The 463808-nt window shown below is 44.7% G+C and overlaps 2 protein-coding genes across 8 annotated transcripts; one reads left to right on the top strand and one right to left on the bottom strand.

Moving 5' to 3' along the window:
- Positions 1-6997: 6997 nt before the first annotated feature.
- FAM168A (family with sequence similarity 168 member A) lies at positions 6998-366667 on the bottom strand. 4 transcript variants are annotated; one of them, XM_073334685.1, is made up of 10 exons: positions 366448-366667; positions 213294-213381; positions 59760-59840; positions 51131-51157; positions 40684-40809; positions 39700-39738; positions 27048-27190; positions 17146-17320; positions 14089-14219; positions 6998-12837 (listed from the first exon to the last, which is right to left on the bottom strand). In XM_073334685.1, the coding sequence occupies exons 2-9, from the start codon at positions 213361-213363 to the stop codon at positions 14107-14109; spliced, it is 774 nt and encodes a 257-aa protein (XP_073190786.1). In that variant the 5' UTR covers positions 213364-213381; positions 366448-366667; the 3' UTR covers positions 6998-12837; positions 14089-14106. The 4 variants fall into 4 exon arrangements, with proteins under 4 accessions (XP_073190786.1, XP_073190777.1, XP_073190795.1 ...); XM_073334676.1 differs by having other exon boundaries at positions 366455-366667; XM_073334694.1 differs by lacking the exon at positions 39700-39738 and having other exon boundaries at positions 366455-366667.
- Positions 366668-414828: 48161 nt separating this feature from the next.
- On the top strand, positions 414829-451247 carry PLEKHB1 (pleckstrin homology domain containing B1). Of its 4 annotated transcripts, none has more exons than XM_073334623.2 (7): positions 414829-414906; positions 416358-416417; positions 418711-418863; positions 426893-426995; positions 430269-430308; positions 446549-446651; positions 450159-451247. In XM_073334623.2, the coding sequence occupies exons 2-7, from the start codon at positions 416381-416383 to the stop codon at positions 450293-450295; spliced, it is 573 nt and encodes a 190-aa protein (XP_073190724.2). In that variant the 5' UTR covers positions 414829-414906; positions 416358-416380; the 3' UTR covers positions 450296-451247. The 4 variants fall into 4 exon arrangements, with proteins under 4 accessions (XP_073190724.2, XP_073190733.2, XP_073190750.2 ...); XM_073334632.2 differs by having other exon boundaries at positions 414886-414958; XM_073334649.2 differs by lacking the exon at positions 414829-414906 and adding an exon at positions 414993-415149.
- Positions 451248-463808: the final 12561 nt, after the last annotated feature.

Below are 463808 nucleotides of genomic sequence, written 5' to 3'. Positions count from 1 at the left end.
TTTGCAAGGTCTTGGAACAAATTTTGGAACAGAAAGTAGTTAAGGCTATAGAGGTAATCGGTAATTGGGATAAAATACAACATGGTTTTGTAAGAGATAGATTGTGCCAGGCCCACCTGATCTCCTTCTCTGAGAAGATAACTGATTAGACAAAGGAAATGCAGTAGATCGAATCTACCTGGATCTCAGTAAGGCAACTGATGCAGTTCCACATGGGAAATTATTAGTTAAATTGAAAAAAATGGGGATTTATATGAAAACTGAGAGCTCGATAAGGAACTGGTTAAAGGGGAGACTACAATGCGTCATGCTGAAAGGTGAACTGTCAGGCTGGAGGGAAGTTCCTAGAGAATCATAGAATCATAGAATATCAGGGTTGGAAGGGACCTCAGGAGGTCATCTAGTCCAACCCCCTGCTCAAAGCAGGACCAATCCCCAATTAAATCATCCCAGCCAGGGCTTTGTCAAGCCTGACCTTAAAATCTTCTAAGGAAGGAGATTCTACCACCTCCCTAGGTAACACATTCCAGTGCTTCACCACCCTCTTCATGAAAAAGATTTTCTTAATATCCAACCTAAACCTCCCCCACTGCAACTTGAGACCATTACTCCTTGTCCTGTCCTCTTCTACCACTGAGAATAGTCTAGAACCATCCTCTCTGGAACCACCTCTCAGGTAGTTGAAAGCAGCTATCAAATCCCCCCTCATTCTTCTCTTCTGCAGGCTAAACAATCCCAGTTCCCTCAGCCTCTCCTCATAAGTCATGTGTTCCAGACCCCTAATTATTTTTGTTGCCCTTCGCTGGACTCTCTCCAATTTATCTACATCCTTCTTGTAGTGTGGGGCCCAAAACTGGACATAGTACTCCAGATGAGGCCTCACCAATGTCAAATAGAGGGGAACGATCATGTCCCTTGATCTGCTCGCTATGCCCCTACTTATACATCCCAAAATGCCATTGGCCTTCTTGGCAACAAGGGCACACTGCTGACTCATATCCAGCTTCTCGTCCACTGTCACCCCTAGGTCCTTTTCCGCAGAACTGCTGCCTAGCCATTCGGTCCCTAGTCTGTAGCTGTGCATTGGGTTCTTCCGTCCTAAGTGCAGGACCCTGCACTTATCCTTATTGAACCTCATCAGATTTCTTTTGGCCCAATCCTCCAATTTGTCTAGGTCCCTCTGTATCCTATCCCTGCCCTCCAGCATATCTACCACTCCTCCCAGTTTAGTATCATCCGCAAATTTGCTGAGAGTGCAATCCACACTCCTTAATGGTAAGTCTTGGGACCAATCTTATTTAATATGTTCAATAATGACCTTGGCACAAAAAGTGGGAGTGTACCAATGCAACTGCAGATGACACAAAGTTGGGAGGTATTGCCAATATTGAGGAGGACCGGAATATCATACAAGAACTCCTTGAAAACTGGAGTAATAGAAATAGGATGAAATGTAATAGCGCAAAGTCATTAGCACTTGGGATCTGCTACAGTCCCCCTGGATCTGGTTTGGATATGGAGAGACACCTCTTTAATATTTTTAATGAAATAAATATGACTGGGAGTTGTATGATTATGGGAGAATTTAATTTCCAAGGTATAGATTGGAGGACAAGTGCTACTAACAAGCCCCACAGCACCCCAGGGTAGCACTCCCATTTTACAGATGGGAAAATGAAGCACACAGTGTCAAAGTGACTTGCCTAATGCCTGTGGCAGAACCAGGAAGAGAAGTCAGGTCTGAAGAGCTCCAGTCCTCTGCCTTAACCACAAGACCATCCTCCTCCCCAGCAGTCAGCCTGCACCTTCGCAATGCTTAATAGGAGCTCCTGCTGCCATTTAAGTCAGGAGTGTGATGCTGGCAGCCCAGGTGCCAGCTTGTGCCAAGGCTTTAGGCCTCAGCTGAGCACTGACACATTCATTGCTGGAAACCAGTCCAGCTCACCTGCTCATTAAGAAGGCTTATCAGAACTAAATGGGGTCATTGTGGGACATCACAATTCAAAGACTTCATTAATTGCCCTTTCACACCCATGAAGAGGCTACATGCAAAATGGCTCATCCAATCAGCTTGAATTCTGGAAGAGGGAAATTAAGATAGTGAACAAGAACATTTTTCATCTCTTTTGCAGCTTAGACTCTCTCAGGGCTGGAGCTACGAAACAGAAGTAGAGATTCCCAGGGTCAACCTGGGTTAGTCTCCAAAGAGATTCAGTGCTGACAGATTGCTACAACTCTGTCACCTTTTGGAACCCTAGACTAACTCATTTGTGCATATAGCTTAGCTTGCTTTAAACTGCAAATAACTCTCTCGTTTCTTTCTCCTAGTTAATAAATCCTTACTTCGTTTACTGTAGGACCGGCTACACGCATGGTCTTTGGTGTGAGATCCAAGGTACAAACTGACCTAGGGTAAGTGACTGGTCTCTTGGGACTGGAAGCAACCTGAATCTTTTGTGACCTTTGGTGTATAGCAACCAACTATCACTAAGCCCAGCATGCCCGGGTGGCAAGAGAGACTGGCATGACCAAGGAGACTGTCTGTGACTCCATGGTAAGACAGTTATAGTGCTTCAAGAGTTCACATTTGTTCCTGGGTTGGTGAAATCTAATTATAGAACTTATCACCAGTTTGATATCACCAGGTCTCTGCCCTGCTTCATGACAGTCTGCCCTGAGGTTGGCACTCACGGCCGTGAACCACTCCAGACAGTGACAAGGAGCAAAACTGTCATACACTTCAACCAGAGCAGAAAAGCTTTATGATAAAAGTCCTGCTATCGCATCCGATTGGGTGGTTCAACAAAGAGCTCATTCTCGATTAAAGTCTATAGGTTTTGAGCGCAATTTCAACTGATCCCTTTTGTTTTGACCAGGTTAAGTTCTGTAGGACAGATCAATAAAGGGTAAGGCCCCAAGTTATTCATGATATTCTTTCCCCTAGAATTCTTGTGCGTGACAAATCCCCAAAAATGCTCAGCTGCCGTGCATATAAATGCTCACAAACCAGAAACAAACTTCCAGCAATTTTTTTGGAAACATTTTAATAGTTATCGAATGTTCTACATCTTACAGTAAATATCATACAGTTACAAACTCTTGGCTTAAATCTGTCAGGGAGATCACTAATTGATCTTCAGAACAAAACAAAACAAAACAAAATAACCCAAAACAGATTTACACTTCATATTCACAAGCTGCGGCTGTGGGCTTTCCAATTCTTAAACTCAAGGCCGTGTTTCTTACACACCATTGAGTCCTTTGATTTAAACTTGGAAGACTTGTTTACTTTTTTTTTCAACTTTTCTTTTTTTTTTCTTTTTTTCTTTTTTCATTTTTTGCTTAAGAGTTCCCAATAAAATTTAAAACTAGGTAATCCAAGCTGTACTGTTGTTCAAAATTAATTTAAAAAATTATAAAAAAATCCAGAAAAAAGCAAAAATAATACACACTCCGAGAGCAATATTTCTCTGTTATGTGCTGTGAAATCTAAACAATTCCTGGGTATTGGCATGGATTGTATTGGCAGTCATGTTTAGGACACAAATGTAAAATGGCAAAAAGGTGCAGAATTCTGTCCTGCTTGTAAGTGAACATGATATAAACGGGGGTAGGAGGAGGGGAGACAAAGTAAGTAATACTCAGAGACAACTTGAGCCATTCAAATTTAAGGCTGGCTGACATCAGTAATAGAAAATGCATGCACTTCTATTCCTCACCATAGCTGATGACAGCGGTTATCCTTGTGAATTGATCTATCAAAGATCCTGATTCTACCAAGCACTGAGCACCCTCAGCCCCCAGTTACCCAAGTTTGGCAAAACGCTTGAGTCAATCCCTAATTCAGCAAAGCACTTGAGCACATGCCTAAATCCAATTTAAAGTGAAAAAGATTTAAGCACGTGCTTAAAGTTTAGCACATGCTTAAGCACTTTGCCAAACCAGGATGGTTTGCTGCAGGTCATGGCATAGGAAGCACTCACCCATAGCACAGGCGTGGACCCAAGGGGACTAGTACACAAGCGTGGTTTAATAGTCATAGTAAAGGAAAAGTCAGGATCTGTGAGGGGAGTGGGTGGTCTGAGTGGGTGGGGGTGATGGAATTCTATAACCTCTTGAAATATAAAGAGGAAGAAATATTGTGGGTTGAAATGTTACATAATGATTTTTAAAAAAACTCGGCAATTTACCATTATCAACAGGGAAAAGCTGTAATTATACTGTATAGTTTGACGCTCCCACTTTTCACAGACGTAGAGATAATCCTCATAACAGATTATTACCTGATTACCAAAGAATCTAAGCGATCCCACATGAATGTCAATCAGGAGATGCCTCTTCAATTCCCCCCCCCCCCCCCGGCAAACAATCTCTGTTGAAGAAAAAGCCGTTTCTTTAAAAATCAGATTAAATCGCACATGGCACAGAAAACATCCAGCATGATCCCGCACACCCTCCAGCAGGCAAGTAACTTTACTTGGGGGTGAGCCCAAAGGAGTGAAATGGAACTGCTCACGCAAGCAAAATGGGTCCAAGTGTTTAAGAGTTTGCGGGATCAGAGCCCCAAGAAAACTAAGGGAGAACGGACACAATCCCAACTCATTTCAGGAATGTTAATGTGGCCCTTAGACGTTAAATCAAAATGGTCCCATCTAATGGTTTCTCTCCAAATGAAGTGCAATTATCTTATGGAGAAATAAACAGTCAGGAAACACAAATTGCATGAATTTAAAAGACTGCTCCCTAAGGCAAGGTAGGGTCTAAACATTTCTTACCACTCTGTGACTGAGCATGTGAACTTAAATGAAGAGCTCACTTGGATTGAAAATATTTTAAATAAAAGAAAATTGGAATTACAGATTGCCTGATGGTTCTTATTGCTATTTTAAGCTGGTTGATTTCTTCAAAAAACAAAAATAAAATGTGTTTTCAGCTTGGTTTTCCTTTCTAAAACAGCAAGGCCAGATTTCATCTTCTCGTCGGCTTCTCTGACTAACAATGTCCACATAGCACTAAAACACTGGAATATGTAATCCGAAGTCCCTAGAAGATTTTTCTTAAATTAGTACTAGGGAATTGAAGAAGTCAAGACGACAGTTGACTGTAGGGAAATGTTTAACATGTTGTCTGGACTCTAGATCAATGTTAACCTTACAACATAAAACAGATCTGACACCGTTTCTGTCTTGGGCCCTCATCTTGCAAGCACCTGTGCAGGTGCAGACCCATGCGCTTGCATGGAGCCCCTGTGAAGACTAAGGGGCTTGTTGTGTGGAGCTGTTGGCAGGATTGGGGCCCTGTTTTATGTGTTTCTGGGGAATTTCTCCTTCAGTGCAAGAGGGTATGTGAGATACGTGCTATACACATCATACATACTCTGACACCTGGCTGCTCTCGCCACTGAAATCAACCAACACCTTTATCAGACGCAGTCTGGCTTACTGTACAGCTGGGATAGCTACACGGGAAGGAAGGGGTGAGGAAAATATAAACCTTAGGAATGGACATTTTAATTGGGATGATTGTGTCCTGGTCGCTTAGTTTTTGCCTCGCGCTCTAGGAAATGTTGCATACTCCCGTTTGAAATGAAAGCCCACAGACTTGTGTTCTGAAATGCTCCCTGTAGCTCAAAGAAGCATCCAACTTCAGTTCAACCATAAAGTTCCTCTAGTTAAGAATAATAAACATCAATCATTAAAACAAAAACTTAAATAACACGTATGGTAAAAAGCGCTTAAATTACATATCAGAACTGCCAAAAGATTTACTAGGTTATTATTGTTCATAAAATACAGGAGCAAATACTCGTACACACAGCTGAGTCTCTTGGAATCACATTCTGTATGTGCTCCAAGGTTCTTTGACATTGATTTGGGCCAGCACAACTATTAATATGCATTTTTTCAAGTCTTGCATTACAGTACATGTCTTAAAGCAAAGGTATATAAGGGACTGGTTAATGGACATAACTGGAACTTTGATCGTTATTTTCATTACAATGCTTTCATCTCTCCACCGTTTCCGTGGGATTTTAATCACCATATAATTTATACGGTATCCTTTAAAGTTGAGAAAAACAGTCACAACAGAGGTAACGCATCACCACAAAATGTGAATGCATTTTAACCCCTTCTGCACTGGTCCAACAATAACCCTCTTCCCAGTTAATCAGAGATGCAATTCCATAGCCCTTTGGCCCCCTTCTCCCTCCACTCAACTGCTTTCAATCAAAATGAAATCTATATAAGCAGTGCTCCAGCAAAGAGTCCGTGTGTTAAATATTGGATCCCAATTACTGCAGTTAACTCACACGTGGGCCAGATTTTCAGATCCTAGCGCCTTTCTTATCAATTAGTCCCACTGATTTCAGTGGAACTATTCAAGGAATAAGGCAATTTTCATTGTGAGTAAAAGTGTCTGAGCCTCTATGTTAAAATTCTGTCCCATACCAGAATCCCACCCACAGAGCCTACCCTGCAGTCCCTCATCAGGCACTGACTTCAGTGAGAGCTTCACCTAAGTTAAGACTCGATAAAGACCGAGACTCAGTGGCCCATGATGCCTACTTTCCCCCTGCAAGGTGGACATATAATGACTGTATTTGAAACTCTAAATCAGCATATTAAGCAGGATCTTTCGGGCCAACTGAAAGTGTAATTCACAAACACAGGGAATCAGCAGCCAGACTCCATATCACTGCCACAGCCGTGACAGATCAAATGTGCTGGAAGGGAACCCCTAAGCATTAGACCACCAGACCACTCTATAGCAGGCAAGGACTTGCTTCTCTGCCACCACTATTTCAGGCAATCCTCTCATTAAACCACTGCCAAAGTCCTAATCTCTGCATTTGTTACAGGATTATACCACGTGAAAACACATTTCAATCAGTCCACCTGCACAGCCATTAGCTCTGGCTCCCTTCTCTTTCCACTAAAAATATATCTTCATTGTTGTGTGTTACTGGATGGTCTCCTGCTTTTCTATCCTTAATTGATTTAAACTAGGTCCCTCTTTCCAGCAATCAAACACAAGTACAAAAGGAACAGAACCACTACAGAAGACTTGACTGCTTGCAGGAAGGAGGCCCCCTGCCTTCTGCTTTTACTAGCTTTGGAATGTTTCTTGGCCTTGTTATTTCCCAGACACTTCTATTTAAAAAATGACAATGGAATATTTCTAGGATAACAGTTTACAGATGGGATCCGATACTGCAACAACCAGAAGTGTTGTCATCCAAGCAGAGACCAGGCAAATGCAAATTAATCATCAGCCTACTGTAATTTCACTCCACAGCTAAGCTCCTTTGATTTACTTCCAGGCATGGACAGCAAAATCCCATGGGCACTATTCGGTTTGGTACACCCGGACTGGAGTCAGTACTGGCATTCACCGCAGTTACTAGACTTAATCTTGCTCTGCGATTGAGCTAAAATGTCTTGATCTCCAATAGAATTTAGGGTTGCCACCTCAATCCATCTAGCTGCTATGTCTAAAATGCAGTATGGGTCTATGTCCTCTGGGGTTTTTTGGCCTCCTGCAAATGGTTTACTACTTAGGAGGGGGGTCCTTTCAACCCTGCTATGGGAGGCCCTCATTTCAGCATCAAATGGGAACGCACCAGGTCAGTTTCTGATCTCAGCATTGCGGGTATAGATCCAGGGTAATCTCACTTCAGCTAATAGCGTAACTGAATTTACACCACTGTATGTGATGTGGGAATCAGGCCCGCTGGGTTTAGTGTTGCGACTGACCATAACATTATTGAAACTAAAATAGGGGTCAGAGGGTTTTTTGTTGGTTGGAATTTAGCCCCTCTCTCTTGTTTGAAAGTGAACTCGAATGAGGCTGGACGGTGCCAGGCAGCGCAGGCTTCCCCCAGTCTACTCCCCACCAGTGTGCCTGAGTCTTCTTCTGGAGCCCCTCTCTAAGGATGAACAGACAGCTCAGCCTCTCTCAGCCCTTCCAAAGCAGATGGCCAACAAAGGTATTCGTTGGTACTCCGCAGGCTAGTGGCTTTGTCACGGGGATCTCTCTCTGCTAGGGAACTGAACTAAGAGCACATCCATAGTATTTAAAAAACAGCAAGGTGGGGATGGGAGGGTGGGGGCACACCGTGGCAGAATCTATTGTCCTGGGAGCTAGAACAAAGCAACTTTGGAATTTGGTCTCTTGTTCATGATCTGAAATACCCCAGCACTCTTCTGCAGAGTCAGCTTTTCCTGGCACTCTCCTAACCTTGGATGTCAGACACCAGGAAAATCAATCATGTGATAGGTCTGTTTTGCAATTTCCTTATTATACTGGACCAATACGCTCCTAGCTCTTCTCTATAATGACGCCTGGAACAACTGCTCTGTGTTTGTCCTGCATGTTATGAAATAACTAAACTGGACTTAGCCACTTGCAGATGTTTTCAGTTATTCACTGTAAGGCCACTTCCATGATACACTGTAACTTTCTAGTGCACCCACAATCATTGCTTATAAAGCTGGTGACAAATTAACAGCCGTATTTCTGCAAATAATCTTGCCTCCATTTTCCAATGTGTGTCAATCAAAGGCAGTGACTGTGGTCAATGAGCAGCTAAGTCAAGTTTGCACTAAAAACTCTGGTGCCCAGAAGCTTCTTCTGGGCCTGCAGCTGCAGTGATCTATTTCGCAGCCCCTGCCTATCTGAGGGGACATGAGCTCTCTTGTCCTTTGCTCAGACGAGGGCAAGGTATTAAAGAACTGCGTGGTAGCAGGGCTTCACTGGAGAAGCCAGTCAATTTGGGAACTGGAAATGGGCACAAGCCACAACATTTAGATCCAGATTTTGAACACACTCATGGGGTGAGTGGATCCAGAGTTTTAGCTGGGAACCATCGTTAGGGACAGAGGCCCTTTGCAAAATTTGGTCCTGGGTTTGGATTCTGAACCTTCTTAAACGTCAGGAGTGTTTACATTTGGGTCCCTCCTTATAAGCAATTACTGTTTCAGAGGTAAAATGGTCGTTATGAACTACTGCATACTTTAGCAGGCACTGCAATCCAACATCCTGCAATGTACTAGTCAGAATATAGCAATAAAACTCAAACTCTATAATGTGTACCTGTGTGTGACTGTTTAGGTTTGAGGTTCTTCTCTATGGGAAAACCCTAAATAAAACCCTGGCAGCATCTATACAATGTGGTGGCTAATCAAAGGTATTCCCTACCTGTATAGATAGGCTATATAGATTCTACATCCTTGCACTCCAATTGTGCTAACGGACGTTTCTGCCCATGCATAACATGGTCAGATGGAATAGACCTGCTATTAATCCAAGTGACGAAAAAACACTCAGCCGATCTCATTAATGGCAACACATATCAGTATCTCTCTCCCCTTAACAAAGGGATTTCCTCTTTATCTTTAGAACCTTAGTCAGTAGTAATGGAAAATAGGTCAGTTTTAGGCCTAAATTGCTTTCCAAACTTCAACACTGCAATGCAGAGCTTTGCTTTGGGGAAGTTAAATGTCCTTTGAACAAACAGCTAACGTGGAGTTCTTTGTCAATCTAGAATGATTTCTCTGTGCTCTATTAGGCACACTGAAGCTTTCAAACCCAAATTGAGTGTTTTCTCTCTTTTTAATAAAAAGCTTAGTATTTTCTTTTTAGACATGAAAAAGGGGATTGTGACATTTTAGGGATCCTATCTTAACTGCTTCCTGAATTAACAGCGTATATTACATACAAATAGAACAATAGCTACTTGAGGATGTTTGTTTTGAAACATACTAGTTTACATAGCCCAAAGTGTGCTAACACAGCTCTTGAGACTGTAAATTCTAGTACCATCATGTTTACTAGCATAGTTTATTGTATGGTACCTGTTCAGTACAGCATGTTTAAACACGACTGACAGATGAACCTCGATATGTAGTCACTTTAATAGGAAACCTACAATATAGTGAGGGCAAAAGGGTATTTGAGTGCTCTTAAATCCCCCTGATATTTGCCTGGATTTAATTTCAGTGAGTTACAAACAGCGAAAGAATTAAGTACAGTAATTACGTCAGTTAAAACACACATTCCCCTTTAAGTACTAACCCTAAGACCGGACTTTGCAAAGCTACATAGGTTAACACTGAATATTTTCTTTTAATTTTTTTATTTTTCCTTTTTCTTTTTTACAAAATCAAAGTGCAACACAAAGTACCACACGGTATAAATTCTTATGAAATTTTGCTTCCCCCTCCCCCATGATTGGTTTAAAAATAAAAAATACAAGTGATTAAAATGACGGCGTTCCGGCTTTGCCAGTTTGCTTGCTTTGGGGGCAGGGAAGGAGAATCGGAGCTTGACTCCTTTAAAAAGAGTTCCTTCAAAAAAATAAACTCCCGGTTCAGAGTTGCTGACACACCATCTGATCTGGTAAAAGACCAGGATAAACACCAACAACAAAACCAGCAGCAGAGAAAGCAGCCCCGACATGCCCCAGTTAAAACCAGGCTCCTGCAAGGTGCTGACGCCCAGCAGCTCCCACTGACTTCAGTGAGAGCTGCAGATGCTCAGCTGGCAAGTACTTAAGCACGGGCTTGACTTTAAACTTCAATGGGATGACTCCTGTACTGAAGCGCTGTACTGGACTGGAGCCTTAACCTGCTGCTGAAAGCCTTGATAATTAATTTTTTAAAAAAAGATTCTACGATCTGACATCTAGAAGAACAGAATCATTAGCTGGGGGAAAAACCCCAAACAGGTTCCCCCTTGCAAATTACTCTTTTGTCATCCCTGGTAAAGGTCCAGTGTATGCATGATCCAAGTCCAGCGGTTAGCACAGACATTTAACTATGATTGGCCAACACCATTAATTTGGGCTGGGGACCGAGTCCAGGCCTGCTGGCTGCACAAGAAATTATTCCCCATCAATACTTCTGTTAATTCGATTCTTTTTAAAAAAATGACTCTAGATTGGCCCACTACCATTGTACTGGAGGCCCAGAGAAATCAGAGCTGCAGACACACATGCCTTTGGGTGAATGGAACTCTTTTGGCACAGCTTGAGAAAAATAACAACATTTTTCTCTACCAAAACAAAACACAAAACAACGCCTCCTCTGTCTTGTGTGCTGTGTTTTGGGATAATAACTGAAAAATAAATCATAGGTACCTTCACCATCATTTCTAAATACTTGTATTCTTGCCTCCTTCCCTCCGCAAAACCTTATTGCTCTACTCAGACACCTCACAAAAAGCCAACAAAATGGAAATGACACATGGCTGACGACACCAGCTCTCCCTTTTGGGAATTCCAGGGTTAAAAAAATCAGTGACTTGCTCAAGTCCCATTGGCTGTGCAAGCCTGTTGCCTTTAGTTTCTAATTAAACTAAATGACTGAGTGCCCTCATTTTTCCATCTCCTCCAGGTAAGTGCCTTTTAGCTAGGAAGGCAACAAATTTATTGCTATTGCTTCATGTTAGTCACCATATTTCCTATTCTTTTCTGTTCAAAGCAGCGTGACCTCTAGCACCCTGTATCATCCCATCCACTGGCGAATGCCTTGTAACACTATTGTTCTCTACAATGTAAGAAACTGTGTTCAGATAAAGCTCTCCCTGTGACTACTATGGAGTTAAACTGTATTCAAAGAAACAAGACTGGCACCCCAATTTACTGTTCTGATCTGCCCAGTAGTACAGTAATTGCGCTCAATTAGCAATCAAAGTGACTGGAGACACTTTCACCTGCTTCGGAACCCAAGTTACATCATGATACAAATTGCACCCAAGTGAGTTTGAACTAAAAAGAGGTCTTGATATAGCCACAAACCTCACACTGGTGTGACTGAGCCTGGAGTGGATGCAGGGCAAAGCAGACCTATATTCTCCCTAGCTCGACCTTAAACACTCTTCTCCACCAGCTTCTCCACTTCTCTTCCCAAATTGCTGGCCCCTGTGGAGGCTATTACAACTAACAACTGGAAATCCCTTTGTTTCCTTTTACAACTGCCTAGCATACATCTGTGTTAGCAAGTGAAAGGAACCGTCCTGTCTGTTACACAGTGAAATTAATACGGACCGGCACAGGGGGTTTCTTGTTTCCCCAATAAGATCCAATTCCTATGGCAGTGTGTATCTCCCCTCCATCTCTATTCTCATTGTATGGAGTATATTCCCCCAATTTTAAAAAGCAGACAAACCCCTGGTGGTGAACAGTCTTTCTGTTTCCGAAGACAAGTGTGTGATGCCGCTAATAAGGTTTATATTCCCTTAATCCTACAGAAGAAGGAATGAGCTCAGTATTTATATGCGGAGAATGAATTATAGCCTACCACAACACCTATCTGGAAGACACCAATTTTCTTGTAATGTGTTATGGAAAATTGAATAATTTATATTAATAAGCAAACAAACAAAAAAAGAAACCAAACTGGAAGAAACTTGCCTACCAATGATGTGCTTTTCACATAGTACCCTGAACATCAATTGCTCTTACTAGTCAAATAAAACAGACTCTCGGCAACAACAAAAAGTAACCAACCAACCAACAGGGATCTTTGCACCACTGAATGGGGCACCATAGAAAAGTGAATATTCTGAACTTTAAAATGAGAGGATCAAAGAGAGACCTTGGCTACTGCTCAGTGTCAGTATGTGGTGTTTCACAATTTGGGTGGGACTGGGGGGAGAAGAGGAAAAAATAGAGACAGAAGATTAGAAAAAGCAGCTTTTACAAAAAACACTAAAGAATGCATAAAGTGACCCTTGCACTTTTTGTTTTGTTCTTGCAAACAGACTTGGTGCTGTGGAACAGTTGCTCCAGCACCGATGTAAGACTTGAGTAGTTGCATACAATGTTTGACTCCAGATCTGTAAAAGAACAAACAAATTAAAGGAAAAAGTTAGAAGCACAGATGCAGAAGCAGACAGGTTTCCTCTGAATGGATTTTCTATCGGATATAACGAGAGAGGGCTTTGGCCCTCGAGCAATGTCAGTGCATCTCACAATCCATTTTAAACACACACACAGAATTAGAAATACTCAGCTGAGATGTTCTCAGCTAACAATTATTCACAGAAAAGATTAGTCAGACATAATGTGTTCTGTGAGGAGAGATTTGTTTACGATAACTGCCCTCAGGATGAATTTGAGACGCAAATGCCACCTGTGTGGCATGCAGGGAAATCTCAGAGCTTTGTCTGCTGCTGTGAGAGGCGCTGCATGGCAATTGAGCAGGCTGGGCCAGGTATTCTCCCCACTCCCCCATGGCTATCTGGCAGCGCAAAGGGGATGGCTTAAATAGCCAGCTGGGTTTCCCAGGACCTGAAGAGTAATAGGAATCCAGTCCTGATGGGGGCCCTGTGAGGGCCACCACGATATATAAATGAACAACAGCAGATAGCAAGAGACGCTGTCCCAATAAATAGCAGCAAACCAAAATGACATTTAGTGGCAGCGAAGCCTGTGGCAGGACATAGCCATCCACCCAAAACCTTCAAAGCATGGAGGCCAGAAGTGAAAGGGAAAGACTCGTACATTCCTTTCCACCTTCATATTGCCAACAACACTCTCGCTAACACACCCCAGGGCTCCGTAAGCTTTTTGCTGCCATCTCCAACAGCCATCCGAAAGGAAGACGTGCCCGGAGTTCCTCGAACTTGCACTCTAAAGCAAAACCTTACCAGGGACCTGACATGCTTTTGTATCAGTTCTATCAAGAGATCAGCACATCTGACTGCAGCATGTTGCACGCGTTTGGGAAGTCGTTGTGTCTTAACGTTGCTGAGGTCACCGGTAAAGCTTTACATTAGAGTGCAGGCCTGACAAAGGTGGGTTTGGCATTGCATGAACACCAGCTGGAGCACCTCCATTTTCATTACTCTGTGCTATTCGGCTTTTTGGAGGCTACTGTTAGTAGGTTTTTCTGTATTTACAAAGGCATAAAGAAAGGAGAAAATCTGCAGTTCTGCAGAAAGGGGAAAGTAAATGCTATGCTGACTGCTACTATTGGGACATGCAGCGTGTTCTGCTACAGTGGCTTGATATTTGCAGCTCACCTTTAAGGCCTACAATGAAGATTTTAAAAACCTCATGCACATTAGACATGTGTCAGCACTTACATGGATTGGCCATCACGTTTACCAATGTGGAGGTACATAGCTGTAGGTAGGGGCTCCTTGAGCCCTGTACGTTGGCACAGAAACTGGATGTGCTCCAATTGCAGTGTGTTGTGGAGTGGTCAACAGGGTTCCTGAAACAGGGAGGAGAGAGAGAGGGCAGACAGCATTTAGAGTAAGGGTGGCTCTGCTGACTGGGGCCAGCCTCCCTGCTCTGACTGAGGCAGGCTGCAGAGGCTCAGTGCGGCTGTAGCTGAGCACAGAATGGCTCCTTGTTTGCCGACACACAGGGTATGTTTACACGGGAGCTGGAGGTGTAATTTCCAGCTCCAGCAGACATATGTGCTAGCTTTGCTCGTGCACTAAAAATAGAGGTGTAACCGTAGCAGCAAAGGCAGCAGCACGGTGAGCTGTGTGAGGACTTATCTGTGGGCTTGGAAAGCTTGTACCTGGGCAGCTAGCCCAAGTCACCACCCAGGCTCCTGGGGCTACCCTGCTATTTTCAGCACTCTAGGTCAGTCAAAGCCAGTGCACGTACATTGATCCAAGATGGAATTACACCTCCAGTTCACACTTGCCCACAATCTCTGCTACCATTACGGAAGCTGTGTGGCTGGGCCAACACTTCGAGACGCTTTCTTGTTAACATAGCGTCTTTTATGTGCAAACCGCCAGCATTGAATAGAGGTGTCTTCTGCTCAGTGATGGAGGATTTCATTTATCAGTTCTGTGACCACCACCTAACTTGGGAGCAAAAGCATAGCTTCCAACTGGCCTGTTCCTAGATCTTGATCCAACTGACAGCTGACACAGCTGCCAAGGAGAGGAAATGAAGGGAGGGAAATGAGGGAGTGCTGAGAACCCTCATTTCTGAGCATCAGGCCCCATGAGAGGGAGGGAGAGTTGCCACTGGCCTTGTATTACAGATGAACACCCTCAAGACTTTACAGCATTCTGCTGGATGAGTTTTGTGATCAGGATGCCTGAAACTGAACAGATATGCACCTTCAGCTCACATATCACACTGTCCACAGAGCACTGTGCCACAAATACTATATCTGAGGGGAAAACATACTGCATGCTGCCTTTATTCTTCTTTAACTCTTCCAGACATTACTGGGCTAGTGAGGACTCAATCCCAGGCATTTTGCTCAAGTAGGCAACGTTAGATAAAACAGTGAACAGAATAAAGTTTTTTAATGAACCTCTTCAAAACTCTGAATTAATTTAGGCTTAACATATCTGCATACACTCAATTCTTCTACTAGCTTCCTTTCTCCAGGTTTTCCAGAGGCATATAAAAAGTGGCCCATTGAAAACTTTTGCAGCCTGGCAAAGATGATGGAAGAAGTTACAGCAGCAGACACAACAAAAATGTGAAGTACATAAACACCAAGGAGGGTAAATTACAAGGGACGTTTTAACTGAAAGTGATGGGATAAAGTTTAGTCTATCAGGGCAAATTAACTCATGATCAGGTTTATGAGACTGGGCATTACCTCCCACAGAAAGGGAGGAATGTCAATTGTTTGAGTTACTTAGAGCATTGGCGAATATTGTGCAGGGAACCAAGCTATGTCAGCAGGCGACAAGGATGGACTGGATGTCCTATTAGGTCTCTTCCACCTATAATTTCTATGAAGTCCACTAGTCCATTGTTGCTAACACATCAATAGTTCTGAAGGCTTTCAAAATAGCACTTTCACACAGCCTTTGGAATATGTGTGATGTGAGAATATAATTCAAGACTGTTTTATTCTAAGTGTCATCTTGATATTCAGAATGACTATTTAAAACAATTATACCCATAGAACTTTTTAATTGTACAATCATTAAAAACTGGCCACTGGCCACATGGAGCAATTGCATTTCCTTCCTAATGTAAATTTAGGGAATACTACACGTACCACAGGAAAGAGAACTGTCCATTTGAATGGTACCTGCTGTACACAGACTGTGGCATTGCCATTCATGATAGAGATTCCCATAACAAACAACTATTTTTGATTCGCAGATTACTGGACCAAGCAAAGAAGATGTGCAGTATATTACTGTGAATTTATAGCTGTGACAGTCTTTAAAAACCTTGCTGCACAATTCAAGGAGCAATACTGACAATTTTTTTTTGAATATCAGCAAAGGACAGAAATATAAACTGTAGTGCGAATATAAAGATTCTTTGTCCTTTGTTTTAGGTGATATCAATTAATCTGCTTTTATCAGGATTTAAATATCGAGCAAAAATTACATATAATTTGGGAATTATACATATGCCAACATTAATGTTTCTGTTGTCAAAATATTTAATACTAACATCTTCAACAACATTATAAGTACCTTATAAAAGGAACTTGAGAGTATGATCACAGTGTTGTGAATAAGGAATGAAGCTGCTTATTACATTGCTCCTGGAACAGATGGAACAGCATATGAATAATACACCTAAATTCTTAAGAATGTGTCCCTATAGGGTGAGCCAACTGGAGGGTCTACTTTGTTATCTTTGAAAATGTGAATGTTAAACCACTACTGGGAGCAAATGGATTGAACCTTTGTTTAAAAAGGAATTGACGTTGGCAAATAAAGCTACATTTAGCTTCCCTTTTAGTGCAGGAAAAAACTCATTATGTCTGTGGCAAGCACTTTTGCACAATTAGCTATGGAAATCAGGGACAACAAAACGTAGTTTGCACTGGGTGCTTCCTTAATTTAATCCCTGAAATAACTTTGAGGGTTGTTGGCCACATTTCAGAAGCAATCATGTATAAACTGGTTTTGAAATTACTTTGTTGCAATGTGCTATATTACATCAACATTTAAAGACTGATTCTGCAGAGTTTATTCTGGCAAATTCTTATTGTGCACCGTAGGAGGAAAGACCGCCGAGACAGGCACTGAATTTAAAATGGACACATATGTGTGCGCTGGCATCTTTTTTATTTCTCATGGCACAATCAGCTACAACCCCCCCCCCCCCATCACACAGCAACAGAGCTGCATTACTTGTGCAGATATTCTGAGGGATCCCCTTACTGGCCATATTCAAGAGTTAATTCTCACCTGCTGACATTGCCATGGTGGTCCCAGCAACCATTCCCATGGCCACACCATTAGTCCTAGGTGCAGCAACAGGGGCTGGATAGATAGCTGATGGAATGCTGTTTGGCTGAACCACGGTGGTGTGATGAATGACGTGAGGCTGTGCCGCATACACAGGCTGTGTATAATAAGCTCCCTGTTGAAAAGAATAAACAGGAAAATGTTTTCCGTTTGACTGAAAGCACACGTCCGGATAGACAGACAATCTCTGAATTCGTTACTTTATTTCAAGATGATCGCAGACTCTGCATGCCCTAGATATCAGGCTGATAACACACGCTGTATTGTCAGCACTGAATTACACCAGTACAACCATTTAGGCTTAAATCATGATGATTTATTGTGACCTGTGATGCTGGCAGACCAGGTGACAGCTCATACTAAGGTCTCCATGTCTCAACTGAAGACTGACAAATACATAGCTGGAATCAGCTTGGCTCCTCCATGCGCTAGTACTGTTAAAATGCGGATTAAGATGATAAGAATGTGTTTACTGTTTCGACTTTATTGGATTGCTGCATACATTAATCTCACTTGTAACATCTCTATCCCCTATGGTAAGGTAATATTTGACCGTTTGTATTGCAAGCCCCTGTGACTGTGTAAATCACCAGACAGGAAAGAGACATTAATTTGTGCTGGTCTCCAACAGATGGTGTTATGCTCTGCCCAACAGGGAAGGTCCATAGACACCAGATGCACTATTGTGGAACAGTAAAAAGGACAAAAGACATTTTTTGTTTTGCCCCCTCCTTGTGAAGATGAGTCATGCAAGTGGATTCCTTCCGTCAGCTGAGTTTGCAGCAGTGGCGTAGCTAGGAGTGGAAATTTGGGTGGGGTCTGACTTTCGGGTGGACGGGCAATGAAAGACTGTGCTGGCCTAGCTTCTGCCCTGATGCCATGCCCTCTTCCTAGCCCCAGTGCCCCCACACGCAGGGCTTCACCTGCCGAGTTGGGCACGTGCATGGGGCAGCTCTGAAAATGGCAGGGCAGAACTGCCAGAGTGTAGCTTTCTGAAGGGTGAGTGCATAGCTCCGTCACAGATTGCAGGTGCTCAAGTGATGCTCCGGGTCACTTTGGCAGCACTGCACCCTTGTTTAGATTTGGGTGGGCCTGGATGCTGAGTGGCCCACCCATGGCTATGCCCCTGGTTTGCAGCTAAGAGCGTAAGTGAGGAAGGGGATAAAAATCTCTAAAGAGAAGGAACTGGATTTCTATGCTGCTTGGACTCCGCAGGACAAGGTATCTAGGCATAAGCAAGAGATCCCCAACTGCGTAGTCTGGAATCATCCATTACTTTTTGAAATTTAAGGTTGTAACTAAATTGTGTATATATGTTTACCTGCTTTAACCCTGTAAATAACTCTTGTTTCCTTTTCCTATTTATTAAATCTTTATATAGTTTATTATAGATTGGCTACAAGGATTGTCTTTGGTGTGAGATCTAAGGTGCACTTGACCTGGAGTAAGTGACTGGTCCTTTGGGACTGGGAATAAGCTGAATATTCCTGTGATTCTTGGTGTAAGGGCCATCTACCACAAAGACAAACTTATCTGGGTGGTGAGACAGATGGGAGTATCCAACTGGACCATCTGTGACCCACATTAAGGCTGCTATAGTGCCTGAAGAGTTTACACTTGGTAATTGGTTGGTGAAATCTAAGTAGAGAACTCACCACCAATTTGGGGTTTGTGCCCTGGTTTTTAACCATCTGCCCTGAGGTTGGTACTCATGCTTTTGAGTCACAGAAGAGAGCATATCATCATCATCAACATGCTTGATGCTGCAGCTAGGAGAAGATACGTAACCCACCCAGTGGGGTCATAATCTAATGCACAGTACAACACAATATCGAATACACTGAATATAATGAAGCAGTTCTGTTATTGTGAAATTAACTTTTTGGCAAATTCTCACTGAAACACTTTTGTGCATGAAGCACTGGCAACAGCTCCCATTTCATCCATGTACAACTTCTTAGTTTTAGGCCTCCAGTCTTTTAAAAATTTTCCCCAGACCACTTTTGACCAGCAAGTTGTTTTCCTATGACTTTAGCCCTTCTAATCCCCAAACAACATCTGCACTGAGCAGAGGTTTTCAGTTTACACACTGATATAGTACCCTTAAACCTGAAGGCTCTCAAGGTACTTTACAGGGTGTCTGATCCTACAAGCCCCTCACACCCAGCACTCTCAGCGGCTTCCCTGTAAGTTTCACTTGCCATAGGTGTGAATCTGGGCCCCGGGATTACTTCAGCCCAACTGCAGTGCAGCTACCTCTGGGGCAGAATATGGCAGCTCTTTAACTCAGAACAGCGAGACATTACAGCAGTACACAATAAAATGGGACAGGAAGCAAAGACGAATGCCATCTCCCACACGTTATCAAATTGTGGCCCATACTGAGCCCTTGCCATTGGTCCATGTAGTGCTGGCTGTTATAAAGGTTTTGTCTGCATTAACACTTTCCCCACTGTTGGTCTAGCTCTACCAGTGGCCACAATGGTGAAAGTATTAGACAGGGAACAGTTGTTTTTACCAGCATGTCATCTGTGGAGGGCTATAAAGCAGCTTCAAAACAACGAGTAGGAGCCAGCTTAACTGTCTCTATTTAGGGAGGCTGCTGTGAAACTATTCAAGTCCTGCAAGAGCCAAAAGATGAAATGTTAAGAGTTGCCCATGCATATTGCTGAGAAGAACATACTGCTTATGTACACATACGTTGAGCAGTAAGTGTGGTCAGTAGATATTTTGTGCAGCTGCTACCTTACAAGATGAGTGACAAGTAAAAGAAAAGGAGGAACGCTTGACTTAGTTTTGAGGAACGTTAAGGACATAACTAGATGCAAAGAGAGATGAGTTAGCAGCTACACAAAAGGGAACATAATCTAGTCAGGGTTGTGAGCAGGCCTAAAGCGAGACTGAAAAAGGGGAAATAAAGGCTGCTGAAATTCAACAGAGCAGATTCTGGACCAAAGCAGTAGTGCTGGATGGAATAACACAAAGGATGGAAAAAGAAACGGATGGAAAATGGTATGTGTCCAGAAAATAAACTGCATTAAATGTAAGTGGTTTAAAGAAGAGAAACTGTAGATGGAGACATGTAAGGACAGTGCTATTAAAAATGTAAAACAAAGAGGGTTGGGAAGATTAGGGTGTGTAAATAATGAAGAGAGATTTCATGAGAAGTCAGTGATAGCCGTTGGAGAACCTCTAACAAGGTATGGTGTTGACAGAAAAAGGGGATAAACCTGGGCTATTGAATTAGCTCTTTCCTTCAGTATTCACAAAGGCTGATTGGACAAATCCCAGAAGCAGAAATATATTTCTCAAGGGAAGAAGAAGTGCTAAGATAAATCAGGATCACACCAAAGCAGGCGACTGAGAAATCAGCCTTTGAAGACAGAGAGAATGTCAAGGATCAAGTAGAATTCTACCCCCAATTCTGAAGGGGCTGGCACAACAGACATACAGGGAAACCACTGCACACTGACAACCATTCAGACATCACACCGGATTTATGTAACACGCATATGAGAACATAATCACATGTATCGCAATTTAAATAAAGACTGAAGTTCAGCTGCGCAGTCTTCCTCAGAAGCCAAAGCAGCTAATATACTGAAACACACACAGTGTGCAAGATCCACTGTTCTTCCTATTGAACCAGACAATGAGGAGACTTTTCGCTGATGTTTAAAACATGCAGGAAAATAGGTGAACTCTGAACTAGTGGAGAAGCTGATATAATACGAGAGGAAAGGATCTAGGAAAGATCCAGAAACTATCCAGCTTTACCTTTGGTTTCAGCAGCGGGGAAGATACTGGGAACACTACCCTAATAAATGCCTGTTGTAATAACTGGGGGTCTATCAGGCCTGCCCTGATTGTGAGCGTAACTGTTGGGAAGTTGCTGAAGGTTCATAAAATATCACAATCACCCATAATAAAGAATGTTGACAGAAAAAGGTACAAAAGGAAGATAGGAAGATAGACAATAAAAGAAGACAGAAACACTGAATTGGTCCAAACAAAAAGGGTTACTGACACTGCCAACTGACCGTGTTAAGATTGTGACTGGTAAACAAAAGAAGATGGAAATGGAAATACATGGACCAAACCTGGTACTTCAGAAATTGGTGGACAACATAATGAGAGTTGCAGCTATTCTGCCCATCACCTGTTTTTGGGGTCCTTAAAAGGGAAACTTTGCGGGGAGATAAAAATGTGGAGGACGCTGCGGAACTGCAAACAGCCAGCTGTGCCACCTTGGCTGCCACTGCCACCATCTTCTGGGATCCGGGATCCACCAGAACACTGTTGGGCCTTCATCATCCTGATCCGGACAGGCATCCTGACCAGACTGGGCCAGGGAGAGGGAACCAATGACATTGTCACCGCCACTATTTTCAGCAAAACCTGAATAGCACCTGGAATGTGAGAGATTTGGGTTCCTGCTCTCATCTCCTCCCTCCTTTGTCCTTTTCCTCCCTGCCTTATTTCTTCTCTTCCCTGTCTAGTCTCTCTTTTCCCCTTCTGTTTAATAAACATCTGGCTGAGCCAACCAAGACAACTATATCTTTTGCAACACTACAGTGAGTCTGTGACCAGTGAGGCAGCTAAAAGCAATGCCCTAAACTGCCCAATGCTGGTACAAGTCTCCAAGCCTCGCTGACAGGTCTTGGAGTGGCTGATAAGACCCTATGCTGGGTCTGTGTTTCTCCAGCGGTGAGGCTGCAAGTGAGAGTCAACGCTAGAGACAGAAGTTAAATTTTCTGTCTTTGCTGTTCTTTTCTCTACTCTTTTGTGTGCGCATTTGTCTTGTTTTGTTCTTCAGGGAAACAGGACTGGACTTCAACAACAACAGCTGTAAATCAGCTCAACAAACTTTTTCTCTTTTCCCCAAAATGGACAGTATTTACCACATTTAATACCATCTAAAAATCTGTCAAATGGGGGCTTTCCCTGTAAAAATTGTCTACAACTAAAGAGAACAAAGGATGTTGAATGAAAGCCTTATTTAATATTTTATATTTCAAATGTTTTCACTGTTTTCCCTCTGTCTGTATCTTTAATAAAAAGTTGAACAGACTTTGAAAGGTGGTTGTTGCCATGGGGCTACGCAGGCCCAGGTCTTGGTTCTCAAAACTTTGAACCATGTTTAACTATTCAGTGGTGTACAGTGACTGGGTCGCAGAGACCCCCAAGGCCCATGTATTCCCTCAAAATGAACACCTCACTGCCCAATGGCAGAATTTTGTCATAGCAAGGGACAGAGCCCAGCCACTCTTGGAAGCTAAGAATAGCCTGTAAATGCTCAGAGAAATAAAGTATTTCCTAAGAAACACGGCAGAATTGTGTTCAGCTGTATCTAGGTTCTTACCCCCCTGCCCCCCCACATCACTATGATACCGGAGTTGGGAAAGGTGGGAGGAAGTGAAGAGTTGATGGGGGTGGAATGGAAGATTGGGGGCAGTGGGCGTAATTTACCTGGTCTCCAGCAAAGATCTTTAAAAGAAATTAATTAATCGTCCATAAAGTGAACACAGTTCAAAACACACATACACACAGAGTACCCAATGACCCAGTTTCTGGTCATCCTGAGGCATATAAGGCACTTCCCTCTTGCTCCCTTGTGCCAGCCATTCTATACTGCTGATAGCAGCATAGCAGGGGAGCTATGTCCCCTCCCATGAAGGTGGGAGAAGAAGCAGGGAATGGAATGAGCCTTGGTGCCATCTCCCAAGGCACCAGCCAGCACAGCTGCATCAACACCCCAAGGAATAAGGGGTGGCAGGAACAGTGCTGGGATACATTACTTTCCCCGGTACTTGGAGCAGGCAGGAAACTGAGAAGCAGATTATAACTCTCCAAGTCACAATCTGGATCCTTTTCTACCCTTAGTGCAGGGCAGTTATGTGCCCCAAAGCCACAACTGGCCTCCAAAATACACAAGTGGCACCACAAAGAAAGTCCATGGAGTTACCTGCCAGGACCTATATCATTATCAACAGTCGAGCTACATGCACCAAACCCACAGGGGATCTTCAGTCTGTGGTAAAACTCAATCAATCAGTGAAGACTCCATTAGTGGCTTCACCACCAGCGCCCCGCTGGGAATGAGAAACTTGTAATTTAATCAGATCTCACATTCTAACTCTGTGTAGAGTCCGCCTGGCATCAGCAGAGGGAGAGGGATTTGGAATTTTCATAGATCTGCTCAGGGGAAAAAAAACGTTTAGTACCTTTTCTCCCCCTTCTTTATGATATAAGAAGGGATGAAAGTTTCATCATTTTTTAGGTCATAGGAAAAATTGAGACCATCAAGTCTGGTGTTTGCTTGTTTTGCTTGGAGACTTGTTGGAGATCTCCATATGTGTTGTGAGTTCCCCAGAAGGGGTGGGATGTTGAATCCTTAAAGACCATTCTTTCTTCCATTCCAAAGGCCTTATTTGCATTGGAGTTTTAAACTGGTATTAAAAAACAAAGTTTAAAAAAGTCTGGCTAAAAAATCCTTTCCTTTCTCAACTGTTTGACTTTCAGCCTTGTATGATATCATAATCCCACTAGTTTGCCCATCTCCGTACAGCCTTCCAGGGTAGGTAAGATCTAAGTTTCTAATGCAAAAAATCAAGTAGATTTAAAAAAAACAACACAAAAAATCCCGCAACCTTTGAGGTGAGCTTCATATATCAAAAACACAAAAGAGGAGACACGCTCCCATTTCCCCACTCCCCTTGCAGAACACCTTAACAAAAACATCCTTCTTCACTGTAAAAGGGACTGAGTACAATCCATGGATTTAATGCATGCCATACAGAGATGATTACACTTTAAGGTCAGTACGTTAGTACTGAGCCACTGGATTGAATACAGCTTACAGAGGGTAAGTCTGCGTACAGAAGCAATTTGGCAGATAGGGATGTCATTGGTGTCGTGCTACAGGCTGAGTGTTGGGAGAAATGTTGTTCTTTGCATATCAGTAAGCAGGAAGAGTGGATGTAGGATAGTGGCATTCATGTGAGGATGATACACAGTTGGGAGCAGGGGGTCACAAGGCCAAGGAGAATGACAGGGGGACAGGGAGATATGTCTAAAATGGCTTATGTAAAAGTCAGCATGAAGAAATGAAATGTTAGGATGTAAAAAATGAGAAGAGAAGATGCCCCAGTTTCACTAAGTGACATACAAACACTATGGGAGGTTGTCAAGCACCAGATTTCCCGAAGTGGCTAGTAACTTTGGGTGCCCAACTTGATTTTCCGAGGGTGGGTGATAAGCACTTTCTATCAGGCCCCTTTAAGGTGTCTGAAGTCAGGCCCATAAAATCACTAGTCACGTTGGAAAATCCCAGTCTGGATGCATATGTGGATGCAGTAGTACTGAATGAACATGGAGGAGTTTATTTGAGTTCCATAAAAAAGACGGGGGGGGGGGCGGGGGGAGTGTTTGTGTCTTGTCTACACAGGCTTTGTTCTGAAAAATGTGCCCCCAAGGCAGCTCTCCGGGAGATAGCGAGGGTGGAGGCACTAGGGTAGACAAGGTCCAAAGGTCACCAGTGTGTGTGCTTCTGGGTTGGGTAGCCTCAGCCTGGCCCCATATACACTGATGCTCCCACCATTACCACCCCTCTTGGAACTGACCTGGAGCTAGCAATGGTGGGGAAGATCAGAAACAAAAGGCTAGCACACACAGCCTTGGAACTGGAGAACCTGGAAGTCAGACATGTTCTGGACGTACAGCCTGATGGGAGTGTAACCATTGACTTGGCATTTGATCAAGTCCTGTATGTCTTATACTACAAATACTGAGACATACGACTTTCCCCCATTTTTCATCTTCACCCTGCACAAATTCTTCCTCCATCCTAGCCAGCTGCTCTATTGCAGTTACAGCGTTTTAGAAACCAGCAAATGGCCCCAGCTCCTTTATAGGGCAGAGTAATAAAGACCCCATTTCTACTGTAATACGTGTTGGTATTTGGTGATGGGAGAAAATCTGGAGCACTCTACAGCTCGGCAAACAGATGAGCAGCCTTGGTCTAACATACTGAAAAGAAGTTTAGCACATGTGTGCTGATGAGATTTGCACAGCATCTAGCTGTCCCTGAGGTCCTGCCCCCTACTTACTATTACATCTTTTCTGGGGGCAGAGTGGGGTGGTCAGGGCTTCACTGCATTCAGAGAGGCCATCATTCTCCAGCCCTCTGTACTTAAAGGCCAGAAAGCAATTTGAGGAGAGGAGCTTAGACACAATGGTGACAAGCACCTTTGACAGAGAGGAGTCTCATGACAGCTGGTCAGAAAATTCCAACACTTTTTTTTTGTTGGAATTAGCCAGTTGGTTGAAATGGAAATGTTCTGAGGAGATCGTACGATTTCGACGAAGCTGCCCCAGGAAGCAAGCAGGACAGTTTTCAAAATCTGCCTGGTTTCTTGACAGTTGGTCCTCCTGGCTCCTTGGATGCACACCTGGTGAACTGCCTCTGAGTTAGAGACCAGAGGGCTTCCAGGGTCCCCAGGTCACTTCATGGAAAAATTCAAAATTTAGGATTTTCGTTGTGAATTGGAACAAACTCAAATTTTGACAAAGTGAAATCCTCCACAGAACAGAATATTTTCCTTTGCCCAGCTTTGAGCCCACCAAGAACCAACAGCCCCTGTCCTGCTGCCAGCTGCTGTGATTCTGAGTAGGGTCAAATGTTGCTCAACCGTGCTCAAAAACTACAGCAATAATAAGGCAGTGAAGAAAACCCTTTGATAGACAGATAGACCTTTAACTGGAGCCGCCCAGAAACACCCATCCCTAGTCTATAGTTGTTGGACCTCAGCAATCTTACACAAAGAGTTAAGGGATGCACCATATGCTTCATTATGGGGCACAACCAGGGTTATGGCGTGTCAGTAACACAGCAGATGGCAGCAGGAGTTAGAACATTTTACAGTCTACACTCGTCTGTTGAGAGGAGGCCATGCCACATCTTCGCTCCCTGAAGTCCCTTGTAGGAGCACAGAGGCAGCAGTGTTGTCTGGCACCCCCAGAAGAATCCGCACAGGGACTGAGGAAGCTGCCATGCTCTGACAATTGCGGAGAGCCACAGAGGAAATACACAGCCCAAGGAAAAAAGAGGAGTAAAGCCACAGCTCCCTGGAGCACATCTAACACTGAAGCAGGGTGTGCCAGGGACTGCCGAGAAAGGCCGGTGACTGAACAAGAGACAAAGGTTTCTGGGGAAAAGGGGGGAGACTCCTTGAAAGTGAATTGTCAAGAGTTGATTTGTTGCTGCTCCTTGTGCAGCAGCATGTTGGGTTTGGTTCTTAGGGACCATTCAAACCAAAGCCTGCAAGATGCATGCAGCATTAGTGAACACCTTTAACGCTAACTAAAAGCCCCACAGGGTCAATGAGCACAAGTGGTAAAGATCTCATCCAAAAGACAGCATCCTCCAGCAGCTTAATGCTTCTTTGCATCAGAGCGGCTTGGTTTAGTACTGATCCAGAGCAGAGAGTACCACAGAGTAGTTCAATCCAATTCACTGACATGACAAGCTACACAAGTGTAAAAGACAACACCATCAGCTATCATTCAGAGGTAGGTCCACTCTGATAGGCAGCACGACCAGCATCACTTCCTCCAACACCTACAGAAGACTTTTCGTGGAGGTCTCCCATCCACATACTGACCAGGTCCAAGCTTATAGGATGTGATTTGAAGTTTGCACAGATGGTGTAGATACGAGATAGAAATAGGTGAATTAACGTAGTCTGAAACATAGTATCTTACACCAGTAATATGTTCTCAGCTATTTGGATGATACACAAGCTTTTACTGCTGTTTTTTTCAGTAATTTGCTAGACACGTACCTGGGCATACAGATTCTGCTGTGGATAGGCACTTCTGATGGGGTACATAGCAGTTTGGTACGGATTTGGAGATGGAGAATAGGGAGGTGGTGCACTGTTACTCTGGGTAGGTGGGACCTTGTATGGAGTCCCAGCGGTGTACCCTGTTAAAAACAAAAACAGCCTGCATTAGTGCCATGATTTAAGCTTATGGGAGACAACAGCTGAGCAGGCTGACATAGCGCATTAGCAATTTAAACCATGCTGAGAACACCATTTTCACTCCACGTTTAGCGTGCCATAAAAGATACACAGCCACCAGTGGTCCTATGGATGCAGAAGCCACTCATTAGGAGTCTAGAGCAAATCATTGGCTCAGCATGAAGGACAATTTCCATATCAACAAAGAATTGGGGGCGGGGGGGCCTCTGAGTGATGGAACACAGTGTGATCTGCAGCTGTTTGAGCTATATGAGGCCACAATAAACCTAAATGCTCTTTGGGGTAGGGATCCTGTCTAACATCCAGCACAATGGGGTCCTGATCCTGATTGGAGCTTCAGGGTGTTACTGTGATACAGTTACTAAATAATTACAATAGGTTCCATCTCTCAATGCCATTTCTTTGGGGGCACTTGGCATGGAAAGACTGCACCAATGGTCAGGACAGCTGAGGTAAAACTACTCACTCTGAGTCAGTTTGGGAAGCAACATAGCAATGCTGGTTCCTGGCTGGAGACTGACAGATCTACTGACTGCCCAGCCACTGCTTTGGGATCACATCATCAAAATGTCAGCTGGAGGTCCGCCTCTTCCCGCTGACTGCGGGGAACAATACCCTGTTTCTGGGACCATGGTGGAGGAAGGTACATGAGCTACATATTAAAGGCATGTCTCCCTGTTATTATTAAATGTTTCTGATCCAGAAGCTTCAGCCCAGTCAGGGTCACCATTGTGCCTGGCAGAAACACAATAAATGACAGCGCTGGCCCAAAGGGTGTACAAGTCTAAAGGAGATGTTACACTGTTGACTATACACTGCTGTCCCATTAGGGGAGACATGGCTAGGGTCAGACTTTGATTTTTTTAACCACCATGTCATTTTTATTAACTTGTTTGAGTCTGGATATGATGCCATATAAGGATTTCAGAACAGTTCTCAAACGTGAACCCATTATGGGTCCTTAGAACAATACATTTCAGAACACGGGGCCAGATCACCAAATCTGGGGCCTGAAGATGTACAGTATACCTCACTGTATGGGTTCACCTCTCTGTATGGCAGCTTAAGTCCTTGTGGGATTTTTCTTTCCTTGGCTGGGGGAGGGGATGCAGATTAGTGTCTGAAAAATGTGTCTGTAACATATCCACAACTGTCCAAACAGTTGAATGCTTATGAAGACACAAAAACTTATGTGGTGTCACCCTGGGAAATACCACTACTCACAGGGTTAAAAAAACCCGGCATGACTTGAGGGATTGCGTCAGAACTCAAAATGTCCTTCAAGACAATATGTATATTTCAAGTAATTTTCTCCCCAATCTGGGAGCTTTTGTCCTCTCTCATTGTCTGCTGGATGGTTACATCAGTAATATAATTGTTGGGGATTCTAGATTGCACGAGACTATTTTTAAGTGTTTATGCCACCTACGAGTGTCTGGAAAGCTTGTGATAACTCTGCTGGAGAGGAAGGGCTGAATCTCTCTTGTCCTTCCCTAGCGCTGAACCTTTCAATGTGAACAATTAAGATGTCTGAAAGCTGTAATGAACCCACTGCTCTAACCATTCATCTTCATTAAGATTTAGAAGCTCAAGGTGAACCCAGGCTGTGACTACATAGCAGTGTTTAAACCTAGCAGTACTGACAGGGATCTTATTCTGACAAGTGTGCTAATCAAACTATGCTACAGACTGTTCCCATTAGGTAACATACTCTAATCTAGATTCATAACATGTTACTCAGAGAAAAATATCCTGTTCAACATTAGATGTTAGAGCTAGACTGTGCAAACGGAAGTGGGTTCGCACACTTCCAGCTGTAACCTGACTACTAATACTCATACATCATAACAAAAATAGCAAGCAAAGCTTTGTAGAAGCAGGGGAAGGCAAACAGCAGGGTGCAGCACAAGGTCTTCTGTGGATGATACTATATGAACCCAAATAACTGCTTAGACATTAGAGTGACGAGGAGCCTTTTAGCACCTAAAATCAACAGACTGGGCCAGAAGTTTCCATGGATGGTTTCCCGATCTGTCAAGTGGTCACAGTGCTCCACGCCTCACAGGGCAATTGAACAATGCATACAATGGGCCCAATCGACTAAGGTCCTGAACATCTAAGAGATGCCGAACCCTCAGCTCCCACTGATTCAAGATCAGGCCTTATGTTTGCAAAGCACTTGGGAGAGCTTGGCATGAAGGATGCTACAGAAGTGCAAGAGTATGACTGCTCTTCCTGATGAGCCCCGATGCCAGAAATATGCACAATGTCCACATGAATAGTGTGCTGATTTAACTTCATGGATCGAGCTGTGTGGGTTTTTTTTTAAAAGGCATTTTATAATATAATAAAATCACCTGCAGTAGTAGGTGCTGGTGATTTCATAATTCAAATGTAGGAATAAAACACTTAGGAATCCAATGCAAATTGGAGGCCACAACTATTGTCACCTATCAACACAGCATGTGAAGTGTGCAACAATAAGTAAGAAGGGCCCAATGCTGCTTACACTGGTCTATATCTACACTGTGATTACAAACCCGCAGCTGGCCTGTGCCAGCTGACTCTGGCTTGCGGGTCTCTTTCATTGCAGTGTAGACTTCTGGGCTTGGGCTGCAGCCTGAGATCTGGGACCCTCACACCTCACCCAAGCCCAGACCTCTACGCTGCAATGAAACAGCGCTGCAAGCCTGAGTCAGCAGGCATGGACCAGCTGTGGGTTTGTAATCAGAGTAGACATACCCACTGAAGTCAAAGCTCTTACTGACTTCAATGGCAGGAGAAGCAAGCTCTCAATGACAACTGGCTTGCTGACGAGTCTGTATGCAGCTCTGTCTGCTCTATGCAGCTGACGCACCGTTATAATTAGCATCTATCCATGGCATAACTTATTTTTATGTTTCTAGCTGCACAGATTTGGCGGGACAAGACTGTACACTAAATAATTTGTTTTCCTTATCTTGCAACTGAAGCACTGTTGAATCCCATCAGTGTCACAATTGCCTTATTCTCCCCTTTAAGTCTGCAATTAACAGAAGCCCATTTTAAACAAAGACCTGAAATGTAAGCAGCTGCTCCTGACAAATATGGAAAAGTGCTGACTTCCAGCTAAGCTGAAGTTGCTGATTCCCCCATATATGACAGATCGTAATAGGGGATTTTTGGGCTTGTTTATGGTGACTAAACGGGTAGTGTATCTACAAAGGTCACCTTATTTCATAGGGTGTTTCTCAAATACCTTTTGTACCAGCCCTGCTCCCTGCCGTCCATTTGCATTATTGACAAAGGCAGTGAGCCAGCTCTGTTGCTATTAAGAAACACAGCCACTTGCTCCTTGTGTGCGGCTGGAGTCTAGAAAAGGGAACCTTACCCCTCCTCTTACAGAGGCAAATCCTATTTTATGCATCAAACCAGAATAACGAGGCTTGGCACAGGGCTGTCTTGAGAAAGCATGGGATGGAAACGTCTCTCCTCATGCAGCAGAGTGGTTTTGGACCCACTCCACAAACAGGACGGCATCCTCAGGGCTGCAATGGCAATTTAACACTGTTGCCCATCATTCTACCAGGTGCCGATGGCTAACTGATCTGAATAGCTGTGCATGCTCTGACCGAGCACTCCCCACGCCCCCGGGGAACAGTGAGCCCACATGGAGCTAGGTTCCACCTGGGCACATGGTGTGTAGACTCCCCCATATGGGGTGCTGCAATCCTGTCCCCTGACGCTGAACTGCATTGGTCCCACAGCCGGCAGGACCCTTCAGAGAGAGGGAGGGCCAGGAACAAAACATTTCTCCAGTAGTGCTGCAATCACTGAAGGATGAAAGACACTTCTTAAAAGAAACATCAATTCTTTTATGTGCAGACAAACACTGGATCCAGTGGAGCTGTTAGGAAAATCAGAGTAAAATCTCCACAGGGAGGTTTATAGGTTCTGCCCTCCTTCAGAAAGAAGCCCCTCTGTCATGGACAGATGATAACAGGGTTGGGCCCAGTTTTACTAGAACCCCAGGAGAACAGCACCTACTCTGTATCTCCCCTCCTCTCCTCAAGCGGTTTTTACACCCTCTGGGGATTCCCCAACCAGCCCGGTAAGTCAGCTTTCTACCTGCTTTGTCCCACCAGCATGACATAAAGCAGGAAAAATGGGGCCCATATCTGTGTTCTAGGACAGAAGTGGCTCATATGTGTCTGCCATGCTGTGTTTAACTGAGTTCAACAGTGTGTCTTGTGGTTACCTGCATATTTCAGACAGAGGTGTGGCTCACAAAGACTACTCGTCCCAGCATGCAATGCGCCACCATTTAAGCCTCAAAGGGATGCACCTGACATGACTATAGCAGTTGCAGCCTCTTGTGCTTTATGAAACTTCAGTGCAGCCCTCAAAGCTTCTGAGAAGCTACGAAGAACCCAGCTTTTGGAGGGTAAAGTCTGGGTGATCAAGGGTGGATTTCTCCATTGCCTCACTGGGAAATATCCCTTTGTAGAAAGTGCACCGCTTATCAATTCAGCATACGATCCACTAATTTTAGATCAGTGACACGATAAATAATTTTAATCTCCTGTCCATTTAAAAAAAAGCAGAGACACTCCGGCTTTGTCAAATTCTGCTCTTAACAAGGATAATTAGCTGCAACCTTGGCGGTTCAGAAATACACTTGACTGAAAGCGGTGCCACATTACATTTCAACACAAGGAACACATGGTTAATTTACTATTTATAATAAATGCCAATCCTTTGTCCTATGAGCCATTCACATGTGTTCCAGAGTTAAAAAGTTGTTGGGCTGATGGGTAATGAACTAAAGAAACTTTTCAAAGAAGCAACAGTTTTTTTAGACAAATATGCGGAAGAAACATTTACACTTTCCTGGGAGAGGGGAAGAAAGCATGACTGTATCAGCCGAGTTTCCACCTGGATACTATCAACAATGGCAGGCAGACTGACTTTTCTAAATTCTGCTACTGCACACCATATATGAATTATTGACCTTAGACTACAGGAGGACTCAGCATTGCCAACTAGTCTCAAGAGACTTGGCAATTTTTCCTCAAATGCCTCGCTCCTGGGATCACGACAATCTCAGCTTTCCTTTTTAAAAAGAGTCAGTTTCCATCCCTTGTGGTTGCAGAGAAAAGCTGGCAAACGTGAACCTTAAAGGCTCAAACAACGAGGAGTCCTTATGGCACCTTAGAGACTAACAAATTTATTTGAGCATAAGCTTTCATGGGCTAGAACCCACTTCATCAGATGCATGGAGTGGAAAATATAGGAGGAAAATCCATCATAGGACCTAACCGCATCAGCCACGCCATCAGGAACTCATTCACCTGCACATTTACCAATGTGATATATACCATCATATGCCAGCAACACCCCTCTGCCATGTACATTGGCCAAACCGGACCGTCTCTATGCAAAAGAATAAATGGACACAAATCTGACATCAGGAATTATAACATACAAAAACCAGTAGAAGAACACTTCAATTTCCCTGGTCACTCAATAACAAACCTAAAAGGGGCAATTCTTTAACAAAAAAAAAAATTCAAAAACAGACTCCAATGTGAAACTGCAGACCTGGAATTAATTTGCAAACTGGACACCACCACATTAGGCCTGAAAGACTGGGAGTGGTTGGGTCATTACAAAACCTAAACCTAATTTCCCCCATACTAATTTCCCCCTACTGTTACTCAAACCTTCTTGTCAACTGTTTGAAATGGGCCATTATCATTACCACTACAAAAGTTATTTTTCCTCCCTTGGTATCCTACTGTTAATTGAATTGGCTCATTAGCACTGACCTCCCACTTGGTAAGGCAACTCCCATCTCTTCATGTATTTATACCTGCTCCTGTATTTTCCACTCCATGCATCTGATGAAGTAGATTCTAGCCCATGAAAGCTTATGCCCAAATAAATTTGTTAGTCTCTAAGGTGCCACAAAGACTCTTTGTTGTTTTTGTTGATACAGACTAACACGACTACCCCTCTGAAACTTAAAGGCTCAGATACCAGAAGGGAAATAAAAATGTCCCACCCATTCTTTTAAAAATCACCTGGTTTTGGAGGCCCCGACTCGCATTTTTGAATGTTCGAAGTTGGCCATACTGAAGTCTGGAAATTTGTCATATGGCAAGAGATGACACTTGCCTAACAAAAACATTCTCAACCAGCACATGGATTCCAAAGACTGATTTTCTCTCTTCGAAGGAGTATGCTGAGATCTCAGTCATTTCAGTTGAAAGGCTAGACTCGGATACATATAGCAGTGGATCCTCTACCCCCACCTCTTCTCAAACTTCACTTTGATAGCAGTGTGCCCCAGCTGAGCTGGCCTCCATGCTGAGCACAAGATCCTGCCCACCCCTCTCACTTGCCATGCCAATTCTTGTGTAAAAATGCCCTTTGCCTTACAGTGTAGAACAGTAATGTAAAAAAAAAAAAAAAAGTAAACAAAGTTCTGAGATATATAAAGAACTACTGAAAATAGCCAGGACAGAGGAAATTATTGGATTCCTGTAAAAAAAGGATGTAAGGGTACCTGAATTCTATGTTGATTTTCTCTCTTTCAAGTTAAAGGGTTACACAGACACTTACAATGAAGGTCATGTGTATGAAGTTTTGACTGAATCATTTGTACTTAATGGTAAATTAGTGGGGGAATGCTAGAAAACCTTACAGCTGTGCTTTAAGTTCTTTTTAAGGCAGACTAATATGTCTCTATGCGCTCTAGCCTTTCGCCTCAGTACAAACTCGACTTAGGTCACAAATTGAGTTGGAGAGTATTAATATCATCCATGGAAATGTGTTCATCTCACAAAACCACCACAAAGGTCTGCATTACATTTAGTCTATGCTGAGGTGTAGCTAAGGACTAGAATAAAGAGGAGTGCTTGCAGGTCAGAATGGTAAACAGAACTGTGCAGGGGAATTGGAAAATCAGATGAACAAGAAGGTACTGCAAATGAGGACTGAGGTGTATGTGAAAAGACAGCCCCAGGGACAGCCTCTCACTGGACTGCCTCTCATTTTTGTGAACGTTAGAAATCATATTTATGAAGCCGGCGCAACATCAAAACCAGATAATCTAACCCAGAAGACTGATGAGCTACAGCACAGTTTCAAAACAGTGGAAAAGTGGAGCCTCTTAAAAAGTGATTACACATCAAAAAATTCTGACACAATGAAAATTTAATCTGCCAATGTTCAGGACAGCAATTAATGAAGGACAAGATTTCAATGCCTTTAATATTCCATCTTATCCTCACAAGCCTAAAACAGCTTGTAGATAATAGCACACTGGATGGGACTAGCAAACAGCCTCTAAATGCTTTCTGATTCCTGCAGTTTGGAACAAACATGTTAATAAATGGCAGAATATCCATAACCTACCTTTTCTCTGACCTACAGTAATGTGTGTATGTGGGAGTAAAAACTTCTTAAAGCTAAGATGGAAGCATGGAAAGGGAATACACAGGTATGATTTGTAAATGACAGAGTAATCCTCATCTGTTCTTTCTCTGGTAATGTGCCATAGCTCTGGCTTGGAGGGACCATTGCTAGGGATGAAGGGGGAGTTTCAAGCTATGCTTGCACTTAAAATGCTACAGTAGTACACCTGCAGCGCTACAGCTGTGACAATGGAGCATTTCAGTGTAGATGCATACTACAGTGTTGCGAGGGGTTCTCCTAACAGCATAGTTAATCCACCTCCCAAGAGGCGGTAGCTAGGGGCTTGTCTACAGTTGAAATGCTACAGTGGCATAGCTGCATCCCTTCCATGTAGATACTACCTATGCCGATGGAAGAACCCTCTTGTTGGGGGTTAATCAAGTTAATCCACTTCCCCAAGAGGCGGTGGGTTGAATTAAGGATTCTTCCATTGGCCTAGTGTTGTCCACACCAGGGGTTAGGTTGGCTTAACAACACTATTCAGGGGTGTGGATTTTTCACACACTGGGTCAACCTAAATGTAGACCAGGCCTAGAAAGACGGAAGAATTCTTCCATTGACCTGACACCATCTACACTGGGTGTTAGGTCGGTTTAACTCAGTCTCCCAAGGGTCTGGAGAGAAGTAGCCATGCCGATGTAACTTTTCAGTGTAGACCAGCCCTCAGTCATCAGGGCCCATTCAATTCTCAGCCCTGGTCTACACTACAAACTTACGTCTGTATAATCACCCCCCTGAGTGACGCAGTTATACTGATCTAAACCCTCATGGAGACAGTGCTATGGGAATGGGAGAATTTCCCTTGTTGACACAGCTACCTCCTCTCAAGGAGGTGGAGTGCCTCGGCCAACAGGAGAAGCTCTCTCGTCAGTGCAGGCAGCATCTTCACTAAGTGCTACAGCGGTGAAGCATCGCCACTGCAGCGCTGAGAGCGTAGCCAGGCCTCAGTCTTTGCTGACACGACCATTAAAGGTGCTAATTGTGACACTCTGAGGTCAGGTCTACACTACAGACCTGCACCAGTATAACTACATTGCTCAGCCAGAGACAACTCATGCCTGCTGATACGAGGGGGTGGGGGGGGGGAGAAACGACACAAGGTAAAGAGGGGGCACCAGTCTGCCCCACCTCCCTGGGCCAGGGCAGCCAATCCTGCAGGCTCCTGGGGGGCTGAGGCCACAGAAGTGGGGAGCTCATGCTTCTGGGCTGGGCCTGGCCCCAGGGGACTCTCAGCACCACAATGTCTCCCCAGAGATCCCATACCCTCACGGACACCTCAGCAGGGGGAAGGACATGGGTAATGCCCCGAACTCAGGCTGAGCAGAGGCCAGGGAACTTGCTCCTGGCACCCCCTCCAGCGACCCCCACATCCTGCGCCTGGCCTGGGGCTGCCGCACTCTCCCCGACAGTTACCTGCGGGCAGAGGGCTCTGTCCTTCTCCTGCTGCACCTCCCCCTCTGGCACGTTTTTGGCTTTTTCCGCCTCTGTCCCTGGCAGATGGGCTCGGGCAGGGAGCGGAGTGGGCAGGATGGACCCTCTTCTCACACTAGCTGAGAATGGCCACTCAGGGTCACTGCCTCTGTGCCTGCGAGAGCCTGGCTGGGGGAGGTGGCGGTGGCCCGCCCCCTCCACTCCCCACCCAGGCTCAACTGCGGAGGACAGGGGCGGAGTAAGCCAGAACTCCTCCCCACCGCCACGTTTCTGGCTCACTTGGTCCCACTTCCTGGCAGCCAGGCCCAGGTTGGGAGCGGAGGGGGTGGGCCACCGCCGCCTCCTCAGCCAGGCTGTCTCTCAGGCAGCTGCTGCACTGCACAGAGGCAGCAACCCAAAGTGGCCACCCTAGGGTTGTCAACTTGATATTTAAAAAACGGGCACTCAGGCAGGAGTGCCGGAACCTCCACTGCCCCGCCTCTCCCCCGAGGGCCTGCCCCTGTCCACTCCTCTTCCCACCTCCCCACTGTCGCTCACTGTTTTTCCCCTCACACCCCTCCTGCCCAGGTCAGGAGGGATTCGCCTGCAGAGTCAAGGCTGGGAGCTGCAGCCTGCCTGCCAGGCAGGAGGCAGCCCCGTCTGAATAGGTGATGACCCAGCGGCTCCCTGCCTCCCTGCAGTAACCGTACTTTGGGTGTCCACTCAGTAGATCTGACCGGATATTGCCAGGTTCCCTTTTTGACTGAACTTTCCAGTCAAGAACGGGCACGTGGCCGCCTTAGGCCACCCTCACCCAGTATGAGAAGTGGCTCTGTCCCGGGCCTGGCTGCCAGGGAGAGGGGCCGAGCAAGCCAGAAACATGTCGGGCGGGAGGCGCAGCGGGAGGAGAACAGCTCAGCACTCGCAGAAATCTGGGGATGCACATGACCCCATGTCTCCCCCCACACGCGTCACCTCTGCGCTCCTGTGTGAAAAATCCACATCCCTGAGTGACGTTAGTTGTACCGACCTAATCCCCAGTGTAGACAGCTCTACGCTGATGGGCGAGCTTCTCCCCTCCACACAGCTGCTGCATCTTATGGAGGTGGATTAACTATGCTGAGAGGACAGCTCTCTCCCATCGGTGTAGAGCATCTTCATTAAAGAGCTACAGCAGCGCAGTGGTGCGGATGCAGCATTTTAAGAGTAGACATGCCCTGAGTAAGTTTCCCAGACCTGAAGAAGAACTCTGTGTAAGCTAGAAAGCTTGTCTCTCTCATCAACAGAAGCTCTCCAATAAAAGATATAACCTCACCCACCAAGTCTCTCTAATATCCTGGGACCAACATGGCTACAACACTGCTAATATTATACAAATTGTGGGGTGTCACTTACCCTCTAGGAAGTGGACTGAAACAACCCATTCATTTCACACAGGCAATCTAACAGCCTAAAGGAAGAACCTCCTGTGTTTCCATAGCAAATGCCCTCCAGCTTAAAAGTGCCAAGAGCCAGCAGTGCTGGCTTTTACAATAAAGTGGGCCACTTTCCATGTAGCTAATGTTTTAGTTCTGCATCTAGCATCACAATTAAGGATCACAGACATTGACCTACCAAATGCTGCCAGGTCATGGTTAGCCTAGCAATGGGAACTAAACTAAAACTTAGCCTAGCAATGGGAACTAAACTAAAACTGGGGAAGTGAGATTGAAAAAAGCTTTAAAGTGATATTGCTAAATGCGTAATCATTTAAAAGCCCAATTAAAGCAACGACCTTTCCATTCACCTCCACATTCACATTCACCACATCAGTGGAAGGGGCAGGAACTGCTATTTTAAAGGCTGGTAGAATTCTTTAAGTACACAGCAAATCCATTTACAAAGGTTTTACTCAACAACCCCATTCTCCTCCACAATAGCATTCTCTCTGCTTTTGGCCTAGATTCTTTTAATCAGTTTAACAAAGACCTACTAGATTGTGATTAGTTGGCATCAGATCTCATTCCTGATTAAATTTATATGTGGATTTACAGGAAGTAGAAATGCTAAGTGTTGCATGTTTTTACTGCTAGGATCTGTAATAACTCAAACTTGCCAGAGTTTCAGGATTCCTGATTCACTGATAATTTAGCTGTTATTTCAAAATAAAAAATAGATGACACAGTACTCTAGACAGATGTAATCTAAATCTGATGTATTTATTAATTGGAAAAAATTAAAACAGAACAATTTGTTCTAGATTGTGGATTAAAATCTTTAATCAAGTTTTAATGACGCAAGATGTTTGAGAGTTCTAGAAACAGAGTTTAGAACAGTGTTAATTTTAAAGCCTAATTGTGATCATTTTAAAGCCTAATTGTGATAATTGGGGGAGGCTAGCCCCTTGCCCTGCCTCTTCCGGCTGAGGCCACACCCCTGCTCTGCTCTCAGCCCCCTGTGGCCCCAGTCGGGTTGTGTGGGGGGGGGAGGGGGAAAGAGGGGTTGAGAACTCGGTTCGGGCCACGGGGGATGAAGGGGGGCTGAGAGCTCAGCCCTGGCCTGGGTCGAGCTCTCAGCCAGGACTGCAGCAGAGACCCTGGCTGGAGCTCTGAGCTAGGAGCCATTCCCCAGTTCCACCCTTTCTCCTGCAGCCCTACCCCATTCCGCCCACAGCCCCGTCCCCATTCTGCCCTTTCCACTGTGGCCCCGCCCCCTTCTCGCTTCTTCTCCCCCCCCCCCCACTGCTGTGGCCCCAAGACCGGAAAAGCTCTGTGCCCCTGCTGCAGCCCTGGGGTTGTGGGAGGTGGAGATTTCAGGGCCCCAAATCCAGCACTGCCCTCTCGTCCAGCAGTGCAAGGTTTGGGGAGGCTTAGCATCCCCCAGCCTCCATTACACCACCTATGGATTTAACTATTAGCATCTTCTTGGGATGAATAAGGAAGTTTATTTATCCTTTAGTGTGTTTGGCTGCAGGCTGAGATTTTCGAAGACAACCTCTGTGTAAGCAAAATAGCTTGTCTCTAGCACCAACAGAAGTTGGTCCAGTAAAAGATATTACCTCACCCAGCTTCTCTCTCTAATATCCTGGGACCAACATGGCTGCAACACTGCTAAAAGCAGTACAGGCCACTTAGTCATCCATCTTCCATTATGATTAGTGGAAGATGTGCGGCTAAATCCCCTCTACCCTGTAAATCTCAACCTTGTAGATTCTGCGGTACTACAGTGCATTGAATAGCAGACACATTTTTTCATATTAACTTTTAGACTGATAGAAAAAAATCCTAAACAGGCAGAATTTTCCATATCTGAGGATTTCTGTTGCTCCTACCTAAATAATATTTCACAGACAGATGTTGGGTTATCACCAAATAGAAAAACCAGATGTATTCACTACTGTCCTTCTATATCAGTACAGAGCTGTGCAGCCACTTCAGAGGTAAAGAGCAGTGACTTTTGGGGGCTGATTGTGGACCACGTATGGCTTGCATTTAAAATGGCAATTGTTGCATGAGCTTTTAATATGCACAGTATAACTTTAAAATTGCCTAGTTAATTAAAGGATTTGCACTGGAACAAAGGTACCCTCGTGACAAATACATACATTGACCGTAGTTGAAGTGTGTAGTGGAAAACTGTTGCCCTGCAAGTTGAAACAAAACAAAACAGGAAACTTATCAACAGAAGGATACATAGCCATCAGTTGGGGTATTGTGATAACTGGGGCTTAGTAAGCCTAACAGCGGGAAAGTCGATGGGAAAGTCCTACTGAGAGTTTCACTGGAATCCCTGGAAAATCATCTTTATTTTGGGATTACCAGCTTCTGTTGCCTTCTTGAATGAAAGATGAAGTGACCCTCTCTTCTCTTGGATTCCGCTCTACACAAACTATTTTGCTTAATTACTGTGTGTATATGCATGTGTTCTGTTGCTTATTACCAAAGTAGAATTCATTATTTGACCAGACAGATTCCAAGTACAGTAATCTGGCCAAACCTGTACTAAATAGATTTCTGCACATTAAAGAGGAGGGGCATCATACACTAAAGTATTTATATAATATCTGAAAATGATTTCAATTTTTCTCAGTGATCAAGGATACAATTTAAACATAGAGGCTTTCCTACTCAACCCCATATTTATCTCTTTTTAATTAACACAAGTAGGCGCAAATATTTTCCTTCTTGGCATATTTTTTATGGATGCAAATTTATTTGGGGCAGTGATATTTAGCTTGTCTTCAGGACAAGAAGGCATTCAGAGATTAGTAGGATGTAAGTCCAGAAGGGACCATTATGATCACCTTAATGTGACCCCCTGCTATAGAATTTCAGCCAATAATTCCTGCAGTGGAAGGGAATTGTTCTTCCCAACTACGTATGTAAATGCTATTGAGCCCAGGATTATTAATAATCATTTACTTCTTTTGGCTCCCAATACCCAAAGCAGCCTTAACAGACACAAAGTTAACCAACACATTGCCAACAGACCAAATGTCCCACATAAACCCCCAAGCCACTGGAGAGAGAGAGGAGTTAAACAGAAGCAAAACAACAAAGCAAAACCCCAGAAGAAAAGATGTATTTACTGAATGCTGCAGATGAAGCTTGGTAAGTTCTGTTCTCAGTCCCAGTGTCCACTGGGAGGTGAAAGGTACCCTCTGTGGCACAAGAGGAGGATGTCTGTGGCCAGGCCTGCTTCATCAGAAGTGTAGCTTGAGTGAAGACAGAAGAAAAGGTGTTATACAGCAACGAACAGTGGAATGTCAATGACAGTGACAACACGGTATCCCTTTCTTGATAGTGAAATTAAAACTGTCACTTTTTTAAAGGAAAAAAAACCCAGGAATTTCATATCATGATTTGTCACGTTTCCTGAGGCTAACGGATACGGAAAACCAGAAAATTACCTATCAAGGATTTATGGTCTCTTAAGGAGAGAGCATGGAAGTAGTTTTTTGGGCGGGGGGGGGGGGGGGAAGGAGGACGGGCAGGCCTCTGCAAACTGCCAGGCAAGGAATTTGCTGCCACATCCCCATACACAGCCCCATTGGCCTGACTGGAGCTGCCTGCCTCCCCAAATATAGAAGTCAAACTATGCCTATGGGTGAGGGACCTACACAGATCTACATATTAGGCATATGGTCTGCAGGGATAATCCCAGGGATTTTCAAGGCAGCATCAGCAGGCTAAGGCCGTATAAATAGCCCCCAGCCATCCTCTTCTTTTTGAGCAATACTGACAATATGTATCTAGAAAGCATCAGACTCCAGCTCTCGAGAAGAGGTGCGGGAGAGAATGTGAACTCATGTGAGAGGACTGCCAGGGCTGAGGAGAAAGCCAGCCTGCAGATAAAGGACGGGTTGGGAGTCAGTAGAGCTAAGTTTTATGCCTGGCTTTGGGACTACTTCCTGTGTGACCTCACACAAGTCACAACTGCTCCGTGCTTCAGTTTCCTCATCTGTAAAATGGAAAGGTTAATTCTCGCCTACCTCACAGCTAGTGATTCATAGTGTTAGCCAGACGCTCATACGGCAGGTGCTATGGAGTATGAGATAGAATTAATTGTGCCTATCAGAAGGTAGAAGGGATTGGCAGTTCCTCAGTACCCTGTTTAGACTGGCTTTGGCTATAGAACATATTATGCCCTTTGGAAACAGGGTTCAGTTCAAACAATAGCTTTTGGTAGATCACCTTGTAACTTGGAAGGTGATCATAGAATCATAGAATATCAGGGTTGGAAGGGACCTCAGGAGGTCATCTAGTCCAACCCCCTGCTCAAAAGCAGGACCCATCCCCAATTAAATCATCCCAGCCAAGGCTTTGTCAAGCCTGACCTTAAAAACTTCTAAGGAAGGAGATTCCACCACCTCCCTAGGCAACGCATTCCAGTGTTTCACCACCCTCCTAGTGAAAAAGTTTTTCCTAATATCTAACCTAAACCTCCCCCATTGCAACTTGAGACCATTACTCCTTGTCCTGTCCTCTTCCACCACTGAGAATAGTGTAGAACCATCCTCTCTGGAACTACCTCTCAGGTAGTTGAAAGCAGCTATCAAATCCCCCCTCATTCTTCTCTTCTGCAGACTAAACAATCCCAGTTCCCTCAGCCTCTCCTCATAACTCATGTGTTCCAGACCCCTAATCATTTTTGTTGCCCTTCGCTGGACTCTCTCCAATTTATCCACATCCTTCTTGTAGTGTGGGGCCCAAAACTGGACACAGTACTCCAGACGAGGCCTCACCAATGTCGAATAGAGGGGGACGATCACATTCCTCGATCTGCTCGCTATGCCCCTACTTATACATCCCAAAATGCCATTGGCCTTCTTGGCAACAAGGGCACACTGCTGGCTCATATCCAGCTTCTCGTCCACTGTCACCCCTAGATCCTTTTCCGCAGAACTGCTGCCTAGCCATTCGGTCCCTAGTCTGTAGCTGTGCATTGGGTTCTTCCGTCCTAAGTGCAGGACCCTGCACTTATCCTTATTGAACCTCATCAGATTTCTTTTGGCCCAATCCTCCAATTTGTCTAGGTCCCTCTGTATCCTATCCCTGCCCTCCAGCGTATCTACCACTCCTCCCAGCTTAGATCATCATCGTCCGTACAATGTCAAAGTCAGAAGAGTTGCAAAACCCCCAAAACAGATCAAAGCTTGAGGCACTGCATGATCGGGAGGGGTGATGATGTTTGGTTAATATGGCTGTCTTGAAGCTCTTGAGTGGAAACCCCCTAAGGTTGCCTGCCATCACTGATACACCTCTAACAAAATGAGCTTTTATGACCTTCAAGTAACAGACTCCAAAAACACTGAGAAAAAACCACAAATCCACTTAGACATGGTTCTTAGACACCAGGGAACTAACAGTTATGTCTCTGATAATAAGAAACAAATAGTTGGATTGACTTTGACTTTCAAGAGTGGCATTAGCACTCCAGACAGAGCTCCTGAGAGCTATTCAGATCTACTCCATGGAGCATGGCCTTACTGGGATTTGTATGAAAGGCAGCGAAAATACTGGCAAGATATGGACAGCTTATCATGCCAGTACAAGTGTTATTGAATTGAACTGAAAATTGAAAGACAAAAATTCAGAACACTTTGGAAAGAATTTCCATGTTCATTTTTTTCATGTGTTTGTATCTACTTAGGTCCCAAAGTCTTTGTTCTCAGATGAAAACAGGGCTTTGGAGTGGAGCCCGGAGCTGGAGCGCAGAGCAGCTCCGGAGCAGTGGAGCTGCAGGTTTTTGCCTGGAGCTGGAGTGCAGCCGGAGCACAGCTCCAAAGCCCTGCATGAAAAGGACATTAGAAAACATGCAAAGCAAGCTGATAAGGACTACCACTGGCTTTGATCTTAAAGAGTCTTTTATACTGCAATCAAGTGCATTGTCAACTGTGACAAAACGGCAGTCACTAAACCAGGGGCTTTCTGGCAGCACATCAAGAACAGCGAGGTTAGCTCATCAATACGAAAGCTTCCTGCAAGCTGAGCTCTGCAGTAGGTACATGCTGTACCCTGAGCTTGTTATTCAAAGGTTTAACAGGTCTCCTTTTTCTTTGACAGTATGGAGACCTCAAATTTTTTTGTTGCATATTAGCAGTGGTGAGCATTGGTTCGCTGTAACCGGTTGTTAAATTTAGAAGCCCTTTTAGAACCGGTTGTTCCGCGAGGGACAACCGGTTCTAAAAGGGCTTCTAAATTTAACCGGCCAAAAGTGGCGCCTTAGGCGCCGACTCCATGGGTGCTCCAGCCCTGGAACACCCAAGGGGAAAATTTAGTGGGTGCAGAGCACCCATCGGCAGCTCCCCTCCCCACCCCGGCTCACCTCTGCTCCGCCTCCTCTCCTGAATGCGCCGCCCCGCTCTGCTTCTCCGCCCCCCACCCCAGGCTTCCTGTGAATCAGCTGTTTGCGTGGGAAGCTGGGGCAGGCTGAGAAGCAGGCCGCGGCTTCCCACTCAGGCCCAGGGGGGCGGAGGTGAGCTGGGGGGGCGGGGTGAGGAGGGCCGCCCGCGCCGCAGCAGGTAACCCGGGGGGGGTGTGCAGGGGAACTGCTCCCCACCCCAGCTCATCTCCGCCACCCTTGGCCTGAGCGGGAAGCTGCCGCCTGCTTCTCAGCCCTCCCTGGCTTCCCGCCGAACAGCTGATTTGCGGGAAGCCAGGGGAGGGGGCGGAGAAGCGGAGCGGGGCGGTGGGTTCAGGGGAGGAGGAGTGGAGGTGAGGTGAGCTGGGGCCGGGCGCGGGGAGCTGCTGGTGGGTGCTCTGCACCCACCAAATTTTCCCCGTGGGTGCTCCAGCCCCGGAGCACCCAGTGAGTCGGCGCCTAAGGCTCCACTTTTGATGTGATCAGTGGGGGGAGTGGCTGCTCCCCCTGATCCCCCCAGCTACGCTCTCCCGCCCCTACGAGCCAGAGGGACCTGCTGGATGCTTCCTGGGAGCTGCCCCAGGTAAGCACTGCTGGGACTCCCCACCTCGCCCCCCAGCAGGTGCCTCTGGCTCTTAGGGGTTGGCTGGGCACCCACTACGGTGGCCCACAAGACCTTCCTGCCCGGTTCTGGGGGCAGTCAGGGGACAGGGGTGGATTGGGTTGGGGGGGGGCAGCAAGGAACGTGGGGGGTTGGATGGGGCAGGAGTCCCGGGGGGCGGGGGTGGGCAACGACCCCCTCGTGGGGTGAGGAGGGAACCCGTTGTTAAGATTTTGGCAGCTCATCACTGCATATTAGTATTAAACACTGATACCTACTGTCCAATACTCACCCTTCTGGGCCCAGTGTAAATTTGGGTACCATACGATTCATGGGTAGCCAGTTAAATTGGGCATTTTGGCTGGCATTTTCAAAGGGGCCTGAGGGAGTGCCCAATTCCCAGCTTAACTGCTTTAGGGCCTTTGAAAATACCAACCGTTGCTCACACCTCATATTCTAGTAGAGGGTGGGTCAGTACTAGAACTTGCTGCAAATGAGTTATAGAAACTGGAACTCTCTAAGTCAGACAGCACAACAGAGGGCTTCCAATATTTAGGAAGTTTGAATTGTTACAAATGTCCTCCATTTAATTCTTATTTAAAAAAATCCACAAAAACAAACAATTTTTGTGAATTCCTTGTTAGGTGCTAGGATGACTTGACACACCAGTTATGGACCAAACTATTTGATCCACCTCATTTCAGGGGCCAAGGTGTGTGAGAAAAACATGCTCTGGATCCAAGTAATCAGAGCTGGTGAGACTGGAAATCCAGTGTGATCAGCTATGACCTTGTCCATCATCAGTGGAACAAGTCAGTGGACACAAGAACTGCGTCTCCTGCAGTCGGCTATTGTCTCCATTGCCAAAGTTCCCTTTCTGTCTTCTCATATAGAACACTGGGAGTTTCCTATGTGGGCTTGTAGTGAAGAAAGAAATTTGGATTCTGATCCCTCCCATACTTGAAGATCTGATCGCTGTGTTGTGAGCCTTTGACCATTCCTGAGTGCTTGTGAGGGACTGAGGATTTCCATATCTATTGCTTATTCCTGCATGGCACCCAGCAGTGTGAATGTCATATTAGAGACTGCCTAATGCCCGATGTTAAAGGTTACAAAATCCCTTTTGTTGACTGTTTGCACTTACACTTTTATTCTCCAGACCTGAAGACTGCTCTCATCTCCAAGACCCTGACATGTTATCTGCATTTCTGGAAAGACCAATTATCTTAGGGGTAGAAACAAATCCTTGTGGGTGACCCCCCCCCCCCCAGCCCCCTGGCCAGTTTCAGTGGATTAATGGTTCAAATTATTTGGATTGAGCAGTTTGGAAGTTTGCATCTTGGCCTTGTGCAGTTTGTTCTTAAATCACTAACCCTCACAGAATACATGGCTTAGAGCAGAGGTGGGCAAACTACGGTCCGCGGGATCGTCCAGCCCAGCCCCTGAGCTCCTGGCCTGGGAGGCTAGCCTCCGGCCCTCCCCTGCTGTCCCCCCGCCCCCTCAGCCATGCTGCCGCACGGGCAGCGCTCTGGGCGGCGGGCCTGTGCTCTGATGCAGGGCAGCACGGCAGCGTGTCTATCTCAAGCGTGGCTCCCAGACATGCTGCTCTGAGCGGCATGGTAAGGGGGCCAGGGGGTCGGATAAGGGGCAGAGGGTCCTGGGGGGCAGTCAGGGAGCAGGGGGCGGTTGGACAGGGGGTGGAGACCTGGGGGGGTTGTTAGGGGTGGGGGTCCCAGGAGGGGGCGGTCAGGATACAGGGAACAGGGGGCAGTTGGATAGGGCAGAGGTTCTGGGGGGGAGAAGTCAGGGGATGGGGAGGTTAGATAGGGGGCAGTTAGGTGTGGGGGTCCTGGGAGGGGCGGTCAGGGGACAAGGAGCGGGGGGCGGGGTTGGATGGGTTGGGGGTTCTGAGGGTGGCGAGAAATGGGAGGGGGCAGAGGCCAGGCTGTTTGGGGAGGCACAGCCTTCCCTATCTGGCCCTCCATACACTTTTTCATCCCGATGTGGACCTCGGGCCAAAAAGTTTGCCTACCCCTGGCTTAGAGCTACACAAAATATGAATTTCAGGATGCATCTAAGAACAGAAATAGCTTATGGTCCTTTGAAACAGCTACACAGCATGGATGGTACAAATACAGTTCTCTCGTACGCAGATGTCAGAGCTAACATCCAGGTTCTGTAAGCAGAGATACCATGGAAGGCTAGGGGTTGTAAACTACCCTCCAGATGTCAGGTCAGGCACTCTTCCACCACACGAGGTATTGTCTGAGACAAATACAGTTCAGATGATTTAACATAGTTCTTCACCTGGTTATCACCAGTATCTGCTGGATTTGTTTTAGCCTCATTCCAAGACTATTAACTGACAAGGAAAAGCTTTCACTTTTATCCATCTCTAACAGGGGCCCTCTGAATTCCAATTGTTGAGACTGGACAAGTAATTTGAGCTGAACCTAATAGCTACAGCACTGCAATGATGGGTACTCATGTCCTGACTCCTTGATCATCAACTATATTTAAGGGAACATGTGCTCCAGACAACATGACTACATGATGATAACACATGGAAAGCCAAAGAGGCAAAACTCTCAACTAGAAGTGTACATGATGCATGTATGGAGCCAATATCATTAATAAGAGCACACAACCGATCCTTAGATTAAAGAAAGTGGAACTAAGCATTTAAATATGTGATGGAATATATCCTTTCCTTGGTCTCCATTTATTCATGACCTGGCATCTTGCAAAGAATGCCTGGAATGTGGAGCCAGGTTTGGGATAGTTTTACTGTAGATACTTATGTAGTCACCATCAATGTAGTATCTGAGCACCTCACAATGTATTTAATGTATTTAATGTATTTATCTTCAAACACTCTTGTGAAGTGGGGCAGAGATGTTATCCCCATTGCACAGATGGGGAACTGAGGCACAGAGAGGCTAAGTGACTTGCCCAATGTCATACAGGAAGTCTGTGGCAGAGCTGGGAATTGAACATGGATTTGTGAAAGCATTAGCTAGAATCCTAACCCCTAGCCTATCCTCCTTCTCAAGCACATGTGATCTATGAGTGGGGAGGGAGGGGGCATATGCAGGATACTTTATCTTTACATCTTTACAGAACAGAAATTATCTTGATGAAGCAACCAGAAATGGGAAATGGGTGGGGAGAGGGAAGATAACTTACAAACTCCATATCATGAAATGAAAAACAGATAAACCTAATTTCCTGGGTTGATTTTCTGCCAAATGAGAGCATCCAAGTAATGGATGGCCTGCGTTATTCTCTACTGCATTATTAATAGGTAGAGTTAAGGCAGAAACCATGTTCAGTGTGGATAAATGTGTGTCCTACTTACAGGAAAATAAAATGGATGTTTGAAAAAAAAACATCACAGAAAGACAGAAGGCCTAAAGGGGAATATGCATTAGGTTTAATGCAGAGATCCTCTAACTCTGGAAAGAGAATGATATCCTTTAAAAATATCACTCATCTCTTAATAATTAGCATGCTTCATTTCTTTATAGCACGGGATTCTAAGCACACGCATTTTGTATATGGGAAAGGAAAGGTTATAGCGAAATTGCCTGGCAGCCAGACTCACATAAGCTTTATCAATATTTGACATGCTGGAGTTCTGTATTGATCTTTCAACCTGCCTTGTCTCTTTCATTCTAAGATATTGAAAGCTCTGAAACAAAGTCACACACAACAAGGAGTTGGCGTAAGCTAGAAATGTATTTTTGCACTGGTGAGGGAAGGTTTCTGAATCCCAGCAGAATGAGATATACATTCACCCGCCTGATGCCAGGTTTTGTTGCTTCATTGGATGTAAATCAGGTCTGCAGAGAATGCAATGGCTGGTGGCTAACTATCTCTTGGAAAGGTTTGGTGCAAAAGAAATCAATAGAGACACCGTAGCACTCTCTTCTTTTAAACTACATTTCACTTGAAAACTTGCAACTATTCCATCTATAAATGACACATAGAGAGGGAGAGAGACCTATTGATGCCAGCTAAGCTTTGCTTTTGTTTTTCTAATGAGAGTCAAGCCTGGACGAAAGTGGCAGGATTGAGAGGATTTCGGATTCGGGGGCTCTCCCAAAATTCCCTCCATGTTTCATTAAGCCCCTCTGGTGCTGGAAGTCAGGAGGTCTGTGATGCTAACTCCTCTAGCCTGGCTTTGAAAATTGGTGTCTGGTGTCACTTTAGGCTGTTTGAGCATTTCGAGTCTGTCAGTGCCAAGAAGGTTAAAAAAAACTCACTTTCCTCTGCCAGTTCCATCTTCAGCATTATAGTTCTTTTAGGAACCAGCTAATATCTTGTACTAGCAACCTTTCTAAAGAACCCCTATGGAAGATGATGGTATCTACTCCTGTCACCTTCCTCTGTGGAGTCATTAGGAGCACTGTTTTGTTATTGTATAAATAGTCTGGAATAGATCAGGGATTGTAATTAAATGTCAAATGGATTTGACAAGAAATAATGGAGGCTGGTGACTCCTCCGAGTGAAATCTGAGCAGCTGCGTTCCATGGACTCAGCCTGTCTCACTGTGCTGGGGGACTACCAAGGACGGAAGCGGATTGTCTCTAAGCAGCAAGTTTCTGCCAGTTTCACGCCGCGGAGCTTGGAGAGAGTACAGAGCTGGTGCAAAGCGCCCGATCAACAGGCCTGGAGGCCCATGCTCTTTGTTTGCAGCATGAGCTGCAACACCGCAGTTTTGCGCCGCTGCTAACATGCACCAGCTCCCTATACGGCAAAGGGAGGAGGTCAGTCTCCCTGGTCCATTTAGTGTTTGGCCTCGGCTGAGCTGCCACTGTGGGCCAAAGAAGTTGCGGGGGGGGGTGGCTTTCACTGGTGGCTTGCCCTTAGCTCTCTTCTATGCTCAGGCCCAGCAGCCAGCCAGGAGCTCTTCTTAGCTCCCCCTGTCCCTACTAGGGTTGCCACCTTTCTAATCGCACACAACCAAACACCCTAGCCCTGTCCCTTCCCTGAGGCCACACCCCCTTCCCCGCCCCACCCCTTCCCTGAGGCCTTGCCCCCTGCTCACTACATTCCCTCTCCCTCGGTGGCTCGCTCTCCCCCACCCTTACTCGCTTTCACTAGGCTGGGGCAGAGGGCTGGGGTGTGTGGGCTCTAACTGGGGGTGCGGGCTTTGGGGTGGGGCCGAGGATGAGGGGTTTGGGGTGCAGGAGGGGGTTCCAGGCTGGGGGGTGGGGCCGAGGGATTTGGAGTGTGGGAGGGCATGGTAGGTTGAGGCACGGGGTTGGAATATGGGAGGGGGTGAAGGCTCCGGTTAGGGGTGCGGGCTCTGGGGTGGAGCCGTGGATGAGGGGTTCAGGGTGTGGGAGTGGACTCTGGGCTGGGGCAGGAAGGTAAGGGCTTTGGCTGGGGCCGGGGATGAGGGGTTTGGGGTGTAGGACAGGGCTCTGGGTTTGGGGGGCTCAGAGCTGGGGCAGGACGTTGGGGGGCAGGAGGTTGGGGGCTCTGACTGGGAGTGGGGCCGGGGATAAGGGGTTTGGGGTGTAGGATGGGGCTCCAGGTTTTGGGGGTCTCAGAGCTGGGACAGGAGGTTGGGGCGTGGGCTTACCTCGGGCTGCTCCCGGTCAGCGGTGCAAAGGCAGGCTTCCTGCTTGCCCTGGCTTCACGCTGTGCCCTGGAAGTGGCCCGCAGGTCCAGCTCCTAGGCACGGGGGGCAGGAAGCTCCGCGCACTGCTCTTGCCCGCAGGCACTGTCATAGCTCGAGGTGGGGGCAGAGTGCGAAGCTCCCACCTGCTGGCTGCTTCCAGGGTGCAGTGCAAAGACAGGACAGGTAGGTACTAGGCTGCCTTAGCCCCACAGCACCGTTGATTGCACTTTTAACGGCCCGGTCGGCGGTGCTCCTCTCTAGGATGGGATGGGACAGGACCCTGAGGCCTCTAGCAGAGGGCCTCTGGGCCTAGTCCACCCCATCACAGAGCCACTTACTCATTTCTCAGTCTATGTCTACACAGCAGCCAGGAGCAGACAAATGCTTCCCAGCGTGGGCAGACAAATGCGCTCGCTCAACGGTAAAAAGAGCAGCGTGGCCGCAGCAGCACTATTAGCGTCTTGGCCTAACCACCCGAGTACGCACCCAAGGGGGCGGGTGCATTTGTGTTCGGACCACAAGACTAAGCCACTGTCCGTGCCACCATGGCCGCATTGCTGTGTTTAGCACACCAGCTTGAGGAGAGCTAGCACGTGTGTCTGTCCCCACTGGAAAGCACGCTCCCAGAGCCCCAGCTGCTGTGCAGACATGCCCTGAGAGGCTACTGAACAGGCAGCAGAAGGTAATTTGGTCCCTACTGACCAAATATGAAAGGCGCTCTATCCTCTGAGCCATCCAGTCTTTCTAGTAGCAACCTTTTTTTGCATTTCATAAAAAGCAGCTTTTAATCATGAATACGTATCCCAGCATGCCGTAAGGGATCACTGGTGAAAGACACTCTCTCCATCAGGCTGAGTTTACCCCCTCCATATCAGTTCTACACATTTATCATGTTACACATTCATAAGCTTAACATAGACGAGGATAAACAGTTCTCCTACCATTAGCTGAATGCAGGAGTTGAAACTCTGTTGAATAAAAATTATTTGTTTTAAATGACCACTAAGGATTTGTGCCAATATGTACACAGCATATAGTATGCTACACAAATATGTTTCCCAGTAAAACCAGTTTGCCTGTAAACTGGACAGAATTGAGAACAGTAGTTCTGGAGTCTGAAAATGTACAGTACTGCCTTCCACAGCAAGGTAGCTGAAGTCTTAACATCTAAAACAACCCACATGTACATTTTAAAATTGGTTTATATTTTCAAAATTACAACTCTTTAAATAAAGTTGAGTCTCCTCTGCTATACACACATTTATAGTGGGTTGCATGAACCTTGACAGCATGTTCCTTTCAGCAGTTTGATTATTTCCAGCCTGCTCTATGACAGAAACTGATTCAATTTGAGTAAAAGCTCCTTGTATCGATACAGACCACTGGTTTTAACTCAACCACTGAACCACAGTATTACTTAAATTCAATTCCATTTAACACAGTGGAGAACATTCCTCACTCTGTCACATACTGTATATCCATGGATGGAATACTATAGAAAGCTCCTTTTGTACTAGTTTTTTCTTAAAAATCTTCATGTTTCTGTTTTAATTCTATGTTGGCTATAATGAAGTGACTGCTAACAAAGGGCCCACTCTGCAAGGTGCTGAAGGCCTCCTAACTTCAGTGGGAGTGACTAAATCCCAAAGGAGGGCTTTGGCTAAAAAAAATATTCCCAATGAGCTTTTGGATCAGTTAATTTAGCCACCTACACCCATTCTAGTGGATCATGATGATGCAGGATTGGACCTTAAAGAGGATCACTCACAAAAATAGAGAGGGACTTTGAGAAAGCTAGCTGCATAGAAAAGCCCTAGAAATTCAGGAGATGTCAAATTTGCCTAGGAGTTAAAGTAAGGATACCTATACAACTTAACTCTGCCCCATATGAGGATGTTGTAGGATGCAGTTTTATTCACAGGACCACGCACTATTTCTCAAATAACATATCACACATTTTTTCCCTACAACCTTAGAAATGCACACACAACATCTCATACTACTGTGTACTAATCTCTGTATACCTGTCTGAGTCCAGGAGAGTTATTTGTACACAAGACACAGAATGAGTGAGCCCAAGGTTCAGTGCTGTGCCCCATACAAGGTAAGCCTTCAAAGGCAGTTTAAAAACCTTGTATGATATTATTGTATTTATTTGAAAAATATCATAAGAGAAATTGGAAGAATTAGTTCAGAGGAAGAGGAGAGAAAGGTACACAAAATGATGAATGGCATTGAGAAGATTAGCCAGGCTCTCCTAGTTTACCTTTCACATAATGCAAGAACAAGGAGATGGTTAATGAAAATGGAACGCAACAAATAATAAAATGATAAAAGAATTTTTTTTGCACAATGCTTAATTAATCTGGGGAACTCCCTGCCACAAAGCATGACTGATTATAATTCAGCAAGATTCCAAGAGAGATGAGGTATGTATACTGATAAGGAGCACCTGGCAGAGTGGGGCAAGCCCCTGCGGCCTGACCCCACTCCCTGGCAGAAGCGCCGGGCGGGCAGGCAAAGAGGGATCAGGGCACAGGGGCACCCATTTTTCAGGGCCCCCCCAGTTGGCCAGGGTGCCTCGGCACGGCCCCGTTGGCCCAGTGGCTAATCATCACCGATGGCAGTGTGTAGCGACACGTACCATACACACTGCAGACAGTGATGTGCACTGTAGACGTAGCCTAAGAAGCTTAAGAGAAAACTGTGCTCAGCCACATGTAGATATCCTGGTGAATCAGTCTTTAACTGGGGATTTCTTTCTTTCTTCTTATTAAATGCACCTAGAAACTTTTTCATAAGTGAGGCAAAATAATGTTTTGCAGTGGATGTAATTTGAGAGTCAGATGTGGAGCTGATTTATTTCTGAATGACTGTCAGTTTGATAAGCAATTTGGGAGCACTAGTTTGACAGCAGCTGATTGTTAAATCCCCTTCTATGAATGAATTATAAGAATTGGTTAGAAGTCATTAAAGAGAAGAAACGAGTCTGACTTCACCTGCACTGTCTGGTAGGAAATACACAAAGGAGGTGTCAGACTTTTTGTTCTTGGTTAAAATTTCCAAAAGCGCCTGAGTCCCATTTTGAAATGGGGCTTTGGCTCCAAAGAGCCAGGCTCCTATGTGCCAAAATCACTTTTGAAAATGTGACTTAGTTATTTCAACACTTTTGAAAATTTAACCCTTAGTGCCTACAAAATCCTTCTCTCTCCTCCACAGCTGCTGTGGAGTATGTAGGAAGGGATGGTGCCAGGCACTGTTGCCATTCTGTTATTCATTTCATAAAGATAAGGCACTCTGCTATCACAGTAGGAGAACCTGAAGAGAACAGTTTAGGAGAGCTTGTTGTTCGAGTACTACGCAAATCCGTACAGAATATGGTTAAATCTACTGGCTCCAAGCATTCCCCCCCCGCATGAGTAAAGAATGTTTGGGACAAATATTTATATGCCTTTACAGGGACGCATGTTGCTGTTGGACCCAGAAGCTCGCAACATGCATGGAGGACCAGAAACCTCAGAATTGGCCACAGTAACTGAGGGATCAATATAGGCCTGGTGTGATGTGAGTGGAGGTCTGTCAGAAGTTGAGGAATGTAGTAGCTTCTCTGAGATGGGGGACTAGGATAATCAAGAATTAAATTACAGCAATTACTTTAACAACAAGAACTTCGGCCAGGACTTCTGGATTTCCCCCTTAGAATCTCGTGGCGATTGTTTCGTTTTTTTGTAGTATGTGCTGAGCATTCTTGGCTCCAGTTTACCAAAAGGGGTGCTGGACTGTTATCTCTGGATGTTTGAGTGTTTGGTTACCACCAGCATTACAGAGCTTAATAAGCAGTGTCAGAAAGATTAAGAGGCTCGTGCTTTGAGTGCTTGCTTTTCCTGATCTGAGAATATATCTTACAAATTCCCACACCAGATCAAACCAGTGGGCCATTTAATTTGACATCTTGTCTCTGACAATGGTCTGATCTGGATGCTTCAGAAGAAGGTGACAGAGCTCTTGTAACTGTCAAATATTAGATAACCTGTCCCTAACCCCTAACAGTCAGTGGCTGGCTTATGTGCTGACGTATTAAGATGTACATCCATCCTTTATGTTTTGGTCCCTTCTAACGTAAAGTGTAGATGTTCTCATTATCAGTATACATACCTCATCTCTCTTGGAATCTTGCTGAACTCCTATCCTCAATTATGCTTTGTGGCATGGAGTTCCCCAGGTTAACTAAGCATTGTGCAAAACAATTTCCTTTATCATTTTACTACTTGTTTCTTTTCAGTTTCATTGGTTTTCTCCTCATTCCTGCATTTGTAAAAGGTAAAATAGGAGACCCTGGTTAATCTTGTCTGTACCCTTCATCATTTTATATACCTTTTTCGCCTCTCTCCTTGAACTGCAGTCCTAATCTTTCCAATTTCTCTTCCTGGGCTATTTTTAAAACAAATGCAATATAATATCATACAAGCTTTTAAACAACCTTTGAAGATGCATCGTGTACATGGCACAGCACAGAGCCTTTGGCTCATTCACTCCACATCTTGCATACGAATAACGCTCCTCGACTCTGTGTGCTCCGCAGAGAATAGTACACAGCACTATGAGATGTTACATGTGCTTTTTTAAGGTTGTTGGAGCCTTTCCAGAACCCTGCTGCCGGACTCTTTCCCTACTGCTGGACTGCTTCCCTCTGGCGGGGTATGACTCCAGCAGCAGAGGTGCAGTGGGACATTACACTGCTAAAAACCACTGTACAGATGGGAGAAGCACTGCTTGGGCAGGGAGGGTGCGTACCCAGGTACATATCCACAGGCAGTGGTGAGCTGGAGCTGGTTCACACCGGTTCGCTAGAACTGGTTGTTAAAATTTAGAAGCCCTTTTAGAACCGGTTGTCTGAGGGGACAACCGGTTCTAAAAGGGCTTCTGAATTTAACAACTGGCCAAAAGTGGCGCCCTAGGTGCTGACTCCGTGGGTGCTCCGGGGCTGGAGCACCCAAGGGGAAAATTTGCTGGGTGCAGAACACCCACTGGCAGCTTCCCGCCCCACGCCTGGCCCCAGCTCACCTCCGCTCCGCCTCCTCCCCTGAATGTGCCGCCCCACTCTGCTTCTCCGCCCCCCCCCGGCTTCCTGTGAATCAGCTGTTCGCGCAGGAAGCCTGGGAGGGCTGAGAAGCAGGCAGCTGCTTCGCGCTCAGGCCCAGGGAGGCAGAGGTGAGCTGGGGCAGGGGGCGTGAGGAGGGCCACACGAGCTGCAGCAGGTAACCCGGGGGGCGCGCAGGGGAACTGCTCCCTGCCCCAGCTCACCTCCGCCACCCTGGGCCTGAGTGCAAAGCCGCCGCTTGCTTCTCAGCCCTCCCCAGCTTCCTGCCGAACAGCTGATTCGTGGGAAGTGGTGGCAGAGAAGCAGAGTGGGGCGGTGCGTTCAGGGGCGGAGGCAGAGCGGAGGTGAGCTGGGGCCGGGTGCGGAGCTGCAGTTGGGTGCTCTGCACCCACCAAATTTTCCCCGTGGGTGCTCCAGCCCCAGAGCACCCATGGAGTCAGCATCTAAGGCGCCACTTTTGATGTGATCAGTGGGGGGAGCGGCCGCTGCCCCTGCTCCCCCCCAGTACCCTTCCCTGCCCCTAGGAGCCAGAGGGACCTGCCAGATGCTTCCTGGGAGCTGTCCCAGGTAAGCACTGCTGGGACTCCCCACCTCGCCCCCTGGCAGGTCCCTCTGGCTCTTAGGGGCAGGGTGGGCACCCACTACGGTGGCCCACGAGACCCTCCTGCCCAGTTCTGGGGGCAATCAGGGGACAGGGGAAGGGGGTGGATGAGACAAGGGTCCAGGGAGGCCCATGAAGGAACGCGGGGGGTTGGATGGAGCAGGAGTCCCCAGGGGGCGGGGATGGGCCACAACCCCCTTGTGGGGTGAGGAGGGAACCGGTTGTTAAGATTTTGGCAGCTCATCACTGTCCACAGGGGTCACTACTCGCCTAAGTAGTGCCTCACCATCCACACTTTGCTAACTATATCCATGCTAGGGGGACATGTAGTGTATATTCTCTATATGATACCCAAAGGAGTGTGCAGTGTAGATGAACCTTTAAATGCCTGTCCCCCTTTGCCAAAATCCATCAGTTAGTCCATTCACCCATTGTTCGATGCTGCTTCTCTCTCTCCTGGGTCTGTTCTTAGTTTCTTTCTCCTTATATATGTTAGTAACTTGATCCCCTTTCCACTGGGTTTTATTAATTGCACAGCACACATGTGGATAATCAGCACAGGCTGAATTCCAAAAGGTTGGTTAACCAGCTTGAAGTATGCCAGCAGCTCTCCAAAACCCTCAAACAGGACAGAAGGTTTCAATTATTGGCTCCAACCATAACTTCCTACAACTGAATGAATCAAAGCCTGAAGTCTTCCTCCTGGGTAAAAAGTCCTCTTTGTCCCATGTCTCTGACACTGCCATCACTCTCCTTAATGCTGCTCTGAAGGTCTGAAATCTTGGCATCATTCTCGACTGTAAACATCCTTTTTCCTCCCGTATTTCCCCTGAGGTGGTGTGCCTGGAAGGTGGCCAGAACTTGTACATATCTTGCACCTGCCTCTGCTAAAGCTTCTCTTCCGCTTTAACTCCTTTGCTGCTGAATGCACCAGCATCTCCATGTGATATTTTCATTTGTAGGGCCCTACCAAATTCATGGCTGTGAAAAATGCATCATGGGCCATGAAATCTCATCTCCACCGTGAAATCTGGTCTTTTGTGTGCTTTAATCCTATACTCTACAGATTTCCCAGGGGAGACCAGCGTTTCTCAAACTGGGGGTCCTCACCTAAAATATGGTTGCGGGGGAGTTGCAAGGTTAGATTAGGGGGGTCATGGTATTGCCACCCTTACTTCTGCACTGCCTTCTGAGCTGGGTGGCTGGAAAGCGGTGGCGGCTGGCCAGGCGCCCAGCTCTGAAGGCAGCACTGCCAGCAGAAGTGAAGAAGTAAGGGTGGCAACGGGCGGCTGAAGAGTGGCAGCTGCTGGCTGGGGCGCTAGCTCTGAAGGCAGCCACACAGAAGTAAGGGTTGCAATACCATACCAGGCCATCCTCACTTCTGCGCAGCTGCTGGCGAGCTGGGCTCCTGGCCAACAGCTGCCACTCTCTGGATGCCTAGCTCTGAAGGCAGCGCCGTCGCCAGCAGCAGTGCAGACGTAAGGGTGGTAAAACCACAACCCCCCTAAAATAACCTTGCAACCCTCCCACTACCCTCTTTTGGGTCAGGACCCAACAGTTACAACATTGTGAAATTTCAGATTTAAATACCTGAAATCACGAAATTTACGATTTTAAAAATCCTATGGCCACGAAATTGACCAAAATGGACCCTGAATTTGGTAGGCACCTACTCATTTGGCAGCAAGCTTTTAAGTGCTGATGTTCAACTGGAATGAGAGCACTTGAGAAGGGGGACACACACAGATACGCAGCTGGGTCATCAATTCCCATCTAGGCTACTGCACAGTAGATCACTCCCCTCCAGCTTCACACACACTATCCTCCTGGGGCTCCAAGGTGCAGAGCTTTCTTCGTTCTCTCCTTGACTGCTCCTTGAATGTCTGTATCAGAGACTCCACATACTCCTTCTCTTTTTGCTTGGGGCTGCAGAACGCAACTGCTAATTTTATTAGCCTCCCTTTGGAATAAGTGAAATTCCTCTACTCAGTATAGATGAGGACGACCTCAAAATCTACTTCAGGGTCCTATACATTTAAATCCTGACTACGTGCACCATTTTCTTAAACTGACCTCCTTATCCCGGCTATCTAACACCCTTATCTGACACTGGTAATAAACCTGAAGAATATCATCCCAGATGTCCTCTTCTGAAGGGTTACCTCTCAACCCTCAAATTTACTAGAGACAATCTCTTTACCAAACTTCCCTGGGTCACTGTCTGTCATAAGTATCTAGTACACTAGGTATATCCTATAATTGTCACTAGGAAAGCTGGTTGAAAATTTTCCAGCACAATGCTTTTCTGCTAGAAAATGGAACTGAAAAACCCAGGGTTTGTAACAAACAGTCCCTTCCTCCCCACATACACTCCAGGTCCCTCCTTTCCCCTCCCCATCTCCAATGCCCCCAACTCCAGTTCCTTGCTTTCATCCCCATCTATCCACTTCTCCCCTTTGTGTCACTGCTTCTTTTGCCACCGCCATTCCCCATGCCCCCAATTGCCTCCAGGTCATTACCATCCCACCCCCTTACTACTTCCCCCCACCCCAGATCCCTGCTTCCACCATCACCAAACACCACTCCTCCCTGTCCTCACCAGGTCCCTATTTGCTGGCTTCTCCCCCACTCCCTCCCCACTTCTTCTTGCTTCTTGTTTCTCCCACGGCCACTACCCCATCCCTCTAGTCCCTGTGCTTCTTCACCCCTCCCTGCCAATATTCCTGTAAGAACAACCTTGTGGCTTAAAAAGCTACAGGTAATAAGTTATATACTTCAAAAACACTGTGGTTACAAAAGGAGATATTGCATCTTTTTATGCTATGTACTGTTTAAATTACATTGTATACGAAGCAAAAAATAAACAAGGGCCATATCCTGAAGCCCTTATTTAGCCTCTGATTCTGCCATCCTCAGTCATATTGAGTAGTACCTTACTCAACAAGTAGGTCCCCTGAAGTCTAAGAGCCTGCTCATAGTGTAAGGAACTAGTCAACGTGAGTAAAGGTTTTTATTTGTTCTACCTGAGGCCCTGATTCAGAAAAGCTTTTAAGCATATGCTTAAATTTAAGCACATACTTAAGTGATTTCTTGAATAGGGACACTTTCCTGAATTGGGGTCTAAAGGAAATTTTCTACGGGCTCCAAGGAGAATATAGCTTAAGTAAGGACTTCCAGGTTTGGGCTCAAAATGCATGAAATGCAAGTGGTTTGCTTAGGCAAGAAAATTACTTTAGAATATTCAAAATGAATCACCAATGGAACCTCGCTAATTTGCACTGATGATGTGCAGGAACAATTTATTGTGAATTACTGAATTTTGCCAATTATTGATTAAGTGCCCACACAGAAAAGGAAGGATAATCCATTACAACAGGTTCTGTGTTCACCTATATGACAATGCAGTTCTGTTTTAATTCTTTATAATGATACTTTTGATAACTTTCTAGAGAAGAAGGATGGTCCAGCGATTGGGGCACTAGCTGAGGGCTTGGGAGACCAGGGTTCAATTCCTTGCTCTGCCGTAGACTTCCTGTGACCTTGGGCAAGTCACTTCCTTAGTTCCCCATAATAATAGCACTGCCCTGCCTCACAGGGGGATTGTGAGGATCAATACACTAAAGATTGTGTGGGAGCTCAGATGCTGTGGTGAGGGGTCCACAGACATACCTATGACAGGGATTGGTAAACATGTGGTGACATATTTTGTGAAGTAATGGGAGAGTTTACTATAGCCTCTGTACTATTTGCTGAAAAACATGGAGACAGCAGGGTTCCGTGTGCTAGTTAACCAACGGCAAATGAGTGAGACTCTCCTGTATCCTTAACCATGTCGTGAACTGTTTCCAGAATGAAAAGTTATTTTTACCTGGGGCATAGCCAGGGCTGCTGGTTGGATACATATTCGGATTGTAGGCAGGGGCTGCTGTGGGATACCCAGTTGGATAACCTGCAATGAGAAGGACAGAGAAAATACACTTCTGTCAATAAGAGTAAGGAGAAAAGAGAGCACCCTAGGAGAAAAAAAAATCTGTCTGAACACAAGGATGATTGGCACAATTGAGATATAAAGCTGAACGTGTATTATCAGATGGGCAGGAAACGTAGAGAGCACAGAACAGTATAAGTTTTCCCTTGTCATCTGCAACTATTCCCTGGAAACTGAAGGCGAATAACCAGCATGTTAAAGAACACAGGAATATTCAACGTATTCTGTAGAAAACTACCTGCTCTGTAGAACACAACTACTCCTACTAAGCTGCTTGCAGTGCCATATTAACGTGATTTATTAGTCTGAATGAACTCACAATAAAATTTCAAGATTGGAGTACACACGTTTTATTAAGTCTTCATTTTGCTAAATAGACAATCACTGAATTTAAAAACAAATATCAAACTAGCAAGTTATGCTACTGCTTCTTTATGATCCAATCCTGTTTAGTCCTACTCCCACTGGGAATTGAGAGAGCTCTACATCTCACAGCAAAGGCTCAGCACTTTATTCAATTGGGCCCTTCCTCACCATCAGCAGAGTTTCTATAAGCCAGATTCCCTTGTTATGGAAAAGCTAGAAACATTGCATGAAAGTACTACAGCTCTTGGGACCACTCATCACTTGTACCCAATTATCTGCCAGCCACCTAGAAAATGACAAGCAAAACAATTTGTACCATTTGGAACTAACAGGTAAGGCAAAGGGTTTTAATAGGCATTTTAACAAAGGCTACAAATGATCCTTCTTCAAACAGCTATGGACACAAGTCCCAGTGAATTCAGAGGAAAATCATTTTTAAAACTAAATGCCCTGTTTTTCAACCTTTGCTCACATAAGCAGTGCAACTGAAGTCAACAGGACCCTAACCTCTCCTAAAAAGCATCATTTACTGGACACCTGAACATCATGCTGTCATGTGCTTTCAGAAACATATGCATACATACACAATGCACATACCCAGCAGCACGCTTTTCTCAATACACTACCATGTTATTGTATGTTCCCCTCTTCTTGCTGGAGTTCAGCCTGTGGGGGATTGGTTGGTTTGTTTGGCTTTTTTAAAACCAGCACAATTTTTGGTCCATTTCACAGACTGAATACTTAATTCCAACTCAGTTACATTCTTTCTAGCTAAACCCCTCATGTAGGTTCAACAGCCTGACAGGTTCACTTCCTGCTGTACAGTGGTGGAGTGTGCTATTGAACAACTGTTGCCCATTATCTATCCAGGTACTTATTATAATGGTCCTCATCCCAGGGAAGGAACTGTTCTGTGGAGGACAAAGTGAATCCTAGGCAGTTTCCTATGTTGAACTGACAAGGACCATCTTCCTGTAACCAGCACGTCCCGGAGAGGAGCAGTTAGTAAAAGACCACAAACTGATTTTTTCCCCCTCTTTTAAACAAGACCAAGATTGGTCTTTACCCACCCCCGATCTTCCCTCACTGTTAAAGAACCTCTTCATCCTACACTGCTTGCACAGCCATGCTTTCACATACCCAATGTCCAAGCTTGCACTCTAACTTGATTTCCAAAGCGTGGCATCCAGCACCAAGCCTAGTGCTACAAAGATTTTTTTTAACATTAATTTGAATAAATTTAATTCAACAGTCATGACCACTGTACTGGAATAAATTACTGTATGTTCTACCCTTTCATTTTCATCAGTATTACATTTGGCTTCTAAATCAGGTTAATTAAAAATTGCTATCATTAATGCTGAGGTTTAACAGATTCCCCCTCCCCCCTATATAAAACCATGTTGTTGATGTGTTTGGGAATATACAGGATTTTTGCAATCAAGCAGCTCGTAGGAAAGTTATTTATAGATTCAGTGATTGCACACAGAACCCTAATGAGGAAGCAGTCAAGTCAGAAATATCCACACTTAGTTTCACATTTATTAGAAGATTCATTTTCTTTTTTTGAAGTACCTCCCGCCCACCCGAAATGATGTCCATATTGCCACAGCCTGTTTGTAGCTAGTTTTCAGGATATAACACACATCCATTGCACTGGGCCCCTGGAACCATGTGCAGAGAGCCCAGGCTGCACAGAAGGGAGAGAGAGTGCCACCTCTGCAGCACTGATCCCTTTTCCCCCTGTGACGAAGTGGGAATGTTCCTAATGTTTTCTCTGAACACTGTGTGTGTGCCTCAGTTTCCCCTATGTATTGCTTAAATATCTGGCTGGTGGGATAAGAGTGTGTGATTATTGCAGAGACCCCTAGAGGGTAGGTGAGAGTACATCAACACCCTGTGACCTAGCAACTGATAGCCAGCCAGCCCGCCCCCCCATCCTCCCCAAGGTGTTGGGAACAAAGAGATCAGGTGACCTTTTGCCCGGGGAAAGGGACAAAGGACAGAGTAGGGGTTCTGGGGGTCGGGGGATGGGCTGGTGGAAACTGGTCAGTCTCCTGTTTTGGGACTCGGAGGGGGGAATCCAGGTCACCAGGCCCTGGATTCCCCCCAGGATAGACTTTGCTGAAAGTTCTTGATTTCTGTTCTAACAAGATCTGTTCTAGGCTGTGTTCCTGTCAACTAATAAACCCTCCAGTTTTTCCATGCTGGCTGAGAGTCACTGCTGACTGTGAAGATGGGGTACATGGGTGTGTGTGTGTAAGGCTTCCCCAGGTATCCCATCCAGGTGGACTCACTAGAGGGAGCTCACGGGGTGAACAGGGGTTCTGCATGCTCCAAGGACAGACCCAGGAAGCGCCAAAGCCAAAGAAGCTTCCTGCCATGGTGTAAGAGAGACCAGAGAGGGGAGTCCCGCTGCACCAGAGTCCTGACATCAGAGCAGTTCCAGAGCACCCAGACTGTGACACCCCCCAACCCAACAGATGGGCTCTGTGGCTCACAAAGTGCCAAGCCAGAGAACATGTGCCATCATCCCTACCAGCCTGACAGCCAGGCAAACCACTAAACAGTTGCTTGAAGTTGTAGTAACTTTTTTGTGAGCCCCCCAAGGGCAGCTGGCGTGGAGACAGGGAAGAGGTGGAGCTGAATTGGGCTAGGAAGGAGAAAACCCCAGCATAAACTTTTCACGTCAAAAACCTTTTCAGGATGTTCACCTACGATGGAAAACCTGCAAGATCCATGAAGACTGCTGTTGTGCCACTTGAAGCCTTGTGAACTCTGTTCTCATCTATGGTCATTAGGCGTTTGCAGTTCATATTTGAGATCTCTGGCCTGAGAGCAGCATGGCTTGTAGGAAACGATTCCCCTTTTTTGCTCAAGCAGGATAGGCTCTGCTAGCCTTCCTTCATTCCCTATGCTTAGGCTTTGTCTAGAGCAGGATAAAGGGTGAACTGTAAGAACAGGTTAGCTAGGTTTGGCTGGGGGGGAAAAGCAGGTTTTGGTATTTGTTTTCAGTACAATGCAGAACAAAACTGAGACTTTTCAACATTTTTTGCACAGAAAGACCCCAGCCCAAAATATCCACTAGTCCAATGACGAAGGCACTCACCTAGGAAACTCAGGCTCACGTTTGTGCTCGGCCTGAACCCGAGTCTCCCACGACAGTGCCCTGACCATTAGGATATAGAGTCAGTCTTTCTCTCTGGCCCAATGAATGTTAATTATTCATACAAAGTGGAACAGTTTCAACAGGAGAAACTGTAAGCAAGACACACACAGACTGACCACACAGCCTGGCAGTTAGGGCTCACCGCTAGGCTATAACTCAACCACTTTAACGGGTATTAAAGACAGTGTATGTTCTCTGGCTTCACTTGCCTTGAGCACCAGACCTTGTACCCTAATCTAGACAGGACCTTAGAGGCGGAAGAGGTGTTGTTTTGGTTTCTGATCTCGTTGGACAATCTGTAAGAAGTTCCCAAACAGCAGCAAGAAACTGTCGGAGCTGGAGATTACAACAAAAGAAATGGTCTCCACAGCCCTGCCAGTCTTACCCTCTGCACAAACTAATCTACCGGGGCACAATCCAGGTCATCATGGTCAACGAACAAACTACTGCATTGCTAGGGTGCTGCCTCCTTCTGCCTTCCTTGCCCCTTCCTCGTGAGGCTTTGGCAGGGCAATATATACAGATCCTGCCTTGAGTATGTGTCCTCCCGCATCCTTGTCTCTCTGGTTCCTACACCCATTTTCAGGTTACTTTCATCTGCCCCATCCCCCTCCATGATCTATGCAGACGTCTTCAAAGAGCAGGAGATGACAGTCACTCATTAATATAAAGAAAAGGAGGACTTGTGGCACCTTAGAGATTAACCAATTTATTTGAGCATAAGCTTTCGTGAGCTACAGCTCACTTCATCGGATGCATACTGTGGAAAATACAGAAGATGTTTTTATATACACAGACCATGAAAAAATGGGTGTTTATCACTACAAAAGGTTTTCTCTCCCCCCACCCCACTCTCCTGCTGGTAATAGCTTATCTAAAGTGATCACTCTCCTTACAATGTGTATGATAATCAAGGTGGGCCATTTCCAGCACAAATCCAGGTTTTCTCCCCCCCCCACATTGTAAGGAGAGTGATCACTTTAGATAAGCTATTACCAACAAGATAGTGGGTTTTGGAGGGGGGGGGGGGAAGAAAACCTGGATTTGTGCTGGTAATGGCCCACCTTGATCATCATACGTATTGTAAGGAGAGTGATCACTTTAGATAAGTTATCACCACTAGTGAAAAAGTTTTTCCTAATATCCAGCCTAAACCTCCCCCTGTGTAACTTGAGACCATTACTCCTTGTTCTGTCATCTGCTACCACTGAGAACAGTCTAGATCCATCCTCTTTGGAACCCCCTTTCAGGTAGCTGAAAGCAGCTATCAAATCCCTCCTCATTCTTCTCTTCCACAGACTAAACAGTTCCCTCAGCCTCTTCTCATCAGTCATGTGTTCCAGTCCTCTAATCATTTTTGTTGCCCTCTGCTGGATGCTTTCCAATTTTTTCCACATCCTTCTTGTAGTGTGGTGCCCAAAACTGGACACAGTACTCCAGATGAGGCCTCACCAATGTCGAATAGAGGGGAACGATCACGTCCCTCGATCTGCTGGCAATGCCCCTACATATACAGTCCAAAATGCCGTTAGCCTTCTTGGCAACAAGGGCACACTGTTGACTCATATCCAGCTTCTCGTCCACTGTAACCCCTAGTTTTCTGCAGAACTGCTGCCTAGCCATTCGGTCCCTAGTCTGTAGCGGTGCACGGGATTCTTCCATCCTAAGTGCAGGACTCTGCACTTGTCCTTGTTGCACCTCATCAGATTTCTTTTGGCCCAATCCTCTAATTTGTCTAGGTCTCTCTGTATCCTATCCCTATCCTCCAGTGTATCTATCACTCCTCCCAGGTTAGTGTCACCTGCAAACTTGCTGAGGGTGCAGTCCACGCCATCCTCCAGATCATTAATGAACTTAGGTGACTCCCAAGCAGTATCCCTTGGAGGTAGGTAGGAGTTCATGGACGTGTAGACTGCAACACAGCTCTGCCAAACCCAGCATCATCCCTGGCCTGCTGAGTGATGGTGTTAACATGTGTACCAAGTACCACGTCGTGGCTTGACAGATGTCCTGCATCGGGAAATGTGCAGGAAGGCCGCCGAAGATGCCTGCGCTCTGGTCGAGTGGGCTCTGACGATCAGCGGTGGAGGGACTCCCGCCAACTCATAGCAGGTGCAAATGCAAGAGTTAGAAATCCTCTGCATGGACACCGGGAGGCCCTTCATTCTGTCAGCTGTAGAGATGAAAAGCTGTGTCGACTTATGGAAAGGCTTTGTCCAATCTAGGTAGAAAGCCAGGGCCCCTCTTATGTCCAAAGCGTGAAGGCACCTCTCTTCACCAGTCTCATGCGGCTTGGGGCAGAAGACCATAAGGAAGATGTCCTGGCTCATGCGGAAAATAGACACCACCTTGGGAAGGATGGCTGGGTTGGGCTGTAGCTGGACCTTGTCCTTATAGAAGACAGTGTACGGCGGTTCTGAGGTTAGGGCTCGCAGCTCAGAGACTAGCCTTGCCGATGTCACTGCCGCCAGGAAAGCTACCTTCCATGACATGTGAGACAGGGAGCACAAGGCCAAAGGCTCCAAGGGCAGGCCTGTAAGCCTGGACAAAACCAAGCTGAGATCCCACTGAGGGACCGGGGACCGAACTTTTGGCAAAAGTCTCTCAAGACCTGAGGAATGTGACCATCATGTCATGGGGGAACACCGTCTGCCCCTGGATTGGAGGATGAAAGGCGGAAATGGCCGACAGATGCACCCTGATAGAGGAGTGTGCGAGGCCCTGGTTCCTAAATTAAGTGGGTAGTCTATGATCAACTGCACCGAAGACTGCAAAGGGGAGACGCCCCATTCGGCCGCCCAGCAGGAGAACTTCATCCACTTTGCCAGGTAAGTTTGTCTAGTAGAGGGCTTTCTACTCTTGAGGAGGACCTTCTGGACCCCTTCCAAACAGGCCCGTTCCTCAGGATTCAGCCACTCAACATCCATGCCGTGAGGCAGAGGGACGCGAGGTTGGGGTGCAAGAGTCGATTGTGATCCGGTGACAGCAGGTCCAGTCGGTTCGGCAGGGGCCACGGAGGGATCGCAGCCAGGCTCGACAGCATCCCAAACCATTGCTGGCAAGGCTACTCCGGGGCGATCGTGATAACCTGAGCCTTGTCTCTCTTGATTTTTGCAAGGACCTTGATGATGAGCGGAATCAGAGGAAATGTGTACATCAGGCTTCCCACCCGTGGCAGGAGGAAGGCGTCGGAGAGGGAGCCCTTACTCAGACCCCATCTGGAGCAAAACCTGTGGAACCTCCTGTTCTGCCAGGTGGCGAACAAATACACTTGGGGAGTTCCCCACTTCTGGAAGATCGTGCTGGCTATCTCCGGGTGGAGCACCCACTTATTATGAGAGGAGAAGTCCTTGCTTAGGCGATCTGCTACCGTGTTCTCGGTACCCGGAAGGTGACACACTTCTAGCTGGATTCTGTGGTCGATGCAGAAGTCCGAGGATTGCCTCCCTCTTGTCTGTTGATGTAGAACATTGAAGCTATGTTGTTCGTCAAGACTCTGACCACTCTGCCCGACAGGTGAGATAGGAAGACCGTGCATGCCCTGCGCACTGCCCTGAGCTCTTTGACGTTTATATGTAGCGTCATTTCCTGTGGAGACCACTTGCCCTGGGTCTGGAGAGTGCCGAGGTGCACCCCCCCAGCCAAGGTCCAAGGCGTCCAAAACCAACTTGAGTGAGTGAGGAGTGCTGATGAAGGGAACTCCTTCCAGGACTTTTCTGGGGTCGGTCCACCATTGCAGCAAGGTAAGTATCCGTGATGAGGTCTGTCAGTGCCCTGAACCTCTCCAGCAGCAGGAATGCCCTGGCACAGGTTGAGGACTACTCTGATGAACTCTATCCTCTGTACCGGAACTAATGTGGATTTTTTGTCATTTACCAACAGCCAAGGCAACGGCAAGTGGCTAACAGCATCGCAACATCCATTTGGACCTGGGACCTGGAGCTGCCTCTGACTAGCCAGTCGTCAAGGTATGGGTAGATCTGGACACCTCGATGTCTGAGGTAAGCAGCCATCACTGACATGCACTTGGTAAATACCCGCGATGCTGTCGCTAGGCCAAACAGGAGGACCGCAAACTGATAGTGGTTGGGACCTACCGTAAACCGGAAGAAGCGTGTTTGTCTCTTGAAGACGGCAATGTGAAAGTATGCATCTTTCAGATCGAGGGTGGCATACCAGTCTCCCGGATCCAGGGAGGGGATGATGGAAGCCAGGGAGATCATGCTGAACTTCAGCTTGAAGCGGTTCAAGTCTCGCAGATCCAGGATAGGTCACAGACCACCCTTGGGATTAAAAAGTAACTGGAATAGAAACCATTATTCCTGTACTCTGGAGGAACGACTTCCATTGAACCTAGCTGCAGGAGCCCCTCTATCTCCTGTGCAAGGAGACTCTCATGAGAAGGGTCCCTGAAGAGGGACGGGGAGCGGGCGTGGGAAGGAGGGGTAGAAAGCAACTGAAGAGTGTAACCCCACGCCACCGTACTGAGGACCCATCGGTCCGATGTTATAGATGCCCACGCAGGGAGGAAATGAGAAAAACAGTTGGCAAAAATAGAGGAGGAAGGATCCTAGAACAGTCCAATAGGTCAACCTTGGGCATACCCTCAAAATGAGCTCAACTGAGAAGCCTGTGAAGGCTGGTGGCTAGGACGACGCTTGTAGCCTCTGGATTTCTTATGGGGACACTCCTGGTGAGGATGGCTTCCCTGGTCCTAAGGCTGCTGTGGCTTGAACCCCATGTAGGCTGGGCCAGGAACATACAGGCCCAATGTTTTCAGGGTCGTGCGGGAGTCCTTGAGGCCATGGAGCTGACTGACTGTCTGTTCCGCAGACATGGCTTGCCCATCAAAGAGAAGGTCTTGCATCAACTGCTGAGCCTCCGTGGACAAGCCAGAGAGGAGCAGCCAGGATGAGCAGGGCATGGCGATGGCCGAGGCCATGGTTCGATCGGCAGCATCCACTGCATCCGAAGCTGCCTGGAATTTCTCCCTGAACGCAGTCATGCCCTCCTCCATGATTGCCCTGAATGCCTTCCTAGAAGCCTCAGGGAGAGAGCCCCTGAACTTGGTCATGGCTTCCCACATGTTAAAGTCATAGCATCCCAGGAGGCCTGATGATTGGTCACCCTCAGCTGAGACTAGAGCACAAATAAACCTTACACCCAAACAAGTCTAGTCTCTTGGAGTCTTTGTTCTTAGGCGTAGGCCCAGGTTGACTCTGTTGCTCCCTGTGATTAACCGCCTCTACCACTAGGGAGTTGGGAGCAGGGTGGATGTACAGGTACTCGTGGCCCTTGGATGGCACAAAGTACTTGCGCTCGGCCCTCCTGGAGATGGGGGCAGGGAGGAGGGAGTTTGCCACAGGGCATTGGTGATCCTTGAGACCCCTTCATGAAGGGGCAGAGCCACCCTGGCTGGTGCTGTGGAGCAGAGGACATCGAAGAGAGAGTCCGAGGGCTCTTCTAACTCCTCGACCTGAAGACCCAGGTTGGCGGTGACCTTCTTCAGCAGTTCCTGGTGCGCTTTAGTGTCATCTGGAGGAGCCGGGGAGGGGGCCCTGTTAGAGCCTCATCTGGCGACAATGAGGAGGATGGTGCCATAGGGTCCTCCCAGGCAACCAGGACAGAGCGGAATGCTGGCTCTGCCCCAACTGATACCGGTCACTCCGCCCGGATTCTTATCTGGAACAGGGTCTTGGAGACCAGTGGTGCTCGACAGGCGCGACGGCCTGGAGCTGGTGATCTACACCTCGCACTTGACAAATGGTACAGGGATGAGGAGCGGGAATGGGAGTTGGAACAGGCCCGGTGCCAGGAAGCGCCCGCACTCTGTGATGTCCTCCTAGGGGATCGGTGACGGTCTGAGGAACGGTAGCGTCGAACTCTCAACAGGTCTCTGGAGTGGCATCGTGGTCTTGGAGATACCAGGTGCCAGGACTGGTACTCCTGCTGGGGGGTGCATGCCTCCAGATGTCTGTGACCGGTTGCCAGCGAGCTGCACCTTGAGCCTCTCTGCCTGAGCCCAAGGTCTGGGGACTGAATGGGAATGTGCTGCCTCTGCCTTTTATGGTCAGAGGCGTGGTGGCTATGGGAGGGTGAGCTCTGGTGGGACATTTCCCGCGACGGGAAACAGTGCCGCTGGGGGGAGGGGGGGACTGTGGAGGTCCAAATGCAGGTTTATCCTGTGACCAGGGAACCGCAGGAGCTGGCATGGGCAGCACTGGGAGGGACATGATCTCCTGTGGCACCTGCAGGGCCTTCGGCTTGGACAGTACCCCGAGCTGGCAGAGGTCTCTGCCACTATCTGGGGTGGCTGGTGGGGAGTGGGCTGGGCGACCCAGCTCAACTGGAACTTGAGCCCAAGATCCCAAAGGGGGTGAAGAGTTGTCTGGCACAGGACCTTGCTTGCACCCTGTCTTATCCTTTCCCTTGCGGAAGGTTGGAGACCGACCTTGCACTGTCTTCTTGGCCAGAGCAATGGACGGAGACCAGTGCCAGCGAGTGGACAGTCCTGGTGGGGCACTGTGTACTGAGGTCATGGTGCTCGGCGCCGAGTCGAAGTGTTGCTTTGGTGCCGGGGTGAGGGCCGACTCCATAAGGAGCGCTCTTCAGTGAATAACACACTCCTCCTTAGTTCTTGGCTTGAAGATCTTGCAAATCTTGCACTTTTCCCCAATGTGCCGTTTGCCCAAGCAATGCAGACAGCTGCTGTGTGGATCACTAATGGACATGGGCCTCCTGCAGTGATCACTGGCTTAAAGCCTGGGGACCGGGGCATGCCCCGTCCTGAGGCAAAATTCCATTTCAGGACCTACGAAGTCTCTAACTATAGCTAAGGGATTTACTAACGCTAACAGAAAACTACATACACTCTAATACAAGAATTAACAAGTTCGTACGAACAAGAAAGCAACAGCACTAGCTGAAGCAGCAACAGTTCCAGCATTGTCACTGGCGACAAGAAGGAACTGAGGGTGGGTGGAGCCAGTGGCGCCCTATACACCGTGGCATAGGCACTCCAGCTGGTCCCCTATGGATACTGCTGAGGGAAAAAACTTCCAGTGCTGTTGCATTAGGCGAGCACACACACCTAAGTTGAATGGACATGAGCAAACACTCGAAGAACAACCTAGGTTTCCTAAGTCCCAGTCCAATGTTCAATTCACTAGGCCATACTATATCTCAAATATGATTTATCGGTACGTTAAAGTGAATTTGTCACAGGCTGATGGAAGACACTTATTTGTATTATGGCAGAGCCTAGTTTATGCAATATCAGTCTTTACTTCTATTCTGCATGTGCAACATTAGTAGCAACAGGAACACCTTGTGTCCTTGTCTTCCTTTCCTGTACATTCTATACTCGGGTGGTGACATTTTGCTCATACCTAGACTATAAGCTCTTTGGGGTGCAGATTGCTTTATTTCCTGATTGTACAGCACCCAGCACAACAGGGCCGCAATCCTGACTGAGGCATCTGAAAACTACTGCAATACAATTAATAAATAATGGTACATGAATAGTTCAACAAATGTTAACTGCAAGTATACTCCTAAGTGGCTACATTTTGAAAAGGTCCCATCTTTTCTCTTTGGTACATTTCCAGCAATCAAATATTCTATACTACCCATTCACTGCAAAAAAAACCAAACCAAACCAAACCACCCTCTCTCTTCACAAGGTTTTTAAAAACAAATCTTGGACCAAAATGTTCAAGGTTAGGAAGTTAAATAAACAGGGCTAAAATAAATCAGACCACTTTTACTTAGATGCTTGTATAGATGTAGGTGCTTAACATTAGGTACCTATATTTGAAAATGCTGGGCTGTGTTTTTTGTTGCATTTCTCTGAATTGATTACTTTAATTATTCAAATAATTGGATGCTATTTAAAACACATACAGAGACAACAGGGTGTTACAGGATATTCTTATTTGTGTTGAATTACTCAGGTTTGAGTCTTTTTTTTTAGCTTACGCAGAGTCTGAGTTCTTCATTTTTATTTTTTACTTTGAAATACAATAAAGCTATGACCATTTTAAAAATGATTTCATTTCAAATAAATCTTTATTCCATTAAAGAAATTCTAATAATCTCACCCACAGGAGCACATATTTGACCTTTGCTCTAATCCTTCTTCCACTTAAAGAAATCAGATCACACATACCTCAATAACTTTATAAGTCTTGACCTTCAGCAACAAATAATTGTCTTTTGTTTATTAAGGAGAAGTGGGAGAAATGGTTGCTGCTTTGTTCCTACTGCTAATACTGAAAGATGAGAAAGTCTCAGAATCCAAGGCAGTATGGTCTAGTGGATAGTCAGGCAGTTTTGCCAACCCTAAGTATTCAAAAATAACAAGTTAGAGCCCCCCCAAATTATGAGATTGGCTTAAAAATTGTGAGATTTTAAAAAATAATACATTTTGAGCCTTTTAATTTGCCTTCTGTTTTTTGAGACTTTGTATAGTTTATGTTTTCCAGCTTTTCTCTGCAACCATGACAAACTTACTTCTTTAAAAAAGAGAAAGCTGAGATTTTCAATAACTACAGGTGCTGGTGCTTTAAGAAAACAACAAAATATCGCAAGACTTGCAATGAAATCATGAGAGCTGGCAACACTGTGTTGACCTGGGTTCTATTTCTGGTTCTCCCACTGACTTCCTGTCTGACTGTGGGTAAGTCACTTTCCCTCTCTATGACCCTGTTTCCTCTCACGCTCTGTCTGTCTTGTCTATATAGGCTCCAATCCTGCACAGAGAACTGCGTGTGCAGACGAACCGCTGCCCCTGTGGGGAGGCCCCAAAGACTTTGACGAGTCTCTTTGTGGGATTGGGGACCTACATTTTTAAATTCTTTGGGGCATGGACTATCTTTTAGTATGTGTCTGTACAACACCTGTCCTAGCACAATGGGGCCCTGATACTGGCTGAGCCATCTAGGTGCTCTTGCTGTAACAACAACAACGTGAGTACTGAGAGAATTTGGGGGGAATATGTCAAGCAAAATTTTATTCCTTAGAGAAGAAAAAATATAATTTTTTTTTACATTTTCATTTCCGATCATTCTGAAAATTAAACCACAATCAATAGTAGCAGAAAACTCAATGTTCATTTAATATTCTCCCTGCAGAAGACTTATGGCACTATAGATCTGAGAAACACTAACTGAACAAGTTTAAAAATTATGATATAATAACTGGCTGAGTAAAATGAAAAGCACTCAGGGCTGTACTAATTACTCAAGCACGTATTTTAAAGCTGCCTTTTATTTTTCATGTATTTCTAAATGTTTCTAGAAAATTATTACCATCTCTGCTCTTCATTGTTCTCCTATGCAGTGCTGCCTTTGATTAATGGTTCTTAGGCCTTGGTTCCTAACCACCCCACAATCCCTCCATTTTGCATAAATTTTAATATGCACACCTTGTGGAAACACAAAAGGAAAGGAGTTCCGGCAATAAATTATAATAACTGATGGATACAGCCTGTTGACTGCTTTAAAGCAAAAGGAACAGCTTGGTTTAGTTCAGTCCCTGAAGATTATACAGATTGCTCATAACAAAGCAGTTTGCTTTTACTTCCAGCCACACAGTTTACTGCCTACATCCAGACAGAAGTGCTTAAGTTTATACATGTGAAGACCAGCACAATACCTTACCCCTTCTGATACACTGAGATTTCATAGAATCATAGAATATCAGGGTTGGAAGGGACCCCAGAAGGTCATCTAGTCCAACCCCCTGCTCAAAGCAGGACCAATTCCCAGTTAAATCATCCCAGCCAGGGCTTTGTCAAGCCTGACCTTAAAAACCTCTAAGGAAGGAGATTCTACCACCTCCCTAGGTAACGCATTCCAGTGTTTCACCACCCTCTTAGTGAAAAAGTTTTTCCTAATATCCAATCTAAACCTCCCCCACTGCAACTTGAGACCATTACTCCTCGTTCTGTCATCTGCTACCATTGAGAACAGTCTAGAGCCATCCTCTTTGGAACCCCCTTTCAGGTAGTTGAAAGCAGCTATCAAATCCCCCCTCATTCTTCTCTTCTGCAGGCTAAACAATCCCAGCTCCCTCAGCCTCTCCTCATAACTCATGTGTTCCAGTCCCCTAATCATTTTTGTTGCCCTTCGCTGGACTCTCTCCAATTTATCCACATCCTTCTTGAAGTGTGGGGCCCAAAACTGGACACAGTACTCCAGATGAGGCCTCACCAATGTCGAATAGAGGGGAACGATCACTTCCCTCGATCTGCTCGCTATGCCCCTACTTATACATCCCAAAATGCCATTGGCCTTCTTGGCAACAAGGGCACACTGCTGACTCATATCCAGCTTCTCGTCCACTGTCACTCCTAGGTCCTTTTCCGCAGAACTGCTGCCTAGCCATTCGGTCCCTAGTCTGTAACTGTGCATTGGGTTCTTCCGTCCTAAGTGCAGGACCCTGCACTTATCCTTATACACCTCATTTAGCGGTGTAGTGAACAGCATATCCTGATGGTGCATCAAAGACATAGAATCATAGAATATCAGGGTTGGAAGGGACCTCAGGAGGTCATCTAGTCCAACCCCCTGCTCAAAGCTGGACCGATCCCCGACTAAATCATCCCAGCCAGGGCTTTGTCAAGCCTGACCTTAAAAACTTCTAGGGAAGGAGATTCCACCACCTCCCTAGGTGTCTCATTCCATTTTGCTGACCTCTAACACTGCTCCCTTGTATTTCTTTGATGGCTTATTCCTGCCCCCAAACTGCCAGCTGTCCCACTAGTGGCATTTCCTCAGAGGCCACTGCAGTAAGACTGTACATCAACACCAGAAAAAGACTGACAAACTGATGGGAATTCAGAGGAGAGCCACTAAAATGATTAAGTGGGTAAAGGACAGACATCTGAGTGGACGTGGATTAGATTTTTACTGGAAAATGCTGATAAATGTCGATTTCATTGTACACAGACAAAGCAATGAACATATATTATTTATTTGTTTATTTATTTATTTAATATGATTGATAAGAATCAAAATGTACAGATAGGCAAAGTAAGAAAAATGCTGATTGAGAACTTATTAGAGTTTGATTTAATGCTATTTACTTGGTATATTTTGACATGATGTTGACAATTTGTGTTTTAATGGTTTAATTTTTTGAATCTCAACTATCATTAAATAATTATTGTCTGACCTGCCACCATTGTCTGAACACCCCCATAATTTCCCACAACTGTGAAAATCTAATTGTTAAAAATAATTTAAAAATGCTTAAACCCCATCATTTTGCAAGACTGTGAAAATTTAAATACATAAAAAAGTTAAAAAATAAACATTGATATTATTCATTAAAATTATTTTAAAAAAATCTAGTTCTTCCAAGCCTACCCATGAGGGAAGATATGCAGCCTGGGTACGTGGCTACTCATAGGGTGGAGTGATTACACAACTCGAGAAGGCAAATCAGAGGGAAAGGGGTTTTTTTTGGGGTGGTCCAAAGGTTAGTATTTCCTTCATTTATTTGAACATTTGAAATGTGCATACTCATAGTTCTGGATGCTGCAAATAATTTGCTAAGATAGTTAAGTTACTCCAAATCGCCTAAAATAAAACTCTCCCTCCAACATACCAAAAAAGCTTGGGACATGGGCCTTCTAACTTGTCCTGCAGATCAACATAGTCAAGCTCTAATTGACCAAGCATGGAACACAAATGCCAGTGGAAACCATTCTTTGTAATCACCCCCCCCCCCCTTTAGCATTCTGCCATTTAACCCTGAGGGCCAAAACTGGGAACATCCGAAAGTGAACATGGCACAGCACAGAAGTAATGTGCTCCCTGCACAAAACAGACTGCTGCATTCTGTATTAACTGAAGTTCCAGAGTAATCCTCACATAGAAAGTGTTGCATGCAGTAATCCATTCAGAGGTGACAAAGGCCTGGATAACAACATTGAGGCCCACACCACTATGAAAAGATCATAACCTGGCCACATACAGATGCAAGAGAGCATTGTCTGGACATCCAGAAGCAGCAGAAAATCCAAGACGAAGAGAAAGGGAACTTGATCAACAAAAGGTATGCAAATCCTCCTTCATCTCTGCCATTTCCTGTTTCCCCTTCAAATGCTCACCATTATTTCAATTATCAGAGGGGTAGCCGTGTTAGTCTGGATCTGTAAAAGCAGCAAAGAGTCCTGTGGCACCTTATAGACTGACAGACATATTGGAGCATAAGCTTTCGTGGGTGAATACCCACTTCGTCGGATACATGTAGTGGAAATTTCCAGAGGCAGGTATAATCTCTAGCCTGATTCTTGCTTGCATATTTATACCTGCCTCTGGAAATTTCCACTACATGCTTCTGACGAAGTGGGTATTCACCCACGAAAGCTTATGCTCCAATACGTCTGTCAGTCTATAAGGGCCACAGGACTCTGCTGCATTATTTCAATGTCTCTTATGTGGACTAAGCCCTGGTCTACACTAGGAAAAATCCACGCTCCTGAGTGACACAGTTTAGCGACTGTGCTAAAAATGCTGCAGCAGCGCAGACCAAGTGTAGACTGTTACCTGTCAGCTGTGTGTTCTTGGGGAACCAGGGTACAGGATCAAGCCTGTCTGACTCACGGAGGACACCACCCACCCAGTCTCTGCTTGAACCAAAACCGATCAGAAGAAAGACTTACAAAAAGCAATGAAAAAGCGATGGGAGACACACCTGAACCTCTCTGGACAAGAGTGACAGGATTGAGGCAACTCCCCTAGCCTCATTTGCATTGAAGATGGGACAGGGAGGCATCTCCATTAGTATACAGAATGGAGAACAGAGATTCCAAGGCAAGAACCGCACAGAACTCTGGGACCAGAAAAGCAGGGAAGCACTGCATGATGGGGGATCTCTGCTCCAGATGTTAATGAACCCACGCCTGCACACACCCAGCTCAGTAGTTATCAGACCAATTCTAGTAATAAATCCTTGATTGATATCCAAAATACTGAAGCTGCCTAATTGCACTTATGAGCTCCCTCGAAGGAATACTGCCCATAGCCAGGAATGATCAGCTCCTATTGCCTAGCCTGAACAAAACTACTTTGGTATACTCCTTTGAGCCATCAGTTTATGCATAAACAAATCTAGCGTTCTCTCTTGAACCATTGTTGTTTCCCTACAAAAAACCCCTAACCAAGCTCAAGTAAGTGTTCTGATGCCTGGATCCAAAATCTGTATCAGTTCCATGGGGACTTCATCTTCTCCTGACTGATCATGCTGGGGGCTCTGCCTGTCTCCAGCACGCCCTCAGCTACCACCACCACCTGGGAACCCCGACCTGTTCAAGCTTTACGGAGTGGTGAGAACCCAACTCTCCCTCTCTTTTTTTTTCCCCCCCCCCTATTCTAGGTATAGCTTTCTAACCCTGATTTGTGTGATCAGGTATAGTTTTCTAAACCTGGTTTCAGAGTAACAGCCGTGTTCGTCTGTATTCACAAAAAGAAAAGGAGTACTTGTGGCACCTTAGAGACTAACCAATTTATTTGAGCATAAGCTTTTGTGAGCTACAGCTCACTTCATCGGATGCATACCGTGGAAAGTATAGAAGATCTTTTTATACACACACAGCATGAAAAAATGGGTGTTTACCACTACAAAAGGTTTTCTCTCCCCCCACCCCACTCTCCTGCTGGTAATAGCTTATCTAAAGTGATCACTCTCCTTACAATGTGTATTTTTTCATGCTTTGTGTGTATAAAAAGATCTTCTATACTTTCCACAGTATGCATCCGATGAAGTGAGCTGTAGCTCACGAAAGCTCATGCTCAAATAAATTGGTTAGTCTCTAAGGTGCCACAAGTACTCCTTTTCTTTTTGTGAATATAGACTAACACGGCTGTTACTCTGAAACCTGTCATTATGCAAGGCACTGCATTTAGCCGTATGGAGTGGAAATCTATCAACTGCATGAAAAAACTTGTACAGATACAGACAGACATCATCTTCCTTTCCAAATGCAAACAGATGGACATCGTACCAAAAGGACTGAAGGTAAAAAATCCATTACAATCTACATACCACACAGACTATGCTGACAGCTTGTGCCACACGCTCTCAAAGAAACTGCGGAACCACCTGATCAACATCCTCTACAGCAAACAGGGAAAGATAAAGAATGAGCTCTCAAAAATGGATACTCATAAAAAAACAACCTTCCACACAAACTTCCTCGTGGCTGGACTTTACTAAAACTAGACAAGCCATTTACAACGCACACTTTGCTTCTCTACAAAAGAAAAAGGACACTAAACTTTCTGAACTACTACATGCCACAAGGGGCCACAGCAATGGTTCCCTCAACCCACCCAGCAATATTGTTAACCTATCCAACTATACTCTTAGCCCAGCAGAAGCAGCTGTCCTATCTCGGGGCCTCTCCTTCTGCCCCTCCACCCCCAAGAACATGATACAGTTCTGTGGTGACCTAGAATCCTATTTTTGATGGCTCCGACTCAAGGAATATTTCCAACACACCTCTGAACAACATACTAATCCACAGAGACCTCCCTACCAACACTACAAAAAGAAGGATTCTAGGTGGACTCCTCCTGAAGGTCGAGACAGCAGACTGGACTTCTACATAGAGTGCTTCTGCCGATGTGCACGGGCTGAAATTGTGGAAAAGCAGCATCACTTGCCCCACAACCTCAGCCGTGCAGAACACAATGCCATCCACAGCCTTAGAAACAACTCTGACATCATAATCAAAAAGGCTGACAAAGGAGGTGCTGTTGTCATCATGAATAGGTCGGAATATGAACAAGAGGCTGCTCGGCAGCTCTCCAACACGAGTTTCTACAAGCCACTACCCTATGATCCCACTGAGAGTTACCAAAAGAAACTACAGCATTTGCTCAAGAAACTCCCTGAAAAAGCACAAGATCAAATCCGCACAGACACACCCCTGGAATCCCGACCTGGGATATTCTATCTACTACCCAAGATCCATAAACCTGGAAATCCTGAGTGCCCCATCATCTCAGGCATTGGCACCCTGACAGCAGGATTGTCTGGCTATGTAGACTCCCTCCTCAGGCCCTACGCTACCAGCACTCCCAGCTACCTTCGAGACACCACTGACTTCCTGAGGAAACTACAATCCATCGGTGATCTTCCTGATAACACCATCCTGGCCACTATGGATGTAGAAGCCCTCTACACCAACATTCCACACAAAGATGGACTACAAGCCATCAAGAACACTATCCCTGATAATGTCACGGCTAACCCGGTGGCTGAACTTTGTGACTTTGTCCTTACCCATAACTATTTTACATTTGGGGACAATGTATACCTTCAAATCAGCGGCACTGCTATGGGTACCCGCATGGCCCCACAGTATGCCAACATTTTTATGGCTGACTTAGAACAACGCTTCCTCAGCTCTCGTCCCCTAACGCCTCTACTCGCACTATATTGATGACATCTTCATCATCTGGACCCATGGAAAAGAAGCCCTTGAGGAATTCCACCATGATTTCAACAATTTCCATCCCACCATCAACCTCAGCCTAGTCCAGTCCACACAAGAGATCTACTTCCTGGACACTACAGTGCTAATAAACGATGGTCACATAAACACCACCCTATACCGGAAACCTACTGACCGCTATTCCTACCGACATGCCTCCAGCTTTCACCCTGACCACACCACACGATCCATTGTCTACAGCCAAGCTCTGCGATACAACCGCATTTGCTCCAACCCCTCAGACAGAGACAAACACCTACAAGATCTCTATCAAGCATTCTTACAACTACAATACCCACCTGCGGAAGTGAAGAAACAGATTGATAGAGCCAGAAGAGTTCCCAGAAGTCACCTACTACAGGACAGGCCTAACAAAGAAAATAACAGAACGCCACTAGCCGTCACCTTCAGCCCCCAACTAAAACCCCTCCAACGCATTATTAAGGATCTACAACCTATCCTGAAGGATGACCCAACACTCTCACAAATCTTGGGAGACAGGCCAGTCCTTGCCTACAGACAGCCCCCCAACCTGAAGCAAATACTCACCAACAACCACATACCACACAACAGAACCACTAACCCAGGAACCTATCCTTGCAACAAAGCCCGTTGCCAACTGTGCCCACATATCTATTCAGGGGACACCATCACAGGACCTAATAACATCAGCCACACTATCAGAGGCTCGTTCACCTGCACATCCACTAATGTGATATATGCCATCATGTGCCAGCAATGCCCCTCTGCCATGTACATTGGTCAAACTGGACAGTCTCTACATAAAAGAATAATTGGACACAAATCAGATGTCAAGAATTATAACATTTATAAACCAGTCGGAGAACACTTCAATCTCTCTGGTCACGTGATTACAGACATGAAAGTTGCGATATTACAACAAAAAAACTTCAAAACCAGACTCCAGCGAGAGACTGTTGAATTGGAATTCATTTGCAAATTGGATACAATTAACTTAGGCTTGAATAGAGACTGGGAGTGGCTAAGTCATTATGCAAGGTAACCTATTTCCCCTTGTTTTTCCCTACCTCCCCCCCGCCCCCCAGACGTTCTTGTTAAACCCTGGATTTGGGCTGGAAATGGCCCACCTTGATTATCATACACATTGTAAGGAGAGTGATCACTTTAGATAAGCTATTACCAGCAGGAGAGTGGGGTAGGGGGAGAGAAAACCTTTTGTAGTGGTAAACACCCATTTTTTCATGCTTTGTGTGTATAAAAAGATCTTCTATACTTTCCACAGTATGCATCCGATGAAGTTAGCTGTAGCTCACGAAAGCTTATGCTCAAATAAATTGGTTAGTCTCTAAGGTGCCACAAGTACTCCTTTTCTTTTTTCTAAACCTGACTTTTGTAATAAAATTTAAGCTAGATTTAATATTGTACCTGTTTTGTTTGTTTGGCTCTCCTTGTACGGTTATTACCTTGCAATAAATAACTTATGGTTAAGCTGGTTGCTTGGCTTCCCTCCCTCCCTTCCCCCCCCCCCCTTTGTGTTTTGGCTTCCCCATTTGCTCCGCAGCACCGCTCCTCTTACCTAAGCTAAAGATCCCTTTAGCGCCCAAAAATCCTATGGGGTTTGCTCATCAAGTGGGTTACTACCAGAACAAATTGGAAAGTGGGGATAGGGATGTACTGAACCTGTGGCATAGGATGGTGGCAGCTTGGAAGTGCTGCTTGACCCAGCCTGCTGAGTCCAGGGGCATATAAGGGGTCAGCTTGGGAGTGCTGATTGACCCGGTCCACTCAGACGCGCTGTGTGTGTGTTCGTTCATGTGTGCGTGTTCATCTGATTCTGGGGCTGGAAGAACCCAGCCCTGAGGAACCTAGGTCCTGCAGGATAGCTCTATTGGGAGGGAACTTACAGACGGGAGAAGTAGAGCTCCATATGAAAACACAAGTGACACAAGCAGTACATTGATAGATTACAGAACCCCCACCTCTCCAGAAGAGTAACCCTAATAAATGAGCACACCCCAAAGTAACGGGCAAATCTGGTAACAAGACATGTCCTGAGTCTCAGCCAGCTTACTCCCATCCCACATCCTTACTTTGATTAACTAAACATTGGAAAAGCCATTACATGTGCCCGCTGCATGTGGTGAAATGAAGACACGGATCTAGCTGTCCTCAGCATATCAAAGGCATCACAGTCTACATCACCTCACTACATCCCACATTAACTCATATAAATGATAAACAGGAGGGATGTCAAAAAAAAACAACAACCCAACCCTCTCCCCTTTCCAAAAAAACCCACAACATGATGCCTCACATGGAAGAGCTCTTGGGGGTAGATGAGCAATCACCTAAAAGTACCCTCAGGATTCTCAGAGAGAAAAGAATGGAGTCATTCAAAAGCAGCTCCATCCAGCCGTGTCATGGATATAGGAGTAATGGAAGAAAACTGAAATAATGAAAATGAAGGCTACATAGCAACATTGCCTAAACACTGAGGACCATTAGACTGTGGAACAGTGTCACTAAAGGCAGAGGTGCAAACTCAGTCACTAGAGAGATTAAAAACTTGAGTGGACAAGGCACTTGAAAATATTCTGTAGGAAATGATCCTGCATTGATGGGGGTCTCAGTAAGATGACCTAAACAATCTTTACAGTCCATGATTCTCACCCACTTTAAGAATGATATTTTAGCTTTAGATGAAGGGTAAAATTTTCAAGAGCACCTAAGCGGCTTAGAGCTCTATATCACATTGAAAATCAATTGGATTTAGGTGCTTTTGAAAATTTTACCCTAAATCACAATGTACAAGGGAAATAGAAAATGAGATTGCAGTTCTGTGCAGAAGTGACCAGTTTGTTACCCATTTTTAGTTTCCCATAGTTGGGTACAATAATTGTGATTTATAAAACTGGTTTCCAGAATGTATCATTTATTTTTTCAACAATAGGTTTAGCCTCTCTCTTGGTTATTATCTGATTATTGCTTAAATTGCTACAAGCAGACTACATTAACTTACAAGACAATATGTTCTACTTCATTCTTTCCCCATATAATTCTAGAACAGTGATACATTTCTAATAGCAGTTATATCACAAGTATTTTCAAATGACAGATAATAAAGTCCCTTATCTGAGCACTGGACAAGGCACTGTGTAAAATGATGCTTCGATCCATTCACCATCCATCACTGAGGGCTCAAGCTAGCTGTTGTTAAGACACCTCCTGCATTATCTCGAAAGCCAATTAACTACTAAAATTCAATACAATAAAAACTGAGGCAGTCAAGAGAAACTGTATCATTGTTAAAAGTCGAGTAATTCATTGGACCATTTTACTAATTCTCCCTTTAAAACCCCAAACATATTTATGCCAATTTGTTTCCATTAAGTGACATCTTTAAATTTCAGTGCAACCAGAAATATTTCTTCTTTACTGTGACACATTCAGTTCAGAGATATTAAGCCAATACCTTTTCACCAATTTTCATTCAGTTATTTCCTAGATCTACCTAAGAAATACTCAAAAGATAATATATCTTTATTGCATTCTTCATGGGCACAGCAAAAGTGTGCCTCTTCATGACCTCAGGTACTTCCAGCCTACTGTAGTTTATTCCTTCATCCACTTACTTCCCTGGTCCTTCTTGCATGAACAGAGAGCAACAATACCCAAAGTCCAAAGGTACAAACAATTTGATGTTTACTGGGGTGAACTTCCAGCAAGCATGATTCCAGTTTCCTTCCTTAGTGTCCCCCTTCCCAGCTCTGACACCACAGAGCCTTACCTGTGTTCCTGTTCCCATTTCCCCCTTTAGCAAAACGATTCCAATTTCCCCACCCCCATTCCCTGTTCCCATTCCCCACCTTATTTCCTGATTGCCTGCAGACTATATAGTAAAACTTTAGTTCTGCTTAGCTATACCTTAACCTATCATTTTACTGAAATTTAACTAACCAACCCTAACATATTGTAACATAATTATTTAACGAATTATATCCCACCACGTTAATTAGGTTACACCCAGCAAAATTAATTATACGGCAGACAGACACAATCACAGAACCAGACAGAGATTATACAGACAAACAATAGGGATATGGGGACTACAATGATAGAACACAGAAATGAGGATTTCACATCCCAGCTATTGATAAGTGAGTTCTTGCCAGACAGGATGCTATCAAACTAAGTTTCCTTTTACATTTTCTAGGCACTTCCCTTTCTCTGGAGGGGATAGGCATTATCAGGACAGGTTTGTATTCCTAACAGCCCAATAGCACCTTATTTCCAATGTGACTAGTTTCCAATGTAAGGATGTGACCGTTCGCTTCCCAGCTTATGGCTGCCTCTGCTGCTTAGCCAAAGATCTTAGCCTAAGAACAGGGCCTCAGACTGTCACAGTAAGAGAAGGCCCTTACACCGGCAGACAGCGATTTTGATTCTCTCTTTTATACCTCTGTAACTAGCTAAGTGATAAGAATAACCTAAATTCTTAGAGTATAGGCCTTTACAGACAGGCTTGAATATCTATATCCTAACACCATAGTGAGGCACCAGGCAGGTTCCCTCACACAGCTCTGTCAAATGCTTCATAATCTAGACTTGCAACAATGCCCTCCTTGAGCAGTGATTGCCAGTAGCACTGGAAGCACAAATAATGCACCTAATTATGTGATGATTTAGGGATATGGAGAAAACATATGATAAGCACACCTGTGAACTAATTCAGTATTTGAAACCAAGTCTCCAGAGATGAAGGGCTATTACATTAAGGAAATGACTAACATCTGAGATTTTGTGCAGGTGCTCTGCAACTATTATACTAGGCTCCCCCAGTCTGGGCTAACAGGACTCTTTGCACTTTTATGGCTCCCTTCCATGATAGAGCTGTGGGCTTGGCTCACAGGTGTCTCCTGCTCCTTGTTGTGAGCTGTCCCAGAGATGCAGTTAATGGTCCTGCTCTGCACTGGAAAACTGAAGTAGGAATCCAAGGGGAAGTGGGGAATTAAAGCCTTAACAATACATAGTTTTTATGTGATTCCTTTCACAGACATTTGATTTTACAAGAGAATTTGCTTAGTTTAAGATGTAAAGCCCTCACAATCCTATAGTATAATACTGTCTGAGTATTGTATCCCTCATCAGCCTGCTGTTTGGCTCCCCCCAGAACCTGCTGCTAGCCAGCTCATCTATTCCCCTGCACCTCCTGCTGCCTGACTCTCATGAAGTTCTGTTGCTGGCCTTCTCTATCAGGCTGCTTGTATAACAGTGCTCCTGCTGCATCTGCATTGGGAGTACTGCTATATCAGCCCCAAGAAAGGGGAAAGCAGGGCAAATTTTTCAAAAGCACCTAAATGATTTAGGAGTTTAAGTCCGAGCAACTTATACGCTCAGGATCTTCAGTAAGTCCCACTGACAGAAGATGTTAAGAATACATTTATTGCTATTTATTTGAGATGAGGAAGGGACACTGCAGAATGGATTAGAAGACACAGTTTATGGTCAAACAGCAGGATACGATTAAAACACTGGTCAAACTCAGTACTGAGGCATTCAGGCATAGTTTAATTTGGCATTTTATGTTTAAAAGGAAAGTTTGGTGTATTGAAATTAGTTTCTTTTTGGTGGTACAAAATACCCTGCCCCTAATTCAGGGAACTTCCCAAATGAAACATGTTTAGAAGCAAAATCTCCATTGTGAGAGGACATAGTGAGTTCTACTAAACAGCTCTGATTGACTTTTGAGTGCAGTATCTTAACTTCCTAAAACACGAGACTGAATTCATAAAGTCAAGGTGGGTGAGGTGATATCTTTTATTGGACCAGCTTCCGTTGGTGGAAGGTACAAGCTTTTGAGCTTCATAAAGTCAGCCATGTTAACTCAGTTACAAATACCATTAAAACAGTACATAAACACAATACTTTTAAAAATATAGAAAGAATTCACCAAAACAGTTTAATAATGAAAGGTGGGCTCTGTGGACATACACATTTGCATGGCAATCTTTGGCAAACACACACACACACACACACAAGCTCTGTTTTTCAGGAATTAGACTTCAAGTGCAGAAGGCAAGGGTCTAGAGTCTGAGAAGCAGTTTAGTGCTTTGGGGAGGTCAGAGGTTTAGTTGATTCTTGTTATTTTATGTAGGTCCTCATATCGTATTGCCAGATCCTAGCCATCCATTTACCACAAACCTATTCCAACCTATATGCACTAAATGTATAAATAGAGAGGGAGTGCAAAGCCAGGGTGGTATCATTTGGAAGAGTGAGCTAATGTATGGTGAAGAATGTAGCGTTTCTAAAGTCACAAAGGATAATGAACACATTCATTCTTATGAAGAAATGCCTTCCTCTTATTACTGGTTCAAGCTTCATCAGCCCAAGGGGTAAAGTAAAACACTGACCAAATGAAAATATATGCAGTAAGGCTCAGCAATTATTTGAAAAGATTAGTTCTAGCCCTCGATGAACTACACAGCTCTCTTGTATACCTTTTAAAGATTTGGGTTTTTTTGTTCCGTCTACTCTTTTTTCCTTGTCAGCAGCAATGAGGTCACTTCTTGCCCACAGGCTATGATTGTACAAAGCTGAGGTTCACATTTACTGACAACGTTTGTCGTACTGTTGTTTTTCCCATTTTTAAACTTTGACTTCACTATGGAACGGTACAGTTTGATTTAAACTTTATGTTGTATACATTATCACTGTGTCACAAAAAGTACTCTATGTTTGTTGCTACCAACACTAGGTCAAGGATATAGTCTGACTGATTTTGTGGAAATCACAAGGATTTTATTAAAATATTTTATAAAGGGCTTATTTACTAGTAACTGAAGTTATTTGAGAGATGCCTCTGTGCACTCACTTTGGAAGTGGATTAAGTTGAAGTGCACAAAGGTGCTCTTGGTATGGAACAAGACCGTCCATACAGGGAGCTAGTGCAGAAGAGCTATTGTTCTTTAAATATACTCCCTAGCTATTTTGTACTAAATTCCCCATGTAGACAAGCCATTAGTCAATCCTTTAAGGAAACATGAAACTGATGTAAACAGGGTCTGAATGAATGCTTCCCTGCCAGCTAACTGGGAGGGGGAGAGACTTTAATGTGTTTATGTAAATACAGTTGCTTCTGCTCTGCTTACATATGCAGCAAATACAGCGGTGTCAAAATGATCAACTTTGGCTGGTGTTGGGTACAAATCACCTTAGTACTGAATGCAGGGGTAGAAAAATATGGTTACCAATGTTGTAATTATTGTAGGAATACAGGAAAGCAGGACTGTACTTAACCTGTCCCAAATGAGGGGGCCACTCTCAGTTGAAAGAACCTCATCAAGCCAGGGGCTTGAATGTCAGAGCCATGTGAAAGTAAAAGGGATGGGGACAGGTATCCCCAGCCAGGAGACTATACACCTTCAAGGGTCTTCCCTAGACTGGTTTAACCTGTTCCTCCTCACTGTTCAAAGAATAGCGCTAAACAGGCTTCATTAGGAGCCTCTTTGTTATGTTAAATGCCCAATTAGAGCTGAAATCAGTTGTGGTAGAACTTTGTTTGTGCCCTGCCTGCTAAGAGCTGAAAATCACTGAGAGCTGAAATCACTCGAAATGGGGCAGTGTTTCTGCCCAGCCTGCAAAGAGCTGAAAATTACTAAGAGACTAATGTGCAGAGGTCACAGCAGAGAGTCAGGTGGCAGCAGCAGGTGATTGACAGTCAGCTGGTGAACGAGTGACTGATGCAGTGGAGAGGTGCGAGCTGGTGGAGAGGTGTGTCAAGAGCAGTGAGCAGGTGGCCAGCAGGGCGGCAGTGGAGAACGGTGAACAGGCGGCCAGCGGAAGTAGTGAGCTGGTGAGCGGCCAGTAGGGTGGGAGGCGAGTGAATACCCAAGCAGCGGAGTGAGTAAGGTACCTCTTTACCCCACCTGGGGGGAGGGGGTGGAGGGGAGAGGTGAACTCTGCAGATGCACCTCTGAACTCTGGGACTGCACTGACCAAGGACAGCAACTGTGAGTGGGGTGCAGAGGGGAGTCAGACACATGAAAGGCACTTTGGGGTTGCTGGACTTAAGAACCTGAGGGAAAAAGGACACTGCCCAACCTACTGGGGTAGGTCTTTTACTCATGGTTTATGTTTAGGAACCCTATTTGTGGTGTTTTCCCAAATTAATGCTGAGTTACTTCCCTCCTTTAATTAAAAGTTTCTTGTCTACACTCAAGATGAGACCAGAGATGAGAATGGAGCTAAGCTGTTCTCAGTGGTGGCAGATGACAGAAAAAGGAGCAATGGTCTCAAGTTGCAGTGGGAGAGGTCTAGGCTGGCTATTAGGAAAAAAAATATTTCACTAGGAGGGTGGTGAAGCACTGGAATGGGTTACCTAGGGAGGTGGTGGAATCTTCATCCTTCGAGGTTTTTAAGGCTTGGCTTGACAAAGCCCTGGCTGAGATGATTTAGTTGGGGTTGGTCCTGCTTTGAGCAGGCGGTTGGACTAGATGACCTCCTGAGGTCTCTTCCAATCGTAATCTTCTATGAGTCTGTGAGGTCTAAACTGCAGAGGAAAAAATGTGGCTCTTAAGTAGCCTATCAAAAGTGATCTTCAGTACTGAGTTCTCCATTTTAAAAGAGTCTAAAGCCTCGTATCACTTCTGAGGCTGGGTATTCTGTGTTGAACAGCAGGGGGCTGCCTCTGAAACTGAATGGTTGTATAATATGGCTTCCTTTTAGTAACAGATGCATACTGGGAGAGGCTCCTAGACTTGGGTTGGGACTCTTACTTTTAATCTTTTCCAGAATGTCATCCATCTTATTACTAAACAGGTCAGAGCCCTCAAAGGCAAATCTTTGATTAGCTTCTGAAAGCCTGGAACAAGGCCTGATGTTCAGAGCCACGATGATCTCTGTAGAGTTATCCCAGTGGCCATAGCCCTGGTTGTTGAATCTGAGGGGTCATAAGCTATCCTCACACTATGCCTGGCTAATGTCCTCCTCTCAGCAACCAAGTTCTTTGTAGCTTCTCTTTACTCCTCAAGTACTGAGATCAGGGTGGATTCCTGTAAGGCATAGTTGAATCATCACATGACATAGCCTGCTAGTTTGCCACACAGAAACGCAGGGAGGCAGAAAATTATATATTTCTACCAACCACATCTAACCTATGCCCTTCCTTTTGCCAGGGAGCAGATATGGATGATCTGTTACCGTTAGACATTTTCTGAGATGCATACATCAGCATAGCCATTAGCTGACAGATGCGAAGCATAAGTCAATGTACCTTCTTAACAGCAGATATCCTTCTTTCTCTCCCACTACACTGAGACAAACCACTAAAATAAATTAGATCCCTAAGGTAAAGTAGATTTCTAAAACTATTTAAGATCAGGCTTAGATATTTTGTGTAATATTAATGCTCCCTGGAATTATATACTTCATTCTGTGTTTGGTTAATTCATCAAAACAACAGCAGCAGAACCAACAAGAGATAAGACTGTATGTTGTTGGGTAGAAATTATAAACCCTTGATAAAGAATCCATTGAAATTATTCTTAAATGCTGATCTTTTAAATTGTGGGTCCACACACTCATTCATTGTCACCCCACAGTAAATGCTGGGTTGAGTAGATTAAAATAGTTTTGATAGTGGAAGACGGCTAGACTAAAAGGAAGCTAAGACGTGTTCACACACAAAGAATTTTCAGCATATTCAGATAAAAAGAGAGGAACAATTCCCTTAAAGAAAGTGAAAGTCTAAGTGAAAGTGAAGTCGCCTATCTCCCATGCAAATTAAAGCAGATATCCACCACAGGAACAATGGATAATCATTAATATACTAGCCCAGACAAGACAGAAGAGACCATGCAGCCAAACTAACAATGAGTATGTTATCTGATCTTCAAGCACAACCCTTGCTAGGCTGAATTACACCACTGAACAGAGAGAGAAGGACATAAAAAGGTAAATACTCTAAACCTCAAAGCAGGAGTTGAAACCTTTGCAAAGAGATTGTTACCAGTGTCTCGGGAATTGCTGCCACCCACAAGCAGTGGAATCAATGCCTCAGGAAGAGGCCTCTTTTTAGCAGACAACTTCAGACCCTCCCCTAAGGATGAGGCTTATCTCTTAAAGGAACCCCTCAAGGAAAACACTGCCTCTCTGAAGATGCTGCATTACTATAGAAACCAGCTCAAAGGAAAAGAAGTGTATTGAAGATGCCTCAGCCAGCTCTACAGATCTTCTGGTGGTGAAATTAAATGAAGCAAGCATTCTCAAAGAGTCTACATTAAATTAAAAACTCATACTAGAGAAAGACAAAAGGAATTTTGAAAGGATAGTTGGTTACCATTATAGAGTAAGTAATATAGGAAAGATTCATCAGTAATTGGGTCGCATGCCAGCTAACAGCTGGACTTCTAGAAGAAATCTGGTCAACCTAAAAGTGAATATACCAATGTATTAGCAACTGACCATTCATTCAGCTCCACAGCACCATTTAAAAACTTTTACAGTTTTGAATCATCCCATAGACGAGTGAGCCAAGGAGCAAGTGTGCACTACCAAGATTTGAATAGCTTCTGTACAGTCAGCTACAGACCCTGGTTTGGATCATCCGGAGCAGTGTGATACCACCAGCAATGCAAGCCTCATCTTTAAGAGTGTGAGTTTTATATTGGATATATCCCCTATATGTGCTTCCCCAGGAAGACTCTTTCAGTTCTCTTGCACAGGCAGACAAAGCTTTTTCTCTATCTGAAATTCCTAAGAAGAGCAAAGAACAGACACAGGGTGCTACCTAAACCTATTTAATTGCTCACTTATGCCTAAATGTACAAAACTAGCCACTAATTTTGGATGTGTCAGATTTTAGGTACCAACCTGAGAAGCCTAAAGCTCAAATTCCAGATGTGCTGAACTCCCACAACTCCAAATCCAGTCAGTGGGGGTACTGCAGGAGCTCAACACCATCGAGTTCCAACAATAAGTTTGGTAAACCACCATCAGAAAAGCTGTTCTAATTTCATCCACGGTTAGATTCACTGTGTGCTAGTGTTCATGTTTCATTAAATACACTGAACTGTACTAAAATGGAGGACAAGTGTTTATCAAAAGACAATTGCAACTATATGGAGGTTGTGGAAGCACCTTTGCTGGAGGTTTTCAAAAGGAGACTGGAAAGCCACCTGTCTTGGATGGTTTAGACACAACACATGCTAAATCTTGGCAGGTGGTTAGACTAGATGACCCTTGTAGTCCCTTCTAACCCTATGATTCTATATAAGGGAACCATACTATGAACTGGATGGAAGAAGATAGAGTAGGTACAGGCAACAAAAATAGTAACCGTTTTAGATCTTATATAGTGCTTTACAGACACCAAAGACAAGTATTATTAGCTCCATTTTACAGATGGGAAAACTGAGGCATGTGGAAACAAAGTGATTTGTCCAAGGTAACACAGGAGGTCAGAGGCAGAGCTTGGAACAGAACCCAGGTCCCCTGACATCAGTCTCGTGCCGTATCCACTAGACCACTCTACCTCAGAAGACTGAGCTAGATCCTTTCCTCTTAAATTTTTGCCATTTCAAAACCTAGACATCTCAGGAAATGTTTTCAAGTATATGTTTCTCAGACAGAACGGTGAGGGTGAAGCGCTGATACACCCCAACAACACTACACTGCATCAGGCAAGTTGTATTAGAAAGATTTTAAATTAAAAGGAGATAATAACAATATCTCTTCTCCCCACTCTAGCTATGATAACTCATTCCCCCCCACCCCAAAGGGTTTTTCTCTCTTCTTTTTCTTGAAAATCACTAAGTTTGTTTTCCCAGCACCGATTATAACATTTGAAAGGTCAGCTGCCAGAGTGTACATCAGGCAAATGGTAGCTAGAGCAGAATTTCTGATATGGCAGTTAAGCAGATCCAGGATGACAAACTAAAGTGAGGTTATGGTCAGAAAAGTGCCTGTGTCATCTTCTTTCTCAACAGATTTGCTTGCTGCATGTACTCAGAGTCAAATCTGCTTACTTCACTGACAAAGCCAGGTTTGTATTACAGGGTACATGTACACTTCAGTAAAAACCCAGTGCACTGAGCTGCAGAGCCCAGGTCAGCTGACTCTGGCTTGCAGGGATAAAATAGCAGCATAGACATTAGGGCTTGAGCTGGAGCCCAGGCTCTGAGACCTTCCCCCCTTGTGGGGTCTCAAAGCCTGGGCTCCAGTTTGAGCCCAAGTATCTAACACTGCTATTTTACAGCACACAGCCCAAGCCCCACAAGCCTGGCCAGCTGCGGCTGTGATGTGAATCTTTTATTGCAGTGCAGACATACCCACAGTTCACTCCTGGTAGCCCTGAAGAGTCAGCACAGCTCTGGGAGCATGAACTGGATTCTATTCTGATTCACACATCATCAACTGAATTATCAACTAAGTTCTGAAGGCAAAATATGTATTGATTTACTTGCTGAAAGTGCCCATCTTTCTTACTTGAACATGGCATCCCATGATGCCATTTTGACAGATTCAGTTTTATTAATATTTGCAAAACACTATATAAAACCTAAAAATACTATTTTGTATTACATTTTACAGTCTGCTTTCTCTTCTTCCGCTCAGTCCAGTCTAGTCTAGTTAGGGTGTCAAAACTTGAGAGTTCCTTTCCGTAGAATTCGCCTCACACTTGCCTCAAGTTCTAAACCTCAGAGAGTAGTGGGTGACTCTCATCCTGAAATATCTAGCGCAGGCAGATAGATATTCCCATGAAAGAAAGAAGAGGAAGTGTAACTTGATGAGTCACTCCTCTGCTGGGCTCCAGTCAATCCACAAGCCAGGATCTGGTTGTGTCTCCCGCAGACCAAGTATATAAGTCCCACAGGAGGAACAGCAGCTCAATCTGCTCAACTTCACTCCAGAGCCTAAAGAAAAGGAGTACTAGTGGCACCTTAGAGACTAACCAATTTATTTGAGCATAAGCTTTCGTGAGCTACAGCTCTCTTCATCGGATGCATCTTTTTGCAAATACAGACTAACACGGCTGCTACTCTGACTCCAGAGCTTGGAACTCTCTCCTGCCTGATGGTGGCAACAGACTTCCCAGGCCTTAACCTACTCTTAGTCCTGCTCCAGCCAGGGGTGAAAGTGAGCGGGTACAGGCCGGTACTGCGTACCGGTAAGAACCCGCACCGGCCCATACCCAGCCCACATTAAAGCGTTGCCGCGGCAGCGCTTTAATGTCCCTGCCCTTTTGCCTCCCCTGTCGGAGGCCCTGCTGGTAGGGTCCGTGGAGGGGAGGAAAGGGGCAGCAACATTAAAGGGCTGCTGCGGCAAAAAACCCTGCAGCGCTTTAATGTTCCTGCCCCTTTCGGCCCTCCCAGCCGCCAACGGGCAGGGAGAAAAGGGAGCAGCTGCCCTTGGGCCGGCAATTTAAAAGGGCCCGGGGCTCCGGACGCCGGAGCTGCTACGGCAGCAGCAGCGTCTGGAGCCCTGGGCCCTTTAAGTCAACACGGGAGCCCTGGGTGGCGCAGGCCAGCCAGACTGGAAGGGCTGGCTGGGGGATGCTGATCCCTCCAGTCCCGCCCTTTCCACCCCAGACCTCATCCCTTCCGGGGGCCGGAGCCGCCCTGCCCCTCCCCGTACAGGTAAGTGGCCTCAGTTACTTTCACCCCTGGCTCCAGCCCTGCTCTCGCCACTGCCCTGCTCCCAGTCACGCTGCAATCCCATCCTGGACGCCGGATTCTGGCTCCGACCACTAGGTGCGACCGCTCCAGTGCTGATCACTAGGCCTGACCATCTCCATCCCAGTTTCTGACAGAAAGAGCAGGGAGACTACCCCTCTATGGCTCAAGTCTTCCAATCTGTAAAATGGGGACACCATTACCTACCTACCTAACTTACAGCAGTGTCTGTGAGGCTTAAGTCAGTAATTTTTGTACAGATGACATCCTTAGACAGACAATGCTATAGAAGTGTGAATGATTATCATATGTAATTCATTTACCAGCTCCTGACAAGCCTTTGATACATCTAAAACATCACCAACCCTTTCAAAAGCAAGCATTGCTGGTTAACCTTCTGCTTTACCGATCACGCTGGGAATGTTTCCATAGCAACTCCATTGATAGTCTTGAATGGAACTATTTCTGTTCTGCTCTTTCTGGAGTAGTTGTAATATAAATGCAGTCAGGCATGTCTCCCTGTCTGAGAGCAATTCCACATTCTTTGTTCCCTCTGGTTATAGGTTATGACAGTATATTCGTAATAAATGTTCAGAAAACATTCCTTTGTTATTTTTTCAATGTATTTGTTCATCTGGCTAATTTTCAATTCATCAGTTTCAGCTCTGCACACAAATCTTCTGCTAACTTCACCTGGCAGCAATACTGAGAAAAATATTTTCCAGTCCCAGCACATTGTTCTATATTTCATTCTGTTCTATAACACATGGCATAATATGATCAATACCTCTACTTTTCAAACTATGTAAAGGAAAGGCGCAATCTTAAATTTATTTATTTCATACTTGCTCTTGACTTGAAATAGTGAATTTTTCAGCATCATTTTAAACCATAATTCTTATTTTCTAATCTGTCCACTTGTGTGCATGGTGGAACAGGTCTGAAAATATTACCAATTAATTATTTGTATTACAGTAGTATCTAGAGGTCCCAACCAGAATAGGGCCTATTGTGTTAAGTGCCGTACGAACACTGAAAAGACAGTTCTGTCCCGAAGAGTTCACAGTTTAAGTAGACAAGACAGACCAAGGAAGTGTTATCCCTATTTTACAATAGAATTGAGGCACAGACAGATTAAGTGACTTGCCCAAGGAAACACAAGAAGTCTGCGGTACAGTGAGGAAGTGAATGCAGGTCTCTTGAGTCTCAATCCCACACGTTAACAACAAGACCATCCCTCTTCTCATGTCATTAAGAATATAAGAACCGCCATACTGGGTCAGACCAAAGGTCTGTCAAGCCAGGTATCCTGTCCTCTGACAGTGGCCAATGGCAGGTGCCCCAAAGGGAATGAACAGACATGTTATCATCAAGTGATCTATGCCCTGTCATCCAGTCCCAGCTTCTCGCAAACAGAGGCTAGGGACACCATTCCTACCCATCGTGGCTAATAGCCATTGATGGGACCTATCTTCCATGAATCTATCTAGCTCTCCTTTGAACCCCATTACAGTATTGGCCCTCACAACACCCTCTGGCAAGGAGTTCCAAAGGTTGACAGTGCACTGCGTGAAAAACTACTTTGTGTTAGTTTTAAACCTGCTACCTATTAATTTCATTTGGTGGCCCCTTGTTCTTGTATTATGAGAAGGAGTAAACACCACTTCCTTATTTACTTTCTCTATACCACTCATGATTTTATACTCTATTATATCCCCCCTTAGTTGCCTCTTTTCCAAGCTGAACAGTCCCAGTCTTATTAATCTTTCCTCATATGGAAGCCATTCTATACCCCTAATCATTTTTGTTGCCCTTTTCTGAACCTTTTCCAATTCCAATATATCTTTTTTGAGATGGGGCGACCAAATCTGCATGCAGTATTCAAGGTGTGGGTGTACCATGCATTTATATAGAGGCAATATGGTATTTTCTGTCTTATTATCTATCCCCTTCTTGATGATTCCCAACATTCTGTTTGCTTTTTTGACTGCTGCTGCACACTGAGTGGATGATTTCAGAGAACTATCCACGATGGCTCCAAGATCTCTTTCTTGAATGATAACACCTAATTTAGACCCCATCATTATATATGTATAGTTAAGATTATGTTTTCCAATGTGCATTACTTTGCATTTATCAACATTAAATTTCATCTGCCATTTTGTTGCGCAGTCACCCAGTTTTGTGAGATCCTTTTGTAGCTCTTTACAGTCTGCCAGGGACTTAAGTATCTTGTGTAGTTTTGTATCATCTGCAAATTTTGCCACCTCACTGTTTACCCCTTTTTCCAGATTGTTTATGAATATGTAACAGATCCCTGGGGTACACCACTATTTACCTCTCTCCATTCTGAAAACTGACCATTTATTCCTTTGTTTCCTATCTTTTAACCAGTTACCAATCCATGAGAGAACTTTCCCTCTTATCCCATGACTGCTTATTTTGCTAAAGAGCCTTTGGTGAAGGACCTTGTCAAAGGCTTTCTGAAAATCTGAATACACTATATCCACTGGATCTCCTTTGTCTGCATGCTTGTTGACCCCCTCAAAGAATTCTAGTAGATTGGTGAGGCATGATTTCCCTTTACAAAAAACATGTTGACTATTTCCCAACAAATTATGTTCATCTATGTGTCTGACAATTTTGTTCTTTACTATAGTTTCAACCAGTTTGCCTGGTACTGAAGTCAGCCTTACCGGCCTGTAATTGCCAGGGTCACCTCTGGAGCCCTTTTTAAAAAGTGGCGTCACATTAGCTATCCCCTAGTCACTTGGTACAGAAGCTGATTTAAATGATAGGTTACAGATGACAGTTAGTAGTCCTGCAATTTCACATTTGAGTTCCTTCAGAACTCTTGGGTGAATACCATCTGGTCCTGGAGACTTATTACTATTTAGTTTATCAATTTGTTCCAAAACCTCCTCTATTGACACCTCAACCTGGCACAGTTCCTCAGATTTGTCACCTAAAAAGAATGGCTCAGGTTTGGGAATCCCCCTCACATCCTCAACAGTGAAGACCGATGCAAAGAATTCATTTAGTTTCTCCGTAACGGCCTTATCGTCTTTGAGTGCTCCTTTAGCATCTCTATCGTCCAGCGGCCCTCCTGGTTGTTTAGCAGGCTTTCTGCTTCTGATGTATTTGAAAAAAAATCTGCTATTACTTTTGGAGTCTTTGGCTAGCTGTTCTTCAAATTCTTTTTTGGTCTTTCTAATTATATTTTTACACTTCATTTGCCAAAGTTTATGCTCTTTTCTATTTTCCTCATTAGGATTTATCTTCCACTTTTTAAAAGGATGCCTTTTTGCCTCTCACGGCTTCTTTTACTTTGTTGTTTAACCACGGTGGCTCTTTTTTGGTTCTTTTACTATATTTCTTAAATTGGGGTATACATTTAAGTTGAGCCTCTATTATAGTGTCTTTAAAAAGTTTCCACGCAGCTTGCAGGGATTTTACTTTTGGTGCTGTAACCTTTTAATTTCTGGTTTCAGAGGAACAGCCGTGTTAGTCTGTATTCGCAAAAAGAAAAGGAGTACTTGTGGCACCTTAGAGACTAACCAATTTATTTGAGCATGAGCTTTCGTGAGCTACAGCTCACTTCATCATGCTCATGCTCAAATAAATTGGTTAGTCTCTAAGGTGCCACAAGTACTCCTTTTCTTTTAATTTCTGTTTCACTAACCTCCTCATTTTTATATAGTTCCCCTTTCTGAAATTAAATGCTACAGTGTTGGGCCACTGTGGAGTCTTCCCCACCACAGGGATGTTAAATTTAATTATATTATGGTCACTATTACCAAGGGGTCCAGCTATATTCACCTCTTGGGACCTGATCCTGTGCTCCACTTAGGACTAAATCAAGAATTGCCTCTCCTCTTGTGGGTTCCAGGGCTAGCTGCTCCAAGCAGCAGTCATTTAAGGTGTCAAGAAACTTTATCTCAGCATCCCTTCCTGAGCTGATATGTACCCAGTCAATATGGGGATAGTTGAAATCCCCCATTATTATTGTTGAGTTTTTTATTTTAATAACCTCTCTAATCTCCCTGAGCATTTCAGAGTCACTAACACCATCCTGGTCATGTGGTCTGTAATATAGCCCTACTGCTATATTCTTATTTTTCAAGCATGGAATTACTATCCATTGAGATTCTATGGTACAATTTAGTTCATTTAAGATTTTTACTTCATTTGATTCTACGCTTTCTTTCACATATAGTGCCACTCCCCCACCAGCCCGACCTGTTCTGTCCTTCCGATATACTTTGTACCCTGGTATTACTGTGTCCCATTGATTATCCTCATTCCACCAGGTTTCTGTGATGCCTATTATATCAATATCCTCATTTAATACTCAGCACTCTAGTTCACCCATCTTATTATTTAGACTTCTAGCATTGATATATAAGCATTTTAAAAACTTGTCATTTTTTGGCTGTCATTGGTTTCAGAGGTATAAAAATGTATCATTATAGCAAATGTATTTCTAAATTTTCCAGGGTATCAGGTGTTCCACTCCTATATAAGAAGCCTTGTTACTGCAGACCTCTAGGTACTCTGTTGGCCAGGCACCTTCTCGCTCTCAAAAGTCCAATGTCAAAAATACTACACACCAGAGCTCTGATGTGTACCTTTTTTGCCTTTGTATGGAGATAATTATTCATTATTTTTACAGCATGTAAAGGTATGCTGGGTCACTTCAAAGAGAAGCAATAAGCTCAATATTACATACTGGGCATGCAATGTATTTAATTGTCTTTACTATTTTTTATGTTCTTGAATTTCAGCCTTTAAGAGCTCACTAATTTTGAATTTGCCCCACCTATCTTAAAGATGGCATTGAAGGGTTCAGCATCTCTGATACGATCCCGCCACGTCTCCTGGCAACTTCAAGTACTGGCTGCTCTGTGTGACACAATACACTGCACACTGATTCATGCATCCGCAGAGCTTGCAAAATTAACTTGAACGTGCAACGAAAATTGTCAGACAACAATGGGAGCCAAGCCTCCTGCCTGTGAGGCGGGCATCTGCCTCCCTTCCCTGAATTCTATATTTCCTGCGCCTGGCTCCCCTCTGACACTACTTTTATATCAGTGGCAGTGTCAATTCCATTGACTTCAGTGGAGTTACTCCTGACTTACACCAGTGTAAGTGCCACAGAATTCAGGCCTAGGAAATTTAGAGTATCAAAATTAACAATTCAATTTTTTGCACTAAATATTTCATATATTCAAACAAATTCCTGGGGCTATAGAATTTATTTTTCAACTATATCTAGTTATATGCATTTCTAATACACCCATCACCATATTATACAGACATCAATTATTTCAAAATTAAGAGTGACAAATCTACATATCCAAGGGTTATCTGTTCATTACAGATAGCTTTTTAAAAATGCTTCACGTAAGGTGAATGGAATAAAAGGTCAGATGCAGATAGCTACTAAAACAGATGACAGATACAACACAGTGAAGTTGCAGGTATTCTTTCCCAGAACAACACATTCATAGTAAAAATGCCATGCAACAGCTATTTAGCGTATCAGTATGCCATACGGATTGGCTGTGGGAGACAGCACACGGTCTCCAAAGAAACACGTGTAACTGCCAATCTGGCTAGCAGTACTGTTATATTCTTCCTTTGCCAGTTATCCTAGATAAAAATTGATCATTATAAAATGTCTTGTGCTGTACAGACAGGTCAATCTTGATCTAAATTCAGGAACGCTGAAGAGTCAAAGTTTACATCACCCTTGAACTTGAGATGTTTAATTTTTAAATGCTAATTAAAATGTCCATGTGGTATTTTGGATTTATACCAACAAAATGAATTGCTCTCAAATACATTTGCTTTAGACAAACAGAAAAGCAGATGGAGCGCACACACTCAATACTAACAAAACCAGTTTTAGCACGTTAAAAGGCTTAATGGGTTTCTCTCATGTCTTTGGGCCAGGAGATCAGATTCAAACGATGCTTGAGGGAACTGGCAAAACTCCACAGCTGTGTTTGCAAAAGAATTCAGCAAAAATAAATAAATAAATCTGATTTCATGTGCTGGAAAGTGTTAAAGTTCTTCTAAAAGAGGAGGGAAAATTTTGTTGGCCCACAATGGTTGGTATCCTGATTTAATTATTATTTATATTGTGAGAGCAATCAAAAGTTATAACCAGCACCAGGGCACTCTTGGACTAGGTATTGTACAACACAGAGGCAGGTATGGTCCCTGCTCCAAAGAACTCTCAATTAAACACAGGAAAAAAGTGAGTAACAAGCAAAAGAAGGGAAGGCAGGGTAACAGTAATAAGAGCACGTGGTTACATAGGCTAACAATGCGCACATGTTGACAGCTCTGAATCAAGTATGTGTGTTTCACAGATGGATCTTTATATCCTGCAACCTACTACAAAACTATAAATAATGCTCCTCCCCCCACGATCCTTTCCCTAAAAAATTAAACTCAATTTAGCAAGTGTTTTAATTAGATTTCTATTTCTCCACCAGCTGGTTCAGTAGGACTTGTACTAAAGTGAAGTTTATAACACTGTGTTGTAAATATTTTACTTCTTACTAAAACAGACTTCTACCGAGGAAGAAACTACAAACATTAAAACAAACGTAACGAGGGGTGGGTGGAAAGTGATAGGTAACAGCAGCAGATTGCTTTAATAAAGTACTATTTCTATCTGGTTGCCACAGGATATTGTTGTCTATAATCAGTCAAACTTTAACAGGCAGCTACAGCTAATTAGGTGGATTACAGACTAACACGGCTGTTCCTCTGAAACCTGTCATTTTATAGTTAGTGTGCTCTCCTTGTTTGCTCAAACACAGATGGTTTTACAAAAGGTAGATTGTGCCAAACCAACCTGATCTCCTTCTTTGAGAAGGTAACAGATTTTTTTAGACAAAGGAAACGCAGTGGATCTAAAAAGAAAAGGAGTACTTGTGGCACCTTAGAGACTAACCAATTTATTTGAGCATGAGCTTTCGTGAGCTACAGCTCACTTCATCAGATGCATGCCGTGGAAACTGCAGCAGACTTTATATATACACAGAGAATATGAAAAAATACCTCCTCCCACCCCATTGTCCAGCTGGTAATAGCTTATCTAAAGTGATCATCAGGTGGGCCATTTCCAGCACAAATCCAGGTTTTCTCACCCTCCACCCCCCCACACAAATTCACTCTCCTGCTGGTGATAGCCCATCCAAAGTGACAACTCTTTACACAATGTGCATGATAATAAAGTTGGGCCATTTCCTGCACAAATCCAGGTTCTCTCACCCCCTCACCCCCCTCCCAAAAACCACACACACAAACTCACTATCCTGCTGGTAATAGCTCATCCAAAGTGACCATTCTCCCTACAATGTGCATAATTAAGGTGGGCCATTTCCAGCACAAATCCAGGTTTTCTCACATCCCCCCCACCCCCATACACACACAAACTCACTCTCCTGCTGGTAATAGCTCATCCAAACTGACCACTCTCCAAGTTTAAATCCAAGTTAAACCAGAACATCTGGGGGGGGGGGTAGGAAAAAACAAGAGGAAATAGGCTACCTTGCATAATGACTTAGCCACTCCCAGTCTCTATTTAAGCCTAAATTAATAGTATCCAATTTGCAAATGAATTCCAATTCAGCAGTTTCTCGCTGGAGTCTGGATTTGAAGTTTTTTTGTTTTAAGATAGCGACCTTCATGTCTGTGATTGTGTGACCAGAGAGATTGAAGTGTTCTTCGACTGGTTTATGAATGTTATAATTCTTGAGGTCACCAGCAGGAGAGTGAATTTGTGTGGGGGGGTGGAGGGTGAGAAAACCTGGATTTGTGCTGGAAATGGCCCACCTGATGATCACTTTAGATAAGCTATTACCAGCTGGACAATGGGGTGGGAGGAGGTATTTTTTCATATACTCTGTGTATATATAAAGTCTGCTGCAGTTTCCACGGTATGCATCTGATGAAGTGAGCTGTAGCTCACGAAAGCTCATGCTCAAATAAATTGGTTAGTCTCTAAGGTGCCACAAGTACTCCTTTTCTTTTTGCGAATACAGATTAACACGGCTGTTACTCTGAAAGCAGTGGATCTAATTTACCTTGATTTCAGTAAGGCATTTGGTATGGTTCCACATGGGGAATTATTAGCTAAATTGGAAAAGATGGGGATCAATATGAAAATTGAAAGGTGGATAAGGAACTGGTTAAAGGGGAGACTACAACGGGTCATACTGAAAGGTGAACTGTCAGGTTGGAGGGAGCTTACTAGTGGAGTTCCTCAGGGATCGGTTTTCGGACCAATCTTATTTAATCTTTTTATTACTGACCTTGGCACAAAAAGTGGAAATGTGCTAATAAAGTTTGCGGATGACACAAAGCTCGGAGGTATTGCCAATACAGAAAGGGACCAGGATATCATACAGGAAGATCTGGATGACCTTGTAAACTGGAGTAATAGTAATAGGATGAAATGTAATAGTGAAAAGTGCAAGGTCATGCATTTAGGGATTAATAACAAGAATTTTTGTTATAAACTGGGGACTCATCACTTGGAAGTAACAGAGGAGGAGAAGGACCTTGGAATATTGGTTGATCACGGGATGTCTATGAGCCGCCAATGTGATATGGCCGTGAAAAAAGCTAATGCGGTCTCGAGATGCATCAGGCGAGGTATTTCCAGTAGAGATAAGGAGATGTTAGTACCGTTAGACAAGGCACTGGTGAGACCCTCATCTGGAATATTGTGTGGAGTTCTGATCTCCCATGTTTAAGAAGGATGAATTCAAACTGGAACAGGTACAGAGAAGGGCTACTAGGATGATCCAAGGAATGGAAAACGTGTCTGATGAAAGGAGACTCAAAGAGCTTGGCTTGTTTAGCCTAACCAAAAGAAGGCTGAGGGGAGATATGATTGCTCTCTATAGATATATCAGAGGGATAAATACCTGGGAGCGAGAGGAATTATTTAATGTGTACACAAGAACAAAATGGATATAAACTGGCCATCAGGAAGTTTAGACTTGAAATTAGACAAAGGTTTCTAACCATCAGAGGAGTGAAGTTCTGGAATAGCCTTCCAAGGGGAGCAGTGGAGCCAAAAGACATATCTGGCTTCAAGACTAAGCTTGATAAGTTTATGGAGGGGATGGTATGAGGGGATAGCCTAATTCTGACAATTAATTGATCTTTGACTATTAGCGGTAGATATGCCCAATGGCCTGTGATGGGACACTAGATAGGGTGGGATCTGAGTTACTACAGAGAATTCTTTCCTGGGTGTCTGGCTGGTGAGTCTTGCCCACATGCTCAGGGTTTAGCTGATCGCCATATCTGGGGTCGGGAAGGACTTTTCTTCCAGGGCAGATTGGCAGAGGCCCTGGGGGTTTTTCGCCTTCCTCTGCAGCGTGGGGCACGGGTCACTTGCTGAAGGATTCTCTGCCCAATGAAGTCTTTAAACCATGATCTGAGGACTTCAGTAACTCAGACATAGGTTAGGGGTTTGTTACAGGAGTGGTGGGTGAGATTCTGTGGTCTGCGTTGTGCAGGAGGTCAGACTAGATGATCATAATGGTCCCTTCTAACCTTAAAGTCTATGAGTGATAAAATCTCTCCTCTTCTGTTATACTCTCTTGCTTTTGTCACAGTGAAGAATCTGGCTTGTCTGTTAAAAAACAACAACAAACACCGGGACTGTAGTGTAGTATTGTCTCATTGCAACTTTGCTTTTGGTGTATATCACACCGCTCATCGAAGAATCTCAAAACAGATTGCAAACATATGGCTGTACAACACTCCTGTTAGGCAGGTATTAACACCTGGGTAAATATAGATACAGAGAAGCTAGGTGACGTTTTGAAGGTCACACAGCAAGTCAGCGGCAAGGCCAGAAATAGACCCTACCTAGGCACTGACTTCCAATACATATTCATCGATTCCAAGGCCAGAAGGGACCATTGTGATCCTCTAATCTGACCTCCTGTAAAACAGGGCATAGAACGTCCCCAAAATATTTCCTACAGCAGATCTTTTAGAAAAAACATATTTTATCACTAGACCAGGGGTCCTCACATCTTTTCATAGAGTGGCCTACATCTCAATAAAGGGACCGTTGCACAGACCACCCCCTGTTCATTTGCTATCATGCACACACTCTGCTCCCCATTTATTGGTACATAGCAACTACAGTGAATTGCTCATGTGAAAAAATAATAGGAATAGTGTTTGCTTTTTAGCTGTCTTTAATGCATTATTAACTGGAAACAAGAAGGAGGAGGTCAGCACCATTTGCAGAACCTGCTCTACCTAGATCACCAAGGCACCCTTAGACTGCAGCACTAGACCACAAAACAAATTATTACATTATAGGAGTATCATTGATTCATAGGAAACAACAGGAGGGATTTAGCTACACACATTTTAAAATATTTATGAAGTTATATCAAATATACAAGCCTTCCGGAAATATATAATATACGTGAACGTGCTGCAGAGGTGGTAGATCTATATTCAGGACATACACACCTTTCTGTTCAAACTGAAAATATACCAAGTAACAGTAAAATCATTCCAATTATAGGATAGGAAGCCCCATGGTATTCTGATACTGGGTTGATACATACAAATTCAAATGATCAAAAGCAGCCCACTGACCTCCTCACTTGGTATAGACTGTTTTCCCATGTATTGTATGTGGCTGAGTTGGGCTGAAAGCTCATTGAAGCAAGGACATAATTTTTCCATGATTCATAAAGCTCTGCACATAATGACAGTGCACCAAAAATAATAAATAATCACATTCCTATTTTTTCAGTGCCATTTTATAGGCAGAATTTCTGTATGATTTAAGTCTGAAGTGCAGCTCTCGGAAGGACACGTGACAAACAAAATTCAGTACATGCACACTGTAGACCTGCCCTAAAATTTCACTTCATTCTGCTAGCTATTTTTCCCCACAAAGGACATAATTTTTTTAGGTGCTTTAAAGTCTTTTATTAATTATTATTATTAAGATTTTAAGCTTTATTTAAATTCTTACACATAGATGAATTTGCATAGAAATAAATTTGAAAACTCTATTGGCTTCTTTTGTATTTCTCTAGACCCTTTCTTTAAGGGCTCTTAAAGCACTTTACACACATTGAGACACTCTCACAGCCACATCTAATTTAGGGAAGTAGTATGTTTTATAGATACATTTTGAGCCTCATTTTACCTACTTTACTTGCTTAAGGTCACACTGTATGTATGGCCTACTCTACACTTAAAATTTAGGTTGACATAGCTACAACGCTCAAGGGTGTGATAAATCTACACTCCTGAGCACTGTCGCAATGTTGTCCTAACCCCCAGTGTACATACAGCTAGGTTGTCAAAAGAATGCTTCTTCGACCTCGCTACCGTCACTCGGTGAGGTGGAGTTCCCGCAGCACTGGAAAAATCCTTTCTGTATGCTGCGTCTACCCTATGGGGTTATGCTGGTATCGCTAAAATGCGATAGCTATGCTGCTATAGTTCTTGTAGTGTACACAAAACCTATGGCAGAGAATGGTCTAAGTCAGGGACTCTCAAACTTTTTCCAGGGGGCAGACCCACATTTTGTCTTGTGGACACCTCCCCTCCCATTCCTGATCATTCACACACCTCCCTGCCACTCATGACTGTGTGGACCTTCTCCCCTCTTCCACCGATGACTGACTAAGACTATGTCTACAGCAGTGGTTCTTAACCAGGGGTATGTGTACCCCCGGGGGTACTCAGAGGTCTTCCAGGGGGTACATCAACTCATCTAGATATTTGCCTAGCTTTACAACAGGCTACATAAAAAGCACTAGCGAAGTCAGTACAAACTAAAAATTCATAGACAACGATTTGTTTATGCTGCTCTGTAAACTGTACACTGAAATGTAAGCACAATATTTATATTCCAATTGATTTATTTTATAATTATATGGTAAAAATGAGAAAGTCGGCAATTTTTCAGTAATAGTGCGCTGTGACACTTTTGTATTTTTATGTCTGATTTTGTACGTTTTTAAGCGAGGTGAAACTTGGGGGCACACAAGACAAATCAGACTCTTGAAAGAGGTACCTTAGTCTGGAAAGGTTGAGAGCCACTGTTCTACACTACCACTGACTTTGGTATAATTTATGTCACTCAGAGGTGTGAATAAGCCACACCCTGAGCAACATAAGTTACACTGACCTAAGCACTGGTGTGGACAACATTATGTCGGTAGAAGAGTTACTGCCACTCATTGGGGGTGGATTACTTATGTCGATGGGAGAGCTCTCTCCAATTGGCTTAGAGTGGCTACTTTAGAGAGTTTACAGCAGCGCTGCTGCATCAGTAAGTTCTCTAGTACAGCCTGAGCCTAACATCTTTGTGGCAACAACAGCAATTGCTTACTTGGAAAGGTAACACCAGGAAAGCATTTAATGTATTTTTAGCTTCTGATACTAATATTATGGCAGCGCCTAAAAGATTTCAGCTGAGATCAGTGCCCTGTTTTGCCAGGTGCTGTACAAATAAATATACATAGTAAGAGACAGCCTCTGCCCCAAAGATCTTACAATGTAAACAGACAAGACAGACAAAGGATGGGGGGAAAGGAAATTATGCAGTACAGCAGCTGGAAACGAGGAGATACAGCATCATGTGCCTAGCCTTCTCTCTGGAGACCAGAAGCAAATACTCCACAGACCACACCCTGGGAACCACTGGTCTTTATGAAACTTTGTGATAAGGTATAGGGGCCACAAGCCATAGCTATACCCTGGTCACCATAAGGTTAACCTGAGCTCAGTTTCCCCCTCTCATTACAGAGGTGCGCAGGAAAAGTCAGTGCAGAGAAAGTCAGGGCTCCACACAGCCACAGGCTCATAAGACTGGTTTAAACTGCAGGCTGGGGGAGCATCCTGTTACTTCCATCTTGCTTATGTTAATTTGTTTAGGCCTCTTGCTCTATATATGATCTGTTGAGGAAAATCCTTGCTGACTACACGTTTTCTTTTGATGAATTGTTTCACCAGTATACAAAGATATATATTTGTTCACTGTGTAGATTAAAAGAGTGGGGATTCTGAAAAAGAAAACCTTTTCATTTAGCAGTAGCTCAGTATGCCACAGTCAGTTCCCATACAAATCCCTCTGACCCAATAGATTGCCATCAACAGGTTGAGAGGAGATCCTCTCTTGTTAGACCACTCAGTAGAGGTTTCATGATTTAGTTTACTGTCCTAAAGGGGTCTCGGGACTTCAAGCTGGATTCTAAACAGAATCTCAAGAACTAAAACCTGGAAGCTGAATCCTCTACAGAACTGGATTGTTAAGAACATCACAAATCCATAATGATTCACTATGTTCCAGGTAGTAAGACTGATTTAAAAATAACACTTCCCACAGCATGTCCTGGAGACTGGAAAAGAATCAACAGCTCACCTCCATGGGCAGTACCAGACTGCATCAAAAAAAAAAAAAAAAAAAGGGGGGGGGGGGGCTCAAAAGTTTGAGTAATGAAAAAAGAAAAAGGAGTACACACTAGAGATCCACTTCCTGGACACTACAGTGCTAATAAGCGATAGTCACATAAACACCACCCTATACCGGAAACCTACTGACCACTATTCCTACCTACATGCCTCTAGCTTTCACCCTGACCATACCACACGATCCATTGTCTACAGCAAAGTTCTACAATACAACCGCATTTGCTCCAATCCCTCAGACAGAGACAAACACCTGCAAGATCTCTATCAAGCATTCTTACAACTACAATACCCACCTGCTGAAGTGAGAAAATAGATTGACAAAGCCAGAAGAGTACCCAGAAGTCACCTACTACAGGACAGGCCCAACAAAGAAAATAACAGAACGCCACTAGCTGTCACCTTCAGCCCCCAACTAAAACCTCTCCAATGCATTATCAAGGATCTACAACCTATCCTGAAGGACGACCCATCACTCTCACAAATCTTGGGAGACAGGACAGTCCAAGCCTACAGACAGCCCCCCAACCTGAAGCAAATACTCACCAGCAACCACACACCACACAACAGAACCACTAACCCAGGAACCTATCCTTGCAACAAAGCCCGTTGCCAACTGTGCCCACATATCTATTCAGGGGACACCATCACGGGGCCTAATCACATCAGCCACACTCAGAGGCTCGTTCACCTGCACATCCACCAATGTGATATATGCCATCATGTGCCAGCAATGCCCCTCTGCCATGTACATTGGTCAAACTGGACAGTCTCTATGTAAAAGAATAAATGGACACAAATCAGATGTCAAGAATTATAACATTCATAAGCCAGTCGGAGAACACTTCAATCTCTCTGGTCACTCGATTTCTGATCTAAAAGTGACTATTCTTCAACAAAAAAACTTTGAAAACAGACTCCAACGAGAGACTGCTGAATGGAATTAATTTGCAAATTGGATACAATTAATTTAGGCTTGAATAGAGACTGGGAGTGGTTGAGTCATTATACTAAGTAAAACTATTTCCCCTTGTGTATTCCTCTCCCCTCTCTTCCCCCCCCCCTTCTCAGACATTCTTGTTAACTCCTGGAAATGTGCTGGAAATGGCCCACCTTGATTATCACTTCAAAAGGTTTTCTCTCTCCCCACCCCACTCTCCTGCTGGTAATAGCTCATCTTAAGTGATCACTCTCCTTACAATGTGTATTTTTTCATGGTCTGTGTGTATATAAATCTCCTCACTGTATTTTCCACTTTATGCATCCAATGAAGTGAGCTGTAGCTCACGAAAGCTTATGCTCAAATAAATTGGTTAGTCTCTAAGGTGCCACAAGTACTCCTTTTCTTTTTGCAAATACAGACTAACATGGCTGCTACTCTGAAACCTGAATAATGATAATAACATTTGTTAACAATGATAATAATAATTTGTGCTGGGCAAAAGAAAATCAGATGTTTAGTGTCAATCTTCTCCTATAGTATTAGTCAATGTATATGTTGTTGTTTTTTTTTAAAAATCAAAGGCAACTAGTTACATGCTGGAAAGCAAAACAGTGACATGCGTTAGGTTTACCAGCAGAACCCACGCCACATGGAGTTTTTAAATCATGCTGTGCTATACAGAGAAAAGGGTGTATTCAAGTGAGTCTTTTGCACAGTGTTCAAGGGAAATACTAATGTAGAAAAAAGCCATTAATAATAGAAGGCTTCCATTAGCTCGCCTCACTGCAATACGCTATAAGAGAGGGAGGAAAAAATACCCCTTCAGTTATTTTCAATATAGGAGGCATGTGAAACTGAAAAAAATAGTAATAAATGAAACTGAAAATTCCTACAATTTCTTGCAGGCTGTTTTGCTCTGGGAAGAGTAATTTTTCTGAGAAACATCACTAGCATGAGTGACTATCTTCTGTAAGGAGACAAGCAAAAAAAAAAGTCATTTCAATCAGAGCTGCCAATAGTGTGGTTTTGGTCAGGAGTGTCTTTACTAATGGTGCTTTTACATTATGGAATGAGGAACCTGGATTGTAGTGCTCCTCTCTCCATATTGCGTTGATTTGTCAGGTACTCTGCAATGTCTGCCAAGTGCTGTAGGCCACCACTAGCATCATCTTCCCATTTGTTTGCTCATGATGATGGATAATGTAGAAAAGTTTTTTTCCAGCAGGAAAGTGAGTGGCATCACTTGGCTGATATCAGCATCACCATAATCAATCCAACTTAGTGGCATCACCAGTTGGATGGAAGATGACACACAGATTCCGTATCACAGTCCATTCTGTAGATACCAGATGTAGGCCAATGTCGTTCTGACTCTGGATGGAGTACATGCTCATCCCACTGTGAAACTCCATTGCATAACCACCTTCCCTTTCATGCAGGGACACAGAAAAGCACTCTCTACCTGGAGCTCTAAAGGAAGTATATTGAAAAAGTCCAGTTAAAGTGGCCACAGCTATAATGGGCCATACTGAATTTGCACTTCATGTTGTTGTCGTTCTTGAGGAAGTCTGTTAAAACTAAGGCTATGTCTACACTATCGCGGTAAGTCAACCTACACTATGCAACTCCAGGTACGTGAATAACAGAACTGGAGTTGACATACCTTAGGTTGAGTTATTGCAGGGTCTACACCATGGGTGGGGGTGGGGAGGTCGATGGGAGAAACTCTCCCGTCTACTTACCTTACTCTTCTCGTCGGGGTAGAGTACAGGGGTTGACTGGAGAGCGATCTGCTGTCGATTTGGCGGGTCTTCACTAGACCCACTAAATCGACTGACAGTGGATCCATCTCAGAGTGTTGATCCCGGCTGTAGTGTAGACATAGCCTTAGTTTGTGAACTTCGTAAAGCAAGGTAGGTAGAGAAAACTGCCATCACCGCAACACTATAGGTCATGTTATGGCCACTGTCTAATGCCACAAACTCAGGACAAAGGAGTTGATTGGCCAAATCTATCGTGAGAGTAACACACAAGTCACACACACATTTGTAATATAGATGCTTGTAATACATGAATTACTACTTCCATGTTCCCACTGAGCTGGATTTGTTAGATTTGGTACACTCAGTCAATATGGGCTGTTGCATATAGGAAACATGCCAAATATGACTGTTCACGAAAAATCATAAACCACTTTTATCTGGCTTTATGTGTACATTAAGGTGTACAATTTCTAATGTCAAGAACTAACGGATCATCTGAGGTCCCCTGTGAAGTTTGAAAAGATCTCTGAAATATAATAGGTATTTGTTTGCCACTGCATTTTTTAAATGTCAAATTCCCCTCAATATTTGCAATACCAGTGTGTGCAGAAAGGATCCAATAGGCAGTCAGGACAGTATCACAGGACATAAACTATATTTTCTTTTTAGATCTCGTAACATCCAACTCGGCTTGGATTGCTGACTTCCAGTCCACCACAGCAGGCAGGTGACCTCACTTCATCCATACAACCTTATATAAACTGGCCTGCCAAAGGGAGGTGGTGGTGCCATATTCCACTAAATAAGGGTGATCTTTTAAAAGCTACATTACATTATTTTCAAAATTAATATAAACCCTTTGGGATATCAAACATTCAGATTAAAACCCCTGCAATTCCACACATTGTAGAAAAACAACAAACAGCCATTTACAAAACCCTCTAGGCTGGCTCCTGGCTTCAGCAGGGTTCCATGTCTGATGTGAGATTACTGACACCTGGGCACAGAGTGAAGGACAAAAGACCAACTAGCAAAGAACTGGGGAGTGTGTGTTTTGTAATAACAAGGACTGACACGGGATTTGAATGTGGTGGGGGGTTGGATTGTCAGCTCGTGGGGTAAGAAGGGATAGTGACAGGAAAGGTGAGGTACAGGGGCATGCTTAGATAATAAGACAGTAAATATCATAATGCCACTACATAAATCCATGGTACGCCCACATCTTGAACACTGTGTGCAGTTTTTGGTCACCCCATCTCAAACATGATATATTAGAAATGGAAAATGGACAGAGAAGGGCAACAAAAATTATTAAGGGTATGGAAGAGCTTCCATATGAGGAGAGATTTAAAAGACTGGGACTGTGCAGCTTGGAAAAGAGACAGCTAAGGAGGATATGATAGAGGTCTGTAAAATTATAAATGGTGAGGAAAAAGTAAATAAGGAAGTGTTATTTACTCCTTCTCAGAAGAACTAGGGGTCACCAAATGAAATTAATGGGCCGCAGGTTTAAAACAAACAAAAGGAAGTATGTTTTCACACAATGCACAGTCAACCTGTGAACTCCTTGCCAGAGGATGTTGTGAAGGCCAAGACTATAAGAGGGTTCAAAAAAGAACTAGATGAATTCATGGAGGATAGGTCCATCAATGGCTATTAGCTAGGATGGGGGATGGTGTCCCCAGCCCGTTTGCCAGAAGTTGGGAATGTACGACAGGGGATGGATCACTTGATGAATACCTATTCTGTTCATTCCCTCTGAACCACCTGATGTTGGCTACTATAGGAAGACAGGATACTGGGCTAGAGGGACCTTTGGTCTGACCCAGTATGGCCTTTCTTATGTTCTTATGCTGGCTTAGTGCTTGATGCATTGTCAAACTGGTCAGGAGGTGGAGATTCAAAGACAACTTTGGTCATAGGATCTAAACAAAAGAAGATTGCACCTCTCCGCTTCACCTGTTACAAAGGACATTTGGCACATGTTACTAAAGTCAAGGGTGTGACACTGGCAAACCAGCTAACCTATATATGACCCTTATAGCTTAATAGTGATATTGCCATTGTAATCAGGACTTGTGTGTGAGTATCAAGAAATCTTAAATAGACCAGCAATCACTAACCCATTCATTTGTAGTAACAGGAATCAAGGATAGATGCTAAATGTGTTTGTCTGTGTATCTATATCCTGTTAGAAGTTTACCAATGTAACCAAATTGGCTTTTAGATGCTAAATCCTTTTCATGTCTTAATTGCCTTTACATTATGTATGCGACTGTGTTCAATCAACCTTAAGATCAAAGATGTATAAATGCTGCACGAACTAATAATATCACTTACATTGTCTTCAGCTTATCTATCCCTGTTATAATGAGTAACCCGCAATTGCCTTATGTAAATCAGTATAGAGGGATTACCTGTGTATGAATAGGAAATACAATGTTAACTTCAAAGGATGGGTCATTGTGGGCTCAACAAAGAGAAATCTTCCAACACATGCTGCGCTCAAGACACCTGGCAGCTTGTTTCAATTATAAAAGAGAGGCATTGGGCACGATCCTGTCATCTCTAGTCTGCTAAAGTTTAAACACGGAAAGTTTAAGCCATCGGATGGAGATCTCCAAGCAATGACTTGGATTGAGCTGGGTAATTCATGGAAGGACTCTAACAGACTCTACCACCTAAACTGTCGTTTGGACTCGAATCTTTTGGATGATCCAGAGAAACTTTGTGCAAGCCAGGAAATTTGCCATCACTGCTACAGTCCTGATCTACAGACTCTGAAATTATGTGAAATGTCTATCATTCCTTTAAGCATTTAATAACTCTTCTTTTCCTTTTTTTAACTAAGGAATCTTTAGTTAATTTACTAACGGTTGGCTGCAGCCTGATATTATGGTGAGATTCTGAAGTGTATATATTGACCTGGGTGTAGTGGCTGGTCTTGTGGGATTAGAAGAATCTTATATGTGGTGTTTTGATTTTAATAATCATGCATAATAAATACCCACTGGTCTGAGAAGGAAGCCGGGGCTGGAATGCCTAAGGGGACTTATGTTTTGGCTTCTTGTTAACCAGTGTGGTGATACAGGTTTCAGAGTGGTAGCCGTGTTGGTCTGTATCAGCAAAAACAATGAGGAGTCCTTGTGGCACCTTAGAGACAAACAAATTTATTCAAGCTCCATAAACCTGGGAATTCTGGATGCCCCATCATCTCAGGCATTGGCACCCTGACAGCAGGATTGTCTGGCTATGTAGACTCCCTCCTCAGACCCTATGCTACCAGCACTCCCAGCTATCTTCGAGACACCACTGACTTCCTGAGGAAACTACAATCCATCGGTGATCTTCCTGAAAACACCATCTTGGCCAATATGGATGTAGAAGCCCTCTACACCAACATTCCACACAAAGATGGACTACAAGCTAACAGGAACAGTATCCCTGATAATGTCACAGCAAACCTGGTGGCTGAGCTTTGTGACTTTGTCCTCACCCACAACTATTTCAGATCTGGGGACAATTTATACTTTCAAGTCAGTGGGACTGCTTTGGGTACCCACATGGTCCCACAGTATGGCAACACTTTTATGGCTGACTTAGAACAACACTTCCTCAGCTCTTGCCCCCTAACATCCCTACTCTACTTGCGCTACATTGATGACCATCATCATCATCTGGACCTATGGTAAGTAGGCCCTTGAGGAATTCTGTCACGGAGTCCCTGGGCGATGCTCTGGAACTGCTCCCCATGAAGCCAGTCAGGACTCTGGGGCAGTCGCCTTTCTGTGAGCAGCCTGTCTTCAGGACACACAGCTCACACAGCTTCCACCTTCCTGGGTCTGACCTCGGAGCATTCAGCATCCTCTGCCCCTCCGTGTGCTTCCCACAGCGAGTCCGCTCAGGCGGGGCTCCTGGGGAAGCCAGAGGGTCCTGCACCCCAACTTCACAGTCAGACATGACTGACTCAGCCAGCCAGTAAAACAGAAGGTTTATTAGACGACAGGAACATGGTCTAAAACAGAGTTTGCAGGTGCAGAGAACGGGACCCCTCAGCTGGGTCCATTTTGGGGGGCAGTGACCCAGACAACCCCGTCTGCACTTCACTCCATGTCCCAGCCAGCCCCAAACTGAAACTCCCTCCAGCCCCCCCTCCTCTTGGCTTTGTTCCTTTTCCTGGGTCACCTGATTCCTTTGTTCTCCAACCCTTCAGCTTTCACCTTGCAGGGGGGGAAGGGCCCAGGCCATCAGTTGCCAGGAAACAGGGTGTTGGCCATTCTCTGTGTCCAGACCCCTGCACACACCTGCCCTCTAGGGCTCTGCAATGATCATACACCCTTACCCCACCACCTAGATACTTAAGAACTGCATAGGGGAAACTGAGGCACCCCCACAATATTCGGAGGAAACATTAAGAACAGTCCCACCTCATCACAAATTCCACCAGGATTTCAACAATTTCCATCCCACCATCAACCTCAGTCTGGACCAGTCATAGAATCATAGAATATCAGGGTTGGAAGGGACCTCAGGAGGTCATCTAGTCCAACCCCCTGCTCAAAGCAGGACCAATCCCCAACTAAATCATCCCAGCCAGGGCTTTGTCGAGCCTGACCTTGAAAACCCTTAAGGAAGGAGATTCCACCACCTCCCTAGGTAACCCATTCCAGTGCTTCACCACCCTCCTAGTGAAAAAGTTTTTCCTAACATCCAACCTAAACCTCCCCCACAGGAACTTGAGATCACTACTCCTTGTTCTGTCATCTGGTACCACTGAGAACAGTCTAGATGTATCCTCTTTGGAACCCCCCTTGAGGTAGTTGAAAGCAGCTATGAAATTCCCCCTCATTCTTCTCTTCTGCAGACTAAACAATCCCAGTTCTCTCAGCCTCTCCTCATAAGTCATGTGCTCCAGCCCCCTAATAATTTTTGTTGCCCTCCGCTGGACTCTTTCCAATTTTTCGACATCCTTCTTGTAGCGTGGGACCCAAAACTGGACACAGTACTCCAGACGAGGCCTCACCAATGTCAAATAGAGGGGAACGATCATGTCCCTCAATCTGCTGGCAAAATCCGTACTTATTCAGCCCAAAATGACGTTGCCCTTCTTGGCAACAAGGGCATACTGTTGACTCATATCCAGCTTCTCTTCCACTGTAACCCCTAGGTCCTTTTCTGCAGAACTGCTGCCTAGCCATTCAGTCCCTAGTCTTTAGCAGTGCATGGGATTCTTCCGTCCTAAGTGCAGGACTCTGCACTTGTCCTTGTTGAACCTCATCAGATTTCTTTTGGCCCAATCCTCCAATTTGTCTAGGTCACTCTGTATCCTATCCCGACCCTCCAGCGTATCTACCACTCTTCCCAGTTTAGTGTCATCTGAAAACTTGCTAAGGGTGCAGTTCATGCCATCTTCCAGATCATTAATGAAGAGAGTGAACAAAACTGGCCCCAGGACTGACCCTTGGGGCACCCCGCTTGATACCAGCTGCCAACTAGAGATGGAGCTATTGATCACTACCCATTGAGCCCTACGATCTAGCCAGCTTTCTATCCGCCTTATAGTCCATTCATCCAGCCCATACTTCTTTAACTTGCTTGCAAGAATTCTGTGGGAGACCGTATCAAAAGATTTGCTAAAGTCAAGGAATAACACATCCACTGCTTTCCCTTCATCCATAGAGCCAGTTATTTCATCATAGAAGACAGTTAGGTTAGTCAGGCATGACTTTCCCTTGGTGAATCCAGGCTGACTGTTCCTGACCAATTTCCTCTCCTCTAAATGCTTCAGAATTGATAACCTGAGGACCTGCTCCATGATTTTTCCAGGGACTGAAAAATCAGTCCACACAAGAGATCCACTTCCTAGACACTGCAGTGCTAATAAGCAATGGTCACATAAACACCACCCCATACCGGAAACCTACTGACCGCTATACTTACCTACATGCCTCCAGCTTTCATCCAGACCACATCACACAATCCATTGTCTACAACCAAGCTCTAATATACAACCCTATTTGCTCCAATCCTCCAGATAGAGACAAAGACCTACAGGATCTCTATGAAGCGTTCTTAAAACTACAATACCCACCAGGTGAAGTGAAGAAACAGATTGACAGAGCCAGAAGGGTACCCAGGAGTCACCTACTATAGGACAGGCCCAACAATGAAAGTAACAGAAAGCCACTAGCCGTCATCTACAGCCCCCAACTAAAACCTCTCCAGTGCATCATCAAGGATCTACAACCTATCCTGAAGGACGATCCCCTCACTCTCACAGACCTTGGGAGACAGGCCACACCACACAGCAAAAACACTAACCCAGGAACCAAACCCTGCAACAAACCCCAGTGCCAACTCTGTCCGCATATGTATTCAAGGGACACCATCATAAGACCGGTTTCAGAGTAGCAGCTGTGTTAGTCTGTATTCACAAAAAGAAAAGGAGTACTTGTGCCACCTTAGAAACTAACCAATTTATTTTTTATAACCAATTTATCATAAGACACTAACCACATCAGCCATACCATCAGGGGCTCATTCACCTGCACATCTATCAATGTGATATATGCCATCATGTGCCAGAAATGCCCCTCTGCCATGTACGCAAAAGAATAAATGGACACAAATCTGACATCAGGAATTATAACATTCAAAAACCAGTAGGAGAACACTTCAATCTCCCTGGACACTCAATAACAGACTTAAAAGTGGCAATTCTTCAACAAAAAACTTTAAAACAGACTCCAATGAGAAACTGCAGAACTGGAATTAATTTGCAAACTGGACACCATCAAATTAGGCCTGAATAAAGACTGGGAGTGGATGGGTCACTACAAAAACTAATTTCCCCCTGCTGATACTCACAGCTTCTTGTCAACTGTTTGAAATGGGCCACCTTGTTTACATTGGCCACCTTGTTTACATTGTTTACACTGGCCCCATTAGCACTACAAAAGTGATTTCCACCCTTCTTGTCAACTGTTGAGAATAGCCCACTTCCACCTTAATTGAACTGGCTCATTAGCACTTGGTAAGGCAACTCCCATCTTTTCATAGGCTGTGTATTTATACCTCCCTACTGTATGTTCCACTCCATGCATCTGATGAAGTGGGTTTTAGCCCACAAAAGTTTATGCACAAATAAATTTGTTAGTCTCTAAGATGCCACAAGGACTCCTCATTGTTTTTGCGGTGATACAGGAACTCATTTTTGTTACTGGCTTGGTGAAATCTAATTACAGAATAACTCAGCAGTGTCGGGGTGTGTCTGCCATACTTCTTGCAGTCTGTCCTCAATTTGACATTCTCAGTGGTATACTGCCATACAAGGCACAGTGATAAAGGGAATTTGAACAATTCCTATTACAAGTCACTTTAAACAATTTCTCTGCTGATAGGAAGATGCCTATCTACTGAATGTCCTAGCTCACGTTAGCCAACATATATATTATGTGTATTGCACACCACATTGATGTGTATTACACACACAACACTAATATATATATAAGTCAATGTAGGGTAGTTATGCTGAGTGGTATGCTGTGAATTGTATTGTTTCCCCCCAGAATGCTGTTCACACCTGTTCTTTCACACTAAGGTTTATCCCATAACATTGCAACAGTTGGGCTGAAAAATAGTAAACCACTGAGAAGCAATATGAATGAATGTATGCCCTTTTCAGTTAGGGGGTGGTTTCACAACCCATTGATACCTGGAATGTGGTATCCAAAACAAAGATAAGGAAGGTACAGGACAGTGCAGAAAAACAACTACAAACTGGTGGGTGACATAGAGAGTGCTCTCCAACTTGTAAGCAGTTGTACTTAAACATAGTTAATCTTGGGTGCATAATTTTGAAGGAGACCTTCTGAATAAGGTGAACTGAATCCTGCGAGAATGACTGGTTCCCAGAAGGAGTGGTATGTATGCCTCCTTTTTGTGTTGTTCTGCTTTGTCTTTAACTAATAAACTGACTATGCTTGGTTATCTGTACTCTCAAACAATTTTAATATCGAACCCAGGGTGTCGTTAAACAATTGGCTGTACCTTAGTTAAAACTCAGTTCAGGACTTGCCAATGTAGTAATTCTGAGCACCTGTTGATGATTAAAGTTTCACTAGAGTTCTTGCAAAATGTGAGGCTCTCAAATAACGTACACTAGTCAATAAATAATTAACAAATGTCAAGCCAGAAATGCCTTTTATGAGGGAGGTCACATTTTATATGGTGACAAGTTATATTTTTTTTAAGTGCACTGTAAGGTATTTCCCCAGTGTGTTTATATTTTATAACTTTATACAAACTAGTTCCCAGATAACATGTTTTAATGCAGACTTTTTTTTTTTTTAAAATGTAGCCCCACACCACAGGAGAGGTCTTCTAAACTTTTAACCAGCCTTGGTAAAATCACTGTCTTGGTTACAGAGTAAATTGAATCAATCTCATGATGTCAAGCTTTACAAGGAAATTTACTTAAAATCCAAATGAAAGTAAATAAGCTTATCAATTATGAACGATCTAGTATTACGAATGATGTGTAGGTTTCTCAGCACCAAATGAATAACTCTCACAAGAATTAACACTGTGCACCTACATGCATTCTCATATCTATGACTGTAAGATCGTACATAAGGTCTCCAGTGGAGAATTTTCAAATATCCATCATTCATTCAAGAAAGTGTGTGATTTATAGCCAGTTTTTCAATAGGAATCTGCTTTTATCAGATTTATATAAGAACAGCTATATTGGGTCAGACCAATGGTCCATCTAGCCCAGTATCCTGTTTTCTGACAGTGGCCAATGCCAGGTGCTTCAGAGGGAATGAACAGAACAGGCAATCATCGAGTGATTCATCCCCTGACATCCACTCCCAGCTTCTGGGAAAAAGAGGAGAGGGACGCTCAGAGCATGGGGTTCCATCCCTGGCCATCCTGGCTAATAGCTGTTGATGGACCTATCCTCCATGGACTTATCTAGTTCTTTTTTCAATCTTGTTATAGTTTTGGTCTTCACAACATCCCCTGGCAACCAGTTCCCCAGATTGACTGTGCACTGGGTGAAGAAGTACTTCCTTTTGTTTGTTTTAAACCTGCTACCTATTAATTTCATTCAGTGACCCCTGGTTTTTACATTGTGTGAAGGGGGTAAATAAAACTTCCTTATTCACTTTCTCCACAGCATTCATGGTTTTATATTATATTATTAATATATATCCCCTCTTATATCCCCTCTTAGTTGTCTCTTTTCAAAGACGAAAAGTCAGTCTTTTTAATCTCTCCTCATACGGAAGCTGTTCCCTACCCTTAATCGTTTGAGAAGTTGTCTCATTGAAACATTCCTGAAGACAAGGAAAATCATAACAGATTTTGCCCCTTCCCTTGATACTGAAAAGCACAATTATCAGGTCACTTGGCAAGTACTGCATACTATACCCAGTTAATTGGTTCACAGGTATTTTCAGCACTTTTATTCAGAGCATGCAGACTACATATGTACCCTCTTTTTCCAGTCTATTCTCCTACTCATTTTGGTCAATCAGCCTTTGAGTAGTTCAGCAGCTGATACCCGTATCAGCCTGTTCAACACTCATGAACTTCTTTAGATATGTAAGTGCAAGACCAGTGCACTCCAATCATTTTATACTGAGCTAGTTTCATTAAACAACATTACATAGCAAAGAACTGAGGGGTAGGGGAGAGAGCTTTAACTATGGGATCAACTTTAGGATGAAACCTAAAAACCTGATTCCTATTCCCTGAATCCAATTTTCAAATTTTGAGTTAAATCTGTGTCCCTGCCCCCAAAATAAAATTTAAAAATAAAAGCTTTAAAATTTTTACCCATTAAGAGTATCTGATCCATTGAAATCAATGGTAAGCTTTCCACAGAGTTTAATAGCCAGCGGATGAGGCCTGAGTCAGCAACAACCTCATTTGAGCTGGGGGCCAAAAACATTGAATTTCTCACCACCCAAAGCACGTAGCTCAAATTTTCAGTGCTGATGGTCAGCAGATGGCTACTGAAAATCCAACACCACTATTACCGCTATCCCAAAAGAGTTACTTTCTTCCAACCATGTCCTAGTGTATAATGTTAATTTTAAAATCCAGACATACCATGAATGATGCATTGTTCCAGAACATGCACTGAAAATGAAACTGATGCTGCACAGCAATGTGTTGACAGAATTTTTTAAGGTCCTCTGAGAAATCACCAGTTTCAATATAAAACGATCAGTGTTTTTATGAAATCTGAAAAAGGCCAGTGCTTTAAAGGGCCAGAAACACCCTGAACTTGCAATTATATTACTTCTCCATATTTTTAACAATGAATTAATCAAACAATAAAACTTCAAAACCAGATGGCCTAGCTAGGAATTCATTGACATGAAGGAAACTAGGGCTCTGTGAGTGAATTTCACAAAACAAATATGAAGTAACCCAGCAGTAAAAAAAATTAGAATATAATGAAGATGCAAACAGTAACTTTAGAGTTTTCCCCTTCTATCACAGTACATTAATTGGAGCTCTAGAAATACTAAGATAGTTTGAAATGTTTACATCAGTGAAATATACCTGGATATTATTTTACATCAAGATTAAGTCTTCAAACCTGCAAACACTTGCACATGTGCACAGTCCCATTGTCTTCAACAGGACTATTCATGTGCTCCAAATGAGTCAACTGCACATTTGCAGGATCGGGGCCCAAACTAGTACAGCTGAAAACAAAGGACCAGGGTGAGAAGAATTACAACCAGAATAACTAGGAAACCCATAATGCAGTTTCTCTTCTGAAAAAGCAGTAGTAAAACTATGAAATCTCAGAGAGGTATAAGAGAAAAATTATGGAGACATGCTGACTACATTACTGTTACATAAATCTTAATCAGGGCACCCGTCTCAAGAGAGTAGTAATTATAGTAGAACATATTTCTGCAATTAGATAAAAAAATTACATTAATTCACTTATTCTCATATCCTTCCAAATCTCATATTCAAACAAAATTAAATTAGAATTCTGGCTTTGTATAATTGCTGTTTGTACCTAGTCCTAAATGATAATTTATACCTCTCTTGAAAAAGTCAGAGACCCAGGTGTGATTTACCCAGCTTTCTCAACTCCAGCGTTCTTTTGTCACTGTAGCCCTGGAGACACTTGGAAATGAGGTCTTGATTCTCAGAATTACCCAGATATAAAATTTAATATTAAAAAACCTGTAGACAAGAATTTAGTCAAGTAAATAGCTATGTAAAAAGGCAGACTGGGATAATACTACATACAAATAAATGTAAAATCAGTGAAGTGGAATTAATAATAGGTGTATCAGTGATCATCACCCTGAACACTCTGATTGAATGTTGTATCACATTCCCTCACCTACCCATGTGTTCGTTTGTGTCTTTTAGGACCACAGCCTCTAAATAGACACATGGATAACTTCATGCCTGAGTAGTTAGTCTATGTGTTTGCAGGACTGGAGCCTTAGCTGGGAACTTCTCTGGGGCAGGGACTGTCTCTTTCTAAAGACTATACAGTGCCCAGCACATTCTGGATGCTACACCAATACAAACAGGAGTGCTGTCATACTGTTATTAAAACTTTCTACTCTTTCCAACTCCATGCAAGCTCTCACTGTCAAAAAAAATCTTCAACTGAAAATTTGCTTAAAATCTAGGATGGCCACCAAAACAAAGTATTACATTAAAAAGAAGCAGTTGGAATGGCACTTTCTTCCCAACCACTTGGTGCTTTAAAACAATAACAAAGTTTAAGCCAAAATTTCATGTGGTTGTGCAGATCCTGGTGTTTAAACAGGTATCTGTAACTTTCTAATAAAGAAAGTTTTAGATCTGAATGATGGGGATTAGGAAGTATGGTTACATTATATATAAAAACTTGCATCTGGGCATATATAGTGTTGAAAATAAAGAAAGCCATTTTTTTTCAGTTTAAAAACTTGTTTCTTTAAGGCAAAAATTTCTATTTCACTATTGTTTACTCTGAAGGATTATTTCAAAGGGCAATAAAAATAGTGACCAAGAAGCAGCTGAATAAAATGTGGTTCTGAACAAAAGAAAGTTACCCTCTGCTGTCAATAAAGCCTGCGGCTCAATAAGTCTCAAGTTGCTCCTCTGTCCTGATCACTGCAGTGTTTGGTTTCATTAACTTTGTTGATGTTTTCCATTAGAGCTGGCTGTGTCCTTGAAACCAAGTAACAGAAATTTTAGAGATGGAAAAGATTTTTTAAGTTACCCATTCCATCTCTTTGTCAATGCAAGATTGCTCCATACAGTTCATGTGCAATCTAGTTTTAAATGCCCAAAGCTTCCACTAATCACTTCCTTTTGGAGACAACTTTGCAATTAAAATGTTCTGTCAGGAATACTTCTGATATCTTAAGGTTTCTCTCAGTGTCAGTCCATTATTCCTGGTTATATTCCCTTGTACCAATCTAAACAATCCCCCTCCCGCCATCATGTTTTAACCCTTCCGACTTTGGTACACTTCAGTCTGCCACGTGGTGTTCCTTAGCCAAGCATATACACTCATCTCTTCGTTCTCTGAACTGCCTCCAATTTGTCAATATTTTTCTGGTAATGGGGTTCCAGGAGCTGAGCTCAGTATTCTAGATGAAGTCACAAGAAAGCTGAACAGTGATGTTCTGGTCTAGGATGTGGTGCTTGGGCTACTGCAACCCAAAACTTCAATGCCCTTTGTTTTGGTGCAAACTCAAACCTACTTAGTTTCTCACTGTTACCCCATGGGTGTCTCAGTATTATTTCACTCTAGCCTGAGCTGAAGGGTTGAAGTGTTCAGTGGAGTGATGGCATCAGGGGCCTTTCTGGTAGAGAACTGGGTATGGGGAGGGCACAATGGCTAGCTGCCCGTGAGGAAACTCTATAGAAAGGAGAGGAGGAGGAGCCATACAGGACCCGTGGTGGGAGGGTGTGTGAACTCACCTGCTGTCACATCGTTTCAGACATGGTTGGAACTGAGGTTTTTGGTTCATAGTAACCCAGAATAAAAATATAGGTTGGTCATGAAGCCATGAGAAGCAAACTTGCTCTTAAGGTTTCACCAAAAATCAATCCGGTTTCATGCAGCCTAACAATTAACCAGCTGACTGGGTTTGGGGACAAACTAGCTTTGGTCAGGTGACATCTGACTACTCATTCAAACAACACAAATGATAACTATATACAGGAGTTTTAGCTGGACAATATATTATTCATCACTTCTAGTCATACTGTGTTCTGTAGTGTCAAGGTTCCTCCCCCACTCTGAACTCTAGGGTACAGATGTGGGGACCTGCATGAAAAACCTCCTAAGCTTATCTTTACCAGCTTAGGTCAAAACTTCCCCAAGGTACAAAATATTCCACCCGTTGTCCTTGGACTGGCCGCTACCACCACCAAACTAATACTGGTTACTGGGGAAGAGCTGTTTGGACGCGTCCTTCCCCCCAAAATACTTCCCAAAACCTTGCACCCCACTTCCTGGACAAGGTTTGGTAAAAAGCCTCACCAATTTGCCTAGGTGACTACAGACCCAGACCCTTCGATCTTAAGAACAATGAACAATCCTCCCAACACTTGCACCCCCCCTTTCCTGGGAAATGTTGGATAAAAAGCCTCACCAATTTGCATAGGTGACCACAGACCCAAACCCTTGGATCTGAGAACAAAGAAAAAGCATTCAGTTTTTTACAAGAAGACTTTTAATAAAAAATAGAAGTAAATAGAAATAAAGAAATCCCCCCTGTAAAATCAGGATGGTAGATATCTTACAGGGTAATTAGATTCAAAAACATAGAGAACCCCTCTAGGCAAAACCTTAAGTTACAAAAAAGATACACAGACAGAAATAGTTATTCTATTCAGCACAATTCTTTTCTCAGCCATTTAAAGAAATCATAATCTAACACGTACCTAGCTAGATTACTTACTAAAAGTTCTAAGACTCCATTCCTGGTCTATCCCCGGCAAAGACAGAATATAGACAGACACAGACCCTTTGTTTCTCTCCCTCCTCCCAGCTTTTGAAAGTATCTTGTCTCCTCATTGGTCATTTTGGTCAGGTGCCAGCAAGGTTACCTTTAGCTTCTTAACCCTTTACAGGTGAGAGGAGCTTTCCCCTGGCCAGGAGGGATTTCAAAGGGGTTTACCCTTCCCTTTATATTTATGACATGTAGCCTTGATGTACCTGTGAAACACCTAGGAAATTCCACCTTCAGGGTTGGATGTAGAAATTCCTATTTAATAATTTGCAAAGCACCTTGAAATCCTTTAGGATGAAAGATGACAAATATAGAAAAAGAAATTGCGAGATATGAAACAAACATGTACGTGGTATATCGCACGCACATTCACTTTTTTCTCTTGAGCAATACCTAAAACATATTTTAACATGGAGACACAGAAAATAAAGAAAACAGATATTTCCAAAAAAGAAATTCATCAGACAATATTGGACCTTCAAAACAGCACTATGTATACAATAGTCAGTGAAATTTAAAGTCCCACTGCACCGCTGAATCAAGTAAGTAAAGCTTTGTAAAGTTATCAAAAGGTCTTCAACTGGCTGACCTGCAAATGTCAAGAAGCAGAAATACCCTTAGGACAGGTTTCAGAGTAACAGCCGTGTTAGTTTGTATTCGCAAAAAGAAAAGGAGTACTTGTGGCACCTTAGAGACTAACCAATTTATTTGAGCATAAGCTTTCGTGAGCTACAGCTCACTTCATCAGATGTTATTAGGACAGTTTGTCACTGTCACAGCTCTAGCTGAATAAGTTTTAACATCCCCTCCCAAGCAACTTTCTGCCAAAGTACAATAAAAAAGGCACAAAGACAGCCATTTCATTTTACTGTGGAGCTCCTCCCCACACAGGAGAACCTAATGCGGGATACCAAACATTTCAAAATCTAGATGGACTTTCAAAAGATTCTACTTGCTGTTGATAAAAACAAAGGCTTTTTTAAAGAGTCAGAGTACAAAATAAGACCTTATCATAGCAGAATCATACTGAGTACGGTGACCATACTTCCTGTTTTGGCTGGGACAGTCCCTATTTTAAACTCTGTCCCAGCTGTCCTGATTTTTTTGGGCAAAATTTGGCATTTGTCCTGTTTGCGCTTGCCAACTGATCATCAGTTGGGAAGAGGAAATGGAACAAATGCACAGTTTTGCCAAGAAAATTGGGTGCGACCCCTAGCAGGACGTGGAGGAATGGGGGAGGGGGCTGCTGGTAGGCTCTGTGAACCCATGCCAAGCCCTCAGCTTGGGCGGTCACCCCAGAGTGGGTGGGTGGCTCCAGCTGTGAGCTCCGCGTGGCCGTCAGTGCCCCCACAATGCCCCATCACAGTCGGTGCAAACGCTCCTAGTGAGGATGTGCACCACTGGCAGAATGAGGGTAGTGTGGACGCCAACAGCATTATTGTGGTGGCTGTATGTCAACCTAAATTAAGCAGCCCTAATTTTGGCACATAGACAACCCCTGAGCAAGGTGATGCCAGAAACAATGGAAGTTACATTTACATACAAGTCAACAGGGGGATGGGAAATCAACAGGAAAAGACAAACAGCAGGGGAGAAGAACTTTATCTGGGGATTCACATCAAAAGAATATATTTCAAAGGTTTACTGAACTATAAAAAGAAGGGGAGAGAACCTCTTAGTTATCCGTCACTCAGGGAGTAAATGGGACAGCACCCTCTGTTTCTGTGAACGTTGGATCCTCTTGCCCAGAGAGCTAGAGATGGTAGTAACTTGATATAAGTGAGAGACTGTTTTAAGCAAAGATATAGCTTGCTAGAATTAAGTTGTAGGCACTAGAAAGTGTGGGTTTTTTTGTTTTGTTTTCTGTGTAACCTTTTGTCATGGAGTCACCGGGCAATGCTCTGGAACTACTTCATACGAAGCCAGTCAGGACTCTGGGGGAGCCTCCTCTCTGGGAGCAGACAGTCTCCAGGGCAAGCAGCTTACACAACTTCGGCCTTCCTGAGTCTGACCTCGAAGCATTCAGCATCCCCTCTTTACCCCGTGCACTTCCAACAGCGAGTCCACACTGGCGTGGCTCCTGGGGAAGCCAGAGGACCCTGCCTCCCAACTCTGCATTCAGACATGACTCTCAGCCAGCCAGTAAAACAGAAGTTTTATTAGACAACAGGAACACGGTCTAAAACAGAGCTTGTAGGGTACAGAGAAGAGGACCCCTCAGCCAGGTCTGTCTTGGGGGGCAGGGAGCCCAGAGCCCCATCTGGGCCTCCCTCCATTTCCCCAGCTAGCTCCAAACTGAAACTCTCCAACCCCTCTTCTCGCTTTTGTCTCTTTCCTGGGCCAGGAGGCCACCTGATCTCTTTGTTCTCCAACACCTTCAGTTGGCACCTTTGCAGAGGAGGGGGCCAGGCCATCAGTTGCCAGGAGATAGGGTGTCAGCCATTCTTTGTACAGACAGCATCACACTGGCCCTCTAGGGCTCTGCAACAATCACACACACATATCCCACCACCTAAATACTTAAGAAATGCCTAGGGGAAACTGAGGCACCCACACAGTATTCAGAGAAAACATTATGAACATTCCCACTTCATCACACCTTTTCTCTCTCTTTTATTCTTGCTGGGTATTGCGTCAATCTGTGTTCATTAATAAACTTCTTCTTTTATTAAAAAACCCTCCCAGTGCTGTATTTTACAGTGTGGGACCTCTGCTAAACTAACAGACTGGTGTGTGCACTTTCTCCCCACACCCAAGCTTTGGCCAACATTCCCTTTTGTTGTGGCTAAACTGAATTGTGACCCTTGATTTCTATTTCTGGGGTACTTACTATCTGCCATTTCCAATGCTCTGACCTCAGTGAGATGAAGGTAGCTTTCTGTGTACTGGACCAAAGGCACACAGAAGGTTGCCATCTCCCTCTGGAGCAGCGACACACATATGAACTGATCATGGGCAAAGATTATGAACAAATTTAAATAAATGAAGAAGAAAAAGATGGCCAAACAACAAGTGTACAAAACTCACCTAAAAGACAGATACTATTTTCTCTGCTGAAAACTTTCCCAAGAACAAAAATCTAAATGATAGTAATTAGTAAAAGAATGACTGGCTTGAACATATCAATTGAGAAAATCTCTATACATTATGCCCATCATGGAGAGCCAATTCTAGTCACATGCGGTTTGATTTTTGATCTTCAGACAAGAGGCTTTTGCACAGTTCACTTCTAAAAGGTAAAGGAATGGATCTAGTAAGAAAGCAATATTTTGGAGGTGAGGGTATTTCCTTATACGGCCCACAGAGAGCAGAAGTGGTATTTCCCCCCCTCAAATCAAATTTAATTGCTTTTCTAACCTCTACAGAATGCAATCTTCTTTCCTTGTTATAAGGATTAGGACAGAATGAAGGTAAAACTTTATTATTATTATTGAAATCAGAAATAACTTTCAAGAGAAAACTGGGGTCTGCTCCTAATACTACTTTATCTTTGGAGAATTATAAAACTGAAGAGTAATCAGAGGGCTTGCAGCTCCAAGCTGAGCAAGATAACTAAGAAAAACTATTTTGATGAAAAGATAACATTACTATAGTAGGAAAGGTCAGCTGAAGATGCCCAATTTTTAAAGGGATTAAATTTCCACAAAAAGACTGAAGACTAATTTATTGAAAGAGCTGTAAAGAATCCACATGGTGTGAGGATCATTTCCAGATTTGAATGGCTAACTTTGTTCCCATCTTTAACATTGGCTTGCTGATATTCACACTTTGTCAAAACTTCCCTGCTGAGAGTCTAACATGAGAAACTGAGGGACATGGTAGGATTCAAACTGCTTCTGTTCACATCTGCTGAGGAATTTGAGAGAATGAAGACCAAGCTCTTTTTTTTAAAGGTTATCTGGTTATTCTCAGCATACCTCTTCTATTACTTAACAGCAGCTTTTCTGACCATGTTATCATCTGAACATCTCAAAATTTGTGGATTATAGGCTGGAATAGCAACATGTACGAATAAAGCTTCAGTCAAGTTTATCATCACGTATCTACTGCTCTTTCTTGACTATCAATGTAATTGATTTCTTGCATCTCTGTACTTTATGAAGGATTTCCAGTGCTACGAGAGTCAACGGTTCCCCAATTTTGGCAAATTAGCTGCAGTAGAATTGGATGCAGAAACTTGCAGTTCAATCAATCAGGTGCCTCTCCCTGAATTGCATACAACATAAACAAAAGAGATCTGTCCAGGTCAGCATGTAGTAAGTTGCCATAGACACAGTGAAAGCCTTGTGTCTTGATACAGGCCACAATTGCAATACTGTGATTTAATCTTTATGATCCTTTTATAAACGCACTTCAGAAGGACAGGAGGGATAAGAATCCTCCATACAATTGTGGGATATGATGGTGAACTATTAATTCCTAAATCAATGTGTACATGAGTAGGGAAGAAATCGCTCTTCCCAATCCATTAAGATAGCACCTAAGGGGATGAAAGATAAAGGGTGAAATCCTGGCCCCACTGAAATCAATAGCAAAATCCCCATCGACTTCAATGGAGCCAAAATTTTACCCAGAGACTGAGTTTAAAAGATTTTTTTTCAAGTGATAAGTGCTCAGCCACATTAGAGAGAGTGGAAAAATGTTAGGATGAAAATGGTAGATCAATGAGGGGAACTTTGGTGGCGGTGCCCGCAGACCAGTGATGAAGCTTTAAACAGTAGCGATATCTACAACCTAATTTTTCTGCTTATAAATACTGAACACAGCATCTACAAGAAACAAAAGAAGATTTGGAAAGAGAAAAAAAGTTTCCTGGCACGTTTAGGCTGGGAAATTTTAAACATCTATCGATAATAGGTATGAAACCATTTTCTGAGAGCTCTCTACGTGCAAACTGCATAAAAGGACATCTATATAAGGGGAACCATATGCTGTATCGTATTTGTTCATTTTATCATTGGATGCCTGAGATTAATGGAGTTTTCAAATGGAATTGTAGTTCTGTTAAGCCTAGAAACAAAGGCATTTACTATATACAGAGGCATAAGAAGGAGACAGCTATATTTCATCTTGAAACCCTTCATACACATTCTAACTGATAGGAATCTAATGGCTTTGTGCAAGGACGGAAAACCCAGAAGGACTGTCTGGGCCATGCTGCAGTGCTTAAAAGGACAAGCTTGTGGGAGCAGGATATGTAGTCCAAAGACAAAATGATTGGAGCAGGGGAGCCTAGCAAGGCTACAGTGTTGCATCCAAAACCCATTTAAATGTGAGATATGGAACTTGCTCTTACAAGTCAAAAGATTCAACTATATATGCTGGAGAAAAAAAAACATATTGACATTTTTGTACAATGGTTGTTGACTTGTGCAATGGTTATATATTTTGCTCTGATAAATTTAAAAGTACAACATTAAAACTCTTTAAGTGGGTGCCCTAGAGGAACCATGGAGGGGAAATACAGATGCATTTACCCTGAAACTGTAACACAGGGGTGGCCAACCTGAGCCTGCGAAGGAGCCAGAATTTACCAATGTACATTGCCAAAGAGCCACAGTAATACATCAGCAGCCCCCCATCAGTTCCCCTGCTGCCAGCACCTCCTGCCCACATGCAGCCCCACCCCCTCCATCCCTTCCCGCACCTCCTGATCGGCTGTTTTGTGGCATGCAGGAGGCTCTGGGGGGGAGGAGGGGGAGGAGTGAGGGCATGGCAGGCTCAGGGAAGGGGTCGGGAGAGGGTGGAGTGGGGGCAGGGCTGTGGCAGAGCCAGGGGTTGAGCAGTGAGCACAACCCCTCCCCCCCCCAGTACATTGGAAAGTTGGTGCCTCTAGCTCCAGCCCCGGAGTCGGTGCCTGTACAAGGAGCTGCATATTAACTTTTGAAGAGCTGCATGTGGCTCCAGAGCCAGAGGCTGGCCACCCCTGCTGTAACGCAACTTATCAAAGCATAGCTCCCAGGGCTATGTCTACACGGCCCCTTTGCAGCGCTGAAACTTGCAATGCTCGGGGGGGGGGTGTTTTTTCACACCCCTGAGCGAGAAAGCTGCAGCACTGTAAAGTGGCCGTGTGGACGAGGCCAAAGATTGTAGTGGAGTCTCTATCACTGGCATTTTTTCAATAGGATATTTTTCTAAAAGATGCTCTAGTTCAAACAGGAATTAATTCTAGGGCAGGGGTCCGCGAACTACGCGGGCTGTGAATCAAATTTAGTCACAGTTTGGCAATAAGAAAAAAATTGAGAGTGAAATGAAAGCATTTAAATTAATCCCCAGCACTGGATCTACATAAGGAATTTATTTTGTCCATATATACACACACACACACATCCTAAAATGATAATTCAACAACAGTTTGCAGTGTTGTTGTAGCTGTGTTCATCCCAGAATGTGAGTGAGACAAGGAAGGTGAGGTAATTTCTCTTCTCGAAACAGCTTCTGTTGGTGGAAAGGAAAAGCTTTGAAGCTTCACAGAGCTCTTCCTCAGCTCGCTTTCAGCTGCCATTCATGGTGTACAGCAACCCAATCATCAAGTGTTCCAGTACAGACAGACTCATCCAGCCCTCTTTCGTGCCCCTTGTCCCCCCCTCTACACTCCAGTTACCAACTGTACAAGCACACACGGCGTTATCACTGGCATGCTTATTTTGGCACCTCAGTTACAAGATACCAGAAGAACTGCATGTTTCAAAGCGGAAAACAAACAGTTTGCTCCTGCAATACATGCTGATGCTGCAACCTGACGAGGGCTTGGAGGGTTCTGGGTAGGGTGTTCTCAGCTCTAGGGGAAGGAAACAACTGGCACTGTTATGTTAATGAACTCTCTTGGCCGTGACAACAGGGTTCAATGGGAAGCCTGATCCTGTCCTTCTGGCTCAGAGGTCACCATGGGGGTGCTCACAGCAGGATGAGAATGGTCCTGTTGGAGAGCCAGCGATGGGTCATGTTAAATAGATGAGCATCTCCATGGGTACGTGGGGAGGAAAAGCTGCTCTACAATGAAAGGCCTGTTTCAATCTCAAGGACTCCTACAACCTTGGTCTAACATCTTTAATGTCTATTATAAGCATTGGCAGCATCAGCAAGCATAAGCCTTTATCTGTGGCTGGTGATGAGGAAGAGAGCTGGAACTTGGAAGGCAAAACCAATAACCTACTTTACTGGAGATATCGAGGCAGGATAGCTAATGACGCAGTTAAGAGTAGCTCTTCCTTCCCCCACCCCAAAACTGTATATCTGGTTACAAAGTCTAAAAAATGATATATTAATCCTCACAGACCAAAAATACTCTTTAATGTTTATTAAAAAAAGAAAAATGAATAAACAATATTTAATTTATTACCTGTCATCTGGAAAGGGAGAGGAATAGTGAAGTAATAGAATTGGCAGATGATGCAAAGGTATTTAGGTAATAGGTCTAGAAAGGGCTGTAAGAGGGACCTGAGCAAGCTGGGAAATGGCAGAACAATGGCAAATGAAATCCAGTGGTGGTAAATGCAAAGCAGTATATTGAAAAGAAAATATTCACACACCACGCATGGCTCTAAACTAACTAACAGCTCAAGAAAGGGGCCTGGGTGTCTGCAATGACAGCTCAATGAAAACCTCTGCTCAATGTGTAGCTGCAAGTCAAAACAAGTTACAAAATGTTAGCATGCACAGGGAATGAATGGAATAGAGAATGACATGGATATTATTACAATGCCTTTGTATAAATTAGTAGTGTGCCCTTATCTGGATAGTTTGGGCAGTACCAGTCACTCCACCCCAAAAGGATACTGCAGAGCTGGGGGGCAGAGGGGATTTCAGAGAAGAACGATGAGAATGATCAAAGGCCTGAAAATACTCTCCTATGAGGAGTGATTGAAAACATCTGGATTGTTACTTTAGAAAGGAGATCAACAAGGGGGGGGCATGAAAAAAGTCTATAAAATAATGAACGGTCTGGACACAGGAGCTCAGGAGCTTTTATTCTCCCTTTCTCATAACACAAGGGGATATGCAATTAAACTAAAAGGTAAGAAATTAAAAACACATAAAAAGGAAATGCTTTTTCATACATGCAATTAAACTAATGAACTCATTGCCAATGGAAGTCATTGAGGCCAAGAATTTATCAACATTTAAAAAGGGATTGGACGTTTATATGGTTATCAAGAACATCCAGAGTTATCATAGTTAATAAAATATTGTGGAAGGGATGTCAAACCTCATGTTTCAGGGCTTAAACCAATTGGAGAGCAGGATGAGACTTAACATGGGGGGGAGGGAGAGGGGCACATTATTGCACATCTGTTGCCAGCCACTGTCAGAGACAGGATACTGAACTAGATGGACTGCAGTTCTGATACAGTCTAGTAGTTCCTATGTCCTTAATCAATCCCCCACACAAAAGCAATATAACTATAATAATATACAAGGTGAAATGAGAAGCATCGTCTTAAGGGCTTGTCTACACATACAGTGCTACAGTACCACCACTGTAGTACTTAGTGTGTGGTACTCCAATTCCCCAAGAGGCAGTTGCTATGTTGATGGAGAAGCCCCCCTGTCAACATAGTACTGTCTACACCAGGAGTTCAGTCACTATAACTGCAACGCTCAGGGGTGTGGATTTTCCACATTCCTGAGCGACTGAGCTATACCAACATAAGTCTGTAGTGTAAACCAAGCCTAAGGAAACAGAGTTCAATTTCAAGCTTCCACGAGATGGTTATAAATGGGGCAACTTATTTTATATTGTTCCAGAGATACTTTGTCAGAATTTTTTCAGTGTTAAAATGCACCAAAAAGACAAAGATGCTGCAAAAACAGAGTATAAAGATGAAGAACTGAGGACTGAATTCTAGCAATGGCAAACTCTTACCAACACTGTTGTTGGTATATCTGTTTTATAAACTCCAGTTAAATGCACCATTTGGCTTTTTGCTTTCAGATTCAGTCTTTGCTCTCATAATTTTCATCTTACATTTCACCTGTCAGAGTTTACGTCCTTTGTACAGACGTCCCTTGCATTGCATTTTGTCTTATGGAAGGATAACTTTAATCTGAATACTTTTGTATCTTGCTGTTTAATCACATATTTTCCCCCACCTTTCTGCTTTTGTTTTTGTTTCAGAGTCCATATGCATTCCTTGTCTAACTATCTTTGTTATTAGAACCAGAGACATTACAATGAAAACTAGTGTGAAGTCTCTTACTTGAATCATAGAAGATTAGGGTTGAAAGAGACTTCTGGAGGTCATCTAGTCCAACCCCCTGCTCAAAACAGGACCAACACCACCGAGTTTTCTACCTTCTATAAATTTAGCTTCCAAGATTTCTTTCTTACATCACTGTACCAATTATAGCTGTTTTTAAACTGGACGCATCACAGGCCTCTTCAGCACTTCTAAAGGTCTGTCTATATGTCTCATGAATTCCATCACCCTTCCAGCTGCCAGGCAAGTCATCAAACATTTCTTGCACTCACCTCCTTACTAGATATCAGTATTTTTGATGGTGGAATCCTCTACGTCCTTACCACTTAACTGAACTTGGAGCATGAGGAATAATTACACTCCTCTTCCAGCGACCCATGGGATGGACACAAAGGGGGCACCAGCTAAAGGAAGACACGTGACCCCCCCACGTGATTCCTCCCCAACCCACCCCACCCCCAGCCTTGGGCCCCTGTGCTCTCCTCCATCCCCTTCCCATCCCACGTTACCTGGGGAAGGGGGCTCTGTCCTCCTGCTGCACTGGCTCCCCCTGACAAGAGCGGCAGCCCGCTCCCTGCCCAGGCTCAGCTGCTGGGGACAGGAGCCGACGCTGAACATGCTGCAGGGGTGGGGGGGCTCTGGCTCGCTCGGCCACTGTTCCCAGAAGCTGAGCCTGGGCAGGGGGCAGCCAGCTGCTGCCGCAGCCAGGCACTCTCCCAGTCAGCCGCTGTGCTGCACTGGGCAGCGTCCCATACAGTGTGGCTGGAAGAGGAGAGGCTCTAGCCCCACCTCTCCCCTTCCAGCTCTGGCCCCGCCCCTTCTCCTCTCCACCTGGGCTGGCTGCAGGGATCACTTGACCCTGCTGGAAGGTCACTTGACCCTTTGGGCCCCTCCCACGAGTCGTCACTACATGGGGCGGCTTTCCTTGTCTAAGGGATTGGTTCTGAGGTGGGACAATTCTAAAATTGCACTGCTGTAAGGATGAGGCCTTTCCCTGCAGCCATATTAGGAGAGCAGCAACCATGAGCCAAAAAGCAGAAAATCACATCCTCACATTCCATCTAAATTACATTAAAACAATGTAATAGCGGGCTGTTAAGAAGGCGATCCTGTCCTCATAGTACCCACCATCACCAGATAAAGAAACTGATCTTAAGATGGTTAAAGAAAAATTTTGTTTGATAGCATTCTGTCTGGCAAGAAATCACTTATCAACAGTTGTGGTTGTGAAATCCCTACTTCTTTACTTCTTTTGTTTTTATGGTCCCCACTTCTCTATTGCTTATCTGTATGGTCTCTGTCTGGTTCTTTGAGTGTTTCTGTCTGTTGCATAAGTAATTTTGTAAGATTTAAATCAACTAAAGTGGTGGGATATGATTGGTTAAATAATTGTTTTGCTATAAGTTTAGGATTGGTCAAAGAATTATTTTGTAATATTTTAGTAAAATGATTTGTTAAGGTACAACTAAGCAGGACTCAAGTTTCACTATATAATCTGGGATCCAAGAAGGAAACCAGCTGGGAAAAGAAAAGAAGGAAAGACCTGGAAGAATGAAGAAGAACGATGAAGAAGAAGAACTCATCTCTAAGACACAGCCTAAGATCAGAACTGCTAAGAATCCTCTGCACAACCGTAACGTGCAGCAACCACAATCCAGATGAGACTGACCGTGTCTGGCCAACAGGGAAAGTCCGCCAGCATGATCAGGATTAGTGAGCATAGCATTGTATGCTTAGCATGCGTATTCTGCTTGGTAATTGTTAATAAATAGAGGATAAAGATATGTGTAAAGCTCTTTCACTAGTAAAAGATCCTGCAAACCCACAGAAGATTATGCCCTGAGCCCTAGGAATTGGTTAAGGGTGGCCCTAAGCCCTAGGAACTGGGTAAAGGTAAATGCTTTTCCCGCAGAGCCCTAGGAACTGGGAAAGGGTAGGGGTGCCGAAATCAACTGGTTGCGCCTTGAGCCCTAGAAACTGGGTGAAGGTGGGAACCCTAGAGTGTGTGGGTAACCCTGTGTCTTATAAACATTTCTGTGTCTTGTTCATCCTTTAGTACACCAAGCCTGGCTTCAAGACGCAGTGCTTGGGGGGCCTGGAGCTGTTTGTACCAGATATATAGGTACAGAATGCCACTTGGCAAGTAGTCATCCAGCCTGTAATCAGTGCAATAAACTGAGTAAAACCCCAGCAGTGACTAGACTTCCTGATTCATTGGCCACCTGTAGCTCTCTGCGGGTTTTAACACTGGGTAAGATTGATTTCTCTATGGATGGGTGCATATTTGTGTTTTCAAAAGTTATTTTTAGTGGGGGTTATTTATGTAATCCATTAAATTCTCTTTGAGAAGTCTAATACCCTGACTCAGCGCCTGAACGCCCACAGAGTCCAAACGCCTTTAGAACCAGAGCTCAACTCTGTTATTGCCTCTCAGCTTGAGACAAACCTCTTGCAAACAAGCAAGCACTGCACTTGTACCTTCCTAGAACAAAGACTCAGCTCCTCCACTCACAATCAATCACCCCCACAGAGAATCACAATCCTATACTGGCTGCCTCGTAAGTCCTGTCTATAGCTATTTATACCATTGCCAAAATGTTCTATGTTCTTATGAGGAATAATTCTTGCTATGATCAATAGGCAGGAGAGGAGAGGGACCTCATAGATTTTAAGGCCAGAAGGGACCATCGTGATTATCTCACCTGACCACCTGCACATTGCAGGCCACAGAACCCCACCCACCTCTGTAATAGACACCCCTAACCTCTGAGTTACTGAAGTCCTCAAATCATGGTTTAAAGACTTCAAGTTACAGAGAATCTACCATTTACACTAGTTTAAACCCGCAAGTGACCCCTGCCCCATACTGCAGAGGGAGGAGAAAAAAAACACAGGGTCTCTGCCAATCTGACCTGGGGAGCAATTCCTTCCTGACCCCAAATATGCCTGCACATCTCAGTGGTCGCTTTAGGCCCCAATCCTGTGAACGCTCACTAATCATATGCTTAAAGTTAAGCATGTGGATGAGTTTGCAGAATGGAGGCTACTTTTTAAGTTTTTTTCTCCTAAATATAACAGAGAAGAGCAAATGCAGAGCTTTCAAAATATAGGTAAACTCTCTTATGGAATCTGTCATGATACTACAGTGTTACAAATGAGTATGTACATTTCATGGCATTGAAAACCTGATTGCACTGGGTTGAGGCTGAGCATTTTCAATAAAATATGACGGTGTACTATTTACTCTCATAACTATTTTCTTCCTCACATCCCCTTTTTAGTAGCTCTTCCTTTGCCCGTGGCTTGGTTGCAATACAATACAATACAAAAAGGTCCATGCTAGGTCAACCCTGCAATAGCAAATGTTTTAATTAGCAGATCTTTTTGCTCAATATGTTAAAAGTCTTGAAGTTCATCAGCAGTTAATGTGGTTATTAGGTGGGGAAATGAATTGGTATTGCAGAGAATATTAGGGAGATTCCCACACTTGAGCCATTGTTTTCAAGTGACAAGTCTGAGGAACTGTCCCAAACTGAGGCGTCAACAGAGGAGTTTTTGGAACAAACTGATATAATAAACACCAATAAGTGACCAGGATGAGATGGAGTTCATCCAAGAGTTCTAAAGGAACTTAAACTGCAGAACTACTAACCGTGGTATGTAACCTATCAATTAAATCAGCCTCTGTTCCAGACGACTGGAAGATAGCTTAGATGACGCCTATTTTAAAAAAAAGGCTCCGGGGCAATCCTGACAAATACAGGCTGGTAAGCGTAACTTCAGTACAAGGCAGACTGGTTGAATCTATAGTAAAGAAAAGACACATAGATAAACACAATATGTTTAAGGAAGAGTCAACACAGCTTTTGTAAAGGAAAATCACGAATCTATTAGAATTCTTTGAGGGTATCAGTAAGTATGTGGACCAGGGTGATTTAGAGGATATAGTGTACTTCAGGGGTGGGAAAACTACGGCCTGCGGGCTGCTTCTATCCCATCAGACATTGTTATCTGGCCCTTGAGCTCCTGCCGGGGAGCAGGGTTGAGGGCTTGCTCCGCTCCGCCCGCCCGGTGCTCCCTAGCCCCCAACTCACAATTTCCTTGATGAGCACCATCTTCTGGCACGCAGAGCCACACTGGGCAGGCACGACTTCACCACGCTGTTTCCGGGATCAGAACTCCACCCTCACGTGGCAGCCCCCCTACGCGGCAGCACACCCAATCCCCTCCTGTCTCCTACAGCCACACCCTCGAGAGCCTCGAACCCACGGGCCACACCCATCCCAGCTAGGGTGCCACCGCCTGGGGCAGTGCCTGGTATGGCCTCCTTGGTGTTACTTCCGGCAGGGCCCCTATGAGTCTCCAGTACCGCCCCTGGAGAGCCCCCCCCTCACTCCTTCACCACACCCCAGGAGTCCCCCTCCTCTGTAACATCCCTTATAGATCCCCTCCATGCTACACCCCATAAAGTCCCTCTCCCGTACTGGGCATTCATGGTCCTCCATACAATTTCCATATCCAGATGCGGCCCTCAGGTCAAAAAGTTTGCCCACCCCAGTGTACTTGGACTTTCAATAAGCCTTTTACAAGGTCTCTCATAAAAGTCTCTTAAGCAAAGTAAGCAGTCATGGGGTAAAAGGAAAGGTCCTCTCATGGTTAAAAGACAGGAAACAAAAGATAGGAATAAATAGTCAGTTTTCACAGTGGAGAGAAGTAAATAGCAGATTCCCTCAAGGATCTGTACTTGTGCTGTTCAATGTATTCAAAAATGATCTGGAAAAAAGGGTAAACAATGAGGTGGCAAAGTTTGCAGACGATACAAAATTCCTCAAGATAGTTAAGTCCCAGGCAGACTATGAAGTTACAAAGGGATCTCACAAAACTGGGTGACTGGGCCACAAAATGGCAGATGAAATTCAATGTTGATAAATGCAAATTAATGGATATTGGAAAACATATTCCACCTATACGTACAAAATGATGGGATCTAAATTGGATATTACCACTCAAGAAAGAGATCTTGGAGTCACTGTGGAGAGTTCTCTGAAAACATCCACTCAGTGTGCAGCAGCAGTTAAAAAAGCGAACAATGTTAGGAACCATCAGGAAAGGGTTAGATAATAAGAAAAAAATATCATGCCACCAGTATATAAATCCATGGCCCACACGTTGAATAGCGTGTGCCGTTCTGGTCAACCCCATCTCAACAGAAATATGCTAGAATTGGAAAAAATACAGAGAAGGGCAACAAAAATTACTAGGGGTTTGGAACAGCTTCCGTATGAGGAGAGATTTAAAAGGCTGGGACTTTTCAGCTTAGAAAAGAGGCAACTAGGGAAGAAGGGGGGATATGATCGAGGTCTATAAAACCATGACTGGTGCGGAGACAGTGAATGGGGAAGTGTTATTTAACCCTTTGCATAACACCAGAACCAGGGGTCACCCAATGAAATGAATAGGCAGCAGGTTTAAAACAAACATAAGGAAATACTTCATACAATGCCTAGTCAACCTGTAGAACTTTTTGCCAGGGGATTTTGTGAAGCCCAAAAGTACAAGTGGGTTCAAAAATGAATTAGATAAGTTCCTGGAGAATAGGTCCATCAGTGGCTATTAGCCAATATGGTCAGAGTTGCAATCCCATGCTCTGGGTGTCCCTAAACCAATGATGGCCAGAGGCTGGGTGTCGCGGAGCAGAGGAATAAAACCTTTGGGTGCCCTGCTAAAGAGCCAGCTTCCCCCTGCTTCCCTGTAGGATGGCTGGGTGTATGGGCCTAGGACCCTTAGCAGGGAGCCCAGCTGCAGGCCCTAATGAGGACAGGTTCAGGGTGATCTGCTGAGCCTACTGGAACAAGCTGGGTTGATGACTGGGAAGGCATATAAACCCAGGGAAGAGCTCAGGAATGGGGCGAGCCAGACAGGAAGATAGGAGGGTTGAGGCTCTGTCTCTGCTGGCTGACACAAGCCTCAAGGGCCAGAGGATCCAGTGAGGGGTTGGAGCGGAGACCAGTGTTGGGGGAATTGGGACTGTAGAGCCACTGTAAATAAAAGAACATGGGTGAAGCACCTGCAAGAGGCGTCTGATACCCTTTCTTTTGCCAGCCCAAGCAAAGGGCGCAGGGAAAAGGGGAAGGAAACTTGTGCCACCATGTGACACTGGGACTGGATGACTGGGGATGGAGCTCTTGATAATTGTCCCATTCTGTTCATTCCCTCTGAAGCATCTTGTATGAGCCATTGTTGGAAGACAAGATACTAGGCTAGACGGACCATTGGTCTGACCCAGAATGGTCATTCTTATGTTCTTATTGGATTGTTTGGGGATGAAATGCAGACTTGGGTATAAGAGTGTGTGAGTGTGTGTACGCGTGTGCATGTATCTATCTAAAGATACTCACACTTTGAAGGCAACATGCAGGGATATAAATAACTTCCACTTCAATATGTAACATCATCAGTTACAGACAATATATGTCGTAGAAAAAGGCAGGTTATCATAAATTATGTTTTAAAAGACCCCTTTTAACTAAACCTACTGATTGTGCTTGAGTTTCTACTTACTGTAGACAACAATTGCATTTCACCCACAGAATGCGATTTGGAACCAAGCAATTTCTGATAAATGTGAAAGTTCAGCAGTAAAGGTTATAAACTCCAGCTTTTCTGTGATTCATCAGCCATCAGCTCCATAACAGTGAATCATTAGTGATGAGGAGAAAGGATTATGCAAGACCTGTCAGTTCTGTTGCCCCTCATGTTTGTATTCAATACACAGATGAAACATGATGAAAGTGGCAGGTAGGAAATAGAATAGGGACCAGATCAATTCTGTGGGCACTACACTGAATTGCCTCTCATCCCTGAGAGCACTCCATCACACTGATGACATGGATCACTGCAATTCTATAAACAAACACACTTCAGGTTCCAGGGCTGCTACATGTCTAACAGGAGCAGAGGCCCAGGAGCCTGCAAACAGAACTGAAAACAGGGGAGTTTGAGTGGAAGTTGTTATGGAGGAGAAAGGAGAAGGCAAGCACCTGTTCCTTATGGGCAATGAGTGAGTTCTTGTTTTGTGTGGTTTTTTAACTTCTCTTTGCAGGGGCTGTTAAGGGGCAGTGTGCTATGACAGAAGTAGAGCAGTCCATCACAGCAGAACCCTAATTAGGAGGCGGGGCTGCCCTGACTGGGGGGATGGACTTCCTAGATTAGGGGGGCCTATAAAGGCAGCCAAGCAGCCAACCGTCTCCCAGGAGCCAGCAAACAGAGGTGAAAACAGTGGAGTTTGAATAGGAGTTTGTAGGGGGCGTATGGGGGAGGGGGCGTGTGGTGTTCTGATTTTCTTTTGGTGTATGTTTGGAGTTTGTTTGTTTTTTCCCCCCTTGACAGGAGCTGAGGCAGGAAGGCTATGACAAATACAGAGGCAGCAGGGGTAGCAATCCAAGGAATGGAAGAGACAATGAGGATGACCAGAACAAAAGGTATGAGGACTTGCATCCTGAAAGAACAGGAAGAAGGCCAGAGAACAATACTGAAAGAGGCAGGTCTACGTCACTGGGGACTTGCTACTAACACTACCAGCCAGGCCGGTCACCAGACCTGATCCAGAGAACAGAAGGGTGTGCAGTCTGCCAGGCCCTAAAATACCAGATATGGACCTGAGGCTGAAGAGGATCCTAATGGGAGCAGAAAAGAATCCATTGATTGTCCATCATGTGGGAACAAATGATACTGCTAGATTCTTTCTAGAACACATCAAGGGAGACTATTCCAGGCTGGGGAAGACATTTAAATAAATGAAGGCTCAGGTGGTCTTCAGTGGGATTCTACCTGTCCCTGGAGGAGAAGAGTGAAGGCAAACAAGATTATGACGATCAACAGATAGCTCAGGTAGTGGTGCTATAAGGCTTTGGGATGTTCAGTCATTGTGAGGCAGTCATGGACTCCACCTGAGTAGAGAGGGAAATAGACTTCTGGGATGGAGGTTGGTACAACTAATTAAAAGAGATTTAAACTAGGAACTCAGGGGAGATTACTGCGAGATACTCATGTAATCTTGACACCTGATTCTAATATTGACTGATAGGAAAATCAAGAAAGAGAATACAGCGATGAAGAAAGGAATAGCAGTGGGTAGGGGAATAGACATGAAGAGGAAAAACAATGTCAATACCAATGAATCTAAGAGTCAGGTAGGCGAGTCTGGCAGTAGAATGACTGTGCTGAGTCTGGTGAGGAATCTGGGTGAAGCGAAGCAGAAACAAGACGTTTGTACTCCAGTGCAAGGAACCTGGGTAACAAAATGGAGGAACTAGAACTACTGGTGCAGAAAGTGAAACCAGATATTACAGGTGTGACGGGTTGGATCACAGAAACCCCCTGGGAGCTGCCACCTGATGTGCCAAAACTACTTCTACCCCTGCTTTCCTGCCCAGTCAGCTTAGGACTCCAGCACCCTGCCTGGTTTGAGTCAGACCTGCCAGCCTGCTGCAAACCCAGACCCAGGTCTGAACCACGTCCCCTAACAGCTGTAGGCTCAACTGAAAGCAGCTTACAGAAGTGTTCCTGTCTTTAACACTCAGATGCCCAACTCCCAATGGGGTCCAAACCCCAAATAAATCCGTTTTAGCCTGTATAAAGCTTATACAGGCTGAACTCATAAATTGTTCACCCTCTATAACACTCATAGAGAGATATGCACAGCTGTTCCCCCCCCCAAGTATTAATACATACTCTATGTTAATTAATAAGTAAAAAGTGATTTTATTAAATACAGGAAGTAGGATTTTATAGAATATCAAGGTTGGAAGGGACCTCAGGAGGTCATCCAGTCCAACCCCCTGCTCAAAGCAGGACCAATCCCCAATTTTTGCCCTGATCCCTAAATGGCCCCCTCAAGGATTGAACTCGCAACCCTGGGTTTAGCAGGTCAATGCTCAAACCACTGAGCTATCCCTCCCCCCCAAGTGGGTTCCAAGTAGTAACAGACAGAGCAAAGTGAATTCCCAAGCAAAATAAAATAAAACATGTAAGTCGATGTTCTGTGGATGAAGGGAAAGCAGTGGATGTATTGTTTCTTGACTTTAGCAAAGCTTTTGACACGGTCTCCCATAGTATTCTTGTCAGCAAGTTAAGGAAGTATGGGTTGGATGAATGCACTATAAGGTGGGTAGAAAGCTGGCTAAATTGTCGGGCTCAACGGGTAGTGATCAATGGCTCCATGTCTAGTTGGCAGCCGGTATCAAGTGGAGTGCCCCAAGGGTCGGTCCTGGGGCCGGTTTTATTCAATATCTTCATAAATGATCTGGAGGATGGTGTGGATTGCACTCTCAGCAAATTTGCGGATGATACTAAACTGGGAGGAGTGGTAGATACGCTGGAGGGGAGGGATAGGATACAGAAGGACCTAGACCAATTGGAAGATTGGGCCAAAAGGAATCTGATGAGGTTCAATAAGGATAAGTGCAGGGTCCTGCACTTAGGACGGAAGAACCCAATGCACAGCTACAGACTAGGGACCGAATGGCTAGGCAGCAGTTCTGCAGAAAAGGACCTAGGGGTGATAGTGGACGAGAAGCTGGATATGAGTCAGCAGTGTGCCCTTGTTGCCAAGAAGGCCAATGGCATTTTGGGATGTATAAGTAGGGGCATTGCGAGCAGATCGAGGGACGTGATCGTTCCCCTCTATTCGACATTGGTGAGGCCTCATCTGGAGTACTGTGTCCAGTTTTGGGCCCCACACTTCAAGAAGGATGTGGATAAATTGGAGAGAGTCCAGCGAAGGGCAACAAAAATGATTAGGGGACTGGAACACATGAGTTATGAGGAGAGGCTGAGGGAGCTGGGATTGTTTAGCCTGCAGAAGAGAAGAATGAGGGGGGATTTGATAGCTGCTTTCAACTACCTGAAAGGGGGTTCCAAAGAGGATGGCTCTAGACTGTTCTCAATGGTAGCAGATGACAGAACGAGGAGTAATGGTCTCAAGTTGCAGTGGGGGAGGTTTAGATTGGATATTAGGAAAAACTTTTTCACTAAGAGGGTGGTGAAACACTGGAATGCGTTACCTAGGGAGGTGGTAGAATCTCCTTCCTTAGAGGTTTTTAAGGTCAGGCTTGACAAAGCCCTGGCTGGGATGATTTAACTGGGAATTGGTCCTGCTTTGAGCAGGGGGTTGGACTAGATGACCTTCTGGGGTCCCTTCCAACCCTGATATTCTATGATTCTATGATTCTATGATGTCTAATGAAACTGAATACAGATAAAAACCTCACCAGTTCCAGTAAGCTCTTTTTTACAGACTAGCCTCCTTCTAGTCTGGGTCCAGCAAGCACTCACACCCCCTGTAGTTACTGTCCTTTGTTCCCGTTTCTTTCAGGTGTCTTTCTTTCAGGTGGGGGTGGAGAGGCTCTCTCTTTAGCCAAACGAAGACAAAATGGAGGGGTCTCCTACGGGCTTAAATAGACTTTCTCTTGTGGGTGGAGACCCCCTCCTCTCTCCTATGCAAAGTCCAGCTCCAAGATGGAGTTCTGGAGTCACCTGGGCAAGTCACATGTCCATGCATTAGAGACTAACCAATTTATTAGAGCATAAGCTTTCGTGAGCTACAGCTGATGAAGTGAGCTGTAGCTCACGAAAGCTTATGCTCTAATAAATTGGTTAGTCTCTAAGGTGCCACAAGTACTCCTTTTCTTTTTGTGAATTCAGACTAACACGGCTGTTACTCTGAAACATGTCCATGCATGACTCTCAGTTTTTACAGGCAAAAGCCATTGCCTACATGGTACCCTGAATGAGGATTGCAGTATTCCAAGATGTATTGTTCCTTAAGTGCTTCTTGATTGGGCACTTAACTTTGCAAATTCCTTTCTCCAGGAACTGACCAAATGCTCTACTAAGGTTATTTAGAAATCAAGCCAGTACACGGCCAATATTCATAACCTCGAATACAAAAATGATATATGCATACAAAAAGGATTAATAGATTCAGTAGATCATAATCTTCACATAGATGTGTTACATGGCATATGTAGCATAGAGCATATTCCAGTTATGTCATATATTCATAAACATATTTCCATAAAGCCTTATGGGGGCACCATCACAACAGGGATAACAGAAACATGGTGGATTAGTAGTCATGACTGGAGCACAGGTACTGAAGGGTTTGTGCTGTTCAGGAAAGACAAAAATTAAGGTAAACATCACAGAGTAGCATTGTATTAATGACAAGGTAGTCTGTAAAGAAATAAGAAGCAATGGAATGGGGAAAACAGAGTCTGTTTGGGTCAAAATCACTTTGGGGAAGAAAGCTACTAGAGGCTCCTCTGGGATAGAGCTTGGGGTCTGCCACAGACCCCCAGGATCTGATTTGGATATGCACAGAGACCTCTTTAATGTTTTTAATTAAATAAATACTACTGGCAATTGTGTGATTATGGATGACTAACTTCCCAGATACAGATTGGAGGACAAGTGCTACTAATAATAGTAGGGCCCAGATTTTCCTGGATGTGATGGCTGAAGAACTCAAGGATCTGAATGTGGAGGACGCTTGGAATTACTTTAAGTCAAAGTTGCAAAAACTGTCTGAAGTCTGCGTCCCAAGCAAGGGAAAAAAATTTGTAGGGAAGTGTTGCAGGCTAAACTGGATGAACAAGCATCGCAAACAGTTTATTAAGAGAAAGCAGAAAGCTTACAAGGAATGGAAGACAGGAAGGTTCAACCAGGAAAGCGATCTCTTGGAGGTCAGAAAGCATAGGGGGGAAAATGAACTGCCAAAAGAGAAGCAGAGCTGGACCTTGCAAAGGAAATTAAAACCAATAATAAAAGGCTGTACAGCCATATAAATAAAAAGAAAACAAAGAAAGAGGAGGTGGGACCACTAAGCACTGAGGATGGGGTGAAGATTGAAGATAATCTAGGTATGGCCCAACACCTAAACAAATACTTTGCCTCAGTTTTTAATAAGGGTAATGAGGAGCTTAAGGATGGGGTTGGGGGGGGCGGGGGAGGCTAATGCAAATAAGGATATGGAAAGAGAAATTACCACATCCCAGTTGGAAGTCAAACTTAAACATCTTAATGACACTAAATCAAAGGGCCCGAATAATCTTCATCCAAGAATACTGAAGGAACTGGCACATGAAATTGCAAGCCCAATAGCAAGAATTTTTGAATCTGTAGACTCAGGGTTCATACCCTATGACTGGAGAAGTGCCAACATAGCATCTATTTTTAAGAAAGGGAAAAAAGGTGATCTGGGAAACTACAGGCCTGTTAGTTTGACCTCAATTGTATGTAAGGTTTTGGAACAAATTTTGAAAGAGAAAATAGATAAGGACATAGAGGTAAACAGTAATTGGGATAAAGGGGAGACAACAATGGGTCATGGTGAAAGGTGAACTGTCAGGCTGGAGGGAAGTTACTAGTCAAGTTCCTCAGGGATCAGTCTTGGGACCAATCTTATTTAACATTTTTATTAATGACTTTGGCACAAAAAGTGGGACTGTGCTAATAAAATTTGTGGATGACACAAAGTTGGGAGATATTGCCAGCATGGAGGGAGACTGGAATATCATACAAGAAAATCTGGATGACCTTGAAAACTGGAGTAATAGAAATGGGATGAAATGCAATAGTGCAAAGTGATGCACTTAAAGACTAACAAAAAGATTTTTTTGCTATAAGCTGGGGATTTATCAGTTGGAAGTGACAGAGGAGGAGAAAGATCTGGGTGTATTGGTTGACCACAGGCTGACTATTAGCCACCAATGTGATGCAGCTGTACAAAAGGCTAATAGAATCCTAGGATGCATCAGGCCAGGTATTTCCAATAGACAGGGAAGGGTTAGTACCATTACACAAGGCACTGCTGAGACCTCATCTGGAATACTAAGTGCAATTCAGGTCTTCCACGTTTGAGAAAATGGAATTCAAGCTTGAACAGGTGTAGAGAAGAGCTACTAGGATGATCGGAGGAATGGAAAACCGACATTATGAGAGGAGACTCAAAGAGCTTGGCTTGTTTAGCCTAATCAAAAGACGGCTAAAGGGAGATAGGATTGCTCTCTATAAATACATCAGAGAGATAAATACCAGGGAGGGAGAAGAGTTATTAAAGTTAAACGTCAATGTGGACACAAGAACAAATGGATATAAACTGGCCATGAACAAGTTTAGGTTTGAAATTAGGTGAAGGTTTCAAACCATCAGAGGAATGAAGTGCTGAAACAGCCTTCCAAGGGGACCAGTGGGGGCAAAAAACCTAACTAGCTTCAAGACTGAACCTGATAAGTTTATTGAGGGGATGGTATAATGGGACAGCCTACAATGGCAGGTAGCCGATCTGTGACTGCTAGTAGCAAATCTTCCCCAATGGCCAGTGTTGGGACACCAGATGGGAAGGGCTCTGAGTTACTACAGAGAATTCTCTGCCAGGTGTCTAGCTGTTGGGTCTTGCAGAAATGCTCAGGGTACATCGGACCACCATATTTGGGAGTCGGGAAGGAATTCACACCCCACCCTTTCTCCCCCCGGTCAGATTGGCAGAGACCCTGGGGGGGTTTCACCTTCCTTTGCAGCATGGTATATGGGTCACTTGCAGTTTTAAACTAGGGTAAATAGTGGATTCTTGATAACTTGAAGTCTTTAAATCATGATTTGAGGACTTCAGTAACTCAGTCAGAGGTTAGGGGTCTATTACAGGAGTTGGTGAGTGAGGTTCCATGGCCTGTGATGTGCAGGTGGTCAGGTTAGATGATCACGATGGTCCCTTCTGGCCTTTAGGTCTATGTGTCTAACCTCCATTAGCCATTTATTCTGAAATTATCTATTTAAAAAGTGGTACTGATTATTTTTCATTAGCCAAAACATAATACGTACTGAAGTTATATAGTTTGCATTATAGCAGGAATAATTCATCCTGCATCTGGAAAATCTGAATTAAAAAAATTATTCATGATATACTAACATTCTTATGGGAGTGCTGCTGATCAAGCAGCTTTTTAAACTGAGAAAGTGAAGTCATCTAGAGTAGGTTTCAGAGTAACAGCCGTGTTAGTCTGTATTCGCAAAAAGAAAAGGAGTACTTGTGGCACCTTAGAGACTAACCAATTTATTAGAGCATAAGCTTTCGTGAGCTACAGCTCACTTCCTCAGATGCATATCGTGGAAACTGCAGCAGGCTTTATATATACACAGAGAGTAATGCCCCAATTCAGGAAAAGTTCCCTGTTCAGGAAAACGCTTAAGCACATGCTTTGGTGTTTTCCTGAACACAGATGCATTTAAGGCACTTGCTTGAGTGCCTTCCTGAACTAGGGTTTATGGGAGCACAGACTGATAGGTACCCTTCTTAAGCCCTGCAGTGTTGTTTTTATAAGCCCTGGTCTACACTATAGGGTTAGGTCGAATTTAGCCGTGTTTGGTTGATTTTATTATGAATGCGTCTACACAAGCAACACTGTTCTGTCAACCTAAAGGTCTCTTAAAATTGACTTCTGTGCTCCTCCCCAGCGAGGGGAGTAGCACTAAAATTGACCTGGCTGGGTCGAATTTGGGGTAATGCGGACGCAAATTGACATTATTGGCCTCCAGGAGCTCTCTCAGAGTGTTCCAATGTGACCACTCTGGACAGCACTTTCAACTCCGATGCATTAGCCAGGTACATAGGAAAAGCCCCGGGAACTTCTGAATTTCATTTCCTGTTTGGTCAGTGTGGCGAGCTCAGCAGCACAGGTGACCATGCAGTCCCCCCAGAATTGCAAACAAGCTCCAGCATGGAATGAACGGGAGACACTGGAACTGACTGCTGTTTGGGGAGAAGAATCTGTGTAGGCAGAACGCCGATCAAAAAGAAGAAATGCTAATATATATGCCAAAATCGCACAGGGCATGATGGACAGAGGCTACAACAGGGACACAAAGCAGTGCCGCGTGAAAGTCAAGGAGCTCAGGCAAGCCTACCAAAAGACAAAGGAGGCAAACAGTCGCTCTAGGTCAGAGCCCCATACATGCCGCTTCTATGATCAGCTGCATGGCATTCTAGGGGGGGACCCTACCTACCATTACTCCACCACTGTCCGTGGACACCTGTAAGGGGAGAGTCTCACGCAACATGGAGGAGGATTTTGTGGATGAGGAGGACGAGGAGAATGCGCAGCAGACAAGCGGTGAATCCGTTCTCCCCGGCAGCCAGGACCTTTTCATCACCCTGGAGCCAATACCCTCCCAAGGCGGGATCCCCGACCCTGAAAGCGGAGAAGGCATCTCTGGTGAGTGCACATTTGTAACTACAGTACAGGGTTTAAAAGCAATGTGTTTCATGTTTGATTTGCCCTGAAGACTTGGGATGCATTTGCAGCCAGTACAGCTACTGGAAAAGTCTGTTAACATGTCTGGTGATGGAGCGGGCATCCTCCAGGGTCATCTCCATGAAGCTCTCCTGGAGGTACTCTGAAAGCCTTTGCAGAAGGTTTCTGGGGAGGGCTGCCTTATTTTGTCCTCCACGGTAGGACACTTTACCACGCCAAGCCAGTAGCAAGTAGTCTGGAATCACTGCAGCACAAAGCATGGCAGAGAACAGTCCTGGGTTTTGGTCACATTCAAGAAACATTCTGTCTATATCTTTCTGTGTTAGCCTCAGGAGAGTGATATCATTCATGGTCACCTGGTTGAAAAAGGGGAATTTTTGTAAGGGAACAGTAAAAGGACCCTGTTCATGCTGGGCTGTTTGCGCTTGGCTAAAAGAGATCATCCCTGAGAATAGCCATGCGGCAGGAGAGGGGTGAAGAGATCATCCCAAATAGTCACGTGGAGAGGTGGGAGGAGATGTGTGCTGCACATCCACCCAAGAACCGTACCCCCTCCTTTTAAATGTGAAACCCAACCAGCATTGCTTGCTATGGGAAAGGAGGGCATTGCAGTTTGAAAACATTCTCACATGTTATGAAGGCGTTAGAAGCCAAACCTGCATACCCTTTGGCTTACCATGGCTGACTGGAAACCAAATGCTGTTGCCCAGCCTTGTGTGATGTGTCATCATACTGGCAGGCACTCAATATAAAAGGCAAACTGCGACCTTGTACACCTAAAGCACATGTGCTGTCTGCTGTGAATTGCTTGATTCACTGTGAAAGAGTCTCCCTTTTGTTCTGAGAAATGTATCATCTTAAATTTTACTCTCCCTTTTTATCCCCCCGCAGGTGCAAATGTTTCTATGCTCCCCCTATCATCTCCGTCCCTGACGTTATCGCAGATTAGAAGGTGAAAAAAATGCACTCGCAATGACATGATTTCCGAGCTCATGGAGTCCTCCTGCACTGACAGGAGGCATGGAGGCATTCAGTGAGCTCGATGAGAAGAGGCAGGATGCAATGCTGAGACTAATGCAGGAGCAAACGGACATGCTCAGGCATCTGGTGGAGCTGCAGGAAAGCCAACAAGAGTACAGACCGCTGCTGCATCCACTGTACAGCCGCCTGCCCTCTTCCCCAAGTTCCATATCCTCCTCACCCAGACGCCCAAGAACGCATGGTGGGGGAGGCTCCAGGCACTCAGCCACTCCACTCCAGAAAACAGGCCCAAGCAACAGAAGGCTGTCATTCAAACAGTTTTGATTTGTGCGTGACTACAATAAGCAATGTGGCCTTGTCCTTCCCTTCTCCCCTCCTCCCCCATCCCACCTCACCCTACCCCACCGCACCCAGGCTACTTATCTCTCCCCCTCTTTTTTTTTAATTAATAAAGAAAGAATGCATGGTTTCAATACAATAGTGACTATTTCCTTTGCCGGCTGTGATCAAAGGGGGGAGGGTGGCTGGCTTACATGGAATTAAAATCAACAAAGGGGGTGGGTTTGCATGAAGGAGAAACACATGCAACTGTCACACTGTAGCCTGGTCAGTCATGAAACTGGTTTTCAAAGCCTCTCTGATGCGCAGCGCATCTACTTGTGCTATTCTAACCCCCCTGGTGTCTGGCTGTTCAAAATTGGCTGCCAGGAAATTTGCCTCAACCTCCCACCCTGCCATAAACATCTCCCCCCTTACTTTCACAGATATTATGCAGCACACACCAAGCAGTAATAACAATGGGAATATTGGTTGCGCTGAGGTCTAACCTAGTCAGCAAACAGCACCAGCGAGCTTTTAATTGTCCAAAGGCACATTCTACCACCGTTCTGCACTTGCTCAGCCTATAGTTGAACTGTTCCTTATTACTGTCCAGGTTGTCTGTGTATGGCTTCATGAGCCATTGGAGCAAGGGGTAGGGTGGGTCTCCAAGGATAACTATTGGCATTTCAACATCCCCAACAGTAATTTTCTGATCTGGGAAGTAAGTCTACTTCTTGCAGCTGCTCAAACAGCCCGGAGTTCCTAAAGATGTGAGCGTCATGCACCTTTTCCGGCCATCCCACGTTGATGTCAGTGAAACGTCCCTTGTGATCCACCAGGGCTTGCAGCACCATTGAGAAGTACCCCTTGCAGTTTATGTACTGGTTGGCAAGGTGGTCCAGTGCCAAGATAGGGACATGTGTTCCATCTATCACCACACTACAGTTAGGGAAACCCACTGCAGCAAAGCCATCCTCTATGATCTGCACATTTCCCAGAGTCACTACCCTTGATAGCAGAACATCAGTAACTGCATTGGCTACTTGAATCGCAGCAGTCCCCACAGTAGATTTTCCCACTCCAAATTGATTCCCGCCTGACTGGTAGCAGTCAGGCATTGCAAGTTTCCACAGGGCTATCACCACTCACTTCTCAACTGTCAGGGCAGCTCTCATCTTGGTATTCCTGCACTTCAGGGCGGGGGCAAGCAACTCACAGGGTTCCAGGAAAGTGGCCTATGCATGTGAAAGTTTCGCAGCCACTGGAAATCATCCCATCCCTGCAACACTATGCAGTCTCACCAGTCTGTGCTTGTTTGCCGGGCCCAAAATCGGCTTTCCACTGTATCAAACAGTCCCACTGCCACCATGATGTCCCAATTGCCACATCCTGTTGTTTCAGGAATGTCTCTGTCCATATCCTCCTCACAATCATCCTCGTGCTGTTGTCTCTTAGCCAGGTTCTGCACATACTGCAGTATAATATGCGAGGCGTTTACAATGCTCGCAACGGCAGCAGTGAGCTGAGCGGGCTCCATGCTTGCCATGCTATGGCGTCTGCATGGGTAACCCAAGAAAAAAGGCGTGAAATGATTGTCTGCAGTTGCTTTCATGGAGGGAGAGAGCGGAGACTGATGACACATACCCAAAACCACCCATGACAATGTTTTTGCCCCATCAGGCATTGGGAGCTTAACCCAGAATTCCAATGGGCAGTGGAGACTGTGGGAACTATGGGATAGCTTCCCACAGTGCATCACTCCATGAGTCGATGCTAGCCACGGTAGCGAGGACGCACTCTGCCGACTTAATGCGCTCAGTGCGGACATACACAATCGACTGTATAAAATCGATTTCTAAAAATCGACTTTTATAAAATCGACCTAATTTCGTAGTGTAGACATACCCTAAGTATTCTAAAGCCCTGATATACTTGTAATCTTATTTTTCTTCATATTTTACTTCAAACTTTGGAGCACAAAAAGTGATCCATTATTGTAGAAAGTATTATAAACACTGACAAAAACCGAAGGCATTTAAGAGTAGCAAAATTGGAACAATTTCCCAGTGTACTGTAAGGCTTCAAAAAGGGAAAGATATAAATTAAGAAAACAAGATGAATCAACAATCACAACACTACAAGAGAAAGCCAATGGAATGTATAATTACTTATTCAAAAAACCTTTGTGTTCAAACAAACCTTATCTACTAAAGTATATCACAGCAATTTTCATTAAAACCATAACAAACTGAAAGCTTAGAAAAAGGAGTGATAATTATTCATGAGATCCTCACCATGAGTTTCAATGTGCTTGAACACAGACCATTTCTGCAACTCAATTAGATTTGCTTTACTTTTAAAAAGGAGGCCAAATGATCATATTTAACAGATTATTGTGTTAGGGACTTCATAAGAGACTTTCTAGAACAGATCCTTCAGTATTCATGACAAAACAGGTTACCATATTTGTATGCCAAAATACAGTTGGATAAAGTTTCCTGCAATTTTCCAGACAGCTCTTTTGTGGAATTCCTAATGGCTTTTAGGAGATTACAAAGACAATACAAATGTAGATACCTTCTCAAGGCTTAGTGCCCACATCATGGTTGCATAAATGGGACAGGAATAATCTATCCTTGCTTAAGAGCACCAAGTAATATAATAAAATTTGGAATTTAGAAATCAGAATTTCTGGCAAGTTACACAACAGACAATATATTTTAAAACTAATCAACTACACTACTAATCTAGGGCAGAATTACATACTGTCAATGCACATTATGTACACACAATGTTCATTAATACGTGGGCATTAGAGAGTCAAAGAGTCCTCATCTTCAGCTTACCCCATGGAAAGGAAACCAAAGAATAAAGGGACTATATACTGGCATGGGGATGGAGGGGGGGCATTACCTGATAGAGACATTTGCACTAAGTACAGAGCATGTGTTTTTAGACAAAACAGCCTACACTTCCTAATTATCTGTGCTAATTGACGAAACATTAAATACAAGGCGGAATACTGTGGTGCACTGCTTTAGTTGTTTATCATAGAATCATAGAATATCAGGGTTGGAAGGGACCTCAGGAAGTCATCTAGTCCAACCCCCTGCTCAAAGCAGGACCAATCCCCAATTTTTGCCCCAGATCCCTAAATGTTCCCCTCAAGGATTGAGCTCACAACCCTGGGTTTAGCAGGCCAATGCTCAAACCACTGAACTATCCCTCCCCCGTTATCCCTCCTCCATTTCTGTGAGGAGCCTCCCTCAGTATGGAATATGGACTATGCCTCATGAAACCTCTGATAAACCCAGGGCTTGCTTCTCCAACTCTGCAGAAGCCCCCTCCCTCTGCTGCCTCCCTCTGATCCGGCTGCCACCATGGCTGCAGAAGCTCCTGTCTGACTGTGAGGTAGCAGGAGAATGGAGCTGAGTGAGGGCTGCTGGGAGCACCCAAAGCCCAGCAACCAGCTAGGAGCAGCTGTCTAGATTCCAAACTGGAGGCTCTTCAAAGAAAGTCATTAGCATACACATTAACATTCTAAGCCATTAGCATTGCCCCTGCAAAATGAGGTGCCTTTGCAGTCCATTTCCTAGTGGAGAGGTATTCACATCACAATTGGTAGTGATTGTCACACCATCATTTACTAACATAGAACTGTCAGCATACATTAGTTTGCCTAGAGAATAAAGCTAACACAAGCAGGAACAGCCTGTATTTGATATGATTTTTAAAAATCTGTGCACATAGGTAGTGCACAAGTGGGGGAAAAATCATAAACCCCAAAAATACCTAAAAGGAAGCTTGATTTATGGCATATATAAAGTAAGTACAAAAACCAGTGATACCACAGTCGTGTTTTGGATAAAGAAAGAAAGATCAGATACATTTGCTAAATTTTGTGGATTTCTTTTTAAACTGGAAAACCAAATTATTTTTACATGGCTCTATTAAAAAAAATTCAACCCACACCAAATACAAGACAAAGTCAGGCTGTATCAACTGCATTATATTTATAGAATAAAAATGACTCTCAGCCCTGACACGTCAAGTTTCAACCTGTAGAAAATATTGACAGCAGAGCTATTCACCCTTAAAGAGTGCTTTATAATGGAAATTCTAATGTCTTGAATCTTCTTCTCCCAGATTTTTGCCTGCACTATTGCTTATTCAAGGTTCTGGCTTCTTTTCAGCCATGGAGGATGAAAGTTTTGTGATGCTGACTAGGCAGAAGCCACTGACAGCATTTAATTTAAAATTACTGTAATGGTTTTATAAGTTTGGTCAGAGTTCAACAGGAACCACAATGCTAAAGTTTCACGCAGCAGCAACTAATTTCTTAAAACATCAAATTCACTGTTGGCTGATGGTGCACTAGCAGAGTAAGATGCTACTTCCTTGAAGTGCCAGGCTTCACTTGAGAACCTCCCAAGATGAAATATAGAATGGTTATCCTACATTATCCTCCCCCTAAACCTACCCTTTAGACTGAAATCCAATACCCACGGGATGGGTCACTGGCACCCCAAAACCATGGTGGTCAGAGCATAAAGTGGGTAGGTAGGTAAAAACTGTACTTATGGTGCCACATCATGGAAAACAGCAGATAAGAGGAATTTCTTCTGCAGTGATATGGTTGCTGCTGTATGGGTAATGGGCTTAGCAAGGGATTGATCCAGGAGAGTGAGAGTAGATTCAGTATCGCAAACCTCAAAAATCATGAGATTGGCTTAAAATGAGGATTTTTTTAAAAATAATAAAACTGGGGAGTTTTGTTTGCTTTCTGGTTTGTGAGCCTCCAAAGTACACAGAGGTCACATTTTCCTATCTAAGCACAAGGGCTAGAAACTTTTTTCAAAAATAAAAGCTGAGATTCTCATGAAACATGATAGGGTTTTCACAGAACTACCAAATGTTGTGACACGATAAAATCACAAAAAAGTTGGCAACACTGGAGAAGTATGCATGACTGGGAGAGAAGAATGAGAACAAAAAGCAGAGATAATGATCCACCCCAATCCCAGAGCTGAGGATCTCCCCACAAAAGACTCCTCAATAGCAGCCACTTGATGGCCACATCAGCTTATGCGGCCAAGGTGAGAGAGGAGAGCTTAAGAAAGACAAAGCATGGCTGATTGTAAAACTGCTCTGCGTGGGAGTTATGCCACGGTCTTGGAATACCTCTGGAATGCCTTTATTTCTTCATGTTTGTATTTGAAAATGCCTCATCATAATTAGGTGCTTTTTATAAAATTGGAAAGAATCAAAAATAAAAATAGCATTCCCTTCATCTTATCAACAACCTCCTGCTACAGCACCCTACAAAACAGTAAACCTCCCTGTCATTCAACCACTACATTCAAGTGCAAAATATTAAGAATCAGGCTAAACTGAGCAGTATGCACTTTTCACAAGATGGGTGTTACTGCATGATTAAATGTATTTTTTCTTTCCTCAAAAAACTCCACTCATGACTGTAAAGTTCTCTTTTCTCCTTATGTAGTGATCCATTTTTCTTCCCTTCATGCTTTGGTGACTGCTCATGCATGAAGCCCAGTGATTTAATGCTGAAACATGAATATTGTGAATAATTGAAAAAAGCACATTTTGCTTCGTCCTTTTCTTTACAAAATCCTGACTCTAAAAGGTTTTCAGTTAAACTACAGTCCAAGTCCAATTGCTTTTATAAATGTTTAATAAATATATATTTATAAAAGCTTGTGTAAATATATAAGCAAAGAAGAAATTACTGGGTTACTCTACAAGATTAAAAGATAATAAGGCTGCCAGTCTGGTTACTTGGATAACACATTGAAGGTTGTACTGTTACTGAATAATAATTCCACATCCGAATACTGAATGCATGGTTAACATGCAACCAATGATATGATGAATGCAGTGCAGATGCTTGCACAGGTACCGTAGAAAGACAGACTATACAATGTTACTTTAGCAAAACCAGACAATCAGCATTACAAACTATAGCTGCTAATAAAAAAAATTTGCTTTGGCAAAGTCAAAAATAGAAGAACAAGCTGACTACAAAATGTTTAACCTTGTCTTTATTCTGGTTGGAATTAAGCTGCTGAAGACCTTTCAGTTAAAGTCACATGCTCCTACACTAGAGTGACACTTATTACAGAGTATCTGCTTGGCAGAGGAAAGAGGACACAGAATTGTCAGCAAAAAAGGCTACTGAACAGCCCAGTCTCCTTAAAGGTATATTTTAACTTCATGCCACACTTCTCTGTTGTATTTTCATTTAAACCAATCTTTCCCTAAAAACATCTAGCTGTCTCAAAATCTTTTAAACTATATCCTTACAGGCACCATGCTACTTATTCAATACATAGCCTACTCTAGCTGAAATAGCACATCCTGAATCCCCATCTTCTTCCTCTTGATTTTCACATTAAGCCCCTCAGCATGACCACATCTTTCAGTCCTTTACCAAACCTTGTGCAGTTTTTAATTTCTGTTATTCCTTAGAACCTCAGTGTTATAAACACCTCGGGAATGGAGGTTGTTCGTAACTCTGAAATGTTCATAACTCTGAGCAAAACGGTATGGTGGTTCTTTGAAAAGTTTACAACTGAACCTTGAATTAGTACAGCTTTGAAACTTTACTATGCAGAAGAAAAATGCTATTTTTAACCATCTACATTTAAATGAAACAAGCACAGAAACAGTTTCTTTACCTTTTCAAATCTTTTTTTTTTTAAACTTTCCCTTTATTTTTTTAGTAGTTTACATTTAACACAGAAAACACTACTGCTCTGTAAATAAGGTGTGTGGTTGACCAGTCAGTTCATAACTCTGATGATCGAAACTCTGAAGTTCTACTTATCAATTTTAAGTCTTTAATGAGAATTAATTCAGTGGGTCCAAATGTGCAGTCCTTACTTAAAAAAAAACTGTTGATTTCCACAGGAAGGACTAATTGTTTGCCAAGGAGGCCAGCATGCCCTAACCCCTTCCCCTCTACTCACTGGAGCTCCTTCACCAGAGGCATGGACTTTGTGATAGAATTCCTGATTATTTCTTAAACACTTTTTTTAAAAAAAAGTTCACCTAAAAAGATACACAGAAAAGCCTCAAAATTGAAAACCTCAAATAGGAAACAACAGACACCACATATAGAACTTTATCAGAAGTATTTTGGCAGACTATGTACCATACTATTCACTGTATTTTCTTTCTCCTTTCAGTAGTAATCATTTCACAAAAATGCACCAAGTTAGTTATCATGGCAGAATCTTTGCATGAGATTAGTCTGACATCCTGTATGTCTCATTTCGCTTGTCAGCCATATTACTACTCCCTCTAAAAAGTAGTAATATACTGTATTTGAATAGGAGAGGAAATATTTAAATATATTCATTTGCTTTACAATGGACAAGATTGTTTTCGATCACATGCAAATCTGGCATCTCTGTTAAGCCCGAGTAATGAAATTGTCAAGGCTAGAAACCAGAAGACACTTAAAAAACCAAACATTTCTGAAATTAACAAGGTTAATATGGCTCAAAATGACTTTTAAAGAAAAGCAACACAAAACATGTCCTCTTATGTAAATGGTACCTGCTAACAGCAGTTCTTTATCTATCCCTTTGCACAGATGTGGATATTAAGCCCTGATCCAGGAAAGCACTTGAGCACATAGAATCATAGGTATATAGGACTGAAAAGGACCTCAAGCGTATGAGTAGTGGCATTGACTTCAGTAGGATTGCTTAGGTTCTTAAAGTTAAGCATGAGCTTTGCTGGACTGGGGCTTAAACGAGTCATTAGAACATAGGACTCGAATCAGCACACCTAGGGCATGTCTGTGTAGGGATAAGAGCCCTGTGGCACAGCTATGGCTGGCCCAGGCAGCTGGCTTGGGCTGCATTACGAAAAACTGTGTGCAGATATCCAGGCTCCTACTGGAGTCCAAGCTCTGGGACCCTCCACCCTTGCAGGGTCCCAGAGCTTGTGCTCCAGCCCAAGCCTGAATATCTGTACAGCAATTTTTCAGCCCAAGAGCTTGAGCCCAAATCATCCGACAGGGCCAGCTGTGGGTTTTTTATCCCTGTGTACACATACCCTAGGTTCTAATCCTGATTCTGACACTGACCATTTGAGTGGCCTCAGGCAAATCCCAATCTCTCTGTCTCAGTTTCATTAGTTACAAAATAAGGAAAATACTGATCTACCTGCTTTGTTAGGATTAGTATTTGCAAAGCACTATATATAAACTATTATTATTACAGAAGTTAGGGCACTAGCAGCACTTATCAAATAAACAAACAGTAATCAACTCGTAATATATCCTCTGTGAGTGAATGACTGCAAAACAGTGGAGAGATGTTTAAGCAGAAGGCTCTGGAATTCTTACCAGAAAGTTTTCATGAAAACAAATAAATATGGGGCAAATAAACTGCAAAATAACTCCCTCTGAAGGACACTTTTAACAATATGTTAAATGAGCACAAGCAGTACATAATATGAGTCTAGTCTAGTTTAGAAAAGCATGCAAGCCTCCATTTTACTCATAAATATGGTCAAGAGCTCATTAATATCTAACATTTCATTGCCAACACTTGCCCAGCTCAACATATGCCAATGTTTGCATGCAAGTGTCTTCTGTTAAAGTAAATGGTTGATCAAAGGTATTTGACAAGTTGGAGTGGAAATGTCAATGAGAAAATTGGAACTGGCACTTGGCCAGGATGGGTGCATTATCACTACATGGCTAGTGGTAAGAGGACCAGGGAAAAAGTTGTTTGCCAAATAGCAGCTTCACCAATATAACATAAAGAAAAGGAAAAGAACCTTGTTATTAAGTTGTTGATCACAAATCAGCCAGTAATCTTCAGGCCCAGGAACAATAGGCTGACATCCTTCAGGATGTGCTAATGGCACTCACTTTGTAGGTTAAAGCATTCCCAACCTCTTCAGGGCAAGGAAACAAGAGACCAGAACTGGGAACCCAATCTAAGCCTCCCATGTCAGGTCTTAGCACAAAGCTGGTAAGTCAAATTAAAATGTAGTTAAGGTACAGTCAAATCCAACTGGCTTGCCTACACAATGCAGAGTGCAAGCATGATGCTGTACGATTGAAACATTACCATGTATATCAATGTTGCTACCACTGTTATACAATTCCAACAAATCTTATATAAAGCCACCTTCTTCTACAAAGTAGGTCATGTAAGGTATCAATGGAACAGTTACAATCTATCAAATATTACTATCCTGTTTGTATGCATGTATCATCTTTGTATCTAAAGTTATGAATATTGACTATGTACCAGTATTTCAGATGTGTTGGATCCTGGAGTAACAACCCACCAGTTTAAATCTACATTGTCGCCAGACAGCTTTGTGTTGATAGCCCATCAAAGACAACTAGATAACCACTAGTTTGGGGTGAGTCTGCCCTATTTCTCAGCAGTTTGTCTTGAACCTGGCATCCTCAGCTGTGATGAACTGCGGCATGGTGACAGCAAGAAAGAAGCATACCAAGTGAAACCTTCGGATCTATGATTTCTCAGCTAGGAAGTTTAGCTCCCCTGCTGTGCACTGACGAATCGCAGTTTGGAGGAGCAGTATGTCAATGCACACTAAGGAACTTTTAGTACGTCAGCAGGGTCCACCGGACAGAGTAGACCACACTGCAGCATTGTAGATTTACACAGCAGCCTACCACTCCCTAACTACTCGTTTAGACAAACCCTGAGGAACATCAGGATTAGATTGCACCACTCTCTACACAGCCTAGCAGAAAATTAAGGAGCCAGTATTAATAGTGACCTGCTGGGGACCACAATTCTTGCTTTTTCTCAGAGATGGGGGTGCATGAAACCATGACGACAAAATGAAATAGAAATAGAGGAGAAAACTTCTCCATCCCCTCTCTGGATTAGCTAGTGCAATGGAGCCTAGGGCAGCATGGAAGAACCTGTGTTCACACACTGCAGGTGGGCAAGGAGACCATGACCAAAACACAATTTATACGAAGAATCTTCTGCTCTTCCCACTAGCCAGCCACAACCCAGTAAAGCACAAAAGTCCTTGCTGGTCCGTCCATAAAGATACCTGCACTCTATCTGGTTTGATTTAATTAGAAGGATGGCATTTAACTATTAAGAACCCAATAGCCCTCGTGTAATTTAATTATCATAATCTAATATTCTGCATTTTATGGCACTTTTTTGGCCTGTAATCAAGTGAAACTCCATACATCTCAACAAAAGCAGATTCTCTTTTTTGTGTGTGTGTTTTTATGATTTCAAGTTTTAGAAGCCTTATTTAACGTGATGCCATTAATACTGCTCAAATGCTGTGGGGGTCTGTAACAGCATTTGCAAAAAGTAACATTTGTACAGCACTCGACTGCGTGAGATTCAGTTAGATGATTTCCAGCTTGCCAAGGAATCCCAGAGATATATTAGAGATGTGGATGGGGACATTTTTGTCTAGTTGTCCTTTCCACTGCAAAGAAATGTGAAATTGCTCTCTGACTGTGGAGCACAGCAATGGTTTAATGCAGAGGTGACTGGCAAACTGATTTATCCTTAAAACACATTCTCTCCAGCAATGCAAACATATTACCAACAAACAAAAGTCTCCATGGCCTGTTTTGAAAAATCAATAATGCTGATAAGCCCAGCACATGCTCCTTGCCCTACAATGATTTTGTTAAACCTTAGTTGGTCCTCTTCAACAAGGAGAGATTAAAACTGGATCTAACCCATTAGAATGAAGTTTTGCTGAAATCCAGTGTCTCTAGTCTGTAGTAAAATTGTTTGCTACCATTCTCAGTGCTACAGAGATTTACTTACTTTAAAGGTCAATGAGGAATAGCATAGGTAGACAGCTTCAAAAATTACAGCAAGAGACATGTTGAACATTTAAACAAAATTCATAGAAATACCAAGACATTCCTGCTTTATTGATTTTAGGGTGAAGGTGACTTCTGCAGTTGTGTCTCATCTAAAGGAGTGAGATAACCTCTCTTGAGATGAATCTTGGGGAAGTATGTAGATATATCTATGCTTATGTCCTCTGCTTTCAGATCAATAGAATACCAAGTGAAAAAGGCATGGTAAGTCTCAATAAAGATGCATACAGCTCTTTAAAAGGAGATTAAAATCCTTCATCCTATTTATATAATTAATGAGACTGTGTGCTGGTGCAAAAGAAGAAGGCCAATTTTTATTTTAAGCGTTCCTTGAAGGTCATTTCCACTCTGAAATTTTAAGGGCCTCAAAAACTTGTTATATAACGACAGATCTAAACATATGGCCCTAGGCTGATCTGAATTATCTCACTTGTACCAACTGTGTTCCAGCAATATGTACTGCCATAGTAACTGGTCCCTCCACTGGAATGCTAATTAGTCCCCTAAGCTTCCAGGAACAAAAGTATTAGACCTACAAAAAGATTCCTTTTTTTCCTCCTTTCGTTTACTAGTTTTAATTCCTCAGCACATTAAAGCAGAGCTAAGAATGATTACAGGGAGGCATAAAATGAGCCAGAAAAATCTGCTTTCCACACATGTGAGCCAGAGGCATAAAGGGAATAGTTAGGGTAATATTAGAAGAAAACCTAGTGCCTCTCTGTTTGGACTGGCCTTTAGGTTTGGGTTAGGTATAGGATAGGAGAGCTCATGCTAATGTAGATGTGTCAGGTTAATCACAGTCCTGAACTGTAAAGATCTGAGCTAGATATCAACTTTCTCAGAGTTTTAAGGTATTTGGGGGCTTATCTCTTGCTTAAAATAATTGTGCCAGAAGTATTAATTTTAAAATCAAATACTACAGCAATTGAGGCAGATTCTGAAAAGGCATAAAAGAGAAACATTTAGAACAAATTAACATTGTTGGTAAAATGTGCTGGACCAACAGTCTCGGAAAGTGATTGTTAACAGAATAGGTACAGTAAGGGCAGCAACTGTACAGTCTACCTACAAGCTCTTTGGTGTTTTGGCTGAAAATGCTGAAGTAGCTTCCTGTTTGCTCTGGGGGAAGAGAGCAACACACACACTTCTTCTAAAGATACAGAATAAGAAATCTGACCTCGTCAATTTCAGTTACATAGCAACATCATTTCTCTCCTCTATTTTTGTTGTGTAATTTGTACTATGCTCCAGCAAAATTAGAAACAATAGGAGTCAATGATTATGCTGACTGGAGGTGTTTACAGAAATGCAGACTTATTTCCTCTTGTGTTTGGAACTGCTTGGCTTTGCACGGATTTTGAGAACTGTTTTGAATGAGCTTGCCAAAAGGTTTAGTACAGAAATTTGCTCTGACAGTACTTTATGCTCACCAGATATTTATTTATAAAAGATTTGTGACTTTCACAACAGATGTGAATTGTTGTTGCCTTTGCCTGCATGTGCTAAAAAACCCTGCATTTCTCTGCACCAGGGGAAAGGTCTTTCCACCCTACATATGAACAGCTGACTGAAGCTGCTGGTTGCAGCAATATGCTGCTTACTTTATTATTAACTATTTCCAAGCACTGAGAAGCATGCTAGGCATTTCACAGAAACCAGTGGCAACCCAATTCCTGTCCTTAAGATCTTACAATATATATTACATAGGCAAGCAGCCCCAAAGATTACTAGGGACTGATTTAACTCTTGGTTAGCGTAAGGGTTTGAAGATAAACCAACAGATAGAGACAGCTGGAAAACAGATTTTCTGTCCTGTGGAAATTTTTGAATCAGGACAAAAAGCCAAAATTCCAATTTTTTCACAAAAACAAAACTCTTAAAAAATTGCATTTTGGGTCAATCAAAATGTTTAGTTTTGACAAAAGTTTAATTTCAGATTTGACCTTTTTAAATATAGAAAATAAAGTAAATTTAAAAGTGAAAAACTTTTGAAACAAAAAAAGCAAAAAACTTTCCATTACAAAAATATTGAAACAATTTTTCATTTTTTCATAGAAATCATCAAAATCAATACAATTTTGCAAAACAATCTGATTGATTGCAAAACAGCATTTTCCTATGGAAATTTTCCAACAAACACTTCTAGTTGAATATTTGCTCAATAAATAATAACACTACATTTGCTAAACAACTAGTTGGAGGATTGATTATTGAATATGTAGAAATACCCAATGAAGATCTCTTTATTTGTGAATATCAGATACTAGGTGTACTTCTCACTTGAGTGCATAATGCTACTTTCATGCTTTAGTGAAGAAGAAGTTATACAGTCTGTCAACTTACTTCACACAGGCTAATAACCAGCCATCAGACGGTATTGATTTCTATCATTAGCTGCTTAGGATGCATTTGAATCAGTGACTTATGGCTGAAAGCATCAATATTCCATTCTTGATCCCTTCAGCCATCTAATTACCAAATTTTGCTTCTGAATATTACAGGACCTTTCATACTCAAAGTAATGCGACAAATGTATAAGTTGCACACATTTGCATCATCAGAAACTATGGTAAGAGTACCATGTATGAATTTAGATAACTAGATCAGTAGCTAGACAAAGGCAGCTAACAACATGCTCAACAACATGCTCTCCCAGCCTGGGACTTATCTGTGTCACTGAGAGGGGGATTTTGGCTGGGATATTAAGCTTTTATGTCTGAGGCTTTTCAGCAAATGTCATGGGACCCTGTATCTCACCCTCACTAACAAGTAGGGATGGGCAGATGTCTCCTATATTTGGAGGGGCGGGGGGGTAATTTAAAAAAAAATTGAGAAAACAGAATCACAAATTTTGTTATTATTTAACTTGAACCCTAATTTCTTTTGAATGACATGGGAGAGAAAAGGACTGGTAACCAAGAGGAGGAGAGGGGAGAAAAGGAACAACAGAAGAGCCAGTTGAGAGCCAGAAGAGAAGATGGCTTAGGATGTGGGACCTAGCACAGCAGAAGCAAGGGAGCCTAAAGAACAGGAGAAGCTGGGTGGATGAATGAACAGGAGCTGCTCGGTGGCTGGCATGTTAGCAGGTGCATATGGATAGAGCCTTGCTCCACGGACCATTTTTGCAGATTGTGTATTGGATGCAGATACTAACTTTGTATCCACGCAAGGCTCTACATAAGGAGGCATGCAATGTGAAGGAGCTGCATACCTGAGCAGGGGGAGTGGGTGAAGCTGCAAAGCCAGTTGAGAGGAGCACTAAATCCTCTCCCTGTCCACTGAAGTGAGATGTCAGAACTAAAGGACTAACAGACACATGAATGTCTGGTGCTCTTTGTCACCCACAGCTGAAAATATTAGGTCTTGACTACACAGAAAACATTTTATGGTATAAACTAAAATGTGAATTTAAATCTCTATACCTGTATAATACCCCAAGTGGACACCTTGATTTCCTGTTCAAACAGTGCCTTTTTTGGTTTAGATTATTTTTTTGAGAAGGGGTTTAAGCAAACTTGGAAAAAGCCACTCTTAGACTAGATAAGAGTGTCCATAGTGGGAGTTACACTTGTATAACTGGTCAAACTTTCCCACATAGCTTTCTTCCTCTTCTTGCAAGAAACGCTGCCAACTAGAAGAGCTCCTACATGGCAAATAGTTAGTTTTCTCAAGTGCCTTTTATCTAAAACTACTTGAAATTCTATTCTGTTTCTAAACAATGGAAGGCTTAAAATGGCCAGAGATGTAGGCCAACTGGAGTTTTTGTAATTAGGCTATGGTTACACGTTGTCCCAATCTCGTTGTGCAGTCAGTTCACACCCCTTTTACTTCTGGCCACTTTACTAGTGTGATAGACTGCTATTCTTCAGAGTTGGGCCACATCCCGAAATCAGACTCGTCAAGTGTCACACAGCTTGTATGACTCTCATGTGCGAAGCAGCCCTCTCACACCTGCCCAATTCTCAGGTAAGATATTATCTACACTAGTGCTTACCCACAAAGCTAACACCATTGATAGTAGGAACAAGAAGTTCAGGGTAGCCCATATTTATGCTGTATTGTACTGTTCCAACTATCACTTCAGACTGTTAACTTATTATTTGATTGGCCCATGCCAAGGAGTCACGAAGCCTTAAAAATTCCACAGGACATGCAGGAAGGAAGAGTAGGGTTTTGTTTGTGTGTTGTTTTGTGGTTATTATTTGTATCACTGTAGGGCCCAGGAGCCCTAGACATGGACACGGACTCCACTGTGTAGGTGCTATACAAATACAGAACCAAACAGCTGTCCCAAAGAGCTTACAATGTAAGTAAAAGACAAGAAACAACAGAGGGATACAGACAGACAGGGTAGTACAGTCAGGAAACAACAGACAATATTGGACAGCAGTGATCCAGCACACAAGCCGCCTCACCGTGGTCAGGTAGAGAGGCAGAGTTCTGAGCTGTCAGCATGGAGATGGTACTTGAATTTGTGTTCGCAGATGAGAGTACACAAAGAAAAGGTATAGAGGGAGAAAAGAAGGGGACCAAGGACATAGCCCTGTGGAAGCCTTAGAAAGTTGGAGGGGGAAAGAAGAGGATCCTCCAAAGGATATACTTAAGGAGCAATTACAGAGATAGGAGGAGCACCAGGAGAGGACTGGGGCATGGAAGCCAACGGAGGACAAGATTTCAAGAAGAGCATGGTTGACTGTGTTGAAGGGAGCTGACGGGTCAAGGAGGACGTAGCTGGAGTTAGTGTGTCTGAGCTTTGATGAGGAAGAGGTCATTGGAGACTTTGTCAAAAGTAGTTTCAATGGAAACACAAGGTGAAAGACCCAGACTGTAGAGGGTCTAGGACAGGGGGGAGTAACAACAGCAATCTAATGCATGGATTCCGCCATACACAGCATTTACACAGCATCATACACAGTTTTGTTCAATAGCTTTCAGCCCCCCACTATAAAAATTGTTCCAGTGCCCCTAACCTACTCTTGAATTCCAAACAACTCACTGTTATTCAATTGAATTCTCCATGCAGGGCAGGCAATTCCATGCCTGATGGTTGCTATACACTGAACATTTACATACAGTAGCAAAATCAACCTTAGTAAAATGAAATGCTGCTGCAGAAACAGGACCGAAACTGCACCACTACACGTACAATAGAGAAAGACTGTAAAAAGAAATGTGATACAAGATCCGCATGTTAGCGCCGTGCCTACCACAATAAATACCAGCAATACTTTTGTGGGAAACAAGTAGCATGGGATTTTAGAACGCGTGTGGGGTTCTACGTGTTTGGCTGCCATTTGAATATGTCTTTGATGATTTGTTGTTTTACTGGAATAAATAAATAAATAAGATGACTTCTTTGGAATCCCAAAGAACTCTCAAGCAGCCTGTGGCTGTTTGATGACAATATTATTTATTTGTGAAATGAATGTGTATTCTTCACAAGTTAGTCTTACTTTATTCCAGAAATATTGAACAAAGTAGCAAATACTTTAGACTCACCCTGCAATCATCTGTGCCTTGGTTTTGTGAGTGTTATGTAACCGTGAAGAGGCAATAGCTCTACACGGATAGGGGCACGCAGAACATTTTTATCGAAGTCTTTGTTTATAATAAGATCAGTGACCTTGGATCTACAATCGGAGCTAGAATAGTAAATTCAGACAATCAGTGCTTACCACAAGAGCACATTCTTCATCGTTCTAGCTCTTAAAGAGACCATCCCAGATAATTTAGGCCCAAACTCCACTCATGAGCCTTGCTCTCCAATTTATGTCATGCCTGTGTATTAAAAAAGTTTTACTAAATCTAACATTAATACAGATGTTTTCATTAAATTAAAAAGAATCTTCCCAGCACAGCTCAGGGAATGCTTTGTTTGTTAACTGCTCTAGACACGCACCCAGCAGAGGAAGCACAAAATATTGCTTTCTTCCAAACAGACTACTCATATTTAAAATCAGGCACATGCTTCAGTACTTTGCCAATGTGGGACCTTAATAACATTTGACACAGGTAACTGCCTTTGGCTACATACTCAACCCTGACAGACTGATGACAGTGACCACGCAGATTGCAACTTCTTAACTACTTCTCTTGACTCCTTAACAACTTCTCCTCTTGAGGCAGCTGATAGGCTTGAGTCTTACTTTAACAGATGCTGATATAACAAAGTGAATTCCATCAGGGAAACCTGCAGCATGTAAAATATCCCCTTAAAAACATGGATATATTGAACAATGTAGGAGATGAGAGCAGACTTTAAGGGGCAAACAGTATCAAGGGTTTGCCTAGGGCAGTGGTTCCCAAACTTGTTCTGCTGCTTGTGCAGGGAAAGCCCCTGGCGGGCTGGGCCGGTTTGTTTACCTGCCGCGTCTGCAGGTTTGGCTGATCGCGCCTCCCAGTGGCTGCGGTTCGCTGCTCCAGGCCAATGGGAGCTGCTGGAAGTGGCGCGGGCCAAGGGACATACTGGCCACCACTTCCAGTCTGGGTGCTTCATCTGAGCTATGGCTCTTGTGAACTTGTAACCACAGAAAAACTCCTTTATGAGTGTGACACATGGCCAGAAAGGGTTAAGCAGCTCACAGGCTAAATGACCCAGATTCAGCCTTTAGAGACATACTGGTAGATAATGTTTGTGTGTGTTTACATATATATTATTAGAGGTTGACAATGTAACCAAACAGTTCCTGTCTATGCTGTATTCTGTTAATTCAGAGATCAAAGGAGATCTTGACATTTAAATGAACAGTAAATATACTGATATCACTGTATTGATTTTTCCTTGAAGTATATAGCAGATCACCTGCAAATGGTGGAAGATAGGCAACTGCCTTCTGTTAATCTGTGTCACTAATTACTGATGCTGCTTAGGAAATAGGTCTACTGCAAAGTCGGGATGATTGCCTGTTGTTCACCTGAGGACTCCCTGCTTTCAAAAGAAGGCCTGGAACTGTATAAAGGACTCTTGGGTCTTGAGCCTTTTTATCTCAGACCTGCTTATGCTTTATCAGGGAATGCATTAAGCTGCAAAACTGAGGACTCCAAATTTATTTGGATCACCCTGGTATGGAATTTTGGACTATAACCTATGGACTAATTCTAAGAACTCTGTGCAACTCCAAAGCTCACCATCTCTACTGTGAAACTGATCTCAGAACTGTGCTCATGTCTGTTTGTGTAAAGAGCTTTTAACCAATACTCACCCTCTCTTTTCTTTTTTTAAAAGAATTTTAAGTTTAGTTAAGAAGAATTGGCTGTAAGCTTGTATTTGGGTAAGACCTGAAATATTCATTAACCTGGGAGGTAATGTGTCTGATCCTTTGCGATTGGTAGAACTTTCATACTTGACTGGGCTGTCTGGGAGGGAGCCCAAAGGCTGGGTTGCTTTTAAGGTAACTGTGTTTTGGCTTCTGTGTAATCAGTAAGGTACCGTGGAAGCTGTTTTCTGGTTAGCTTGGTGGATTTGAGTATTAGAATAACCACCAGTTTTGGGGATTGTCTGTCCCATTTTTTGTAGTTTGCCCTGATTTGAGCAACCTAGTGTGACACCCCACTCCCCCATCCCCGGGACCCCAGTCACAATGAGTTTGAAGGACTGATTCCTACCAGAGCCCTGGCTGGAGTTGGGGTGATCACGGCTAGCTTATCTGCATGCATGTAGGTTCTTTTATTATTTTTAATGTTTTCTGCAGAATGCTTTCATCTTAAGAATAAATGTGCTTACTTATAAAGAACCGTCTCTGGTAACTTGTGACTGTGGGAAATTACAGCTGTTTATAGTTCAAAGAGTAAGCAAAGCACAGACCCTAGCTTGGTTCAACAACTTGGTTTGCTGGGAATATCACAATGTAGGCAGGGAACTGTGCAGCCTGGAAAACCCCCAGTTAGAAGGGAGAGAGACGTGGGTCTCCGCCCAAGAGAGATGATAGCTGGGAGATGGAAGCCCTAGAACAGGTGCCCTCAAGGGATCAGTGGGGGGAATACAGGTGCAGTTGCCCTGAACTGTGATAGTCCATACAACACAGTTGGTTGTGTCACCATTACACTACGTATAACACAGAGAGACATATACAATACTGTTGGTGCTATACAAATAAAAATATTTCATATTCATCTTCCCCATAATTGGGGAACAAATGGAATTAAGAGCTATGCATCCCAGGAAATATTTACATCCAAGATGCAGGCTTTCAAGTTACAGACAACTGCTGGGTTCTGCAAAAAGGAATCTTACATTTCTAGTCCTTACATTAATGCAAAGGCAGAATGCACAAGAGGGCAAAAGCCAGCCTGATGCATGCTCAGATACCATGAGCAAGACATCATAAAAGCAATCTCCTCTTGACTGCTATTATCAGCTGTAAAAAGATAAAGCATGATCTTTAACAGCAAAAGGAGGTATTCTCATCTTCAGAGAGAAACAGTGTAACTCAAATTCAAATTAGCATGCATCCCATGAAGTGAGCAGTAGCTCACGAAAGCTTATGCTCAAATAAATTGGTTAGTCTCTAAGGTACCACAAGTCCTCCTTTTCTTTTTGCGGATACAGACTAACTCGGCTGCTACTCTGAAACAAGTAACTCAGACAATCTTATCTATAAAGGCCTAAAATTACTAGTAAAATACACGCACACACACACCATCTTAGTGAACCAGTTCTACTTCAAGAAAATACGAACACACTACAGCATTGGCTCATATTTACGAAAAAGGAGCTCTTTCGATTATACAAACTACTGTCACTGTGACAAAACATTTGTTATGGTTAATTAAGATATCCATCGCCTTCCCAATAAAGTCAAACTGGAGGGAAATCAGTGAAGAGCAACTAAAAATGATTGGGTTGCTGGAGATACTGATTTATGAGGAAAGATTAAGGGAGCTAAACATGGATAAGCTTGGCTAAATGCCAATTTACAGGGACATGTCTATAAGTATTTATAGGCTGTATGCATAAAGAAGGTAGAGGGGGTATAAGCCAAGAGCAACAGGCTAAAATTAACTATCTGGAAGTTCTGCATAATCACAAGATTTATTAGACTGTGGAAGAGTCTCCCAATGGAAGTAACGGAAACTCACTCAAGACGTGATAAACATAAAAAGGCTATGTTTCAGAGTAACAGCCGTGTTAGTCTGTATTCGCAAAAAGAAAAGGAGTACTTGTGGCACCTTAGAGACTAACCAATTTATCTGAGCATAAGCTTTCGTGAAGTGAGCTGTAGCTCACAAAACCTTATGCTCAAATAAATTGGTTAGTCTCTAAGGTGCCACAAGTACTCCATAAAAAGGCTAAAGAGTCTCTCACACATCTTCAAGAGGGACTCTAATGAGTGGTTATCTGCGTCACAATATGATACTCTTCAGTCTTCACAAATATACACCCACAGGCAAAGAAGTTGAAAAGGACATGAAACTGTGTTAACAGAAATCTTTGACTGGATGCATTTGGCGTGAAACATTGTGAAGTAAACCCAGGCACCATGAAGGATCAGCCAGAGTCAGTTGCCTACACAAATATTCTTGTTAGGCCTGGTCTACACTACAGGGTTAGGACAAATTTAGCCATGTTGGGTTGATTTAAAAATGACTGCGTCCACACAACCTGCGTTGACCTAAAGGGCTCTGTAGGGAGCCAGGGTGGCTCCCCTCCGAACCAGAGGGAAAAGAGCCACCCTCTCAGCCTGAGTGGGCAGGGCCAGACCAAGCTTACACCAATTCCCGGAAGGGGAGGGGTGGGACAGGAAATACAAAGGGCAGAGCCCTTTGCCCAGTGAAGAGAGCACCAGGGAGGGAGACAGACACCGGCTGCTGGCTGCTCCCTCGCGATTCTGCTGCTGACCCAGGTGAGGCCCTGGGCAAGGAGGAACCTGACCAGGAGGAAGGCCTGTGGCAACCAGGACTGCCAGCCGCTGAATACCCGGAGGACCTGGAGGGGCCCGGCTGTAGCCCGGGCCAGCGTGAGTCTGACACAGAGGGGGAACTGGAGCTGCCAGCAGCGGAATACCCGGACAAGCTGGAGGGACCGGAGAGACCCACTTGAGAGACTGGGTAGGAAATAGCCCAGGGGCAGAACTGCACCGTGGGGTGTGTGTGTTTGGTCAGCGGGCGCGGACGGCCCCGCTGACCCAGCAGCAGGTCCTTCGCCTCCCGCCACTGACCGGACTCTGGGCTGGAACGCAGTGGAGTTGGGTGGGCCTGAGTTCCCCTACCCCGGCTAGCCTGCCTTGGGTAGCAGAACTGTGCACTGCAGACTCGGGCCGGCGCTCCCCCTGCCCGAGGGGCGCGCTGCAGACTCGGGCCGGCACACCTTCCCCGCTAATTCCCCAGTGCCCGAAAGGTGTGACTAAGGCCTGCCAGTGGGACCACAGCTCTCCATCGCCCCCTAGGGGCTTGGAGGACCGACTGAAACCTGTCACAGGCTCTTAAAATCGACTTCTGTACTCCTCCCCAAAAAGAGAAGTAGCGCTAAAATTGACCTTGCTGGGTCGAATTTCGGGTAGTGCAGATGCAAATCAACAGTATTGGCCTCCCGGAACTATCCCAGAGTGCTCCATTGTGACCGCTCTGGACGGCAATTTGAAATCTGATGCACAAGCCACATACACAGGAAAAGCCCCGAGAACTTTTGAATTTCATTTCCTGTTTGGTCAGTGTGGCGAGCTCAGCAGCACAGGTGACCACGCAGTCCCCCCAGAATCGCAAACGAGCTCCAGCATGGACTGAAAGGGAGACACTGGATCTGACGGCTGTATGGGGAGAGGAATCCGTGCAGGTAGCACTCCGATCAAAAAGAAGAAATGCATGGAACGATAGAGGTCATGATTCTAAAGAAAGGAAGCAGCAGAATTAAGACAACGGACTTCAAAAAAGCAGATTTTAACAAACTCATAGAACTAGTAGATAAGGTCCCAAAGAAAGGAAACTGAAGGGAAAAAGGAGTTCAGAAAATATGGCAGTTTCTCAAGGGGACAATATTAAAGTCACAAATGCAAACTATCCCAGAGTGAAGGAAAGATAAGAATATTAAGAGGTCAATATAGCTCAATCAGGAACTCTTTAACTATCTGAAAATCAAAAAGGAATCCTACAAAAGTAGAAACATGGACAAACTACTAAGGAGGAGTACAAAAGAATAGCACAAATATGCAGGGAGAAAATCAGAAAGGCTAAGATACAAAACAAGTTACACCTAGCAATGGTCATTAAAGGCAATAAGTAGAGGTTCTTTAAATAGATTAGGAACAAGAGAAAGATGAAGGAAAGCATAGTCTAAGGTCTGAGGCCTTTTTCTGCAGCCATTATTAGGAGAGCAGCAGCCCTGAGCCAAGAAACAGAAAGTCACATTCTCACATTCCGTCTAAATTACATGAAAACAATGTAATATCGGGCAGTTAAGAAGGAGATCCTTTCCTAAAGGTACCCACAAAAACTGGGTGACTGGGCAACAAAATGGCAGGTGAAATTTAATGTTGATAAATGCAAAGTAATGGCACTGGAAAACATAATCCTAACTATACATATAAAATGATGGGGTATAAATTGCTGTTTCCACTCCAGAAACAGATCTTGGAGTCATTGTGGAGAGTTCTCTGAAAACATCCACTCAATATGCAGCGGCCGTCAAAAAAGCAAACAGACTGTTGGGAATCATTAAGAAAAGGATAGATAATAAGACAGAAAATATCATATTGCCTCTATATAAATCCATGGTACACCCACATCTTGAATACTGCGTGCAGATGTGGCTGTCCCATCTAAAAAAAAAAGATATATTGGAAAAGGTTCAGAAAAGGACAAGAAAAATGATTAGGGGTATGGAACAGCTGCCATATGAGGAGAGATTAATAGAACTGGGACTTTTCAGCTTGGAAAAGAAACGACGGGGCGGGGGGTATGATAAGGTCTATAAAATCATGTCTGGTGTGGAGAAAGTAAATAAGTATTATTTACTCCTTCTCATAACACAAGAACTAGGGGTCACCACATGAAATTAATAGGCAGCAGGTTTAAAACAAACAAAAGGAAGTATTTTTTCAAACAATGCACAGTCAATCTGTGGAACTCATTACCAAAGGATGTTGTGAAGGCCAAGACTAGAACAGGGTTCAAAGAAGTTTATGGGGGATAGGTCCATTAATGGCTATTAGCCAGGATGGGTGAGGATGGTGTCCCTAGCCCAGAGGTGGGCAAACTATGGCCCACGGGACTGTCCTGCCCGGCCCTTGAGGTCCCAGCCCTGAAGGCTAGCCCCCAGCCCCTCCTCTGCTGCCTCAGCTTGCCATGTCACCAGCGCTCTGGGCGGCGGGGCTGCGAGCTCCTGCCAGGCAGCGCGGCGGCGGGGCTGGCTCCCGCCGGGCAGTACAGCTGCCAGACATGCTGCTCTGAGCAGCAGGGTAAGGGGGCTGGGAGGTTGGATAAGGGGCAGGGGGTCCCAGGGGGCAGTCAGGGGACAAGGAGTGGGGGTGTTGGATCAGGGGCATGGGATCCCGGGGGGTGCTGGTCAGGGGATGGGGAATGGCGGGGTTGGATAGGCATGGGAGTCCCGGGGGGCCTGTCAGGGGGCAGGGGTGTGCATAGGGATTGGGGCAGTCAGGGGACAGGGAGCAGGGGGGAGTTGGATATGGGGTGGAGTCCCGGGGGGCAGTTAGGGGTAGGGGGTCCTGGGAGGGGGCGATCAGGGGATAAGGAGCAGAGGAGGTTGGGTGGGTGGCAGGTTCTGAGGGGAGTGGGGCAGGCTGTTTGGGGAAGCACAGCCTTCCCTACCTGGCCCTCCACACAGTTTTGGAACCCCGATGTGGCCCTCAGGCCAAAAAGTTTGCCCACCGCTGCCGTAGCCTCTGTTTGCCAGAAGCTGGGAATGGGTGACAGGGGATGGATCACTTGGTGATTACCTGTTCTGTTCATTCCCTCTGGGGCACCTGCCATTGGCCACAGTTGGAAGACAGGATACTGGGCTAGATGGACCTTTGGTCTGACCCAGTATGGCTGTTCTTATGTTTTCTTATGAAAGCACTTTGGAGGACAGGATTAGAATTCAGAACAGTCTTGATAAATTACAGAATTTGGTCTGAACCATACTTTAGGAAATACAGTAAAAACTTTTTTATCTGGCATGTTGGTGTAATGGGGGGTGCCAGTAAGTCAAAAATACTGGTTAACTAAGAGGGAGAGAGTTTGGCTGCAGGTGCGGGGGCGCAGGAGGGGTTTTGGGGTGACGGATCCTGGCGGGGACCGTCACCTCAGGCGGCTCCCAGCAAGTGGCAACCTGTCCCAGCTGTTCCTAGACGGAGGCATGTTAGGCGGCTCTGCATGCTGCCCATGCCCCACCCTGAGCACTGACTCCGCAGCTCCCATTGGCTGGGAACCGTGGCCAATTAGAGCTGCGGGGGCAGAGCCAGATCCAGCACCCTAAAACCCCTCCCGTGCCCCACGCCCTGCCCCGAGCCCCCTCCCACACCCCAGCCTCACATCCACTCCTGCACTCCGAACCCCTCGTGGCCATTCCTCCGCCTAGGAGCAGCAGGAAAACATTGCTGCTTCCGGGGAGCCACATGGAGCTGGACAGGGAGCCTGCTGGCCCCGCGCCAACCGGACTATAAACCAGACTTTCTATGAAGATTAGAAACGTCGGTTTATAAAACTTTCTGGTTGCTACAGGGCCAGATAACACAGGTTTTACTGTATGTGGATTAACTTGAGAGGGTCCAGAGGAGAGCCACAAAAATGATAAAAAATTTAGAAAACCTGACCTATGAGGAAAGGTTAAAAAACTGAGCATGTTTAGTCTTCAGAAAAGAAATCTGGGGGCAGGGGCTAATAGTCTTCAAATCTCTCCAGGTCCCTTCCAGCCCTACATTTCTATGATGCCATTTTGATTCCCCCATTTCAAATTTTCAAGCAGCATATAATCACCTCCACCGGAGGGGGGTAAGGTGAAGCACTTTATAAATAAAGTTACTATATACATATTATACATATGTATTTTACATGTAATGTAATGTCTCATTGCTTGCTAAGTAGTAATTGAAAATGTAACAATTTGAACTGTCTAGTTCATATTTTTATTTTTTTTTGAGGGTGAGTATTTAATAAAAGCAGTAAAGAATTTCAGAAGCAATACAATGTAACAAATAATACGTACATGTGCTCTACAAGGGCATATAAATGATGAGGCTCTATCTCAAATTTAAAACACAGTTTAAAATATATAGCAGCATAAAATGTAGCTATATGCAGCACAACAAAGATAAATTACTGTAAGAAACATTCCTGAAGTGGCTGGTAGAGAGACTAGATGACCTAATAGGTCTTTGCCAATATTAGCTTCCATTCTTCTCCAAGGCTTGTTAAAGGCTCAGAGTACATGGCACTATACACTTCAAGAAAAGTTGATCTCCATAGGAATAGAGGACAAACTAAAAATAACTATGAAATGACATTTTAACAGTTTTGAAGCAGGTTGTCATGGCAATTGAAGAGTTGTAACCTGTTGCCATGATAACCAAAAAGTTTTAAAATTAATGGGAAGGCATTTCTTTTCTACTTTATCTATTTGCATAAAGGAACTAATATCAGTCTTTCGCAATGATGGCAGATTTACATAGTACAGTAACTCCCCACTTAATGCTGTAGTTATGTTCCTGAAAAATGAGACTTTAAGTGAAACTATGTTAAGTGAATCCAATTTCCCCATAAGAATTAATGTAAATAGGGTGCATTAGGTTCCAGGGAAATTTTTTTTGCCATACAGTACAGTAGTATAGTTGGGAGGTGCCCCCGCCTTACCCCACACAGGCACAGCCCACTGGCACTAGAGACAATGAGATAGGCAAGGAGGCTGAAGGTGCTGTAGGCTAGGAGAAGCACTTTGCTCAGCAGCAGTGGCAGCTTCCCCTACTCTGCAAGCACCAGGGATGGGGGGGGGAGGTCAACCCTTGGCCCTCCCACTCCACCCCTTCCCCCAAGCCCCCACCCTTAACCCTCCTCTTCTTCCGCCCACTCCTCCCCCTTTACTCCACACACCACGCTCTCACTCCTTCCCCCTCCCTCCAGCCCAAGGCAATCAGCTGGCCTGTGGCATTCAGGAGGCAGGAGGGAGGACATGGTGCGCAGGCTCCCCCTCCCTCCTCCTGAACACTGCAAGCCAGCTGATTGCCACAGGCAGGAGAGGGAGGGAGGATGCAGGGGAGGCGTGCCATGTCCTCCCTCCTCCCCCCCCCACCTCCTGCCCACAGCAATCAGCTGGCTTGTGGAGTTCAGGGGGCAGCAGGAAGGAGCAAGGACTCGGCACACGGCCTCCCCCTCCCTCCCATGCCCGCAGCAATCGGCTGGTTTGCAGTGTTCAGGAAGCAGGAGGAAGGAGGGGGAGCCTGCACGGTGAGTCCTCACTCCTCCCCTGTCCCTCCTGAATGCCGCAAGCCAGCTGATTGCCGCGGACAGGAGTGGTGGGGGGGGGGAAGACGCTGATCCACAGGGTCTGCCAGAGGGCGGGAGGCACTGGGGGAGCATAGGGGAGCTGATAGAGGGGCTGTCAGCTGTGGAAAAGCAGGCAGCCAAACGACATTAGAGTGAAGCATTGCACAACTTTAAATGGAGCATGTTCTGTAACTGAGCAGGGACATAAGATCGAAAGAACGGTAAGCGAGAGGATATTAAGTGGGGAGTTACTGTACTGCCTTTCAGAAAATACAGGGGCAGAATATTTAAAATATATATATATCATACAAGTCCAAAAAAGTTGTGGTCAAACTGAAGAACTGTAAGTTCAGGAGAGAATTCAACTTATCTTGATGTTAAATGTATTTTGCATTCCTGGGTCACCCCTTTGACACACAGATGGCATTCTCTGTACTCTACTATCAAGAAAACAGTATCATATGGCAGAAATACGGACAAGGAACAAGACTAAATTACTTTGTCCACCAATCCTGGACCAAGTACCACAAAAATTTAGAGATGCAATAACGAGTGATTTATGATTTCAAATTCAGACTATACTAATTTGCCTCAAACACTGACAATACTAGACTCAGATTAATTTTTAAAAACTTAGGCCTCAAACAATAATAATCCACTACGTCCTAATTTGAAGGGCTACTTAGTCTTTACCATTACACTGCTGGATTCTGGAAGCTTTAGCTATTTCCTTAAAACCTTGCCTTGCATCTTAATGGTTATGGAAAAACTTCTCAATCACTCTCAAATTATTGCAACACCTCATTTGAACACTGCTCTCTTTCCCCACATTTTGGGGGAGGAGGAAGAAATGTGTAATTGCTAATTGAGGAAGAAAGCATTTAACTGGTAATGGACAATGATGTTTTCTGCTTTCGACATATGTACCTGCTGTCTATTAAAGATTAACTAAAATATATGTTAAAACAATGGACTGGTCTTTGTATTCATTGTTTCAGTCCCAAATTACACTGATATTCAATAAAAAATATATATCTACTAAAGAAATGGTGGTTCTTTCCCTAGTTTGGAGCACATGCATTTAAGCTATGCTGAACTTCTTGCATGTATAGGGGCAGAGAATGCATTCGTCTCAATGACCCCAGGAGCTTCCTTCCATCTCTCACATACACTAGAGCCTCAGAGTTCCTAACACCTTGGAAAAGGAGGTTGTTCGTAACTCTGAAGCTCAGGCTCCAGCAGTTCACACTCCGGGCCAGGTTCCAGAGGGAGCTAGTCAGCTTTGGGCTGGGATGTGGGTGAAAACAGCGCCCCGCCTCCTGGCCGGGGGAGGGGTGTGTGAAAACAGTACCCATGGCTTACAGGAAAGCAGCGCCGACTCCAATGTTGTGCCTGCTCCAGCTGCCTTGGGCTGGCAGTGGGGGCTCACATCTTTGCCTGTGAAATGCCTAGCTGTAAGTGGGTGCTCTGCACATTGGATGGGGGAGGGGACAGGCAGCCCAGATTTGCCTGTCTTAAGATGCAATACTATTGCATAATATTCGCCCCCCCCCCACTGCTGCCTGATTGGTTACTTCTGATTTCACATGGTGTCCGGTTCATCGGTCAGTCTGTAACTCTGGTGTTTGTATTTTTGAGGTTCTACTGTATATGAATATATGCTGTTGTAAGCACTGTATAGAATGTAACATTTTAAAGAACTAAGCAAACACATGACAACAGAATGGAAACAGGTGTCCTTACCATCACTTTCAAAACACAACAGAAAATGGTCACTACCTGGAGAAATATAGCTATGGATTTGAAAGCAAAAGGAGTCAGAGGACTTGGCTTACGTACACAGAAGTTCAAGTGTGTACACATTCAGACCTCTCTTTTAAAGAGACAACTTGCTGGCAATCTGTTCAAGTTAGTTTTCCTCCGTCTCATCTCATTTATGGTCCTGCACTTAGGACGGAAGAACCCAATGCACAGCTACAGACTAGGGACCGAATGGCTAGGCAGCAGTTCTGCGGAAAAGGACCTAGGGGTGACAGTGGACGAGAAGCTGGATATGAGTCAGCAGTGTGCCCTTGTTGCCAAGAAGGCCAATGGCATTTTGGGATGTATAAGTAGGGGCATAGCGAGCAGATCGAGGGACGTGATCGTTCCCCTCTATTCGACATTGGTGAGGCCTCATCTGGAGTACTGTGTCCAGTTTTGGGCCCCACACTTCAAGAAGGATGTGGATAAATTGGAGAGAGTCCAGCGAAGGGCAACAAAAATGATTAGGGGACTGGAACACATGAGTTATGAGGAGAGGCTGAGGGAGCTGGGATTGTTTAGCCTGCAGAAGAGAAGAATGAGGGGGGATTTGATAGCTGCTTTCAACTACCTGAAAGGGGGTTCCAAAGAGGATGGCTCTAGACTGTTCTCAATGGTAGCAGATGACAGGACAAGGAGTAATGGTCTCAAGTTGCAGTGGGGGAGGTTTAGATTGGATATTAGGAAAAACTTTTTCACTAAGAGGGTGGTGAAACACTGGAATGCGTTACCTAGGGAGGTGGTAGAATCTCCTTCCTTAGAGGTTTTTAAGGTCAGGCTTGACAAAGCCCTGGCTGGGATGATTTAACTGGGAATTGGTCCTGCTTTGAGCAGGGGGTTGGACTAGATGACCTTCTGGGGTCCCTTCCAACCCTGATATTCTATGATTCTATGATTCTATGGTTTATTACTGCCATGTACTTTTGCCTCCTGAGAATGGCACTGAAATGGGCAGCTAACTCCCTTTCCCTAGAGATGAATGCTCATTTCTATAATACAGGGGTTCTCTAACTTTGTCACACTGAGTCTCCCTGAGCTATGAAAAAAATGACTGCACCTCCCCATAGTTTATTAGAGCCCTGCAATGCCCTGTGCGGCTAGAGCTCCTGCTGTCAGCCTGCTGGCTGCAGCTCCCGCTGACCCCTTTTTCTCCTGCACCCACCGCCCGGGTGTGCACGGCCCTTCTGCACAAGCCTCAGCTGCCTGTGGCTGATAGCCAGAGCTCTAAAAAAAAACCAACCCAACAGCATGCACCTCCCTCGACACATTCCCGTGCCTCCCTTGGCAGGCCTGCCCCATAATTTGACAATTGCTACTATAATACATTAGGTTTTTAATAATGAGAGGTAGTAGCATCATCTTTAATAAACCAAATGCAAGACAAATTGCCTCTATTTACCCACTAACCCACATCCTTACCCATGGTTAAATTAATCTTTCCCCGCATTCTCCAGGGCTTTATTTTTAAATTTCTCTCAGCCCCATTCTTTCCATTTTCATCTCTTCAGACTGGTTTTCTCTTGTCCCTGGGAACTTTCATCCCTGCTTATGAAATGATTAACAAAATTAGTCAGATTATTCAATGGAATAAATGTTTTAGCCTGACCTCCTCAAAACTTGTATCCACTGAGAATTCTACAAGTCAGCTTTATGAATTGGGATTCTATAACTGCCTTATTTGATGATCTAGTTACAAAAGTGAACTTGCCATTTTTGGGTGCACAGCACATTGTCTCAGATCCCAATGGAGTGGCCCTAAAATAATCGTAAGCTGAGCATTTTCACAGGAATACTTCACAGAAAATATTTCAGGGAGTTTTAATTCTGCAAACCCACAGAATGACTTGCCCCTGATATGTTAGATAGATAGTAGAAGCCATAATCTTACTTACTCATGGAGAGAGAACAACAACCGTAACAACAACATTGCAACCATTTTCCCCAGTAGAATGTTTTTTAAAAATTTCACACAATTAATTCCCTGTTCTCTATGTGTGAGAAGAATCTATGTACCTATATATAGACAGGGACAGAGTATGTAGACGTATGTGGACAGGGACAGAGTATAGGGATGGTGTGGGGATTGGCATCTAGAACAATGTACATACTTTTCACCCAGCTCACTGCTGGGCTCACACGGACTAAAATTATTCGTTGAAATCTCCTTATTCTTTGTTCATTACTCGTGGTCAATTCTGCAGCATCTTATCTTTGAAACATGAGAAATGTAATTATAATCAAGACCAATAGCAAACATAGTTATCAGTCAATGATGGGACTAGCATCGCTAAACTGTGCGAACAAGGCCCTGCATACACCCACCTAATAGCCATGTTATCCAGAGAGCAGCTTGCACTAGGATAGCACCTGAGCGACACTCTAATCTCTACCAGCCTTGGGGCTACTAGAAAGCACCCAGTGCATGGGATGAGTGTATGCTGATATTTTATTCAAGAAAAAAGAGTCCCCTCCATTGCTGGAACTATTATACAGAACAAAAACTATTGATAGTGCTGATCTTTGTGTCTGTCGGCGAAATGGAATGGTAAGACAAACTAAAACACCTGTCAAATTATGAATACAAGAGATAAAAAAATATAAACATGAACTCATAACTCATTATCATGCAGTGAGTTAACAGCCTGTTGGGACATTTTAAATTGCAGCACAGCTTTAATCCCTGGCTAAACAAAGATTTACTGGATCTAGTAAACTTAATGGAGAAACCAGATTTTCCAAGGAGGAGCATAAATCTGACAATACGTAGACAACTGTCTTTTAACAATTTAGAAAACTCTGCAGTGGATGCTAAGTACCTGTGGGCCTGCTCCTGTGTGCTGCTGAGCACTCTGACTTCATTGGGAACTGACAACACTCAGTACCTCTCAGAACTGGGGCTCTGCATGAGTGAACTGGATTACGAAGCCTGATGTGCATTTTGCTGTTGTAAATTACCTGCTATGAGAACACACCTGATCATTACCATGGAACACACCTCCTTTCAAAGAGATTTCTTTAAAAAGGATGGTTTCCAGTAAGAATTCTAGTTAGATTTTGCTACTACATCTCGACGCGATATAACACGAATTTGGATATAACACGGTAAAGCACCACTCTGGGGGGTGGGGCTGCGCACTCCGGTGGATCAAAACAAGTTTGATATAATGCAGTTTCACCTATAATGCGGTAATATTTTTTGGCTCCCGAGGACAGCGTTATACCGGGGTAGAGGTGTTCTTGCAACAGGCCTGTGGTCCCAGAGGGCTTTGCATTTAGGTTGTTGACCAATACATTCACTTTTAAAAGAAAGCTTTTGATGGCATCCATTCATTCTTCCATTCCAGTAAGTAAACTAGGACTTTTCATTATTAGCAGAAACTTGTAACGAGAAGGGGGATGGGGGAAGGCCACAACACTGAAGAGTCCTTCAGGCCTCATTTATTTGAACAGTGCCAAGCAAACTCTCTGATGCGATATTTTCTTCCTGAGCTCTGAGCCAGGGCTTTGGGATCTCATAAATCATCTCTGGCTGCAAAGACATTAAAATTCCAGCCCAGTACTACATTAGATGAAGTGAGGCTGAATGCTGGCAAGCACTGAGAGAGGAAGGGAGGAACACATACAGACTTTCAAATGAGTGTGAGCATTGGTGGGTAAGCAAGTACCCAATCCTAGTTTCACACTGGCATAAATAAAACAAGGATAGAATCTCAACACACATTAAACCAGCTACAGGTACGTTTGCCATTCTGAACAAGCTGCTACCCATTAAACAAAAAAGAAATCTTGGCTCTTCCAAGAACAAACCTAAAATACTGTGTGCAGTTCTAGGCACAACAGTACCAGAAAGATGCAGACACACTGGAGGCAGTAGAGGAGAGCAATAGAAGCAATAAGGGAACAGGATAAATTGATTTATGAGAAAACATGAAAAGAATTAACTGTGGATAGTTTAGATAGGTAATGATGAAGGGAATTGATAACTATTGACACAGAACTGAAGGGAATACAAAGTGAGAAGAATTTGGAATGGTCCCCAAGAATGTAATTAAAACTAAAAGGAAGAAATTGAGAAAAGGGGGAGGGGAAACAAAACTTAAGTGGAATGGCCAGAAAGCGTCCTGGACTGGGAGATGATTAGGCTCTGGAATAAGGTTTTGAGAGAAGTGGTAGAAACCCCATCGCTTGGGACCACTGTAAACTAGATAGGCCAAACGCTCAAAAATATAACCTCACACCAGTAGGGGGATGGACTGGGAAGGAAAAGGTCTGTGTGTGTTACCCTTCCCAATTTTTATATTATTCATTTTAAAATCACAAGTAAGCACTGGCCAGCTTCTTTTCGTGTTCTGTGTAAGTCAAAGCTTCACTGGATCTCACACTTAAAAAAACAGTTTATTTTTCTCCACAGGTAAATGCAAAAATAGTGGTTTCAGATTACATGCCAAAAAAATCTACTGGGTAACTAATTCATGTTGAAAAACACCTTTAAAAACTTATATTTTTCTTACGTCTTTTCTTGCCTGCTTTCCTTTAAGCTAACACTCTTGTTCTTATAACATGTTCCCAAGCCCACTACAGATCATTTTCCAGTCTTTCCTGTCCTCTTCCTCATGTATATTCTCTTTGGACCTCTTCAGTTCTATTCATTTAATCTTTTTTCCATGATGGAAAAAACAAAAGCATTACACTAAAGAGATGAGGTGCAGCACAAAATAGCCTAATACCTACTCAGTACACAAGATTAAAACGTCCATAGTGTGATGATTCAGGAAAACAATGTGAGTTTTGTTTGTTTTTAAGATCTAAGCATGTTCTATTTATTTATCATAACAGAAAAGTTAAAAACTAATATAACCAGTTGCAACACAAAATAAGGAGCAAACAGTGTCAGATTAAGCTTCCTATAAAGCTGCTTCAAAGGATGACACTACCAACAGATCTACAGAGTGACCAAGTTTACAGGCCTCTGTGATTTTGGCTTGGGAAGTTGATCTATTAACCACTTATTATTTGATCACAGTCAAATACTGTCAAATATTCCAGGAAGATCTTTGACAGTGGTGGCCTACCCTTTTGATTGCATCATAGTTCCAGTCTTTCTTTTTTTTAAACTTCATTTCATTGTGTTTCACATTTTGCTGAGTTAAAATTACTCAGTGAAGCAACTCGGTTTGTTGTAATTAGGCATAAGTCTAGGGCTAAGTCTACTGGAGACCAGAACGTCTTAATCTTTTTTCAAAAAGAAAAGGAGTACTTATGGCACCTTAGAGACTAACCAATTTATTTTAGCATAAGCTTTCGTGAGCTACAGCTCACTTCATCGGATGCATACTGTGGAAAGTACACAAGATCTTTTTATACACACAAAGCATGAAAAAATGGGTGTTTACCACTACAAAAGGTTTTCTCTCCCCCACCCCACTCTCCTGCTGGTAATAGCTTATCTAAAGTGATCACTCTCCTTACGATGTGTATGATAGTCAAGGTGGGCCATTTCCAGTACAAATCTAGGGTTTAACAAGAACTTCTGAGGGGGAAGGGGAGTAGGAAAAAACAAGGGGAAATAGGTTACCTTGCATAATGACTTAGCCACTCCCAGTCTCTATTCAAGCCTAAGTTAATTGTATCCAATTTGCAAATGAATTCCAATTCAACAGTCTCTCGCTGGAGTCTGGTTTTGAAGTTTTTTTGTTGTAATATCGCAACTTTCATGTCTGTAATCGCGTGACCAGAGAGATTGAAGTGTTCTCCGACTGGTTTATAAATGTTATAATTCTTGACATCTGATTTGTGTCCATTTATTCTTTTACGTAGAGACTGTCCAGTTTGACCAATGTACATGGCAGAGGGGCATTGCTGGCACATGATGGCATATATCGCATTGGTGGATGTGCAGGTGAACGAGCCTCTGATAGTGTGGCTGATGTTATTAGGCTCTGTGATGGTGTCCCCTGAATAGATATGTGGGCACAGTTGGCAACGGGCTTTGTTGCAAGGATAGGTTCCTGGGTTAGTGGTTCTGTTGTGTGGTATGTGTGGTTGCTGGTGAGTATTTGCTTCAGGTTGGGGGGCTGTCTGAAGGCAAGGACTGGCCTGTCTCCCAAGATTTGTGAGAGTGTTGGGTCATCCTTCAGGATAGGTTGTAAATCCTTAATAATGCATTGGAGGGGTTTTAGTTGGGGGCTGAAGGCGAATACAGACTAAAACGGCTGTTACTCTTAATCTTTTTTGTTACTGTTATAATAAATTAGTGCTTTAAAACTCTTTGACATTATTTGATCAGTCAATTGACCAAATTAATTTTGTAATGGTCAAATGCCCAACCCTACATGATTTACTCAGAGACAAAGTGGCTGAGGACCAACTTCTGCTGGTGGAAGGGACAATCTTTTGAGCTTCACAGAGCTCTTTCTCAGGTCTAGGGAAGGTAACCAGCGTGTCCAAGCTACATACAAGGTGGGGCGACTGCTAAACACAAGGGGTTCACAGATGTTGTAGGAGACCACTTAAACCGAAGAGGGCAATTAACACATCAGCTGTTGTAGGACAAGGAGGGTATTAGGCAGCAGGCTGTTACCAATTGTTGTAATGAGCCATACAACCGTTGTCTCTATTAAGTCTATGGTTTTTACTGCCCAGCAGAGTCATGAATGTAAGTTCATAGTACTGTCTTTTGAAAATGTCGGGCAGGTTTTCTTTGGGGATGAAGACTGAGAGGTCAGATATGGAATGAATGTTTTATGAAAAGCGTTCACTCAGGGGTGACAGAGTATTTTTGTCTTTTATCATTTTTCTATGTGAGCACATTTGACAGCATAGTGTTTGTCTGGTTTCCCCTACATAGTAGTTGTTGGGGCATTTGATGAACTGGATGAGGTACACCACGCATTGGGATAAGCATGTGTAGAACGCACAGATCTTGGAAGGTGTGTCATGGAGGGTACTGATCATCATAGCAGTGGAGATATGGCTGCAGGTTTTGCATCCATTGTTCTGGCAGGGTCTGGTGCTATTTTAGATTGTTGTGTCCTGGTCAACAGGGAGCCTGCTTCTGATTATGAGGTGGGCGGGGCTGTTGAAAGTCAGAAGAGGGGGTCTGGGAAAGCTTTCTTTCAGGATGTGTTCCCCATCATGTATGGGTTGTAATTGTTTGATGATACCCTTTTTCTTGTATTGGAGCAGGTTCTCTCGGGGTATTTGGGGGCCTGTTCCTTTATGTGATCTAATTTCTCTGATGGATTTCAGCGTAGCAGCCGTGTTAGTCTGTATTCGCAAAAAGAAAAGGAGTACTAGTGGCACCTGAGAGACTAACCAATTTATTTGAGCATAAGCTTTCGTGAGCTACAGCTCACTTCATCGAGCGTCCTTGTTTGGTGAAGGCGGTTTTAATTGTTCAGTTGTGTCCCCCAGACTTTCTCCTCAGAGCATATTCTATGGTATCGGAGTGCCTGTTAGTAGATAACAGATTTCTTGGCGTGTCTGGGGTGATTACTGGATCTGTGGAGGTAAGTGTGGTAGTCTGTGGGTTTCTTTTATATAGTTGTCTGCAGGGTTCCATTACTGAAGCTGATCATAGTGTGCAGGAAGTTGATGCTGGTGTGGGAGTGTTCTAGAGAGTTTGATTAATGAGTTGTGGTTACTGAAGTTCTGATGGAATCTAATAGAGTTTAGGTCCATCCACAGGCTATAAATATCATCCGGGTATCTGATGTACCTCATTGGTTTTGTGGTACGTTTTTCCTAGTAATTCTTCCTTGAGGTAGCCCATGAAGAGGTTGGCATATTGGGGACTCATTCTAGTACCCATATATTTTCTCATGTTTCGGACAAAGTATTTTTTTATTTGCAGAGTTTCTGAATGGCCCGTTGTGTGGTGAGTGGTATGAGGATGGTTTCTAGGAGTTCTCTTATTCTTTCAGTAAGAGTGCTGTGGCCAGATATGATAGGTCTGCCTGGTTTCCCTTAGCTGAGTATGCTAGGAAGCGTGCAGAAGGTCTGTAGGGTGGATTTTTGCACCTGTGCTACGGTAGATTGATTTAAATCAAGGTGATTTAAATCACCAAGTGGAAATCCTTGATGTAAATCATTGACTACAATCAACTTTTCCATTTCTACTTCAGTTATTTTCTAAAGAAAGGTGCATTCTCATTGGTTGATCTAACCATTAGAACATACTGATTTGCAACTAAATAGAGCCTTTACACTAGATTTGGTACATCTTTTTCCTATATATGAGGGTACACTATAACTATATACATTTATTTAAGCAATTATATAGCTTAACATTTTCAGATTCTTAACTGTTCATTTTTACTACATTACATTACAAACTTTCATTAAGGTACTCTGAAATCCTCTTAAGGTTTCTATGGAGGCCTGCGTTATTTCTTCCTCTGTGGTAAGACATTTTCCCATGCCACTCAGTGATAACTTCAGCCGGTGCCACTGCAGTACATGGGATAGCAGTATCCCGGCCCAGGTGACTTCGGGACACCAGCAGCAGCTGTGCTCTCACTGCCTTTGTTACCCTCAAGAGTGAGATTTCTGCTAAAATCACCACTGCCTCTGGAAAATGGTGTGTGTATTCAGTGTCATTGCCCTATGCTAGTAGATTCATGCAACTGAGTAATTCCCTCCTCATTTCCCTCACCCCTTGTGGGCCATACTCACCATGGCTGGTGCTGTGACAGGCACCATGTACAATCTCAACCAGAAGTGAGTTCGGCAGCGTAAATTTCACTTTCCGTAGTGAACAGAATAACCATGGTAATTCTGTATGCTTTACCTGCAGCTGCTGCCATTGTGGCCTTCAGGGTCTCCCTCTCCACACCTGAGCCAAATAAGGAGGAGAAAGAAGAGGACTCGGGATGACATGGTCCTACAAGCCAATGCTGCATCTGACTAAGCACAGGGCCTGGAGGATGGACATTGTAGACAGCCTGGAGAAGGAAAGAGTAGTGAGGAGAAAGACCCAGGAGTCCGAGCAGAAAAAGGAGAGGCAGACAAACCAGGACATAATGGGGCTTCTCAGGCAGAAACACAGATGTTGCAGACTCTGGTGGACACGCAGGTTCAACAATCCTGGGCTTGCCTTCCTCTGCAGTCCATTGAGAACTCCACCTCAGGATCACCCCCCCTAAACCCTCCCCAACATTCTACATGGCATCAGGGGTTGCTGCACAACCCCTACCGCTCCACCCCAGGGGACATCAAAGACAATCACAACTTCACATACACTGCCCTGTGAAAGCCACAGTTGGTGTATGTGTAGCTGAAATGGACATGAATGTTCTTTCCCCGTCATAAGTTCTGTTCTATTAGGTTTTTAAATGTATTTGTTCTAAAATTGCCCTTTTTTGCTCTGATTGTGTTACAGAATAAAATTCTATTTGGAACATAATTCATCTGTGAGTTCACAACATACGCTACTGAGTGCTCAGCAGTTCTGAAAACAACAAATTACCTGTTACTGCACAATGTCACAAAACTCATAAGCTCAGTCACAAACAAAATTAATAGGTGTATTGACAAACACCACACAAATCTAACCAGACCACAAAAGAGCAGGGCCAGACAGAGCACACACCACCCCCCCCCATTCCTTGGGCTTACTGTTAAAATGATCTTTCAAAGCCTCCCTGAGCAGTCCAGCTCTGTGCTGAGAGCTTTTCATGGTCCTTGTACCTGGCTGCTGGAATTCAGCAGACAGCTGCTCCAACTCAGCCCTCCACCCTGGCACCAGCTTTTCCCGCTTTGCGTCACAGATATTATGCAGGACGCAGCAGGCAGCTACGACCCATGGGCTGGTTTTCTCACTGAGGTCCAATCTTGTGTGTAAACACCAGTGTCCCTTCAAACGACCAAAACCACATTCAACTGCCATTCTGCACCAGTTGAGCTTGCAGTTGAACAGTCCCTTTGTGCCATCGAGGTGGCTGGTGTGCGGCTTCATGGCCCAGAGAAAGCAAGGGGTAGGCTGGGTCCCCCAGGATCGTTATTGGCATTTCAACATTGCCAGTGGTGATCTGCTGCTCGGGAAAGAAAGCTTGCAGCTTTCTGAAAAGTCCTGTGTTCTTAAAGACGGAAGCATCATGTACATTCCCTGACCAGCCCACATTGGGGTCAGTGAAGTGTCCCTGGTGATCCACCAGCACTTGCATAACCACAGAAAAACAGCTCTTTCTGTGGATGTACCCCATGGCAAGGTGTTCTGGTGCCAAAATAGGGATAGGTGTGCCATCTCTCAACAGTTCAGGAGCCCCACTGCTGCAAATCTATTCATTAGATCCTGCACATTGCTGAGAGTCACAGTCCTGCATAGCAGGAGGCAATTAATGGCCCTGCACATTTGCATGACAGTGGCCCCCAAGGTGGATTTCCCGACTCCAAATTGATTCCTGACTGACTGGTGGCAATCTGGCATTGCAAGTTTCCACAGTACGATCGCCACTCACTTCTCCACTGTCAATACAGCTCTCATTTTAGTGACCCTATACTAGACAAGTGGGACGAGCTTGCCACACAGATCCAGGAACATCACCTTGTGCATCCCAAAGTCCTGTAGCCACTGATTGTCATCTCAAACCTGCATGACAATGCAATCCCACCAGTCAGTGCTTATTTCTCGGGCCCAGAAGCAGCACTTTATCACCTACAGCTGATCGGCGAATGTCACCAACCACCTTGAAATGGTTCTCACCGTATCCCACAGCAATCTGTCCACCAAGAAATCGTCATGTTCCCCACTCATTTGGTTCTTCTTGTGGCTCTGCAAATACTGCAGGATCACGGGCTCTGTGCTTGCAACATTCATGCCAATAGTGCAGAGCTGTGCAGGCTCCATGCTGCTGTCAGAGATGGTGGACAGCAAGGAGGGCCACGTGGGTTTGTGGGATTTTGAAGAAAAAAAAAGGCGTGGAAATTATGGGAATCAGATAACATTAAGAGATAGAGACAGCTGCAAACTGGGAAGTTGCCCCATGCTGCCAATCACCCCTGCACGACTTCTTTTGGCCCCATCATGCATTGCCAAAACCTGCTTAAAAAACAGTGCACTGGACAGTGGCAAGTTGCACAGTGGGATACCTACCCCTGGTGCATCACACTCTGCATCAATACAAGCACTCCTAGTGCGAATGCGCACCGCCGACACAAGAAGCCAAGTATGCACGCACGCAAGCAATGTACTAACTGTGGTAGCTGTCATAACTTGAGTCGACATAAGTTTGTGTGTAGATATGGCCACAGTCTCTTGAAATGCAACCTTTAACTCATAGTTTTTAAATAGAGGCTCATAAATTTCAGTATATTTATTATTTAAACGTTTTAAGAGATTATCATAAATTTAGGCCTTAACATATTTTGTATTAAATTCAGATTTCATTTTAAACAGGTTTATTTTTTAAAAGAAAAAAACCTTGATTTTTTTTTTTTTAAAAAAAAACCATCAATTGTATCTACTCTCGTTCATAGAGGGATGAGGTTGTAGAGTTACTCAGAGCTGTTTGGGGAAGGATTTGATGGTTTCCTTACATTCCTGTGTGAATTGAGGTGATTGGTCGTCTTCAGCAACACTGCAAACATTATTTACATATGCATTTTGTGTAGGAAACCTCTGTAAACGGACAAATTACTAAATCATTCACCCACTTTTAATATTACAGAAATACAGAGGTCTATTGTCTTGATGTGCTGGTTTATTATACACATAAACTTGTCACATGTATCAAGAGGAGGAACAGACCCATTTCATCTCTACATACACATGTTCATCTCTACCAGCTCTATGTAAGACTCTGTGCACATCATCCAACAGTGGTGTCATTGCAGGAGAATTGTTAAAATGTCAACACAGGTGTCAAACACAGTGAGTGTAACTAACTTGCATTATGCACAATCATTCTAGGAAGTAAACCTAATCTCCAATAACCAAAAAACATGACATCTGATTTCCATAGGCTCAATGTGCCATGGAGCTCAGGCAGCTACATGAGTAGATTAACTATGAACAAAGACACTTAATTAGCAATTAGTGAGCAGTTGACCATACACCCTAAACTCAGGGAGCTTCCAACACTGTGGAAGTCAGTGAATTGTTCCGTAGCATAATTCACACAAAAATGATACACTTATCCCAGCAACAAGCTACCTTCCTTCCCAGTCACCAAGCTATGGGTCACAAGCCTGCTCTATAGACGTCAATTAACAAACATGCCAAAAGTGCCAGAGGGAAAATATTCATTGTATCTACTTCATAAATTAAAATGGCATTGGATTCACTTTGGCACTCTGGACTCAGTTTAAAATTAATTCCCAGACTGATGGGGAAATGTATCACCTAATTAAATACAGATACAGTATTTATCAAACAGTGGAGAAGAGAAATATGCACTCAGGTGCCAATGAGCTGTAACACAGAGAGACAGGCGAGTACTTCAGTCCTATCCTTTTTAGCATCTACCAAAGTGATTTGCCCACTGTACCTCAGAACTCCCCCAAACATCTAAGAAATGACTGAAATATGATGCCTACATTTGTCAGACTGTCATGCAAGGGCTCAAGAGCAGAAGTGGCAACCTGAGGTCAGACTTCAGGGCACAAACACCAAACTGGTTGTGAATTCAAATGTAATGCAAATGCTCAACCAATACTTTAGAGTCTGGGATACAGATGTTATAAGTTAGATTAATGCAGGCAACAATTCACAGGCATTCAATAAAGTCTAAATACATTCTTATAATTCTAATACTTATTTTAACAATAGTAACATGCAGGTGAGAGACTGATTCCAGCTAGGTATTTGTCAGTGTTCAATTGAGGCATGGGGATCTTGACCTCAGCTGGCACCTGGTCTGCCCCCGTCACAACTTATCTCCTCACATAGAGCAAATCCAAAAGATCTTAAAACCTTCTAGGCCAAGGCACTAATCTGGTAAAACCAAAGAATTGGCCTTCCTGACATAAGTCCCTAGGAATAATAAAAAAAAATTAAATTTACTAAGACAAAATAGTCCACACCCAAAATTACAACTACCTTGATCCCGCAAAACTGACAATAAAATTCTATCAGAGAACATTTTGAGCCTTCTATGAAACTAAAGGCTAGATAATTTCAACACACCATTACATTAATGATAGTCGATTAATCACAGTTAACTCATGCAATTAACTCAAAAAATTAATCACACTGTTAAACAACAGAATACCAACTGAAATTTATTAAATATTTTGGATGTTTTTCTACATTTTCAAATATATTGATTTCAATTACAACACAGAATACAAAGTGTACAGTGCTCACTTTATATTCTTTTTTATTACAACTATTTGCACTGTAAAAATGATAAACAAAAGAAATAGTATTTTTCCATTCACCTCATACAAATACTGTAGTGCAATTTCTTTATCTTGAAAGTGCAACTTACAAATGTTGCATTTTTTTGTTACATAACTGCACTCAAAAACACAACAATGCAAACCTTTAGAGCCTACAAGTCCACTCAGTCCTACTTCTTGTTCAGCCAATCGCTAAACAAGAGAGAAACAAGTCTGTTTACATTTACAGGAGATAATGCTGCCCACTTTTTAATTAGTGTCACCTGAAAGCGAGAACAGGTGTTCTTCGCATGGCACTGTTGTAGCTGGCATCACAAGATATTTACGTGCCAGATGTGCTAAAGATACATATGCCTCTTCAGCCATCGTTCCAAAGGACATGCTTCCATGATGATGAAGCTCGTTAAAAAAATGTGTTAACTAAATTTGTGACTGAACTCCTTGGGGGGGGGGAGGTGAGGGAACCTGTATGTCTCCAGCTCTGTTTTACCCATATTCTGCCATAAATTTCATGTTATAGCAGTCTCGGATGATGACCCAGCACATGTTGTTCATTTTAAGAACACTTTCACTGCAAATTTGAGAAAATGCAAAGAAGATACTAATGTGAAATTTCTAAAGATAACTACAGCACTCGACCCAAGATTTAAGAATCTGAAGTGCCTTCCAAAATCTGAGAGAGATGAGGTGTGGAGTGTGCTTTCAGAAGTTTTAAAAGAGCAACACTGATGCAGAAACTACAGAACCCAAACCACCAAAACAGAAATTCAACCTTCTGTTGGTGGCATCCGACTCAGTTGATGAAAATGAACATGCGTCAGTCCGCACTGCTTTGGATCGTTATCAAGCAGAATCTGTCATCAGCATGGATGCATGTCCTCTAGAATGGTGGTTGAAGCATGAAAAGACATATGAATCTTTAGAGTATCTAGCATGTAAATATCTTGCGATGCTGACTACAACAGTGCCATGCAGATGCCTGTTCTCACTTTCAGGTGAGATTGTAAACAAGAAGCAAGCAGCATTATCTTCTGCATATGTAAACAAACTTGTTTGTCTGAGCAATTGGCTGAACAAGAAATAGGAGAGGACTGAGTGACTTGCAGGCTCTAAAGTTTTACACTGTTTTACTTTTGAATGCAGGTGTTTGTTTTTTTAACATAATTCTACATTTGTAAGTTCAACTATCATGATAAAGAGATTGCTCTACAGTACTTGTATGAGGTGAATTGAAAAATACTATTTCTTCTGTTTTCTACAATGCAAATATTTGTAATAAAAAATAAATATAAAGTGAGCACTATATACCTTATATTCTGTGTTGTAATTGAAATCAATTTGAAAATGTAGAAAACATCCAGAAATATTTAAATAAATGGTATTCTATTATTGTTTAACAGCGCGATTAATCACAATTAATTTTTTTTATCACACAATTAATCACGATTAATTATTTTAATTGCTTGACAGCCCTAAAAAAGCTGAGAATATAAATCAGGTGAGTTCAACATCAATACAAACTATTTAGAACAGGATAAAATACAAGTAGACACCATGTACCTATTGTGCTGCCAACAAATCTTGAGTCCAATGGCTGCAGAGCTGAACAAGCCAATTCCCTCTGACAAGCACTATGTCAAAACAAAATCATTCTGGTTTCACCTTAGGAAAAGTGAGAAAACTTCCTCCATTAACATGCATTAAATGACCTAAACCAGAAACACATCATCCATTCTAAGACACACGAACATGGAGAACTATCATAGAAGTAACCCATACACCATCTGGGGGAGCGCTGCAAATACTAGAGCAGATCCTGAGGAAGAATATATCAAATTCTGGAGAGAGCATACAATTATGCATATAGGTGTTCAAGGATCAGATTCAGCTCAGCACTTAAGCAAATGCTAAAGTTCCATTCACATTAATAAACATTCAGTGTTTTCCTGAACTTGCCCACAAGTCATGGAGCAGGTCCTCAAGGAATCAATTCTGAAGCACTTAGAGGAGAGGAAAGTGATCAGGAACAGTCAGAATGGATTCACCAAGGGAAAGTCATGCCTGACTAATCTAATTGCCTTCTATGACGAGATAACTGGCTCTATGGATGAAGGGAAAGCAGTGGATGTATTGTTCCTTGACTTTAGCAAAGCTTTTGATACCGTCTCCCACAGTATTCTTGCCAGCAAGTTAAAGAAGTATGGGCTGGATGAATGCACTATAAGATGGATAGAAAGCTGGCTAGATTGTCAGGCTCAACGGGTAGTGATCAATGGCTCCATGTCTAGTTGGCAGCCGGTATCAAGTGGAGAGATCATCTCTCTCAAAAACATTCAATCTTGATTTGAAAATGGTCAGTGATGGAGAATCCACCATGACCCTTAGTAAACTGTTCCAATGGTTAATTACCTTCACTGTTCAAAATTTACACCTTATTTCTAGTCTCATTTAGTCTAGCTTTAACTTCCAACCATTGTCTTCTGGACTGAAGAGCTCATTATCAAATATTTGTTCCCCATGTAGATACCTCTAGATTGTAATCCAGTCACCCCTTTACCTTTTGAGTCTGTCACTATTAGGCACATTTTCCAATCCTTTAATCATTCTTGTGGCTCTTTGCTGAACCCTCTCCAATTTGCCAAAATCCTTCCTGAACTGTGGACACCACAGCTGGACATACTATTCCAGCAGCAGTCACACTGGTGCCAAATACAGAGATAAAATAACCTTTTGACTCCTACTCGAGATTCCTCTGTTTATATATCTAAGGATCGCATTACCCATTTGGCCAGAGCATCTCACTGGGAGATCACATTCAAGCTTGATTTTCTTACTGGTTGGACAGGGCAGTGACTCACAGGTGTGTCCACTACATCTCTCCATTCCTTGGACTAGCTGGATCTTCAGAGGTATCTTTCACACTTCCCATGCTGAAAATATTGCATTTTTAAACATCACATTTCTAACATGTGTTACCTAGGGAGGTGGTAGAATCTCCTTCCTTAGAGGTTTTTAAGGTCAGGCTTGACAAAGCCCTGGCTGGGATGATTTAACTGGGAATTGGTCCTGCTTCGAGCAGGGGGTTGGACTAGATGACCTTCAGGGGTCCCTTCCAACCCTGATATTCTGTGATTCTGTGATTTCTAGCTTTTCAGTTTAAAGTGTTTACAAATCTCTGGAGAGAAAGTTAATTTTGATTGGGGTAAACTGTTTTGATTCCACCTTTTTCTCTAACAATTAAACTCTCTTTTGTAAAGATAGGGCTTTCTCTCCAAACAACATTTAAGCTTTGGTGTCCCTGTGACTTTTGTTTCTGACTGGAACTTTTGTAGCTTGCCAGCATGACCCATGATGCTATAAAAGGATCAGCCCACAAGGATCCTTAACCCTTTGTGGAGTCCATTTGAAAGATCTCCAAGTTTTTGGAACCAACAAAGTGTATGAAATGCACTGGTTTTGTTTCTAACTGAATATAAAAGATAATTTGTATATTAGTTTGCATACTCGTTCACCCACCCACCAGGCCTTTGTGCTGTGTCAGGGTCGGGTGCAGCCTCACCACCGAGTCCATGTCCCATGAGGGGTGGGGGGCTGCAGAATGATCTCCCACCTCTGTGCAACCAGTGGCCTGTGCTCCCACTGCCATGCTAGAGCCTCCACATTTATTTGACAAATGAAATATGCAGAATTTTGCAGAATTTTAAAATATTGTGCATAGAATTTTTTATTCTTTTGGCGCAGAAGAGTACTCCCTGTGTCCATTTCACCCTTAAACTCTTCGCAAAGGTAGGCTCATTTTGGTTTGCAATTTTATTTGTCTGCCAGCTTCTCTGTCTAAGTGGTGATCTATATGTGGTGATGAACTCACTGGTTTTGAGGTGCTGGAAAGTAATCTGCTAGAATGTGGATTTATAATGATCATTTATTATGGATCATTTTTGGATTTATAATGATGTAATATGCATCGTTTCCAGGAGCAGAGCTAAGATTTTGTGATGGAGTGGGTGCTGGTGGAGTGGGGCTTGGAGAGATGGGTGTCCATGTGCAGTTGGTTGGAGCTCAGTGGGGTTCGGATCTGGGTGTAGAGGGCTTGTCTTGGTGGTCCAGGTGCAGAGGGGGTGGGGCTAATCAGGGTAGGGGTTTGAGTGTGGGGTGGCCTTAGTGGGGAGTGGTCTGGGTGCAGAGGTGGTAGTCCAGATGCAGGGGGAAGGGCTCAGCGGGGAGGGGTCTGGGTGTGGGGGATCTGGGTATAGGGAGTCTGGATGCCTGGGGGGTTAGGCGGATGGGGGAGCAGCTCCCTGTACAGTGACCTCTCCCTCTGAGGCTGAGGAGCGATGAGGGCAGGAAGCGGTAGAGGAGGGGGAGCAGAGCTTCCTGCAGGCAGGGGAGGTTTCTGGTGGTGGGTCTGACCCTGCCCCGGCTGTTCCTTGCAGGGGAAGAGGAAGTCCCATCCTTCCCTGTCCCCAGCTGGGGCTAGTAGCTGAGCCCAGCATAGGATAAGAGCCACCAGTCGGGGATTCCCCAGCCTCACCCCCCCCCCCCCCGCAGTGGTTTCTCTCTCCGCTGGCTGCTCTGGGCGCCTGAAATGACATGCCTGCACTACTGGGGACACTGCGCTTGTGGCTTTCCTTTGCTTCCCTATCAAAAGTTATTTTTCTGCAGGGAAGCAAAGAAATATGTGGGGGACAGGAATACTACATGCATGCAATGGCACCGCATTCCCCCAGGAGCAACGGAGGCATTATGGTCTTCTACATACGAGAATACTAAAGAAGATATTTTTTCTCAAGGTTTTATGTTTCAAGCTGCTGAAGAAATGTCAAATTTCTTTAGGAAAAACAGCTGTGGAATATATTGCATTTTGCCACCAGATTAGATATGAACTGTAAACATGAAAAAAATCTATTTTTCCACTGCTACTCTGTTTGCTCAAATCTGTCATATCAACAAAGTTACTGGAGAAAGGAAGGAAGTGACAGAAGTTTATCATGCAGCAGGAACTGCCCCCTTTTATCATCTAAGTTGAATCTATCAAACTATGGCAACATTCCTGTCTATCCCTAATTATGGTCTACAATACACATCACCTTTAAACCAAGGGATGACATCTCAAGATTTCTTTTCACAGTGAAATATTTATTTATTCTTCTTTTACCTCTGAAGCCCAAGAACTATGGAAGTCATCCATGGTTAATTATGAAAAGAAAGGGAATGGGAACCTGCTGTACTTGTCCTTTTAAGACTGAAAGCATATTTCTATTTATCAGAAACAGAGGATTAGGCAGTTAGCATCCTGCATAAATATATACATCTTCTTACTATATGTTCCATTCTATACATCCGATGAAGTGGGCTGTAGCCCACGAAAGCTTATGCTCTAATAAATTTCTTAGTCTCTAAGGTGCCACAAGTACTCCTGTTCTTTTTGCATAAACTAGTAGCTTTCCTCACTAACGATTTTAATGAGGGACAGAAGTACAGTGTGTTCCTTTTTGAAATCTTAGCAAAAGTCATAAACAACTTAATCTAACGCATCATTTTGTAAGGTTAGAATGAAAGACAAACACGCAAAATGTTAAAGCAATCTCTCTGGGCAGCAGAAGGCAGCCAGTCAATAAACTGGTGCAGAATGCAGCAGCCTGCTTATTAAGTGGTGCTTTCCTGATAGCATCACCTCACACCTGTGCTCTGTGATCCGCACTAGCTGCCTGTTGGTTCCCAGATGGAATTTAAGATGCTGGTTTTGACCTATAAATCCTATGTGACTTGGGAACTTCCAAATTGCGAGACTGCCTCTCTTTTTTGTCATGCTGCCACAGCTTGGCTCACAGGAGGCACTCAAGCTGCATCCCTCCTCAATTTAAATGGGGGGGGAGGGGGGCCTGGCCGTTGAGTGGTCTCCCATTGAGGTGCCCTCAGTTCTGAACCAAGCTGGTCCAAAACAGCCTTGAGCAGATGGCCTTCAGGGCATACTGTGAAGCGTATTCATTTGTGTAGGCTGTTGCGGGTTAGAGATCTGAGCAGGAGAGGTGAACTTGGTGCTTGTATGTTTTTTAAAGGGCTGGGTTATCACTGTTATTTATTATTAGTATTATTGTAGCATCTCGGAGCCCTACTCATGGATGAGAGCCCCACTGTAGTAGGAACTGCATAGACACAGAACAAAGAGACAGTATGGGAGAAAGCACAAAAGGGCTTGTTTGAAAATTGAACAAATAGGTGATAGAGGTTGGCATCATGGGCCAATTGGCGGCCGGAGTCAACACTGATAGTGAATGAGAGACGATAGTTAGAGTGGGGATATAACATGAAGGGCCTTGCAAGTGAAGACAAGTAGCTTATATTTGATGTGATAAAGAAAAGAGAGCCAGTGAAGGGATGCACAGAGCGGGGTGACATGTTCAAAGCAACAGGCTAGGGAGAATGACTTTTCAGCAGCATCCGGAATGGATATGAGCAGGGCAGGACTGCAATTGTCAAGGCCTGCGAAAAGGATGGTGCAGCAATTGAGATGTGAGATAATGAGAGCCTGGACAAGAGTTTTAGCCATGTGGATGTACAGGAAATGCTGTGTCTTAGAGATGTTTGCCAGAAAGAATTTGCAAGACTTAGATGTAGCCTGGATGTGAGGACGCAGAGAGAGGTCTGAGTCAAAGGTGTTGCCCATGTTACGGGCCTGAGTGACAGGCAGGATGGTGGTGTTGTCCACAGTGATTGAGAAAGGAGATAGTGGGGAGGGATATTTTGTTTTTGTTTTTTTTGAGGGGGGGGGTGAGAAATATTATGTAGATTAGATAGAGATATAAATTTGTATCAGAAGCATCCAGAGCACTAGGAAGGTAGCTTCATTATTATTATAGAAATCCAAAGACATACAATGAATAGTCTCTTTCCTGTATTGTCCCAAATGTCCAATTATCTTCCCATAACAAGTAACCAGAAAGCAGAAGGGTATTGCACATGAAGGAGATATGGTGTCTGCATTAAAGATTTTATAAATTTTAAAAGACAAACAGCTGATAACACACAGACAAAGCATTAGGTGACCAGGAGATGGAATAATCTCATAACTGTGAAGGATGTGTGTGAGAGAGAGAGGTAGGGGTGTGAGTGCGAGACAGAGAGAGAGATGCTAGCACTTCTGCAGGTGGAGGATTAGGACTAGTAGAATGCATGAACTAGTAAATTTTGAAGAAGCGTTTGACAGTACACATGCATGCCACACTGGGAACAGGGATCTAACTGTAGGAAGCAGCATGTTAGAGGGTACAAAGAGACTGTGGCAGAAGGATACAAAGGAATTAGGGATGCATGGGCAGTGCAGGAACAGAGAAGAACATACACTATATCAATGCTAGTCAGTGGGTTGCCTGCTCAGAGAATAGTGGGAAACTGGAAAAGCAGCCCTTGTTTAGTTCCTCTTACAATTTAAAAAACTCCTTCCAAATAAAAGTTGTGGGCAGTTACTGAAAAAGAAATAAAAACCCAAATATTTTGCCTCAGTGTAATGGACTGTGGGCACATGCACATATAGCCACGGGTCTCTTAGCCAGGATCAAATGCAGGCTCTTCAGCACCAAAAGCACAATCCTCTACCACCTGCTAAAGAAAAACTCTTTACTGAGAAGGGACAGGACTGTAGGGTGACTGTGGCAGGCCACCAGGGGATGTCATGCACTATTCCAGTATAATACATAAACTCCCCCAGATAATTATTGACAACTTCAAAACTTAGGGCCTCTACATACTGCCGTAACATTATTTCGTAACTACAATAAAAATCATCAAATCATTCTAGCAAAGTTTCATTAATCACAGCATATTATAAATGTAACCATCATTTTCTGACAAGGGAGGGAGATAAGGCAATTTATAATAGACACTTCTACAGTTTCTAGGCCTGAAGTCAAATAAACCACTGTTCCTCAGACGTTCTTGTCAACTGCTGGAAATGGCCCACCTTGATTATCACTACAAAAGGTTTCCCCTCCTTCCCCATTCTCCTGCTGGTAATAGCTCACCTTACCTGATCATTCTCGTTACAGTGTGTATGGTAACACCCATTGTTTCATGTTCTCTGTGTATATAAATCTCCCCACTGTATTTTCCACTGAATGCATCGAGCTGTAGCTCACGAAAGCTTACGCTCAAATAAATTGGTTAGTCTCCAAGGTTCCACAAGTCCTCCTTTTCTTTTTGCGGATACAGACTAACACGGCTGCTGCTCTGAAACCTACAATGTATATTGATCCTCTACTAGTGATTCCACTCCATCAAGCTAATTTATTTGTCTCAAGAATGGCACACACCCTAAGACTTAAAATCACACAGAAAAGTGTGTCTTAGCAAAAACTGACTCACCCGGCACTTTGATTAGTATTGGCACAGCTACTCTGAATTCCATCTGGAATTCTAAGTGTTATAAGGAATGGCCAGAATAGATTTGTCAAGAACAAACCATGCCAAGCCAACTTAATTTCCTTCTTTGACAAGGTTACTAGTCTAGTGGATAGGGGAAGCATTAGACATGATATATTTTGATTTTAGTGCAGCTTTTGTCACAGCCCTAAATGACATTCTCATAAGCAAACTAGGGAAATATGTACAAAATAGGGTACAATATTGGTTTAAAGATTGTACTCAAAGAGTAGTTGTCAAGGTTCCTTCCCCACTCTGAACGCTAGGGTACAGATGTGGGGACCTGCATGAAAAACCTCCTAAGCTTATCTTTACCAGCTTAGGTCAAAACTTCCCCCAGGTACAAAATATTCCACCCTTTGTCCTTGGATTGGCCGTTACCACCACCAAACTAATACTGGTTACTGGGGAAGAGCTGTTTGGAAACGTCTTTCTCCCCAAAATACTTCCCAAAACCTTGCACCCCACTTCCTGGACAAGGTTTGGTAAAAAGCCTCACCAATTTGCATAGGTGACTACAGACCCAAACCCTTCGATCTGAGAACAATGAAAAAGCATTCAGTTTTCTTACAAGAAGACTTTTAATAGAAATAGAAGTAAACAGAAGTAAAGAAATCACCTCTGTAAAATCAGGATGGTAGATACCTTACAGGGTAATTAGATTCAAAACATAGAGAACCCCTCTAGGCAAAACCTTAAGTTACAAAAAAGATACACAGACAGAAATAGTTATTCTATTCAGCACAGTTCTTTTCTCAGCCATTTAAAGAAGTCATAATCTAACGCATACCTAGCTAGATTACTTACTAAAAGTTCTAAGACTCCATTCCTGTTCTGTCCCCGGCAGAAACAGCATATAGACAGACAGAGACCCTTTGTTTCTCTCCCTCTTCCCAGCTTTTGAAAGTATCTTGTCTCCTCATTGGTCATTTTGGTCAGGTGCCAGCGAGGTTACCTTTAGCTTCTTAACCCTTTACAGGTGAGAGGAGCTTTCCCCTGGCCAGGAGGGATTTCAAAGGGGTTTACCCTTCCCTTTATATTTATGACAGTAGTTATTAATGGTTTACTGTCAAACTGGGAGAGTGTATCTAGTAGGGTTCGATAGGGATCAGTCTTATGTCTGGTACTATTCATTATTTTCATTAATGATTTGGACAATGCAGTGAAAAGTATGCTTATAAAATATGTGGATGACACCAATCTGGGAAAGGTTGCTAGTACTTTGGAGGAAAGGATTAGAATTCAAAACAACCCTGACAAGTTAGAGAATTAATCTGAAATCAGCAAGATGAAATTCAATAAAGACAAGTACTACTCTTAGGACTTGTCTACACTACCCGCCAGATCAGTGGGCAGCGATCAATCCAGTGGGGGTTGATTTATCGTGTCTAGTATAGATGCGATAAATCAACCACTGAGTGCTTCCCATTGACTCCGGTACTCCACCAGAACGAGAAGCGTAAGCGGAGACGATGGGAGAGCGTCAGCTGTTGACTTACCGCAGTGAAGACACCCCGGTAAATAGATCTAAGTACATCAACTTCAGCTACGCTATTCATGTAGCTGAAGTTGCGTATCTGAGATCAACCCCGTGCGGTTGGGTAGACAAGCGCTTAGGAAGGAAAAATCAAATGCACAAACACAAAATGGGGAATAATTGACTAGATGCTAGTACTATTGATAAGGATCTGGAGTCATAATGGATCTCAAATTGAATATAATGACAACAATGTCACATAGTTGAAAAAAGACAGATATAATTCTGGGGTGTATTAACAGGTGGAACATATGTATGACATGGGAGGTAATTGACACGCTCTATTTGGCACTGGGGAGGACTCAGCAGGAGGCTTGTGCCCAGTTCTGGATTCCCCACTTTAGGAAAGATGTGGATATATTGGAGAGACTCCAGAGGAGAGCAACAAAAATAGTCAAAGGTTTAGAAAACCGGACTTATGAAGAAAATTTAAAAAACTGGGCATGTTTAGTCTTGAGAAAAGACAACTGAGGGGGGACCTGATAATAATTTTCAAATATGTTAAAGGCTGTTATAAAAAGAGTACAAAAAGAACGAGGAGTACTTATGGCACCTTAGAGACTAACACATTTATTTGAGCATAAGCTTTCGTGAGCTACAGCTCACTTCATCGGATGCATTCGCTTATGCTCAAATAAATGTGTTAGTCTCTAAGGTGCCACACGTACTCCTTTTCTTTTCGCGGATACAGACTAACACGGCTGCTACTCTGAAACCTATAAGGAGTACAATAACTCCTCACTTAATGTTGTAGTTATGTTCCTGAAAAATGCGACTTTAAGAGAAATGATGTTAAGCAAATCCAATTTCCCCATAAGAATTAATGTAAATAGGGGGGGTTAGGTTCCAGGAAAAAAATTTTTTGCCAGACAAAAGGCATTATATACATTTTAAACAATTTTAAACAAGCAATTTAATACAGGTATTAAACAGGTTGGCAGCCCCCCATGCGCCCCCCGACCAGCTCCCGCCCAGCAGCAGACCCCGCAGATCAGCACCTTCCCCCTGCTCCCCCCGCTTCCTGCCCGTGGCAATTAGCTGTCTTGCGGCGTTCAGGGGGCGGGGGGGGGAGGAGCAAGGACCCAGCGTGCAGCCTCCTTCCTCCCTCCCCTGCCTCATGCCCATGGCAATCAGCTGGTTTGCAGCATTCAGGAGGTGGGGGAGGGAGGGGGGAGGCTGCGCGCCGGGTCCTCGCCTCCTCCCCCCAGCCTCCTGAACGCCACAAAACAGCTGACTGTAGTGGGCAGGAGGCAGGGGGAGCAGGGGGAAGGTGCTGATTTGTGGGGTGCGCTGGCAGGTGGGGGGGAAGCGGGTAGCGGGGCTGCCAGCCGTGGACAAAGCAGGCAGCCAAACAGCATTATAGGGGAGCACTACATAACTTTAAACAAGCATGTTCTGAATGGAGCAGGGATGTAAGATCGAAACAACGTTAAGCGAGAGGATGTTAAGTGGGGAGTTAATGTACAGTGATCAACTGGTCTCCATGTCCACTGAAGGTAGGACAAGAAGCAATGGGCTTAATCTTCAGCAAAGGACATTTAGGTTAGATATTAGCAAAAAAAACTTTCTAACAATAAGGGTAGTTAAATTCTGGAATAAACTTCCAAGGAAAGCTGGGCAATCCCCATCATTGGAGGTTTGTAAGAACAGGCTGGAGAAACACCTGTCAGAGATGGTCTAGGTTTACTTCGTCCTTCCTCAGCACATGGAGCTGGACTTGACCTTGCACAGTTCCTTTCAGTCTTACATTTCTGTGATTCTAGTAGTTTAAAATCTATGTTAAAAACACTACCCGTATGATTGAAGACTCTTCCATGCCAACAGTCAACAGGTTCCTGGAACCATCACTCATGTGAGTATTCCCACTGAAGTTAATAGTGCTACACAGGGGAGTGAGATTATCCAAGTGAGGGCAGGTTGCACGATTGACACCATATTGGATTTATATGAAAATGAAAAACACTGGGGAGAATTTTAGGACTTGTTACAAAATATTCAGTGCTGAACTAAAGACAAAAGTAGCACCAAAGTAAGAAAACAGAAACAGATGTCTTGGCGGAAAATCTAGGGAACCTGGCCTTTCAATGACATACCGCATTCATTTCAAGCAATAACAGGCCACAAGATAACAGACCTTAAAATGCCAACATTCTGATTACCACTCTTATTTTTCTTCTATTTGGAGTCCATCTACCATTTTATCCACTAGTGCTACAAGTGAATGTTTTATGTAAATGCAAATGCATGTGGAAATGTGAAGCTATTAATGTTTGGAAGGATAAATATCTGTATAATTTAAATTATTATATTTTCTGCCCGTGTGTGTTAAAAAAAGAAGAGAAAAAAAAGTTGAAAAAGCAAATGCTATGTTAAGGTTGAAAAATCAAAATCTCTAAAAGTAGGGCTGGAATTAAATGAGTTAAGACTGCTTTCACAATTTAAACTCAGCCTTATTACATATATGTAGTATTTTTAAGTCCTATCTTCTTGGTCAATATACAGCCTTGTATTTTTTTAAACCTTCGCATTACAGCAAAGGTAGATGTTTGCCTTAAAAGTGGGGGGATGCGGGGGGGAGAAGAGTCCCCCTCAAACAAGAATGCAGAAATAATCCTGGGTTATTCAGCTGGGAAACAAATAAGGGTTTTCAACAGATCTTGGAAGTTCCCTGCACAACAGCAATCTGTCTTGCACCTATGCTAACCAACATTTTAGATGACTTAGACTTTTTAGAGTACAGTATTATTAGATATTTTAAAATAAGGAAACTATACTACACAATCGGAATTACAAGATTAATACCCATCAACTGAATCCTGCAAAGTGATCGCTGTAAGAGACTGCTGACATGCTATCCCACCAAAATGAATAGGACTCCAGAGACAAACATTTCTCATGGAAAACACCCTCTTCCTAAACCAGGCAGCTGTTAGCTCTGTGACAGTATCACACACACAGAGAGAGGTCTATGGCCCCAGACCTGTAATGAGCTCCTGTGCCCACAGAGAGACCCACTGCAGGACCGGAGCCTCAGACCACCCGTACCACACCTAACAGTTACCACACCTAACAGTTTCGTAATTATTTAGTTAATATCTTCAAGGCAACTTGAAAAATGTCCTCAAACTCCTCCAATTTAATTTTTCTGTGAGAAAGCACATTTAGTTTCTCTGCTTTAATATCCTCCAGAACAGTTTGCAAGGATGTAAGAGTAATTAATGTAATTGCCATTAACTTGCTTAGTTAAGCTATGACGAATGGAGTGTTTAAGTATGAAGAAATGACATTGTCAGGCAGGATATTTTTCTAACAAACAAAATGGTTTCTTTTCTCTTTTTTGGATGATGGTTGAGGCAAACTTTATACATCAAAGAGAGGCAGTAAAGGATAAAACACTTTTTTGTTTTGTTTTATCTTGCAATTTACCCTTAGGCTGCCATAAAAAAACAAAAAAAAGTCCTCTGAATCCATATTCAGAAAAGGGTTTGAAATATTACCTGGCAAAGGCAACAGCTGTTTCCTTGAATGACTTATTACAGATATTTCTGTGTCTGTTTCCAAATAAAGATTCACTCCATTCTGACTCTACCTCATGGACAACCAATTTAAAATCCAAGCGCTAGTGTGATTCAAATATTGCATCAGTGAACTATGCTCAAATTCACATTGTAACCAAGTAAATCATCTTCCTTTTTTATTTTCATCTACATTCCTAGGGACCTTGTTAAGCTTTTGTAAGTCTGATTTTACCACCATTTTCCATTCAAGGTTTTCTGCCTTCGCTGGGGTCTTTGCCCTGCACGCAGGAAGGTCATTTCAGAACCTAATTAGCTGATGTGTAAATTTGCCTTGCTCCCTGAATTCTTTACAATTTAGCTCAAAGCCCTCTTAAAAAGGAAGCTTAGTTCTTAAATCCATTTACCATTAACTTTGCTAGTGAAAACAAAGACACAAACAGGTTCGAGGTCTGGAGCAACAGGTATTGACCCTGCGTTTCATAAGAGAAACTGAAGATTTCCTGGATGGATGTCAGGATAGGCTTCTACGGGCACAATGTTCTGAAGATTCAGAGCAGGCTGCACATCGGGGACAGAAGGACGGTGAAGAAATTTGGCATCATGTGACCTCCAGAAGAAAAAAGGGGAATGTCCATGTACCAGCAGGGCAGATACAGGTAAGTAACCGTTTTCATGTTCTCTCCACAGGTACTAATGTGGAGAGTGGACCAGATGATACATCTGAGGGAAGGGAGCAGGAGACTGCGCCGATTGGAAGGCATGGGATGCACTGTCCTAGGGTTGGGGGTTCCACGACCACCACTCCCAAGAGAAGGAGGCGGGTGGTGGTGGTCGGGGACTCTCTCCTCAGGGGGACTGAGTCATCTATCTGCTGCCCCGACCGGGAAAATAGAGAAGTCTGCTGCTTGCCAGGAGCTAAGATTCGCGATGTGACGGAGAGACTGCCGAGACTCATCAAGCCCTCAGATCGCTACCCCTTCCTGCTTCTTCACGTGGGCACCAATGATACTGCCAAGAATGACCTTGAGCGGATCACTGCAGACTACGTGGCTCTGGAAAGAAGGATAAAGGAGTTTGAGGTGCAAGTGGTATTCTCGTCCATCATCCCCGTGGAAGGAAAAGGCCTGGGTAGAGACCGTTGAATCGTGGAAGTCAACGAATGGCTACGCAGGTGGTGTCAGAGAGAAGGCTTTGGATTCTTTGACCATGGGATGGTGTTCCAAGAAGGAGTGCTAGGCAGACGGGCTCCACCTAACGAAGAGAGGGAAGAGCATCTTCGCAAGCTGGCTGGCTAACCTAGTGAGGAGGCCTTTAAACTAGGTTCACCGGGGGAAGGAGACCAAAGCCCTGAGGTAAGTGAGGAAGTGGGATACCGGAAGGAGGCACGAGCAGGAGCATGTGAGAGGGGAGGGCTCCTGCCTCATACTGAGAAAGAGGGGCGATCAGCAGGTTATCTCAAGTGCCCATATAAAAATGCATGAAGCCTGGGAAACAAGCAGGGAGAACTGGAAGTCCTGGCACAGTCAAGGAATTATGATGTGATTGGAATAACAGAGACTTGGTGGGATAACTCACATGACCGGAGTACTGTCATGGATGGATATAAGCTGTTCAGGAAGGACAGGAAGGGCAGAAAAGGTGGGGGAGTTGCACTGTATGTAAGAAAGCAGTATGACTGCTCAGAGCTCAAGTATGAAACTGCAGAAAAACCTGAGAGTCTCTGGATTAAGTTTAGAAGTGTGAGCAACAAGGGTGATGTTGTGGTGGGAGTCTACTATAGACCACCAGACCAGGGGCATGAGGTGGACAAGGCTTTCTTCCGGCAACTCGCAGAAGTTACTAGATCGCAGGCCCTGGTTCTCTTGGGAGACTTCAATCACCCTGATATCTGCTGGGAGAGCAATACAGCAGTGCACAGGCAATCCAGGAAGTTTTTGGAAAATGTAGGGGACAATTTCCTGGTGCAAGTGCTGGAGGAACCAATTAGGGGCAGAACTCTTCTTGACCTGCAGCTCACAAACCGGGAAGAATTAGTAGGGGAAACAAAAGTGGATGGGAACCTGCGAGGCAGTGACCATGAAATGGTTGAGTTCAGGATCCTAACACAAGGAAGAAAGGAGAGCAGCAGAATACAGACCATGGACTTCAGAAAAGCAGACTGACTCCCTTAGGGAACTGATGGGCAAGATCCCATGGGAGAATAACATGAGGGGGAAAGGAGTCTAGGAGAGCTGACTGTATTTTAAAGAATCCTTATTGAGGTTACAGGGACAAACCATCCCAATGTGTAGAAAGAATAGTAAATATGGCAGGCGACCAGCTTGGCTTAACTGTGAAATCCTTGCTGATCTTAAATACAAAAAAGAAGCTTACAAGAAGTGGAAGACTGGACAAATGACCAGGGATGAGTATAAAAATATTGCTCGGTCTTGCAGAAGTGAAATCAGAAAGGCCAAATCACACCTGGAGTTGCAGCTAGCAAGAGATGTTAAGAGTAACAAGAAGGGTTTCTTCAGGTATGTTAGCAACAAGAAGAAAGTCAAGGAAAGTGTGGGCCCCTTACTGAATGAGGGAGGCAACCTAGTGACAGAGGATGTGGAAAAAGCTAATGTACTCAGTGCTTTTTTTGCCTCTGTCTTCACGAACAAGGTCAGCTCCCAGACTACTGCACTGGGCAGCACAGCATGGGGAGAAGGTGACCAGCCCTCTGTGGAGAAAGAAGTGGTTCGGGACTATTTAGAAAAGCTGGACAAGCACAGGTCCATGGGGCCAGATGCGTTGCATCCGAGAGTGCTAAAGGAGTTGGCAGATGTGATTGCAGAGCCATTGGCCATAATCTTTGAAAACTCATGGCGATCCGGGGATGACTGGAAAAAGGTTAATGTAGTGCCCATCTTTAAAAAAGGGAAGGAGGAGGATCCTGGGAACTACAGGCCAGTCAGCCTCACCTCAGTCCCCGGAAAAATCATGGAGCAGGTCCTCAAGGAATCAATTCTGAAGCACTTAGAGGAGAGGAAAGTGATCAGGAACAGTCAGAATGGATTCACCAAGGGCAAGTCAAGCCTGACTAATCTAATTGCCTTCTATGATGAGATAACTGGCTCTGTGGATGAAAGGAAAGCAGTGGACGTGTTGTTCCTTGACTTTAGCAAAGCTTTTGACACAGTCTCCCACAGTATTCTTGCCAGCAAGTTAAAGAAGTATGGGCTGGATGAATGGACTATAAGGTGGATAGAAAGCTGGCTAGATTGTCGGGCTCAAAGGGTAGTGATCAATGGCTCCATGTCTAGTTGGCAGCCAGTATCAAGTGGAGTGCCCCAAGGGTCGGTCCTGGGGCCGATTTTGTTCAATATCTTCATAAATGATCTAGAGGATGGTGTGGATTGCACTCTCAGCAAGTTTGCAGATAACACTAAACTGGGAGGAGAGGTAGATATGCTGGAGGGTAGGGATAGGATACAGAGGGACCTAGACAAATTGGAGGATTGGGCCAGAAGAAATCTGATGAGGTTCAACAAGGACAAGTGCAGAGTCCTGCACTAAGGACGGAAGAATCCAATGCACCGCTACAGACTTGGGACCGAATGGCTCGGCAGCAGTTCTGCAGAAAAGGACCTAGGGGTTACAGTGGATGAGAAGTTGGATATGAGTCAACAGTGTGCCCTTGTTGCCAAGAAGGCCAATGGCATTTTGGGATGTATAAGTAGGGGCATTGCCAGCAGATTGAGGGACGTGATCGTTCCCCTCTATTCAACATTGGTGAGGCCTCATCTGGAGTACTGTGTCCAGAGTTTTGGGCCCCACACTACAAGAAGGATGTGGAAAAATTGGAAAGAGTCCAGCGGAGGGCAACAAAAATCATTAGGGGACTGGAACACATGACTTATGAGGAGAGGCTGAGGGAACTGGGGATGTTTAGTCTGCAGAAGAGAAGAATGAGAAAGGATTTGATAGCTGCTTTCAACTACCTGAAAGGGGGTTCCAAAGAGGATGGTTCTAGACTGTTCTCAGTGGTAGCAGATGACAGAACAAGGAGTAATGGTCTCAAGTTGCAGTGGGGAAGATTTAGGTTGGATATTAGGAAAAACTTTTTCACTAGGAGGGTGGTGAAACACTGGAATGCGTTACCTAGGGTGGTGGTGGAATCTCCTTCCCTAGAAGATTTTAAGGTCAGGCTTGACAAAGCCCTGGCTGGGATGATTTAATTGGGGATTGGTCCTGCTTTTAGCAGGAGGTTGGACTAGATGACCTCCTGAGGTCCCTTCCAACCCTGACATTCTATGATTCTATGGTTTGAGAAGAAATTAACTAAATCTACAATTACATACTAAATACCCCTGAACTACTCCGTGTAAGGGGAACCTTCAGAGCATCAATTTTAACAATACCTTTATTATTTTTCCTTTTCAAAACATGCTTTTTGTCCCCTGAAGTTCCATTGTTCAGCCTCCAGTCAGTGTGATGCAAATTCCATGCAGTCACAACTGCTAGGAAAGCACCTGGAGCAATGGATCCAGTGTTGAGGGCAAAAGTAGGTGACTCCTTTTTATATTATAACACAAAATAAAACCTCACAGCAACTGGGACACAACCAGTGGGACTTTTTAGAATGTAAAAGGCACACAGAGGGAAATTTTATCGGCTATTTGCTGCTATTTGAAGCATTCAGCATGCAGTTATGTAGGGATAACTTATTTAGAAGAGACACAACTCTCTGAAATTCTCCTTTCACAAAGGTCAAGTTACCAACTTTATACAATTTGCATCTCAATATTTAAAAAATATTGCCTTGTCAAATGCCAGGTAGGCTGTTTATAAAATGTTTCAGACAGTTTAAGAGCAGAGCTAGGATATCTATATCGAAAGTGTATTAATGTGGAGATTTAAAGACATGGAAAGCATTAAAATGAGAGACAAGTGGACGCTTTGTCAAAACCATCTGTTTGCTAGAGAGCATGAAATCTCTGTTGCTTTCTAAGGCAGGAAGATAAATGTGTATTTATGAGCTCAATCACTCCAACATTGCTAGAATCTGTAGTCACTCTTAAAATGGTGATATTACTGATGAGACTATCATTCCTGGAGAATCTGTACACTACTGTTTCAACTCTGTGAGACCAAAAATCCCTTGAGCAGCAGTATCTCTTATAGAACAAGCATAAATTTAACAGGACACGTACATTGATTTTTAAGAAATCAAACATGACTAGAAGTGGGGAAATGCCCTTTACTTGTTATTTACACCACAGATTACCCCACAGGCCGCCTCTTGGCTGTGCAGTCATCCTGCTTTGCCTTACCCATATGAGTACCGCACTGAAGTCAATGAGAATATTTGTGAGCAAGACTTATCCCTTGATGTACAATTCCATTGATTGTTGATCACTTTGCTCTGCTCCATGAAAACACAGCCCCTGCCAATCTCACACCTTGGAAAGAGTCAAGACATCCTACCCACTACATAAGAGAGAAGGAAGCATAAATTAGGAAGACACTTAATAGATAATTACATAATCTTACCTCTACACATCCAGCCGTGCATCCGAAGGAATGGAGATATGGCACTTTAATTTTGAAGGTGCCCATACACTTTGTGTTAACAAGAAAGTACAGGTTCACAATGTAAGTACAGTGCTCATTCTCTGGATTAATATGAAGCTAAATGAGTTCCTTGATATGTTTTTCAGTAAAATAAAGTTTTTTTTATAGACTCCTAGCAAAATCAATAGAATACTTGTTGGTAAACATCTTAATTAATAACTCAGGCTACATCCAAGTCTATTTTATTTTTATTTTCAAATAACCACTTCTTCCCTCTCGCTCTCAGATACAAACACTAGTCTTTAGCAGAGCAGAACAGATCAATTTGAGGATCCCATATTTCTTCCATCTTCTAGAGCAGTGGTTCTTAACCTGGGATGCACGCGCCCCCTGGGGGTGCAAGATGCCCTTTCTGGGGGTGCAAGGCACGCCAGATGTTTTTAGAAGGTAAATCATCGAAAACACAAATTAAGCACGGCACTTAAGTACAACTACTTTGTTTCATCAAACCTATGTATTTATGATGATACATTTTTAACGATTCGTGTAATATACAAACAAAAATATATCTAGGTTTAAAGAACTGACCTACTTCAATGATTTTTGATAAGAGGTGTGAGAACATATTTTGATTTTTGGTAAGGGGTGCAAGAACATATTTTGAGAACCAAAGGGGTGCAGGCTGCAGTAAAGGTTAAGAACCACTGAAAGAGTAACTTGATGTTAGCACAGTGTACCCTGGCTACTAATTACACAGCCATTATAATGAACATATCTGGACTCCTTGTTGAGGATACAATAATGCAAAGATGACAGTTTTAGTCGTACCCAAGAAACATTTTCATCAGTTCAGAAAGAAGCTCAGTTACTTAGAGAATAGTCAGCCAGAATGACCAGTGTGTTACAGAATCTTTACTGGATAGTGCAACAGGTGATGTGGGGGAGAACAGACCCTACACTAGGTCAGCCCCAACTGGGCTTCAAACCAGACGTCGGTGTCGCTGTTCAGCATAAGATTAGCTAGCTCCTGGTCATCCCTAAAACAACAATGGAGTTTTAAATGTCAGCTATGGTAAGTATTGCACAACATGTCACTAATTTGGACTCCAGAGCACAAATGACATCAATAATTCTTTTCACTCACATAACACTTTTTTCAAAGCACATTACAAATACTATTTGCTCAGTTCCTACACAGCCCCTGTCAGGTCGGTAAGTATTGTCCACATTTTTGAGATGGAGAAACTGAGATAGATTAAAAATGACAGTGTGAGTAGCCGTAGAGCCACAGCTAGAATCTAGAAATTCCTGGCTCCTATCCCCACAATCAGTGCCTCTCGCTATTCCCTCAGACCATTCATTATCATTTAAGTCACAACTGTATGATCAGTGTTGTACAAGACCAAGATACTTAATCAAATTCAAACCAAAGGTTTTTTAATTTTATATTTTGCTTTCTGAGTATCAGACTAGAACACCGTATATGCAGAACAAAATTGGATTATCAACAATTTATCACAGAAATTCTCATTCTGAATTGTTGGGCCAACTTTTTTTTGTGATAGGACTTGCTTCAATACCTTCTAATAACCCTATTCCCTCTATAATGTCTCCTACAAGCAAGGTCAACATTATACAAGTATTCCCATTAAAATTCCATTTTTTAAAAATTTAATCAGTCCACAAAAACTAATTTGACATTTGTGTGATAGTCTACAGACTGCCCTGTCAGAATTTATTGATTTGGTATAGAGATGCAGGGGATGTAACAGAGATGCCTGACATTGCCTCTGAATCACATTCATTCAAAGAATGAGAAAGAATATCTGTTGCATAGGTTCATCAAATTTGCTATGTATTCTGGCCAATTTACTACTTCCTGTCTGATTTAATAGGGACATTTCTATTAGGGGGACCAGATGTCCCGATAAAATCGGGACTGTCCCAATATTTAGTTGTTTGTCCCAATATTTTGCTTCGGCGGCACTCCGGCTTTTTTTTTTTTTTTTTGCTTGGGGCAGCAAAAAACCTAGAGCCGTCCCTGGAGGGGGGTGTGGGGGTGAGCCTGTGGCTTCCCCACCATGTGTCCCGATATTTTGTTCTTGTCATCTGGTCACTCTAATTTCTATTGTGCTGTCATAAATATAAAAGGGAAGGGTAATCACCTTTCTGTGTACAGCTAGGATAACTCGCTAGCACCTGACCAAAATGACTAATGAGGAGACAAGTTACTTTCAAAGCTGGAGGAGGGGGGCGGAAACAAAGGGTCTGTCTGTCTGTATCTGTGTAATGTATCTGTCTGTGTGATGCTTTTGCCGGGACCAGGTCAGGAATGCTCTTCAGAAGTTAGTAAGTAATCTAGCTAGAAATGCGTTAGATTTTCTTTTGTTTAAATGGCTGGTAAATAAGCTGTCTGAATGTATATTCCTGTTTTTGTGTCTTTTTGTAACTTAAGGTTTTGCCTAGAGGACTTCTCTATGTTTTGAATCAGATTACCCTGTAAGGTATTTACCATCCTGATTTTACAGAGGTGATTCTTTTACTTTTTCTTTAATTAAAATTCTTCTTTTAAGATCCCGATTGCTTTTTCATTGTTCTTAAGATCCAAGGGTTTGGGTCTGTGTTCACCTATGCAAATTGGTGAGGATTTTTATCAAGCCTTCCCCAGGAAAGGGGGTGTAGGGCTTGGGGGGAAGACATCTCTAAGTGGGCTCTTTCCCTGTTCTTTGTTTAACACGCTTGGGGGTGGCAGCATAGGATTCAAGGACAAGGCAAAAGTTTGTACCTTGAGGAAGTTTTTAACCTAAGCCGGTAAGAATAAGCTTAGGGGGTCTTTCATGCATTGTCCCACATCTCTACCCTAGAGTTCAGAGTGGGGAAGGAACCTTGACATGTACTTTAAAAGAAAGCAAGGCCAAGAGCCAAGAATCAACACTCTTTTTCTAAAAGTATCTGCACAGCAGTGAAAGTTAAGACAGATTATACTTATCTGCAAGAGGAAAGATGCATTACAAGAAAATAAATATTTTGTCAAAATTAACACCACACTAATTTTAATTAATTCAAGAAGGAAATTTGTTAGAGCTCAAAATACCGTGATTCTGTAATTTCAAAAGAAAAAAGGCTTTCCCAGAAGCACTTATCAGAAATCTGTATTACTTGTTTCCTCTCCTAGCTGAAGCTTTTGCAAATGTACCCGAATGAGTAACTTTATTTCTCTATGGCGTCAGGAGTGACGTGAGTTGCAGCAGTCTAAAATATCCATCATATAGTGCAAATATTGCAGATAAATAATTTAGGGTCAGGAAAGTGCTTCCTATGAGTGTTTTTGAATTTTTCATTGAATATTAAGCACAAAAAAAACACCATTCAGAGTGCCTTTAGCTTCTCTGCTACACTAAAAAATAATGGAATTAAGATCAACTAAGTCAATTTTTATTGACCAATATTCCGCATAAATGTTCTAAAGTGACATGCAAACAAATTAAACAATGAATTTTTAGACTCTAGTTCTTTCCCTTCCCCCACTCCCACCCAGTGATCTCTCTGAATTTCTGCTGGGACATTGACTCTTCCTTCCTCTCTCCAGGACAGCCCTCTAATGGGTCATCCATCTTCCCCATGCCTTCTCCCTTGTGATGTTGTCCTTCATCTTTGTTCTGCATCATCTCCTCCGCCTGTATTTTAGATTTTCTCCTGCTGAATGAAACTGACTGCAGAACTGGCAAAGAGTTTTTTTGGAGAGCAACATGTTATTCCTCCCTATTTGTTTCTACTGCAAACTTGATAGTCTGTTCCTAGCTGCCTGCTCCAACAATGGACTTGCACCATAAGAGACTCTGAAATAGGCATTTTGGATACTTAAAACCATCTCTGAAAGCCTTAACAGAGAATTGCTCGTTTCCTGGAGATTATTAGGAAACTCTAAGGAGGGCGGGGGGGAGGATTTTGTGCCTAAAGCTGTAGGGAAAACATAGTGTGAAAAGACAGGAAAGCAAGAACATGCCAGCTGTCTATCTGTTAAGAGAGTGGCCTTCCAAAGCATAAACTGGTACTTAAGATTGAGCTTTTTGTGGAAACTCCAGGAAAACAGAAAGATCTAGGATTGTGCTGAGCACTTTGCTATAACACGTCACAGAATGCCTTTCTATAGTAGCTAACTAGAATGGAAAAAAAGAAATTTACCAATTGATCTTAATCTGCTCTAAGCACAAAATGCCAAATTCCAAGAGTCACTTAAAACCAAACTTACCTGTGTAAGCCATGTTCTTAGGGTTTCCATAGGGAGCCCCAGGTTGAACAGGGCTGTAAACAGGATTCATTGTGGAAGACTGAGAACTCTGGAGGAGGGGAAAAAAAAATAATTAAGAAGACAGTCATTTTTCTTCTACACCAGTCCTCTGCTGAAAGGTCTTTGCTTGCACTGGATGCTAGCGCTACCGTGTTATTATTCAAGACACACTAAGCGGCAAAAAAAAAAAAATATTTACAATTAGGCATTATAACTAGATAGTGTATTTAATAATTCAAATTTCAGATCCTTCAATTAATTCCCTTAAATTCTTCACCATTACATGTCCTCCTTACAAAGCATCTGGAGTGTAGGATAAAATTAGTCTTACACATCCCCAGCTTCCACAGTGTTTTGCAAATTACTCCAGAGCAAAGGAAGGGGAAAAAATCAGGATCCTCTTTCTACTGTGCAATGGCTACAGAGATTGAAGTGCAAAACCTGCACTAATTTAGTTGCCCCACTAGGGGGAGCTAATGCTTTTTGGGTATTGAAAAAAAACCACCAATGAACAAGCAGCCTCTCAAAGATTAGTTGGCAAAAGGGCACTCCCTGCTGGTAATGCTAAGAGCTGCAGATACAGAAATTCTCAAGCACTTTACAGAGTGCCTCTATGAACACAACAACCTTGTGCCTGGAAATTAATCTCCTTTGAAGCCTCTTTTAAAAGACCAGCCTTAACATTACTCCTTCACAGCACAGCTTACTAAGCTATTATTTATTGAACATCAGTGTGTGCGCAGTGCTATTTGAAATCGCCACAGTCACTGCCCCAGACATAAAATGACCAGTAAGATTTTTAATAGCATTTCTGCTCATTATCTCTCTAATAAAGATGATTAAAGAGAGCCAGGTTATCTTTTCTTAAGCTTTTATTTAGAGGAAAGCAAGGGTCCTGGGAATTTGTGTCTAGTAACTGTCAGTTAAGCAACTGCTCAGCTAATTAGCTTAATGAAGCACATTCTCAATTCTGATTAATGGAAAAATCATTCATTAAGCTTTATGAGGCAACACATTTGTCTCCACAGCTATCTTGTGACAATTTCAAACATGGAGCCCACCACACTTACCTTAAACTGTCTTTTTAAAAAATCTTTTATTTACACTTCATAAAATAAAACCATTCCTTTCAAACTAGTCTTTCCTGATTGATGTGCAATTTGTTAGATCATTAACTCCTTCAGTTTCACCTCCGATAGTAAATAAGTCAAATGTTAAATGCTAGCAACAATTGGTTTGACAACAATTACTACTTAATTAATTAGTCTTCCCTCCATTCCCAAGTTAGCTCGCAATTCTGTAACAAAGGGAAGACCAGGGATGCCAAACATGGCAAAGGATAATGCTACAGAATCCAAATAAATGTATTTACAACACTGACTGGAATAAGTCAAAGCCAAAGTGGCTTCAGAAATACACAATGGAATGTTTCTTAAAAAGATTAACAAATAACATCATTGCAAAAACCTACTTATATGAAACTGGTTCCTGGGGATTTTCCCAGAATCGTCAGGACAGAGTTTATGGTTTCCACAGTAATTGGCACTTGCCCCTATTGCTCTCAGCCAGCATTGCATGTTACTATGGCTATGGTCTACATTTAAACCACTACAGCAGCACCGCTGTAGCATTTCAGTGTAGACACTCACTACAGCGATGGGAGTAGTTCTCCTGTCTCTGTAGTTAGCCCACCTCCCTGAGAGGTAGTAGCTAGGTTGATGGAAGAATTCTAGCTCTGTCTACACCAGGGGTTAGGTCAGCTTAAATATGTCGCTCAGCAGTGTGGGGTTTTTTTCACACCCAGGAGCAACACAGCTGGGTTGACCTAATTTTTTAGTGTGAACCTGACTTATATTATAGGGGCACGGCAGCACTACTAGAGTTAAGGTTGCATCATGACTTCTCCTTAAAACTCAACCTTTTTAAAATCTCTAAAGCTGACAGACTTAGTTGGATTCCTTTGAAATTTGCTTTGCCTCAGAAGGGTGCAGGGTAGGGTTAGTGACCCAATGTGGGGGTCTTTTGAGCAGGGTTTGCGATGATAAAAGCCCTGAAAAATAGCCATTTTTCAAAAAGTTTCTAGGTGGGTTTCTTTCTTTCTTTTTTGCACAGAGGAAACCATCAAACTATTTATATCACACAGGTCAAGATGGTCCTGCATTTTATCAACAGTTTATCCAAGGTAGCATATGGCACTTTAACTCTTGGGGGGGATCCAAACTAAGAATGGTATTTAAGAAAATGTAATTTTTACCATGTGCATGCACCAATAGAAAAAAAATGGCTAGAGGGTTTCCATTCCCACCACATTATATGCTTTAAAGCTTGACTCTTGTAAATGTTCTAAAATCCAAACAGTTCCTCGGGTAGTTTTAAAATTTGGTGTCCCTCATGGGGCACAAAAGAAGCATTAGTGGACCTAATTTAAGGTAATTTGACCAAGGGGTTCCTGAGATACAGGCATACATCCCCCCCCACCCCCCAAAAAAATTTCCTTCTGTTGCCTTGTACTGTTAAATTGAAAGGTGCTAATGATGGGATGAATATGGACCTCATGGAAATGGATGGCTGTGAACTCAGCCTTCAATTAACATAACTAAGGATAAATTAATCTCAAACCTAGGACACAAGGCATTTTGGACTGCATGGCTGGGATTTGCTACAATTTGTAAGGCCTTGTCTACACTACAAACTTTTGCTGACAAAAGTTATGCTGACAATCAAAAAGCACTATAATTATATCGCTAGTGCATGTTCACAGAAGACTCCCTCTGATAGCAGAGCACTTCCACGCTTGGTGCTCTATCATCAAGAGTGAGAGCAGTGCACTGTGGGTAGCTATCCCACTGTGCTGCTCGCTACCTTCTGCGGCTAGGACTTGTGGGAAGGCAGAGTGGATCGCAGCACATCATAAGTGCAGACTCAATGTCCCATGATGAAGTTTTTCCATCCCAGCATTCCATGGGTTTCCGACTGCATTTTGCAGCATTTTTCAACAGTCCCCGTTTACTGTGTGCTCGCCATCTCTGTCTGAAAAGATGGATCCAGCACTGCTCTCTGCTGTTGTGGTCACTGTTATGACCATATCATGTCTGGTCATGCAGTATATCATGAGCTCCCAACCTGAAGAGGAAACAAGCACTGAGTGGTGGAATCACATTGTTACGCAGGTCTGGGATGATGAGCAGTGGCTACAGAACTTTCGGATTTGGAAAGCCACCTTGTGTACAGACCTCGCCCCGGCACAAGGACACCAGAATGAGAGTTGCCCTCTCGGTGGAGAAGTGCGTGGCTATCGCTGTGTGGAAGCTGCCGACTCCGGACTGCTACTGGTCAGTTACGAATCAGTTTGGAGTCAGGAAGTCAACCGCTGGGGCTGCGTTAACTCAAGCGTGCAGGGCCATTAATTGCAACCTGCTACGAAGGACGGTGACTCTTGGCAATGTGTGAGAAATAGTGGATAGCTTTGATGAAATAGGATTCCCTAACTGCGGAGGGGTGATAGATGGAACGCATATTCCAATTGGCACCAGACCATCTTGCAATGGAGTACGTCAATAGAAAGGGGTACTTCTCTATAGTATTGCAGGTGCTTGTGGATCACCGTGAGCATTTCACTGACATCAATGTGGGATGGTCCAGAAAGGTGCATGACACACATCTTCAGGAACACTGGGCTGTACAGACTAGAAGATTCCAGTGGGGAATGTTGAAATGCCCACAGTGATTCTGGGAGACCCAGTTTATCCCTTACTCCCATGGCTCATGAAGCCTTACACAGGAAACCTGGACAGCAGCAAGGAGCACTTCAACAGTAAGCTGAGCAGGTGCAAAATGACAGTGGAATGTGCCTGTGGCAGATTAAAGGCATGCTGGTGCTGCCTTTATGGCAGGTTGGACCTAAATGAGGAAAAGATTCCTATCATCGTAGCAGCCTGTTGCACACTCCATAATATTTGTGAGGCTAAGGGTGAAAAGTTTCTCCAGGGGTGGAGTGCTCGCGCTGAGGCAGATTACCTGGCTGCTGGTTTTGAGCAGCCCGAAACCAGGGTTTATTAGAGGGGATCAATGGGGGAGATGTTAGAATCAAGGAGGCTTTGAGGCAACATTGAGAAGGAGCACCAGGAACGTGTACTTCTACACAGCAATCTGCCATGCTTCATTAACTTCAGTTATCTTGTTTTGCCTAAAAATTGTGATGCTTCCTGAGTGGGATTTATACCAAGTAAATGATTAAACTGCACCTATATATTACTACCCGCACCAATCACTACATGTAGGACACAAATAAAGATTGGTTTGCTTTCACAGAGTTTGTTTTTATTAAACACCAATTAAAACACAGAAAAGGTTTGGTGGGAAGGGAGATAACAGTGAAGGCTTTCAGAGCTGTGCATAAGTCCAGCTATCATTTTGGAATCTGTCCAAAGGGGTGGCGCGAACAGGGTACTCAGACATGCTGGGAAGTTGCACCAAATGTGTGGGAGGAGTTTGGGGAGGGCATTGAAAATAGTTCTGTATTGGCTGCGGAGGGAGGGGTGAGCACACATCTGTTCTGACTGTAGCATGATTAGGGACTTCAACATCCCTGTTTGTTCCTCTATCACTTTTATCACCCATTCATGGCCCTTTAGAATGCGCTCCTCACTCTCATTTCTGTACTGCCTTTTCCTTTTCTTTCCACTCCATGTTCTCTTTTTTCAGCCTCTGAGGATTGGAGCACCTCTCAGAATATGTCATCCTTGCTATGCCTTGGTTGCCTTCTTATCTGGCAGAGGCACTCTGCAAGTGTGTAGGAGGTTCCCACGAAAGCCACATCTACAGAAGCCAAGAAACAATACACAGAAGCATGATGGTTAGTTCATGCACAGCATTCAATCATTACAGTAAAATACACCTCTTGTAACATGCCAATCACTTTCTCACTGACTCTTGGCAAACACATATTTTGGCGTGTACCCTAAACATGGTTTGTTAGGCCTGAGTGGGACGTGGGCATTCAAGATGGGGCAAGGGTGTAGGTGATGTTTTCAGGGGATCAGTGAAGGCAACTATGGACAATATTGTAAATTTTGCCACCGTATCCCACAGGCAGGGGTCATTGAAGCCCGTATCTCACTCCTGAGGGCAAGCAAGGATGTAAGGGTGCATCTATTGCATGCGTGTGGGTTCAGCCCTGGTACCTATGTTGCTCACCTGTGTGCTGCCTTGGTCCCTGCACAAGTGATTGCCGAGTGGCATGAAAAAGTTTCCTACAATGGGGGAAGGAACAAAGCAGCTCTGCCAAGGAACCTTCAGCAGAGGATTGGCGAGTACCTCCAGCAAAGTTTCCTAGAGATCTTTCTGGAGGATTCCTATGAAATCTTGGTGTGCATTAACACACTGTTCCACTGCACTGCTTAGCTGCACAGGGGAACATTGAGCACATACAAATACAGCTAGTCTTGTACATTTCTATCCCTTCACCCTCTCCTACGATACACAGAGCAAAGGACAGCTCTGCCTCATCTAACCGAGCAGCATCAACTAAAAAAGATCACTTACCAGGGCTCTCCTCTTCTGCATCATGTGCACCAGAGACGGACTGCCGCGACTGGCCAGATCCCTCAAAAGTGGAAAAGAGGTCCTGACTTGCCACGCCACTGGACAACCCTGACGTGTGCTCCACATCATCCTCCAACTCAATCTCCTTGTCCACGACTTTGTCCTCAGGGTTAGATCCACTGTTTGCCACTTCCAGCCCTACCAAAGTATCCATGGGCTTTTGGCGGTTGGGTCACTGCCGAGGATGGGGTCTAGCTCCTTACAGAAGCAGCAGGTCTTTTCCAAAAACACCAGAGTGAGGGTTTGCCTCCCTTGCATTCTGGTATGCTTGCCTCAGCTCCTTTATCTTTGCTCAGCACTGAACTGTGTCCCATTCGTAGCCCTCATTGCACAGGCCACGAGAAATCTGCTCAAAGGTATTGAAGTTCCTACAGCTGGAGTGCAGCTGGGATGGACAGCCTCCTCTCCCCATATATTCAGCAGATCCAACAATTCAGCTGTGGTCGAAGCGGAAGAGCATTTGCTGCTGACAACGCCATGATAAGCTGGGAAGATGTGATGTGATGTCCAGTCCACGCAGAGCAAACAGGAAATGGAATTTCAAAAATTCTCAAGCCTTTAAAGGGGAAGGGGTGGATGCTTGCGTATCTGGGTGCAGAGCAGCGCAGTTCAAACTGCTGACCAGCATGGTAAGGATAGCCAACGTTGGACACCTGCTGGAGGCCATTTACAGTGACAAAACCAAGTGCGTGTCTACATTGACACTTTGTCGATCTAACTTTGCCTCAAAAACCTCTATGCCTCTCATTGAGGTGGTTTTATTTTGTCGGCAGAGCAGGACAGTTTTGTCGGCAGGAGGAGCAGTACAGTATGTACACCTCCACTGCTTTGTCAACAAAAGGTGCCTTTTTCCAATAAAAATGTGTAGTGTAGACAAAGCTTAAGCTCCCCAGGGTAGGTACTGTCGTTATTGTGTTTGTACAGGGCCAGCACAATGCAGCCCAAATTTCAGTTGGGGCCTCTACATGCGAGCACAGTATAAAATAGTAACAATTTAGCAAACCCATTTCAAGCAACTAGCACTCTTTGGGTTGTATAAACAGTAACAAGTGGAAGAAAATTCCTTTATTAGGTCTTCATGAAAGAAAAGTTCCTCTTTGGCATGGATAAAATGATTGCACTCACATTATGGGTTTGAGCATGCTGCAACAATAGAGGTTAACACTTCCTTCCCTGTTTGGTATGCAGGGCTTTTATTTCAAGATCGTGTGATTGAGTGAATGTGAACTGCATTTCACATGAAAAAAATTCACATCTAGTTTTAAATGTATTCAGGTTGGCTTCCAATACATTCCATGACACTGTATCATTCGACTATATATTTCAAATTCATTATGGCATTTGCAAAGCTACGATGAAATAAGAATAAAACAGGATTAGCAAAATGAAACCTATTTCAGCACAGCATTTTGTGGTGCTTCCATGTGGCCATGAATACACAATAAAAAGACTACCAGAAATTTACTGTAAACAGGCAAACAAAAGTCTGGCTCCACTACATGCATCTTCCACTGCTTTTCAGTTCCCAAGGCACTGAAGCTCAGTTTCTTAGAAGCTGCTCAGACTCTTTACCAAACAGTTGAAGTCGTAAGAATTCCAGAAGGAATGTCATGGGAAGCACCTGCTGGCAAACAACCTCGGGATACTTTCCTGCTGTAACCTGGTTACATTTTTATCTATTTTATCTTTCCAGCCAAAGTGCACGACATCTTTCCATCACACTGGGAAATTACTTCAGATGAAGTGCAAATAGAAATACAAGAGAGGTCAGCCCAAGAGTCTGCATCACATCACTCAGCAGGCCAATGTGTCAGTCAAAAGAGGTTTACTAGGGAGATTTCAAAGTAGTACACACAGCCTTCTCTGTGCAGTGAATGCTGAGCTTGAACTTTCCATGCTATTAAGTGGCTGCACAGTTACACTCCGGTGCTCTCGCCTCACTGAACAAAAGAGTGCCTCTAGATAGTGTGATGAAATGAGTGTGAAGCTCAGCACTATATACGGCTGCTGCCAAAGCTACGAGAATCAGAAAAGACTGCTGCCACAGTTCTCTGTCCTCTTGTCCATTCCATTCATCAGGCAATGGTTACTCAAGGACACTGGCAATTTAAAAATCACTTCTGCTTGACTTTTTTTTTTTTTTATGACCACCACCTATAATTACTATAAATGAAAAATTACGGGGAAAAATCTTTTTTTCCAGTTTACTTTACTTTGTGTTTAATTACACCACTGCAAATTGCATTGCATTGGCAACTTTACACATTGAACTCAACAGTCCTACTCCTGTGTGTGTGTTTTTGCAGGATTTGGGACTTAGAGCACCATCTTCCCTGGGTTTGCATATTTCATACAACAACCAAGGAGAGAAAAATATTGTGAGTAGGATAATGCTATTGAAAAACCACAACATTTGGCAAAAGAGACTCAGGGACATATGCTAATACCTGAAAGTACTTTTCACCTTTTATGTTAATTAGATTTCAAATAGATAGTGTCCTTCTAAACACAGAGTGTTATTTACAAATACGTTTATATTAGTTGTGCTTTTAAATAATTTGAGGCATTTCTTTGTGGCTCTTGTAAGTCTAAATAAATACATCTAACACTTCAAAACTGAATGCATCATGCTCCATGTGGATAATTCTGAATGCCCCAGAAAGAAAAGATACTTGTTTAATTTTAGAGCTTTGGTCAAATTGACTTTCCCATTGACATTCCATGAGATTGAGGTTCCTATGTGCCTAACTGAAATTTGAAAATGGGACTTACGCTTATAAGTCACTTAATCACTTTGAAATAGGTGTGGACCCTTGCGCATTTCTTTGGAGGTGGAATGGAAGTTTCGCCTTTGAGTCTTCGTACAGACTAAAAATGATTTCCTTCACAAAAGAAAGTATAGGACCAAGTGAATGTGGACACTATTGAAAGATAAACCAGCAAGATACACTTTTTCCTCACTCTGAAAATCACCTATTATGTATAAACCACGCATTTTATGTAAGTTCAACACCAGTGTGGACACAAGAACTGGCCATCAACAAGTTTAGGCTCAAAATTAGACAAAGCTTTCTAACCATCAGAGAAGTGAAGTTCTGGAACAGTCTTCCAACGGGAGCAGTGGGGGCAAAAAAATCTAACTGGCTTCAAGACTGAGCTTGACAAGTTTATGGAGGGAATGCTTTGAAGAGACTGTCTACAACAGTGGTCCCCAACGTGGTGCCCATGGGAGCCATGGCGCCTGCCGGAGCATTTTTGTGCGCCCATGGGACACCGCATCACCAAAATGCCGCCACCAAGCACAGCTGCCGGAGAACCGCCTGCTGAAATGCCACCGAGACTGTTGCCGTTTCTCAGCAGCATTTCGGCGGCAGGGTATCCGGCACCCACCAGTCTTCTGGGAATAGCAATATGCTATTCCCACAGAAAGGTTGGGGACCACTGGTCTACAATGTCATGTAGCCGATCTGCGACTGCTAGCAGCAAATATCTCCATTGGCTGGTTATAGGACAGTAGATGAGGAAGGCTGAGAGTTACTACAGAGAACTCTTTGCCAGGAGTCTGCCTGGTGTGTCTTGCCGACATGCTCAAAGTCTAACTGATCACCATACTTGGGGTCAGGAAGGAATTTTCCCCTGGGGAAGACTGACAGAGATTCTGGAGGTTTTTCACCTTCCTCTGCAGCATGGGGCCTGGGTCAATTGCAGGTTTAAACTAGAATAAATGGTGGATTCTCTGTAACTTGAAGTCTTTACACCTTGATTTGAGGACTTCAGTAACTCAGCCAGAGGTTGTGGGTCTATTACAGGAGTTCTGTGGCCTGCAACGTACAGGAGGCCAAACTAGATGATAATGATGGTCTCTTCTGACCTTGAAGACTAAGAGTCTATAATTATATTCAGCCCAAATCCTTCTATAAACATGACCAGACCTTCTGACACTACATTATATTTGAGTTCCAATAGTTTGACAAATTTTCACTTGTTTGAAGCTTGATCCTCAGATGCAATTCTCTAAAAATATCTAATCAGCTTCTGATTCACCAGGTAAAGTTTAAATCAGGGAATCTATGAGGCTGCACATTTCTCGCTCTCAAAAAAAAAAACCCCACTGTGACCAGTTTATATGATCTCAGATATACTTGCATTGAGTAATTTCCTATAATTGTGGCCTGATTTTTAATTTTATTATAGTGACTAAAAGGTTATTTTTATAAATTTAAGGAAAAGCAAAGTATTTAATGTGTTGAAGGTCTTACCCAAGCACTGATTCTTGTCCTGAAAAATTCTGGTCAAAGTTAACATTACTACTTATGTATGATCTCAGGTTTAGAAAAAAATCAAGGTCAATTTTAATGTGGAAATCGAGAATCCACTTATATGCAGTCAGGATTTTTTGAAGTTTCACACTAACGCAGGTTAATTCTCGAATTCTTGTTTGTACAAAATAGCATAATTTAGACTATTCCTTAAACTATACGCCTTATGTTTGTAAAATTAAGCCAGGACATCACGCTGGACCCTGAACTTTTTCTTCTTCCTCTTCTCATGTAGGCCAATGGGTTGACTCCCCTTTTGGTGAAACCCTAGTCTTTGCTTTCATCTCTTCTCACCTGGACAATGACAATTCCCTATTTTCTCTTAAAATTCCAGCTCTCCAGACTCTAGCACAGTGATACGCAGACCTCAGTGCTTCAGGAGCGAAATTAGCCATGAACGTTACCCAAAAGAGCCACAGTCGTGTGAATTCATGGTTTCATTTACAATATAGATGTGTGTGTATAGACACACAAACTATTCTCACAGCAAAATGACTAAGTATTATTATATCAATTACAACTGGTTAATAACACAGTAAAAAGCATCCTGATTGGTTAATAATTAAATCACACAGTGTTTTAATAACATGTGCTGCAAAGAGCTGCAGGACACACATTAAAGAGCCACTTGTGGCTTGCGAGTTTCAGTCTGAGCATCACTGCCCTAACAAATGCTGTTGCCTAAACTCATATCAAAACAAGCGCAAATGTTACCTGCATCCTCAAACCACTTCACTGATTCCCCATTAATTTCTGAATTCAGTTCACAGCTGCCTTCTCCACCAACTAATATTGTAGCAGCCCTTCTCTCGCTCCCTCTACTCCCTACCCACCTAGCACTAGCCTCATCTGACTCTTCACAAAAATCTTGCCACTGGTTGTGGGAGACCCTTCTCCTCTGCCATCTGGAACAGCTTTCCTCTAGCTCTCTGGTTCAGGAACCTTCCATATTTCTGATCTCAACTAAAAATGTCACTTCTCCTTTAACACTCTCCTTTAACCAGGTCTACACTTTTTTTTTTTTTTTGGGTAGTGTTGCTTAGGAGTGTGATTTTCACTGATCTAGTTATACCAGTACAACCCACAGTGTGGACGCAATGATATCAGTATAAACCTTACACCACTATATGTTATCCCTCTTCCTGTGTGGGAACAGCTTAGTGTGTCACAACTACAGCCACAGTAGGAGGTTGTACATTTTAACTGTATTGGAAGACAAAGCTTTAGTAATACCATTTTGAGACATGGTTTGATGAAAGACACTTGACCAAATGAAGTACTGTTTTGCATCATAGCTATATAAGCATCATTACAAGAACTAATTTACATAAGGGTATGGCCTTTATTAAAATTGGAATCTCTTGAATTTACATAATAGCTAAAAGGATACTAAGAAAATATTAAAAATGAGATCAGGGTTATCATCCGATACAATCAGGTAGGTTAAACACAGAAACATGAAGGGTAGCTAATTCAGTAGTGAATATAAAACCCCTGATTATCATCACAGGTGCATTTATGTAAGATCTTTCATGAGCAGGTCTGGATATGGATTAAAACATATTAGCCATGAGTTAAAAAGAGAATATATTTTCTTTGTGGAATTTTTAATTCCATACCACGTTGTGTACATTTTATATATTTGTTTTGTAACAGCTCTTAGGAGTTCCAATCAAAGAAGAATGCGTTACCTAGGGAGGTGGTGGAATCTCCTTCCTTAGAAGTTTTTGAGGTCAGGCTTGACAAAGCCCGGGCTGGGATGATTTAGTTGGAGATTGGTCCTGCTTTGAGCAGGGGGCTGGACTAGATGACCTGCTGAGGTCCCTTCCAACCCTGATATTCTATGATTCTATGAAGAAGACCCCATTGCATCAGGCATCATACAAACAAAACAAAGGCTTTCCCCATCACAAAGAGCTTAACGATCTCAGAATAAAACAGGTGGCTAGACAGCAGAAAGAGACAGGAAAGAAAGCAATGAGACAATACTGATCAGATCCCACACATGCAATGTGCACAGCAGTATGGTTGCTAGGGTAAAGAAACGCTGTCTATTCAAGTGAAATCTAAATCAAAAGCAGATGTGGAATGTATATGGATACTTAAGAAGAGGGAAGAGAATCAGCTAAAAAATTGGAAACACACAGGTTGCCTTAAAGTGAGGGGTTTCAGTAAAGCACTTGACATACTAAATTTCAAAGACCTTGTTTAGGAAACAATAGCAAGGAAATGCCACATGAACACCTTGCAAGTACATAGCACCTTTTACTCAAGCACCCTTGAGAAGCAGGTCATTATACTCATTTTACATACTGGCAAGACGGCGGGACAGAAAGTTAAAACAGAGATTTTTTCAACTTTTTGAACTGAGCTTCCCCTTTGAGTTACAATTTTTGGTTGCTGCCCTCAAAACCCAGACCAAAATAGACATACAAAGGTTTCAGTGAACAGTTAAATATATACCTATATAAAAACTGTATATAACCTCTGCAATTGTATTATAAATATATAATATATAAATTGTATTATAAATATATAAAACAGTAAATTATCCCCAAATGGCATTCTATGGCTATGCCTATTTCTGTTGCGCCCAGGGACAAATAATTGTACCACTGTCAAAGTTATCAAAATGACAATTGCTTATTTGTACTATTACTGAATATTTGAATTTGGCATGGCAAATAAAAACCACAGACTTGTGTACTTCAGCCAATCAGAGAATAGCTTACCAGTAACAGAACTTCATCGACAAAAAAATCATTGCACATTTATTAATAACCCGCTTTCAGACTGGATGACATCTATCTATCAGGAAATGTGCCACGTGGAAATCCGAGTGACTAGTGATCAGATTCATAAGATCTCAGCAATACAAAGTACCTGTAAGCGCCCTATCTAAACACAGAGCTTGGAGCTGAAGACACAGAAAAAATAGGGTCATGGGTGGAACAGTGTAACTTTGGTGTAGGAAGTATGAAATAATATACCTGCTAAAAATTGACAACCATCAGAAGGGATTACGCCTTAAGGATCCTGAAGGGTGAGAGGGGCAGAAACGTAAAACCATCAGATCAATGTGTCTGGCCACAGTTGGGGAAGCAAATACAACAGTGGGATGTATCAATAAAGTAACAAAGCAACGAACTTGCATTTTGTTCACTGTGCCACATGTGATCAAATACTCAAATGCACAAATGACTGTATTTCAACGTGCACACTCGTGAGTAAGTATACCCAGTTAAAATCAGTAGGGAGAATGTCTAGAGCTATCCATAATATGTTCTTTTCATTCATTTACAGCTATTTCTCAACCATTTATTTTGAGTGCTTGACATGGCAACCTTAACATTCTCTTAACATACATATGTCTTGTTTTAGAAGTTGTTGAGGAGTGTGGGGGGGGCTGTAATTTGCAACTTTCAAAAAAAAAAAAAGGCAAACTGAAAAAGCAGATTCCATCATGACTTGGGACTCAGGACCTTTAAAACCACAACCCAGATCTCTACCCTTTGAGCTAGAAGACTAATTGGAAGCAGTAATGTGCTGTTATCCTTTACAGAGACTAGCAATTACAAGGAATGGCTCATACCTTTGCTTTGGGCTTTCACACCTACTTAGGAGACAGAGGAGTACTGGGAATCAGGAATTATGGGTTCTATCCCTGGCTCTGTTGAGGGGTGTTCTCTAGTGGTTATAGAGCACAGCAAAACACATACATTTGATAGAATCACTCTGAAAGGCAGTGTAGCTAAGTGGCTCAGACTTGGGTCTGTCATATTAAAAACTTGGGCCCAGATTCTAATTCCCACTACAATCCATTCATGCCACACCAACATAAACATGGTGTACTTTTACTGTGATACCTGTCCACCTCCACAGTGACAATTTGTTATCTTTGGCTCAAAGGATTTTGCTAAGAAAACTTATGCTTGGGTGAATAGTGTGAAAAGGACTAACTCCTTTCCTCAAATACACAAGATATGTGGGTTTTTCCTTCTGGTCACCAGTTGGTATCATTGAAAAACCAAAGCCATTTTTGACATGTACAGATCATGAGCTCCCAGTTTGGGGAGAGGAAAAGTTTTTCATTGGACAATGGGGTGGTTAGAAATGTTGTTATAAATATTCAGTACACTTGCCAGGGCTCTTGTGTAGTTGTTTATGACCTGGAAATCCTGGACACCCCATCATCTCAGGCATTGGCACCCTGACAGCAGGATGGTCTGGCTATGTAGACTCCCTCCTCAGGCCTATGCTACCAGCACTCCCAGCTATCTTCGAGACACCACTGACTTCCTGAGGAAATTACAATCCATCGGTGATCTTCCTGAAAACACCATCCTGGCCACTATGGATGTAGTAGCCCTCTACACCAACATTCCACACAAAGATGGACTACAAGCCGTCAGGAACAGTATCCCCAATAATGTCACGGCAAACCTGGTGGCTGAACTTTGTGACTTTGTCCTCACCCATAACTATTTCAGATCTGGGGACAATTTATACCTTCAAATCAGCGGCACTGCTATGGGTACCCGCATGGCCCCACAGTATGCCAACATTTTTATGGCTAACTTAGAGCAATGCTTCCTCAGCTCTCGTCCCCTAATGCCCCTACTCTACTTGTGCTACATTGATGACATCATCATCATCTGGACCCATGGAAAAGAAGCCCTTGAATTCCAATTTCCATCCCACCATCAACCTCACCTGGACCAGTCCACACAAGAGATCCACTTCCTGGACACTATGGTGCTCATAAGCGATGGTCACATAACCACCACCCTATACTGGAAACCTACTGACCGCTATTCCTACTTATATGCCTCCAGCTTTCATCCAGACCACACCACACGATCCACTGTCTACAGCCAAGCTCTACAGCCAAGCATTTGCTCCAACCCCTCAGACAGAGACAAACACCTACAAGATCTCTATCAAGCATTCTTACAACTACAATACCCACCTGCTGAAGTGAAGAAACAGACTGACAGAGCCAGAAGAGTACCCAAAAGACACCTACTACAGGACAGGCCCAACAAAGAAAATAACAGAACGCCACTAGCCGTCACCTTCAGCCCCCAACTAAAACCTCTCCAACGCATCATCAAAGATCTACAACCTATCCTGAAGGACGACCCATCACTCTCACAGATCTTGGGGGACAGGCCAGTCCTTGCCTACAGACAGCCCCCCAACCTGAAGCAAATACTCACCACCAACCACACACCACACAACAGAACCACTAACCCAGGAACCTATCCTTGCAACAAAGCCCGTTGCCAACTGTGTCCACATATCTATTCAGGGGACACCATCATAGGGCCTAATCACATCAGGCACACTATCAGAGGCTCGTTCACCTGCACATGTACCAATGTGATATATGCCATCATGTGCCAGCAATGCCCCTCCGCCATGTACATTGGCCAAACTGGACAGTCTCTACGTAAAAGAATAAATGGACACAAATCAGATGTCAAGAATTACAACATTCATAAACCAGTCGGAGAACACTTCAATCTCTTTGGTCACTCGATTACAGATCTAAAAGTTGCAATTCTTCAACAAAAAAACCTTCAAAAAACAGACTCCAATGAGAGACTGCTGAATTGGAATTAATTTGCAAACTGGATACAATTAACTTAGGCTTGAATAGAGACGGGGAGTGGATGGGTCATTACACAAAGACATGATGAAGTGAGCTGTAGCTCACGAAAGCTTATGTTCGAATACATTTGTTGTCTCTAAGGTGCTACAAGTACTCCTTTTCTTTTTACACAAAGTAAAACTATTTCCCCTTGTTTATTCCCCCACCCCCTCCACATCCCACTGTTCCTCAGATGTTCTTGTCAACTGCTGGAAATGGCCCACCTTGATTATCACTACAAAAGATTCCCCCACCCCCACTCTCCTGGTAATAGCTCACGTTAAGTGATCACTCTCATTACAGTGCGTATGGTAACATCCATTGTTTCATGTTCTCTATGTATATAAATCTCCGCACTGTATTTTCCACTGAATGCATCCGATGAAGTGAGCTGTAGCTCACGAAAGCTTATGCTCAAATAAATTTGTTAGTCTCTAAGGTGCCACAAGTACTCCTTTTCCTTTTGTGAATACAGACTAACACGGCTGCTACTCTGAAACCTGTCATTAAACTGTTTGTGACCAATGGCAAAATATGACCACCCTTTTGATTTATCATATGTTAAGGTCACTAGAGTCCACACATTCTTATTATACATGTACCCCCAAAGATTAATTGTTCCCTCATTTCTATAGTATTCCACAAGCTAAACGAGATGTATTAATTTTGAAGCCCATATACCAGTTAACACCCACTATGTTCTCAGACTACATCCATGGCATATTCCAATCCTTTAGAGACTCTTTGCTGTCTTGTCCTATTGCAAAAGCAACATTGCTCCACTCTCAGAATCCAATATCCCAGTTTTGTATTCCAACGGAGTCACATTCTCTGGAAATCAGCGATTATCTTGAATTCTTTTATCTTAATTATTCTGACTCGTGTTTTACTAAAAATATTTCTCAGATGTGAGCATCTGGATGATAAATCCTTTCTGTTTCTCTCAGAAGACTTCTAGTCCTTGCACATTTTTCCCATTCATTCGTCTCTACATTCTTGACACACAGATATTCAAAGATCTAATATTCTGTGCTTTAAGTCTACTAACACTTCAATATCCTTTGCTGTCACATGGTCCATTAACAGCTCAGCCCCAATACATATGAGCTGCAGCTATTTCATTTCTCTCAATCTTCATTTTGTCTCCCCAATGCCAGGTGGCAAGCTTCCCTTAACTGCTCTTGACTTCAGACATTCTAAGCTTTCTCTGGCAGAATTACCAGGGTCTTTTCATTCACTACATACTGTACAAAAATATATTAGTCAAATCAAAGAGGACTAAAATCTGCTTTACAGTATCATTATGAAAATTTACGAGTTCAAGCATAAATGAAGGCACACACCCTACCCATGATAATGAAAACACATGCTGATGACATGGCATTTGTCAAACAAAATCATTTATCTCAGAGGAAATAGTTCATCTCCGGTGAAGCAAGAGTACAGTTTTGCAGGGTGAATTTAAAGTGACACTACCAGCTGAGTCCAAAATCTAACCTACCTTAAATGTTGTTAAAGCCCAAAGGAATTTCCTCAAATGCTAAGGGCAGGTCTACAGTTAAAACGCTGCAGTCACTCAGCGGCACGGCTGTAGCAGCAGCACTTCAGCGAAGATGCTACTACGCCAACAGGAGAGCTTCTCCTGTCAGCATAGTGAATCCACCTCCGCGAAAGGTGGTAGCTATGTTGATGGGTCCCACAGATATCGTGCAATCTCCACTGGGGGTCAGACCCGTATAACTCCTTTGCTCAGGATAAAGGAGTTTGATGCACAAGTCATATTCTTGTCCCTCCTCCCTGTTGAAGGAAAAGGCCCAGATAGGGACCATCGTAAATGCATGGTTACGCAGGTGGTGTTGGAGAGAGGGCTTTGGATTCTTCGACCAGGGGATGTTGTTCCAGGAAGGAGGATTGCTAGGAAGAGATGGAATCCACGTAACAAAGAAAGGGAAGAGCAGCTTCGGAGGCAGGCTTGCTAACCTAGTGAGGAGGGCTTTAAAAGAGGTTTGCTGGGGGTCAGTGACCTAAGACCTGAGGTAAGTGGGGATACCAAGAGGAAACACAAGGAGGAGGGTGCAACAGGGGAGGCCTCCTGAGTCATACTGAGAAAGTAGGGCAATCGGCTAGTTATCTTAAGTGCCTGTACACGAATGCAAGAAGCCTGGGAAACAAGCAGGAAGCATTGGAAGTCCTGGCACAGTCAAGGATCTATGATGTGATTGGAACAACAGAGACTTGGTGGGGAAACTTACATGACTGTAGCACTATCATGGATGAGTATAAACTGTTCAGGAAGGACAAGCCGGGAAGAAAAGGTGGAGGAGCTACATGATATGTAAGAGAGCAGTATGAACATAAGACTGGCCATACTGGCTCAGACCAAAGGTCCATCCAGCCCAGTATCCTGTCTGCTGACATTGGCCAATGCCAGGTGCCCCAGAGGGAGTGAACCTAACAGGTAATGATCAAGTGATCTCTCTCCTGCCATCCATCTCCACCCTCTGACAAACAGAGGCTAGGGACACCATTCCTTACCCATCCTGGCTAATAGCCATTAATGGACTTAACCTCCATGAATTTATCCAGTTCTCTTTTAAACCCTGTTATAGTCCTAGCCTTCACAACCTCCTCAGGCAAGGAGTTCCATAGGTTGACTGTGCGCTGTGTGAAGAAGAACTTCCTTTTATTATTTGTTTTAAACCTGCTGCCCATTAATTTCATTTGGTGGCCTCTAGTTCTTATATTATGGGAACAAGTAAATAACTTTTCCTTATTCACTTTCTCCACACCACTCATGATTTTATATACCTCTATCATATCCTCCCTTGGTCTCCTCTTTTCCAAGCTGAAAAGTCCTAGCCTCTTTAATCTCTCCTCATATGGGACCCATTCCAAATCCCTACTCATTTTAGTTGCCCTTTACTGAACCTTTTCTAATGCCAGGATACCTTTTTTGAGTTGAGGGGACCACATCTGTACGCAGTATTCAAGATGTGGGCGTACCATGGATTTATATAAGGGCAATAAGATATTCTCCATCCCTTTTTAAATGATTCCTAACATCCTGTTTGCTTTTTTGACTGCCGCTGCACACTGCATGGACATCTTCAGAGAACTATCCACGATGACTCCAAGATCTTTCTCCTGATTAGTTGTAGCTAAATTAGCCCCCGTCATATTGTATGTATAGTTGGGGTTATTTTTTCCAATGTGCATTACCTTACATTTATCCACATTAAATTTCATTTGCCATTTTGTTGCCCAATCACTTAGTTTTGTAATATCTTTTTGAAGTTCTTCACAGTCTGCTTTGGTCTTAACTATCTTCAGCAGTTTAATAGCATCTGCAAACTTTGCCACCTCACTGTTTACCCCTTTCTCCAGATCATTTCTGAATAAGTTGAATAGGATTGGTCCTAGGACTGACCCTTGGAGAACACCACTAGTTACCCCTCTCCATTCTGAAAATTTACCATTTATTCCTATCCTCTGAGAACTAGTTAAAAGACAGGGAACAATCTATGAAAGGATCTTCCCTCTTATCCCATGACAACTTAACTTACGTAAGAGCCTTTGGTGAGGGACCTTGTCATTGATATGATTGCTCAGAGCTCCAGTATGAAATGAGAAAAGCCTGTTGAGAGTCTTTGGGTTAAGTTTAGAGGCAAAAGCAACAAGGATGATGTCGTGGTGGGCATCTGTTATAGACCACCAGACCAGGAGGTGGAGGTAGACAAGACTTTCTTAGGACAACTAACAGAAGTTTCCAGATCACAGGTCCTGGTTCTCATGGGAGACTTCAATCACCCTGACATCTGCTGGGAGAGCAATACAACAATGCACAGACAATCTAGGAAGTTTTTGGAAAGTGTAGGGGACAATTTCCTGGTGCAAGTGCTGGAGGAACCAGCTGGTGGCCATGCTCCTCTTGACCCACTGCTCACAAACAGGAAAGAATTGGTAGGGGAAGTAGAAGTGGGTGGCAACCTGGGCAGCAGTGACCATGAGATGGTTGAGTTCAGGATCCTGACAAAAGGAAGAAAGGAGAGCATCAGAATACGGACCCTGGACTTCAAAAAAGCAGACTTTGACTCCCTCAGGGAACTGATGGGCAGGATCCCTGGGAGGCTAATATGAGCGGGAAAGGAGAGCTGGCTGTGTTTTAAAGAAGCCTTATTGTGGGTTCAGGAACAGACCATCCCGATGTGCAGAAATACGGCAGGTGACCAACTTGGCTTAGAGAAATCTTCGGTGAGCTTAAACACAAAAAGGAAGCTTACAACAAGTGGACACTTGGACAGATGACTAGGGAAGAGTATTAAAATATTGCTCAAGCATGCAGGAGTGTAATCAGGAAGGCCAAAGCACAATTGGAGTTGCAGCTAGCAAGGGATGTGAAGGGTAACAAGCAGGGTTTCTACAGGTATGTTAGCAACAAGAAGGTGGTCAGGGAAAGTGTGGGACTCTTACTGAATGGGGGAGGCAACCTAGTAACAGATGACGTGGAAAAAGCTGAAGTACTCAATGCTTTTTTCTGCTTCGGTCTTCATAGACAAGGTCAGCTCCCAGACTGCTGCACTGAGCAGCACAGTATATGGAAGAGGTGAGCATCCGTCAGTGGTGAAAGAACAGGTTAAGGACTATTTAGAAAAGCTGGACATGCACAAGTCCCTGGGGCTGAATCTAATGCATCCAAGGGTGTTGAGGGAGTTGGCTGATGTGATTGCAGAGCCATTGGCCATTATATTTGAAAACTCATGGCAATGGGGGAGGTCCTGGATGAATGTAAAAAGGCAAATACAGTGCCCATCTTTAAAAAACGGAAGAAGGAGAATCCGGAGAACCACAGACCAGTCAGCCTCACCTCACTCCCTCAAAAAACCATGGAGCAGATCCTCAAGGAATACATTTTGAAGCACTTGGAGGAGAGGAAGGTGATCAGGAACAGTCAACATGGATTCACCAAGGGCAAGTCATGCCTGACCAACCTGATTGCCTTCTATGATGAGGTAACTGGCTCTGTGGATATGGGGAAAGCGGTGGGTGTAATATATCTTGACTTTAGCAAAGCTTTCGATACGGTCTCCCACAGTATTCTTGCCAGCAAGTTTAAAAAGTATGGTTTGGATGAATGGAATTTAAGATGGATAGAAAGCTGGCTAGATCGTCAGGCTCAACGGGTAATGACAACAACTCGATGTCTACTTGGCAGCCGGTATCAAGCGGAGTGCCCCAGGGGTCTGTCCTGGGGCTGGCTCCTCCTAATTCCTGTGCTCAGCCCTTGCTGCTCTCTATTATTATCCAGCCCAGGCTGGGGAAGCAAATGATCCAACCAACAGACCAAATTTGGTGATGAATCCTGGTTATGTGCCACCTGAGGCACGTTGCACATACACTAAGAGCTAGTACTGTACAAAACTCAAAAGTGCTGTAGGTCCTTAACAGAGCAAATAGAAGAGGTATGGACCCTGACTCCAAAAGAGTATGGTCTAATTTCATAAATGACGTAATGAGAGGTACAAATAACCGAGGAGAATAGAGACACATGCTACAGGAATTTGATCATGTAGTTACTCTCAGATGATATGTACAAACCGTGAGTTACAAGGACTTTTTGTTGTTTTGTTCTATATGGTGTTTTGTTCTATATGTGTTTGCAGGTTTAGGACTTAGAAACAGTCACGTTGCTCTTTAGTTTAAAATGCTAAAGACAATGTGATACCCACACGAACCCAGCAAGTACAAGATGAAATTCTGCTGATCCTCTGCGTTGAATGCTATTTTCAAATAAAATACAACCAAGACACTATTTTTTCTTAAAAGCAATGTTTATTAAAAAAAATTAATATGCTCAACTGTCAAAGAAAAGTATTAGTTAAATTCACAAATCTGTCACTCACTTTTGCTTAAATTTGAATGATGCCACAGCCTCCATACAGAGAGCTACAATGCCTTTCATTATAGCCATGATGAGTATCTTATTTTCTGCCCAAAGTCTCTTTGATGTTATGACTCCCAAATTGATAAAAAAATTATAAAAGCTTTTATTTATTACACAATGGCTTAATTTCACATTAACCCCTACCAGAAACCAATTTCATAAAATTAAGTGAGTCTGAGGATTTTTTTAAATGTCATCCACAGTCAAGTTTACCCCAACTCTTTCACATGCTGCCACTAGGGCTCAGACCGTGTCTACAAAATATTATAAATTATGCTTTGCACGAGCATTCTGATTTTTATATTTTGGTGCCAGTATACCTATGAAGGGGAAAGTTTAATTAAAGCCAAAGTGCATAATTTTTAAAGTTAATGACACTTTGCAAAATAGCATCTTAGCATTAGTGACTCACTCTAAGTACCATGCATAAACAAATGTAGTTGAAAAACTTTGAATTTGGGGGTATGTTAACCCATTAATTGACACACCTCCTGTGGCTCCATTGCATATGCACCAAATGTTACATTTCAGCACTTATATAAACACCAAATCAAGCATTTGCTTGTGTCCAAATAGGTGTATAACTATATACTGTCTGTTGCCACTTATGATTTGGCTGTTCTTAGAAACCAAATTTGCAATCGCGCTTAACTTTAAGTCCCACTGTGGGACAACACATGAGCTTAAAGTTAAGCACATGCAAAGTGTTTGCAGAATCAGGGCTTTAGACCGTCAGATCTTCAGGGCAAAGACGATCATTTATGTATTCTGTAAAGGGCCCAGTACGCTTTAGGCAAATACAATACCTGATTTGCACATGCACATCTACTATTTGTGCATTTAACTTTGAAAATCTGGCCCTTAACCTGTGAACAAGTAGGGGTACTCATATTCGGCCAGAATAAAAATTCTCTCTGTATATATCACAATTTTTTTGCCTTAATTCTTCATGTCAGTTGAATTAAATGTTTGAAATGAATTCTGCTATATCACATCACACAAGTACACTACATATAACAGTGGTGATTTGAAAATATGGAATTGTGAACTCAGTTTGATTCTAAATGAACAATTGCTATTCCTAAACAGCCTTAAAGCTACATTGTTAAATAGTATGTGCATATATATTCCCAAACAAAAATTCGTTAACATAGAGTTACGGTTGAGGGTACATATCAGTAACTTAAAGATAAAAATAAAAACATTACCAGGATATTGTAATTATCCCACAAATCAAGCATTAAAAACTCAAGAAATTCAGCACTACAGTAAAGAAATGTACATTTAAGCCATGCACACAACTTTAACTCTGCCCTGTTGTGATGTCATGCAATACAATTATGTTGAATGCAGTTTAGTGTGGGGTGGACCCAAATTAAAAGGATTTCAAATACACATTTCCCATCTCAGTTTCAGGAAAAGGGAACTATTGTGAGGAGCTGATGAATGGAGGCAGTGGCCATCTTTGCTGAAGGCAAACTGTGCCTCAGACCCTTAAGGACAACAGGAGACAGCAACCATTTTGAATGGTGAGAGTTTCTCAGAAGTACGCCATTATTCTTCAGCTTTTGCTGAAGCAAAAGCTTTTTTTATGAAGAATACTGGGAAAAAATTACCATTAAACCTACATAATTATTTAAAACTACAAACTATTTGCTGCATCTGATCCATTCGGGATTCTTCTCTGGCCTTTTTTGTGTAAATATACAATGCCTGAGTTGAGATTATTCTGACAAGTTTTGAATTTTTTTTTAAAAGGACCCTTTAAAAATCAATTTTAACTGAACTCATTTCCAGATTTATTTTAAATTCTCAGAAAATTCATTCAGAACTCAAGGAGTTAGTCCTGTAAATTTCGGGGAGAATATGCCCTATTCTTTGTAGGTAACAAATTGAATACCTGATTTAAGTGAAAAAATCAACTCAACCTTAATTACAGCACCACAACTGGCACCTCCATAATATTATATACACATATTTATATATTGTGGCAAATTGCCAGCACTACTATGATTGGTCTCGCGCTTTCTCTTCTTGGGGGGGGAGGGGAGGTGTTCAGGGCACCGTTTCTTGCCCCGGAACTGGGGTATTAACTGCCCCACTAGTGTCCTTGAGGAGGGGAGTGGAGAGGGAGGGACCCGGGCCCGCCCTCTACTCCAGGTCCCAGCCCAGGGGCCCTAGGGATAGCGGTAAACCACTAGAACTAGTGGTTCCTTCCCCGGGCTACTTCCCTCTCCTGCCCTTCAGCTTGTGGGGCTTCCTGCCCTCCCTCTGCACAAACCAGGTGTCGCTTTACCTAGGGTCTTGGTCTTCTTAGCCCACCGCAGCACTTCTCCAAACTCTCCTCTGCTTCCCTCCAAACTGCTCTCTGCTCCAACACCAATCCACTCTGTTTCAACTCCTCCTCCTGTCTGATTGAAGCAGTGGGCTTTTATCACGTGACTGGCTTCAGGTCCCCTAATTGGCTTCAGTTGCTCTAACTGGCTTCAGGTGCTTTAATTAATTAATAGAAAACTTTCTTCCCTCTACAGGGAATAAGGCTCCCTCCTAACACTCTCCTGCTGCCCTCTGGCCATGCTGTATCACCGTATGTATATGTACATACCCACCCACCCACCATGTAAAACTAGTTATTCTACCAACCATTTTTTTCAGCTATCCACCTAGCAGCAATATCAACTAATTCAATGTTGTGCCTTAGCAATAATGTTGTGTTTTACAAGAATGAGAGTTTACTTTCTTCACTGCCAACTGCGTACTACTTTTAGATGTCAATGAGATATTACCACAACATTGTTGTTGCAGTAGCTATTAAAGAAAGAAAGAAAGAAAGAAAGAAAGAAAGAAAGAAAGAAAGAAAGAAAGAAAGAAAGAAAGAAAGAAAGAAAGAAAGAAAGAAAGAAAGAAAGAAAGAAAGAAAGAAAGAAAGAAATTTACCAAAGCACATGGAATTTTACTACTTGGCCCGCCTAGTCCAGATACCTTGGTTTTGCAAGCTCTCTGTCAAACCTGTTGAGTTTAAAAAAAAAACAAAAAAAAAACCCCTAACATAACATACAAGTCTGTAGCTTCTCAGACTATGTGCAAAATAAAAGAGAAAGTAATATACAACCTCTGCCCCTGTTTCATTTTAATCTTGATGGGTACACAGCTGAAAATGGGGTAATGAATTCCATGCGATTGTGAAAGACTGTGTTTACAAAAATATAAATCAGAGCACCATTAGGAAAAATTTCCTGACAATTTAACACAAATGCAGTGCTTTATATGTTCCAAGTGCCACACACACTTTAATTAAAGAAATTGCAGTCATCCCCCAATACCGTAAGCCTGAGACCGAATATGAGCAGCCAAAGCTTTCAAAGGTTTAGGGATTCAGTTAAAAAGCATATTAAATCATTTTTACATAACAAAAGCACAACTCTAAATGTAATGGGAATCATTGGGACTGCTAAAGGAATTGGGAATTTTGATAATAAAGCTTTGTCAAGAGAGAACTGGGGCCAGTCATGTTTTAAACACTAGATTTTTCTTTGCCACTTGGAATCTTATGGTCGTCTGGGTAGACTTCTTCCAAGCAACTAGGTGGACTGAAAGCTCTTGCCTCTCCATGAGCCAAGCAAACAAGGGCCGATATCCCAGGTCAGGCTGCAGCTGCTAAACGAATAAGGGAAAATAACATATTTCTAGAGCCAGTGATCTAGAATCCGTTGAATCAGTTTTCTCTCCTGGGGAGAAAATTAATAAGAGGAAATCCTTACATTGACTGAGACAGGATATTGGACTAGATAGACCAACAATCTAGCATGGCAATTCCTATATTCCTTAAACCCCTGTAAGGCAGGAGAGTAGTATTAACTCCATTGCACAAGTGAGGCTGAGAGGTTTAGTCTGTGGACCATCTTTACCCTCAGCATAGAAGGAAACAAGCTTTAAAGACAAATATCCCCAAAGAATATTGAATGCAAGTTTTAAAAAAGGGGTTTACCTACTCCTATGAAGAATAACTATTATATATTATCAATAGCTCAGACATAGGTGAGAGGTTTTTTGCAGGAGTGGGTGGGTGAAATTCTGTGGCCTGCGTTGCGCAGGAGGTCAGACTAGATGATCATAATCGTCCCTTCTGACCTTAGTATCTATGAATCTATATTACAGCCATCCATAATTGAAATGGCTGGTAATAAGAATACTCGTATCATCACATGATGAAATAAGAATGTAATGCAAGACTGGCTCTGAAAAATCAAGCCCCATAAATTTTGGAAAATGAACTACAGAGTGAAAACAATTCAATACTTATCATATTCCTACATACTGTAGCTAAGCAGAAGCCAATTTGTAGAATTTAATATGGATTAAATACAGAATGAGTGTTTATATACTAAAGGGAGAAATACCTATCTATTAATCACTGCAACACCTAACTCACCCCTCCACAGATGCTCCTCCTAATGGATTCTAAAGGAGCTGCACCTGCTTACATCAAGATGAGTTCAGCCCAATGTTCCTTAAAGGCATTCCAAAAAGCAATGAAATAGACTCCATCTAGACCTTCAGAACAGATGGTTCTTCCAGCATCGCCAGTTTAAACAGGTTTAGTGTTATTTACTTAAGAAAATATGATTCTCATATCAAAATACACTTTTTAAAAAAAGACAATGTTTTAACTTCTACCTCTTTACCTCACAAGTAAAGCATCCAAAAGATTCTCCTCCTCCTTTTATCTCGGAAATACTGATTTCTTCAAGTACATTAAGATAGAATCTGATACTTATTTTTCTATTTAAAGTATATTGTAAATGAAGAGATTTAAATGTATAATGTATTTAAATGGAATGTTTCATGTAGAAGTATAAACACCACCCAGTGATCTATCATACCGTATAATAAAGCAATATTGCCTATATTCAGATTTCAAACAACCTAGAGACAAGCTTTTCCAATTAATGTAGCTGGGGGCTATATAAAGGTAATTAGAAAGCTTTCTAAGAGTGGCACTTTAATTTCACCCAAAGGCAATCTGTTTGCCACAGGCAAGCAATTAACTGGATGTGTACCTTTAGCATTTAACCACTTTATAGAGGGAGAGCAGGTTTTCCCAAGTTAGCATGACATTATGCTGGCTGCATACAAAACTGTAAGTACTGTAGTCTGTAGAACTGCATGAGTGAGTGAGGTCCTTTTTCACATCTTGGATGAAGCTACCAATGAAATTCACTGGTCTTATATCAGCTGTTTGTTCATGCTAGTGTTTATATAAAAAGCAGCCATTTAAAAAGAAAGATATGGCTCAAGTCTGTATTTTACTTGATTTTTATCTATTAAGAAAAGCAAAATACCAACATTGAGAAATATCAAAAAATAGTGTTGCACAGTATGCATTAAAGTAATAATAAAAATAAAGAAAAAATAAAAATAGTATTTAATAACGTCAACCAATAGCTTCATTTTGTTGATCACGCTATGCTGGTGTCATCCATTTACTATTAGTCTTTAGAACAGACAGTATCAAATTAAGAATGCAGAATTATTATAAAATCACAGAAATGAAGGGCTAGAAAGGACCTCAAGAATTCGTTTAGTCCATACCCCTTTGCTGAGGCAGGACCTTCCCTGACAGGTCTTTGTCCAACCTGTTCTTAAAAGCCTCCAATGATGGGGATTCCACAACCTCCCTTGGAACTGTCTATTCCAGTGCATAACTGCCCCTATAGTTAGAATGCTTTTCCTAATATCTAACCTAAATCTCCCTTGCTACAGATTAAGCCCATTACTTCTTGTCCTACCTTCAGTGGACATGGAGAACAATTTATCACCTCTTTATAACAGCCCTTAACATAACTGAAGATATATGAAGTCCCCCCTCCATCTTCTTTTCTCAAGACTAAACATCCTAGTTTTTTCAACCTCTCCTCACAGGTCAGGTTTTCTAAACCTGTCATCATTTTTTATGCTCTCTCTGGACTCTTTCCAATTTGTCTGTATCTTTCTTAAAGTGTGGGGCCTAGAACTGGACACAGTACTCCAGCTGAAGTCTCATCAGTGCCAATTAGAGACGGACAATTACCTCCTCTTATGTTGGTCTTAATTCTATTTCCAGGAACAGGAAAGGGAAAATGAATCAATGTTTAAATATTTAAAACAGCCTGATTATGTTATAGGAGAGTGAAAAATCTGGATTCTGGATCAAAACATCTTCCACATAGCAATGCAGAGGAATAATGCTAGACCACCAGGTTGGCCCACTTATCAGCATCTTTTTGTTTTTCTCTACCCTGTCTTTTTTCCTTTAACCTCCGTTAGTACACCAGCACTCATCCTATAGCTATGCTTTCTAAATCTGTCTGTCAACTGACCCAGAATTTGTAATCTTCTTCTGTAGAATTGTGTTTGATACAAATGCTAATCTTCTGGTTTATTCACTGTTGCCATCTTATTTAGAAAATCTTTTGCAAACATTGGGTGAAAAAAAAGCAATTCTGTCTCATGCTTTTTTTTTTTTTTTTGCTACATCTTGCTGCAAGTTATTAGCAAAAATATTCACTGGGTTGTGGTCCTCCCTTGCACCATATTCTTTCATATTTGAGCTGATGCCATTGAATGAGGTCAGTTTCCTTTGTCTGCCTTCCCTGTTGTATCAGTGTCTGCATTTTGTACAGCCTGCTTGTTTCCATCTGATGGCTGCTTTGTAGCCTATGTGAAATAAGTTAATGATCTCAGTCTAGATCCTAGTGGATAGATGTCCACATCCACAACTGGCACTAACTAGCACTCCCTGTGCTGCCTGCCTGTGAGGGAGACAAATTCAGAATCCATTCTTCATTCAGTTAAGAGTGGATCCTTCCATGTCAGAGTTGAGGCACATTGACTGAAGCTGCAGAGCTGACACCCCTGTGAGCACGTGACAGAGGCCTTCAGTTTCCAAGATTGTCAATCTAGCACCTTTCACCAGTACTAAATTAACCCCTCCCCTGCCACCCTAAAAATAAACAGAAAAATAATTTTTCCTTTGCTTTAAAATGCACTGAAATATTCTGCAATGAGAAAGTGTTGAACCTGGATCCAGAAACTCGTGGTACAGATGATAAAAACTTTTGTGACTATCGCTTTATAATTCAAAATATTGATACAGTACATGGATCCCAATGTAGAGCTTTAGGGCATATATCAATCATACACTATACTGAGAAGATCTGCTGGTAAGAAAAGCATTTCACAACACTTACAAAAAAATCAATCGATAATACACTTCTGCCAGGTTGTTCAATCATTCATTTAAAAAGTCAAGGATGAGTCTGATTAAAATGTAGGGAGACAGAACTGCAGCCCCCGATTCTCTAAGATTTACTCACTACCCATGTAAGGAAAGATTTGCAGGACTGGGCTCACAGTTATTCAAATATTCACTAGCACTTTGTTCTTAAAAATTTAGCTTGCATGGAGTCCGGCAGGAGACCTCTATTGCTCTTTTATGTTCTTGATTAACTGCATGATTAACCTGATTCCATTCGACAAACGAGTTTTGTTCTCAATATCATAATTTTTCGCAAGATATAAGTTTAGTCATTATAGCACATTCCTTTTTTTTAACCTTCAGCATTGTTGATGTACAAGTCCCAGAAGCTTGTCCATCTAGAGATCACGACTACTATTAATATTTTATCTTTTGTATGCCTGTTAAGTGGTTTAAGGTCTCACTACCTAATGGACCACCCATCTCTCTCTCTCTCTCTCTGCACTATCATGACCACTGCGAGTAGTGAGGTGCTCCTACTGAGACTCCCCCAGATGGGAACTCTGAGAAGAGGCAGGGGTGTTCCCATGCAAGTTTTCCAGCTGTGCAACCTGCTCTCCCACGTGATCAGTCAAGAGCTTGAATTTACCAACCTTCAGATCACAGTAAAAGGTTCATCTTTTCATTCAAGCATTTGCTTAACACTGCACTAAGATTTTAGAGTCCTTTCCACCTAGTGAGCTGGGCAGATTTATGGAGGTTGGCTATACCTGTTTGTCATGAGCTTATAGCAATGGGTGCATTGAAATGTCTTATGCTAGTTAGCTGCCATATTGTCTATCATATATCTTTCAGCTTCATAATTTTCCATATATTGTGCTGCCTATTTGTTTTGTAATAGAAAAGTCAGTCTCAGTTACTTAGCTGTTAATTCAGTGAAATTAACATGAATATCAGTACTTGGCTATTACAGTGAAATGCATTACAAAAATGCTCAGACACATATGTCACTTCTGTCTCAATCAGCTACCATATATCTTCAGTTTTGCTAATTGCATTAACAACGACTATTACTATATCATATTACGGAAGTGTATAAATGCACCCAGGTATCTGATACAAAATTCGCTCTCTGAAGCTGTTGGACTAGGTGGTTCAGAGAATTAATAATACAATATGCAGCTTTCTAAATTTGTGTGCCAAATCATGCCAAGGTGAGTAAGACCTAAAAGTCATTACCAACTGTTAGATACCCTGTTAGAAGTGACCTAGTGGTTTTTGTTCATTTCCTATAGGGCAAGTATCCACATCTCATAAATCAACATAATATGCAACCTTGCTGACAAACTGAATGGGCATAAAGACTACTATCACTTCACTCCATCAGCTGCACCTTCCAGAATCAGGAGACAGCACAGTACATTGGCAGGGCAGTGTGGGAACAGGCCTGTTGCATTACCACTGCTGTAACTGTACCTGTTCACTGGGTCTTCAGCTAACATCTTTCATAAACATGAAATTCACTTGAAAAAGAAAGTCCTCACCTCTTCCGCATTATGATCATGCTTATAAGCAAGCGTTTTTTTTTAAATTGATAGTATCCTTCCACTGCAAGGTCTTCTACTCCAGGGGTTCTCAACCTTTTTCTTTCTGAGCCCCGCTCACATGCTATAAAAACTCCACAGTCCATCTGTGCCACAACAACTGGTTTTCTGCGTATAAAAGCCAGAGCCGGCATTAAGGGGTAGCAATCAGGGCAATTGCCTGGGGCCCCATGCCACAGAGGCCCCCGCAAAGCTAAGTTTGGCTTCAGCCTCAGGTGGTGGGGCTCAGGGCCCTGGACTTCAGCCCCATGTGGTGGGGCTCCAGCTTTCTGCCCTGGGCCCCAGTGAATCTAACACTGGCCCTGGTTGGCGGCCCCCCTGAAACCTGCCCACAGCCCCTGCCCTGAACCTCTGGTTGAGAAGCACTGTTCTACTCCACATCATCATCACTCCCATAACCGCACTGGTTGTTGGGGCACCATCATGGATGAGCAATCAACTAATTGTCTCCACCCCTGACAATTGTGTCCGTGCTTGAGTCTCCATGAAGTCCGTTCCTGTCTACTCTTTTATGTTCTCAATCCACCTCTTCTTCTGTCTACCTCTTCCCCTGTACTGTCCCTTGGAGGATGATCTTGGATAGGCCAAATGATCTTGTTACATGGCTGTACCACTTCAGGTTGTGCTTCTTCATGGTTGTCAGGTGGTCTTCATATGACCCAGCGCGTTGGGTGATGATGTTGCTGACCTCTTCATTAGTGACATGGTTGAAGTAGGAGATGCCCAGGATTTTACAGAAGTATCTCATCTCTACTACCTGTATTTTCTGTTCAAGTTCTGCTGTAAGGGTCCTTGTCTCGCACGCATGGAGATGACCAGTTTCAGTTTGGATTCCAGGGAGATGTTCTTGTTCCTCCAAATTGGCTTTAGCTTTGCCACTGTTGCTGTTGTTTGCGCAGTTCTTGCCAGAATTTCTGCCTTTGATCCTTCATCAGTGATGACTGCCCCGAATACTTGAACTGTTTCACTGTCTCCAGCTCTTGTCCACTGACAGTGATATGTGAACTGATCCTGTCACGTTTGTTTGTCATCAGTTTGGTTTTCTCTGCACTGATTTTCATACCATATTTTGCAGAGGTTTCATCCAATCGTTTCACAAGGTTGGCAAGTTCACCTTTGCTACCTGTCAGTCCGTCAATGTCATCAGCAAACCAAAGACTTGAGATTGTTTGCCCCCCAATGCTGACTGCACATATATGATCTTCTAGGGCATCAGTCATCATGCACTCCAAGTAGATACTGAGCATGTGGGCGAGAGAAGGCAGCCTTGCCGGACTCCAACAGTGGTACAAAACCACTTTCCTATTGTGCTTTTGACGAGAACTGCACTGCTGGCCTTGGAATATAGTTGTTTAATGGTAAGAATAAGCTTACGACCAACGTTGTACTTCTTCGTGGTTGCCCAGAGAGATTCATGCCATACTCTGTCAAATGCCTTCTTGAAGTCAACAAAGACATGCTAGATGTCCTGCTCGTATTTTAAGTACTTCTCACATAGAACACGAAGACTAAAAATCTGTATATGACTTTCAACATCACTTTGCTGGGATGGCTAATTAAGCTTATGGTCCGGTAATTTTGACACAATTGCAGGTTGCCTTTCTTTGGCAGAATGATGATTAGTGACTGTGTCCACATGAAGGGCCACTCACCGGTCTGCCAGATCTTGTTGCAGATCTTGGTGAGTACATCTATTACTATTTCTTCTCCGAATTTCATCAGTTCAGCTGGGATGTTGTCAATACCTGTAACCTTTCCATTCTTGAGTGATTTCACAGATGTCTCCGCTTCTTCCCACAGTATTGGAAAGTCATCCTCCTTTGTTGAATCTGGGTTGTCTAGAACACTAGGATCTCCATTTGTCTGGTGATTGTATAGAACAAAGCAGTAATTTGTCCACCGATTGATGTCCTTTTCTTCTGTAAGACTGTTCCCTTCTTTAACTTGAATTGCGTTAGCTTTGGTCCATCTTTCCTTCATCGGATCTTTTACAATCTGGAAGGCCCATTTGCTATTTTTATTGTTGATACACTCTTCAATTTTAGAGCATTGTTTTTCAATCCATATCTCCTTGGCCACTTTAATGTTTCTGCCAATCACTCTATATTTATCAGCTCCCTCAGTACTGTTCTTGTCTCTCTTCAGTTCTCTTCTAATGTCACACATTTATAGTGTTTCATTTGTGACCCAAGGTTTTGTCTTCTTATGGTGTTTCCTAAGAATGTCCATTGTTTCACCAAATGCCTCATTCATTTCAGCGTTGAAATTGTTGGTCATTGTTTCTATGTCTTTCACTAGAGCAAGCAGTGGAGCAAATTTTTCACCAATCATTGCTTGGAATGACTCTGCAATACTTCGGTCTCTAAGTCTTTCTAAGTCAAACTTGATTCTGGTGAACTTTGGCCTAACAATTTTCCTTAGCCACAGCCAAAAGTTTAGCATCACAAGGTTGACATCCCTTCCGATATCAGCACCGGGGAAGCTCCTTGTTTTAGTTCTGTTAATCCCAGAATGAAATCGGTTTTGCACCATGATGTAGTCAATCTGACTGTGATGTAAACCATCAGGTGCATGCCATGTTGATCGTCTGGATGCTTTATGTGCTCCTAATGTGTTTGTAAGAACCAGATTGTTATAGCTGGCAAACTCCAAAAGTCTCAGTCCTCTCTCATTGGTTACTGTATTACAGAAAGACCCACAATAATCTCGCCAATCTGCTTGTGCATCAGTACCCATTTTAGCACTGCAATCTCCCTGTACAATCAGGATATCTTGTGTACCTTATTGATGATGTCTTGGAGCTGACTGTAAAAATCTTCAATTTGCTCATCAACATAGTCTGTTGTAGGGGCGTAGACTTGAACCACTGTGATATTGAACGGTACTGCCGTTAGATGGATGGAAATAAGCCTGCTGGATATTGGGTGGCATCCTAATACTGAATTCTTGATATCTTTATGCACAAGAAATCCTACACCGTTGACGTGTTTGTCCTCTCCACTGTAATAGAGTACATGGCCTTCTTCTGGTAGTACCTCTCCAAAGTTCTTCCATCTGACCTCAGAGATTCCTAGGAGGTGCCAGGTGTCTTGTTCCATTTTGTATGTGAGTTCTCTCAACCTCCCTATTTGTCTCAATGTCCTTACATTCCATGTGGCTATGGTGATGCAATATTTTCCAAGGATCCTCTTTGTTGGAGTTACACCAGTAGTATACTTGTTGTGTCTGCCCTGGTGGGAGACTCTTGGTGCAGTCATTATTAACCTGGGATGCAACCAATCTGGTATGGACATGGTTGACTTGTTCATCATATGGTGTGTCTTGGGCAAATTTCTAAACTGACAGAGCCCATCCCTCTCCAGGCAGCCCACTTTTAGTCGCCTCTTATGACATGCAGGAGGAGCAGTGGGCCTATTCTGTCCCCGAACCCACAGGGATAGTGGGTTCCACATAGCCCAAGCAATTTCTCTAAGGCTTGCTTTAGCTTGTTCTCCCAGTAGAGACTGAGAGACCAGTGGTGCCTTGAGCCACTGCTACATTATATCCACCTAGTTCTCTGAGCTGACTTGGCTCCTCTTCTGCCCAGCCAAGTGAGGTTTGGTGGGTAGAGTTATCTGCTTGCCCCTAACCCAAACTCCACTACTGGAAATTTGCCCTGACCCAGACTCTAGCATAGCAGCTGCCAAATTTTATTGGTTCACATATCAACTTCTTAAAAATTGCTGTGAAGTGAATGAATGGAACATCAAGCTCATGAAGCACCAACGGTACTTAGAACCTCCACATGGTATAGCGTAACAAGAAGTTATAGGCTCGATGCAAGCATCCGTGGATTAAATTCTATCGCCTGGGTTATGTAGGAAGTCAGACTAGATTATTTTAATTGTCCCCTCTAGCTTTAAAATCTCTTTATCTGTACATCTGGGAGGTCAAGTAATAATGCCTCCCAGCAGCTAAAGCAGCAAAACAGAACTGGCAGGCTCCTCAAAAGTTTGGTCATGCCCACTCTGCCAGTGATTGGCAGGTCTGGTGCTGCTCCCTAAACTGGAAACGGGCTGAAGATGAATTGTAAAGGCTCTCTGGGCCTTTATATCCAGAAGATTACTATTTTTCCAGATCCAATCTGATTTATCTTCTGATTAGCTGTGCCAGTAGTGCTTTGCCATGTACAGATACTTCACAATCAAAACAAGAGATATATTTTGCCATGAGAGAAGGAGGACTTGTGGCACCTTAGAGACTAACCAATTTATTTGAGAATAAGCTTTCATGAGCTACAGCTCACTTCATCGGATGCATTCCAATCGCCATGAGGAAAAGATGTAGCCTTGAAGTCTGAAGAGTTCCTTTTAATCTTTCCGATGAAGATAATTATCTTATTAGGACTTGGCAAGTTTCAATGATTTTCCAAACAGCCCTCAATGACTTTTGTTTGGAGGGGATCTTGCTACATTTATGAAAGTGTTGTAATTTGGGTCTGACTTTGTGCATAATACCCTTTTGTTTGAATTTTGGCTTGCACTGAAGCTTTAAGTAAGGCTTTCAAAGTCAGACTTTAACTTCACAGGGGGTAGAGATCAGGTTTAAGAATCCCTTTCCCCATAATGGAAGGTAACGTCACTAACTTTATTCTGTTATTTAGTAAAATTAAGGAGAGAGATACAGTTATTTGGAATGAGAACATAGTTGATAAATAACATGCAATTAAATATTCAATACATCCCCCAGTTATAAACACGCCTGGAGACTGGCCCAGATGAAATCAAAAAGTGTCACTTTTTTGCCGGAGTGGGGGGAGGTATTTTTTCATGCTTTGTGTGTATAAAAAGATCTTCTACACTTTCCACAGTATGCATCCGATGAAGTGAGCTGTAGCTCACGAAAGCTTATGCTCAAATAAATTGGTTAGTCTCTAAGGTGCCACAAGTACTCCTTTTCTTCTTACAGCAGTAAGGAAATGCCTGCTTATCCGCTTTGAAGCAAGTGGGCTGTGAATTGGCAGAGCCAGAGTAGCTGAGCTAACAGAAAATGGGTAGCAGTTTACTGACGGCGCAGACCTACAGTACATTACTATCACCCCCGTCCTCCACTGACTGCCATTCCCCTGCCCAAAGCGAACATCATTTGCAGAGTGGATGTGACCAGGGACGTAATCTGGTAAGTAGGGAAGTGCAGAGTTAGTGCTCCATGGTCCTACATTTGAACTCCTGACAAGGAGTCCTTTAATTCAAGTAGAGAGAACCTCAGAACAACTATCAACACTTGGCCCTGTCTGCTAATTTTACTATCTTGTTTACTTGGAGCTACTCAGCTGTTTGGGCTGGATGAGCAGTAGGAATACAAGAAAACAGATGGCTCTATTTGGCAACTTCTTCAAAAGTGTCGTTTTGAGGCTAGCCAGTCATAAAACAACTAAATAATTCCAGATTAATTACTTTTAGAAGACCTTCAATAAACAAAGTACTTTAAAGTACTCAGGGTGCCATATACAGGAAAGTCAGGCCGATTGCACTGATTCAGCTATCATCATATTTTAACTTTGACAGAAGAATCTGAATTATTCTTCCTTTATCAATTTGTTTTTAAAACACAGAAGAGATACAGCATGTGACCAAACAGGAAATGTCTAACTCACACTACATAAGGTGCCCTACTTCTCTCCACCTTTTTACTCAATCATCCTGAAGTATTTTACAGATTTAGAACAAGACTTCTGCTCTTCTCTGAAATGTAGCCACCTTGGGGGCAGAATGTGGTAACTATTTAGTAGCAGTACTCCACAAGAGTTTAGGTCAAGCGCTGAAGAAAAACACCATGTATCCAGTTGAAAGTTTAATATACAGTTTGATTCTGAAAGGTGACTTTAAAAATGGCGTTGGGGACTCCCTGTTTATGGTCTCCTTAATTTCACATTACAGTAGAACCTCAAAGATACGAACACCAGAGTTACAAACTGACCTGTCAACCAGACACCATGTGAAACTGGAAGTAACCACTCAGGCAGCAGCAGCCACGACAAAAAAAAGCAAGTACAGTACCATGTCTATACTGCATTTTAAAGGTAGGCACATCTGGGCTGCCTGTCCCCACACCACCCCCAATCGTGGGGCAGCCACTTACAAGACACTGGAGCTGCCAGCCCAAGGCAGCCAGAGCCAGCAGAACTGGAGCAGCTCTGGGGTCTGCACCACTTTCACCTCTCCCCACCCGGCAAGAGGACATGCTGTTTCTATCCCCCCTCCCCTGCTCAGAGTGGGACAAGCTTGGAAACTCATGCCAGGGCTGAGTAGGGAGCTCAGCTGCTGCTGAATCATGGCCTGAAGTGTCGGCTGCTGGATCTGGAGCCCGAACTGCGCTCTGTTCAGAACTACAAACATTTCAGAGTTATGGACAACCTCCATTCCCGAGGTGTCCGTAACTCTGAGGTTCTACTCTAAATACACTCAATTGTGTGAATAAAGATTTTTCAGTGCCACAAACTCAAAAGATTTGAAAGTCAAGCTGGATTCTTGCCTTCTCATACCTTCACTAACAGTAAATAAAGATTCTGATGGCCAATTTATACTCTTAATGCCATCAATCACTTTGCAGAGGGGTGACCAATTGGAATTTAGCAAACAATTCTTTTGAGGATGTATAAGGTGGAACAGATTCCAACTCTTTCTCCCATAATCGGGATAGTTCTGTAGGATTAACATGGGCAAAACACGTATTTTAGTCACTACAGTCAGCAAGAATAACTTGGAGACACATGGTGCTGGTCTGTTAAGCAAAACTGACATTTTTAAATAGTCACTTTTCATAGTCAAACAACAAATTAAGGGGTGGCCGAATGCAGTTAACCACATTGCAATTTGGCCTGGACAACAGTGACAAGCGATTAGAACTTCAATTTTACATCTCATTCAAGGTACCATCTCCAGCAGCACAGTGCTCCCTAGCACTCTGTTGAAGTACTGATCCAATGCATAATCTGAGAGAAGAATGCTGCCCGGTGAATCAATAACACCACTTCATGCACCACCTGGATTTTCCCCTGCAAGTGTCCCTACACATGGAAGTAGGTTGTTCTGAAAGCCATGTGGAACTCCCTGCAGGATCAGAGCCCAATTGAACTCAGTCTGGCTACGCGGGTGTTTAAAAATAAGCACGTGCTGAAGCATTTTCCTGGATTAGGCCACAGTGCTCATGACCCTTCAGGATAAAACACTTAATACTCATTTTTTAAAAAATAATTAATGGAAATTTGAGAGAACTTAAACAATTAACCAGACTTTTAAAATTTCCCAGAATTATTTAAATTATTTGGACATTTGAGTAAGAAGAGCTGCTCTGATCTGAATGGTAAAGAACATACTTTTCACCTACTGCCATGTAAATTCCAATGTCCGATTTTAAGCCAAAAATTAAAATTCAAAGCTTCAATAATATGAAACATTTGCAATTCCAACCTGGCATATTATCCCTTTACCTTCAATGAATGCATGTCTACAGCTTAAAAAAACAACAACAGATACAACAATCCAGTCTCACTTGTTCACTTATGCATCTGTGTAATGAGACTGCAAGCCCAGCAATCAATTTCAAAGTCACTGCCTCTAGTTGTAACCAACAAACAAGAGCCTGGCCATACATGTTTTGCAGTGAGCACTAATACTACCATTGCATTTCATTTTAATTACATGTATGTCTAATTTTTTTTCCAATGAATCTTTTCAGAAAACTAGTAAATATCTTCTGTAGTATTCTGGGATTGATTATAAAACCAGAATATCATAGAATGTGGTTAATTTGGGAGGGGAGGGGAGCAACAAAAAGAAAAGCGAATCATCAGAGGGGAGGTTTAGATTGGATATTAGGAAAAACTTTTTCACTAAGAGGGTGGTGAAACACTGGAATGCGTTACCTAGGGAGGTGGTAGAATCTCCTTCCCTGGAGGTTTTTAAGGTCAGGCTTGACAAAGCCCTGGCTGGGATGATTTAACTGGGAATTGGTCCTGCTTTGAGCAGGGGGTTGGACTAGATGACCTTCTGGGGTCCCTTCCCTGATATTCTATGATCAGATGCTACATTTAGTCCATGAATGATAAAAAACAAGTAGTACCATGCCATCACTAATAAAACAATAATTAGCATCAACAAATTTATTCCTAATTTCAAAATGGAAAGAAAACTGCCTATGGAGGTTATGTATGTATTTACATAAATGGCTAGAGGGATGCTTACAATTTAATATTATAGGTTAATTTCCAAAAGTGTAAAACCCTTTAATTTTGTTATGGTACATGGGATCATAATGTTCTCTATAACATCATATCCAATATGAGGATGTTGCAATATATTTAATGCAGAACTAGAGAAAAATGAATTCCTCAATTGGCACTTTATTATTCACAGTTAGGTTTTGTTAGCAAGATGGTGTTAAAACAGTGAAAAAGAAATAATTGATGTATGTATTTTTGCATTATTCCAATTCGAGTCCAGGACCATAGTTTGCAGGGACTAGGGGCAGATGGCTACATAAGGATTTCAGTGAGCTCCCACAGCTGTCACCAAGACCTAACAGAAAGACAATCAAATCTACCATGTCCCCTCCCAACACCATTTGAAACATAAGTAGGGGAGCTCAGAAGTTATGTTGGGAGAAGTTATGTTAGAAGATGGGGAGCAAAAGGGTCCTAAAGTTAAAACCATTACAAACATGAGCGTAAATGAACAGGATTCTAATTAGCATCTCCCCTCAGGAACTGATCATCACAGACTAAGGCCAAAAGGGACCATTATCATTATCTAGTCTGACCTCCTGCACATCGCAGCCCAAAGAACTCCACCCACCCACTCCTGTAATAGGCCCATAACATTTGCCTGAGTTGCCAATGTCCTCAAAACTTGATTTAATTACTTCAAGTTACAGAGAATCCACCATTTAGTCAAGTTCAAACCAGCAAGTGATCCATGTCCCATGCTGCAGAAAAAGGTGAAAACCTCCCATGGTCTCTGTCAATCTGAGCGAAATGTCAGTCTGGGGGAAAATTCCTTCCTGATCCCAATATGGTGATCAGTTAGCCCCTGAGCATATGGGTGAGACTCACCAAACAGATACCTTGGAAATAATTCTCTATAGTAATTCAGAGCCCTCTTCCTCTTGTGTCCCATCTCTGGCCATTGGAAACATTTGCTAATAGCAGTTGCAGTTGGGCCATATGTCCTTGTAGGCAATCTCATCACACCATCCCTTCCCTAAACTTATCAAGCTTAGGCCTTGTCTACATGTACAGCCCCCACCTGGTGAAGACACTCTGTGCCAACAGGAAAGAGCTCTCCGTGAGCGTCAGAAGCGCTGTCAGCGGGAGAAGCTCTCCCACCAACATAGTGCTGTGCACACCAGCACTTATGCCAGTGTAATTTATGATGTTCGGGGGATGGAATATTCGCACTCCTGAGTGACATGGGTGACATAGGCAGAAATAGCCTAAGTCTTGAAACAAGTTAGATTTTTTTGCCCCACGCTAGTCTCCTTGGAAGGTTGTTCCAGAACTTCACTACTCTGAAGGTCAGAAACCTTCATCTAATTTCAAAATTTTATTTGCATGCGTAGTCCTTAGTCATGAGTAGTCCAAAAATGTTAATGAAACTACTCACTCAGTGAGTAAGACTTAGTAGGAACTGGGTGCTTAATTTTTAAGGGAAGTTATGTAGTACACACATGCTCTGTAGTTTTTGTTCACTTAGAACGGGCTGGCCAACCGGCGGCTCTGGAGCTGCATGCGGCTCTACAGAAGATAGTATGCAGCTCCTGCCAGGAGCCGATTCTGGGGAAAAAATGGTGGGTGCTCAGCACCCAACGGCAGCCCTGTCAGCCCCCCACACCACTTCCCCCTGCACCTCCCGCCTGCCGGCACCCCCCCATCAATGCCTCCCCCTCCCATCTGCCCACCGCGATCAGCTGTTTCGCAGCATTGAGGCAGCTCTGGGGGGGAGGAGTGAGGAAGCAGTGCACGGCCCTCCTCCCTCCCCCAGCGCCTCCTGCCCGCCACGATCAGCTGTTTCACGGCATCGAGGAGGCTCTGGGAGGGGGAGGAGCGAGGACACAGCTCACTGAGGGAGGGGGCGGAATAGGGTGGGAAGAGGAGGGCGGAGGTGGGGCAGGGGCAGGAAGAGGTAGGGTGGGAGTGGGGACTTGGTGAAAGGGGTGGAGTGGGAGGTGGGGCCTGCAGCAGAGCAGGGGTCCAGCAACCCCTGGCTGGTGTCTGTGTCTCCTTGAATAAAGTAAAGTACACGGTGACTAACTGGTGTAGAAATTTTTAATCAAAATTTTTCTTACACCATCTAACAATGGAAGGCAAGTGCAAACAGAAAAGAAAATACACAGATGAAAATTGAGGCTTCCAACAGAAGTGAGAGAATAAGTAATTTTTCATTGAACGTAATGGTAAAGCCATGTGTCTTCTTTGCCAGACATGTATCTCTCAGTTCAAATCTTCAAACTTGCAGCATCATTTCGCTTCTGCCCATGCGCATATCAAGAATTCCCACAAGATTCTGAACTCCACACTTCAAAACTGAAAACTTTGAAAAAACAAACTGATATAGAAGACCAGTTCTTCACCAGATTTGCCAACCGACCGCAAACTGTAACGTTAACCTCCTATTATGTGGCCTGGCACATAGCCCGTGCAAAAAAGCCCTACTCTGAAGGCGAGTTAATAAAAATGTGCCTCACTGATGTGATTTCAATCCTGTCACCAGAGAACAAGAATCTACAGAAGAAAATTTCTGGCCTGCAGCTTTCATGCCACACAATAGAATGCAGAATCTCCGACCTGAACAGTGACATCGAATCGCAAATGCACTTGCAACTTCAGCAGTGTGAGTATTTGACCATCGCTTTGGATGAGTCATGCGATGTACAGGATAAACCTCAATTATCAGTATTTGTCCGGACTGTGTCTGACAACTGTGTTGTAAAGGAAGAACTCCTTGATATCATGCCACTAAAGGACAGAACTCGTGGATGAGATCTAAAGGAGGCATTGATGGTGTTAGTTGCGAAACACCACTTCCCTTTACAGAAGCTCACTGCCATTGCAACGGACGAGGCTCTGTCCATGTGGGGATCTGCGAATGGACTAGTAGGGCTTTGTAAGTCCTATGAGAGCTTTCCCGAATTTTGGACACTTCACTCTATTATTCATCGGGAGCAACTGGTATATAAAAATCTCAAATTTGATCACATCATGAAACCTGTTTTGCACATTATGAATTTCATTAGCTCAAATGCACTCAATCACAGACAATTTCAAAATCTAATCAAAGAACTGGATGAAGACTACTTCCCTGCTGATCTGCCAGTTCACTGCGCAGTTCGATGGCTCTCGAGAGGTAAAGTTATTTCCCATTTTTTCAAGCTCCTGGAACCAGTAAAATTGTTTATGGAGGAGAAGCACAGAATACAACCCAAGCTTACAGATCCTGGGTGGGTTCTAGATTTGGCATTTCTTGCAGACTTGCTGCTGCATTTGGATAAACTAAACGTGGACTTACAAGGAAAATTGCTGTCTAATCTAATGCAAAGCATATTTGCGTTCATGAACAAACCGCAGGTGTTTCACAGACAAATGCTTGAGGGAGAGCTGACACACTTTCACCTCAATGTCACACCTTCCAGCCAGATCAAAAGACAATGCAGCAGAACCCCGAAAACGGAGCACAACTAGATATGCGAGCGTGATTTCAGATCTTAAGGATAGTTTTGAGGAAAGATTCCAAGATTTGCAGCGGAAAAGACTTCAAATCAGATTTCTGATTGACCCTTTTAGTGCTGAAGCCGATTGTTGGAAGCTCCCTTTAGTCACTGACGAAGCAACATTCCAGATGGAAGTCATAGAACTTTTGGAAGATGACAGATTGAAATCTGTTCAGAAGACAGAGGGGACCCTTATTTTCTGGAAATCTGTACCAAACGATAAATACTGCAACATCAGAGGTGTAGCCATAAAATTAATCTCGATGTTTGCTTCAACCTATCTTTGTGAGTCTGTTTTCTCGACACTCAAACATGTGAAATCCAAGCACCAATCCGTTTTGACAGACAGCTACTTAAGAGAACTGCTGCATGTGAGCACAACTGAACACAAACCAAACTTCCAGAGAATTGTTAAAAGCAAAGATTGCCAGAAGTCCCACTAAGTAAAAGGTTAAGACAAGTTGTTATTATTATCGTTAACTATACATTATAAAAGCATAATAAATATACATTATCAAATTATAATGATTATGTGGGTGCACAGATATATATACACACACACATACATATACGTATATAATCTTTACATAATACTCTGGCTCTTTGGCAATGTACTTTGGTAAATTCTGGCTCCTACTCAGGCTCAAGTTGGCCGACTTAGAATTTGATCCAAATTCTTTTTTAAACACAACAAAGTGGCTATGACTCATTAAGGACCCGACGTATGCCAGGATGGAATGTCCTTCTCAATCTTAAATATAATATCTACCAGAATGCAAGAATTTGGCAAAAAATAAGCTACAATTTGATGCACTCAGAGGTACAATTAGATGTACATTAAAGGCATATTACCAGAAGTATTTCTTGGAAGAACAGATTTGCTGGTTTTCTAACGTGATTATTGGTTCTTTCCCTGAACAACTTTGACTTTAAAAAAATTAGCACCACCAGAATTACAGTATTCAATAGGGCAGCCCACTACAGTCCATCCTTTCATCTGCAATAAAGAGACTTCCTTGATCTGGAACAGAGTCCCTTTACAGAGCATCCAAGACAAATCACTAGTACTCATCTCTGGGCAATCTGTCTGGAGCCCTCTTGTATGTATCTGATATTGCACACAACTATCTGACACCAACCTATTTCCAAGGATGTTTCATTTAGAGTGACTTGGTTAAAAAAACATTCAATAATATTTTCAAGGGTCTATTGCTTTGTTTCCAGAAGGATCAACCTAACAACTTTTGATTCCCGCAATAACCTTTCATTGATGTATTTTTTTTATTTTTGTGGAATAGTATGATAGACGCCACATTTTGAAGCAAAATGTAAAAAAACTAAATTGCACTCAACAAACAACTGACATATTTAAATTACAAGTTACTTATGTGTTTTCTCTGTGATTCTACACCAATGTTAAACTTTCAGCTGGCCAAGCACAATCTACAAGAACTTGGTCTCTTGAATTGGAGCCAATCAATAGGGTCAGTAAGGACAATTTGTGGTAGTGACATGAATGGATCATTTATTGCGTGGTTTTATTTTTAGGCAAGCTATGTCCAGTTTTAGTCTCTACAGTCTATGGTTTCTTCAAGGTCAACCTGAGTTCAAGCTCTGGTGGCTGGGCTACACAATGCGAACCCATCTTCTTGGACCAAGTAAACAGGTTACACAATACTACCCATCTAATTTACTGCTACATCCTTGCAGAAAGTTAGGCATGACGCTTAGAAGTACCAAAGGGTTACAGATCAGTTTTTTGATTCAGTGTTGGAAAGAAAGCTTATCTAGCATCTGGAGTACACAGTGAACAATCTCCAAGCATGCTAATTTGAGCTGTTATTCAGTACAATGACCTTGCAAGCTGCAGAGAGCCAGATTTTTTTCTAATATTCCTTCACCACTCTATGTTGCCTGTAAAGAAGAACGGCTTCTTCCAGGCTACAGAACTAGCCATTCCAAGAAACCATTACTGAAGGTGTCAAGAAACTAATTCTCTGAACATTGCCTTGTTTATGTGTGGATAATTGAACAGGTCAATTGTCAAACTGGACAAGAATTAGAGAAGAAATTTCTTAATACCATGAGCAATACAATACAGCCGTAGTACATAAGGAGAGAGGCTACTCTCAATTTAGTCCTAAGTAACACAAAAGAGTTGTTTCAGAGTAACAGCCGTGTTAGTCTGTATTCGCAAAAAGAAAAGGAGTACTTGTGGCACCTTAGAGACTAACCAATTTATTAGAGCATAAGCTTTCGTGAGCTACAGCTCACTTCCTCAGATGCATATCATGGAAACTGCAGCAGGCTTTATATATACACAGAGAATATGAAACAATACCTACTCCCACCCCACTGTCCTGCTGGTAATAGCTTATCTAAAGTGATCATCAGGTGGGCCATTTCCAGCACAAATCCAGGTTTTCTCACCCTCCACCCCCCCCCCCCACAAATTCACTCTCCTGCTGGTGATAGCCCATCCAAAGTGACAACTCTTTACACAATGTGCATGACAATCAAGTTGGGCTATTTCCTGCACAAATCCAGGTTTTCTCACATTCCCCCCACCCCCATACACACACAAACTCACTCTCCTGCTGGTAATAGCTCATCCAAACTGACCACTCTTCAAGTTTAAATCCAAGTTAAACCAGAACATCGGGGGGGGGGGAGGAAAAAACAAGAGGAAACAGGCTACCTTGCATAATGACTTAGCCACTCCCAGTCTCTATTTAAGCCTAAATTAATAGTATCCAATTTGCAAATGAATTCCAATTCAGCAGTTTCTCGCTGGAGTCTGGATTTGAAGTTTTTTTGTTTTAAGATAGCGACCTTCATGTCTGTGATTGCGTGACCAGAGAGATTGAAGTGTTCTCCAACTGGTTTATGAATGTTATAATTCTTGACATCTGATTTGTGTCCATTTATTCTTTTACGTAGAGACTGTCCAGTTTGACCAATGTATATGGCAGAGGGGCATTGCTGGCACATGATGGCATATATCACATTGGTGGATGTGCAGGTGAACGAGCCTCTGATAGTGTGGCTGATGTTATTAGGCCCTGTGATGGTGTCCCCTGAATAGATATGTGGGCACAATTGGCAACGGGCTTTGTTGCAAGGATAAGTTCCTGGGTTAGTGGTTCTGTTGTGTGGTATGTGGTTGTTGGTGAGTATTTGCTTCAGGTTGCGGGGTTGTCTGTAGGCAAGGACTGGCCTGTCTCCCAAGATTTGTGAGAGTGTTGGGTCATCCTTTAGGATAGGTTGTAGATCCTTAATAATGCGTTGGAGGGGTTTTAGTTGGGGGCTGAAGGTGACGGCTAGCGGCGTTCTGTTATTTTCTTTGTTAGGCCTGTCCTGTAGTAGGTAACTTCTGGGAACTCTTCTGGCTCTATCAATCTGTTTCTTTACTTCTGCAGATGGGTATTGTAGTTGTAAGAAAGCTTGACAGAGATCTTGTAGGTGTTTGTCTCTGTCTGAGGGGTTGGAGCAAATGCGGTTGTATCGCAGAGCTTGGCTGTAGACGATGGATCGTGTGGTGTGGTCAGGGTGAAAGCTGGAGGCATGCAGGTAGGAACAGCGGTCAGTAGGTCAGAAGATGTCATCAATATAGCGCAAGTAGAGTAGGGGCTTTAGGGGACGAGAGCTGAGGAAGCGTTGTTCTAAATCAGCCATAAAAATGTTGGCATACTGTGGGGCCATGCGGGTACCCATAGCAGTGCCGCTGATCTGAAGGTATACATTGTCCCCAAATGTGAAGTAGTTATGGGTAAGGACAAAGTCACAAAGTTCAGCTACCAGGTTAGCCATGACAGTATCGGGGATAGTGTTCTTGACGGCTTGTAGTCCATCTTTGTGTGGAATGTTGGTGTAGAGGGCTTCTACATCCATAGTGGCCAGGATGGTGTTATCAGGAAGATCACCGATGGATTGAAGTTTCCTCAGGAAGTCAGTGGTGTCTCGAAGGTAGCTGGGAGTGCTGGTAGCGTAGGGCCTGAGGAGGGAGTCTACATAGCCAGACAATCCTTAGAACAACGCTTCCTCAGCTCTCGTCCCCTAAAGCCCCTACTCTACTTGCGCTATATTGATGACATCTTCATCATCTGGACCCATGGAAAAGAAGCCCTTGAGGAATTCCACCATGATTTCAACAATTTCCATCCCACCACCAACCTCAGCCTGGTCCAGTCCACACAAGAGATCCACTTCCTGGACACTACAGTGCTAATATACAATGGTCACATAAACACCACCCTATACCGGAAACCTACTGACCGCTATTCCTACCTGCATGCCTCCAGCTTTCACCCTGACCACACCACACGATCCATCGTCTACAGCCAAGCTCTGCGATACAACCGCATTTGCTCCAACCCCTCAGACAGAGACAAACACCTACAAGATCTCTGTCAAGCTTTCTTACAACTACAATACCCATCTGCAGAAGTAAAGAAACAGATTGATAGAGCCAGAAGAGTTCCCAGAAGTTACCTACTACAGGACAGGCCTAACAAAGAAAATAACAGAACGCCGCTAGCCGTCACCTTCAGCCCCCAACTAAAACCCCTCCAACGCATTATTAAGGATCTACAACCTATCCTAAAGGATGACCCAACACTCTCACAAATCTTGGGAGACAGGCCAGTCCTTGCCTACAGACAACCCCGCAACCTGAAGCAAATACTCACCAACAACCACATACCACACAACAGAACCACTAACCCAGGAACTTATCCTTGCAACAAAGCCCGTTGCCAATTGTGCCCACATATCTATTCAGGGGACACCATCACAGGGCCTAATAACATCAGCCACACTATCAGAGGCTCGTTCACCTGCACATCCACCAATGTGATATATGCCATCATGTGCCAGCAATGCCCCTCTGCCATATACATTGGTCAAACTGGACAGTCTCTACGTAAAAGAATAAATGGACACAAATCAGATGTCAAGAATTATAACATTCATAAACCAGTTGGAGAACACTTCAATCTCTCTGGTCACGCAATCACAGACATGAAGGTCGCTATCTTAAAACAAAAAAACTTCAAATCCAGACTCCAGCGAGAAACTGCTGAATTGGAATTCATTTGCAAATTGGATACTATTAATTTAGGCTTAAATAGAGACTGGGAGTGGCTAAGTCATTATGCAAGGTAGCCTGTTTCCTCTTGTTTTTTCCTACCCCCCCCCCCGATGTTCTGGTTTAACTTGGATTTAAACTTGAAGAGTGGTCAGTTTGGATGAGCTATTACCAGCAGGAGAGTGAGTTTGTGTGTGTATGGGGGTGGGGGGGATGTGAGAAAACCTGGATTTGTGCAGGAAATAGCCCAACTTGATTGTCATGCACATTGTGTAAAGAGTTGTCACTTTGGATGGGCTATCACCAGCAGGAGAGTGAATTTGTGGGGGGGGGGGGGTGGAGGGTGAGAAAACCTGGATTTGTGCTGGAAATGGCCCACCTGATGATCACTTTAGATAAGCTATTACCAGCAGGACAGTGGGGTGGGAGTAGGTATTGTTTCATATTCTCTGTGTATATATAAAGCCTGCTGCAGTTTCCATGATATGCATCTGAGGAAGTGAGCTGTAGCTCACGAAAGCTTATGCTCTAATAAATTGGTTAGTCTCTAAGGTGCCACAAGTACTCCTTTTCTTTTTACAAAAGAGTTGGTTTCAAAATAATTACAGGTGGGCCACTGTATAATGATGGCCATAATATAATGAAGGACCACACCTTCAGAGGAGGAATCATACCACAAACTAGCAGTGACTTTAAAAAAAGAGAGGAAAGTAGTCAAAAGAGCCTAAAGTCAAAAGTGAGAAAATTAAAACCCTTAGACTAGGCATGGAGGCTACTGAAGGATACCATAATAGAATTTCGGAAGTAGCTAAACAAAGAAGGAAGCAGGAAAGCAAGAGTAAAAAAGATGATGAAACAGCAAGACAAGGGGTCATTTAAACTAGATGGGTATCCTTCAGAAAATGCAAACCCAACCCCAGCAAAGACAATTAGAAAGGAGGATAAAATGAAAGACTTAAATTAGAAGGGCTAAGAGAAACACTGAGGAGCTAACTGCCAAAGACACAAAAAGTTAAAAAATTATTTAATGCAAATAAGGTGGAGAAAGAGAAGATAAGACATTTCTTTGCATCAGTCTTCACCAGAGAGGATGGTGGGGGAAGTTAACTATGCCAAACCTACTTTTTTCATGTAGTAAAGATGAGGCACGATCAGACTGAGATGCCAAAAAGAGGTGGTGATGGAAGAAATTGATAAATTAACGCGCAACAAGTGTGTAAAACTAGATGACAGAAATCTGAGCATTCTGAGGGAACTTAAGAATGAAGAAGCTGTGGTTCTTACAAAAATAAGCAATCTCATGGGTGACCCTGGGAATTATAGATCAATAAGCCTTACTTCAGTATCAAGTAAACTGGTTGAAAAAATAATTAAACAGAGAATTCTAAAACACCTAGATGAACATGGTGTGAAAGGGACAAACCAGCACAACTTGTGTAAAAAACCTGTGCTTCTCTAAATTAGCTAGAATTCTTTGCGCATGTCAAAAACCATAGTGGTTAAAGCGAAACCAGTTTCCTTAATTTTCTGGATTTTCAAAAAGCCCTTGACAAAGTCCCTTGCAAAAGGCTATTATAGAAACTAAGCAGTCAATAGATGAGAGGTAAGGAACAGTCATGGATTAGAAACCAGCTAAGGGAGAAAACAGAGTAGGATTAAATGTTCAATTTTCAGCATGCTAAAAGGTCAACAGCGAGTTGCCCCACGATCCCTTACTAGGACCAGAGTTAATATATTAATCACTGGCCTGGAAAACAGAGTGAAACAGACGTAGAAACATTTGCCCAGACTATATTGTCACACTGTCTGGAGTGGCTCATGACTGAGTGCTACCAGGGCAGACTGTCAAGAACAGGGCAGACACCCCAAACTGGTGAGGTGTTCTATAATTAGATTTCACCAAGCCAGTAACAAATGTGAATTCCGGGATCACTATAACAATCTTTACCACAGAGTCACAGAAAGTCCCCTTAGACTCTCCAGTCTATCTTGCCACCCAGACAAACTGGACTTAGTGGTAAATGGCTACTTACACCAAAAATCACAAAATGTTCAGGTTGCTTCTAGTCACAAGAGATTAGTCACTCACCCCAAATCAGTTGGTACCATAGAATCTCAATGGATAGTAATTCCATGCTCGAATAATAAGAATATAGCAATAGGGATATATTACCGACCACCTGACCAGGATGGTGTAGTGACTGTGAAATGCTCAGGGAGATTAGAGAGGCTATTAAAATTAAAAACTCAATAATAATGGGAGATTTCAACTATCCCCATATTGACTGGGTACATATCACCTCAGGACAGGATGCAGAGATAAAGAGCTTGACACCTTAAATGACTGCTTCTTTGAGCAGCTAGTCCCAGAACCCACAAGAGGGGAGGTAATTCTTGATTTAGTCCTAAGTGAAGCACAGGATCAGGTCCAAGAGGTGAATATAGCTGAACGGCTTGGTAATAGTCACCATAATATAATTAAATTTAACATCCCTGTGGCGGGGAAAAACACCACATTGGCCCAACACTGTAGCATTTAATTTCACAAAGGGAAACTACACAAAAATGAGGAGGTTAGTTAGAAATTAAAAGGGACAGCACCAAAAGTAAAATCCCTGCCAGCTGCATGAAAACTTTTTAAAGACACCATAATAGAGGCTCAATCTAAATGTATACCCCAAATTAAAAAAAACAGTAAGAGAATCAAAGAAGAGCCACCGTGGCTAACTAACAAAGTAAAAGAAGCAGTGAGAGGCAAAAGGGCATCCTTTAAAAAGTGGAAGTTAAATCCTAGTGAGGAAAATAGAAAGGAGTATAAACTCTGGCAAATGAAGTGTAGAAATATAATTAGGAAGGCCAAAAAAGAATTTGAAGTACAGCTAGCCTAAGACTCAAAAAGTAATAGCAAAAAAATGTTAAGCATTATCAGAAGCAGGAAGCCTGCTAAACAACCACTAAGGCCACTGGACAATCAAGATGCTAAAGGAGCACTCAAGGACGATAAGGCCATTGAAGAGAAACTAAATGAATTCTTTGCATCGGTCTTCACAGTTGAGATGTGAGGGAGATTCCTAAACCTGAGCCATTTTTTTTAGGTGACAAATCTGAGGAACTGTCCCAGATTGAGGTGTCATTAGAGGACACCTCAATTTTGGTGGTTTTGGAACAAAATGATACACTAAACAGTAATAACTCAACAGGACCAGATGGTATTCACCCAAGGGTTCTGAAGGAACTCAAATGTGAAACTGTAGGACTAATAACTGTCATCTGTAACCTATCATTTAAATCAGCTTCTGTAGCAAATGACTGGAGGATAGCTAATGTGATGCTAATTTTTTGAAGGACTCCAGAGGTGACCCCGGCAATTACAGGCTGGTAAGTCTGACTTCAGTACCAGTCAAACTGGTTAAAACTATAGTAAAGAACAAAATTGTCAGCCTCATAGATGAACATAATTTGTTGGGGAAGAGTCAACGTGGTTTTGTAAAGGGAAATCATGACTCATCAATATACTAGAATTTTTTGAGGGGGTCAACAAGCATGTGGACAAGGGGGATCCAGTGGATATAGTGTATTTAGATTTTCAGAAAGCCTTTGACAAGGTCTCTCACCAAAGGCTCTCAAGCAAAGTAAGCAGTCATGGGATAAGAGGGAAGGTGCTCTCATGGATTGGTAACTAGTTAAAAGATAGGAAACAAAGCGCAGGAATAATTGGTCAGTTTTCAGAATGGAGAGAGGTAAATCGTGTACTGGACCCAGTCCTATTCAACATTCATAAATGATCTGGAAAAAGGGGTAAACAGAGAGGTGGTAAAATTTGCAGATGATACAAAACTACTCAAGATAGTTAAGTCCCAGGCAGACTGTGAAGAGCTACAAAAGGATCTCTCAAAAGTGAGTGACTGGACAACAAAATGGCAGATGAAATTCAATGTTGATAAATGCAAAGTAATGGTCATTGGAAAACATAATTCCAACTATACATATAAAATGATGGGGTCTAAATTAGCTGTTACCACTCAAGAAAGAGATCTTGGTGTCATTGTGGAGAGTTCTCTGAAAACATCCAATCAATGTGCAGAGGCACTCAAAAAAGCAAACAGAATGTTGGGAATCATTAAGGAAGGGATAGATAATAAGACAGAAAATATCATATTGCCTCTATATAAATCCATGGCATGTCCACATCTTGAATACTGCGTGCACATGTGGTCGCCCCATCTCAAAAAAAAGATATATTGGAATTGGAAAAGGTTCAGAAAAAGGCAACAAAAATTATTAGGGGTATGGAATGGCTTCCGTGTGAGGATAGATTAGTAAGACTGGGACTTTTCAGCTTGGAAAAGAGATGACTAAGGGGGCGGGGATATGATAGAGGTCTATAAAATCATGACTGGTGTGGAGAAAGTACATAAGGAAGTGTTATTTACTTCTCCTCATAACACAAGAACTAGGGGTCACCAAATTATAACCCTATATAATTTTTATCACTGATACAGTTTAACTCTTAGATTTACTATAAAAATAAGGAGGGAAGGGGCCTCACTTTTTTTGACTTTGAATAAAGGATTGTCAACCTGAGAACACTGAGAAACACTGGTATAAAGTAACGGGATCAAAAACAATACTGAATATGTCATAGTGCCTTTCTAGAAATCAATGGGTCACCCTCACCAGTTATACTGTGTTCAATACCTACCACCTTTGTGACAGATGATCTCTTTACATCTTAAAAAAGGTTCAAATATGGCTGACAAGAACGGCTAATATGCTAGGAAATACTGCCATGTGGAAAGAGGCTGAAAGGTTTGCAACTGTATGGCATAGAGAAGAATAAGAAAGGACACAAAAGAGGTATACAAATAATAAATGCTACAGAAAAAGTAAATCAGGTGCTACTATTTACCCTCTCATAATACAAGAACAAAAGGACATAATGACAGGCAACAGATTAAAAACTGATTAAAATATTTTTACACAAATACATAAACTAGCCTGTGAAACTCATTACTCAAAATAATGTAATTGAGGCCAAGATCTTGGAATGGTTAAAAAAGGAACTTAAGATTACTATGGATAACGAGAACATCCACAATTACATCAGAACGGTTGTTTTTAAAAGAAGGGCTACAAATTCTGATGTTTAGGTTATAGTCTGAATCATCAATCAAAAGACATTAGGAAGAAACTTCTCCTAGTGGCAGGTTATTCCATATTTGCCCACTACAAGTATTCTTGCACATACCACTGAAGCACCTAGTTCTGGTCACTATCAGATACATGATACTGGACCAGTAGGACAACTGGTGTGATCCAGGATGGCCATTCCTGTTGCATATGATTATCTAAGTTATTTGTCAAAGTCTGTGAAGGCAAAACTGAGGTTCTTCAAGTGTGTAGGATATGGATTCTTCTTCCAGAACATTGGTAGTTTGTGCAGGGTGAACAAAATATGGATCATTTTACTCATGAAAGCTATTCCTGATCACTGCCCTTTGTTACTTCCAGTTTTGCAACACCTAACAGTCCACAATGAAAAAGATCTTTCAGTGTTAATAACGTTACACTGAACAAGGAGGATTTTGTGTTTTATTTTTCAAAAGTAAATAGCTTTTCTGCACTAAATCTGTCATTGCCCTGAGGACTGAGGGCAAAACCTGTGTAAAAGTAGCACAGCCTCAAACGTTTATGAGCATGGATTTACATCACCCTTTATACACTTTGTTTTAGCTCTTTACCCTATCGGATGTATTTTGGCTAAAGGCTACCTTCTAATTGAGTTTCTCGCTGTGAGTTTTCAAGCCGCTTTGCAGATAAGATAGCTCAGATCCAGACCACACTGGCAGCTTCAATGGCAGTGAAACTGCACTGAGAGCAAGAGTCAATGCTACTTCAGCATGAATTCCACGCAGTTTTGGACACTGAGGTTTCTTCAGGAGCCACCAGGGAGGTGCAACCTGCAATGTGGGACCATGTCCCCTCTTGTTTAGTAAAATCTTCATGAGGGACATTTGAGTGGTTATTAGAACAGACTGCCAGGGCCTCATATTGAGAGGGCAAGCCTCTCTGAAATGGATGACTTCTGTCATGCTCAATACAGGGAATATTATTTCCCTTCTAATTTTGCCCCTTAAAGATATGATCTTGCAGGATTCCCACTCTTGGGTTATAGCTCCTTACTATGAGCCTGAAACACTCTTAGTCCATAAATTGTTTAAACCTCGAGGGCAGCAGTACCATGGTACAGAACAAGACCCCCTGCATCAACCCACTACAAGTATAAATACCGCATTCCAAAGTCTCCAGTCAGTGGCTGCGACTGTGTTGTGTTACTGGTGTGAGGATGATGCAAGAGGAGAGCAGCATTTGAAGTTCGGCTATGGTTCCCATAAAACTGCCTGTAGCTCAGCTCCACCAGAAGCACTTCTTCTGGGAATGAGAGACTGTCTCAGCCACCCTACGTTTACATTTTGTTTTTCCTGTTTTCTGTTTGCCCTGTTGCAAAATGGCCCAAAACAAACAAGCAGATTTATGACTATTCCAAATAAAAGCTGATTTTTATTTATTTGTAAGCCACCAGGTTCCAAGCAGGGCAGAAAGCGATTATCAGAAGAGAGAAGTGGTGAGACCATGGAAGCATACTATAAACCTGGCAATTTTTTCTTAATCTGCCTCATATTTAGTAGGTGGGATCCAAAAAAAGAAAGCATGGATTTAAGAGAATGAGGACAGCATGATGAGAACAGAGGAGTAACAGGTATATGTCTGAATTTCAAAACAGAAAGGTAGACACAAAGGAGTGTTTTAAAATTATATGGACAATGGAGGCTTAGAGTAATGCAACTGCAGTGTTTTAAGAAATCCTGCAATTTTCTTGTTGTATCAATAGTGAGTTCCAGAACAAGGAGATGGTAGTAAGGAGAGGAATGTGTGTGGGTATATATTTACTTACACTCACACGCTAAACCTTAGAGAGAGATGATAAGGAGAAATATGATGGTTCATATTTTAGTATTACACTATGTAAAACCAGTCTATATATAATACATACCTTCTTTCAAGTTTGAGAACAAACAGACTAAAACTGATTTAGTATACAAAAGTTAACATCCTCTTCCCCCACCCTCTTCTAGAGGTTTTTGGAACATTAAAGACAGATTGCTAGAACTGTTTGTCTCAACAACAGTTAGCTAAAATGACTTTTCTTTTCCAGAGCAACTCTGATATTATTTAAACCAAATTTAGCAGCCACCAATGCTTAGATAGAGCTCAACTGGAATCCTACATTCAAACGAAATCTATGTAAATGCCAAATGTACAGGTAATTTAAAAAAATCCTCCTAAGGTTCTTCCTAAGGCAAACTATATTTCTGTTTGACGCACAGAACATTATAAAAGCCTCCTTGCATATAGAATATATTCTGATTGGACTACTCACATTTTGCTGATAATTTTTCAGTAAAAAGTTGAGTATAAAATAGCATTCAAGAAAATGAATTTTAATTTATAAATAGAGAAGACACTAAGAAATCCTCTAATCGATTCAACTACACCCACTCCTTCTCTAATCCTCAGGGATAAACCCAACAAATTCATATGCTTGTTAATTAGCTCTTATTGCCTGCCACACACAAAAATGAACAGCATTCCTACAGCCACTGAAATAATCTGCAGTCAGAATGCGTTTTATCATCATATCAGCTGCAGCCACTGCCAGGTCTGACAACAGCTGAACGGCTTGGCAGAGTGCCTCAAATTATTGCCGACTAAAAGCACTTTAAACCATCCTGCTGGAGCTTGACATGACAAATAAAGCAATGATTCATAACTGAATTACACTGAGACTTGCTAGAAGGGAATGAGCATGTTGCTGATGAGAATAGCTCACCATTCCTCCACACAGACTGATGGGGGAAGGGAACCTAAGAATGCTCCAGTGACATGTTAGAGTTATAAATCTAAGGGAAGAACACTAAATGGAGGGACACATTAAGGGAAGCAACTGATTGTAAATAAGCTATAACAGCAGCACCCTGACAGCTTCCTTCCATACAGCTTCATTATATTAATTAGGTTTTTAAGGAGATGCCTTACAGGTCACAGGAAATATTTTAGGCAATAAGCAAAGTGATGTCCAGATTTGAATTCTCAGCAACATATCCCTTAAAACATTAAATAAAGTATTTAGCAACCCCAAAAAACTAAGCATATCTGAACAAATTAAATCTGATTTGCCATTCAACCAGATTCTAATTCCCAATGACTGTCTTAATAAATGTCAGCAAAAGAAGAAAAAATAAATCCTTCAGCATGATGTAAGACATAATATTTGCAATCTATTAATGGTCACCTGCTCACCTCATCTATCTGCTCACCTATGACGGGTATGAAGATTTCCAGGCAAGTGCCAGTCACTTCTACTGAAAGAAAATCTTCTAAATTTGACCTGCAGGTAACCAATGTAGTGCCATCTTCCCAGGTCTGCAAACAGCTAAAATGCCTTTGGTGCTGCTTCTACTCTGAACTTTTCCAAGATGAGGAAGAGTGGAAACAGACCACAGTCTTGTCAGTTTTCACTGCCACTATTCAATGTTCTGTGGGGAACTGTGAAACTGACAAGAATTAGGCTGATTTCACTCTGGTGTTGCTGCTGGAGAACGCTATAAGCAGCAAAGGCAGGCAATGGAGATATTAATTTAAAAGCCTGTCAAAATGAAAGCTGATGGAACAGAGTAGCAGAGAGAGAACACCCTTGCAACAATCAGGAAGCTGAGGTAGGAAATCAAGACCAGAAAAGAATACGTCAAGCTAAAGAAAGAAATTCAGATTCTGGGTTTCTATGAAGCTGGAATGCAGATGTAAGCAGTGTCAGGGTGAGCTCCACCCTGACATCTGGTGGTGAGGTGTGGCAAGTTGTGGAAAAGAACTTCAGGGGCCGATCTCATTTGCATAGGCACACCCACCCCACCTAGAATGAGGCCATAGCTGCCCAAATGGTCACTTTGGCTGCTGTGGGATCCCCAGTGTCTCTGTTATTGGGGCAGGACGAATAAATTATTACCCTGATTATGGGAACTGTGCTTAGAACTGTACTTGGCCTTTTGTTATGATGGAGGGACTCACCATCAACTAAGTAGTACTCGCTAGGCAAGGGTCATGGGTTCCAAAACTCTGTGAATTGAGAGAGGTTGGGGACAAGTATTAATACTTGGTGGCATGGGCCCCCTTGGTGAGGGCCTTACATGCTAATTGCACGTCCTCCTCTCTCCACTGTGGAATATCAGAGCTAATTTTGATTTCATTAGGAGTCTAGTAATATGCTGCTGAGCTCACTTTGGGCTAATAGTGCACCAGCACTGAGGCTCCCCTACTACAAGCTGAATTCACCAAAGAGCTGAACTAAGAGCTGAAATCACTGAGCGTTGTGTTAAGTAGTGGGGGAGCCTGAAGATATAGTGTGGAGACGTTTGCGGGACGGCTGGAGTGCCTTGTGGACAGGCTGGTGGAGCAGTTCATGGGACGGCGGGAGCTGCTGGTGGGACACGGAGCGGAGCAGTTCGTGGGACGGCGGGAGCTGCTTGTGGGCCGCAAAGCGGAGTGAAACAGTTCGTGGGGCGGCTGGTGGAGCGGAGCGAAAGCCTATGGAGCTGTGGGGCGGTCAGCTTCAGATCATGTAAGGTGCCTTTTACCCCTGCCCCCATCTCCACCCATGTTGGGAGATAAAGCTCTGCAGATAAAACTTTTGAACTCTGGGGCTTTTGGGTCATTGGACTTTTGGGACTTTGTGTAATTTGGGGTTGCTGGACTCAAGAACCAAACGGAAAGGGCATGCCCCAATTTGCTTGGGGTGGGTTTTTTTGCTCATGGGTTGTGTTATGAATCCTGGTGGTGGTGTTTCCCCAACATAATGCCACATTGTTTCTCTCTGTTATTAAAAGGCTTTTTGCTACACTCAGACTAGGTGCTTGCGAGAGGGGAAGTATTGCCTCTGGGAGGCGCCCAGCGGGGGTGGTATATATTTGTCCCAGGTCACTGGGTGGGGGCTCGAGCCAGTTTGCATTGTGTTATTGGAATGGATCCCCTAGATATTGAACCCAGCCCTTGTTGCTGCCAACTCTGATGGGCAGAAGGGTTACACAGGTATATCCTTTCTTGGCTTATAAAAATTACTCCAGAAGTGGAAACCACACCCTAAAATATTACAAAATGCCTGTCTTATAAAGCTCCTCTGGAGCAGCTACAGAAAGCAATTTTTAACATAATTTTTGTTGCCTGGGCAAGAATTAGACTATTGGTGTGCTGAGATCACCAACTATATCATTGACCAATACGGTTTCCTTGTACTCCCATCTGTCTGTCACCGTCCGTCGTCTCTTCAGTTATATACCTCAGCTGTAAGCTCTCAGTACAGCACTTTGCACAACAGGGCCCTGGTCTGTGACTAGGGCTTCTAGGCACTACAGTAATACAAATAAATAATAACCACAGAAATGTAAAACTGGAAGGGATGCTGAGACAGGATTAAGAATACCTTAAGTCAGTGAGTCTCAACCTGCGGCTTGTGGGCCACTTGCAGTCCGATCAGCACACAGCTGTGGCCCATCTGACATATTCAGGATCATAACTAGGGCAAGATGGGAGGGGCACCTGCCCTGGGCACACACCCAGCAGGGGGCTGCAAAAATGGAGTGGCGCAGGTTGAGGCCCAGCATCAGCCGCCCTGTCAGGACCAGATTCAGCAGCATAAGCAAGATGCCACAGTGCTCAGCACCCGCCTGCCGGGCAGGATCGCAGGTCCAGTGACCCCCAGCTGGAGCAGACTCCCTGGCATTAGGATCGCAGCAGCAGACTGCATGGCTGAGTTATGTGCAGCCAAGGTAGAAGCAAGGTGGGCACGGGGAGGGAGACTGCAGAGGGCTGGGGAGGGAGGTGCAGCTGGTGCATGTGGGATACTCTAGGTGGGCAGACTGGTCCCTGGATGGGGGGGCTAGATACTGGAGCACAGTCCCTGGATGGGGGGGTTGAGTGATGGATGGCAGTCCTTGGGGGATGGGGAAATCGATGGGGGGGCGGTCCTAGGTGGGGGACTGGCTCCTGGAGAGAGCGGTCGCTGGGCGCGGGGCGGGGATGGAGAATGGCATTCTGCCGTGGACAGGACACCCTGCCTCTGCAGGGCGGGCACATGTACCAGCCCAGTGTTGTGGGACGCTGGGGGGGGGGGAGCAGTCCCATGGGGGTTAGGTGATGGGGAACCTTTCCTGGCTGGGGGGGGCAGTCTGGAGAGGGGCTGGGAGGGAAGTCCCTGGCGCGGAGGGGGTCATCCTGCACTGAACAGGGCTTCCCATTTACAGGCAGGCTGCGCAGCCGTGCTCTCCAGGAGCTCAGCTCAACCGCGCCGCCAGTAGCAGTGCGGAAGTGAGGGTGGCAATACACCATGCTACGCCATCCGTACAGTAAATTAATTAATTTTAACAGTTAATGTTCTGACTTACATTGCTAATTTAAAATGCTCGGGGTAGACATTTGTCAGTGTTGAAATGAAAAGTACTTTGTCAATCTGAATCATATTACTATCATATAACAAATACTAAACCGTACTGTTTTTGTAGATGTACGGGTAGTAGATATATAGTGTGGATGTGGCCCACATAACACAGAGAGCTGCATATGCGGCCCACAATGGTAAATAGGTTGAGAACCACTGCCTTAAGTATAATTATGTTAAATGACCATTGTAAAAGGAGGTAGGAGAAAGGATCTTGACTAGCCAAATGAGGATGGCTGCAATTATGATCAAATTTTGGTAACTTTGCCTCTGTCTGAATGAAGAAGGGAGGTTCAAAGCTAATAGTTGTTGCTAGACTGACCATTCTATTTACACTTTTATTCAAGTTTTTTAAGATGACAAATTCTGTTCTGGTCAGGTACTTCTAAGGTGACATCTTAGTGCTTAGAATTATTAACAGTAATCACTGGAAGAAGAGACTAGAACTCACAGTGTTTTGGCTCCCAATCCAATGCAACTTCCCTAGACTACAAGGTTTTTTGAAATGGAGGTGAAGGGGGAATAGAAACATTACTCAGGATACATTTTTAGAGACTGAAATCAAAGAGCAGTTAGTGGTGTGCAACTCCAGCTACCCTTCTAAAATTACAGGCTTGCTGGGAAGTTAGTTTTTATTATTTACTAGAAATTACAGCATGTGGAATGTATGTAAAGATTATGCACTGATTTCTGTACAAGACACAAAATACAAACAAAGCCCCCCATTGTCTCTTGTGCTTACAATGTAAAAAACAGACAGATGGGTGACAAGACATGCTCTGAAGCACCAAGGAAAAAATATCTTCAAATTTTGGTTAGTCTGTATTTTTTATTATAATTAACTAATTACTTTCCTTAATTACTTTCTTTGACCTTCTAATGCTTTTTCTCCACTACAGTCCCCACCTCCTGGCTTTAGACCCATGACAGAGGAAAGATTCAGTCAGGAGAGGTATGGTCAGCAGAGAAGAAAGGCTGCTCTGAGGCTTTAATACTTGCTGCCTTCCAAGCAAGTTCAGAGGAGCCATTTTGAATTCTGAGGAGAATCAGAAGATTGTCTGGATGGCAAGACTGGAGACCACTAGCCCCATTCTTCGGTATATGGAGAAGGAATAAAAAGAAATGGAAGGAATCTACTCCCCAAAGTGCACAGGGGAGAGGCACAGGACTATGGAAACTAGAGAGAGTGTGAACTTTTAAGACAACTTTTTTTTTGCTCCACTATAGTTTTTATTTTTCTAAAAATATCTTTTGCATATCTGACTTCTCCTTGATCACGCATTGATCCAGATGACACTGAACTTCCCTGAACCTTTGTTTGTGGTGTACAATAACTCCTCACTTGTCAACCCAGTTAATGTTGTTTCGTTGCTGATCAATGCTCCCTTATAACGTTGTTTGGTAGCCGCCTGCTTTGTTCACTGCTTGCGGAAAGAGCAACCCATTGCAGCTAGCTGGTGGGGGCTTGGAACCAGGGTGGACCGGCGGCCCCCCTATCAGCTCCCCGCTCCCTTAAATTCCCTGTGCGGTACCCACCTAGCAGGCTATCAATGGCCCGGCAGTTCAGCTGTCCCTCCCCCCACTGCCATGTGCTGCTCCTGCCCTCTGCCTTGAGGGAAGAGGGATGCTGATGTCAGGGTGTCCCCCTCCCCCTCGGTACCCCTTCTCCACAGAGCAGGGGAGAGGGAGACAGGGCAGGGTTCAGGACAGAGGGAGCTTCAGCTGCTGTCTCAACTTGCCGATCTTCTTAAAAACGCAGTGTACTTGGGGGGGGGGGTCAGCGAACTTAAAGGGGCAATGCACGACTCTCTCTCTCTCTCTCACACACACACACACACACACACACACACACACACACACACACACACACACACACGGTGTGTATCTCTGTCTTTCTTTGCCATGCTGTCTCCCCTTCCTCCATTTGTGGTGCCTTGTAGAGTGTGAGGCTACATTAACAACAATGTGTTAACCCTTGAGGGCTCAGCCGAGTGCTAGTTCATCATTTAGCAGTAAGGCATTCGCTGGGAAATATCCCACCCTCTTCCATTCTCTGACTTCACCACCTCAACCAAGCTTCACAGTCATCATAGCTGTCTACAGTATTAAATTGTTTATTTAAAACTTATACTGTGTGTGTGTGTATGTATATATATATAAATAAAAATATAGTCTTATCTGGCAAAAAAGATTTCCTTGGAACCTAACCCCTCCCCCTTACATTAATTCTTATGGGGAAATTGGATTCACTTAACATCATTTTGCTTAAAGTAGCATTTTTCATAAACATAACTACAACATAAAGCGAGGAGTTACTGTAATACTCTCTCTCTCACTTACAGACAGACATAAAACAAAAGCTCACTTCCAAGCTAAAATGAATTTATAGTCTCCTCTGAGGCTGGTGCCAGCATATCTTTGGAATCTCAAAGCTGCTGTTAATGAACCATCTTATCCCAACTGTTTCCACTCAAATGCACGGGGTGAAATAAAACACTGATGTAAACAGGTGCAATTATAAAAGAATTGCACCTTCTCACACCAAGAGTGAAATTCCATCGATCTGAGAAGCAAGAGACCAGAGGCTACTCTACAAAGACAAATCTTCTGAAGAGTTCTGAAAGGATAAGTTCTTATCACACTTGGCCCCCAGAAGTCAGATTTGTTAGGGAAGACCTGAAAGACTTGGGTCTTTCACCCATTTAAGCAGATGTAAGGAATAGCTAAGCTTTCCACAAAAAAACTCTTCCAAAAAACAAAGGAGAATGGAAGGATAAACAATTGTCTTAATCAAGAAACTGAAGGAAATTCTGAAGGATCAGAGAAACCTGGGTTTCAAACGCTTCTGTTCAAAACCAAATCTAACATGTAAGGAACCATCCCCCATCTAACAAGCTCTCCAACATAGGCCTAAGGGAAATGTGTTGCAGAGAGCAAGCCATAAGATGCACAAGAACTAAAGAGCAGCTGGCAACTATGTTTAATATCTTGTTTCTCAATGTAGAATCAGATATGAAACAAGGTTCTAAATGACCAATTCTTAGACTATATATTAGGAGGGCCACCAGGCATCTACTCTGCAAATCTTAGTAGATGTTGTTTCATACCTGGCTGTAGAATGAACTCTCCTTTTCAAAGAGACATAGAACTACTCCCAAATTGTTTGCCTTTGTCACCCAAGATTTAATCCATCTAGCAATGGTAGATTTCGAGAGACTCTGAGGCCCTTTATGTGTGGGATGAAAAGGTGGAACAGGGAACCAGCAGTCTTAAATTACTGCATTCTAAAGCAAATAAAAAATTTTAGCGCAGTGGCATCTAGACAGTGTTGATTTCTTTGTCCCTCAAAAGAGGGATTAGGATGGAAATCTGGCAGTACTATTCCTTGTTTAATATGAAAGCTAGAAGACACTTTGGGCTAAAGACTTGGCACAATTCCAGTAACTATTTTATTGTGATGGAACTGAAGAGAAGGAGATCTTGTAAGACAGAAGAGTAAGGAAGATTTCTGCCTAGCAGTCACAGCAATTAAGCAAGTGGTCCTGATGAAGAGGAAAATACATTGGAGTGGAACCTAAAGGCTCAAAAAGCAGGAGAGAGTAATTTCAGGACTAGGTCAAGACTCCACGGGGGATTACCTGTCTAATTTGAGGCTCAATGCTATAGCCATCCTTAGAGAATCTGATCAGAGAAATTCTACTAATGCCATGGATGACTCCATAAAGCCTTTATTCCCAAGCACAGGCAAAGCAAACTTTTTTTTTTCCCTCAAATTGCTTGGGATCAGGTCTCAAGTGGTAGAAATGGCACTAACACAGAAAAAAAATACTTTTCTTCCCCACTAAGAGAAAAATACTATGTAGCACACCTACAGCATCTTGTAGGATAGTCTAGGTTTAGATGATCCTGCCTCAGCCAGCAGGCTGGACTTGATGACTTCTCAATGGCCCTTTCTTCCCTACATTGTTATGATTCTATGGAATATCTAAACTTCAAACAGCAAACTACTCTGCCCTCACGTTTTGGAAGAAAGGAAGAAGTGGGTTTTATACAACTTACCCTAACAAGAGGGCATTCCTTTTCCCTCAAGACCACTTCCACCATAATCTGAACCCGTCTGTCTAGGCTCCCCTCCCCAATTACTGTAGTATCGGACCACATAATACCCTGGAAATTGAAAAATGGGCTGCTCATATTTGGAATTACAGAAAATATTCATGTGAATCCACTAAGGGAATCTGCAATTAAGACATGCTACGAGTCTGCTGTAGAAAAGTGGGTCCAGTGAAATCCCTGTTCATATCATGAACTTCAGTGATTCATTTTAATGCACAGCTTCAAAACAAAACTAAATAATCCGTTTAAGGTTTCTAGTACTGGGCAAGAAACGTAAAACATTCACACTGTAGGGATAAGCCTCCAGAGCCTGCAGTCACTAAAAGAAGACAAGTTTATGAACATCTGAGCAGGTCTGTCATGCCATTTAATAGAGGTAAATGGTGCATATACACAGATGGATAAAAGTATAGTGTGTTATATAGGATATCCTAGTAGACAATTTTATATTAATAAAGATTTAAACAAAAGCCTGCTTAATCTTTTGCTTTTGCCTAAAGCTGCGCTAGAAATAGTGATCTATTAGACAACACCTTGTCTGGAAGATGACTACTCCCTCAAGTTTCAGAGTAGCAGCTGTGTTAGTCTGTATTTCCAAAAAGAAAAGGAGTACTTGTGGCACCTTAGAGACTAAAAAATTTATTTGAGCATAAACTTTCATGAGCTACAGCTCATCAAGTGAGCTGTAGCTTATGAAAGATTATGCTCATATAAAGCTGTAGCTCATGAAAGCTTATGCTCAAATAAATTTGTTAGTCTCTAAGGTGCCACAAGTACTCCTACTCCCTCAAGGACTTTTTCCTTTGCAAAGAGAATGACAGTAAGGAATGACACACAGTACTTAAAGGTAAACTGATATATATATATATATTTTTTTACCAGAATCTGAATTCAGGCTCTAAGCATTGTGTTTCTTCTCCTACCTATGATATCTCTAATGTCCATAGCAGATTAGATCATCAAGTTGCATTCCTCACTCCATTTTAAGCATTAATGGTATTATCTGCTGTAGCAAGAGATACAGAACTTTGGGAGCCTAAACTTAGCTCAGTTTTGGTAGATAAGTGAAGGATGAACAAAGTTAATAGGATTTTGTTTTTAAATGTGTTTGTAATTTAGCTTTATACATGTTCACTGTTAATATCTCCAAGCAACATAGTTGAAAGGAAATTTCAATTCCCCTTTAGGATTATTGTATAGAGATCACTTAATGTTTAGATTAGCTGCAGCTCCAGCCTATATAAAGCCCTCTGCAGCCACATCCCCAAAAATGAACATTCTGATTCCCAGCTATACAAGAACTGGAGATTGATACACAAGGCAACTGATTTTCTCTGAGGGGCTTGGTACTTCCTACTTTATGTAATTTATCTATTCAAATGTGTTCGCTGTTTCTATTCTGGGATCTAAACTCATTACAAAAGCTATAGAACAGTGTTAATAAAGTGTTAATAAAATATTAAAGCAGGGCAAAAACAGGACTAAACCTACAGATCATACAAGACCTCCTACATCTTCCCAATACACCTTGCACTCTTCTCTCATTCCTTCATCAGTCTATTTAAATTAACTAAACACAGGGGGAAAAAAGCCTTGGAGATTAGTTTCTCCCCATCATTGCTAAATGTACTATATGCCTTGCCATACACTCAGGCCTACCTGAGGCTGAGGTGTTTAATGCCTATTTTGCTTCAGTATTCACTAAAAATGTTAATGGTGACACAATTCATATTCATATTAACAACAAAGAGGAAGGAACACAAGCCAAAATAGGGAAACAATAGGTTAAAGAATATTTAGATAGGTTAAAGGTATTTAAGTCAGTAGGGCCTGATTAAATTCATCATAGCCCTGGTCTACACTAGGAATTTAGGTCGAATTTAGCAGCGTTAAATCGATGTAAACCTGCACCCGTCCACACAATGAAGCCCTCTTATTTCGACTGAAAGGGCTCTTAAAATCGATTTCCGTACTCCACCCCTGACAAGTGGATTAGCGCTTAAATCGGCCTTGCCGGGTCAAATTTGGGGTACTGTGGACACAATTCGACGGTATTGGCCTCCGGGAGCTATCCCAGAGTGCTCCATTGTGACCGCTCTGGACAGCACTCTCAACTCAGATGCACTGGCCAGGTAGACAGAAAAAGAACTGCGAACTTTTGAATCTCATTTCCTGTTTGGCCAGCGTGGCAAGCTGCAGGTGACCATGCAGAGCTCATCAGCAGAGGTGATCATGATGGAGTCCCAGAATCGCAAAAGAGCTCCAGCATGGATTGAACGGGAGGTACGGGATCTGATCGCTGTATGGGGAGAGGAATCTGTGCTATCAGAACTCCGTTCCAGTTTTTGAAATGCCAAAACCTTTGTCAAAATCTCCCAGGGCATGAAGGACAGAGGCCATACCAGGGATCCGAAGCAGTGCCGCGTGAAACTTAAGGAGCTGAGGCAAGCCTATCAGAAAAGCAGAGGGGCGAACGGCCGCTCCGGGTCAGAGCCCCAAACATGCCGCTTCATGATGAGCTGCATGCCATTTTAAGGGGTTCAGCCACCACTACCCCAGCCATGTTGTTTGACTCCTTCAATGGAGATGGAGGCAACACGGAAGCAGGTTTTGGGGACGAAGATGATGATGATGATGATGATGAGGTTGTAGATAGCTCACAGCAAGCAAGCGGAGAAACCGGTTTTCCTGACAGCCAGGAACTGTTTCTCACCCTGGACCTGGAGCCAGTACCCCCCGAACCCACCCAAGGCTGCCTCCTGGACCCGGCAGGTGGAGAAGGGACCTCCGGTGAGTGTACCTTTTAAAATACTACACATGGTTTAAAAGCAAGCATGTGAAAGGATTAATTTGCCCTGGCATTCGCGGCTCTCCTGGATGTACTCCCAAAGCCTTTGCAAAAGGTTTCTGGGGAGGGCAGCTTTATTGCGTCCTTCATGGTAGGACACTTTACCACTCCAGGCCAGTAACACGTACTCGGGAATCATTGTACAACAAAGCATTGCAGTGTATGTTTGCTGGCATTCAAACAACATCCGTTCTTTATCTCTCTGTGTTATCCTCAGGAGAGTGAGATATCATTCATGGTCACCTGGTTGAAATAGAGTGCTTTTCTTCAGGGGACACTCAGAGGAGCCCATTCCTGCTGGGCTGTTTGCCTGCGGCTGAACAGAAATGTTCCCTGCTGTTAGCCACGGGGAGGAGGGAGGGTTGAGGGGGTAGTCACGCGGTGGGAGGGGGGCGCAAAATGTGACCTTGTAACAAAAGCACATGTGCTATGTATGTAATGTTAACAGAAAGGTTTACCCTGAAAGAGTGTAGCCACTGTTTTATAAAATGTGTCTTTTTAAATACCGCTGTCCCTTTTTTTTTCCTCCACCAGCTGCATGTGTTTCAATGATCACAGGATCTTCTCCTTTCCAGAGGCTAGTGAAGCTTAGAAAGAAAAAAAAACGCACTCGTGATGAAATGTTCTCCGAGCTCATGCTATCCTCCCACACTGCAGAGCACAGACGAATGCATGGAGGCAAATAATGTCAGAGTGCAGGAAAGCACAAAATGACCGGGAGGAGAGGTGGCGGGCTGAAGAGAGTAAGTGGCAGGCTGAAGACAGGGCTGAAGCTCAAATGTGGCGGCAGTGTGATGAGAAGAGGCAGGATTCAATGCTGAGGCTGCTGGAGGATCAAACCAGTATGCTCCAGTGTATGGTTGAGCTACAGCAAAGGCAGCTGGAGCACAGACTGCCATTACAGCCCCTGTGTAACCAACCGCCCTCCTCCCCAAGTTCCATAGACTCCACACCCAGACGCCCAAAAATGCGGTGGGGGGGCCACCGGCCAACCAGCCACTCCACCACAGAGGATTGCCCAAAAAAAAGAAGGCTGTCATTCAATAAATTTTAAAGTTGTAAACTTTTAAAGTGCTGTGTGGCATTTTCCTTCCCTCCTCCACCACCCCTCCTGGGCTACCTTGGTAGTCATCCCCCTATTTGTGTGATGAATGAATAAAGAATGCATGAATGTGAAGCAACAATGACTTTATTACCTCTGCAAGCGGTGATCGAAGAGAGGCGGGGAGGGTGGTTAGCTTACAGGGAAGTAGAGTGAACCAAGGGGCGGGGGGTTTCATCAAGGAGAAAGAAAGAGAACTTTCACACCGTAGCCTGGCCAGTCATGAAACTGGTTTTCAACTCTTCTCTGATAACTATAGGCATTTCAACATCCCCAACAGTTATTTTCTGGTCTGGGAATAAATAAATAAAGTCCCTTCCTGCAGCTTTTAAAACAGACCAGAGTTCCTGAAGATGCGAGCGTCATGTACCTTTCCCGACCATCCCACATTGATGTTGGTGAAACGTCCCTTGTGATCCACCAGAGCTTGCAGCACTATCGAAAAGTACCCCTTGCAGTTTATGTACTCACCGTCTTGGTGCTCCGATGCCAAGATAGGGATATGGGTTCCATCTGTGGCCCCACCACAGTTAGGGAATCCCATTGCAGCAAAGCCATCCACTATGACCTGCACATTTCCCAGGGTCAATACCCTTGATATCAGCAGATCTTTGATTGCGTGGGCTACTTGCATCACAGTAGATTTGCCCACTCCAAATTGATTCCCAGCTGACCGGTAGCTGTCTGGCGTTGCAAGCTTCCACAGCGCTATCGCCACTCGCTTCTCAACTGTGAGGGCTGCTCTCATCTTGGTATTCATGCGCTTCAGGGCAGGGGAAAGCAAGTCACAAAGTTCCATGAAAGTGCCCTTACGCATGCGAAAGTTTCGCAGCCACTGGGAATCTTCCAAGACCTGCAACACTATGCGGTCCCACCAGTCTGTGCTTGTTTCCCGAGCCCAGAATCGGCGTTCCACAGCATGAACCTGCCCCATTAGCACTATGATGCATGCATTGGCAGGGCCCATGCTTTCAGAGAAATCTGTGTCCATGTCCTGATCACTCATGCGATCGTGCTGACGTCGCCTACTCACCCGATATCGCTCTGCTAGGTTCTGCTGCATATACTGCTGGATAATGCGTGCGGTGTTTAATGTGCTCCTAATTGCCAAAGTGAGCTGAGCGGCCTCCATGCTTGCCTTGGTATGGCGTCCACTCAGAAAAAAGGCGTGGAACGATTGTCTGCCGTTGCTCTGACGGAGGGAGGGGCGACTGACGACACGGCTTACAGGGTTGGCTTCAGGGAGCTAAATACAAAGGGGGTGGCTTTACATCAAGGAGTATTTCAGGCAGGACTTCAAGGATGGTTCCAATAAGAAATGTTGCACCTAAGTTATTGTTCTTATTGGAACAAGGAGGTTAGTCTGGCCTCTGATTGATACATGGCTAGATTTACCTCGCTGCACCTTCTCTGTGAGTGACTGCAGTGTGACCTAGAGGAATGAGTCCCCTAGACAGGGGAGGAGGCAAATGAATACAAAACAAATCTGGTCTATTTCTTGTTTTGATCCACTCCATCTATCTTTTACATCTTTGGCTGGCAGCAGACGGTGCAGAAGGACTGCAAGCCATCCACATCTCATGGCTGCCCGGCAGAAGATGATGCAATAGGACTACTAGCAATCCGTATCGCCTGCCTGCTCACCATAAGATGGTTCAATAGGACTGACTGCAGGACTAAAGAGAATGACTTGATCAAGTCACTCCAAATTTAGTCCCTGCACCCATGTCTGTCCAGGCGCTTCCGGCCAACGCGGCCAGGAGCACCTCGGACATGACGACGACGGCTACCAGTCGCATTGCACCGTCTGCTGCCAGAAGGCAATGGGTTGCTGCTACTGTGTAGCAATGCAGTACCATGTCTGCCAGCACCCAGGAGACATATAGTGATGGTGAGCTGAGCGGGCTCCATGCTTGTCATGGTATGGCGTCTGCACAGGTAACTCAGGAAAAAAGGCACGAAACGATTGTCTGCCCTTGCTTCCATGGAGGGAGGGAGGGAACGGGGGCCTGATGATATGTACCCAGAACCACTCGCGACAATGTTTTAGCCCCATCAGGCATTGGGATCTCAACCCAGAATTCCAATGGGCAGCGGAGACTGCAGGAACTGTGGGATAGCTACCCACAGTGCAACACTCTGGAAGTCGACGCTTGCCTCGGTACTGTGGAAGCACTCCGCCAAGTTAATTCACTTAATGCACTTAGAGCATTTTCTGTGGGGACACACACACTCGAATATATAAAACAGATTTCTAAAAAAACGACTTCTATAAATTCGACCTAATTTTGTAGTGTAGACATACCCATAGGATACTTTAGGAACTAAAGGAAACAGTCTTGGAACCATTAGCAATTACATTTGAGAACTCATGGAGGACAGGTGAGGTTTTAGCCCAGGAAAGCTTATGCCCAAATAAATTTGTTCGTCACTAATGTGCCACAAGTACTCCTCATTTTTTTTTTTAATCTTGATTTCAGTAAGGGTTTTGAGACTGTCCCACAGGACAGTCTAACAAACTTGGGAAATGTGGTGTAGATGAAATTATAAAGTGGGTGCACAACTGGCTGAAGGACCATACTCAAAGATTTCAGAGTAGCAGCCGTGTTAGTCTGTATCCACAAAAAGAAAAGGCTAATATAATTCTGGGGTGTATTAACAGGAACATGGTATGTAAGACATGGGAGGTAATCGTCCCACTGTACTCAGCACTGGTGAGGCCTCTGCTGGAGAGCTGTATTCAATTCTGGGTGCCACACTTCGAGAAATGTGGACAAATTGGAGAGCGTCCAGAGGAGAGCAGCAAAAATTATAAAAGATTTAGTAAACCTGACCTATGAGAAGAGGTTGAAAAAACAAGGCATGGTTAGTCTTGAGAAAAGAAGATTGAGGGGGTCTCAAATCTGCTAAGGGCTGTTGTAAAGAGGATGGTGATCAGTTGTTCTCTGTGTCCACTTAAGGTAGGATAAGAAGTAATGGGCTTAGTCTGCAGCAAGGAAGATTTAGCTAGCTATTAGTAAAAACTTTCTAATTAAGCTCTGGAATAGGCTTCCAAGGAAGACTGTGGAATACCCATCACTGGAGGTTTTTAAGAACAGGTTGGACAAACACTTGATAGGGATGGTCTAGGTTTACTTGGTCCTGCCTTAGTGCAGGGGACTGGACTTGATGACCACTCGATGTCCATTCCAGCCCTATATTATTATGATTCTACAAATTATATTAAAATGTCAGCATTCACTTAAAAAAAAAAAAAAAACACCTTTCAAGCCCTCTTTGTTGCAGAGATAAGCTTGAAAACATCACTCAAATACATCCTACAGGTTAAAAAACCCCACAGCTAAAATAAGAACCCAATTAATTTTTTTAGAATCTCATTTTTGGGGAGCCTGACTTATCATTTTTGAACTCCTTGGGTTAGAAAGGCTAAACTTCTGGACAGAGTGGCATTCTTTTCCTGCCTACTGAAGTCAATCAGTAAGTAGAATATTTTAAGTGACATCCCTTTAACAAAAGATAGGAAAGAATATTCTAACAAATTTATTCTAATATTCAAATATTCTAACAAAGTTTCATGAAAACAACTGTTGGCAATAAACAAACACTTCTGAGTCTTCTATGCATAGTACGACTTTCCTGAGTTCATCCCTTAGACCCATATCTTTACCACATTTAAGTCCCTCTTGAAGACCCACTTCTGCCCTGCTGTCTACAGAGAATCTAGATGACATGTATAAAGCAAAGAGAAAAAAAAGTATGTTTCCTATTGCTTGCGCCCTCTGTCAATACATCTGTGTTTCCTTAGACTGTGAGGTTTTCAGGGCAAAGACCATTCTTTCTTGCCTGTCTTGAAAGCAACTAGCAACACAAAGACACTACCTTAAACTAATAATTGAGAATAATACTAAATGAATACTACTACTACTACTAAAACAGGCAAAGGGTTAATTTTTAAACTCCTTTAGAAATGCAAGCATTTCAGAAATGAGAAATTATAACGGTATCTAACTGAACAGGGTTGGTAGAAGTTTTTCTTATTATAAAAATTTTGCCTTTGCATCATTAAATTTGCCTTCAGCTATTACTAATTTTCTTCTTCGGTACAAAGGCCATTATTTGAAAGAGGGGGGAAAGCCATTAAAAGTTTTGTTTACATACTGAAAATGAAAGCACAAATAGGAGGGGACAATTATGCTACTGAGCACGAAGATAATACGAGTGTGCAACTGCAAGCACAAAAGCTCCATGTACTTAAAGCACAAGTGAACAGTGAAGCAGCATGTGCAATTGGGGGCATTTATATAGGTGCACATTTGTGCAGCATAAGCCATGTATTTTAACTGCATCAGACACGTCTAAAAACAAGTGCTTCTTTTTGCATGATGGCTCCCAACTGTACTCTTAAAACACACACTGAAAAATCTAGTTTAAGCAAGATTTGGCAGATTTACTACTGATTCTTCTTGTCAACCTCACTGAGAAGCGCAACCTATCAGCCTGCTCTGGGGAACTTGAGGATAGAGAAGAATCTCCTGCAAGTCCTCTTGCCCACTTTGTTATCTCATTATTTCCACTGAGAAATTTGTGCTCCACCAACATTTAGAATTGGGCACCCAAAAACTGCTATTTGGTTGCCTGCTCATGGATTTAATATCAATTTGTTCACCCATGTAGCTGTCAAAAATTTAAATTATGACTTGCCAAGAAAACTGAATGACAATCATAATTTGCCTTTTACAAAATAACAAAGGTTTATTCCTTTGACCCTAAGCTTTCATTGGACTGGGCTGAATGATATGTTAATCATAACAATTTGAAGTGGTTCTGAATTTTCATTTTTCATGACAACAAGACAGGAAAACTTGATGAATGGCATCAAGCAAGAACTCTGAGCAGCAGGGATAATGGTGAGATATTCTAAGCCCCAGTCTTGCTTTATGACTTCATTAAGGAATGTCAGAACTATCAGCCACCCAATCTATTTCTATTTCCAAGTAGATAAATAAATACAATAGAAAATAAGCATCAATTCTTCTGAATAATGAGAATTTTTCTGGTGGCAGTGAGGAGGTGCAAGGCTAAACTTGCAGCAAGAAGAGCAAAGGAAGCAGGTTGTGTGAAAATAGTATGAACCAACCTATAGAGAATATATGTATAGAAATAAATCTTACAACACATTTACTTTATTACTTTAACTATAGTAGATCATGACCAATGAAAGGAGCCCAAAGCCTTTCAAAATAATATTTATGGAAGAGGACATCAGCTTGGCAGTGAATCAATTAAAAAAAATCTTCAGATTTAGTGAAAGTCTTCTTTTAAACGACAGAAGTTGAAGAACACAGAATCTTAGAAATTTTGAAATTTCTGAAAGGGACACCTTGCACTCACGCAGGTCCAGCCCCCTGCACTGAGGCAGGACTAAGTAAACCTAGACTATCCCTGGAAGGTATTTGTCCAACCTGTTATGAAAAATCTCCAATGATGAGGATTCCACAATCTCCCTTGGAAGCCTATTCCAGAACTTAATTAGAAAGCTTTTCCTAATGTCTAACCTAAATCTCTCTTGCTGCAGATTAAATCCATTACTTCTTGTTCTACTTTCAGGGGACATGGAGAACAATTAATCACTTTCTTCTTTAAAACAACCCTTAACATATTTGAAGACTTATCAGGTTCCCCCTTAGTCTTTTCTCAAGACTAACATGCTCAGTTTTGTTAATCTTTCCTCTCAGATGAGGTTTTCTAAACCTTTTATCATTTTTGTACCATCTCACTCATTTTAGGACTCCCTAAAACTATATGTAGCTTAGCGATCCATTGATGCAAAGTATGTGTGGATTTCCTTATGCATGTTTGTGTACCTTTAAAAAACATTTCTGTATTGGGTCACCACTAACAAGTTAACCTACGCCCCAGCTACTGCACAGCATTACATACTAATAAAAAGGAAATAATCTCAGGAACTGAAATACCACGGTGTGGGGACAACTATGGGCAAATGCTGTCTTTTTACTGGCAAGCATTAAAACATGTGAACCAAATTCAATCCAACTAAGAAGCAACATTTTTCTTTTATAAGCAGATGTGATCATTTATACCAGAGTTGAGTGTTGCAAGAGAGGGAGGGAAATCTTAAATCATATACATATAGGCAACATCTAAACCAGTTCCAACTCTATTCTTTTTTTGAATCAACAAGTCTAATTTATGGAGGTTTGTATGGAAAACTAGACTTCAATTTAATTTAATTTTAATTATTTGTTCTTAAACTTTTGTCCAGCACCCAGATAGATAGTACTGAGTGCTACAGAAACTAAGCTATATCGGCTTCTGTTCACAAATCAAATCGCTTAAGAACTCCAAGCATAACATTCAGGAAAAGTACTAAGGCCCATCTGTACTTTCTGGCCTGCAAAAACCTGCAAGAAGGGGGCAGTTGAGGGACTATGGTAATTTAATTGTGGGGCTTGTTATATTTCTGTTACATAGATGTTACTGCTGAGGCAGCGCTCACTGGGTAAATGCCAGAGTCTGTTTATGATCAATTGTAATGTTCAGAATGTGTCCAGGGCACTGAAAACTTAGAACAGACCCTCTTACATAGTTACTACAAATCTAAAATAACTGACAGATTTACAGGAGTTTGCAGCTCCTGTGAATTAGGAGAAAAATTCTCCATTAAAGTATATGTAAATTTCACCAAACTGATTTACATCACTGTCCAGAGAAAAGAAAAACTTGAAAAAAAAATATTTGTAACTCATCTTAGGTCTGGGGCCCTGGCTCCGTCAGCCCAATCATTATATTTCATACTAAACTCTCTCTAATTATACAATCAGGCATAAAAAAAGTCAGAGATACAGGCCCTTTAACAAGCTTAGGCAAAAATCAAAAGCCTACAAAGGGCTAAATCAAAAGCTGTCTCACTCCAACTCAATTCTTTCTGCAGTCAACCAAGACTAATTAATGCTTTTAACATCAGTTTACCCCTTGTGGCACTATAAATCAGAACATACAGACTTTACTGGTTAACAATAGAATTTGTGAGAGTAGTAGCTTATTAACCAAAGTCACAAATTCAAACGTACTTAATAAAAAACAGGTATATTAAGCAGCGTTGTATGTGACCTACAGAATTATCTGCAGGCTATACACAGAGAACATGCATTTATCAATACAAACAAGGCTAACACACCAGGAAGAAGTGGTAAATTACACATCAGCTATAAAGGCCACTACCTCCAACCAGGCTTTTGTATGAGCAGCGATGTAGGATGTGCACCGTGGGAAGGCACCATCAAAAGGTCTGTGCAGCCTTTTGCTCTACAATAGTTCTAGCCACTTAAAGGCTGCAAGTATTGAGAACACTATTGTACTTTTCTAGAAAAATAGGAACTTAGTATTCAAGTGGCTCTCCCACTATGCTATATTCCCACTATGCTTAGTATTTTCACACTATGTTGTTGCATTAGCTTTGAAGAGAGATTTGTGCAGTTCTGATTAGGGTATTGTTTTTTCCTCAGAAAATGTACACTTCCTTTAAAAAAAAATATGACTGAAAGCCTACACACAATGGTATTCAGTTTCTAAAGCGACAGTCACGTGCGATTCTTGGAGTGTGTATGCCTAGTGGACATTAGTGCTCCACTCATTCTGAGACCAGATTTAATCACAAGACTGGCCCCTGAGCTGCCATGTGCCTAAGAGCAAGCAACTGGCGCTGCTGAACTCACCAACCCTTTAGAGATAAGCAAAGGAAGCAATGGGAACCTCTTTCCACCAATAAGCCATAAGGGTGGGGGAAGAGGAGGAACATTATCTTATCCCACACCCAGAAACACTGCACTGAACAGAGAGCCAAAAAACAATCTTGGTGCACACACTCAGTAATTCACAGTAATATCTGCATCATCCATTGATAAGCTATTTAGGCGTGTGGGATCACAAGCAGGTGATGAAGTTCTTAGTACTAAGAACTTCTTGTGCCCAATATCTTCCCCACAGTTTATATCTGTAACCTTAAAGCAATATTCTTTTTGCCAGTTTCTGACATTTGATGCTTTTCATTCTTGTCATAGGAAGCCTCATCTTACTAACACTAGCCATTTCACATTTTTTTTCTTCTTCTAACAACTATTGTATGGCAGTGGTACTCAGCCATAAAGAAATGGAAAGCCACTATGTTAACAAACTGAGTTGCAGTGTGCCATAAAATAATTGTTGTGGGATGTCCAGGGCGGTGTTTGCATCCTCCTATTTGATTACGTTGTATTCCTGTAACACAGCATCATCATGTATTATGGACCAGCAGAGGGCACCTTAGGTTTAATCAGGTCAACTAAGGAAGATATGGTAAGTGTGAAGGCTAGCTTAGGAATCCACAATCACAGTTTATGTGCTGTATAATTATCCCATGCATCTCACAGTCACAAGATATTAAGGCAAGAGGCTTAATATCCTTTAAAGGATTAGAAGCAAGTAAGAATAGCATTTGCAAGGAAAATAACTAGCATAAAATATAGGGTCAATCTTCACGCATCAGGGTACAAGCTCATCTTCAGCTAAGGTGAGGAAGAAATTTCCCCACGTGGTATCTTATTGCATATCTAGGGGTATCATGGGAATTTCCCTCTACTAAAACATCCAGCATTGGTCACAGACAAAGGACCAATGGTCTTTTCAGGAATAAAGTTCCTATGAAGCAAGAAGTGGCAGACTAGTTATAGGTTCCAAAAGCTTTCAAAACCCATAAGGTTTTTTGATGCTTGGGGCAAACTGGACAAAATTCAAGAGCTAAATCCTCAAAGGCCTAGAACTGTGCTAAGCAGATTTACTTTCAAGGATACCTTTCCCTTCCATGACCTCTGGAATGCCTGAGAAGATGAAGCAGACAGAGTCTAAGGGTATGTCTACACTACGGAATAAGGTCGAATTTATAGAAGTCGGTTTTTTAGAAATCGGTTTTATATATTCGAGTGTGTGTGTCCCCACAGAAAATGCTCTAAGTGCATTAACTCGGCAGAGCGCTTCCACAGTACTGAGGCTAGAGTCGACTTCCGGAGCGTTGCACTGTGGGTAGCTATCCCACAGTTCCCGCTGCCCATTGGAATTCTGGGTTGAGATCCCAATGCCTGATGGGGCTAAAACATTGTCGCGGGTGGTTCTGGGTACATATCGTCAGGCCCCCGTTCCCTCCCTCCGTCCGTGAAAGCAAGGACAGACAATCGTTTCGCACCTTTTTTCCTGAGTTACCTGTGCAGACGCCATACCACGGCAAGCATGGAGCCCGCTCAGGTAACCGTCACCCTATGACTCCTGGGTGCTGGCAGACGCGGTACGGCAATGCTACACAGTAGCAGCAACCCCTTCCCTTGTGGCAGCAGACGGTACAGTACGACTGGTAGCCGTCATCGTCATGTCCGAGGTGCTCCTGGCCACGTCGGCTGGGAGCGCCTGGACAGACATGGGCGCAGGGACTAAATTTGGAGTGACTTGACCAGGTCATTCTCTTTAGTCCTGCAGTCAGTCCTATTGAACCGTCTTATGGTGAGCGGGCAGGCGATACGGACTGCTAGCAGTCGTGCCGTACCATCTTCTGCCAGGCAGGCAAGAGATGAGGATGGCTAGCAGTCGTACTGTACCATCTTCTGCCGAGCAGCCATGAGATGTGGATGGCATGCAGTCCTTCTGCATCGTCTGCTGCCAGCCAAAGATGTAAAAGATAGATAGAGTGGATCAAAACAAGAAATACACCAGATTTGTTTTGTACTCATTTGCTTCCCCCCCTCCCCTGTCTAGGGGACTCATTCCTCTAGGTCACACTGCAGTCACTCACAGAGAAGGTGCAGCGAGGTAAATCTAGCCATGTATCAATCAGAGGCCAGGCTAACCTCCTTGTTCCAATAAGAACGATAACTTAGGTGCAACATTTCTTATTGGAACCCTCCGTGAAGTCCTGCCTGAAATACTCCTTGATGTAAAGACACCCTCTTTGTTGATTTTAGCTCCCTGAAGCCAACCCTGTAAGCCGTGTTGTCAGTCGCCTCTCCCTCCATCAGAGCAACGGCAGACAATCGTTCCACGCCTTTTTTCTGTGAGGACGCCATACCAAGGCAAGCATGGAGGCCGCTCAGCTCACTTTGGCAATTAGGAGCACATTAAACACCGCACGCATTATCCAGCAGTATATGCAGCACCGGAACCTGGCAAAGCGATACCGGGCGAGGAGGCGACGTCAGCGCGGTCACGTGAGTGATCAGGACATGGACACAGATTTCTCTGAAAGCATGGGCCCTGCCAATGCATGCATCATGGTGCTAATGCGGCAGGTTCATGCTGTGGAACGCCGATTCTGGGCTCGGGAAACAAGCACAGACTGGTGGGACCGCATAGTGTTGCAGGTCTGGGACGATTCCCAGTGGCTGAGAAACTTTCGCATGCATAAGGGCACTTTCATGGAACTTTGTGACTTGCTTTCCCCTGCCCTGAAGCGCATGAATACCAAGATGAGAGCAGCCCTCACAGTTGAGAAGCGAGTGGCGATAGCCCTGTGGAAGCTTGCAATGCCAGACAGCTACCGGTCAGCTGGGAATCAATTTGGAGTGGGCAAATCTACTGTAGGGGCTGCTGTGATGCAAGTAGCCCACGCAATCAAAGATCTGCTGATATCAAGGGTAGTGACCCTGGGAAATGTGCAGGTCATAGTGGATGGCTTTGCTGCAATGGGATTCCCTAACTGTGGTGGGGCCATAGACGGAACCCATATCCCTATCTTGGCACCGGAGCACCAAGCCGCCGAGTACATAAACCGCAAGGGGTACTTTTCGATAGTGCTGCAAGCTCTGGTGGATCACAAGGGACGTTTCACCAACATCAACGTGGGATGGCCGGGAAAGGTGCATGATGCTCGCATCTTCAGGAACTCTGGTCTGTTTCAAAAGCTGCAGGAAGGGACTTTATTCCCAGACCAGAAAATAACTGTTGGGGATGTTGAAATGCCTATATGTATCCTTGGGGACCCAGCCTACCCCTTAATGCCATGGCTCATGAAGCCGTACACAGGCAGCCTGGACAGTAGTCAGGAGCTGTTCAACTATAGGCTCAGCAAGTGCAGAATGGTGGTAGAATGTGCATTTGGATGTTTAAAAAGGCGCGCTGGCGCAGTTCACTGACTCGCTTAGACCTCAGCGAAACCAATATTCCCACTGTTATTACTGCTTGCTGTGTGCTCCACAATATCTGTGAGAGTAAGGGGGAGATGTTTATGGTGGGGTGGGAGGTTGAGGCAAATCGCCTGGCTGCTGGTTACGCGCAGCCAGACACCAGGGCGGTTAGAAGAGCACAGGAGGGTGCGGTACGCTTCAGAGAAGAGTTGAAAACCAGTTTCATGACTGGCCAGGCTACGGTGTGAAAGTTCTCTTTCTTTCTCCTTGATGAAACCCCCCGCCCCTTGGTTCACTCTACTTCCCTGTAAGCTAACCACCCGCCCCTCCTCCCTTCAATCACCGCTTGCAGAGGCAATAAAGTCATTGTTGCTTCACATTCATGCATTTTTTATTCATTCATCACACAAATAGGGGGATGACTACCAAGGTAGCCCAGGAGGGGTGGTGGAGGAGGGAAGGAAAATGCCACACAGCACTTTAAAAGTTTACAACTTTAAAATTTATTGAATGACAGCCTTCTTTTTTTTGGGCAATCCTCTGTGGTGGAGTGGCTGGTAGGCCGGAGGCCCCCCCACCGCATTCTTGGGCGTCTGGGTGTGGAGTCTATGGAACTTGGGGAGGAGGGCGGTTGGTTACACAGGGGCTGCAGTGGCAGTCTGTGCTCCAGCTGCCTTTGCTGCAGCTCAACCATACACTGGAGCATACTGGTTTGGCCCTGCAGCAGCCTCAGCATTGAATCCTGCCTCCTCTCATCACGCTGCCGCCACATTTGAGCTTCAGCCCTGTCTTCAGCCTGCCACTTACTCTCTTCAGCCCGCCACCTCTCCTCCCGGTCATTTGGTGCTTTCCTGCACTCTGACATTATTTGCCTCCATGCATTCGTCTGTGCTCTGCAGTGTGGGAGGATAGCATGAGCTCGGAGAACATTTCATCACGAGTGCGTTTTTTTTTTCTTTCTAAGCTTCATTAGCCTCTGGGAAGGAGAAGATCCTGTGATCATTGAAACACATGCAGCTGGTGGAGGAAAAAAAAAGGGACAGCGGTATTTAAAGAGACACATTTTATAAAACAGTGGCTACACTCTTTCAGGGTAAACCTTGCTGTTAACATTACATACATAGCACATGTGCTTTCGTTACAAGGTCGCATTTTGCCTGCCCCCACCGCGTGACTACCCCCTCAACCTTCCCCCCTCCCTGTGGCTAACAGCGGGGCACATTTCTGTTTAGCCCCAGGCAAACAGCCCAGCAGGAATGGGCTCCTCTGAGTGTCCCCTGAAGAAAAGCACTCTATTTCAACCAGGTGACCATGAATGATATCTCACTCTCCTGAGGATAACACAGAGAGATAAAGAACGGATGTTGTTTGAATGCCAGCAAACATACACTGCAATGCTTTGTTCTACAATGATTCCCGAGTACGTGTTACTGGCCTGGAGTGGTAAAGTGTCCTACCATGAAGGACACAATAAGGCTGCCCTCCCCAGAAACCTTTTGCAAAGGCTTTAGGACTACATCTAGGAGAACCGGGAATGCCAGGGCAAAGTAATCCTTTCACATGCTTACTTTTAAACCATGTATAGTATTTTAAAAAGTACACTCACCAGAGGTCCCTTCTCTGCCTGCTGGGTCCAGGAGGCAGCCTTGGGTGGGTTCGGGGGGTACTGGCTCCAGGTCCAGGGTGAGAAACAGTTCCTGGCTGTCAGGAAAACCGGTTTCTGTGCTTGCTGTGAGCTATCTACAACCTCATCATCATCATCATCATCATCATCTTCTTCGTCCCCAAAACCTGCTTCCGTATTGCCTCCATCTCCATTGAAGGAGTCAAACAACACGGCTGGGGTAGTGGTGGCTGAACCCCTTAAAATGGCATGCAGCTCATCATAGAAGCGGCATGTTTGGGGCTCTGACCCGGAGCGGCCGTTCGCCTCTCTGGTTTTCTGGTAGGCTTGCCTCAGCTCCTTCAGTTTCACGCGGCACTACTTCGGGTCCCTGTTATGGCCTCTGTCCTTCATGTCCTGGGAGATTTTCACAAAGGTTTTGGCATTTCGAAAACTGGAACGGAGTTCTGATAGCACGGATTCCTCTCCCCATACAGCGATCAGATCCCGTACCTCCCGTTCGGTCCATGCTGGAGCTCTTTTGCGATTCTGGGACTCCATCATGGTCACCTCTGCTGATGAGCTCTGCATGGTCACCTGCAGCTTGCCACGCTGGCCAAACAGGAAATGAGATTCAAAAGTTCGCGGTTCTTTTCCTGTCTACCTGGCCCGTGCATCTGAGTTGAGTGTGCTGTCCAGAGCGGTCACAATGGAGCACTCTGGGATAGCTCCCGGAGGCCAATACCGTCGAATTGTGTCCACAGTACCCCAAATTCGAGCCGGCAACGTCGATTTAAGCGCTAATCCACTTGTCAGGGGTGGAGTAAGGAAATCGATTTTAAGAGCCCTTTCAGTCGAAATAAGAGGGCTTCATTGTGTGGACGGGTGCAGGTTTACATCGATTTAACGCTGCTAAATTCGACCTAAAGTCCTAATGTAGACCAGGGCTAAGAGGGAATGAAGAGCAGTCATATTCCCCTAGCTTGATCAACATGGCCTCCGCTTTCTTGCCAGAGATGCTCCTTCTGTCATTTAATAGGTCATCAAGCTATTGCTGCAAGTCTGGTTGAAATAAATGCAAGAAAGCAAGCTTGAGGGTTCTGTTCCTAGGACAGCCACAGGTGCTGGAACTACGGGTGCTGGGGGTGCTGCCACACCCCCTGGCTTAAAGTGCTTTTCATTACACACAGTGTCTACAGTTTGATTCAGTGGCTCTCAGCACACCCACTACACAAATTGTTGTTGTGGTAGAGATTTATCAATTTTCTGGCCTTTACAAGTCAAACTGATAATTCCCCACACAGGACTGGTTAGTCTTGATGCACATGGTGAACTCTCACTTTCTCATTCACCGCTGATACTACTAGGGAGCATGGTTGCAGGTCAGAGAACAGGTACTCGTACCCCTTGGAGGGAACGAAGCACTTGTGCTCTATCCCACTGGTGGTGGGCAGGATTGAGGCAGGGGTCTGCCACAGATTCTTAATACTGCTCTGAATAGTTTTTATTAGTGGCAGAGCTACCCTGGATGGTCCCTCTGGCGCAAGGATGTCAACCATGGGTCTTTGGGCTTGACCACCTCCTCCACCTGTACCACCACATTATAGGCAATCCTTCATAGAAGGTCCTGGTGGGCCTTGTGGTCAATTGGGAGAGGGCCCAAGGTTGAAGCTCCCGCCAGCGCCTCGCCCAGGGATGAAGATGAGGAGGCCAGAGGTGGTACGGGATCCTCCTGACCCACCAGCTCCCTGCCCTCCTCCTGTTCAGCATCTGGGGCCTCTGTGGCGACCACAGCTGAGGTGGCAGTAGCCTGGCCTTGTAATGGGTCGTGCCTCAGAGTTGCCTCGGCAGCGATCTGGGCCGGCTGTGGAGCTTGAGCCAAGGTTGCCTCGGATCCATTAGTCGGTCCTTGACTATCTGGGGTGGTCGGTGCTCCAAGGCCACTGAATGGGAGCCCCTGGAAAGGGACCCCTGGGCCTGATGGTAAGTCCAGGGGGTCCAAAAAGGCCATTGCACTGGAGGCTGCCACTGGGGTTGCCATGCCAGTGGCGCCTCCCCTCCATTGCTTGTCGGATCTATGCCTGCTACGATGGGAATAGTGCGAGTCACTGTCCGAGTCCAAAGACACAGATCTTGACTGTGATGACCATGGTGGCACTGCATGGTACTGCACCGGGGACCTGTGCCGAATTGATGATGCGGGGGACCGGAGTCTAGGTGCCCGGGCCGGGAACCGCTGCTGGGGGTCCAGTGCCAGTCCTCTCTCAGAGCCGGGGATCGGTGACGCTCCCTCATCAGTGCCGGGGAAGGGAATAGTCATTCTGCTGGTACCGAAGAACAGTGTCTTGTCAATGGCGATCTGGAGTGGTGCCAAGGCAGGAGAGGATGACCGCTGCATCATGGCCGGGTTGCCTCTACATGGTGCCAGTTGCAGCGGCGCCGTAGGCTTATCTCTGACCACCGGGGGCTGAGGAGCCGTCATCGCTATTAAGTCTCTGGCGGCTTCAAAAGTGTCCGTGGTGGAGGGTAGCTCCAACTCCTCCACCTGGCACTGCCCATCCTGGGAGTCACTGGGCACTGGACTCGACAGTCCCCCAGTGGGAACCAAGGTCGACGGCGCTGACTCTTGGTGGTTGGACGCCAAGTGCTCCTTCATGGGATGCACCATTACAGCACCCACGGGTCCTGCTGCTTTCTGCACAGGGGAGCGCCCCCTGTCGGCTTTTCTATGCCACTTGTACGGCACCAGTGAATGCAAGTGGTGCCAGGTCATCTGTGCATCATGCGGTGCCAGAGATCACTAGTGCTGAGCGTCTCTTCAACTAGAGTCCTTCCTCGGCACTGTGTCACGTACTGATGTCAGGGCACTCCGTAGAGAAGCGCTCGGTGCGGGGTCCTGGCAGTCCGCAGCAGACTGGGGATGAAGGGCGGATTGCATGAGCAACTGCTTCAATTGGAAATCGCACTCCTTTTTAGTTCTGGGGCAGAAAGCCCTGCAGATCTTGCACCTATCTGTCTGGTGAGCCTCCCCCAGACCCTTCGGACACAAGTCCTGGGGGTCGCTCATTGACATAGGCTTGCTGCAGGTTCCACAGGGTTTACAGAATTGGGCTAACAGTATACCCCAGAGCCCAAGGGGGGGGAGAGGGGTTGGGATTGGGGAAACCCCGCTCCCAAACCTCACTATCTACACTAACAACTAAGACTAACTACAACTAAACTAGGCTAAACTAACTATATGAAAGAACACTAAGGGAAGAACTTGCTAGGCAAGCGATCGCAGTTCCAACAACCGTCACTGGTGGTAAGGAGGACTCAGGAGGGGCTGGGTCGGCATGATCATATATTGAGCGCCATGAAGGCACTCCTCCAGGGGGCTCCACAGCTGACCCGAAGGGAGCAGCTAGGGGAAAACTTTCTGGCAACTGTGCACACGGCACACACACACCTGATTGGAACTGACATGAACAAGCACTCAAAGAAGAATCACTGTTAATGTTCATGAGAATTAAATCTCCTGTGCATTTTGAAGTGCAGACCAAAGAGTTTGAGTTTAAACAAAGCCCTGTAACGATATGCCAAATTGCATACACACACACTGCATAAGAATAACAATGTAAAAATTAACTATAAAGGTTTATTAAATCACTGACAAAGATAAGACATTTTTAAATATACATGGATTTTTTTGTGACAATTGATATTAAAACAACTATTGGAATATCATTTTGTTTATTTCCTTTCTGAGTAGCCTTGATCCAAAAAAATCCCAATTCACTCTGAGGCTAATGGTTGGAAACAATATTTTAAGGAACTTTCAGATCTCATTCAGGTCAAAAGTACTGCCCAAGAAAAGGCTCAAATCATCAGTCAGTAAGCTATGTTCCTCTCCCTATCTAGGGCAACAACCAACTCTAATAACCCACTTAAAAGTGGTAGTTTTTTAAACTGTGATTTCACTTTGTTAACATGTGAAAGTTTTCAAGATTCTTTGGAATATAAAATAATGTCTTAGGGTAACATGACCTATATACAGCCCACTAGGCAATGGAACTCATGCAAGGTTGTAATTCTCAATTATCCAGTTAGTCTACTCAGGAGTAAAGCAACAGTCATTCTTATGCACTGGGCTGAAAAATTCAGAATGGTAAACTAATGGTAGTGTATCTTTATTTCCCAGCAATAATTTAGTCCAAATTCTAGAGGGCCAAGAACTAAAATCATTCATTACAATTGATTTACCAAGCAAGTTTATGCCAAGACAAGACTGAGGTAATGATCAGAGATGACAAAGTCAAGAGTACAAAGGACAAATAATTTTAGTAAGCACATTTCAATACAACTGCATTTTGTAAAGTTTTTCATAAAACATATATTCAAAATAGAATTAAAATCTACATTAAGATTGTATAGTTAAACTGGAAATGCAAACATGAAGATGGCCATAGCATTGTTAATTCTGCTCCATTGCATATACATGCTATTATTGTTTGTATTGTGGTAATACCTAAAGTCTCAGTCAAATCAGGGCCATGTTGTGCAAAGCACTGCACAAACACATAACAAACAGATAGACCCTGTCCTGAAAAGTTTACAACTGAAGTATACAATGTGACACAACAGTTGGGTACTACGAACAGGTGGGAGCACGAGGTAACAATGAGATAATCTTGGTCAGTAAGAAAAGCAGTGGTCTGAGTACACCCACTGCCTAATAATTCTCAGAGTTTCTTGTATGTATCATAGCAGAGGAGCATTTTAAGGAGAGCTTTGAAGGAGGACAATGAGGTGGCTTTGCAGATGTTTATGGGGAGCTACTCCCATGCATGAGAAAAGAAAGAAGAAAGCACAAAAGGTATTTGTCTGAAAATTCACAAATGGGGAGGGAAAAAAAGGCTTGAATCACTGGCTGCACAGTGGTGGAGGTCAGCATCTTAATATGACCGATGACAGCCATGGCAGGGATTGGTGGCAAAGAGCCTTGGGAGTGAAGGCAAGTAGTCTGTGTTAGATGAAATGGAGAAGTAGGTACCATCAGAGGATGCAAAGAGATTATTGTTGAAGCAATGAGCCACAAATATGATCTTTGCAGTAGCATTTTAAAATGGATATAAAAGTGAGGCAACATGGGATTTATCAAAGCTGGAGAGGAAAAACTGTAGCAGTTGAGACGTGTGAGAAGAAGGGCCTGGAAGAAAGATTTTTGTTTCTTGATAAGGTGATGTGATTCTTGTTAAATGTGGAGATAACTACACTTTTTTTGTTACATGTATAAAATATACACGATTTGGCTCTAGAAACACCATTTACTTTTGCATTTCCTGACATTTTATGATCACTGTGTGACATTTACATTGCATTTGTAATGCCAACAGACCCTGGTCATTGGCAGGCGGGATCGAACCTGGGACCTTTGAAGCTTAGTGCATGAGCTAAAAGCCAACTGGTTCTTAGCTAAGATTGTAGAGCAGACTCTTTTTATCTCTCTCTCTTTAAGCGGTCTCAGTGCTACTAGATGGGACAGAACACCACACCCAGGAGGTATGTGGATTACATATTCACATTGGTTTTTTGCATTTAATTTTCCTTTTAAAAAAATTTGCCTGTGCTTAATAATTTAATGTGCTTAATGTATGTGCAAAGTGAAGTGAATGGGATGCAAGAGTACAGAGTAGCCACCTTTGCTGCTGCTATTGCCAAAACCCACGTTGAGTTGGACAATGCTGGTTTGAGTGGGGAACAGAACACCTGTTTCTGCTGTTCTCTCTCTATATTGGCAGCTAATTTTTTTTTTTTAAGTTAAAGTTAAAGGTCAGAATTCTTAGAATGCAGCAAAAAATGCAGGAGAAGCAAGCAGGCAGAATCCTCTTCCCCTCCCCGCCCCCAAAAGCCTGTAATTTTCACCTGTTCCTAAGTAATGGTACATTTGGTTCTGCTGCATCATCTATTGGTGTCTAGAGGCCTTAAGCAGGTCAGGTTTCCCCATCATGCTAGGCACTATAGAAACAAATGGTAAAAGGACAGTCCCTGCACCAGTTTACATTCTACATTATTTGTAAAGCTTTTGTTTAAAAATAAGTTTGTCTTTTTCTATTGTCCAGTTTTAAAATATTACCAATTTGGCAACACTATGGCGGAAGCAGGAAGAAGGATCTAATATAACAATCTACTCTACAATGGTGCAATCTGAGGGAGAGTGTAAGCTATTGGTCTGATACCTCTTGTATATGAATTTCGTTGTGCTGAAGATAATCCAGATAGTCATCTGCCTAATGCTGCAGGGCACTTAGAGTCTTCACAACATTCCACAATTCTAAAACAGCAGAACAAAAAATAGAATTATAGATTTCACAGCTGAAGAGAGCTCCAATCAAACAGACAGCATCAATGTTTGCAGCAAAGAGTGGGGAAACAAGTACAGAAGTGCTCTCCATCTGCACCCTCAACAAAGGGAGAAACAGGGAAGTTTAAAAAGTACAGCTTGTAAGGAAGGAGGAGTAGGGAGACATACCAGATGGGATCACTACCATAGCCAACCATCAGGCTGGGAGTGAGATGCCAAGGTTTAGATGGTTACAGAACCTTTTTTCACCTATTTGTAAGGGGACTGTTGCCCCCTTATTAACATTCAGTGGGGGTGTTTTAGTTGCTAGCTCCCAGTACTAAAAAGGGGGAAGGGTCGATGGGGAATCAGGACCCCGAGACTGACAGCCCCCAGGAACAATGGGGAGAGGCCAATGCTCCAGGTCAGCCTGAATGACAGGGTGAGCAGGCTAATCAGGGAGTCAGGAGGCCATGGAGGTCCCGTCTTCCATGTGAGCTGCAATTGCCTGGGTCAGACAGAGTGGGGGCCGAGCTAAAGAGAAAGCAGGGGCCCAAGCTAAGCTGGGGAGCAGAGCTGGGCCAGATCCAGAGGGACCAGAAAAGCAGCCCAGAGAGAGCAGACCCTGTCCTGGGAGCAGAGCTGCAGCCCCAAAGCCAGAGGCACAGCCCAGAGAGAGCAGACTTGCCCTGGGAGCAGAGCTGCAGCAACCAGAGCCAGAGGGGCCAGAAAAGCAGCCCAGGAAGCAGGTCAGTGCTGCGAGCAGAGCCACAGAAGCAGCCTGCAGAGCAGACCTGTCCTGGGAGCAGAGCTGCAGCAACCAGAGCCCGAGGGGCCAGAGCAGCAGCCCAGGGAGCTGGAGGCAGAGCAGCAGCAGCAGCGCAGAGACCGAGTGGTGGAGCTGGGTCTGGAGCAGTCTGGAGCTGGGTGCGGTGAGCAGGGTGGGGGCGACACTGGGAAGAAGGGTCCTATCACTTAGAGCCTGAGAGCGTGTGGCTACCACCAGAGTGAGTGTCCAACCCACAGCATCCCTGCAGCACAGCCAGGGCCTGAGCAGGAGGCCTGGGACTTACAAGGAACAGACTGTGAACCGCCCTGACATTCCAGAGACACTGTGATGTTCCCTGCCACAGAGCGGGGTGATGTGTTTCCTTTAACCTTTCCCATTTTTCCTTATTCTTTTTAAAATTAATTGTTGATTAAATAACTTGCATTTGCTTTAACTTGTATGTAATGGTCAGTGGATCAGAGAAGTGCCCAGTGCAGAGAGAATACCCCGGAGTGGGGACACCCTAGCCCCTGTCCTAGGTGACCGCAGCAGGGTTGGGGGTTGAGCCCCCCAGGAATCCTGGGCCCAGCCTTGTTGGGGTTACGAGGACTCTGCCAGACAGGAGAGTGGAAGGGGAGTCCTCAAGGGCAGGGAGGCCACTGGGTAAAGGAAGTGGGAGCGAGGACTCAGATCCTTTCGCTAGCGCACTTCACCGGGGTAGTGCAGAAGCCAGGAAAGTTCCCCACAAGAGCAGGACTATTCCCCCGCTTACATATTATTAAGCAAATAGACATTATGCATAGGTAATATGAAATTCTTTAAGGAACTTTTATTATGTATCAAGACGACCTCAAGATATGTCCCCCTTGAAAAATGAGAAGGTTGGTTGGTTTTGCTGTTTGTTTTTCTCCTTAGATATACTGAAGTCTTGATATGAAGGAGTGTAGTGAATTCTCCATCACTTGAAGTCTTTAAATCAAGTTTGTATGGTTTTTGGAAATGATATGCTCTAGCTCACCAAGAAATTATGGGCTTGATGCAGGAATTACAATTTCATTCAGTATAGCCTATGTTATTCAAAGAGGTCAGACTAAATGATAAAATATTCCCTTATGGCCTTAAAAATCTATGACTTCTCTACATTTTGTTGCAGAAGAAGGGCAGCAGATTTCAACTGGTCTTTTAAATCACCAACTTCAATCACAATTTTAATCAGCAAGCAGGAAACCTTGGTTTAAATAATCCATTTTAATTTGTTTTTCATTTGTACTTTTTAAGTTATTCCCCTAAATAAATGCTGATTTTCACTTGTTGGTAACCATTAAAACATATTATAATTAAGTATATCCTGTGCACTAAATTTGGTACTTCTTTTTGATAACTGGAAGGATACATAGCATCTATACACATTTATTTAAGCAGTTCTATAGCCTAACATACATTTAATCAGATTCTTAATTTTTAGAAATATGTTAGAAAATGGTAAATGATGCATTTCTTATTTATCAGTTGATTTTTTTTTTAATTCATGGTTTGTGTCAATCTACATTGGGATGGAAACTGGAATTCAATTGAAAAGTCACAAAACCAGCTTTTTAAATTTGTTTTTTTATAATTAAGTAAATGTGCTGGATATTCCAGAAAATAAAGTAAATTTATCAAACATGTTTTGCATTTAAAAATAATCAATTTATTAAACAAAGGAAGTATTACTTGTAGGTTATAAACTGATCTTATTGTTTCTGGCCACCACGTCCTTTCAAGGTTTTAGAACTGGTAGATCTTATCCACTCGGGCCTCGTTTTTATTCATAGATTGGATGAGGAAAACAAACTTTCCTGCAATTGGTTTCTCAACTTTGAATGAATTAATTATTGAACTGAACTAGCTGAATAAACTGAAATGAAGAAAACAATGTCTCTGCACTTGCAGAAGAGGCTACTGCTGCCAAAAGCTGGTTTGGCACTTCAACAAACTCTGGTTCCAGGTGCTTAGCCAGTGACTTCCATCAGTCAAATGGATTTGACTTTCTTTAAAACTTTGGTAGCAAACATACTATGCTTAAATATTTAAATTATTTTAACAAGTGATGGTACGTTTAGATCTTAACACAGGTTATCATAATTTCAAATTTAATTTTAAATAGGTATATTTTTAAAAGGAAAATATTTAAATAAAAATTAATTTAAAAAAAAATGTTTTTTATCCAGCCTGCCAGAGAACCATATGGAAGTCAAGAGAACTAGAACAGGACAGCAGTACTGCAACAGGCTGAAACCTGAGCTACAGCTTTCCCAGCCCTCAAATTGTGGGAGGGAAATAGGTTGCATCTTTCATAGAAAGATTTTCATCCAGCTGCTTGTCAGGAATTCATACTTCAACAGTTTTTAACAAAAAAAATGTTCTAAACTTAACATCCTCTCCTCTCTGTACTGATCAGGTTTCAGTCTCTGGTGATATAATTTAAGTTCTATAGAGAAAATCATGGAAGCAAAGAATTGGAATTTCTAAAAATATAAAATAAAGGCAGGAAAAAAGCTTAGTAAAAATGGAGTTCTTTATGCATCAAAGAAGAGTCAAAGATATTTTTTTTGCTCTGCGGTTCACCTACCTAACCTCACCCACATTATTGAGGACTGTGAGCATGGTAAATTTGAAATCTTACAACCAAGTTGTTTTTGAATTATCCAAGCACCAAAAGATCCACATTAAATATTTCTCAAAGTCTAACCACTGAGACAACTTTTTCTTTAAAAATAAAAAGTCACCTTTAGGATAAGACAAGGCATGATGGAACATAGCTCAAATAAAATTTCTGAGAATTGCTTTACAGCAGCAAGGCCATCTCAACTTTAACTACAGCATTGCTGCGATTGATGACTAAGGCTGCGAGTCTGTCATGGAGGTCACGTAAGTCACAGATTCTGTGATCTCTGTAACTTCTGCAGCGGCTGGTGCTGGCCCAGGGGCTGCCCGAGCCAGGCAGCCCCTGGGACATCAGCAGCAGTTTGGGAGTATGGGAGCGGGCTCAGGGCTAGGGGCAGGGGATTGGGGAGTGTGAGGGGGACGCTTACCTGTGGTGGGGGGGACCCCCTACAGCTCCTAGGCAGTGGAGGGGCGGGGGGGCTCTGCATCACATGCTGCCAGCACCCTCAGGCCCTGCCCCCCCAGCTCCCATTGGCTGCGGTTCCTGGTCAATGAGAGCTGCAGCAGCCGGCACTTGTGACGGGAGCAGTGGAGGAGCTCCTGCCCTGGCCCCTGCCTCCGCCGCCTAGGAGCTGCCAGACATGGATCCGGGTAGGAAGCCCCTGCCAGCCCCGCCAACCCTTCCTCCCCCAGTACCAGCAGAGGTTCCAGGTCACCTCCCCCAGCATCCCTTAACCGCCCTCCCTGAGCACCCGCAGACCCCCCCACCCAAGTTTTAGTCACGGCAGGTATTTTTAGTAAAAGTCACGGACAGGTCACGGGCCGTGAATTTTGACTAAAACATAGCCTTATTGAGGACTCATTCAGCCTCCCAGACAGAAGGTGCTTCAATAGCAGCAAGAAGAAAGGGAGTGAAATATGAAACAAAAGGGAAGCCCAGAATGAAGATATAAATCTTAGCTTTTATTAAAGTGCCTAGAGTCACCTCTCACAAACGATATACACACACCATTCGTCCTACACCTTTGGAAGAGAGTCAAACACCAGCACTTTTAGGCCTGGTCCACACTTAAAATTTAGGTTCACATGGCTACAGTACAGCACTCAGCAATGTGAAAAATCCACACTGCTGAGCACCATAGCTCTGCCGACCTAACCTCCAGTGTTACCCCTAGCTAACCTCTAGCTACCATCCACCCAGGGAGACAGTGTTCCTACAGTGATGGAAAAAAGCCTTCTGTCCATGCAGGCTTTGTCTACACAACGAGGTTATGCCGGCATTGCTACAGTGTCACAGCTATGCCGCTACAGTTCCCATGCATGGCCTTACCGTAGCTCACATGTTCTAACAGTCTTAACATTATTATGTTGAGAGAGTGCATCACACAAAACAGTTCTGTAACAGATCAGCCTATAGAAAGTGCACAGCGAAGGCAGATAAAACTAGGAACTACTGTATTTTGCTTTATAATAAGCACACCTGTTCCTTGTAGATCACTCCTGTTTATATTAGAGTTTCTCATTTGCAGCTCAGAGTCCTCTACTTCAAAGTCATGAGGAACCCTCTAATACAAACAAATATAATCTTCAGGAGATATATAAACTTATAAGTGACTTCCATCAAAAACAATGGACATGGAAAATTGCATCACATCATGGTTTGCAGTATCACAGCATTACTCCCGCTTCAAGCACATCTTGTACTCAGAGTAGTCTTACCACTTCAAGAACTATAAAAAATAACAGCCTTGTTTTAATTTCATCGCATGAATGCATACAGTCATTTATCAAGATGACTTATGCTGCAGTTTCAGTTCCCTGAACTTCAGGGACAATTACACAACTCTGCAATTAATTATTTTTTGGTGGGGGGAAGAGAAGAGGCATAGCAGAAAAAAGTTTGGGTGCAAGGAAGGGAAAGAACAGAACATCCAGCATGCAGTTCTTTCTCCTTCCTCCACAAGACTAGTTTGTTGAAAAGCATTGGGAACACTGGGTGAAGATTCAGCTTTCCAAAAGAGCTGTTTTAACTGATGCCGCCAAGTGATCCCTTTCCATTCAGCAGTCTTTCTGGTCCTATGTCCACAAAGTACGCGTCTCTGAAACTGCTACTTAATTCAGCAAATAAAGCCCAAATGCTAAACTTATTTAAGTCTGAGTTTGAAAACATTTCTTATCTCTTTATTCTTTTGTGCCTTACAAAGTCAGCAGCCTTGCTTAATGAATCTCTCACTAAAGCTCCTCACTCGTACTAACCATAAGCTGGGCTCCATATACTTATAGAGGATTGCAAGAGGATTTTCAAGTCTTCCCACCTCCCTCAATTTACCAACTGGACGGAAGGAATGTCTATCATTGGTTTTGCTTGGCAGTCATCCCCTCCCTGGAAACAAACCCCCTTTGATAGGGTTGAAGAGTTTCCTCCAAGCCTTATTATTTATATGACATTAGTATCTATAGCCTATAGATTGTTAGGCGGTTCACTGTTCTACTCATCTCCTGGCTTCCTTGCTGCTTCATAGGAGGTCAAGGCAGAAGGTAAGGGGCACACTGCTACTTTAACCTCTTCCTGCAACCCTGCTTTTTGGGGTTCTCCTTCCTTTGTCGGAACTCTAATATCTGCTCTTACCCACAATCATGGCTTTAACTAGCGTCACAATGCTGTGGATTCACAAATCAGCCTCTACTAATGAGTTATCTCCCTTCATCCTGCCTTGTATCTCAACAACTCTTTTCAACATCTCTTTATGGATGTCCAGTCACCATCTTAAACGCAACATGGCCAAAACTGAGCTCTTTATCGTCTCCCCACACACCCTCCCCTCTCCACCAACCATCGTGGACAACACCACCATCCACCCCGTCACTCAGGCCCACAGCCTAGGAGTCCTCTATTTCAGCCCTCCCACTAGACCTCTATATTCAGGCCATTTCTAAATCTTTGCATTTTTTCTTACACCTCTCTAAAATCCAGTCTTTCCTCTATGTCCACACAGAGATAGTAGATAAAGTCTCATTTGAGTTCTCATCATTTCACATCTGAACGTCTGCAACCTCCTCCTTTCCGACCTTGACTACTGTAACCTTCCTCCCCTCAAGTCTATTCAATAGATTGGTACTGCTAAAATCATTTTGGCTCGTTGCTCTGACCACATCAGCCTCCTTTTTGAAACCCTCCACTGGCTCCCTCTTCAGTGCCACATCAAATGTAAACTTCTTGTCTTTACCTTTTAAGGTGCTTCAAAACTTAGCTCTATCCTGCTCAGATGAATTAGTTACCTATCATGACACTTACCCCATTGCCACTGACCACCAGTTTTTTCTTTAAACATCTCCATGCTTTCTCCCTGATAAAACCTGAACGCTCACTAACTTATTCTCCTTCACACACTTCTGCAAGACGCAGCTCTGCCATGATGTCTAGAAAACCCAATTTGCTGCTCATGGCTACACAAGTGACATGCTGTGACTGTCCTTCTTCCCGCTTCCTATTCTCTTCTTCTCTAGTTCTCATCCTATTTTAAAAACTCTGCAGTAAATGTAACTAACAAAACTATGGCAATTCTTCACCATACTCATTTGCTTGTATGTTCTGCCCACATCCTCTCTCTTTTTCTGTTTGAATCTTTAGACAGTAAGCCCATCAAAATCAGGGATAGTCTTCTCTTTGTACAGAGCCCCTCACAATGGGGCCCAAGTCCTGACTAGGGCCTTTGGGCACTACCACAATATATTTAGTAATAACAATAATTATTTTCAATTTTAGAGAAAAAGGGAAAGAACAATTAAATTAAGGCTGACGACACCTGCACTCCCAGAATTATCAATCTGGCTAATTTAAGTAAATAAAACACAGCAGTAAGGAAAAGAGGTAAATAAGGCGAGATTTACAGCTATATCAATAAGGGGTACAATTTGTGATCACGCCAGCAAAAGCCCCCAGCGTGGAAGCAGTTTATACCATCAAAACTGCACTTTTGCTGCTATATCTTATTTTGTTTGGGGGAGTGTAGGTGGCTTGAATTTGCTATTCCAGAAATAACACAATTTTGCTGATGTAACCTGTGTTCAGAATCTCCAGCGCTACAGGGTTACCACGCTGTAACGTCCCACGTGGACACTGCTACGGCACACTAAGTCCCAGAATGTAGTTTGACTTACTACACTTTACAAATCGTAGCAGCGAAAACACATTCTGGCACTTCTGGGTGTGCTGTGGCAGCGTCCACATGGGATGTTACTGCACAACAAGCTGGTGCACCCTAAATTCAGACGCTAGCTTGCCACACAACAACATCCTGTACAGACAAGCCACAGGAGTGCTCTGCCAGTATAATATGCACAGATAAAGGGTAAGTCTACATTACAACGCTGTCCCATCAGCATAATTACTCCACCTCCGTGAGAAGCGGAAGCTATGTCAGTGGTAGAGTGTCTCCCACTGACATAGCACCAGTGTGGGCAGTGCAAAACTTGCATCACTCAGGTGGAGGCCTAGAAAGCCATTCTGACAGCAGCCAGAAATAAAGGATGGTGGTGCTAGAAACCAGTGCCACTTGACTAAGACAGGACTAAGGTGCAGAAGCCACATCTCAAATAAGACTTAGGGAGGGGACAGAAGTCTCCTAATCAGCACAGGTGAGAGTAAGGCCTTGTCTACACTACAGAGTTTCGTCGACAAAAGTTGCACTGGAGTGTGTACACCTCCACTGTCTTGTCGCCAAAAGCTGTCTGATGCTGACAAAACTCTGTAGTGTAGACAAGGCGTGAGCAAAGAAACAGGAAGGAAAGGGAATAGATGCAACTAGACAGAGACCATCACATAGGTGTGCACTGGTTTGGCTGTTTTTAAGTTTCTAAGACCTCTGGAAAATAATTTCTTTTAGGGTGATAAGATTGACAAGCATTTCATATCCTTAATATGGTTTAAAGCAATCACATTCTTTCTGCATCTGCTAGATTTTCGTTTGTGCTCCTGATAATCATTCTACATAAATGAGTATTGTATGCTTTAACAATTACTGCATGTAGATATTAGTTATCTTGATGCTATTACTTAAGGAAAATACTTAATTTTATATTAAAGTGAGATTTCATTTAATACGCTCTTGGATAAAAGTCTGGGATAATTGCTATCTTGATTTGATTTGCACTGTATTAGAAATAGCAGGGGAAACCTCACAGGAGTTCTCCAGACACTTGAAGTAACAACCACAAGCCAAAGCCACATTTGCTTATGTTTTGCTAGAAGTGATTGATAAAGTATGGAGAATATGAAAAATATAACAAGAAAATATATTCACCACTTTGGAAGGCTTTCAGGCTCAGCAAGTATTGAATTCTTTGTTCCTGGCTTTTTGTTTTTAAAGATAGTTACCAAATTATATCTGATAAGACACCTGAGTATGAGCTGAACCTTCCTGTAGCGTGTCCAGCCAAGTGACACAAAGCAGTACTTGGAAAAATTATACTACTTGACTTCAGCCCAAAAAAGAAGGCAATAGTTATAAAGTTGGGCTTTTCTGCCCTCCTGCTAGATCATACTGGCACTGGCAACCTTGATCTGGTGATTATGCAAAATAACCAAAACAACACAACCTGAAGAGGTTAAAAAAGTCACAGCACAAAACACTGCTACACCTTCTCCCTTCACCCCCCTCACATTAACAATCTGAGGGCTCTAAATACTGCCAGAGTTACCTCTTCACCACCTTTTCAATGGCCTAGTCCAAAAAGGGTAGGTTAGAGACCGCAAAATAGTTAGTGGGACTGTCAACATTTCTGGAGCAAGGGCCTGCTAATTGCATGTTTGAGGGAGCTGTCATAAATATAAAGGGAAGGGTAAACCCCTTTGAAATCCCTCCTGGCCAGGGGAAAGCTCCTCTCACCTGTAAAGGGTTAAGAAGCTAAAGGTAACCTCGCTGGCACCTGACCAAAATGACCAATGAGGAGACAAGATACTTTCAAAAGCTGGGAGGAGGGAGAGAAACAAAGGGTCTGTGTGTCTGTCTTATACTGGTTTCTGCCGGGGATAGACCAGGAATGGAGTCTTAGAACTTTTAGTAAGTAATCTAGCTAGGTACGTGTTAGATTATGATTTCTTTAAATGGCTGAGAAAAGAATTGTGCTGAATAGAATAACTATTTCTGTCTGGGTATCTTTTTTGTAACTTAAGGTTTTGCCTAGAGGGGTTCTCTATGTTTTTGAATCTAATTACCCTGTAAGATATCTACCATCCTGATTTTACAGGGGGGATTTCTTTATTTCTATTTACTTCTATTTCTATTAAAAGTCTTCTTGTAAGAGAACTGAATGCTTTTTCATTGTTCTCAGATCCAAGGGTTTGGTTCTGTGGTCACCTATGCAAATTGGTGAGGCTTTTTACCAAACCTTGTCCAGGAAGTGGGGTGCAAGGTTTTGGGAAGTATTTTGGGGGGAAAGATGCGTCCAAACAGCTCTTCCCCAGTAACCAGTATTAGTTTGGTGGTGGTAGCGGCCAATCCAAGGACGACGGGTGGAATATTTTGTACCTTGGGGAAGTTTTGACCTAAGCTGGTAAAGATAAGCTTAGGAGGTTTTTCATGCAGGTCCCCACATCTGTACCCTAGAGTTCAGAGTGGGGGAGGAACCTTGACAGGAGCAAAACAAGTGAAGCCAAAATTCTGCCTTTCCCTTAGGAAGGCATTCTGCCATCAGTGGACCCAATTTATCTCACTTGATTATCCTAGCCATGAGGGGCACAGACCAATTGCACAGATAATAGCCTACATTAGAGCCTCAGTGAGAAAATAAGTCAAAATTCAGAGAAATGCTCTTCTTTTTTCAGACATACCACAGCAACCCAAAATCACTATCTTGCCATTCACAATATTTCAGCTGTACAAGAATTCCTTGAAGCTACTGTGGAGAAGATAGACAGACTTCTTCAACCTTAACAGCAGCTAACATTTAGGCTTTTAAATAACTCACTCTACTTAACTGGCCAGTCCCTGCAAAGACTCCTTCTAATGGCGCTCTAACCTCCATCCCATCTGTTTCATCTGCTGCAGGTCAGTCAGTGAATAGACAGGAAATTATACAGTCATTAGCTATTTTACATAACACTACACCTCACCCACACATTAGATTCTTCCTGCACAAGATGTTAACTGAATGGGTTTAGCTATTTTAAGTAATGCTTGCTATTTCATTTTTCCCAGTATATCAGTGGTGCCCTTCAATTTCCATGTCAAATTTGACTGCAACATATGGTTCTATGCATTCAAAATGATTACACATTGCTCTAAACAACTCTACTCTGCGTACATAGAATCATAGAATATCAGGGTTGGAAGGGACCCCAGAAGGTCATCTAGTCCAACCCCCTGCTCGAAACAGGACCAATTCCCAGTAATTGTAAAAGTAAACGTCTGTGTTTGCATCTCCTCCTCACACCCTGTCCAATCCTCTATTCTTCTTGCTCCCTTTATCTGCTTCTCCTACTCTTTTTTTCATGCTGACCCCTGCCCTTGGAATTGCATCTCTCTCGAACAAAAAGCATCCTCCCTCTCCTCCAAATGTGTCCTGAAAATCCATTTCTTTAACCAGATCTGATCTCTAGTGATCCTACTCACACCTCCTCCTTTAGCTGTTGTATTGTTTCCATTCAGTTTAAAATGTAAATTTATAAGGGAGAGAACCGTGCCATGTCTGATTCAGTGTGAAGCGCATGTACACTTTTAGTGACATATCACAGAATTTTTTTTTAAACTGAATTTGGCAAGAGAAATATTCCTAAGCATCAGAGCACAGGCAATACATAAGACGCCTGTGAAGTCTTCTGCCTAAGAACCTCCAACGCACCTTCTCTCAAGCTAGAGACATATCTTCAAATAGTCCCATGAGTTTGACTGAAGAGGGGTCTCTAAATAGAATTGAAATCAACTCTACAACATGCCTGCAGAGTGGGATTCCAGTAGCTATATATCCGTCTGAAGTACTTACGTGGCCCCCATCACCACAGTGCCTGAGCACCTCACAGTCTAAGAATTTACCTTCCCAACACTCCTGTGAGGTAGGGAAGTGCTATTATCCCCATTTGATAAATGAGGAACTGAAGCATAAAGAGATTAGACTAATGACTGCCCAAGATCACACAGGAAGTCTGTATTCTGTCTTATCCCGTTTTGTTGCACATGCTGGGTTGCACAACTATCATCTCAGGGGAAGAGAAACTGCACATTCAAATGGTTTCTACTGCTGTGTGATAAATCTGTTTAATGATAGACTTACAGTCATGCTGTTACTCTGAACTATCAGTACCTAAAAAAGGCTGTAAGGAATATGGTTTACCTGGAAAACCTTCTACTGCTTGCTACCCAGACTCTTTTATGCTAACTAAATTAAAGCAGTTCCCATTCATGATTGCTATGTCGCTTGGTATATGTGAAGAACTCTATGCCATTGTATATGTTTGGGAGTAATAATAAGATAACTGCACTTAATGCAGTCCAGTAAAAGTTTTGCCCTTAGTTTGGCAGATTTTTATGCCACACAAAAACAATTAACTTCCTTAGCATAACTTATTTAAATCATGCATTCATTATAGAGATGGGGAAAAAACCTATTAAGTCATCTACCTGACCATTCTGTCAGTGCAAGATAGTTCCCTACAGCACAATTTACATGTTTGTCTTAAGTGTGTTTGCTACAGTGTGAGCTCATAAATTGTCTGCATAGCTGAGACACGTTCACTGACTTATGCTTCAAGCCAACAAGCTGTTGGAAGACTTCAATTCATGACTTAGACTGCGTTTTTATTTCCCCAACAGACCTTAGCCCTTTTTCCACCTCCCTCAAGAAAAGTAATTGTATTTTGCTTTGCAGCAAAAACATATAACAAAGAACTACCTGGTGATTTTTAAGTGCGGTCTGTGTGTCCAACATGTTCTAACACTAGGACTGGGAATGTACTGCATGCCTATCAAAAAAGTATGTACCGTGCAGTCCAAAATGAGGTCCAGTTCTATGGATTAGGAAAGACAAATATAGCCAGACAATAGTGTGCAGATAGGTTTTTATAAGTTGCTTGATTTTATAAATAGGAAAACAATTCTATCATTTGAATCATGGTATCTTGGAATTCTTACAGGCTGTTTCATTTTAATGAGACTAAGGAGGCACATCCAAAAGTCTATGATATATTTATTAAACAACTTTGGTGTACGCAGTGCTGTATAGTAGGTGTAATGTGACAAATGGTAAACAGGTCTCTGCCTGAAGCTGCTTCCAATCTAAAGACATAGCAGATAGAATATCATACAACACAAAACAAATAGAAGCATTAGTCCCCTATTGCCTCAAGAAATAGATGAGTTTTTAAAACATTTTTCTGCTGGAGGGAAGGAAAGTTGTCATGCACTGAACACACCAAGCACATATGCGACAGCATGAAAAAAGGCTCAGTCTAAAGTGGGTAGAGGTAACCAAGGGAAGTGTCAGAAGAGAAGTATGGAGTGACTAAAGGAGCAAGAGGCACTACATAAACCAAACTTGGATCAAAAGACCTCAAGCAGAACACTCGATTAGCAATACATGAACATGGGACTAGAAATGAGTGATCTAGCCAGAGAAATTCAGCTGCAAATAGACTGATCAGTCTAAAAGTGAACTCTAAGAAATACAAATGCAGGGGGAAATATGAGTAGGATGATCATAGCTACTTCAACTATTTTGTCCAGAAAGCTGTTGGGGGACAGGGATTGGTGTGTGAGAGAGCGCAAGAACTGCCTTTTAGGGAAACAGTTATTCAGGGTTCCTGAACACATCTGTAACAAATCTAGTAAGTCTTGTTTAACTGCATGGGGAGAGAGACCTTTCTCAGAGGTTTCCCAGAAAAGAGAGAGGACACAGTTAACGTAATGAAACCGAACATACATTCCAGTTCTGTAAATTGTTTCTCCCGCTTCCTTGATACTAAGAGCTCTGTTTGACTATTAGATACCAAACCAAGAGGAAAAGTAGCCATAACTAACACCTCTGTGCAATTGTGGATTAAGTATATGTAACACTATAGATGAATTTAGCTGACGCTGGCAGAAACATTGCCATTGTTGTTTTGCTTCTGCTCATGCAGCTTTGAAAAGCCGCAGCCTGAAGAGAAGAGGGAGCCTTATTTAAAAATAAGTGATAAAACAAAGCTAAGCAAAATGATTTCATAGCCTGCTTTAAGAGCCCTCCTGAGTACATTTCCTTGACCTACTAAAAGCCTATCACAATAAAAAAGCCTGGCATGCAAACTTGCCAGTCCTTCCTGTGAAAGTCATTATCTTCTAAACAGCTGTGTAAAAACCAGCATTTCGGACAACAATGAAAACCTGAAACGACCAGGAATGAAAAAGCCCTTATGTCACTCACACCTCTGCCATTCCACATGCACTGTGATCTATAACTTCCCTTCAGACAGAAGGGAAAGAGTATCAGTCCTTACAAAGACTGTTTCTTTTGGTTAATTATACCCCCTGCAGACTTTTTAATTCTGGCACCCCAAGGTCCTCTGCAGAAAGCTTTGTATTTAATTGAGAGGGATAAAAAAACGTTTTAATACAGAGCTACATGTGAAAAATTAAAGGGGAGAAAATCATGTACAAAATTTACTGCTTCCATTATCCTAAGGAGAAAAGAACATCACTAAGACAATAGCCCCGTCTGCTCATCTGTGTCTCAACGAAGCAGATCAACTTGACCCAAGCATTTCCTCCTATTCAAGGAGAGGGGTGTAAAACCCAGTCTAAATGCAATGACACTTCTTGCCCTGCTGGTGTCACTGCATCTAACTGAACCACTACAGGGCACAGATATACCCAACATTGGAAGAGAACAGAGCCATTGCTGGTTAGAGCAGTGGTTCCCAACTTTTTCTCTGCCACAGCATACCTTGATACCTTTAATTATTTTGAAGCACCCCACCATATTATCTCTGAATGAACTCTCCTCTTATTGCCTTGGGTTAAGCTGTTTACCACACCACCCTGGCCATCCACAGTCTGTACAATACAGTTAATGTTTTAGTCAACTCACAAATTCACACTAACAAGACCCCAATTCTGCCCCACCCCCACCTAGCCCCAACCAGTTCTGCCTCCACACCCACCTAGCCCCCATCAGTTCTACCCTTCAATTTCCCCACACATTCTGCCCCCCTCCCCAGTTTTTCCACCTCACACCCAGCCCCCACCCACCTCTGCTTCTTCTAGGGTTCTTCCCACCTCCCAATCCTGGGGGGCTGCAGCAGGTCCCTGTTCCCCTTCCAGGCTGGGGAGCAGCTCCAGAGGCTCTTTCTCCCACCCCAGGCTGGCGACTGCAGAAGGGAGGGGGAGGGTAGAGGAGACGACCTGTTGCTCACGGGGGGTGGGGGGAGGAGAGAGGGAGATTGAGCTCCGATTGGTTGCTCTGCCATTGGAGGCGGCAGGGGAGTGAAGCAAACAGCCAATCAGAATGCAGCTTTCCCCCCTTCCCCACCCACAATTCCACAGTACTCATATTTGCTATCTTAACCTCATTTTGGGGAATGGAATGCGATGCATGCATAATATTTGAAAGGGGCTTCATCCAAGGAGCAAAAGTACAGAATGCAATCTCGATCAGATATTAATTAAAATATAAGGGAAGATTTTTTTTTTGTTCTCACGTGTAGATTTTTCAAAAAATTCCACGACAGACCTGTTTGTGCCCAAAGGCACAATGGTTGTGAAACACTGGGTTAGAGCACAGAAATACAGATAGCTGGGAGGATAATACAGGAAAAGATATGGGGAAGAGGAGAGGTACATGACTAGATAAAGGAAGAGCAAAGACGCCAGCAGAAAGAGACGAAAACCAGTGATTCAGCCAGAGAAGAGGAAAATGGAAGGAGTCATACAAATCATGCCTCTTGTCTGATGAAAATTTGCTTGCTTGCTTGCTTGCTTGCTGGTTTGATTTTTGTTTTTCAGTTTACAGATGCTGGTAGGAGGCAGCATGCTGTGAGAGAAGCAGAGCCTTTGATCACAGTAGAACCCTCATTTCGGGGCAGGGTGTCCCTGATTATAAAAGTAGCCAAGCAGTACAGGAGCAGTGGCTCGGGAGCCAGCAAACTGGGGAGTTGAAAACTGGGGAGTTTAGGGGTGGGTGGGGGTGGTGTTCTGTTTTCGTTGTGTATGTGGTTTTTTGTTTTGTTTTCTTGACAGGAGCTTAGGTGGGAATGCTATGACAGATACAGCAGCGGTAGTAACCCAAGGAATGGGTGGCATAATGAAGATGACTGGATGTGGAAGCTGCAGGATGTAGATTATCCTGGAGCGGGTACCTGAAAAGAGTTTCCTTTATATAAACTACCACCTGATGGAGCTGATGGAGGAGAAGATCTGAGGTTTGGAGATGCAGACAGAAACGATGGTTGAGTTTTGAAGGGGATTCAAGCAGATGATGGAGGGAAGGCAAGAGAAGGCTGAAGGGAAAAGTCAAGACAGATGCAAGCTGGACTGGAGAACTCTGAGGGGAGACTGCTGGGTGAGGACAGTGGCCAGTGGAAGCATGCAACTACGAGAACCAGGCAGAGGAAATGACCAGCAGTGAAGGAGAAATAGAGCTCAGGAACAGGTCTGCTGAGCTGGAAAATGAAGAAGGAGTGCAGCAGGCAGTAACAGAAGGTGGGAGGGCAAAGAAGAAGAGAAAAGCGGCTAGTCCTACAAGAAGAGGGGAAGAATCAGTGGAGACAGCCAGAGTTCAGAGCTCCAGGCACACAGAGGATGACTCACAGAAGATGACAAGGGAGAACTAAAGACAGAGGACTTGCAGCCAAAAAAAACAGGAGGAAGACTGGAGAATCACACCAGCACAAGGAAGAGGCAGGTCTATGTGACTGGGGACTTTCTGCTATGGACAGCCTTGTGACCAGCGCTGATCTGGAGAACAGAAGGGTTTGCTCTCTGTTAGGAGCTAAGATATGGGACGTGGGCCTGAGGCAGAAGAGAATCCTAATGGGAGCAGAAAAAAATCCACTGATTGTCCAACATGTGGGAATAAATCATATTGCTAAATTCTTCTTGGAATGCTTCAAGGGAGACTATGCCAGGCTGGGAAGACACTTAAAGAAATGGAGGCTCAGGTGGGATTCTACCTGTTCCTACAGGAGGAGAAAAGGCAAAACAAGAATATGATGATCAACATATGGCTCAGGCAGTGGTGCTATATGGATGGATATGGGATATTCAACCACTAGGAGGCTTTCATGGACAGAGGACTCACACATTCATGGGATGCACTTCACCTAAGTAGGGAGGGAAATAGACTTCTGGGGTGGAAGCAGTCAAAACTGATTAAAACAGGTTTAAACTACAAATTTGGGGGAGATGACTTGGAGATTCTCATGTAATCTCCATGCCTGATACTAATATTGAGAGGGAGGAAAATCAAGAAAGAGAGGATGCAGCAATGGAGAAAGGAACAGTAGAGGGTAGGAGAATGGACATCAAGAGAAAAGACAGTGCCAATACCAATGAAGTTAACAGTCAAGTAGGCAATACTGGCAATAGAATTACTGTACCTAATAGGGTAAGGAATCTAGGTGAAGCCAAGCAGAAACAGCTAAGATGTTTGTACACCAAAGCAAGAAGCCTAGGTAACAAAATGGAGGAACTAGAACTACTGGTGCTGGAAGTTAATCCAGATATTATAGGGATAGCAAACATGGTGGAAAAGTAGTCATGACTGGAGTACGCATAGTGAAGGGTACGTGCTGTTCAGGAAAGACAAATAAAGGTAAAGGTGGTGGAGTAGCATGATGACAGGGTAGAATGTAAAGAAATTAGAAGTGACAGAATGAATAAAACAAAACCTGTTTCGGTCAAAATCACTTTGGAGAAGAAAGCTACCAGAGGCTCTACTGGGATAGTGTTCAGGTCTTCTACAGACCCCCAGGATCTGGTTTCACCCTCCTCCTCGTAACAACCTTTTATGTACTTGAAGACTGTTATGTACCCTCTCAGTCTTCTCTTCTCCAGACTAAACAAACAATTTTTTCAATCTTCCCTCATATATCATGTTTTCTAGATTTTTAATCATTTTTGTTGCTCTCCTCTGGACTTTCTCCAATCTGGCCACATCTTTCCCAGAACAGCACACAATACTCCAGCTTAGGCCTAATCAACATGGAGTACAGCAGAAGAATTACTTCTCATGTCTTGCTTACAGCACTCCTGCTCATACATCCCAGAATGATGTTTGCTTTTTTTGCAACAGTGTTACATTGTTCACCCATATTAGGCTTGTGATCCACTATGACCCCAGATCCCTTTCTGCAGTACTCCTTCCTAGGCAGTCATTTCCCATTTTGTAAGTGTGCAACTGACTGTTCCTTCTTAAGTGGAGTACTTTGCATTTGTCCTTATTGAATTTCACCCTATTTACTTCAGACCATTCCTCCAGTTTGTCCAGATCGTTTTGAATTTTAATCCTATCCTCCAAAGCACTTGCATCCCCTCCCAACTTGCTATTGTCCGCAAACATTATAAGCATACTCTAAGCCATTATCTAAATCATTGATGAAGATATTGAACTACACCAGATCCAGAACTGATCCCTGCGGGACCCCACTCGATAAGCCCTTCCAGCTTGACTGCGAACCACTGATAACTACTCTCTGGGAATGTTTTTCCAACCAGTTATGCACCCACCTTATAGTAGCTCCCTCTAGGCTATATTTCCCTAGTTTGTTTATGAGAAGGTCATACAAGACAGTATCAAGAGACTTACTAAAGTCAAGATATACCACATCTCCTGCTTCCCCCCATCCACAAGGCTCATTACCCTGTCAAAGAAAGCTCTTAGGTTGGTTTGACATGATTTGTTCTTGACAAATCCATTTTGACTGTTACTTATCACCTTATTATCTTCTAGTGTTTGCAAACTGATTTTTTGATTATTTGCTCCATTATCTTTCCACGTACTGAAGTTAAGATGATTGATATGTAATTCCCTGGGTTGTTCTTATTCCCTTGATAGACCAGTCCTAATTTGCCCTCTCTTCCAGTCCTCTGGAATCTCTTCCATCTTCCATGAATTTTGGTATAGCCCAGATTTTCTTGTGTGTGATAGCTGACATTTCTTCACCAACCAACAAGAGGAGATGCCATTTTAGATTCAGTATTGGTAAGTAGTGAGAAGCTCATAGAAGAAGCGGCTGATGGGGACAACTTTGGTTCAAGTGATCGTGAGCTAATTCAGTTTAAACTAAATGGAAGGATAAACAAAAATAGATCTGCAACTAGGGTCCTTGATTTCAAGACGGGCAAACTTAAAACAATTAACAGAATTAGTTAGGGAAGTGGAGTGGACTGAAGAACTCAAGGATATGAATGTGGAGGAGGCTTGGAATTATTTTACGTCAAAGTTGAAGAAACTGTCTGAAGCCCGCATCCCAAGCAAGGGAAAAAATTCATAGGGAAGGGTTGCAGGCCAAACTGAATGAGCAAGCATCTCAAACAGTTTACTAAAAGAAAGCAGAAAGCCTACAAGGCATGGAAGATAGGAAAGTTCAGCCAGGAAAGTTACCTCTCAGAAAGTGTTGAGAAAAAATGAGAATTGCAAAAAGCCAAGCAGAGTTGAACCTTGCAAACAGAATTAAATCCAATAGTAAAAGCTTCTACAGCCATATAAATAAAAAGAAAACAAGGAAAGAAGAAGTGGGACCACTAAGCACTGAGGATGGGGTGGAGAGTAAAGATAATCTAGACATGGTCCAACACCAAAATGAATACTCTGCCTCAGTTTTCAATAAGGGTAATGAGGATCTTAGGGGCAGTGGCAGGGTGGCTAATGGAAATGAGGATAGGGAAGCAGAAATTACCACATCCAAGGTGGAAGTCAAGCTCAAACAGCTTCGACCAAATCAGGAGGTCCAAATAATCTCCATCCAAGAATATTAAAGGAACTGGCATGTGAAACCACAAGCCCAACAGCAAGGATTTTCAATGAATATATACTATATTTACAATTCTCCAGCCACAGGATTTCTATTTTTTTAAAAGGGGGAAAAGATGATCTGGAAAACTACCGCCCTGTTGGTTTGACCTCAGTTGTATGTAATGCCTTGGAACAAATTTTCAAAGAGGACATGGTTAAGGATGTAGAGATAAAGGGTAAATTGGATAAAATACAACATTTTAGAAAAGGTAGATCATGCCAGACCAACCTGATCTCTTCCTTTGAGAAGATAACTGATTTTTTTAGACAAAGAAAATGCAGTAGATCTAATCTACCTGGATATCAGTAATGAAGTGTTGTTGTAGCCGTGTCAGTCCCAGGATATTAGAGAGACAAGGTGGGTGAGCTTGTATCTGGATTTCAATAAGACATCTGATACAGTTCCACGAGGGAAATTATTAATTAAATAGGAAAAGAAGGGGATTCCCCCCGGTTGGAGGGAAGTTACTAATGAAGTTCCTCAAAAATCAGCCTTGGGACCAATCTTATTTAACATTTTTAGTAATGACCTTGGCACAAAAAAATGGGAGTGTGCTAATAAAATCTGTAGATTTCCCAAAGTTGGGAAGTAGTATCAGCATGGAGGAGCACTGGAATATCATACAACAAGATCTGGACGACCTTGAAAACTGGAGTAATAGAAATGGGAGGAAATTTAATGGAGCAAAGTGCAAGGTCATGCACTTAGGGAGTAACAACAAGAATTTTTGCTATAAACTGGGGATCTATCAGTTGGGAACAGCAGAGGAGGAGAAAGCCTAGGGTGTATTGGTTGATCACAGGATGACTATGAGCATAGGCAGCGTGTGAACTGCTGGCTGGGGGACGCTAGCCCCCAGCCCCGTCCCTTCCGCCTGAGGCCCTGCCAGAGCCGAGCCTCCCCTTCCATCCCACCCATGCCGGAGCCCAGAGAGCCTCACCACCACCATTGTGACCACCAGCCCAGTCCCGCAGCTAGCCCACCAGTCCCAAAGGAGCGCCAGGACGACGGGCGGCATGTGGCCCCAGCCTCCCCAGCTCCAGAGCATGCAGAGGCAGGCAGCCCCAGTGGAGCACTGGGGGCAAGTGCCGGAGGACTGGAGCAGCACTCAGGGAGCAGCATGACAGGGGGCAGGGTCACACCCGGCTGTTTGGGGAGGCAAAGCCTTCCCCAGCCTATGCGACCCACCGCCCTTGACTATGAGCCACCATGTGATGCAGCTGTGAAAAAGGCTAATGCAATCCTAGGATGTATCAGGCAAGGTACTTCCAGTAGAGACAGGGAAGTGAGAGTACCATTATACAAGGTACTGGTGAGGCCTCATCTGGAATACTACATGCAATTCTGGTCTTCCGTGTTTAAGAAAGATGAATTCAAACTGGTACAGCTGCAGAAAAGGGCTACTAGAATGATCTGAGGAATGGAAAACCTACTTTATGAGAGGAGACAAAGCTTAGCTTGTTTAGCCTAACCAAATGAAGGCTGAGGACAGATATGATTACTCTCTATAAATATAGCAGAAGGATAAATAACAAGGAGAGAGATAAGTTAAACGACAATGCTGACACAAGAACCAATGGATATAAACTGTCATCAAGAAGTTTGGGCTTGAAATTAGGCAAAGGTTTCTAACCATCAGAGGTGGTGAAGTTCTGGGACAACCTTCCAAGGGAAGCAGTGGGGGCAAAATACCTAACTGGCTTCAAGACTGAGCTTGATCAGTTTATGAAGGGAATGGTATGATGGGACTGACTACAGTGGTGTGTGGCCCATCTGCAACCTCTAGTAGCAAATATCCCCAACAGCCAGAGATGGGACACTAGATGCGGAGGGCTCTGAGTTACTACAGAGAATTCTTTGTCAGGTGTCTGGCTGACACGTCTTGCTGACATGCTTAGGGTCCAACTGATCGCCATATTTGGGGTCAGGAAGGAACTTTTCCCTTGGGTCAGATTGCCAGAGACCCTGGGAGGAGAGGGGGGTCGCCTCTTTGTAGCAGGAAGCACAGGTCACTTGCAGAGTAAATGGTGGATTCTCTGTAACTTGAAGTTTTTAAATCACGATTTGAGGACTTCAGTAACTCAGACAGAGGTTATGAGTCTATTACAGGAGTGGACGGGTGAGGTTCTGTGCCCTGCAGCGTGCAGGAGGTCATAATCGATGATCATGATGGTCCCTTCTGGTCTTAAATTCTATGAGACCTCCAGAAGGTGCCAGAAGTGATATGGGAAAAGTCACAAATTACCTGACAGCACAGAAAGGACAAGTGAAACACATCTTTTCCTTGGTGTTACACTAATTCCAGTTTATATCTATTTTTAAGAAGTTAGAAAAGGAAAACCCTGGATTTCTGTGTATTTAAACTAATTTCTTAGCTCAATATTAGATCACAACAAATAGAATAAGCTACACAAAACACAGCTCTTGGTCATATATAGTTTTGTTAGTACCTTTCCCATTTGACCATGTGATCCAAAAATTATCTGAGTAACTTGGCAGGTGCATACAAAACTAATTGGATCTTCCTTCAGATTTAAATATTTTATACAAGAGTTCCCATAGGAAACCACCTAGGATGAAAATAGGGAGGTTTTCCTCGCAGATCCTGCATCATCTTACTAACCCCTTGGGTAGGATAAATAGTGAGCTAATAAGAAGCACCCAAACTCTTGTGGGCGCCTTGGGGAACCGGGAAAAAAAAGCCTGTGCTCCGATTTGGGCACCCAGGACATTGCACTTTGATATCAAAGGCTTCTGAAGAGAGTCTAATGTAGCCTGTGTCCGGGCCAAACTCATTACGAGAAACAAGACATCATGGACCAATAGGGAGAACAAATGTTGTAATGGCCCAGACACTGCAGAAATGTTTCAGTTTGCCCTTCCACCTCACCTATAATAAGACTGGTGTGGTCTGGGCAGGCAGGCTGTCAAGGTTCCTCCCCTACTCTGAACTCTAGGGTACAGATGTGCGGACCTGCATGAAAAACCTCCTAAGCTTAATTTTACCAGCTTAGGTCAAAACTTCCCCAAGGTACAAAATATTCCACCCGTTGTCCTTGGACTGGCCGCTACCACCACCAAACTAATACTGGTTACTGGGGAAGAGCTGTTTGGACACGTCTTTCCCCCCAAAATACTTCCCAAAACCTTGCACCCCACTTCCTGGACAAGGTTTGGTAAAAAGCCTCACCAATTTGCCTAGGTGACTGCAGACCCAGACCCTTGGATCTTAAAAGCAATGAACAGTCCTCCCAACACTTGCACCCCCCCTTTCCTGGGAAATGTTGGATAAAAAGCCTCACCAATTTGCATAGGTGACCACAGAACCAAACCCTTGGATCTGAGAACAATGAAAAAGCATTCAGTTTTCTTAGAAGAAGACTTTTAATAAAAATAGAAGTAAATAGAAATAAAGAAATCCCCCCTGTAAAATCAGGATGGTAGATACCTTACAGGGTAATTAGATTCAAAACATAGAGAACCCCTCTAGGCAAAACCTTAAGTTACAAAAAGGATACACAGACAGAAATAGTTATTCTATTCAGCACAGTTCTTTTCTCAGCCATTTAAAGAAATCATAATCTAACACGTACCTAGCTAGATTACTTACTAAAAGTTCTAAGACTCCATTCCTGGTCTATCCCCGGCAAAGACAGAATATAGACAGACACAGAGACCCTTTGTTTCTCTCCCTGCTCCCAGCTTTTGAAAGTATCTTGTCTCCTCATTGGTCATTTTGGTCAGGTGCCAGCGAGGTTACCTTTAGCTTCTTAACCCTTTACAGGTGAGAGGAGCTTTCCCCCGGCCAGGAGGGATTTCAAAGGGGTTTACCCTTCCCTTTATATTTATGACACAGGCCTTTATTGCTGTTGGTATGGTGCAAATGTGAAGAGACTGTTTGCTCCACTGCCAGCTGAAGAAAAATGACCCCAAGAAGTAACACCAGATTCAGCAGGGCAAAGGCCTCCTTGTGGCTTCAAAAACTGGAATCCCAATAGAGTCTGAACTTTGAATAGAAACCACTTTTCCTTCAGTAACTAAATCTGTCACCTCCTTGATGGCTTTGTTGCACAGAGCTTCTTCAAACAGCTTCTGTTAGTCAAAGGGGACTCATGATCTGAAGTTGCTGTTAACATCCCAGACATTTGAGTTTTTGGTCCCTTCTTGATATAAGAATACAAAAGAAAGTGCATGAGGCAGCTTTATAGCATCACAAGTAGCATTATAAATAAAAGAAAGAGAGGCAGACACCCTTCACGTGTTTTGGTCATACTGGAGCCTTTATATTTGTGCTTGTTCATTTTCTTCAGGACTTTAGCCCAGGAAAGTTAGGCAGCTTTTAGCATTTCATGGACCACCGCTGCTTTCAGGACAACAGCTTTCTCAACCTGCAATGTCTGTTGAGAAAGAGTTACATTTTCTTATCCAGAGAATCCTATACTGATGCTGCTGCCTTCCCGGGGACAAGGGCCTTTTCGGTGAAGACTGACATAATAGTTTTAGAGGACTTTGCGTACCACACATAAGAAGACAAGATAAGAACTGAAACAAGATAACGGGACAGACAAGGATGGCGTATAGGGAGGAAGCAAAGAGAGAGAGATGTCAACTGTAGCAGGGTCATGACATGAAGAGCCATAGAATGCCCATCCACCAATCTGTCACAAGAGGACTCAACACAATGAGACCAGGAACCACTGTGTTTCTGCCACTACATTGTACTGAATGGAAGAAGCTGCTGAAGAGAAGTTCCTGAAGAGCAGCACAGCCAACCATCATGGCCGTCTGTCCCAAAGCCTCTGACCACACAAACTATACCACAAGAGCAATGTTTAAACCTTTAGACACATCTATAACAACTATTTCCTTTTCTTAATCTTAAGAGATGGAATATGATAGCCTATTTATTATTATTTTCACAGTGCAAAGCATCATGAAGTCACATCACAATGCACAGTAAACACGGAGTCACTGGCCAGCAAACGTCCTCCACATTTTGCTGTCTTCACACAGTTTTTGGAAGCACACCATGCCACATCCCATCCAGTCAGCCACATCATTGAACCATACTCACTGTGGACACCTTCTGCCTCTGGCACCTGCAAATCCTACACAAAATGCAGCACTGCCATGAGAAACACATTCTCAGAAGGAAAAAAAAAAACCTTAAGGGTCTGGATGTGGGGGTGGAAAAAAAAATCAGTGACCACAAGACATCTATTGCAAGCCCCAACTGCAAAAACAAAGAGTATGTACAGAGAAAACAACAAAGACTAAAAACATTAAGTACCTTTCATGGAAATGTAACTGTCAACATTTATCTGCCTATTCTGTCAGTCCCCAGGGTTCTTCCTCAGACCCTGGTTCCTTCAGGAATCCAACATAAAATAATACTTCAGTATTGAGAAACCTGGCCTACAACCATGATAGCAAAGTACTTTAGCACCCCAACATGCTTTCCTTAATAAACAACCATCTTGCTGACTCTTACTCTGATGTTAAGATGTGCCAAAACTCATTCAGTACAACCAGCTCCTTATAATCCACTGTGTATTTTGACACCTCCCCCCACCCCCGCAACCATAAACAAAAGAAGGATGCAGCACATTATGGACACTAAACTGTTTACAATTTAGTAACCCTAAGAGAAAAGAATAGTTAGCCTTCAGAACATAAATCATTGCCTTATAGCAATCTTATGTGCCAGGACCAGGACTACAAGTATCTGGTTCCATAAATTTTGTTTCCTGATAATAAGAGAATGGTCTCTCAAACCTCTATATCAAATAATAAGAAAGAAGACATACAGGGAAACCTGTATGAATAATAGGAGAGGTGTTTACTGTTACAGATAATGCATCAAAATTCATCCTCCATCCTTTTACACAACCCCAGAATGAGTAATTACATGCCACGAGATATCATCTGCTCCACAAATCAAGTCACTGAAACTACAAACTAAAAAAAAATGTTTAAAGTCAATTTATTAGAGATTACTGTGCAGACAGACATGAGTGCTCTTGTGTACCTGCTGCATTTACAACCCCTCACAAACCACAGGAAAAAAAAAATCAATACTGTATATCTTTGTTTCCATTAGTTTATCTAGTGCTGAAAAAAACAACCACTAGTTTGTGAGTGTATCAATGCATGTTATATTCTACACTTCCTACAAAGAGAAAACAAAACAGATTTGTTTTAAATAAATGTAACCCTGATTAGCCAAAGTCAAATTAATGTTGCATTAATGAGATAATTAAACTCTGTAAAAATCAGGGTATTCTCAAGAAACTGCAGTTGGTACACAAATCCTTTTGTCCCTAGGTTACTAGTTCAAATCTGGATCCAGTTACCAGTGAACAAAGTAGGTTCATTCCAAGCGCTGTCTAGCAATCATGTGAAGTGAGTTGTTGGACTCAGTCATCTCATGGCATAAAGATATTGTTATTAAAAGTGATACAAAAGTGGAATCATGGATGATAATTGAAAACAGGGACAAAGGACTGAAGGGGCAACATAACAATTGAATTAACCTCACAACTACTGTATAAGTGGTCCCACTGAGCTCAGTGTGGTATGAAGTTGCAGTGAAACTACCTGTACACCGTGGACAGAACAGTTGACTTTCCATGCATGTCAGTCTGACGCTTTCACAGGCACTAAAAGAGGCATTCACTGTTTAGTAGACAAAACATTATTTATAGAAAAACTTATGGGGATGCATTGCTTTGTGACATTGTCAGATATGTCTTTGTATCATTTTTGTTTGTTTAGCTTCCTCACTTGCACCCTTTCCCTGTGCTATAAAATTAAGTTACAAAATTTCATATTTTAAAGAACTAGACTGGTATTAATACAGCTATTTTCTTTACTTTTCTGGGCCAAAAACCTCAGATAGCTTCTAAATGCTGTTTACTTAGTCTATGGAAGCTGCATGTAAGAAGTTAGAGCAAAAGAATAGGAATAAGGAGATCTGGGCCCTGTATTCACTTGGTTCACTGACTTGCTGTGAGAGCTTTGGCAGGTAACAACAACCTTTGGCTGCCTGGACTTACCCTTGAGAAAAGTGGGGATAACACTTACAAAAATGTTTTATAAAGATGAGTATCTTTAGATGAAAGGTGTTAATTATAAATAATAAGCAATATTACTATTGAGTTGCAAAATTTGCCTATAGAAAGGATTTTTTAAAATACTTTTAATATAAACATTTTAATTAAATATTGAGTCAGTAAAGCTATTAAAGCTCAGGAACACAGTAATTCCAGAGGGAAAGGGGAGTCCTGCTAAACCCTACGGCAATGCGTGAGATATGGAAATAAAACCACAATGTTTGTTGGAGTAACATTAATGGAATTTTTCAATGCTTTTTAATTTTTTTTTACAAGATAGACAATGGTTTGTTTTTATATAAAGTAAGGGCTGCATTCATCTTTACATATATTTAAAGCACTAAAAAATGGGAGAAATTCAATTCTATCCACCATGCATTTGTCTTAAGATATAATAATCATATGAATAGATATAAACAAAGCAGCCTTCCTTATATTCAGTCTCACTGTTTGGTGCTTCCTCTGCTCAAGACTGACAGACAGCAGCAACTAGAGTTTCAGAGTTTCCCACCTTGCTAACCCTTCCTTCCACTTTTTAAAAGTTAGTGACTAAGAAAGATTTCTCAAAACTGAAAGTCATCCAGTAAGTCTAACTCAGCTTAATCAGAATTCCAATCCAGAATTCCTGAAGGTCTTCCACACATTATTCTTTTCTATTCAGGTTCATATACCACACCATCACCATTGTTTCTGAGCACCTAGCACCATTACCTCGAACGCCACATTTTCAGGTAAGGTTCTACATTCATCAATTCCAACAATCTAGAACTCCTTTAACACAGGATCACTGGAGAACAGACAGTGGAAATTAGTGTTCCAAAATCTCTGCAATCTATCTATTGTTTATATTGCAGTAGCACCTAGAGGCCTCAAAACAAAGCTCTCTGGTACTAGGTGCTGCACACACAACTAAAATAAAGGATAGTTCCTGTATCAAAGAGTTCACAACCTTGGCATATGACGAGACCATATGTGGACAAAACAAATAAATGAGGAGAGGGGAAGAGAGGAAAAGGAAACAGTAAAACAAAGATTAGTGAAAAGAGCAACAGCCTCAACACACAACTGTCAGTGTTTTACAGGCATCACAGCCAAGGTGAGTTTTAGAGAAAGATTTGAAAGAGGATGACTCAGATACAAAGGCCAGAAGGGACCACAGAACTTGCCCAGAAAAATTCCTAGAGTTTTTGTTTTGTTTTGTTTTTAGAAAAACATCCAATCTTGATTTAAAAATTGCCAATAATGGAGTATCCACCACAACCCTTGGTAAATTGTTCCAGTGGTTAATTACCCTCACTGTTAAAAATGTATGCCAGATTTCCAGTCTGAATTTGTGTAGTTTCAGCTTCCAACCCATGTTATACCTTTCTCTGCTAGACTGACAACCCCATTACTAAATATCTGTTCCCCATATAGGTACTTATACACTGTGACCAAGTCACTCCCTAACCTTCTCTTTGATACGCTAAATAGATAGAGCTTCTTGAGTCTGTCACTATACAGCATGTTTTCTACACCTTTGGGCCATTCTTGGGGCTCTTCTCTGAACCCTCTCCAATTTATCAACATCCTTCTTGAACTGCGGACATTATATCTGGAAACAGTATTCCAGAACTGGTCACACCAGTGCCAGATACAGAGGTAAAATAACCTCTCTACTCCTACTTGAGATTCCCCTGATTATGCACCGAATGGCCACATTAGCCTTTTTGGCCTCAGCATCATACTGAGAGCTCACGTCCAACTGATTATCCACCACAACCCCCAAAACTTTTTCAGAGTCACTGCTTTGAAGAGTCCCCCATTCTGTACATATGGCCTACATTCTTTGTTCCTAGATGAAACATTTATATTCAGCCATATTAAAACACATATTGTTTGCTTGCACCTATCTTACCAAGAGATTCAGATTGCTCTATATCAGTGACTGTCATCTTCATTATTTACCACTTCCCCCATTTCTGAGTCATCTGTAAACATTATCAGTGATGATTTTATGTTTTGTTCCAGGTTATTGATAAAAATGTTAAATAATATAAGGCCAAGATGCAGTCCCTGCAGGACCCCACTGGAAACACACCCTCCCGATGATGATTCCCGGTTTACAATCGATTGCATTTTGAGACTTATCAATTAACCAGCTTTTCATCCATTTAATGTTATGTTATGTTAACTTATATCTTTCTAGTTTTTGAACCTAAATGTCATGCAGTACCAAGTCAAAAATCTTATAGAAGGCAAAGTATATTATGTCAACACTATTATCTTAATTAACCAAACTTGTAACCTCATCAAAAAAAGATATTAAATTAGGATCTATTTTCCATAACCCATGTTAACTGGCATTAATTATATTACCCCTCCTTTAATTCTTGATTAATCAAGTCTTGTATCAGCTGGTCCATTATCTTGGAATCAGTGTCAGACTGACAGGCCTACAATTACCAACATCATTCCATTTACCCTTTTAAAATACTGGCACAACATTAGCTTTCTTCTGGAACTTCGCCCTGTGTTCCAAGTCTTACTGAAAATCAGCAACAGTCCAGTGAGCTCCTTATCCAGCTCTTTTAAAAGTCTTGGATGAAAGCTATCCAGATATGTTAATATAAAAATGTCTAACTTTAGTAGGGGGTGCTGAGGAACATTCAGAGGGGTGCGCGGTGGGGCCTGAACCAGCCTGAACAGGGTGGGGAGGGCAGTGAGGGAATACCATCCAGCCCCACTCTGCCCCCAGTCCAGCTCCACCCCAAGTGCAGCTCCAGCCCCAGCTGCAGTTCCACTCCGCCCCCTGCTCCGCCCCCAGCCCAGCTCTGCCCTCATTCCCTCTCTGCCCCCAGGCCAGCTCTGCCTCTAGCCCCAGCTCCTTCCCCATCCCCAGTTGTGCCCCCAACTCTGCCTTCATCCTAAGCTTCTCTGCTGAGGAAACCTTGCTGTGCAGTAACGGGGGGGGGGGGCACGGACAAATTCCATTACTGGTAAGGGGGGGCATGACAGGAAAAATTTGGGCTCCATTGTACTAGACAGAAATTGGCCTTTTTAAAGCACCTGGACTTTGTTCTGATGCATTTCTAATGCTGAAACAAGTCATGATCACTTGTAACTGAGTTACTATTAATTTTTAGTTCTGTGAACAGTTTTTACATATTTGTCAAGATGAGGTCGAATATAGAATTCCCCCATGTTGGAGTCAACACTTTTTGAGCTAGGAAATTGTCATTTACAATATTTAGAAATTCCAAAAGAATGTTTTGGTACAGGCAGCATGAGCCACCAGCATGTCACTCAAAATTGGAGTCCCCCATGAACATGCAGCTTTTTTCCCCCTATACATTATAGATAGGTGTGTAAGGAGCTGGACATCCTGTTCCCTAGAGTGATTTGGTGGTCTCTAGCAGACACCAACACTCCATCTTGTGCTTTATCTGCGAGACATTGATCCACAGGTTTTCAGGATCATTTTCTTCCCAGTTACCAGTGATTTTGAAACAGATAATGCAATTTCTGACATACAGCGCCACTCTCTTTTGATCTTTACTAAATAGGTTACAACCATTGATTGTAACATTCCAAATATGTGAATCATCTCAGCTGGTTCAATAATACCAACCAAATGAACTTATACTTATGTGGGAGCAATTCCAATTCCTTGTTTGTGACATAGTGGCTTCCTTGATATTAACAAGAAGAAAGTGAGATGGTCCTTTTGAGAATATTGGACAAATGGACAATGAAGGCCAGCATTGTTGGCAGAGGCCAATAGCTCAATAATGTTGTCGTGTCTCATATGAGAAGGAAAAATAAGTTCCACCTAGAACGTCTGTCAGGAGAACATAAGACCACTATTTACTTTCCTCTGCTGACACCTCACTTCCTCCTTCTGAGAACTCCAGGTATAACCAGCCTTATAGAGCAAGACAAAGTCAGCTCTGGGAGCAAAGCATGTTACTCACATTACTATGATGGTCTTAGAAGCCACTGAAATTCTTTCATGCACCTTCCAGAGTCCAAGCAACTCTCTGAATTTTTAACTTTTTGGTTCTGACCCTCTAGAGTTTTAGTGCTTTCCAGACAGAGAGCTCCTGCTGCTTTCCTGCAAAGAGGGAGGAAAACAACTGAGAAGAAACCGAAAGACACTCCCTGCCTGATCAACAGGAGAAGGACACAGTGTGTATACTCACAAAAGCCACATATCAGACGGAAAAGCTTACAATCAGGAAGGCAGAAGTAGGGGATGAGAACAAGGATGGAAGGGGTTGCAGAAGCAAGACATGAGAAAAGAACTCGGTAGCCCCCAGCCAGCCCCACTGATTTCTTATATAGTCCACTTATGTTGATTTACACCAAAGATCCTCTTTGAGGTCCCTATCGTGCACTCACTTACTTAACTTTAAATGCGTTTACCTTGCAGTCATGGAACTGCTCATGTGCTCGAAGTTAATCATGTTTACAAGGCCTGAAGTGGCTATTCCAAGACCACCAGGGTCAGGCTCCATTACCATTACCTCACCAAAATGTTCTGCTATCCTGGCCAATCAGGATGAGCAACGGATTGTGAGCAAGAGAGAAAAAGGACTAGCAGTTAACATCTACAGTTAGGCCCAATATTTTAAGCACATCCTTCCCTAGCAATGTTTTTTTCTGGTTTTTCCCTAAATAACTATCTTTGGCAAAAGATTTAAAACAGCTTCTGCAGCGACAGAAGTGACTTAAAAAATAAGAAATTAAGTGCTAATAGCAAGACTAACACTCCTGCTGGAAAGCAGCAAGCAGCTGGAGATCCTACAGGCCACTTCAGCCCTTCAGTCACATGAGTAGAGGAAACACCCAACAGTTCTTGATTGGCAGAAGAGTTTGCTTTTCTCCTGTGTACAAAAAACCTAAATGTAATAAAGTTAATAAGTCAATGCAACAAAGCAGTTCATTTTTCAAAAATGTTTTCCCAGTCAGAATGGTATGCTGAATCTAAAAAGTACAGAGAGACTTTTCATTGGCAGAGCATTCCTCTTGAGATTTGAGTAGTTTTCCTGTGCCAAATTGGCAAAAGAACAGTATAACTTTAGTGCTTTTGCTAAAGGAATTAATTTATCGCAGGCCTGAACATGCTATCCCTTATACACACATATTTCATATAAATTGGAGAAAAAAGTTAATACACCCCACATTTTTAAAACCAGCCCTCCTTCTGACAAGATTGTTTTAAAATAAAGTCACTGTACATTGCAGTAGGCCACACTGCCATGTTTCTTTCTGAAAAACAAACAGACCAAAGTATTACAAAGTCCCTCTGTTTGAGAATGCATTGGTGGAGGGTCAAACCATTCAGAGTGGTGTATCTGTCAGGTAGGGAAGCGTGGGAGTGGTTATACAGCTGTACTGATAACAAACTCGTGGTGATTAAGTTATTATGTGTTGTTGTGGTAGAATGGGAGACAGGAATAGTGCGGCTGCTTTGGACTATTTATATTTTGCAATTCGCACATTCTTGTGTTTTTAAATGTGTGTCAAGTAGCCCTGAGCTTAGGATGGGGACTCCATAATGTGGAGTTTTTTTAGATCAAAACCTAAACAACTACATAGATAAAAAGTGGCAGGTATGAATGTTTAAAAAAATCTTGTTATCCAACAAAGGGACAAAGGGTCTGTCTGTCTGTGTGATGCTTTTGCCGGGAACAGATCAGGAATGCTCTTCATAACTCCTCAGAACTTGTGTTAAATTAGTAAGTAATGGAGCTAGAAATGAGTTAGATTTTCTTTTGTTTAATAGCTGGTAAAATAGCTGTGCTGACTGGAATGTATATTACTGGTTTTGTGTCTTTTTGTAACTTAAGGTTTTGCCTAGAGGGATTCTCTATGTTTTGAATCGGATTACCCTGTAAGGTATTTACCATCCTGATTTTACAGAGGTGATTCTTTTACTTTTTCTTTAATTAAAATTCTTCTTTTAAGATCCCGATTGCTTTTTCATTGTTCTTAAGATCCAAGGGTTTGGGTCTGTGTTCACCTATGCAAATTGGTGAGGATTTTTATCAAGCCTTCCCCAGGAAAGGGGGTGTAGGGCTTGGGGGGAAGACATCTCCGAGTGGGCTCTTTCCCTGTTCTTTGTTTAACACGCTTGGGGGTGGCAGCATAGGGTTCAAGGACAAGGCAAAGTTTGCACCTTGAGGAAGTTTTTAACCTAAGCTGGTAAGAATAAGCTTAGGGGGTCTTTCATGCATGTCCCCACATCTGTAGCCTAGAGTTCAGAGTGAGGAAGGAACCCTGACAACACCTTACAGTAGAGATGTAACCTTAATACAGCAGAATCATACATATTCAAGAGATTAAGAAGATCTACTAGTCACATAGTCCATTGCCCTGCAAGTGTAGAATCATTCATTACAGCGTACTTTCTTGTGCTGTGGCAGTCTAGTTTCATATGTTAAGCAATGGGGCTTTCATGTTTTCCAAAGACGAAGGAAAGTTTTGATTCATTTTGCACAAAGCAAACGCATAGCTACAGCCCAGACTGGTGTGAAAACGAAGATGATATCATTTCATTTGTCTTCTCTATCAGAGAACATACGCTGGCCAATGAATAAAAATGAGAGGTATCTGGGAATATTGACCATTTTCATAGAATCATAGAATATCAGGTTTGGAAGGGACCTCAGGAGGTCATCTAGTCCAACCCCCTGCTCAAAGCAGGACCAATCCCCAGTTTTTGCCCCAGATCCCTAAATGGCCCCCTCAAGGATTGAACTCACAACCCTGGCTTTAGCTGGCCAATGCTCAAACCACTGAACTATCCCTCCCCCATTTTAATCAACGGTAGATAAGCAGTAGATACACATGTTACATGTGAATTCCTTCTAATTCCTTCCTTTCTAGTGAAGCATATTCCTATTTAGGATTTTACATGCTAATCCTACAGCTATAATTGTGGTTACAGAAACATTCTCCTTAATCAGAAGGCTGATCTGGGTGGTGTTCCATCTCACCATCTTTCTTCATGACCACAAGCATAGGCATGACAAAATATTTTGATTTGATGGGTATTAAAATAAATTTGTTGAATTAAACATGCTTAGCATTGACATGCTGATTTTTATCTCAGACCCTAAGGTTACCATACTTAAGAGCCAATCTCCAATTATTCTGGTCCCTTTTCCATTTTTAAAAGTTATTTTTACAAAATACACTAACTTTTGCAGACCTCCTGCTAGGAGGAAAGGATATGAGTTGTCTTTAAAGGGATTTAAGTTATTTGAATCTTCAGAGTCACATAAATTTGGCCAATGTGTAAGGAAGAATATCCCAGGCTTAATGTCTGAACAACTGTTTAAAAACATACGAAGAGTGTAAACATCAAGGAGAAAAATTGATTATGGTGGTCTGAGGAGCTATTCCAAAAATGTAGGTGATGCCTATAATAGATAGGAGTAATAGGGCAAAATTAAGAACTTCAGTTTAACAGTAGGAAACATTCCTAATGGTAAGATCACCATTCCCAAGAGAAGTAATGAAAACCTACCAAACAAAAGACAAAGTAAAACAAAATAAAGCAAAAGGTAGCCTTGTAAATTGAAATAAAATTTACCAGCCAACCTAGAATATCACCTGTCCTTTCCCACAAGAATGAAAATAATAATAAACAAAAAAGTGATTCATATTTCTCTCACCTTGGTTGGACAAGTAGAATTTAGCAAGGCTGCTATAGGGAACAATCCTGAACTGGAAAGGTGGAAGGTGGACAAGATACAGTAATCTAATTTGGCTTTTCCATCTCTAATTTTTATAATTCTTTTAAAACTGATCTGAACAGATGAATGAATATATTTGTCCTTGTCCACTTTGTTAATATTGAATTTAGCCCGAAGGGAAATCCTGTGAAAGACATTATATGTTACTCAAGTATCGCCCTTTGTGATGTAAGATGTTAGAGACAATAGCAAAACTCATAACAGATTTCATTTGGACTGGAAAAAATGCTAAACAAGACACGTGCTTGCTCATGGAAATAGACCAAGGTGATTTCCAACATGTGAACATAAAATTATATACAGTAGTAATTTAAGGCAAAAAAATTGCATTGCAGGAAAATGCTTATCTATTACTCCATATTCAGATACTGTATTTACCCCAAATTTAATTTATATACAAAAGGTATATAAAAAGAATGAACTAGTAATTAAGTATTGACTAAATAGTTTCTTGAAAACAGATCTCATTTTGCAGCAGGGCACAAATGACTATGAGGAGTCACAGGCTATCATTTACCTGGTAGACAGGTTTAATAATTGCTGTGTGAAGTTGAGACTTTTACATAAAATGTATTGTGTTATTAGCCAATGGCTAGGTTTAGATTCCCACTTTGAATGCTGTGGACAGACTTCTGAAATTATTACAGCAGAACAGGGTAAACAAAGCAAGAACCAATTACTTCAAAATCTCCATTCCTTCACATGCAGACTCACAGAGGCCACATTTAACATAGCAGGCACCTAACACTACAATGCAAGCAGTCTCCCCTTATGTAATGGAGTCCTTCTATGAAAGAAACGTAATACATTATCAGTGTTAACATCTATGTAGCCACAGGTTGTGTGTCTCACAGTGCAGATTGATAACTTAAAGCCAAGCAGAACTGATGAAAAATGAGCAGGGAAGTTAGAAGAAAACACTGACAATGAACCTGACAATGAGCAACACTGATCAGTTCTCCAGGGCCACAAAACATGTCTTGAAACTACAGTCCTGTGAGATCCTTAAAATCCTGGGTAGTTCCTGGAGGGCAAACCCAACTCCATGTGTACACATGCTTGCTACAGTATTCCATCAAGAGGCTTTTTACACTACAGAAAGACCCTCTTTGTAACAGCTGCAGACTAATGTGACAAGCAGTGTCAAAAATGCCAAAGCAAATGAGGAACTTAAGGCTTGTCTACACTGGCACTTTACAGCGCTGCAACTTTCTTGCTCAGGGGCTTGAAAAAAACACACCCTTGAGCGCTGCAAGTTTCAGCGCTGTAAAATGCCAGTGTAGACAGTGCACCAGCACTGGTAGCTGTTCCCCTCGGGGAGATGGGTTTTTTAACTCTCTCCCAGCGCTATGCTGCAACTACACAAGCCACGTTAAAGCGCTGCCAGTGAAGACGTGCCCTTACATTTATGAAGCTGACTGTCTTTTCCTGGCCTGACCATTAAGACAAAGGAAGCAACTATTCATTCAAACAAACCATGACTTTCAAAAAGAAAAACATCCCAGCTACCATAACTTAGCCATCCAAACTGTGAGTGACTAATTAAGTAAGAGGCTTCACCTTTTCTGACATAAAGAATGTACTAAACAAGCCTGGGATAAGATCAGATCTGACTGTTGTGAGGAGGGCTCAGAAACTTGAGTTCCCAGAAGTTCCCTTAAATGATGAATGAACTCCTATGGAACAGGTCTTCATTGCTTATTAGGCAAATCTTTTGTTTTGTTATGTAGGATTTGCTAAATGGAAGTTGCAAAAGTATCCCCATAGTTTCCTCATTCTGCCTCCCACAACTACTCCAAGAACGAAGGCCATGCTATATCAGAACAGAAATATTGATTCACCTTAGGGATTTTAATTCATTTTTTTAAACAGGCCTCAAACTCAGCAGGTTTTCTTCCAAAGCCCTTGAGCCTTTTCATTCTTTATTTTCATTCTTTAACCTCATGCACCTCCTTCATAACAAGCCTTTACCCACCCTTTCAGTTGGGCTAAGATTAGATATATAAAAAAGCATTTCTGAATCGTCCAAATGATTCCAGCTCAGACAATTTAAAAATGCTCAGTTTACAAGTCTGATGATTGTTTTTTCTAACTGGCAGCCTAGCAAAGTTAGGCTGATTTCTTACTGGCTTAAACAGTCAAAGATTCAGCATGCCTAACTTTGCCCTATGTTGTTTTCAGCAGGGTTGAACAAATGTAAACAAGGGCAGAAATTGATCCTGCAACTGCAATTTAGGCCCTTTCTATACTGGGGAGTTTTGCACCAGGTTACCTACACTGATTCAAATGCCCAGCACAAATGCACTACACCAGAGTAAGATGCGGCTTGCACCAGAGAAAGGAGTCTGCATTAGGGCTTGCACCGATGTCACTAAATTGACCAAGTTACACTGGTGCAAATTTCCCCGCGTCTAGACAATGAGTTTGTCTCCCTTTCCCTTATTTACATGCAAGAGTCCTGAAAGGCTTTGTGGGATTTCATAAAATGTGTCCCCTGCCCCCTCCCCTTAAAAAAAATAAAAATCAAAAGTTCAGGTTTTATCTGTCTTAAAAAGATCCATGGACAAAGGAGGAAGAACTAGCAGGATTCTCTCACACACATCACTGCATAGCTGAGAGCTTTCCAGATAACTAAAGGCAGGTCTACACTAGAAGCACTACATCAGCATAGCTGCCGCTGTAGCACAGCTGGTGAAGATGCTCTATGCAGACAGGAGAGCACTCTCCCAATGGCATAATTACACCACCTTCACGAGAGGCGGAAGCTATGCTGGCGGGAGAGCGGCTCCCACCGACAGCATCGGTGTGGACAGCACTTAGGTCGCTGTAACATGCGTTGCTTGGGGGGCGGGGGGTCTTTTTCGCACCCTTGAGCAAAATAAGTTAGATTGATTTAAGCAGTAGTGTAGATGTGCCCTAAGATTTGCATAAGGAGGACCGTAGTGGATTTCGTAAGTCTTTGGTTAAGTCTACACTGCAACCAGAATCACCCAAGGATTCAAAGAATCTAAACATGAGGTGGAGGTGGAAGTTTGCATCAAACAGACTCCAGGGAGGAACCAGCAACTTAATGGGAGGTCAAGTAATAAGGACCTGTCTACACTTAAACCAATACAGCAGCACAGTGGTGTCACTGTAGTGCTTCAGAGTAGACACTATCAGTGCTGATGGGAGGGGTTCTCCTGTCGGCACAGGGTAATCCACCTCCCTGAGAGGCAGTAGCTAGGTTGACAGAGAATTCTTCCATCCACCAAACACTGTCTATACTAGGAGTTAGGCTGGCATAACTACATCTTTTAGGACTGTGGATGGGTGCCAGAATGCGGGGGAGGGGCGAAGGGGCCATGGCCCTCCCACTTTTGAAAGCTCCCCACCACTGCTTGGGTAGCTCTTACCATGGCCCAGCTGCGAATCTTCGGCCCTCGAGGCACTATCCCCAAGCCAGGCCCAAAGCCAGGTCAGGGTAAGAGCCACGTGAGCCTTATACCCTCCACCTGCCCTCGGTGAGGGGCCCAGAAGGCAGGGACATGGGCTGGGGGCTGCACTCATGCTCTCCCACCCCAGGCAGTTGGAGTGACCCAAGATCCCCAGCCCGGCTTCAGCTTCTGGCTTGGCCAGGGGGTGGGGCCTTGGGGGGGGAAGAAGAGGGGCAGGGCCTCATGCTTCCCCCACTTTTAAGAAGAACCTGTCACCTCTGGGTGTGGATTTTTCACATCCCTAAGAGACATAGCTATGCCAATTGTAAGTTTTCAGTGTAGACCAGCCCTCAGCTAATATGAGATGACAGGGCAAGATCTTAACAGGTAACCTGTCTTTGGGACCAAAGGGAGGCTCAGGATTGGAGGAAATCCAGGATGACTGGGATAAGCTTTTTTTAGGAAATTGTCTTGGGACATATTACAGGAACAATATTATCTTTCTGCAGAAATACAGGAAAGTGGTTAGGACTCTGTCCAACATGCCCAGTTTCTTTAGATAACTTTATTCATGAACCATGCCCACCTCCTTAGGTGCAGGACAGGGCCCTGTCAGAGAAGACTGGGTCTTTTGGGAAATAGTGGGTTGAGGCCCTCCATTTCTAAGTCATCCTCCCTAGTAAACAGCTGCCATGTCAGTCTCTCATGTAATGCTGCTCATACAGTAGCTTTCCCAAGCAAAAGCGTCTCAGTTCCACTGCTCCCCACAGAGTTCTGGAAAGTATTCTGCTGCAGTCTGGGAAAACTCTGAGCAGTAGCAAAAGCACTGGATGTCTGTCTGCCTGCAGTCTCAGGAAAACAGCTCTACATCAGTTGGCTCACATTTGGAAGGAGTTCTTTGCAAGTATAAAAGCAATAGAATTTTATTTTAAATAAGAGCTTAGATTCTGCAGGGGTTGAAAGCACTCATCTGGGAAATTTTTCTATTTGGAAAGTGGATTTTTCAAGCCCCAAGTATTGTGCTTTTGCACAAGTGTGATAAATGACCAATTGTAAAGTGTATATACTCATGACATGGGGCAGGTATAATGTCACTATAGAAATCTCAGCCCGGGATTTCCCGACATTGTGCATGTGAAAGTCATAACCTCAGTGTTACATCATCATCATATTGCCCTGTCCACTATTCACACAACTACAAGAGGCATGATCATTGGTTCTGATGTTTCTTTTATTTTGCTCTGCGATAAAACAACAGCGCCTTTGTTATGCTCTCAGCAAAGCTATTTATACATTGTGACATGCAGTGTCTGCTTCCTGTGTTCTCCAATAGTCTCAGACAAATAGTTTACACACACATTAAAAAAATGTAGGTTTCAGAGTATCAGCCGGGTTAAAACAGTTTTAATATGAAAGCCAAGACCACTGTAACAAAAATACAACAATATTCCAGATGAAAACTAGGTTCACTCTCCAGAAAAGTGAATGAAGGGCCATCTGACAGCAAGAGGAAGGAGTCGGAAAATGACAAGTATTGAGTTAAGGAATACACCTGATAAGGAGAAAAGAGGAAGGACAGAAAAACACACCACTTCCTGAGAATATGCAGAAGGGATGTCACAAAACTGGGTGACTGGGCGGATGAAATTCAGTGTTGATAAATGCAAAGTAATGCACATTGGAAAACAGAATCCCAATTTAATAGCTAATTTAGACCCACAATTTGTACATCACCACTCAACAAAGATATTGGAGTCATTGCAGGTAGCTCTCTGAACACATCAGTTCAATGTGCAGCGGCAATCAAAAAAGCTAACAATGCTAGGAACCATTAGGAAAGGGATAGATAATAAGACGACGGAATATATCACAATGCAACTATATGACTGCATGGTACACCCACATCTTGAATATTGCTTGCAGTTCTGGTAATCCCATCTCAAAAAAGATCAACTGGAATTAGAACAAGTACAGAATGGGGCAACAAAAATTATTAGACATATGGAACAGCTTCCATATGAGGAAAGATTTAAAAAACTGGCATTGTTCAGCTTGGAAAAGAGAAAACTAAGGGGGTATATGATAGAGGTCAATAAAATCATGAGTAGTGTGGAGAACATGAACAGGGAACTGTTATTTCCTGCTTCACATACCAAATGAACCAGGAGCCACCCAGTGAAATAAATAGGCAGAAGGTTTAAAACAAATATAAGGAAGTACTTCACACAACACACAGTCAAGCTGTGGAACTCATTGCCAGGGGATGTTCTGAAGGCCAAAAGCATAACTGGGTTCAAAAAAGAATTAGATAAGTTCATGGAGGATAGATCCATCAGTGGCTATTAGCCAAGATGGTCAGGGATGCAACCCCATGCTCTGAGTGTCCCTAAACATCTGACTGCTAGAAGTTGGGACTGGATGACAGGGAATGGATCACTCAATCAAGTGCCTTGTTCTGTTCACTCCCTCAAAAGCACCTATCAGCCACTGTTGGAAGACAGGATACTGGGCTAGATGGACCACTGGTCTGACCCAGTATGGCTGTTCTTATGAGATCATCCTTAGATCCCTGTTACTGACTGAAGAGGATTTTAAAGACACAACTTCCAAATATATCACAGCTACTATAGTCCCTTCTAAAATATTATAATCCTATAAAAAGCAATCAAGTTTGTCTGGCAAGAATTACATTTAAGTACTTACCACAGTGATTTGTCAGGTTTTTTTTAAAGCACTTTACAAATATAAATTTATTCTCACAACACCCCTGCTAAGAAAGAAAGTACTGCAAATGGTAGAAGATGATAAAGAGGGAAACAGGAATGTGCCAATGGATGCAACTGTATTGAACTTTGATATAGCTCCTAAAAACAAACTGTCCTGGTAGTGGTTGAAAGAGGAAATAGGATAGGGATGGTTTTCAGGCTATTGGCTGCTCCAGGCTGTCAAAGGCTTCCTCCTTCCTTTTTGACGCTCTAATCCATAGCATCCTGACATCTCCTGATCTTGCCAGGTCAATCTTATTCCTAGGCCTAATTAAGGCCAAAGCCACTTCATAAGAAAACTACCAGGCCTCCTACTAGTGCACAGGTCTCTATGTAAACCCAATCTCCTTATCAGGTGAAGCCAAACTGATGCCAAATTTCAGGAAGGGACATTATCTCAAATCCCAACCTTTCCGGGGTCAGAAACACCAACCACCCACCATTAATTTTATCTCCACTGAGGAAAAATCTCACTATGCGGTAAAACTAACCAAAATTGTGATCATGTGAACTGAAGACAAATCAATTGCACCAGATGCCAACACCATTACTTCAAAGCCCAAAAGTGCCCATGGAAACAAACCACACAGTTGCTCCTATGTCCAGAGGTGTCTGAGCTCATCCAAAGCTAAATATACTATATATTTACATATATAATATACATCTGGAATATTTTCAAGCATCAAATATGTGTTTTACATACACACACGTTGCTTTAATAGTGCCAATTTCAAAATGTTGAAAACAATTATGAGCCAAATCAGCTGGGAGGAAGAATTTAATAAAAAAAAAGTGAATGATAATTTAGAATCATTAAAAACACCTTACTAGATTCCCAAAGAACCGTACTGGTTAAAAACAAAACAGCTTAGAGGTGATGTGACAGTAGTTATAAAAAAATTAAAACATAATACATAATAAATGAAAGAAAGAGGAAATTCACAGTAATTAATATGAATCAGAAAGTAGGAATTGTATAAAATTGATAAGGGAAGCAAAGGGACACAAGGAAAAATCTATGGCCAGCAGTTAAGGACAGTAAAGAGGAATTTTAAAACTATATTAGGAACAAAAAGAGTCTTGACAATGCTATCGGTTCATTACCAGTTGGAAATGATAGAATTATCAATCACAATGAAGAAAAGGCAGAAGTTTTCAATAAATATTTCTGTTCTGAATTTGGGGAAAAACAGATATCTTCTCATAATATAACAACACTTGTTCCACTCCACTTATATCTCCGGAGGATGTTAAACAGAAACTACTTAGTTCTGCTGCCCAGGATTCAAGAAGGATGTTGATAAATTGGAGAAGTTTCAGAGAAGAGCCATGAGAATGATTACAGGATTAGAAAACATTCCTAATACTGAAAAACTCAAAAGACCAAAGAGAAGGTTAAGGGGTGATTTGATTACAGTCTGTAAGAACATAAGAATGGCCACAGTTCATCTAGCTCAGTATCTGTCTTCCAGCAATGGCCAGTGCCAGATGCTTCAGAGAGAATGAACAGAACAGCAATTATAGAGTGATCCACATCCTGCCATCCAGTCCCAGCTTCTGACAGAAATTTAATACCTACATGGGGAACAAATATTTATTAATGGGCTCATCAATCTAGCAGAGAAAGGTCCAATCGCTAGAAGTTGAAACTAGACAAATTCAGATTGGAAATAAGATGTAATTTTTTAATGGTGTGAGTAATTAACCATTGGTACTATTTGCCAAAGGTTGTGGTGGATTCTCCATCACTGGCAATTTTAAAATCAAGATCAGATGTTTTTCCATCAATATATTTTGAGAAGTTGTATGGGCTACGTTGTACAGGAGATCAGAGCAGATGATCTCAGTAGTCCCTTCTGGCCTTGAAATATATGAATCTATGAACAGTATACTTGTCAGGTAGTTTTTAATTAGAGGTTCAAGGTAGCTGGATAAAAGATAAGTGGTTATTAAAATTTACTTCCTCAACACTCTTTCACCTTTAAAAAAAGCTACCAAACATAAAATAGTAGGTCTGGAAGGGACCTCGAGAGGAGGTCTGGAAGAGACCTCAAGAGGTCATCTAGTCCCATCCCCTGCACTCATGGCAGGACTATTACCTAAACCAATGGCTCTCAAGCAGGGGTTCCCATACCCAAGAGGTACATCAACTCATCTAGATATTTGCTTAGTTTTACAACAGGCTACATAAAAAGCACGAGCAAAGTCAGTACAAACAAACGTTTCATACAACGATTTGTTTATACTACTCTATATACTACACTGAAACGTATGTACAATATTTATATTCAAATCAATTTATTTTATATTTATATGGTAAAAAAGAGAAAGTACGCAATTTTTCAGTAATAGTGTGTTGTGACACTTTTGTATTTTTATATGTGATTTTGTAAGCAAGTAGTTTTTAAGTGAGGTGTAACTTGGGGGAACACAAGATGAATGAGACACCTGAAAGGGGTACAGTAGTCTGGAAAGGTTGAGAGCCACTAATCTAGATCATTCCTGACAGGTGTTTGTGGAACATGCTCTTAAAAATCTACAGTGATGGAGATTCCACAACCTCCCTAGGCAATTTATTCCAGTGCTTAACTACCCTGACAGTTAGGAAGTTTTTTCTAACGCCCAACCTAAACCTCCCTTGCTGCAATTTAAGCTTTTTCTCTCTCCTCTTTGTATTATGTACTTAAAAACTGTTATGTCCCCTCTCAGTCTCCTTTTCTCCAGACTAAACAAACGTAATGTTTCCCACCTTCCTTCATAGGTCATGCTTTCTAGACCTTTATTCATTTTTATTGCTTTTCTCTGAACTTTTTCCAATTTATCCACATCCTTCATGAAATGTGGCACCCAGAACTGGACACAATATTCCAGCTGAGGCCTAACAGGCACAGAGTAGTAGAGCAGAAGAGTTGCTTCTCGTGTCTTGCTTACAACACTCCTGCTCATACATCCCAGAATGATGTTTGCCTTTTTTTGCAATAGTGTTACATTGTTCACTCATATTTAGCTTGTTGTCTACTATAACCCCCAGATCCCTTTCCACAGTACTCCTTCCTAGGCAGTCATTTCCCATTTTGTAAGTGTGCAACTGATTGTTCCTTCCTGAGTACTTTGCATTTGTCCTTATTGAATTTCACCCTATTTACTTCAGACCATTTCTCCAGTTTGTCCAGATCATTTTGAATTTTAACCTTATCTTCCAAAGCACTTATTACCCTCCCAGCTTGGCATTGTCCACAAACTTCGTAAGTGTACACTCTCTGCCATTATCTAAATCACTGCTGAAGATATTGAACAGAACCAAACCCAGACCTGATCCCTGTGGGTCCCCACTCTATACCCTCTTCCAGCTTGTCTGTGAACCACTGATAACTACTCTCTGGGAATGATTTTCCAACCAGTTATGCACCCACCTCATAGTACCTCCATCTAGGTTGTATTTTCCTAGTTTGTTTATGAGAAGGTCATGCAAGATAGTACCAAAAGCCTTACTAACGTCAAGATACACCACATCTACCACTTCCCCCCCATCCACAAGGCTTGTTACTCTGTCAAAGAAAGCTACTGGGTCGGTTTGACACGATGTGTTCTTGACAAATCCATTTTGACTGTTACTTATCACTTTATTATCTTCAATGCCAACAAATCTATAGTTATTCCATTCCTTTTTCCTGGGATACACCAATGCACAACACCTTACACCCACAAATCTCAAAATCTTTAAAAAAGTTAAATCTTACAACCACCATGTGAGTTACATCTTAATAACCTCCTCTGAGTGAAAGGGAAAATGATTTGTCCAATGTCATAGAAGAATCCCATGTTAGAACAAGGAACATAAATCAGATCACTCAACTCCAGGTCTCCTGCTCTAACAAGAATCTATTTCTTGATAAATAATATCTCCTCCATCTCAAAGTCAATAGCAAATACTTAAGCAGAGAATCAAAAATTTAATTTTGAAGACAGAGGTGGAACTTTATCATTAAAAAAAATTTTAAAACTCGTTTAGACTAATACAATTGTTTTCAATTTGTGGTCCGTGGAGTCCTGGGGGTCTGCAGACTATGTCTAAGATTTCCAAATGGACCCACACCTCCATTTGAAATTTTTTAGGGGTTTGCAAGTGAAAAAAGATTGAAAACCACTGGACTAATATAACCCTCCCAAGAAAATTACACTGGCAAATACTACTGAACAGGGGGCATTTTCACAACAAAATAATAGTGTTCAAAAACTGATCAGGTCTCTTTCAGTCCATTTCTTATAACACCATTATAGACAACTACCTACCTAAGCAGAACCTGAAAAGTCAATTTGCCAGTATCCAGTAACCAGCTTGCCCTAGAGATACAAGGAGGTGGGAGTTTAACCTAGCAATTTCTGCCAAATTTAAGCTTCTACTTGGGGTGGGGTTGGGGGTGGGGTGAGAGGGTGTTTCTAGTTGCTAAGGTTGTGAATAAAACCCTCCAAATGTGAAAAGAGGCAGCTCTGTCTTTCCAAGCCTGCAGGTAGTTACATTGTCTCAGCTGCTGCTGCTAGAGTGTACCAAAGCAGTTGAGCAAAATAAAAAAGACTTGCCAGATCCACTCCAGGTATTCAGAACTCTGTGGGCAGCAGTGACACTGACATGAATTATGCACAATACACTGTTCTGCTGATTGGGAAAGGTATGAGCGGCAGAGACAGCCATGGGACTGAGACACTGAGGAGAACCGTTCCCCATCATAAAAACAGAAGTTGCAAGAAAATAGAGTAATGGAGACATAAGCACCTCAACAGGTCAAGAAATTCCTTCTAGCTCTCAGAGGAAAACAGAGAAGGCTTCAAATTTTCAGACATTGACTAGCCAGAGGCTACTATAAGAGATATAGCCACAAAAACTGGTCTTCTCACTAGAACACCTCTTAAACACACAGGCAAACCCCTCTCCCATCTTTCATGCCAACCTCCGGCTAGCACAGGGGTCTCAAACATGCGGCCCGCGGGGTTCTTTCATGCAGCCCGCCAAGCTCCCTGCACTCCCCTCCTGTGCGCCCCTCTGCCTACCCAGTGGCATCACGAGCCCCACGCCGCTCCCTGAAGTGGCCGCAACCATGCCCCTGTGGCCCCAGAGCGGCGGAAGAGGACTCCGCAAGTTCCTCTCGCTTCCAGGCACAGCCCCCTCGCAGCTCCCATTGGCCAGGAACGGAGAACCACGGCAAATGGGAACTTCAGAGAAGGTACCTGGAGGAGCAGCAAGAGCAGCACACGGAGCCGTGTGCCCGCCCCCCGGCCCGCCCCACCCCCCACTCCCCCCCAGGGACGTGGTTCCGGCTGCTTCCTGGAACAGAGCGGAGCGAAGCAGAGCGGCGCGGGGCCAGGGCAGGCAGGCAGGCGGGCGGGCAGGCAGCGAGCCTGCCCTGGCCCCAGTGCGCGCCGCTGCCACCTCGGAGCCGCTCTAGGTAAGTGGCGCCGGGCTGGAGCCCGCACCCCAAACCCCTCCAGCACCCTGCACCCCAACTCCCTGCCTGCCCGCTGCCACACCCCTCCTGCACCCCAACTCCCTGCCCTGAGCCCCCTGTCGCACCCCACACAGCTTCTGCACCCCAACCCCCTGCCTGGAGCCGCCTGCCACACCCTGCACCCCGAACCCCTGCTGCACCCCTCACCCCTCTTGCACCCCACACCCCAACTCCCTGCCCTGAGCCCCCTACCGCACCCTGCACCCCGACCCCCTGCTGCACCCCTCACCCCTCCAGCACCCCACCCCTCCTGCACTCCCTGCCCTGAGCCCCCTGCCGCACCCTGCACCCCACACCCCAACTCCCTGCCCTGAGCCCCCCGCCGCACACCTCCTGCACTCCCTGCCCTGAGTCCTCTGTCGCATCCCGCACACCTCCTGCACTCCAACCCCCTGCCCGGAGCCCCCTGCCGCACCCTGCCCCCCTCCTGCACCCCACACCTCAACTCCCTGCCCTGAGCTCCTGCCATACCCTGCACACCTCCTACACCTCAACTCCCTGCCCTAAGCCCCCGCCACACCCCGCACCCCTCCTGCTCCCCCTGGGGGCAGGGAGGGGGCGGGGTTGGGATGGGGACTTCGGAGAAGGGGTTGGAATGAGGGCAGGGAAGGGGTGAGAAGAGGTGGGGCCTCATGGAAGGGGTGGAGTGGGAGCGGGGCCGGGGGCAGCAAGGGTGGGGTGTCAGTGATGCAGCCCTCAGGCCAATGCACTAGTCCTCATGTGGCCCTCATGGTCATTTGAGTTTGAGACCCCTGGGCTAGCACGTAGCCCGGAAAATTTTCAAACCTTGTATATACAAGGGAGAAAATACCATGCACTATTTTACAGTTAGAATTACATGTTTGGAATTATGGAGAAATGCACTCCCCTTTTAAGCAATACATCTACTAAGCAAACTTAAACTTGCTTAAATTTTCTAAGTTGTACACACTTGACCTTGGATTTATTTTATTTTATTTTTTTTAAATAAAGCTGACAAACAGGTCAAGTTGACTTCTAAGAAAAAGGTACTGAATCAACTGTGTACTGAATTAAGTAGAGACTGCTTTTACTCGTTGACCAACACAGCTATTAGACACTAACCAGCTACAGAAACACCACATACAGCATGGTGCATTTGTTACAGGGGTTTGCATGCAATTAAGAGTATTTCATTGTTTCATCAGACTCCTGTGGCATCCAATTAAGTAATAACACAAGAGAGGAGCTCTTAATTAATGAGGAAAATCCTCTACAAGCTAGACACAGGTGTGCAAGTCTCAAGCAGAGCCTGAAATAGTTGAATAGATAATTTATTTTAGAAAAACTCAAACGTGTATGCAATTAACTCAACAGTAGAAGGATTATTTGTGATTTAACTTCTTTCAATGGGTTTACATTTCTTTGTAGTATCCAACAATTAAGTGGGTTATAAAAGATTAAAATACAAAACTGACACTGGTGAGTGAGCTAGCATGGTTAAAAGTGATGACAATTTTCACTTGGCTGTTATCAGTTTTTAACAAATTGCACTCAGTGCACGTTTAAACTCTGGCTTTTGACAGGAAGCATTTTTAAAAAGTAATAGTTATGTTGTCATTAAGTGAACATATTTTGATTAGTTAGTCCATTTCATCTACTTTTTAAAACAGCTACAGAGTGCTTTCAACCATTATTTTAATCAATTAAAACAACACTAATAAGATGAGACAGTATTTCATTCCTACTGTATCTGACATAATATCATACAGTTACAGGCTCAGTTAGGAAGAGGTCAAATGAACAGAAATTGGCATCTGTTTCAGGTATGTGTGGTTTTGGAGAGAGGAAGGAGGCAGGAAACTGTTCATGGCTTAAACCCAGCTTCTTTCAGCATTCATAATTTTTTCTTGTTTCTCTAATCGGTGATGCATTATTTTCTCCTATACTATGAAGAATAAAGAAATATTTACTCGAGACAATCTATCCATTACTGATTTTTGCCACATAAAGTCATATCTGCCACTACTACTGGATATGTTCTGTTGAACATGGTCAACCCAAAGTAAGGTTTTCACAATGGGGAGGAAGTTTTAGTTTCTTTGTGAAACTTTTATGTAGCACCATAGTATACAGACCCGTCCAATTTTCAGTACAGGCCAGGGCAGACATTCCACCTTCAAATGCTCATCCAATTCCTCCCTATTTTTCAGGATCAAATATAGAACAGCCTCTCCCCTAGTCATTTTCTCCACTTCTGTAATAAAAAGTTGTCTCCAATACATTCCAAGAACTTGTTTGATAATCTGTGTCCTGCTGCATTTTCCTAACAGATGTCTGGGCAGTAAACATCCCCATCATCACCAAGTGCTATGCTTTGGATGATTTTGTTAGCTACTTTAAAAAAAGTTTCAGCCAGCTCTTCTTCCTAGCTAGGTGGTGTAGGTTGGGCATTAGGAAAAACTTCCTAACTGTCAAGCGGGTTAAGCACTGCAATAAGTTGCCCAGGGAGGTTGTAAAATCTCCATCATTAGAAGTTTTTAAGAACAGGTTAGACAAACACCTGCCAGGGATGGTCTAGATTATACTTACTCCTGACTCTGTGCAGGGGGCTGGACTACATGACCTATTGAGGTCACAGAATCAAAGCAGGACCAACCTCAGTGAAATCATCCCAGCCAGGGCTTTGTCAACCTGGGCCTTAAAAACCTCTAAGTATAGAGATTCCACCACCTCCCTTGGTAACCCATTCCAGTGCTTCACCACGCTCCTAGAGAAATAGTTTTTCCTAATATCCAACCTAGACCTCCCCCACTGCAACTTGAGACCATTGCTCCTTGTTCTGTCATCTGCCACTACTGAAAACAGCCTAGCTCCATTCTCTTTGGAACTCCCCTTCAGGTAGTTGAAGGCTGCTATCAAATCCCCCTCACTCTTCTCTTCTGCAGACTTAAGAAGATCAGTTCCCTCAGCCTCTCCCCATGAAACATGTTCTCCAGTCCCCTAATCATTTTTGTTGCCCTCCATTGGACTCTCTCCAATTTGTCCACATCCTTTCTATAGTGGGGGGCCCAAAACTGGACGCAATACTCCAGATGTGACCTCACCAGTGCTGAATAGAGGGGAACAATCACTTCCCTCGATCTGTTGGCAATGCTCCTACTAATGCAGCCCAATATGCCATTAGCCTTCTTGGCAACAAGGGCACACTGTTGACTCATATCCAGCTTCTCGTCCACTGTAATCCCCAGGTCCTTTTCTGCAGAACTGCAGCTTAGATTGGGCTCTTCCAGTCCAACATTTCTATGATTCTGTTTCCTTATATCCCTATTCAGTGTGTGGCCCCAGGCCTTATTTACTGCATAACATCCAAAGCCTGAACAGAATACAAAATTTATAATCTCCTCTTGAGCATTTCTGTGGTGCTGTCACAATGGTGTCTTAGTGCTTCACCCATATGAACAAATTTATCTTCACAATATTCCAATTAGGTTAGCTGGTGTTGGTATCCCCATTTTATGGATTGGGAACTGAGGCCCAGAGATACAAGTACAAAATTGTCTCAAATGTATCCACTAATTTTGGGTACCCAACTTGAGACAGCTAGGGCCTGAGTTTTCAGAGTACCTTCATTGCTACCAGCTCCACCTTAAATATCTATTCACACACAATATTATGTGCAGTTATAATGGATCTCTCTGTCTTGAGTGTATCAAAAGGTACAAGTTCACTTTTTAGGTTGGGGAAATTTGGGGATAAAAGTGCTTCATACTCTAATGGAAATGTCAATCCATGCTGTACTTAACTTATCTCTGTTCTGCTGAAGCATCTGAGGAATATCATCAGCAAATACTAAGTTAAAGTAGTCACCATCCCTGCAACACAACTTTAACTCTGGCTTCTTTCAGTGACGCCCAAACCTGTCAACACCAGAGGTACTAGCACCCTACTTAAACAAATGCTACAGAACATTCTGGGAACACAGCACGTGAGCACTGCAGGACAAAGTCTACCATTTTATCTTTGCTAAGGCAACATTCATGTTTATGTAAGAGGTAGAAATTAGGAGCTACCTACACGTGGCCTACACTCAAACCCTGACCCTACTCCACACAAATCACCCCAGACTTGCTAATGTTACCACCTTTTCACCCTTGCTCTGAAGGTTCCTTCTGTGAAGCACAGTGCCTTCACTTACCCCTCACTAAGCTCCACAGACCACTGCTGGATACACTACCTCATTCTGACAATCCACATGACAAGATGGACAGGGACGGTGCCCCTAGCCTCTGTTTGCCAGAAGCTGGGAATGGGCGACAAGGGATGGATCACTTGGTGATTACCTGTTCTGTTCACTCCCTCTGGGGCACCTAGCGTTGGCCACTGTCGGAAGACAGGATACTGGGCCAGATGGACCTTTGGTCTGACCCAGTACGGCCATTTTTATGTTCTTAAGATGACCCCTCCCCACCCCCCGTGCCACTACTAACAAATCCTACAGAACTCAACACTGAAATGAGGCATACATGACCCTCGGAAGTACGCATGCACCTCTCATATCATCTCTCATATCACAGTAATAGTTATGCCAATCTACTCCAACTAATCACTCAACCATTCAATAAAACGAACACCTAACACAATGAAGGCATTTGAAGTGTATGCAGACAGATTCTGGAATTCAAAATCTATGAAAACACAAATATTGGCATATTCTCTCAGAATTTCCTCATGTCTACTTATTATGGCACCCCCTCTTACTGAGCCATCGCCAGCTCCTGGGAGCAGGGCTAAGGTTGAGTTGCAGAGGTGGCATGTACCTTAGCTCTATTTTCTGGTTTTCAAAAGTCCTAGGGTAGCAGAACTCAGTGTTCTGCATGAGGCACCCCCAGCCAACCTTAACTCCACGTTACCAAGTTTGAGGACGTTCAACCTCTTTGGAGGTTTGTTGGGTTTTTTTTAAATAATTTTTCAGCATCTCTATATACCCACAGCCCAATTCTCCTCCTTCTGGCTCCTTAAAACTGATTACCCCAGCCACGGAATGCACTGTCTGCACATTAGTCCCTTCACTGCCCCTGAAGCATCTCCTCATCTCCAGTCTCACAAGTTGTATAGCACAGCCCACCTCCCCACACAGTGCTAGCTGTTGGATTGGGACCCACAGGTTGAGGAGCTGGGGAAAGGATACAAGAAAGAGTGTAGGACCTATCTTGGAGTCAGTGAGAGCAGAGCTGAAGCCTTTCCAACATCTCCTACTGCACAACTCTGAAGCCCTCCTTTTCACCCCACTCTTCCCTGAACTGCATATTCCCTGCCACTGCTCAGACCACCACTACTCTCTAGTCTTTAAATAATCCTTCGTTATTTGAGATTCAGTTTATTGTCAATGTTTTTGTATTAAGACTTTTTTTTAAAATGGCTGCTTATTGCACAGCAAAAATATATGAGACACAGAAAGAGAAAGAACGTGAATCTTACGGTAGATAAGCCAAAACAAAATAACCTTTAGAAAATGCGTCTTCAGAACTTCTTGGATGAATATTTTTTTTTAAAAGAAAACAAATTTTGAATTACAATGATTTCAAAGTTGCAATCCACACAAAAATATGAGCTATTTAGTCTTTAATCATAGGGTGGTCATCAATTTTGTGCATTTTTCCTGCACAATCCAACTAGTTACCTAGTAACCACCTGCCAGGCCAAAGCTAAGGAAAATGGTTTATGCATCACGCTAATTACCCAAGCATATTGATCACACTAGTCCAGAGCTGTCCAGGATAAAAGAGTGTATCAACCAGCATATTACAGAAATTAACAACAGGAGCCAAAATACAGCTATTTCCATGAGAATAAAATCACAATAATTTATAAATCCTGCAAATTATTCCATTATTAAAACAAGCATCCCATTTAAGCAACTCTTATCAGAAAAATAGCATTATTGTAACTATTGTTTCATCCACTGCTGCAAAGAGGTTCAAACTGTATTATCATTTACCAGAAGCAGCAATTTGTTGGAAATTGCAGCACAGACCTCCATCTTATGGCTCCTTTTGTGTTATGCTAAAAGAGTTCAGGGGAAAAAAAGCACATACACCACAACATACATACACACACTAATTATTTGTGTCATAATAGTCTTCATTGCTAAGGTTTACTTTACCTACATTTATCGCACTAAATATAGCAGAAATACATTACATACAAAATGTCAATAGCTTAACAGGGACCAACCTGAATTAGAGTCTTCACAAATTTCAGTTTATTCACTGTTAAAACTCAAGGGTTTCAGAAAATATCAACATACTGCATTGTGTATTATTCACGACCCTTAGTATATATTCCCAGACAAAAACATTAAGATGGAGTTGCGTTTGAGAGTACACAGTCATCAATTTACAGTAAAACACATTACAGGAATGGTGCAATTATTCCAAAAATAAGCATAATAAACTCAAGGAATTCAGAGTTAAGGTTAAACTTAAAAAAAATCCAAACATGTTAAGCTACGGAAATGCAGAGTTAAGGCACCCAAACAACCTTAACTGCCCTGTACAGATACCACGGCAATAACCATATGACTCAAAATTATGGTATTTTAGAGTTTGCAATCCCAGGTTATACAAGGGTTTTTTTTCTTTCCCCTCATTTTAGCAGGTGTGAGGTAATCAAAAGATGCGTTCTATTAAAAATTCTATAAGGTAGTAATCTGTATTAGAGGTACTCCGACAACGAGGAATAAATTGTCCCTATTAGGAAAGCTTTTTTAAGACACAAATGTTGAAGCAACGATACATTTACTGGCTAAACACTGGGCCAGAAATTCTGGAAAAGAACACTTCTTTTAGGACACTGGGTTCAGGACAACTTCTTGCCAAGTTAAAGGGATACAGTCAACTTGAAATTTGGTTAGCTTAAAAAAAAAAATTACTTGGAAGAAGTTTCAGGTACTGCACCTGTCCCCAGGTTTCTCCTTACCAATTTTTGTGGTTTAATAATTACACTTTCCTTTGTTTTAAAATAGTTGTATTTTTCCTGCTGCTGCAAGAAAAGTCCACATAAACATGGAAACTGGTCTAAAGGAAGAAACAGCAAAACTGACTATACAAAGTAAAACTGAAAAAAGAGAAATATTTTATCTGTAATCTCTTTATAGTAAGCTCAAGCGACATAAAGGGGATTCCAGAAATTTATCCACCAGGATTCCACCAACAGAAATTTAGAGACTGGTCATTGTCTCCATGGCTGCCTTTTTTTTGTTGTTTTTTATTTTCCTTTAGTCCACTTGAATTAAAATGTAAAACGTTCAAGATCTTTGGGATCTAGTAGATTGACTGTTGGTCATTTCTTATCATTAAGACAGGTTTCAGAGTAACAGCCGTGTTAATCTGTATTCGCAAAAAGAAAAGGGGTACTTGTGGCACCTTAGAGACTAACCAATTTATTTGAGCATGAGCTTTCGGGAGCTACAGCTCACTTCATCGGATGCATACCGTGGAAGTCGGTATGCATCCGATGAAGTGAGCTGTAGCTCCCGAAAGCTCATGCTCAAATAAATTGGTTAGTCTCTAAGGTGCCACAAGTACCCCTTTTCTTATCATTAAGGCTCTGGAAGGAAGCATGGCTTTCAAAAATCTGCTCTGATTTAAACAGGCTCTTTTTCTACAGTGTGGGATTAGGGCCTGGATACTTCCAAGTGATGTTAAGTAGCATCTGGATACTCCTACTACATGCTTTTTCTACCAAAAAAAGGACTTGTAGAGACTATTTGTCCCCAGTGAGAAATACAAATATTTCATTCTGAGAATGCACCTTTACATGTAATTTCTAGTTGTCTTTCCCAATGCCCACCCCCTCATAAACTGTCAATGTACGATGCCTAGGGAGGAAACTGTTAAAAACAGAAATCCTTTGGGTGCCTGTGTGTTTTTGGAGAGGGAGGGTTATATTTTTTTGGTAATGAAAGAAAAGATAGTCCATTGTTTCAGCCTGAGTTCAATCCCTGACTCTGCCACAGACTGTGTGTGTGACTCTGGGCAAATCATTTTGCTTTAGTCCCCCATTTGTAAAGAGAGGATAATAGCACTGACATATCTCATGATAGCATTGTAAGGATAAATGCATTAAAAATTGTAAGGCACTCAGATACTACGCAGTGTGGGCATGAACGTACTTTAAGATATGTTTCTGTACATAGTTAAAATGCCAATTTCATAGAAATTTAGTTTTCTGATATTTGGCTATCCAAAGACGTTTGATAGAGTATAACTTTCATCTGTGCAGGCACTTTGTTCAGAATAAGAATCTACTGTAAAATGACTGTAAAAAATCCACATACAATAATAACGTCAGAGCTTCTAGGCTCTGGGCACCAAGGCTTCTGGGGCTTTGCTACCAAGAAATTCAGTGAGGATTCACGTTGTGTTGAATTCTGGGGGCAGGTGGCAGGAAATTCTCAGTGGACCGCTCTCCGCTTTGGAATTGGCTCTCACCTTTTAGATTCAGTGCAAGGCACCAATGTAACCTGACTTTTAGGATCAGAAGCTGGGAAGGCATTTATCATTTGTGGGGATGTACGGGTGTTAATGGTAAGTGTCTTGTGACTGATGGCAAATACTATTTCTTCTTAAATTTGGTTTGTTACAGTGTTGTTAAGTATTCAGATGCAACACTAATGGGCTTGATAGAGATTTCTAAATTCATGACTGTCCTGTGGAACAAGCTCAATAAGTGTAATAGTCCACAGAACCTGACACATGCAGAAGTTAATATTCCTTTTTAATTCAGTAGTGAAGTTGTTTTGAAATTTTCCAAGATACAGAAACTATTTGTAGCCAAGTTGGTCCTCAAGGTAAAATAAAGTGAACCAAGTAGAAAACACAACCTTTTATGGAAACAAGTTATGAGCTTTGTGATCAAAAAGGTCCCCTATTGGGTTTCTAGAGCATGAAAAACACAGTAAACAAGTCAACATAGCCATCTGATTTCCACAACCTGTATTTCTGTGCATTCTGTCAATGCCTAAAGGAGACAATTATGAGCCAAAAGCCTGTGAATACGTTATTTTTCATAACACAACTTTTTCAATCTCTAGGGTAGAGCATTATAAACCCACAGAAATTAAAATAACTAAACAAGAAAAATGTAATCTCAGTCAAAGAAAACACCCGGAGCCATTAAAGATACTTAAACCCCACCCCTAAAGTCACCACCTCAGGCAAAAGCATAAGTGATCAGATAGGCCTTGAGGCTTGCCTTGAAGGCCAATGAATTCTGGGTTTGTCTGATCAATGGGGAAAGTAAATTCCAGAGTCAAGTATCCCCAGAGAGAACATCCTGTCCAAGCCCTCCCATATAGACAGAGACTGTCAGTGAGCCTAACTAATCTCATCTGTCAATATAAAGCATGGGGAAAGAGGAACTCTCCTAGGCAGATAGTATTCAAAACAAGGGTTTTATAGATCAAAACCACCACCTTGAACTGTACACAGGACCAATGTGTTATGCTTCCTACAAGAGACCTTTCTAATTAGATGGGGGGCACACATTTGGCACTAGTTGAAAATTCTGTGTGAATTTAAAGAGTAGCTCCCCACAGAGGACACTGCAGTAATCCAATCTGCAGGTCACAAATGGGAGAAGGATGGTCTTGTTATATCTATCGTAGGTATCTATATTGTCCCTATCACCACAGTACCTGAATGCTTCACAATCTTTAATGTATTTATCCTCAAATTACCCCTGAGAGGCAGGGCAGTGCTGATAACCCCATTGCACAGATGAACTGAGGCAAAAAGAAACTAAGGCTATGTCTTCACTAGAAGCGCTGCACCTGCATTTGTCATGCATCAGCATAGACACTCACTATCATGACAGGTGGTGTTCTCCTGTCACTGTAGTTAATCCACCTCCCCAAGAGGCAGTAGCTAGGTCAATGGAAGAATGCTGTTTATACCAGGGACTAGGCCATCATAACTACATCCCTTAGAGGTGTGGATTTTTCACACCCCTGAGCAACGTAGCTGGATTGAGCTAACTTTTTAGTTACACCTGTCCCAAGAGACTTGCCCAAGGTCACACAGCAAGTCTGTGGCAGTGCAAGGAATTGAAATCTCAAGCTAGTATCCTAACAACTGGACTACCTTCCTACTCACTAAGACATGCGGTTGGAGATATAGATTCTCCAACAGGATAGTTGATTCTTATAGTGTGAAACTCAAAAACCTCAGTCTGTTTAGCTCACCAAAGAGTGAAAGGTGACTTGATCACAGTGTATAAATATTTTCACAGGCAGAAAATACAAGGTAATAAAAGGTTCTTTAATCTAGCAGAGAAAGATGTAATAAAAACCAATGGCTGGAAGCTGAAGTCAGACAAATTCAATCAATAAGGCCCTTAGAAAATTCACCAATTCCCTTGGCAGCTTGTTCCAATGGTTAATCACCTTTGCTGTTTTTTTTATCTCTTGGTGTCTTCAAAAGAATGCCTTTCTGGAAGATATGCTTCAGCCAAACAGAAGTTAGTTATACTTTAGTTAAACACAAGTTACTAGGCTCAATAGAAGGGTATCTGGGTGAAATTTAATGATCAGTGATATTAATGAGGTCAGACAAGATGGTCTCTTCTGGCCCTGAACTATGAAATATATTCCTGGCTCTGACCAAAATTTTCTGTGTAACTTCTGAAAGCCACTTCACCTCTCTGCTTCAGTTTCCCCATAAAATTTCCCTATAAAATGGAGATAATACCACCCAGTCATACGGATAATGCGAGGCTTACTTAATTAATATTTGCACGGTTTCTGAGAACTTTGGATGGAAGGTGCTACCAAAGTAGTACTAATATTTGAAGTCACAGATAACCATGGCAAAGTTAATGTAGCACTGGACAAACCAACTTAAAATAAAAAAAAGCAATATTAGCTACAGCTGTTACCTGGGAACCCATCAATAGCTGAGAACCCCTAAGGTTCTGAGCCATGTTAGCAAACAGATATGCCCTCAATTGAGGAAGATATCTATACTATCTCCTTTGTATCTTTTTCCTTATTCAACCAGCAACATCTCAGACTTATCTGGAACGAGTTTCAAAAATCTAGCTTTCATTCAAGTCCTAATCATGGCCAAGTACTAGGAAAACAAAGAGCCCACACTATATAAATCTAATGAAAAGGGACAAAATTGAGGGGGACATCAAAATATTAAAGGCACTGTAGCCTAGACCATCTCACTAAATCTCAGAGTAACTGCCTTAATATGTAAGGCCACAAATTTGTCACAACATTTTTAAATAATAAAAATCACAGCACAGTCACAGTAAATGTAGTAAAAGACATGGGTATGGGGGAAATAGTGTGTAAAATAATGGGAGTGCTATTTAAAGTACAAAGGACTTTGCAGGGGTTGTCAGGTCCTGTCACCCCACAACAGCAACTCCTACCGCACAAGACTGGGCCCAGTTCCCCACTCCAGGTGTTATGACCTGATGCATGGAGTTGCAGCGCTGCTGAGATTCAACCCAGCTCTCCTCCACTATGACAGAGGAGCGGACAGGTCAAATTTGAGCAAGTGGTGCTCAAAAGCCAGAAGAGATCATTGTGATCATCTAGTCTGAGCTCCAGTACAATACAGGCCATACAATTTCCCCAAAATAATTCCTAAAGCATATCTTTTAGAAAAACCATCTCATCTTGATTTAAAAATTGCCAGTGATAGAGAATCCACCACAATCCTTGGTATATTGTTCCAATGACTAATTACCCTCACTGTTAAAAATTTATGATGGAGGGGCAGTTGGGCCAAACCCAAAAAGCACTGCAACCTTGTTGTCCAGGTCACAACACCTGGAACATTGAGCCAGTCCCACAGAACAGGAGCCACCGCTGCAAGGTACAGTTATTAAAATCACTGACACAAAGAAAAGCCTCAGACAAACAGAAATATGAAGGTATCCATGACATTTTTTACCACTGTGACAACCATACAGCCCCTACTTATATACAACCACCTTCTCTGCAATTCCCATCTACCCTTGGAAGGATCTGCAGGCACACCACCACCTCCTCATGGTGAATGGCATCAAAGAGCTGACAGATTAAGAATCAGCACTGAGCCAATATCCATTGCCAAAAAATCAGATAATATATATTCCACACTTGTACAGAATCCACAACAAAATTGTGCAGCAGAACCTAAGCTGCTTTTTTTTAATTAAGTTTCTCACCTTTGTAACTACAAAGAAAACCTTCCAAATGTGACCCAAATATAACTAATGTAACGCAGACACTGCATCTAACGCAGAGTCCGGGAGCCCAGTAACAACATGGTTTAACTACAAGTTTTAAACATAATGTAAGGGGAGGCAGAGGATGTGTGTTTTAACATAACTGGGCCGCCTAATTTAGTTACAGTTTTCTTAGACGTTGCAAACAGCCTTAAATAACAGCTGTAAGAGAAGTATGAATGGACACATCCATCTAACTTGTGTGTTAACACTAATGGCTACCCATTTCATGACTGACCATTCTTGCCAAAATATTTACTGTTGGATGCAGCATTAGATATTGGGCTGGGCATCACTAGGGCAGATAATTGGTATTACTTGCATTATTATGTGATCAACAATTGCTCTAACATGAACTCCCCATGTCTTCCCAAGTGCCAAAAGCCCAAACTGTATGCTGTGAGTTGTAGTTTTGTTGGTCCTAGGATATAAGAGACACAAGATGGGTGAGGTAATATCTTTTATTGAACCAACTTCTGTTGGCTTGTCACTCTCACCAACAGAAGTTGGTCCAATAAAAGACATTACCTCACTTCCCTTGTCTCTCTAAAAGGCCAAACTGTTTTATATCCAGCTGTCAAAACCTCGAATTTTCCCTCAGCCTTCCCAATTTCTACATTTCAACTATACGTTGTCAGTACAATAATCTGCAGCAAAGACTGGGGTAACATTGAAACAACAAAATAAATAATATATGGGATAAAACGCTGAATGTGTTATTCATTTTCCTATCTAATCCAATAAAAACCTCCATTTCTGAATTTAAATGAAGCTTGCATCTGAATTTTCAGTTTGCCATGCCATTATGCCTCTGAAACCAGAAGGTACTGTTCACAGGCCAAGCATTACAGATGATACCAGAGCTGCCATGACACAACCATTTTAATAACCTTCCTTCCAAAACAAAGCTTAAAGACAGAGAGATAGACTAGTCTATCATTACAAAATAAATAATTTCTTGAGAAGAGGCCTAACAATTGCTCACGTAAGTAGAAGTCAAAGCCTGAAGTTAGCCCAACATCTCTAAAAAGTCAGTGAGAAAGAATGGCTGAAACTCACCAAGACAAGACACCATATTTGTTCCCATCCATCTATCCTGCCCACAACATAAATCCGATATCACAAAGGCAGCCAAACCAGGCTGAATCCAATCAACCTCATCCATGAAAAACATACTGTGAAAAACTCTTCAGCAAAAATCCTTTCACTCTGCTTCCAGATGAAAACAGTACAGATTCACCAGACTGTCCAGCACATGGCCGAGTTCTGCTGATCAGGACTTTGGATGTTGTAGTGGAGGAAAAACAAAACGTTCCCTGAGCCCATAGAGTTATATCTTCAGATTTAAAAATTATTTATGTTGAATTCAGTCAAACAGAGCAGAGCTTTTACCACTGGCACTTTACCTTCTTCCCTTTACATTTGATTTGTCATTCATCACCTGAATACTACAGTAACATGCATGGATGACATGACAGTGGAAGGCATTTAGGAGATCCATTTTCAACAACTACAGACAAAAGATGACTAGTTATGATGTCCTACAAAACCACCAAAATAGTGCCTCAATGCTTTACAGCAATCTGTCTCAAAGAGTTCAGAAATTTAAGCAAGTCTGTTAATCTCAGAGCAGATTAACAAAATGTGTGTTACTCCCTGAGAAGAACAAAGCTGATGGTAGGTACTTTTAAATATGTTTTCTCTATAATGCACTTGCTTTAAGAATAAATGTGCTTGCTTAGAGAAAGCTGTGGGGTAACTTGCAACTGCTGGCAATTATAAAGTTCATAGCCTTCACAGAGAAAGCAATGTGCAGATGCTGGCCTGTTTAAGCAGTCTGGCTTTCTGGTACATCACAATGTAGGTTGAGAACTGTGCAGCCTGGAAAAACCCCAGTCAGGAGGAAGTGTGGCAAGGCAATGGCTGGGAGACTTTAAATTGGTACCCTTGGTGGATGATGAGGGGGAAAATACAGGTGCAATGGTCCTGAAACTGACAATAACTATTTAAAGACCTCTTGAGAACAATGTCTATTTGAGTACAGGTATTGTAGTCATGTTAGAATAATGCTGGGAAACCGGCTCTGGCTCTAATACTGACCAATCCAGATCCAATATATTTGTTTTCATTCAAATAGTTAAATACCATAAGTTAACAGGTAAAATATTTCAAAGTGGTTTTTAATTTATCCTTCAGTTTTGTGACCTGAAACAACTTTTATGTGGTTACATGAATAGTTTGAGAGAAATTCTATTAATGTAAGACAAGCAAAGAACAAAGGTGTTGACATTTGAAATGAACTAGGAATACTATTAGAGAGACAAGGTGAATGAGGTAATAGACCTTATTGGACTATTTACATTTTTCTTCAAAGCAACAGAAAACCGCATAAAAACAACCTGACTCATTAAATGATACTATATCAAGTATTTCTACAAAATCATGGTTTGAATAGGAGTTAAATTTTTTTAAACTTTAGAATAATTTAATCAAATTTATTAGTTGTTGAGCTATAGAATAGTCTGAGATGTGAACAACAGAAATCTAAAAAAAGTAATTGTCACTACCACCCTTTCACACTCAATACTCCCTCGCCCTCAAAACCAAAAGGGGACAGAATCATCGTAAAAGGAGAAGCATGAAAATTATCTGTTTCCTAAGCCAATCATTTGCATTTTTCTCACTGCTACAGCAATTGATGTACTCTGCTCATGCTTTAAAGAATCGCTATAGTCTAAATACATTGGCCTGTTATTCATGGTTCCCTAGACTCTAGAGGACACTTCAAACATTGAGATGATAAAAATGTATTTGAAGGAGGGGTAAGCACAACAGTATGATATTTCTCCTACCTCAAGACAAAGATTAACTTGCTCCTTTCTGAAGTTTATTGGCTCTGGAGTGAAAGGAAACAAAGCTCATGCTGTCATCCAAAGCAGCAAGTGATTTCCCTCCAGCCAAGGGAAACCTGACAAAACTGACTACTATCCAGCAGCACACAAGTAAACATTGGTATGACTAATTCATCAGTGAACTACCACAGTTAAGAGACATAGGGTCTAAGGCAGTGGTCCCCAAAGAGCGGGGTGTACCTCTGTAGGGGGGGCGTGGAGGAACATTCAGGGAAGGGAGCACCACCCAGCCCAGCTCCGGACCCAGCTCCACTCCACCCCCAGCAGCCACAGCGTTGTCCTTATTCCCTCTAGGCCCAGCTCCTCACTGAGCCAACTGTGCAGTAATGGAGTGGGGGACAAAGACAGATTCCATTACTGGTAAGGGGGTGCAACAGGAAAAGTTTGGGCACCACTGGTCTAAGGAGAGACTTTATGAATTACCGAGAAAATGGGAAACACACAAAGCATTTGGGTTGGGAAAAAAGGAAATCAGGGCTTCTGCAGATATAATCAAGCCCAAAGGGCATGACTGGAAAACAAATGAAGATCATAATCTGGACTGAAGGAAAGAAGGTGATCTCAGAAACAAAAATATAAAAATTTCCCTTTAAAATCCTCATCAAATCCATCCACCTAGCGTTTTACAAAAGATCAAATGTCCACCCATTACTGTTGCATTTTAAAATTCATCAGAAGTGGCTGTTAATCTGAAGTATACACACATACCCACCTAAGGAAGGTATCTTGGCAATTTTTTGGCCATACTGAAATTTATCTGCACTTCCAGTCAGATTGAATGATTAAAACTATAATGAAATTAAATCTGAATTTAATTATACTTCCAATTGAGGTACTATTGACTCTTTAGCGGAAATGTTTCACTGAAGTGTTTTCAATTGCCTAAGAAATATTTTTAAATGCAGCGAAAGCAGTATTTTTTTTTTCTGGTACCTCTTCAGTGGTTATTAATATAATGGGACATGAAAACTTATTTTTAATTTCTTCTTGCAGCTTTGCCCTCAATTATTTCTTTAAAATCATCATCAAGAGTAGTTCATCCACTACAACCTTCAATCATCACTGAATTTGACAGGTAATTTAGCATCAGCTGAATAAAAAAGTAACAGTTGCATTAGATTCAGCTTCATTAAGGAAGAACAATGTATAGATATTTCACTTCATAATTTCTGTGTTGCACACATTATCATTTATGTTTTTCACTCTAAACAGTCCATTATGAATAACAAATTCACAACTAACCCTATGCACCATAAAGCTGTTTAGCTTCCAACGTGCTTGTTCCATAGTAGAAAAGGATGAAACAAATGTGTTCAAAATGTCTTTTATTTACCACATAGCAAACCCTTTCTATAAGCATAATCAAGTATTTTTAACCAACCAAAAAGGATGCAACATTTTTACAGACAGAAAAAAGGGCCCATCTTAACAAGAGTATGTAAAATAATAAACATGGAAATTTGAAATTTAAAATTATATGTATATACATACACACATGCACACACACACTCCACATCATTTCATCATTATGAAAAATCTAAAGTTAGAATTTTAAGCCATCAATTAAATCAACCAGCCAGAATATAACTGAGAATTCAAATATTTTTATTTACCTTGGAAAAAGTTTAGGAAGAACTACTAGGTAACTTGATTACTTCACTTTCATTTAAGACATATAAATAGCAGCTCTAATTTTCATAGTAGCTTAAAAAATTTTAACTGATTTAAGTCCTTTCTATAATTGTATGTATCTAGTAAGTACAAACATTAAGCATATCAGTTTTGTTTTATGTACTCAACTGTAAAGGTCAAGAGAAAACTAGTTAAAATTTAAAAGAGGTGCACTTCAGTAAAAAATAAAAAATAATTTTGATCTCATAGTACTAATTTCTATTTTTCTTTACATCATTCACCATCTCCACTCAGTTTGAGTTCTAATCAACAACCACTTTACAGTTAACAATTCATGAAATAATGTAGTTGATGCAATCAAGTCCAGCAAAATGTTTCCATCATCCACATTCCTTGAAAATGTTCTACTTTCCTCCATCACAATTTCTCAGTAAGAATAAACACACTACCTCATCTTAAATCATATTGTGATTAAAACATAAACGGAGTTTCTTTTTGGTTAACACAACATGCCTTTGTCTGGGAAGAAAAATTCACTCAACCTGCTCATTTTTCTACATTTGACAGTATTCAGCAACAACTGAATTCCTTTTAGATGAAATTCAATCTATGGAAATACAAGCTATAACCTGAAAGCTTGTCATCAAGCAGTGCAGAAAAAAAAATAACCAGTACAAACCCTTCTTCAATGAATATTTATTGTATTTCCATATTTCACCACTCCTCTGTTTACATAAAAGACTGAGGAAGCCAAGACTCCTCTCTGGTATTATTAGCCCACAATATAATGATGGTGGACTTAATTGCCCTGAAAACCATGATACCAATAAATGAAATCTTCAAGCAATCAATTTTTAAGAAGATAAAACCCTAGCTCCTTTTTTTTACATTGGTAAAATAGTATATGGATGGAAAATTAATGCAGCCTTATATTTCTCAACCTTGTGATCTCTGTTTTCAGACTACAGATGTTATGTGGTGACATCTTCAATCTCATCAAATCTGTGTCATTTTAAACCCTGAATTCCAATACAACACAAAACAGGCTAGGGAGACCACACAATTCATTTCTTCCCCACTATAAAATTATACAACAGTCCATTTTTATTTTCCACACTGTTTGCCCCCCACTCCTTTACATTTAGCACACATTCCTGCACTGTATGCTGCAAAACAGAAGCATCCTGTAATTTTAAAAACAGCCCTTTTGTATCAACCTACCTGGATTTCCAAGAGCCTACACAAACCTAGGTTTAAAACACAGCCTTTATAAAGAGGAGAAATAATAAATAACCTTAACCAAGACCCCAATGATTTAATTCCCTTTTTAGCACCAAAAGGAAAGGTGAAAGTTGGAATGAAACCCACATTACCTCCCCCACCTCCATGCTCTTGCCAGATCCTGTTTCCCTGAATGGTTGCCAAGTCTCCCTATGACTCCTTCCTACCACCTGCCAGCTCCACCATAACCCTTGCCAATTCCTCTCACCCCTGCCAGCTTTTCCGTTAGCACAGGGCTTCTCAAACTGGGGGTCGGGACCCCTCAGGGGGTCACGAGGTTATTACATGGGGGGTCACGAGCTGTCAGCCTCCACCCCAAGCCCCACTTTGCCTCCGGCATTTATAATGGTGTTAAATATATAAAAAAGTATTTTTAATTTATTAGGGGGGTTGCACTCAGAGGCTTGCTATGTGAAAGGGGTCACCAGTACAAAAGTTTGAGAACCACCACCTTAGCAGCTGCCCTTATGCTACCTCCCCATACCACCTTTGCCAGCTTTCCACATACAACTTGTTTTCCTGCCAAACTCCTGCATTTAATATATTTATTGTTTATATGGATAAAATGTAGCCTATCACAAGGGCTCAGGGCAATTATTCCAGCTCCCCATATACCACCTTTAGCTCTCTGTTACCTTTCTTTCTAACTCCCCACCATACTACCACCACCATCCCCCAAGCTCTCTCCTGCTGCCAACTCCCACAGGCCTGCACCTCCATTATTTGCCCAAAAAGAAAAGGAGTACTTGTGGCACCTTAGAGACTAACCAATTTATTTGAGCATAAGCTTTCGTGAGCTACTCACATTCCAGCCCTTCACATGTACTCCATGCCTTCCAGACCCTTCCTAATATACCTCCCTATTTCCCTCAAAACACTAAAAAAGGGTCCCTCCTACCAAACATGCATGTCAAACCCCTTCTGTTACCTCTCACATACCAGCTCTCTACTGTTTCCTTCATGCCTCCCCAGACCCACATGGCAGCTTCCTCCAGGCCAGCCCCACGGGGCCAGTTTCTTACACATACCAGTTTCCCCTTATGTCACCATGGCAGCCCTCTACCAACATGCTACCCCATGGCAGTCCATATGCTACATCCATGCCAGCTGCATGCCCTCTACATGAGCTCCCCTCACACCGTGCTAGCTAATCCCCATATGCCCCCATGCCAACTGACTGTCTGGCCAGCTCCTCCCTTGCCCCCTTCCTCTATGCAGGCTCACTCCATACCCCATGTCCCAAAACCAGTTCCCCCATAACCCCTGCCAGCTCCCCACACAACCCCTATGCCCCATATCAGCTCCCCATACATATACCTTATCAGCTTCACACGCACCCTGCCAGCTCCCCTCACATAAATCTTGACCCTATACCAGCTCTCTCGACATGCATCCTGCTCCATACCAGCTTCCCACACACAAACACACCCTGCCAGGTCTCCTCATAGTCCCCCCTGCCCTGTATGATCTCCCCCTACTTCCCTTCTGCCAGTTCCCCCCACATATCCCTGACCCCCTTCCCCATACCACCTCCCCCCAGATGTCCCCCTCTGCCATACCAGCTCCCCCCACATGCCCTCTGCACCCTTACCAACTCCACCCTACATACCCCTTAACCCCTTACTAACTCCCACCACACATACCCCCTGCCCCCGTACCAGCTCCCCTGCACATAGCAGTGCATATCAGATCCCCCGGAGATACCCCCACCCCTGTTCCAGCTGCCCCCCACACGCCCCCTGCCCCTTTAGCAACTCCCCTCACATGCCCCCCTGCGTCTGCACCAGCTCCCCCCAACATACCCCCTGCCCCTTTAGCAGCTCCCCTCCACATGCCCCTGCATCCGCACCAGCTCCCCCCAACATACCCCATGCACCTTTAGCAGCTCCCCCCACATGCCCCCTGCCCCCGTACCAGCTCCCCCCCACACGCCCCCCTACCCCTTTAGCAGCTCCCCCCCACATGCCCCCCTGCGTCCGCACCAGCTCCCCCCAACATACCCCCTGCCCCTTTAGCAGCTCCCCCCCACACGCCCCCTGCGTCCGTACCAGCTCTCCCCACCACATACCAGATCCCCCGGACATACCCCAGTTCCAGCTTCCCCCCCCCACATGCCCCCATACCAGCTCCCCCCCATACCCCTGCCCCCCCACATACCTCCTGCCCCCATACCAGCGCATATCAGATCCCCCCCACACACCGCCTGCCCAGTACCAGTTCCCCTCACACACACACACCCTGCCCCCCTACCAGCTCCTCCCCCACACACACACACACCCCGCCCCCCTAACCAGCTCCCCCACACACACACACACACCCCGCCCCCCTAACCAGCTCCCACACACACACACACACCCCGCCCCCCTAACCAGCTCCCACACACACACACCCCCTGCCCCCCTACCAGCTCCCCCACACACACACACACCCCGCCCCCCTAACCAGCTCCCACACACACACACCCCCTGCCCCCCAACCAGCTCCCCCACACACACACACCCCGCCCCCCTAACCAGCTCCCCCACACACACACACACACCCCGCCCCCCTAACCAGCTCCCACACACACACACACACACCCCGCCCCCCTAACCAGCTCCCCCACACACACACACACACCCCGCCCCCCTAACCAGCTCCCCCACACACACACACACACCCCGCCCCCCTAACCAGCTCCCACACACACACACACACACCCCCTGCCCCCCTACCAGCTCCCCCCCACACACACACACACCCCACCCCCCTAACCAGCTCACACACACACACACCCCGCCCCCCTAACCAGCTCCCCCACACACACACACACACCCTGCCCCCCAACCAGCTCCCCCACACACACACACCCTGCCCCCCAACCAGCTCCCCCTACCCACAGCCTCTGCCCCCTAACCAGCTCCCCCCTCACACACAGCCCCTGCCCCCTAACCAGCTCCCCCCTCACACACAGCCCCTGCCCCCCAACCAGCTCCCCCCCACATACCCCCTGCCCCCCAACCAGCTCCCCCCCACATACCCCCTGCCCCCCAACCAGCTCCCCCCCACATACCCCCTGCCCCCCAACCAGCTCCCCACACACACACACACCCCCTGCCCCCTACCAGCTCCCCCCCCACACCCCACCCGCTCCCCAGCCCAGCGGTGCCCGGCCCACCCCGGGATGCGGTGGCCCCGGGCGCCCGCTCGCGGCCCCTGGGCGGGGGGGGTCTCCTCACCGCTCACCTGCAGGCGAACGAGACGGTGGCTGGTCTCCCCGGCGGCGGCGGCGGCGTCCCCGCTCCCGGTGTCCGTGGCGGTGGCTGCGCGGCTTCCCCCTCCTCCGCCTCGGCTCCTGTCTCTTCCCACAGCAGCCAGCGAGTGGGGGAGGGGACAGGCCGAGGGGAGGGGGGGAAGAGTACCACCAGCGGGACCGTTAGAGACCAGCCGCGAACTACAGCTCCCGGCAGGCCACGCTCCGGGCACGGCGAGGCCACCAGGCGGCATCGGTCGCGAGGCATGCTGGGAGTTGTAGTCTTCCCCTCACATATGTAATTTTCCCCAGGACCAAAACGGGGGCAGTGCATGCTGGGACTTGTAGTTTGAGGGCATTAGCCCAGTGGGAGCTGTAGTACTTCAGTGGGCGCGCCAGTCTTCCCGGGGACAAGGGAGGAGCAGGCGGGAGCGTTGCATGCCGGGAGTTGTAGTTCAGGGGAGGGACTTGGTGTTGAGCACGCTGGGAATTGTAGTCTTCCGCTGACCGCGACAGTCGGGCGCCCGAGCGATCGGCGATCGCGGCCTGCTGGGGCATGTAGTCAACCCGCACGGGGCGCGGAACGCGGAGAGCTGGGCGGACAGGGATCCCGGCGGAGTGAGGCACGCCGGGACCGGTAGCCATGGCGCACGGCCTCGTCTGGGTGCATGGCATGCTGGGACCTGTAGTCACAGACAGGCTAGCTCTGGGAGGCTGCGGAAGCACGGCATGCTGGGATCTGTAGTCATGGAGTATGGCGTGCTGGGACTTGTAGTCAATAGACCTGGTGCTGCAGCCCCCCTCCCCCCTCCCCCCCCCCCCCCCCGGGGGACCGTCGGACACCTATAGGGTGACCGGATGTCCGGATTTTATAGGGACAGTCCCGATATTCAGGGATTTTTCTTACATCGATGGCTATTACCCACCACCCCCGTCCTGATTTTTCACCCTTGATACCTGGTCACCCTAGACCCCTGTGAGCCTAGTTTGGGAGGGGAATGGGGGAGCGTGCCCCCCACCCCCAGCTGGCCTCTGTCAGGCAGGGAATTCGCCCCCCTCCCTCCCCCCGCATGGCCCCCTTTGCCTGGCTAGAGCTGCCCCCCCCACATGTAGAAGTCCAACTACACCTATCCTGGAGCATCAGCAGCCCTAAGGGGCAGTCACCCCAGCAGGCAATGCAGCCTGGAGCACCAGCAGCCCCAGCAATCAGGGGGGCCAGGAGCCAGAGGCCTGACAGCCCCCAAAACTACCTGTCAGCTGGAACATCCCCTGGCTCATACAGGGAGCACTGTCCTTCTCTTTCAAAGCGCTCCTTAAAATGCCTTCCTAGCCATGATCTTGCATAATTCTTTCTGTCTCATCTGTAATTAACTAGCCTGGTGCTGTGGGTCACCCTGGCAGAGTATCTGGGAGTTGGTGTTTTGTAGCTAGATTATACACACATCAACATTAGAATTTCTGACATTTTGACAACAGACAGAAACCTAATGCCAAATTATACATCGAGGAAAATTGCTTGTCGTTAAAAAATCAATATCAACAGTTACCTGTGAGTATAAGGGAATGCTCTGCATGGTAACTATTGGTAAAATTATGACTTTTTAATGTTTGCTATTGTATTTCTTGTTCTGGAGGATAAACAGAAGCTACAGTCATGTGGTGGGTGTGTGACAGAGAAGAAGTAGGGCTTGGCAAGCTTGCATTTCTAGCACACGGGGAAGATGGCCATGTAACAACCATTAGGGCTCTTCTGAGCTTGAGTACTTCACCCCCACCATCACACTTGTTTTTAATTTAAGGGGAAGGAGGGAATTAGTTTAAGGAAATAAATTAAAAGAAATTAAACAAAGAAAATTTGTATCAGTAAAATATAACCTGCTTTGACATACTGGAAAGTACCAGTCACGTTGTTGTAACGGAGGACTGCAGCAGACCGCTGAATGACCATTCATAACGGGGAGAACGCAGGAAAAAGAGAGAGGATGTATAGTATTTGCACCATCAAAATAGGCCTTGCTAGGGAAATTGAGAAATCTTGGACTGGAATCTAAACTTCTTGTGGTATGAACCACGTTTTCTTCTGTGTTCGATACAAGACCGAGCATTTTCAGCACTCAGCAAATACTGAGCAAAAATGTAACCAGTCCGGGCCCGATTTTGACTTGACAGTGGTCAACCTGCTGCACACCAGAGAGACATGGAACTTCACAGAGCTTCACTGGAACTCTTCTCCAGAAGCACAGGTCCCTACCACTTCTTCTAAAAGAGAGTCTTCCATAGCAGTTAGCCTTACAGAGCCTACTACACACAATTGATCAGTTCTGATTCTATCCTGTACAGGTACATACTATATACATACCAGCCAATTCCTAATAACAACAACAATAGAGCACAGCTAATTGATTTTGTGTCATCGTGCAGCATTAAAACACCATCACACTGCGACAAAAACACTGTCACGTCACAACACCACTTTTAGTGGTGCAAGACTCACCCCAGTTAATTCAGAATAGAAATACTGGAACAGGTGCCAACCTTACATCACTTAAGAAGAATACTCTTGCTGACATTTATTTTCCCCTTTCAGGTACATCACCAAGTCCAATATAAACAGGTCTGGTCTGACTGCTGTGGATTGCAATTATTGTGCCTGATTCACTTTTGAATCACTTCAATTTTACACCAGTATGTCTCACAACATTTGGGGTTTTTCTTAACACTCCAGCTCCAAGTGTCAGGTTATTATATATGTTGGGAAAATAACACAGCAGGGCACAGATTATCCAACAAGTTCTTGGAATGTATTGGAGACAAATTTTTATTTCAAAAGACAGAGAAAGCTACTAGGGGAGAGGCTGTTCTAGATTTGATTTTGTAAAATAGGGAGGAACTGGCTGAGAATTTGAAAGTGGAAGGCAGCTTGCCTGAAAGTGATCATGAAATAACAGAGTTCATGATTCTAAGGAATGGTAGGAGGGAGAACAGCAAAATAAAGAAAATGGATTTCAGGAAGGCAGGCAGATTATCCCTCATGGTAGCACAGTAATGCTTGGAAACGTAAACTCAAAAAGCTGAAAGAACATTAGGAAAATGAACAGGACCAAAAACATTCATTTTTAAGATTTAATTATTTTATCCAATTTCATGATTTTTGGGAGCCTGACTATGATTTTTGAATGCTTGGGGTTGACAACATGGATTTTGCTGTATAGGATAGCTATCTAGTAAGTAAGATAAGGAATAATTTTACCCACTAGTGCCTCTTTCAGATGGAAATTTGGAGAGACCATTTCATAATTTAAATTCATAATCTCTCTTTCACTTACTTTACTGCTCTAACGTTCCACACATTATTATGCCCAATAGGCTGTTCACTGGGCATAGAATAAAAGGGCGATGCAAATATCCACTGGCAGAGAGAACATGTGTATAGTAAACTGTTTGCTTTGATAAAGCACTTTGTGTGTATCTAGGCTGAAGTCTAGAATAATGAAAGGTTTCAGAGTAGCAGCCGTGTTAGTCTGTATCTGCAAAAAGAAAAGGAGGACTTGTGGCACCTCAGAGACTAACAAATTTATTTGAGCATAAGCTTTCATCCGATGAAGTGCGCTGTAGCTCACGAAAGCTTATGCTCAAATAAATTTGTTAGTCTCTAAGGTGCCACAAGTCCTCCTTTTCTTTTTAGAATAATGAAGTTATCTCTGCATATTCAGATTTCTTCAGTGACCCTATAAGATGGATTTCTGACCACACGGGGAAGGTAAAAGAATACCCCGTTGTCAGAAAAGGGATAACTGCCTCAATGCAGCAACTTCATTAGAAGACAAGCACTGCATCCTCTTCTTCTGCGTTCCATACAGACCTGAGTGAGAGAGAGCTCAGAGAATAAACTGCCAAGGACAGGAGAAACCTGGGGGGAGAAATTAATTATGCTGGCCAAAATCTGCCTTCATAGAATCATAGAATATCAGGGTTGGAAGGGACCTCAGGAGGTTTCATAGATTCATAGATATTTAGGCCAGAAGGGACCATTATGATCATCTAGTCTGACCTCCTGCACAATGCAGGCCACAGAATTTCACCCACCACTCCTAAAAAAGACCTCACACCTATATCTGTGCTATTGAAGTCCTCAAATTGTAGTTTGAAGACCTCAAGGAGCAGAGAATCCTCCAGCAAGTGACCCGTGCCCCATGCTACAGAGGAAGGCGAAAAACCTCCAGGGCCTTCCAATCTGCCCTGGAGGAAAATTCCTTCCCGACCCCAAATATGGCGATCAGCTAAACCCTGAGCATATGGGCAAGATTCATCAGCCAGATACTACAGAAAATTCTTTCCCGGTAACTTGGATCTTACCCCATCTAAAAACCCATCACAGGCCATTGGGCCTATTTACCATGAATATTTAATTACCAAAACCATGTTATCCCATCATACCATCTCCTCCATAAACTTATCGAGTTTAATCTTAAAGCAAGATAGATCTTTTGCCCCCACTACTTCCCTTGGAAGGCTATTCCAAAACTTCACTCCTCTGATGGTTAGAAACCTTCGTCTAATTTCTAATCTAAATTTCCTAGTGGCCAGTTTATATCCATTTGTTCTTGTGTCCACATTGGTACTGAGTTTAAATAATTCCTCTCCCTCTCTGGTATTTATCCCTCTGATATATTTATAGAGAGCAATCATATCTCCCCTCAACCTTCTTTTAGTTAGGCTAAACAAGCCAAGCTCCCTGAGTCTCCTTTCATAAGACAAGTTTTCCATTCCTCGGATCATCCTAGTAGCCCTTCTCTGTACCTGTTCCAGTTTGAATCCATCCTTCTTAAACATGGGAGACCAGAACTGCACACAGTATTCCAGGTGAGGTCTCACCAGTGCCTTATATAACGGTACTAAAACCTCCTTATCCCTACTGGAAATACCTCTCCTGATGCATCCCAAGACGACATTAGCTTTTTTCACAGCCATATCACATTGGCAGCTCATAGTCATCCTATGATCAACCAATACTCCAAGGTCCTTTTCCTCCTCCGTTACTTCTAGTTGATGCGTCCCTAGCTTATAACTAAAATTCTTGTTATTAATCCCTAAATGCATGACCTTACACTTCTCACTATTAAATTTCATCCTATTCCTATTACTCCAGTTTACAAGGTCATCCAGATCCTCCTGTAGGGTATCCCTGTCCTTCTCTAAATTAGCAATACCTCCCAGCTTTGTATCATCTGCAAACTTTATTAGCACACTCCTACTTTTTGTGCCCAAAAAAGGGAGGTCATCTAATCCAACCCCCTGCTCAAAGCAGGACCAATCCCCAATTAAATCATCCTAGCCAGGGCTTTGTCAAGCCTGACCTTAAAAACTTCTAAGGAAGGAGATTCTACCACCTCCCTAGGTAACGCATTCCAGTGTTTCACCACCCTCCTGGTGAAAAAGTTTTTCCTAATATCCAACCTAAACCTCCCCCACTGCAACTTGAGACCATTACTCCTTGTCCTGTCATCTTCTACCACTGAGAATAGTCTAGATCTGTCCTCTTTGGAACCACCTCTCAGGTAGTTGAAAGCAGCTATCAAATCCCCCCTTATTCTTCTCTTCTGCAGACTAAACAATCCCAGTTTCCTCAGCCTCTCCTCATAAGTCATGTGTTCCAGACCCCTAATCATTTTTGTTGCCCTTCGCTGGACTCTCTCCAATTTTTCCACATCCTTCTTGTAGTGTGGGGCCCAAAACTGGACACAGTACTCCAGATGAGGCCTCACCAATGTTGAATAGAGGGAAACAATCACATCCCTCCATCTGCTGGCTATGCCCCTACTTATACATCCCAAAATGCCATTGGCCTTCTTGGCAACAAGGGCACATTGTTGACTCATATCCAGCTTCTCGTCCACTGTCACCCCTAGGTCCTTTTCCGCAGAACTCCTGCCTAGCCATTCAGTCCCTAGTCTGTAGCAGTGCATTGGATTCTTCCACCCTAAGTGCAGGACCCTGCACTTATCCTTGTTGAACCTCATCAGATTTCTTTTGGCCCAATCCTCCAATTTGTCTAGGTCCCTCTGTATCCTATCCCTACCTGCCACCGTATCTACCACTCCTCCTAGTTTAGTATCATCCGCAAATTTGCTGAGAGTGCAATCCACACCATCCTCCAGATCATTTATGAAGATATTGAACAAAACCGGCCCCAGGACCGACCCTTGGGGCACTCCACTTGATACCGGCTGCCATCCAGACATGGAGCCATTGATCACTATCCGTTGAGCCCGACAATCTAGCTAACTTTCTACCCACCTTATAGTGCATTCATCCAGCCCATACTTCTTTAACTTGCTGACAAGAATACTGTAGGAGACTGTGTCAAAAGCTTTGCTCAAGTCAAGAAACAATACATCCACTGCTTTCCCTTCATCCACAGAACTAGTAATCTCATCATAGAAGGCGATTAGATTAGTCAGACATGACCTTCCCTTGGTGAATCCATGCTGACTGTTCCTGATCACTTTCCTCTCGTGTAAGTGCTTCAGGATTGATTCCTTGAGGACCTGCTCCATGATTTTTCCAGGGACTGAGGTGAGGCTGACTGGCTTGTAGTTCCCAGGATCCTCCTTCTTCCCTTTTTTAAAGATGGGTACTATATTTACCTTTTTGCAGTCGTCCGGGACTTCCCCCGATCGCCATGAGTTTTCAAAGATAACGGCCAATGGCTCTGCAATCACAGCCGCCAACTTCTTTAGCACTCTCGGATGCAACGCATCCGGCCCCGTGGACTTGTGCACGTCCAGCTTTTCTAAATAGTCCCTAACCACTTCTTTCTCCACAGAGGGCTGGTCACCTACTCCCCATGCTGTGTTGCCCAGCGCAGCAGACTGGGAGCTGACCTTGTTCATGAAGACAGAGGCAAAAAAAGCATTGAGTACATTAGCTTTTTCCACATCCTCTGTCACTAGGTTGCCTCCCTCATTCAATAAGGGGCCCACACTTTCCTTGGCTTTCTTCTTGTTGCCAACATACCTGAAGAAACCCTTCTTGTTACTCTTAACATCTCTTGCTAGCTGCAGCTCCAGGTGCGATTTGGCCCTCCTGATTTCATTCCTACATGCCCAAACAACATTTTTATACTCTTCCCTGGTCATTTGTCCAATCTTCCACATCTTGTAAGCTTCTTTTTTATGTTTAAGATCCGCAAGGATTTCACTGTTAAGCCAAGCTGGTCACCTGCCATATTTACAATTCTTTCGACACATTGGGATGGTTTGTCCCTGTAACCTCAATAGGGATTCTTTGAAATACAGCCAGCTCTCCTGGACTCCTTTCCCCCTCATGTTATTCCCCCAGGGGATCCTACCCATCAGTTCCCTGAGGGAGTCGAAGTCTGCTTTCCTGAAGTCCAGGGTCCGTATCCTGCTGCTTACCTTTCTTCCCTGTGTCAGGATCCTGAACTCGACCAACTCATGGTCACTGCCTCCCAGATTCCCATCCACTTTTGCTTCCCCTTCTAATTCTTCCCGGTTTGTGAGCAGCAGGTCAAGAAAAGCTCTCCCCCTAGTTGGCTCCTCCAGCACTTGCACCAGGAAATTGTCCCCTACATTTTCCAAAAACTTCCTGGATTGTCTGTGCACTGCTGTATTGCTCTCCCAGCAGATATCAGGGTGATTGAAGTCACCCATGAGAACCAGGGTGTGCAATCTAGTAGCTTCTGCTACTGAAGGAAGGAAGCCTCATCCACCTGGTCCGGTGGTCTATAGCAGACTCCCACCACTACATCATTCTTTTTGCTCACACTTCTAAACTTAATCCAGAGACACTCAGGTTTTTCTGCAGTTTCGTACCGGAGCTCTGAGCAGTCATACTGCTCCCTTACATACAGTGCTACTCCCCCACCTTTTCTGCCCTGCCTGTCCTTCCTGAACAGTTTATAACCATCCATGACAGTACTCCAGTCATGTGAGTTATACCACCAAGTTTCTGTTATTCCAATCACGCCATAATTCCTTGCCTTCACCAGGACCTCCAGTTCTCCCTGCTTGTTTCCAAGGCTTTGTGCATTTGTATATAGGCACTTGAGATAACCTGCTGATCGCCCCTCGTTCTCAGTATGAGGCAGGAGCCCTCCCCTCACAGACGTTCCTGCCTGTGCTTCCTCCCGGTATCCTGCTTGCCCACTTACCTCAGGGCTTTGGTCTCCTTCCCCTGATGAACCTAGTTTAAAGCCCTCCTCACTAGATTAGCCAGCCTGCTCGCAAAGATGCTCTTCCCTCTCTTCGTTAGGTGGAGCCCGTCTCTGCCCAGCACTCCTCCTTCATGGAACATCATCCCATGGTCAAAGAATCCAAAGCCTTCTCTCTGACACCACCTGCGTAGCCATTTGTTGACTTCCACGATTCGACGGTCCCTACCCAGGCCTTTTCCTTCCACGGGGAGGATGGACGAGAACATCACTTGCGCCTCAAACTCCCTTATCCTTCTTCCCACGTAGTCACGCAGTGATCCGCTCAAGGTCATTCTTGGCAGTATCATTGGTGCCCACGTGGAGAAGCAGGAAGGGGTAGCGATCCGAGGGCTTGATGAGTCTCGGCAGTCTCTCCATCACATCGCGAATCTTAGCCCCTGGCAAGCAGCAGACTTCTCTGTTTTCCCGGTCAGGGCGGCAGATAGATAACTCAGTCCCCCTGACTTCAGTTTACTTATTGCTATTTCTAGGTAGCAGTGCACTTCCCTACCTCCCCCCGGGGTGTTGTGAGGATAAATACATTTGAGATTGGGAAATGCTCAAGTGCTATGGTAATAGGGGCCAAGCAAGTATCTAATACAGCTAGTTGGCCCAAATCCATTTTTGATGGAGTCAACAGGAATTATACCAGTGACTTCAATGGGAATAAATTAAGCCTGTGCTGAGCATGTTGGAAAATCTCACCCTACAAGTGACTTTCCCAAGGTCAGGCACAGAGGAAATCTGTAGTAGAGACACTATCAGAACCCAGATAATAATGGTTGATCTATTGATCAGCCTCCTTGATCAGCCATTCTTGAGCCTTACCTATAAGAAGACCATTGGCTGCATTGGTGTAAATCAGGGCATAAACATAGAGTTGTAGGGCTGGAACGGACCTCAAAAGTCATCTAGTCCAGCTTCTGCGCTGGGGCAGGACCAGAATTTGTCCCCCTATGTTTGAACTGTCTATGGAGCTAAGATTCCCAAACTGGGTATTAGCTATTAATTCCAGCCTCATTTGTGTGTGCCATTTAAATCTGTGTGACGGAAAACTTCTTCACCTTCCTGTAAATATCAGTTCTGAACAGAGAATGAGTAGGGGCTACCTTAGGTACTACTAGGCATGATCCAGTTCCTTTTTAAGCCCTTGAGAGTTTTGCCATGGATCTCAATGGGGGCAGACCCTTAACACACCCCTCACAGTAGTACCTAGACACCACAGGAGAGGAACCAAAGAGCATATTTATATTAACATCTTTTGCTCCCTTATGAGGCAGTTTGTTCTAGTGGATCAGGCACTGGGAGAGAGTCAGGACACCTGGGTTCTAGTCTGAGTTCAGTCACTGATCATCTCCTGTATGACTTTGGGCAAGTCACTTCACCATCCCGGCTTCTGTTTCCATTCCCACCCTTCGTCCATAGGCGCAGGAAGTAGGGCTGCGGGGGGTTCTGCAGCACCCCCAGGTTTTTCGCAGGGTCCTGGCTGCCGGCCCCTTGCCCAGGGTCCCGGCTGCCGGCCCCTCACCCAGGGTCCCCACAACCGGGGCTCCTCTGACAGCCCCATACCCAGGGTCCCGGCTGCCACCCCACGCTGGAACACTTTTAATCGTGGGGCTGCTGGAAGCCAGCCCTCTTACTCCTGTCTATCCGCCCACCCACCAGAGCTGGGTCTGAGAGCAGGGCCGTGTCTCCAGGATGGGGGGACCCAGATAGAGGTATAGGAGCCAAGGCTGGGGCGGGGCCAGAAGTGGAGCCCTGGGCACGGGATGGCAGCTGGGACCCTGGGCCGGCAGCAGAGCCCTGCGTAAAACCTGGAGGTGCTGCAGCACCCTGTGCAGCCCTAGTTCTCATGCCTATGGCTGCCGGCCCCACGCCCAGGGTCCTGGCTGCCACCCCACGCCCAGTGCTCCGCTCCTGGCCCTGCGCCCACCCCCAGCTGTGACCCCAGCCTCAGCCTCCTTACCCCTGTCCTGGTCCCCCCTCCCACAGGCACAGCCCTGCTCCCAGCCCCAGCTCTGTGGGGGTCAGACAAGGGTAAGGGGGCTGGCTTTCAGCACCCTCACTATTAAGTGTTCCAGCACCCCTGCCTTTGTTCGACTTGTCTCTCCACCTCATAAGCTCTTTGAAGCAGGGACTGTCTCTTGGGTGTTTGTGCAGTGCCCCAGTCTCTGCTGGCGGTCTCTACCTGCTACTGTACTATGAACACTCAACAAGAAAGAGGTGACATGACCTCACTCTTCCACCATGAGACGCACCGGTGCATTTTCACAAACTGAGCTTCAAGAGACACACAGCTGTTTAGAACAAAAACTAGGTCTTTATATCACTTTCCCAGCTGTGGATTTTCACAAGCACGTGCTTTTTAAAATGCGATGACGCAGATCAGGAGCGGGAGGAGCTGGCAAAGGAGCTGCACGCAGCCACTGAAGCGGGCGCACCCCGGCCCTGCACCTTCTGTAGCTGAGCAAAGCGAGCATACGATGCTGCAGTTGTGATCTGGCAACAAAGCAGGTCCCAAGTGTAGGGACATGGACAACCTGGCCTATTGCGTACACATCTGAGCTTCAAAAGTGCTCAGTGTTGGCCTAACTCTGCCCCTGCTGAAGTCAAAGGCCAGACAGCCTGCTTCCTGCTGACAGACACTCCGCAGCACTGTAAAGCCAAATGGGGAAAGGGTGAAAAACAATCGTTTGAACCACGGTTGTAATACCTTGGGCCCTGATCCTGCAATTGGAACTGCATGGGAGGGCCCATGTGCTTGTACGGAGTTCCACTTACTTCAATTGGGTTCGGCATGGAAGTACGGGGTTGCCTGTGCAGAGCCAATTACAGGATCAGGGCCTTCGAACAAGATCAAGTAAAACTGAGTGCATTATTGATGAGGATGACAGTAGCATCTAAAGGCCCCAGCTGAGATTCAGGCTCCATTGTACTAAGTGCTGTACAAACACATAGTAAGAGACAGTCCCTGTCCCAGAGAGTTTACAAGCTAAACAAGACAGACATGCAAGGGTGGAGAAAAGGTGTATGAGCCCATTTTACAGGTGGCAAACCGAGACACAGCAAGATTAAGTGATTTGCCCAGGAATGCCTAAAGCTTTAACTCCTGCAACAAGCCCAACCCTCAACATTACTAATGTCATACTAGGGTGGAAAATGGAGGACATCGATATGCATTGTCCACAAATATTGTGTTAAAATTACACTTATGAATATCCTGAGCTCTTGTGCATAGGAGAATCATCCCAAGGCCTACATGGTGACTGCAAGAACCTTTGGCGTCCATAAGACGATATAGAGATGGCGACACCTTCAACTTGTCCCCCAGAAAGTAGGTCTTTTATCCGAGGTGACTGGCCTGCAGCTCCAGATAGTTTGTTAAAGGTCAATCGCTCCAAGAGAGGAATCAAAACCAAAAGAGAAGGGAAGCCTAGTATCAGATGCCATATCGTGCGATTAGTAACCCTATGGATAAAAACAAGCAGGGGGTTACTTTAAATCAGGTCTGGCACTCATGAGAGCTGACAAAAGCACCATGTAAGTGATGCTTTTAATCGGCACACAACATGGGTTAGTACTGTCTGCTGACAGAGATGCACTTATTCGAACACGCCCACATATGTGTAGTCAGATATTCATATCAATGCAATATGTATAATCTGCCTTTATTTCAGTGTGTGCATATCCAGATACTAGGTACATACATATATATTGTGGTTAGATGATAGATCCAGATACATAAATATTGGGATTAGATTAGACTACAGTAAAATCTGTCTCCAATGACCATGTAAAGTAGCAACAAAAACCAGTTTCTTAATTGTCCTTATGGAAGCAATTGAAGAATTAGAAACCATACACTGGGAAGGGCTTTTCAGAAGAGAGCTTGACTTACAGTGCTGGTGCCTGCTACAGGTTTTGCTGTGAGCGCATCTAGTTATGAAGTGCATTTTCCACAAATGTGAAGGTTCTGTTAATTTTTTATAGAGCAAGAGACATAAAAAATTTACATAAAACCTTCGAGGAGCCATTCCTCACTAAGCAAAACCAGAGTGAACAGAGAGCAATTCAAACACGAGCATCTGTTAGTCAGATCCCTTCAGCCACAGAAGAGCAAAGACTAAAAAACCCCAAACCCGTCTCATATTCATAGCGTGCTTCTCCAGACTGGAGCTGCTGAAACTGTTGCTGCTGGGGATGCCTTCATTGTTTGGGTGAGCTCCATTACTGGGAAGGAGTGCTTTAGTTTTCTGACTGAGAAAAAAAGCTTTTGGGAAAATCAGTGGGAGCGTTCCTGTTGGGAGGTGAAGAATTAAGTCTCGATGTGATTTAAATGTCAACCCCTTGGGGGCTGAGTGTGTACACACCACCTAGCGCAGCAGGGCCCCAATCATGGCTGGAGCCTCTAGGCGTTACCATCATACAAATTATTATTATTATTAGGGCTTTCAAGCAATTTAAAAAAATTAATCACGATTAATCACACTGTTAAACAATAATAGAATACCATTTACTGAAATATTTTTGTATGTTTTCTACATTTTCAAATATATTGATTTCAATTACAACACAGAATACGAAGTGTACAGTGCTCACTTTATATTTATTTTTTATTCTAAATATTTGTGCTGTAAAAAACAAAAGAAATAGTATTTTTCAATTCACCTCAGACAAGTACTGTAGTGCAATCTCTTTATCATGAAAGCTGAACTTACAAATGTAGAATTATGTACCAAGAATAACTGCAATCAAAAATAAAACAGTTTAAAACTTTAGAGCCAACAAGTCCACTCAGTCCTACTTCTTGTTCAGCCAGTCATTCAAACAAACAAGTTTGTTTACATTTACAGGAGATAATGCTGTCTGCTTCTTGTGGTCAATGTCATGTGAAAGTGAGAACAGGCGTTCTCATGGCTCTGTTGAAGCCGGCATTGCAAGACATTTACATGCCACATGCACTTCAACTACCATTCCAGGGGACTTGTCCATGCTGATGATGGGTTCTGCTCGATAACAATCCAAAGCACTGCTGACTGACACATGTTCACTTTCATCATCTGAGTCAGATGCCACCAGCAGAAGGTTGTTTTTCTTTTTTGATGATTCAGGTTCTGTAGTTTTCACATTGGAGTGTTGCTCTTTTAACAACTTCTGAAAACATGCTCCACACCTCATCCCTCAGATTTTGGAAGGCACTTCAGATTCTTAAACCTTGGGTCCAGTGCTGTAGCTATGTTTAGTAATCAAACATTGGTACCTTCTTTGCATTTTGTCAAATCTTCACTGAAAGTTTTCTTAAGACGAACATGTGCTGGGTCATCATCTGAGACTGCTCTAACATGAAATATATGGCAGAATGCGGGTAAAACAGAGCAGGAGACATACAATTCTCCCCCAAGGAGTTCAGTCAAAATTTAATTAATGCATTATTTTTTTTTAACAAGCATCATCAGCATGGAAGCATGTCCTCTGGAATGGCGGCCGAAGCATGAAGGGGCATATGAATGTTTTGCATATCTGACATGTAAATACCTTACAGTGCTGGCTATAAAAGTCCCATGCGAACACCTGTTCTCACTTTCTGGTGACATTGTAAATAAGAAGCCGGCAGCATTACCTCCTGTAAATGTAAACAAACTTTTGTTTGTTTTAGTGATTGGCTGAATCAGAAGTAGGACTGAGTGGACTTGTAGGCTCTATAGTTTTACACTGTTTTGTTTTAGAGAGCAGTTATGTTACAAAAAAAATCTACATTTGTAAATTGCACTTTCACAATAAAGAGATTGCACTACAGTACTTGTGTAGCGCCCCCTCTCCACCTGGTTACCTCCTTTAATGCCAATCCACTTACAGGTTTTGATGGACAGGCTGCCAGCAGACAGTCCCAGGAATCTATGTAATCTGCTTGGGGGTTACACTCGTATGAGGTGAATTGAAAAATACCATTTCTTTTGTATATCATTTTTACAGTGCAAATATTTGTAATAAAAATAATATAAAGTGAGCACTGTACACTTTGTATTCTGTGCTGCAATTTAAATCAAAATATTTGAAAATGTAGAAAAACATCGAAAAATAGTTAATAAATTTCAGTTGGTGTTCTATTGTTTAACAGTGCGATTAAAACTGTGATTAATCGTGATTAATATTTTTAAATCATGATTAATTTTTTTGAGTTAATTGCATGAGTTAACTGCAATTAATCAACAGCCCTAATTATATTACTAATATTAGTCATTTAGATTACATGAAGCTCTGGGATGAAGTCCATGGTTGACACCTTTGCTCCTCTAGTACAATGGAACACTCTACCATCAGGAGACAGAGCTTTCTCAGGGGACTGCAGAATGAACTCCCCAGGAGCTCGGCTTTATCATAAACCTCACCATAAACCACCCGCTCTGAGTCAAAGACACATTTCTTTGACCGGTCTTCTCTAACATAAACAGATAGCAGCAGGTGAATATATATAATAAAAACAATTACAAAACAAGACACTTCTCCCCCAGGGGAGAGGATGACAGAAGGAACATGTGAAAGAGGTTAGTCTGCTACTTAATACACTATTGGTAGGCACTCAGGACATGTCTACACAGGCAGAGTTACATTGCCGGCAGTTACAGCGCCACTCAGAGAGCACTGAAGGGAAACCGCTGTTGTGTGTTCACACTGACAGCTGCCTATGCAATAGCGCATTCACACTTGAGACGGTATTTGGAGCGGTGCACTCTGGGTAGCTATCCCACAGAGCACCTCTTCCTCTGCTGCCGCTAAGAGTTGTGGGAAGGCGGAGGGGGTTGAGGGGCATCCTGGGTCCTGTCCGAATGCCCCATGATGCATTGCTTCACATCCCAGCAATCCCTGTGCTTCCGTCCACATTTGGCGCCATCTTTCAATGGTTTGCGTACTGCGTGCTCTACCTCTTCCATCTGCAGGAATGGATCCTGCACTGTTGACCAATATACTGCTAGCTCTGACCAACACGTCACAAGTCGCAGTGGAGTTATTCCTTAAACTACAAAGACAAGAGAAGTTTGACATTGATCTCACCACACAAAGAAGCTACGACACCAGATTGACTGTGGCATTTACGGAGGTGCTGACCACAGTGGAACACCGCTTTTGGGCTCAGAAAACTAGCACTGAGTGGTGGGATCACATCATGATGCACATCTGGGATGATGAGCAGTGGCTGCAGATCTTTCAGATGAGGAAAGCCACATTCATGGGACTGTGTGATCTCGCCCCAGCCCTGCAGCACAAGGGCACGAGAATGAGAGCTGCCCTGCAGTTGGAGAAGCACTTGGTGATCTCACTGTGGAAGCCGGCTACTCCACACTGCTTCCGATCGGTCACTAGCCAGTTCGGAGTGGGAAAGTCGACTGTTGGACTTGTGTTGACGGAAGTCTGCAAGGCCATTAATCGCATCCTGCTCCAAAAGACTGTGACTCGGGGCAACATGCATGACATTGTGGATGGCTTTCCACAAATGGACTTCCCTAACTGCGAAGGGGCAACAGATGGCATGCACATTCCAATTCTGGCACCAGACCACCTAGCCACTGAGTACATCAATCACCAGGGGTATCTCTCAATTGTTCTTTCAGTGGTTGTGGATCACCGTGGGCGTTTCATAGACATTAACACAGGCTGGTCCGGAAAGGTCCATGACACATGCATCTTTTGGAACACTGGCCTGTTCAGGAAGCTGCAAGCAGAAACTTTCTTTCCAGACCAGAAGATCACTATAGCGGAAGTTGAAATGCCCATTGTGATCCTGGGAGACCCCCACCTACCCCTTAATGCCATGGCTTATGAAGCCATACACAGGGAACCTTGACAGCAGCAAGGAGCAGTTCAACAACAGGCTGAGCAAGTGCAGAATGTGCTTTTGGCTGTTTAAAGGCCCGCTGGCGCTGCCTATATGGGAGGCTGGACCTAGCCAATGACAATATTCCTATGCTTATAGCTGTGTGCTGTATGCTCCATAATATTTGTGAAGGGAAGGGTGAAAGCTTCACTCAGGACTGGACCGCAGAGGCTGTCTGCCTGGAGGCTGACTTTGTACAGCCAGAGACCATAGCTATTAGAGGGGTGCAGTGCAGGTCTGTAAGGACCAGGGATGCCTTGAGGCAGCAATTTGAAGCTGAAAGCCACTAATATTTGTTGCTATGTGTAGGAGTGCAGTGCTTGTAATGCTAGGAGGTGATTGGTTCAGACGATGCAATATGTTGTTTAACATAATTGTATGTTGCTTTGCAGGGCTCTTTTTGCTTTCAATTAATAGAATAAAGATTGCTTTCAAACCAAAACAATTCTTTTATTAAAAAACTGGAGGAGAGAGTCAAACAAAAAAACCCATCAGCAGTGAGGGGGGGGGATGAAGGAAGGAAGGTCTCAAGAGGAGGTTGGTCCTGGGACAGTTAAAGATTTGTGTATGTCCATGGATCATATCAAACTGCCTCCTTTTGAGTACAATGCAGCGGGCACTGTATTTCATCAGGGCTAAACTGCAGAGGGATGGCTGTTGAGTGCAGTGGATACTGGGAGTCCGCCGTGCTGGACTGTGACGGAACAGGAGTGGAATGCCACACATACAGACTGGAGCCAGGAGGTTTATAAGAGTGTGTTGGCAGTGTCTAGGGGGAGCATGGGAAAGAGTTTTGCAACAGCGGCTGCAGGGGAGGGCGGGCGGGCGCAGAGCTGCTCAGTTTGCAGAATTAGTATCGCCTGGAGCATGTCCACTTGGCACTCCATAACCTTTAAGAGCTGCTCCATGGCTTCATTCCGGCATGCCACATTCTCCTTTCGATCCCTCTTCTTGCTGTCCCATCATTCCTTCAATTCCTGTTTCTCTGGAGTGGAGCGCATCATAATATCACACAGAAAGTCCTCCTTAGTTCTTTGTGGCAGCTTTCTAATTCTGCGCAGCCATTCTGCTGCCGATAACAAACAGGGAGGCTGAACTCCCAAGGTCATCTCTGTGAAGTTTAAACGCAACGTTTTACAGAAGCAGTATTGTTTGCAACACACACAACACTGATTCAATGATTTAAAACCCAGCCAGTACTCACACACCTGTCACTAACTGTCTTACCCCAGGCAAGCACACATGAGCCACAAGACCCCCAAAATGGTGAGTAGCCGCAGGGGCAGGGTAAATCACCCTTCCTGGGCTCTACTGTACACTGGGCACGTGGCTCTTGGGGACAGCCTGCACTGTAGAGGGGGCCTGATAATCATTCCTGTCCCCACACTTTCCCCAGGATGTGTTCATTATGGAAGATATCTTGCTGCTGAGGGTGAGCAGGGAATCAAGGGAGGGTCTTCTCCAAGCCTGCAGCTTCTGCCCTGGCCTCTATGCTTGTCTGTGTGCAGCAATGGTATCCCCCCCCCCCCCGCCCTGTGATGCCATGGTGGCGTGGGAAAGTTTCCGTTAATGGGGCAAGAAACAAAGCAGCTCCGACTAGGAACCTGCGGCAGCAGATTGCTCAGTATCTCCACGAGAGTTTCCTGGAGATCTCTGAGGGAGATTCCCATGAAGTGAGGGAGTCTATCAACAGCCTGTTCCACCGCTCAGACTAGGCATGTGGTGGGAGACAAGCCTGCTTTCTGCCACTGTCCTGCCCCCAACAACTCACATCAATGATTCCCAAAATCAAATTCACTTACTAGGGTCCTCCTTTCCTGTTTGCACTTCGCCAACATCCGACAGCTGTGACTGGCTAGCCTCCTCCTGGGTAGAAAAGAGCTCTTGGCTGTATGCATCTCGGACCTCCGAGTCATCCTCTGCCTCTAGGTGCCCCCCCTCCACATCCTCATCCAAGATTTCCTCCTCCTGGCTCGGTCCACTCTCGACTGGCACGTGAGCCACCAAAGAATCCACAGTGGTCTTCGCAGTGGAGGTGGAGCCGCCCCTGAGTATCGCATCCAGCTCTTTGTAGAACCAGCAGCTCATGGTCACAGCACCAGGGCAGTGGTTTCCCTCCCGCACATTGTGGTAGGTGTTCTGCAGCTCCTTTACTTTGACCCTGCACTTCAATGTGTCCCCGTCACGGCCCCTTTCAGTCATGCATAGTTAAATCTGTCCGTAGGTAGAATTCCTACGGCTGGAGAGCAGCTGGGACTGGACAGCCTCCTCTCCCCAAATGCTGATGAGGTCCAGCAGCTCGGCATTGCTCCAAGCAGGGGATCGCCTGGTGCATAGAGCAGGCACGGCTACCTGGAAAGATGCACCGAGACCACTGCATGCGTCACCGAGCAAACAAGAAGGGGACTTTCAAAATTCTCAAGGAATTTACAGGATGGGGATAATGGTCGGTCACCTGAGGGCAGGGCAGTAGAGTTCAAACCGATGACCAGAGAGGTGAGAACAGGCATTGTGGGACACCTCCTGGAGGCCAGTCTCAGCGCTGTAATCGACAAGGGTGTCTACACTGGCCCCACAGCCCCGACACAGAAAGCTCTACGCCTCTCGTCGGGCTGGGTTTTTTACAGCACTGCAACCCCGCAGTTTCTGCTCACGCAGTGGTTTGGCCGTGTGTGCACCTCAGGAGTTACAGTGCAGAAAGCTGCTTTACTACACAGAAATGTGCCTGTGTAGACAGGGCCTCAGATACTACAGAGATGAGCATGGTATAAAAGCCTACATGGAGTAGAACAGTGGTGTCTATAATTGGATTATGGTAGCTCTTTATTAGAAGGCCATAAGCAACCCACTGGTGGTCCCCTGAGTAAGCTATTAAGGCAGTTTTCACTGTAATCTATCAACATATCTATTCAATAATAATACGTTAGAAGGTCAGGCAGTTTAGTGTGAAAGTCGGGATTGTAGAAAAATATTTTACAAATGTTTTAGGTTTTTTTGTTCATTTGAAATTAAAACAATAGCTTTCTTTTGATTGAAGCCTTCCTCTGCAGCATTGGCAGACTTACACATGAGAGCCAGAAAGAGAACGGAATGCGTTTCTTTTTTCAAGTGGTCAAACTGAGCAAATTGCAAACTACACAAACAACCAAACAGCGTAGAAAGTAAACTTTTATCAGTAAAATTCCTGTCTGTTATGATTTGTAAACACATATGCTTAACTTTAGACACATAAATAGGCCCATTAAAGTCAATGGCACTACACACATGCATAAGTGGTTGAAGGATTTGGGGCTTTAATAAGCTCAGTATAACTGGCTAACAGAACTTTTTTGCTGACCCACCTAGTTAGCAGGTGTTAGAATCTAGCACTTGCACTGCCAGGAGTTGTGATGAATCATTGCAGCAGGTGTATGGCTCATTATCACCACCTGGGACATGAGAGCCTCTAGGAAGAGGAATCTAGGACAAAAGAGGCCCCAGAGGAAAACTCTAGGGACAGTTAATCACAGTGAAGCAGCTTCAGCAGATATACATGTTGTGTTGTTGTTTCTGAGTTACCAACAAAGGCAATCCCTTGGCAGGGGCTGAGGGTAGATGTTAGCTCAATGGCTGCTGCTCTGATGAGGACAGGATAGGTATTCAGTCCATTTACATACAGTTCCCTCTTCCCTCTCCTGGATGACTTGTGGGTCAGTTATCCTTTTCAAGTTTCTTTGATGTATTTGCAAAAAGAAAAGGAGTACTTGTGGCACCTTAGAGACTAAACAATTTATTTGAGCATGAGCTTTCGTGAGCTACAGCTCACTTCATCAGATGTATTTGTTATTGTTTTCCCCTCACTTAAGATTCTCAGTCTGAAAAGAACAGACTAGAGTCCCTCTCCCACTTAAGAATTTCACTTGCAGACTACAGGCTGAGGGTTACACAGGAAAATAGTGAATGATCACAGCCCCTTAGACTTCAGTTTCATCTATCTGTGACCACCTCCTTTTCAGTTATAGGCCAAAATACTGGGACTGGACAGCGGATGGATCACTTGATGATTGCACTGTTCTGTTTATTCCCTTGAAAGCATCTGGCATTGGCCACAACCAGAAGACAGGATACTGGGCTAGATGGACCATTGGTCTGACCCAGTATGGCCATTCTTATGGGACAGCAGAATCTTCTTGCTCCTATTGGACTCAGCATGCAACTTAGCCCTGTTCTGATATAGTAGTGCTTTTCATCCACAGAACTCAAAGCACTTGGCAAAGGAGGTATTATTATTTGTCTTACCACAGCATCTAGGAGCCCCAGTCATGAACCAGGATCCCAGTGTACTAGGCGCTGTACAAACACAGAACAGACAGTCCCTGCTCCAAAGAGCTTGCAATCGAAGTATAAGATAAGAGACAGCAGATAGATACAGACAGATGGGGGAGTGCAAGGAAACAATGAGACCATATTGATTAGCATGATTTCAGTGTGCCAGCAGCCTAACCATTATCAAGTAGCTATTGTATTTCCCTGTTTTACAGGTGGAGAAACTGAGGCACTGAATGGTGATATGACATATCCAAGGGTACTCAGCAGGACAGCCAAAGAGCTAAGAATAGAACTTGGGTCTCTTGACTTCCAGCCTGGTGCTCTGTCCTCTCCCACTGCTGCAGCCATCTCCCCTGCTCACTTCATTTGTAAGGATGAGTATGGGGAAGAGGGCATTTAGAGCAGGAAAAAAAGCCATTGAGGTCCCACCGGGCCATCAGTGGCCTAGTCTGTTGGAAGGCCCAGTTGTCTCTCCACGTTGCCATCTGGAAACACACTGGCTCCATCAGTCCTGGATCTTTGAAACAGGCCCCTTCCCTTGATGACAAAGGAGTGCCCTGACCCCAAACTGAAGAAAGTAATGGTTGGACCATGACATAGGTAGTAATCACCATCCCTTCCAACTGCCAATCCCATCCAAGCTGCCAGCTCCATCTGGAATCATCCCACCTCCATCTGATACAGAAAAAGCTATTATCTGCATGGACATCTAACCTCAGGGACATCTCATGGTCAGCCCACAGCCACTCAGGATCCATTTTCCATGGATCTCTTCCCTATCTCAGGAATGGATTGGCACATGTCATGTAAAGCAGGAAGGCGGCATTCTGCAGCGATGAGTCAAGAGACCTGGGTTCTCTGCCAGCGACTCCGAAGCGAAGTTACTTAAATCCCAGGTTTCAAATTGGAATAATACTGACACACTTCCTGCTGAGATCTAGGAAAAGTGGAAAGTATTATTGTTCCTATTGACAATGTATAAACAAAAGCTAGGAAGAATTTAATAAGGCTCAGAGAGGTGAATTCACTTCCCTAGCAAGTCAGCGACAGGCTCAGGAGTTCTAACACCCAGCCCTTTGATCTAACTACTCCCCTCATTTTCCCTAGGGCACAAAGACATCTTGGGCTAAGACCATAAGTGTACTATCCTCCTGAGCAGTGTGATTTGCTCCCTGTCACATGAAGTCCTTTAGGGGGCATATCTATATTTCCTGACATCCTCTCCCCTTACTCAGCTTTCTTTAGATGCCTCCAAGTACTTCTACCTTGCAGGTTACAAGGCAGTGCAGTAACACGCACTGATCGTCCGAGCCCTGGGTGCATGGGACCCCAGTAACGAGCAAGTGTTGAAAGAAGGTAGACTCGGTCAGCGCTACGCTCTGCTGATGCGGCAACTCATGGTGTCGGATGCCATCAGGTGGCCAAGGGACATCTACATAGAACACATCACCAGACTTGGCAATACCAGAAGGGATGAGCTGGCGTGCCAATGAGAAGTGCAATCAGGAAAGTATCTGAAATACTTTCCACATGTATTGTATTTTCTAAAGGAACAACCTACCCTCAATTACTGAGGGATCATCTTCACTCATTGCTATATTTACTTTCCACAACCAACTCTCTGTATAACTTTTCATGAGTGATGTACCCAAATACTTGGATGCTAATATCTAAACTGTATTCTTAAATTTATTCACCTAAATCTGGGTTATTGCTGATTATGCACTATATGTATTTTATGACTTTTAAAACAAACTTGGTACTTGGATTATCCACAAATACAATACACAGATGTACAGATACTTTTCTTAACCTGTGTACTATATAATTTAACATTAGCTTTAATAAAAATTTTAAATTTGATCCTGACATCTTATTTCCTGCGTTAATTGTCTCCAGAATCTGTTTGAACTATTTCAGGTGTTTGACTTCTATTTGTGTACTCTAACAGGCAAAGCAAATATGCTAACGACATCCAGGAGGGAATTGCTTTCTCCAAGTCTCATAAGTATGCATGAAATTTATTAATAAATATCCCAAAATAAGCATTTGCATTGCACATATACACACTGGGAAAAGAGCAATTGTTTTATCTTAGTGTAAGCAGTGTCAGGATGAGCTCCACCCTGACATCTGGTGGTGAGGTGTGGCAAGTTGTGGAAAAGAACTTCAGGGGCAGATCTCATTTGCATAGACACACCCACCACGCCTAGAATGAGACCATAGCTGCCCAAATGGTCACTTTGGCTGCTGTGGGATCCCCAGTGTCTCTGTTATTGGGGCAGGAAGAATAAATTGTTATTACCCTGATTATGGGAACTGTGCTTGGAACTGTACGTGGCCTTTTGTTACGATGGAGGGATTCACCATCATCTAAGTAGCACTCGCTAGGCAAGGGTCATGGGTTCCAAAACTGTGTGAATGGAGAGAGGCTGGGGACAAGTATTAATACTTGGTGGCATGGGCCCCTTGGTGAGGGCCTTACATGCTGATTGCACTTCCTCCTCTCTCCACTGTGGAATATCAGAGCTAATTTTGATTTCATTAGAAGTCTAGTTATAGGCTGCTGAGCTCACTTTGGGCTGACAGTGCCCCAGCACTGGGGCTCCCCTACTATAAGCTGAATTCACCTAAGAGCTGAAATCACTGAGTGTTGTGTTAAGTAGTGGGGGAGCCTGAAGATATATTGTGGAGCAGCTTGCGGGACGGCTGGTGAAGCAGTTCGACACGGAGCAGTGTGTGGATGGCAGGAGCTGCTTGTGGGCCGTGGAGCTGAGTGAAGGAGTTCGTGGGGCGGCTGGCGGAGTGGAGCGCAGCTGAGCGAAGGAGTTCGTGGGGCGGCTGGCGGAGCGGAGCGCAGCTGAACGAAGGAGTTCGTGGGGCGGCTGGCGGAGCGGAGTGCAGCTGAACGAAGGAGTTCGTGGGGCGGCTGGTGGAGCGGAGTGCAGCTGCGCGAAGGAGTTTTGTGGGGCGGCTGGCGGAGCGGAGCGGAGCGCCGCTATGGAGCTATGGGGCGGTCAGCTTCAGATCACGTAAGGTGCCTCTTATCCCCGTCCCATTTCCACCCAGGTTGGGAGGTAAAGCTCCGCCGATAAACTTTCGAACTCTGGGGCTGCCCTGACCAGGGACAGAGACTTTTGGGGCATTGGACTTTTGGGGTTGCTGGACTCAAGAACCAAAGGGAAAAGGGCATGCCCCAATTTGCCTGGGGTGGGGTTGTTTTTGCTCATGGGTTGTGTTATGAATCCGGTTGGTGGTGTTTCCCCAACATAACGCCACATTGTTTCTCTCTGTTATTAAAAGACTTTTGCTACACTCAGACTAGGTGCTTGCGAGAGGGGAAGTATTGCCTCTTGGAGGCGCCCAGCGGGGGTGGTATATATTTGTCCCAGGTCACTGGGTGGGGGCTCGAGCCGGTTTACATTGTGTTATTGGAATGGAACCCCTAGATATTGAACCCGGCCCTTGTTGCTGCCAACTCTGACGGGCAGAAGGGTTACATTTTTGGGGGCTCGTCCGGGATCGCCTGGGTCAGTACCCCTCGCAAGCACCTGTTGAGTGATCCACTACATTGGGAAACAATTTATATATTTTTTTTTGTTTGTGCTTATATTTTGAGGAAATTACTGTTTGTATAATGGCTAATATGTCAGGTTTGTTGGGCCCTGGCTCAGCAGCTTCTAGCTCGGAGGCTGCAGCCTCGGCTGATGATTGGACAAAAGCTCTGGGGCAAATATTGGAAAAGGTTGTGCTGCCCCATGCTGAGTCAGACTCTTGTCGTAAGTTAAGATTATTTGCTGGGGAGGAGGAGTTTGAACCCTGGTTAGAGCATACCACTGAAATGCTGCAAGAGTGGGCCGTACCAGATGCAGAAAAGCGAAGATGCCTTATAGAGAGCCTTGGCGGCCCAGCATTAGATGTGATTCGCACCCTGAAGCTCATTGACCCTGGGGTCAGTGTGAAGGACTGCCTAGAGGCCCTTGAACACAACTTTGGGAGCGTAGAGGGCCCTGAAGACAGCTACTGTAAGTTCCTTAATTCCCGACAACAAAAGGGCGAGAAGGCTTCAGCCTACATACAGAGACTGGAGAGACTGCTTCAGAGAGCTGTCATGAGGGGAGCAGTGACTGCTGAGCAGATGGATCAGACCAGACTGGCTCAAATTGTAAGAGGAACTCAGTATCAGAACCCAATTCTACTTCATCTCCGGCTAAGAGAACGACGGGAACATCCCCCAAGTTACTCCCAGCTGATAAAAGAGGTCCGAGAGGAGGAAGAAAGGCAGGCTGCCAGTGAGTTTTGGGAAGCCCAAACATCGGAGCCAGCCAGCACAACACCACTGCAAATGGCCAGTGTACTGATGGTGAGCACCAGAGAGGAACTTGCCCAACAAATGCAGGTCCTGACGGAACGGATAGCTGAGCTGCAAAGTACCGTTGACCGAGTTAAGACTTCTAGGAATAAGAAGCCTCAAACTGTGGCGATTGAGAAGCCCGCACTTAGAGCCACCATCCCCCCCAGGCGAAGGGGGAAAGGTCAATTCTTCTGCTACCGATGTGGTCAGGATGGACACAGTGCTGCCAAGTGCCGTAATGAAGAAAACCCCTCCTTAGTGTATGGAAAGCTGAGGATCAGTTGGGAGAGATCCGGTAGCTGCCAGAGGGTCTGGGGACGGGGACCCCCCAGGTCTGCAGGATTTGAAGATTCCCCCAGAAAAGACTTTCCAGCTGGGATCCCTGCAGGACTGATAGGGCCTCGAGCAGAGGTCATGGTGAGGATCGAAGGGGTGGAGTGTAAAGCAGTGCTTGACACTGGATCTCAAGTGACTATTATATTTCAGTCATTCTACCAACAGATGCTTAGGCACCTGCCTATACAGCCACTGACTGGCCTTGGCCTATGTGGCCTCAGCATGGATGAATACCCCTATCAAGGGTATGTCATAGTGCACCTGGAATTCCCAGAGGAGGTTGCTGGGGTAAGAGAAGAGGTAGACACAGCTGCCTTAATATGCCCTGACCCTAAAGGGACTTCTGATGTGTCTGTGCTGATAGGGACCAACTCCAGTCTCTTCAAGGTACTCGCGGATTACTGCAGAAGGCGGGCTGGGGACCAGTACCTGAATACCCTGATGATCCATACGCTTTGTGCTGAAGCCTATAGGAAAATTGAGAGCGCTAAAAGGGACACATCTGAGCTACCGCTTGGGGCACTGAAGTACGCGGGCACAACCCCCTTAGTAGTGCCTGCAAGGACGGAGCAAGAAGTGCTTGTCATGAGTACCTGTCTGAAAGGCAGTAAAGGGACGTTAGCAATGATAGAGCAGCCGATGGGAGGAGAGCTCCCTGAAGGAGTGCTGGTCCCCAGTGGAGTCATAACCCTACCTGCTGAAGCCCAGGAAAGGGTGACTATACTGATTGCTAATGAAACGAGTCGTGATATTTTTGTGAAGCAAGGACAAAAGATAGCAGACCTCTTTGAGCCTGAGTCGATTGTAAAACCCCAGTATGAAACTCCAGTTCTGGCAATAGACCCAGCAAAGTTTGACTTTGGAGATTCACCAGTGTCCGAGGACTGGAAAGATCGCCTGAGGAAGAAACTTTGTGAAAGATCCAAGGTGTTCTCACTGCATGAGTGGGATGTGGGATGTGCAAAAGGAGTAGAGCACAATATCAGACTACATGACTCTCGACCTTTCAGGGAGAGATCTAGGAAGATTGCTCTCTCTGAGATGGAAGATGTGCGACATCATCTTCAGGAGCTGGCTGCGAATGGCATCATTACAGAGTCCCGCAGCCCATACGCCTCACCCATTGTGGTAGTCCGCAAAAAGAATGGGAAAATCCGGATGTGTATTGACTACCGCACCCTAAACAGCCGTACGGTGGTCGACCAGTACACTATGCCTCGAGTGCAAGACGCCTTAGACTGTTTGCTGGGAAGCCAGTGGTTCTCTGTGTTGGATCTTCGAAGTGGATACTACCAGATCCCTCTGGGAGAAGAAGATAAGGAGAAGACAGCCTTCATCTGCCCATTAGGGTTTTATCAGTTCGAACGCATGCCCCAAGGGATTTCTGGAGCACCTGCCACCTTTCAACGTCTCATGGGAGACATGAATTTACTGCAAGTGTTAGTTTATTTGGATGACCTGATTGTGTTTGGAAGAACCTTAGAGGAGCATGAAGAAAGACTTCTTAAAGTGCTTGATAGGTTGGAGGATTATGGTCTGAAGCTTTCAATTGACAAATGCCAGTTCTGCAGAACCTCAGTGAAGTATGTGGGTCACATTGTGTCCCAAGAAGGTGTGAGTACTGATCCTGATAAAATAGAAGCACTCACTACATGGCCACGTCCAAGTAACTACAGAGAACTCAAGACCTTCCTTGGATTTAGTGGCTACTACCGCAGATTTGTGAAAAACTATGCTACGATTGTAAAGCCTCTGAATGATCTTACCAGGAGACATCAGTCCAGCAAGAACAAATCTAAGTCCAAGAATAAGGGGAGGTCCCCAAAGCCTCCTGTGCAGAGACACAATGGCCCCTTTGCACCATTTGGGCCACGGTGGGATGAGAGATGTGAAAGGGCTTTTCAAGAAATCATTACTTGCCTAACTCATGCTCCAGTCCTAGTTTTTGCTGACCCAAGCAAACCATTTATCCTGCATACTGATGCCAGTTTGGAGGGTCTGGGAGCAGTCCTGTACCAGGAAGTGGAAGGCAAATGTAAACCTGTAGCCTTTGCCAGCCGAGGATTGTCTGATAGTGAAACTCGCTATCCCACCCACAAGCTGGAGTTTTTGGCCTTGAAATGGGCCATCACTGAGAAATTTCGAGACTACTTGTATGGTGCTCAGTTCCAGGTGTGGACAGACAACAATCCACTGACTTATGTGTTAACAAGTGCTAAGCTGGATGCTACAGGGCAGAGATGGGTGGCCGCCTTGGCTAGCTATGAGTTCAGCATTCAGTACCGATCAGGGAGAAGCAATGTAGATGCAGATGCATTGTCCAGGCGTCCGCAGGCTCCAGAAGTTGCTGTGATACCCACAGATGGAGTGAGAGCTATTTGCAGTGTGAGTCGCCGAGAGCCAGAGGCCCGTGAAGACTTTCAGGGATGTGCTGCAGAAGCTTTGGGCCTGCCCCCTGAATGCATGCCTTCTGCTTCGGTGAACTATATTGCATTAGACCAATCTCCTTTGCCCATGCTCAATGCGGCTGACTGGCAAGAAGCCCAGCGGCAAGATATTGACATTCGTGATACACTACTTGCCAAAAGGGAGGGGCGAAGCCCAACTGTGGTTGTCCCACCTAACCCGGAGGGTAAACTACTATTGAGAGAATGGACCAAACTAAAACTGATTCAGGGAGTGCTACACCGAATGACCACTGACCCTTTACAAAAACAACGAGCACAACTAGTACTGCCAAAAAAGTACAGAGCCCTGGCCATGAGGGCCCTGCATGATGACTTTGGGCATTTAGGGATGGAGAGGACCCTGGAACTTATTTGTAGTAGGTTCTATTGGCCCCGAATGGCTGAAGATGTTCGCAGGAAATGTGAGACTTGCGCTCGATGTGTTCAAAGGAAAACTCTGCCCACGAGGGCTGCATATCTCAAGAACATCACCAGCAACAAACCTTTGGAGTTGGTATGCATTGATTTCTTGTCTGTAGAGGAAGACAAGAGGAATGTTGGAAACATTCTAGTAGTGACTGACCATTTTACACGGTATGCACAAGCATATCCCACACGTGATCAGAGGGCCACCACCGTTGCTCGAGTATTGTGGGACAAATATTTCTCAGTCTATGGATTCCCGGCTCGGATACACTCTGATCAGGGGCGGGATTTTGAGAGTCACCTTCTGAAGGAGGTGCTGAAGATAGCAGGAATTAAAAAGTCTAGGACAACGCCTTATCACCCCCAAGGTGATCCTCAGCCAGAGAGGTTCAATCGAACCCTATTAGATATGTTGGGAACTTTGCGACCAGAGCAGAAGGCAACCTGGAGCCAGCATGTCGCATTTCTGGTGCATGCCTACAATGCCACAAAGAACGATGCTACGGGAGTCACCCCATATCTCTTGATGTTTGGGCGAGAACCAAGATTACCCATAGACTTGTGCTTTGGTGTATCAGAGGATGGAGATAGCTATGAAACTCATCAGCAATATGTATCCCGACTAAGAGAAAAGCTGCGGGATGCTTATCGCTTAGCTACCGCTGCGGCTCGGAAGAACGCAGACCGCAACAAACATCGATATGATGCTAGAGTGAGTTCGCAGGAGCTCCAGCCGGGGGACAGAGTCCTGCTGCGAAATTTGGGTATTGCTGGCAAACACAAGATAGCTGACAGATGGAAGGCAATACCTTACCTGGTGATGGAAAAGCTGGGAGATCTGCCGGTCTACAAGATCAAACCTGAAGACGGTCCAGGGCAAATAAAGACGGTGCATAGAAACCTTTTGCTCCCTGTGGGGGAATTGGTAAGCACCCCTTGTGAGATGGGCCACAGCAGGGCCGCCGGGCAGAACAGAGGTGCTAGACCAAAGCCGCCATCCAACACAGACAGTGGGCCCCCTGCAGCTAACTTACCCCTATTCTGCACATCTGAGAGTGAGTCTGAGGAGGAAGACACAACCCTGGTGTATCCTGGGATGGAGACAAGATTTCAGTCTCGATCAGCTGAACCAAACGAGAGTTTTCCCTCTTCCGCCCTAAACCCAATGGCGGAACTATTTAGGCCCCTTTCTGATACCCCGGTGCTGCTGATGAGACCCCCCTGTGATGACACACACAGGTTATTGGACAATGGGGACAGACAGGTAGAGGATGTCCTGGGCACCTTGGACCCTCCAGCGTTAGAACTAGGAGTGCAGGGGCCTACGCCAGTAGCTGAGGGACCCTCTAGGGAAGCCTCTCCATCCGTCACTCAAGAGGATGTTCCCCTTACTTCGGCAACAGAGATTCTCAATAGACGAGACAGGGTGATAAGACCAGTGAAACGGTTAACTTATGATGCACCTGGGGTGACTAGTGAGGAGCCAATACATTTAGCACACAGGCTTGTGGAAGCTAAAGTGGGCTTCCTGAGGCCCTTTGGAGGAAACCAATGAGTTGGTATAAAGGGAGTGTGATTTGTCGGGATGACAAAGTCTCGGCTGGGGGGAGGATGTAAGCAGTGTCAGGATGAGCTCCACCCTGACATCTGGTGGTGAGGTGTGGCAAGTTGTGGAAAAGAACTTCAGGGGCAGATCTCATTTGCATAGACACACCCACCACGCCTAGAATGAGACCATAGCTGCCCAAATGGTCACTTTGGCTGCTGTGGGATCCCCAGTGTCTCTGTTATTGGGGCAGGAAGAATAAATTGTTATTACCCTGATTATGGGAACTGTGCTTGGAACTGTACGTGGCCTTTTGTTACGATGGAGGGATTCACCATCATCTAAGTAGCACTCGCTAGGCAAGGGTCATGGGTTCCAAAACTGTGTGAATGGAGAGAGGCTGGGGACAAGTATTAATACTTGGTGGCATGGGCCCCTTGGTGAGGGCCTTACATGCTGATTGCACTTCCTCCTCTCTCCACTGTGGAATATCAGAGCTAATTTTGATTTCATTAGAAGTCTAGTTATAGGCTGCTGAGCTCACTTTGGGCTGATAGTGCCCCAGCACTGGGGCTCCCCTACTATAAGCTGAATTCACCTAAGAGCTGAAATCACTGAGTGTTGTGTTAAGTAGTGGGGGAGCCTGAAGATATATTGTGGAGCAGCTTGCGGGACGGCTGGTGAAGCAGTTCGACACGGAGCAGTGTGTGGATGGCAGGAGCTGCTTGTGGGCCGTGGAGCTGAGTGAAGGAGTTCGTGGGGCGGCTGGCGGAGTGGAGCGCAGCTGAGCGAAGGAGTTCGTGGGGCGGCTGGCGGAGCGGAGCGTAGCTGAACGAAGGAGTTCGTGGGGCGGCTGGCGGAGCGGAGCGCAGCTGAACGAAGGAGTTCGTGGGGCGGCTGGTGGAGCGGAGTGCAGCTGCGCGAAGGAGTTTTGTGGGGCGGCTGGCGGAGCGGAGCGGAGCGCCGCTATGGAGCTATGGGGCGGTCAGCTTCAGATCACGTAAGGTGCCTCTTACCCCCGTCCCATTTCCACCCAGGTTGGGAGGTAAAGCTCCGCCGATAAGCTTTCGAACTCTGGGGCTGCCCTGACCAGGGACAGAGACTTTTGGGGCATTGGACTTTTGGGGTTGCTGGACTCAAGAACCAAAGGGAAAAGGGCATGCCCCAATTTGCCTGGGGTGGGGTTGTTTTTGCTCATGGGTTGTGTTATGAATCCGGTTGGTGGTGTTTCCCCAACATAATGCCACATTGTTTCTCTCTGTTATTAAAAGACTTTTGCTACACTCAGACTAGGTGCTTGCGAGAGGGGAAGTATTGCCTCTTGGAGGCGCCCAGCGGGGGTGGTATATATTTGTCCCAGGTCACTGGGCGGGGGCTCGAGCCGGTTTGCATTGTGTTATTGGAATGGAACCCCTAGATATTGAACCCGGCCCTTGTTGCTGCCAACTCTGACGGGCAGAAGGGTTACATTAGCATTTATTGTTCGCCATTAGGAGAACAAATCACAATATGATGTGTGTTTGGAAATCTTTCTTCCTAACAGATGTGAACTATAGAAATATAGAATGCTCACAGGGCCAGATCCTCCGCTGGTATAAATCAGGACAGCTCTGCAATGGAACTATGCTGACTTATGCCAGCTGAGAACTTGGCCCATTGTTTATAACTCAGCATTTCTGCACAACCAAATTCTGGAACAGGCAACTGTCTGGAGATTCCTCCCCCCACAAAAAATGAAATTTGATTGTCCGGCTCCCCAGATTGTGTCCTGTCCCTAGCTGCAGCTCTTTGAAGCCACATGATGTCCTTGTGAGTGAGGGGATCAGAAAGGATAGTCTGGTGGCCTGATCACAGGCCTGGGAATCAGGAACTGCTGAGTTCTAATCATAGCTCTGCTGTCAAATTATTCTTGACAGGACATTGGTTTTAAATAACCAGCTATTCCCCACAACTCCTTCCTTTTTAACAGAATGCCCAGCCATACCACCCACCTCTTCCAGTTAGTCATTTGACCATGCTTCCTTTAGCCCCTGTGCTTCCACATTAGCTTCTCCACCATCCCCCGTCTGCCCGCTATGCTTTAGTTCCTTTTAGCCAGACCTTCCGCTGGAAGCGGCTCCACTGAAGTTAGTGGAGAGACACCAGTTTACACTAGTGGAGGATCTGGTGCTCTGGGTTGCTGATCCGTGGCGGGTGGCAGGCCCTGGAGAGGAGCTGATCTGTAGGGCCACCGGTGGGTGCTGAGCACCCACTCCCCCCAACGGGTGCTCCAGCCCCAGAGCACCCACGCAGTCCACGCCTATGCAGGTGGGGTTGAGTAACTCCTGGACTCACATCCTACAGAACACAAAGGCTACGTGATGGGGCAGAGATGTGGCTTCGAGCAGGGACATTTTGGCACAGGAGCTGGGGACTGCCCAGCGGAGCAGCAATCTGGCTGAAGGTCCTGAAGAGAGAACTGCTTGCCCAGAGCTCTGAAAGGGCTGATCCATCCTTTAAAGTTTTGCTGCCCCTTGTTCTGGCCCCATCCGTTCTCCTTCCAAGCAATCACAGCAGCTACATGGGGTGACTCCTCCTCCTGCCCCTACAGCTGTGGAGGCGGGTGTGGGGCTGGACAGGATTCAGAGGGTGAGAGTTCCCCTGGGCAGTTCAGTGCTGAGCTTTTCAAGGTGAGCTATGGGAAGGGCAGGGGTCAGAAAATCCACTCAGAGGGCATGGTGGGAGTTAGACTGCAGCTTCATGGCTATAGCAGCAGCCACAGAGCTCCTCCACAGCCTGGAGAGGGGATTTTTTTCCTCTCAAGTCATTGCAGAGTCCTGCCCGCCCGGTGCTTGGGCTGTGTGCTGCTGCTGAGGATTTGAGCCTGTACATGCATATTGCAAATAGAGAGAGACCAGGCAAGTTCAACCAGAAGCTCATGGGCCTGATGCAAGAATCACTAGGTAAAATCCTGCGACCTATGTTGCGCAGGCGGTCAGACTAGATTATCCCGATGGCCCCTTTTGGCCTCCAAATTTATGAAGAGCATGAGCCTCGATCCACTGATTTCTCTTCCAATGAAATAAACACTCTACCCCTGCAAACCAAACCCTTTCTGAATAATTGGAAGTTGGGCAATATTTTGCAACTCGCACAATACATTCAATGCTGTTCAGCTGAATATAATAAGCACTGAGAGCCCGAGGCAGTGTAAGACATTTGCCAGCAATATACAGACGTACACTTGACTCCACAAGCATTACAGGTCATACTCGGTGTAATTCTAAAAAGCATCTGTCTCTGCCACTAGCAGAATCTTTCAGTGACGTGCCATGCTTTGTATCTCTCAATTTCACAAAGATCACACCGCAGACGGCAAGCTGTCAGAGATTCAGGAACAAATCAATATGTGACTCCGACCCAAGGACACAGCCCCCCCTGCTTCTCTCATCTCTGACTATGGAGCAAGCATCCTGAGGGCAGGGAAAAGTACCGGATTCACACCTGAACTGTAGATCACATATGATCTGGACCTGCTGTGGGAGGATTGGGACAGGGCAATAAGCATCTTTTGGCAGAGGCTCAGAAACCCTGTGTGTCAGGCCCATAAAAAGATTGGACACTCCAAGGGCAATATCTCCCCACACAAAAATTTTCCTCTCTAGTGGATCTGAAAGAGGTGTCCTACCTAGCAATACAGCAGGACAAGCTTTCTGTTATGGCCCCTGGAGCTCCTGCAATCAACAAACCAAGACCAGTCAGCCTGAGTGTTCCCACAGTACTGATTAAACTCTGGAAGTCCTGTCCCAGCATCCACCAGTCTCAGAGTAAAACCTGGAATGGATTCTTTGGTGCTTGTCTCTTCTTTAATTGTTCTGGAATCCCAGGTAAAAATTCAGTGGGGAGGCCCCTAGGAGCTAGCCCTTTTATTGCCACATTGGGGAACGGATCTGAGATGGGAGAATGCTGGGGTGGGAAGCATAAATGACTGTGGTTTGTATTACAGTAGCACCAAAGGCTCACTCAGAGCCGCCCTGTGCACAGTCCCTGCTCCCAAAGAGCTGACAAACTATACATAGGTCCAGAGAGATGAAGTCACTTGTCCAAGGTCACACAGCAAGTCACTGGCAGAGCTGGGCACCAAATCCAGGTCTCCTAAATCCTACTCCAGGACCCCATCTATTGGGCCACACTGACTTTGGCTCAGGACCCTTCTGTGCTAGAAACCCAACCTGCAAAACGCTCTGTTGTTCCGCTAGGACAGGGACGATGAGTGCAGGGAAAGACCTGACTAGAGAAAGATAGAATGAGCGGGCACGGGAGACCCAGTCAGTGAAAGTGACCAGCCCACTTTCACTGTGGAAGCTCAACCAAGGGCACAGGCTCAGATTTTAGGGTGCACCCCAATCCCATTGACTTCCAATGAGAGCTGGGCACATAACTCACTTGAATCCCCACCAAAGAGATGGTGAAGTGTAAACGGGATTGTAGCAGGGCGCTGACTTACTGCCACAGCACCTCCTGTGGGTCATCCAGGAATTAGCTCAGTTCCAGCACTCAGAGCACCTCCCGCTGGCCGGTATCTCAGCTGCCGCAGGCCCCATGTCCCTCCTGGATCCCAGTGCCCCTTACCTTGGGGCTCTGCCCCAGCAGTCCCCACACTCTGGGTCTCCCCTCCCAGGGGGCCCCCCAAATCCCCTATACCCACCTTGCCTCAGAGGCTACTGCCAGTCACTATCTAGCCCCCTTTCTCTGGGGCAAACTCTAGCCTGGGATGGCCACTCATCATTGACAAGGGGGGTGAACCTCCTGCCTTTCCCTACAGCCCCAGTACCCCCCACCCTTTAGCCAGGCCTCAGCCTGGCCCGAGCACTCCAGCTCTTCTTGCTCTCACACAGCTAGACCCTTCCCACTCCAAGGCTGGAGTGAGACTGAGCCAGCTCCTCCCTGAGCCCATATATCAGGGCCGCTGTGGCCTGATTGGGTGTGGCCACAGCTGTGGCTGCTCTTAACCCCTTTTCTAATTGGGTCCCAGCCACAGCTCTCTCCAAGGGCTGCTTTTAACCCCTGCTCTCCTGGAGTGGGGCAGCCGGCCAACTACATGGATGTTTCAGACTCCTTCTCTTTTAGTAATCTGTGGTCTCATTAGTAATAATCTCGAGGAAAAGTTGTTGTTTCTACTCCTTTTTGACCTCTTGCATGAAGGGCTGATGGTGATTTTATGTTGTGTCCTGCTCCCCCACCACCACCACCTTTATTCTGCCCTCTCTAGCTTTTGCCAGTCATGTAGGAATAACCACCTGACTCATTAGATGGCAGGAAAATACACCTTACAGGTGACTGGGGCCATTGCCCTGCCATTGCCTCTGGTAAGGATTATTTTTGTTGGGATGACGATGGGTGGGCTTGTCCTCTCTAGGCAATCAGAAGGGCAACAAGGTTTCTCATGCTGCTGTGTTTCCAACATGGAGCCCTCCTGCATTTTCAGTGCAGTCCACCCCACAGCTTTTGTGCACAGTGGTAATAATACACATGAATCCCTTGCACCTTCACTCAGAGCATCTCAAAGGGCCTTACAGTCATCCATGAATGAAGTGCCTGCCCTCTTGCCCCTCTATTTACCCACCTGTCAGAGCACAGTGAGCCCTTGGCCTTTAGCCCCAGACTCCTCCTGGGGCCTTCCTCACTGCAGTCACCTCCTGCCCTGCCCCCCAAAGCACATTTCCAAAAGTACGATAAACAGGAGGGTGAGTTCTGATGACACCACAATGCGGATGTCAGAATCAGGCACCTAAAAACTGCCGTTTGTACCTGCAAAATGAAAGCAGTTAAAAAAAAAATCAAGCCCTTAAAATATTAGGCCAACTTCATTAATTTTTTTCGATATCATGAAAACAGGACAATACAGCAATATTTTAATGCTGTTTCACATCTGATCACTTGCTGTTTTAAATACATGTGTCCTACATTTGCTCCAACTTATAACAAACACAGAGTACATTGTTTTTTGTTCCCTCTGGGTTATACTTCTGTTCTTCTCCCCTCTCCCCGCCCCCACCTTTGGAATAAACTTGATGTCCTCTCTCCCTACCAGCTGAGGACTGCAGCCAACCAGAACCCATTAGTGCAATGCTACACATTTTCAGCACCATGACAATCTGCTGCCATTTTAAATAGAGCATCTCTTTATTTCAGTCAGCAGCATGTCCTTTTGCTGTCAAGGAGACAAATTATTCCAGTCCTATGGCAGAGCTCACAATATGAGGGAGAAAAAGCTTCGGGAACTATTATACCAAACTGTGGAATACATCGAGGTTCAAACTAGTACTAGCAGATGGCCTGGAGCAAGTAAAATTTTCAGCCAAACTATTACCCTTCCAAAGGGAGTCTTGTTATTAATTCATTGTAGAACAAAGCATCTGGCCCAACCCTGAAGCCTGATTTCCAAACATGCATCTTTCTAAAAGGCTTAGCACGACTAGATTGTTTTGATATCTGATGATCACTCTGTACGTGTGGGGAGGGGGTTTGCTGAGTGGAGACCTGATACAGAATCACAATTTAGCCCCTTTGTAATCAACCTGCAAGCAGCTGGATTAACGTAATTCCTTCTGATGTTCAACTCAGTAAACCCAGCACTGGAGGAAAGGGAGGGGAGAAAGAGGGCTTTATCTTGAAAAAACCTGCTTGGAATATAGGACTTTTGTATTTAGGGCTGCCAAATACTTATTAAACATCTTTATTATTATTATCAACCCAGCCTTTGACTATAAATAACCAGACTCATATTTTAAGCCTTGTAACACCAGCCAGCCGCTGGGGATTTCCCTTGCTAAGTCGTCTTGGGCTAGATTGTTTCCCACATACGAACAGTGCAATGTGAAAAAAGCATTCTCGCCTCTGATGCAATGAAAAGACCGCTTAGAAAAGCTTTGTATTTCATCCCTTTAAAATTGCCTGTGTGAGAGTGTATGCATTGACACACACCTGGGTATGTTAAATACTGTGGGAGCAGATATCTGTGTCCATAATTTATATTGTTGCCCCTTTTGGACCCAAGGAGTTCGGCAATATTTGGTCTCTTGTTGGACTGTTTCTGCTAGCAGAAGAAATTGATATATGAGGGTGGTACAGTCTTTGGTGCAACACCATTTATCTACCAAGAATGTACAAAGTCCTGTTTCCCTGAACACAGTGGGTACAAACAACAGTAGGCAGTTTCCTGGCTCCCAATTTCCAAGCCTGCCTTTCTGGCCAGTCCTATGCTGCAAGGTGCTCTGCCACTGCTCCACGCTCATGGCTACATTTCTGGCTTTCCACCTTTCACTCACATAGACCCCACAGCTCCAACCAATCAATCCCCTGGCCCCTGCATTTGCAATCCCCAGAAAACCGCTACTCAACCTGGGTTAGCTGTTACTCAGACCTTACCCAGTAGCCCAATGCCGTGTACAGTGGCTTCTACTGTTTCACCTATCATGACATAAAGCGGCATTTAACTGCTCTTTCCATTTAGTCTAAATAAAAGGTGGTTACTACACTCATCGGTTTTAACAAGGTATGTGATTGTCTATAGATCAAAGACCAGCTTTTTAGCAGCCATTAACACCTTCCAGCATAATATGCTGTGATTGTGTATGTATACATAACATATAGTTGATAAGATACATACACAAATATTCTGCGGAGAGTATATCTATGTGCATGACTCAGTATGTATTTAAATCCTGAAAATGTTTAATTTATATTTTAAATAATCACAATCCCCATTTTACAGATGATAAAACTGAGGCTCAGAGCGATTAAGAGCCTAATCAAATGACCTCCCATTGACTTCACTGGCCATTGGATTGAGTTCTCAACTACTCACCCAGGTTTTCACAACCACTGTGAGAACCAGTTGTAACTTACTGGTGAGTGTATGTTATAAGTCCCCGGTGTACCGCTCTGCGGAGGATATGAGTCTGTAACAGACATCAGCTAGAGAGTCTTGGTTATCTAGCTCAAACTATAGCAACTCATACTTTTAGCTCTGAAGGTCCCCTGTTTAATCCTTGGTGTGTCCACCCAAATGGCAGCTGCTACACACTATTAGACCACACAGCATCGACGTCCTCATTGGCTGCCCAGTTTGAAAGGCCACACTGCCTCTCCGTCTATGGGCAGGTCTATACTTAAAACTCTGCAGCTGCGCCGCTGTTGTGCTTCCGTGAAGACATTACTGCAGCAACGGGAGAGCTTCTCCCATCGGCGTAGTTAATCCTCCTCCCCGAGAGACAGTAGCCGTATTAACAGGAGAGCCCTCCTGTTGACATAGCGCTGTCTACGTGGGGGGTGAGGCTGGTATAACTGCGCCAGACAGGGGTGTGGATTTTTCACACCCTTGAGCAATGTAGTTATACTGATGTATCGTTTATGGTGTAGCCCTGGCTCCTGCCTGCAGGGCCGGGCAGGTCAGTGTGGGGTGTATGAGTTCCAGCACGCCCTAGCATGCTGTGCGGTAACTCCCACGTGAGGACACTCCAGGCACAAACTAAAAGGTAGCTAGCTCACGTTAACTTGGCCCTGTTTCAAGAGGACTCTGTTTAGGCAAACAAGGGACCTTTTAGTTTGCGCCACACACAGAAGTTACAGCACAGCGTGCTGGTGCGTGCTGAAGTCCACACCCCCAACTCCAAACTGGGGGGCTGTGTAGACAAGCCCCTCTGCTCACCCAGATGTGAAATGTGGGGAACTGTATTTATAACAAGAAAAGGAGGACTTGTGGCACCTTAGAGACTAACAAATTTATTTGAGTCTCTAAGGTGCCACTAGTCCTCCTTTTCTTTTTGCGGATACGGACTAACACGGCTGCTACTCTTGTTGGGGACACTGGGGCATGGCCACTAGGTATCTCGAGGGGATGGAAGACCACGAGTGTCGATGAAGCCCCCTCGCACTAGGCCCAGGTGTCCTTGGCCCCCCCCTCCCGCCTGGAAGCACTCGCAGCAGCTCTGCGTACTAGGCCCAAGTGTCCTTGGCCCCCCGCCTGGAGGCACACACAGCAGTTATGCTGAGGATCTGCAACAATATGCTGCAGTCAGACTGCCTGAAACTAAGCAAGGCCACACAGGGCAGATATGGAAGAACAATGCTGAATAAAGCAGCCTTATGTATAGTTTAACAAATGATACAGAGAACCAGGGAACTAGCTGGGAACTGGATTGGCTGGCTATATGGATACTTGGGGCAGCTTGCTATTGGATAAGTATGCTGGGAAAAAGGATGTATAAAAGCCTGTGTAACTTCCTGCTCTGGGTACAGGATTTGAGATTCAAATCTCCCTGTACCTATTTGAAGCTTCAAATAAACTTTTCTGCTTTTCCACCCCGTTGTGATTATTGGGTGCAGCACACCGGGTAACGAACCAACTCAAGCTGTTGTTCAGCCTCTCGGCACTGGGTGCCGGCAACACTCTGAAACCTGTATTTATAACAGACACCCTTTGTAATTAAAGCTGATGCAGGGGCTAGATTGTAGAGTTACCAGGAGCCCTAAGGGGTGCGCATAGTTGCGCTGCTCCAGGGCCTGAACTATGATTCAGGGACAATCGGATCCTTGGTTCCCCCTGTGCTCCGTGGAGGAAGCAATCTGTGTGTTGGAAGGTGCATTTAGGGGCCAGCAGGCAGGCTGCAGCTCAACAGACTCTAAAGTCCTGGGTGGGCCTAGGGCCAATTTACAGTCTGTCCTTCTGCAGATTTCCCCAGTCAGTCTCGAGGTGGAGGGAATGGTAGGGGGACCCAGGCCCTCCCACTCCATCAGGTCCCAGCCCAGGGCCGAAGGGAGGAGGGGTGGGGAATGTTTCTGTCTTCTCTAGCTGACACCCCAGACCAGCCTCCTCTGGGGCACTTGCTACCTCCAGTGTTCTCTTCAATTTGGGGTGTGGTCATAGTCCTCTACTTCCCTCCTTGCAGAAGGTTGTTCAAGCAGTCTCAGCAATTCAGACCATCCACTGGGGCTCCCCAGCTCCCTTCCTGGCGGTTTCCCCCTGGTCTGGGAGAATGGGAGAGGAAGAGGGGTCAGGCACATAGCTGCCCCCCCTCCTGGGCCTTACCCACATTCTAGGGCCTTCCCCTGCAGATTCCTCTGTCCCAGAAGGTACTAATTGACTTCCTTCCTGCAGATAGCCTCTCCTTCACTCTTCCTCCAGCTTGACAACCGTATCTCATTTTAAGCAAGTCCTCCATTGGAAGCATGCTCTGCAGCTGCTGAGGGGCGAGGTTTTTGGGGCCCAGTACTGCTCCATCATCTCTTTAGTCTTAGTGGGGGACTTGTAAACCCTATGACACACTGCCAGCCCTTTGCCTGGTGCAAATGACTTTGTGCATTGGCTCAGGTGTGTTGGCTGGAGGGGTGTGTGTGTGTGTGTGTGTGTGGGCTCTGCCCTGCCCCCCCCCCCGCAACAACCTCTCCCCATGATACAATTAGCCTGACCAGAGAAGTAAGTGGGTGCCTTATAGTCCTTTCCTCCCCTGGGCACATAACGCAGATCACAATGGTAGCAACGTTCATGGAACTTGGAGAGAGAAGCTCAGGTTGTATGGAGGAGGAACTTGCAGGAGGCACCAGGAAGGCAGTCTGTGTGCACATGGCTGGAATATTAGCTGCCGTTGCAGCATCTCTGTAAATAGTTCTCTTAATAAAGAGCCATTTAGTTTTACAAGCATGGAGTCCTCTCATGTTATTACCCAGCATGAGGTACATGAAATTACAACTGTATCCTAAGATTTGACTTACAGGAAAATATTATTTTGTTTTCCAGGCATATGATTTAAACTTCATAGGCCTGGTTCTCTTTACACTTATACGGTGTAAATCAGGAGGAACTACACTGAATTCAAGGGAGTTACATTGGTGTAAGTGAGAGCAGAGACAGGCCTTGAACTCTGTACCGTAATATACAGTGGTGCAAACATTGTAGACCCAGTGCAAGGGAGGAGAGAATTCTGAGTCGGTGGCATCTCACGCTCACTTGGTGCAGGTGTAAATGATGGCCCCAAGGTAGAATGCAGTGGAGACTCGAGCCCAGCTTCCCTCTCAACCTCTACCCATCAGCTTGCAAGTCTCAGGCCCTTTCAGAGGTGAGAACATGCCATTGTTTTAAATTCCTCGAGTAGAAGAATCAAACCATCCCATCGAGTCTCCCCATTTCCCTGCCTTTCTATGAGCCTGTGACAGGTTCCTAAAGCAATTTAATTATCTGCCTCTGTGGGGTGTTTCTCTTCGGGGTGCAGAGATGTGCATCTACTCTGTACAAACATTGTTCAGGTAAAAAGTCTTCCACTTTGGGAAGGCTGGACAATTCACCTCACTAGACGCAGCCCCTGCATATGGAGCACAAGGCCTGTTTATTTATGGACATCATGCGAGGCACAGCCACGAATGCCATGCAGGCTGGGGAGTTCATGCAATCCCTGCCATCTCTGGTAGTGAGAAGGGCTCTAATAATGCAGAGCTATGACAGCTTGTCACAGCAGAAGCTTTTCCAAACCGCTAGGGGAGATTCAAGAGTTCAGGAGCTGGGAGTTGAGTCAGTGAACTTCAAATGAAGCCGGGTTATCAGCCATGAGTCAGCCAAGCACTGAGGACTCGATCCTGCCTCATTCAAATCACTGACAGCTTTGCCACTGACCCTAGTGGGAGGAGGATCAGACCCTGAAGCACATGCTTCACATTAAGCTTGTGAGTAATTCCATCCTGCAGTTCTCTCAATGTCTTGGCTCACGGTGCCCTGTCGGCCATTGTGCTTGTCAGGCAGGTCTTCAGTGACTCAGCCCTAACTCACAATCCATGTGCAAACAAACCCCTTCTGGGGTACACTGTCCAACCGGGCCTATCTCAAAGCCCTCAGTAATGTCCTATAGCCATCCCTGGGCTCAGTCCTCATGTCCAACAGGTCCCACCATGGTACCCCTCCATTTTCAACGTCTCTGTAGTGCTCCCTGGGCACAAGTCCTCAGTCTGAACAGCAGGTTCTCAGTACCCTAGTGGACCAGCCTACGTGCAAAGGTTCCTGCTCTGGGGTAGAGCAGCAGCCCCCAGAGCTTCCTCCCTGGAGACTCTTCACCTGCTCTTCAGTCATAGAATCATAGAACTGGAAGGGACCTCGAGAGGTCATCTAGTCCAGTCCCCTGCACGCAAGGCAGGACTAAGTATTATCTAGACCATCCCTGACAGGTGTTTGTCTAACCTGCTCTTAAAAATCTCCAATGATGGAGATTCCATAACCTCCCTAGGCAATTTATTCCAGTGCTGTTCACACTGGGCACTTTTCATCGATAAAACTTTTGTTGTTTGGGGGTGTGTCTTTTTAACATCCCTGAACAACAAAAGTTTTGCCGACGAAGTGCCAGTGTAGACAAACCCCCTGGGAGACTGATGGCAGAGGTCACAGCAGAAAGGCAGGTGACAGCACAAGGTGACTGACAGTCGGCCAGCAAACGAGCAGCTGGCAAGGCAATGAGTGAGCAGAATGAGCGGCTGGCAGGGCGGCCAGCCAGAGCAAGTGCTCAGATGGTGGAGAAAGCACGGTGCCTTCTTCCCTGGGTGGGAGGTGAACTCACACAGATGCACCTCTGACCCCTGGGTCCTCACTGACCAAGGACAACCGCTGTGAGTGGGGTATGGTGAGGGAGCAGAGAGGGGCACAGAAAAGGAACTTTTGCTTCTAGAACTCAAGAACACGAGGTGGAAGGCTCTGCCCCACACACTCTGTGTCCTGGTGTGTGTCCTGATCCCAGTTTTATGATTATGAATCCTACTTGTGGCATTTTCCCTAATTAATGTCAGGTGACTTCCCTCCTTTCATTAAAAGTTTATTTTCTACACCCAGACTCTGTACTTGCAAGTGGGGAAGTTTTGCCTCTCTGAGGCGCCCTGGGATGGTGTGTAATTTTCCCAGGTTATTGGATGGGGGCTCGAGCCAGTTCTGTGTTGCTTTGTCGAAAAGGAACCCCAAGGTATTGAACCCAGCCCTGGTTGCTGCTGGCTCCACCTGGCAGAAGGGTTACACTTAAAATTAGGTACGCACACATGCTTAAGTGCCTTCCTGAACTGAAACCGTAAGCATTTACTTAAATGCCATTGGAATTGATGGAGTTTCATGGGAAATCAATGTCTCTGGGCCGTTAGAAGAGACATATAGGCATGCACAAGCACAGAAAGAGAACACAACATGGTGTGGGGCGGTGTAAAGGTGGGACTGGCATGAATTTGCCATGGCTGCCTTACTTACAAGACGTACAGCAATGAGTGAGTTATAGAGATCATCCCAAACTTAGGAGACTGGGGAGAAGACTAGGAAACAAACCAAAAGAAGGAAGAAGATGGAAGGTGATACACAATCTGAATGTCTTTCTAAAAGAGATTCTCTAGCTCAATCTCAAATTATAGGGTTGTTGCAGGAATCACTGGGTGAAATTCCACAGCACCAGGTCAGACTAGATTATCAGAATGGTCTTCCCTGACCTTAAAAATTTATTCATCTATTAAGGACTGAAGCATGGTCCTTGGGATTCATAAAGGTAAACTGAAATGCTCATTATTTTTCCCCAAAGAAAGGAAGAAATTAATTTTAAAACTGTTTAAAGAGAGACAGGTAGGTTTCCAGTCACTTTCACATTCTGGTTCTTATACACAAGTACAAAGGTGCGATGCTGAGGTTCCCAATATAATTCCATAAATGTTGACAGAGTGGGCTGGTGACACCCCTTATTAAGGTTGTCTGTCACTGCCCATTAGACAGCCCGGCTTTTGATTGCTTCTAACTTTGCCAAATGTCAACTGTTTGGGCTGAAATTTTATTTGACAGTGTCCGACTCGGGCTGAATTTTTGGAAGGAAATTTCAGCCCCAGCTGGTCAGTTATTCCTGAGAACTAGGTTAGAGAAAAATGTGTTGTTTTGCCCAGATTGAATAATTTGGGAGATCTTTTTCTTTGAGAAGTTCTAGTACTCCGAGGCTTTGGAGCCAGGACTTGAAAGTTGGCAAGGGGGCAGCCTTTGGGCAAGGGATGTGGTGTCATTCCTGTGAAAACCCATTCACATCTGGCCAAGTTATAAGCCTGGAAAAGCAGATGACAGGGAAAATCAGTTGGTGCATGCTCAGCAGAGACCTGCTAGAATTTTGCAAATTTCCATCTGCATTGGGCATGTTCCAGCCCAAACAGGATTTTCCCTGCAGCTGCACCTCTGAGCTGCAGCAAGCCAATCACCTCAGAGTTGGGACCCTGTCTGTCTACGCACTGAAGGAGGCTGGGATCGTGTGGAAAAAATTGTATGTGATCATGTAATTAAAGACTGTATGATACTGTGTATGCAAAAGGGGGTGGAATTGAAGTTGAACAGGCAACCTGAATCCCGATGTTTCCTTACTTCAGAGTTGTTAGCTATACAACCTCAGTAATGTTATTTGTGTGTGTGTGTCTGTGTAATAAGTGTCAAGTCCAATTAAAAGAAAAAATTATTTGCACGAAAATTTTCCCCTGCTGTGTTTGGAATCCAAACATCACTCCCATTGTGCTACTGCTTGAAACGTGGGGTGTGAAAGGGACTAGAAACCTCACTGAGTGTCCTTTTCAGCACCTTTTACATTCATTTCTTTTTTCCTCCTTTGGATGAAAAATGAACATATCTGTTCACCTTCTATGAAACCCAAGCCTCTGAGCCTTCAGTTCTTCCTCATGTGGATACTCCTTACTCCTGAGCTTACTCCCCTTGATATCAAAGGCACTATTCGCAGCAGTAAGGATGGCATGATCAAGCCTCAGAGGTAGTTATCCAGCAGGTAACAGCAGGAAACATCTGATTGATCAAGACTTGTCCAGCTGTGGGTAACGAACAAGCTCAGAGGAATCTGTCTGCGGGTGAAGCCTGGCCCTGTATCATGAGTGGTGATATGGGATTGCTCATTACACAGAGGAGCAGGCTAGGCCTTTATTACCTCTCGCCCTAGTACTGTCCCATTGTCAGTCTTACTTGTTGCACAGGTGGCTTTTAGGTGATATGGAGTGTGGGACTGAATGGAATGTACAGCATTTTTCAAATCCTCGCATATATGTACGTCTCTTCAAGAGGACACATCTCAACCCACTTGAGCTGCTCTGAGATGTAAGGACAGTTTGGAAACAGACTGAAGCTCCAGAGTAAAGTGGCTCCTTTCATGCACATTAAAAATAAACAGATGGTTTCCATCCTTCATGGTGACAAGACATGATCAGCATCATAGTAAGAACTTCTCCTAACCTCTTTGTGTTTCAGGCTGTGCTCATGTTGGGAGCAGAATTCTGCTTTTCAACTGGTTCCCCGTTCATTTCAGAAATCTCTTCAAATATCAAGGCAGTGTGTTCTAGTGGTTAGGGCATCGTACTGGGACTTAGCAGACTTAAGTTCTATTCCCAGCTCTGCCGCTGTCCTGCTGGGTGACCTTGCTGCACCTATGTTTTCCTTCCTGCCCTTTGTCTCTCTGGTCTATTTAGACAACAAGCTCTTCCAGACTAGGACTGTCTCTCGCTGCGTGCGTACAGCACCTACTACAATGGGGCCCCAATTTCTGTTGATGCCTCTAGGCGCTGCTGTAATATAAACATCATTTATTTTTATTGTTACTATTACAGTAGCGCCTAGAGGTTCCAGTCAGGGGCCCGTTGTCCTAGGCACTATATACAAAGCTATGAGACAGTGTCCCTGCTCCAAAGAGCTTATGGCCTCCTTGCTATTAATACCTTCTGCAGTCTTTCAAACACCTTCTCGCTCTCTACTCGTCTTCCCACTCCCTCCATTCACCTACAACTGGCCTCTTCTCTGATCCCTTCACCCAACTGTGACATGCTTTGTGCATCTCCTCTCCTGCTGTCTGGAATGGCCTTTCTCTGGCTGTCCATCTCTTTTCCCCCCTTGACTCTTGTCTTTTAACATGGTACCCACCTCATGTAGCTGAGCAAGGGGTCACGCCTGGGAGGCAGTTTCAAAGCAAGCCCTGCTGCAGAATAAAGTAGCAGTTTCTTTTTTAACTCAAATGTGCATGTGTCCATGTTTTTCCTGTTTTTCTTCAGTGTGGCTGCTGTGATTCAGTGATACCAATAGCCATTCCCGATCACAGGAGTCTGGCAGTGCTGCATGCTTCTTCATGGTAGGCACAGCCAGGATGCTAGCAGCATGAGCTGTTGATTCAATATTACTGAGAGGCTTTTCCCAGGCTTCTCCCAAACAGGAGGACTGTTCCTTCTCAAAGTCTCCTCCTCAGTAACACAGCTCAAAGGCAGAGCAAATAAAACAGTGTACATTCCGTAGGTTGCATAATGGGAGGCAACAGGATGTTGCAGACCAGAAAACCAGGCATCAGAAGACCTAGGTTCTGTTCCCAACTCTGCCACTGACTCCCTGTGTAGGCTGGGGCATATCATTCACACCTCTCTGATTCGACAGGGATGAGGTGAGGCTGAATCAGTCAAAGTTTGTGGAGTGCTTTTAGATTCTTGGATGGAAGGTGTGATGGGTTGGACCCCTTGGGAAGCCACCTGATGTGTTGAGATACCACTGAGTCTACCTGTTCTGCCAGCATGGGCCCCCTTTAACCTGTCTTGCTGAGCTAGGCTATTAAAGCCTTCTCTAACACACACACAGGTAGGGCCACACCCAGCTGCAGATCAGCTCTGGGGAGACTCAGCTTAAGGGACTTTCTCCCAGCACTCAGGTGTCCACCTCCCTTAGAGTGCAGACCCAAAGATATATTATGATATTCGCCCCCTCCCTCAATGTGGAGAGAGGTGTGCACACTTCTTGCCCCCACAGTTAGAAATTACAGAAACTGGGTTTAATAATAAACAAAACAAATTTTATTAGCTATGAAAGGTAGCTTTTAAGTGGTAAAAGGGATAACAAACAGAACAAAGCAGATTACTAAGCAAGTGAAATCAAACACGCAAACTAAGCTAGTTTCACTAAAGAAATTGGTTACAAATAGTATTTCTCACCCTAGATATTGTTGCAGGCCGTTTGAAAAGTTTCTGTGGTTCAGAGTTCCAGTTTTGTTCCTTTTCAGACTGGACCCCTGTCTCAGACTGGACTCCCCCACCCCACCGCACCCCACCCCCGCCTTCCCTTCAGGTGGCTTTTGCAGTCTTTCTTCTTGGGCAGACAGACTGAAGAGAGGAGTCCTGTTTGCCTTCCTCCCAACCCTTAAATAGGTTTTGCATAAGGCGGGAATCCTTTGTTTCCCAAACTTGACATCCCCCCCTTACAGTGGAAAATTACAAGAAATCCCAGGTAATGTTTAGCATCAGGACACAAGACCACCTGACACAGCGTCCATGAGTCAGTGGCAGTATGGAGGGTCCACAGGAGGGCCAAGCTTTTCACAGTCCATTGTCCTCACTGATGGGCCGTCTGGCTTTTCCATTGTTGTACCTGAAGTGTTAGCAGTGGGCGTCACCCAAAGTAGCATAGTTAAAATACAGATGCATAGTCAATATTCCTAACTTCAGATAAAGCAATGATACGGGCATACACATTGGATAATCGCATTCAGTAAATCGAAAAGGAGGACTTGTGGCAACCTTAGAGACTAACAAATGTGCCACAAGTCCTCCTTTTCTTTTTGCGGGTACAGACTAACACGGCTGCTGCTCTGAAAGCATTCAGTAACTCATAACCTTTCCAACGATATCTCACAAGACCCATCTTGCATAAAGTATATCTCAGTTATGTCATATTCACATCATATGCATATTTTCATAAGGAAGGTGGAATGGAATGTCACAGGAGGGGCTACAGAAATGCTCATTGCAGCTCTGCACCTGCTCACCGGCTACTGGCCCCTCAGAGCTGTCTGAGACAGCAATAACTTGAGACCCTGGGGTGGGGTCTCAGCCTTTATTAGCAGACAGGCTGCTTGTTAACCGGTAGGGCAGGTTCTGTCTAAGCCCCCCGCCCCGTCACAGGATGTAATATGTGCAAACACAGCCCAGGTACACCCTAGACTCAGTAGGCAGCCACAGCTCAGAACGGTGCACACTTGCTCCTAAGCGCGTCCCACAACTTCAGCGCTGCCGGCTAGGGATTTCCTCCCAAGTCCCAACCCATTCTGCTTGGCGGCGGGATACCGCCCCAGGGGTGGGAGCCCCCTAACTCAGGACATTCAAAGCCAGATCGGACAAAAGCACCGGGTAATATACTGTGGGAAACAATCCTGCCCAGGCCTGAGCGACGCCCTGTGTGTGTCCGCCCCACATCCATCCAGCGGCAAGGTGGCCTGCCGGGCCTTTCCCACCTCGAGTGGCGGCGAGCGCGCCTATGTCTCCACACACCGAGCTCACTGCCCTGGCTTAGGCGCCGTGGGATCGCGGCTGCCCTCCCCTCCCCAGAGCCTTATGCAAGGGGACACACCCGGCGCGTCCCAGTGTCCGCTTCTTCCCTGCGATCCCCTCCCTGCGAGGCCACCGGCGCATCCTCTCTGCCAAGCGGCTGAAGCGCGACTAAAAACAGACAGCCCCGGCTGCGTGGCAGGGGCCCCGGCGGAGACCGCCCGGCCGCTTCTGCTGGCCCTGCCCCGATTCAGCCCTGCGCCTGTTCCTCTGCACGCCACCCAGCCGGAGCTTGCAGCGGGGGGGCAAGGAAAGCAAGCCCCGCTTCAGGCAGCCTGAGCAGGGGCACCTGCCGCCCCTTCTGCCTGACCTGCGCCGGGCACATCCAGCCGGCGAAGCAAGCGGCCCCGTTGCATCCTGGGGGCTGTCGTTCCGCCCTGGCTCGCCCCGCCGGGCAGGCCGCCGGCTGCAAAATACAACTCCCAGCGTGCGGCGCGAGCCGCGCTCCGGCCGCGGCTGTGGGCGCGGTGCTGGCTCGCGGCGCGCGCGCGGCTGGCCACGCGCGTCACAGAGGCGGGGGTTCTAGAGCCGCGGCGCGTGGCAGGGGCCTGCACAGTCCCAGGTAAAGGGTGCGCAGAGCTGGCGGCTGCCGGGGGGTGCGCGCCGGGCTGGCTGTAAGTTTGCCCGGGCTGGCGCGGGATGTGTTTGGCAGCAGGCGGCCGGTGGGGGCGAGGGGTCGGCAGGCGGACTGGGCGCCAGGAGTTGCCGCCTGCCCGTGAATTTCCACGGTGGCAGCACGAGCGTGCAGTGAAATTTGCCAGTAAGCGGGATGCCTGAGCTGTTTCCACCCGAGGACAGTAGACAGGTGATGCGCCGGGAGGGGAGGTAGGCAACACCGAGGCGCTGTCCAGGGGTGTGGCTTAGAGATGTGCGCCGCTGTACGGTGTGGCTGCATGATACAACTGGTGGGTCGCTTAGGAATGCTGCGTATTGGTCCATAAACACTGAAATATGTGAGACGACGGGTCATAGATTGGCTCTCAGGCTGTATGTAATGTACATACATACATACATACTGATGTAAGTTAGTAACATCTCTTATCCCCCCCCCCCCCAAAAGGACTGAAAATTGTGTCTTGCTACTCTTGACTTAAAAGAAGTGGGTGTATTCCTGTCTTTTACCCCCCCCCCCTTTGGCTGTTGCCTTGGTCGGGGTAGTTAAGCACTTGAACAAATTGCCCGAGGAGGTTGTGGAATCTCTGTCTTTGGAGGTTTTTAAGAACAGGTTAGACAAACACCTGTCAGGAGAGGTTTCAGAGTAGCAGCCGTGTTAGTCTGTATCCGCAGAAAGAAAAGGAGGACTTGTGGCACCGTAGAGACTAACCAATTTATCTGAGCATGAGCTCATCCGATGAAGTGAGCTGTAGCTCACGAAAGCTCATGCTCAAATAAATTGGTTAGTCTCTAAGGTGCCACAAGTACTCCTTTTCTTTTTGTCAGGAATGGGTGGGTTAGTTATTACGTAGTCCTGCCATGAGTGCAAGGGACTGGACTAGATGACCTCTCAAGGCCTCCTTCCAGTCCTACACTTCTATGATTTTTATGCACTAATGGGCTTTTTAAACTCTAGTAAGAGCTAATTTTCATCCATTTGCAACACTTGTTTGCTTTTTGCCTATCAGTCACTGTGGAAAGTTACCAAAGCCTTTGGGAGTTATTGCTTGTGATTGCAGGTATGTTCTGGATTTCTCCACTTGCATATACAGGAGAGCTGCTAATCCCTAAATCCCAATATGATTAATGGTGTAAAGAAAGGTAGTGGAGTTTTTTTCCCTCCTCAGTTCATATCACACAGATAATTAAATACTGCATCTATTTGACCCAGATTAGCTCTTAAATTTAGAACCCAAAATACTTTATTTTCACAGTTGCTAGGGGAAGCCTGCATGTGGGAAACGCAGTAGTTAAGACAGTAGCTTCCGGGAAAGCTGCTGCGTTATTTAGATGGCAATGACAGACTCCACTGTGGTTGTTTATTTTAACTCCGTGCCTTTGATGTTCCTGCCTTGATAGGTTTGGAAAGGCCTTTTAAAGCAATGGCGCTGATGAAGAGCGGCTGGCTTTGGAGACAGAGTAAGTTCAGTCTGTAATTTAGCTGTGTCATGCCAAAAAGATCTCTCTTTATTTGGGAGGGGAGGGGTGCACTGGGCTGGCTTCTCCTGGCTGGGTCCTCGTTGTTGTGGGTATTTGGGGACAACTTTTTTCTTCACATGCTCTGGGTAGCTGGCTGATGTGCTTATTACATGCACAGCCTGGATCCTGAGCACTTAAACATTTCATGTTAACCCACTGGCTGCAAGATAGTGTGTTTGCCTTGAGGACTGGGCTCTTGGAATTGCCCTAAAGTGTGTAAGAACCTGATAGCAGACAATCCTGCCTCTGATGATAGAGATCTACTAAAGTATATGCTTTAGTTCAATAACAAGTTACTGGGCTAAGTGTAAGAATTACTGAGTGTAACTGGTCTGTATTATGTAAGAGTCAGGCTAGATGGCCCCATCTGGCCTTACAAATCTAGGCTGTCTTTCTGTTTGAGAAAACCCAGGACACGTGACTTCCAGTACTGTGCTATGCTTCCTGAATAGCCGTGCCCTGGTAATGACGTGAAGGCTGTACCTGGCGGGCCATTGTGCTCCTGTCACTCCAACTCTAGTTGTTCTGGGCCTGGGAATGACTGCAATAGCACAAGCCTGTCACAAGCACCAGCTATTGTCTTTGTTGACCTTACTTTCATTGTAACAATCTGTGGGCCAGATTTTGTCTCCTAATTCGCACTTGGTGAGGAATACTTCAGCCAAGTAAGTCAGTGAGACTACTCAGGCGAGTAATTCATCACCCAGGTGAGTCAAGGGTTAACAGTCTGGCCCCAGAGTAGGTTTTTCTATCCCTCCCAGCAGCGTGGTATCTGAGAGCTGAGTATGTGACCAAGTTGCTGTGATTTCTCCTTTGTTTGTAAAGCGCTTGTTGGGGGCCCTGATTAAAACTTTTTGGCCTTCCCTATTTGAACTATATTGGGCCGGATTCTCCACTGCTCTATGCTTTGTGCAGCTGCTTACCGCTGGGTGTGAAACACCACCATTCTGTTCTGGCATCACCTTCCCTTCACTTTTCCCAGGTGTCAACCACTACACAAGGGGCAAGGCAGAGGAGAATCAGACCCCGAGTGCCCCCAAATGCTCTAGGGGCTTTACATGGAGAAACAATAATGAACAGGGCCAAGCACCAAAGAGCTTGCAGTAAATCAGACATGAGGAAGAAAGACAAAAGGGCTCAGTAATGAACCTGACTATATACAGAAGGTATAAGGAGCCTGCTTACTCCCTGAGCAAGCTGTCTACTCTACAGCTCCAGACCCCACATAGGGGCCAGAGCAACATAGCTGCTACTCTCCTCCTCAGATGGGCAGGAAGTAAAAAGCCAAAACTCCGCCCCCCCATGATGCCATGCCAGCAGAGCTGAGCCAGAATGAAGGGGGCAGTGAGTTGTGCCATCAAAAGGGCTGGGGCATCCTATTTCACCCCTGTAGCCGGGGGAAGCAAGGACAGAATTGTGACTTTGCGGGTGGGTCTACACTTGGAGCTGGCCAGGTACTTTCCAGCGCAAGGAGATGTACGTGTGCTAGCTCTGACCGTGCTAGAAATAAAAGCATAGCTACAGAGAGTGAGCAGCGGGGGTGGCCAACCCGATCGTAATCCTGTCCGAGGTCTGCTGTTACGCACTTAGGACCGCTAGCTCCTCCCACAGCTACGCTGCCATTTTTAGCACGCTAGCTTGATCAAATCTAGCACAGGTATGTCTCCTCAAGCTGGAAATGACACCTCCAGCTCCAGTGTAGACATACCCTGAGAAGCACTATCCCTGCTCTGCTACTGTGACGCTGCCCCTTGCCTCCAAAGGGCTCAGGTATGAGACAATCTAAGATCCTGAGCGTGCTTTCGCCACGCAGCACACCTCACGGTTGTCTGTATGTTTCTGTTTATCAGACTGGTCTTTGCTTTGGGCTGTTATTTTCTGCTTTAAAGCAAGACCTGTGCTCCCCACTCAGCAACTCAAACTGGGTGTCTGGTCTGTCTCCAGTAAGACAAGCCTTTCATGTGTTAAAACCTACATGGGAGAGAAGAATACCGCAAACTAAAAGGGCTTTTTAATTTAGCAACCAAAGGCAGAGTGAGATCCAGTGGCTGGAAGCTGAAGTCAGCAAAGCTCTCCTTGTTTCAACGAGGCGTGTGTAGCGCTCAGAGGCGGTGAGAACAAGAGGTTGGATGCTTTGCCCTATCAGCAGCCCTGCAGGAGGAACGTACTACTATCTGAATGACTGACGTCTGTCTGGATTTTGCCCTCACCCCCTTCCTCCTTGCTATTGCAGGTTCCATTTTGCGACGCTGGAAAAGGAACTGGTTTGTCCTGTGGCTAGATGGTGGCCTTGTATATTACCAGGATGAGACTCAGCGTGACCTGGAGGGCAGGATCCACATCAAATTCAACTGCCGGGACATAAAGACTGGCCGCGAATGCAGAGGTGAGCGAATACCTCTGGGGGTCCCGCTGCACCTCGCGCTTTCTACGCCCTTGCTTCTGCAGTGTCTAAGATGTTGGGAGAACTGTCCCCTGAGGCTCCCAGTGTCTGGTTTGTGCATGCTGTCTGTCTTTGTAGTGTGCTGCTAAGCTAGTTACTCTGTCTAGTATGGAGCTGAGCATTCTGCTGCTCTTTGGTAAATAATACTACTGCTTCATTTATCCATCAATTACACTGCCCTTTACAAAAAGAGGCAAGTATCCTTGTCTTCCACTGTACAAGTGGGGAAACTGAGGCACAGACGTTCCTTGGCAAGGTCACACTGAGTCAGTGGCAGAACCGGGATTAGCACCCAGCTCTGACTCTCAGTGCAATGCTCCACCCGCTGGACTATGCTGCCTTTCATGTTCACACTCAGTGTTGTGGCCTTGTTGGACTTGCGTGATTTAAAGGGATGCTGTAATAAAAATAAACTCGCTGTTTCATGCGTCAGTTCTGGGGTTCCGTCCTCGCTCTTTCGGCTCACTCTGCCCCTGTCCTAGTTGTGACCTCCACGACTGCGCCATGTGCTCTGGCTGCGAGGTGATCCGTAGGGGTGCTCTGCAGGTTTGTTTACCTGGCGATGAGTGGCTTCTGCTCGCCATGTCTGGTATGCGTCGCCTGCTGTCCCACCTCCAGAGGAGCAGAGCTCGTTGTGGGCTTCTAAACCAAAGTGTCCTGAACAGGACGGCTGTGTGCCGCCTCCATTACCCAAACACGTCCCTCATCTCTGGAACCTCTGCCTTCCTTTGGGGTTAATCATGCGTGAGCTTTCCAATCTGCTGCCCACTCCATGGGGTGAAGGTATTCAATGTGGGCAAGGCTGGGTTCTCTGGGCCCCTTCTGGGAAAGGGAGAAAAGTCCCCTAATAATGACCAAAAGATACAACTTCGCAGTCCTATGTAGATGTAACTTCAAAAGCACCTCACATGTCAAACTTCCGCCATTTCAGAGATGGCAGAGTCCAGGCAAACCCAAGCCAATGTTCTGAACCTTGGTTCCCTGAAATTCATTTTCATCTTGTTCCCACAATCCACAGAGAAAGCAACGGTCTCTTCTCCAAAACTCCAGTTTTCACATGTCTCCCAAGACAAGACCATTTCTTGAGGGACTATAGAGAACACCAGTGGTTAGGCAGTTGGAGTGAGGGCTGGCATGCTTGTTACCTCGGTGACTAAGTGAGATGCTGCTTATTGCTTGAAGTGAGGTGTTGAGCTTGTGAGTGACCTGTTCCTTCTGTTGTTGATGAGGACTTATTTGGAACCTGAACTCTTGATTATAATAAACGCTACGTGAATCCGAGAATGTGTCTGAATATATGTCTGAGTACTACATAATGAATACACGAGCCCGGGGCAGTGGAATATACTCTACACAAGATGTGAGCCCGTTTTTCTTTTGGGTGAAGAGGGAGAGTCTCTCTCTTCCTTGGTTTGCATTTTGTTGTTGTTCTGGTGACTCAATACATGGTACTGTATTGAGTCGGCAAGTTGTATTATCCCTCAGGCAGTTGGAACAAAGGAAACTCCTATGGCACAAAGCTCCTTTCTTGTGCTTCTAATCGCAATAACAACACTGCATTTCTATAGAGCCCTCTCTCTGAGGATCTCAAAGTGCTTGATTATGGAGAGGCAAGAGTTTTTCTTTCCTTTCCATAGGTCAGGTTGTTGATAGATTCCATTATAAAGCCGTGTTTTAGATCTCATATCACTTTTTGGCTTGACAAATCAGTTTGGCCTGAAAATTGCCAGATTTAGTCTGAGATTTCTGCCAAGTCTGAAGAAAATGTATCAAACCAGGTTTGGATAACAGGTCACCAAAAAGTGGAAATTTTTACTCCCACTTCCACCCCTAATTTCTCATCTCCCCTTTGCTCATAATGGTTTGCTGTTGCCCTTCCAATTTCCACAGTTCAATCTACTTAAACTCCTGCATTGGCTCCATTTGAAGAAAATCTATTGTAATCCATCTCTCTCTTTTATATAAAACTTAAAATATGGTGTCTTTACTTACCTATACACTAGGAAAAATGCAAGCTATATAAAAGCCAACCAAAAAACCTTGGGAAATTCCAGAAGCTTTCATTCAAGCAATCAGTTCAAGCCATAAACTGATAGATTTACAAAATTCCAAAAATACACATCATCAACATATCCACCAATATTATCCTAAATGAGCGTTATACACTTTTCCCAATAGACTACAAACGCAGCAAGAAATGGCAGGAATAAACAGTTTATCCAAAAACTGCTGGTTGCTAAAGTATTAACCTATATTGCCCAATTAACAATAATCCTTTATTTAAAAATTGATTTTGGAGTATTAAAGATAGCAAAAATAAAGTAAAAAAAGCCCCCGTAAACAACTTAAAACAAAATTTTCCAGCATTCCACAGGTCAGAGTTAAGGTTATTGTGTTGTGATTAAATGCTTTTTTTTAAAAAAATTGTTTGTTTATATTGTATGGGGCAATGTAGTATTAATGATGTCTCCTTAACTGTTCAGTTCCTTGTTTTTAAGTGCTTGGGTTATTCAAACTACTTGTTTTTGGTCACGCCAAGTCATCAGGGGGAAACGATGTATTCCTGCATGACATTTGTTCACAACCTTGCTCCTCGGAGGCTGGACTATACGGCCACAAGAGAATACAGGTGTTGCTGTGAGTCTGACGTTGTCATTGGATATGACAGACAGCCACAGTTGGTGATGTTTGTCTCCTCTGGGTTCATGGCTGTACCTGCCAGGGCTCATGGTGTTCTCAAGGAGCCCTGGAGCTAAGATGGCTGCCCCTTCTTACCTGTGCAGTATTGTCCCCAGCTGCACCTACATTCCATACACCATAAACCTGAGGAGAAGGGGCCCAACAAACTAACCTTCTGCAAATCTCTCCTTTGTGCTGCTGTTTGCCTGAACCATGCTCTGTCTCTATGCTTTATCTGGGATTGTTGCTGGCTTCTTTGCCATTCATCCTCCAGTGGCTAGAGCAGGGGACTGGGCCTTAGCATCCCTGGAGCCCAATTAGTTCATCACTTGCTTGCGTTCAACTCCCGTTGTGGGCATGCAACCAGCAGGAAGACCAATGAATTGCGAAGCACATTTCCCAAGGAATGCCACTACGTAGTCAGCGATCATGTGGGCCAACAGCTTCAGCGGTGCGATAAGATTGCCAAGAACAGACACAGGCCGAACATCCAGCCAGATCGTTTTAAGGACCCAGCAAGAGATCAATCCGGGTAGTGCTTGCTCAGCAAGGAGGCCACGTCCCTTTGGAATTTGCCTTGATGATGACGAACTAGGAGGATAGCTAGGTGTCTGGGTTTTAGTCTTGGCTCGGCCACAGGCTTCCTACATGACCTTGGGCAAGTCACTTTCTCTCTTGCGTTGCTTCCCCATCTGTAACAACGTGATGATGATGTGTCTCTGCCTCACACAGGGGTGATGAGATTTAACTCATTGAAGTATGCAAGTTTGCTTTGAGACCCTGAAATGAAAGAGGCACAGAAAGGCAAACTATGTCCTGGGGTTTCTTCCTTCAAAACAGTGCTGTATTTCAAGGGGGCTGTAACTGTAAACAGTGTAACATCAGACTCCCTTAGGAATGGCTCAGGGAACTGGTATGATGTAGGGTATGACAGAAAGCCTTGCAACTCTCGTTTCCTGGTTCAAACCTGTCCCAGGCTGTTAGCGAGTGAAAGCTTTTTGCTAGCCAATGTAAACTGGAGTTGACACGCTTAGTGGGCAAGTATCCACATCACAGGGCTGCTTTGCTCTTCCTTCAGCAAGGAACGACTGGATAGGCTGCGGAACCACTCCCTCATTCAAGAGATTATCACTGGTATGACAGTGACACCCAAACTGGGCTGGGTCTCTACCCATTCCCAGCTCTTGCCTGTTCCCTGGTCTAACCTGTTATAGAGGGGGAAGGGTGGTTAAGGCACTGGACTGGGAACTCCGGTGAGCAGGGTTCTGTTCCCAGCCCAGACTTCTCTGGCAAGTCACTTAGCCTGTGCCTCAGTTGTCACTGGTCCCTCCAGCTCAAGGAGAAGGCATGTGCAGGGACTGTTGGAAGGCAGCTGCATGTAACTAGAGGACTCACTCTCCAGAGCTGGCAGCCAGCCGTAAACCTGACTTAACCCTAGGGCAGAGTATAAATAAAGGAGCAAACAAGGGTCACTATCTCCAGCAAAGTGTGACAGACCTTGCTGCGTTGTTGCAAGCTTCCTCCTGCAGCAGTGCCCTGCCCCGCCATCACCAGCCCATCTGACTTTGCATTAGTGCTCGTCCTCACTCTTTTTGTTTGCTCTTTGCCTTCCGAGGAGAAGATCACGTGGCCGAGCGGCTTCCATCCCTCCTGGGCTGGGGTAGGCTCGTCTGTGGCAATCAGGAGTCCCAGCAGCGTTAGTCTGTTGGGCAGCAGATTGCAGCCGACCTCATGGGGAAGTACAGCTCCACGTCACTATGCAGGAGGAACTCTCTCCTGTTGGGTTACTCCACTCCGAGCAGCCCCTCCAGACCGGAGATGATGCTCTGAGACCAGCACTCTGCGCCTGACCACCAGCACAGGGAGCTGCTCCTCCCTCGGCAGCAGAACGCCTCCTCGTAGTGCTGCTGTTATCCTTTGTTCTCGGGAGCGGCCGCTGTCACTTGGAGCTTCCCAGTCTGCCTGCTCGCCCCCAGAGTAGCTATGCTACCGGGGCTCTGGAGTCAGGGTTGGAGAGCAGCATTCCCTTGCAGAGGATGCCCCTGTCTGTGGTGGTGTTTCCCTGGTTGGCAGGCCTCTCTGGAGGGCAAGGGGAGGCAAAGGGAAGCTCCCCTAGTGGTTGTGCCAAGTGAAGCCAGGTAATGTTCACTCTCATCCTGAGGGAGGGGCCCCTTAGGCAGAACTGCCAGGAAGGTGGTTCTCAACCTGCGGCCCGTGGGCCTCTTGCGGCCCAATCAGCACACAGCTGCGGCCCATGTGACATCCTCAGGGCCATATAGGTAGTATTGGATGCAGCCCGCAATGGTAAATAGGTTGAGAACCACTGACCCGGGGAGATGGGATAGTTCAGGCCCATCCTGGGTCTGGGAGCGCTGCAGCAGTTCTGGTCCCGTGCTATCTGGGCAGTACCTGAGCCCATGGAAACAAGTGCTGGGACGTGCCCAGGTGCCAGCTTGACAACCCCAAAGACGGCAGCCCGAGCTTCCCCCATGTACCCCCTACTGATATGGCTCAGCCCTGATCTGACAGCCTCTGGCTTCTCTCTGCTGGAGAGGACAGAAATCGTGTGAGTGGCTCACTGTGGCAGGGTGGTCACCCGCTCCAGCCCTGACAGGGTTAAAGCCAGCCCTGGGAGAGGGCTAGGGGCTGGGAGAAAAGCCCAGGCTGCTTAAGGGAGCAGCTGCAGCTGTGGCCAGCTCAATCAGGGCCCAGCTGGCCCTTATAAGAGAGCAGTGGGCCAGGAGCAGGCTGTCTCTCTCTGACTGCAGAGAGGGAAGGACCTGCCTGCCTGGGACCTAAACGGGAACCTGAGGTGGGGCAGTGTTGGGGGAAGGCAAGAGAGCTGGGGAGCTTCTGCCTGGAAACCCCCCAGGCTGCAGGGCCTTGTGCAGGGCCTAAATAGGTTCGGGGGCTCCAAAGGGGCAGCCCGGGGCTGGGTAGAGGCAGTAGGTCCTACCCCCCTTGCCTGTGATGACTGGCTTATACAGACTGAAGTTGGGCCCAGTGAAAGAGGGCTAGATGGTGACTGGCAGTAGCCCATAGGCTGAGGCAAGGTGGGATTATGGGGTTTGGGGGATCCCCGGGGAGTGCAGACCCAGAGACTGGGGGGGATACTGCTGGGGCAGAACCCCCAGATAAAGGGGCACCGGGGTCTGGGAGGGACAGGGAGGCCAGCGGCAGCAAGGCACCGATAGGCAGAGGGCGCTCCAGGTCAAAAGAGGTAATTCCCAGGACGACAGACAAGAGGCACTGCATTACACTCACGCTACAGTCTGTCCTGCCCACCAGATTCTGGACTAGGACTGCCAGCCTCATTTCCCCAGAGGGCTCTTTGGCAGCCTGTGAGGGAGAATGAATTGTATCTGCTGTGTCGTTTGCTGGGAGGCTGCATGGCCAGGAAACTGAGCTGGAACTTGGGAGAGCTGGGTTCTAGTCCCAGCTCTGCCACTCACCTGCTTAGTGACTTGGGGCAAGTCACGTCCCTGCTCTGTGCCTCAGTTTCCCCATCTGTAAAATGAGGATTATGATACTGACCCTGCTACATAAAGTGTTTTCAGATCAATGAGTGAAAGTCATTATTATTTATTTATTTGTTTATTTATTAATGAGTGGGCTGGGAAGGGCTAGCTGACTGGCTCTGACCCGAAGGGCTGGGTTTCTTTCTGGGTTAGGTGTCCATCCTGTCATATTAGCCTAACTGCTAGGGTCTGTGATTGTCATGCCATTACTGGCAGGCTCTCTTAGACTGCTGACCCGTGGCTAGATGTTTCCTGCTGCATTGCTGGCTCCACCCTCACCATGCATGAGACGGCAGGGCTGCACTGGGGGGAGATGATGGCAGGGCTGGATGAAGACGTAGGGGTGCTGTATGGACATGCCTAGGCTCCTGACCTCCCAGGATGACGTGGTTAGAATCTCTGTGCACCTTTAAAATGAGAGTGGTTCTGTTTGTAGCTCCCATGGTTGCAAAGAAAACACTGAAAACAAGACCTGTGTGTAAGTGATGAGGTGACATCTGCCTGAGTCTGTGGAGAGCTTCAGTCAATAGATCTGAGAGGGGCAAATTGCCTCAGTCATCCCTGTGACCTGTTATCTCTGAAGCCTGTTGCTCTAGCAGCCTCTGCCGGGCAAAGGCATGGGGGCGGGGCTTGCTGCCAGTCCCATCGGGCAAAGGCATGGGGGCGGGGCTTGCTGCCAGTCCCATCGGGCAAAGGCATGGGGGCGGGGCTTGCTGCCAGTCCCATCGTGGCTCTGCTGGTCTGGTATCAGTAAGGTTAAGATTTTGTCACGGTTATTTTTAGTAAAAGTCACGCTCAGGTCACGGGCGATAGACAAAAATTCATGGGAGCTCTGACCTGTCCGTGACTTTTACTAAAAATAATGGGGGGAGAGAGGGCTGTCGGAATCTCCATGGGAAGGACTGACAGCCCCAGCCCCACTGCCACAGGGGGCCCAGCCCCGGCTCCAGACCCTGCCGAAGCCGTGGGGAGCGGGCATGCAGCCCACGAGGAGTGTGAGCGTGCTGAAAAACTCATGAAGCTGCAGAACCGGAGGGGCAGTCGCATCTTTTTGCCGCAGCACAGGGGACAGGAGGGGTGCACAGCCTGCCTCCAGCCCCAGCTGAAGCCCCAGGGGAGGGGTGGCGCACAGCCCCAGCTGAAGCCCCAGGGGAGGGGTGAAGGGGATGGCGCGCTGCCCTGACTCCGGCCCCATCCGAAGCCACAGGGGAAAAGGTTCGCACAGCTCCGGTTCCTGCCACAGCTGCGATGGGGGTGGGGTACACAGCCCCAGTTCAGGCCTAAGTCGTGGGTCGGGGATGCACAGCCCCGGCTCCACCACTGACGGTCAAAGCCAAAGTCCCAGAGGAATCCCTGACTTCCCTCATCTCCGTAACTAAATCGTACCCTCAGATACCAGGAAGGGCCCCACGCGCCCCGAGGGGTGGGTGAGCACTCCCTTCTCCAGGACAGACCCATGCCCACCTGAATAAAGTGAGTGAGGCTTGCCCACTGTGGAGTGGCAATGAACCCCTGAGCATACGGCTCTTGAGTGGCACCCCAAGGTCAGTAAGGTTATAGTTCAGGGGGGCTTGGCCATGCCGTGGGGATGTGGCTGGGGGAGGCCCTTTCGTGGGGTTGCAACTAGGGACTTGGAGTGCCCGGATCCTGAGGGGAAGGAGGTGCTGTCTGGGTGTGCGTGTGTGCGAGCGAGCAAGCGTGTGCACGCTCGTGCACATACTAGGTTTGCTAGCTGCACCCCTGCCCTGACTCCTCTGATGTGCTTTGGCTTCCAGATGTGCAGCCCCCGGAAGGGAAGAGCCGAGATTGCCTGATGACGATTGTGCTGCGAGATGGCTCCAAAGTGACCCTGTGTGCAGAGAGTGAGGACGACGCGTTGTAAGTAACTCCCGGAGGTGCCGCACGAACAGCGGTAGGATGGCGAGGATGCCCCCATTTTATACCATGCCTGTCTCTGCTCCACTTTAATGCTTGTTCGTGGCCAGTGACCAGAAACCTGCCAGAGGCATAAACGTCACTGGACTGTTGCAAGAGACACCCCCTCCTGGGAGCCACGGTGTGTTTCCATTCGCCGTCTGGGGGACAGCAGTCCCGCAGCGTCCATGGAGTCTGCTCCTGTACAACGCAAACATGGTGAAAGGAGCATGCTCCAGCATCGGGTTGGCAACATTGTTAAGGGACTGTTTGCTAAGCACCCCACCCACCCGCCACACAATAGTATTTTTACTGTTGTTCTTATCGTTATTATTAATCATACTAAGCAGTACTCGCCTACACTCACCAGGGGTATTTCTTGCTGCTTTTTGCAGCACTCAGCAACTCATCTTGTACAGAGATTGAAAAAATAAAAGGGGGGGCATGGCCCCTGACAACCCCCCCCCCCGCCTGTTCCGGCACCCCGGCCTCAATCCAGCACCTTTTACAATAATAATCAACTTACCTCCCCAGAGTGTAAAACGTTCAAGTTAAGGGTGATGGCTGGCCTTGAATTACAGTGAGGAGTGCCCCCATTGGATTCACTTTTGGGCCACATCTGTATCGGGCTATCTGGGTTCTTATATTGGTGCCCCTCACACAGGATCCGAGTGCTTCTTGTGTCACTGATAGTCAATATAAAACACACAGGGCCAAATTCATCTCTGGTGCAAGCAACCCAACTGACTTCAAATGATTTACACCAGGTGTGTGTCTGGCCTGTTGTGTGTGCATTTCCCCCCTCCTCTTCCCGGGTGAAGTGGGAAGTGATTTACATAACTTTAAAGAGCATAATCAGAGGCTAGACACCAGAACAGACCTGCTGTGATCACATGACCCAGCTGCACCCCTGGCTATGGTGCTGCCCCAGGGAATGAGCTAACAGGGAATTAAAGATTAGTGGGGCTGTCAAACAGCATTAAAGTCACGGGGATGCACGCACACCCAGCTAAACTGGGGTCATGCACTGTGAAAACTTCCAGCAAGCCGGGTGGCTTCCTGACTGTGAACCCATCAAAGGAATCTTGCTCTTACTTTCTCCAGGCGTCTAGGGTTAAGGTGGCGTTGAATAAGACCAAATTCCATTGTGTTTGGGCAGAGGAAGGATTGTCCAGTGGTTATAGTGCTAAATGGGGACTTGGGAGTTTCCTGCTCTACCACAGGCTGATACGTGATCCTGGACAAGTCATTGTTCTTTGGTTCCCAATCTGTACACAAGGGATAATAGCACCACCCTACCCCACAAGGGTGTGGTGAGGATATATACGTTCTGGGTTGTCAGGGTCTTAAATACTATAGTAACAAGGACCAGATAAGTACCATGGATAGATGTGGTGGCTATTAATTACTTTAATCAATTTAAGTAGCCGTAAGGAATATGATTTATCGGGCTCCCAAGACAAGAAAAAAAACCAAACTTGGCACTGTAGTTATTCACCTACTCCATACAAACATAAGATCTTCTGTATCATAGTGTTTTTCACTAATTAGGGACATATTTTTCCCCTCTGAGTTACATACCTGGGATTAAAGTGAGTGCAGATCCCAGTGCAGGAGCCCTAAGAACCAGTCCAAATTCTGATGATGGAATAGTGAACTGTCCTGTAGTTATCGGGGGTTGGACTAGATGACCTTCTGGGGTCCCTTCCAACCCTGATATTCTATGATTCTATTTCTGCACGCAGTCTAGGAGTCAGTACTGTAAATAATTCCACTATGTAGCTAGGGAGACGCCCTGTGATACACAGCTGAGATTAGACTCTGAGATTAGCCTCTGTGAGGATATAGGGTCAGAGAAGTGGCTAAGTAGAAGTGGCACCTTCTTACTCAACAGCTCTGCTTCCTGTCTGCCTTTAACTTTTATCTGCTGGTCTCATTAGCGTACACCTGTCTTCGCTCCTTTTAGCCCTGCTGAGGGATGCAGCTTTGGGAGAGCGAGCTGGGTTCTGTTTTGCCTCTCTTGTGTCAGCCTGGTTCCAGATGCAGAATATTAATTGCAGGTGTTGATGTTTGAGGCATAAAGAACCCAGCTGAGTTTTCAGCTCTGAACAGTTTGTGAGACTGTCGGATAAAAAGGCCTGGCTTGGAAACTGATGGCGTTTAGATTGGCAGTCACCAATGGATAATAAATATGGAAATTCCATAATGTCACTTTAAAGGAGAAGTGGGGCCAAATTGAAACCTCTCCAATCCCAACAGCCACCTCCTCAGCTAACTAACCAGAACTATCTCGATCTAAGGAGATTCCCAGGGGCACAGGTTCTCCTCCCAGGTCCTGGTTCATTCCTGGTGAAAGGTTCCTGGCCCTTTGTGAAAGGAAGGGCCTAGTCCAGGGGTTCTCACAACAAATTTTTTGGTGGCTTCAGAGTGTGGCCACCAATTCTTGCTGGTGGCCGCTCTGACAATTTTTCCTAAAATAATTAACTTTGGGAAAAACAAATAAATATGCACATCAAAATCATTGTAATTTATTTATTGCTAGCTAGTAAGTCTGCTGCTGTGAAAAGTGATATTAAAAAAACATACAAGTATCACTTTTCACAGCAGACTTACTCAGCCTCAGCAAGCCTGGGGACAAATTAAGCCCTGGATGGGGAGGTGGATGGAGAGGCAGCAGGGACCAGGGGCGATGAGGGGTGAGGGAGGCAGCGGGGAGCCAGAGCCTGAAGCTCGGGGGATGGGGCCCCAGGAAGGAGCTTGACGCTCCGGGGCCATAGCCGGAAGCCCCATGGCCAGAGCCTGTCACCCTGCCATCCCAGGGCTGAAGCCCAAACCCCACCATCCCTGGGAAGGTGGGGAATTCACAGGCTGCCTTCTCCTCCCGTGTTGTGTCCCAGGTGTCTCCAGAGGGGGGCAGGGCCCAACTCCTGCTGGCAGCCCCAGCAACCAACATTAAGGTGGCACATCCAAGAGCAACAGGGAAGGGGAGGGGTGGCTGGTTTGCCCCCCAATCACTGCCCAGGAGGCTGTGGCCACAAGAAAAGCCCGTGGTGGTCACATGCGACCATGGTGCCTGCATTTGAGAATCGCTGGCCTAGGCGCTGTGCTGTTTGCTGAGCTCCCTGATAGTAGAGCAGCGTTGAGAGATTAACCAAGGAAGAGCTTTGCCTTGATGTGGTTTTAAAATTGCTCCAGGCATCTATTTGCTCACATATTGTTGTCCCATTTTGTTTATAGCGCCTGGAAGATGGCAGTGCTGGAGGCGAAAAACACCCCGGTGAGCCTTTCCTTCTTCCATTTCATAGGGCTCTTATTACAGGCTGCAAATAATGAGCTGTCTTCTTCCATCTCCCCTCCCCTGTCCACCGCCCCCATCCCCCATCCCATAGAGTCAGTCAGTGGAGGAGTGTGGCGGGGGAGGCTATATGCACAAAGGCATCTCGTCCCAGAGAGTGGGAAGAGGCATGACCATACCTGGAGAACTGCATTCCCTTTTGGGCACCTCCGTACTAAAGAGATACGGACAAACTGGATGGTGCTCAGAGAAGAGCAACTGAGAGGATTCGAATTCACGAGGGGTTGATTTATGAGCCGAGGTTAAGGTCTTGATCCAAAGCCCCTTGAAGGCAGTGAGGAGTCTTTCAGCTGACTTCATTGGTCCTTGAATCAGGACCTTCTTAATAAATTTTGCTCACTATCATTACCAATTATTTGCCCCAGCTGAGATTGGAGCCTCATTATGCTAGGTGCTGAGCAGACACCTAGTAAGAGGCAATCCCTGCTCCAAGGAGCTCTTTACCTAAACAGGCAAGGCAGACAAAGGATGGGAGGGGGAAGTGAGTCACAGGGAGGGGAAGCAACTTGTCCAAGGTCACTGGACAAGAACCCAGGTCTCTTCTGACTGCCAGGGCAGTGCTGTGTCCGCTAGACCACACTACCTCTTGAGTTTAACGAGGCAATGACTAGGGATATCGGTCTGGAGCTGCCTAAAGGGATTAGTTTTATGGATGTAAGTGGTTATTTAGTGTAATGCACAGTTTTATAACCAGGAGGATTGGGCTGAAAATAATAAGCTGGACAAAAGCCTGAGGGAACATACCGTAGGGAGAAGCCCTGCCCCAGCTGGGGGATGGACTTGCTAACCCAGCAGGCCTCCTCCATCTTGAATATCTAAGATTCTTTTGTTTCTACCCATGACGGAGCAACTGAGCCAGGCCTATGCCAGCAGCCCAACAAAGAGGAGCCTATACCAGAGCGAGGGCTGCTGCTGGACCCTACAGATAATGGGAGAATTGTTCTGTCCAGGGACAGAGTGCACTTCATCCCAGGCCTCGCCTCGGATGGCTTTGCTCCTAGCACTGTAAAGATAGAGCAGGACCCCTTCATCCAAATGGGCCGGGGGGGGGGGTAATATGGACTAAAGGGGCATTGGATAAACTAAGGGCGCTATGAGGCAAACGATGCCTGTTCAGGGACAGGAATTAGGATCATGGGGGTGTACGCTGGAGGGGAGCGGGGGATATGTCAGGGAAGAGGGGATTGGCTAAACTGTGTTCTAATCCAGTGTTTTTTGTTGGATCGTTGGACTCTTTGTTGGAGCCACCTTGTGGTGGACTGGTGGACGGCTGTTCCCATACGTCTTCTTGGGGCATGGCCAGACACAGGTGTCGCCTTCCCACCATTTGCTCTGTCCAACCCTTGACTGTCTCTGTGTTGTGGTGGTGATGCTCCTGTGCTTGTTTCTCATCTCAAATACTGTTACACCCCCTACTTGCTGCTCGGGATGGTTGCGGGAGCCTATTGGTTGCTTACGTGGGGCTGGGAGACATGTGCTTTCGTGGTTGTTCCTGTGGGCGTGGGAGCAGGGATGAGAAGCTGTGCGCCTAAGCTTCTCCTACAGCCGATTTCCTTAAGAGCTGCAGGGTGGCTTTCAAGGATCCGCTCGCTGCCTTGCTTACAGACATTGGAGCAAATTTTTTGCAGTGGGGGTTTGGGGCAGATAGTGGATGCAGGGTGATGCATCTTTTCCTGTCCCCACTGCTCCTTGCCTCAGCCCATCTCCCTCTGGATTGATTAGACACCCTTCCCTCACCTCCCACACCCCCCATGCTGGGATGCCCACTACCCTAGTAAACCCTATGAGCATTTACCTTGCTCATTTCCTTTGTTTGTAGGATTTCTGACTTGACTTTTATACAATACTCCACCAACAAAGTCCCACCACAATATTTCTGCTCTGCTCAGTGGTCATGAGACAGGTTAGGTGGCAGAGTCCATGCTACTCCATGTGGTATGTACAGCACGTAGACTGTGAACCTGACTGATCTCACACCAGTGGTATGCAGGAGCCAGTCCACTGAAGCCGGTGATGTAAAACTGGTGTAAGTGAGAGGAGAATCGGGCTCAGTGTGAAGCTGTATGCGAAGGGCCAGTTGGTGTTTTGTATTATTGATTTATAAAAGAAAAGGATGTCCAGAGAGACCTTATTTTAAAAACGTGTGCAATTGCGCAGTTAAGGTGGAGCATCTCACCATAAAGAGAAGCAGTGGGGCCAAGTGGGTAGAGCACTGGACTTGGACTCAGGAAATCTGGGTTCTGTTCCCAGCTCTGTCACTGGCCTGCTGGGTGATGCTGGGCTAGTCACTCCACTGCTCTGTGCCTTAGTTTTCCCATCTGTAAAATGGGGATAATGCTGACCTCCTTTGTAAAGTGCTTTGAGATCTATGATAAAAAGTACTATATAAGAGCTGGATATTATTATGACTAAGGTTGTATTGCCTGATTTGCTTAGTTTGTCCACCATAACATTGCACAAAATGTTTATTTTTGTGTGTGTGCATGGAACAAAGAAACAGAAGACTGGCTTATTTCATGCTCAGTGTGGCAGGATTTTCCATTGAGCTGGGAAAATTATAGTGAAAGGAAACCTAATTGCACTCCAGTTTCATGAGGACTCCACCATTGAAGAAAATAGTCCATCACACAGTAGCTACTGCTGGTCCAACAGAAGTCTAAGGCCTTACCTACACTTAAAGTGTAGATGCTATTGTTGTACTGGAAAACCTTCCTAGCGTAGACACAGCTTATACTGGCAACAAAGGGCTCTTGCCAGCATGGCTTATACTGGTTTCCTGAGCAAAATAAGTTGTAAAGCATTCATGCCGATATAACTGCATCTACACTTGGGCTTTTTGGCTGGCTTAAAAATGTCTTAAAAAACACCCCCCCACCCCCACCCCCCTTCACAGATGTTACTATTCTGGCAAAGAGTTTCTGGAGATGGCTAGAGAAACACATTAGGACATTCGTTTAGTGGATCAAATCCTGGAGAAAGGGTGCATCTTGAGAAGGCTGATAGAGCCCCCACTTCCTCCCTCACCAGCAGGATAGAGTAATTGGAAGGCAAAAGTAGCGTCTCTTTGGTTGATAAGTCTTGGGGAGCTCTATGAAGAGAAGGGTTTTTGTTTTAAGCTTGGTGGCTCCAGTGTTCTCTTGTTTGTATTGTCTGAACCCACAGAGTTGAGTGCCACTGGCAAATAACATTGCCAAGTGATGCTGGGGGAGAATAGTGCTGCTAAGAGCATAGGGAGAGCGTAAATGCTGTCACGCTGCTGGTCTGACAGCCATTCATAAAGCTAAGATTCTCTGGTGAGGAAACGCTGCTAATTGGGGGTGGAATTAGCAATAACTTTTTGAATTGACCTCTTCAAATGAACTTGTTTACTGGATTTATCACAAAGAAGGGAAATGGGAGGATCCTCTTCGTTGTGCTGGAGAATAAATTGGAGATGTCCTTCAAAACACAATGGCTGGAGCCTGGGAGCCCTGCCTCCTGTTGCTGCTCCATAGACATGTTTCTTGGAGCACAGAAGATTCTCAAGGGTTCTTCTTGCTTTCTGCTATTGTACAAATTCTTTTTGAAAAAGATCAATAGCTAAGGGAATCCTTGGGAAATGTGAATGTATACGAATGAGTGAGTCCAGAGGAGATGCAGCGTTAAGGGAACTGGCTAACAAATTTATCAGACCGCTGTTGGGTTGTTTTGTTTTTTTGAAAGCCACAGGGAATTGGCAAAAGCAACTCTTCCAAGAGGAACCTAGCACGATCCTGGCAATTAGCCTATCTTCTATCCCCAGGAAAATAACAAAATCTGATATTAAGAAAATTGCTAAATACCTTAGGCCAAATCCCATGGTCCTTTCAATGGGAATTTTGACCGAATGAAAAAGGAATGAGCCTTTGACTCCTAGGGGATAACAGAACCATGAGCAATAGGCAGGCTGGGTGAAGTCAATAGGGCCAAGATTTCACCCAATATGCTTATAATGACTCGATCCTGCAAAGACTTAAGGAGGAACTCCTGAAATCTAATCCCGCCTCTGCTACTCACTTGTTCTGTGGCCTTGGGCAAGTCCTTTCTCCTCTCTGTAGTTCAACTTCCCCTCCTGTAAAATGGGGGTGATGACAGCTCCCTCTGGGAATGAATTAATGTCCGTAAAGCATGTGGAAGGTGTAAAATGCTATGCTATGTATGTGGTGAATATTGTTAGTGGGAGTCTGCAGTGCATCAATGGGGCATCCTGGAGACCCCTGGACATGTTGTGTGACAATTGCTTTATGATATAGACAGATCGATACTGTGGTAAAACGGAGCCTAAACAATCAGCCTAAAGAGAACAGAAGAGCGAAGCCAATGTGTGCCGGGGGACGCACCTCTACCCTGTTTAAGACCAATCTCAAGCCTGTGGTGAAGTTTGGCTACCTAGAGCATACGCAGCCCCAGCATACCACAGTTGCTGATGAGGCCACCCATCATATAGCCAAGACCTGCACTGCATTTGCAATGCTGTCGCACCACCTACGGAACGATAGGGGTGATGAAATTAGCACTAATCGAAATATCTGTCGGGCAGTCGGGCTGACAGTGCTTCTGTAGGGTTGTGAGACATGGACAACGTATGGTTGCTGCGTTAGGAAACCTGTCCGTTCCATAGGCGCTGTCTTAGGTGTGTTTTGCATGGTCAAATGGTGGGACAAGATTCCCAATATGAAAATCCTTAATTGTCACCGGATGTCTTGCTTTCAAAGCATGCTCTTTAAAGCTCAGCTGCGTTAGCCTTAGCATCTCATTCATGCGGCCAATTCAAGGCTACCCTAACCCTCTGTGGTCAGCTAAAGAGAGGCACCTGTTCTTTATGGTGGCTGGTAGAAACGCTATAAAGACACACTGAAGTCAAATTTGAAAGCATGTGTCAGAGCTGGGCCATGGGTGGCCAGCGTGTGCTAATCAGGGACCAAGTTGTGATCAGGAGACCTGTGGCGGAGTGGAGAATGATCCAGGTCAGGATAGCAGGAAGTCAGGGGCAGGCACCAAGTTGCAGGCAGGAGGTAAATAGCGGAGTCAGGGATGAACCGGGGTCAGGAGCTGGAGTCACAGTAAGGCAAGGTCTGGAGAAGAAGCAAGCAGGCAATCTGCATCATTGCTCAAACAGCTCCCTGTGATGGCTTCCGGGTTTATAGACTGGCATGGGCCAATCAGAGTGCTGGGGAGGAGGGTGCCACTAAGTCCCCACTGGGTGGTATTTCCTACAGTGCCTAGCTTCACAGGGCTCCCCAACGGAAACCGAGCTTGAGCACCCGGTGGCGATGCAGAGGCATCCGCGACAGTGGCCCAGCACCTTCATGGTCCCTGGTTCTAGCCCCTCAGGTGCCTACAAGCACGTGTCACTGACATGCCACAGCCCCCACCAGAACAAAGTGGCAGCCTATTTGTCACATCCCTGTTAACCACGTAGAAGCGAGGCTCATTTACAGCTTATGTGAGCAGCGCGAAGCAAGGATGCATCAGCCTGCAATGGTCATGGACTGTCTTGTCTGTCCCACATGTAACTGTGTTTGCAGTTCTTGCCTTTGTCTGACCACACATGTGCAGGTTCACCTGTTCTGTTTGCCAAGTCCTTGTAGCGTCTCATCAACATGAAACTCTGTCATCATCAGTCGGAGCCCCCTGAATGGACGCTGCAGGTGGTCCATGTGACTGGAGTAGAAGAGTGAGATGGGAGGGCCGAGGTCCCTTCATAGGTTGTCCATGGTCTCCTGCATAAAGCAAGGGACTGGAAGGTGCATTAGAACCCGGGGCTCCCTGGGCTGCCATGGTCTAGTGGTTAGAACAGGGTACGAGGGGGCAGGAGACTGCAGTTCTGCTCCTTAGTGGTACATGCTGGTCATAGCAAGAGAGAGAGCACATGGCTCATGATTCTCAAGTCCTGGCTCTGCCAACAACTGAACCCAACCATGCCTTGGTTTCCCCCACGGTATAATGGAGAATACTTTTGTCTTGGTTGCTCCTTTCATTTCCTTACCTAGTAATAATAACTACTGTAGACCTGGCCGATGGGGACCGAATGGCTAGGCAGCAGTTCTGCGGAAAAGGACCTAGGGGTGACAGTGGACTAGAAGCTGGATATGAGTCAGCAGTGTGCCCTTGTTGCCAAGAAGGCCAATGGCATTTTGGGATGTATAAGTAGGGGCGTAGCGAGCAGATCGAGGGACGTGATCGTTCCCATCTATTCGACATTGGTGAGGCCTCATCTGGAATACTGTGTCCAGTTTTGGGCCCCACACTTCAAGAAGGATGTGGATAAATTGGAGAGAGTCCAGCGAAGGGCAACAAAAATGATTAGGGGACTGGAACACATGAGTTATGAGGAGAGGCTGAGGGAGCTGGGATTGTTTAGCCTGCAGAAGAGAAGAATGAGGGGGGATTTGATAGCTGCTTTCAACTACCTGAAAGGGGGTTCCAAAGAGGATGGCTCTAGACTGTTCTCAATGGTAGCAGAGGACAGAACGAGGAGTAATGGTCTCAAGTTGCAGTGGGGGAGGTTTAGATTGGATATTAGGAAAAACTTTTTCACTAAGAGGGTGGTGAAACACTGGAATGCGTTACCTAGGGAGGTGGTAGAATCTCCTTCCTTAGAGGTTTTTAAGGTCAGGCTTGACAAAGCCCTGGCTGGGATGATTTAACTGGGAATTGGTCCTGCTTTGAGCAGGGGGTTGGACTAGATGACCTTCTGGGGTCCCTTCCAACCCTGATATTCTATGATTCTATGATCCTTGTTGTGTCTTGCCCCACTAGCCCTTGGTTGGGGGCGGGGAGGTGTTTTGGAGGGGCACTGGAGCTGTGTTTCCCCATGGCTGTGACTCCTCCTCTTCCAGTCTTCTCCCTCTCTGCCTGGTGGAGGCAGGGGCTGCAGGTTAACACGTGGGATGACAGCGAATTTGAGAGCTGTTAGAAGAGGCTAGTTCCCATTGTCTCCAGTTCACTCCGGAACAAAATGAGCCAGCCCTGATGAGGAAGGAGCTGTTAGCATCTTTAATGTGGGGAATCCAGCAGCAAGGAAACAGAAGTCTCCTGGTAGCTGGGCTGGGAAGAAAGAGACGTTTGCTGCTGAGCTGGCGCATGCTGGGGATCAATGGTTGACCCTAGCAGGGCTTTTTTGGAGAGGGGCCTGAAGCTATGTTTGCAGCAGATAATGAGTTTTCCTATGTTCAGTCACACAGTGGAAGCGAAGGCAAAGGGACACAGGGAGGAAGCAGCCAAGTGCTGTGGCTAGGAGAAGGCAGAGCTTTCTGCACTGTTGGAAGGCAGCTCTAAGTTACAAGCCTGCAACACCTCTTAGCTGAGGATCTTGCAGGCAGGTGGATGTCAGTATCATCCCCATTTTACAGAAGAGGCACAGAGAGGGTTAAGTGACCTGCTCAAGGCCACACAGCAAGTCAGTGACAGTGCTGGGGGGAAAACCCAGGAGTCTGAGTCTTCTGCCTGTCCTAGCCACATGCGCTCTGAACTGGTGATGCAGACCATGTGTGCATCCTCGCTACACCCTGGGAGGTGCGGCAGGGCTGTTATCCCCATTGTACAGATGGGGAACTGAGGCACAGAGAGACTTGCCCAAGATTCCCTGTACCACTAGGAAATGATCTAATGCTGTGATGCTTACATTGGAGACCCAGAGAGCAGGAGTGTCTCAAACCTGGGCTGACAGAGATGAATTAAAGGAGAGTGTGCATCAAAGTGAATAAGAACGTGAGGCAGATAACCTTTGGTTGTCTCTTCCCCTCCCCCCCCCCCGAACCCCCCAGCACACTCAATCTAATTGTGTATTGAGCGAGATGAATGGGAGAAGGAGATTAAAACACAGGTGACTGGTGCACAAAAGCCAGTGTGGGCTGTGTGAGGCTGATCAGTGTATTGATTTATGCTGCGCATCTTGGAGCTTGAGGGCGGAAGGGTGTTGTCCTGTTGCTCTGTCCCATCCCATCCCTGGCTCTCTCAAGGTCAGGCATCCAGGGGCATGGTGCTGCATGGGGAAAGGGAAACGGGTTATTTCCTTTGTCTTCCTGGAACTCAGGGAAAGACAAGTAAGTGGGTGGGTGGGGGTGGGGAGGGGTGATTCTTCTCTGGGTTTGTTCTTGGATTAAATGACCTCTGTCTCTGCACAAGGTCATCTGCTCCTGCCGCTCTCTGGCCTGGGCTGTGACACATGGATGCGCTTTGCTTCTGAAGTGCAACGTCCTCACTGCCCCGTGCAGTCTCCCATCACACACAGGAGCAAAGACTAGAAGGTTGAGGGTAAAGGCAGGCTCTCATTTCACACAGACCTTGTCAAGATAAAAAGCCTGCCTCCACATTGCTGGCCCTCCCTGCTTCAAACACACACCTGGATTTCTGCCAAAACCAGGCCTGGCGTCGGTGGGCCTTGGGCCCCGGCCTTCCCAGCTTGTACACACAAGAGGGACGCAAGAGATTTTAATTGCCTTGCCATGCTCTGGCCTCTCTCCCTGGCCTGACCTCTTTGCATCAGCACTGAGCAAAGGCCCACTTTGAAGCTGCCTCTTCAGCAGAGGAGCTGCTAATTAGGCCCTGTCCTGCTGGGTGTGTGAAGTGACTTGGTTCACTCCAGCCAGGCAGGCTAATAAACAAGAGCTGGATTCTCCTCCTGGCTAGGAGGTTCCAGGCCGGGGTCTATCAGGGCCCAATGGCCGTGTTTGATAGTTGGTTGTTAGTATTGAAACCCGTTAGCCTGGCACGTGACCACTAGCCATGAGGAGAAAGAGACTGTTCTACTCTTTTGAGTTCAGCAGAGAGAGGGCAACTTCAGGGGAGCTCCAAGGCCATGGCTGGGCATTGATTTCTGTCCGAGCTCAGAGTCCAGTTTGCTGCTCGGTGGCAAGTTCAGGGCCCTGAACGGTGGCTTCCCCTGCAGCCCGAGCGGATTGGGAGGAGAGCAAATGGCGGAGGGTCTGACACTCTGCAGCAGACTCCTCCCAAGTGGGGGCGGCTGCAGCTGAGGCTTCCAAAACTTGTTTGACTCGTGACTTGTTTTTGTTTTTTTTGGCCTGTTTTAAGATGTCCAGGTTAGGCCTTGTCCACTACACCCGCTACCCCGTTGGGCGGTCCCGTGACCAGGCGCTAGCTCCCTGCTGTAGTTAAAATATCGTCAGTCTTACAGCACTGTGAGGATGGACCTTTGAGCCGTGTTCCCAAGCTTTGCTGCGGCTCTGCTGAGTTCTAAGGCCCCGATTGTGAGAGACACAGACCCAGGGAGTGGGGCCCCAAATGCCTATAAGCCAGCTTTTGTGCCTTACAAATTCTGGCCTTAGGCAGGTGCTTGCCCAGCCCCCAGCATAAATTAGAGCAGCCTCGGGGGCTACCTGAACTTGTGGTGACTTTGAACAGGCCACCGTGGGCTACTCTGCCTATAAGAGCTGGACCTGAGAATGCTTTGGTCATATTCCTCCCCTTATATATCCCAGTAAACCAAGATGTAGGCGCATTCCAGCTGCTCTGTGTCTGCCTGGGAATCCCCCCTACCCCACCACCACCGCTGGTGGCTGGTTAAACCAACTGTGCGGCCCCTAAATGGCAGCTCAGCTAAGGGGCTACAGCAGAGCCCAGAATTGGGGGCCTAAGCGTATAGTCCTGTTTACACCACCAGACTTAGTTGAGGGGCCCCGTGTCCTAACCCGGGCCCCGGACACCACAGCTAGCCTATGGGACCTGTGCATGCAGCTGAAAGCTAAAGTTCCACGAGTGGAATGAGTTTGGGAGGTCTTAGCCACACCGGCCCTGCTTTTGTTGGCGGGACCCTGCTGGAGCGCAGTGACTCGGCCCTTTGCTTTGAATGGATCCCCTAGCAGCGAATGGCAGGCGTTTGCAGTGCAGATGGAATCTCCTCCCTGGACCCTTGTCTTAGGGCAGGAGGATGCTGAATTCACGATGTTTCCTTGAGATGGGACTAAAATCCCTTCCCCGTGGCTCCCCATACATTAGAAGGGTAAGCGTGTTCCCAGAGCACAGCCGCGCACCAGCTGCAGCCTTCCCTTTCTTTGTGTCTGTAATATTGATGTGGTGCTTGGTGCAGGCTGGCTCAGAAACCCCTTCCTCTCCAGCACCACTGCTTTTGCCTCCTCAAATCCTCCTTGTTCTCAAGGACGTCAATGCCCCCAAAACATCTGCTGCAGGATCGTGGAGAAGGAAGATTTAAGGGGGTTGGAGGGGGGTGTGTGTGTGAGAGACTTAAAATTCACCCCTTCGTGCTTTCTTGTGTTTTATTGCTACAGTCCCCTCAGCCCCAGTTGCACCAGGGAATGCAGGAATATTTATTAGAGGTATTACAGTAGTACCTAGAGGCCCTGTTGCGCCAGGCACTGTACGACCTCAGAGTAAGGAGCAGCCGCCGCCCTGGAGAGCTTACTGTCTACATAACCCAGCCAGGTAACAGGTGGAGGAAGGACGGATTATCTCCCCCATTTTACAGCTGGGGCATTGAGGCGTTGGTTAGGCTAAGTGACTTGCCCAAGGTCACAGAGGGATTCTGTGGCAGAGCAGGCAAATGAAGCCAGGATCTGTTTGTCAGAGTGGCTGAGCACCCTTTCCTCCTACTGACAGCAGGCCTGGGATGGCTCCAGCTGGGCACCCAGAATCAGAGGCTAGTTCAGTATGTTTGGGCCTTAATGACTTTCCCGAAATTTCATAGCAGGCCGGAACCGGGAACAGAACCATGCTCTCCAGACTGCCCTTGTTCCTGTGTCACGGCTGCTCTCGGGCTTGGTCCATGACGATGCAGGAGCAGGCAGACTGTGCTGGACCCCATGGAGGAAGCAGCCAGCCCCAGTGGGGCCCTGAGGTGCCTACACGGCCGCTCCTGTGGGGAGAGATGTAGAGGATTTAAACTGACCCGATGAATGGGCTGTAGGAGGAGAGAGCAGCCTGGTATACAGGCGGGTGTAGCAGCGCAGGCAGCCCCTGAACAACGCAGCCCTATGATAGACCGCTGCCTCTGTGCTAAAGCCACCCACCCAGCGGCCTGCCTCTCCTGCAGCTCACCAGTCAGGCCCTGTGATAGCCACCCCGTAGGGAGGCCATTCGATGGGGGCACAGCAGTGCCATTAAGTGGCCACTCACCAACTCCACCAGTTGCCTGGCAGCATCTCCCCAGTCAGCAGGAAACCTGTCCGGCTCGGCCACGAATGGCTTCGTTTCCCAGCTTGGCCTTTTAATACCATTCTGCCCCTGCAGGCTGTGTAGACAGCGAGTCCTGTTTGAAGGTTGCAGGGCAGGGGGAGGCCAGGCTGGGCCGGGGCTCCATCCTGAAGCCCTTTGCTGGCTCCATCCTGTGCGATTCTACACCCACATGGAGGGAAGGCGTGTCTGTCAGCCACGCCTGCCTTGCATGGTGGCCTATGCTCTGTACAAGGGGAGTGTTTTGTGCCAATCGTTAATGCCAGGCATTGCTGCGCGCTGATCATTGGCAGAACAGGCAGCAGGCATGCTGGTTTCCCCAACGCTGCCCTGGGGTGAGAAGCTAGACTAGCCTCCAGCCCCTTGGTCGGAGACCGTCCGTTCCCCTTTGGTCCATCTGGCACTGACGTACACCCTCTCGCAGGTGCCCTGGTATTGCCCCTCCCTGGCACGCTCCATACTAGCCAGTTCTGGGACCTGACCCTCCCGTAGGGCAGGGGCTGAGGACATTCGTTCCTCTCCATTCCCTGCTGTCTGTGGCTCCCGGGCAGCAAGACCAGCCCATAGTCTGTGGCGAGGGCTACCCACGGACAATGAGATTCTTTACTGGCACCCGGCCCCTGCGGTATGAGCCACTTGAGCCATGTCCGTGAACCACTGAGTCTAGCCCATGGGGAAGGATGGGGCAGGGCATTTTAAGGAGGTGGGAGGGAGGCAGCTGCTGGCAATTTGGGATTCCTTTTGATGCATCCCAGCTTGAGGTTCGGGGGATGGCTCTGGCCATGTGTTTCCATGGGGATGCCATTCACCTCCTGTCTCAAACCTCTGCTTTCTAATCATATTTTCCCCTGGTTGAATTATTCACTGAGTCACCCCCCTCCCCCTCCCCAAGCTGGGGGGCCTGGAGGTGGCCAGGTCATTGCATGGGTTCTCGCCTCGGCCACATTTCACTCTGGACTATTGTTCGCTCCCACTGAGTGCTCCATAAAGCAGTGGTCTCCAAACTTTTTGGCTCTCGCACCCCCAGGGTAAAGACGGGAAGACCTGCCGCAGATGTGCTGCCGATGGAAGAAGAACGGAAGACCTGCCGCAGACGCGCCGCCGGAGGGGAACACCAGCCGTGGACGGGCAGAGCTGCTGCCGAAAAAAAGAAACAGCGGAGTGCCGTCTGGCACCCCTTGGGATCATCTTGCGCACCCCCTGGGGTGTGTGCACCCCAGTTTGGAGACCACTGCCACAAAGTCAGTGGCCAGAGGCCGCTGGCAGAGATGCAGTGATCAGTTCCACACCCCAGGGCACCCCGTAAGGTGCTGGGCTCTTGTGCCGCTGGCATGGATGGGGGTTTATTGCTGCCTGAGTTTCACAAAGAAAGGTACTGGCCAGTGGGCTGAATCAAAGTGCAGTGCTGCTCCCGGGGTAGCCCAGCTAACCCCGCAGTGCCTGAGCAGAGCACTCCAGCACCTGGTAATGGAGGGGCGGGAGTGCAGTCTTGTAATTAGGGCACAAGACAGGGACTCTGGGCGCTCTGCTCTGCCACAGCCTCCCTGTGTGACCCTGAGCACGTCGTTTGGTCTCCATTGCCCATCCGGGCTGCTGCAGACTCGCCATCTGTACAATGGGGATAATACGATTGCCTGTCTCCCACCCTTTGCTGAATTAATAATGAAAATGTTGTAGCCAAGCCCTGGCTATTAGAAACCAGGGTGAGAGCGAACATGGGGCAGGCAGCCACATCTCCCCACTGTGGGGCTCTTACACCCTCTTCTGAGACATCTGCTACTGGCCGCTGTCACAGACCGGCCTCTGGATCAGATAACTGCTGGGTCTGATCCAGGCTGGCCCTCCCTGTGTCCTTTGTCTTCTCTGGCTAGACTGCTTGCACTTTGGGGCAGAGCCTCTCCCTCGGTGTATGTACAGCCCCTGGCACAGTGGGGCCCCACCCTCAGCAAGCAGCTACTGCAATACCAATAGAGAGAGTAGGTCAGGAGGCCTTTCAGCACCACGGTGCCTGGTTGTCCAGCCATCCCAGGTCGGTGGTGGCTAAGTCTTGTCAGGGTGACTGCTCTGAGAGCTGTATGTGGACTGGTTGGGGAGCTCAGCCCAGCACCTGGTGGACAGCCGCCACCCACACAAATTCACCCCCACAACTGGAGCTAACTGGCAGCCTTGGGGAGAGGCCCAGGACTGATGGGGCCACGGAGTCGGAGCCCTCTCCGAGGCACAGTCCAGGCTGGAGAGGCATCCCCTGCTGTCTGTGTGGATACGGGAGGTTTCCGTCTCCAGGGCCATCAGTCAAGCTCCCACCTCCAGCTCTAACACTCATGCTTGTTGCACTGGCTGTCAGAGGAAAGCGAGCTGCGCTCCATGCACTCGTGCTGTGACCGAGGGATCCCTATGCTGTCCGCAGCCGGCATGTCTCTGCTCCGGAACGCGCGTGTCTGCGTTCGGCCTGGCTGAGGGTTTCGTGCTGTGTCCTCCCATCGCTCGGAACGCTCAGTACGTTACCGGGGCTGGTCGAGGTGACGCTATCTGTGAGGACCCCTGAAGAAATCCAGCTGCTCTCTGAACCCATCTGCTGGAGCCGCGTGTGTAAGAGAAATCAGCACAAACTGCTGGTCACGTTCAGGCTCTGAGCCCTTGGGGTGAGCGGCTGTCTGTGCCGATGGCCAAATCTAATCCATCAGAGGCCTGGCTAAGCCACACGTCCAGCTGGGCCAGGGCACGGTTTCCAGCAGGGACCTTACCAGCATCCCTGATTCTGGACAGTCCAAGGACACAGGCGGGAGTTCATCTGTTGGGTTGTGCTTTAATCATCCCTGGAGAGGGCCAGCTTGTAGCCAGGTGCCCTAGCACATTGGCAATGGAGGCCGTTGCCTCAAGCTGTGACTTCACAGCTCTCTCTTAACCCTTTGCTGTCACCTCGCTCACATCCAGCTTCCGTCCTTCCTTTAGGCCAAACGTGTGCCCCGCTCAAGCGGCAGGTTTCCTCCCACGCTGGCCCTCGGTACACAGCAGCTGGTTAGGCAGGAATGAAACCCAGCACTCCTGCCTCTCAGTCCCATCCTCAGTCCACTCGACCACACGCAGCACCAGTAGCTAGTGCTGTGTGCTTTGCTGCGGCCTGTTGGGCCAGTAACACAGGGCACGACCGTTCCTTGCACGTGTGATTTGTTCGTGGGGGGTGCGCCCCTTCAGACTGCAGTGTACCTAGTGTGGCCTCTTCACGCATTGACTGTTTTAGGCCCTGATCCTGCCCCTCTTAATGGGGAATTTTCCCGTTGGCTCCAGCTGGCGGTTTTAGCTGCACTGCAGCATGTGTAGAGATAACAGCTAGTTTTAATCAAGTCAGATCAAAGCTAGCTCGAGTAACAATAGCAGGGGCAGCTGCCCAGGCTCGCCTTGCCCGCCCGGCACCCTGGGTACATCACGCCTCCAGCTTGCAGAGTAGACGCACCCTCAGGTCTCGGGGCCCTTCTGCGGGACGTCTGTAAATCAGTCTGAAGGAGAGCGGAACCATTTAAAACCAGTTTAAGCTCTCACATCATTAACAGCCTCCCTGAGCAGACTCCCGAGGTACAAATAAATACATTTTAATAGGAGGCACAGAGCAGAGAGCTGCTAATCTGCATTAATTCCTCTCCTGAGGCTTCAGCCGCAGAAATGAGCAATTCAATACAGATCAAATGCCCAGGACAGACTGGGGGAGATGGGTTCTGCAGAGGGCTGTGCACAGAAACCCCAGCAGGAAATCTGGGCTGCAGCAGCAGCATTCGCTCGCTCTTGCTGCACGTCTGGTTGCTGGAGGACATTTTGTTAAGCACACGCTGCAGCTGAGGCTGATGATTGGATGCTGTGTGCTTTTCAAACATGGGGCGGGGGGTGCATGAGAGAGAGAGAGACTCACCCACCTGAGCTGGGGTTGTGTTGCCCCCTGAATTCTTTCTTCCCAGTAGTGCAAGTGTGTTCCCCAGAGAGCTGGGTTCTAGGCCCAGCTCTGGCAGTAGCCTGCTCAGTGACCTTGGGCAAGTCTGTTCTTGTTCCTGTGCCTCAGTTTCCCCTCCTGACCTTTGTCTATTTAGACTAAATTTTTTGTGGCAAGGACTGTCTCTTACTATCTGTACCTTCAGTGCCTGGTATAAGGGGGCCTTGATCTCAGCTGGGGCCTCGAGGGCTTACCATAATTGGCCAAGTGAAGCGCGATCCTACATTCAGCCGCAATGGGGTCAGTTTGGATGTAACAATAAGTTTTGAATGCTACAGCCAATCAATTGTAAGATTTCAGGGAACATGCTAGGCCTCAGTGAGCAGAACCCTGTTGAGTTTGATGCAAAATGGAAAAACCGGATGAAAGAAATGCGGGAGACACAGAGCCCCTGGCATCTGGTTAGCAGAGCTAGCAGCTTTAGCCAGGTCTGTAATTGTCTAGAAAGCAAAGAACCAGTTGATGGCACCGTTAACATCTTCCAGCATAACAAGACCCCCAGCTGACCCCTCAGCTAAGCTCTGCCCGTCATCCCAATAGGGTTAAAAATGTTGGCACCCTGAATGACTTATCTGCCTGACAGAAGGAAAAGAAATAAGAATGGTGGGGGGAAAGGGGAATCAGGGCCGCTGGCACTGGGCAGGAAATGGGGGACCCTGGTAGGGGGGAGAGAGAAATGGGGGGGGTCACAGCCCCTGGCATGAGGGAGGAGGTGGGATGGAAGGGAGCTTGTGGGGGAATGGAGAGATCAAAGGAACCCTGATGTGGGCAGTGAGCTTGGCCTACAGAAGCAATGCAGCGTGCCACCATCCGATGTAAAGATTGTTCCCAGGGGTCCAGATACTGGGGCGTTGGGGTTTGTAGAATTACTGGTGACAGGAGCAAGTTTGGAAAGACGTCCGTGCCCTGCCATGCTGCAAACGCTATTGACCATGAGGGTGAGGCAGAGTCAGGAGCAGGTGGCAAGGCATCACCGTTGGGTCTAACATCTGTGTTGCCCTCCTCGTGTAGGTCCATATGTACAACCCGTATGACGACTATTACCAGACAGTTCCCTTGGACTCCCACCAGACCATGTACGTCAGCTCGGGATACTATGGCAACCAATACGGAGGTATGTGTTTCCCCATCATGGCCTCCCCACAGCCCACACTGTTGGGGGGGGCCCCAATGAGGCGGGGGGTTAGCAACCGGCCAGGATCCAGAGGGCTGCACCCAGCCTGCAGGAAACGGAGCAGATTTAGACACCCGTGTTATTTACTTGACAGGTGTTCAGATTTCAACCTCTAGAGCGCAGGGCCCATTTACACCCCAGCCAGTCAAGCCACAGTATCATTCTTATTAATTTACTGAGGGTTTTGCTTATTTCTGTGCATAAAGCAGAAGAGGACGCTTAATTCCTTCAGGAAATACATTTCTTGAGTTTTGTAACTCTAGGTAGAATTCAATTCTGTGCCTAGCTTCACCAGGAAAGGACAAAAGGTCACAGCTCATTAGTTACTTGGCATCATCTCTTAAAGCTAAAATGGGACAGTTTATAAAGAAGCCAATATTTTTTTTAATTTAAAAATTAAATTCCTACGGTAGTCTAGCACTGGTCCAAATTGCATTGCACAGCAGCGCTGCTGCAGACTTCTGGGCCATTCCTGGAGTCATTTGCAAAACATTATATTCCCTTCACGTATTTAATGTAACATAAATGCGTTGAATTTACTGCTTGCAAAAGGTGCTGGATGGACACTTCCTGCTTTTGAAAGGTGCTGAGATACCATGGTGGTGGACACCAGCATCAGAACCTCATTACAGTCCCTTCTGGCCTTAAAATCTATGGGGCCAGATTTTTAAAGGGATTTAGGCCCCTAGAGACGCAGGTAGAGGCCCATTGAACATCCTGCCAGGCTCCTCTCTGCATCGTTAGGCACCTAACTACCTTGGAAATCTGGCCCTATGAACCTAGACAGACAGGACTAGAGACTGATGCTCTGTCTGTTTCCTAATGGGTAACAGCTGCTGCCTCACCCTGGCCCAATATCGACCATCTCATAGGAAGGGAGAGGAGTTCATTCTGTGTAGTCCTTGGCCTCTCTGCTCTGGCTGCCAACAGGGACACCAGTTAGTTCCAGGTGTGGACTGGCCTGAGACCCAGCAAATGCAGTGCACAGAGGCCGCTGACTGGGCAAGGCTGTTCTTCAGTAGCTGGGTGGGTGCTGGATGTGGGGCTGGTGAGGCTGGATGGTACTGGCATGGGGACCAGTGCTGGGCAGGGGCTGAAAACTGAGGTTTATTGGTCCTGGGAGGGGGCTGGCTGGGGGGGCTGGGATGTGCCAGCCTTGGATGGGTGGTCTGGGGTGGAGGGTGATGCTGGGGTTTTTATTGGCACTGGAAGTGGGGGCTGCCTGAGACTTACTGGTGCTGGATGGGGGATTTGTGTTTGTAGTCTGGGTTGGGGGGCTGGTTGAGGCAGAGAGGCTGGCTGGGGGGTTACTGGTGCTGAGAGGGGATTAGCTGGGGGGTTACTGTGCTGGCTGAGGGTCTGGCTTGGGGGTTACTGGTGCTGGCTGAGGGGGATTGCTGCGGGGATACTGGTGCTGAGAGGGGATTAGCTGGGGGGTTACTGGTGCTGGCTGAGGGGGATTGCTGGGGGGGTACTGGTGCTGAGAGGGGATTAGCTGGGGGGTTACTGGTGCTGGCAGAGGGTCTGGCTTGGGGGTTACTGGTGCTGGGAATGTGGCCTGGGTTGGATGGCTGGTGCTGGCAGTGGAGACTGGCTGGGGAAGGAGTTAGTGATGCTGGGAGGGGGTTGCCCCAGAGTGTGACTGGTACTGGGAGGGGCAGCTGGATGGGGGGTTACTGGTGCTGGCAGTGAAGACTCGCTGAGGAGTTACAGATGCTGGATTTGGGGCTAGCTGGGGGGTGTTACTGGGGCTAGGGACTGGGCTGGGGATCGGGCTGAGGGATAATACTGGGGCTGGGGGGGGGGGAATCCATCTGGGGGTGCTACTGGGCCCGGGACAGGGGACCAGGATGGGGATGCTGCTGGGGCTGGGATGAGGGATCGGGCTGTGGCTGGGACGGGGGATCGGGCTGGGGGGGAGTGACTGGGGCTGGGATGGGGGAATCGGGTCGGGGGGTTGCTGGGGCTGGGACGGGGGATCAGGCTGGGATGGGGGATTGGGCTTGGAGGTGTTACTGAGTAGCTAAGCCAGAGAAGCAGGGATGTTCCATGGGACGTTGTTTCAGAATTAACCCCCTGCCAAGCAGTGGGCAGCTGCCGCTTTCTCTCCTCCAGGCTGAAGGGTCCCAGGATCCGCTGCCCTGGAGCCAGTGTGCTAGTCTGAGAGCAGAGGGAAGCTGTGGCTAGGACACATGACCGACTGGGGGCGGGCGGGGGGGGTGTAGCAGCTTCCCATCAGAGCCTGAGCTTGTCAGACATTTACAGGAGCCAAATCCCTGGGTGCCCGGCTGCTCCCCCTCCCGTCGAGCCACATCCCTAATGATAGGGTGACATCTGGTGGCACCAACCTGGAACTGCCCTGGCTGCACCCGCGACTTCGGAGCCAAGCTGTCACAGCCTGGATGCAGATGGGCTCTTGGCTCGCCACAGCAGTGCAGGGGGCCAGCCCTGAATGGCCTGGGACCTCTGGCAGGGGTGGATCTGCACAGGGCTCAGGCAGCCGTCCCTGTCCCTGTCCCTGCCGGAAGGAAGGATGCAGGCCCTGCAGTGGGAATATACATCAGAAATTAAATTAAAGCTGTTTCCTCATCTCTGGCAGGAACCTGGAGGTGGAGAGGCCGCATGCCCTGCCTCAGGGCGAGCCGCGCTCTGAAGCGCGGCATCTGTGCAGCTCAGAGGGGTGCTGTGTCACGGCAAGCCCAGGTCCTGCTTGGTCCTATCATGGGCATGTTAACCCGCCCACCATCAGGGAATCTGGCCCCTGGCTTGCCCAGCTGGGAGATTCCAGACTCGCACCAGGCAGTACCTGAGCAGCGGACCCAGCTCTGGGGTGGTGCGTGAGGCAACACAGCTGTACACACACAAGGCCCCGCGGAAGCTCAGAGCCAAGAGCTCCTGGCTTACGTCTCCTGGGCAGCTGGTTCCTGCAGAAAGTGCGTTTATGCTTTCCTGATTATTAGAGCAACTGGTTCACTTGATTGGCTTATTCAGAAGTGGAAGAGAGGTGTTGCCTTTGTTTTGTTCAAGGCTCAGTCACCATGGCTTGTGTGCGCGCTACCGCACCCTGCTGGGTGGAAACAAATACTGCACTGTGTGTCATAAGCCCTATATTGCTCACTGCTCCAGGAGATTGTCAGCTCAAGCAGGAAGGACACACCCTCACAGTTTAACTAGCCAAGCAAGCAATGCATCACGAACCCTGCCCAGGCTCTCATCAAATGCCCCAAAGCAGAACCCAGGTCTCCCCCTGTCCCCCAGCAGCTCAGATCACACCGTACCCTGGTGTTGAGAGCGAGAAGCAGCGCTCCCCAGGTCCTGGTGAAGTCCCTGCGTAAGCTCGGTGCTGCTGTAGGTTCACTCCTCTTGCACAGGGCTGCAGGAACAATGGTGTCCCTGGGCACCCTCCTCCATGTTCACCCTGCATCTCCTTTTGTCTTTGCCCCTCAGCACCTGGAGTGACTCATGTGATTGTCCGCGAGGACCCCTACCGCGTGTCGGGAGACCAGATGGCTTTGGGCCTGCTGGCTGGTGCCGCCACCGGGGCCGCCCTGGGATCCTTCATGTGGATGCCGTGCTGGTTCTAGGAACTCACTCGCCTGCGGGACGCCTCTGCACCAAGCGCTTGACCGAGAAGTTTGGGTTCCCTCCAGGAGGCCTGCGGGGCGATGCCCTATAACATAGATCGTTGTAAGGTTCCCCTCCCATCCCCAATGAGTCTGCACTTTGCTTGGCGTGCCTGACTAGGTGCATTGGTGGCATAAATTTTCCTTTGCCTCCTAACCCAGCAGTCATTAAATTTTCTGATCACTCAACACACTCCAGATGCCCCTGGCCCACACTGACCTAGGCACTGTGCCTGCCCAACCAGACCTTGACCAGGGCCAAGCAGAGAGCGCTGCAGAGACCTCCGGTACCTCCCAGCGTCGTCTCCTACTCCGAAATGACAGCTTCTGCTCCTGGCCCTCCTCTGAAGAGAGGGACAGAGGAGGTGAGCACGGAGCCAGATCCTTAGCTGGTGTAGGAGGATTTAATTCCACTGATGTCAGTACAGTGATGCTAGCTTACGCCAGCTGAGAATCCTGTCTCGATTGGCCCATGGGTTTCAGATCCCTGTAGCGTACAGGCCAGTGCTGTGTAAGTTGCAGATGTTTTATACGTTGCATTTACAAGAAATCCTCCTTGGACTTAAATAGGAAGTATAAGGAAACAGCCCCTTTCCTATGTAGCAGCCCCCCTCAGGTGTGTAACATATATAGAACATGTGCCTGACAAGCTGTGTAAAGGAAACACAGAAGTCATCCCATTGTGGGGAGAGGGGGCCAGGGTATTTTAGTTTAGACGTGATTCTATATGGTCCAGTGCACAGTGAAGAGCAATCGGCAAAGTCTACAGCGTATTTCACACCACCTGTAAAACGTACTTGGACATGAGCCACGCGAATCCTTCTGTGTCCTATTTACACCAGCGCATGTTGACGCTTACCCAGCGTCTGTTACACTCCACTCACCTATTAAAAAGATACGACTCACTCGCTAAGTGTATGACGCCCTCTGTCCTTCCCCCACGGTGCTTTGTGCTGGGGCTGGCCTGTTGGTTAGCGCCCAGTCCCTTCTTCCCCCTACGGTCTATCCCTCAGCCCCATCTCTTGCTCTCTGAGCTGCCGGGGCTGAGAATACCACCCCCAGGCGACAGGACAAGGGAGGTCTTTGTGGCAACCCTGCGGTGGACCCCCAAAGCGCTAGGCCATGAAGGAGATCGCTGCCACACAGGTCACTGCCAGCAGGGGGATTCAGGAGGAGCGTGAAGTTCAGCCCTTTCACGGGCTCATGGCCAATGCTCAGGCCATGCCAGGGCCCCATGCTGCTCAACTCTTACTCCCCCTTCAAGGCGGCAGGACAGTGAGTGAATAGGACGTGGCAGGCACAAGCCATGCCCCTCCCATTGGCCCGGTTCCAGCCACTTCTAGATGGTTTCTGCTTTTCACTACAGCCTGCACTGGGGGTGCCTGACTATACGGCCAATTCCACACGTGGCTGCTTGAGCCCCCAGACTGACCACCTGCTAGGAGCAATGCCCCTGGTTTGACCCCAGGACACGAAGAGGGAAAGCAGCTGCAGAATAGATTGGCCCAGGCTGGGATGAATGGGAGGAAGAAATTATACCTATTTTATGCCATGTGCAAGGGTGCCCATTCTCTGCCCACCCTTGGGAGTGGGTACACGCAAGAGTGGAGGGCAGTATGCCCAATCTGTGCCCAGTGGCAGAACTTGGTACATGCAAGGGTGAGGGGGGCAGTATGCCCATTGTGCAGCCACGGGCAGGAGTGGGTGTGCACAAGGGTGGGGGGGCAGTATGCCCATTCTGTGCCCACCTGTATTCCAAGAGGCAGGCAGACACCATGTAAATTGCTGAGGGAAAACAGGCTGTTTTCCCATCTCTCCTAGCAGATCTGTGGGTGGCAAGGGGCAGTTTTTACACCCCACAGGGTTTCTAGGAACCCAGTGCAATCCAGTAGCAGGCATTAACCCTAGCTGTTTCCCGTGCACTGTCTGGTACTGTGTTGTAACCCCCGTTGCTCACTGATATTGGCACGTCCAGAACCACCCAGGGTGTTGTCTGTGAAGCGTTCTGTGATGCCGCTGTACATCTGAAGCGCTGCAGAAATGAAACACGACCCTCTAGTAACAGTGACGCCTGCAAACGCACCTCGCCCCTGTGTGGTTGGTGGCTTCAGCAGTGCTGATGCGTCTGGCCTGAGGCATTGCTCCCAGAGGGGGAGTTGTGTTATGAGTGTGGGGCTAAACCCCCAGTGGGATTCTATTTTAAAGAGCCCCTCTAAGGATATCAGGGATAACAGTGGAGACAGACCATGGGCCAGATTCTGACCTTGTTTGCCCCACTGTCAGACAGCAGCAGCAGCTCCATTGACTTCAAAGGCGTGACCTGGGTTTACCCCAGTGAAAGCTAAAGCATCACATGACCTTATCTGGTGTAGTGGAGAAAGGTGCCGGCCAGTAGCTCAGCACCGTTCTCATTCAGCTGCTGTGAGGGCTTTTCCCCAAGGATAACTGACAGAATTGTTTACAATTCAACAAGTGATTTCCTTATGTGCATTAGGTAAGAGTGCACCTGCAGACAGGGTTAAGGGGATGAGCAATCAGCCTTAGCCACACTGTCCATTTCAGAGACTGTGAGGTATTTACTGTGCTGCTAAAGGGACACAGAAAACATAAACCATGTACTTAAAGACAGCCCTTGTGTCTGTTACTAATAGCTTAGCTCAGTGGCAGCCAGGGGTACACGTACCCGTAGGAGTATGCAGAGATCGTCCAGGGGTACATCAACTCATCTAGTTACTTGCCTAATTTTACAACAGGCTACATAAAAAGCACTCACGAAGTCCATACAAACTAAAATTTCATACAGACAAAATGCAACAGTCAGCAATTGTTCAGTAACAGTGTGGCTATGACACATGTATTTTTATGTCTGCTTGTGTAAGCAAGTAATTTTTTAAGTAAGGTGAAATTTAGGGTAGGTAAGACAAATCAGACTCCTGAAAGGAGTACAGTAGTCTGGAAAGGTTGAAAGCCACTGGTTTAAGATGATTTAAATTGCAAGGCTGTTAAGACCCACTCCTGCTTTCGTCAGCAGTGCTGGTCTCCATCAGCTGACTCAGGCTTGCAGAGATGTAAAATTGCAGTGTAGACATTCAGGCTCGGGCAGGATCCTGGGCTCTGAGATGCCATGCAAGATGGGAGGATGTTTGCCCAACCTGGGCCCTGAAGCTGGACTGGTCAGTTTCACATCGTGTTTCTGGTCACTTTCCCTTTCTGGTTGTCTTGCCCTAGCACAAAGCTGCGGTGCTGGGGTGCAAATGCTGCAGGGGACGGTTTCCATAAATAGGAGAAAACAATTTGGTCACATATAAAAAAAAAAACCCTGAAAATGTTCCTGCTCATTCAGTTTTGTAACAAGCCCATTCAGATCCAATTGAAGGCTTCAATTCTAGCTCGACCTGCGCAATGGAGGCTAAGAGGGCACAGGGCACGGATTTTCCACTCTCCTCCCTTGCAGGTTGCCAGCAGTATGTGGCCAGGGGCACCCTTGAGTCCAGAGGGTGGGGAATGGCTAGTGCTCCATGGCCTCAAGGGGGTGTGGCCAACTGGGTTGTGGGCATGGCAGCACCTGCAATCACTGGGTGGAAAGAGCAAAGTACTATCCTGCCTGTATCTACCCTGTGCAGGGATAATGCCCCAGAGCATCGCTGCTTGGCTGGGCTGCTGGGGCTGCCTACTCAGCACTCCAGAGGAACAAGGGCACGGTTTGGCCCTAAAAGGAGTTGACAGCGACCCTGCTAAGTGTATTTGCTTCTGTGAATACTGGCGATAGGAATGGGGGGAACCCTAACAACAGGCATGGGGGCTGACTGAGAAGAGAAGAGGGGGTTTTGCTGTCTGTCTCCTGCGTTTGTTTGATGTAGCCACCAGCCATCCCCTCCAGGTGTCTTCTGACCTGGTTTGGTTCACATTGGTACAGTAGCTGTCCTTAACAGGAGGTTTTAGTGTTTTAATGCTAATATGTCAATGTTCCCTTGCCACTTTTGCTTTCTCCTTTTGTGTGCCGAGGAGCACAGTTTTGTTGTGTGACTGTTGCTATAAATCCACTAATGTAGATTTTGAAAATAAAGGCTATTTAGATCAAATAAAGGTGGTTCTTCACTACTCTGTGTATAATCTGTTGCTTTCTTTCTCATATTTAGTGTCTAAGGGGTGGTAGCATTATGGCGAGTTACTAGCTGGTATCATTACAGGAAGTCTTACAACTTCTGTTTGACTGAGCATGTAGGTGACTAGATCTTGGAAGCATGCTTATTGCTAGCAGTGAGGCAGTTCAGAGCTGAGTCTATGGTCAATAAAGCTGAACTCGCTCCGACTGAAATAATTTCTTAACCTGTAGGCAGAAACTCAGCTATGCTCCTGTAAGCAAATCAAAAATACTACATGGCTTCAGAAGCCCCATAAAGAGCAGGGCACTGGAATCCGCTGTAGCCAAGCTGCCCAGGATGAACTGGGGAAGTATGCACGCCACGGGGGAATGGATGGAATTGAAGCTTGCAGAACTCCTTTAGGAAAATGCTACTCTCTGCTAATCTGGCTTGGAGAGAGAGGGAGAGGCATTTCTAATACTTGGTATGAATGGGCCAAAGCCCTGCCTCATCCTCAACAGAGCACACTGTCCCCAAAACAGCACCCATGCTCATCCCCCGCCTGCTTCATTGGTAACTCAAGACCAGTGAGCTTCAGCATAGGCTCCCTCCGTGAGCTTGCCTGCCTCGAAGTGTTCATCCAGGACCTGCCCAGGCCCAGCTCCTGCTCTCTAGAGAGCCCCTCCTACATCCATGAAATGCTGGGGGAGTTAAACTCCAAGTCAGTAGAGCGCCAGTAACGTGTGGCAGGGCCGTTCAGCGGAAGAGCTGGTTCCGTTCAGATGGCTAAATCTTCTGAAGAGATGAGGGCATCGCAGCAAGGGGGTCTCAACTTGGAGGTTGTGAACAGATGTTGGGGTCATGACCTCCCCCCGCCCTCTCCGTATTGCTGGGGGATGGCAGGGGGTCCAGGCTGGAAAAGGTTGAGAACTACACTTAATCTTACGACAGGTTGGAGGAAGGCTATTAATGTTACTGCCTTCGCGCTCCCCCCGGGGCAGAAAGCATTTGAGAGCGTAGTAGTCCTCAGTAGGCCTTAGGCACATGCTGAAGTGCTGTCCTGCATAGGGACACTTGTCTGATTCAGGGCCATAGTTTGTCTGACAACCATTCTGTAAATGCAGCAGCTGCCCATAGGAAATACCCGCACAAGGTAAAATGAGGCACGGACCACTCAAGAGAGTCATCCAAGGTCACACAATAAGCCAGCAGGCAGACCCTGGGCGTGCTGACCCCGGCCCTACCTGTTCTCCCTCACATAGTTACAGCCTTAAGTGTCTACCCAGCTGCGTCTCTCGCCGCTCACCCCCCATACCCATCTTCATACGTGGCTGGACAGGTGAAAGGCTTGGAGCTACTGGCTCAGCTTCCTCCTTGGGTGCCATTCCACTGGCTCCCCTGCATAGCTTTGCCCCGTCACTTCAGCTGATGTGTAGGAAATTGACAGGCTGGTTTATTTGTTTCGATGGGGGCAGAAAGCAGAATGGGAACAGGCAGAGCAGACCCTGGGGAGGGAGGCTGAAGATCTTCTTGGCCTGCCTGTGATGAAAGCGCTGCTCACTGCAGCGAGAGACCACACGAATCAAAGGCTCAGAGACCGATGTTGCAGCTGCTCTTAGGGTTTAAGTATTCGGCCATCCGAAGCTGGTAGCTGCCAAACCTCAGCACAGTCAGAAGCTGCCACCTGCGTGTAATGGTAATAGCCTGTTTCTCAGCAGAGAGGAGGAGCTGGGATGGCTCTGCAGAGCCCGGAGTGGGCTGGTTCCTGCTGCTTTGCCATGCCCCTCACTACCAACGCGTGAGCCCTGGAAGTGTGAGCAGGCTCTGAATGGAAGGTGAGCAGAACCCTGGGGCCTGGCTTTAGATTAGAAATCTCTGCTAAGAGCTGGTCCGGTGCTATGCACCTCTGCTGCAACAGGATGGCAATCGCTTTCCCAGACTTTGATCAGAGGGGGCCAGCTTTTGCAATTCAGGCATGAGAGAGATCAGGGCAAGCTTAGCGCAATACTTAGCTTAGCTCTTACATAGCACTTTTCATCTGGCGGTCTCAGAGCGCTGTACAACGGAAGGTCAGCGTCATTGTCCCCATTTTACAGATGGGGAAAGAGAGGCACAGAGCAATGACATGTTCAAGGGCCATGAGAAACTAGGTCACTAAGGCATTGTCTAGGCTGGATATTTGCCCTGATGTCACCCATCAATGCAACTGTATCAGTGCTAATCCCCACCACAGACAGCTAAGCTATCACACTGATGGCTCTCTCCTACTGGGAACCGGGATAAGCTGTCTCATGGCTAATTGCCATGGAGGTTTGCATTGCCGCTAAGCAGAGGGATGAATCCAGGCAGGTTCCCATCTTAGTCCAGCCCTCGGATCATCATGAGTCTTTACAATTACAGTCAGGTTCGGGGATACCCCTATGCGAGGTGCTGTACAGAGAGCTGGGCCATGCCCTTGGGAGCCTACACTGAGCAACAGAGACCACTGAGTGCTGCAAGGCAAAAGACACAAAAGCAAAGTGCTCAGGCTGGCGAGGGGCATGTGCCTTGTTAACTCCACCACAATTGAAAAAAAATAAAAACTATGTTGATTTCCTAGTCAAGGTACATTAGGCTGAGTGACCAAGTGATGTTCACGTCCTACCGTTTCCAGTTGGGCTCCCATCTAGTTTTTTCCCCACCCTGAACTCCCTCACTTTACGATAAGAAAGGCGGGAAATCTCAAGCTGGATAGAACCCTCTCCTTTAATCAGATTTAAAAGCCCCCTTATGCTAGGGTGACCAGATGCTATCTGGACACCCTCAGCCTTATGCAGGCTGTTCTTTAAAGTACACAGCTCAGCCAGCTTGGCCTACTAAAGAGCCGCTCTAACTCCCAGCAGTGCCCAGAATGAGCCTTGCTGTGTCTCTGGAATATCGGCAGATCTGTGCTACTTCAGAGGATATTTGATAGCCTGCGGGGTCCTTACAGAAAATACCTTGCCAGCTGCCTTCTCTTCATTATGGGAGGGAGATGTCCTAGGGATGTAGGTTCCACGACCACCACTCCCAAGAGGAGGAGACAGGTGGTGGGGGTCGGGGACTCCCTCCTAAAGGGGATGGACTCCTCTACCTGCCGTCCAGACCGGGAAACTCGAGAAGTATGCTGCTTGCCTGGAGCTAGAATTCAGAATGTGACGGAGTGCCTGCCGAGACTGATCAAGCCCTCGGACCGCTACCCCTTCCTACTTCTCCACATGGGCACCTATGATACTGCCAAGAATGACCTTGAGTGGGTTACTGCAGACTACGTGGCTCTGGGAAGAAGGATAAAGGAGTTTGAGGTGCAAGTTGTGTTCTCATCCATCCTCCCTGTTGAAGGAAAAGGCCCAGATAGGGCCCATCGAACTGTGGAGGTAAATGCATGCTTACATAGGTGGTGTCGGAGAGAAGGCTTTGGATTCTTTGACCAGGGGATGTTGTTCCAGGAAGGAGGATTGCTAGAAAGAGATGGAATCCACCTAACGAAGAAAGGGAAGAGCATCTTCACAGGCAGGCTTGCTAACCTAGTGAGGAGGGCTTTAAACGAGGTTCGCTGGGGGTCAGTGACCTAAGACCTGAGGTAAGTGGGGATACCAGGACGAAACACAAGAAGGAGGGTGCAACAGGGAAAGCCTCCTGATTCATACTGAGAAAGTAGGACAATAAGCTAGTTATCTTAGGTGCCTGTACACGAATGCAAGAAGCCTGGGAAACAAGCAGGAGGATTGGAGGTCCTGACACAGTCAAGGAACTATGATGTGATTGGAACAACAGAGACTTGGTGGGGAAACTCACATGACTGGAGCACTGTCACGAGTGGGTATAAACTGTTCAGGAAGGACAGGCAGGGAGAAAAGGTGGAGACATTGCACTGTATGTAAGGGAGCGGTATGATTGCTCAGAGCTCCAGTATGAAATGAGAAAAGCCTCTTGAGAGTCTTTGGGTTAAGTTTAGAGGCGAAAGCAACAAGGGTGATGTCATGGTGGGTGTCTGCTATAGACCACCTGACCTGGAGGATGCGGTAGATGAGGCTTTATTCAGACAACTAACAAGTTTCCAGATCACAGGCCCTGGTTCTCATGGGGGACTTGAATCACCCTGACATCTGCTGGGAGAGCAATACAGCAGTGCACAGGCAACCCAGGAAGTTTTTGGAGAGTGTTGGGGACAACTTCCTGGTGCAAGTTCTGGAGGAACCAACTAGGGGCCATGCTCCTCTGGACCTGCTGCTCACAAACAGGGAAGAATTGGTAGGAGAAGTAGAAGTGGGTGGCAACCTGGGCAGCAGTGACCATGAGATGGTTGAGTTCAAAATCCTGACACAAGGAAGAAAGGAAAGCGGCAGAATATGGACCCTGGACTTCAGAAAAGCAGACTGACTCCCTCAGGGAACTGATGGACAGGATCCCCTTGGAGAATAACATGAGGGGGAAAGGAGTCCAGGAGAGTTGGCTGTATTTTAAAGAAGCCTTATTGAGGGCACAGGAACAAACCATCCTGGTGTGCAGAAAGAATAGCAAATATGGCAAGTGACTAACTTGGCTTAACAGTGAAATCTTTGGTGAGCTTAAACTTAAAAAGGAAGCTTACAAGAAGTGGAAACTTGGACAGATGACTAGGGAGGAGTATAAAAATATTGCTCGAGCATGCAGGGATGTAATCAGGAAGCCCAAAGCACAATTGGAGTTGCAGCTAGCAATGGATGCGAAGGGTAACAAGAAGGGTTTCTACAGGTATGTTAGCAACAAGAAGGTGGTCAGGGAAAGTGTGGGACTCTTATTGAATGGGGGAGGAAACGTAGTGACAGATGATGTGGAAAAAGCTGAAGTACTCAATGCTTTTTTTGCCTCTGTCTTCACAAACAAAAACACTCCCAGACTGCTGCACTGGGCAGCACAGCATGGGGAAGAGGTGAGCAGCCCTCAGTGGTGAAAGAACAGGTTAAGGACTATTTAGAAAAGCTGGACATGCACACATCCATGGGGCCAGATGCAATTCATCTAAGGGTGCTGAAGTAGTTGGCTGATGTGATTGCAGAGCCATTGGCCATTATCTATGAAAACTCATGGCGATCGGGGGAGGTCCTGGACGACTGGAGAAAGGCTAATGTAGTGTCCATCTTTAGAAAGGGAAGGAGGAGAATCTGGGGAACTACAGACTGGTCAGCCTCACCTCAGTCCCTGAAAAAATCATGGAGCAGGTCCTCAAGGAATCTATTTTGAAGCACTTGGAGGAGAGGAAGGTGATCAGGAACAGTCAACATGGATTCACCAAGGGCAATTCATGCCTGACCAACCTGATTGCCTTCTATGATGAGATAACTGGCTCTGTGGATATGGGGAAAGTGGTGGACGTGATATAACTTGACTTTAGCAAAGCTTTTGATATGGTCTCCCACAGTATTCTTGCCAGCAAGTTATAAAAGTATGGATTGGATGAATGGACTATAAGACGGATAGAAAACTGGCTAGATCATTGGGCTCAATGGGCTGTGATCAATGGGTCAATGTCTAGTTGACAGCCGGTATCAAGTGGAGTGCCCCAGAAGTCGGTCCTGGGGCTGGTTTTGTTCAACATCTTCATTAATGATCTGGATGATGGGATGAATTGCAAGTTTTCAGATGACACTAAGCTGCGGGGAGAGGTGGATTCACTGGAGGGTAGGGATAGGGTCCAGAGTGACCCAGACAAATTGGAGGATTGGGCCAAAAAAAATCTGATGAGGTTCAATAAGGACAAGTGCAGAGTCCTGCACTTAGTGCATGGGATTCTTCTATCCTGCTACAGGCTGGGGACCGACTGGTTAAGCAGCAGTTCTGCAGAAAAGGACCTAGGGGTTACAGTGGACGAGAAGCTGGATATAAGTCAACAGTGTGTCTTTGTTGCCAAGAAGGCTAGCAGCATATTAGGCTGCATTAGTAGGAGCATTGCCAGCAGATCAATGGAAGTGATTATTGTCCTCTATTCGGCACTGGTAAGCCCACATCTGGAGTATTGCGCCCAGTTTTGGGCCCCCCACTACAGAAAGGATGTGGACAAATTGGAGAGAGTCCAGCAGAGGTCAGTGAAAATGATTGGGGGTTGGGGCACATGACTTACAAGGAGAGGCTGAGGGAACTGGGGTTCTTTAGTCTGCAGAAGAAAAGAATGAGGGGGGATTTGATAGCAGCCTTCAACTACCTGAAAAGGGGTTCCAGAGAGGATGGAGCTCAGCTGTTCTCAAAGATGGCAGATGACAGAACAAGAAGCAATGGTCTCAAGTTGCAGTGGGGGAGGTCTAGGTTGGATATTAGGAAAAACTGTTTCACTGGGAGGGTGGTGAAGCACTGGAACGGGTTACCTAGGGAGGTGGTGAAAGGCGCTGCGGAAAAAATAGAAACTCAAACTGCATTGTTTAAAGTCTCCCGAGGGTGGTCTCACCTCCCCTGCACCCTCCCTTATGTAGTGGTGATTTTGGCTCCTTAGGTTTCCAAACAGGCCCTCAAAAAGTGATGGGGAAAGCCCTGCTCTCAGGAACTCTGATGTAAATCCATAGACTCATAGGGTTGGAAGGGACCTCAAGAGGTCATCTAGTCCAACCCCCTGGTCAAAGCAGGACCAATCCCCAATTTCTGCCCCAGATCCATAAATGGCCCCCTCAAGGATTGAACTTTCAACCCTCGGTTTAGCAGGCCAATGCTCAAACCACTGAGCTATTCTTAGATGTTAGTACACTCTAACTTGCCATGCAGTGACCTTATAAAAATCACCCCAAGAAGCCTAGTCTCACATTGCCCTCAGGGCACCTCTTCAGGTGTGTGGGGGGGGGGAAAGATGTCAGATACCACAGGTCTTGAACCCTGGTTCACAGGACTCTTAGATATTAGTACACTCTAATTTGCCCCGTTGATTTCTTATTCTGGCTTTACACCCAGACAGCTAGTGACTCGATTACTCCTCGCTAGACATACACCAAGGGTTACTGGCCAACCTGGGTTTAATCCACACCCAGCTTCCCACCGCTAAGTGCTGTGACTAAGCATCCCAAGGAGACCCCATGCAGCCTGAGTAACAGCATCTCCCCAGCCTGGAATACTCTTCTGTATGGAACCTATGTCAGATTCACCAGTTCACACCAACGGCCTGTCCTTGGTTCTCAGCAGTAGGAAACCTGCCCCTGAATATGAGCAAATGACCCAGTTTCCATCACATCTGTTTTCCTTGTGATTAATTCATTCCTTCTGCTCCATGTAGCCTGGCAGAAAATCTTTTGAATTCATCGCAGCCGCTGCTAAGTGTTAATTGATTGGTGATCTTCCCTAGAGCAAAATGGTGCCGGCCCAGCTCCCCCAGCCCTTGAGCTCTGCTTCAAGGTGCGTCTGAGCCAAGGTGAGTGATCTAAGCAGCTGGGTAATGGGCGAACTTGCTGAAATGATGGGCCTTACTGTGCTCTCGGGTGTAACAGTGGTGAAAACAGCGTCAGGAAAGAATCAGCCCACATTAATCTGGCGCCAAATGCTGCTCCAAGTTATACCAGCGTCTCCACTGAGTCCAGTGGAGTTACTTCAGATGTACACCAGTATCACACAACAGAAGTTGGCCCCGCAAAACACACAGAGCCTCCCCTCTGGTTTTTGAGCTGTCTGAATTTATCATCATCCTTTTCTAGCATGTTTATCTGAGCGTCTCTGGGCACATCAAGACATGAATGAATTAAACCTCAACCACCCTATGAGGTGAGAGGTATTATTAGCTGTATTTCCATCTGGGGAAACTGAGGCACAGAGCAGTTTAGGCCCCAATTTTCACATCAGCCACTGATTTTGGATTCCTTAATTTCTGGAGTGCCCAACCGCAGACACCTGGGGCCTGATTCCAGAGGCACCGAGCACCCACAGCTTTCAGTTGGAATTGGGGTGGTCGGCTTCAGGGCCGGATTAAGGCAGGGGCTTTATGGGCTGCAGCCCAGGGCCCCGGCTCTAGGGGGGTCCCACAAAAATAAATCACAGGCAGCGATCTCCAACTCCAGGCTGCTGAAAGTCCAGCGGCCCAGCAGGGCTCTGCCTGCCAGCCTGCCATAACCCCAGGCTGCTCCTGGACGCGGCTGGCTGCTGGCACGTCTCTGCGGCCCCTGGCCGGGGGCGGGAGGGGAGAGGTGTCTCTGCACACTGCTCTCACCCCCAGCACTGTCCCTGGTGGCGCTTGTAGGTGCGGCCTGCACACGAAGACACGCTGTCTCCCTCCCCCCAGGGGCCACAGAGACGTGCCAGCAGCCAGGAGCCGCCTCTGGTAAGCGCCTCCCGGCCAGAGTCTCCACCTCGCACCCGTGCCCAAGGTCAGAATCCCCTCCTGCACCCAAACCCCCTCCCAGAGCCTGCACCCCCACACTCTGCCCCACCCTGGAGCCTCCTCCTGCACTAAACTCCCTCCCAGGAAAAAGACTTGTATACAGGGGCCCCAAAAATCTAATAGCCCCAGGCCCACAGGAGAGTTAATCCGGCCCTGGTCAGCACCTCTGAAAATTGGACCCAAATGTCTCACATGGGCAAGAGATGCCCAAAGATCAAGGGCCCCTTGTGAAAGCGTTGGTGCAAGGGACTTGCCCAAGGTCACAGAGTTACATTTTATTGATTTTCCCCCCTCCAAAATAAGGGAGGAACGAAGAAGTAAAGCAATGGGAAGGGAAGAGAAGGAAAGGGGAGCAGGGAGGGAAAGGAGAGGACTAGCTCAGTTTCCATCTGCTAGGAATTAATCAAAGATTTCCAAAAAAGTCAGACTCAATCTTCTCTGAAATGTCACCGGCTCGTTCAGTGCCAAGTTGCTGTGCTTAGCTTCTATCCCTGGAAGCCGCCTGCTTTTCCAGCTGCAGCCCTCGTTGTTTGGCTACAAGGACTTCTCTGGAGAACAAAGCTTTCCATGAGTTGGAGAGTTTCCACGGTGATGGGATAGAGCTTGGGCCCTACCAAATTCGCGGCCATGAAAAACGCATCGTGGACTGTGAAATCTGGTCTCCCCCCATGAAATCTGCTCTTTTGTGTGCTTTTTTCCTACACTCTACAGATTTCACGGGGGGAGACCAGAGTTTCTCAAACTGGGGGTCCTGGCCCAAAAGGGAGTCACAAGGTTATTTTAGGGGGGTTGTGGTATGGCCACCCTTACTTCTGCGCTGCTGCCTTCGGAGACGGGTGGCCGGAGAGCGGACGCTGCTGACCGAGGGCCCAGCTCTGCAGTCACCAGCAGAGAAGTAAAGGCTACAATACCATGCCATCCTTACCTCTGTGCGGCTGGTGGCTCGGCCGGCAGAGCTGTGCGGGCAGGAGGCAGGGTGGCTCACAATGTTGTCAGCCTCTCAAGGGCTGAATTCACTTACAGGCCGAACACTAATAAC

This window comes from Lepidochelys kempii, chromosome 1 (assembly GCF_965140285.1).
Source record: "Lepidochelys kempii isolate rLepKem1 chromosome 1, rLepKem1.hap1, whole genome shotgun sequence".
NCBI classification, from domain to species: Eukaryota; Metazoa; Chordata; order Testudines; family Cheloniidae; genus Lepidochelys; species Lepidochelys kempii.
Note: the sequence above shows the minus strand (reverse complement) of the source record. Positions and strands in the feature narration are given on the sequence as shown.

What these genes read in the sequence shown, in the direction of transcription:
- PLEKHB1 (XM_073334623.2), top strand. Translation starts at nt 416,381, where the DNA reads ATGGCGCTGATGAAGAGCGGCTGGCTTTGGAGACAGA. An exon ending in TGGAGGCGAAAAACACCCCG is followed by an intron (nt 430,309 to 446,548) that starts GTGAGCCTTTCC and finishes CTCCTCGTGTAG; the next exon opens with GTCCATATGTACAACCCGTA. An exon ending in CTATGGCAACCAATACGGAG is followed by an intron (nt 446,652 to 450,158) that starts GTATGTGTTTCC and finishes TTTGCCCCTCAG; the next exon opens with CACCTGGAGTGACTCATGTG.
- FAM168A (XM_073334685.1), bottom strand. Translation starts at nt 213,363, where the DNA reads ATGAATCCTGTTTACAGCCCTGTTCAACCTGGGGCTCCCTATGGAAAC. An exon ending in TAAGAACATGGCTTACACAG is followed by an intron (nt 59,841 to 213,293) that starts GTAAGTTTGGTT and finishes TTCTCATTGCAG; the next exon opens with GTTATCCAACTGGGTATCCC. An exon ending in ACTCCTGCATTCAGCTAATG is followed by an intron (nt 40,810 to 51,130) that starts GTAGGAGAACTG and finishes TCTTCACTCAAG; the next exon opens with CTACACTTCTGATGAAGCAG.